The 551,841-nt window shown below is 42.7% G+C and overlaps 5 protein-coding genes across 8 annotated transcripts; 1 reads left to right on the top strand and 4 right to left on the bottom strand.

The window, feature by feature from the left end:
- Positions 1–124,709: 124,709 nt before the first annotated feature.
- On the bottom strand, positions 124,710–391,309 carry HIF1A (hypoxia inducible factor 1 subunit alpha). 3 transcript variants are annotated; one of them, XM_061376166.1, is made up of 15 exons: positions 391,093–391,307; positions 377,176–377,366; positions 376,284–376,429; positions 376,101–376,185; positions 373,265–373,377; positions 371,757–371,959; positions 370,158–370,264; positions 369,829–369,976; positions 368,762–368,982; positions 368,304–368,584; positions 367,668–367,790; positions 366,842–367,236; positions 365,899–366,007; positions 363,303–363,426; positions 360,955–363,138 (listed from the first exon to the last, which is right to left on the bottom strand). In XM_061376166.1, exons 1-15 carry the CDS (start codon positions 391,125–391,127, stop codon positions 362,987–362,989), a joined length of 2,433 nt encoding a protein of 810 aa, XP_061232150.1. In that variant the 5' UTR covers positions 391,128–391,307; the 3' UTR covers positions 360,955–362,986. The 3 variants fall into 3 exon arrangements, 2 of the variants coding, with proteins under 2 accessions (XP_061232151.1, XP_061232150.1); XM_061376167.1 differs by lacking the exons at positions 360,955–363,138; positions 365,899–366,007 and adding an exon at positions 124,710–124,723 and having other exon boundaries at positions 363,341–363,426; positions 391,093–391,309; XR_009728898.1 differs by lacking the exon at positions 365,899–366,007 and having other exon boundaries at positions 362,999–363,138; positions 391,093–391,308.
- LOC133224740 (uncharacterized) lies at positions 219,420–227,104 on the top strand. The gene is made up of 3 exons (XM_061376503.1): positions 219,420–219,705; positions 219,789–219,959; positions 226,705–227,104. The coding sequence occupies exons 1-3, from the start codon at positions 219,420–219,422 to the stop codon at positions 226,884–226,886; spliced, it is 639 nt and encodes a 212-aa protein (XP_061232487.1). The 3' UTR covers positions 226,887–227,104.
- SYT16 (synaptotagmin 16) lies at positions 233,913–339,024 on the bottom strand. Its single transcript, XM_061376456.1, has 10 exons — positions 338,909–339,024; positions 305,824–305,901; positions 304,893–304,959; positions 285,010–285,189; positions 273,822–273,864; positions 272,955–273,575; positions 252,304–252,551; positions 247,914–248,357; positions 246,639–246,828; positions 233,913–234,492 (listed from the first exon to the last, which is right to left on the bottom strand). The coding sequence occupies exons 6-10, from the start codon at positions 273,505–273,507 to the stop codon at positions 234,179–234,181; spliced, it is 1,749 nt and encodes a 582-aa protein (XP_061232440.1). The 5' UTR covers positions 273,508–273,575; positions 273,822–273,864; positions 285,010–285,189; positions 304,893–304,959; positions 305,824–305,901; positions 338,909–339,024; the 3' UTR covers positions 233,913–234,178.
- Positions 342,390–353,403, bottom strand: SNAPC1 (small nuclear RNA activating complex polypeptide 1). The gene is made up of 10 exons (XM_061376120.1): positions 353,266–353,403; positions 352,469–352,628; positions 351,107–351,247; positions 350,537–350,641; positions 349,721–349,879; positions 348,654–348,728; positions 347,918–347,980; positions 346,761–346,902; positions 345,203–345,283; positions 342,390–342,894 (listed from the first exon to the last, which is right to left on the bottom strand). The coding sequence occupies exons 1-10, from the start codon at positions 353,391–353,393 to the stop codon at positions 342,860–342,862; spliced, it is 1,089 nt and encodes a 362-aa protein (XP_061232104.1). The 5' UTR covers positions 353,394–353,403; the 3' UTR covers positions 342,390–342,859.
- A 43,882-nt stretch (positions 391,310–435,191) lies between the features above and the next one.
- PRKCH (protein kinase C eta) lies at positions 435,192–550,654 on the bottom strand. 2 transcript variants are annotated; one of them, XM_061376168.1, is made up of 14 exons: positions 550,148–550,654; positions 522,010–522,073; positions 502,149–502,299; positions 501,278–501,312; positions 499,735–499,823; positions 497,943–498,072; positions 496,910–497,037; positions 494,714–494,857; positions 493,805–493,978; positions 479,916–480,070; positions 455,958–456,096; positions 454,859–455,047; positions 437,670–437,813; positions 435,192–436,206 (listed from the first exon to the last, which is right to left on the bottom strand). In XM_061376168.1, exons 1-14 carry the CDS (start codon positions 550,505–550,507, stop codon positions 436,060–436,062), a joined length of 2,049 nt encoding a protein of 682 aa, XP_061232152.1. In that variant the 5' UTR covers positions 550,508–550,654; the 3' UTR covers positions 435,192–436,059. The 2 variants fall into 2 exon arrangements, with proteins under 2 accessions (XP_061232152.1, XP_061232153.1); XM_061376169.1 differs by lacking the exons at positions 522,010–522,073; positions 550,148–550,654 and adding an exon at positions 512,792–512,892.
- Between the last annotated feature and the right edge of the window lie 1,187 nt (positions 550,655–551,841).

The following is a 551,841-nucleotide window of genomic DNA, read 5'->3' as shown; positions in this document are numbered from 1 at the left end:
ATGCTTAGAATCAGTAGGCATCCTGACCAGACACCAATACCAGATCCATTACTTAACATTAGGAAACTAAACTAAACTAAATTGTTTCCTGAAAAAAAAAAAAAAAAACAGCAAACCCCCAAGCCCACCAAAGCAACAAACAAAACAAACCATGATTTGCAGTAGTGTCAATTAGGAACCTACATCTTCGGGTGAGCATACCTTCTGCTGTGAAATCCAAATCGCTAAACCTCCAAAAGTTCGTAAGAAAGCTGAAGAAGTCGTTGCTTCTGTTGTGTCAATTCATGGAGGCTTTTGGGGAGATGATGGTCTTTCTCATTTGCTGTTTCTTTCTGTCCTGTTTCTGCCCCTTCTTCAATTCTTTTCTTTAGGAAATTATAACAAAAAAAAAAAAAAGAAAAGGAAGAATAAAAGGCCACCAAAACGGACAACTCTTCCCAAGTCTCATGGTTAGGCTGCCTGCTCTTTATAGTTTTCCACAGTTGCACTTGCCATTGTCAAAACTTTCAACTGTATTTTGCAGTGTGCTTTTCTGTCACAAGTGTGGATCTGGAACTGCAACCATGCTTTGGTCTGCAAGGACAAACTGTGCTAGCAAAACAGCAGGACCTTCAAGGTCCTGCTTCAAATCCTACCCTGGGACTCTGACAGAATCAGAGGTTTATAGGGTTAGGGAGATACAGGGTTGCTGCCGGCTGCTGGAGTATATACTGACATTGTGGGTACAAATTTAAGTGCCAAGATTTGAAGATTTGAATGTTTTTGCCTGACTTGGATTGCTGGTTAAGACAGGCACACAGCATCTGCCCAGAGCTGCCCAGTGAATAGCTGAATCACACAGGCTGTCTTGGGGGTCAGATTTTGGTAAAGTTCCTTGAATGCATGAATCTACTGCAATGTGATGCTGTAAAAGAGCCAGCAGGGTAATGGGGGTGACTTTGTTAGAAAGCTTTAGCCTTAATGGCATTCCTCTGCCTTTGTGAAGGACTTCTTTTCTTTCTCTGTAACTGATATTAATTCTAGATAGAACTGCATGGCATGCAAACAGATCTCTATTTAGGTTTATCTTGCAAGTCAGGTGTAACTTTGTGCCACCTTATGATGAGAGAACATGTAGCAAGATTAATCTGACCTTGAAAATTATTTGAGCCTGGAATGTCTGTTACAGTTCAAGTGAAACTGGTTAAAATGTGTAGCTCCTAAAAGCTATAAATAGTGTAAAATACCAAGTTCATGAAACTAATATGGTGTTTCCAGCTCCACTTCTAATGCTGCTTTGACTCTGATATTCCAGTATTGTATATTGCAAAATCAGTCGAATGAGCTTGTACCTTGCACGAGGCAGTAGCATGATGGGTGTCTTGGAAACGTGATATATGCAGCCTACAGAAGAGCCCTGTGTTTTGGGGTGCAGCCAGAGGCCAAATTTGTGGGATTGACTGGTGGCTATTGCTCTGGAAATCTGACTTCCATAATTCTGAAGCATTTTGCCTCCAAAATTTCATGATTGAACCATTACATATTGTTTCATGGAGTTGTTACCAGGGCACTGGTTCAGCTTGCCCACACCCTTCCGGTTGTACATGTCGAGTGTGCTGCCAACTGGGGCATTCCTTTTCTCTTAAAGAAATGAGTCAGAGTCTTGTTCAGGCTTGACTGAAAGCAACCACCTACAGTCATTAAGTGCAATAAGGACACTAATGTGTCTCTTCCACTTAGGCCAGTGATCAAGCAGCTATATACCACATGGAGGGAGCTCTTGGCTGCATGCTTTCCTTTCCTCTAAGAGCTCTATACCTGTACGGGTTTTCATGCCACATGCTGGTAACAGCATTCTTAGCACTTACCTTGTGCTTTGTGTGTTCAAAGCATTTTACCTGCACATAAGTGGATTTTATCTTTCTAGACTTTGGAATAGAAATAAAATGTGTACAGAAAAGTAAACACTTTCCAAAACAAACGTACTAGAATACCTTTCATAGCATTTTTTTGTGTGATGTTACATATATGAGATAGAGCAACACTTCAGGATAATACCTGCAAAAAAAAATTAATTGTAGTGAAGATTCAGTTCTTCTGAATTTGTATTTGTAAACCTCTTTTTTCCCCCCCTCTTTCTGTCTTTGCTAGGGGACAGGGGTTAGAGCAGAGCTGACTCTGGAAGTGACAAATTTAAGCTTTGCCCATTTTTCTTTTCCCTGTTCTGCAGAAGTAGCACAACTATAGGGACTCAATGCGGCTGGCACAAAAGTTTGGGATCATTGCTAGATTCAAATTCAGTCTTCATTTACCACGACATGGGAAGCAACACAGGTGTGAACTGAAGGTTGAATCTGGTAATCATGTCGGAAGCAAAAGTGTATTTTGGAATCTAAGACAACTTTCGAGAACTGGCAGCTGCAGAAATAACATTGTACTATTTGCAAGCCATGAGCAGTCACTCTGGAAGTGACCAAGACAGTTATACAGATGTCATCATTTGCATGGGTCAGAAAACAGATATTGTATTTCATTAAATAGCTTGGAGGCTTTGGGGGGGGTGGGGGGGTGGAATCCTGAACTGAAAGATAAAAGAAAAAGCCAAAGGTTTAATAGGGAATTTGGGACTGAGGAAGTAGGAGAATATATTATAATGAGTTGACACTTTTTTACTTGGATTTTGAACATTTAGAAAAACCAGACCTATCTTTTTGTACGTCAGAGTTGAACAGATTATGTATTAAAATAATTTTTTTTCCTAAGTGAGGTGGCATCAAAGTGATACCTGTTTGTCGTTTTTTTCTTTTTTTTTTTAAGTGTTCAAATACTGTTTTCCTGCAGACAAGGGATTTAATAGGTTTTGCTACTGTTGTTTATAAAAAGTTGTATTTAAAGGCTTTTTTTTTCCCCTTTTTTTTGTACAAGAAGCTCTTCTGATAAGACATATCTTTAGGTCTATATGATCTATAATGCTCTATAGTATTGCTGCTAACATGCTTGTTAGAGAAGTTATGAGAAGCAGGATTCTTTTGGGGCAAGGCATCTCTCTATGGTAGCCTGAGCTCTGTGACTCTCCCATCCTGAGACAGGAGAGCAGTGCTTTCCCATGGAGGCAACAGGGAGGAAAAGCTTGATCTAGCTAGGTTTTTACCCTTAGGACTAGTTTTATAACTTTCCCTTTATATTTTTGGTACAAACAAATAACATGATCTCTATATGTTTTGATGGTTTTAATGTTATAGTGCATTTCAAAATGAAATACATTCTTAAAGTGCTGAGGAAGCTAAAATAAAGAATTCTTGCACAAAAGCAGCAAATTTTCTCACTGATATAAAGAATATTGTGCAAAGATCAGCCTTTTGGTATCTAACAAACAACAAACAAAATAAAATCATCCTTACCAAGGGTGCATTTAGTCATAGAGAAAATTGACCTTGTATTGCACAGTGGGACAAGAAAGCACACATTGTTTTTGAATACTTAAATGATAGAAGCATTCAGAAAGGGCTTGACCAAGCCACAGTAAATAAATTATATTAATTTATGTTATGTTATGCTAATCAGCCTCCTGATGCAGGGCAGGTGGAAACAGGCATCTGGGACAGTATTCTCAGAAACCATATTATGCATTTATCCATAAAGCAGAGCAGTGCTTTTCTTCATTATTTTCTGCTTGGAGATACAAACTTGCTTGGCCCACAGTCTGAGACTATTGGTGTTCACCAACTCTGTATCTGGCTGTCTGCCATGAATACATCAATTAGGCTTAATTAAAAGCCCTATAAAATGGATTTTTTATTAGGTTGGGCTCAGTGCTCCCCACTGACCAAGTGACATGACTGTATGTTATCTGGTCCAGAGCAGATTCAGTCCAGACCAAGCAATAGCGGACTATATTTCTGCCTGCCTGCCTGCCAAGAATATATAGACACACCATATGCATATACACCTACCCATTTGGAATGGGGGCTCAGATGTGGCCCATTTAATTAAGACAGGTGATCTGGACAGGTAGGATAAATTGTTCTGCAGAAGTGCCAGTCTCTCATCATTTGTTATAATGACTTAAGATTAGCCGCTTGATCTGTAGACTGCTAGAGGGTAAATGAAGTGAATCCAACCCATAACTCAAGCTCCCAGCTGGACCTTGTTTGTGTAAAAAGATGCCTCTAAAAGGGACCACTTACCACCTTTCCAGCACAGAAGCACTTTTACATAGGTGTGGCTAGCAGTACAGGAAGCACTGAGATGTCTCAGCATGCAACCAAAACCAAAGTGTTCAGCCTCTAAACTGCTAATGAGGGCTCCGTAAAGGCATTCAGATGCTCGGTTTTTGGCCTGTGGTGATCATGTTTTTTTAAGTTTTTACTCAGATACTATGGCAGGATACTTCAGGTACCCCTTTTTCACAAGCTCAGATGCTCTTCATCACAGTGCACAATGCCAAGGCACAGAGGAGAATCACCAATTTTTGGACAGTGAAAGGCTGCCACCTATTCGGGATCTTTGGCTGCTCTGGTGTATTGAGTATATTAGGAGTTTTATTGATGAGCTGTGTAATGCAGTGGAAAGAGGCCAAGGCTTAGAAATGTCCAACAAAGGAAAAAACTTGGTAAACAGAGAGTGATCGACTGTCAAGCGATTGCCCAAGCCACAGCGGAGCACTGGCTCTGTGCTGTTCAATGAGGGAAGAGGGGGGACAGGGAGAATAAAATATGTAAAGAATGGTGTCCAAAAATGGTGACAATATTCCACTGAAATCAATACTTACTAGTCTTTGCACACGGGCTGTTTTCATCTTCATAATTAATTTATTTGGAAGTTGGCAGACTCCTCTTTCCTTCAGGTGGCATTTAAGGATGAGGCTGTCAGCTCTTTCTGGGGTAACAGCTGTGGGACAGGGAAGGGCCATTAGAGGATATTCAAATATAGATGTCCTTAGAGGAAAATGTGGGCTTCAGGATAATCAAAGCTCTCCCTGCTTGCCAAAGTCCTGCCAGAAGGGGGCATAGAGTATGCAAACTGTAGCATCAGTGTATGACTACTGTACTGGAAGCTGGCCCTGCTTTAACTAGAGGGGTTTGACCAAATGATTTCCAAAAGGTCCCTTGCAAGTTATGTGGTTTCCTTATTCAGTGATTCTGTAGATTTTAGTAGCACAGATAGAGAGGAGAAGGTTCTCAGTTATGCTCCATTATTTTCTAATTTTCAGTGTAAATACCATACTGAGGAATGTGGTGGGCCTTTGAAGTGAAGCCATGTAGTGCTAGTAAAAGTCTTCTTCATTGCCTTGGGCAGACTCTAGGGCTCTGCTCATCATTTCCATGTGTGCTGTGTCAGGGCACTCAGGCACTTTTCTGTCCTGGGCTTGGTTTCAGAAGAATTCCCTGAGTTGTTTGCACCTATTTTCTCTGTCACCACTTTGTTTTCCTAGAAGAAAAAACCTTTCTGTGCTGGTGTCTAACTCCTCCAGCTGGTGGGTCAGGAAAGGACATGCACGGCTCATTGCAAGCATGTGAGGAACAATGCCATACTCTGCATTTGCTGGCTGACTGGTTGGGAATCCAGTTGCATCCAGTGTTGCTGCCAGGACCATTAGTTGGAGGTCACAGTTCAGTTCGTAAATTGGGTGTCTTATTCGAGCTCTCATGGAAAAAGTTCTTTTTTTCTAAAGCAAAACAAATTTTCTGCTCTTCTAATTAGTCCTCTGTTGTCCCTGCAGGATTAATTACTGTCTTCTTCACTTGCATCATCAAATGCTGTTTGGCAACAGCTTTTTTTTTTTTTTTTTCCTTTTATTTAGCTATAATTAGGAGCCTGGGCATTACAAACAAGTTCAGTCAGGTGATACTTAAAAATTACTGAGCTGAAATGCCACCTAAACTGGTAGTTTAAGCCTAGCTATTGAATACTGACTACCTCACTGCATTCACTGTGTGTTCAGAGCTTGTTGCTTTGGGATAATCAGTTCATCAGTGTGAATGTCCTTCTCTGAAATCAATTAACAAACAGAAGCTTTTTTGTTCTGCTGGGTGCTCCCACAGCATGGCTGTTAGAAAAGGGCTGTGGGTGCAAGTAGTTGATGGCACCTCCCAACTCTTCCTGCTGCCCATTGATGCTTTGTATATTCCCAGTCACCGTTTGTTTTTTGGGTTTTTTTTTACTTAAAGGAAAGGCTGGGTGCCACCAACTACATAATTCTATCAAGTGGTAAATCCAATTTTTCAAGTGGGAGAGGCACTAGCTAGCAATAAGGCAGGATTTGGGTTTTAAAAATGTGCCTTGTGGGAACTGGGCAACCTACCAGAAAGACAATAATGGATTTATCTGTCAGTGTGTACCAAAGGCATGTTAAACAGGTGAGCAGGAGAATTATTGATACCAGTGAAAAAGCTCACTAATGTCAAAGTACATAGCAAACCTGTAAATGTACCTTTCAACTGTCGCGGTAAAATCACTGTACTCAGACAAGGGTACTAAGGCTTGTTTCTGTAGAGCACAGAACTGGTAAATCAGCTTTCCCAGGAAACTTAAACATACAACATGTTTCTTCAAATGCAGTAATTAGCACTATTTTAGTAGCATGGGCAAATTTCACAACTAACTCAAATGTGTTTCCGCTGACACCAATTTCACAGTGATTCAATGATGCTCCTAAAGCTGGTACTACAGCTGCTACCTATTTCTCACAGAACAGGTTTGTTCCTTTCCTTGTTTGTCACTGATTGTCAATTATTTGCCCTTGAAGAGAGCTGTGGGCCCTGTAAGAGATGTGGGATAACATGATAAACCTGCAGCTTGCAGGGATGCAGTGAAGATAAAGGTTCATTGTATTATTTTTTTTTTCTGGAAAACACCCCAGTAATAAAAATACACTTACAAACTCTCTAAAGCTCCAGTGACTTACCACCACATTTTACGTAATGAAGTCCCATTAGTACAGCAAACCATTCTCACATGAATTAGGACATGATATGCTAGGAAACTTTACATACCAGTTTACTGTTGTTATGCATAACAGTTGGCTGGGGCTTTTACATGCAGGTATAGCTATGTATCTAATTTCTGTGTGCTTTGAAAGCTACATAATATGAAGCAGAATATTTTCTACAAAGAAAAGCAGTGTTTCCCTTATTTGTGCTCTTGTTTACCGCTTTTCTCTTTCCCTTCCTTCCTTGACTTCTTTTCTTCTTACCTAGATTATTAGGCTAGCAACTTGCAGAAACAGGAAGATTGATTAAGTAATGTTGCATCAGCAGATTTAATGAGATAATGATCTGTATTGCTGTTTGTGTTCAGAAAAAATAATATGCTAATAGGAATTGTAGTTAGGAATGATTTTTTAACGTCCTACTTAACTACCAACTAGTGACCAAGTGGTTCAGTAAAAAGGTCTCAGCAGATCCTGTAAATTATGTTCTTTGTTTTGAAGGTAGATATTTCCATCCTTTCATCATCTTGTGTAAGTGTTCTTATTAAGGTCAGTGAGAATCCTTCCATTAATTTCTCTAACTTAGTTCTCGTGAAAGGACCAGGATAGTGAGTTCCAGCGTGGGCTGATTTGACGGTACTAGAATTTTAACTTCAGACCATTTTCTAATGCAAATGGGTCCAAGATTTCATGCCCTACAAAATACTGCATGTTGAATGTAGTCAGAAATGTAGAGGACATATTTGAGGATTGGGACAGCAAGGTGACTTGCCATAAAAATCAGCTGAACTGATCAGGGAAAGGGCACTTTTTAATTAACACATCTTCAAATCCAAATGACTTATTCTCAGTGTCTGAACTGTCAATAATTTCCATCCAAAGTAACTGCTCAAAATTCATGACTGTCTAGAATATCCTCCTACAAGCCAGATATGTAAGTAAGCTGTGCAAACTCTCTCTGGGGAGAAACACAGTTATTAAAGTTACTGCTGCCACTGAGGGATGGTGACAAAGACAGGAGGTTGTGCACCAGGTACTGTGAGACTCTGAATCCTGTCCTGCAGCCCTGTATCCAAGCATTGCTAATGCAGACATTGCTAATGCTGATGTGCTCAGCTGTTGAATCCTGTTTGTTTTCCTTCATGTTTGTCCACACTTGGAGTGGAGCAGAACATCAGAAAGGGAAGCAGCAGCTTGCGTAGGACGTCATTAAGTGTAGCCCCGACCCCAGATCAGGCTCCAAAGGGTAAAGTCCTGGCTCCATGAGGGCGTGGAGTTTTCACATAGGCTTTAGGATTCTTCTCTGCCTACCCCATCCCTTTGAAATGCTTGTAAGTTCCCACTTACGCTTAGGCAACTAGTCATCCTAGGCTCTTAAATGAAGAAAAATCTGGGGAATATATACTGGGAGGAAAAAGAGGTAACGGAAGGGGATGATCTTGCATGTATCTCTCTGCATGCCCAGCTCCAGTGGTGTCTGGTGAAGCACCCTCATAACAGCATGCTCACAGGATTCTCACAATTAGTGGCAGGGGGAGATTTTTCTAAACAAATCGTCATCACAGACGACCCCATTACAGTCAAAACATGGAAGTATTTTTCTACCTTTCTTTCTTAGCCTCACCCCAATTGACAACTGAAAACTAAACTGAGCAGGAGCTGCTATACAAGCCTCCATGGGAGAGGCAGAACCTAAACAAACCACCCATCCTACCCTCTTCAGGTGCCCACACAGTCTGTGCTAGGCACTTGCTCAAGGTGTAACCCGCTTTCTCTGCTGAAATGCAGCTGCATGGCCAATATGCTTTCTTTTTTAACTTTCCCTGGAAGCAGACAGCTTTGTATCACCAGCTGAGCACTCACTGACGCATGCTTGTGCTGTGGTGTCTCACCCTGCACTCCTGAGTACCGAATGGGGACGATCCTGCAATGCTCATCCCTGGTTTGTGGTAATCTTTCAGGTAACATTGGCAGGACGTGGGCTTTAAAGCCTCCTTTTTATCCTGAAGTCCTTAGCTCTTAGCTTTGATCTCAAATTCAAGGTGTTCCATTAGCAGAAAAAGCACCAGCTCATGGAGAGGTTGGGCAAAACAACTGGTTTTAAAAGCTCACATTGGAAAACTCATCTACACAGTAACTGCAGCTTTTGAATGTATGTGATTCACAGGCACTGGACTGTGGGCAGGAAAAATATTTTGAGAAAATTCTTTTTTGCAAGGGAGAAATTGGGGGAGAAGGTTATTACTTGGGTAATGTTTTTTTGTTATGACTTGCTGCTCTTTGTACATTAGCTAATGCAAATGGCATTCATGTTACTGATGATATTTTTGAACAGCCCAGCTATCTTTTTTGCTGTTGTTAATATACTGAGGATTTGGGGGGGGATTTTAAATGCCTCTGCCTTTCAGGATTATTTCTACAAAAGCAATTGAGAACTGTCTTTTGACAGCAGGAAGCTTGCAAAAACCTAGAGAAAAATACAAATAAAGCATTTGGAATTGAACAGCTGTAAAAGGAATGCACCTCTGCTGCCATATCCATAATCTGCAAAGCGGTCATGAGTTACATGGAGGAAGGACCATCTTTCTACTGAAAATGGAACATCAGTTCATAGAGAGTGGATGCTCCCTTGACCGCTCGCATGACTGCCGAGGACGAATGTGTGGGGACGCTGTGGTTAAACGTGACTCCCCCGTCACTTTTGGACATCGCCATGTGTGGTCCATTGAAATTGGTTAATCTGTAGCAAGCTTCTTGTTGTACTTTTCTGTTTGCTAGAATTCAACAACAAGGAAAATGTGGGTCACTAAAGCATTGGCAGACAACTGTTTCTAACCCAAAGGATAATGGGTTTTAGCACAATGAACTGTACTTCTTCAGGGAGGATCAATGTTGATTTTTTTTTCCACACGTCTTTATTTACATGTGGCTATATTTTCATTGATACAGAATAAAAAGTGCATTTTATTGACCATGTGTGTTTGTGGTGTTACCTCTCTGGATCTCTGGCACCATAAAAGCAATAACTCTTGTTTTCCTGTTCAAAGCAGAATACAGTCTGTTAAGATTAATGAGCAAAACATAATCTTATTTCTAGGAGGCTTGGGGGTGAGGGAGATACATAAATCTATCATTAGAATAGGGCTTGTATACAGAACAACGCTTGGCCTTTCTCACTAGCATAAAGACAGTAGGAAATAAATCAAGCTGAGCTGGGCACAGGTATCTCATCCATAAAATTTTTGTAGCATCTAATTCCCTTTTCCAAGCAAATCAGGATGAAGAGGGAGTAGTTTATCTAAATGGATAAGTATTTGCTTGTAACCTTTTTTTCTTAAAATGTTCCATTTCATTTGGTGCAAATGTGTAACTTTGTTTCAAAATAACTCTGCATTTGCATTCCAAATAAAAAAATGAAGCTTGGACAGGTGGTGTAGAAGCACAAGTGTTTCACTTGGAAATATAAATGATTTTGAAGGTATTTCCTCACTTTGCTTCTTTTATCATTAGCTTTGTCACAAATAGGTTTTCCCAAAGAATGACCTGTGCCAATGTGCAAGTGACTTCTCTGACATAAATATACACAACATTGCTGACATGTTCTTGAAACGATGGTTGCTCTGACACTCCTTCAGCCCAGAAACCAAAGTACATGGAAACCAGTGGAGTTTCTTCTGTTTTCTTGGAAGTAGCTTTACCCCAGACCCCACAGGCTTTGCCTCAATCAGTGATGCTATCAGGGTGTGGAAGGATTATTACAGCTGGAATAGACAAAGTGAACCAATTCTGTCCAAGGGTAAAGCATCCAAATCTAACTGTCCACACACAGGTGTTGCCACCTGTAGGGACAGATTCTATGGGGAGAAAATGTTTTCTTTTGTGGTGAAAAATATCCATTGCTGGCCTTTTCTGTATTTGACTTTCTGAGCACTTAACTCTCGGCATCCTCAGGCATGGTGACAAGACCCCAGGCTCAGCACAGGAGGGAGGGCAACTTAAAAGGCAGGCACTGATAGAGCAAACAGGCCATAATTTCTGTTGCTGAAAACCCAGTGACAGACTGCTCCTGCTGCTTGTCTTTGGTAATTAGGGTTGGCTTTTGCAGATAGGAAGCTGGCAGCATCAGTGCTGCAGCTTTTTCCAAGTGGTTGTTTGGGACTGTGTCAAGGCTGTGCATCCCAGCCCTGGGAATCACGCTGGAAAGGGAGCTGCCAGGCACGATGGAGGGAAACTGAAGGATGAAACAAAAGTGAATCTATTTGCAGAAGCTAATTCGTTACTGGCTGACAGCACTGGTTTGTGTGGCAGTGGAGCTGTGCCTGAGCAAGCTGGCAGCTTCTGTCATTGTCCATGGGACTGGTGATCACCAGCATCCCAAACTCTTTCTAGTGCCCTGAGACAGGGTTTGGCTTGTACCCCTGGTTGAGATGTGGGATCAGTCCCCAGAACTGCCGAGGCCCTGGGGGAAACGTGCCCATTTTTCACATTGTAGATAGCTTTACCTTTGCACATTGCCATCTGCCTAAACAAGCCCTGAAGCCGGAGAAACAAGTTAATATATATGCACATCTCATTCCCTTTACAAGAACACCATCAAACACACTGGCTGAAGATATATTCTCCAGGGCTGATGCTCCCACTGATTAAGGATCCAGCTGTAAACAATATGTATAAGCTAACATAGGCCAGGAGCACAGGGCAGAGACAGAGGCTTGGTTCAGACTGGCTCCTTAACCGTATCAGTGTACTCTTTAAAGGCCACATCTTATGAAAGTTTTTATCCTTATTTATCTGGCAGAGAATCATAGAATGGTTAGGGTTAGAAAGGACATTAAGATCATTTAGTTCCAACCCCCCTGCCATGGGCAGGGATGCCTCACTCTAGACTATGTCACCTAAGATTCCTTCCAACCTGGCTTTGAACACTGCTAGGGATGAAGCATTTACCACTTCTTTGGGCAACCTGTTCCAGTGCCTAACCACCCTCACAGTAAAAAACTTCTTCCTTATATCTAACCTGAATTTCTGCTATTTTAGTTTGAACGTATTACCACTTGTCCTGTCAAGTACAGTCCCTGATGAAGAGTCTCTCTCCAGCAACCCTGTAGCCCCCACTCAGATACTTAAAGGCTGCTATGGGATTACCATGCAGCTGTCTCTTTTCTAGGCTGAACAGCTCCAAGTCTCTCACCCTGTCTCCACAGCAGAGGTGCTCCAGCCCTCTGATCATCTTTGTGGCCTCCTCTGGACTCATTCCAGTAGTTTAATGACTCTTTTGTACTGGGGGCCCCAGAGCTGAACTCGCTAGTGCAGGTGGGGTTTTATGAGAGTGGGGTAGAGGGAGAGAATCACCTTTGATTTGCTGGTCACAATTCTTTTGATGCAGCCAGGACTCAGTTGGGGTTTTGGGCTGCAAGCACTCACTGCTGGGTCATGCTGAGCTTTGGCAGCTCAGCTGGAGTTCTGGCTGGTGAAGACTGATGCAAAAATGTCACTGAGTATCTTGGCCGCTTTCATGTTGAGGGTAATCAAGTCTACTATTTCCTTCTGGAGAGGGCCAACATTTTCTCTTGTCTTACTTTTATCCTTGATGTATCTATAGAAGCTTTTTTAGTTGCCCTTAATGTCCCTGGCCAGATTTAATTCTGTCAGAACTTTAGCATTTCTAACCTGATCCCTGGCTGCTCAGCCAACTTCTCTTTATTCCTCCTAGGCTACCTACACTTGTTTCCACACTCTGTAGGCCTCCTTTTTATGATGGAGTTCAGGAGGTCCATGTTCATCTATGCAGGCCTTCTGGGGTTGCTTGTGTGGATGTGCCACTCTTCAGCCTGCACGAGTGAAAAGAAAGGCAGAAAGACACATCTTGATTGACTACTTCAGATGTAGGAAGTAGATGTTTACCTTGCAATCCCTTTGTCAATGGTTTCTCCTGTTCATAAGCAATTCTCTTCAAAGGATAGAAAAAAAATATACCATTAATTTCCAGAATTAAATATAAATAAATTGTGTTGCATAAAGTAATATTAGACACTAGCAAACCACTCACCTTAATTTCTCTCTCATTAAAAATGGGCATGAAGAGCCTCAAGAGTTCACCATGAAAGAGATGTAACTGAGCAATTACTTTTCTATTCTATTCCTTCTAGGCTATGTTCATCTCATGTAAAATTTAGGCAGATAATTGAGGATGCTAAACTGGAACCTGATCCTGCTAAATATTCCTCATGATGGGCAAGACAAAGGGCACTTCCAGCTCATTGAAACCTTCTGGATGTGTTTATCTGTCCCAGTTACCCAGTTGAGAAGGTTAAGTGACAGGATTTTTATGTCATTAGTATCATGGTCTGCTGGCTACAAATTGCCATTATGCTGTACAAATACAGGTATGGAAACACTGGCTCCTGTATGTTTGCAAATTCACATCCTGCAGGTGAAATGGAATACGTAGAGTCATCACACAAGTCTTCAAGAGCAACATCAAGACCATTCTTGCTGAAGATCCCATTTGCAACAGACTTGAAGACATTTCATTTTAGAGGATGTTCCAAAAGCTTTCTGTGAACTTGTTATAAGGGCCTGGCAAAATGATTATTAAAAGGCAGATGATGAAGGAAAAATCTGGTTCACCAGTATCTATTACACTTCTGCATATGGAGAACATGGCTCAGAAGGAGTGAAGGAAGCATCTGTCAAGAAACTATTCATGGATTCTTTTACTGCTGAAAAGGAAGTCATAAATAGAACTAACATGTGAGGAAAGGTGTGTTTCTGCCCAGGCTTTTTATAAACGTATCTGCAGAGGAAAGCCTGTGGTTTGGTCTTTCCCTGTAAATCATAGAATAGTTAGGGTTGAAAAGGACCTTAAGATCACCTAGTTCCAACCACCCGGCTATGGGCAGGGACACCTCACACTAAACCATGTTACCCAAGGCTCTGTCCAACCTGGCCTTGAACACTGCCAGGGATGGAGCATGCACAACCTTCCTGGGCAACCCATTCCAGTGCCTCACCACCCTCACAGTAAAGAACTTCTTCCTTATATCCACTCTAAACTTACCCTGTTTAAGTTTTAACCAGTTACCCCTTGTCCTGTCACTGCAGTCCCCAATGAAGAGTCCATCCCCAGCATCCTCAAAGGCCCCCTTCAGATACTGGAAGGCTGCTATGAGGTGTCCATGCAGCCTTCTCTTCTCCAGGCTGAACAGTCCCAACTTTCTCAGCCTGTCTTCATACAGGAGGTGCTCCAGTCCCCTGATCATCCTCATGGCCCTCCTCTGGACTTGTTCCAACAGTTCCATGTTCTTATGTTGATGACACCAGAACTGCACACAATACTCCATGTGAGGTCTCACAAGAGCGGAGTAGAGGAGCAAGATCACCTCCTTCAACCTGCTGGTCACACTCTTTTTGATGCAACCCAGGATACGGTTGGCTTTCTCGGCTGCAAGCACACACTGAAGGCGGCTCATGTTCGTTTTCTCATTGACCAACACCCCCAAGTCCTTCTCTGCAGGGCTGCTCTGAATCTCTTCTCTGCCCTGCACCTGTAGCTGTGCCTGGAGTTGCTCCAACCCAGGTGTAGGACCTTGCACTTGTCATGGTTAAACTTCACACACACAGCTTGGTGTCATCAGCAAACTTGCTGAGGGCGCACACAATCCCACTGTCCATGTCACTGACAAAGATATTGAACAAGACTGGTCCCAACACCGATCCCTGAGGGACACCACTAGTTACTGGTCTCCAGACACTCATTGAGCCATTGACCTTTGGCCATTCCTCTTTGCGTGCAGCCATCCAGCCAGTTCTTTATCCACTGAGTGGTCCACCTATCAAATTGATGTCTCTCCAATTTTGAGACAAGGATGTCATGCGGGCAGTGTCGAACGCTTTGCACAAGTCCAGGTAGATGACATCAACTGCTCTACCCCTGGCCATCAGTTCCATAGCCCCATCATACCAGGCCACCAAACAGGTCAGGCAGGATTTCCCCTCAGTGAAGCCATGCTGGCTGTCACCAAGCACCTTGTTGATTTTCATGCGCCTTAGCATGCCTTCCAGGAGAATCTGCTCCAAGATTTTGCCAGGCACAGAGGTGAGACTGACTGGGCTGTAATTCCCTGGGTCATCCATTTTCCCCTTCTTGAAAATGGGGGTTATATTTCTCTTCTTTTAGTCTTTTGGAACTTCACCTGACTGCCATGATTTTTCAAATATGATGGCCAGCGGCTTAGCAGATTCATTTGCCAGTTCCTTCAGGACCCGTGGATGGATTTCATCAGGTCCCATGGACTTGTGCGTGTTCAAGTTCTTAAGATTGTCTCGAACCAGATCCTCTCCTACAGTGGGTCTAAGGTCTTCATTCTCACAGTCCCTGCATCTGCCTTCCAAGTCTTGGGTGGTTTGGTCAGAGCATTTGCCAGTGAAGACCGAAGCAAAGGAGTCATTAAGAACCTCAGCCTTCTCCAAATCCGGGTAGCCAGTTCTCCTGATAGCTTCTGGAGAGGGCCCACGTTGTCCCTAATCTGTCTTTGATTTGCAAATGTAACTGACAGGTCTCTCTTCTTGGAAGTGCCAAAGAACTACAGCAGTGCCAAACCACAAACCTGTGTGACATCTCCTGCCTCCATGAGCTCTGTGGTTCAAGCCTGCACCCATTGCTCCCTGTGGTCTCTTCATTTTGCTCAGTGCCTGCAAATCTCTTGCTCCAACCCAGCTTTGCAGGCTTTGCTACCTCCCAAGAGGTCCCACCATTTTCAGCAATGTCGGTTGCTTCTGTGGCAGCTAAGCAAAGAACAGAGATTTGAGCACTTGCTTACTCCCTATTCAGGGCATGATTTTAAAGCATGTGGTTCTGATGGGAGAGATAGGTATTTAAAGAATTCCCAGACCTGAGTTTTCTCAACAAATCTGGTTTCTCCCCTTTGGATTTTCAGAGATGCTGAAACAAGGATGAGAGTAACTGAAATAAGAAGAGGCAGGTTGCTGCTTCTGGAAGGCTTGTCTCAGGGTCCCAGGGTGGAAAAGCAAACTGAGAGCTCTAATGGGATATTTGGGACAGCCCAACCATTTGTTCAGCAGGTCATGCAAGCCCACCACCAACCCCCCCATGCTGAAATGACTGGTGTGGTCAGGTGAGAAGAAAAGTTGGCCATGTTATCCCAGTGCTGTGTTATCTCAGTAAGTTTCAAAAATGTTCAAATGTCATAGGTATTTTCAGGAATTCCCAGCTTATACAGACTGTATGAAAGTTTTGTTTATCATTAGGCCAGTGCAACTTAAAGTGTTCTTTTAAAATAGGCTCTCATTGAGTGGGTTAGAAGGTAAAAAGTCTAGGACAGGTTAAATATGGTAGCAAAAGGATAAGCAGCAAAGTATGCCATCCCAGAGGTGCTTTCTTCACAAGTCCCGCTGCGAGTATTTGTGCTACTCAATACCTCATTTAACAAACAGGAGGAAGGTTTTCCCAGTATGCTTTTGCCATTAGCAAATGGAAATAAACGAGGAGGAAAGGCTATTGGCTAGGAGGTCAGAGTGCAGGTGCAGGATGTGCAGCCAGCTAAGTGTTCCTGACATGAGATGGTGCCAGCTGTAAAGAGCCCTCAAGGGCAGGGGCCAGCAGCACACCACAAGGCACTTTGAAAATATCACTGGAGCAGAGCAGGGAGTATGCACTGTTGGGAACTGCCATTAATTGGCAGAAAGATGGACTAGCCAATTTAATAAACCTCTTCCATCTCTCTCCTCTGTAATTCTGTGACATTTTCTCTAGGAAATTAACATACTTCCAAATTAATCTGATTGCAGAGAAGCAGGTTGTCATCAGCCCCTGGAGGGAGCAGAGCAGAGTTTGTCTCAGCAGAGAGCAGGTGAGAGCACTGCCCCCTTGGCATGGGGCAGAAGGTGATACTCTGATGGGTTGCCACATCTATTTATTAATAATTAGCAGGGAAATAAGGAAAGCAGAAGGTACCAGTGGGACCAGCTGTGGGGAGCTGGATGGATGCAGGCCCGATGCCTGCCTGTCTTTCTCCTATATATTCTAGCTTCTAGGGCTGAGCAGATCCTGTGCCAGAACTAGGTGGTGCAGAAATGGGAAAGCATGCCTCTCACTCACCAGGCAACAAGGAAAAAAAACAAATTTGTGCTCATGCAGCACAAGAACAATCAGAAGTCACATTCATGGATTCAAAAATGGTGGCAAGATTTTGTATTTGTTGATATGGAAGGAAAGGAGGCAAGAGGATTGGAAAAGCATAATTCTGTCCCCCTCTCCACCTCTTTCACAGTTTCTTCTATTCTTTCATTCAGATGGAATAAATTACAGGCTTCTGTTGGCAGTGTACTAAACATTCATTAGAAATAATTTTCCATTGAAATGGAACAGTGAAAAATGTCATCCTTGGTTTCATGGATTGGGGAAAGTCAAAGTGTTTGGAAATATTCACAGGCTTTCAGAAGTAGCTCAGCCTGCTGCTATTTTCCAAACTTTCTCAGAGGGGTTCTACTTCACATTCAGGATGCCAAACTTCCTTTTTCAGCAGGACTGTTTGAATAGGACAAACTCTGGATCAATGTATATAAGCAAACCCTTTGAATCCCATTAATGGTTCACAATCTCATAATACAAAGCATCTTATTTATCTAAAATGCCTTCATCCTCCTTATCTGCCATTTTCTTTGTGAAGCAGGGCCAGGAGCTGCAGAGATTTCCTCCAGCCAACAGATCAACCACCCTTTGTCTTTCTCTTTCTAAAGATTAAAAAATGCTACCTCAGTCTTTCACAGCATAACTGTTTAATTGTCTATGCAATAAGCTTCTCTTAGTGAAAAATGAAAAGTGACAAACAAGTTTCTAAGACGTGCAGACTTCTGTGTGCCTGTAAGGGAGAAGGCCTGGCCCAACACAGGCTCATTTCTAATAAACCTACAGCTTCAAGAGGTTAGGAAACCTCATCCTGGGAACATATGATGTGTAACAGATTCACGAAAGACTCAGTTTCACGGTTTTCCTTTGGTAAGCTGATGTTCCTTCCCTTCCCTTTTCTCCTGTTTAGATACATATTGAGGTGGTTTTTTGTGTTTTTTTTTTTTTTTTTTTCCTTCTTCTCCCCTTTTCCTTTGTCTTTTTTGAGCTCCATTACGAAATGCAGGCTTTTGTTCTGGATGATTTGACCTGCAGTTTTGAGGTTGGCTTTTTATTCTGGCCAGATTAACTAGAGCAAAGGAAGAAAAATAATGGGAAGAATCAAAGGCATGAATTGTGACATCAAATGTATGCTAGTAGTCTAGCACACTGTATTTCCAGAGAAGCTTGCTTGAAACAAAGACAGCTAAAGAAAACAAACAAACAAAAACCCCAACCTGTTAGAACTTGACAGAACTAACCCCTCACCATATGATATTTGCTAATGAACTGCATGGAGTGAAAAATGTGTGAGAATCCTTTCTGTGGCTTTTGGGGGAGGGTGATGAATTATATTCAAGTAATGTAATAATCAAGTCTGAAAATGGGTTGTGGTGGGTGGTTTCTTCCCCCCCCTCCCTCTAAATCAGGCCATAAATGTTTCCCTCAGCAGATGCAGACACACATAATTTCTTTCGGGATTTTATAACCATGACAACCAGTTTTAAAGGAACATTTTCAGTTTCCACAGTTTAAATTAGAAGAGCATCCAAAAAGACAGTTGTAAAATGAGCAGAAGTAAGCTACTACTTCTGCATCTTCTTAAGAACAGTGGAGTGCTACATTTTTTCCTTTATTATATGCAAATATGGCACAATGTAAAATAAAGCTTCTATACCAACTTTTATTTTAAGTATAATTTTAAAAGCAAAGTTTATTCCCTTGCTAAAAAGCCTTCATTTTAAATGTAGTGAAATTAAATCTCTCTCATTTTAACTTGTGTCAGATTTATTGATATTATGATTTATAATGAGTAAAGCATGTTAACATTTAATGTATATGACTTCTTTGAAGTTACACCCTTTTAGTAGAGATGAATTTTGATGAGTTTTACCAAAAGGGTTGAAAGAGTTTAGGTAAGCTAAAAATAGCTCAGGAGTGAATTTAATCTGGGTCACACATCATTCCTTCTATTTTACAGTGGAATCTCATTAGCAGAAAGATGCAGAGAATTTTCAGGTGCTTTCAGATGCTCTAAAAACTTATGCTAAGCCTTGGACTGGGGTCACAAAGAGAGGCCAGTGTCCAAGCCCTACATGCTGCCCATTTGTAGCATCCCGATGACCTGCTGATCTGCAACTTCACCCCCAAAGTCTCCTCTGTGTTCCCATTTCTGTGCTCCCAGGCTATGTCCAGGACTACTGAGGGCTTATTGATACTGACCTGCACATGCTCACCCAATGCCCAGCACTGCTTATTGACACTTGTGTTGCCCATTTGAACACCTGAAGGACTAAGGCACTAGGAAAATAGTTATATGCATCATCCATAGAAAGAGAAAAGATAATCCTGTCTCAAAATCCCATTTTTTCTTGTCCTGTGAAAGAAACTAGAATAACCCTTTCTTAATACCTGTAGAGTTGCACCCCCAAGGTGTCTCCTCTTGATGAGATGAGAAATGAATGCTCTCATTTATACTGGTGCCTGACAGGAAAGGAAGGGGATGGCTCTGGGTGATGAACCTTTCTCCCCTTCTGTACTTGCTGTTACAGAGTTAAGGAAGAGAACTGAAGATATTAAATTTAATATTCATACCTTGCAACAAGTATGTGACACACAGGAATACAGAGCAGAGGTAGTGTTTAATATAGCACAAAGACCTGCTTAGGCTGAGGGTTACAGAAACCAATAATTTTCTAGTATTATTACTGTTATTATGTAAAATTTCCTGACACCTGGCAGCTGTAGAAGTATTAGACCCTAAGGCCACACGAACCCACCAGAGCCATCACTTACACGTTTTTAAAGTAAATGCAGGGCTCATCAACCCTTGAGAATACTATGCAAACTTGCATGTGAAGTTATGACCTCGAACCTCTGCAAGCATTGCCTTTACATCAGCCTGCTGTCCAGGGAAAAACAGGCTCATGGTTCCTGACTGCAGTGCTCACAGTCAGACTAACACAGGCTGCAGTGCTAACTGCTCAGGAGTGACACTAAACTTGGAGATCTGAAAGCACCTGGGTTTTCTTTCCTTTTTAAATGTTAATTTAATCTGACTTTGATATGTATGTGCATGCAAGAGAGACTCTGCATGACTACGTTTCACACCAATACAGTCTTCTCTTTCAGAGTCCAGCTGAATTTCACTGCTGAGACCTCACTGCTCTCCAGCACTGCTGTCCCCTCTCGCCTGTGCCAGAGCTGTGTTCTGGGTGCAGCATCAGATGTTCAATGTGCTTTGCAAAACCCAGGGGAAGCAGTCACCCTTTTTATAAGCAGAACTAAATGCAACAAAGGTAAACAGACCCATTTCCCTTGCCTTTTAATAGCAGGTCAATGACACAATGTCTCTAATTAACACTCAACAGCTGACTATAGCTGGATCACTGGGAATGTTCAGCAGTCTGCAGGTATTTTGCCATCCTCTCCTTTCATCAGTGGTTACCTTCAGTTGCAAATGCTTCTTCTCTTGACTGTTGAAAAGCCAGCTGTTATATCCTGGTCTTTGGACAGGGAGAGGGACTTCACTGAGTGAAGTAAGCAAAAGGGTGGGCAGAAGACAAAGAGCTGCTTTTATAGGTGTGGCTAACCTTTGTGAAATCCAGAAGGAGAAATAGGTTTCAGTTAGAGGGCAATTTAAATTCCTTCCCACTGTTACCTAGATCTCATCTAACAAGAACTAAGAAAATACTGAGTGTTATTTTCAAGCATGAGTGAATACATTTACCATTTAGAATAGAGACCTTAAGAGGCTCTGAGTCTGTAAAGATATAAGTCTGTAAGAGACAGTAGTAACAGTTTTAATTAGTCTTAAAGTACACACATCCCTATATAAAAATTTATAGGTATACACATGCACATACACACATGCACACACATACTCCCATATACCCATGTGCATTCAAATAAAGTTATTGAAGAGGTGGACTAAAGAGAGAAGTTAAAAAGAGGAAGAAGACAACAAGTTTTCACCCGCTGGAACAAAAGCCATTTTTAGAATGACCAGCAACGAGATGGCAGTTTAAAGCAGTTGTGTTTCCACTGTCTCTGTTTCTTTCCCTAGCTACTGCTGCTCCCTCTTTTCTGGTCTCTGCAAAATGAAATGCTTCACAACAGCAGTCATACAGGACTCCTCAAGGGTCCTGCTTCTGCTTTGTTTGAGAGGAAGGGTCTTTTCTATCATGAGCAAGGCAATGCTGTGAAGGGCAAATGTTAAATCTAAGATGGCAGAGCCCATTGCAGTCCTATGATTTGCAATCCCAGGGAAGACGCAATGTGTCACAGAGTTCTTGACTGAAGAAATGAATGTGTGGTAAAGAAATGAAAGTGTAGTCTTGACCCTAGTTACTGACAAAGAGCACAAATGCTTTCACTAAGTAATACTGCACAACTTGGTATCATTTGACCCTAGGAATGGCCTTATTCAGAAAGACAAGAACTCTTAAAAGAATAAAAATAGAAAATTCTGCGGGTTTTTTTTAGGGATCATCCTTTCAAATCATTGATGACACACCTAGTAAATATGTGAGACTTGATAGGGCTGAGTGGTATATTAGACTCTCTTCCCAGGGCTCCTATCTAAATTTTATCACAGCTTTCAGGAAATTAAATGTATTTTATATTGTTCCTTTGTTTGTGATGCACATGACCTTGGTCTAGATTTAGTTTTTTTCCAGTTGGATCAAATTAGGCAGTCATAATCCCTCCTTTCTGTTGTTACTGAATCTGAAATATCTGAATTAATGAGGTCTCTTGTTTTGCTATCACATGATCTAAGCTGCCAAAATATTTACTTTCTCCCTGAATGATGTACAAAGGAATAAAAATTTAAATCATCTACATGCTCCTTCAAACACTCCTTTACATATAAACCACTAACCTACCTGCCTTGTACTTTCCAAACCGTACACTGCAGTATACAAAGAATGCCCAAATTCTGTCAAATTTAACCACATCTATAAGGATAATCCCGGGCATGATGTGCTTTAGACCTACTTAAACTACAAGAATCAGCTTAACCAAACTATCTGCTTATACGGTATCTTTGGACTAAGTCCCTCAAATAGATAGCCCCCAGCTCACAGGATAAACCAAAAGATGTATTATGAACTCAAATGAAACCATAAAGATTAAGGAGAACTAAGATTTTAATGTACTTCTAATATTCATTTGAAAGTGGAACTTTCTCTAACAGGAAAGCTGAAAAACTAGGAAAAATACTTGTACTTTATGCTGCATCTAATGAACTATCTTGTAACAAATGGTAATAGTTAAATAAGGCAAAAAACATTAAAGTGCTGTTGCTCTGTCCCTGCTGTCAGTTGGCATAACTTTGTATCTTCAATGTAGCAAAAGTCGATTTAGCAGCAGCAGAAGATCTGGTCCCCTGTGTTTGAAAAGAAGCAGATGAGCATCTCATCGCTCTGATGCAAGAGGCTGCCTTTTGCATTATCTACATACTTTAGCATACAGATAGCTGAAGCAACTTCCCACTTCTCAACTTGCAAGCATTTGAAAAGAGAAAAATACTGATTTGTTGACAGTGACAGTCAAGAGGCAGGCAGCAGACGGTAGATGCTCTGAGTATGTATGTATCTAAGTGGTTTTGCAAGTTAGCTGTGCACCATAACTTATGATAGATCCCTAGAAATAAGAACATAAATACTGTTAATTCCTTCTGGGTCTGTAGGAAATACTCTGCCATTTGGGTTCAGATAATTAGGTGCAAGTAAATTATTTACTGGGATCAAATCAAGAAGGTGCCCTGCATAAAAAATACAGAAAAAGAATTATCTCTTTTAGTGCTTCTTTTCAGTCCAGAGGGATCTTAAGAAACTTGACTGGGACAGCAGAAACCTCATGTTGTTCAACAAGGAGATGTGCAAGGTTCTGCACCTGGAATTAAACCCATTCCCTCACGCAGGCAGTGAACTCTTTCAAAGAGCAGCTGACCTGCTGAAGAAGAGCAGGGGATTTTGATGTACACCAGGTTCGATATAAGTTAAGATTTCATGTGACCTACAGTGAGATGGGGAGGGAGCTAGGCTTGTTTAATGCAGCAGAGAGGAGGCTAAGGCATGATTAGGTGGCTTGAAGGGCAGTTCAACTATTTGAAAGGTAATTACAAAGATTACAAAGGCAGACCCAGTAGGGGTAGAACATGTAAGAAGGAAAAACACCCTTAAATTGCCATTTTCAGGGTTCAGGAGAATTTTTTTCATCAGAAGGGTGCTTCAATGCTGGAGGAAGCTGCACAGGGAGGTGCTATAATGTCCATCCTTGGAGGCTTTTAAGACACTGCTAGCCGAAATAGACCAGTAAATTGAACCATAGACCTCCAGAGGTCTTTTCCAACCAACACTGCTATGTCTGGGATTCCTGTAACAGATATCCCATGCTTACCCCCTTTCCTCTGTTGGCAACACCTATATCCTCCCAGTTGAATAGAGTTTTTATGGTATGTCACAAAATTATGATAAAACACAAGTGTCTTTGTATCTCTATGAAAAACTTCGGAAATCTGCTCTCTTTGGGACAATTTGTATTACAGTTTTGCATTTTCCTTCATATCATCAAAGTATTTAAAAGCAAAGAAAAGGAAGATTCCAAATATCAACACAATAAAAAATATAAATGAACTAATAGTAGGTGATCTTCTACTTTCAGCTACAGGATTTTTATCTCATTTGAAAGAAGAGTTCTAGCTACAGAGCCAGAAATCATTTACTATGAATAGGGCTACCAATAGACCTTTGCTTACATGTATCCAAATGGAGGATGGAGCACAGGCTCAGCTGGTGCAAGTTCAGCATGTAACAGTCAGTGCAAATATTGTGATGTACACCAGCTGAGATACGGCTTTTTGTTTCTATTTTTATAAATCAGCTGTAAGAATAAATTCCTCCTTACTTGCCTGGTATAGTTCTGTTGAGATGTTTAACCACACTAACACAACAACTATGTTTTTAGTGCAAACCACAAATGAAGCATCTTTTGTGCACATAAAGCACATCCTCTAGCCCAGATTGATTGTAGAGGTGCTAATTATATTATATAGTGTTGCAGGAACTACAGTAATTCACTTCTAAAATCCATTTAATTTCTTTTTAATTACTTATGTTTACCAATTCCTTTAGATTTGGAAGCGGCTAAAAATTGCAGTTAGCAAAGGAGGCTTGAAGTGGAATGATTAAGAACATCTGGCATATACATAATTATAGCAGGCAATTTATTCCGCCTTTACCATTTCACTATAGCCATGGTAATGAGAGCTGGATTCTATCACTTTTCTGAACATTCAGAAGTACCTTACTGCACAGACATTTTCACTGAAATAACTGGCAATAACTGAAGTGTATAGCAAGAAACCTTGGAAGAAAGGGTGGCAGATTCTTTTCCTTACTAAGTGGATCTGCCAGCCCCTAATGTATGGTTAGCTTTGTCCATGAATGAATCCAGGCAAGTCTGAGTTTAGCTGAAAGACTGTCTGAATGTAACTAACTATAGCAAACACCACAGGTAACTTGTCATAGCTCAACAAAAGTACAGATCATGATGATTATGCTAATATTTTACCTTTGACAGGAAATAGAAGTGAAGAAAACGCAGAAAATGTCACACCACACTATTTTAAGAATTTCTGATGTTAAACATTCCATTCTTGCTCTAAAAAGTTGCATGTTATGTAAAGATAAAGGAAAAATTAATGAAAGTTGGTCAATGGCTCTATGTCCAACTGGATACCCTGACAGGCTAGAGAGGTGGGCCAGTGCAAACCTCATGAAGTTCAACAAGACCAAATGCAAGGTCCCACACCTGGATCAGGGCAATCCCAAACACAAATACAGGCAGGGCAGAGAATGGATTGAGAAAAGTCCTGAGAAGAAAGACTTAGAGGTGTTGTCTGATGAGAAGCTCAACATAACCTGGCAATGTGCACCAGTTCCATCCTGGGCTGCATAAAGAGGAGCATATCCAGCAGCTCAAGGCAGGTGATTCTTTCTCTCTACTCCACTCTTGTGAGACCCCAGCTGCAGTACTGCATTCAGCTCTGAGGCCCCCAACACAAGAGGGACATGGATCTGCTGGAGTGAGTACAGAGGAGGCCACAAAGGTGATCAGAGAGCTGGATCACCTCTGCTATGGAGACAGACTGAGGGAGCTGGGGTTGTTCAGCCTGGAGAGAATTCCTTGGAGACCTTAGAGCAGCCTTCCTGTACCTAAAGGGACCTACAATAGATCTGGTGAGGGACTTGTAGGCATGTAGTGATAGGACAAGGGGGAATGCCTTCAAGATGATAGAGATTTAGATTTTATATTGGGGAGAAATTCTTTACAGCGAGGGTGGTGAGACACTGGAACAGGCTGCCCAGAGAAGCTGTGGCTGCCCCATTTCTGACAGTGTTCAAGGGCAGGTTAGATGGGGCTATGAGCAACCTGATCTAGCGGAAGGTGTCTTTGCCCATAGAAGGGTGGTTGGAACTGGATGATCTTTAAGGTTACTTCCAACCAAACCTAGTCTATGAACTGCTTTTGAGCCAGCACATGCAGTGACCCAACTCATGGTTGGTTTGCTTCTGCTGTCCAGGGAGACCTTCAAATTATTTCAAACAAGATAAGAAAAGGGTCTTTGATATTTGTACATCTACAGCCTTTTGCTACCCTTTCAGCCCACCAAGTATCCCACCAAGGTAAGTAGTCATGGGGGTGAGTACAACAATCAGGGCAGCATGAGCAGAGGGAGGATGGCCCTGTTTGGATTCTGCTCCTGCATATCAACAATAATTGTTGCATGATACTGTATTGCATGATACTGTATTGCATGATGCAGATATAGCCAGGGACATGTTGGTGCCATCTATTCAGCAAAACCAAGAGAAGGTTATAAAGATCATGGTCAAGATCACAGTGGGGAAAATGTCCCAGTTAATCACTGATGACTTTATTGCTTGTGAAAGACATTAAAAAGCCAGTATGCAGGTTAATGGACCAGTTCACCTTCGAGAAGAGAGAGGACCTCTATTGCCCTGACAGGCACTAGCTTCCCAAGCTTATGGCTGGCAAGTGATGGGTTCACCATCCCTTGGTGTATTTAGGAACAGAGAGAGCCTCATTCAAAAGAATTTAAAGCAACTCGAAGAACTATGAGCTTCATACATAAATTGCTGCCTGAATCTGGTTTCATTATGTAAGGTGTGAGACTGGCCGATCAGAGTGACTCTTTCTGGCCAAGGATGTGTTAATCTTACGCCCCAACTGCAATCTTTTTTTATCTTCTTATTCTTAACAACCACTGACCAGGCACAATCCAGACCCATCTCCTGGGAAGTGCCACTAGCCACAGCAATACCAGTAGTTTCTATTTTCATTGGGCTGTGAGGACCTCTTTTGAGAGCATTCCAAGGTTATGTGACCAGTGTCAGGAATAGCCATCAAAAGCGGATCACTGCAGAAAGCCTGACTCCTTCTATATGAGTTCTTAAAGTAGGAAATGAGCGTAAAAGAATTCAGTGAAATGTGGGCTCCTTTCTCCACAACAATTCATAAGAAAAGTATTGCCATCACATTAATTTATGGTCTCAGCAGTCCAATTTGCAAACCAATAACACTGTTTCTGAAAATTCTGCTTTATGGATTTCCGTAAAATATGTAATGGAAAAATCTAGCCCTATTGCACAGTCAGAACAGTTTCAGTTGGAAGGAGACAGAAAAGAATGATGAAATATAAAAGCCATAATAGTAGGTTTGAAGGTTCTGGAGTGCTCAGTCTATTAAGCACCACTACAGTTTAGGGCCACCATGACTCAGCACTCTGGCCAGGTGATGGAGGAATAGTTTACCCTCTTCCCCTGGACTAATCAGCTGAAGGAACACTTCAGGTGTATCCATCAGCGAGGGCTCAAAGGAAGTGGCTAGTGTATCCTCACAGACACAATCAGTAGTTACTCTTCTCACCATGAAACTAATTGCAAAAAGAGTGATGTACCAAGGCACCAGCCACCCAACTTTATTTTTAAGGATGAAAGGATACACTACATATGATCCCCATCTACTGCAAGGAAGGAAAACTATAGGTAAGCAATACTGTCCTGTGTCCATTTCCTTTTGTCATTTCCTCAGGTTCTTAGCCCAAGACTTTCTTCTGCTGTCTCCTGCCCTTATCATTCACTTGATATTGGCTCCTAACTGCCATGTGGAACTGAATTCCTTTTTCCATTCAGGGGATCTGTCAAATCCACCACAACATTGACTCCTATTTATCTTTTCTTGTGGGTTTGACTGTCTCTTGCTCCATCTTCCTGATCTCTTGCACGCTTTCAATGTACTTTACTCCGGTCTATATTACTCTCGTGAATACAAGTGATAATTTTATTGAAGATGCAGCTTTTCTTCCTTATTCCCTGTCTGCCAAATATTGAACCAAATGATTATGGAGACTACTGTTCAAATCCAGGCACTGAAAATGCATATGCTTATTCCTGTAAGCATAAACCAGACAGACTTTATAGGATACAGTCCAAACTTTGAGTTGGCCCAACAGCTTGCTTTACACAACAACATAAACATTTTCCTACACAAAATGAGTCTTAGAAAATTCATCAAAAACTGTCTTATTCTACAAAAAAACCTCCCCCACTTTTATCAGACAGATACATGTTCCTGCCTCAGATTCTGATTTCTTTTCATGTATGATTCTATGATATATCTTCCTTGGTCATACTTTAAAATTTCTACAAAGGAATTTTTTTCATACTCTTTCAAAGACTAAACAGAAAGATTTTTATTTTTTAATTTTTTTTATTACAAAGGTTGTTTTCATTTGAAATATTTTATTGGCATATTTGCAGATTTCTTGCTGTATGCAAATTTTCATCTATGGGCACGTTATGATCTGATTCCGCTTTATAGAGCTGAAGTGATTCCTTGTATTTTAGTTATGTAACTCCTGATTAAAGACTCAGTGAGATGATACTTTGAAGTCTGGTCTGCACAGCTCTAGTGCCTGTCAGTTTTCTTTGCACAAGTTTGCACACGGGTACATGTTGCGCCTTAAATCTTACATCCTGAAAACCACCTTTTGGTAACCAGCTCTCAATCCATCGAGACAACCAAGATAATTTTCAGGATCTGTCTGATGAAGGTGCTCAAGCACAGAACTGTGTTAGTTATTTTTAGCATTGGTTAAGTCAGTGTTAGCATTGAACACTGTTGAGGATACCCATGCTTTTTTTTTTTTTTAATTAAATTAACAGTATGCAGTCATTAACATAAATTTATGTTGTTTAATCTATGATTCTATCATTCTGTTGTTTAATGAAGGTAAACACCACTTACTGAAAGCAAGATGGTTTTTGAGCCATTTCAGGGTGTCTGGGTTCATGCATGCAAGGCCTGATAAACACAGTACATGCATGCGAGGCCTGATAAACACAATACTTGGATTCTGTTTTGTGTTGCTATAGCTTTCCCATACTATCACTATAGCTTTCCCATACTAACACTAAGTTTTTCCACTCTGAGAATTCATATAAAGCAGCTTAGGCCTTTTTGCTTTGGTTTTGGTTATTACAAGTTTTTATACTGTTTTTTGGGAAAACCAGTTGAGAACAAAGTTTAGAGGATCAAAACAAGACTGAAAGAGAATCATAGCACAGTTAGGGTTGGAAAGGATCTGAAGATCATCTAGTTCCAAACCCCCTGCCGTGGGCAAGAACCCTCAGAGTACTTGAAATCCACCTCACACTGAACTGGAACTTGTCTCCTTTAAGAAATAGCTGATAATGAAATTTTCTTTTGTCCTTTTTCCTCTCAGTTGATGGTTATAGCCAAGAATTCTTTATTAGTAAATAAAGTAATTACTTTTAAAAATCTAAATTTCTCAGTTGAAATAAATAATAATACAATTATTTTAATAATAAATAATAAAACAATTATTTTTTCTTTACCATCTCTGCAGAAAATCAGTTACCTTGCCTCTGAAACATGATACATGTAGCCCATAGTTTTTTACTTTTAGTCATAACAAAAAGACCTTTCTTGATTCTCTGCCATTGCTACCATGTGCAGAGGTGGTAAATGTTTTAACTATGGTAAGTGATAAGCTCATGTCAACCTACCAAGTCAGATGTCTCACACGACATCCTTGTCTCTAAATTGGAGAGACATCAATTTGATGGGTGGACCACTCGGTGAGTAAAGAACTGTCTGGATGGCTTCACGCAAAAAGTTGTGGTCAATGGCTCAATGTCCAGCTGGAGACCAGTAATGAGTGGTGTCCCTCAGGGATTGATGTTGGGACCAGTCTTGTTCAACATCTTTGCCGGTGACATGGACAGTGGGATTGAGTGCGCCCTCAGCAAGTTTGCTGATGACACCAAGCTGTGTGGTTCGCTTGCTACACTGGAGGGAAGGGACCTTGACACGCTTGTGAGGTGGGCTGATGCCAACCTCATGAAGTTTAACCATGCCAAGTGCAAGGTCCTACATCTTGGTCAGAGCAATCCCAGGCACAGCTACAGGTGCTGGGCAGAGAAGAGATTCAGAGCAGCCCTGCAGAGAAGTACTTTGGAGTGTTGGTCGATGAGAAAATGAACATGAGCCGCCTTCAGTGTCCACTCGCAGCCCAAAAAAACAACCATATCCTGGGCTGCATCAAAAGGAGCGTGACCAGCAGGTTGAAGGAGGTGATCCTGCCCCTCTAATCTGCTCTTGTGAGACCTCACCTGGAGTATTGTGTGCAGTTCTGGTGTCCTCAACATAAAACGGACATGGATCTGTTGGAACAAGTCCAGAGGAGGGCCATGAGGAATATCGGGGGGTGGAGCACCTCCTGTACGAAGATAGGCTGAGAAAGTTGGGGCTGTTCAGCCTGGAGAAGAGAAGGCTGCATGGAGACCTCATAGCAGCCTTCCAGTATCTGAAGGAGGCCTATAGGGATGCTGGGGAGGGACTCTTCATTAGGGACTGCAGTGATAGGACATGGGGTAATGGGTTAAAATTTAAACAGGGGAAGTTTAGATTGGATATAAGGAAGAAGTTCTTTACTGTGAGGGTGGTGAGGCACTGGAATAGGTTGCCCAGGGAAGCTGTGAATGATACACCCCTGTCAGTGTTCAAGACCAGGTTGGCCAGAGCCTTGGGTGACATGGTTTAGTGTGAGGTGTCCCTGCCCATGTCAGGGGGTTTGGAACTTGATGATCTTAAGGTCCTTTTCAACCCTAACTGTTCTATGATTCCATGATTCTACGAATTACTATTTACTTGTACTGTGTTGAATGACAAGGCTTTTGTTTAATCCTTAAATTCTTCCTGTAATTAAAATACTTGCTTACTACCTCCATCCTTTTGTATTGGACAGGTATTGTCTACAAGTACCCAAACTGCAAGTGGCCAGACTAATAAAAAAGGGCACTGTGCAATGGACCTTCTCAGCAGAGCACATTATGCAGCACAGCACATTTTGAACATACAATCAGTCATGTTCAGAGTGCCGTTTTTGAAGGGTTGGAGTGAATGTAAGCATTCTGTTAAATTCAGCTCACTTGATGTTGCTGAATTAAACAATAAAACCTAAGAAGCTCTCCAAGCTATTGATTTCTGCAATGCATTGTATGCATTTACGTAAATCTAATTAAAACACTGTGCATAACCCAATTACGAGCTATTCCCTTACAGCAAGTTTTATATTTATATAAGCCATGCTGTGCCAGCTGTGAGACATAACCCTGGCTTTGCAAATGGCTGTTGTGTAACAGCTGAAATGGTCAGATAAATACACTGAGGTGTTTGTCTTTCTGCTGATGAATCACGTACTTTTGGGTCAGGACCATTTTTGCTATATCAGGATACTGAGTTTTACTACACTGATGCACTTCTGCTATCAGATTGATCAGGAAATAAGTTAAAGGGACAACTTAAAAGGCAAGGAGTTGAGAAGCTGAGCGACAGCAGAAGTCCTCCACTTATTCCAACCTTTGGGTTGAATAGAGCATCAGTATTTAGATTTTGATGGGGATTTCACCAGTGTTGATCAGAATTCCCCTGAAATCCTGTAAATGCAGCTCCATCACACAAGTGGTAGTGCCCAAAGACACAGCTTTCCATTTTCAACCAACATTATGCATAAACCTTCCTGCAACAAATCTATGCCATGTTTGTCACAGTAATAATTGCCTATGTATAATCTTTTCTAACATTGGATAAAGTTTAAGATTCACAGGGAGAAAACAGGAGATTCAACTTTTATTTCCATAAGTAAAGCCAGCCTTAAACCTCTTTGTCCTCTCCAGGAGCACTTTGAAGAAGTGCCCTCATTTAAGGTTCAAATCTATGTCCTTTGCAGTTCATGAAGAATAGCTAATACAGAAAAACCTTTCCTAAGGCTAGAAAAGGGGAAAAGGATAAGCCTGACTGAACCATATAAAAGGAGAAGATAAGGAGGAAGAGCACTGGTTAGGGTGATACAGAGCCAAAGGGACTGTGAGCAAAGCATGGGTGGGACAGCACAGGATGATAGCAGGAAGGACTCAAGACTTCCTCCAATGAGTTACTTGCTATTTTGTTCCTTTAAGGCAGGAATTGATGCTGTTGGGTGGAAAGCACAGCCAACTCCTTAACTAAGACTCTCAATAAATATTTTTCTTTCCTTTCATTTCTTTGTTTCCTTGATGTCAGATGCTCACAGGGACAGCTTAGCTGGCCAGTAGCTTCTCATCTATTCCCTACTCAAGAAGCACTTTCCCAAGCAATGTTTCAGCTCCGAGCACAGTGACTGCAGAGACAAAGCTGCTGGCTGCAGAGCAGCATGAAAAGTAGCAGTCTCTCCTCATGAGACCTTTAAGCATAGGCTGAATACAGTGCTACAAGCAGTCCCTGGGGCAAGTGAGATTGGCATGGGACCTGAGCACATGTACTACCCAACTCCAGGATTTCAAACTACATACCATTTCCTTCCAGTTGGAGACAAGTTTGAGTTTGAGCAGGCAATAAAAACTTCTCTCCATGCTAATGAAATGTCCAAGTCCTAATGGATTAGTAGTTTTCATATCAGATTAAATCTGCATTTTTGCTGATAAAGACACAAAAGTCACTCCTAATAGGCTTTCAGATTTTGTTAGCAAAAGTACAACAGCACAGTGCCTATGGGATACAAACAGGACAGAAAAGGCACTAACACATTATGATGGACTGCTCGAAAAATCTTCTTCCCTCTAACTGTCCAGAACAGAGCCAGGCAATGTTCAGAAGGCTATTGCTGATGTAGAGAATCCCTGTGGGAACTTTTCTAGAAGCCCATGCACAGCCACATCACCTCTAGTTACCACAGCAGTCCCTCAAGTTGTTCTGCAACAATGAAGCCAGGAGAAATTCTCCCTTTCACTTCAAAGAGTTCAGGCCTTTCTGATACTAAATGCTACTCCACATGCCCCTTTGTGAAGCCTGTGAATGAACAGAGATCTCAAACTCAGGGCCCCACCAGTAACTTTCCACCCTGAAGAACTGCAAGTATTATTTTGGGATACAGCACCAACTAGGCAGTTCCTCCAGAAAGCTGCTCAAGCCAGCTGGCTCACATCTACGTTGTTTAGAACTTACCTTTTCTGTTCTGAATTTGTCTAGAAATGAATTAAAGAGGTCCACAACAGAGCTACAGATCGAGCTGTCTGCTAAGCAATCTGGCAGATAGAGGTCCAGTATTTAAGTTGGCACCCTGTCTTTCATTTAGCAGCATAGATATTCCCTAGAAGCCTGGCAAAGGATAAGATATTGCTGTGTGTCTGGCCTACTCAGCAGCCCTATGATGCTGAAGAGCAAAGCCTACACACAGTGTGGTGGCATAGTATAGAACAGCTACAAGACTCCACTTGCCGATGAGAACTCCACCGTCTGCAGTGTTCCATAGGGGCCCATAAACTGAATCTGAGCCTGGATCCCCTTTCTTGGGCACCTCATCATTCCTGCACAACAGTGCTTTGTCATGTGTCCCATTGAGCTTTGCAAGCATGTTAGAGCCCCTGCACATGCCAGCCCTTTTAGTGGCTCTTCTGTGGAAGTGGTTTAATGTACAGGATAAAACTGACTCAACCAAAAGGTAATTTGCCAACATTTTGTACACATGAGTGATTACTTTTTTTAATTATTTTTTATCTTTTGGAAACTTTTGCATTTGTTATTTTGGACCTTAATAGAGTGATGCCATTTTCCATTTCAATCAGTTCTCCAGCTTGCTCTCCCATTTCCATTTCTGCCTGAGACTAAGGTAACTTTTAGAAAGGAAGGAGTAGAAATAGATGAATTATGGCACTTGAAGTCAGAGAAAAAATTCTGAAAGGAAAACGTAATTAAGAAGCAAATTGAAAAACTGAAGCACCTGTGATACAGTGGCCAGGAATGATTATTTTAGGGGGAAAACCATTGAAGCTTAATTCCCTTTCAGTCTGTTGCTCTCAGGATTTGGACTTTTTGCTCATTTGTTTGGATAAAGCATAAACTTTCTTCTTGCATCGTTAGATGCAATGATGATTATTTTGCATTTAATTAAACTACTGCCACATTCCCACTGATAGAAAAGTTTCCATTGCTTTTCAGAAAGCGTTAGGTCATTCGATTTGTAGGAAACAATTATTAACTCCTCAGCAAATACCTGGAATGAAAATAGTTTTACCTGTTGGGGAAAGCACTACAGCGCCTGTAAAAACAAAGGTTTTAAAGACTTTGAAACATCTGGAAGAAATTCAAGATGGGAAGGAAAAAGACACAGAAGGGTTACTGTAAAAATGGTAAAGTGACATTTTGAGTCACATCAATGACTGATACAGATATAATTTTACACGGAAATGTGAGTACACTGTGACAGGAAGCACTGCTGGACCTCTGTGAAGTTTGGATTCAGTAGCTTGTTACCAAGGTTGAAGTGGGATGAGTTGCAATAGAATTACTGACATCTGAAAATGACTGAGCCAAAGCTTCCCAGTCTGAATTTGGATGGTATAAAAGAGACCCTTTTCTCAAGTGAGTTTTCTAATTTTCCAGTAGCACTTAAAGTTGCTTCATTGCTATGAGAGAGGGTGAACAAAGAAGGAGACAAATCCGAAATTGACCCAAAGTTCAAGATTACAAGTCAGAAAAGTTCTGCAACCCTGAGCTGTCAACCTCTTCCAGATATCTCCTGACATTTCTTTTTCTGCCCAGCACCAGCTCTGCCCAATAATGGACTTCTCACTCCTTCCAAAGACAGGCTAAGCATCTAGAAATCAAGGGCAGTGGCTCTTAGAATACATCACTTTCAGAATGCTGTTCACTTCTGTGCTATTACATATTTATCAATACAACTGTAACAGCTGAAAAAAGATTGAAGCTGCATAATCCCACCAGAGCATCACAAGGGAAGCCAGAGAAATGGATGAGATGACGTTAATCTAGTTACTAGACTTACTAAATCTAAAGTACTTGTTAAAAGCAGAGATGAAAGTTTTAAAACTGCTACAATTAATTGTCACCAGAACTCTGACACTTTGAGACAGCAACAACCTGCATAAAGAATAACTGAGCTGAATTTACAGCATTTATGCTGTCTTCGGCCTTCCTGAAATGCACATAGTCAGCAATACATTAGACCTGTAGGAATCCAGAACTGGTCTAGACAGCAAGGGTATAAGGACTGGGTATCTGTTCCTATAGCTGGGCAGATTCTTACGGATTTGGAAGTTTTTCACACAGGAACTCTGAGAACTACAGCAGTTGAAAGTTTTGTAAAAGTGTTTTTACACTACAAAACTACATTTTAGCAGACTGGAACCATATTGTGAAGACAGAGACATTCTAAGGAAAAAAAAAAAGAAAAAAACACCACCACCAAACCATCATACAAAAGTGTTTTCAAAACATGTATTTCAGTATTGTTGTAATCAAACAGGCTCAAAGAATGAATGAGGCTGGAAGAGGTCCCTGGAGACCATCTAATCCCACACTCATGCTCAAGCAGGGTCTCCTCGAGCATGTTGCTCAAGCCTGCTCATTTAACAAGGCTTTTGTTTCACATAGAAGATGGCCCACGTGTGTTACAAAAGTTCTCAGATGCTTGCGAAATGAACATTGATGACCAGCACCATGGATTTGTTAAGGTTAAAATATGAAGTTTAATGAAACAACCTCTGTTTCAATATATTTAGGAATATATTGGCTGATACCAACAGCTATAGCTGATTGGTGAAGTTGAGAAATCTTGGGTAACTTCAAGAATTTGCCAAATATTTGGCTTTGGGAATCATGGGAAGACTGTAGTCCTTCATGGATTGCACAGAGTACCTACACAGAGTGGACACATTTATGAATGTTTGTTTTTAATACAGCAGCATAGATCAGTATTGAGCTCTTACTATGATTCTGTGCATCTCACCCTTTGGGGGTCTGAAGAGCAATTCAAGGTCACTCTTCTGAAGGAAAGACACAAACGATTTCTTTAAATGACCACTTGATATCACTTGACACCATGCTAATAAACTTGAAGCCCACTTCTGGGCAATAAACAAAGGTTCTTGGAATAAGGTGTCTGAAAATGAGAAAGCAAGACGCTAAAAAAGTACTATAAAAAGGTCATATATGCTTGTTATGGATTTGTCTACGGTTCTTATAAACCAGAGTTGACAAGTGCTAAATTAATTACAAATACAAGATCTGTGTTGTACAAAGAATTGGTACCTGCTTTCTGTTCCAGAGGGAGTCTAGAATTAATCGCTTAGGCTAAGATTTAGTAAGTTAGGATGTGTTTCTCACTTTTGGGTGCCCAGTTTTAAAGAGACATCAAAGAGATACAGATGTTTCTCAATTACCCTTCCAAAAAGTAAGATTCCATTAGCAATCCAATGTCACTAGTCACTTCGAAGGCTTTGGCTAAGCCTCAGGTTTTCTCTCCCTTACAATGTCATTCCTTACTGACAGTGAATTCCACATTTCCCCTGCGAATGAAATACCAGCTCTGAAAACTAAGGCAAGATGCCATACTTCCTAATCTATCCAGTCCAAATTAAAGTGAATTATTGTTCCCTGACAGCATTTTTCATACATCAGCATGACCTGCATTCTAATAAATTCATATTATCACAGCCTTACAGTCTCTCCTCTCCCACTTTCCATGTATGTACTGCTGGGACATTGATTTATTTGTGACAAAAACTTTTATCCTGAGATTTGTATACATTTGTTTTATCCCCTGGTATTCGCCAGCCAGGTGGTCTTGCCATGAAATAGATCTGACTGTTTGTAAAATAAATGTTAACCCAGTGCATTTTCAGTCCTAGAGCTGGCTGAAATATTTTAGCCAGGAGAGATTTTTCTTGCATTTTCATTGGAAGTGCTTCATTGAGGCTTCTCTGGGTACTGTTTTCAAACTATTATTAGATAGAAAAAAGTGAATGACTTCCTGAGATTGTCTCATTTTGTTTCGAAAATGTCACAAGAGATTTGTTCCTACTTTAATCAGAGCAATATGAATGATTTGCATTGAACTATATTTTATATCGGTTTTCATGTCTTTTTAGCATTTGAGTGGTTCTAAATTTAAATAGCGTGGAAACTCTATTATCCAAAATTTTGAAGAACAGAATAGATTCTGCTCTTTTTCCCTTTCCACTCTTGTTTGCCTTTCAGCACTGGAATTTATCACAGAAAATAGCCAGCCCTGTGGCTATAAATGTTAAGTACTTGCTCTCATTTATGAAATGTTTTGCTTGGAGATTATATGGTCTCACCCAGGTAACAAGTTTTTTCTTGGCAAGGTTATCAAAATTGATACCAATATACCAACTGCAGTCTTCATTTGGTGGAAGTCAACTGAAGACTGCAGAAACTCAATCCTTGCCTCAAGGACTGTCTAAAACCACTCTGGGTATCTCATTTATTGTTTATTGTGCAATACCAGCTATCACACTTTTTGCCTTGACCCTCAATTCTTGGCCATCACTGGAAGGAGCCATGGTGGATCATTCTGTGAGGACTCCTTCAGGAAATTGGGGGAGGAGGAGGAGGAGGAGGATGTGGAACCTTTCCAAAAACCTTCAAGGATGATGCAGTGATGTATTTAATCTCGACAACTGTCTGCAACAAATTTACCTCTCCTCGGTAGCTCAGCTCCTTCTTGCTTTAGGAGAAGCTAAAAGACCCGAAAGTTTCAGTGTCTGTATATACACCATGAAGTTTTCTGCAGAGCTCTTTGGTAACATACTGTATGGAGCCACAACTGTGAGGCAGCACTCACAATTGCTGCAGTACTGACTGTTGTTATGTTTATATCTGGGACAAGGAAAGAAGGGGAAGGAAGATGATCATGCTTTTAGATTTCTACATCCCACACCAAGCAATACAAGCTAAATTTGTTGTATAGTAGATCGGGCTGTAAATGTGGGCTAGCTGTGACTTCTTCAAGAGGACAGCATAAAAATTATTTTACACTGCAGACATAAATACTTGTTTGACAATTTTAACCTCTCTTACCTTCCATAGGAACCAAAAGCTGGAATAGTTTCAAAGATCAAGATCCAAACATGCCTGAAATAAGGCAGAAAAAGCAGCCTTCATGCTCTTCTTTGTGGAAGATGATGCCATGAATATTACTGCGTTTATATTTAGGGGCATTTCTGGATTCATTTGGCTGTACCACTGCTCGCGCCCATTTCCAAATTTCTGATTCGCAAAGAAACAAAAGAATAGGAATATTATTATCATAATTAACTCTCTTCCTTAGGGAAGCAGCTTTAGGGACTACTTTCTAGCATTGCCTTCTCTAGCTGCTAGTGCTTGCAACTCTCTAGTGCTTTTTAATCTTTGTTCCCACAAACACTGAGCAGATATTGGTGATTTATTCCTGTAATTATTGAGCTCTTGAAGCTGTACCAAATGGAGCGCACAGTTCCATGCTAATCATTGCAAGTTAAAACCCACTGCTGAGGAAGGAGAAAAAAAAAACAAACTAGAGAAGTCTACCTAAACCACGTTTCAGCCCTTGTGTGGCTGTCCATCAAACAACGGTCTACAAGACAAAGATGAGAGAAGGACGCACATGCAATCCATCTTATTTCACTGCAGACAGTGCATGCAAGTTATTTATCTAGTGCTTTAAATTGCATCCCTTGGTCCATTGCTTTAAAATGAGAACTGACAAGAATTTCTGGGTGCAGGAAGTGTTGCTATTTCATTGCAAATCAAAGTGAAAACTGTAAGTATTTTAAGAAATTATGAAACTAATTCATAAAGTCACTTTGTTGCAGAGAGTTGGGTTCTAATGTACCCAGATGTAATAATGGTGAAAACTGACATGAAGCAAAAGCTCATGAAAAACAATAGAGGCAGAGGTAAAGACTGTATCTTACCAAACCAAAACATTCTGCAAAAGTAGAAATGATGGAACCATCTGTTCTCATAGAAAATCATATTGGCAGAAATATTTTAAAGGAGATGTATAAGGGTATTTATTTGCTTAAATTTGGGATTTCTGACCTCATGGTTTTAGTGCTAACTCACTGTAATGTTAATAAACAATGAAAAGCAAAATCACCCAGGCAGTGAATCACCGAAGCCAACAACTTCAGAACAATAGAATGTCAGTGCTTCTCTCTTCCATGAGGTTAGCAACATGAAAGGAAGTAAGTTTGCAATTGCCTGCCAAGTTTGCCATGGCCCTACATGAATATGAGAGCACAAAAGGAGAAACTGATTTCCTGGACCTCAGCTTAGTACAGTGATTCTGCACAAGCCCAGCTTTAGGTATGGTACACAGCACATTTGCATCTGAAGACAGACACATTCCTCTGCTCTTCACTCCACCTGGACATAAATCTGAATGTTGCTACTTTAGCTCAGTCATGTTGTGTATTGAATCGTGTTACACATAATTACTCCTTTCATTAACAACCATTACAGTGCATTTTCCTTTCCATTTTTTTCTTCTTCAGCCGTTTCCACTTCCATTAAGTCAAGAAACTCCTCAGGCTAAATGTGATGTCGGAGAGTTGTAAATCAGGCAGCACTGTAAATCGGGTGTCCACGCTAGTGTAACAGTCACGTAAATGAGATTGAAAGAGACTTGCAATTTCATTCTATCAAAAGAAAGATCTTTGTTTTTTCAGCAAGTTAACTTAGCTTTCGCCCTGAGAGATGACCCCACTTAAATATGAATTCTTGAGGAAGTAGAATGAGCCTGAGCAGCACACAGCTGTCCCTGAATGCCAAACACAAACAAGCAGTTCTTCCTGCAAGCTTAAAACATGAGGAGTTGCACTAACAGTAGTTAATGTTTTGTTGATCACCTCTGAACTGTGATAAAGCCAGGTTTTAGAAGACTATTGCTGTGGATAAAATGGCAAATTAAAATGAAAAATTGTGGCATACGCTCATGGCTGTGTTTCACGGACTTGCTCATTTAAAGACAGAATTGAGGTTCTTGTGGGAAATAATTTAAGAGATGTGCTCTGGCTTTCCACCAAGAGGTATCAGGAAAGCATTCAGGTAGTTCATTAGGGTTCACGATATATAACAATTCTGTTGCAAATCTTATAACCGCTCATATGAAATTCTTGCTAAAACTTCATATCAACACGTATGGTCAATTAGTGGAGAGCAGGAAATGCCATCCAGAGTTCTTCCTGGTATTGATCAAATGCAACTGAGTGTCGCTCTGCACAATCCCCCTCTTCAAGCAAAACTCCCTTCTAATTTCAGAACTGGATGTGCCCAAGAGCCACATTAATCATTCTTCAACAGCTCAGCGCAGACCTCCAGCATGCCGCAAGCCAATGGCTCACAGCTGTAACATGAGCTTCACCAGGAACTAATCTAAGCATATCTTGGCAGTCTCTTCAGTAACATGGGAGTGCAAAAAGAAAAACTAAACCAAATAGCTAACTGAAGTGCTCCGTCAGTTAGGATCCTGAGTGCAATGAAACCCTCTTTCTGCCCCCCATCTCTGTAGCTCAAGAGGCGACCTGTGCAATACTCATCATATTGCACATCATAGATGTGAAACAGCATGCAAATAAGTATATTAGATTTGTGAAAGAATGGATGGCACAGACAGTGTTCTGATTTTCTGTACACCCTGAAATGCAGTGGGGAAGCTGTGATACTTGACTCTCCCTGAAATAGCCCATGGCTCTCACCATGCTTGTGTGTGCCCCAATTTTCATAGAATCATAGAAGAGTTAGGATTGGAAAGGATCCTAAGATCATCTAGCTTTTTGATCTTCTCTGAGACACTGCTTCCCACAAAAGGCAGGGTACTTAACTGTCCTTACTAAACTCTCCTTACAATCAATCATTTTGGACCAGAAACCTCTGCACTCTGTGTAGAGAAACACAGGCTGGAAGTGACACCCAGAAACCCCTGAAAAGAGATAGCTTTCAAGAGGAGCAGCTCAGAAATGAAGGTTTCCCTTTTTGCTTGTCAGATTTCTTTGTTGATTATGTGTTTGACACAAAGATAGATCTTGGTAATTAATAGCTTGTGTCAAGATCATCTTACATTGCTGAAAGAAATAATTTGAGAGTGTCACTGTGATTCGTTTGAGCTATTGAACTCTGTATCATTTTCAGAAGGAAAATGCAGAATGGCTGTCTTTACAGAGCAAAAAGCACTGAAACCCACTTTTTTATTTTCCTGAGAGCTTTCCTAGAGCTCACATCTGCACAAATTCAATTTGCAAAGGGTGTTTGAATGCCGAGATATCACTCCACAGTAAAGCATCATGAAAGCAACAGAGCTGCTACTCCTAAAGAGGGATATATGTTCTTCCTGGTGTCTCTGGACAATCTTCTTCGCACCTGCTTTGCTCCTCACCTTTCCCAGTGTTCCTCTCTCCTTGGACTGCAAATACTGGTCAGAATTATTTGACCTTGCTTAACACACACAAGACTAGATGTGGACTACATATTGGTCTGTTCAAACTGTTTGACTTAGTACCTCTTCAGCTCTGTCAAGGGCTGCAACATCTGCAGTGCAAGGACAATGAAGGTAGTGAGAAATCATGCAAAACCCTGTTCCTATCCCTTCACAAAACATCTGAGCCAATTAAATGTCTTGCTTAGGCGAATGTGGCTGCTCCCCCTACTTAGGAGTTCAAGATGCCTTAAAAGACATAAAGTGAATGTAAAACCTTGCATTAATTAGAAGAAGGAAAAGTGAGGTCAGTGAGCACTACAGACTAAAAAATCAGGTATCATGCCCTTAAGGAGTCACAGAAAACTCAAATGAAAGCAGTGGGATATGAATGATGCTTAATAAACTAGGGAGATCATTGTTTTCCTGCCCTTTTGCTCTGTCATTGGGTGAAGAACAGCAGGAGGAGTTCTGCCCACAACATTCCCTTTTTTAGCCAGACGCAAAGGGAATTTTCTTACTTTACCATAATTTTCTAAGTATTGTTTGGCTGCAGCTCTCTGACTGCAGTAGTTTCATTATTATTTATGTTTCCTGGGACTTGGTACATTCATTTCTGAATATTTTATCTATTTGACACATGTTGTGTTCATCCCCAAATACTCAGAATCAGAGTGATACTTCCAGACAGTCTCTTCCCATGGCCCAACAGAAGGCATTTGCTCCTGAAAGGGATGGAAATGGGTGGGAAGCAGACTTCTTTTGTCTCCTTGATCAGAACCTGAAGATGACATCCAAGCAGCCTGTTGTACTAAACTTTAGGGAAACAGTTTGGGTGCCTATGACCCCCAGCATCATGGGAAGGGAGTACATCAATATGAACAGAGAGGATGTCCACTAGCAGAGGCAGGAAGGTAACATGTATATCATGCACAATTTTCCTAGTGCACTAAATTAACTCAGACCCCATGTTTACTCTAAAAGGTCATTGTAGCAGTAGAGGAATTTGAAAAGCCTGTTTCAGACAAGAGAAACCAGGGTGAACATGTTGGAAATGCACAAACACAACAAGTACGAAGAGTATGGACACTTGAGAAAGGCTGCATCAACGAATAAACAGACAAGTGCACACCTAAGACTTCCCAGATCTTTCCTTCTACAAATCAAGAAGATATGCAGCAGAGATGACAAGCTGGGCCTGGCTTCCAGTGAGCTGGAGGCCCCAGATAGCCCATGGGTTTGTTTATTTCTGATTCCAGATTCACATTCCTTGCTCTTAAGAATGAGGGTTCTCAGGGAGACATTTAGAGCAGGGCACAGCAGCTGGACAACATGCTTCTCTTTCCAGGATTATGGAAGGTGAAACATCATCAGTGACATGGAATTGCATCAAAGTCAAATCACCTTTTTCCACTGCAAATATGGTTTGAGGGTTTGAACCTTTTCATATGACTGTTGGAAAAATCAACCTACCAGTGGTCCCAAACCCTTATCCAGTGATCTGGATACCAACCCATCAAGTCCCTGCTTCCCACCAAATGTTTTACTCACTGGCCACTAACAACATGCTAATGTCACTCCGAGGCAGGCAATCCTGCTAAGTGCCACTGTGTGTCACTTGTCCTGAACTCGATGGCACACGAATAAGGGAAATAAGTTGCAAGACAACCAAGCAACTTTTGGCTTCCTAGTCTGAATAACCACACAGTCTGGCACAAAGCCTGAACTGACCATCCCTGCTCTATAGCAAGTCACCCTCAGTATTCTGCAACTTATGCAGAGGTATTCTGCAATTAGAACACACAAAGCAAGTCCTGCTCCAATGACACAAAGAAGAAATATACATACTGATTTCCACCATATAAGCTGGAAAGAAAAACACTGGAGGATGTTGGTTGAGCTACACCACACAAGATGCTACAGACACTAACCAGCACAGGAGAAGCTCACAAGTAGTATCATGGCCATGAGGAACACCAGGTTTGCTGGTACCTCTACTGCAGACTACTTCCACACATGCAGACAATCTAGCATCCCTGCTACTCTGCGCGGGTTGGCCCTATGTCACAAGAGAAGTGAAGCACCAGCCTTCCTTTGTATGTAGAGTTTCTGTGGTGTATGCACATCATGGGCATTTGTTTAGCATTTCCAGAGGACCAAAACACAGACCTGCTGAATGAATACTTGATCATTGTCTAATACACCACAATGATAGGCTGCCTCTAGGAATGATGGAGCTGGCAAATTGAAATAGGTGGCAAAACTGAGATCGACTGAGTAGCATAAATAGGGATATAGGGACAGGACAGACACTCTTATTTCCAAACACATTCTTCAGAACGTGATTTCTAGGCTCTCAGCTGACTTGTCCCAGTAAAGAGAAACAGGAAGAGTGTCTTCTGTTGCACAATGAGTGTCATGGCTTAAGCCCAGCCTGTCAATTCAGCCGCGCAGCTCTCACTCACTCCCCCACTTTGCTTCCCCCACTCCTGGAGGGTTGGGGAGGAGAATCAAAAGAATGTAACTCCCACGGGTTGAGATAAGAACAGTCCAGTAACTAAGGTATAACACAAACCATTACTGCTACCACCAATAATAATAATGGTAAGGGAAATAACAAGGGAAGAGAATACAACCCCTCACCACCCACCGACAATACTCAGCCTGACCCGAGCAGTGATCTAGCTCTTCTGGATAACTGCCCCCAGTTTATATACTGCTCATGATGCGCTGTGGTATGGAATACCTCTTTGGTCAGTTTGGGTCAAGTGTCCTGTCTCTGTTTCCTCCCGGCTTCCCCTCCTCCCTGGCAGAGCATGAGACTCAGAAAGCCCTTGGTCAGAGTAAACATTACTGAGCAACAACTAAAAACATCGGTGTTACCAGCGCTGTCCCCAGACCAAAAGTCAAACCCACAGCACTGAACCAGCTACTAAGAAGGAGAAAAATGACTGCTACTGCTGAACCCAGGAAAACATGTTACATGATGGACAGATGGACTCGCTTTAGTTTGTGTGACAGAAACAAATTCCTTCTCAAGTTGCCTAACAGGGACAAAGTCCTTACACTATGGTAAATGAAGAAAACACTTAGTGCTTATGTAAAGCCCCCAGCATCTCCCCTTGTCAGAAGATCCTCAACTTCTGTGTCCTATTTCCTTCTGTTAAACTGCTCAACTTCTTTATACCCTCCTGTTTAGAAATCTGCTTCCTTTTGTCACATAAACTCCTGGTTATAAACCAAGTAATTGTAGCTAAACCTGCTTGCAGATGGTACATTCGTTATTTTGAATTTCTTAGCCCCAGAGCCACCACAAAAAACAAAGTAAAAGAACTAATATTTTTAGTTACACCCGCAGACTGAAGGGCTCATCTATTCCCTACCAAGCAATAAGTTAAAATAAGCCTAAAGCAACAAACAGTTTCTGAGTTTTCCATATGTGGTTTTATTTCTATGTCTCTGGTGACTACCTACAAGGAGGAGTATGTCAAAAGCTTCCCTTAACTCTCAATTTCAAATCTGAATTAAATTATTAGTGTCAGCATAAGCTTCACAACACCTATTTAGCTCATGCAGCACAGATTTTGACTGCCTGGCTGGCTGCCTGAACCTGAGGAACCCTGTGGGAACTGGGAAGGTCTTGGTCAGCCTGAAGGGGTTCAGCCTCAGCTGCGTGGAAGTGTGTGAGAATAAAAACCTTGCTGCTGCAGTCTCTCCTGAGGGTGTGCTACCGGGTATCACATCTCCTGGATTTCCTACTCTCTTATTAGACTTTCTCCCATCACAGCCTATGACATTTCCTAATGACCATTGCTGCATCGAATTTTCTCTAGGCACTGAAGATAAACTAAGGGAAGCATGAACTCAGTCTTCCAGGAACAAAAAATAATCAGGAACAATGGGAAGACATACAGACTATGCCATGGCACTTCCCCACTGCCAAAAACCTTGGGTCGTTGGTGCCAACAGAACATTCAGTCCTGTTTTCCCAAACATGTTTGGCTGCGCACAGTTCCAGGGCCATTACAGCAGTGAATTTGTTACACCCCTACCTGCCTGCAAAACTGTGAGTAATTCCTGCTGCTCACTTTTGTGGAGAAACTTTTCATATCACAGTCATCAGGCTCCTTCTATACAGTCAAACCTGAACATCTGTAGTGCTCAGCTGGCAGTAATCAAAGCCACACATTATTCTTTGCTACTTCACTCCTCCATCACAGCCCCACCAAAGCTTGTTTTCCACTCCTGTAGGTCAAAAAAGGACAGAGAGCAGAAGTTCAACTTGTTTCTCAGATAAGTTCTGCTTTGCAAGCATTTGGTTCCTGCTTGACTTTGTTCACTGCTATCTGAACTGCCTGAAAAGAAATCAAATGCCTTTCCTAGCAACAAGGTATTAGAAGAGGATCAGACTTACAGTACCTGCAGTACCTAAAAATGGAGTATTGCACTGACTACAGTCAGTCAAACCTAAAATTCCTAAAACTAGAGCCTAAAAGTCTAGGCTCTAAAGGGCTGATTTTCCACTTGAAAACTTTCAGACTTTGATATCTGATTCTTTAGCTCAGTTTGCCGAGGGTCAAGCTTGTCTTACGGAGGAAGTTGGGCTGCTGCCCCATCTCTTGTTCTGGGGGCTCCAGCTGAATTTGCATGACACCTCACCTTGTGCTACCCTTCTGTGTACAGTGACTGCATTCAAAATGCCATATAACAACCAGTGAATAGTATATATGGTTGTTTTTCTCCAGCAGTAAGAAAAAATATTCTGCAAGGATGAGAGGTTTTAAGATTAGCAATGGTTAAACTGCTTTAAACTTTGGTCCACATCAAAACTCACTGCATCATATCATTTTTACAAGTTTGGGAAAGTCTAACAGCTTCTTTTTAGTATTATTTCTAAACATTTTCTGTGTTCAGCCATCACTAGAAGTGCTGAGGCTACAAATGCTTCTTGGCATCTGTAGATAATAATATCGTTCATTCTCTGATGGCAATGTACTTTTCAAGCCTCATATTCATAAATCTCCTAAATGGCTAGGAGACAACTATATACTACTGTGTACCACTATTGTAACCTAAGGCATACATAGGTTGAGAAACTTTTCATGCATTACCAATTGAATTAGAGCTGGGTATTGAATCTCCAAGCCCTGATCCTCATTTTTCTGTCAACCATTCACCAGCAATCCCTCTCCCAGTAACCAAGCAGTTTGGCAATTACAGTAAGATTTCCAAACTTTAGCTGCTGATTCTTTTTCTTCCATTCACCAAGAATACTAACTTTAAAGCTTTAACTCATTGTTTATATGAATAGAAAACACATTTAAAGGTCTCAGCACAGAGGTCTTGGATTTTCATTAAGGAAAATTCCCCTCTCAGTGAAAGGGAGATGGAACTAACTCCCGTTATTACTCAGTTGTTTTCCCTTCTAAGGAACTACCTTGCAAGGAGAAGACTGATCCAGCAGCCACTGGGTTGCCTTGCAGTCACATTTGGATACTCAGCCAAATTCCAAGTGTATGTTATGACACCAGGGAGACAGTGGGAGGAGGTGAGTTTTCACAGCAAGTTATAGGGAAAAAGAGGGAGAAAGAAGGAAAGGCAGTGGAGCAGGAGCACCACCGAAAGGCCATATCTCCTCAGATGAAAGTGGTTTGAAGGTCCCTGGTTCAACATCTTCTTGCATATGCCTTTCAAGCCCTCTTGCACAACTGAGGAAGACGGGTGCTTTATATTGCTTTGGCTCCCTGCCTGTGTTGGGCACATGGTCAGGCTGCATGCTGATGAATTTGGCCAGAGACCTCTAAATTGAATCCATGCTTTTTCCAAAGCAATTTTTATAAGGTGACACCAGCAGGTGTATTTTTCATTTGAAAACAAGAAGGCTATTTCATCAGGGATTAATCCTAGACTGGAAGAAAAAAAATCTTAGGACTAAGTTGTAGATATTACATTTTTCAGCTTTTTAAATCAAGGTGTCTAAAGGTCACCATCCACTGCATCTCCTTGTGCTATGCTCTACTGCTTCAGCCTCTCAGTCTGGTTTCACCTCAAGCATTGCTCACTTTCCCACACTTTTGTCATAGTCTAGTGATGTGGCTAAAACTAAGACTCACCAAAGTCCCACACCTTGGGGATATCTAACACATGCCCCAAAAGGCAGGGTACACATAGGCTGTCTTCTCATCTGAAGACTCCTCCAGAGTTCAACCCAAGACTTTCCTGGGCTAGAGGTATCTTTTGTTTTTTTTTTAAAGGGAGCTCCATTACCTTACTAAGCAAATAACTGCACGACCAACCCGGTGGCAAAAAAAGAGGGTCCTCAACACCTCTGACTTCTGTTTAAAGCCTCCAATAGCTACTTTGCTAAGAATGGCCCTCAGCCTGCCATCTGCTGTCTCTGACATAGGAAAACCTAAAGCCACACCAATGGGATGATGTAGTCAGTCCAATGGATTGATTCCTGGCCACTTTAGCTTTAGGCAAAGCTGGCAGAAGCAATGTCATTCACCACAGGTCTCAGCAGCAGGGGTTGCTGCAGTGAAACCAGGAGCTGAGTGTTGAGGAAGCTCCCCTGAGATCACAGAAAGAGTGGAAGCACTGGAGACACAAGCCTCTGCCAAATTCCTTTGCTCGAACTGATGCTCTTTGACCACTTGCCTCATACCCCCCAAAACAGGCCATATTTCAAGGAAACATTAGTGATCTTAGATGCCCAAAACAAAGCAGTGAGCCACAGCTGTCCATCAAAAGTGGCTTCAAGCAGGTTTGTTACAGGTAAGGAGACCAGAAGAAAATAAGGATCATTGGTATCTATCCCAAAATCCAAGCTGACACAGTACCTGCCAAGCTATCTGTAAATGTGGAAGTTAGGCAGATGCAACCCCTAGCTCTGCCTGAAGCCTACTGACAGGAGCTGCTACAGGAGCAGGTGTTTTGTACAAACCTTATTAGCAAAGAGACTCAAAGATGACAGCTGTGAGAAAATGAAGCCATTCTCTACAGAGAGGTTGCTGGTGGTGTGGGAGAACCTGTCTTGGAAAGAAGTCCTGTGGCAGTCTTATTACTCATGTGTGAAAGGAAAATTGTATATCCAGGGGATATATGCTACAATGCTGTTTTTCACATTTAACCTCACTATTCCACTTATAAGGGATGGAGAAGAAGTGCTTCTTGCAGTGTAGGTACAATAAGAACTCCTCTCCAGTGGGTCTGTCTGACTTATTTTTGCAGTGTTTGGTGGCCAAGGCTGTCAATGCAGGTTCAAAACCCTATGAAGGGATTAAAATCAGATCTAAGCAGATATGAAAGCTCCCACTCCAACTAAGGGATTATTTTGCAGAAGTTCTGGCTGACCATCACCAATTCTACTAATTATTTTTAGAATTACTAGGTCCAGCAGACATGCTTGGATTTGCAGAAAAAGGCCCAGTCCCTACCAATTCCTCTTAAAGAAAGAAAGCACAAAACAGCCTAAAAAGAACAGACAGTCCTGGTCAGGCAGCAGAACAACTACATAATTACAGAGGCACTGAGGGAGTTATGGTCTTGGCAAAATTAAAAGCAATTAAGACAATTACCTGATTGTCTTAACAAAAAGAAAAGCTACTAATGTTTTGCAGTCATTATTCAAACACTAACCACAATGTCTCTGCCTTACACCACCCTAAGACACTACCTCATACTCTATTTTCATGATCCTGGATTGTCCCAGATAATGAAGCATTTTGTCTGATTTGTTAATATAACCAAGCTGGCTTGTAAGGAGAAGTGAGTGGTGGTTTCTTTTTTAGCTGCACGATACAAGTCTCAGACTTCAGGGCTGCTACTGCTTGTATGCAAAGGGCAGTAAGATTTTCACTTTTTTTTTTTTTCATCTTACTGCAGAATTTAATCTCTGTCTGGTTGCTTTTTTTCTGCTTTCTCTGGACATCAAAGTGCAGCCAAATTTCAACAAGAGAGGGAGGCTGGTTTTTATTTTTTGCATTGTAACATTCAGAAGTGGTCAGTGCTTGCACTCAGCCTCCAGGTTTATGTCTAGCAGTGAATTTTCCCTTCAGGTAAGACTCGCAGGAAATTTTGAGGCTTTTTTCTTCGGTCATCTGCCTTATCTGTACTCCATAATCTTAATGGAAATCTGTTTATCATGTACTCCAGTATCATAGTGGTATACGATACTGGTGATCCCCTCAGCCTTTCCTGTCCTCTTTTTGTTATATGTGTATAGCATTTGCTCATTTACTACAGGTCTTAGACTAATATCAAATGGGCATGATTTATGGTGCTTGTTGGTGTGAGTAGTGGCCTGTGAACTTTGTACTACTGCTTGGTGCCCAGTTCTTGCAAGGGACTGCATTCAATATCCTAGGTACCCCAATATTTTTATACTTCATTTACTTTTCATTAAATGCAAAAAAACCCTCAACAATTCACAATAACACAAACCATTACCAGACTGCTGAGATTATCCTGCAGCTATACATAAGCTTGATAATTCTAGTATACTGAGAGAACCCACTTAACTGAATTCTATGTGTTACAAAAATGCTCCATAACGTCTATGTTTATTCTGCAATCATTCTATTCTAACAGTGTCATGAACCCAATTCTCAAGGGTCTGCAAAAAGGAGGACAGCCAAACTTTTGCTGAAAATGTTCAGATATTGTTTGCTTCAGGGTAGGCTAGCAACATTGGGTTTCCCATAGTACAAAAGCAGTTTCATGCAGCATTATAAGTGTGTGATTAAAATGGCCACTCTTTTAGGAGCCACAGTCTTTTATGAGGAATTTATTTGCCACTCATCCTGATTACCACCTCCTACCTTGCAGATCCTCTGAAGCAATGGGTGAGGTTACAGTACCAGTTTACACGACGTATTTTAGAAGCAATTCAATTTCAGCCTCTGAAAACAACAACTATTGCCTGGAAAAATACCTCATTCATTTTACACTTAAAAACACCGTAGTGAGTATGTTGGCTTTCTAGTCTGATACATTTTTGTTTGCTTCTGTTTCATATATGGATGATATGGCAGCTGCAATGTTATGTCATACTCCAGTACACATATATTGAGTAGTTTCTTATAGTAACAACCATCTTCTAAAAAGCTCTTCATCTATGCTTTCTCCACTGCATAGGAGAATCATCTATGATCCATAACTGGAAGCTTCCTAGAAGCAGTAATAATAATATAATGTTATCATGGATAATTTAACAGACATTCTCACTTGCCCACAGATAAAACACAAATACATTTGCTTCTAAAGAATCCCTAAACTATATCTCTATATTTTATTACAAAGATTTCTAGAAGTTCTTGATGACTTGAAATATTACAGTAATTGATTCTGAAGTTATTCACCAATACAATGGACTTTTTGTTAATGGCTGTTAGGAATAGTCCTTGGGTGCTGAATAATACACAATCCAGAAAGTATGTGAATCTTTCAGATGTCCATACTCTGTAGCAAAGAAAATATTGAAGTTCTGGAAACTTAGATATCAATGTAAAATACGTTGTTTTTAAAGTATTGAATATTAATGGCAGGATAGAATCATAGAATAGATAGGGTAGGAAAGGATATCAAGATTATCTAGTTCCAGCACCACTGGGCAGGGACACCTCACACGAAACCATCTCACCCAAGGCTTTGTCCAACCTGGCATTGAACACTGCCAGGAATGGAGCATTCAGGATTTCCCTGGGCAACCCATTCCAGTGTCTCACCACCCTCACAGTAAAGAACTTCTTCCTTATATCCAATCTAAACTTCCCCTGTTTAAGTTTTAACCCGTTACCCCTTGTCCTGTCACTACAGTCCCTAATGAGGAGTCCCTCTCCAGCATCCTTATAGGCCCCCTTCAGATACTGGAAGGCTGCTATGAGGTCTCCATGCAGCCTTCTCTTCTCCAGTCCCCAACTTTCTCATCCTGTCTTTATATGGGAGGTGCTCCAGTCCCCTGATCATCCTCGTGGCCCTCCTCCGGACTTGTCCCAACAGATCCATGTCCTTTTTATGTTGAGGACACCAGAACTGCACACAATACTCCAAGTGGGGTCTCATGAGAGCAAAGTAGAGGAGCAGGATCACTTCCTTGGACCTGCTGGTCACCCTCCTTTTGATGCAGCCCAGCATACGGTTGGCTTTCTGGGCTGCGAGTGCACGCTGCTGGCTCATGTTAAGTTTCTCATCGACCAACATCCCCAGGTCCTTCTTTTTCTAACCCTTCAGACACAGAATACAGATATTCAATCAGCTTTGTATTTTATTTTTTTTTTTCATTTTCCAGTCACAAGTATTTAATTCTTAACAGATGCAGGTTAATAGGAATATGGGGAGGCTGCATTTGGAGTCAGAGCATTTAGACTTTGCTGGAAGCTGGTGGCAAGCATTGACAGCTCTTTACATGCTAACATGGACCATATCGAACATTTCCAATGATTTTTCAGAAGGCAAGATTGTGACTTGAAACCGAAACCTGTGGCCCACACTCAGATTTTAGTAAATCCAAAGCTAAGGAGTGACCACAGGAAGAAGACTGGGAAGGGACTTCTAACCTTGTAGGTCCCTTCTATAAAGGAAACCTTCACCCGAGGATGGAACAGTGAGGTTGTGGCAGTGACCCTTGACAACTTCTCCTTTGCATGTGGTCCTAAAGTGTGGTCTGTTCACACCTTCATTCTGCTTGGTGAGGTTGACAGGACAAGCTCATTTTAAAATGTCACCTCTGAAAATACTGTGGAACAACAAATCAAATAATGCAACTGAAAACAGTCACAACAGAATGTTCATTCTCTGCAGACTGCAGTCTATGCCAGGGCTGCCCTTTGAACAAACAGTCCAGTTTGACCAGAGTCCATTCACTTATCCTTTAAAAAATGACTCAAGATTTTAACTCCAGCCCAGCTGGATGACTGCAAAGCACTCCAGAAATCACTGCAGCTATCTGACCCTGTGGTCAGCAAAGAGTTTCTTATCTTCACACTAGGTGACACATTTCAAATGTGTTTTCAGGGATTATGAGTCACAAAGCTAGAGTGAGCAAGAAATACAAATATTTGGGGTCTGTTTTTTGAAAATATCCTGTAGCAAGGTACCACTTGGCCTTCTGCTTCCATTAGGTATGGGCTACAAACTTGATGAATTGAAATGCTCATGCTCTGAGCAAATACGTTGACAGTGACACATCCATTCAGTTCTTGGGGTCACCAATGACTGCACTGCCCGTCAAGTTCATTCAAAGCAACGTTTGTCTTGCTTATACCTGCCAGTGCTGCAGGGCTGTAAGTGAAGAACAGCCTTGACAGTCTGTTAATCAAAGGACAGGAGAAAAGAAATTAAAAAGCTTCAGCAATCCTCACCAGCAGACTTTTAACCTCAAAGCAGGCTGCTTGTTGCGGTGAGCTTCTTGCTCACTCCAGAGAAATAACGTCTGCAGTACTTTTTACTTTACCAGAAGCAGAAAACCAGTGATGGCCTCAGCAGTGTGTAGTTTACTCTAGTTTTTCTCCCTGTATTCCAGTGATATGATATGAATTCCCAGAATCTAAAGATCACAAAGCTGAGTGGCTAAGGTATCATGCCATACTTCCAGACATTTAAGCCTGCTTAGACTAGCAATAATGCTTTCTTGAACTGAACCCACTTTAAACAGGCACTTATTTATTTGGATTGCAAAGTTAATAGTCTGAATGAAAGCCAACTGCATCCACACCATTGTTCTGTACATTGCTGAAAGTGAAGGCTACCTCAATATAAAGGTCCTATTGCATCAAATGGCCTAGGTCTAAGTAAACCAAGGACTGTGACAAAACGTCTATGATTATTATTTTATTATCTATGATTAATGCTGTGAGGGTGGTGAGGCACTGGCACAGGTTGCCCAGAGAGGTTGTGGCTGACCCATCCCTGGACGTGTTCAAGGCAAGGCTGGACAGAGCCTCAGGCTACATGGTCTAGTGTGTGGTGTCACTGCCTACATCAGGGGGGCTGGAACTAGATGATATTTAAGGTCCTCTCCAACTCAAATCATTCTAAGATACTATGAACATTCAGATTCTTCTGAAATGACACCAAAATGCTGCCAAAAATAAAGGGTCTTGTTAACAGGGGCATTCTACTGGGTCATGGAGTTTCTGAAGAAATTGGGACTGTCTTACAAGAGAAGTATACATGATCTTTTCCAACAAAAGCTCTTTTCCACCACTAGTCATGTCCATGATTTTTAAAAGAGATGAAGAACAGGATTTGTTAGCTGTCCACAGAGGTAGCCTGAGTGGGCAGTCAATCCCAGTTATGTTCTTTTCACCAGGGTATGAATCCCAACTCATGCCTAAAAATCAGCATTCAGGACCAAAGCCCCTAGTTTTGGATCTTCTTCAGAAGATATTGTATACCAATTAGAAATATGTGGATTTTTTATGAAGTTGCTACATCTACACCAAGAGTAGCAAGCAGCTGTCCATTTCACAATAAAACTATTTCAGAGTCTCAGGCATGTCTCAAGCAAAGTCTCTATTTCAGTCTCAGGCAAGAATGCAGCAGCACTGGATAGTTGTCAGTCTCTACTATGATAGTATAAATTTGAGCCAAATTCTCTCATCTGGTAAATTAATCCAGATTGACACTAAACTAATCGAGAGCTCAAGAGCAATGGAATGTCTCTAAAATGCTAGGCTAATTATGATCACCTTTGTTGTCTTAAAACACTCATTGTGTAATTCCATGATATAATAGCCACATGTAATTTTATTGTGGTATTATTTCTTAGTGTTTTCATTTGTAATCTCCCAAGATACAAGTAGTAAGAGAAAGCATCAGTTCTTAGAGACACAAACAGAAGACTTGCTGTCTAGTTTCAGCTCTGCTGGTGACCTGCTGAATGATACAAATTATGCCTCTCTTTTACATTTGCCTGCTGTGCCAGAACACCCTCCTCTGTTCAGCATTGTGAAGCACAAGCATTATTAAGGATATACAACAGGAATGAAAATACATTTAACTGAAGACTTGACCAAAGAGATTGGGAAAGAGATGAACTTCTCCTGAGGTGTGCAATGATCTATCATTAGAATGGCTACTGTACCCCACATAGCCTCTTCTGAAGTTAATACCTATGGACAAATGGCAAGCTTTCTTTTCATGTATTTGCTCATTTCCTGAACTGTCTTTTCACTTCCAGCACTTTCTATTTCTGGCCACAGTGTTTAATTCCATCAGTAAAGTCATTGAGTCATTTCATTATTCACTTCCTTTCACATTAGCGTAAATGACGCATCAAGCCTCCGTGCTTAACCCCTCTCCCCAGCTTGGTTTAGCACCTCTCAAAGAGATGAGCAGTTCCTGCAGAAATCTCTCTCCGGCATTTCTGATTGGGCACATTTAGGTGAATTCAAAGCAAATAAAACCCCTGGCTCAAGCAGAGTTAGAAGGCATAGACACATTTTTAGAAGCATTATCCAGCAGGTAGTTTGCATAACATTAAGTGTTATAAAAGCACAAATACTTGCTGGCTATGGAGCTTATGTTACAATATCCTTCCCGATAGTATACATAAAACATAGATGCATGGCATCCTGAGCAAGTGGCTCCTACTGGAGAAGTGAGTGCCTACTTTTAAAAACATTGCTTTCTATTTCAATTTGACGAGAGCTTTGCTGGTTTTTGTTGCTGTTGCTATAGCTGACTGATCTTATACTCTGGTGATACGTTATTCTCCCTTGCCTGCCTTCACCAATCACTATACATCTGTCAAAAGTATTATAATCAGTTGGCACAGTTGCATCATATGTGGGAACAAGCCAGGTCTTGTGGAAATCCTATGAATTTTCATAGCATGAACAAGTTAGCTATAGAACCTGGCTGAAATTTTAGTGCTCTTCAAGATGTTGAAAATAATCAGTCAGCACTTAATGTGTCTGGATTATTGAGGCTGGAGGTAAAAAAATCCCCATGACAAAAAAACCCCAACCTAATTAGTCACAGAGGACAATTGTGATTGTGCAAAGCAGCTGAAACATTTAATAGACTTTGTAAAAGTCCCAAATGAAGTCACAAAGTTCTGTCATTGAATTAAAATATCCACAATAGCTTTTTCCAAAATGGAGCCTAGGATGTTTTAGAAGTTGAATAAATGGCAGACTTTATACTCAGTGCCAAGACTTCAGTTCCAAGTTTTAGTTGCTTCACTTCAATATTGTCTAAACTTACTTTTTTTTCCTGTGTGTTAAGATTAAGAAAAGATATTGCTGTGCTGGCAAGAGCTGTTATTAGGTGCTGAAAAAATCAATCATGCAGAAGGGAATAGGGTGGGGGAAAATGTATGCCAGGTTATTTATTATCTTTCTATAGGAGCCCTGTTTTTCAAGGCAGCAGCCTAAAGAAAATTTCATTGTAGTTACAGAGACAACAATGGAAAATCCATTTAAAAAAATCTGGAAATTCTGATAGTAGCTCTTCATTCAGTCCAGTTTAATTCAGCTACACATCTTCAATATATGCCGATCAAATTAAGAACTGGTGAAGAGCTATTAACAGAAATGTATCTTGGATGTTAATAATGTGAGCTTTATGCCCCTGCCTAGCAAAGATGATATGTTAGAAATAATTGGAGTATTAGTGTTAGAGAGCTGCCATGTTGCAAAGGCGGGTGACTAGCTAATACATGGGTAGGATCTTCCTATCCAAGAGCCCCTGTAAGCATTATTGGTGCCCCTCTTCCTACATGATGCAGTGAAGTACCATTTATAGTTCCCAGCTGGTTCAAAGGATGACTGGTCTTCAAAAACACAGATGGAAGGAAGTTTATCCAGTAAAAGAAGCAGTTTGTGAAACAGCATCTAATAGTTTTTATCTCCTCCACCCTACACACGACCCTATCTAGCTGTTACAGGCCTTTGAACTCAGTTCTGAAAGAAAGTCACAGCCTGTGTCAAAGAAAGCAAAGCAGAGACTAGGCACATTTCAGAGTGGGAGTGGAGGCATCCTGTGCAGAGGCAGATTCTAAGTCACCGCCAAACATACTGAATGCAGCAGACATGCCTTCCATGGCGGTCAGGACAGAGTCTTCTCAGGTCTGGTACCACAGCCTGGGGCTGCAGAAACTTATCATCTTCCATGTTAGAAGGAAGAAGAGAAGGAAGATGGCCATCACAAAGCTTTAATGGATTTTTCTGTCAGCATGTGTTTCTGAACATAAGAAGTAAACCAACTTGGCCTGAAGTCTCTGGTTAATAGCAAAGGTCATGGGAAAGAGATATTATGGTATTCAACAAGCTAACACCGCAATTAAAAAGAGGCTAGGAAATAGAATTACATCCCCATGATTAGACAGATACCATGAAGAGAGGATGGGAACTCAGCAAGACTAAATTATTAGGTCAACTGAATGGAAAATAAAACGAAACACAGACCAAAAACCCTGTGATTCCTTTCTCCATATTGGTTATCTATATGTAAGACATCCAAATCTATCTTTCTGTTTTTTGTCTTTGATTTTTTTTTTCTGTTTTTACGCAGAATATCACAAGTGACAATGGAATAGAAACCAGTCTAAAAAGGCTGCTTGTTCAAGTTTTACCAAATAAAGGCTTTTTTGACAAAGCCAGGAAATTTTGCAAGAAGGTATCAAATTCCATCAGTGCTTTTACTGTGATAAAATCAAATCATTTTGTTTTGATAGAATAATTTTAGCTACTATTATGTCAAGCAGAAATAAGAGTGTAATATTCCAAATTACCATTATGAAGCATTTCAAGAAAGCCATTTCAATGTTTCAGGAACAAAAAAAAAATCCCAAACTTCACCTGGTATTTAATTTTGACTTCTAGTGCTGGCTTGACAATAATGGTCTAAGTTTCTTGCAGAATGAAAATGTCATTTTCTGACCAGCCACCTTCAGTAATAGCATTTCAAATGTAATTTGGAGCAATAAAACAGACCTATTTTCACATAATGTTATGAGGCACTCTTCCAGTTGTCTTTTGGCCTATCTTACCAGAACCTCCTCTTCTTCTTGCAGGGCAAGCATTAAGGAATAGTTCATGGGCAACAGCAGTGAGCTACACAAAGCACACCAACCTGCAATAATAGCCAGGATGTTCTCTTTTTTTCCCCCTTACTGATAAATTTCACATATCTAAATAATGTTTCCTCAGGTGGGGAATAACATGGAGGGTTCCAGGTATAAGTGTTGCACACTGCAAAAATCTTGAGCAGAGTTGCCTAGAGGAATGCCTAGAGGAAGGGGAGAAGGCAGCATGCACACACAGAGGCTGTGATGCACAGCTCTGCACTGGGGCAGCACCAAGACATGTTGTTCCATTTTCAGGAATGGAACCAAGAACTATGAAAAAAACAACTTGGATTCAAATGAGCTGGGACTCAAATAGGTCATCCCTTCAAGTGGGTTACATACCATGAAGTCAAAATTATACCTTTTACGGAGACCAGAGAAGTTGTTAGCAGCCAAAAGGCTGCTAATGTGACCTTTGCAGCTCACACGGTACCCTTCTGTCTACATACTGCCTCCATATCTAACCACCCCTTCCATGCAACAGGGAGCAAGGTCCTTCAGCCTGACATTCTGGAGATGTTGTACTGGGAGCAAAATCCATGGGGTTATCTAAGGCACCACACGTTTTCTGTGCTTTCTATCTCCTCGCTGAGTTACATCTGAATTAAAATGGGTAGGAAACAGGGAGGTGGAGGTTATAAAGTTAAAGTGCCTGAGTTCGAAAGAGGCCACAATCATGAACCTGGAGATGACAGAAAAGAACAAATGGCTCCACTACACTGAATGCCACTTTTAGCAGAAGGGCACATTGCCAGGATGTGACCAAGATGTGTATCTGAGTAGTTCTGAGTCCTGTCTGTGCCTTTCCTGGTATGAAAGACATATTCCTTCTGCAGGCTGTGCAGTAGGAACAGATTTCATTTGCTTTTCATAGGCATCTGTCCTGAATATCAGCAAGACTGCAGAGATATGACATTGACAAGCCAGCCATCAACAGGATTTTATTTCCTAGCCTCTCTTTAATTGCAGTGTTAACTTGTTGAATACCACAATATCGCTTTCCCATGACCTTTGCTGTTAAGCAGAGACTTCAGGCCAAGTTGGATTGCTTCTCATGTTCAGCAACAGCTGTGGGGAGCAGCCGATTGCATTAGGCAATCTGCAATCAGAGGGACTGACTCCAAAGCACTAACTGAAGTGTGAAATTTGCTTTCCCCTCTCCTCTTAATCATCCCTTCACATTTAAAACCCCTGTAACTACTCTGATGCCACCATACAGTGGGGGGAGAAAGGGAGGGAAACTGAGTGAATACAAATTACAGCATATTCATTAATTATAAATATTCATTAAGTGGGCTAACTAGTGCTAATGTACTCCTGTTTGGGAGGGTCTCGGCAGCATGACAGAAGGCTCTTTAAGAAGAAAGCTTATTTTTAGGGACAAAGTATCTGGAAGAAATGAACAGTTATCTGGAAGGCCAGAACACGTTATACACATCTAGACCCTGCTGGGAAATTTTCTTCCAGAGAATATGTGTGTGTTCCATGGCTAGGTCCATGGCTAGGTCTAGGTCAAGTTCTGGTCTGTCCATATTCCCTGCTGATGGTTCATTTCTTAAAGCATGCCAAAACACTTAAAGCTAGTGCTGTTTCAGGCCATGCAATGGTGCTGATTCACAGGAAACCTTTTCTGTGTTCATATTATAGATCTGCTGCTTTTGTGTGCATTCCTGTTCTGAAGGAAGGGTCCAGTTCACAAAATTAAAAGATCACCCTGAAGGAAAATTTCATTTTCCACCTGAGTCACAGTTAAAAATCCTTTTGAAATGATTTGAATTATTTCATCCAACATTACCAATATGCCCTTTTATCTCTCACTTAACAATAAAAAATCCACGCATTGTGAATATGAACAATGCCAGACTATGAAAATGTAGAAAAAAAAACCCAAAGAAATTAATGGCTCTTCACCTTCCAAAGGCCTTCAACCCTTCCAAAATCACTGTCTTGACAGATGAACATGGCTGCCCTCTTCATGCATTCCTCAAGGAGAGGCTGACAGAACCAGAAGTAGCCTGTACCTGCTACACCAGCCCTTATCATCTCACTAAAACTATGAACTCCATCTCCACCACAGAAGAAAATAACCACATTTTCCACAATTACAATGAAATATTCTGAGTTCAGAGCGCTTTACAAGCGAACTGCTAGGTATCACCTATTTTGCAATAATAGGGCAAAACAGATGGGAAGGCAGAGCTCCATGCCACAAATAACGTAATATGCTGATAACAGGACTGGAGAAGGTCACCCATCCACAACCCTCTAAGTCTATGGTGCTATCAGCCTTCTGGGGCCAGTGTCCCCAGACTGTCCCTACAGTGAGGCAGGTGGTGAGCACAGTGAGCTCCTGACTTAGGTTGTCTGGTCTCAGTTTCCTTTTCAGGCTTTGGACCAGCATACAAAAGAGAAGTACAGCCAAGCAAAGCCAAAGTCCCTTGGCAGAAGTTCTATCAGTAACAAGTTGCAACATTTTCAATATATTTCCCTTGGAGGCTTTTTTATGCAGTGAGCACTGCTGCATGTTGGAGATCTGGCGTTGGTTTTAGGGCAGGATAGGCTCATTTTTAAGAAGCAAGAGGCAGGTAAAAAAATACAATAGTGAGGGAAACATGAGATTTGTCTTCTAGTTACCCAAGGATACATACAGCAAAACACCTGGTATCACTGTAACTCTTCATCTTTGAAGATTATCAGTGTCTTTTAAGCAGAAGTTTAAACCCTGCCACAGTCCCTTCAGCACTTAAGTATTCCCAAATACAGCAGAAGAACACCAAGTGTTTTTCCAGCCTCCATCTTTCAGGTGAGAGCTAAAGCCTGCTTGTGCTTCATGGTCATTCAGGATTTCGCAGAATATTTTGTCCTCAGGAAACTATTTCACTCATCCTTTGGCTACTTATCCTTGTACCCACAGCTACAAGTGCATTTCACTCCTAGAAATGGTGGCACTTCAGTGTTGTAGGTTATTTATAACTTTGGAGATGCTTCTGGATCCTTCAGCATAAAAGGCAGAGGAATCTAAGGCTCCAGTCTTCATTGCTCGTCAAACCAGCTTATGCATACTTAGCAAACACATGGTAATCTTCAAATATTTCAGTCTCAGGGCCACACAAGTGGGATAATTTTGTACAACAAGATCAGTAAAACATACCAAACTGGTCTGAAAACTTTGGCTCAATTAGAGGGAAATTAACTCTCCCAGTTCAGTCTCTGGAAAAAAGCAGTCTCCTTTATAACCCTCCATGAGTGTTATGATAATCAACACCACAGCTCAGCTGTTCATCTGTGATCAGGAGCTGTTTGGGATGGGAACAGCAGAGGATGCTTCATGCCAAAGAACCAACACATCTATCTGGGGCAGTCGCAACACAGCCTACCAGTCCTATGTCTGGCTCATATCCATGCTATTCATCCCTTGCTCTCATAAGAGCTGAGCTCCATCTGCAAGCTTAAAAAAGGAAAAAACAAGCAAACTTTTTTTCTCCATCACATTCTGTCTAAGCAGACAGATTTCAAAAGGCTCAGCATTTTCTAAGTTGCAGGTTCCTTTTATGTTTCCCACAAAGTGATTGCCCACAACCTACTGTGATACTGTGATCAGATCTGTTTGAAAACCGCTGCCTTCACCATTAGGAAACTAGATACACAGTTACATTTCCCTAGAATATCAGAATGGTCTCCCTGGATCACAGAATGGAGACGGAAAGAGGCACGTTCATGTCAGAAATGCAGATAAATAAATGGTAGCTCTCAGTGTGAGAATTTATTTATTTAGCAGACTCAGAATGAAAAAGGAAGACCTGAAAGGAAAGGGCAAATGTGATCCTTATTTTGTCTACCACATGGAACTTCTTTTCTTAATCCATCAGCCATTTCAATATAACTGTTCCTGGAGGTCGCAAAGATCAGAGAGATGAAAGGTCAATTGCTCATGTAAGCACCCTATGCAGTTTCAACTTACACCCCAATTATATCTTTTTAACATTTGAAAATGCTTTAGAACAGCAGATGCTTACCTCACTTGTGCATTGTTCACATGCAATTGCCTGCTTTCCCTGTGGCTGTCCTCTTGCACTTTAAAACCTCACCTTTCTATGATGATTAGAGTAACAATCGTGTATCCCAAAGGGGAAAAGGTGGGAAGACAGAGGAGATGAGTCCTCTGGTACATGCTAACTATACCCTGGCCTGACCTGTGACAGGTACATATCCTGTGGTATTTGGTCTAATTATAACACTTCTACAGAAGAAGCAGTCGAGTTGGGTGCACAGGGCTACGTGCTGGTTTGTCACCACTGAGGCTTTGCCGGCTGCAGCCTGAGCTGAAAGCTTCCACTGGGCTTGATTTGAGCTCCAGGTGGCAAAAGAAGAGCTGGAGAGAGAAGGCAGCAAGGGCCACCCCATTCACAAGCAGCTGTGGCTGTAGCAATTTAAGATGGGGCAGTGAACCTCATCTGAAAGGATGAAGGGACAGTAGCAGACCATGCAGGGTAGGTTGTTCACTTGTATTTTTTTCAGCATGAAGCCACATTCTTCTTATATAAAATGTGTAGATAGCTGATATATGTGGCCTGTACCAGCACAGTTCCAAGCTGCTCTGAAGAAGATGGTGCTGTGAGGTTCATGCCACCTGTCAATTTAGCAGCCCATGTGCTTAACTTGAGTGATGAATTCCGCCTAAGGGGATTCCTGGAGCTACAATGAACTGGGACAATGGCTTAGTTGTCAGCTGCCTCTGTTGCACATTGCACTTTTCAAAAATCAGGTGAAGGTACATCTCACCCACATCCATCATCCTCACTTGAAAATAAATAAGCCAGGCCTACTGTAACAGCAAGCTAGCATCTTCTGGTGAAGGCTAGATAGCTCGTGAAAGACCCAGGGACTGAGCTTCTCTACCTTGTGTTACCCAATATTAGAGTCAGTGTAGGAAACAAGAAGGTAATAAAGATACACCATTTAAAAATTCATATCTACATAATGAGTCCTGCAACTGCTTTCTTTACCCAGAATGAAACAGGCCTGTATGAGTGGGGAAAGCATTTAAAGCAACAAGAAGGCAGCATTCCCTCCAAGTTGTTCACATAGATATTAATACTTTAGAGAAAGATTACAAATCACCGTGTGCCACTGCAGAGCAGCTTGCACAGCACGGTGCATTGCACAGGCTGCCATCTTGCTTGCCTTTATTAAAGAATAAATCACGTACAGAAAGGGAGGAGCAGCTTTGTTCTGCTCTGTAAGGGCTCCTGATTAAGCATGCTGCTGCTTTTAATTACCCTCAGATCTGACATTTTTATGCCTGGCAGGGGTATGATGTTTTGATTTTACAGTATCAAGGCCACATGAAAACCAGATTCAGATGATTAAGCTTATCAATATAACCTTTTGTTTCTCATTCCTTTGTAGAAAACCGAAGGGTTTAAGGCACAGAGAAGTGAAAAAACTATCTTGGTATGTCCTCATTACCTTTAGCCTCATCACAGATGTTGCACTCATGGCCTAGTCACAACCAGTGACTACCAAATACCGATATATACCTATAGATGGAGGTAACATTTTAAAGTGAGAAGGACAAAGTTTAGTACCTGTACCCTTCCCTTGACTTTTGTTTCTTTGTTGATACCTGGTAGGATTTGTACTACCAGATGGAAAAGTCCTTCCTGACTTGCTACTTCCTAGAAGATCCAGAATGGAACAATGCTTTACTGCTTTTCAATGCCCACCCCCTTGTCACCTGAACGAAATGACAGGGACAAACTCCATGTGGACACGAGGAAAGGGAGACAAAGAAAATAGCTGGTCTAGTGTCTCCCACTCCTCTTGCCCTGAGCACTCAGCTAAGCCTTCAGGAGGTGCAGCTGCAGTATGGCCTTAGAGGACCTTCTCATTCAGTGGAGCCATCTCAAGGGACATGGGAAGAGAAGGAGAAAAGTGTAGGGCATTTCTGTTAGCAGACATGGATGTAATCTGGGACAGTGCTGAATGCTTTGCACAAGTCCAGGTAGATGACTTCAAATGCTCTACCCCTGTCCATCAGTTCCATAGCCCCATCATACCAGGCCACCAAACAGGTCAGGCAGGATTTCCCCTTGGTGAAGCCATGCTGGCTGTCACCAAGCACCTTCTTGTTTTTCATGTGCCTTAGCATGTCTTCCAGGAGAATCTGCTCCAAGATTTTGCCAGGCACAGAGGTGAGACTGACTGGGCTGTAATTCCCCAGGTCATCCATTTTCCCCTTCTTGAAAATGGGGGTCACATTTCCCTTTTCCCAGTCATCAGGAACTTCACCTGACTGCCATGATTTCTCAAATATGATGGCCAGTGGCATAGCAAATTCATTTGCCAGTTCCTTCAGGACCCGCGGATGGATTTTATCAGGTTAATATATCATGATTGAAATATCATGGTTGAAATATCATGATTGCCTTTATGAATATGTACAGCACGAGGTGAGGCACTGAAATGAGTTGCCAAAGGAAGTTGTGAATACTCCAACCCTGGCGGTAGTCAAGGCTAGGCTGAACAGAGCCTTGGGTGACATGGTTTATTGTGAGGTGTCCCTGCCCATGGCAGGGGGATTGGAACTAGATGATCTTAAGGTCCTTTCCAATCCTAACTATTCTATGATTCTATAAGGGAAAACTTCTTCAGTGGGCTTGAAACCTGTTTTTCTCAAAACCATGTGTACTGGTTCTTCATAATGAGTTCACCAAGAAGTTACACCCATGTGGTGCTTTCTACTCCCTATTTAGATCTGTCATTCTAGTAAGGATTCTCTTTAAGATTTTGTTCCCAGACGTTATTGCAGACATCTGAACTTAAAATACCCTGACCTATCCATTAAAATTGTAACCTCAATGTATGTTCAATAAGAGCTAAGAGCGTTCTTAGTTCAATGAAGAACCCGGGTTTTATCATGTTAAAAAAAAAAAAAAAATTGTAATAATAATCCTAGGTATTTTGTCCATATTCCGTTATAACTCGAAACCAACTTCTTTTACATAAGAATATTAAAAATACAGCTTTGTGATTTTTTTTCCATTTTCTCTCACCTTCCAACCTGTGTTGGCAACTCAGGTTGCAGTCAACCCGAAGTGTCAGTTTTGGACTATCTTAGAAGTTGGTGTAGGTGCAACTACTTGTGTACTTTAAAACATGATTGATCTAATGCTGTCACAGGAGGACTCATGCTGGTTTCTGATGGCACAGACTCTGCTGGAGTGAACCTAAAGTGTCACCCTGTGACTAAGCTATATAACATAAGGCAGAATATGTTTTGGGGGTTTTTTGAGCTTAGGTCAAAGATCCCTTACGTCTCCTAGAAAATTCTGAAACATGCTTGGAGATGATTTTGCTGACACATAATTTTCTATATTTTTCTGTCTATCTTAAGCACAATCCTGTGCTCTCTTTGTCATTGATAGCCTACATAGTTATGCAATATCCTGGTCTATGCAATCTGCTACGTGGATGAACAAGGGATTTTTCAAATATTTGAACTCCATAAGCTACCACTGAGTTTTAACCAGGTTTGTGTTCTTTGCTAGACATGCGATTAGGAGTCTTTTAGGAATTCTTTTGGGGAGGGAAATATAATTAATTTTATTGTTAATCAAAACCTTCCAGCTGACAGAAACAAAACCCTTTCAGAAAAATATACTGATTTTGATGATAACCTTAGGCAAGGTTCATTAACATCAGTGGAGAATTAATGATTCAAATAGAACACAAAATTTCACCCAACCCAATTAGGAAAGGGACTGCTAAGAAGATCATTCTTCTTCAATACATACCAGTTACAGATTTATAGGGTATCTATAAAGATGGTGACCCCGAATCTGATATCTAAGCAAACATCCTTACAACCAAGCACTTCACTAGTTGTGATAGTTTGTTTCTTTTCTACGGTTCTCAGGATGAAACTGTTCCATTCTGTATTGTAAGTAAAATGTAGTTGGAACAGCAGCAATTCTGCACACTCTGATTTAAGACGCTCCACAAGAATATGGAAGAGTTTGTATGTCAAGATTCTATGCCACCAAACAGCAGACATGTAAACAGACCAGCTACCATGCTGAAGTAGCCATTTGTTGCTTAGAAATGAATAAATTAATCTGAAAAACTACAGAGAGAAATGCATTCCTTATAAAAGGTGGAAGCAAGGACAGGCAGCCTGGGAAGAATGCAGGGATGTTGTCCGGGGAGCTAGGAACCAGATTAGGAAAGCTAAGACCCAGTTAGAATTAAACTTGGCGAGGGATGTTAAAGATAACAGGAAGGGATTCTTTAGGTACATTGCGAATAAAAGACAGACTAGGGACAACATGAGCCCTCTCCAGAAGCTATCAGGAGAACTTGCTACCCCAGATTTGGAGAAGGCTGAGGTTCTCAATAACTTCTTTGCCTCGGTCTTCACTGGCAAATGATCTGAACACAACACCCAAGACTTGGAAGGCAGACAGAGGGACTCTGAGAATGAAGACCTTGGACCTGCTGTAGGAGAGGATCTGGTTCGAGACCATCTTAAGAACCTGAACGTACACAAGTCCAGGGGACCTGATGAAATCCATCCACGGGTCCTGAAGCAACTGGCAAATGAATTTGCTATGCCACTGGCCATCATATTTGAAAAATTATGGCAGTCAGGTGAAGTTCTCAATGACTGGAAAAATGGAAATATAAAACCCATTTTCAAGAAGGGGAAAATGGATGATCCAGGGAATTACAGCCCAGTCAGTCTCACCTCTGTGCCTGGAAAAATCTTGGAGCACATTCTCCTGGAAGGCATGCTAAGGCACATGAAAAACAAGAAGGTGCTTGGTGACAGCCAGCATGGCTTCACCAAGGGGAATTCCTGCCTGACCTGTTTGGTGGCCTGGTATGATGGGGCTATGGAACTGATGGACAGGGGTAGAGCATTTGAAGTCATCTACCTGGACATGTGCAAAGCCTTCGACACTGTCCCACACGACATCCTTGTCTCTATATTGGAGAGACATCAATTTGATGAATGGACCACTCGGTGGATAAAGAACTGGCTGGATGGCCGCACACAAAGACTTGTGGTCAATGGCTCAATGTCCGGCTGGAGACCAGTAATGAGTGGTGTCCCTCAAGAATCGGTGTTGGGACAGGTCTTGTTTAACATCTTTGTCGCTGACATGGACAGTGGGATTGTGTGCGCCCTCAGCAAGTTTGCCGATGACACCAAGCTGTGTGGTTCGGTTGATACACTGGAGGGAAGGAATGCCATCCAGAGGGACCTTGACACGCTTGTGAGGTGGGCTGATGCCAACCTTATGAAGTTTTGCCATGACAAGTGCAAGGTCCTACACCTGGGTCAGAGCAATCCCAGACACAGCTGCAGGCTGGGCAGAGAAGAGATTCAGAGCAGCCCTGCGGAGAAGGACTTGGGGGTGTTGGTCGATGAGAAAATGAACATGCCAGCTTCAGTGTGCGCTCACAGCCCAGAAAGCCAACCGCATCCTGGGCTGCATCAAAAGGAGTGTGACCAGCAGGTTGAAGGAGGTGATCCTGCTCCTCTACTTCACTCTCATGAGACCTCAAGTAGAGTACTGTGTGCAGTTCTGGTGTCCTCAACACAAAAAGGACATGAAACTGTTAGAACAAGTCCAGAGGAGCGCCATGAGGATGATCAGGGGGCTGGAGCACCTCTTGTATGAAGACAGGCTGAGAAAGTTGGGGCTGTTCAGACTGGAGAAGGCTGCGTGGAGACCTCATAGCAGCCTTCCAGTATCTGAAGGGGGCCTATGAGGATGCTGGGGAGGGACAATTCACTAGGGACTGTAGTGACAGGACAAGGGGTAATGGGTTAAAATTTAAACAGGAGAAGTTTAGTTTGGATATAAGGACGAAGTTCTTTCCTGTAAGGGTAGTGAGGCACTGGAATGGGTTGTCCAGGGAAGCTGTGAATGTTCCACCCCTGTCGGTGTTCAAGGCCAGGTTGGCCAGAGTCTTGGGTGACATGGTTTAGTGTGAGGTGTCCCTGCCCATAGCAGGGGGGTTGGAACTAGATGTTCTTGATGTCCTTTCTAACCTTATCTGTTCTATGATTCTATGGTTCCTAAGGTGGAAACACACTTGGACTGAATCTCATCTCATGGATTTTGCTTTATCCTGAGTATCCTGAGTCCTTTCCCCTTTGAGCAGACACTTCACAGTTACCATCTGCAATTGCAAATCAGAAAGTTCTGATCTCCTAAAAAAGTTTCTTACTAGGTACAGAGCAGTCCCATCTGGAATCAAGAAGAGCAGGGAACAGTGATCACAGACAAAATAGGCCAGCATTCTAGCCTTCAGACCCTGATCTTGATTTATAGATACAGTGATAAAAGAAAACACAATATTCTGAAGTAATTCTAAAAATTTCCCCCCAAAGATGCCACAGTCATCATCATCATCATGGCTTGACTTTGTGAGTAAAGGTTTAGGAAGTCCTTTACCTACGCTTACTACAAGCTGATGACTAAAAAAGACCAATGTGGGATAGGCAAATCCTGTTGCAAAAAGCACAATGAAAGGTCTCCTTGGGTGGTATAGGTAGGTCACGATTCATTCTACATTGTCTTTTCTCCTTGATACTAGTTCTGCGTGTGTTTTCAAAGGAGACAACGGCATTATGTATGGTGCGTCTCCAAGTCTCCTGATTGGAGGCCAAGGTGGACCACTGATGGTAGTCAATATGGCCAAGGCTAAGGTATTGTTTCAGGGAGTCCTTATAACTCTTCTCTGGGGCATTTCTCTTGCAGCAACCGGTGTCAAGTTCACCGTAAAACATAATCTTAGGGAGGTGATGATGCCTCATCCTAGAGAGATGCCCTGCCCAGCGCAGCTGCAATTTCAACAATATGGCCTCGATACTGGTGATCACTGCCTGTTCAAGGACAATAACATTTGACACATAGTCAAATGAATGTTTAGAATTGTACAGAGCCAGCACTGATGAATGCGTTAGGGGAGTTGCAGGTGATGGCGGTAGATAATCCATGATTCAGACCCATATAAAAGAGCAGACAGTACAATGGCTCTATAGACACTGATCTTTGTACTTTTCCTCAGGTGTTTATTGCACCAGACTCTTTTATGGAGTTTTCTGAAGGCTCTATATGCTCTTGCTATTCTGTTGTCTATCTCTTCGTCGATAGTGGCATCCAAGGAAATAATGCTTCTCAGATAGCGGAACTGCTGAGCTGACTTAAGCTCTGACTCTCCAATGGTAATGTGGGGATGATGATAATCTTCCTCTGGTGAAGGTTGGTAGAGAACTACTGTCTTCTTCAAGCTGATTCCAGCCCAAAAAGCTCGGCTGCCTCTGCAAAGCAAGATGTTAAATGCTGCAGAGCTGCTTCTGTGTGGGCAACAAGGGTGGTACCGTCAGCAAAAAGCAGTTCACAGACAAGATTACTTAGGGTCTTAGCGTGAGCCTTCAGTCACCTTAGATTGAATAGGCTCCCATCAGTACAATATTGAATATAAATGCCATTTTGTTCGTCGAGGTCTACCTTAGCCCTTTGGAGCATCATGCTAAAGAAGATTGTGAATAAAGTTGGTGTGAGAACACAACCTTGTTTCACACTATTGGTTATTGGGAAAGGCTCAGAGAGCGCATCGCCATATCTGACTTGGCCTTGCTGATCCTCATGTAACAGAATAATCATTTTGAGGAACTTGGGGGGACAACCTAATCATTTCAAGTTCAGCCACAGGCCTTTTCTACTCACAGTGTCAAAAGCTTTGGCGAGGTCAATGAAAGTTGCATAGAGCCCCTTATTCTGTTCTCTACACTTTTCTTGCAGTTGTCTGAGAACAAATACCATGTCTTCTATTAGCTCTGGAACCACACTGACTTTCAGGTAGAAGTTCTTCTGCAATAGTGGGTACTAATCTGTTCAATAATATTCTTGCAAGAATTTTTCCAGCAATGGACAGCAGAGTTATACCTTGGTAGTTTGAGCAGTCTGACTTTACACCTTTCTTTTTTATACAGAGTAATGATGATTGAATCACAAAAATCTGATGGTAATTTACCTTGTTCACAACAGTGCACAACTAGCTCGTGAAATTTAGCATGAAGTGCTTGGTCTCCGCTCTTCCAGATGTTGGGTGGGATTCCGTCGATCCCAGCTGCCTTGCCAGTTTTCACCTGCTGTATAGCTTTAAGAGTCTCTCCCATGGTAGGGGCTATATCCAATTTGTTTTTCACCGGATGTTGTGAAATGTGCTGGGTTGCTTCTCCTTGGACTACACGGTTAGCACTAAAGAGTGTTTGAAAATGTTCAGACCAACAATTCAGGATGGAGATTTTATCTGTAAGAAGCATTTGGCCATCTGCACTAAGTAAGGGGCTTTGAACCTGAAATGTGGGTCCATACACTGTTTTCAGAGCCTGATAGAATCCTCTGTGGTCACCCAAATCTGCACATAATTTAGTCTTTTCTGCTAGGTTGAGCTGCCAGTTGTTCTGGATGTCTCGAAGTTTCTGTTGGAGTTTACTACATGCAAGAAGTAAGGCTGCTTTTCTTACATGACAAAGTGGCTGAGCGAGGTGTGCTTGATGGGCAGATCTCTTCTTTGTCAGCAATTCCTGGACCTCCTGATTGTTATTGTCAAAGCAGGTTTGTTTTTCTTTAAGGAGAACCCAAAGGATCCTACAGAGGACTGCAGGATGCTATTCTTAATATGTTGCCAAAGTGCTTCAGGAGAAGAACCTATAAGATCGTCTTCAAGCCTAGTTTGAAGGTTATCCTGAAAGCTGTCCCTCACTGCAGCTATTTGGAGATTATTAACATTGAGCCTCCTCCTCGGAATGCTGCCCCTCTTAGGTTTGATCTTGAAGTGGAAGTTAAGTTTGCAACGCACTAGGCAATGGTCTGTGTGACATTCTGCACTCGGCATCACTCGGGTGTGACAGACATCATGAACATTACTCTGGTGCACTAAGGCATAATTAATAAGGTGCCAAAGTTTAGGTCAAGGGTGCATCCAGGTTGTCTTCCGACTATCTTTCTGCTGGAAGATAGTGTTGGTGATGGTAGGCAGCTGCTCTGCACAAAACTCTAGCAGGAGACGACAGTTATCATTGCAGTTACCAACACCATGCTTGCCTAGTACTCCTTTCCAGGCTTCAAAGTTCTTACCTACTTGGGCGTTGAAGTCACCAAGGATTATGACCTTATCATCTATAGGAACTTTTTGAGAGAGGCAAAGCAAGTCAAAGTAAAATTTGTCTTTCTCTGCAGGGTCAGCTTGCAGAGTTGGAGCATATATGCTGGAAAGAACAACATGTTGCTTATTGTGTAGTGGAAGATGTAAGGAGATAATATGACCGGAATGACCTATCAGCAAATATTCAAGTTTAGAGACGATGGAGATTTTAATCATGAAGCCAGCTCCAGAAATATGACTTTCAGGTTTGGATTTGTCTGACCAGTACAGTGTACCTTACAGGGTTAAATAAGCTCCATCTGCCCAGGTTTGGAATTAGAGTTGTCCTTTTCCCAGGATGGTTGCCCAAAGGCTAGTGAGTAACACCTCTGTATAGGGCAAATGTGGCTTTGAGGCCTCACAGTACAGCAAGACCAGCACAAGAGCAGAGGGACACTCGACAGGAAGACCACAGCAATGTGGCATGCGTCTCAGCTTCCCAAAGTCTATAAATATGACTGATGGGTGAAGAGCACTTCAACACTGCTTGCTGTGCATTGTCTCCATCTTCATGTCCACACCTGGTTAGCACACATGTTAAGGTAACCCATTCCCATGAGGCTTTTCTACCCACAAGAGAGGCTTATCAGTGAGCTAGCAATAAAACAAACTCATTCCTATACAAAATTTGGAGGAGAAATTACCTGGGACCAAGCTCTCAGCAGCTCTGTGCTGAGTGAACAGAATGGCATCTGTGGATTTATACCAGTGCTGAGAATCAGCTGCATACCGAATGATAAGGGTGAGACGTACTTGTAAAACTATGCAAAGATAAAGAATACACAGGTGCCTACAATTTATAAAAGAAATGAGAATTGTTTATGAAGCAGTAATTTGGTTCCCAAGCCGATCATGTTATGAAGCTAAAAGCAACAAGTAGTTGTGAGGTGGTTTATAGGCTAATGAAATTGCTGGCAATAAGACCACTAAATTGCACTTATTGAAAATAGATAAGCATTGTATTTGGCAAAATAAGTGGCAGAAAGATTCAAAGCAATGTGACATGGCCAGTTTAATCACAACAATGACAAAAGTTGAACTGAAAGTGTGCTCTAATGCAATTAATCTAAGTACCACAATCCATTATCTTTTCTGGAACGTGCTATTTTCTATACTAAAGAGAAACTTAACGTGATTTAAATGAAGAAACTGGAAAAAAGCCCTATGCAAAAGATACTTTAAACCAGCAAATGTAACTATTTCCAATCCTTGGAGTTGTAAGTATGTAAAGTTCAACTACAGAATAAGACACTTTGAATGGTGAAAATAATTAAGCGTTTGAGCAGAATGTTTTACTATAATATAGTATACCATTATCTGACCTTTTGAAGTGAAGATTGGATGTCTGATTAAAATGCATACTTCATTTCAATCACAAAGTACCTGGCTGCAAGAAAAATAAGCTTTGTGCAGTAGACCAAAACCAGTAATTACAATGGCCCAAACTCAGTGAAATGTGATAGCAAGAAATGTATGCTACCAGAATACGTATGTTGCCTATTGATGGTAACAGCTCTTTGCTGAACCATTTTTGTATCCTGGAGAGGATGAAATGTTCATCTAGGTGAAGAACTGAATGAACTTGGTACTGTGGGTGGAATATGGCTTCTGTGTTAAAAAATTAATGAGTGTAAAAAGGTTAGGAAGATTTGGTTTGAATCAGACTCGCTGCAAAATTTGCAGGTTGCTCTAAGATTTATATAGCACTACAAAGTACTACTACTACAAAGGAGCTTAGAAATCCAGCAAAAGTGGTTTTGCAGCTGGAATGGCACCTTTTCTCTCTCACCATGCAGATGTGCTGGGCAAGTGTCGTCCCAGCTCAGTGAAGGACAGGTTTGAAGTAGCACTCCTTTGATCAAACTGCTTCCCATTAAAGTAATTTCTATTTGTTTTTAAGGAGCATTCTTGCGGAGTGGGATTATACTGTAAAAAGCCTGTAGAGATGAACAAATTTACGGAACTGACAGGGGCTCTGGGAAGCCCTTATGGCATGGCTTCTAAGTATTTCAGGTAATCCAGTTCTGGGTTACCATAATAAAAATCCTCGTGTTCTGGTATCTCTGTCACTAGAGACTCTTAACTGTGAAATGGAGTGTGTGCTTTCATCAGGACTGACAGAAGAAATGTATTTCCACACAGAGTTTGCCAGGGGTGTATTCTGTAACCAGGTATGACACTTTGTTGTATTGGAAAAGTGACTAAAGTATTTTGCTTTCTAAAAAAAATGGACAAAAATATAAAGGGGCATTTGGTGCAGTCACCATTGCCATCACAATTTAAACTAGTAAGCAGATACTAGTCCCAGAGTTTCTGATATAAACTCAGATCCCATTCTTATCCTCAGATGCTTTTCAGCTGTGATCATATTAGGAGTCTTGTGGGGCACACTTTAATTTGGCATGAGCAATTCCCAGGAGTGAAGTCAAAAGTTTATAGCAATAAAGTTAACTCAAGTGGAAAGATGCTTGCAGGTGCTGACATCATATTCCCCAGTGCAATCCTGCCTGTGCTGCAGCCTGCCCTCTGCTGTAAGGGGGACAGCAAACAGGCTTGATTCACCATACAACAGAGTTTACGGTGAAGCTCCAGCCATGGAAACGAAATACAGCAATGTCTCCACTACAAAGGACTTAATAATCTCTCTAAAATAACAACCACCCTGGTTTCTCTTCCTCCAAGTGACACATTTGTGCAGAAATTTTCTTCTACTCCTTTCCTTCTATTCACTTACATAGTTCTAGCACTACTGAGATTTTGCACCTGTTTTGTGGCACAGTCCCATGGAGCTCAGACCTTCAGCTTCAGCTCAGACACAAAGAGATCTGAGACTGATTTGACTGCTGGATAGCCTCAAGAATACAGAACATCCCCATTTTGCATTCACACAGTGTGTTTTGAGAAAAGAATCCAGAGAATAGATTTTCTGAACTTTTTGAGGTGACCACTGCTTGCTGGACACCTGGCCTCCATGCAGGTGCTATGGATGCACAAATATCTCTCAGGAGTCCCACATTTCTGGCCCTTATGCCCCATACAGCTGAACTGCACGCACAAGACAGCACCATCGCATTTGCAGTGGATATGTCTGCGATGTTAAAGGATCCCTCATCTGCACAGAGCTCACAGAATCTTTCTAAGAGGACAGTCAGCCCAACAGGCTCTCAGGGAACTCCTTCACCCAACTATATTTACTTGTTGCTTCTTGGGTCACTGATGAATTGCTGCCTTCTCAATCCCACACTGCTTCCCTGAAGGTAGGGGGAATTTCAGCATGTTAACCCCAAGATTCAGAATTTACTAAGATTACCAAGAGCTTCTGCAAACACAGCTACTCATTTGTACATCCCAAAAGCTGTCCAGACTTTGATCTCAGGGAAGGAGGAAGTGAAATTGAGTCTGAAATGGAAGCTGGTTGGCATGGCCTGGACTGAGCACATTCGTATTTAGCATGACCCTGAGGGATATTTCATGGCTGCACAGACAGACCTGGGAAGACAGTATTAGCACTTCAACTCACTTCTGTTAACTATCCCTGAATTTCAGGGCAATCAGCTCATCTGCCTACATAGCCAAAGCCTCACTCAGATCTCAGGCTTCCTACAGAAGAAAAGAATGTCAAAATGGCATCTTACAAGCTACTGACAAAAAGGAACAGGCGTCTCATGTTTCTCGTCAATGATGCAGAAAAAGCATTGGAGTTATCAACAAATGTACACACAATAAGTGAGTCAAGACAGAGCCATTCATCACGATTTTGTCTTTTGGGGTTGGGGGCTTTTATTGCCTAACTGCCACCTGCATAAGCAGCTGGACAGCATGCTAGCAAAGAAAATAAAAATAATAAATATGATTAATTAACAGCATCAACACTGGTCACTTATTTGCATTACTGGAAAAGTTAATGGCTGTAAGAACAACCTTAAGATAGTGGAGCAATATGTTATAGCATTTCTTAGCTATCTAAAGGAAAAGGTGAAATGAAATGGACTTACAGTGTCTGCCAGGTCTGCTTCTGATGTCAAATCACCATTTCCCAGATGAAGAATTGTAAGATTAAGCTCCTAATAGTTAGCAAATCTATTCAAAAAATATTTCATAAAGGAGGTTAAAGTCCCAGCTTATTCAGGAATCGTCTGAGGCCTATTTTCCCATTGAGGGGCTTGGTTAGATTAAAAAGATTACCAAGGGAAGCAGCAAATTCTGCACCCCATAGTGTTCTTAAAACATGAATAAATCCCTATTTCTGAGAGATCTGTTCTAGCTCAAACAGAGGCTGCAATGCAATGCGCAAAAGCAGGAATTACTGGAAGGAATTCTCTGGCCTGTGTTAGGCAGGATCTGAGAATAGAATATTATAAACAGCCTCTTCTGGATCTAAATTATGGTTTCCTGGTCCACTGCCTTCTGGTGCAGAGAAGTACAAACCTTATCTCCCTGAGAATGTGAGGACCCTCCAGGAATGCAGCCCCTGGGGAGGACCCACAGGATGTGACCCTTTACCCTGCTCTCTGATGTTCTGCTGGATCCACAGCTCCAGCTCACAGCAAGAAAAGCATTAAATAAGCTTCCTCAACAGTGCTGCTTTCACACACCATCCTGGCTATCACTCCCACTTGTGGTTCTGTGCAACAGTAAAAGCCCTGCAGAAAAAAGAAATGCTGGTGTTTCATTCCATTGCAACCGCCCTCAAGGGCATCTAACTCAAACCTTAATGACTCAGAATCTAATGCCACAAACACAGGGGATGGGGTCTGAACTCCAGGTCTAAAATGAAGGGATGATCTAGGCACTGTGCTGGATGAAGTGGTGGACTGCAACTACAAGTGAAACTGAAAATCTGCTTTGGAGAAGGTGGAGATTTGCATCACATACCAATAAAAGGGAGACGGGAGGTATGTTTTATATTAGGATAAGCTAATTGCTTCAGAAGAAGAAGCTGTGCTGGGCACTGATTTACAGTCTAGTACCTTACCAGTGCACAAGTTCAAGTTTTGGGGCAGGCTAGACCTCAGCAGTGCTCACAACTCTCAGCTCTAGCATCTGCTTTGGAGCTTGCCTGTAGTGAAGCATAGAAGCATAGAATCATAGAACTGATGATAGGCTTGGAAAGAACATCAAGTTCATTTAGTTGCATGGGCAGGGACACCTCACACTAAACCATATCACCCAAGGCTCTGTCCAACCTGGTCTTGAACACCGCCATGGATGGAACATTCACAACTTCCCTGGGCAACCCATTCCAGTGCCTCCCCACCCTAACAGGAAAGAATTTCTTCCTTATATCCAATCTAAACTTCCTCGGTTTAACTTTTAACCCATTACCCCTCGTCCTATAATTACAGTCACTAATGAAGAGTCCATCCCTAACATTCTTATAGACCCCCTGCAGATACTGGAAGGCTGGTATGAGGTCTCCACGCAGCCTTCTCCAGGCTGAACAGCCCCAACTTTCTCAGCCTGTCTTCATACAAGAGGTGCTCCAGTACCCTGATCATCCTTGTGGCCCTCCTCTGGACTTGTTCCAACAGTTCCATGTCCTTTTTATGTTAAGGACACCAGAACTGCACACAATACTCCCGGTGAGCTCTCACAAGAGCAGAGTAGAGGAGCAGGATCACCTCCTTCAACCTGCTGGTCACACTCCTTTTGATGCAGCCCAGGATGCGGTTGGCTTTCTGGGCTGCAAGTGCACACTGAAGCTGGATCATGTTCATTTTCTCATCAACCAACGCCCCCAAGCCCTTCTCCGCAGGGCTGCTCTGAATCTCTTCTCTGCCCAGCACCTGCAGCTGTGCCTGGGATTGCTTCGACCCAGGTGTAGGACCTTGCACTTGTCATGGCAAAACTTCATAAGGTTGGCATCAGCCCACCTCACAAGCATGTCGAAGTCCCTCTGGATGGCATTCCTTCCCTCCAGTGTATCAACTGAACCACACAGCTTGGTGTCATCGGCAAACTTGCTGAGGGCGCACACAATCCAACTGTCCATGTCAGTGACAAAGATGTTGAACAAGAGCTGTCCCAACACCGATTCCTGAGGGACACCACTCATTACTGGTCTCCAGCCGGATACTGAGCCATTGACCACAGCTCTTTGCGTGCAGCCATCCAGCCAGTTCTTTATCCACCCGTCAAATTGATGTCTCTCCAGTTTAGAGACAAGGATGTCGTGTCGGACAGCGTCGAACGTTTTACACAAATCCAGGTAGATGACATCAACTGCTCTACCGCTGTCCGTCAGTTCTGTAGCCCCATCATAGAAGGCCACCAAACAGGTCGGGCAGGATTTCCCCTCAGTGAAGCCATGCTGGCTGTCACCAAGCACCTTGTTGTTTATGTGCCTTAGCATGCCTTCCAGGAGAATGTGCTCCAAGATTTTTCCAGGCACAGAGGTGAGACTGACTGGGCTGTAATTCCCTGGATCATCCATTTTCCCCTTCTTGAAAATAGGGGTTATATTTCCGCTTTTTTAGTCATAGAATCATAGAATAGTTAGGGTTGGAAAGGACCTTAAGATCATCAAGTTCCAACCCCCCTGCCACGGGCAGGGACACCTCGCTCTAAATCATATCACCCAAGGCCTCGTCCAACCTGGCCTTGAACACTGCCAGGGATGGAGCATTCACAACCTCCCTGGCCAACCCATTCCAGTGCCTCACCACCCTAACAGGAAAGAATTTCCTCCTTATATCCAATCTAAACTTCCCCTGTTTAAGTTTTAACCCATTACCCCTTGTCCTATCACTACAGTCCCTAATGAAGAGCCTATCCCCAGCATCCCTATATGCCCCCTTCAGATACTGGAAGGCTGCTATGAGGTCTCCACGCAGCCTTCTCTTCTCCAGGCTGAACAGTCCCAACTTTCTAAGCCTATCTTCATATGGGAGGTGCTCCAGTCCCCTGATCATTTTCATGGCCCTCCTCTGGACTTGTTCCAACAGATCCATGTCCTTTTTATGTTGAGGACACCAGTCGCTGGGAACTTCATCTGACTGCCATGATTTTTCAAATATGATAGACAGTGGCTTAGCGATTTTATTCACCAGCTAAAAAAAAAAAACAAGACTGGCAGACTGCCACTTGCAGTTCCTCGCTTGGATGTGTCTGCAGTCTTGGAAGCTTGACTGCCCTGCATTCTCCTACAACTCAGCTGGACCTTGGGTTTGGGTAAAGCCCACAAGTTCTGCCTAAGAGGATGCAGTCATCTCTCAGAACACAGAATGCGTAGATGCTAATATCAACAGGGGCAGTGGGTGTGTGAGCAATACATACACTTACTTTTCAGTTCATTACCACTTGAATCAATGTGCTTCACACTCTATGGCCATTTGTAAATCTCTTATCATATTTGGCTATAGTTTATCAGCACTGTGTCCCTGCAGCAAAACCAGACCAACTGTGTGTAGCCAACAAGTTAAGGGAAGTCATCCTTCCTCTCTATTCAGTGCCTGTGAAGCTGGAGTGCTGTGCCTATTGAAGACCTCCATAGGTCCCTTCCAACCCAAATAATTCGATGGTTACCAAGGTGCTACTGTACCTAACTTCATGTGTTGCTCTTTTCATCACACAGAGATAATAGCTGTCTTCCCCAGAGCTTCACAATGTATTTCATTACCGAATGGGGTACCAGGCACGAGAGAGTGCAACATCCCCTAGAAAGGACATTAGAATCATACTTACCCATTAGCAATGCACACAAAAGAATGAGAGGGTTAAAAAGGAGCAAGTCAGAATAATGCTGACTGATGTGAAGAGGGAAAACACTGGATACTGGGAAAAGTTGTAAGGGCTTCTATTTCAATAACATTCCAATTACTGTGGTGCACAAAATTACAACCAAACTATTTTCAAGCACTTATTTTCTAATCTGCCTTTAGTTAGGCCAAAATACGCCGCCGTATGATTTTTTATTCTAGGATCAGCAAGCAAAAGGAGAAATTAATAAGGACAACCACAAGTAAATGGAAAAGTAAAGAGGTCTCATGATTTTTACAAGTTCAGGAAACATCCTAAGGTAAAAGTTTAGAGCAATGGATATGAAAGCTCTAGAAAGTCTTCCATTCCTGGATCAAACTCACTCCTCCTCCGAAACAAGCAGGGCACTGTGTGTACAGTTACAGTTCAACTTAGGTGTTGCCTTGAACAGATGATATTACAGGAAGCTTGACTTCATCTAAGATATTTTTAAATCAGATGCTAGACAGAATTAATTAAGAATAGTCACAAAGCAAACGTCCCTGTGATCTTATTCAAGCTGGAAAATAGGACAGTGAGGTTTTTCCCTGACTACTCAGCCCGTGGGTTTGGTCTGTGATGAAGAAAGGGTGATAAAACCAGGATGTCAGCTGGAATAAAAAATACCAGGAGCCACACTCCATGCAGGTGCTGGGCACATAGCTGGCTTTCGGCAGATTTAAGTGGGTTTGACTTAAACAGGCAATTATGAAGATACTTGCTGGGGACAGAGATGTCAGATACTGAAGTCCACTGCCTGGACTGTGTTTGATCTCCCCATGTGGTATGAAAGAGTCTGAGTGCACGCTGAGGCTTTTCCCCCAGATAAATCTCATAGTGCCTGACTGATGCCTGTAAGGGGGTCCTGGGCCACCAGCTTGACCACACAAAAGGGCCTCAACCTGGACTTGAAACAAGGACACGGTCTGCTCAGTGACAGTCACTGCTCAAAATATACACAGAAATAGGGCAAGACCTAGGAACATGACTAGGAAGAAGAGTTAAATGAAAATCTGAAAAGTAATATAGCCTGTACAAGACTCTTCCCTCACCCAGGGCAGTTTTATATAGCTAACAGAGTGGTACCTTAGCATTAAATGCCTGGCATGGATAATGTTTTCACACTGGCTCAGAAAAGGCATCTTTTCAAATCTGTTAAAAAACATACCACAATTCAGTCTGCATTTCCATTCACTTAGTCCTGTTCACCATTTTTCAATTTGAACTTCAGGAATATTTTTAAATGGTAGAAGTGACAAAAATCAGACAGAATCTTAATTACTGGTATTTCTTCTTCAAAAGCAGCTCAGATAAAAATTTGTTACTTCAGGTAATCCAGGCAAAAAAATCTAGATGAACCCTCAGAGGATATTCAAGTTTAAAAAAGGAAATCACGTATCAGGAAAATCAATTTCAAAAAGTATTTCACAGACAAAGCTTCTTAAACAGAAAACTGCTAGCAAAATACTTCATTTTATTTATCCCAAATGGAAGTTTCTCCTATTGAGAACCATTCCTATTTGAGCTACACAGAAGGTGGCTGCATGAGAGGGTAAAACTGGGAATTCCTTATTCCTCTAAAGCACAAACACTAGTAAAAATTTATACTAAGTGCTGAGCAGGGACTTCTTTTAAACTGTATTTATTCTGACCCATGGAAGCTTTGTGCATTGCCAACTGTTCCCACCACACTCCCCATCAGGGCTCAGTGCTTTGACAGAGAAGAGACCATGACTAATTGCACAAAGGATGGTCAGCTGGAGTCTGGCAAACTGAGGGACAGACACTGCTCTGCCAGCTCAGAATGAAGAGTTAATCCCTGCTTTTCTACCATCTCTAATTGCTCTGAGGATCAAGGTGCCAGACTGTTCCTTTCTTGGAGGAGATGTTTCACTTTTCAATCAAACTTTGGGCAGAAGAGACAGGCAGCCTCATCCTCTGGGCTGGTTAGGGTATCCATCTGCAAAGCAGCACTATGCACTCCAGTGCCTGCTAAGTATTTCACGGCCAGTTAGACAGCAGAAAAGCTGTAGTCCATCAGTTTCCATAGGGTGAGCTAATGCAGCTGGTCACAGTGATGTGCTGTGGTGAGGATGCTGACCCAAGGTTACGAATTCTGGTTTCATTTGCATGGGGGGAGGCAGGATCTGGGCAGCCACAGCATGACCTATTACTTATATAGGTACAGTATGTTCCTTAAAAGGATCAAGTTCTGCATGGTCCCTAGATACAGTGAAAGCTATGTTATTCACGTTCAGTTTTCTGACAAAAACTGTGCTATATATTAGGGCCAATACAGATGCTGCTGCTTGTTTTCAGTGCAGCTAGGAACTCTCTAAAAATAGAAACCAGTCAAAAAACTCAAGCAGCAGCCTGCGTCATTACTGTATATCTTCAAATCCTAGCAATATGAGATGATAAATAAAAAAGGACAGAAAACCTCCAGGCCACAAAACCTGAGAAAAGGAATAAATCCGGGCAGGGGGGAGGGGGGTGGGTGGCAAGGGGTGAGGAAGGGAGGGGGAAATATTTCTCAAATGTTGCAATTTTAAATGAAAAACAGCATAACATGAAGATTAGTGTTTTGTTCATTCCAAGACATAGAGTAATACCCCAGGTACGTAAATTAAAAATAGTGTGGCTAACAAAGTCTTCCCTCTAAAGAACTACACAGAATCGTTTAAAGCCTTGTACCAGCTTGCAGCTTGTGGACCAAAGATCTTCCACCCAGAACCAGCATCAAACCCACAATTTCTTTAAGGCTTTTGCCCATGTTCGAGAAGCCTGTTCAGTCACGCCTAAGGTGGTAATCATCCCATATATCACTCATATAGAACTTTCAGTAAGGAATTATCCTATTGTCAGAATCACACTCTGTTTCCAGCATGACTTTGTCTGAATTTCCTGTTCTCCTTCTTTGATCACATTGTGTATTTGTTAATTTGAAGACCGTTCCCCTAGTCTCGGAGGACACCCCTTTGCCAGAGCTGTTAAACTAAAGTCACCTTCAAGTTCAGTCTCTCCAGGGCGCAATCCCAGATCTGGAGCTATTTCTGTAGCTCTTTTCCAAGTTTCTCAGTCTTGGATTTCAGGATGTCCACCAGAACTAACATGTTATTGCCAGCAAGGGCCTCACTAATGCTACCTCTCCTCACCTCCTAACCAGCAGCACCTGGTCTGTGAACCCTCAAGGGTCACACCTGCCCTCATGCCTTGACTGTGTCCTCACAGCCACCTCTGCAGTACTTGTTCCCACACACACAGTTGCCTGTTCTTTCCCAAAAGCCACCCTGTCTTCCTCTTCCACCTTCCAAAATGGCTGCCCAGCCCTCTAGGTAGGCACGGTGAACTGAGCTGAGAAACCAATGAGGAGGGACAAAGACCATGGAAGGTAAGACATCTGCTTTTGACAGCAGTGTAGACTTCATTCACTCTTTCACGGACCTCCCCCTTGTGGTGGAGAAAGAGCTTGCCCTTGTGATGTTGAGAGCTATGCTGGTGGTGACATATACCTCCAGTAGGGTCTCCCATGCCAGACAGGTCTCAACTGAAGGGACAGACAAAGTGTGTCCATGGGCAGGATGCGCTCACTAGCCTTTGGGCAACCATCCTAGAGGGACAATTCTAACTTCAAACCCAGACAGATGGAGCTCGTTTAGCTCTGTAAGGCCATCCATCTAATAGAAGGACACTCTAACCAAACCTACGACCTGAGGACTTTGCTGTCACCGTCCAAGCTCGCTAGGCCCTGGCAGATAAACCTCAGGTATAAAGGGTGGGGCCAGTTCTGCGCATGCTGTGACTCACCTAAAAAATCCACTGCGCAAGCCCAAAGGGTTTACCCACACTCGCAGAACCCTGTGCTTGTAGTAAGCATGGGTAAAGCCCTTCCCAAATCTTTGTTGGCAAAGTCAAGCTATCAGACTTCATTCAGCTATACAAAATCGTGTTTTCACAATATTTCAGTGCCTCACCATAAACCCATGTCATTCCTCTGATCAAGAGACAGAACCAAAAAACCAACAGGTACTCAGTGGTACACAGGCTGCTTAAATCTGGTGAGGAGGACAGCATTCACGCACTGGGACATGCTAGCTGGTGAGCAGAGCAGGCAGAGAGCTTCCTCCTGAAATAAGGTCTGCAGTGATCTACGATGGGTAACACTCGTATAGCTAAATTCCTTAGAGAGCTGCTGATCAGGCCTTTGGATGGGGCTGAAAAGAAGCATGGGATACATGGACTATCCAAATCCTGATTCCCAGACTCGCCTCCTTGCTTCTCAAGGAAAAAAATAATGGATATTTTGTCTGCACATGTTCAGTAATACCTGCACTCTCCAATGATGCGCGCGAATGCCTGCTCCCTCTTCCGCTCTTGTTGTTTATCTTGCTCAGGCAGTCAGCAGGGCTGATGCCTCAGCCAGTACAAGCTGATTATTTTTCTCCCTTTTTATGCTAACCTAACTGCTTAAAATAATAAGCAGCTATTAATTCAACAAATATTTATTTAATGATGAAGGTACAAACAGGGAGCTGTTTTCACTTGCAATCATGACTTTGTCTCTGGATGCTATCCATGGTGCTACAAGCAGAATCCTTATTGCCTTCACCCCTGCATGGAAATAGAAAGCCTTTCTGCACAAGGGAAACTCTCTTTTTATCCTGGAGTATGAATGCTAAATTTAAATGTCATTAAAAGTACATCATGGAGCCTGAAGCTTTCTAAACAAATCTGGTTACACTGCATCCTGAAGAAGCTGCTGCCAACAGATAATGTTTACTTATACACCTTCTTTTAAACAGCATTATGCATTTAACTCTTTAGAAAGGAATTTTAGGAAAGATAAAGACCCTGATCAGAGGACCCCATTTACTATTCTTTATTTCCTTCTGCATTTTACGTCCATGTTAAGAATTTGACTTTTTTTTTTTTTTTATGTTAAATCTAAGGAGGGCAGATTTGTGTCTCTTTAAGCATTTTAAACATAAAATACAAGCAGTTGTGTTTGGTAAGTTTTATCAAATCCTGTAAACTAAAATTTCTTCTTGATTCCCACTGCTATTGCTCGGCTGCTACGTGATAACGTGAAAGTCTTTTGTGTATAGAAATAGATCAATCAGATTTCCATTGTCCAGGCTGGAACAAATGCAAAAGCACAATTAGGGGAAAAACCACTGGAAGACAGTGATATATTAAAAAGAATTCCTGGGTGAATTAGACAAAAGCAAAAATATCAAGACCTCTAATGCAACTGTGTCCTCAAGAGCTTCAGTAATTCTAGAGAAAGTGGGAACCCAGCCTGGTCGACCTCCGTTTCAGTATTTTTTGCAAACAGCAGCACTGTCTTCCTGACTCACCTGTCATTTTCAAGATTTTGTCTCTTGTAGCTTTAGCATCAAATAAAAAACAGGAGGGGATTTTTTACCTAAGTTGCTTAAGAGCAAAGATGTCACCAATTTTCAGTGTATTAACTGTCACCCAAGACACCAAGCTGCTTTTGAAAGTCATAGAGTGCAAGTCTGTTTTTTATGATGGGATTTTCAGCCCTATGGACTCTCTGATAATGGCTCAATGTTTCAGAAGAAAGCAGCTCTCTCAGTTTGCCACTGACCACTTTTAGGGCCTCTGTTAGGCTTATAAGTGGAATTTATAAGTGAGGTTTTCAAATGTTAGCACAGATAACCAAATGTTAAGCTCACATTTCTCATTGGTAACTCTATGTGTATGGGATAAAATTAAATCAAAATTAAAACTCAGAGAACAACTATCCCTACATATGGCACAACACTGAGAAACACAGCATGAATCTACCTCTCTACAACCACTGGCATGCTTTCAAGGTACACATAAATATCTATTCTCATGATAACATATATCTATAGGGCATGGTGACAAATTATAGCAACATTTTCCTCGATTTCTTATGATCCCTTACCTGGGGTTATGTCTTCTGATATATATAACACCAGCCACAGAGAAACCTCAGTTTCTGAAAGTACTTCTTTAGCAACCCTATGTGGTACTAGCATTATCCTACTAAGGATACCATACTAAGGTATTGAAAATGTAAGGAAAATCAGAAGTGTTTCTTGAACACACCTTCTCCAATATCAATAATCCAAACACAACTGAGAAACCACATCACTGCAGAACTGAGGAATGCAAAACCAAATATATTAAACAATATAGGGAACAACATAAGGAGAGAAAGAAAAGGATGTTGACTAATACATCACTGAAAGCCCAATGTGCCAGTGGGAGGCACTGGATTAACTGCAGTTTATAAATACGAATTTAAGGACAGGGGTTGCCCCATTTTGTTCGCCAAACTACAAAGGTACGTGTCTAGCTTCAAATGTGAAATCTTATATAAAGATTCTTTATTGAAGATACATTATGATCCCAATTACAAATTTTTTGGCTCTCCTGGGTCCAATTTACAAAGATTTACGTGCAAGCCTAATTCTGAGAGATGAGAACATGACGTATTTTAATATGCGAAGAAAATCTGACCACAGTACTATGATCAGGCAACATCAAGAGTACCAAAGACAAAAAAACTATGGAGCTTGGAGCCAGCAGATCTTACAGCAACGTCTCAAGAAAAGTCACATTTTATGGCTACCTCACACACAAGCAGACAGCTTGTTACTGAAATGGATCAAAACATTTTCAACAGAAATTGAGGGAATAAGCATTTCTTGGTGGTTTTGATTTGAGGCTTTGTTGTTTCTTTGGTTTGGGGTTTTTTCACCATAAAAGTAGAGCTGCTTCTTCTCTTGAAAAATTTCATCCTGTTAGAGAAAATTGAAAAGCAAAGCATTTGCATTCTGAAAAGTTCCCAGATTTCAGCCAAAAAATTGACATGTGACTGGCATGATGTTGAAATGCCACCTGCTCTCTCCATCTCTCTGGGTTAGGTTTCCCATGAGAAGCAGAGAGACAAGCTTCAGGAGGTTCAGCAGCATGATTTAAGAGGAGTGGGAAGTCAGAAAGCCTCAGAAGAGAACAGGTGCACAAGGTGTTGAACTAGAGCTCCCACATTGTGCTTCAGCAACATTTCTAACCAGACCAGGAGGAAGAAGTGAGGGTAGTTTTGCTTTTTTTTTTTGAACAGGAAGAAATAAATAGCCCCCAGATTGTCAGTTTCTAGATTTATTGGCTGAAAAGTAAAAAAACTTCCATAGGGAAGCCTTCCACCCCCTCTCTGATCCCCCAACACATTTGTTTGACCAGGTTTTCTGGGTACTGGTGTGTTGGTTCAGTGTTTCTTTTTAGGGAAAAGAGGAGACTGTAGTCTGTCATATCTGAGGGAAATAGGTTATAGACAAGACAGATGACAAGGGTGGTTGGGCTTGGCGTTGGCAGGGTGTCAAGGGTTGCTGAAAGGCGGTGGAAACCATCTGCTAGAAAAGGTTGCTGAGATGGAGGTAAAGGGGTTAGCACAAGGAGAACAAGTGTGTACTGCATTTTCAGAAATGCTTTTGGTTTAAGTTTGAGAGTAGGGTAAGCATAGACCCATTTAAAACCCACACATAGAGAAGTTATTAATGATGCTCAATATGAGTTTATTCTCATTGAACAAAAAGTGGGTAAAAACACACTCAGGAGCTAACATTTGCCTTACCTCATAAGACTGTGGTAATATTGAATCAACCCACAGATAAGTGAATTTCAGCTACAAAAATGCTTAAGGTGGATTACTCGTGATCCTTCTAGGTATATGTGACAGAAGGTCTAATAGAAGGAATCTGAATGGCAGCTGAAGATTCCTTGGCAAGTTTAAGTTATCCTTTCCCTGCACGCATCATTCATCCCTGTATAAGCAGCATCAGAGAGAAAAGGATCAGTTGTGTCTACATCTATAAACCTAAATGGAAGGCTAGTAGAAAACAGTTCTCTGCAAGTTTTCTGGCCTTACAGAGTAGAGGCTATGATTATGAAAAAAGGCATACATTCTTAGTTCATAGCAGACTAGGTAAATGTTAAGCAAAGATATCCAGTAAGGTAACACTCAGAGAATACCAAGTATAGCATAAGCTTGGTGAAAGCAAAGCCATAGACCATGAGGGAGCAAGAGCAGGGTGAAAAGAAAACCAAAATCACAGAAAAAATTGAGAAGGAAAGTGGTATTTTCCGTGACTGTTCAAAATAGTAAACTGAAACTAGTGTTCCAAAATGAAGCTCAGAAATTAGTGTCAGGCAGAACAATAAAACATCATGAAACTGCAGGACAGTCAGTGCTATCAAAAACCGACAACTCTCAGTCAGGAGCACAGTATTATGAGACGAGCACAGGAGAACCAGAGCTCTCGGGTGGGTTTCTGAGAACATTTTCTACCTCATGAAAAATAAAAGGAACAACTCAAAATGTCACGTTTTCTAAGAACTTGAAGCAAAATACTTCACTTCTTACAGAAGGAATAATTAAAAGTCACCAGGAAAGCCAGAAAACAGATAAAAAGGGACTTATCAGCTACCTTTCCTCTACATCTTAGCAGATTTTGTTCAAAGCTTTAGGATTTGCTTTGGCCAACTCAAGGATTTTCTCAGTCACAAGAACTCTGTGAATCCTCCCTAATTCCAAGGAAGCTTTTGTCCCAATCCTTTGTGAGGTCCATCTTATGCCTGTGCTCTTCTCAGACTCTGTGCTGTAATGCTCATGCTGTCTGTCTCCTTTTATCACCCTTGAAATATCCCTTCTCGACCAAGTCCCACTGTCTCACACAGGTGCAAAGCTACATCCTCCCTCCACAGCTGCCCCTCAAGAAATGACTCAGAGGAACATAACATACAGACCGAAAACAGTCCAGTCAGACATTGCCTCTTGCATGCTTAACAATAAAGCTCCCTGCATATTACCAGTTTTGGGACTCCTCTCTTACCATACCCAAACTTCCTGGCAGGAATATGTGTTCCTGAGCCATGAAGTACTTACAGGCACATCTACCCTTCAGGATCTTCACAAGGCCTCAATGACTGAATGTGTTCTGGAATTGTCGCTCAATTTCACGAATAAAAGAAAACACCTTTGGGAATTGTTTTTGAATAAAAATGTAGGCATGGAAATACAATTTGCTTATTTTTGCTCCTCAGGATAAACGGATGGAGAAGATAGGAAAGGTTGAGGTTCAACACCGAATCTCATTGACAACCAAGATCCTCACACATCAGAGGTCTCTGACACAGGCAAGGTACAGACAGGAAGAGTTGTTCCTGCAAGCCCAGACAGAGTCACAACTACTGGTAGTGGAGTTTCAGTCCCTCCTCCTCTTTCTGCCTCTCTAGAGAAAATAACATTATAAACAATACACCTCTACGGTAAACTGTAGCTGTGAATGCATTGTTTCACCAAAATGTTCAAAATTAACTCCATCTGTGAATTCAAAATCAGCATAACATTCAAGAATATGCTGAAATCCTATTGAGGTCAAATTACTTCATATAGCCTACCGCTGCATTATCTCAAGTATTTGCATTAAGGGAAATTAGACTAAGAGTCTGTACAAGATCACATATATAGCAGTTCATTTCTCCTATTTCTGAAATCCATAAAACTCTTCCCATTTAGAATTCTGACTGTATTGCTTTCAGCTCAAGAGAAGGATCAAGTAAGAAAGATACAGGTGGCAGATGCACAACATCTCCTCTTCACAGTAGTAAATTTTGAATGGTATGAGTTCAAATGTATGGTTTTATTTTCATATACACTAACTAAACTGAATACCAAACATCTGGGTTATCTCAGTATTAAAAGAGTAAACCTGTTCCTACTTTTATCAGAATCTGAAAATATTGAAGGGGGGAAATAACTGGAAATGTTAACAAATCCCACAAAACCAAGTAAATCTAAGATAAAACCAATGAAAAATTATCTTTGCTCTGCTAAGCACTCACAGTGATTCCAGGACACCTGCTGGATAAAGCCATGCTAGATGGAAGGCCTATGTGGAAAAGAGAAGCTAATTGCTGACATGAAAGCAAATATAAGAATTCATTATGGGGATGAATCCAAGCACCCAGTACACAGCCAGCCCTCCTGCAGCCAGGCTGAGTGGAAAGTAAAAGTATCGATGTCTGACAGCCCAAAAATATTTTGGCATGCTATAGCACAATGGTCAGCACCAGCAAAGCCACTGAAGAGCAAAAGATGCCCGAGGGTCCCAGCCCTGTCTCAGGCTCCTGCTTGCCGACATGGCCACCCTCTCTCCTTATTTGGGCTACTTATTGTTCAGCACAGAAGGCTCTCACATGAGTCCCAGGGGACACTAGGGCACATCTGCGAATGCTCCAGAAACGTAAACGTGTTCAGGTAAATCATTTGATCAGTATTGCAGAAATGAACATTTCCTCTTGCATAAAGGGAACCAATAAAAAAGGAAAAATGAAATTTGTTGAGTCATTTGTTCTCAGTGATTAAGGTAACTCTAATCAATTCCATTGTTTAGTCTTCCCATGTCTTCCCAATCTGAACCTCTTTCTCCTACTTCCCAAGAATCCTGTGCAAAAACCAGAGGATTGATTAATTTTTTAGCATGAGGCAGCCTGACCTTGTACTCCATTAAGCAGTGTGTTTCCATGGTTTCCATGTAATTTGTCACAGATTAGTTCACCTATGTACCAAACAAACTCTTCATGTTACCAGACTTGCATGGAAAATAAAATCTGAATTGCTGCTGTTTAATGAAAATGTAACATTGAAAGTGAAATCTTAAAAAAAAAAAAAAAGTTTATATTGTCTGTAGGCCAAACCCCAATGTATTTTTAGTGCTGTCTCTGTGAACTTGCAGGACTTCCTATCAAAGGAACAGACACTGCTCATCTTTAGCATTTCTGAGAATGTGAACAAAACAGAAACACCTTAAGACAAAGCCCAGATGCAACGCAATCAACAGGATTTGAACCACTGATTTCTAAGGATCATAAGACTTCATACCAACTTGTTAGAATTTAATTTCAGACCTTTAATTAAACTTAGTACCAGACATGCCATTGCTCAGGACAGACATTAAAGGTCATCAGTCGCCTAAGGATTTCACACAGTATCACAGTATCACAGTAGGTTAGAGATTGGAAGGGACCTCAAAAGATCATCTAGTCCAATCCCCCTGCCGGAGCAGGAACACCTAGATAAGGTTACACAGGAACGTGTCCAGGCGGGTTTTGAATGTCTCTAAAGAAGGAGATTCCACAACCTCCTGGGCAGCCTGTTCCAGTGTTCCGTCACCCTCACCGAGAAGAAGTTTCTTCTCAGGTTTAAGTGGAACCTCTTGTGTTCCAATTTGTACCCATTACCCCTTGTCCTTTCATTGTTTGCCACTGAGAAGAGCCTGGCTCCATCCTCGTGACACTCCCCCTTTATATATTTATATACACTAATAAGGTCACCCCTCAATCTCCTCTTCTCCAAACTATAGAGACCCAGCTCCCTCAGTCTTTCCTCATAAGGGAGATGCTCCACTCCCTTAATCATCTTAGTTGCCCTGCGCTGGACTCTCTCCAGCAGGTCCCTGTCCTTTTTAAACTGAGGGGCCCAGAACTGGACACAATATTCCAGATGAGGTCTCACCAGGGCAGAGTAGAGGGGAAGGAGGACCTCTCTCGACCTACTAACCACCCCCTTCTAATACAACCCAGGATGCCATTGGCCTTCTTGGCCACAAGGGCACAGTGTCGGCTCATGGTCACCCTGTCGTCCACCAGGACCCCCAGGTCCCTCTCCCCTACACTGCTCTCTAACAGGTCGTTCCCCAGCCTATACTGGAACCTGGGGTTGTTCCTGCCCAGATGCAGGACTCTACACTTCCCCTTGTTATATTTCATCAAGTTATTCCCCGTCCAACCTTGCTTGCTATTCTCCTTTCTGCTGCAGTGAAGACAAAAGCTCTCCTGATAACACTAAGAGAGCACGCGCAGGCAGCTCGGCAAAGTGCAGCATCCCATGCTACTGAGACACATCTGATGGCTGGAGGAAACCAATGGAGGAATGAAGCAAAAGAAAAGGTAACAGCAACACGGGTTTGCTCAAATGTCCGAAGCACGTTGTGCTTGCTGGGATTATGCTCCCTTTGGTAATAGGGAAGACTGCTCTGATAAACTGTGGTACACTGCACTTGCCAGCAGCAGCTGGCAGCAATCCAGAGGTGTTGCAGTGGTTTAGAGAGTGGCTTTGAGATGAGGCGTTTTTTCATCTCAGCGCAAATGAGCTAGGCTGGCAAAAGGGATAAAATGTTAACTCTAAAACTTTTCACTCTTTTGGCTGCCAGAAAGGATTAATAGTTTCCTAAAAAGTTGTTTGTTGGTTGGTTGGTTGTTTTGTTGGTGGTTTTTATTTTTGACTTTTTTTTTTTTCCAAAATCGGTCAAAGGATTTATCTGTGAAAAAAACAAAAAATGTTTTGATTTGAAACAAAACCACTACTTCTGGATACCAAAGTCCACACCTAAACTGGAATGTTGTGTCTCCCTTAAGATTGAATCCCTTTTATAAAGATAACAGGAGAACAGATTGCATCACCCTTTCTTAGTGGTAGCTGATTTAAAAGATAATATATATATGCAGCATATATACTGCAGTCTTCAAACTCACCTCCAAGCTAGATGAAAATGCCACTGAAACTAGTAGAGGTGAATAGAAAATGAAGTGTTTCTACATTGAGACAGTTCCTTGGGTAACACAAAACCTCTTCATTCCATTGATTTCAAAAGGGCAACATCAATTTAATCAGACAAGGACTGGTACAGGGAATAATACTGCAGGACCCCCAGATAGGTACTTAGTTGGAATTGCCCAGCCAGGAAGTCAACGTCATTTGGAAAAGTCACAAACAAAAATTACTATTCCTATGATTGGGAAAGGATAGGTGTGACTACTTTCTTCTCCCAAACCTGTTCATCTCTAGGGAAAAAGACTATCTAATTTTCTGCTGTCTTTGAAATATCAGTGCTTCCTATACTCATTCATTGGCAAAAACCACTGCAATGTAGATGTTTATTGGCACTTTTGAAGAAAAATGAACAAACAAAACCCCCAAAACAAATAAAACACACCAAACAAACAACTAAACAGAAAAAAAAACTGAAAACACCCTAACACAAAATAGCTACCTGTAAAAAGTTGTATTAATATGAAGAAAATTTCTCCACCTGCAAAGTGATAAACTTTATCACCAATTTTTTTGTAATACAGTTCCACTGGCAAAATATATCTACAGTGTGAGTGTGTGCATGTGAACACCTCTCTAACTTTACTGTGGTTTTAGGTACTGCATACCACGGTGGGGAAATGATTGATGTCAGTGATGGTAGCTCAATTCGACATCAGCATAGAATAGTCAATCTTCTGGCACTATAAAAAAAAAAGCCTGAATAATGTTCTATTGATGTTCTGTAGAGCCTCTCCTTTCTGATGTTATATATTATTGATGCAGCTTCTTCCAAAATTTTAAAGATTGTTATTGCTTACAAAGTGAATTATGCTTTCATATCTTTTGCCTTACTTTTTTCCCCAACTGCTTAGCAACAAGTCTCCACAAAGGAAAAAAACAGAGCACACATTCTTTTATGTCATACATCAGCAGTATCTCTGGTATAACAGTGACCTCAGACAGTTTAACACCTAGGATGCGTTTGGTCCACTATGTTAATCATGATGTTCTGTACAGAGTCTATATACATTAATCTATAGATATTGCCTTTGTAAGTGTTCTAGTCCTGGGGCTATAGCTTTATAAACACTATGCTCCATATTCAGTATCTTTTAAACTGCTACTCATTTTCAGTTCTTCCTTTTCAAGAGAAAATCGGCCCAATTCCATAACTTGAAGTGGGTCAGACTTGTGCTAGATTGAAAAAACCCTGCAGTTACTGATCCAACAAGTCAATACATGTCACACTGGAAACAGACTTCTGTAGCTGTGTCCTGGGTTCAGCAGTAGCAGTCATTTTTTCTCCTTCTTAGTAGCTGGTGCAGTGCTGTTTTTTTGACTGTCAGCCTGGGAACAGCACTGATAACACCGATGTTTTTAGTTACTGCTCAGTAACGTTTAGCCTGGCCAAGGACTTTGTGATCCTCATGCTCTGCCAGGGAGGAGGGGAAGCCGGGAGGAAATAGAGACAGGACACCTGACCCAAACTGACCAAAGAGGTATTCCATACCACAGCATGTCATGCCCAGGATGTAAACTGAGAGTTACCTGGAAGGGCTAGTTCACTGCTGGGTCGGGCTGGGTATTGTCAGTGGGTGGTGAGGGATTGTATTCTCTTCCCTTGTTATTTCCTTACCGTTATTATTACTGGTGGTAGCAGTAGTGATTTGTGTTATAACTTAGTTACTGGACTGTTCTTATCTCAACCCGTGGGAGTTACATTCTTTCAATTCTCCTCCCCATCCCACCGGGATCGGGTGGGGGAGGAAGAAGGTGGGGGAGGAGCAAGAGTGTACTGCACGGTACTGAGCTTAAACCACAACAAGCTGTATCCAATATACAATATCTACTAGATTGACGTTACCGTTGTTGTTATTTTAGACTCATATAACCCACCATGCAAGCAAAACAATTATTTGTACCTTGACAGCTACATCTTCTGTCTTTGACTTAAAGCAAAGTCCTAAACTGACTATTGTTATATGCTAGATGGAAGACCAATTGCTATAAAACTTCTATGTAGGTATTCCACGCTCCCAAAAGTACCTGAATAGGGAAAGACAGATTTGGTGATGACGATGTACAAGTAGTAAGGGGAGCAGTCAAGAGAAAATATCCCAACAACATGAAAATAAATTACATCTTCTCAAAACCACACAATGGGTCAAACAGGAACATCTAGAAGGTGCCAACCCTACACTACCAAGAGAAAAGCACTGTATTAGCTAATATTATTTTCTATCTTGAATTTTAATGAACACCAAGTTGCCATATTCAATGAAATGCATTCGCAAATGGGAAGGTTAAAAAGGTTTACGGACTTATATTGACTCGGGAGTGCACTGAGTCAGATTACTTCCAATAGAGGGAAGTACAGCTCAATCATTCTTTAATCTAATTCAGGAGGTACACAACAAATACATGGTGTGTACTCACAAGCCAGAACACCTGTGCATTGGTTTAATGAATTTGCCAGAGGTTGCAATTTACAACAGTAGGCTGCTATATTTTATTTGGTTGAGAGCTTCTGCTATTCAGGTGAAAAAGACCCTAAGGTTTTATGCTGAAACCCACTGCCCCTACTCCTTGGTGTCCGTATGCAGCACTGTTTTGGTACACCCTGACATCTTCATTAAAATCCTGTTATGGGGAAATGAAGACATGTCACTGAAAACCTATAACCATCTTCAAAGTGAGAGAAGTCCTAGAAGGTTGTAAGGTGCAATATTTCTAGTTTATAAAGTCCTTTTATTTACAACTGGGGCGACAGTTATCCCATCTCTGCTAAATTAGCATGGTGGTGCCTTTCCAGTGTCTAACAGGCAGCACCTAAATGACTTTTAAGGGTGAGTTCATTTTCCAGATGAGCCATTACTGGCTCCCTTTGTCCATTTTCAAGTGCATTGGAATTTGCTCATGCAAAATAGAATTTGCCAAGAAAAGGGGAATGCTCAAATACGCTAGTGGAATTGGGCATCATTACAAGGAGTCTGAATAGCAGGATGGATACTGAGGACCTAGAATGGTAAAGTTCTTTAAACCAAAGGGAGATGTTCACATCCCTTGAAACTTATTCTAAAAAGCAGAGCCCGTATTTCCTTATCTTGAAATCTGAGCCAATCTCCTCTGAGCTTCACTTACTGCTTTCAGAGAACAATACATGCATTTTACCAATTGTAAGGGGTTCTGGTAAATGCAAAAGATACAGTAAGACTCCAGGACATAATAAATTGTTGGCAATTAGCCCTACTAGCATTACTTCAGTGCAGGGATTGAGATTTTCCTCTCCTCTCTTTATGACAAGTATTATTAGTTATATTCTCAGGGTAATGCATGCTTCAGTTTTTCTAAGTGAAACAGCTGTCAAGAAGTAACTGTGATATTCCATACAGTTCAGCTCCAGGACACTTGAGAAAAAGTTGATCAAAAGAGAAGCTCTGGAATATCTTCAATTTCATCACAAGCTCTGTGTAAGGGTTGGTTCCATCCCTGCACAACTGGCACAGAAAACATTGTTTCTGGGATTCATCACCTGAACTCCCCTTGCTTATTCACCGAGCATCACTGATTGCCACATTGAGAAAGACTAGACAAGAATTCACCTGTCTCTGCTCAAGGTTCACCCATTCAAAAGCTCGGAGAGCAGAGAAAAGAGGTGGCAAATAGAAACTATGCTCTATATTCCTACAACTAAAGACTATGCAGACCTGGAAACAGATGTGTTTAGTCCAGAAGACTCTTCAGCATATTAGCTGTGTTTTCTGCATTAGAAAAGGATCATGAAAAGAACAGTGAAAGACCTTTGTTTGTGTTAAGAGAACCAGACACTGATGGAGACTCTTGTACTCTAGTTCGAATTACAGTTCAGCTGTGTATGGGGCTGCACAACCTCACATAAATTACCTGGATCTGACAGAGATCTCATCTTCTCCATCTATAAATGGAGATAATTACTCCAATTCTATTCTTTGCAGGACTTAGAAGATTGAAGTCCACTGAAGACTGTAAGGTGCTAGCAGGCAAATGAGGACCACAGAAGCCTTTAGACAGATGGTCCTCTTAACACCTCACACAGCAAGCAAAAGGATTTACAAGTATACTCAGTGCAGTTCACCACTGTCCATTATGACCATTCTTGCATCTGGAAAGGTGCCTACATATTTATGGAAAGCTATAGAGCTCTCAAAGATACCTTCCAGAAGCCCACCAGAGCAAGTCTGGTTCCAAACAGTTCTGCCCAACAGAAAAAGCATTTCTAAACTAAGACATCCTGGCTGCCTCATGTACAACCTAAAAAAGCATCCTAAGCAAACAGTTTGCAGTTTGTATTCTTTGTGAAGTGTATCCACAACTGCAGGTGCAGGTGAAGGCCAGAAGGACTTATTCCAAGAGATTGCTTCAGTGCTCTAGCAGCCTTTCAGACCAAAAGCTGAAAGAACCACCACCCCAGGAACATACTACACAGCAGCATTTATGCAGCAGTGTGAAAGTGAGTATTTTCAAAGCAGTCACAGCTAAGGAAAGTATACCTGAAGAGTATGGGCAAGGGAATACAGGAAGATTAATTATTCCCCAAGGGAAAGTTGCATTCCACACATACCGCTTTTGCACAGAGCTGGTTATTTTCAGTACCGTGCAAGGAGGCTGGCAAAGTGTATTTCAGTAGTTGTTATTAGTGCTGATTTACAAGAAATTTCAAGTATTTTTTTAAGCATTGCAGGTTGGAAGAAGACATTAAAGTGCAGCAATCTGTATGCAAAGACAGACTTAAGAAAAAGATTCTGAGTTTCTAGCCACAGCTCCCCCTTGAACTGATTCACCTGAAAGACAACTTGGGGTTTGCTGACTCCAGTAATTCTGCCCTGCTTTTGCTCTCTTCTCTATATAAATGCAATGAGTCTGTGTTGATTCTATACAGACTGATCAGTCATTGTATATGTAGTATATTAGGGTCATGCCTAGTCCTTTCTTCTTTAATCTTCTTTAATATTTCTTCAGCACAATAAACAAATCTTGACTTATTACAGATTAAGACTTCTTATTCTGAAAGTTGAAAAGACACTTGGCAGAAGAAGAAGCACAAGGTAAAACATACCCTTCAAACATTTCAAGTACCCAAGAATCACTCACATTGAGCTGCTGAGTCCTTCAGGACATGCTAGGCTCCCCACACACAATACCACTCAAGTCCAACATAGGGAGGGGGAGTTTGCATCAAACAGAAGGCTCAGACACAACTCTGCAGACATACTGAGACAGCAGAATACTGAGTGCCGATGGCAAAATCTCCTCACCCTTTGAGACATTGGGCCACAAGGCAGCTCTGGGCTGGAAGCAGTACAAAGACTGTAGCAAGTGATTACAAAGCAATAACAAATCACTTGTTTCAGGTGGGCTTCCAACTGTGCAGGACTTCCACTAACTCAGATACATGACCTCGGAGCAGAGAATAAAGTCCTGCAAGTTGTGAAGGTGAGGTGTTAACTTGGTTGCAACTGGATGTATCTACATGCTCTTGTTTACCCACAGTGGGTCATCTAAAGTCTGTCTGAGACAGCATCTAGAGTCTTGCAGAAGGACTTTATGGTCATAGTTTTACCACTTCCTTTGGTCCATGACATTCTCAGGAACATGCTGACCACAGGAATCCAATTCCTAGAGCGCTAACTCAGTGAGATGTACTACCTATTTCAACAGAGTGTACCAGTGTAACCATAGTTTTTCATGCAAGCCTTACACCACTACAGGGATCAAGCCTGACTCTGCTTGGGAATGGAAAACTGAGAACATGAACCATAGAATGGTTTTAATTGGAAGTGACCTAGTTCCAGCTCCCCTGCAGTGGGCAGGGACTCCTCCCACTAGATGAGGTCACCTAAATCCCCATACAACCTGACACTGAAAATTTCCAGGGATGGAGCTTCTCTGAGCAACTTGTTTTGGTGTCTCACCTCCCTCATAGTGAAGAATTTCTTCCTAATATCTAAAACTACCCTTTTCACTTTAAAGCCATTTTCCACTGTTCCATCATTAAACGCCCTCTTAAAAAGTCCCTCTCAAGATTTCTTGTAGGTCCCTTTCAGGTATTGGAATGCTGCTATAAGGTCTCCTCTGAGCATGAAGCAATAGAAAAGGTATTGTTAACCTGAAAAGCTGACTTAGATTTTCAGGGACTAGAGAGAGAATGGACAAACCTAGGAGAGATATTAAAATATACGCTGTCCTAGCAGTACTTTGGATATTTTGTATTTTGGCCTAATGTGAATGAAGGAGGAAGAAAATCTATAGCCACTGTCCTGATTCCTTGTTGCTGACTGTACACTACTGTAAGTAATATAGCTGGGTGAGTCATTCAGAAGAAATCGGTAATTTGACATTGTTGACCCACTTCCATTTCACAAATGTCTTCCACCAGGACTTTTTTTTTTTTTTCCAGTTACACCCTGAAACAGTCTTTCTCAACTTCTGTCAGGGTGAAGGCTGCTTATGAATTATTTATTGTTCAGTACATACACTGTACTGATTTGTCACCAAGTGTAGAAGGCGATGTAGAGGTTCGTGGGTCAACCACAAAATGAAAAGCAAGTCATATTGCTTTTGCTAACTTTTACCTAAATATGTTCACAAGACTCTCAGATACTTTACTGCTTTCATTGAAAATGTTATTAACCAAAAGGTTTGTGTTAACAGTAAATGTAAAAAATTAATTATAGAGGTTGTAGAAACGACAAAGCAAACTTTAACACATTTGCTGAAATATACTTTTCTATGGATTTCTTTTCTGTATGTGATTTATGGTCCTTCTCAATCACCACTTTTGACACATTCCTGGAAATAAAAATGTATGCCAACTGTTCTACATCTGGTTTTGTAATATTTGTATCCAAAATAAATGAATAATTTGCTATCAATACTGAAAAAAATATGCATCTCAAAAGCCTTTCTTTTTTATAACCTATAAGGGGTACAGCCATCAATTTCAACACTTATTTGGTACCTTACTTCTTTGCTGTGTTGCTATCATAATCATAAACTGTGATTGATGTACCTTCATCTACTATGTCTTTTAGACAGGTTTATTGGCTAAACTACAAATGCTCAAACTCAAAGGCTATGTTCCTTTTACAGAGGAATATTTTATCAGCACATGTTTCAAAATGAAATATCTATTGCAAATCTGTTTCTAAATCTGAGTATGGCTTTAGAGTCAGCCTTCAGACAAAACTTTTACAGCAGTGTATATGTTAAGTGTTTCATTCTTATCCCTTCTAAGAATCTATCATCTAAGCATTCATTTATTTATTACATTTCTGCCAAAGTCAGGAATAATTTTTCACAACCTTTTATTTATTTTACTGCTGGCAAGACAATAGATCATGTACCTAGATTTTATTGCATATATAAATATAACTGTGTGAGATAATTAGCAAGTTAAAAGCAAAACTGCAAATAATTATGATGACCAAATAATATTGGAAAAGGAATTTATCAAAGCCAGTTTATTGCTCAAATTATCAGCAAGCATTTTGAATTTGGACTAAAGGAACAGTGATCTAACTATTTATGCTGTGATTTTATTGCCATTCATGTGAATGGCAACGTTTCCATAAAGAACAGTGGGAGCAGAACTAAAGCTGACCTGAGGTTCTAAAACCGTAGGTGTCAACATGCACAGATTACCACCTGAAAACTGCAATTATACAAAGTTAGGGTTTGACTGTTGGTGTGTGTGTGTGTCCCGCCCCAAAAAGCACAGGGATTGATTTTAATTAACCAGAAGAAAATCTGAAATTATCTTTTACCTTCTAGCAGAGGTAAAAAAAAAAAATGTCCCAAAGTATTTGGGTTGAATGTTGACAAAGTCAAAGCTAACATGCAGCAAATCAACACTATAAAAGTTACAAATGACCTTATTTTTCACGTTCACAAAAGCTGTTGTGAAGTTTAGTGTGAAACTAGCCAATGAAGTACAACTTCAGTTTAGAGCAACCACCAGTGACAATCTGCAAGTGAGAAGATCAACTGCCTTTGATCCAGTTCAGTTGGGAGATGAGCTGGAGCAGCAGAACCCACGGTGCCAGACAGAAGAGGATGTCATGATGTGGGCAGGAAGATTTCAGCAGCAAGTCTCACATGGAGGATAAAAGGAGGAATTTTCCATTGGACAGGAACAGAGAGGAAAAGCTAAAGCAGCACTGTGTGAACTGACAGGAGGAGCAGCAGTTCTGAAATGCAAGGGGGAGCGGAGACTAGTAGTACTTCACCTGTGATGACATGAAACTTCGATCAAAGATGCACAATCCCAAATTCCCTATTAAACCACTGGCAAAATCCCTGGAAAACATGAGACAGTCTAGGTGTTAAAACTTCAGTATTTTAACAGCAGCCCTACCCCTAAACAGGGATCAGCTGTGCCAGAGGAAAAAGCTGGTACTGCTGCACAGATTGCAGGAATAGTTTCCTATTTTGCTCTTGCTGGGAATCTGAACACCAATGCCTATTAGTTTATGCCAAAGAAAACCAAACTAATCTGCTGATCAAAGCTTTAGAGGCTTGAGCTCAATTTAAATCTTGCCTTCATATTTTTAGTGACGAATGAGTGCTACCAGAAGGATCAGAAGAAGCCAGTGAAGAATTAACCACTGATTATTAAGTTAGAGAGAATACTCAATACATTTCAGTCTCTAAAGTTAATGATGAGCTTGTGGGCAAAGACGCATCTTTCGTTAAAAACACTGCACCAAAGTGAAGCTTGATCTATTATTCAGTCAATGCTTTTTTGAAGCAAATGGTCATTTGACATCAAACCCTTTTTCTTTTTTTTTTTCTTTTTAATGCCATGTCTACCGAGGAGGCAGGGGCACTAAATCTCTGTGGACAGCATTCCTTCAGCTGCAGTGAGTAAGCAGGGAAAAGAATGGGACAGTCTATTTATAAAGGTATAGAAGACACAGTAGTGGAGCATTTTGCATTTTCTGTGGGTGCAGACAGATGAAAGGGCTTTGTTTACATTTATTTTTTTGATGAGACCACAAGTAGTTATTTATGCTTCTGGCCACATTGGAAGTTCATATTTGCTGATAATAGAGGTCTCGCAGGTATATCAGCCTGCACCTTTATGCAAGGAGAAGAGAAAAGCTGCAGGAACTAAATGGAGCCAGAGACCCTGACAGTGCAGAGACAGAGCAGGGAGAACTGACAAAACAGATCAATAAAGTTTGTAGGTGTCTGTAAGACAAAGGCTGCTGCAAAATAAGTCTCTGTTGGAAAGGAAAGGCGTATGGCACATGGTTATTATGCATTAAAAGAAATAGTCTGGCAATAGTGTTAACTGAAGATCTGTCTTTTGAAATGGCAGGGCAATGAGCTCTCAGGACCCTGCCCATGACGGTGAAGATGCTGGAGTGGGATCTAAAGCAAAGAAGCATGAAGTGGGAGAAGAGCTCCCTTCCTGTGAGAGATGGCATCAGTAAGAGACACATGTAAACAAAGGCAGGAAAGCAGGAGACAAAACATAAGGCAGCTTTGCAGAAATAGCTGTCAGTCAGAGATGATGGACTGGCAGGAAATCTCAGGCTCTTCTTTTAGAGAGACCAAGAAGAGCAGTTTACATCAGACCCTGTCCGAGAATAGCCCAGGCAGCAGCATGAGACTCAGTTGTGAATCAGGAAAATGCCTCCTCTTTACAATCCAGATTTGCCACCAGCAGAGAACAAAGCCAGATTAGGAACAGAAGCCCCATTTGTATGAAGCATACTGGAATACTGGAGAGTGGGACATAGGGCTAAATAGTGCTAGTTAAACGACAGACACACAAATACCTGGCAGAAAGAGAGGCTTAATACATCCTATTAAGCACCGTGTCTGTTCATGCTGTATTTAGCTCACTCCCCCTTTCTTCATCCACAGGGCATCTGACTGGTAACAGCAAAAGAGCAGACTGGCTATTCCTGATCTGAGAAAGTTTCTGATCACAGAATGCCTGAGGCTGGAAGGAACCTCTGGAGGTGGTCTAGTCAAAACCCCTGAACAAAGCATAGTGAGGAGCATATTTCTCAGGTCTGCATCCAGCTGGGTTTTGAATAGCTCTAAGGATGGAGACTTCACAACCCCTGTGGGTAATCTGTTTCACCCTTTGACCACATTCACAGTAAAGGAATTCACAGTAAAGAAGTTCTCATATGGCTATTTTGGGTCACACTACATTGACCCTTTTCTTTAGGACTGTAGAAGAAACAGTTGGAAAAATGCACATCTATGTACTCTTATTAGGAAAGGCTTAGTGCTCAGCTAAGAGAGCAGAGGAATGTCCACCACTGTTAGAGAAGAATCACCACACTGCTGAATTTTGCAAAAAAACATGAGACGAGAAGGAACCTCTGTCAAACTCTCTTGAGGAAGATCAGCTGTCTACAGGCATCCCCAAGCCACTGTCTCTCATCTTCTGTCATGAGGGGCTGTAACCATTGTGCTTTATAAAAAACACATCCCATCCCAGAGCCTAGCTCATGGGGGAGACTAGGGAGACAATGCCACTGTACTACACACTCCTTACTTAATTCTGGCAGCATTTCCAGGTTCTTTTGACTGTCCAGGGAAAAGTGGAGGAGGACACAGGGGATAGAGAAGAGAACAAAAAAAAAAAAAAAAAAAAGTCAGTCTCCTTGGGCACTTTCTGTGCCACTTTGGTCAGATTTTGCTTTTTGCTGTAGCTATGCTGCATTGAGAAACACCACTGAAGCCTCAGAGTTTGGCCATAGTATATCCAACTTTTTGCAAGAAACCTGTTTGTTTATTCAGAGAAACCACGGATATACACAGAGCAAGCAAGCTGCAGGAAGGACTGTTTCAAGGGGAACCACCTTGAGAACAACCATTTCCATCACCCTACATGAAGGAAGAGCATCCTCAATACAATTACACATTGTCTTACTCTTTTGCTCTGCAATGAAGTTAACTGTATCACATTTGAAGTCACCTGTTAAGGACTTTAAATTTGTGTCAGTGGATGAACTTATACTGTGCTCTGTTTAGCAGGACTTTACTAACTAAAAATATGTGTGTAAACTGAAATGTATTGTTTCTGTCTTTCAAATGATTATTTAGCAGAACTTATTTGGGCAAAAGAGGAACAAAACATTGAAGACATACTGAGGTAATTTCTGCCACACTTTTACATAATTCTGTCTCTTGTACTGCAGCTTTGGATTGCTTGATGTTCATATTCAGGCGTATTAAATGTGCTTTTGATTTCTAAAGCTAAATAAGTAGTTTTCTTCATGGGATAGGAAATGCTTCAAAACACCGTAGAACCTTTTCCCCCAATATTGCCTTACTTCACAAATCATCTTTCTTTGTTTCCACATCCTGGAGACAAACGACTAGCCAAATTTATGTGTTTATTTATTTATTTTGGAAAGCAGTAACATCTGCAGAAACCTGGAATTTTAAAGCTTTCTGCATCAGGTCCTACCAGAAAGAATCTTTCCCTCATTTTTATGTAAGCCTGCCCCATTCTGCTTGTGTACGTAGGACAAAGGCACATGGAAGAGAAGGAAAAATTTGCAGTGCTCTGCTAAAGCAATAGTACTAAGGACAACACATCCAAAAAAACTGTAGCATCTTCCCACATGCTGTGAAAACCTCTTGCCGGTCTGTTCCAACTTGTTACAGATATATAAGCAAGCTGATAAACACCTCTGGCTGATTTTATTTCCTTAATTTTAACAATGCTTTGATATAGCATCGACAAGGAAGGGTATGGTAATTATTCAGAAGCTGCTTCATGGGCAGGTTTTGTAGCTTATTGTTGCTGTACATTTTTCAATTGTCAACAGTTGAGAAAGGGACAATATTAAACCACCTCAATATACCTCACCTGAAGTATCGTTTCTTATCATCCATTGTGATATAAAAAGAACTAGGGGGGGTAAGGGGGAGAAGAAAGATTTCACTGAATATTTATACTTTTCAAATTTTCAGATTATTGAAGAACAGGAGTTGAGGAATGAAATGGCATCCTCATTGTGCTGGTTCCTTTTATCATCTGGATCTTCAAATCAGCTAGTGAGATGCTTACGTACATCTCCCTTAATAAATGGTTCCTTATTGTGTTTTACCACATTACGTAGTGTCTGCTTTAGCAGACCAGCACTTTGCACCTATCACAACATTACGGGGGGCAAGATTCCAGATACAGTTTAGTGCATTCCTGGAACAGAAAAGCATAACCGAAGAGCCTTGGGCAACATGGTCTAGGGTGAGGCATCCTTAACCATGGCAGGGGGATGGAACTAGATGATCTTCAGATCCTTTCCAACCCTAATGTATGATTCAAGGACTGGAAGCTGAAGTTGTTAGACTATATTCAGTCAAAGAGAAATGAGTAAAATGTGAGGTAACTGCAGACCAAAGTGAAGCCTGCCATGCGCTACCCTCTTTAATTTGAGGTCTTTCAGTACAGATAGGGTATCTTTTACAAAAGACACATTTTTCTTTAGAGATCTAGCAGAAAAAGATTGAATATTTGACAGAGAACCCACATTTTTAAAAGCCTCAGAAATGTGCTAGCTCAATTCAAACTTTCCACTAGTCAGGGCTTTCATTTTGAAGCCAGCATCCAAAAGGACACAACCATGATGTCAAGGTCTGGAGTATGTAAAAATACTGTTCAAAGGATAAAATCCACACTGCTTAGTTACACATTGCACAAGGATTCACACTTCAGTATGCTGAATAAACAATACTTAAAAATCAACCATTGCTGAAGTCAAGAAGACATGTACCAAACTGCCACACTCTTGGACATCTGTGTCTCAGGAATGCTGAAAAGAACATTTGGGAAAAATATACAGGCTGAAGCCTTTTGCACTTAGCAGCTGATATGTCCATCCTGATCTCTGTCTTCTGTACAACTGTACATGAAGTAAGAAAAATGAAAGCCCTTCCATAGACAAGATCCTAAGGGTTGTAAGGTCAGAAGAAAGTCAAAGAGGACAAAGACTCATTTATTCGATGCCAGGGAGCGAACAGACAACAGGTGGATCTGCATACCTTATTGGGGGAATTGTATTACTTTAAAGATATGCTAAACTGAATCACAAGAGACATAGGTCAGTGTCTTCTGAAACAGACTTCATGATGAAATCTGAAATGAATGTTCTTTTGTATTTAGTGCTCCCTGGAATTATAGCTTAAAGGTGAAAACCTGATGAGTGCCTGACCTCTTCAGCTAATGTCCTGACTCCTTGATCACTTCCGTTTCTTAATTTGACCAGTCTGTCTTTTTTTCTCCTGTTGGAGTATCTTCTCATTGAGAAAATACCAAGACCAAAAAAAAAAAAAAAGCTCACTAACAGTTTCTATGTCTCCTTACAAGTTAATTTTCTGTGTAAGATTTTATGTTTTCCCAGCTTAGAACTGCTTTGCTGTTTCTCCTCTCTCTTTTAAGGATGTTTCCCCCCAGACCTCTGTTCCCTCCATGTTTCCCCTCACTGCTTTTTCTTATGTTCAGTTGTGATGCTTTTTGGTACTACACCAAGTAACCTGATCAACATTGCCAATAGTTTATTCTAACTTCTTCCTCCCAGAAAAGATACACAATCCAAGGAATATATTTAAAATAAAAAGCAACAATGACAAATCCTTGCTCTTGGCATAGAGAGAGTGTTAAAGATGAAAACAGCTTTGGCAGCATTCTGGCTGACAGCAACTTTCCTGTTACTGCTCTTTGGTGTCCAGCCACATCAAGTGGTGGTGGTCATCCCCCGCATCTACTCCTCAGTATGCTCCCACAACCTAGAGAGCAGCTTTATATTTCCTGTGTAATTTCAGGAAATGCACAGATACTTTTCCACTAGAAAAGTACCAACTATTACAAGAGCTGATACCAAGCACTGCACTAGTCTGTCATCCTGAGTTTGGAAGCTAAATTATCCCCATTGCTTTCTGATTCCTACCCTTGTTACAACCCCCAAATTTAACATTAACTTCCTCATTGATCAGCAGAATAGAATGACTCTCCACTTTGAAAGCCACAAGTAACACTAGTACACACCCAAACATGTTATACTTCAATTTTCCTTCTAAAACACCTTTTTTTTTTTTCTTTTTGGTTTTTGTTGGTTTTGGGTTTTTTGTGTTTTGGTGGGGTTTTTTTGTTGTTGGTTTGTTGTTTTTTTTTGGGTCAGCATTAAGCCTTCAGCATCCTTTTTTTTTCAAGGAGTTTATAATCAGCATATTTAGCACTTGCACAGCTTTTGTTGCTGCAGCAACCCCTCTTCTCTCGTTCCTCACTTCATACTTACTTTAACCACAAGTTTTACTAATTAGTACGGCTTTTCATAGAATCATAGAATAGTTAGGGTTGGAAAGGACCTTAAGATCATCAAGCTCCAACCCCCCTGAAAAGGGCAGGGACACCTCACACTAAACCATATCACCCAAGGCCTCTTCCAGCCTGGCCTTGAACACTGCCAGGGATGGAGCATTCACAACCTCCCTGGGCAACCTATTCCAGTGCTTCACCACCCTAACAGGAAAGAATTTCCTCCAATCTAAACTTCCCCTGTTTAAGTTTGAACCCATTACCCCTTGTCCTACCACTAGTCCCTAATGAAGAGTCCATCCCCAGCATCCCTATATGCCCCCTTCAGATACTGGAAGGCTGCTATGAGGTCTCCACGCAGCCTTCTCCAGGCTGAACAGCCCCAACTTTCTCAGCCTGTCTTCATATGGGAGGTGCTCCAGTCCCCTGATCATCTTCGTGGCCTTCCTCTGGACTTGTTCCAACAGACCCATGTCCTTTTTATGATGAGGACACCAGAACTGCACACAATACTCCAAGTGAGGTCTCACAAGAGCAGAATAAAGGGGCAGGATCACCTCCTTCGACCTGCTGGTCCCACTCCTTTTGACGCAGCCCAGGATACGGTTGGCTTTCTGGGCTGCAAGCGTACACTGCCGGCTCATGTTCATTTTCTCATCGACCAGCACCCCCAGGTCCTTCTCCGCAGGGCTGCTCTGAATCTCTTCTCTGCCCAGCACCTGTAGCTGTGCCTGGGATTGCTCCAACCCAGGTGTAGGACCTTGCACTTGGCATGGTTAAACTTCATGAGGTTGGCATCAGCCCACCTCACAAGCGTGTCAAGGTCCCTCTGGATGGCATTCCTTCCCTCCAGCGTATCAACCGAACCACACAGCTTGGTGTCATCGGCAAACTTGCTGAGGGCGCACTCAATCCCGCTGTCCATGTCAGCGATGAAGATGTTAAACAAGACCGGTCCCAACACTGATCCCTGAGGGACACGACTCGTTACTGGTCTCCAGCCAGACATTGAGCCATTGACTATTATTTTCTCATCAACCAGCAACCCCAAGTCCTTCTCCACAGGGCTGCTCTGAATCTCTTCTCTGCCCAACCTGCAGCTGTGCCTGGGATTGCTCCAACCCAGGTGTAGGACCTTGCACTTGGTATGATTCATAAAGGTTTTAACAGCAATGCTAGGACCTGGAATGGGGAAGTGATAATTCAACAATGAAAAATTTAAGAATTTATGTTTGTAATAAAGAAATAAATACACTGTTTCTTATTTGCACCTCATGATAGTTTGATCACCAACCTAAGACATGCCTAGAGTGCATTACTTCTATGTACTAGTTCCAGTGGGCCAGGTCAGATATGCACCAGAAGTAAGTAAAAGTTGATAAAGGAGGAATCCTATTCACTCACCAGGTGAAGTCTGTGAACACACAGTCCCAGTATGCTCCCAGTCAAAATCAAAGCATTTATGAGGCACCAGAGGTAAGCTCTGACCTACAAAAAAGTATTTGAAATAGAATTTGCATACTTGAGACATTGCTTCATTCCCCAAGCACAGCAGAGCTGGCTGGATTTGCACTGACAAAACCAGCATATTGATGGGAAGAACCTCTCAAGGGCCCCACAACTTTGCAAGCCTTCCTTCCCTGGTGTCAGAAATGGGTCCTGCACCAAGTCTAGCTGCCTGCAGCAAGCAAAGCCAACCTTTTTGACTAGGCATTCACTCAGAGCTGGAGCCTGACCTTTCTTGGGGGAAACAAAGATCTGAGAAGTTTCTGCAGTAACATGAATGTGTCAAATAGCTTTCCAACACAGGAAAGCAGACACTGCTACTTCTGTCTTATAACCCTAGACAGTAGCCAAGTTTTTGCTAAGGCTGAGCAGGGGTTTTGGATGCATCTGCTTTGGAAGACCTCTTAAAGAGATGCAGTCTTAACAAAGGAGGCGGTAAGCACTTCAAAAAACATAATTTCATCTGTCCATCTCTTTAAAGGGTTAGCTTTCTAGGAAAAATCCTGATATATTTGACAGAAAAAGACAACTACTTCACAATAATTTACTGATATTTTGTAGGGAATATTCTTTCAGTAGCCTAACTGTTCCAGATACAAGCATAACTGAAAGGAAAATCTACTCAAATATTGAGTACTTCATACAACACATTACTGTGTTAAACTTCCCTTGTGTTTTTTAAACATTATTTATAGACCCATAGTCTAACAGAGCACAGTTAGCATGACAAGATCTAGATTACATTAATGGATCTCATTAGAGAAAATGTTTTAAAATCTTCAGTGGTTATTCAAGGCCCATAAGGAGACAAGGTTCCTAAGCTTCCTCCCTAGTCAGTGAAGAGAAACAGGTTCCTGTAAAGTGCAAGAGTCAGTCCAGGAATCTAACTCAGATGTCCTGATTCAGCCTCAGAGGATTATGTCTCTCACCATCAACTCTAACTGAAGCCTAAAGAGGTTACATTCCCCGAAGGAGAACCCTTTGTGGTTGCCCACAACCCTCCATAGCAACTTATATACTGTAAGATCACCACTATTATTGCAAAGCCTGATATGGAAAGAGACATTACGATGAACTGGATAAATCCATTGATTTATTCTCCATAGAATAATAGTAACCAAAGCAATTAAAAATGTCATTTCCATATTTCATATGAAGATTGTGAGCCTTGTGTGATCCAATAATGGAGCTCCCAATAAAAACAAAAGACTGAGTCTTGAGCCAGATTGCTTCTTGAATCTATTTGGATAAAGCATATTGTGAGCCCATTATACCCAGTCAATAACAGGGTTAGGGAAAGTAAAGTGGAGAGCAGGAATCACAGTACTGAACTCTAAGCCTTCTCTTACATTTCAAGTTATTTTAAGAAGGTAAAGATTTTTTTTCCTATTTTCTCTCCTTTGTAGTCATTATAGAACATTTCAGAAGTGAGCAGGGAATTATTTTAACGATTTAAAGGTTTCATAAGCTGTTCCACAATGAGGAATTCAGTACTATCGAGAGAACAAAGCATGACAAAGATTGTAAATGGTTTCAGTTTGGTATGTAAAGCTCTAACATCATATGATTACACATCTATCAGCACTTGAAGTCTCCTGAATTCACACAGAACGTGGTTTCTTAAGGCTATAAATGGTAGTTATGAAAGATGAAACTTTCGCATATTTCTTTTTCAATGGCAGCCCTTCCAAACATCAGCTAATAACCAAGAGCACTCTGTGGATTAGGTACCACTGCTTTATCTTCTTCTTTGGGATGCAGCACTTTGGGGCCCTTATTCCACACCTTTTTTCCCTTTTTTTTTTTTTTTTTTTTGTGGGGTGAGGGAGGCAGTTGTGGGTGGTTTTTTTGGTTTTTTTTTTTGTTTCTTTGTTTGTTGTTATTTTGGGGTTTTGTCTGGTTTGGTTTGCTCCTCCTGTCCTCACAGTGATCTGACTCTGAGTCTACTGCCTTCTACCAATGCAAAGACAGAAGACTTAAATACCACGTCATCCATTATTCAGCAGACACATCCAAAATCCTCACTGATGCTTTGATAAAGGTTTCTTCTGTACAGCTCTTCTTCTGACCAAGCAAGCAGCTTGCCAATATCCCATTTTAAAGGCCAGTATATTGCCCTTCTCCAGTTAGCAATAAGAAATTTACTTCTATACCACTTAGATCTTTCCGACCCAGTTCATACTTAACTCTCATTACACCAAGAAGGCTAAGAACCCTCCTGTCCTGTCCTCCATTAGTAGTGTGCCTCTGACCTTTCCTACAGCACCCTCACAGCTAAAGTCTTATTATGACCTTGGTGTACCCAAATCCAGTCCAAATGCAAACATCTTTCTCCTTCTATTCTACTAGTTTCTGTGTTTGCTCAATCAGTCTGCATTCTCTTCCTTGTCCTCCAATGCCAGACCTAGTTCCTAAAAATGATAAGCTTAAAGAGCTTAACTTTTGAAGGGAGATTTCATAACCCTGAAGTAATTTTTGTATTGTGGTGTGTTTTTTTCTTTCCTTCTAACAACACACTATTATTCAGTGGGACCCTAAGCATCAAGCCCAGCAAATAGCTTTGTAAGGCTTTTATTATGGTAAAAATGTTGCTACAGCAAGGATTGTCTGTAGAGGAAGAGATAAGAGTTTTGGTTGGTTTGGGGGTTTTGTTGTTTGTTAGTTTGTTGGGTTTTTTTTTAATTATGATTAGATGAAACAGTCTAAGTGGAAAAATAAACAAGACTTTTTTCATTCTTGGTATCAAAGGACATGACCCTGCCATCTGTCTGCTTAGTAAAATCTAATTATTTCTTCAGTTTAACTTATTTCTGAGACTGATAACCCCTTGGTTGTTAGGAAGGACCTGAGCTATTATAAAGAAGTGTCTTCACATATGCCAAGCAAGTTGAGTTTATCATCATCACAAGAATTCATTTAAACTAATTCTCAGACTGATAACCCCTTGGTTGTTAGGAAGGACCTGAGCTGTTATAAAGAAGTGTCTTCACATACGCCAAGCAAGCTGAGTTTATCATCATCACAAGAATTCATTTAAACTAATTCCAGACTAAACCCCCTGTGTGTTAGAAACAAGATTAACAGCAAGCAAGATGCCGTAACTTCTTTAGAGACTGATGCAAAACATCTTTGCATCTTCACATATCATTATCAACCATGTATTGTGCAGATAATCTGACAAACATGGAGTAATTAATTGGTTAGTGTCACAATAATATTTACTTACAGCAATATTCTATAATTAGAAAGTATTTCACAGTATCTTGTATATTACCAAGTTCCTTCATTTGATCAAAAAGCTTTAAACGATCTGTTCCTTTGGAAAAACTATCTGCATTCTAGACCAGTCATTTCATAGTCTTTCTTACTGTGCTCTCTAATGAATAAATCGGACATTAGATCATTATCATATCATCAGATATTAGCCATGTCAAGGGCAACTTACTTTTGCCATGCATTCCATGTCATACCAATATTAATCCTCTGCTTTTCTTCACATCATAAAGATTTTTTGTTAAAATCAGTAAACTATGAATAACTTCTTGTTTCTCCCTTGTAAATTTACCTGTCCCTGAGAGAAACAGTTATAATTTGCTCATCAAATGTTTTGCTGGTTTTCAATTACAAAGCCCAACCTCCAGTGAGTGAGGTTAACCTTATGAAATTTTAAGAAACAATTTCTTCTTGACATATTTCCCCACGTTTACCTGAAGCCACAACTATAAGATCAGCCTTTGATTTCTTCTTGATAAGAAGAAAAGCTATGTGATCCCAAGTTACAATACTATCCTGGTTAAAACACTTCTGTGTGATTTTCTCCCATGTGTATAATTCGTATATCACAAGGTGCCTATGTCTGTCTTGGGTGTTAGAGCAGATAGTGCACCAGAAATGTCCAATAAAAAGAAACCGGAAGAGACTTTAATGGAAAATGGACTGAATGAGCCTGTAAAGGCTGACTTTAGACTACCTCTAGGGCACAGCTCTAAAACTTCATTAGGAGGTGAGAAACCTTTGAAGCACTTGCATAACATATTTGGCAAAGCTGACAATGACGATGGGGTATTGCTATTCATACAGATTCAATTAAAAGAACAGAGAAAATGCAGAAGTGAGAACACAGGAGACAAAATGTATCCTATGTGGGTGCAAGAAGTATCCCATGAGAAGCTTTCAAGTTCTTCCAGGTTTTAGAGCAGAATATTTATAGAGCAGAAGTTCATTCACAACAGAAACAGCAACATCTTTTTAGCTGAAGAAATTCAAGTTCCAAAAAGGCTGTTCCTGGGTCAAATCACTACCTTTACATTGGCAACACTCTGAAGTTATAAAATGGGGAAAAATTCACCAATGTCAGGAGTTGCACAAGTGCAAAGAATAAAAAGATTTAGTCATCTTCAAGCTTGCAATGCCACAACAGTTTAGTCAAAAGATTAGCCATTATCAGAAAATAAAACAACTTTGAGTCCCAAAATTCATCACATCATCTGGAAATCTATGCAAATGTTGACCAGAAGGAAGAAAACATTCAGATTTTCCCAGGAAATCAGATGTCATATTTCAAATGGATTGCAAAGGAAGTATAAGAATCAGGTGTTTGAGAACAAGAACATGACAGATTTTGTTATTTTCAGTGGTGACTCTGAACCTTCAGCCAAGCACTTCCTGGATGCAGTCATTAGTCAGTCTGAGAGCCACTGCTGAAGGAATTAACACTTCCACAGTGTTAATTACGTCCACAGGATATAATACTTTAAGCATGCTTTATTTTGTAGTTACTTGGAGGATGGAGCTGCCTTTAAATTGGATCTGTTTCCTACTAATAACTCCGAGATAGAAACTTTTTGTCTGTACGGTACCAACTACAAAGAGGGTCCTAGAAGGGTTAAACCAAACTAAGCATCGAAGAGTACAATGTCAACAAAACACCTATGCAGAGGTTTGTTTGAACAGGTTGAACAGACATCTTCCGAAAATCGTTTGAGCAGAGTTAATTGTCCAGAGGGTCTTTACCACTTTAGAATTTTGATTCACTGAGTACAAAGTCAGTGATAAACTGCTGTTGCTGTCTTGTTCATTCTTTCCCAAAGATCACACTAGCAATTTCTCAGCCCATGCTTATTTTCCTCTACTGAACTAGAGACCAGAAGACTTCTCTCTAAAACAGAGCCAAGCCTGGGAAGGGTTGGGCTGCAATGTAAGAGTCAGAGGTGTCTCCATGCAATCATGGTCTAGATGGAAATATAAGGCAGGAGAGGTGACAAAGATAAGGTGGTCTGCATGTGGTATGAGACCCAAGGCAAGGACACAGGACTTCAACTGCCCAGCCTGAGAGAACTCTTCCCTCATTGTCTTTTAGCACTAAGATAATTCCAGGGACATTCCAGGAACATGAAGACTTTTGGGCTAACCAAGATAGCAATCAAATGCTAACATTCACATTAGGGAGCGTAAGTGACAGAGCTGCTAACTGGCAGCTCCCTGTAGCTTGTTATGATAACAGGAGTTCAGCTACTGCTATAACAAGGATAGCATTACTGACAGATCCCCCGCACACAGGATACTGAAATCTTGACCCCTGTGAAGTTGGTGGGTGTCTGTCATTAAGTGGGGACATGACTCCATCAGAATGCGCTAATGTTTCTTTTTTTATTACCCACACACATGCATATGCACCCCTTTCTTCAAAAATACTCAAATTTCAACAAACCCATCCTTTTCTGGATCGGTCTTGCATAGAGCGCCAAGAGAAAGAAGTGCCCTTCAGCAACCTGCTTTCTATGTAGGGCTTACAGAAATAGGGCAGCCCAGTCCCTTCAGATAGCAGCACATACAACCCAAGGTTACCTGAAGGGGCTTCCAGCTGCCCAAAGAAACTTGTAAACTAACTGTAGTCTCTTCCACCAACTGGGGCAAATAATATACATGAAGAAAAGGTAGGACTTGTCAAATAGATGACAGGACTAGGCCGTCTTGCAGGAGAAAGCTCCCTGTGTCAATATCTGTTAGTCAGAATGTCCTGTCTGTGGTGCACTTCTGTTAGTAGCATCCCTCTTCCTACTGTACAAACCGTACAGACCCACCCAAGCAATGATAATCACACACAGTTGCCAACTGGCAGAAGAGAAGCTGCAATACCAGGCCACAAATCCACAAGACACAAAGATAACACAGAGAAATGTAAAGTATCTAGAAGACCTAGGAGTTAGGTCTGCGACCTGACAGATCTTTTTGGGTGCTCCACGTAATGCCCAATTTAATTGCTCCTTTCCCCTTCCTTGAAGCCACCTGGTTCTCCATACCAGGGCTCTGTCTTGCTCCAGGAGCTGCTGCTTCTCCAGGTAACACCTGGAATGCCCTTAGCACCACCAGTGCTGACTTTGTCAGGAAAACCTCTGGGCAGGACAACAGTACCAACAGCAAAGCAAAGCTCACTGCATATCACAGTATGCTAGAGATTGGAAGGGACCTCAAAAGATCATCTAGTCCAATCCCCCTGCCGGAGCAGGAACACCTAGATAAGGTTACACAGGAACGTGTCCAGGCGGGTTTTGAATGTCTCCAGAGAAGGAGACTCCACAACCTCCCTGGGCAGCCTGTTCCAGTGCTCCGTCACCCTCACTGAGAAGTTGTTTCTTCTCAAGTTTAAGTGGAACCTCTTGTGTTCCAGTTTGTACCTATTACCCCTTGTCCTATCATTGTTTGCCACTGAGAAGAGCCTGGCTCCATCCTCATTACACTCCCCCTTTATATATTTATATACACTAATAAGGTCACCCCTCAGTCTCCTCTTCTCCAAACTATAGAGACCCAGCTCCCTCAGTCTTTCCTCATAAGGGAGATGCTCCACTCCATTAATCATCTTAGTTGCCCTGCACTGGACTCTCTCCAGCAGGTCCCTGTCCTTCTTGAACTGAGGGGCCCAGAACTGGACACAATATTCCAGATGCGGTCTCACCAGGGCAGAGTAGAGGGGAAGGAGGACCTCTCTCGACCTACTAACCACCCTCCTTCTAATACAACCCAGGATGCCATTGGCCTTCTTGGCCACAAGGGCACAGTGTCGGCTCATGGTCATCCTGTCGTCCACTAGGACCCCCAGGTCCCTCTCCCCTGCACTGCTCTCTAAGAGGTCATTCCCCAACCTATACTGGAACCTGGGGTTGTTCCTGCCCAGATGCAGGACTCTACACTTTCCCTTGTTATATTTCATCAAGTTATTCCCTGCCCAACTCTCCAGCCTGTCCAGGTCTCTCTGGATGGCAGCACAGCCTTCTGGCATGTCAGCCACTCCTGCCAGCTCAGTGTCATCAGCAAACTTGCTGATAGTACACACAATTCCCTCATCTAAATCATTGATGAATATATTAAATAATACTGGTCCCAGTACTCACCCTTGAGGCACTCCACTAGATACAGGCCTCCAACTAGACTCCGCCCCATAGACTACAACTCTCTGGCTTCTCTCCTTCAGCCAGTTCACAGTCCACCTCACTACCTGATCATCCAGACCACACTTCCTCAATTTAGCCGCGAGGATGCTGTGGGAGACTGTGTCAAACACTTTGCTGAAGTCAAGGTAGACCACATCCACCGCTCTGCCATCATCCATCCACCGTGTTATTTCCTCATAAAAGGCTATGAGATTGGTCAAGCAGGACCTCCCCTTGGTGAAGCCATGTTGACTGCTCCTCATAACCTCTTATCCTTGATATGCCTTAAGATGGCACCAAGGATAAGGTGTTCCATCACTTTCTCAGGAATGGAGGTGAGGCTGACTGGTCTATAGTTACCCAGGTCCTCCTTCTTGCCCTTTTTGAAGACAGGAGTGACATTTGCTTTCCTCCAGTCCTCAGGCACCTCTTCTGTTTCCCAAGACTTGGTAAAGATGATGGAGAGTGGTCTAGCAATGATCTCCGCCTGTTCCCTCAGCACCCATGGGTGCATCCCATCTGGACCCATGAATTTATGGACGTCCAGATTGCTCAACTGGTCTCTAAACCATTCCTCATCGACTAAGGCAAACTGCTCCATTGACCTGACTTCATCTGAGGTCTCAGGGGTACAGGGCTCTTCAGGACTGTCTCCAGCAGAGTAGACAGAGACAAAGAAGGTATTCAGTAACCCTGCCATCTCTGTATCTTCTGTCACCAGGGCACCCATCCCATTCATCAGTGGGCCTACATTGCCGCTGGTGTTAGTTTTATCTGCCATGTATTTGAAAAAGCTTTTTCTGCTGTCCTTGACCCCTCTCACCAGATTTAATTCTAAGGAGGCCTTAGTCATCCTAGCTGCCTTCCTGCACCCTCTAGCAGCAGCCTTATATTCTTCCCAAGTGGCCAGCCCTTCCTTCCATGACCTGTAAACTCTCCTCTTCCACTTCAGCATACCCAGCAATTCCCTATTTAGCCACGCAGGTCTCCTGGCCCTCTTCCTGGACTTCCTACGTGTCGGGATGCTCTGATCTTGAGCTCGGAAAAAGCAATCCCTGAATACCAACCAACTATCTTGGGCCCCTTCACCTTCAAGCAGCCTAGCCCATGGGATTTCCCCTAGCAATTGCTCAAAAAGACCAAGGTTTGCCCTGCTAAAGTCCAGGGTTGAAATTCTACTTGCAATCTACATATATTGAAATGTGCACATTTTCCACTGTTGGCCATCTACTAGGAACCAGTTAAATAAGACATAAAAGTACTTGCCACCACAGTGGAGAAATATGGATAAACTGCACATTGTACCTGCATGAGCTACTCTCTATTTTTCTACTTTTATTCTAAATCTTTCATTAAAGTAGCATGCAGAAAAAGATGTCTGCTCTTCAGGCTGTACTGTAGTTAGCAGTTCTGAAGCATTTAAAATCAGTGGGGGGGAAAAGGGATGTTTTTATTTCTGTCATTCCCGTGCTGAGGGATACCAGAAACGCCATTCCAGAAGTGTAGTCAAGTCAAAGTGGACTATAAATTTTAAAAACAACTCTTAACCCAGAACCCCAAAGCTAAGCTGAAGACAGCAGCCCTCAAACTACTTTTCAGATGTGCAAACTATCATTTATAGCACAGGAAGTTACTACAAAAAAAACATAGCATTTTGTGGCAGATTCCAGGAAAAGCCTTTACTGTTGACACAGTGTCTGTTATTGTGTGAACATACAGGGAAGTAGCTTAAATATTGCACAATTCCAACATTAGGGTAATGAATGATCCAAACAGACTGTTGTAAGCTCAGATCATATCCTGAGCAGCTTTCTGGTAAAACAATTGTCTTCAATTTTGAAAACTGTATTTAAGGCCAGATCTTCCCACACTCAGGCAATGCAGCAGGTGAATCAACCCCCAACTCCCCCTGCAAGGAAAACTTGTTTGTCAAGTACTGTATTAATCACTAAATCTGATCATCTGCATTTTTAAGTCAAAGGGAAGCTTTTCTTTACTTATGGACTCTGTATCATATCAGTTCTAACAAAGAGGAGCAGAATCAAGCAACTGAATATCTGATTTTTTCCAACAGTATGACACAGCATAGCTCTAGAGGTTATCACCAAACATGTCATAGAATATGAGGGGGGTAAATATTTCACCTATGAAATTTAAACTTACTACATCTCTAAATGCAAGGCACAACTACTTTTATAAATCAGTATGTTTCCAACAGAAAAATATTTTTTTTTTCTCTTCACTTGGCAGAAAATCAATTTAAGAACACAGCAGCACCCAAATTGTCTGCTTATGAGCAGACCAGGATCCCTCTCTGTGCTGTTCCTTCTATGATCTCAAAGAGTTTTTTATCATTCACAAAGCACATCCTGTAATGGAGTTCAATCCATCTCTAATAGACTGGCTTTGTTAACACAATCCAAGGATTCACTAAAATTGCCAGGTTTTCTCTAGACATGGTCCCAAAGCATATGCTTTTGACAGCAATGTCTTTCTACTCCAGCAGTGATTTAATTTTCCAATTTCAAATTCAAACCTCATCATTCATTCAATCTTTCAGAAGACAAACACTTCTCTGTCACTGTTATCCATTTTTGCCTTCATTTCTAAACAGAATGCAACTTACACAGCAGATGCCACTTGACAGTGTGTGTATATACATAACTCCCCAAAAAGTTGTTTCAACAATAGAGAAGAAAGGTCCAAAGCAGTGCTGCCTTAACATGAGCTCGCTTCTTATTAGACACCAGGAAACTGAGACAGACACTGATTTGGGGGAATATTAAAAATAATTCTTAAAACATTAAAAACTTCACCTGCTGTTCCTGTCTTGTTAGCCACCAAAGTACTCTTTATAGGACATAATCTTTAAGGTATAGTCATAAGGAGTAAGAGGGAAGCTAGCTACCCATCCATCTTTCCATTGGAAAGTAAATTCCTTCCTTTCCTGGTCCTTTTCACCTGTGATACTTTAACCACACCAGAAATAGACTGAGGTATGGGAAGTCATCTAGAGGGAAAAAAATCACCTAGTAGGTTTTTGTATTCAACAGCATGGTTTCTGTAACAATGCTTAACAGAACATCCCAGACTAAATATCACCATTACTGAGCTTTGTCTGACGCCAGCCCATATGTACTGGATATGGATCTGGTTTACTTCGCTAAAAAGCTAAACAACTAAAACAGTGGTCCTTTGGTGTTCTGTTTGATATTGCTCTAATATTTACAACATTCCTGAGGAAAAAAACCCCAAACACATACCAAGCTGTCCTTTAGATTTCCACAGTGACAAGATATCATCAGATGCAGGAAATGTCTTCTGTATCTAGAGCCTTTTCTCTTCCCCCCTCACCCCCACCCACCCCATTTAATAGAAATACAACATCCTTAAGTCCTCTCACTTAATGAACCCTATTATTATGTAAGGTACTTCAGGCTGAATATGAAATATATTATTTCGTTGTAGGTTATCTTAAAAGTTGCATCTGGATATCCAGAAATTGAACTAGTTAATAATGCTTTGGGCAGATGTTTATGCTATTATGAAATAAAAGCAAATTGATCTAGGATTAAGGTACTAGCCCGCATTTCTTTTAAAGTCTTGATTACAAGTTCATTGATTTTTCTATAATGATGTAGAGATGTACAATAAAAAGAGTTTGCAAGAAATACACTTCTGGTATTCACAGCGCCAACAAGAAATGCTACTGTGATGCATTCTCCATTATGTTAAGTGGAAATTAATATATATAGTCTTTCTGACACAAAACATTTAAAATAAAGTGAATGATGGGCAAAACCAAAAAAGGTCATTATGCTTGTTTTATGAACAAAAAGCCTGATGCAAAAAGTTTAGACCCAAGTAGAATCATAGAATAGTTAGGGTTGGAAAGGACTTTAAGATCATCAAGTTCCAACCCCACTGCCATGGGCAGGGACACCTCACACTAAACCATCTCACCCAAAAGGCTCTGTCCAACCTGGCCTTGAACACCACCAGGAATGGAGCAGTCACAACTTCCCTGGGCAACCCATTCCAGTGCTCACCACCCTCACAGGAAAGAATTTCTTCCTTATATCCAAACTAAACTTCCCCTGTTTAAGTTTTAACCCATTACCCCTTGCCCTATCACTACAGTCCCTAATGAATAGCCCATCCCCAGCATCCTCATAGGCCCCCTTCAGATTTGCCGTTTGGAACTTCGTACAATTGACGTTGGCCCATCAACCCAGCCTGTCCATATCCCTCTGCAGAGTGTTGCTATCCATCAGCAGATCTCCACCAGCGCTCCTGCCAACCTTGAGGATTCATATAGCACAGAACAGAAATCTGAGTCACAAAACAAGATCCAATGGCTACTGTTGAATAAACAAACAAAATAAACCTCTGCGTTTCATTTCCAGCTTTTTATCGCATTTCCTGACCCCAGCTGAGCATGGAGGAGGTAGATGATCTTTTTTATATTCTAATTTATACAGACAAGCTCACTGTCTCACACCATCCTGAAACAGAATCATAGAATCACAGAATAGTTAGGGTTGGAAAGGACCTTAAGATCATCAAGTTCCAGCCTCCCTGACATGGGCAGGGACACCTCGCACTAAACCATATCACCCAAGGCCTCGTACAACCTGGCCTTGAACACTGCCAGGGATGGAGCATTCACAACCTCCCTGGGCAACCCATTCCAGTGCCTCACCACCCTCACAGGAAAGAATTTCCTCCTTATATCCAATCTAAACTTCCCCTGTTTAAATTTCAACCCATTACTCCTTGTCCTGTTGCTACAGTCCCTAATGAAGAGTCCATCCCCAGCATCCTTACAGGCCCCCTTCAGATACTGGAAGGCTTCTGTGAGGTCTCCACGCAGCCTTTTCTTCTCCAAGGTGAACAGCCCCAGCTTTCTCAGCCTGTCTTCATATGGGAGGTGCTCCAGTCCCCTGATCATTCTCGTGCCCTCCTCTGGACTTGTTCCAACAGATCCATGTCCTTTTTATGTTGAGGACACCAGAACTGCACACAATACTCCAAGTGAGGTCTCATGAGAGCAGAGTAGAGGGGAAGGATCACCTCCTTCGACCTGCTGGTCACGCTCCTTTTGATGCAGCCAAGGATATGGTTGGCTTTCTGGGCTGCGAGTGCACACTGAAGCCGGCTCATGTTCATTTTCTCATCAACCAGCACCCCCAAGTCCTTCTCCACAGGGCTGCTCTGAATCTCTTCTTTGCCCAACAAATAGTTGTGCTGTTTGAAAATACTAAGAGGTTGTCAATTTGAGAAACCATCAAACTGAGCATGGCACTGAGCTCCTTTGGTGATTTTGGAGAATACACACATTATGGAAAACAGATCTTTTGCTAGAGCTATTCATATATTCTCCTTCTGATGACAGCACAAGCAGTGTTTGTTCCTGCTCTTCTAGGTACTGCATGTTCCAAAATCAACTCAACCCTTGGGCCAGGTTCAGCTAAACTTTTCTCCAAATTTGCATTCAACCCAGTCACAATCTGGAAAGACAGAGGTAGTGGAGGAAAGATGTGAAGTCAGATGCCTCCAGTTGCAGAAAGAGGAGAGGAGAAGGAGGAAGCAGGCACAGCCTCATGAAGAAGTGTTTAAGAAGAGCCACTGTATAGGATATGGGATAGCTTCAAGCTGTGAGAAGCAAGTAAGAGCAGAAAGGAATTGTCCTGTTCCTTTATGTTTCCAAATCTTGTGCGCTAGTAACTGAGCACAGATTTCAAACCAATAAATAAAAATCAAGTCACCTCAGCAGAGAAGTAAAATAAAGTCCAGTCCCAAAGAATCATGACCTAAGCAAATGTCCGCATCTCTGCAGACTGCCATAGCCAGGACAGACTTCAGACAGTCACAGCACACAGTCAGTACCACTTCACCACGAAGAGCACAAATCACTCAGCCCACACATCATCAGGCTGCACCCCGCCAAAGTTCCTGGCAGCTGCCTGAGAATCTGGTAGCAGCCAGACATTGCTGGCTGATGCCAGGAGAGGTGAATATTGGGACCTGTAATAGTTTCAAGAACATATCAAATGACCCCTTTAATGATTGTCTCTTAACACTATGGGAACATCAGAATTACATATGGAATCAGGTATATGGTTGCATAAAAGCTGTTGATCTGGAGGACAACAAATGCGTGTTGTATGTACAGTCCCTAGAGGATGTGAGGATGGCATCTATCCATTATTGTTTAACCACAGCCCACTAGAGGGAACTCAGCTCAATTCCTGAACAGCGTCATTTTTGCTTCATGCATCAGCTTTTGTAAGACTGCGTTCATTTCTGATGATTCCCTATTTGGCAGCAATGGGGGTGGAGTGTCATAAATCTGCTAGTTCTCATCAACACTGGCACCCCTGTTATAGCCTCAGGTCTGGAAACCCTCCTGCCATTAGGAGATGAACCCTTCATGAAATATTAAACTGCTTGCTTACTGCATGCACAATCCTTCTATGCAAAGTAGAAGTGCCTTCACCATTCCCATCCCAGTATCTTTCAAAGCAACACATTCAGGGGAAACACAAAGTGGCACTACTGAGCATATGATTCGCTTCATTTGGGCTACAGAAACTCCTTTCCTGTTCCAGGTCCCATCAGTATAAACTGATTTGGGACAGACAGCACTGCTTCAGTCTCACCTTCTCGAGGACAGTTAGTCTTGCAGAGAAGGAAGTTAAGGGAAGATCCAGAGGGTGCAAGTCTGACTGCTGCAAGCTGAGCTTTGCATAAGGAAAGAAGGTTTAGTCACATATCCTGGGATAGGCACATCCCTAGTGATGAGCAGCACCTTGCTAATCTAGCCAGGTGAATAGCCCATTTCCATCATACATCTCTCGGCTGTATGTGGCTGCAGGTCAGTTTAAGTACACCAAACATGTGAGCTCTCTTGCTTTGCCAGCATAAGCACATAATTTAAGGTCGCGTTTTTCTTTTGTTCATGACCAAGTACAAGCACCTCTGTGATGCTGGCTGCTGCACGGTGCTTTGCCTTCCCCAGGACAAGGAAATAACACTGCAACATTCATGTGCTACGGCTGTTCACAAGAACATCCTCCCAGGAGGGCATGCATAGCCCAGCTATTTGCTTCTATTTGTATTTACAAGTTTTAAATTTGAATGTAAAAAGTATGCCTAAAATGACAAAATAAACAGCTTAAAAAAAAAAAAAAAAGAGGTGGAAACTGCAGATACCTGCAGACTTCATGTGGAGGCAGAGCCTTTGGGAATGCAGTTGAGGCACGTGGTATGATTGGGTCAACACGTTTCTTGCTGCTTCAGCTATAGCAGGTAGTTGATAGCTATACCTTGGAAAACGTTGACTCTAGGGCAGAAAAAATGACCAAAAACCTGGTAGCTTTGGTCTAGGAATCTACAGTTCATCTTTCCCCTCATGCCTCATGGGAAGTACATTTCAGACCCTACACAACTCTCTCTCACATTCCTACATGGACTGGAGTCCTCAGTGACACTCTCAAAATATATGAGCTGAAGCCTCTTCTGACCCTAGCAATATTTTGTCGCATTGGTATTTCTGTAAGTGCCAGATCACGATCTCTGGACAAGCAGTTGAATTATTTTTTATTTTATTAAAATAAAAGAGAGCAGAGAGGGCATCCTTCTACAGAAAGCACCTTCTTTAATAAAAAAATATGTATATATATATATATATAAACATTCTGTTGAAACCAGTTTTTATGGAAATATTTTAACAAGTTTTGGAGTAGCATAGTGAACCTCGTCAATCTTCTACCTTTGCATTTATAGCAGTGCTTTGTTTGTGTTTGCTTCAATGTGGACTGTGACTTCAGCTTTCAATCCTTGAAGTCCAAGACTTAATGTTATATGTCTTCTGCCGTGCAAAGTGACCATTTTTTGAAGTTGTCTGTAGCCTTCCACAGTGGCTAATTTCTAACAGTTGCATCCACATTCTGAACAAAAATAATGCCAGAGGTCAAGTTAGATTAAAAATAACTCATTTTCTTTTCTAGAAAGATATTTTTACCTGGATCATTCTGTGACACAGCACAGCTCCAAAAGACTGTGTTGGTACAACTGAGGAAGTGGGAAGAAGCAACATGGGAGAGAGACAAGAAGGTCTTAAGCTGGCTCCAATCTTCACAGCCAAGACCTAAAGGACCTCCAAGAAAAATTTTCTCCTGGCTTTGAGAGCTAAATTCAACTTGAGTCCTCCCAAGAAGAAGCAGAGTGAAAAACAAAAATAAATGCATTGAACATCCATACACGTCCTCCACCCGTATTCCTGTTTGACAGAATAATGCTATTTCTGTTTACAGCCACTACAAATCAATCTGAATACACTTAATATTAAAGATCATTGCTAAATATTTCTTTGAGCTGTGAGGCAATTTTTATTTCCACATGTATGCCAAACAGTAGGACGCAGTTACTTTCCCTACTCTTGGAAGTCTTATGGGACAGTTAATTCAATTGGTATCTTCCCTGTGATACACTTAATGTCAACAAGCTGGAAATCTGAAGATATCATGCCTGCATATAAGCACTAAGATAATCCTTCTCAAGATTGTAACTAAGTCATACAATCAATTTCTTCTGAAAGAAGTATGTGAGTCATCTGGCATCTCATGGCTACTTCTAGGAAGTATGAATGAGTCACTGATTTTTCATGAGCGCTCTAATTTTTATCTCAAATGACAATATGATTCCATGATTTTATGACTCTAAATTGTCAGAGTAACACATTTAATTAAATGGACTTCAACACTTGCCCCCCTGCTCCATTAGTTATTTCACAGAGCTGCAGACTGTGCTATGGGCAGTGGGAAACCTCTTGTCTGCAATACAATTTTGCATAGCACCCCAGGCACTGGAGATGGACAAATACGAAAGAGCTAAAGTGAGATCACCAGATAGAGGAGAAATACATGAATAATTCACTGAAGGATGTAAAGCTCCGTTATCCATCACAGTAAGCTTGGAGAGTATTTTCCCTCTGCACATTCACCCTATTTGAATGAACACGTGGCACATTCTCCAGATAGCATGGATTCACACACTGAGTTATCTGATAAAATTGGCTAAAGATTTTCACATAGAAGAGATTTCTGTCAGAAAAATGCTCCTATAGAAGGCTGAGGAGTGTTGCACAGGAGCGTGTTGATGACATTGAAGCTTTGATGGATAGCAGGCAACTTTCTCAAGAGTTCCAGCTACCCAGACGCTCTGTGCAGACACGGCCAGTGCAGGCAGCCCACCCACCAAGCAAACTGCTGGGGTGCAAGGCAGCCAAATATCTCAGAGTTTCTGAAGCCATTTGTTTCTGGAGGATGCAAGAAGTTTTGAGAAATGAGCTGGATTTTTGTGTTTTGTTGACTTGATTATTTTTTTTGTTTGTTTGTTTTTTCCTACCAAACACAAAGTCTGGCCATATGAGATTTTCCAAAGTCTCTTAAAATATTTGGTCACTTAATTCCCACAGCAATTTTCAGGAAGTTTCAGGGGCTCAGCTGATCCATGCAAATATTCACAGGCAAACCCATACAGAGCAAGAATCTACAGCCAGCAAAGCAGCAAGTAGAGAGCAGCTTATCTCCAGTTAGGTGTTAGCCTCCTTCAAACAAAATATTCCTTAGAGGAATAAGAACACAGATTTCACTGTTTGGATTCCCAGGGCAAAAAAAGTTTAAATAGAATCATAGAATCAACTAGGCTGGAAAAAACCCTTAAGATCATTAAGTCCAACTGTTACCCCAATCTTCACACTTAGAAAAAAAAAACAAATTCTATTTGATTTCATACCTTGCACCTCTGTCCTTTTTCTTTGGAAACTAAATGTTAAACAGAACCTAAAAATGTCTCTATGTGTTAGCTTATGAAGTTTTTTGCCCCTATAAAGCCTGAATTCATACATGCTTATTTCTTAACTCATAACCTATTATCCCTGTTTTCAAGATCTTTCTGAAAAAGCAGTCTGTTTGAGAACAACAGCTACTGAGTTTTCTGAACTCCCAGTGGTAAAGACAAGACTTACTAATTTTAGAAGTGCTACGAGAACTAATGAAGCTCCTGTTTTTCTAGAGAATTCACATTTCGTGGTCTCTGCATTTCACTTTTATATCCCAAGTCCTTCATAATTTGGCTGGGTAAAACAAACTACAAAGTACTTCAGTAGAAGTTGTACTTGGTAGCTACAGCAGGTTCTCCATAGCCAATAGATATAGGAAAACGAAAAATTTAGTTGTCCAGACTCCTTTCTGACCAGTGAAGAAATAGAAACCTCTGAGGTCCAATACATCTAACTGATTTTGCATAGATGTCATGGCATGAAATAAATAATTTCTTAAAAACATCGATTACTCTCCATCAACTTCGAAGGGAGTCCCAACAACAAGTAAGATCAGCTGCTTGCAGTGTGAATGTCTATTAGCTGATGTTCACAGTATCACAGTATCACAGTATGTTAGAGATTGGAAGGGACCTCAAAAGATCATCTAGTCCAATCCCCCTGCCGGAGCACGAACACCTAGATAAAGTTACACAGGAACGTGTCCAGGCGGATTTTGAATGTCTCCAGAGAAGGAGACTCCACAACCTCCCTGGGCAGCCTGTTCCAGTGTTCCGTCACCCTCACTGAGAAGTTGTTTCTTCTCAAGTTTAAGTGGAACCTCTTGTGTTCCAGTTTGTACCCATTGCCCCTTGTCCTATCATTGTTTGCCACTGAGAAGAGCCTGGCTCCATCCTCGTGACACTCCCCCTTTATATATTTATATACACTAATAAGGTCACCCCTCAGTCTCCTCTTCTCCAAACTATAGAGACCCAGCTCCCTCAGTCTTTCCTCATAAGGGAGATGCTCCACTCCATTAATCATCTTAGTTGCCCTGCGCTGGACTCTCTCCAGCAGGTCCCTGTCCTTCTTGAACTGAGGGGCCCAGAACTGGACACAATATTCCAGATGCGGTCTCACCAGGGCAGAGTAGAGGGGAAGGAGGACCTCTCTCGACCTACTAACCACCCCCCTTCTAATACACCCCAGGATGCCATTGACCTTCTTGGCCACAAGGGCACAGTGTCGGCTCATGGTCATCCTGTCGTCCACTAGGACCCCCAGGTCCCTCTCCCCTACACTGCTCTCTAAGAGGTCATTCCCCAACCTATACTGGAACCTGGGGTTGTTCCTGCCCAGATGCAGGACTCTACACTTTCCCTTGTTATATTTCATCAAGTTATTCCCTGCCCAACTCTCCAGCCTGTCCAGGTCTCACTGAATGGCAGCACAGCCATCCATGTTGATGAATCCCAGCTCAAAATGTAATCCCAACCCCAGGCATTTCTCTAAAGTACTGGAGGTAAAAACTACTAATAAAGATGGGAGAGCATTCGTTAACTTGCAGCCTGCAGATAAAGGAAGCTTCCAGTCAACTGTAGATGTAATTTCTAGTAACAAAGGAGGAAACGCAATCGCTCTGTTGGCAGCTTATTTCTTTGTGAAGCTCAGGAGATGTGATTTTACAGACAAGTCACAGAGCAAGGTAAACTTTCACTCAGCTTCAACACCGTTGATGTTTTATTCTGTCAAGAGACACAGCTCTTTACTTCTACTTCCCAAGGAACTCTGATTTCTTCCAAGCCCTCCAGGGTAGCAAAATTATTGTATACATCAAAGAAAATGCCACACAAGTGAGATACTGCCTATGGCATGTGTAAGTGACACAGTAAAACTCATCAAGGAGCAGCTGTTATTAACCTTCTGGCAAATTGATCAAGGATGCAAGAGAGAATTGAGGGATGATATTGTCATACAGCTGAATGCATAGTGTGGCCTAAGCCAGCAGTGCTCAGGCTGAATGCTCAAGGATGCACAAACCCTGAAACCACTGTTTCACGCTGCTTGCATGGACAGCCATCATTATCAAAGTCCCTCTTTTTTGCAGAAGGGCTTCCTGACAATCCCAGGCATCCTACCCAAGCATCAGCCTTCTGACCCATCTCATTCCATGCTATACCTCAACCTTTACACGCTTGCAGTGGAGCCCCACAGCCCTCTGAGAAGTGGACCAAGCAAAGGATGTTCAGTGGGAGTAGGTGGAAAGAAGGTCTCCATCAGTCCCATGAAACAGGAGAGAACAACATATGGCTGAAGGTATAATCAGAAAAATCTCTTACATATCCAGCTCCAAGGCAGTGAAACCTAAGTTTTCTATTCCACATATAACTCCAGGCAATTAAAACCATCAATGCAGTAGTTAATTTCAGTTTTTTATTATATTGATTTCATTTCTTAACATTACATTTTCAATGCAAAATATGACAGCTCAAAAACTGAAAGAATCTCCCCAGCAATGGTCTTATTGAGAGAAAGTGATGTGCTTAAAACATTATTGATTTAACCTCTGAGGGAGCTATACATCAAAGAAAGATGACACTCCCAACTCGCTGCCAAATTGAAATGAAACTCAGCAAGCCACATAATGATAGAAGGACTAGGGCAATAAACTCCAGAGAAGCTCCTTATCTTCTAACAGAGTCAAAGTCTCCATAAGACACATCCCTAGAGAAAAAGAAAACCCCTAAGGGTGCTGACCTCTTAAACAAATAAACATTTAAACCTGAAGACTTGTACATTTGTTTGTGTAATTTTCATCATTGCCAAAGATAAAGCACATACAAGGGGATATCAAGAGAAGTTACTTAAAGTCAATACTGAAATACAGTTCATGTTCAACAAAAAACCTAAAAGGTTTCTGCTTGAATGCAGTTTAAATAAATAAAAGGTTTCTGCCTGAATGCTATTTAAAGCCATCAGGAGGAAGACATTCACTGCCTGTTGTAGCTTAATAACTGCAGGCAAGTATATCCAGCTCTAAAGACCTTGGGTACCATGTTTCCAGCAAGATACAGGCATATCAATTTCTCCAAAGCATTCACTTCTACACAAACAATTTCAAAAAGAGATGATTAGAAGAAAAAACTCACCTTGAATTGATATTTACTATACCCACTAGATAGTCACTGAACAGATGGTGAGTATTCAAATCAGTAACACCATTATCAGCAAGAGAACTATGGAAGCAAATATCAGTAGCACTGATAATTCCAGGAACATACATAGTCAATTATTAAAATAACATATTAACCATACAGACTCACAAATGTTCCCAACAATTTACGTGTTTCAATCCTTTGTCTGGGTGTTTTGTGGTTTGTTTGTTTTTTTTTAAATCAAAGTTACTAGTGGTTCTTGGGATGTGCATTCTAATCCCTATAAATAAATCATGAATGATTGGCTCAATGTATTTTTCCATGGCAACTCCTGCGTCACACACAGCGTTACATTTTTGAAAGAGAGCCGTGCTCTTTGAAAGTGAGGCAAAGATTCATGCTTAGGGTGGGCCTCAGATCATTTTACAGTTTCTCTTTGAGTAAAACATATATTAACAATGAAGCAGAACAGTTTTCAACTAATTGTAAATATTTTAGGCACCAAAGCCTATGTAGTGCCCTCCACCAGTGCAGAGAGCTGCATGGCAAATACCCAAACAAAATGCAAGGCTTCTTGACTCTTCAAGAACAGATCCTCTGCAATTTCCTCAAATATGCAGCATCAACGCTGGCAAAATCCTGTTCTATTCCTGTCTCACATTTGAGTCCTAAGAAACCTGCCTCCTTAAGTTGCCAGCAAGGAGGGAGAAGAAATTACTTTCCTGAGATTTATGATCTGTTCTAAAAGCTGGCTTCTCTCCATAGTAGTTTGGGCTAAGAAAAATGTAAGGAGCTCTTTGCAACACAGAATTTGGCCCTGATAAGATAAAACAAACTAAATATGAGTTGTAGGATATATTTTCCTCCTTCCTACCCCCCAAATAAAGGACAGTTATACATTACATAAAGTCATACCTCTGCATTAGGATGGAAAGTTCCCGAAGTGCAATTTCCAGCTGTTTCCTGAAAGAAGCACATGAAATATTTGGTAATTTACAGAACCAACATAAATGCTCCATTTATGAAGTAAGCTCTGTACATGAGTTTAGAAATTTTGGGATCTGAAACCCAGAGCCTTCCACTGTTAACTAAAAGGAATCAATTTTAAAGACTCAGGGTTTTTTAAAACTTTCAAAAGCTTCCCCAAAATCCCATTTATATCATAAACCAAATTCTATAGCTTTATAGAACTTTTATTAGTCTATTTTATAGACAATAATAATTTTATCTATCAATATTTAAAAAAAATCTATTTTATTGTCTATTTTATAGACAGTAGAACAATTTTCTATGGTTCTATAGACAGTGCAATTTGGATGCATCTCCTGAGAATTCAAAAAGCAAACAGTTCTACCTTCAAAACTACAAGCCACTATATTCCAGTTCCAGGGCAGGATGAAGCCTTCAAAAGGAACCATTCTCATCATACTATCTGACCAACAGTTCAACTCATCACAGACATCCTTCCAGTTTTTAATCTTCAGCCAGAAGCTTAAAGCACCCAAGTTTTCAACCTGACTCTAAACTAAACCATGGTTTGGCCTTAATTTCAACTTAGCCAGAATCAGATACTAGTATCTTAGAGCATCACTAAAAGCTTACATTAAATAAAATACAGAAAAACCTATTCTGAATATTAATTGGCAAGACTCTCTCAACCAAGAAGCTCAAGCTTTTTCTATTTCATGGTCTTCCTACCATTTACATCTGAACAAAGGTTTTAACATCAGTTATTTACTCCGCATTTTCTCAGCAGTGTATATTTATGACATCCATTGCTTACCTTATACCACTTAATTTCCATTTATTCAGCAGCATTCACGTTTACATTCAGTAACATGCATGAGTCTACACATACATTTGTTAAACAGCCATTTGTGGAGTAAAATTTACAATGATGTGCAAACAGGTCCTTATTTCAAGTTCATGGTGAGCATCAGGAGAGCAAAGTGAATTATTCATGCTGGGTAAAATTTCTGCTTAAACTTTTTCTTGGGAGGAAACGGGGTTTTTACTCATATAAACAACTTTTGATGTCTATTTTCCAGAAAACACGCTGAGCTGTTTCTGAATATTTTAGTGAAAACTTCATTTTAAAATTTACCATTTGTTCAATAAAGAAATCTGCACTTTCCAGACACATCTCTTTTCATCAACCTTTTCCAAAGGGGAAAAGTAAAAATAAATGTACACCTCCAAAAAATTGCACGGGACAGCACTTTCCTTGGTATTATCAGTAAAAAGGAAAAGAAAAAGGAAAAAAAAAAAAAAAAAGGAATGGATTCCATTTGTCAGGAGAGACTTTTTCATTATCAGAACCTACCTGATTTCAAGAAGAACTGAAATGCTGGAATCTCTCAACCATTAAGTCTAAACTAAACCCAATTAACCACAGGGTTCTAGAGATGGGTAAACATGAGATCTTACATGGGTTATGTTAAGTCTCTTAATAATTACAAATGATTGTTAACAGAACAAAGCTATCTGAATAACAACAATCTGGCTCATGCTAATTTTTACAGCTGTCCTGCTAAGGTACCTTACTGTTCCAGAGCTTCCAGCCATAAGGCCGAATGGGAATGGCTTGTTCTCCATCACGCCAGTAAATCAAAATCACTTTAATTATTCTCCAGCAGGATTCCAAAGACTTCAAGTCAGCATGGCCTGAGCCATATGGTTCTTTCTGTTTGGGCAATGCTGCTAATTAGCAAAGATGGGGAAATTCTATTTCAAAGTGATAAAACACAGACCACAGCATATGTTTACCTGAGAAGAAGTAGTGATTTTCATTGCAATGAGTACATTTACTGCTATATTAACAAGGAGACTTCGAGGTTAAAGTGTGAAAAAACTTGGTTACCTCCTCAGCTGGTGCAAGTCAATGCTGCTTCACAAAACAGCTATGCTGACTGAGACCACTCAGACTGCAGCTGGTTGCATTGCTCATCATAAAGTGCTTATGACTGTGTGGAAAGCTCAGGGTCTAACACATTCCCTCACATGGAACAGCCTCTGCAAGATAAAGGGTGTCACCTTTCAAGGCCTGAAAATGTCTGCATTCTCTGACCTGGAGCTTCCCTTCTTCTGAAGGCAAAAATATTTTATAAGCCAGAAGATTCCCTTAATCAGCACTTGTCAAAGAGTCATTCCCCACAGCAAACTTTAGGACAAAATTTTGTTACAAGCCAGGTGGCTAGAAATGGCTGCAGAAGAGCTGAAGCGCAAAATATTGACACTAATGCTTCTAACTTCACACTAGTTCAAACATTTTTGAACCATCCCAGATACCCTCATTTTATGCTTAGTACAGCTTCAACCAACAAGGAGATACATCTATTTGAAGTGAACTATGTCTGGATTGAACAAACTCCCTTAAAAAAAAAAAATAATCAGCTTTGAGGTTACGTTTAAAAAGCACCAAGTGAATGGCCTAACCCCACTAAAGCTGTGAAGCTGAACATGAAGACTGCAAATCAGAACCAACCTTATGGCACTTGTTCATGCTACTATGCAAACCAAAGGGAAAACAAATAGGGAAACCCGCCAGCAGCTGGAGAAACCTGACACTCTTTTGTCTTTACCTTCTTAATTTCAACCTCATGCCTGACCTACCACAACAGAGTCTTTGAAATTCCACCTCCTTTGTTTCTACTTATGGTAGGGGGGTAAAGGGGAGAGAAAAGCTGCAGGAAGAGGAAGGGGAGCAAAGCTTTGCTAATAGCTTCAGCAGCTTAAGAGGGGGATACTGACGATGATTGCAGTCATCAGTAACACAGAGTGACCTCATTAATTTCTTATCTTTGCAGTCAATTCCACTGTGAATGCATCTGAGCATATATAATTTCCCACACAGCTGCTATTTCTTTGTCTTAAGCCCCCTCTAACAATTCCTTGTGGATAATTGTTCACCTGTAATTTTTCTTGAGAATTTTCCAAGTACTATCTCATGTCCCACATCTTTCCCAGAATTTGGCTGCAAATGCCCAATTTCCATCAAGCTTCACTTACACATTAGTGGAAAGGGAGGAGAAAGTGATTTTAGTGGAAGAAAAAAAACAAAAAAAGAAAATCCTTCAGTTCTTTTAAGACACTAATTGCAAGTTAGAATGCGATTTTAAGAAAAAGTTTATATACTTATTTAAAATTTAGCAAGTCTAAGTTATGCAGTTATGAACATTATGTTAGCCTAATTAATAACTTACACTAAGACTACACTGGAATTACATACCAATATGTAGTGGATATTGTACATAGGCATCATCTTACTCAAAGGAACTTCTGAAGTTATTGATTTAAAGTTGGAATCTTTCTTGGCAAAGCATCATGGAACAATCCTGTATCTATAGGCATTCACAAGGCACTAATTTCTGTAATCTAAGTTCTTTGAGGTATACTACAATTTAACTCTCATACCAGATTCGGGAATTTACTGTGGAAGAGAAATAAAGTGAGAAAAACTGCCACTATCACTGCTGCCTGGCCATGACCAGATTTCTAGGTGTTTTCACACTTAAAATTACAGGTGAGAGATAGGTTCCTTACTCCAAAATTGTTCAGAAATGCAAACAGCTTGTACAGTTACTGGCAAGATTTTGAGGCAGATTTTTTTTCTTGGAGGTATATAGTGATAGGACAAGAAAAAACGGACACAATGGCAAGTCCAATTACAGACTGGGAACATAAACCACCACCTCCACCACGGCACACACAAACACCCCATTCCACCCCCCCCCCCCCCCAAACAAACCAGTGAACCAAAACAAAATTCCGCAAGAATAGTAAAACACTTAAGCAAGTTACCCAAGTTTGAGCCTCCATAACTGGAGATATTCAAAACTGGACTTGACGGAACCTTATAGAACCTGTTCTTCAGTACAGGAGAGAGGTGGACTTCCAGATGTGCTTTCCAGCCTAAGTCACAAATCACCTTATATTATGTGGAGCACCTATGAGTTCCATGAAAGTGTAGCCTAAGGTTCTTGGAAATCCACATCACACCCCTAAATAACGTTTCATACAATAAGATAAAGAAAAAAAGTTAAATAGACTACTCCATTCAATAAGGACACAAATTCCTTCTCCTTCATCTTTGAAGAAAACACTACAAACACATTGACCAAAGTTAGAATTGAAGTGCTCCTCAGGAAACCACATTGTTGCAAACACCAACATCAAAGAGGAAACACTAAAAAAAAAAAAAAAAACCCAAAGACTCCCCCAAACAAACAAAAACCAAAATGTCACAGAAAAAAATTAGAGAGACAAGATACTTCAGAGAAACTCCAAATTATATGTGTACCTCATCTGCGCTAAATGTTGTTGAAGGTGTGACGTACAGCCATTGTAGTAAGCCGGCAAGTCTGTAGAATAACAAAAACATGTTCAATGTACTTAAAAGATGACACAATGGAAAAGTATAATCATTTTCCCAGAGTCCTTACAGCCTATTAAAAGAAATGAGAGAAAAATTCATGAGTTCCCCTTCCCTTTGTTTCAAACACTCCTCTAGCAATTATTGTTGTAACAAATATATTTTGACCTGCATTTAAATATGCAGTAACCAATCTACCTAACATCTTTTTTCACCTGTTTTCCAGAGTGTAATCAGAAAGATATTTTTAAGTGAATTTATGGACTATATATAAAGTTTTCTCTTTTTCTCAGACTTTTACATGAATTTACATGTCAGTGGTCAATCTCTATGCTTAATAACCCTTCCAATCTATGAGCCTTGCTTTCCTTCATAATTTGCATGCATAATTTCTTTATTAAGCACAATCATTCCAGTCCCCCTAAATAGTTATTTGCAGAAAAAATAGGTTCTGCTGAGACATTATTAGTTGCAGTCTTACCTTCATGCTAACTTTCCTACCTCCACCATGACCTTACAGTAACAACATCCAATTATATATGCCCATCAATTCCCTCATTCCGGAGAAATTGGGTCTTTTAAATTTAGAAGCCTAGCTCTTTCCTTTACCTCCATAGCTTAGTATACAAGGTTGTACCTAACAGTTACATGATTTCTGTTCCTAAAACTCTATGGCCTTTACTACTTCTTTTCCCCATTACCTGCCATGTCCAGGAATAGCTTGTATCCAGTTGTTGGGTTTTTTTGTAGCTTCCATTCAAATTATAGTACCCCAATTTATGAAAATCCTTCATTTTCTATCCAACTATAACCTGATAAAGCAAGATACTAATTCTCCTAATGCCTTTACTTCTTCAAGAAAAGAATTTAAGTACCTCACTTTAAAAGTGTGTATTTCAGGATAAGTGAAATTCCTTCTTTTTGTGAAGCTATGGTAATTCCTTAATTAGTTGTGTAGTCTCCTTCAGATCAAGATAAAGAGCACCAGAAAGATGCTGCTTTTCCAACTTCATCAGCCTCACTTCACATAAACAGGCTGCAGTGATAATCACAGGTGGAGCCTATTGTTACTGTAACTTAACTCCCACACAAGATTGAGACAAGCGGGTAGAGAGGGGTGAGTGCAATGCTTCTGTGGTAGCTGTTTACATGCTTTTCCACATTTCCTGTGACACATAGAGAAATAGGTAATCTGTTGGTCCAATTTTCTCAAGCATTTTTTTTTCATATGCACACTCAAAATAGTTTGCAAGAAAAATAATCACCAGCTGTCAGCCAGCCAAACCTCCAGATAAAGGGCCTTTTTATACTTTCAAACTCCGAGCTACCACCAGGGTTGCTGAAATGTCAGGATTTAAAAAGTTACAATGTTACTTAAAGGCCCTTTTTCTGAACTTTGAATAGCAATTAACTGTTGTAACACTGTTGGTTAGCTGCCACAGTCAGAGACCACCAGTCTCTGCTTGACCAGTAAAGCTTTGCTCTTAACAGAACGCTCTCTGATTTTTTGTGAAGTGTCAGATTTGTATATCAGAAGAAGTCACACAGCCTGGCTTAGAATGGCAGGATACCTGTCTCCTGTTCCTGCTTTTCTTCTTGATCTCTGGGACTTCAGACAAGCTGCTCCACCCTGCACTGGTTCTGTCTTCTCTATGTATAATCAGGGCATAGACCATGTCCCTGGAAGGTGTCTGTGCAGCACTTACTACAAAAAACCACTTTAAGTCTTAATATCTGTAAAAGTAGGTGACAAAATGGAATGGAATCTGAAATGAAGAGTCATATACTACTGTTCTGTAGAGTATAAAAACTTCCACCACTTACTATAAGGAAAAATAACAACGATCATTTTAAGTCCTATTAAAAAAACAGAGTAAAGCTTTATCCTGTGAAGTTAGCATTAACAGTCAATTTTAAATGTGTAGTTGTTACATTTAAAATACAAATAAATATTTGCACCTATACATCATCTTACACATATGAACAACAGGTGAATATGTATTTGTTTTCAGCAACAAAGGCTGTATTCCAGTTCTGGACAAACCACAAAACATTTAGCATGGAATCAAACTCAAACCAAAAAGCAGCACATGTTGATTCTTAGTCTCTATAAACAAGACAACTGAATACTAACCTCGGCGTTTCAGAGCAATGAAAAAGAGTAGATACATTTTTCTATAGAAAAAGATAATTTTAAGAGCTTTAATATTTTTGGCATTTATATTCACACTGCAATATGTCTACATCAATTACCACCCACACATGCTTTGAAGACTGAAAGTAGATAGTAAGTCTAGCAGAACTTCATGGTGGGAGTTTACTTTCAAACCTTAAAAGTAATCTTGTAAAAGGTAACTTAAAAAAAATCCCAAGGATGTTGAACTCTGGGACTGACTACTTATCTCCCAAGCCCTAAATTAGTGGATTCACAACTTCAAGTAATTCTGGATTTAAGATTGGATTATTTAATTTTATTTTTTAAATAACAGTTTCCTTTAGTTCATGGAAGCGTTTAGATTGGGAAGTATTGTTAACTTTATTGTTGAGGAGATCAGTAATTCTTTCTGGCCCTGCAGAAATACAGAATTGCCACTGAATTAGAACAAGGAGATAGGATGGAAAAAAAAAAAATGTTTCTCATTAGGTCTTGGAAAAAGCCACAGATAAAGCAAGGATTGACCTTTCAGCCTCGTCTAACTTCTACCTGAGTGTCACTTTATGGAAGTTCACCCTGTCATTCACATGTTAACCACATGCTTCTGCCTATCCCAACACATAGCTTCCAGAAAAATTTCCAGTCCTGATGCTTCAGCTTCAAATGATAGAGAATGCAACATATGCAGTCACTGGTTTTGTTCATTTGCACTTGGGTAGAAAGTAGCCAAACAAGAAGTTAATCCTCCAAGTCCTTTCAATAGGCCTAAGGAAAAACTAAACCAAAAGAGAAGCATATCACAAGGGCTTCGTTTTGTTTGATCTGAATTTTAGAGCAAGATGAGAATCAGTTCTTTTTCTACATGGACCAATGCCCTAACAGCCAATGCAAAAGTTTATATGGCTAAAAAGGCTTAGATCCTAACTAAATTATTTCCACAGGTATACCACTGGGGCAGACAAGTATTCAAGATGGGCACTTTTGCTAGTGCATCTGAGTATCCAAGCCTGAAGACAGGGCTTTTAGCAATTGATTCAATAGCCACTACTCAAGATTTTAATTTCTCTGTTGCACATTTCATTCCTAGAGCAACATTCCAAGAAGTCTCTATTTTGGGCTCTGATTTACACAGAACTAAGCAAGGCAGCTGGCTTCCTTGTGAAGGAGTCCAAGACAGTAAATTCACCCATATTAATGCAATATGACGCCATGACTACTACCGACTACAGCAAAAGCTCACAGCAGCAGCAGTGAGCATTTTTGTTCTTCTCCTAATGGAGCTATTCTGCCTGGGGACACTTTTGAAGATGATGTTCCATGTTCAGAGTCAGTGGTTAGCCCCTGCCAAAGAGCAAATAACTCTAATCCCAAAGTTAGTGATTTGGAGGAATACAAACTTCATGATGTCCTCTATCTTGAAACAAATAATGATAATTCTGCCTTGTAGATATTATTCAAAGACCAGGAGCTTTTTAAAAGATATACTGCAGTAGTATTCTGTGGCAGCAAGGGCCATGCTACATGGCTTGCTACAATACCTATTGACACCAAGACGGCAAGTCTGGATGTCCTGCAGAATATAAGTGGGACCCCACTGGAATGCAATAAGTATCCTGAGTTTGTCCACAGCCTTCCCAAGGGAAGCACCTAGGAGGGTATGCCAAAGGATTCATGACATAGCCTGAGATCTTAGTTTTTAGGCCACAGATGGGTGCTTGTGACAGAACAGCATGAACACAACCAACAAGTTTACAGAAATTTGCTTGTGCTACCCAGATACTAAGAAGGAGAAAAATAAGTTACAGCTGAACCCAGGGCAGTTACACATTACTGCAGCTTTCTCAGAGCTTTTAAAAGTACAGAATACTGTCAGAATTGTGTTTGAACTATTTCTAGTGGTAACTCCTTCCCTTAGCACCAAGCACACCACAGTGGTAGCAGATACTCAATGGTCTATGGTTTCTTCCAGCCACATTCTTCAGCCCTATGTAGACGAAGGTGACAGCTCAAAGTGATTTCACTGTCACACTTCCCTCTAAGCACTAAGTCTCTTCCCACCACTGGCCCTGCAGGGAATTTAGCTTAGACTTAACAAGTGCCCGAAGTTTTAGGTTCTGGTTTTAGTTCTTGGATTTTGTTTTTATTAAGAATTTTGTTTCAAGGCACATATATACATACACAAAAATACTGCCAGTGTGTTGTCATAATAATCTTACAGGAAATAATGCTTCAGGAATTGGAAAGTATTCTTCCTACACTCCCACATGCTCTGCTTTTTAAAAGCAAAGTAAGAAAGAAGCAAGCAAAATACCAGCCACATTCCCTATTAGGCACAGATTATGCAGGAGAAGTCACAGACTAAAGTGAATAAAAAGGTCCTAGCTTTGAGAAGTTTATCATAAAATCTGGCACTAGCTCTTCCTATTGTGGAAATGACCCATTTTGCTTTTCAACAAATGAAATTCATCTGATGTGATGAGGTTCTGCTTAGATTTTCCCAATTTATGTTCTATAGAAGGTATGAGAGTCTGTGCATGCCTTCTGCAGGCTTTGCATAACAAAATAATGTTTTTCCCCCTTTATAATCTCCAGTATGTTTCTCTGAAACTGTAGATGAACTGAATCATGAAGTTTTGTGTTTGTTGCAGGGAATAACAAAAAAAAAAAAAAAATCAAGCACCAGTAACTTTGGAGTGTTTTCCTTGTATTTTCAGTGTTTCTGAAGTATGCAATTTTAATCTACCTCATTGATTCCTGATAGAATTAACAGGTAACATATCTACTCCTAAATATACAAGACTGTTGTAAGCAGGAGCAAGCAAGACAAGCTGCTTCTCATCTCTGATATTAGAATGTAAAGGAATGACTCTGCTTCAATCCTCCCTAAAAAGTTTTCATCAGCCTGGGAATGGCTCCAGTTCTAGCTCTTAGCTAGACAGCAATAAAAATCCTCAACCTTCTGGAGCATACACCACATCCAGTAAAGATGTTCACAGAACCAAGGTGAAATACCAGTAACATATTCAGTGTAGTCTGGACTATACGGACAGGAGTGGTTTGGTGAGAAAATCATACCAAGGAACATTAAAGAAAAGAACAAAACCAAACTTAATTTATTTCTTTAACACCTCACTATATCAAAATATTTCAAAATAGAATACAATATTTATAGCAGTCATAACACAAGAAAAACCCTGAACACTACACTAAAAATGTAACAGGTATTAAATCAGTGAAGTTTATCTGCTACTGAACAGAAGGACAAAGACAAGATCATCCACTGTGTGCAAGTGAAAGAACAAGACTCCAAAATCCCCAAAAAACAGTGGCAGAAAATAATCCCCCTGGCAAAGTTTTGCAGTATTTAAGCATCAGGAGAAATTCAGAAGCAATATTATTGACTAACCAAGCTGACATTTGGCTACTGAAGTATTTAATTTTTATAGTTCCTACTAGATGAAAGGACACCATGTCCACCTCCAACTGATGGCTTGGCACATCAACCAGACGGTACAAAATATCAGCATTTTTTTCTTAATGGTTTGAGAAAGAGAGAACCCTCCTAAAATTTTCTAATTTTCCCATTGCCTTTTATCTTGCCACTGCCCTTTATCTTGCTTGAGTAGTTGAATTTAAGCAGCATCTGAGGTCAAGGTCTGGTGATCAACAATTCTGGTCTTCCTTCAGTCTGTCCTGTGAGGAGGTGGGTGCAGAGAAGGACTCCCAGGAGGACATTTGTGCTGGATGCTACTACCAAAGCCACCCTCAGCTGGATCAAGCCTCAACATCCACATGAGAGACTGGTAAGAAAAGCTCCTTCCTGGTGAAAGGAACATGGATGGCATAATGCCTCAAGCAGGAGGCTGCAATGGTGGCTGGACACCACCTGAAAGGTGGTATATATCCATCCCACAGCAAGCATTCAGGTTGGATAAGGACTGAGACACATCACACCTCAGTCTGATGGCAGAAGCTGCTGAGAGAACATTGGGCAAATGTGAAACCCTTATAAAGAGGTACCACAGTTCTCCTGGCACCTAATAATTGTTGACACAAACAAGGTCCACAAATTAAAGTATCTGAATAATTATATCTGTTTTCTGAGAAAGCTCCAGCTGCGCAGCAATTCATACTCAGCGTCTCTATTCTATTGGCAAAGCTGCAGGAGTCCTTTATAATGTTCAGTCACAGATAACATACTACATCCCAGTGGATATTTCATAGTAAACCGCTCCAGTCGTTCTCCACCCCCTGGCTCTTCTTGTTCACAAGCTACCTACAAGCAGAGTACAGATTTTTTTCCATTTTACTCACAGACTGTTTGCTAAGATTTCCACGCACAATCTTTGATCTGTGAATTGCTTTGCACATTTGAAGCTCAAAATCTGATCTGCATCAATTGCTGACAGGCAAATTTCAGCTATAGGACTAAAAAAGAAACTCTCAGGATCAGATTTATGGTACAAATATTAAAAGCATAGCATACATTTAAGAGATAGTAATAACTTTTGAAAATTGGGGCATAAAAGTCCCTAGGTTTACTCTGCATACTCGGCTACCAAGGACCAGTGACTTCTGTGTGAGAATTCATTCCAGTTCTCATTTTTTTATTCATTAGCTTTCTGCTCCACCTAGCATCTCATTATTAAGAAAAATAGAAAACCTTGATCAATTTTCTTATGACTTTATACCTCCTTGACCTATTCTCTTTTCTTACAAAAACCCTTTCTTCTCTGAGCTAAACAGCCTCCCTCCAGGCTATCTCCTGCACAAGAAGCTTCTTTGCCCATAAAAAACACTCGCTGCCCTTCACTGAACCCCTTTTAATTTCCCTTAATTCATCCTTTGTGCTGACCCATGCTTTGGAAGGGGACAGCATCAGTCATGGGCAGCAGATTAGCTGCCTCAGTCGAAGTGAACTGCTGCTTCCCAGTTGAGCAGCCAGGGTGATGATCTGATGATCAGGACCATCCTGTCCACGTGATGACTCAGTTAGTGGGGAGCTGCCAGGTATGCAAAAGCCAGCAATGTCTCCACGGCTCCTCTGCACTCACCTGGCTACAGTCCCTGTGCTGCCAGGGTCAGCACCTTTGAGGAAAACTAAATTTACACCCACACACTTCCCCCTCCCTTCCTCTAGATGTTATTAAAAAAGCTTAATTCCCTGATGATTCATTCACCAACAACTGGGAGCAAGTTCAGCTTTTTGTTCATCTCCAACTAAAGTCTTTTCTTCCTTTTAGCCACCGAGCAGCAAGCCTTCAAGATTTAAAAGAAATGAGAATGAGTGTGTAAATGTATGCTTGCTTCCTTAGAGTGTATGAAAGGCTAATTATAGAAATTAAATGCTAATTTCTCAGGATTAATATAGGCAAGTAAAAGGCGTTTGCATAAGAGGCTACTTCAAAAGCTTACTTCTTTTCACTTCTCACCTGTAGTTTCTACCCTTTCTCGCTATGCTAGGTTACACCAGGTCAGGTTTTTAATTGGTGCTCATTATCCAAGCAGTGGATGCTCCTCTCTGGTCAGTCCTTTTGCCCACAGGCAACTGCTGGCTGCATCTCTATAGTGCTAAAAGAAAAGCAGACTCCCTTCCCAGCAAGAGGGACACTTTGAGCTCTGTCACCAGTAGCTTTCCTGACACCCTGTGAAGAAGTTTAAAGGGGAACAAAGTATTCACAGCCTCAAAATTTTCCAGTTCAGCTCCTTTGTCTGACAGGAAGATACAAAAACTCAAATGCATGCATTACTGATATCTACATTATCTGGTTGTGCTTATTAATAGGCACTGACTTCTACAATTTATTGACACATTTGATCATGTTCAGAACAGTCCAGTTCAACATATCCTCTAAGCAGTCCCTGAAACCATAGCACTGCAAACAACTCCATATGTTGAGGGTCTACTATATATTTGTACATACATATGCATTTATATGTTTAGTCATATAAAATCTTTCTCCCGTGCTACAAAGGGTTTTGGCATATCAGACTCTGATTACAAGTCAGACTGAGCAATGATGAATGGCTTTAAACTGAAAGAGGGTAGATTTAGATATTAGGAAGAAATTCTTCACTATGAGGGTGGTAGACACTGGCACAGGTTGCCCAGAGAGGTTGTGGCTGCCCCATACCTGACAGTGCTAAAGGCCAGGTTAGATGGGGCTTTGAGCAACCTGGTCTCATGGAAGGTGTCTCTGCCTCTGGGAGGGGGGTTGGAACTGAATGACCTTAAGGTCCTTTCCAACAAAACCATTCTGTGGTTCTATGATTCTATGCCAAACAAATGTAATGTACATTGTCACCGTCAAGCACAAGAAAAAAAGTAATTGAAAATACATTATTTCACCTTGGTTCTCTAAACCAGATTTCAGCAGAACAGTGACTCACTGCAACTTACCATCTAACCATGCTGACCAGGGCTCTCTAACAAAGATGATTATCCTACCAAAAGCAGCAAGCTTACATCCCAGCACAAGCTCTCTGTTAAGCAAGAATAGAGAGGTCCTAAACACATTAGGGCCCCACTCCATCGTGTGCCAATAGGAAAACAAGAAGTGGGATGAATGTAAAATGCATGCTGTGCTGTTCCTAAATCACCTTGGCTTTTGGTGCACTTATCAGGAAAGTCAGTATTAGGTTTATGCTGATGGTTCTCACCTAGTAAGAGCTACACAACCAGTCCCAGGAACGTCACCAGTGAAAGAATAACAGAACTGCCCCTATTCAAGAGCTATAATAAGGTTAAGGAAAGAAAAGGAAGTGATTTGGTATACCTAAGTGCACATATTAATTAAAGATAACAAGAATAATTATACACTAGGGAAAGGCAAAGACAGGTCCTCAGAATATCAAGAGGTCTATAAAAATTCTGGTGAAAGGAGCCAAAACCTAAATAAAAAGGGATGCAATTATTCCTAACCACCCACCTCTGCTGAGTGTGGGAAGGGACAAGAATCATAGCAAGAGCAAGTAAATGTCACAGATGGGTAATGGGGACAACAACTGAGAAACACTGTAACCTCTCTTCAATAGAGAAAAGCTGAAAAAGAGAATCCAGCAACAGAATTTAGTAGCAGGACTTAAGACAAAGTTAAGGGGCATTTGATACCTCTCTCTCACCAGTGGGAGCGAACAATGATTGAAAATAATTGTAAACAATTAAAATGAGCAAAAAATGTAATGGGTTTGTAGAAGGTTGTTGACATTTACATTTCACCTCTTTCAAGGTAAGAACATAAAATACAGAGAATCCCCTACCTTCCCCACCTTCTTAAAAAGCACAGTAACTCTTCCCTACAATATTTCTGCAGCAGACATCATGTTTGAACTAGGCATCTGAACAGGAAAATATCATTTACAGTAAGAGGATTGTTTGCAAATGTCTTTGTCTCCAGTATAAATGCATGAACTTAAGTAGACTCTAGCTGATAAGCAACACAGCAAGAATAGGTGTATTGAACTGATATCCTACATATGCCTTTCTATTTTAATTGCTCAGTAACTGCAGTTGACTCCATAGGGATGGTGAGGAAGCTGACATCATTAAGAAAGGAGAAAGAAGAGGCACTCGCTACAGAAACATTTCAGCAGTAATTTTAAACTCCACTGGATACTTACAATGGGTTTAACTCATGAATAACATAAAGTGGTTAAAAAGTAGAACCCCCTCATTTAATATAAACAGTGCACAACGGCTCAATGTTTCACAGAGCAAGGAGAGGCAATGCAGCTCAATATGAGAGTCTGAGGGACTCATTTTGTTGCAGAGCAGACAATATACTACAGTAATTTCAAAGCATGGTACCTTGAGCAATTTAAGCTCTTACTAAAATGTACATCCACTCTTACACACTTACACCTCTATTGTGAGCACAAGACAGCCAACACTTAGGGTATGAACCTGGGATGCCACATGGCTCTCATCAGTTATCAGAATCTTAATTACATTAATCCTTGGTACCAAATCCATACAGAAAGAGTAACAGTGCACTGCCTTTTTAATGGAGCTGAAATAACAGAATGTGTTTTGGTTTAATTGGAGAATAGCCTAAACCAAACCTAATTTCCAAAGAATGTTGAAGAGGAAGTCTAAATCCAGAATGAAGACTGCTAGCTCTAGCAACAACAACAACAAAAAGTTGTGAGTACATATTTCTGCTGTTAATCTTCAGTTAGTGACCTAGAGATTTTCACTGCAGCCTTTTGATTGTACTTACTGAAAGAGCAGAACAAAAAATCCGCAGGTGACAGGGCCTCAGTAGGACAGGTACAGGTCAGCAGATGGATTCTGAATAAATTCTTTGCTCTTGTGCAAAAGACCCACAGGTAGTACACCACTAACGATTCCTTCACTTTCCAAACTTTCTTCTCAGCATTTTCTTGTGTTAGGCCTAAGCATCTATTAAGTAGTGCTACAGGCATTATGCAGAGGCTTGTCAGACCCAGGAAGCATCTGGCTGAAGCTGTGGCACTGTTGCGCGGATAGACTCCACAACTCATTAAAGTTATAAAGTAGGTATGCTTTATTCAGCGCTGAGGCGCATGGGGGATAGCTCCTCCAAAAGCATGCGCACCTTAGCATCGTTTCCCCTTTACATTTATCCTCTAAAGTTATACATATGCATGAGGCTGCACAATATGCCTATACATATTCATGTTCTATTCCCGCTTCATATTATAATGAGCTAAGAAGTCCTTTGCGCCTGCACAGTGCCTACTGGTGGTCGTGGGTAAGGGTCTCAAGATGAAGTAAACGAGTCTTCCTCGAGCCTAAACTTTTCACCTCTAGTCTTTACGCATGCTCTCTGGAGGTTTGGTCATTGTCCAAACTGCAGAGCCAATTTCAGCTGGCCTAGGCATCCAAAGGATGGGAATCAAGTCACAGTCCCTACCTCTTAACAATAGCCATGTCCTTATCTTGTTCTAGCATATACGGCTAGTACGATAAGCATGAATGAGTAGTAAGATTGTTAAGCAAGTGGCTTGATCTACCCCCTTGTACATTGTAAGTACTATAGGCATAAGCAAGCAGTAACACTTAAGCAAGCAGCTTGACCTACTCCCCTGTACATTGGTTAACCCTTTGCATCAGTACAACAGTTACTTCACTAAGAGGCGATGATTTATAAAAATACTAAGAAATTTCAGGTGCAGGGCACCTTACTGACATGTTATCCTTTCGCATGAGAGATAGTAATCCAAATTATTTTCAATAGTATCAGCATGCTTGTTCTGCCATCCACGAGAAGATTTATGATACAATTGTATAATAAATGTGCATTGTTAAAAAAAAAAAAAGCATGCCCCCAGAGGCTTCCCACACCCAGGAACTATCTTAGTGACATCAGCCACAGATATTTCCAAACAGATGAAAAACTTAAGGAATTAAATTCTGCATTAAAAAGTATTACTGGATCTCTTTGATTTCCATAGGACCCATTTCAAAAGAAAGGTCAGAATATAACACTGATGTCTGAATGCTCAGAGATTGCAAAATGAACATAAGAGATCTGGAAAGGTTTTTTGCCAGATTCCTAAATTGCTTTATTTCAGATAGTAACCTAGAATATTTTTTAGCAGTAATTATATGGCATAACATACAGACGAGATGTGGCACACGTTCCACCATATGGGCTAGAAAAAACAGATGTCTAGGGAATATCTTCAACTAAAAATATTGTGTCTTGTCTGACTAAGAGAATTGTAAATATTTTAAATTATAGTCAGAATATTTAATTGCACTCTTTGGAACACTGGAATTTAGATGTAAAATAAACTGACAGATACAACACCTTGAAAATATACTTTTCATCCTTTTTCTGTGATTGCATTACAATAAAGATATATTCAACGTGTAAAAAAAGAGCAGAGATCTTCTGGACAATCTTCTGGTAGGAGGCAAAGAGAAATTCTAACTGTTTCCAAGACAGGTTTTGGCTGCCTTCTGGAAGACAGTGGGAAAGACCTGATGACCCATAAGACTTTTTCCCAGCATTCACAAGTGTCTGAGCTAAAATTAGTTTCACTTAGAAGCCAGCTGCAGAATATTTGAGATTGCATGACTTAACGCACATCACCCATATGCTAATTTAGCACACAAGAAAGATTGTCATGGAGGACATCAGAGTGAGTCACACTGGAAACTAAACATCACTTTCTACGCAATGATCCCTCATAGAAACTGACTTCCGCCAGCCCAGTGCCTGGGGAGACAAGGCTCAATATACATTAAACAGCTCTAAATTTTTGACATGCTATGTAGTATTTTTGCAAGCAAGGAAATTAGGAATCTCAGTTGTTATTTGCTCAGGCAATTCTGATTTGCATGTGAAAGCCAGTGCTTGTAGATAAAGGCATAGGACCAAAGATTTTTGAAGGTTTCAAATAAGGAAAAACAATTGTAAACATTTCTATTATTTCAACAACTAAGTTAGTTGAGAGAGAGACATTAAGAAAAAACTTAAAATTCATCACTAACTGAATATAACATCCCCGGATCACTACCCTTCCTCTGGGAAGGTGCATAGAGGAGTGGAGGGGTTGGTGTGTTGTTAGAAGGCTGCGGCAGTATGGCCCAGGGTATCACAATCCTTTACGCCTTTTGAAGAGAGGAGATGCTGCTCCACAACGCTTCTGCACCAGCCTCCTGTCTCTCCAGTGAACGAACAAAGGGAAATCACATCTATAAATTCTTATTAGAGGTTTTTCAGTTTACTGCAATGTTCTCATTGGCGTTTGTCACTTTGGGGCTCAGAAGCACCAACACTACTTCTCTTGTTTGCATTTTATTCTCTGCACAGCTGGGCACAGTCAAGCAGAAAAGTCCAGCTTTGAGATCCCACTGTATTTTCAGATGTGATCTTCTAATACTTGGCTATATATCCTGCAGCTATAACTGCTGTTCCGCCCCTGGAGCTTCCCTCTCCGCTGGAGTCTTGGCTTCAGTACGTCTGCTTCACATCTGGGGAGCAATAGTAAGGCCACAGTGGCAGCTCTCTTTATGAATAGAAATATTTCTGATGAATCAAAGCACCCCAATACCGAAATATCCATACCCCAGCCAGACTATATTCTGAGTTTGTAGATACAGTAAGAAAATTCCTAGCAATGGTCTTGCTATTCATCACCACAAACCCTTAGTATATACAGTCAGCAGTTTGAAAACCTGTGTTCTCCATACAACGCTTGTCTCCATGGCTCAGGTGTTCAGGGAGAAAACTTAGGCAGGGGCACCTTTTGCAGCAGTTACTGCTTGCTTAAATATATGTCTCCTTTACTAGTGGAAGAAACCAGATGGAGAGTAGTTGCCATAGTATTATTTTAGCCAGACAACTTTGTTCATGTAGAACTCCCTACTGAGCAGCTAACTTCAGTATCTTTTACCTGGCTTGGATATATCCAGGCTGAGAAGAATCCTTCCAGTCTCATTTAACTTTTGTTGAGAGCAAACTTCTCATCAGGGAATCCGAACTACGAGTTTAATCTTTTTTGAGCTCGGAAGTTTCAGACAGGTGAAGCTATTGCTGCTTCAACAGTAAAGCTGAAAACCAGAAGATGAATAAAAATACTCTATAAAATGAAAATAACATATATTGGCTAAAAGAATTTAACAGCTCATGACTGCAGTTTAAGACATGCTGTTATAAAACTGCAACAGCAGTGCAAAGTATCGATTTAGTAGCACAACTTTAGGACAGTAAAAAACAGGATTTAGCATGACTCGATACTCGCAAGTCTGACAACACACCATCCCCTCCACTCCCATATGCACCTTGCCAGAGGAAGGGTAGGGGATCTGGGGCTATTTTATTCAGTTAGTGATGAATTTTCACTTGTTTCTTAAAGTCCTTCTAAACCAACTTAGTTGTTGAAACCAGCTATGCTTTCAGTCCATCCACTGGAATTCCTCTGGTTTGCCTGATAAAGGGACAGAGACAAAATTTAACTGTGCTGCTGTTAAGCTGGCACACCTTCTTGAAATGTAACAGGTTCAGCTGGTTGAGCTTTAACTGAGGAATTTGTGAACAATTTGCTTCCCTTCTTCCTCAGATGCAAGCATTTACCTCATTGGGCAAATCCAGATTCTTGGGGAAACAAACCACAGTTTTCTTCCTAAAGTTTATGGAAAGGTGTGCAAATCACCAGCAGAAGGGGTGAAGCATAAGGCATTGGAAAGCTATTTTATTCTCTCTCACTTTCCTCTGCATTGCATGATAATTGAGTTGGTAAGCACTCACATCTTCACCAAAACACACAGCAACACACATTTCAACATTTAGAGATGATTCCACAGTTTCATCTTAAAATTCAAAGCAATCTGACAAGGCTGTCCGGATATGGCTCACCTCAGACGTCACAGCAGGAACTTAGGAAATGAACCTATCCAATAAACGCAAACCCTGGAATCAGCAGTGTCGGCTCCTGCATAAAGAGGAGCAAGCTTTTAGCATCACTGTGGACCTGCTTTTGCATCTAAATAGGGCAGGGCTGCAAGGGAATGGAGAATAAAATAGTATCCACAAGAAAAGCAATTGTACAGCTCCCCTCTTTGTGCTCCAAACAATGAGGCGCTTTGCTGCTGCTTTGAGCACCTTATCAGTGGCGGACTACATTATTTTATCAGGGGTAACATCCAGTCTGGCCAATAATACCAGTAAATCCAAGGCCAATGCTCAGCAGTTGAAATTTAAATCCGATGATTGGCATGCAAATCCTCAGTGACACCTCATGATGCTCTGTATAACAGGCAAGCCATTGAATGCTGCTAAAAAAATAAAATCATTATTACGAAACTTCTTTTCATCCTGATGTTTAGCGCATAGACCACTTCTAAAGAAAGAGGGGGAATAGATGGAAATTGTAAATACAGTTTTTGTTTGAAACAGAGACTTTCCATCAGGTTTAATAAGATAGGAATAAAAAAAAAAAAGGGAAAGTACATCAAGAACAAAAGCATAAGATGGAAACTAAAAGGAATAATAAATCAATCCCAGAAAAGTATCTGAAATACAAACAAAATAAATGCCATAAATCTTAAGAATCCTGAGGAGGAAAATGATATTAATGTGATTTCATGAATGAGTCTGGTTTTCTTCAAATCATTTCTTCCTTGAAAAGGTTTTGTTACAAAAAAAATGGCTGTTCTAGAGCTTGGTTTTGCAACTACTAAGATTAAGACTGGGCCTCTCTGTACTTCATACATACTTTCACTGTGTGTAACATCAAAATCAAGAGGTACTTCAAACCTACTTCTGTGTTCTGTGGTGCAACAAGAAATGCTGTCCTGAACAGCAAAAAAGGGAATTAGATGTAATTTGATTTCCACTACATATCACTGAGTCATTACTGTTCTATTATGTTTTTAGGGCAGTAAATTCATATATTTTTAATCCACTATATATAAAGCCCATGAAAACAAGTCTGCTGCCTGTGTCATTTCTTACTGTTGAAAATCTCAAAAAAGGTAATCAAGTGAAAGACCAGCTCAGACCCAAAAAAAACATAAAATAGAAAAATTTCTTGAATCATCAAGCTTATTCCTAATTCTGGGCTTTCAGTGACTTTTCCATATTTATGATGGAACAGGTGGTGTAATGCACTGTGCAGCTCAGATCCTCTGCTGAACCACAGGATCACAGAAAGATGAAGCTGGAAGGCACCTCTGGAGACCATCTCATCCAATGCCTTTGCTCAGGCAGGGTCAGCTCAAGCAGGCCACCTTGTTCAAGTACTCTGTAATTTAAGCAATTCCCTAAACCCATCTTAAACCAATACAATTAAAAATGTTCCCTAATAATTAAGAGATCTTTGCACAGGACTCTTAACTCTTGCCATTTCCACTTAAGGTTCAGCCGTGCGTGGTTTCATCACTGATCAATAACTTGCTATGGGGACTTCACTTTCACAAGTTCTCCTCTGAGCCTGGTGTCCAGGAGGGCTGCAGAATCAGGCTCTCTCTGCAACGGTAGGTGCCCTTGTCACTGCATACCACATGAAAAATAGGTGATTTTGGAGCACCTGTGGTGCCGGCTCTTCCTTAACCATAGGAAGATGAGCTTTAGTGTTTATAAATCCTCAGTGAGGAGAAAAAAAAGTGTGTTTCTTCTTGAACAAATTGTGCTCGTACCTTGCTGGTTTTCCAAAACCTCAGTGTCTCTTTGTGAGGTGAGGCTCACACTGACTTAGTATTTTAACAGTAGCTTCAAAATTAAAAAAAAAACCAACAAAGCAAAACAAAACAACAAACAACCCAACCAAGTACATTAACTATCTTAGAAATGGATTAGGCAGACCTTGACCAAATTGCTAGCACTCTTTAAGAATCTCTACCATTGGTAAGAAGCCAAACGTCCTCTGTCAGGAGTACATTTACCTAGACCAATTTTTTTTCCACTAAACAGAAAGTGATACACACAATTAGCATTCATTTTAATTATTTGACAAACTGAAATCTTTCTTTAAAATCCACTTGGTCAGGAAGTTCCTAACAGATCTATGACACTGTATATGAATAAAAATAAGTGACTGAAAATAATAGAGCTGAAGGACGGATCATACCAGTTCTGCCCAGGAGTACCCTGTACTGCTTCATGTAACTGATACAGCATTCATGTGCTGGCCATCAGTGAAGTGAAAAATCACTACAGGTCTGCTCGCCACAAGCAATCCTACCCTTTGCAATCAGATCTGGCTTCTATTCCTAGCATGCTAGGTCATAGAATTAGACCAAAAATCTGCACCCAGTCTTGAGGCACTGAAGGACTTTTCAGAGCTGGCAGTCAGCTTCTCCTTTCTGTACAGATAGGAGACATATTTCAAATACAGAAGAGTTAAGTTAATGTGTGTCAGTGCTTGAACTTCAAGTACGGTTGAGGCTTGAAGGTGTTCTTGGCCAAGGCCGATGGCTTTATTTGTAGGTGAACTCTTAGCCTATCATTTGTGAAGATCTGGTTGATGCCGTAAAGCACACACATGCAGTAACTTCCTGCTGACTGCAAGTTCTGAATTACTGACACTACTTCCCCATGCTCAGTGGATTACAGATGTAGGCATGAAGGGTGTTGCCACTGGAATAGAGAGGAAGAAAGAGGTTTTGATCCCTTACCATCAAGTTATCCTCCTTCAACTGGGAACTTTGATTCAAAACTCCTGATGGGAATCAAGCAAGGAAAGTTCTGAATTCTTTCCATTCCTAAATCATGAAGTCCCTTAGTCAAGTTATATGAAGACTTGCCCTTCCTCTGCTATACAAAACCTGCATTACACCATCACAGCTACTGCTTCCCCAGTGCTTTGTTATCAACTGCATTCCACAAACGAGTGTAAGTTTGGCTCCAACTATGGTCTCAGCACAGTATAGCCTAGGGATGCGGACAGGAGAGAAAAGCTGAGGAGTTCTGGTTTTTCCATGGTCACACATTTTTTCCTGCACTTCTCACTGCAGCAAGAAAGGTATCAAGAATTTTAATCAGTACATCTCAAAACACACACGTTAGTACTTTTCTGTGCTACCAGACAGCAGATTAGTGCAGTCTGGCTGTCAAACATGATTAATAACTTTGCAAGGGCCTTTGTACTGTATATACTATTTGCCAAAAATGGCAGAAATCAGAACAGAAGAGGGTGCATTGCAATGACAGTTATTTCAGAAACAGATGACTGGTTTTCTTGTGATTAAAGAACAAACCCAATTACAGGAAGAAAACCTAGTGACATAAGCTCCTCTCTAATTCCCTCCTCCCCAGACTCCACCATCCCTCCTCCTTTAAATTGTTGTTTGGCATTCCTGAGATTAATTTCAGGGCCCTAAAATAAACAATTCCAAAAATAGTAAGCGGAAATGATAAACTTGCAAAGTGGAGTTTGTTAGCTTATTTTCCAGAAACCAGAAGCCCTGTCTGCTTAAAACCCTTATTGCTCTACACAGCAAGTCAAAAGAAGATAAATGACTTTCTGTATCAGCAAAGAACAAACGCTGCTGTTCTGGCACAGAGGCTCAAGTTTCTGTGTATGTGGAAAGCAAGCGAGCAACACAGGGCTGGGGGGACTGGGGCAAATCCAAACACAGAAGACAGCCTCTAGTCTATCAAGCCCCAGTTATGCTTGATGAACAGGTTGGCTTTTGTAAGCCTAATCTGTTTCTCAGAGCCATAGATGGTCTCAGAGCCATGCTGCTGTCAGCATCAGATGTTCCAGTCAGCATCAGCACCAATTTCACTATAAACATCTTCAAGAAGCCTTTTATTGTAGTCTGCAAACATCAGTTATGCAGGGTACTACCTTCCATAGTTACGTACACATCTTCATTTCCTACCACTTTTGACCATTTAAGCTCTGCCCTTCCCTGTACTCATAATCCTAGCACTGCCTGTCACCCCCAATATGAGTTCATTCTGTCTAATCATAGAATCATAGAATGGTTTGAGTTGGAAGGGACCTTCAAGATCATCTAGTTCCAACCCCGTTGCCATAGGCAGGGACACCTTCCACTAGACCAGGTTGCTCAAAGCCCCATCTAACCTGGCCTTGAACACTGCCAGGTATGGAGCATCCACAATTTACTTGAGTGACCTGCTCCAGCATCTCACCACCCTCATAGTGAAGAACTGCTTCCTAATATCCAATCTAACTGTCCACTCTTTCAGCTTAAAGCCACTGTGGGAAAATTACTTAGGGTGTGATGCCAGTTACATCATCCTCCAGGATATCCAGCAACAAGGCAGCAACCACTGCAACAAATGTGAAGCATGGTGTTGAAAAATGTATGATCACACTCCCTGGGAGAAGTTCAGCTTCCTGAGTCCTCTAGTCAGATACAACAGCCACTACTCACCACAGAGTTACTTCAATCAGAATAATGGTAGTCAAAACAAGGAAAGGTTTTTCCAGGCTGTAATTTCTAAATCATCATGAACCTGCCTCAAAATTCTGAATTACTGATACTACTTCCCACTACTATACAGCAGAGCTCAGATAAGCTGGGATGATAATTGATAAGCTTCAAATTCTTTGGGATGGGGGCTTTTATTGTTGTCTGAAGTCTGTACAATTAACTGTATAATTAATTCATCACCACATTTGGAGACAGTAGAGAGAATCTGTTCTGTCAAGGGAGCATCCCCATGTACTCTTGGAGAGTAGGAAAGGGAGCAGCACATCCTCCACAAGGAAGAAAGCTGCAGAAGAGGAACTTGATAACCAGCAGAACTACCAGAAGCCCAGGTCAAAGAGGTGGAAGAGCAAGGCCAACTTATAAATAAAACTTAGCTGTCCAGCTCTGCTGTGGCTTTCACTAGAGCTTTACTAATAAATTTCTAGATGCCATAGTTTTAAAAAAGCAGAATTTTAGAGAACAAACTTGCATGTAAGTCAAGAAAAAACATTATCTGCCTAATTTGCAAACAACCTCAAATAGTTACACAAGAAAATTTGAAGTCTCTAAGGAGGATAGCTGATGGCAACAGTTTAGATGCTAAAATACATTTAAATTTCTTATTACTGCTGATAACACAGACCCTGCAATAGCAAATAAATTTTAGCCATTTTTTTACAATACTCATCAAATTTCAGACATTTCTAAAATTGAAAGAAAAAAAAATTCCTATTACTTAAGTTCCAAAAGGATTCCAAAATGTATCTAAATGGAGATAAAGGATTTTAGTCTTTTCAGAGTTCTGAAATTTACTGAATTTACAATTTTAAGTTTGGTCATCTTCTAATGAACAAGGAGAACATAATAAACTATCAGAGTAAGTACTGCACAGCAAAGTATGGATTTAGCACGGGGCAATAAGAAAACTGAAATTAAGACATTAATAAGCCTACCTGTCAAAGAAGATGTGGAATGATTCCAGACTAAAAACTTCAACACAGCTTTCTAATTACAGATTATTCTTCATCATAGCAACATGATGAAAACCATCTTGATAAAGTTACCCATTCATCAGCGACTGTCATTTCCCCATAAGAATAATCCTGCTTCTTACATAGAAAGCTAGAGCTCAAGATCTATCACTGGTACACAAATTAACAGCTCCAGAAACTCAAGGGATGTATTCTCAGAAAGCAAGCTATTCATCAGTTTTCTATGGCCCTTTTTTTCTGTGCATGTGAAGTGGAAGTGGGCTAAAAATTAATGAGACCAGACACTCCCATGTTTCAGAAGTCAAGCACCCACTTTAAATAGCATCCAAAGAAGGAACAGAATTACTTGTACACTTGCTGAATTCAAGCTTCTAATGCTGAGGGATGGCTGAAAGCACCCCCAGGACATGCCATAGTTTTATGATCGGTTTAATTTGGAAAAGAGTATTTTAATCATCACAGTGATTCACTGTGATACTGAGGTTGTAACTGCTGTGCATGTTAATACAGCCACAGCTTACAGAGGAATGAGAAGAAGAGATTCAGGCCCTATTTTTATCATATAGACAGCACTTAAATTGTTCCAAACTATGTTTGGGGGTCTGTGTTTGGAAAGCATCCACATTGTCTGTCTCCTCTATATTATCAGGCACTTCTCTCCTAAAAAACTCCCTCAAACTTCACTCATTGGATGGAGGGTTTAACTAACTCCTACGAAGTGGTTAAGGAACTTGGTTGTCACTCCTATAGAGAACCACAAAACAACTGGGACCTCTTTCCGTGTGTAAAATACTGAAATAATTACCTTTCAGCTGTCTCACACATGAGCATTGCACCACAGTTTGTCTTTGGGCTAAAAAGAACAGGGCCATCTATCCAGAGGCTGCTCTAGTCTCTCTCCTCTTGAATACAGGGTTTCAGTGGAGGGTGAGGAATCCTTGTGCATGCTCCATGGGTCTTCCTACACCAGCATTCAAGTACAGGTATTATAAGCCCTTCCTTGTCACAATCCCTACACCTCTCCCTGTTTATCTTTTGCAACTGATACTTTTCTGTTTTTGGAATCCTCCTTCCTGTAAGATGCTCCCCTAGATCCGGACAGAGAGCCCTAACCTCACCCATACATGGCTTCTACTGCTCCAGGAAGACTTTACCTCCTCCAGGTCTAAATTCCTATCTTCATGCCAACAATCAATGTCACACTCCCTCAGGGAATGGGAACACCTCTGCTACACACCACATCCCTCAAGTATCATGCACTCAGCCAGAGTTTCCTGCAGCAGACTCCTCACACGTTCCTCCTACGTTTGACCAGTAACTCTGGACAGCAGGAGCACAACAGGAAGTCTCATGTTCCTAGGTAGTCACTTAAGGAGCTGGAAGTCCAAACTCTGCTCCTCAGCGAACACAAGAGAGAGTATCTTCAGATGTCTGTCCTGTACCACATTTTAAAGAGGGTATCTCCGTAAAGACAGTATTAGATCACCTCATAGTAGAGAGGATTTGCACACGAGGAGGGATACAGCATCAGAAAGCTGTTTAAGACTTTGATTCCTCAAAAGTGTATGCAGGGACAGTCCCAGTGAAATTATTTTGTAAAATTAAACACATGCATAATTGCTTACAGAATTTAGGCCTAAGAGACAGCAAGTGCTCACACAGCTTGGGGTAAGCACATCCAGCAAAGGATATCCTATTTTCAAGTGAAAATAAGTTTCAATAAACTCACCAACTCTATATAAAAATTCTTACAAGACCATATCCATTTACTGCTGGAAGGATATAAAAGGAACAAAATAGAATTGAAAAATATTATTACATGCTTATGCTGTAAAAGTGATTGTTAAGGGCATCCAGGAAGTTGAGAAAATATTAAGCCGTAAGTTTTTTTAAACCCCGAAGGAAAGTCAGGAGACCAGAAAAGACCAGAACAACTGCCCAGAGGCAATGTCAAATTCATGGAAATGCAGGGGCTAGAAATCCAAATCAGTGATTGTTGGGCTAAAGTAGTCCAATAATCGCTCTCCACTGGAAAATAATGAACAGGGGGAGGAATTCCAAGGCTTCTGGAAAACTGAAACTTTTTTCTCCATTTTTTTTTAGGGAAGGAAAAAATTAAATAAAGGAAAGGATAAGCTGTTTTGCTAGATGAGAGAAATGGGACTTTGCTATAGAAATGGCAAACCTCCAGCAGTGGCAAATTAAGAAAACAAAGGAAGATAGAGATGCACAAGAAACTTTTCACTCAAAGAAAAAGGGAAGGAAAGGGAGAAGACCCTGAATCTATAGCGGGCAAAAACCACCAAGTGGTGATCATCTGAATTCTTGCAAGGGAACTTCAAAACAAAGCTTATCTCAGCACACTCAGGCCACTGTAGCCTTGACAACTTGACAATACCACCTGAGGAAGAGATAGGCTGTAGAGAAATTGGGGACCAGAGAGAAGGGCCCTAGACAAAATGATGCACACAGGGATGTTATGAAGAACATCATTAAAACCAGACAACAGATGCTTCTAGCACCATGGGAGGTACCTTATGTAGCTAAAATGTCTCAGCAAGGAGGAGTGTTTTGCTCTCTTACAAAGTCCACACAAAACAAGGCTCTTAAATATTACCCAGTATTAGAGATGTTTGCTTTGTGTGAGCACAACTAGTAAAGCAGAAAGGAGACTTTGTTCTTTGAAGAAAACTACCTTACAGACCATTTAAAACATAAGATATCAGCAAAGAACTCAAAGCAGCTGGGATGCAATTGCCTCCAGATTACTGCAGAAAACTGCACACAGACAGGTGACGATCTCCTTACTGAAACAATTTAGTAGACTGCTTAACTGAAAGTGCTATTCTGATAACTTTGCACATTAATCTAAACCATAACTTTCCAAATCTAAGCAGTTTTACTGATTGAAAGTGAGTTAATTTTCATCTTATTCTGAATATTCTTAGGGTGATTCCTAATAAATCTGTAATTTATTAGGAACATACTGCATTTCTTGGTGAGGAACTCAGTTTCTCTAGGAAAAAATGATGGTCCTACTCTCCCTTAAGCTTCACTCAGATAATGAACCACCTCCACTTGTGCCCATCTTCATCCCAACTAATTCATGTGTGAATTACAGTCCTGGCACAGGTAGCAATTTCCTTCATTCTAGCAGCAGCCACTTTCCAAGTAGTAAAATCTATTATTTGAAAGAAAGCAATTGCTTCATGGATGAGGATACTTTACTAAGTTACATACTCTTCCCCTATCTCATAAGAGGTAGGGAAGGAAAGTCAGAGCAATAAGAAGTACGAAGATGGTAGCATGAATTAAGTCGCTATCAATAACATCTGTCACGTTTGTCTTCTTACACATCTTCATGTAACTTGAAGTGTGCTTCTCCCCTAAAGAATAGAGCTACTGCTCAGAAAATTCACATATGAAAATAATAGCCAAAATGGAACATATTTTTATTTCTGAGTAGGGAGTGCTTTTAGGACTGAGTGAAAATTGGATCAAAACAAGAGGATTCTTTTTTCCTGAGTTGTTTTGCTACCAGCAGCAGGTACCAGCTGGTTCAACAGGTGATACAATGGTGTTGAACTTATAGAATAACTTGCTTGCAGGAAAAAAACCACAACAACCCTGTTTCATATACAAACAAGTTCTATTATATTTTTGCCCTGTCCCCGGTGATTCAGGTGGTCTCTACCAAAGATATAGCTGCCCAGCATGACTCAGAAAAAGATTAAGAAATTATCTTGTTTGCATCCAGGAATATGTGGAGTTTGATACATTAGGTGCACTGTGTAATATAACCAGTGTTCTCAATAACTACAGTATTGTGTCAAACATTATTTCTCTGTAGGTAATGAAAGACTTGAAAACCAACAGCTACAGCAGCAGAGCAAGATTGTTTTTCTAAATTACCAGGAAGAAAAGGCTTTAGATTATTATGGATTCTGTGGAGTAATTTACCTTTAGGGAGCTCTGCTGGGCACATTAAAATTCACAAACCACACAACCTGTGGCATTACAAAAATTAATATTTATTACTGCTAGAGCAGTAACAACGCTCATATTTAATACAGTAATAGTGAATACTGTGACCTCTAACAATTTCTACTGACGTCAATGGGAATTGGGATTTCTTCCCCACACAGAGCTAGGATCAGCACAGATCTTCCCACTATTTTCAGGGGCAGGCTTTTATCAGTTATGCTGTGGCCAGTAGGGAGTGAAAATTAGCACAAGACCTAGACAGGTCCCTAGTCATATTCACATTAAGTACTCTAATATTAGTCCCTTAAAACTGAACTTTAAAAGAGAGAAAATGGCTTCAGCTGCAGAGCCATGTGAGGCAACAGGGGATATAAACCACTCTTCCCTTTCAACATAAAATATCTTTCCTATCTCCTCCTAGTCAGCAGGTCAGGCTTTGTGAACCTTTCCAGGCCTCCCACCGCCAAGGCTGACAATATCAGAAACTAGCTGGGAATGTGGCATTTAAACCACTATTGTTAATCCTTAAGCCAAAGCAACACCCGCTTCTTTGTTCTCCACCCAGCACTTTATGCATGTCGTGGCAGATTTTGTGGTAGGGGCTCTGGTGTAGCCTAATGGAGGAAGCCATCCAGAAAGGGACATGGGTTCCTGTCAACCTCATTAGTTCTCAATTTCAAGCAGCATTCAGCAGCCTTTAAGAGAGCAAGTTTACAAGCTCAGCAGCTCAGGTTCAGAATATTTGATTTATTTAGTGTGTTTTCATTGGTGCATCAAAACACAGGCACACCACCAACACATTGTTACTCCACTGGTTAATGTTTTTCTCTTTCCTGATCAGATCCTCTTCCTTTTCCTACTGTTCCTCAACAGTGAAGGAACCACGCCAGCAATCCTTTTTTTTTGTACCTTACATATGTAGATATATCTTTCTTTTCCAAGGCCATAAATCATCTCCAGTAAGAATTCTAGACATGCTTCAGCAAAGCTATGATCAGTCTAACTTGTATTTCTTAGAGGTTTCAAAATAAAACTTCACTTCCCAGGTAAAATTCACCCAAAGAGAAAAGAAACCCTGCACTCGAAGACAGAGTAATATCAACCCAAGGTTAGCAAATGATCCTTAAATCCACTGGGGATGATGCCATTTAATATTACGTGAGGAACTGACTCGGTTTACCTACAAACCTGACCTCAAAACCAAACTTCTTTTTTTTTATTTTTTTCCCTTCAGGAATCTCGATGCATTCTTGAACTCTGAGTTGACGCCAGGTGAGGCACTTTCCATGGCCAAACCACAGCTCACATGTGCAGCTGAACCTCTATTTTCAACCACTGGTATGCACTTAGCAGCCTATTAGGGGCTGATGTTTAGATCACCCAATATTATTTCACAGCGGGCTCAGCTGGACAAACTACATCCATCCCTACAGTACGCAAATCCTCAATGACTCTTAACTGTGTAGCACTGCACTACATTGCATTGTAGTATCGAAATATAGGACTCACTTTTTTTCTCATCTAGTGACTTCCAGGGATCAATTTCTCATCATTGGATAACCTAATTTCTTTAAGGGCCCTGAGAGCATCTCCCCACTGGGAGTTTGTCCACTGCCCTGCCATCACCTGCTGTGCCAAGACCTGGTGTCCCTTTCCTCACTGCAGTCAGCCCTGGCAGTCTCCATCCTTGAGCCAGTGCAGATATATTCATCTTTACTAAACAATGCATGTTATTACTGCAGATTTTGAAGGCACATACTTATATCTACAGACAGCATTGAAATTTCATGAGTATTCACATATATGGGAACACACTGAGGTGGAGTTGCTTTTAGTGCTCTCCTCCCTCATTTCCTCTCTAGATTCTGTTTAGTATTTTGAGACTTCCATTCAGTAATTTATACATATATATAAATTAAAAATCTATATGTATTTATATACATATATATATTTTTATAAAGTTTATACTTACGAAGTACAAATGTACCTCCAGCTGGTTTTCATTAGCTCCATTTCAGAGGTTTGTTATTCTGTACCAACAAATACAACTGACCATGCACCATGTTAATCTTCATATGCAGGAATGATCGCCAGCATTAAGTACATGTGAACAATGAATTTGAGAAGCTGACCTACAGAAGTATCCTCTTGTACGTGCTCCTCTAGATGGCGCTCAAAGCTACATTTTCACTGTAATCAGCAAAAAAATTGGGCGTGTAAATCTTGATGGAATAAGGATAAGAAGAAAGCTCAAATTTGCAAGTGCTCAGTAAGTTGTTTGGTGGGGCAGGGTTCCTGGGCAAGCTTTATAGGGAGGCTGCCTTGCAAGCAGGCATGAACTGGTGCTAGAGTGAGATGTCCCTTGCTACATAATTTTCCTTGGCATCTCTCTGGTCTGATCATGATAGTCTTCCTCAGGTCTGGTGTGTGCTATTGCTGTCTGCTCTGGTAATTTTGCATCTATTGAACATCTAAAGAGGAAAAAGCTTCAGAGAAATGTTGCATGATTCAAATGGCTGATACATGCCTAATACTAGACAAACAGTCTCTTTGGAGAGAATATGAGGAACACAGACCGCCAGTAGTTCTCATTAAAATATTAGGTCCTAACTTAAAGATGTAGGAATGAAGAAAGCATGAAGTTAAAGATGCTCTGACAACCAAGTACATTTCCTTTACAAGCCAATTTCTTGATGTTTTGCTGTGTATGCTTTCTCCCCATTCAATAGAAGGCTGGGAAAAAAAACAGGTAGTCTTTAAGGTCCCTTCTAACTCTAACCATTCAATAATTTTATGACGCAAAAAGAGGCATGTCTGCGCACACACAACCATAAAACTCAGGATTGCAATGGGTGAAAAGTCTCAGGTGGTTGTAATGATTTCCAATGCATCTAGAAACCACGCTATCTTTAAGTGGACATTTCAACAGATATGTTTGTTTGCATTTCAACAGCGGTGTTTATTCCCTTTTGGGCAGATATGAACAAATCAATATAGCTATTAGTGCATAGTAGAGCACATTCATATACTTCAGAACTTATATGTAACAAGTGCTGTAACAGCAAGTGTTCATAAGTGCCAGGTTTAAGTTTTGCTTCCTTTTTAGTTCCCAGAAAATTAAAACCATTTTTTTTTTCTGCATGGATAATTATTTTACTTTAACTGGAAACTGAAAAAAGACAATCCTCACGTGATAGTATCTCCAGGAATATTTGACTGACTACGCTGTTATTCCTCCAACAAGATCACTTCAATTCTTGCTGAAAGTGTAATGATAGTTTGAGAAACTGTTGTCTCATGAACTTCTAATTTTTCACTGCCTGTCATTGTCTCTTTAGGTGATAAGCTTTCTTTCTTTAGGTGATTGGTCTCTCTGCTACATGATTTTCCACTCCTGCAGACACGTCCTTTACAACTTCTACTTCAATTTCTATTTCAGGATCTACCCTAGTGCTTTTCACATTCATTTTCAGTCCTGAAACTTCTATCATTATATGTTCCAGATTAGCTGCAACATAAGCACCATCTTCTTATAGACCATTCACCCCTAGGCCTTTTTAATGAACTCCTTTTCCAATCACAGTTTCGGTGGTGGCATAGGAAAGGTATTTTCAGGAATATTTGTTTCAATTTGTGTTGTAGCAGAGGGAATGCCTACCCGGGGCTTTTTCAGACTTCCTTCAACATCAGCCTCACCTTTTTGGTTTTTCCCTTTCCCTTTAAGGATGCCCAGCCTAATGCACGTATTCTACATTTTGGCATGCAAAAACATCTCTGGTGCTCCTTTGTCCCAACTTCTTCAGCTTTTATATCATGTTCTCCTTTTAATTTAATGCTGTTCACCGCAGGGCTCTCAACAGCTCAGTCTTCTCCAGAATCTGACATATCAAATTTAAGTTCTGATGTTGGAACACCCACAGAAATGTCAGCAATATTTCTGCTGTTAATTTTACCTGGCCTAGTTCCACTTCTGGTTTTGGAGAGCTGATCTCAGACTTTGTCCCTTTCCATTTTCTTAGAAGTCCTGGAATTTGGCCTTTTTAATTTTCCTTTGAAGATCTCCAGTTTCTTCTTTCTTCCATTCACAAAAGATGATCCTTTGATTCTTATCTCAGGGTTAATCAGTTAACTGAATTTTCTTCTTTGGGTAATTTAATAACTGTTTTTTGAATGATATCTTCATCAGAACTTGATTTTTTTTTTTCCTAGGAAGTTTCATATTCCACTTTAGAATCAATGTCACTTTTTGAAAGTTTTCTGTTACAGCAAGAAATTCTAAATTTTGGGTTTCAGGTTTTATGTAATTTAGCTGTACATTCTGTATCACCCACAGATATTTCAGGAGTTGGTGTTTTCTCTCCCGGTTTCAGACATTTTTGCTTTGAAGAACCACCTTCCTTTAAAATTTCAGAATTTGTTGCAGAAAGATTTTTACCAGCAAGTGTTGTGTCCCCTTTTGACAATGCAGAAAGCTTTTCAATTTTACAAGAATCGATATCAACTTCAAACAAACCCAAACTGGAAATTCTAAATATAGTATCTGTAGAAAAACAGTATTTGTAGAGGCCCTATATCCTTTGCAGACAGAAAGAATTTTAGATCCAGCATCCTTTAAAATGTACCAGGAGTTTGTTTCTGCATAACAAAGATATTCAGACTGCAAAATTTCCTTTTACCTGATATGTAAGCAGTTTTCATATCTTCTGGAACTTCCACCGAAGATTCCTAAGTTTTCATAGTTCTTCATATGCTGTTCCCAGCCAAAACATTCTAAGTTTGGTTTTCTGAACTATTAGCATGTGTGTGTTTTCTGATGCTTATTTTCACTCGTTTCCACTGCATCAGGTGTTGTACCTCACTTGGAGTATTGTGTACAGTTCTGGTGTCCTCAACATAAAAAAGACATGGAACTGTTGGAACAAGTCCAGAGGGGGCCATGAGGATGATCAGGGGGCTGGAGCAACTCCCGTATGAAGATAGGCTGAGAAAGTTGGGACAGTTCAGCCTGGAGAAGAGAAGGCTGCATGGAGACTTCATAGCAGCCTTCCAGTATCTGAAGGGGACCTATAGGGATGCTGGGGAGGGAATCTTCATTAGGAACTGTAGTGACAGGACAAGGGGCAATGAGTTAAAACTTAAAGAGGGGAAGTTTAGATTGGATATAAGGAAGAAATTCTTTCCTGTAAGGGTGGTGAGGCACTGGAACAGGTTGCCCAGGGAGGTTGTGAATGCTCCATCCTTGGCAGTGCTCAAGGCCAGGTTGAACAAAGCCTTGGGTGACATGGTCTAGTGTGAGGTGTCCCTGCCCATGGCAGGGGGGTTGCAACTAGATGATCTTAAGTTTCTTTCAAACCCTAACTATTCTATGATTCTATTCTATGTAATTCTGCTTCAACAGTGTCATTTCCAGACGTTCTGCTTGTATGGATCTCTGTGTTGTGTGATCCATTACACCTATGTGAATTCCGCCTTCTTCTCTTTTGTCTGTTGTTCATTTGACTTTCTATTTTGAGGATTTTGATGAGACTTGTGACGCTTGTTTAGGTGGTCTATTTTTGATCAGGTGTTTCTAAACTGTGCTTAGACATCTGCGTTGTTATAGCTGGCACTTCTGGTGCAATAAACTTTGATGCTGATTCCTCGTCTTTGTTTTTTAATGCTCATTTCAGTTTCAGGGTGGTGTTTTGCATGGGTTTGAATGTTGGTTTTAATTTCTTTCATGTCTTTTGTTAATGTTTCAGAGCACTGCTTGGACTATTAAAGGATTTACTTTTCAGTGCAGTACTTCAAGACTAATTACAGCACTGATCCCTGGCGGCTGGCACTAATTTTGCAACTGGAAAAGAAAGAAAGAATTACCTGTGAGGATTCTTAGGCTGTTTTTCTGCTGTTTCTCTCATTTTACTCTGGTATAACTTCGGTGACAGTGTAGTTATCTAGATCTGGAGCAATGCAAGTGTAGGGTGTTTTGTTCTCAGGACTTGAATGGTCCTGTCTACTTTGTGTGGTTGATTCATCTCATCATCCAGGGGGGCACATTCTTTGAGTCTAGAATACTGCAGCTATCCTAGATGCTACAAGACAGATAAAACTTTTTAAACCAGGTACTTTAATCAAAGGATAGTTAGAATGATAAGGCGACTGACACCTTTGAAATGTTCCTGCCAGTAAGACCAGGCAATTAAAAAAAATCCAAGCAACTGAAGCACTCCACCACTTTATACAGTGAGACCTGAAGGCTTACTTCCCATCAGGATGGCCTTTTAAAAACAGCAAAGATTCAAGTCAAACATAGGTCATTCTCAGTCAGAGAGAATGTATTGACTGGCAATTATCTAACTTCATTTCAGCTACTGGTTTCTCTTAACAGACAGAAATCTGAACTGTAATAAACCTGTGGGAAAACTTGCATGCTTCTCTCACTAATTATTTTTTGTTAATTATATTAAGGCTATAAATTGTGTCTTTGCTTTAGTAGGCTTTTGGTGTTTGCTACTGAACTTTCCTTAGCTATAATAAAAAACGATCAGTCCTGTTTGTCCAATATTGGTCTGGTCTTGCAGAAATTAATAGCTTTGAGCCCACAGATAGTTTGAGGACTTGTGCTTAGGCATTTGGGCAAGGCCAGCACATCTCTAGACCAGGTCTTCTCTGACAATGCAAAACATACAATAGGCACCTAACATGATTTGTCTTAATAATGAGGAAGAGTGAGTAATTGTAAGGCAAACAATAATAATAACTGAATATCATTGTCAATTGATATTAAACAAATATAAGGAAACAATGAAGTTTACCCAGTTTAAACCCTACCTCAGGAGCTGCTAACTGAAAAATAAGTCCTTTAACACTATTGAACCTGGTAAATCTGCCATATAAGGTAGATAAACATGTCAAAGTACAGCTTTATCAGAACTTCTACACAGCATAAAGGAGAGATGTGGAGAAAATAACATAGGTCAAGTTTAATAAGAGATCATTTCATACAATTGTCAACTATTAAGAATGAAGTATGATAACTCCGAGTGCACAGCCTGTGACAAGCACTGAAGGAATTTTGCAGTCTGTGTGCTCATAACAATGCAGTGACAACTAATGCTCTAGTATATAAAACTAACATACATTAAAAAGAAACTCCTGGGAGGAATTAATTCTGAGCAGTGTTTGTTGAACATAACTCGAGGAATGGAAATGAGAAAATGAAAATATCAATCACTACTCAGTTCCTGACAGTCACGATGGCATTTATTTTTCACTCTCGCATTAGATCCATCAGAAAAGGGAATGTAAAAGGAGTCTGCCATTTCTGTCAGCTTTTCCTCCAAGCGTGCAAACCAGAAAATAGCCCTACTTTTCAGACAGCTGAGAACTTGGGGTTTCAATGGACTTTAATAGAATTTGTTTCTCACTGTTTCACTGTTTCTCACTTCTCACGCCTTTCGAAGATAGATATGCAGATAATTTGTTTTTATGCTCAAGCACCTTCTTGAACACAGCCAATTTTTTCTGGCTAACCCAAGCACCAGGAGAAATACCAGATGCTAAAATGTGGGGAGTTTTCCAATATCTGATGTTCTGAATGGTGGTGGCTTTGGAGAGAGTCCCAGACGATTCCCAGGTTTGACTGGGAAAACTGGTTAAAAGAAGTATTGCAAGCTTGACTGAGAAAAACACTCAGGGATTTGTTCATGAAGGATCTGGTTTCTCCTCTTGTTTTCCTTTAACAAGTTCTGCTCTGAAATTCATCTGCCATTCTTCCTTCACTTCTGAGGGTATGCAATCTGCTTGAGGTAGCAGATTTTTCTTTACTGGTAGCATGCTGCGCCACAAAGAATCAAGTACATTAAGGATTTTTTTTTCCTATAAATGCAGAAACTCATCTCAAATGCTAGCTTTTACCCATCTTAACACCTAAATCCTGCACCCTCTTCCATTATTTATAGTGAGTAAATTCATGCATCTTTGCCACAGGCTTTAAGGGTTCAGACTGCTATGGGAGTTTACAGGATGGCAGTTAATAGTGACTTGCCTAAACTTGAGGTCTCAAATTCAGAAAAAAAGTGCACTACTGGCCCTAATGAGATTCGCAGTCAGACAGCAAATCAGCAAAGCTAAGGCATGTGTACTAAGCAAGTAAAGCAGATTGAACAGAGTACTGGAAAATTCTTAGCTACTTTGCCACTGCAAGGAGATTATCTCATTTATTTATCTGGTATGGGACTAATTATCAAACAGAATTTTACTAATCTTCAAGAAAGACAACTGCCTATCCAGGAGCAATTAAAAACCTTTTTGAGCAAGACTTGAACCCCAAATAATCCATAAACCAGGAAGATGAGCATGGACAGAAAGACTAAATGGAAAGATAGACAGAATTTAACTAAAATATACATTTAAAAAATAATTAAAGGTATATTTGAATCTTGTTCCCAGTGCAAAAACAAGGAACATTCTTCAGTATGTCTTTGTCAGAGAAATCACTTCTTCACGCTGTCCACACTGTTTGATGATGTGACAACTTCTCATAGTCGAGTCTGTCTGCAAAACCTTCAGTGTGAAATTTCCCTTGTGTGATCACCCCTCCCATAGTTAATGAAATGTATACAGTGGTACAAGACAATCTGTCTGGTATTAAACTGAACATGGAAGGTGCAGTCAGATCCTAATACATTAGAAAAGCAGAACTCCAGTCCCAGCACGGTAATGCCATGTCTGTGCCTGCCCACAGCCCTGTTGATCTTGCACTCACAAATCCTCATGGGCTATGTCCTGTCCTTGTCCCATCAATCCCATCCCCACCAAGATGACCAGTGCCCTAGCTGCCACTGCCTGGTGCCTGGCTGGGGTGGCTGGATGGATCCTGGCTGGGATACCCTGTCCTGCCATCCTAGGTTTCTCCCAGCCCTTGTGGTGCCCTGATAGCAGCCTTAACCTGTAAGTCAGTTTAAACAACCTGAAGTGTTTTAGTCACAGTCAAATCAAAGCTGACTCATAGAATAGTTAGGGTTGGAAAGGACCTTAAGATCATCAAGTTCCACCCCCCCCCCGCCATGGGCAGGGATACCTCACACTAAAGCATGTCACCAAAACTAAGCATTTTGTTTATATTCCCCACGAAAACAAACAGAAATAAACCTGTAGTCTCATAAGAACCTTTCTGCTATTTGATGGCAACTTCATTTTCTTTCGAAGAAAAAAAACCTGAGAGACAACCTGCTGACCAGCTTTCTTATAATCCAGCTGAGTTCTCATAAATGAGAGCTAAACTGAACGTTTTCACATGATCTTTCATACCAGTCTGGATATTTTTTAAGTCCGTGTTTATAAGAGTTACACTATACAGTCTTGCCTCAAGTTCCCTCTGCCCACCAAGATTTTTAAATTATTTGTTAATTATTGAAGCTCAATCAGTCACAGTTATGTTCACTTCAGACCTTTTTTACTTTGACAACAAAAGTAAAGCGACCTTTGAGAAGCTGGGGATTTGTCACACCATATCTTGTTCTTCTATGTCTTATTTTCTATGGAGGTTTGTTACAGAGGAGCCATCCTGCAATCTCCCAGGTTACATTTCTGCAAAAGTCAGCAGAACAAATTATAGCAAAAACTTGGCAACTCTTCCATTTATAAATTACATCTTTGCCAAGTGCTTCCCTGCTGTGTAAAGCAGATTGTCACTTCTCACTTCAGTTCCTTGTGCTTTGTCCCACAGCTTGATAAGCATTTTTACAAGTGTTACAAGACAGGATATTACATCTTCAGACAGCCAGACACCTCCTTCATGTGCAGAGCAGAACCTAAAATGGAGGACTCTTCACAGAGGGGACTCCCAGACTAAAAGGAGATGTTGAGTGAAATCTGGGGTTTAAGATACCACAAGAAACCACAAATGCTCTTAGACCCTTGCTCAGTACAGAAAAACATGGATCAGAAGGACAAGACACTGAGTTATCCAACTTCATCTTTCTTGCTGCTGCCAATACTATGGCATCCAAAAATTTTCCATGTACTAAGAACTAGACAGCCTGTGGATGAAGAAAAACTCAGGAGCTTATGGGTAAGAATTAAGGGGCAGGCTAACATGGGTGACACTTGTGGATGTTTACTACAGGCCACCTGATCAGGAAGTCAGTGATGCTTTCTACAGAGAGCTGAAAGTAGCCTCATAGACACAGGCCCCGGTTCTCATGGGAGCTTAACCACCCTGTTATCTGCTGGAAAGACAACAGAGCTAGGTATACACAGTCCAGGAGATTCCTGCAGAACATTAATGATAACTTTTTGACACAAACAGTGGAGGATCCAATGAGGAAAGGTGGGTTACTGAACCTTGTAGTAACAAAAAAGGACTGGTTTTGCATGTAAAGGTTGGGGACAGCCTTGGCTCTAGTGACCATAAAATGATGGAGTTCAGGACCCTGTGTGGAGGAGACAGGGCAATAAAGATTACAAATCCTGGACTTCAGGGAAGCCAACTTTGGCCTCTTCAAGGACCTACTTGTAGGAATCTCATGGGCTAGGGTTCTAAAAAGTAGGGGTGCCCAAGTGAGCTGTTTAATATTCAAGTATCACTTCCTCCAAGCTCAAGATTGATGCATCCCTATGAGTAAGAAGTCAAGCAAAGGGGGTAAGAAACCTGCATGGTTGAGCAGAGATTCTGGCCAAACTCACAACAGAAGGAAGTTTACAATATATGGATAAAGGAACAGACCCCTTGGGAGAAATATAAGAACATTGTCAAATTATCCATGGATGCAATTAGGAAGGCTAAAGTTCATTTAGAGTTATATCTGGCAAGGGATGTCAAGGACAACAAGAAGGGCTTGTTAGAGTACATCAGTAGCAAAGGGAAGAGTAAGAAAAATGTAGGCCCAGTGATGAATGGGGTGGGTGCTCTCGTGACAAAGGATATAGAGCAAGCAGAGTTACTGAATGCTTTATTTGGTTCAGGCTCTACTGCTAAGGCCAGCCCTCAGGAATCCCAGACTCTGGAGGCAAGAAAGAAAGGCAGACTTTCCTGGCTTTGAAGAGGATCTAGTTAGAGATCACTGAGGCAAACCTAACACCCACAAATCCATGGGCCACAATGGGATGCAGTCATGAGTGCTGAAAGAGCTAGCAGATGTTGTTGCTAAGCCACACTCCATCATCTTTGAAAGGTCATGGAGAACAGGAGAGATGCCTGAGAACTTCAAAGCTAATGTCACCCCAGTTTTCAAGGGCAAGAAGGAGGACCCAGGAAACTACAGGCTGACCAGCCTTGCCTACATCTCTTGAAAGGTGATGGAACAGCTCATCCTGGATGTCATAAGGGGCAATGGGCACAAACTGAAACATAGGAAGTTCTATCTGAATATGAGAAAAAATTCTTTACTTTGGGGGTGACAGAGGGGACTTACATAAGTTGTGGAGTCTCCTTCTTGAGATATTCAAACCATGCCTGGATGTGGTCCTCTGCAACCTGGTCTGGGTGAACCTTCTTTAGCCGGGGGGTGAACTAAATCTCAAGAGGTCCCTTCCAACCCCACTCTATGATTCTGTGAAAATGCTGTACGATTTGTATGGGTCCATTGTCTATTTTTATTTTATCCCTGTCAAAGCTCTCAGTGCCTAAAAAGGTGTTTGATGGCAATGCCATTTAAGAAGAATGGCTTTAAATCAAGATTTTGCAGCTTCTCTTGCGGTTATTATGTCGCTGCCTCATCTGCTGTCCTCTTGAAGCTAGTTCCACAGGCAAAGCCAGGAATGCTTCAGTTCATCACTCCTCTTAGAATCCTGTTTCAGAAAGCACAATTGTTTTTGCAGAGTCCCACTGAAATAGCACCATTCCCCAAAGAGGTCTCACCTCGAATGTGCCTGCCCTCCATGATCGATCTTGCTTCTTTGTTACTGTCAGTGCCAGGTTAGTTTTTTACCCTGCAGGAGTAGAGTTTTCTTTTTAGGTTTCTGCTTTAAACAAGTAAAGACAGAAGTGTCACCTTCTAAAGTGCCCTTAGAAAAGTCCTGGGGTTTGCTTGGAGATGGGAAAGAGATCAGAACAAAAGAGTTGCGAGTTTTTAAATTCTGAAAGGAAAAAGTTGTTCATAAGCTCACAGAAACGTCACTGAAATTAATGGATTTGCACAGCAACAGATGAACTAGGAACAGAAATACTTAAGCTCTTGACTGTAGGGGTTCAGCTCTTTTTGCACTTTTTGCATTCTCCTCGTCTCAGCTTCATCATTACTCAAGCTTCAGTGCCAGGGAAAACAGATGTTAATGCCACACACAGCCTGACACTATAAAATCAGGATAGGACCAACACTTCTCCAGCTAAAAAGCTGCTTCCATTGCCAGTTTCCAAGACACAGAAAATTTTGAATCAAGCCTAATGAGCGTGTGTTTTAAAAGGTACCTTATACTTCTGAAAGTATACTTCTTATGAAAGTATCTGAAAGTCCCTGACCCTGTGTGTCCCTGGGACTGGTTTTGGTACTTTTTAAGGGAATGGAAGCTCTACGGGATTCTATTTTTTTTTTAATTTTTATTTTTTTTTTAGCAAAGGACTTTACTGACTATCATGTAGAAGGGATGGGAATGTGATCCAAGACTTCACTAATGCAAATTACCATGAGCATCTTCAACACAGGTTAGCAGGACTGACTGTACTGGCTTATGTATAAACTACATCAAAACTACTGTGCTCATTTATAGCTGTACAAAACTGGTTCCTCTTTCCTGGAAAGCTGTCGGTGAGCTCCAATAGTCTGTATGCTAACACCATACAAGGAAATGAGAGGGAGGAGACACAGGAATTAAGTTGCTGAGGTGGTAGCTGTAACTCAAACATTAAAAAAACAAAAAACAAAAAACCCAAAACCACAAAAACAAAACCAACCAAAAAAAACCCCACCCCAACATAAGAAGGCATAAAACCCTGAAGACCACACCAGAAGATGGAAACTGAGCAAGATCAGGGATTTGCTCAGGGATTTGCTGCTGATTCCCCATCAGGACACCATCCTCACCTGACTGACAGTCTGGCCAGTAAAGACTCATGGGGTGCCTGCATATCTCTCTAGCATGCTATGGATATCCTACCTGCAGAGCAAACAGTGACATTTAACAGCATAGGCATGGCCAGTGATATTTCTATACTTCCCAAGAACAATGCTGATGAGGAGCAGGAGTCAGGAAGGGCTACAGGATCCTGACAGATAGACTGAAAAAACTTTTCAAGGGGATTGAAGACAAAATTTTAGGACAACAGCAAGAGAAAGACTGTCTCATTTTCTGAGCCCAAAGAGCTATTTTCTCCCCTGCAACAACCCCAAACCTCTTTTGCAGAGCTGCAGACCTGCCACCACACAAATCTCCCTTCAGTGGTGTCACGTCCCATGCAGGGGACACTGATTCCCAAAACAAAGCCACACAGATGCTAATGACTCAAAACCACTGCACTGCAAGACCAGCAGTCTGTACAGTGTGGCAGTGAAATGCCTGACAAGGTCTCACCAGCAAACACCTGCCTTGGGGACACAGCCTCAGGCTCACGTAAGCATGTCCATCTGTTAGTTCCAGAGTGAGCTCGCTTCTCTTCTTTTTTGAACACATTGTTACTGGATTTCATCTAGGAAATGTCTGGAGCTTTTTTGTATTTGTGTAACATCGCTGATCCCAGATTTTGACAACGAATGTTTACAGCCTATTGCAGCTGCACAGAAGTTTATGGCATGACTGTGTCTCCACATATTAGGGGAAATTAAGAGAAGAAACAGTGCTTGCCACTAAGAAAGTACAATCACGCAGGCTCCTATCTGCCCTTTTCTCTGAAGGATAAAGATTATGGTCCTCACCTTCATGTACTAATGCATGTTAGAGAGTTACCCAAGGTAACACAGGAATACTGTAGCAGAATCAAGAACAAGATTCAAGTTTTCATTCGGCATAAAGTTTGGGGTTTTTTTCCATGTCTTACAGGGGAAGATTTAGACACTGGTTGCCAAAAAAAAAAAAAACTCAAAGGAAAACTCACAAATTTACAGTTTCATCCTAAATAAATAATCCCTTTCCTCCACTGAAGGCTGTCATTTCAGAGCAAAACCTCACATAAATAGAAAGGATTTGAGGAAGTACAAGGTAGGAAAGCTGAATCCCACTCTTAAAGAGGAAAAGAAAACCTGCCCCTAGTGAAAAATAGGGTTAGGAAAAAAAATAAAAAATAAAATCTAAGTCTGCCAAAGCTATTCTTGACTGATTTTGTTTGAAGAATTTAAGGACAGATTGAATAACAGAGGCACCACCTCCTATTCCATTTTTTCGTTATTCTTAGAGTCAAAATTCTTATGCTAATTTAAACCTCCCTTGTTTTAATTTAAATTCATTATTACTGATTCTACCCACCACATCCTTGAATAGATTATTCTCCCGCTCTTTGAAGCCACTTACACACTTAACACAATTGAGGACTGTTTTTCTTCTCCTTCAGCTTTCTCTGTTTTCAGGAGACCCCATTCTTTCCATCTTCACATGGAAAAAGTACACTTTCTAGGTCCATCATCAGCACCACACTTTGCACCTAGACCACGTCTCACTGGTCTCACTGATCACAACCGTATTGAATTGCAGTTCTCCTGTGTTTGTAGGGTTTCCCTGTTTCCTACCTGGCTTCCCTCCTTTGCATTCATGTAGCCAGAGGGATCTGATCTGAGCCTTTATCTTGACCCTGTCCTTCCTGCTGTGCCTGCTCTGCTAATGTACCCCACAGGGCATGGGAACCGTGTTTGTAACACCTGCCATTTCCCACCATGTCAACACACTTCACTAGTCCTGACAGATCCTTTATGTTCTTTAATGACCCACACCCAGGCACCTCCAGCACTGCTGTGACTCCTTTACATGTTAACTGAGAAAGTGATAAGCGAAGCTACATGACCCTTTCTGTCCCTTTGCCAGCTCAGACAGGTGCCATCCCCACTGAAGGAGATGCGAATGTTTCGGACTCTGGATTTCTGCTTTAGGTAAAACTGGTTTTAATTTCAAAATGTTGGCACGCTTAGGGGATACTGTTAATGCTCTTCAGCTGTTAGCACTTTGGCAGAGGCACCACTTGGTTTTCGGTCCCAATCTGTCTTCAGGCACCAGAGCCTGTAAACCTGCAGATGGAGTTTTCCACAAGCAGAAGCTGACATGTCAGAAGCTTGACTGCAGGATCTGCTGGCCATGGTCCAACAGCAGTGTCCCTCCTCTCAGTGGGATATGGGTTGAGAGAACAGGCAGCTAAAGCTACCCTCTTTGAGGATGTGGGCACACCCTGACAATCTCTTATTCTATCTTCCCCAAGAGAGGAAACATAACAGGCTATTTGCAGGAAAGCTAAGAACATTGGGGTGTTTACTGGCATCCATTTATTGGTACTATAGACAAACAGATACCAAGATCACACACTAGTCTTGAGACTCATCCCAGACTGTTGCTTCACTATGCTAGTAAAACCAAATTCAGTAGGTTTGTGTTTATGTTGGCGGGGTTTTCTGTAATTAGCTTTATGCAAGTTTGGCCTTAATGCCTTCTATACCAAGTGCTTCACTATGCTTACATCAAGAGTGACTACATCAGATGCTGCACACAGATTGTGCTTTATTTGGACAATCAGGTAACAGTGTAAGGGTCTCTCCAATGCTAAAACCACAAACGCACAAAACCAACATGTGTGATATATGGAATCTGCTCCATAACCCAGACCTAATACTCAGCAGTGCAGAGACTAGACATGAAACCTGACACAGAAGAGAAGCACATACAAGAGTCTGGAATAAAGGCACCCTAGAAAAACCAAGACATTGATACCTATCCTGAAAAATGGTAACAGGACAGTGACAGAGCAGCACATTTACCTCTTCTCTCCCAGACTGAAGCTAAGCATAGTACAGACCAAGCTGTAAAAGGGATGGCTGAGGGATATATCAATGTTCTTCCAGACTGCAAGAAAATTAGTTTAGAAAATGCTTACAAGTATTCCTTTAAGAGTTTCTTATCCATTTGACTTTTGAAAATAATTCAGGTACCTTTAAACAACTACATTGCAGCCAACAAATAGAAACACCTAACAAGTATTCCTACAGTAATAACATTTTGGAACATTCATTTATATCTGTTCTTTCTCATTACCAAATATACACTCATGTCTAAATATTCAGCAGATAATTTGATGTTTCTGGATGTGACATTATGAATAATATTACCCTAAAAGTGGTGGGAATACGTTATGACTCATACATGGCATCTGCCTTAAGCCTAAAGAGTAATTTAAACTGGAGTATTTTATCAGGAGATTATTAAATTTGGAACTTAAATTAATGAGCATTAACCTGAGTGAATATTTAGAAATATTACAAATGCGTGGGAGGAGAGAAAAATTACTTGATGACTCTGCATAAATTTTAAAATAATATTTAAGGGGGTATAATGAGTACAGTAATAATTAAAAAAAATAGCTGTTCATAAAAAATTGAGTCAAGTTGTATCTGAGATCAAAGTCTACTAAGGGTACAGCAGTGCCCCCCTTCACTGGAACAGGCCTTGCACCAAGTCACTGTAAGCAGGAAATGAAAGCACCTATTGTCCATCATCCTGAGCTCGTTATGATCTGAATGGGAGATAGCCAGAACCCCAAAATTTTAAGGATGCATTAACACTGAGTTTGAAATCTTGAGTTAATAAAATTATTTCTCATGCTAGAGAACTTCATGTTTAACTGTAAAAGAAATTTGGCTCAAGTGAGCCTCACTGCAGCAAACACTATACTGGGATGTACAAATAGGAACACTGCCTATAGGATCAAAAATATTCCTTCCACTCCATCCACCAGTGATGAGGCCAAGCTAGGATTTTCCCATGTGCAGCAACTACAGTACAGTCAGCATGTCAGCTAGCTGAAAAGAGGTGGAGGAGACCATGATCTGCAGATATCTAGAAAAGATGGTCTCGAACCAGATCCTCTCCTACAGCGGGTCCAAGGTCTTCATTCTCAGAGTCCCTGCGTCTGCCTTCCAAGACTTGGGTGGTGCGGTCAGAGCCTTTGCTAGTGAAGACCAAGGCAAGGAAGTCATTCAGAACCTCAGCCTTCTCCAAATCCTGTGTAGCCAGTTCTCCTGAGAGCTTCCTGAGGGGGCCTATGTTCTCCCTAGTCTGTTTTTTATTTGCTATGTATCTGTAGAAATACCAAAGCCATTTCATTTGGCAACATAAAGGTACCTGAAAGAGGACCTAGGATTAAAAAAACCCCATGCAGTTTGGCAGGTGGTGATAGGTAGCAAGCATTTCCCAGAGTCTTCAGAGAATGCATGAAGCGTACCACCAAAGGGTGATTGTCTCTCTCACAAATGGGAATATATCTAATTAGAAATGTTTAACTTTTCCATCTTACAGTTAGAATAGCCTACCCAGGGCTCAGAGCATACTCATCACCTGACAAGCTTTTAATGGGAACCCAGCAAGCCCCGAGTTGTTTAGAAGCATGATTACTAAACTGAATTTCCAAACCCTATTTCTTGTCCTTTATGAAAAAATAATGAATTTTTTTCTCTGTGAATATTTATAGTACTTCATGAATTTGGGATGAGTACTAGCAAATAGCTACAGTAAAACAATAGTAAATAAATGCATAGAGATGTGAACCTAAACTTCTGATGAAATGTCTTCTCCTCCCTTGACTCTAATTAGCAAGGGGCAACTCACATGACAAGCCTTGAAATAGTCTTTTACATGACACAACTATTAACTTTTCAGAGACATAAAGGGAGCTCCCACTCAGCTTTTTGCCTGCCTTGATGCTCACTGATTTACAAGGCATTAGGGACTAGGTTGGTTATCCCATCTGACCTTCTGCTTAATGCATCTGGCACTAGAAACCCCAAAACACAAAGGTGGTGGGGGGTATTATTGCTCATAGACTATGAGGGCCTTAAGCAAGAACATGAATTCAAGGGATTTCAAGTTTGTTCAGACAAATGAGAGCCATGGTGGGAGCACTCATGAAACCAGCCCACAGTTCCTGGGCTCCTATTTAGAACAGCCCGAACTCCAAAAACAGCACACAAATCCCACATCACTGGATTAGGATCATTTGTCTAAAAAAGCACAGGTTCCATGGAAGGATGACAAGGCCAGTCAGAAGGATGAATGATTAAATAGACCAAGTGATTTAAGCCTGAAAGAGCTTAAGGTGGAAGAGGAAGGAAAATTTATATTAGACCTACAAAAATATCAAGACTACATCCTCTGTGCCCACCAGTGAGTAATTGCTTCCCATATTTTCTAACATGAAAACGGGTAACAGGTACCAGGTTTCTTTTGCCCAGAAACAAAAAGTCTCTGGGCAGCCACTTATACAAATTCATGGAAGGAATATTCAGTCACTTGGAGGCACCATGCAACCTGCTACATGAAGCCTTTGGTGGAAACCTGTTGTGCCATGCATATGTGTATGCATAGGTAGGGTGTAGGTTATGTCGGCCTTTGGAATGGAAAGAAGGTACCGCTCTGTGCTGTATTTATCAGGAACCATCAAATGCATTCATACAGAAAGCAAAGAGCTCAGGCCTCTGGCAAAGAAAACCTCATTTTAATTCCTCCAGTACTTAAACACTTCTTTCACCCTGCCAGAAAGGTATGCGGGAAGATGTATCTTCACCTGATACCAATCTTAGTATATTGCTCTCTGCAATCCAAGTCATTACTTTGGCCCAAATATTCAAGAAAAGGAAGTATATTTCTATATAATTCCTGGAGATTTACTCTGGGACTAGGACAATGAAAGAACCCAATATTTGCTTTGGTTCCCACTTTCCTCCTACCTCACCTCTCCTGGGAAGCAAATTGCTGTGCTTTGTGCATAAACCCAATGGCTGGAGAAGATAAAGCCTCAGCAAAGCTTGTTTTCATTCTTGTGCTGCAGAGCAGTAAATCAGTAGAAGCCCATAAGGGACGTTTTGTGCTCACTAGTGCTGCAGTGTCACCACCCTGGAGCACAGTTTAGCATAAGTCAGCTAAAAAAGACAACCCTGGCAGGCAGAAGTGGGGATCATTGCAATTTTTTTTCCCATAGACAGTTGCAGCAACAGGGGGGCGCACTGAGGAATGAGTTCTCACCCTTGTCCAGTCCTTCCTTAGTAGCATCATCTTGAATCCCTCCAGCGAAGAAGGACAGCAGTCCTGAAATAAATTGCATACAACCCCAGTCAAAACCCTGTCTGGATATCCACAGCACGAAGATCACCCACAGGACACCTTTGCATAAACACTTTGAGGAACAAAATTCAGAGCTCCAGCCACAGTGTGCAAGATACCATTTTGGACTCCAGTATAGCCCATCTCAGGGAGGAACAGATGAGTGGTGCTTGCTGTGTGTTGCCCTGTTGAGTGTTTTCTCTAGTGGCAAAGAAAGATTAACAGATTATTTGATTATCACAAACAAGATTTGTCTGCAGTATCAATGGCAATGCCAAGCTTCCACACAGCCTTGTTTCATTCATGAAACAATATTGGTTTGATTTGGTTTTATGATATTTTCCTGTGAGTCATGCAGTTGCAGCATGAGCAACAGCAAAAGTTTCTTACAGCAGGAGGAGGAAAGCGATTGAAGCATGAAGCTGTGGAGTGGAGACAATTTTGATATGATGCTTTGTTGAATACAATTATGGAGTGTTACCTCTTCTTTTAAGAAAACAAGGCCTAAGGAAATGTAGTACTTTAATACTGAAGCACTTTCATGACAGGTGCAATAAGTGCACTAAGATAAAACATGCACAGACATATCTCTCACCACTCGCAAGTATGTCAGATCTCCCAGGGGGAAACTGTTGCTGATCCAGTGACCTTCCCCAAAAACACCCAAGTTTATTTGCATTATGACAGTGTAATGCTTAAAACTGAGATGAGGACAAGCTGCTCAAAATTACCTGTTATGCAAGGCTAAACACTCAAACCCCATTTTGTACATCAGCTGGCATAGCTGAGGGAGGAGAAACAAACTTCTGAGCCCTGAGCCTTTCTCCAGGACAAGTGGAAGGAAGCACTGCCTACATGCCCAGAGCATCACTGTATGCACTTATTCTCTGAACAGTAAAGACAACAGATTGAGAATTTTCCCATTCAAACTAATGTGAAGTAACTTTAGCCAGGTTAAGTGACAAACAAATTTGGGCAAGAAGCATCTTGTGTCCAGCACTGTATTCACATCCCAAGGGGGAAAAACAGAAGTCTGTTCCACACCTAGAAGAGATTAATAATATCCACAAGATCAACTAGTAAGCACTGCTGGTATTTTGCCACCTTGCTGCCTCCTCTCCAACTTGTGGACATGCTAACAGCCACTTGCTGTTTTCAAAGTGCTGGTGGTGGTAGGAAAGACAATTGGCAGAGGCTTCCCTCTGGTGAGAAAGGTTGGGTGTTATTAAAGCTCTAACTCACCTCATATAGGCATTGTTGGGTGTTTTTGTTGAAAATTTTCAACCACTCACTCATATTTTATCTAAAAGCCATAAAGCTATCTCTTTTTTTAGCATGCAAACAGGCATTTGACAGCTTGCAAAATATCAGGTGTGTGTGCAGGATGGGCTAAGCACCAAGTATTGGAGAGAGCTGGCTGGCAATGCCCTCCTACTTCCCTAGCAAGTGCAAGCAGCCTAAGGAGGTTATGAAAAACCTGTGGCCAGGTTAAGTGCCTTGTTTCAGGTCCTGAGAGCCTTGACAAAAAACATGAAGGCTTGACACATGGCTCCTGTTTGGGTTCAATATGCAATATAAGCACATGCACACCTCACTAGCTTGTCCAGTGCTGGCTAATTCCTGAAAACTGAGGTTTTCAGGTAATACGGGGACTGGGGGAAAAAATAAGACACTGTTATAGAAGAAGAGCTTTTTCTTCAAATACTACGTGCCACCAGTCTTGTACTTCCGTCGCAGTCAAGTCCCATTATTTTAAAGGAGTAGTCCAGGCAAAACAAGACAAGCAAAGCCAAGCTAAGCAAAGCAAATGGAGCTGGCAGTGCTGCTGACAGGGGCAGGTGAAACCCAGCAGTCAGCACAATACTATGCTGCACTACTTGTTTCAGGAGCAAGCGCTAAGCTTGCACTAATTTTTATACTCTATTTTCCTTCCCACTCCTTGCCTGGCATGATTTGTTAAGTAGTGTCCTGCCCAAAAGAAAGGGGAATTAGTGAGGTTTTTCATAAGTCTTTTTTTGAAACAGTCTAAATCACGAAGCTCAGCTGATGCCCTCCTTCCCACCCTCTTCTCCCTTTGCCCAGCTGACCCAGCTTAAGAAAGCAGAGAGGCAAGCTTTCAACCATTATGCTGTTAAGAGCATGGGATTCACACTATAAATATCCAGTATTCAAACACTATCGTTGAGCTCTCAGAGAATAAACTACCTTGATTGAAGAATGGGCTCATTAAGGTAACAAAGTGACAGCTTTGAGCAAGCTCCCTTTACAGTTTCTAAATGCATCTGCTCTGATAGGATTAAAGATGCATTCCGACTGGGAGGAAAGAATGGCCTTAATTTGAGGTCTGCCTCTGGCTACATCATTAAGCAATAAGACGTGACATGCAGTACACTTTCAAGGGATTTTTGGCTTACTTAGGTATGCAATGAGGTATAATGGTCAGAGTAAAGCAATCTTAGCCCCCAAGAGCACCAGTATGTATTATACATACCTCTCAGCCAGTCAAGCTCTATGTATTTCCAATGCAATAATACTAGGAACCAATCAGAGAGCATCATTTTTTGCATCCCAAACCATTTTGGGTGAAATTCATCCCTGCTGTCTAAAACCCAAGTAATCAGATTTTAGATTAAACACACACAAGTCTCTGTATCTATTAAAAAGGATTTGTGAGCACTCATCACTTTAGAACTGCTAATAAGAGGCCATATCCTGGAGATTTGGCCTGGATATTTCCTTGAGCAAGTACCATGCCAAAATATGCACAGATGGACATAAGAGAGCCAGCACTGATCCCGCAGGTTTTTGACAGTTCATTGAGTGCAACTACAGCAAACCAATGTGTACCCCCTTTCCACGACTCTTTAAAGGGCCTGGAAGAGTGGTATGTACATTGATGGGTGACTTTACATCATCTACTGCCACCATAATGCAGGTTTGCTTCCAGTTAAGACCTCTTCTGTGTAAGACTCCCACCTATCATGACTGAAGCAAACACAATTGTTAGAGCTGTTCGCTTTCTACTACTGAATACCCACAGGAAAAACAGTATTTTTGACCATGCAGTAGGTAGAGATGCTGCTGCCTAGTCACTCCTGAGGTTAGTAAGCAAACCCTGCAACCAGGGGAGACCCACATCTGACTCAGCCATGTCTGCCAAATAAAGACAGATCTTGATGATTGGGTTAGGGTGATAAACCTGTCTTAAAAAGAGCAGGGTAGTCTTGCACCTTTGATATCCCAAATGAGGGTGGAGGGATTAATGTAGCAGGTTCTGCCTACTACTGCTTCCAGTGTGCCTGTCCATTCATCAGGTCTTGTAGCTCTCCTTGCATCTAGCCCCAGAATTGCTGACATCAATACTGACTGAAGGTGCCTGAATTTACCCATTTCCTGTTACATATTCAAATAAATTTTTCAGAGCAGAAATCCTTTTAAAAGTTCTCAAGACATACACCTAAAAATGAAAATGCTGAAGATACCTTCAGGATGGTTTCCAAAAGCACACATTCTTCCTTTTGGACTGCTGTGAATGCAAAATGCAGGCTACATGTTTCGTATCTTCACAAATTCAAAAGCAAGTCTGATCTATATGCAGTGTGGCTGTGTGATTTATACATACTATGAAAGCAATTTACGTAAGAAAAACTGCACAAAAAACACAGTCAATGTGGAAACTGTCCTTTGGCTTACAAAAGGCTAATCATATGATCAAACACAACACACTGAAAGAGCCAGGTGCTCACAACTGGTAACATAATCCCACTACAACAAATGTTCTGCATCAAGCAAGCATCCTTACTTGAAATTATAAGGGTTTATACCAACCCAGCAAAGCTAGGAACTAATTAGGCATTTCTCTTATAAATAAACTAATTTGTCTAAGTTGCTTAAATGACTGAATGTGAATGGGCTTCGAGCTGACTAGCCCAGAATAACTAGCAACCAGCAGCTTTAGACTCATTTAATGGGGCAAGAGGCCATCTGAATTACCTGAGGGCTTAGGACTCCATTCCCAAGAGTGGCTTAGCAAGAACAAAGGCTATTTCTCTGCTGTGTCTGAGATCTGTAATGAAAGCATTTCCTATCGATAAGATAACACATAAAAGGGAAAGGAAAAACAAATACGACCAGTTAATGAGAAAAGGGGCTCAGAACATTACATCATCTCTCACTGTCCTGCTCAAAATGGAAGTTTCACTCTGATGTTTAGCCAGAAATTTCTGCATTTACCTTATTAGCTAGAATGGAAATTTCCAGCCATGCTGCTGATGAACTCAAATTACACCCCAGGAAGCCACATCCCACATACCCCTTCTGTATGTTTTCATCAATTCATCAAGGTTGATGTTCAAGCTCCCAGCCTAATCCTCTGCTCTAGTGCAGCCACAGCCTCACATTAAAGCATGAAAATTTAAACTCATCATGTTCTGCAGTATTTACAAATTGATGAAAGTAGTGCAACCAAATGGCAGTTGCCTAGGGCTGAGAAAAGCTGCTGAGCTGGGATGCTTTCCACCAGTAAATCTGTTTCCATCTTTTATTTACAGGAATTTAAGAGAATTCATCAGTCATAGAACAATTCATATTTTAAGACAGGTGAGAGCCACACAAGTGTACCATACCCAGCATCTCCCCAAAAATAGCATGTCCTCCCACATTTTTTGTAGGAAATGCTGACCCTGGAACTTTTCAGTCTAGAGAGCCCCAGTGAAGAAGCCTAGTAACTAACTCTACTGCAGAGGGTCCCACTCGGGCTGTGCTATACAAACTTCTGCCAAGGGGAAAGTAGTCTGGTGTACAGCCAGGAGCTGGCCCTGCAAAGGAATCTTCCTCTGCACCAGCATCTCATGAAAACTTTGACAGTCTCTTCTCAACTACATATTTTCTATTGGCCTATTCCCAGGGAGAGTAGAACCTGTCAAGGCACCCACTGCTCTAAATTCAGAACTGTCCAACTTTTTCAAGCCCACACAATTCTAGATTATCTCATAGCTTTAACTTAAGGTGGATTTCTTTAAAAGCTGTTTAAATTCTGTGCCACAGAAACCATTTTTACATATTTGCTGCGAAGTTCCTTTGAACAGAAAGACCACATTGCAAGAATACTCCCATTTCTTTAATTCACAGGTAGCTTTGTGTTATAGCTTCCTTTGGCAAGAAATGCCAGTAATATGCTGGGACAGGTTCTCCACCACCAAATGGAAAGGGGATTTCTCTGGTAGCCGTCACAACCCATCCCACCATAATTCTTTCCATAAATGTGTACCCTTTAGGAACCAGGCAATAGGGAGAATCCAACTCATCCCACGATTAAACTACCTTCACCACATTGCCTTACTTCTCTGGATGTCAGTTTGCTGCTAGACAGGATGAAGTACTTTTGGGGAAGAGGATGCTGATGAAGAGGTGTACCGAAGAAACTAGATATGTGTGTTTTACCTGTAGTATGTGATTATTCTAAGATGAAAAACCTCTTGTCCAAATATCTTCAACCATATGAAGCTGAGTAACATTCAGAGCTTTCAGAAAATAGGGGGATTCATACCATTTGCAATGGAACATTTTTAACAAGAACCTTTGTCAATGCAGGATACAGCAGATGGTGGGAACTCCAGAAACTCCCTTAACTTCAGCCAACTTTCACTTTCTAGAGTTACCAAGCCTACTCTTTTTCCTCCTTGTCTTCTACAGCCTTTCTCCCGCATTCTTGTGCCACCCCTGACCCAATTCTCTGGCCCTAAGGACTCTTTAGCACCATATCAAGAGCCTAACATGTCTATACAACACACAGCACAGTGAACCCTGGTTTTGATTCACTCATAGGTGTTACTGGAAGGAAACAAAATATAACAGCCTTGTTAACAAGGTATTCCTGGAAGGCTCAAAGATTTTCCTATCAAGCTAAGATTATTTTGGTTTTAAAGGTTTCTGAAATGTTCTTCTGCCAGCTTTTCCCCAGACCAGTCATAACTTGTTAAATGAGACTGCAAATTTACCTTAATCACCATTCTGTCCCCTCATCTCTTTCTCCTAACAGGGTTCAGAAGAATCATAAATTTGCGTTATTCCTGTTTAAAGGCTTAATACTTTTATCTCCTTTCCTGACATCAGGAATTCAGATAAACAGTTATCCTTCTGGAAAACATCTGAGATAGACACAAGTCCCTTGGACCATTTAGAGTCTGTAAGGAACAGTTACTTATAATGTGCAGGCACATTACCTCCACAGAATAAGAAACACCCTTGGTGTACAGCCTACATGTCCTTGGTGTGTTAACCTGAACAGACACAAAGCACTGTCCCCTGGCTACAGCTTTACAAAAATATTACCTGGTTTACCAGGTAGATGCCTCGAAGGCCCTGTAATATGGAACATAGCTGGCTGAAACCTTGCACTCCCCTCAAATAATAATCAGTCCTGTAACATGGCTTGCATAGGCCATAGGTTTGTAAAGAGTTCCATAATAGGGATAAGAAAACTGTATCTTACTGGAGGAAATACTTGACTTACTCTAATTATATCTGGCAGTTGTGAATAAGGCAGCAGTTCTGAAAGTCTGGCAAAGTGTTTTCATTGTTGTCTATCTTAGTGTTTCTAAAGACTTTCTGCCAAAATGCGATATAGCTGTTGCATTTGATGTGAGTGGACATTCAAGCATACAGCTGCTTGTGACTGTCACTACCATTACATCAGGGAGACATCAGACTCCAAATCAGGCTGGAAATTTCAGAAGATGGGACTATTTTGACACTGGCAATGTGTCTGGGCTGTGCTAGAAGACAACCTTCTCCCTTCATTCCTCTGTGTGCTGTGGGAATTCCACATGAAGGTCTCATTTCATCTTTGCATTTCCTGTGCTCAGGAAAATTCAATCTTTCTGCAGCTGGAGCTGGACTGGAGCTCACATGGCTCCATCCAAGCCTGGTAGTCAGAAACTATATAAAGAAGATTTTGGGCCAGTGTTTGAAAACATATACATAAAGCCAGATTCTGATACTCACACAAGTTTGCAACATAGATGACTGGCAAATCTGGATATGAAAACACTCATGGTTAATTAAAAATGGAGACATATTCTTGAGCCAGATGCTGAGGTGAGGAGACATTTCTGTTGGATATCTTATCCCTTCCTCCATCCAAAATGTTTCCACATTATTGCTTGCAAAATAAAGGAAAAGAAATTATCTCTTTTCTCTCAAGTTTTCAATTTATTTACAAGGAGGCCAGTGATTGACTCTATGAGGAGTTAAAATACTTGCAGACCACTGTGAGTTCAAAGGAGGCATCATGTAAATATATTGGGGACAATCACCATTTCTCATTAGCAGGATAATAGTAGGCAAACCATCTGAAGGTTAGAACAAAATATTTGGCTGAAGTTATTGCTTTTACATTTCTTTATAGTCTGACATGAAAGATCTGATACTTCTGCATGTGACTCACATGCGAATAAAGCTCACAACAAAACATAATACAGGAAAATAAAGATTTCCTGGCTGATATAGATGCACCTGTGTTGTGGCTCAATTAGATTTTGATTTTCAGCTCATTTGTTTATTCCTCCAGACAGCTACTGACCATGTTCTAGAGGATCTCAACTTTCTTGAGGACCCCTTGACATTGCTGACTTTAATCACGCATCAAGGAGACTGTGAATATATCAGGCAGTGTTATTGGCTAATAATGAAAAAACAGAAGATACAAGTAGCATTTACAAATGGTTGTGGATACGTACGGGAAGCTGTATTGCCTATCTAAACTGCAGGTAATTCATCTGCAAAGCTAAGGGCTTTGACTGCTTAAACCAAGTTTGCCAGAAACTCTCAAAACTTTGTATGGGAGTTCCCATGTCAACTGAACCAGCAGTAACATGAGCATATTGTTGTTTTGCGAAACTCATCATAACAAAGGACCACAAACTGAACTCACCTGGGAAGAAAAGTGAGAAAGTGTTTTATTTTAAACATCAAGAGCTCATGCCTTATAGTTCAGGTCTAGAAGTCCCTCACTGAAATCCACTGAAAATGATTCTGATACTCATCTGAGCTTTGCATGTTTCCCAGTACAAGCATGTGTCTTGATCTTCAAGGTATATGTTTCTTCAACTTGAAGATCAGAATGGTTTCTTCACTCAGACCTGGTCTCTGAGCACCAAAGTCCACTTGAAGTTCAGAGTGTCTAGGAGCCAAAGTGCCAGGCCATAAAGAAAGGCTAGAAGAGCTCCGTTTCACTGTCTGATCTCATGCTAAAGCTGGATTAGCAAAGAGAAAATTATCTCAGAAGTGCTGACAAGGAATTTGGAGATCTCAAGAAATGCATGTCCAACCAAGCAGTATTGGAATAGTTTTAAACATCTGACATCTTCCCCAGCCTTTTCAGCATATATTGCTTGTAATTGGTGCAGATACTTCTCAACCAAGAAATGTAACTAAAGATACTAACTCCCACCACACTGTGGGAGCACAGCAGAGCTTTCGACACTAAAAGCTTCCCAAGAACATCTCCTAGTAGGTGGCATAAACTTAGTGAACAGTGAATGGGAAAGAGAATCTCCAAGAGATGCAGTGGCAGCAGAAACACTGCAGAGTAGATATTATTTCTGTGTCCTTACAACCATTTCCATATAGCTCTAGAATTTTCTACACATAGTATCTGGGACTTGAGCATCTTTAAGGAATCACACTTATCTGTGGCAGGGGTGAAGAAGGGAGAAATAGTCCTTCCTAATCTCACAGGATCACTGAGACACCAAAGGCGTAACATGTGGGATGTGAGATGATAACTCTAGACCAGCATGTAGATGCACAAGTACAATTGTATTAGCAGCAGCAAATAAATGCTCTGGAACACTTGTGCTGCCTCCAGGCTTCAGTTGTTGCTTTGCTCAGCCCTGACCTCTGCAACATAGGTGTATCAGCTATCTCTGAATTCCCTTGGGCTCTGCACACTGTGCTGCACACCAAGGACTGAGACACCTCCACTAATGGTCACAGTTGTTGCTTTGCTCAGCCCTGACCTCTGCAACATAGGTGTATCAGCTATCTCTGAATTCCCTTGGGCTCTGCACACTGTGCTGCACCAAGGACTGAGACACCTCCACTAATGGTCATAAGGTAAATCTGGTACAAGATCATAAAGCAAGATCACAGCCATAGAAAAAAAAGTTTTCTGGGCCCAGCAAACAACAGCTGGATCACACCAAGCAACCTGGCTACATTTAATAATTGTTTGCTGCCCCTTTTCTCAAAGCCAGCCTCTCACCCTCCATGCACTTGGGCACAAAAGGCCCCAGGACATAAGATGTGCAAGTCACCTGCTCAACAGCAGAGTTGTGTTAGCTCCAGTTCCTTCAAGGCCTTCACAGATCTGCCCATCTTGGCAATTTGCACAGTACAAGCACACATCAGGTTATTACCTAGCATACTTACTTAGATGTTACAAAGCCTGAGACAAGCTAATAAAAAAACCCGCAGCTCTCAGAATCAAAAGGAGTACTTTCTCATGTTAGAAATGCCTGTGGCTTGGTTACCAGACCAGCTTGGTGAGTCATGCCTTTTAGGAGGCTTTCACTGTAATCAAGTGCTTAAGCATCCCACAGTACCAATAATCTCACCCAAAGTGAAACCTGGATAAATGATAAAGAAAGTGCTGACATTAAAAGTGATACACTGCAGTGAGTCACTCAATTAACAACCTTTGTGCAATGTTTAGTGGACAGAGAAGGGCTGTCCTGTCTGGTAAGTGACTCACAACATGAAAGAACATAATACATCAGCAATCAATCACAAAGGTGAGTAAGCACAGCAGTTTTGTTCAGAGGCTGAGTAGCATATGTACCTACATGTCAATATGGTCCATGGTCCTGCTTCTTTTCACTTAGTTAAATGAATGCTACTGAGGTAATCTGACCGTATCATGCAGTGTCTTGTCTAAATAGGGTAGAATCAAAAGGCATCAGAGGGAGAGGTTTTCAGGCATTCCACATAACTTGACTATTGCCAAACCCCTTCTGCAACAGTTGTCTGACTTCAGATATATTCTCCTTGGAATTAAAGCTGGCGAGAGGGGTCAAGGACAGCAGAAAGAGCTTTTTCAAATACATGGCAGGTAAAACTAACACCAGAGGCAATGTAGGCCCACTGATGAACGGGACGGGTGCCCTGGTGACAGAAGATACAGAGATGGCAGAGTTACTGAATGCCTTCTTTGTCTCTGTCTACTCTGCCAGAGGCAGTCCTGAAGAGCCCTGTACCGCTGAGACCTCAGATGAAGACAGGTCAATGGAGCGGTCTGCCTTAGTCGATGAGGAATGGGTTAAAGACCAGTTGAGCAATCTAGACATCCATAAATCCATGGGTCCAGATGGGATGCACCCGCGGGTGCTGAGGGAACTGGCTGAGGTCATTGCTAGACCACTCTCCATCATCTTTACCAAGTCTTGGGAAACGGGAGAGGTGCCTGAGGACTGGAGGAAAGCAAATGTCACTCCTGTCTTCAAAAAGGGCAAGAAGGAGGACCCGGGTAACTATAGACCGGTTAGCCTCACCTCCATTCCTGTAAAACTAATGGAACACCTTATCCTTGGTGCCACCTTAAGGCATATCAAGGATAAGAGGGTTATGAGGAGCAGTCAACATGGCTTCACCAAGGGGAAGTCATACTTGACCAATCTCGTAGCCTTTTATGAGGAAATAACACGGTGGATGGATGATGGCAGAGCGGTGGATGTGGTCTACCTTGACTTCAGCAAAGCGTTTGACACAGTCTCCCACAGCATCCTTGCGGCTAAATTGAGGAAGTGTGGTCTGGATGATCGGGTAGTGAGGTGGACTGTGAACTGGCTGAAGGAGAGAAGCCAGAGAGTTGTAGTCTATGGGGCGGAGTCTAGTTGGAGGCCTGTATCTAGTGGAGTGCCTCAAGGGTGAGTACTGGGACCAGTATTATTTAATATATTCATCAATGATTTAGATGAGGGAATTGAGTGTACTATCAGCAAGTTTGCTGATGACACTAAGCTGGGAGGAGCGGCCGATACGCCAGAAGGCTGTGCTGCCATCCAGCGAGACCTGGACAGGCTGGAGAGTTGGGCAGGGAATAACTTGATGAAATATAACAAGGGAAAGTGTAGAGTCCTGCATCTGGGCAGGAACAACCCCAGGTTCCAGTATAGATTGGGGAACGACCTCTTAGAGAGCAGTGTAGGGGAGAGGGACCTGGGGATCCTGGTGAACGACAGGGTGACCATAAGCTGACACTGTGCCCTTGTGGCCAAGAAGGTCAATGGCATCCTGGGGTGTATTAGAAGGGGGGTGGTTAGTAGGTCGAGAGAGGTCCTCCTTCCCCTCTACTCTGCCCTGGTGAGACCTCATCTGGAATACTGTGTCCAGTTCTGGGCCCCTCAGTTTAAGAAGGACAGGGACCTGCTGGAGAGAGTCCAGCGCAGGGCAACTAAGATGATTAAGGGAGTGGAGCATCTCCCTTATGAGGAAAGACTGAGGGAGCTGGGTCTCTATAGTTTGGAGAAGAGGAGATTGAGGGGTGACCTTATTAGTGTATATAAATATATAAAGGGGGAGTGTCACGAGGATGGAGCCAGGCTCTTCTCAGTGGCAAACAATGATAGGACAAGGGGAAATGGGTACAAACTGGAACACAAGAGGTTCCACTTAAACTTGAGAAGAAACTTCTTCTCAGTGAGGGTGACAGAACACTGGAACAGGCTGCCCAGGGAGGTTGTGGAATCTCCTTCTCTGGAGACATTCAAAACCCGCCTGGACACGTTCCTGTGTAACCTTATCTAGGTGTTCCTGCTCCGGCAGGGGGATTGGACTAGATGATCTTTTGAGGTCCCTTCCAATCTCTAACATACTGTGATACTGTGATATCACAGAAAAGGAATTGTACAATTCTACCCAAACAGAGACTTGGATCTACTGGGAAAGCCTACAAAATTCAATTTTAATCCAAGGTACTAATTTCTACCTTATTTTCTAGACATAAAGCCTGTCCTTTCTCCTACACCTGGATGATCGATCCTATCCCTATCCTGAAGTTTATCATTACTTTAACTGTTTTGAAATGTGACTGAAATGTTCACTGTGCAGTGACTTTTTCAGTTCAGGGATCCAGTTAGAGCCCAGCTTTCTTCCCTCCCCATGCCAGCTGCTAGCAGGGTAACTGTGTGACCAACAGCAGCAACAGGTCAATATTGTCACCATAGAAAATCAACGTACTCTGCTTGGAAAGGATTCTGCTTTCATCTGTTTCAAAGTGGATGGGAAAGATGCAGTCAAAATTGAAACTGCAATAAATAAAATCAAGAAATTGTGGTTATAAGCAAGCACAGCAGGTGAAATATAGTCAAGAAGTCAGCACCAGTGGATGCCCTCCAAAGGAACCCGTTGTTCGGATCTGCACAAACATGCTCCTGTGCCTGCTCTGCAGACAGCCTTCCACCAGCCCTTCCAGTCTCCACAGGTAAGCAGCAGCAGCCAGAGGCAGGGCACAAGAGCAGAAGGTCTGTTTCATCATCAGCCTCATGTTCCTTTTCCATGCACACATCCTTCAGTAAGCAGTCTGACCTTCCACATTGGCCAGCTGATCTCCCAAAGACAAGTCTGGAAGGCAATAGAAACTTCTTTCAGGTAAAGATTAAACCGTAAAGTTGTTTCTAACGCCCAATAGCCTGATGAACTTGTCATGCAGTTGTGCAAAGGACATATGTGGACTCGACACATCAGCCTGCCATTCCTAACAGCTGCCCACAGAATATGAGTGAGGGCCAAGGGCCTTTCTCTCACTTTCACTGCAAATTGCAGTTAACAGTTTTGCACAGAGGGCAAAGGAAAAGGATTACTTTGAGCCAGTACTGGGAGAGTGTGGACAGGAACTCTACCAAGAGGGCAAGCATGGGTGAAACAGGATGGCTACACATTACAGGGAGAGAATGTCAAAAGGAGACAGGTTTACAGAGGATGCACAAGAAGGCTTGGGCCTTCTTCTCCCCCTTGGAGAACAGCCGTGAGTCCTCCTGTCTCTCCCATCCAGAGGCATTAGAAAGTACAAAGGGGCAGCTGAGAATTTAGGACTCATCTTCAGCCAGTCTTTGCCTACAGTGAGTGACAACCTGCTCTTGCTACCACTTACTGTAACTGAAGAGCTGAGCAGCAACATGAACTTCAGAACGGCATAATGAGGGTGAGCAGGGAAGGTAGTAGAGACATCACACTTCAAAAGAGAAAGCTGTCACACACCCTCCCACGCTGTAGTTTTCTCAGTGGTCCTGAAAGCTGAGGACAGCTGGCAGCTACTTGGGAAGAGCTGAGTTTGCACAGCATCAGATAGGAATTCACCAGGAAGATGGAAAGTCTGTGCCACCAAGGCACCCTCCAGCCGTGTTAACCCATGAAATCATCCTCCTTCTCTCTTTGTGAAGAGCAGAAAGACTTTAAGGATCACACAGCATAACCTGAAAGGAGAGAGGTGTCTGGGCAGGTGGGCACTGCCTTGAGTTCATGTCACTCATATACTACAAATGTTTAATGGCTCCAAGCAGCATAGGAAGACTCATCCACAGAAGAGATATGGAAGTCAGTGTAACATTACCCAAATCTTTGCTCTCTTTTTAAAGGGACTTTCAGCATTTCATACCACAAGTGACATGCAAACAAACAAACAAAAAACCAAACAACCACCCCCTCAAAAAACAACACCCCCCCCACACACACACACAAATGCAGAATCCAGAGTCGTGTTCTTTAGCACAGAAAGTTTGACTCTACAACCTCAGTAGCTTTTCCCCCCTCCTTTTAAGACAGGCAAATACAGATAAAAATACTCTAATGCTACTTACAAAACCTTTACAATGCTGTGTCTCAGGTGATCACATTATTCATAGGTTAGCAAGTCTTACATGAGTAGTGCAGCTCATTCAGCTGATTTCTTATTCAACTTTTATACAGCAGTACATAACAACACTGCATATCATAAAGTCTCTAGAATACTATTTTAGTGTCTTCTCCAAATATTTCTACCTTAGCAATACAACAGTTGCTTACAAATACAAGTTGTTTGGAATGCATGAACTGAAATGGGCAGAACTCAGAAACAGCCTCAAGACAACCTAAGCAGCAAGACAAAACCTTTTTCACACTGAAAGACTTAACATTCACTCACAATTTCCAAGGATAATGATGTTTATCCCCCTTCAACAGAGCACAAGGGCCAGATCCATCTGCAGAGATGATGTAAACCAAAACAGCTGACCTTGCAGTGGGGTGTTCTGGGGGACACACTTTGAGGTCTCTTTTCCAGTCTCCCATCCCCATCCTGTATACCCATTCTGGTGTGAGACACAAAATAAGGGCTTATTAAGCTTTTTTACCAACACCAGAGACAAGAGAGAGTCTGTAAATCCCATCATTTTGTTATTACTGTGGAAGCACTTTCACATACAGCAGTATATTATCTTGGAAGTTAGCCCAAGCTCTTCCATTCCACATCAATGCCTTCAGTATGTTAATTAAACACGAAAAATCCTAGCTACCCTCCTTTACCCAGACAAACTCTTGCTTCCACAAATATCTGTGCTGATTTTAAAGAGTCGCAAAGACAACTGTTCCAAGTGAGGTTTCCTATGTATCTCAACAGCAGTCCCCAGTACGTAATCCAAGCAACATCTTAGACAAAGATGAGGCCAAAAGGCTGAATTACAAAAGAGCTGTCATAACCCAGTGTTACTTAACCTTCAAGAAATCCCAGTGTGTGCATTATTTCTACGTATTGACTTAATTTGTAGAAATCCAGCACTTCCTTTTGCTTTTAGGGGCCAAGGCAGTTTTCTATTACAGTATTACCCTTGAGGATACTGCAATATAATCTCCCTATCAAATGATGAACTAAGTTCAAGAGACACTGGCTTTAGGACAGTGTTTTGTTTGGCCAAGTGCAGAAGGATTATGTCTATAAAACTGCAAAATCTCCTGAGCCTGTGCTACTCAAACCCAGCTTACATTCAGTCTTTGGAAAAACCAAGTTATTTTCTATCTTTTCTCAATGTAATGGAATCAAGCCCCAGATATTTTCAGCAGACCATGCCTTAAGAACACCTGTGTCAGATTAGGATCTCCAGAGTTAAACTATTCAAATAATGGTTTGTCAGTTCTTACATAGTAGCAACATGTCATCTTTTCTCCATCACAAAACACAAAAGCACCATTCAGTCAATTATTTCAGGATAATAAAGCAGGTTAACAGAAAGTATGAGCAAGCAGATCATCCACAGATAGGAACAGCTGCGCTGTATTTAGTTCTTGTTGGCAAAAGCAACACTCTGTAGAGTTATGAAACACCCTCTTCCAATCTTTCAACTAGAAAGAAGATCATCTGGATGCTGTATACCATTAGTCTGAGTAGCAACAATCCCAGAAGAAGCCAAAGGGAGTATAATACTTGTGAAATTAAAGTCAGACCTGTAACGTTTGAACTACCTATTCAGTATGAGACTGAAGCATTTGGGTCATAAATGTTTTGGTTATGTTAATTCAGCCTTCAAAAGACCATTAAGCTATAAGGAAGAACACAGGATACTTGGCCATAATGCTGTAGCTTGAACCTTTTCGTCTTACTCAACACAGGCAACATAATCACCACAATTCAAAACCACACCAAAAAAACAAAAAAAGGTTTTAGAGAAAACTCTTCCCAGAAAATATTAGTGACCCCAGCACAAGTATATACCATTTATAGAAAAAGTTTTAAGTCAGTAAATTTTTTTGCTTAGCCAGTCCCAAAACATCCCTAGTTTACATCCACATTCACTTAAACAACCACTTAGGTCCTTATACTTGAGACCTGACAATAAGCTTTCATGACTGCTTTTCCTTTTTTGAAGAACTGAATAGAGAAAATAAGCACCAAAATCCAAAGACTGATCTGGAAGTATTTTAGTAGTTAAGTACATGCTAAAAGAGGATGAAGTACAGAGAGTACCATGAGTTTGTGCATCTGAAAAATAAACTACCTGTTTACAAGCCATCATTACCTTAGTCACAGAATTCAAAGGGACTTTTGGGGTTTTCACTATATTTTGAGTTGTTGGTTTGCCTATGTTTGTTAGTTAAAATGAGATCTCTGAGACAGCTAAGAAAGAAAGAAAGAAAATGTGAGTTTCAGCTCTCTGCAAATCTGATTGTTGAACGTTTTCAGCTGATTGCATTACCCCCTGGCCTAAGCCAACTAATTGCTTTGACTTGATTGAACAATAATTGGATTGTTCCCTATAGCTGTGGTTCAATGCCACTGCACTGTGCTAGCAGTAATACAGTAAAAGCCTATTAAATCCATGGCCTTGTTTTGGAGAACAGGACCTTTAAAACAGATATTTGCTTCTTTTATGAATATTAATGCTAGTTTTCTTCTTGCTTAAATCATTACAAGGACATTAAAAACATTTAGCAACCTGCAGCAGGGTGAAAGAGCAGAAAGTAGGTGATGGTTTCCTTCCAGGGAAGAATTTTAGAAGTCGCTTTTCTAAGGTATATTTGTCTGAAGAGTTTCAAAAGCATGTTTTCAGATCCTTTGCCTGGAAAACTTATATTTAAGGAATTACATCACAATTTTTTTCAGTGTCTTAAGGCTATAGTAAAAATTACTAAAGATAGAACAGGTCTCCAAAGCTTTAACTCCAGCTCTTTGTTGTTTACCAAGAAAACAGGGCTTCTCTGAGTACTCAGCAGCATGCAGCCACATCTAGAGGCTAAATTAGATTCCAAGTGAACATTATTATTAGAGAGCTTTCTGTAACATAGGAGGAGAAACTGACCCTCCCAAATGACATTAACAGCTGGTTGTGCTGTGGCCAGCAATTGCAGAACTCAGTTATGCTGCTGAGCATTGTCCTTGTCAGGGTGTGATGAGCGGGAGTGCTTTCTGGCTGAAGGTGGAGCACCCATTGTGAAGATGAGATGTAGTTCAAGTTGAAGAGCCACAACTCTGGGTGACACTTCACAGCCCGTGTTCAGCAGACAACCCAGAAGAGATACCACTTGTGGCCTTTCCATCCTTAACCCGCAGGCTGCTTCTCCTTAGCAAGATGCAAAATTGCTCAAAAATGGGGCTAAAGCTCAGGTTCACCTCACAGCTGTACTTTGTCCGAAGAATGCAATATTAATGCTGACAAAAGAGTACTTAAATTCAAGTAATTTAAATCAGAAAGAGTTATAGAGATCTGTAAGACTGCAGGTGGCCTGCTGTAGCCTTTGTCATAGTTTTGTGTGAATTAACCTTGAAAAAGACTAATGTTTTATCATTTTCAGGAATCATCTCAAGGCAAATGTGTCTGGGTTCATTTCATGGTTGAGAAGAGTTTGCCTCTGCAATAAATGAGAACTTCAAACCCTCCTGCACCACCTGAGATGAAAGCTACCTCCTCTCTGAATTTCCCTTGGCTCCTGTTAGCTTCCTGTGGCAGCACTGCACTTAAACCTTAGACGTGTTCCAAAAGTAGGGACTGAAGGTCTCTAAAACCCCTGCCTGAGGTGATTAATTAGATGATTGTTCACACGCAGAGCTTAAACCCGAACCCACAGAGACCTATGGGAGTTTACTGACTAATGACCTACAAGTTGCTATCCAGAGACTCTCTGAAGATTAATTATGTGCCAAATCTTTTCAGATTATAGCCCCAATTTACAACACCATTTGGTATTAAGCTTGCCCAACTCTTTCTATTATTCAGTTTAACATTAAGTGTTTGCACTGCAGTGTTCATACAGCTGTTTCAGGGAGCATTTTTGGAGAGGGTATTTAGCTTCCTGACTAGCCTTTACTGCATCAATACACCAGGAGCAGGACCAAGGCATTTACTGATTTTTAACAGATATTTGGGCATGGCAGAATGGGCCCATGGCCTAGTGGTTCTGTGTTTCAGGCTGTGCTTGGCTTAGGTCCACAGCCTGGTGGATCAAAATACTTGTAGAGGGAAAACAGCCTGAGCTTTTATGGCAAGCCGCTAGGCTGAAACTCATAAAAAAAATCTTGCCATGAGACTATTTGGGAAGGTAAGTTTGCATCTCCAGAACAGAGCCTGTTTCGCTGATAACATGGATTACAGACTGTGTTGCAGTCATCTACCACTTAGAAGTTATGAGTCTGCAGTAGGGAGCAGTCTGAAAAAGCCAGACATATACGTCAGGGATTTCCCCAGAAATACGGTTACTCATCAAAACAGCACAAAGGAACCAATCTGAATAACTTCTTCCTATCAGGAAAAAAGAAAAAATGATAGAGAAATAGTGAGCATTCATAGGTGAAAAATTGTGGCTTCATCAAAGCTGCTCTTTCCAGTTTCTGGGGGATCTGGATTTCATCAGTCCTCTTTAACTCTTTAACCATAGCTTCCATTTCTGAAGAGCTAAGGGAGGTAGACATCCACTGTCTTACACTAAACAAGTCGCCATTCATCTACAGTGCAAAGGCAGAGATAGGGGTCTTTCTACAGAAGACCATTTAGTCTGCGAACACATTTTCTTCAGCAATACAGGATGGTCATATTGGGTCTACATCCTGGCACCAGCCCCAGAAGGCGGAAGCCAAAGCACTGACATTAATAAATAGAAGATGTCAGAGCTGTGGCTATTCCTGTAGACCACATCAAGTGCAGAAGGCAAATATAAGGACCCTAAAGTCCCTGGATCTTCAGCCTAGCTTGTTCACAAACTCCTTTGGTCAGGAAGGACTGTTTTCCACAAGTACACTGCAGCATCACTTGCTCAAGCATTTTACATTTTCTGACGTTGTTTTTTGACCTCTGGCAGGGGCAGGTCACAGGACTGGGCAGATTGTCCTCACTCAACAGCAGGATCCTGCACAGGCACCAAGTCAGCAAATTAGATATTGGACTGAGGGGAAGCTGGCTCTACTGGATTGCCTTGCTGAAAATCTCCCTGACTTCAAAGCTCACATCTGTTTTGTGAGGTGGGGGACGGTTTCTAACTTTAGTTGACCCAAATTACTTCCAGCCTTCCTCTGCAGCACACAGCAACACTGAACCTTTGTATTGTGCCTTTGATCATTGCATCTCCAAAATAAACTGGGTTGTGTGTCTCTGCAAAGAAAGCTTTAAAGGCGTAGGCATTTAGGTGAAGAGCAGTGGTGATTCAGCTGTCCTTAATGCAATTATTCTCTGATTTGGAGTGGCAGCAGGGGTGACCTGAGCAGAAAACCGGCTTTATCTGTAAGGTGCTGAGTTTTTGTGTACTTCTATCACACCTAAGAGTGCTCCTCACCTAAGGGAATGAGTCATGCTCTGGTTTTCCTTCTGGTCTTATAGGTAGCATAAACAAGCTTTCCTGAAGTCTTAGTTAAGAAAAAAATTACGCAAAGACCTATAGCTTGCCTCAGCCCCTGATGAACCTTCAACTTCACCAGGGATGGGAAACTGGGCCATTCTTCCTTGGTATCCTAAATCTTTCCATTTTCTCCTTGTCTCATTCCCTCAACAAAAAGTCAAACTCTTCAAACGCCAACTTAACATGAAGTCACATATGAAAAAGATGCTTAGAATCAGAGAATTTATGTTAGGATTCTAATGACATATTTTTCTCCCAGATTAATTTCTAGTGTATACTGCAGTTGTATTTCTGCTGGGTGGGGTGAACATAGCTCTTCTCCCTCAGTACTGGGATGACTTTTGGTCATTGTCTGTACTTACAATTCTACTGACTTAACTGCAATGGTAGGAAAATAACTAAAATTGTCAGGAAGATTTGGGGCTTTGCTTCAGTTATTTCAAAATAAAAAGAAGCTCAAGCAAAAAAATACAGCATCCCAGAAAAGGGTAAAGCCAATTTTAAATACCACAAATCAGCAGAATATAACAAAAGTCAGGTTTTTGCCTATTCATCGTTGTGACTCTTCTAAAAGGTGAGAAAAGGGAACAGAGGGTCTTTTGTTTAAAAAAAAAAACCACAACAAAACCCAAAAAACCTAAACAGCAGGATATTATGTACCTGCTATTAAACTCCATCTGGCACTAACACTGCAGGCAAGTAACAAGCTAAGACAGCCTTTTTTTTGTGGGGGTAAAGAGTGATTTTAGCAACAGCTGTAGAAGCCAAATTTGTTTTAACTGTTTCTGCACATCTTCACATCACGCACTTGCAGTTTTTAAAACTATTTTAAAACAGGGTGATAAATGTGTTAAATAAGTCACTCTCTGTGTCCAGCACAGAGATAAGAGGCTGTTTATAACTCCAGCTGCAGAACTTTGGCTTTTGAGCTCAACTGGTAACTGCTTACATGGCAGGTCCCCAGTGCTTGCCCAGAAGGCAAATGTTACAGTCAGAGAAAATAAATAAATCTGACTGCTCTCATGTTTAGCCTTGCTCCAGCACACCAGTTCTTCTATATATGGCAGCCCTGGAGCCCTGGTACACAGACACCACAGAGCAGCACATGATGAGTTGGACAAGCAGTCCAAAAAAGTTAAAAGCATTAGACAAGGAGGCAATCTGGATGGTTTTGCAAGAATAAGCTGAAAGAAAGTAGACAACATTTCTGCCAAAGAGGACTTGGGTCCTGCAGCTGCTCGCAGAAGTGACACACAGTGACATTGTTTAACTCAAAAAGGAGTGATCTGCAAGAGAGAGAAACCCAAAAGACTCATGAAAAACAACATCAGCATTGATCCAGAACTGTCTAGGCCAGGACAAAACTGAAGGCAAAAGCTACATAATGGGTGCACATTGGTGTAGGCACAGCCTTGGCATCCACCAAGGAAAATACTCTGGCCTATGAACATGATGGAGGAGCTGGCAGAGTGTGTAAATGTGTTAAATAGGTCAGTCTCTGTGTCCAGCACAGAGGTAAGAGACTGTTCATAACTCCAACTGCAGAACTTTGGAGCCCAGAGCCACATTTCAGCAGCACCCACTATCCTGCGTAAGTACTTTTACATGCATTTGGGACTGCTCCCATCTCTAAGTTGTACTAAAGCCTCAAGACTGTGACTGAAACCTGTAAAGAGAGAATTATAAAGCAAGGTCTGTGCTTTCTCTTCCCTTGTGCCTCCCAGAGGCAGTATTTCAAACCAGAGCCCTGTGTCCAGGTCTGGCCATGAAGAATGCATGACTCTCAAGGCTTTGCAAACCTCTAAGACTTCACTGGAGCTGGTATCAGTTCATAGTAGTCCAGTAGTGCATCAGCCCACCTGTAGACTACACTGTACCTGCTTGCAATTCAAGATGAAATTCTTCATTAGGGTTTAATACCTCTCTGACTGCACAGGAATTAGGTAAACCACTACATAGCTCCTCTGTGGGCCAGGTGTACCCCGAGGAAGGAGGGAGTCTGGGAAGCATGTTACACCAAAACTCTGAAAGCAACGTGGTGGCTGGTCCAAAAGTATCTTGGTTTATGAATAAATGGGAGTTATCAGAGAGTGCTGGTAAAATACTTCACAGAAACTGCAAAGTTCCAGCTGAAATCAGCTTGTGAGACATGTTTTAGAGAAGCAGGAGACCAAAGGATATGGTGACAAAGTAGGAGCAAAGAATTAGATCAATAAATCCTCTCTTTGCATGCAGCCCTGCTTAGCATAAAAATACTATCAAAAAAATAAAAGCAAGGCCTGTGGGTACTGAATGCTGCTCTTGGTCTTCACATTTCTGCTGTTCCTCTGCCCTTTTGTTCCTGCTTTTGGGCACAGCAAGAGAAGTGTGGAAACAAATCAAGGATCAGTTGAACGCAGGAGGAGCAAAATCTCAGACAGCAGCTAACGGGTGGCAGAACATATGTTTACTGTCATCTTCCCCCCCCCCCCCCGGGTATTTGAAAAGCCACCTCACTTCCAAGGGGGAGAAAAATCCTTTTGCAAGTCTCTTGGAAGAGAGGAGAGCACCTCATCATCTGGGTGCTGGCTCAGCTCTCAGTGGTGGCTCATTTCCCTTCATCTGTGCCACCTTCCTGAGTGCACTGATGGAGCCTGGGATTAACTCAGCTCTTTACTTGAGTTTAATGCTGTGCCCACAATCATCTTGCAGAAGTCGTTTCTCTCCCATGGCAGAAAGGATCACAGTTTGCACATGTGTCTGTGGGTTGTTGTTTCAGACTGATGGCTTGTAGTGCTGCCACTTGCAGAAATGTCCCTTTCATAAACCACACGACAGCTCAGTCACCTGCCTGAGGGGCAAAGAGTCACTCAGAGGGATGGGACTGCACCAGGGTGGTGTGAGGATGAAGGGCAGCACAGAGCCCTGAACCCAGACCATGATCAGAGCACGGCTTGAAAGTACAAACCAACCTGTACATTGCCGCCCATGCGGAGAGAGAGGAAGAAAAGGAAAAATAGTAAGGAAAAGTAAGAAATTTAACTTCTGCCATTCTTATTTAAACAAAATATGGCTATATAATCTCTTTGTTCTGCAATCAAACCTTGTCAACAACCTTCCATTTAACCCATGGTGGTGGCTTTTCTTACAGAGATGCAGTTTGTGCATCTAGTTCCTTTGCACAAAAATACGCAAGTATTAAATCAATTAAATAAAAAAGATCAAGCCTATGGTGTTACATATTAAGATGAGGATCACCCTGTTCACTGTCCCACACCAGTCATGTTTGAGAAGAATTTACTCCCATGAATGAGAGGAGCCAATCTCTTCCAAATGTAGCCCATCTATGTTTTCTCTTGTCTGCTCCAAAGAGGATGAAAGTTTCACTTTTTAGATAAATACCTTTTACTTTGTTCCTGGATATTGTTGGCGCCAGGACAGTCCCACCTAGCAGCTCCACACCACAGCCCCAATCGTGTCTGCCTGAGATCAGAGCAAAAAGTACCAGGAGTATTCAGCATTATCAAGATAAAACAAACATTCACACCTGGAAACTTACCTCCAGTGATGGTTTCAGCTGGGATCTGAGCAACAAGGTTATCTGGTCATCCTTCTTAGGCTGACACATTAATGAGAATGTATGAGAGAGAAAAAAAACCTTAATGAGTTGTCGAGGGACATTCTGTTTTGCAAAACATTCCTGGCCACATGCTAACCATGACATGTCACAACCAACACATTTGCTTGTTATGAATGTTTGACTTCAATTGCTCACCAGGAAGAGGCAAGGTACTCTCATTAGGACTGTCAAAAAAAAAAACCCCAAAACTCGCTAATTAATGTAACTCACCAAAAGAGACGATGAGCGAATCATGTACAGTGATATTTATACATTTCTGAAGTGCCCTCTTTCATTTCATAATTTGTATTATTTCTATTCTCACCAGAAAAAAAACCCTCTCTATTTTATTGATCCTTTCAGAGAGGTGAAGCATACCTGACTTCCTACCACTACATCTGCAACCATACATGCTTCCTTTCCCCTCAAAAAGCCAGTGGCCAGACCCACAGCTCTACCCTTGGCTTAATTTGTAGTCTTCATATTTCTTGGTTTTCTTGCTCAGTCCTTGACCTCTTCTTAATTTGGACCTTGAAAATTCAGTTGGCAGCCACAGAATGTTTGATGGCTTTTTACTCCTGCACAAGTAGCTTGAAAGTTTATCTTCTTTTTTCAGTGCAAAGCAGGGAAGCTACTAGGAAAAAAGCCTTTTATGTTCTTGGTATAGTTACTAAAAATCAGAGAGCTTTATAGGAATAAAGAATGGAACATATGACAGAGAAAAGATAAACAGGAATAAAAATCAGGAACCAACTGGGATGAAATAGAAACTATTAGTGATAACTGGGTATATGATATGCTCTGTTGCATTCATAGATACTGTCAAGAGCAGAACTAAACTTATGCCATATGTGTATGTATGCTATGTACCATCATAATTCTCACTAAACAGGTTAATAATTTGTTTTCTGTTTCTCCCTGCTTTTCTCCTTCATCCTCAGGAACAAATCAGCCAGTAGCAAAGCTGTCTGCACAAATTCACCTGTGTGATAAGTTACCATTAATTCGGTTTCTCCACTTGCCCCTGCATTTCTCACCACCAGACCCAGTCCCCATCCCACCACATGCACTTTAAGTCTGCACTGCATCAGTGGAAGCTTGCTTCTAAAAAAGGAGCCAACATGCCTCAATGACCCCTTGAAGTCATCTGAGTTTTCCACACAGGAGTTTTTCATCATGGGGATTTTCTAACACAGACATGTTCTGGACAGCATTCCAGAGGGAGCAGATGCAGCTCCTACAAAAGGGATAAGGATAGAATTTAAATACTGGTATGAAGGCAGATTGTCTCCTCATCTGTCATAGCACTATAAATATTAATCTTATGTTAATTTAACAACCATTTGTCCTGTTCTTGCTCTGCAGTAGCAGCTTCTACCATTGATGACAACAGCGCTAAAGGTTTCTGAACTTCATATTACAGGGACAGAGCAGGACTTCCCAGGCTTGAGATTTCATTATTAACACTGATCCCTTTCACCTTGGCTGTCTCAGTGATCCCTGTGCTGGATTTGAGAACCAAAGCATTCAGGACTTGCATGATCCACTGAGCTCCAGCACTTTCTAATACACAGGCAAGTGGATTGCAGACAACAGCTTTAGCAACACTCAAGGGAACAATGAGGGTGATTTCTCCTGCCTGTTTTCTTTCCCAAGATGTCCACCCTTTTTTTTCTTTTTCTTTCCTTTTTCTTTTAATAAATTGCAATTTTTATACCCTTGGGGTTGGAGGAAACCTATGTCCCTTACCTGTGGAGAATTTCATGTTAGACTTCAAGATACTGTTTTCCTAGGACAGGTAAGACAATGAGAAACTGTTACTATCCCCAGTAGGAAAACACTATCACCTTTACCTAATACCTTCTGCCCTATAGCTATCACATGGGCACTTGCAACATAGACTGAGCATCAGGTTTTCCTGAGTTCAAAGCTGATCTTGCTGTCTACCTGGCCCAGTCTTCATCTTTTTTCTCCAGTGTGACCTGAAATTAATGAGAATGCTTAATATTCTGGTCCCAATGAAGGTATCCTCACCGCCAGCCAACACACCTGTCTCCTAGCATTGTAGGATGATATATCCAGAATCAATCTTCCATTTTAGTGTCCAAACCACTGAAACAAACATAAAAAGGCAAGAGTCAAGAAACTGGATAAAAAAGACTTCACCCTGTATTGGTCAAGAAATCTTTAATGCTTCATATCATGCTTTAGAAAATCACTTTAGCCTAAGACTCACTTAGTGATTACAATCCCATTTCAGCCCCAGATATCCAAGTGAAGCTCTGATGGAAGGTTTAGAAAAGGCCTTTTAGCCACAGACAGGGAGATCAATCTGTTCAGTCTCAAAAGGGACAGAGTAGGAGGCAACTTGATTACACTGTCTTCACATGGGTAAGATAACGGGCACTTAAAAGGGGTTCATAATCTAGGAGAGAGGCTTAACAAAATGCTTGTGGCTAGAAGCTGAGTCCAGACGAGTTCCAATTAGAAATGAGGCACTTTAAAAAAAAATAAAAATCCAGCTTCTTTTTTTTTTTAAGCCACTTATTTAAATGGTTGTGCCCACTGGGACTGTCTATTTGGAAAGGATAGAGTATCCATGCTAACACTGGGTGCTTTCTGGAAGGTGTCATGCAGTCACCTCTTACAGAGGCCCAGGAGAGAAATCCAGCTGGAATTTACCAAAATCTCACCTACCAGCTGCTTCTGAGCTTAGCCAAGCCCCAGAACATTTCCATTAGAAAGATGAAATATCCCCTCCTAGCAATGACACTACAGTGTTATTTTGGCCCACATCTACCTGGGCTTTAACAACTTGTGCCTTGAACCACTATCAAAACTATGCTTGAAAGGAAGAGACCACCCAAAACCATCAGTCCATTTGCTGTTTTACCATGCTAATACCTTATCACAGCTGCTTCTTGTCTGCTGTCATCCTTTTATGTGTACTTTTGATGTGAAACAGAAGCTGCCTTGCACAGAAAAGCAATACATTTACAGACATCTGTATAGCCTTCTGTAATACTCTCCTGTACCCCCCATCCCACAGGCAGGAAAAACAAAAGTGGTTTGACAAGAAGCACACGCAATGGACAGACTATATTTCACTCCATTTATACACGTTCATTCCCACTGCATGAACTAGCGAACGCTGCTGGCCTTCACCATACCAGCGTCCGTCATTTCTCAATATATGGAGAGATGATACCAGCAGTTACAGGTCTATAAAAATTCTAGATGATCCAGAAGTGGTTCAATAGGAACCAACAGGGCTGCATGGCTCTTTCTTCTGGCACATTTGTACCGAGCTTCTGCATATTGAAAAGAGAATAATGCCATGAGTTCCCCCCAAAATGAAGTGCCTTGATACAACACATATGTGATACAACTGGTTCCCTTTCTGCAAGGGTTTCAAAGAAAACAGTTTGCTCACTGACTAGCATCAGATCCTATTAACAATTCTGGAACATAATGCTGTGTGATTTATTTTTCAAAGCTGATGTTTTCAAAGGAGTTTAAAGGAAACATGGTCATCTGAGAGGGGAGGGGGAGAGACACAGAGAGGTGCAGCACAAAAAGCTCTCACCTACAACAGCTTCTTGAAAAATTTGGATTTCCATTAAGGATTTCTTTAAGAAGTCCCCAAAAGATTTTATTGAAACAGTTACACACTTCTCTGTGTTTGGACCACCAAACACATAGGTGCAGAATGCTTTGCATGTGCATGCAACCCCCTGTGGGCAATGCAGAAGACTTAATCCATGGTTTTAACCTGGCAGCCCTTTCTTGCTTGCTCCACTGTTTTTTCAGGAGGGAGCATATACCTAAGTGGGGAAAAAAATACTTTAAATATCACACTGTAGCCTGGAAAAGGCAAAGCACGATTTTCCATCCCAGGTATTTTCTAACTGGTACATAAGCTGCAAACACGTTTACACAGGAGTTGGTGGAGAAGAGCAACATTTTACACCAGCCACCAGCAGCAGGCATGGTGGACCTGCCTGCTCTGCCCATGCTGACTGGTATGTGGTCCTTGCACTGAAGCCCCATTCCTCTTCTCAGCAGCACTGAACTTCAATATAACTGCAGCTGCTAAAATTAGCATGGGATAAAGTCTACTGTATTCTGAACAATTTGCTGCCATCTGTAGTCCAAGCAAAGCTTTGTTCAATACATGGCAGGAACATTACTGCTTTTTACTGAATCCCTCCACCAACCTTAGAAGTGTGGGCCCAAGATAGCACAGGAAAAACATCAAGATGCCATGAGATGACAGGTCCAGCTGGGCAGCCAACAGTCAGCCTGCCAGGTGTGTGGTCACTGGGGGAGTCATCCTAAGGGTTTCCCATTGCTAAGGATCCAATCCCAGAGGGTCAATCATAAACCTTCACAGGAACCACACTGTAGTTAAAAAGAGGGGCAAACATGGCTTGGGGCCATCTTTCTTGCTGCTCATGTTTCTTATGTGTCTGTAAGCTATAGGAATTCAAAGCTGGGACAGAAATCTGCAAAGTCTGTGTGAAGCTGAAAAAAACCACAACAGCCTGAGCAGAGACCCCTGGAGAGGCAGAGCTCTTTAGCATACTTTAACACATCTGCAGATAAGACATTTCCTTTGTCAAGCTCCAGCTGCTTGCCTGCCTTTTCTCTCCAAATAAGTTAACAAGGAAAAGGGAGCTCAGCCCACTGAGCCCTGCTCAGTCAGGCTCATAGAGGCCAAGAGGGGCTGGGGTTTGGAGGCCAGAGGGACAAAGCGCAGGGTACAGCTCAGGCACAACACATAAATAAATGGCTGGCAGAATGTTCAGGAGACCAAAGACCTCTTCACCTCCAATGGCACATGGCCTCACTACTTAATTTACAAGAAAAGGAACATAGCTCAAAACAAGCTAAGGCTCTTCTTCTCACAGCCCCACTATCCTAAAGCAATTTCCTCACTTCCCTCCCAACCCACTGCCTTTATTAAAACTAACCACAAAGCTTCTAACAGGGAAAAAAAAAAAGTGCCTTCGCTGCAAATCGATGAAGTGTACAGCCAGGTTTTTCTCCAAAGAAAACAGTTTCTGCTTTTCAGCCTTCCCCAATTACGTTGCTATAACACATTTCTCAATGTGACAGGTACTCTGAGTTTAATGTAACCTAAATAAAGTCTGCAGGTAGATGTAGCCCTCCAGTGGTAAAAATGAAGACACACAGCTATGCATTTTTAATCTGTGTGCATAGGAGGAAGAATTATCGTAAGAGGCAACAGCTGCTTCTTCTGTTAATGGCATTTGGGAGGGCCAATGTACAGAAGACATTAAATCAATCCCTGGCTCCAAGTGGGCACATGGGTACTGTTCCTCAAAGACCATGGCTTGAGTAAAGACAGAATTAAGCACAAAGTTGAGCCACATGAAGCTTTCAGAGCAAGCCTTCTCCATTTTCAGCCATGTCTGACCTGGCAGAGTGTCCTTCTGCCAAGGAGCCCTTCAAACCAGATGTGGGGTGTGCCATACCCTGGCAGTCAGGGCACCCTCCCATCTTAACTGAAGCCCAGATCTGCCTGCTCAATCTCTTGGTATACAGGTAATGCCCAAACCACCAAGCTCAGGTTGGACACCTCCTTGGGCTACTTCATGCACAGTCCTAACCCCTAGGAGATATCACTGCCATTTTACTGTAACTGCAGTCAATCTATCATCACCTTTGCATTGAACAAAGTCAATATTGGTGCTCAGACAACAGACTTGGGAGATCTTGGTTATCCAGGGGCATTTCCCTCACTTTATGGACTAATTCTTACCTGTAGAGTGTAGGGATTATCTGCTGCTACTTCAGGTCCTTCAAGAAAGGAAAGGTAAGTGAGGGGCAGGATATGACTCCAGGAAAGACAACTTCATTCACACCTTGTGGTTCTGTCCACCACTATTTTACTTGACGTGAGCACCTCGGCAGAGCCTGGGTCACGCTCCTGTCCACCTCTTGCCACTAGGACAAGAAGGGTGTCTCTTGTGAGTCAGTTTGAGCAGCTCCTTGCATTTTGTTATGCTCACATCAGACCTCTACAGAGCTCATCAACCAGCACACACAGTACTTCTTCTGAAGAGAAGGAGAGGAGAAAGTTTACGCCAAACTAGCAAGATTTGGACACCCTGTGCATCCAAATGCTAAGGAAAAACTCCAAAAGATGTTATAAAACAGGCACAGAGGGATTTTTGTCTTGGGGACGCCTGTCCGTGGGAAACGGGGTCCTTGAAGCCCCGACCCAGCCAGCACCCATCACTGCACCCATACCCGAACTCAAGCCTACAGCTCCCCCGCCCTAGTTTTACACACAGCCCTGTAACAGCAAGTTTCCAACGGTTCTTCAATATAGCAGTGCCATCTTCAGGTGAAACGCCTGCTTTGCACTACTCTGCTGGGAGGCACCTGTCAGTGAAAGCAAGGCAGGCGGCGGGGCAGATTCGAGTCCCCAGTTACCTGCAGCTTGACCTCACTTTTCAGGTGATCCCCAGCCTTGAGAACTGCAAATGCCAGCTCCGTGCGAGTTATTTTAGCCCCGTGACTACTCTCCCTGCCAACACGTACAACACTGATTTTTTTTATCCCAAGTGGAATGAGAGCAGGGACCCTCCAAGCTGGTCCATCAGCCCCTGGTCACTACTTAACTCAGACTTGGGTCCCAAGACACAAATTACCAGGTAAATCAATCACATGTCAAGAGCAACTACTTGGTAGCAAGGGCAGGACCCCTGTGAGCTGAAATCTTCCATCTCTTCCAGCCCAGATTTTTGTCCTAATTCGGGTACCTACACAAAAGCCTTTCCATTCTGCATCCAACATCTGAGCAGCAGCCAGAGATGGGCTCTGGCTCTAGCTCTCCTCCAGAGCAGACATCTTCACCTCAGCTATCCACATTTGGACCTGTTCCTCCAAAGGGTACCAAGATGACCATCAGCCTTAGACACAAATTTTTGCAGAAAAGTAGCTATTTACAATAATACTGTAAGCAAAGGGCCCATCTCATTGAGATCATCAGTAACGGCACTCTGATTCTATGATACAAAAGCTATATGTGGGGAGATCACCCTCTAGACCTGGCCATGCAGGACTTCAATTAGTACATGCTACTGCAATGCAGGATGTTTAAATCCTCATGGCACTGTCATGGGGAGCGCAATTCACAGTCCCACCCTGTGGCTCCATGCACCTACCGAATCCCAAGGTTTCCCTGGACGACACCTCATCAATCAGCACTGCAGAGCTTTGAGAGAGACCCTGCCTGCCTAGGGCACAGTGCCTTTGGGAACGCTGTCAGGGTACATGACTGATAATCACAGCTGCATATGGGGTCATTCTATAAAACTCCCATGCCTTCCCCTAGCATCCCAGTGAGGGCTGCAAGCACTGGTAACTCACACTGGAGGGCATCACAGGGGATGGTCTCAGCACAGCTAAAATGTCTGCATGGTCCTGAGCCTCAAGCGATAATATGGAAAAGCAGTATTACCTCCCCACTATGAACAGGAGATAGTGGCACCTTACAGGGAGAAAGACCTTTTTCCTTGCCAGCCATCCTTCCTCTTCCCTGACAGCAGATGTTACACACAACCCTTCTTGCTGCAAATTGACAACAATTTCCACTAAGCAGTTTGTTTCAGGAAAAGCTGCCTTCCACCAGTAAGAGATACAATTTGGCACTATTCAGCCCAGCTGGGGATAATTCACCATCAGCAACACATCAGCCTGAAGCTGCAAGGCAGTGCAGACTGTCCTGCTGTGCTAGGAAAGCAAGGAGGTTGCAATGCTCTGCAGCACACTTCAGCCAGAAGCTCAAAGCATTGCCTAGCTTGGCAATCAGTGCTGCTTATCTTAGGGCTTGAATTAATTAAGCCCTGAAATGCAAGGGGTGTGTGGCAAATTATGGCTTTCAGTTGGATTCCCTAGGTCCTGTGCCAGCTGTTCTACGATTCTGGGCTGGTAGTGCTGAGGCAGGGCAGCCCATCAGCTCCTTCAGTTAAACTGGAACTGGCTGCAAATGGCCATACAGAACAAAAAAAAGAAAATACAGCAAAAGCAGAGCAAGCCCATGGTGGTCTGGCCATGATGCTTTCACCAGCTCCTTTAGCAGCAGCAGAATTGGCATAAAGCACCCCACCTTCAGTCTGCAGCAGAATTTGCCTTGTGACCAGGAGGATTCACACAGCTTTGAAAACATCCATGGTGGAACAGTATTTGCATGGGTTGTACAACATAGTGCAGGTGTGCTGGGAGGTAGGAAGCTGCTACACTGCTTTTTATTTCCACACTAAAACAGTTGTCTCTACAACTGGACCAAGCCTAAGGCTCAGCATCTCTTGCCAGTGTTGTGTATCCTCAGAGGCAGCAGCTCCGATCCAGCATCTAAGAGGAATTTTGGTCGTATGAATACATCTGTCTGTGCCAGGGATATGCCACTCCAGAGGCCTTTGGCCATTCACGTATAACACGGGGAGCAGAGAGGCCAAACCTGTGGACATGCAGCCTACCTCTTTTAAGAAGCCTGCTCCTCACGCACATAACCTTGCCAAGCTCTAGAGTATTGCTTTTTGGTTAAAGAGAGGTGTGGTTCAGAGATACATAAAGGCCTCTGTCTGATAAATAACATCTCAGGATTTGGGTGGTGGCTGCTTAATCCTAGTAACACCAGGTTCAAACAAGGTGTGTAGAGGACAGATGGTTGGTGGTTTCAGAGCTGGCCTCAAGCTGACAACATGCAGCTCTTCTCTCATAATGCAATGGTACTCAAGCCCTGGCTGGAGGTGGGTGCTGAAGCACCTGGCCCTGGAAGACATTTCCCTGTCGCTGCTTCAAGAAAGTTCATCCTTTTGTGAATATTAATCATTTTCAATACCCCTTAAATGTGTTCAGGGTTTCACTTCAGTATTTTCAGGGACACGAATCCTAAAGGAAAGCACTGAGGGTGAAGGAGAAGGTGATCTTTCCATTTTACTCAGGATTTTTAGTAAAAAAGCCAACATTTTCCTGAACTCCTATAGCTCCTCTTCGGCATCTCTATAGAACATCATTAGAAAAATGGTTACTTGCAGACTTTTAAATAAAATAGACAAGGAAAAGAGTCTTGCAAGTCCACAGGCAAGCTGGGATGTGAACAATGGCATCAGGGCAGGACAAGTGAATGCCAGGGTTTGCACAGCATCCAGAGGAGTTGCCCCAGCTCTGCACATCAGATATGTCAGTTAGGTTCATCTTCACCCCTGAGACCCAGGTCCCTCAAAGAACCTCGGGACGGATGGTGTTAGTAACATTACATGGTAACTTGTAAACCAATATACCATATATTCAATGACAGTCTGCCTGGTTCAATAGAAATAGATCTTTATTAATACCATGCACATCATACGTATATTTAAAATACATATACATTTTTCTACTATTCACTTTAGAAAACAATTTCATAAAAACCTTCAATCAGGTCCCAAGTAACTTTAAACATTAAAAAGCATTTTTTTTTATTATAGAACCAGTAGGTATTATTCCAATTCAGTGGTGTGTAATCACCATGTATTTAACATAATGCAGGCTCATGCATTTCAGTAGAAATAGGTATTCCCTTTTCTGCTATGTTAATCCTGTCAAATATATGATGATATACTTGACAACACCTGCCACAGTTGATATATGCAATTGTGATCCCCTGCTGAGAGCATGCTGTACAGATGGCCTTTAAAAGCTGGAGACAACTTTTTTACAACTTTCTGGGTTTCCATGAGGTTACCTGGAGTTGTGGGTAACCCAGAACCCAGCTACAACAGAAACCAGAAAAACAATCTCATGAACAGCAAAGAGGAAAGCAGTCTAAAAGAGAAGAGAGGAGGGAATTGCCATGTCCCCTCTGTGTTCATGGCAAACTGAGGTCAGGGTCGTGTTTCCCAAGGTCCTGCTGAGTACCAAACCGGATCTGTATAGAGTGCACAGAGTTATCAGCTACAGACAGCTTGCAGATTTACAGAACATATACAAAGGCTCGTATGAGGATGGGACTTTAAGGCACGATAATCCATACACTCAACACATTCATTGAAAACAAAAGTTCAATTTACAGTGCAATATAAATGTAGTCAAGAACTCAAGTGGCAGCTCAATGATCACTTTCACCGATAATTAGTATAATTAGGCAATTGAGGAGCAAGTACTTCTGCAGTGCACAGCAGCCACAGCAGCCCTGGCCCTGTACACCCTCATATATGCTGAGCATCAAGCACACAAAGAGCCTCTCTGGCTTTAGCTAGAGGATCTGTGCAAAGAAACTTAGATGATAACTGAAGTGTTTACAGGATCAGGGCCCTAATAGGTTGGGGTGATCACACCAGGTCGCATAGGCAGAGATGCCTCCTTGCTGAGCCTGGCTGCCTCCCAGCATGTGCACACACCCCTCTGGCCTTCAGCCACAGCTCCTGCAGCCCCAGAAGGTGACCTCATGCATGCACCCAGACCATGCCTCCAACAAAGCCACCCCAGACCCTTCTGCATTCAGGATCAGGCTCAGCATCTACAGCTAGTTAGGGAAAAAGCAGCACAAAGAAAACTGACTCATTAAAACACTAACTACAGTCAAGTGTGCTGCTATTCCGAGACAAAAATGAATTGTCCTAAGCCAGTCATTTTCAAAATGCTCAGTTGTCATTGCCAATTCTGTCCTTGTCACCCTCATCATGTCTATATTCTCTCTGATGAATATACTATCTACCTCCAAGGCAACTGAGTCAAATGGAAGGAAGGACTCCCTTTACATCCAGTGCAAACATAGCCCATATGTGGGAGTTCCTAATGCGGTCATAATAGAATATATATATGTATATCACTGAATGTTGACCACCTACAGACAGATGCACACATCAAAAGCCAGAAGAGCTGGATTGTAGCTACAAACCCAAAAAAGCAAAATCACTGTATGTAGCTGTATTTAAATGCTGATAACCAGTAACTTGGTAACTAAATGTTAAAATCAGTATATAATTCAAAAAGTGCCAAACATTTTGGGAGCAACTTGCAATGTTATTGCACTTTTGTACTTCTCTATCACCCATAAACTGTGGGTTTTAAGCACTAAAGTAGAATATTTCAGACCCACTTTTCAACAGCACAAATCACTGTGCAATGCAGAAGGCAGTAAAAACTTGAGCAACCTTAAAATATTTAAAATTGTGGCCTTTAGTTCAACTTCATATCAAAAAGTCAACCATAAAACCCGATTTGTTTTCTAGAAAGAAATCACCCATTTTAACAGCTCCTAAAGCAAGTAGGAGTAAAAAAAATAATATTTTTTTTTTCAAGAAAACAACACATGAGAAAAATATGAGTCAAATAAGTCAAATACTGTTCTCTTTCACAGGTAGCCCAAAGAGTGTTGTTACCTGATCCAGATTTTTGTCTGTTACATCTGTTCAGATGTCGTAACACCTTACCTAGAAGCTTTCTATGGGCAAGAAAGTATCTGCCTCTTGCAGCAGGCAAAGAAGTTGCTCTTCAACGATCAATCTGACAGGGGCAATGGGTTTTTTCAGGTGAGGTCAAAGGCTTTAATCCTACTGAGCTTTTTCGTTCCATTGAAACATGATTAATTTTATGTAAAAAGTTTTGTTTATTCAGGCCAGAACCATCCTATGAATATAATAAAGTAGGTCAGGGAGAGAGAAAAAAAAACAACCAGCATTCTAGCATTTCATGTAGCTGCTTGATCATTATGAACTCATGCAAAAATGGACACAAAGAAAAAAATGTGCATAAATCAGATCACTTCAGAGTGGAAAATTACATAGTTTAAAAAATCAGAAGACAGGAATAATTTTCCTTTACTACCTTGTGGTCTTCTAAGGTCCCTACCCCTGCCCCTAAGTCTGCATGAGGCATGCAAGCGACCACCTGAGGCCAGAGAGCTCCCTGGGGGATAATGGCACCTCTCACAACAGCCCTCATACCAGCTTAAACACTCACATGATTTTGGGCTTGTGCAAGCCCAGGGATAGCAGAAATATAAGCAGACATAGCCAAGCAGCTCTGACACTGAATTACACTGACCAAGGGTTTAAAGACACCCTTTTGCAAGAGACAAGTAAATATGACTCGTCTCAAAATAAAAACAAAACCCTGAACATCCATCATGACTAACAGCACCTCCCAGACAGCACTACCCTGTTTTTCCAGCCTTCCCACAGTATCTGTACTGTTTACATTCTCCAGTTTGCAGGTTGTCCTTCTTTTGAATTAGACTGTTGCCCTTTTTTTTCTTTTTTTTTCCTTTTTTTTGTTTAAATAAATATCTGGATTTCACTGTTTCCTTCTCTCTCCTAAACCTGTACTGGCTTCTGACTATTGATGTTGGAAATAACTTTGCTCTTCGCACCTCTTGCTTTTGCCTGTCTCTTCTCCTGCACTAATATGTGCCTGAGATATGCGATGATAGGCGCAGCACACAAGACTAGGGTTACAGGAGGAATCCTACATGAAACACATCCCTGGCAAGTAATGGTATTTGTTCATACTGTATAATGCTTCAGAAATAGCATGAGCCACATCTGCATGAGCAAAGCCTTTCAAAATCAAATATTAGGTTCTTAGATATATATCTGCCTCCAGCTGCGTGTGTGCTATTATTTACTTTGCTTTAAAGCGGTGATAGCCAGCGAGGCAAAGACAACAGACCTGTAGGACTTTGACAGGCTTTGGATCAGCTGATATATTTGTTCAGCAATTCTGGGATGCAAGTCACTCTCAGGTGAGCTGCAGGTGTACTGGTAACAGCCAGTTTACAGGCTCTTTAATCACATTTCACCAGGTTATAGTGCAATCTTTGCTTTTGACCCCATTGCTGGAGCATCATCTTTTCCCTTATATTACTCTTTGGTATTTTCATGACATAGCTTTGGCAGCTATAAAACTTTCCACTTGTAATCGTCAATTTGCTGAACATCTCCCATGTCATAACTTGTGAAATTACATATTTACATGTTCTAAGGTTAATTCCCAGATTGAAATTAGACATTTCACTTAACCTGAAACACTATTACTAGTGTTGAGCAGTTTTGTCAGGAGAGCCTCTGAGGTTTTACTAGCATCTGTCAGATACATTCATTCTCTATCTATGAGAGTTATCATTGTGTTTCTGCCTCTTATATTCCACATAAAAATAAATAACTGTCTATTCCCTAGCACCAATATGGACCTCTGGCCAAACAGCAAATTAGCATGCAAAGAAGTATCAGGGAAACAGCTAGGGAAAGAATCAGATGAAGTTGAGGAAACACTGACGATGGGCTGAAGAAACAATCTTTCCTGTGAGTCATTCTGGTTTGTATTAAAATAACAAAGTAGATACCAGCTAAGAGATAAGTAAAACGTGAATGCAATTACTAAAAAAAAAGAAATAAACCCAAAACCTTGCAAATCTCAGTACAGAGTGTCGTGTAAGTAGTGAGTCAAGTCTCTGAAAATATTAAGCAAAAGGCTGTTTCCTTTGGCACTGACTCCTTCATGGTCAAAGCATTTCTCAAAGAAACCTTCTATCTATACCTTTGTAGTAACTTACATTTTGCTCCTCACTGTTAGACCACTCCACTGCTTTGGGGGCTCCCCTTCCACTGGGGATGGCATAATTTAACTGCAAAGTTAATTTGAACATCTACACACAGATAACTTAAACGCAGCTTTGTTTCTATGAAACACATTGCACGCAGTCTCTGTGGATAAGGACCTCCGTATTGCACCAGCTCTGTGTGTGTGTGTTAAGGTACTTCATAACCAGGGGTTAACAGTGGGGACTGTAGAGCATTATTCAAAGTACCTTCCACTCAGCTCTGAACACATCTGCCTCTGATCACATGTGTATCTGCAATTAGTGCCTCATCTTAACATCTCAATAAGCAGTTCAAGCATTCAGAAACAAACATCAGTGGGTCTAACAGCTGCTTTAATTCATTTTATAAATAAGCAATTGAGAATTTTGCTCCAAGTGGCTGTTCGTGTAGCCCATTCCGTAAACGGCGTTCTCTGCAGAGTAAGGCACGATGCGATATGAATGCAGCTTTTCATAATAGAGCGACTGGGAACAGCACTCCTGTACCATAAACTTCAGCCGTTTTCGTGCATCAGAGTAAGCTGTCCTACAACATGAAGCCTCCTTAAAGTATTCATAGCTCTCCCTCTCTGTCTCTAGGTGAATCTTCCTCAACAGATTGTTAATTAATACAGACCTACGGAGGTAGGCTTCAGGGTCATCCAGGAATCGGAGTTTCTGGAGAGAAAGTTTCAAAATACAAGTCCGGTCCTCGGGTAGTATCACGTGCTGGGGAGTAAAGAGCAAGCAAATGGATCTTTAGGATTGAGAAATGAAAAAGGGGGAGAATGGGGTCTGGAATGAGAGATACTCACTTCTGGACAATACTCATGGTAATCTTGATGTAAATGTTCTTCTTCTGCATATTTTCTCTTAAAGTAGGCTACTTTCGACGTCGTTAATGTCTTTGGTAGGCCCCGATCAGATCAGCTCTGCACAAAACAAGACGAAAAACAGCTTGGTAACATTCGCTGCCATGGTGGTTGTAACATCATGGTCTAGGGTGTGTAGGGGAAGGAGAGGTCCATAGGTGGGTTGCAGACAGGATGACACTCCGCCTTGACATGCAGCCCTCAACCCACTGGAAAAATAGAGAGCCTGGCAAATGTGAAGGCATATCTGAGCCACCATCCTGAGGCTTGCCTCACTGCTTTGCAGTGACAACCACAGTGCTGGCATACACTGCCACTGCTGGGAAGGGTCTCCAGGTTCTACAGCTGAATGGGCTACCCCTGGCCAGCCTCAGCCTCGCAGAGAAATGCTCAAGCCAGGAAGATCTCCATGCGCTGCAGGAGGGGCCTGGATGCGGACACAGGTCTGCAGAGCATGCTGAGGTGTGTGTGTGGCAAGGGGTGGGTTTTAATTTCTACGCACCACGCACAGAGCTCCATGGCTTCCCTAGAAAACCAGTGCAGAAAGTGTTCACTAGATGGTAGTGTCGTCCCAGAGAAGCAGGAGAGCCTTAATCTCTGTGGGAGGGCGATGGAGCCGATTTGTTCTCTGGGTTGCATCAGTTTTTCAGGGCACAGAGAACAGAAGCCCAGCCCTCGGGCTAAGAGAAGGAACTATTGGGCTTTTTTCCTGCGATGAGAGCCCAGTGGAGGTCTGCTCTGAGCTTGCTCACCTCTGTGGAATGGTGACATGCAGGTGGCATCATCACCTCCCAAACTCTCTTTTGTAAGAAAATTCTGTTGTTTGCCTTTAAATAAACTATGGTTTTATTGGCTTTTGATTGTTTGTTTTGTTGTTGGTTTTGTTTTGTTTTGTTTTGTTTATTTACTATGATGATGTTTAAAGGCACCTTTTAGAATAACTCAAAGTCAGGTTCTATGGGATATGCTTTCTTCCCCAAATTGAGATCTCCTTAGGGGCCATTTGAAACTTAGGTTTTCTGAGGAAATAAAGGACTTATTTCTGGGCTGTTTCTCTGCCATAATAGAAAGGCAAAAAGATATTGCATAGCCAAAACACAGACCTCATGTCCCTGGAAGGATCCTGTCATGGAGCATGGGGAGCTCCTTGAGTGAGTCTTACCAGTAGGTGGAAGTGAAAAGATACCCACACAACTATTTCAGGGACTGGTGGCATCTCTCCTTCACTGGTAGGAAGGAGTAATGTGCTCTCCCTTCCTTTCTGTACATCAAAAACTCTTAAGAAGGGACTGAGGAAGAAATCTCTTCATAGGAGAATCTTCTATTTTCTCTCTGAATTTCAAGTCTGTGAGGATGGAGGTTTCCCATAAAGGATGTTACAGATCTGGGCAGAAAACTCTTGACTGGTGGTTTAACGCCTTATTTGGAGTCAAGACACCCAGCCCTGCTCTGGAGCCCAGCCCAACATGGATTGCCTGAAACAGCAGCATTTCTCCAGGAGAGGGACTATTGCTCTTGTAGTGGGACAATGCTACGTTTCAGTCGACCTCTATCATAGCACACACCAGAGGTGCTCTCTGCACAGACCTCAGCTCTCAAGGGTACAGGTACAGCTGACATTTTCTCCACTCTGTTAGCACTGAATTGCTGCAAACACTGGTTTAAATTCATAGGCAGCAACCTTCACTGCTTGCAAGTTTTATTCTAGTACTTGAATTTCACCAGAGCCTGGACATCCTGGACATTTAATTACTCTGATATTAGGTTCTCCTACATGAAAATCTGACTGCTGTGTTATCTGAGAGCAATCACAAATGCATTTTTCCTCCCAGCACCATGGCACAGGAAAGCATTACAGTTTTTTTCACACTACTCTGCAGAAGACAAAGGTATAGAAGATGAAGTGACATTCCTGCAGCCACCCAGGCTGTCAGGGCTATGAAAGGAGCCAAACCCAGCGTATAGGCTGATGAGCCAACCATGGGCTCATCCTTCCCCTTCAAACCAAGCCTCTAAATGCTAAAGTTTGCTCCCTAGTGGTTTTCAGTGAAAAGGCTGGACGTACAGACCCAGCACTGAGTGCGTGCAAGCAGAAAATCAGCCCAAGTGCAGGGGCAAGACAGACAACCACAGCGTGCAGAGCATCACAGCTCTGTGATGATGTCCCTCAGCTCTGCCGGCTCTACACAAACCTTTCCTTTGCTGCTCCTGGACACTGGAATTCTTCTCCCTGCCCCAGAAATGGAGGGTGATAGTGGGACTTTCAGCCTCCCCTGAACACGGGTGGTCCTGAAGACACCAGCAAAGAGCAGGGAGCCAGGACAACACAAGGAGCCACTAGAATTCTGACACCCTGATTCTCAGAGGGAGGGCTGTGTTGGAGCACATGCCACAGGCTGGGAACTGATGCTGGCTGGCAGAAGCAGATGGTAAGAACAGTATTTTGCAGAGGGACACATATGAACACCCTAGCAGTGGGTTCAGCGAGCATCCAACTGGCACCCCGTTTTCCCATCAGCGCCAGCCTGGGACAGGCTCCCTCAGGAGCAAAGTGGTTGGCTCTATTTAAATTCCTAAGATTTACACCAGACAAAGTGGCAAAGTTAAAACAAGCCCACATAACCTGGTTTAGAAGCAAATAAGGGAAACAACCAGCAAATGAGGACCAAGAGCATCTCTGGGCTAGAAGGTTGGTTTTAAACAAGTGCCCACTTGTAAGTAAAAGGCTACACTCTAACAGCAAATTAGCCACAAACTGCTCCCCACCAGGATTGCTGGCAGCAAATTCCAGCAATTCCAAACCTGCAGGGCCTGGGACACCTACTTCCCCAGCCCAGCAGCTCCTACAGGTTGTCACAGGTGTTCCACCTCCTCTCTCTGGTAGGGAAGGGGTGCTGCCTGCATGTCTGTAGCAACAGGATGAGAAAGTGACCTGAAGGCAAACAAGTCCCATCACAGGGCTGCTACACAGAAGCTCAAGGTCAGTTCTTGTGCTCAGCATAGTTGCCATCCTACCACCTCATTCTCACTGTCATCTTTTGCGGCTGCTGGTGATGTCCACACATCTGTCTGCGTGTGCAGGGGAATGATAGCTTGAGCTGTGTGCCCTTGCACTGTGCCCTCAACACCAGCACTGATGTTAAAGTATACAAGGGGCATCATTCCCTGCAGGAGGCTTGCAGGGAACAAGCCTTTCTCTAACAGTTATCTTCAAAGTCAGAGCAGACTGGCTGTGTGCATGCCTAATTGCTGCTCGGCTGGGGTTACAGGCATACAAGGCTGTAGTAATGCCGCAGTGAATCAGACCCTTAGTGTTTTGTTTAAATATAAACATATTGAATCAGTGCTTTTTGTGTAGAAGGCTATTCTCACAAGCCAAGTGTTTTGACAGTTACAGCAAGGTGGTATGAGTCACTGCCTCTGCTTCAGTCAAGCTCAGAGACAGATACATCTTAATCACATTACATTTTTTCAGCACTACGCCACAAGTCAAGGCACAGGGCCAAATGTCCCCATGGGGACTAACCGGCGTAGCACTGAGTCCAGAGTGTGCAGTTTGTCCTTCCAGCCTGGATGTACCTCTCAAAAGCACATTCAGCATCCCGACAGTGTTCTGCTGTGAGCCCTCTGCCAGTCACCAAGGACTCAGTAAAATTGGCAAAGGGAGGTAACACTGCCAGGGCTCAGTGCTGTAACACATGCTGGCCAGTGTTTACACCCCAGTGGTGTGAGCCTGCTCTGAATTCACGGCACATCGGAGGACAGCGGCTGTAGCTGCCATTAACACTAATTGAAGTTTGAAACATAAATCCCATGCACAGCAGCAAGGGAATAGATGTCTCTGTCTCAAGCCTGAATCTCTCAAATGCAGCTTCATTAGGATTTTAATTGTACTTTCAGTAAAGTAAAATATGCCTGCTCCTATTTATTCCTACAGGAATAATTACAGTACTGTATGTGTGGTACCCACAGAGTCATCAGGCATGTTTGGACAGAAGGTTATCTTATCTAAATTGGACTGTAAATAGATTTATAACATGGCAACTTCACAGTTGAACTGCAAATTGCAAGAAGTACTCTTCATCTGGCCCCTGTGCTCCTGCATCACCCCAGTGACAGGAGCCCCTCTTAGGCACGAATTAGTGCCAGGTGCTTTTCACAGGGCTGTAAGATAGCTCAGACAGGAGGCAAGACAGAATTTAACAAATGATTGAACAGCCAAGGAAAAAAAAAACAAACACAAAGCTTGTGCTTTTCCATCTCAAGCAACAGAGAGGGACCTGGAAGCCCCAGGTCTGTACAGCAGCTCTGCCCCAGATCTCATGCATGAGACCCTGGGAATGTTTCTATACTTGCCTCGCTTCAGGAAGAAAATCATCCCTGCCTGCTCGGTGCTGCAGTGAAAGGGGTTGTACGAGCTGGTACTATTGGCTTGTTGATGCAGACGTCTGCAGGGGGTAAGCACAGAACTGCCAACACTGCGCGCGGAAGGTGGTGAGTCAAATGTGCTGGTGCCCTGCAGGGTTTCCTATCACAGTGTAAAGGAGAATAATCAGTATGCAAGCTAAAGCTGGCTCAGATGGAAACCATTTCTGAACACCTCTTGCATGCACAAATAGAGAACCTTAGGCTTCTAAGCACACAGAAATTGTCATTTGTTATCAGCAGGAGACGTGACTTTGGCATGGCAAGACTTATCATCATGTCCTTGCTACTGCTGTCAAACTGCAGTGATAAATTCCCCCATCTCTAACCTTAGCAGCACTTGCAATTAGGGGGTACTCAGCTGAAACCTTCCTCTAATTTCATATGCTATGCTGTTGCACTTCCCTTCTTCTGGGGCAGGAAAAACAGCTGGTCCCACTGTCAGACTCCCAATTGATAATGCAAAGCTACCAGACCACAGGCAGGTGAACATGTGGATCGAAAACACATGTCAGCCCCAGGATTTCACACAGACTGACAATCGATTTCAGTCCTTCCAGAGTATCGAGTCTTATTCCTCACTCAGGCGGAGAAAGCCCCCTTTAATTGACCCTCAGAAAGCTGGGGACCCACAGCTGTGCTGCTGTCTGCTGGCTGGAGCTGCTGGCTTTGCACTTTAAAACTGCCTTTCTTTCAGTTTGCTAATTGCTTTGCAGATATCCCTAACTGCAGATTCTCCCTGGGCACACATGTGTGTAAGGCACAAGCACCTGAATAGCTCTCATGAGTGCACAAAGACATGAGACTTAATGACTGACTGTTCCTGTCTTGCTCCCTGTAGTCCTGCTGCTTTTATCAATAGAATAAAATCATATTTCCAGGTTTGCCCCCTTTCCACACTGATCCAAATAATACCCCTCACTGATGGCAAGCCTGACCAGCTAAAGTCTGCAAACTTGTTAGCTATCTGAGGATGAGAAGTCAATCTGCAAAGGGATAACCTCAGCAGTCCTGGTAAGATTTCCTCCTCACACAGGCTCAGTGAGCATTTTTGGCAACACAGCTCTGCTGAGTGGTTATCTGTCATGGTGGGTCAAGGAGAAACACACATGGTTTAGGTGGCAAAGTCAGAACATACACAGCAAGTAGATGGACCACAAGAGATGAAAGTGCTATTTCAGCAGTCCCAAGGGGAGAAAATAAGGGTTCTGATGTCACATCCAATTCTCTAACTTTGACTTTGCTTCCTGGACTCTATTTCAAACATCAGAAAAGTGAAATAAACCATTAAGAAAAATCATTTCAGTCTCTCAGAGCTATAACTGTAACCCTCTCAGAGTAAATGCCGCAAAAATACAGCTTGCTCCTCTAAATATCCGGAAGTTTCCTGAGCTAGAACATGATTACTGCCCTCAACACTACCCCTTAAAGTGGCACATTATTTTCTCCATAACTCTTTTCAGCCTCAGAGGAAGGTTTAAAGGGTTTCTATTAAAACCACACCATTATTTTGAGTAGTAGCATTAATTTTCTATCATACACACCACACTGCCTGTAGAGTAATACAGGTCTGCGGAAAGTCAGATTGCTGTTTTCATTTAACAGAATTATTGCAGCATGCATGTTTCAGTGTTTGCCTTATGTATGGTACTGTTTCTAGGCTGCAAGTAGATGCATCAGCATCTGGCTGATGCATTCCCTTCTGGGGGGAGCGTTTGGCATGCTGTAGTAAGAATATTTCCCACTCCGGAGGAAAAACAATCACAGATATGTACATGCATGCCCAAACTCTGCACTTTTACATGTGTATGCAGAGGCACTCACACTTTTTATGAACATGAATGTAAATAAACAGGTCTAAATCCTGCAAGAGGAAAATAAAAGCACATACATTGCATCTCACAGCTATAAGACAACTATATTTAGATAGTTGCCTCATCCTAGAGGTTGATACTTCATTAACAGGCAAAGAAAGAGTAGCTATGGTTACTTTTCAGAGTTCAGCTTTGACTGTAAAAGATGACTCTGATTAAAATGACCTTCTGGAGAGCATGCCAGAGTCCGGCAGAGCAGTAGGCACCTCTGCCCACAGCCAGCAGCGCTGCAGGACAAGCAGCGAGCCTCCCTCTCAGCTCTTTGCCCTCTTCCACAATGCAGCAAAGGCGAGAGCTCACAAATACAAAACTTACTCCGCATCAACAGCCACCTGCTAAAGCCCTCTGGGCAGATCCCACCTGCAAAGCCCCGCTGACAACCCCACGGCTGCTGTCCCTGGCACAGCAAAGGCAGCTCAACGGCACTCACCCAGCTAGCCCCGGCTCCAGAGGGGGGCTGCTCCCCGTCCGGCTCTCGCTGCCGGGAGCGCTGCTGCTCCTGGAGGAGGTGGTGGCGGTGGAGGAGGTGGTGGCGGCGGTGGTGGCGATGGCAGCTCCTGCGGGTCCCTGCAGCTCGCGGAGGTGGGTGCCCAGATGTGCCCCGCTCGGATTGGTCCAGCGGGAGCAGATGTTGCCCGGTTGCTAGGAGAGTTGCTGGGAGCGTTGCTAGGAGACCGTGACGCTCTGTCCATCACTGGCGCGACTCGGGGCCGCGGGGAGGGAGGAAAGAAGGGAGGGGAGGTCCCTCCAGCGGGACGCGCACCGCCTGGTGAGCCGGAGGACGGAGCAGATGCCGCGGCTTGGAGCTGGAAAGGCGGTGAGGAGCTGCCTGGGGCGTTGCGGCAGGGGATGGGGTGTGAAAAGCCAGAGCTGCTGGGGGTACAGCCCGGCAGTACAACCTCGCCTCCCCTCGGGGCAGGCGGAAGGACGTAGGGAGTGTATCAGCAGCCGCAGGGGTGCCAGGTGTCAGCTGCAGCCCGGGGAGAGGCGGAGAGATCTGCCGCTTCAGGGGAGATTGGGAGAACCATAATCCTGTGCCTGAAACTGCTGGTAGCAAGAGCAGAGAGCCCAGCTTGTCTGGTCTTTCTGAGTCACACTACTCCCTTTTGACTTAGTTGCTCCTTCCTTCCTCCATGTCCACCACCACATCTTGGCACACAGTTTTTTTCCCTGAGCCTTTGGGATGTTCCACCACATGCCATGGGCCTCACCCAGGCACATGCACCTGTGATCCCAAAGAGGCACCACAGCATTCTGAAATCCAATGGGCAGGAATTGGGATTACTGCAGGAATAGAAGCCACACAGCAAAACGATCCAAACCTCCTGCTCTCCCAAACAAAACAACAGGTTACTGTGGGGTGGGGCAACTCCTGCATCTCAGCTACCATGGGGGATTTCACTACTGATCACCCTCCTTATGGAAATAGGTGAGATATCAGACTCAGCCTAACCTCATAACCAAGGGTCCAGCCAGCAAAGCTCAGAAAAAGTTTAAAAGCAGTAAGTAAAATAGTACCTGTGTAAGATAGCATGCCCAGAGCGGAAATCCCTTTTCCAAAGATCCTAACTCTGTAGGCAGATACTGGAAGATAGAAGAGTGTTTAGAAATAATATTTTTTAATTATTATTATTATTAAAAAAGTTACTCCAGGCAGCAGTAGGGGTCTCCCCTGGAAGAAGGGTGCCACTTGTGACTTGGGAAAAGTGGTTGCGCAAGACAAACTTTTCTGGCAAGCCAGATTGGTGCCAGTGGCTGCACTGAAGTTACCACCACAACACTAACCTAGATCAGACCCAGACACTCAGCCTGGGCTTTGCTCAGCACCTTTCTCCAAGAGAAAACTTCCTTAAGCAAAAAAAATTCCTTTTGTGCCTCCCAGCTGTGACTGTGTCCGGGGACGGACACCACTGCTCCCGAGAGCCTCATGCTCATGCCACCACCATCTGGGCAGTTGCTTACTCCAGCCCATGCCCTGTCCTACTATTGAAGGTGACTCAAAGACTCAGCCAGTGCCAAAACAGAAAGGTGAGGTGCTGTGGGAACACATTCATTTTGGCAGCATCTGGACAAGCCTGTTTTCTTGTGATCTGGAAGATGGGTGTCCCATGCATAGCATATCTGGGCATGACACTGCTGGTAGGACACACAGAGCTCCCTTCTCTCTGCTTGCTCCATGGAGGTCCTGCAGAGGAGCGTGTACCAGGCTTAGCCCTTCTCCCTCTTACATGGTGGGAATGGAGGCACACTTTGTTTGGCATTCTCCTGATCAATATCTCATCCAAATTTTAACAGAGCCTTGGCAGGCAGAATCCCAGCTGACATATGCCAACACAACAACCTCAAACAAGTCACTCCATCGACTTTGAGTATCTGGTTGTGTTTGGTACTTGGTATGCACTGACATACATGCACATGCACTCAGCTCCTCTTATCTTTGCAGTTTGAGAAATGATCAGTCATGGCCATATACTTGTTTCAAATTATCTCTGAAATTCTGCTTTTTCTATTGAGAAGTCAAACGAACTCAAACTAATTTCAAATTTGAATTTTCTAGGACAATAGGAAGGCATTGGAATTTAATTGATTTTGATTACCTGACTTATTATTATGCTGTCAGTAGCGATAGTTCAGGTTAGTGCAATTTTAAATTTACTGAGATGAATCTGACATTTCACTGCCGCTGAATAGAGGACTTGAGCAATTCTTCAGCTCTTCACAAAGATGTCATAATTAATTCAGTAATATCACTTCTGTAAGCAGAGATAGAAAAGGAAGACACAGAAGCACCTACTCTGTGACTAAGAGCTCAATGAACGACAGGCTTACTTACTCCAGTGTTCCTGAAATTGTATTTTTTTTTAACATTCAACACAATTTCTGCTGCAAAGACCCACCTTCCCCTCTCCTGTCAGCACACAATCAGGACTTATTAGCTGGCAATAATTTACAGCCAAGAGGTCAGCTAATCTTTCCCCAGCTGGCTCCAAGAAGTGTTTCCAACCCCTGATTAGCCCAGAGCAAATTCTTCCTCAATCCAAGTCTAGCTGCTCTTCTCTGTCCCCTTTCTGAGGGGGCAGAGAGTGCAAGGAAACAGATCCCCTGACAGTATAAACCAGCATTGCTTTGCTGGCTGAAAGGGGACCTCTGTCAAGATGAACAGCAGTTGCTCCATCACACCCCACCCCATACCATCCCCTTCCTTGGGCCATGGAAGCACAAGAGATCACCTCCTGTCCTCATCTGAAGAGGAGCTTTCCCCTCTGCCAGGGACACCTGGTTAGAAATCTCCACCCAGCTGAAGCGCACAATTTTTTAATGCAGTGGAAATTAAACAGAACCATGAACTAGGACCAAAGTCTCTATTGACAGTGGTATTATTTGAAAAGATAAGACTTTAAATGTGTACTGCACAAGATAAAGCCTGGACAGGCAGACAATAAAACAGCAGCTTTTTTTCCTTTTTTTTTTTTTTTGTCTTTTTAATGCAAGATTGCTTAGCATAGTCAGTGCTATAATAAATCTGATTTTAAATGGTTTAGAGCAATTAGAAATATAAAACCCCAGAACATTACCATTTACTTTAACTGCCTCAAAGAAATAGACAAAAATTAGTTCCTTCATTTCAAAGCAGCTATGTCTCCTTAAGCCAACTGTTAAAGAAAAATGAGTTAATGTACTGTCTTGAATTTAAAGCACCGAATGCTCAAAAGATGCATGTATAAAAGCACCAGTCCTCCCAGGCAGCATATACCTACACACTTGCTGTATTTCTAAACACAGCATGCAGGAGGTATTTTTAAAAGGAGGTATTTTCAAAAGATAAAAATTACCTGAAATGTTTATCATTTGTACCTGAAACACTGAGCAGTTTCAGATCCAAGGAGTTACACCCTGGACCAATTTTGATCCCTGGCTTGGCCTACTCAGCTAACTCTGACAGACAAAGATCCTCAAAGGCTTTCCCAGCTGTTGACTTGTCATAGAAAATGCAGAGGAGAGCATCCAGTTTCTGGACCCTGCTGATGCTTCCCAGCAGTTGGCCAACCTCAGAGGGACCAGATGATTTGGGATGTTACTCCAGCCTGCACCTGAAATGCAGCCTTTGTATTTCATCCTAAAAGACCATTCTTTTCTGTTTTTCCCATACTAGAACTTTGTTTTCTGCTCTGTTTTCCAATTCATTGTACAAGAAAATCTGTTGGCATTTTGAAATTTTTTGTTTGGTTGGTTTTTCTTACCTTTTACATTTTTAAAAATTTCAAGAAACTTCAAGAACAAGCTGGGGAAGAGCAGAACCAATAAAGCCCATTTTCCTATGCATTTATGCTCTCTGTTCCCTACATCTTCCCCACCAACCAAATTCCACCATGTCCCCTTGGACACCTCCAGCTCTAGCAGAGACTGCACAAGAGGCAGCACAAGCTGTATCTGTTCCTGAACCGCATGTTGTTTTGATGGACCGCCCCTTGCCTAGTTCTTTCTGCTTCTCTGTAAATGATCCTCTGTCAAGTGATAACGTTTGTAGAAGCATGATTGTCTTTGAGACAGTTACTCTTACTTCAAATGTGATTGAAATTGGCCAACCTGTTAAAAAATTACGGTGGTGGAAGAGAGACTGGCAAGGAGACAGATGGCAGACAGCTCAGCTTCTCTAGCCTCAACTGAGCTGATTGAGAAGTGGGAATGTTTTCACCCTCTCACGAAAAATTATATCACTCTTTCATTAAAATTCAAAACTCAGTTTCCCGACATTAAAAATGTGACTTTTCCAACTGGTCAAAATTAGCATGAAAGCAAGCATGTCTCGGCAAAACAATACTTGGTACTTCACCAAGGAACGAAGCCTTTCTAAGCAAGGGATTACAATACAGTGGGAGGAAGAACATGATAATTAGAACAATAAAACAAAACGCAGCCGGAAGCCTAGTGAGACCCACATGTGCTCACACTGAGCAGTGGACATCCCAGCAAGAGCAGCAACAAGCAGCTTGCTAAACCCAACCTCATATGTGCACAGCAATGCTGTACACCAAGCACATAGAGAGCCTAACATACTTCACCAGCAGCTTTATGGGTGGCCTCATTCAGGCCAAGCTGCCCAAGTCTTGGCACCATGACATATGGCCCATTCCCCACTCTCCCTGAGTTCAATGCCAGCAGCTTCACTGTAGGGTGTGCTGAGCTTGCACGGGGACACAGGCAAGCCTGCCCAAAGGAATAAAACAAAACCCACTCTGGTTAGCCCTGTGTTAGTGATCAGACCCAGAGAGCCCACCCAATGTGACAATACCTTCACCTCCCTTGTCACCCCAGAGTGGCTGGGGACATTCCCACAAGGATGTTGTGAGACTGCAGGAGCAGCAAAGCAAGTGTATTGTTCCCAGCAGTGCCAAGTCCTTTAGAATAATTGCTGGTGCTCCTTTGTGTTGGGTTTACATGGGAGAAATAGAGCAGAGCTGGTGAGGAAATTGGGGCCAGTTGATGGGCAGGGTGAATTTAAGTGGTTTTCAGAAAAATGCATGGGGTGAAACAGCATTTGAATAGTCAGACCAGGAAAGTACTGCCCTGCTACCAACTCAGGCCATGCCACTGCCTTGGCAGCAGTGCCCACCTGGGCTCCCAGACCCCAGAGTAAAACACATACTTCATCATCAATTTGCACCAAAGAAGGTGAGTTTTTCTGAACTCCATGTCTCCCTGGGCAGCTGAGGCTGAAAAAAGTTAGTGTAGTACCCCATTTCCTCACCATTTTTCAGATGAAGGACTCTGGGCTGGGTTTTCTGTGCACCCAGACATGGCTTATATTGGCTGCTGTTGCGAGGCTTCCAGGGACTGAAGCTACCAACTGTTGCCAGGAAAAGAAACTATTTCTGGGCTGGTCCTGGAAAGCCAGCTCTGTGGATGCCAGCAGGGATTCAGAAATCATGGTTTCTTATGTCTCCTTCAAAGATAGCACTGCTATTCTGAGAGGAACAAACTACTCCCAGCTCAAAATCACCAATTTGGACATTTTTTTTAGCTTACAGCTTTTTCTGTCTCAGTGTAGGCATGGATTACAACTGCGACCTGGGGAAGTATACCGCACACACGAACACATTGTGATCAAAGGTACATGCAAGCAAATGTAGCCATAAGATAAAGACATACCCCTCACCACTGCGGTGACGTGCGCAACCTCATGACAGTCCAGTTTCAGTTCTCCAGCCCAGTGCTTGAGCTCTTACCTGTTTCCAAAGCAAGACACATACACCCCATGGCCACTCCAACTGCTACAGGGACATCCCTTGGCATCCTATACACCTGGTCTGGATGTCAGCAAAGCTGGTATCTACACACAGGAAACATGTTGGTGACGTTGACTCCCACATGCCCTGGTGCAGGTACCAACACATTCACTGGTGTATAGGGGAACCAGTGGCTGGAAGACCACCACTGAAGGTGTGTGAGGGCCTGCTTCCCAACTCCTATTAGGGTCTGGATAAGGGATGGGGAAGCAGCAGGCATCACATGCATAGGCAGCAGTTTTCCTTCCCGTCATAGAGCTGGCTGGAAGGTGGTATACAGGGGGAGGCAAGCATGTGCAGCATGGGAACCTCTTCAGATCCCTAAAGCCCCCAGCAGCCCCCACCTCCTGCCATAGGGCCTCTCTGTCCTTGCAGACAGGCAAGGGGACCAAGGGGATATTTCATATTCCTCCCAGTTATTCATTATACACCAGACACCTGCATCTTTGTTCTGAACAAAACACATCCACCTCTCCTAGATGCATATTCACTCTGTTCTGCCACGATATTAAAAAAAAGGAAGATACGTCAGTTTTGCATGTCTACATGAGCCATCTGCTTCTATTTTATTCATCAAAACCTGTAACAACAGTGTTTGCCATAACAAAATAAGACTGTTTCTAAGATGGGGATGGTTGTATGTGTGCATGGATAATTTCACCCCAGAACTCTGCAGAAGCTGGGTTTAATGCTTTTTTTTTTCCCAGCCAGATATCATCTAGACATTAGTATTCCAAACGTATCATATAATTAGCAAGAGACAATATACTGTATGATCACGCACGTTAGCACTTAAATAGAATAAAAATGTTTCATTGTCAAGTCCATGAAAACTAAGAATAAACCCGTACCATGCTTTCTGTTGAATAGCCAAACATCTTTTCATCATTATTTTTCATCTTTTTATCACAGTTTTGCACTTCAGCTCTTTCTATCACACACACACCAAACGAAATGATGATCGTGCCATTCCAGTGGCCTCACCAGTCAATATCAGCCATTTATTAACTACACTGAAGATGAAACTTTCAGTGCAAATCTTTGAACTTTACAAAGTGAAAAGGGTATATGAATTTGTTTCTTACAACCTTCTCAGTATGAACAATTCTCCTTTTATAGATGCATTTCCCATAAAAATAATTCAGCAATAAATCCAAGCTCTGGAAGTCTTACTTTCGAACTGACAGAAGTAGCGACCTGTTCTTCTATTGATTTGTCTGCACTGTTAGTATTTAAAGTGATCAATTTTATAAATTTTGTGCTTGTACACTTCAGGCTGGGAAAGGAGTGCTGAGATCTCTCTTACTCTTGATGCACCCTCAGCCACAGAGCTGAATTACTATGAATACCAACCAGCTCACTACCTGCCCATAGTCTGTGCTGAGAATATGACAGCAATGAAAGGAAAAACCTTACAGGCAATTATTCTACTCAACACCAGGAAGGAGATGCAGTAAGTGAGTTTACGATGCTGTCCTGTGGCAAAGCTGGTGGAGAGGAAAAACTACCACATCACAGGGCCTGCGAAAGAAAGAGGAGATGCACACACCCCTCAGCACTGCATCACCAGTGTCCAGCTGTGATCTCGACAGTGAGACAACAGAAACCTGTACGTGCCAGAAATGGTATATGGTTCCAATATAGACATAAACCAATAAACACTAAAAATAACTTATTACGTACAGTATATTTAAATCAACAGTCAAATATACATTGAGGTGTGCTTCATGCAAATGCCTTGGGGCACTCTACCATAAAAAACAGTTTTATATATACAACATATAAATACCACACAGTATTTAAATGTTGAGTCTACCAAATGATTATTTCATTTACTCTTCTTGACAAACAAAACTCTTCTGGGAAAAAATCAGTGAAGTTACAGTTGAGAATATAGCCCAGCAAGACAAAAACCACAGCAATGCCAGCAGAAGACTATAGGAGAGGTATGGTACTGGCTTAAATGAAAAACTTGTGCTTGAGGTGCCATGTAGTGACAGCAAAAGATTGGAGGATAGGTTTTATCCTGAGCACCATGAAGACAAAATATTGCTACCAGGCAGTTCTCTATAGATATTAATGAGAGGATGGGAGATGCAATGATGGAGACAGTGTGAAGGAAAAGCCTGGAAAGTGTTAACCAGACACAACAGGGATGAGGAAAGCTAGCAAAATTGTATGATTTTCCCAGATGATAATGAAAGAAATTTGCAGTGTTATCCTAATTCTGAAAAATTAAAGGAGAGGGAGGTATTTGGAACAATGAAGTGCCTTCCTTTGAGGTCAAGGCTAATTAATGGTTGTGGGACTCAGGAGAGAATTTAGCTTTTGTCTGAATCCTGAGTTCTCATTCTTCACTCATGGCCAAGATCAGATTTTTGTCTTACTGCTCAGAGATAAGCCCATGCTGAGTATGATGTTACAGGGGATAGACATCTCCAGAGTATTTGTTACTTATTTCATGGTCACCTACAGCCAGGAGGAAACACAAGTGCCAGGAGCTAACGTCTTCACTTCCTCACACCTGCAGCTGCTCAAGGAGCTGTGGTTTCTGGTAAACCACTTCTGTTAAGTAAAATCCAACTATTTGCTTTCTAATTTTCTAGATAGAAGAGCGACTAAGAGGTCCAAATGGAGCTTCATAACATTCATCAGACTCCTGGGTCCCCTTTTCAACTTTCTTCAACCTCAGCTGCCTAATGCTCATTAGCTGTAACATGGTGATCATATAGTTTATTGCTGTGCAGGATCATATGGACTACCAGTTTACCCACATCACTTCCAAGCAGCAGACTTCTTTCTGCTTCATCTATGATACCTTGCAGGATTCTGGGTTTTATGTCCCTGTGATGGGCAATACCCAAATACCACACAGGTTCCCAAATTAGGATGAAAAAAGTCTCAGCGTTGGACTTCTACCTGCCTTCTACAAGCACTGGGGTTTTCCTGCTCTGTGTACAAAGACCTGTCTAGTGACAGTGCTTAGCTCAGGCTGTTCAGCTCTGCAGAAAGATGTCAAAATTCATCCTCCCATGGCAAACTCAGGAGCAGAGCGGGGGGAAGAAAATCTCACCCTCAGCCTTCTATTCTGTGGGAGCAGCACAGGGAGAGCCCAGCCAGCAGCTCTGCTCTTACACCCTCATTTGTACAGATGGCTTGTGTGGAGCCAAAGGGATTGTAACACTAGAAGAGATGAATGGTATCTACCAAATTCTTTATCCAGGCTACAGTATTGACCTATATCTGCTTCATAAAGGTGAAAAAACATGGATAGCTGTGTGGGTTGAGCAGGAACATCTTCCTGCTGCCAGCTGGCAAACAGCTTGGGGATTACAGCATGAGGATTAATAGCCTTTGTCATTTGTAAGTGCAGATGCTAACCTTACTCATATGACAGACTGATCTTCTTTGGATTCTGTGCCTGTTTGCTGTTCCAGAAAGATGACCTTGGACTGCTGTGAGAGACAAAATATTTACACATTCATTTCTTAGGGCCTACAGCGTAGGCTGCAGGAAGACACCAGCTCACTCAGCACTGAGAAAAAAGGAAGCAAAAAAAAAAAAAGCTGTATGCCTTCAGCTTGGAATCATGCAGAGAAACTGGGTTTTAGCTCAGGCTTCATGCCAGTGCAGTCCGGCTGCGCTGCTTTCTGGAGTACAGAGTGAGCAAACCTCCAGCTCTACAGCAGCACAAGCACACTGAGAGCCTTCCCTCCCCACCACCTTCCTGGCCACTGTTTGGGGTTTTCATTTCGTGCCTGACAGCTTGTTAAATCTGCACCAGATTCTGAATAAACACCCAAACCAGCTACACTGAGTTACCCTGTACGTCTTTCCAAGCTTTAGGATCTGTCAGCTTCTGGCTGCTTTTCTCACAGAAGCACATCAGCTGGGAGCCAGCATCACTGCCTGGGGTATGAGAATGTATTTGCTGGGGTAGCGCATGCTGAAGGGAAAAAACTGCCTCATTCAAAGTGTGAGTTCTCCCTCAAACCCTGGCTGCTTTTTTCCCCTCAAACCATAGTCGCAAACATCACACTTAGTACATTTTAAATGGAAAGTGGATGTTCCTGCATACTAATTCCTTCAGGCTCTGTTGTCCTTTTACAGAGCATGATGCTATGAAAAAAAGAAAGAAGAAAGCAAGTAGAGAACAGGTTGTTTCCTCTGTCATTAACTCAGTCCACATTGCAGTGAACGAGTGTCACTACTTCATAACTATTAAAGTATCACAGCCCAGCCAGCAAGCTTCAAACTCCACAAGTGGACTAGAAAGCAGAACAGCAAGGTCTTGGTCGTGAGCATCATAACTTTAAGATGACCCCTCCAGGAGTCAGCTCCCCAGGAGCCTTGGGGATAATGTGATAGAGAAGGCCACATTCTTTGCTCAGCCTTTCTGTCCACCTTTTGTGCTGAAGGGCAGAAGGCAGCTGAGAGGCTGAGAGATGAAGTGCTGTGATCACACAGATTAAAGATGATGATAAATATGGGAGTGGAAAGAAAGCTCTGCATGCATGCTAGCTCCAAGGTCATCACCAGCTTCAACTGAAGGAGAAAATGAGGAAACGCCTGCTCCTCTGCCAAGCTGCCACCTTCAGCTTTGTGCTGGAGAAATGATCAATAGCGACTAGCAGCCTTTAGTTCTGTGCATCCAAGAACATCTAAAGACATTCATGACTGAAGACCAGTCGATTATGTAAAGCACCAAATAACTTATCAGGATCTGCAGCCGCTAAATATATACCCAAGTATTGTTCATGTGCCCCAGGAGCTGCACAACCCACTTTACCCCTCAAGGGAAACACAGACAAGCCAGAGCGACAGGAGAGAGCAGGCCGCAGCAGGGTCCAGGTAATTAAAGACATTGGTAAAAAGGAAACCCAAACAGATCAAATGATGTAGCAGACCATCCAGATAAAGCCTTTACAAATGGGCACTTCAGTAAACTGTAGCTGTAGCTCAGTGGGCTAAAAGAGGTACTCATTCCTGTGGGCATCAGTTGAAAGTCACCATTACAGGGAATATAAACATGGTGAGATCATTCTGTTCTGTTGTCGATACACATTAAAAACAAAAACTAAAACAAGAGCAGAGTGCCTGGCAGGACAGGGGCATGCTGGCTGGAGAGAGACCAAGGAAGGAACAGACTGCAGCTAGCAGAACGATGCTGCTCAAGATAGAGAGATGTGTCCAGAGCACTTGCCCACAATATTCTGGGCTTATGCCAGTGCATTTAGTTCCTTTCCCACACAATGGTTTTGTGGGTTTTCAGGCTGTGATTTTTATTTTATTTTTCTCTCTCAAGAGAAGAAAATTCAAATAAGCTATAAGGGGATTCCAGACAGTGGTGTTAGAAGGGGATGAATTAGCCTAGAAAACACGAGTGCATTAGGAAACCTCCATTATCTGAACTTGCAAGTCCCAAGCATTCCCAGAACCAGGTCAGCTGTTTCTTTCCTGCTTGCTAAACTCCCCATGGCCCTTCCACATCTCTTCTCCCCACCTGGAGCCCCACAGAAGCAGAGATCAGGTAGGTACCAGCATCAGCATCCATGTGGAGGGAAGCCAATGGAGCACAGGGCTTTAAGTCTACTGACGATTGCCAACTGCAAGGTAATGCATGTCAAGTTTCCCAAGGAATGGCAATCTTTCTGGGAATTCAATCTTGTCAACTACTTCCAAAAGAAACAAGGAGTTGAAGCAGTGATTGAAAGGGCAGTTGTATTTACATAAGAAAATGAGCACAAACCCAGGCTGTATCAGTATTAACGATGGCTAATTCAATCTGTCAATGAGAAGAATACGGAATATGGAGGAGCTGCTGCAAAGCCTTCATTTCACAGACAGTTAATCCTAAAAAGAAAAAAAAGCCACCAAAGCAAGAAAAATCAAGGTAGCAAGCAGGAACAACCCCACCATCCAGCACTGTATTCATCCCAAGATTCCTAAATTCTTCCATTGCTTCAGTAGGAACATAATGAACCCCACAAATGCACTAACATTTTAAGCTGCAGCTCCAAAACCCCTTTGTGCCATCCCTTTTCCCTTCCCTCTAAACTTTTCTAGCAAAAAATCAGGCCAAAGTGTTGTTGCAAAGATGCAGCAACCTGCTTCCATCAGAGAGTAAGGTTTTAACATGCTCAGATATTAACTTACTCTAAGTAAGTTAGTTGCACTTGCTTTGCTCTGACTCCTGATACTCTACACTGAAATTATATATTAAAATTCAATTCCCTTAATGCTGTATCTTCAGAAAAGATCTTGATGTGAAAATGGCATGGAAGTCCAAAACCACTTTATTTCATTACTTTTTAAGAGTATTTTTTCCACTCTTTTTAATCACACTGTTATAAATCTGGTTTATCTCCAGTTCACTGCTGAAACATTATACTTTCCCCTTAGCTAATCATGAAACATAAGCAATACTCCGTAGGCTCAAGAGGTTGTGAAGAGAACCTCACTAAGTTTATTATACATACACATCCCAGATAATAAAATTAATTATAAACACTTCTATATACATTTTATGCAGTTCAGGAAAAAAGATGCAGAGACTGGAAAACACTGAAATCAGCAAATGCACCTTTTCAATTGGGCTGTTTCTTTACTTTTTTCCAGAATAAAAGTACATGATATAAAAACATTTATATTCCGCTGGTTACCATTCACATGCTCATTTTCTCTTGCACTGGTAAGCAGCAACATTAACAGTGCCGTCAAAAATGTATTTACTTGCTGAGCTGTATTTGGGTTATTTGCGATACAAAGCCCCAGTAGTGCAAAGCAGGTATTACACCAGCTTATCTAGGCAGTAAGGGCAACCCGCTTACACAGGACACCCACCATCAGAAAAACAATGCTCAGACAGGTAAGTGATAAGAATATATAAAACCGTGTCCTGTCAAATAATTTGTATCACTTATACCAGATGTCCTTCTGCATGCAGATTATTCTGTCTGCCTCACGAGGACAGACAAAGACTGTGTGTATGACAAGGGATAACCTGTACGTATCACACCACTGCCCGCAGGGTCTGGCTAGCCTGGGTGTATATGATGTAAACCTGCACTGAGTATCAGTTTTGGTCAAACAGCCAGTGCCAAAATTTGCATTAGTTAGATTTGCACAGCACCGTTGAAGGGAAGGAGACATTGTTACAGTAGGAGGCAGAATTTGGTGCCAGGTCTCAGTAAATGATAAAAACAAAACATGATGTGATTCATCACAGACAAACCCTTTCAGCAAAATAATTCCTGTGTCTTGCTATCCTCAGCAGGAAAGGGGAGTTGATAGTATTTGAAGATCTCAGCATCTTACTGCCTACATACCACCACCGCAGCGGAGGGATGAACATCCTCTGCTGTGTCACACACAGCATTGCAACAGCTAACAACTGCTGAACTTTCAACAGCTGAGTAGCAGACTAAGACATGTCCCCTATCCATCATCTCCATAACTTCAAGTCACAGAGACAGGACATAAGATTAAAATAGAAAATGACAATATACTCTGTACCATAACTACATAAAAGTGTCATTGCCTCCTCCAGCAAGCCTGCTCTTGCATTGTTTTTAGTTAAAGTCAGGAAGCATAATACTTCTCTCTGGTGTTAGTTCAACAGAGCCAGCAGCTCCTCAAGGGGGGCCCCCTGGATCCCATTCCTTGCCTGCAGGAGAGCTCGCCCCAGAGATGAGGTGACACAGTCCGGCATCCTCCGCTGCTCAGTGTCAAAACCAGTCCCCTTTCAGATGCTGAGAAGATAGTACAGGACAGCACATTCAAAGAGCCCTCAGCACTGAGTTGTGCTTAACAAAGTCACAGAGTAACCACAATCTAAAGCCTTTTTGTATAATGCTCACCAAAATGCTTTTCTGAATGAACCTTGCTTAAAAAGCCAAGTAAAATGAGTAAAACAGTGATGCAGAAAAGAGTGATTCAGGCACAAAGGTGGATGTGCAGCTTGTTCTAGTCTTTTTTGGTATTTGTGATGACAGAAGCCAGGAACTTCAAGTAAACATCTAAACATGCATTGTATAACTATAATATAAAACTGATGTTAGGTATCTCTCATGCAAACTCACAACAATGCTGGCTAACAAGTACACAGGATACTTAGTTGAAAGTACTAATAGTGCTTAGTGCTAATATCAGTTTTTAGTACAGAAAAAACAGTAGTAATGTCTAGGCACTTGAAAGTTGACAAAGAATTCAAGAGTGCTTTCCCATGCTGCCTGAAAAATACACCATTCAGTTTATAGTGGTATCAAATGCTTATTTCTAGGACGTAGAAACACAGTAATACAAAGGGAGAGAATGTGATCTGCATGCAGGCTAGCCTTTCTGTGAGCTATCTGCATAGCAAGAATATCTGCAAGCTTCACTAACATAAATAAGGGAGGGAGGGAAGAGAGAGTTTACCCCAGAAGAAAACAGCATCAAAATTGTCCTATGATGGTCAAACCTATGACAAAATGAGTGGAGAAGATTTTGTAGGTATTCACACTGCTTCTCCCTAGGATTAATTATTTGGATGTACAATAGGCAGGACAACCTGGAAAGACCAGAACTAAACTTGCTTCCCAGGCCTTGCCATCTTTAATACCTGTGACTGCTGATACTGAAAAGTCAGGTCAAAGCGCATGTGACCCGTAAGAGCACTGTGCTTGCCACAGCACAGCTTTTCGCTGCTGACTGAGAACAAGGAAAGACAGCTCATCACATCAGGACCCACAGGCTGCCCTGGTAACCACTAGGACTCCAGCAGCATGTGCCACCTGCAGACCTGTGTACCCTTCGATTCCTTCATTTCCTGCCAATGACTTTGCTCTTCCTCTCCGCTGCTGTTCTGACCCATAGAAATCCATCCAATCATCTCTTTGCGCTTCATGCTGCGTCTGTTATATATGGAGATCATTAGTGTGACATCAGAGAGCTGGAAGAGAGCAACCTGGAAGATGAAAGTTTCTTTGTAGACAGGGTTGGGCTGTCCTCGACGGATGGAGGTTTTGCAGTGAGACATCTCCTGACCCACAGAGTTGCGCAGGCAGAGCTTTCCATAAGTATCTAGGACAAAAAAGAGGAAATAATATGTTAGGCACAGATGGCAGAATAAATGAAAGCCCCAAGCAGTCAAAAAAACACCCCCCAAACCTCCAAGTACAGTAGCTTTGCCTACAGTGAATAATAGATGAGGGCTGGACTGCTGTCATTAGAAAATCCTTGAGATGAGAAACAGCAGGAATGGATTTCCTCATATACAGCTGTGAAGAAAAAGGATGAAACTGATGCATGTTTCAGCTCTACTTTCTTGAAAAGAGGAGGAAATCTGGCTCCCATGCCTAGCAAACCTGTCTAAGACTAACGGAAACTATCAGCCATCTCTACGGATTCTCTCCATCAAATGATGAGTCTCTACCTTCCCCCTTCTCCCTCATAGTCAAGCTTCATTGGGGCCATCTTACCAGGGCTTGCCTTGGCTTCACTTGCCTATCCACCACTCTCCTTTGGAAGAATGCCTCTATGATCTTTATTGAATATAGGAAACAAAAAGTGTCCTGAAAGAGATGGAAAGGAAACCTGCATGCATTGTGAAATTATTTGATCTCACATGACAGTTTCTAGGCTTTTTCTAAATTCTCATTTGTCCTGATTTTGAAGGAAAGTACAATGATGTCATCATTCAAACTTTTTTGGTGGAATCAAGGTCAGTTTTATTCACTATTTAAAGTCAATATAAGGAATAAAAAGGCTTAGTAGATACAAAAGAGGGATGGTTCAGGTCAGTGTTCCTATAAATCCACCCTTAAAATTCTTGCTGCTCCTGTATTAATTAATTTACCTCTGCTGCATGATCACTAATACCTTGGTCTCAGGCAGAGCTCTGTTGTCCCAATGTTCCACAGACCCAGCTCAGTGTAAGTTTTCACCTCACTCTGCACGTGATGGTAACAGATTACTTGTCAAGAAAAGTCCCCTCCTAACCCCTTTGTGATTTGTGCCTGAGGATTCTGCAAGTGAGGCTTATTTCAGAGTGTGCTGAAGATAGGAAATAAATAACAAGCCTCCGTCTTTGTCTATGGCATTTCTATCCTCTTCTGTTCCCTTCTGATGTGATATTTTACGCACTTATCTACTGAGCAACACAAGGTGTGAAATTACACTTCAGGTGTGAAAACACTTCTGTGTCTCCAAAGCAGGGCTTTCCACTCCTCTCAAACTGTTCCACTGAAAAAGCTGTCAGGAGACTGACAATCAAGGAGCAAATTGTGAGCCTGCACAGCTGTACAGCTATCCAGTTACTGCAGGGGAAAGTTCAGTCCAGTCATTAGCTGGGGGTGCCAACCTGTCTCCCAGCGTAACCCTGGAGATGAAGTAGATCTTGCCAACAAAGACCTACCCGTTAGACAGAAAAGCAGAGCTCTGACCTGAAATGTTTTCCTGATGGTTTCTCGGAACAAAAGAACTGCTATACCTAGAGGTGGACTAATTCCCACAGTAATATTCAATATTGGCAGTGCTGAGGGGCTGAAACCTGTAACAACTTCACACACATCAGAAACACAAAGCCCAAGAGAGGAGTCTCTGTTCTAGCTTGACTCAGTGTGAAACAATGCAAGCAAACTACCAGACACAGTCTCTTGCAGAGCTTGTAGAGATGTCACTTTGCTTTGCACTGGCAAACTGTAACATGCACTGTTCCTCCTGTGGAAGTCCTGGCTGCTGGTCTGAGGCTGTGAGGAACTTGCTGGAAATAAAGTGGGGAGTAGGGGTTTTATGGGTCCTTTAAATATCTTAATTTTTTTTTAATTTTTATCTTTTTTTAAGGAGGGGATTTCAAAATAATGAAAAATCTCTGCCAGGTTGATTCTTAAATACAAGCAAGCAGCTAATTAGTACAATTCCCTGTTTGAATTCTTATTTTTTTCTTTCTTTCAAATTAAAAGCTTACATTTTCTACGTAATTTCAGTGTATTTTCCAAACCAATCCCATTTACAGGCAGAAAGCTGAAGGGGCTTGTTTCTGCTGACACACAAAAGAGGTGGGTGCTGAGACCTAGGAATTTACAGAGGTGAGACCATCTGTTTGCTCCTGGACCAATAACTCCATTTTTTTCTAGATGTGTCCTTGGTGTTATACTGATTTCCCCATTACCCTCTGAGAACTGCTTTGCTGAGGGTGAGGGCATTTGAGTGGGATCACGGTAGGACTGGGTCAGCAAGGGCAGAGTGGGGGCATGGAGCAGCACTGGAAAGGTCCTGCTGTTCGATCTCTTGGCAGCTCCTGGGAGGGTTTCCCCAGCCGAGGACTGCTACAAACACCGTCACTGCTATCCTATCTGGCCATGGCAATGTGCAACGTAACTAACAGCAGATGAAGTGTGTTTTAGCTTATCTTCCCATGCTACTTGAGGGAAAGATCACCCATACATGCTTGTATCTCTTTTTTATGAGAAGACAGGGAGAAGACTGAAATCTAGATTTTCCTCTCAGTTCCCTCTGACTGCTGCCAGTATTGGCAGCAGCTCAGGTGAGATTCATCACACCTAACTGCAGGCACATTCATTTGAGTGCTCCCCAGAGGAATCAACCAATTTATAATCAATACCACCAGAAGAAGCACAAGGCACAATTCAGCAGCTATCTAGTAGACAACGCTACCATTACAGATGATATAAGTTTTAACACTAAATCAAATACCACAGCTAAAACACTTCATAGGATGCTGTTTCAGGATGTCCCAGTTAATTTTCCAGGCAATGAATGGATGAGTTTCTTGCAACTGTAAACTCTAGGATGCCAAACCTTTGACTGATGCCTCCACTTCTGCAAGTGAGGAGTAATATAGCTGGCTTTAAAGAAAAACAAGCATCACATGACCAATGACTTATATCCAACAGAGATCAAAGTCAAAAAATTGGGCTGCTTCTTTAATACACATCAGATCCACTACATAATTCTGCACCAAGGCCCTTTCTATAAAGTATCAAGGTAGATGAGGATTGTGCATGTATCATCTGGGTCAGTCAAGAACATGCAGGCAGGGAGGAGACTATGCTCAGGGCAAAGCCAGTACCATGAGCCCTTTTCATGCCCATGTAAACACAGGCACAAAACCAGTGTAAGTGACAACTAAATCAGATAGCTAACTCTTCTCAAATTTATTCCATTGGATGTATTTTACCAGGCAAAAGAATCAAGCTTGCCTGAACAGAAAAGAGTAGGTGTGGATAATTTATTTAGCATTTAAAATTTGCTTTGCAGAGCTGGTACGTATGAGGCTGAGCTGATATTCTGCTCCACTAACTACATTTTAAGACTGTGGTTTGCCCTTATTCCATTGTGCTCTTTGCAGTGTCTTTTTAGGTGTCTCATTAGGAAACACTTCATAGTTCTCCTTATGGTTCAGTCTGGTTCTCTGAGATAAAAAGCTCTCCCCTCCATTTGGCTTTGTCAAAGAAAAATCATCCCCAGATACACAGTGAAATTTGTGGAACTACAGCAAGGATGAACTTGAAAATTTACTGAGGAATGTATGTGGAAGAGCATCCATTCATTATGAAGGCAAACATTTTCCACCTAATTACATGCTTAGATTCAATAATGGCCTCATTACTGTGGTATCTCAGCACTCTTTGCTCTTCAGTGTATTTACTCTCAGGCCACCTCTGTCAAGCACAAAAGGAGAAGAGAGATTAAGGCTTGACATTCTTTAAAATGCCTAAGTGTTCACCTTCTATTTAGGCACCTATCCTACTGACATGAAGGAGAGTGAGACCTCTTAATATCTGGGAGTGTCTGAGACTGCAGCTTGCCCACAGTTACACAGAAGCCTGTGAAGAAGCAAGAACAACATCTAATTTTGCCAAGACCAATTTTAGCACTGCATCAGACTCTCCTTTTCATATAGGCTTTGGAACAGAAGTTCGTGCTACAGCTCATCTTTACTCTAAACTAATTTTTCATCTCTGGTATGAGTGGATTGAACAATGTTACCATATACATAAAATATCAACACCTCTGCATTTAATACCAGAGTGAAAAGCACTAAATCAAGGAAGGCTGCAAGAAGCCAGACACATTTTGGGCTGGCGCTGCATAATCTTACTCCAGAGGTTTGGCCAAACCTCTCCTTGTGCAGACTGCTCTGTCTCCATCAATACTGCCCTAGCCATAAAACACCTCTTGAGAGCTCATCTGCAAAGGCAATCACTTTATCTGTGATTCTTCTAATGACCATTTCTGTCACCATCTTTCTAAGGGAACTAACTGAAAATGACAACTCAGGGGAATAATCAACTATAATTTATATGTTCACGTTTTTCAAACAGGGACCGTAATGTTCATTCTGTTTTCATTTACCCTAAGTTCCACCATTATTAATAAAACCGACTCATGAACAGAACACTGCAAGTACAAAAGCATCTAACAAGCTGCTTGAATTTATATTTAGAAAGGAAATAAACAACCAAAGACTCCTGACCCTTTAGGTCTGTGGATTGCAGAGTACAAAATAGTGCCGTACAGACATTCCCACCAGCACACCAGGCAAGCTAGCTCATTTCCAAAAGCAGCATAACCATCTCAGCATGCTGCAATCCAGACTAATAACAGCCGCAGTAAAATAAAGCCTTGGGCCTAGAGCTTAATTTCACCCAGCTGGCATGCCCACGCTCCTAGCCTACATGATAAATGGCAGTATCGCATGGCAAAGCAGCCCCAGAGCTTGCCTCTGTGCTATCTGTACAGAACAGCTCAACACGAGGTCTCTGAAACCCAGAAGACCATTTCTCCACCAGGCATGGCTTTACCTCACCATTAAACCAGCAGTGAGCAGAAATATTCTGAACCTGGCTCATTGTAACTGGATTGGGAAAAGAGCAGGGAGGAGAATTAGACCCAAGCTTTTGTTCCCAGCCCCACATGGTGAACATCAGGATTAGGCCAGAGGCAGGTTGTGGCTTATTCTATAAATTGTACAAGAGCTCAGAGCTGCTTGTTAAGTTGCTGAGGAGACAACTTGTCTTCCCCTATTCCACCAAGTCTCTGCTGCCCAGGTCCCCTCTCTTGTGGCTGGCCGCTTTCACACAAGGAAAAGGCTGGGATCAGGCAACCTTCACAATGTGAGTCATTACAGAACTGACCAGCAGTGCCTTTAATTTAGAATGCATCAGAAATGAGTGCTCCTACTCTCTGGAAGCACTGATAGGCCTTGTTGTGGTTAAAGCCCAGTTGGTAACTCAGAAACATGCTGCCATTAGCTCACTCCCTGCCCTCTTCTCCAGTCCCAGAGGGATGGGGAGGAGAATCAAAAGAATGTAACTCCCATGGGTTGAGATAAGAACAGTCCAGTAACTAAGGTATAACACAAACCACTGCTGCTACCACCAATTATAATAATGATAAGGGAAATAACAAGGGAAGAGAATATAAAACTAAAAGGGGAGAAGGAAAACAATAACCACATGCGATGCACAATATAACTGCTCACCACCTGCTGACCGATACCCAGCACGACCCAAGCAGCAATCTGCGCTGTCTGGGTAACTCCCCCCAGTTTCTATACTGGGCATGACGTGCTGTGATATGGGATACCCCTTTAGCTAGTTCAGGTCAGGTGTCCTGTCTCTGCTTCCTCCTGGCTTCTTATGTCCCTCCTCACTGGCAGAGCATGAGACTGAAAAGTCCTTGATTGGAGTAAACATTACTTAGCAACAACTAAAATAACGGTGTGTTACCAGCGATGTTCTCAGACTAAATCCAAAAACACAGCACTGCACCAGCTACTAGGAAGAGAAAAATGGCTGCTATAGTGAACCCAGGACAGGCCTAGGGGAGGGAACTGACAGCATTGACTTGTTTCATGCAAAGAGACAGGCCGAAGAAGAGCAGACCAGGGCTCTCTGGAAGCAATGCCCAGGTGTCTCAGGAAAGAAAGCTGTTTCCAGAGAGCCTCTGAGCTCAGTTCCTTGATGAACTCCATGTCCACTCCATTTACAGTGCCAGCTCTCACTTGGCACACGAGTTGGGCTGGACAGCCAACATACCACCTCCCTGCACTCTCCAACCCTGAGGAGGTGCAGCTTGCTTTGGGAGAGGAAAGAAAAAAGAAGTATTTTTTTTAACTTGTCCACAGCTGTGGAACTGGGAGAGACACCACCATACATTCTACTTCAAATGCACTCCTTTGATTCAGAAATATCTTCATTTTTATACCCAGCAAGTGAAACACAGATGATGCTTTTCATAGACCACATGTTATCACTGGACATCTAATTATCATGGAACATCCCCCACAAAAATCTCACAACTGCTTCTTGAAAGTCCATTATTCTGTGACTTGTTTTTCTGAGCCTGATCAGTCCCAGGTCTCACGTGTGATGGGAAGAGCTGTACCAAGCCAGTCCATCCATCCAACGGTACCCAATACCAAATGCCTTACTAAGTCCCTTAAAATATGGCAAATATAGCATATGCTGATTCTCTCCCAAATACCTTCCCAGTCTCCAGCCATTTGTGACTCAAGTCAGAGGCAGTGTTTTCACATATATTGGTCATCAGTGGATTTTTCTATGTGACCTTGTCCTGTGTTGTACCGGACTTAAGCATTCGTAATGTTCTGTAGTGAGGAATTGAACAGCATTAAAGAGCTGTCCCCTCTTGATCTGCTACCTCCTTGCTTCATTTCATGATCCTTTGGTTTTGTAACAGGAAATACAACAAGTAACTGTTGCCAATTCACTTTCTCAATGACACTTATGATTGCGTAGACCTTTGTGAAACATTCCTTTTTCTCCTTCTGTCATAGCATGATGGGAGGCACAGACTGTTCAGCTGCAGCTTCCTTCAGCTGCTCCCATACCGGTGATTGTCTCTAATACAGGTCTTTCCAATTCTGCTGTATTCTATTTGAATAGAGGGAGCCAAAACTGTACATGGTATTCATTACACTGGTGACTCTATATTTACAGTCAAATACCAGTTTTTCATTTTGTCCTATGTGTATTTCTAACCTTTAATTTGTTTGAGGTATTTTTTCATTACTACTGCTCATCCTTGATTTTCCTTGACATATTTATTATAAGCCTAATAAATATATTACTCCCAAGTAGCTCCAAGTTCATCCAGATTAAGTTTGTATTTCACACCTTCCCCCATGCAATACCTTATGTTCATCCATACTTCATCTTCCGCCTCACTACCCAGCTGCTCATTACAGAGACGTCTTTCTGAGGCTCCTTGAATCTGGCTTCATCTTTAATAACCTGAGCAAAACTTTCTCAGCTGATCTTATTGTAAATTTATTCAAGCTACATTCAAGAATGTGCAACAAAAAGAGGAAGGACAATTGGTCTTGTACAAACTTACTGTAAGGAACTGGCAAGTACTTGGCAGCAAGTAGCTGTCCAACACCTCTATTGCTCTGTTAACCAAGATCTCTGGAGGACTGAATACATCCCAACTTGCTTTGGTACAGATCCCCTTCTATTATGGATAAGATAGAAGCATGAATTACAAACTTTTAGGAGCCCATGCAAGTTCCCCTGTTCAGTGCTAGATATGCAGGTTAAAAGTTAGAGGTTTGGTTTGTTTGGTTGCTGTTGTTGTTGTTGTTGGGGGTTTTGTTGTTTTTTGTTTGGTTTGGTTTTGGGTTTTTTTTTCTCAGCTTCCTGGTCTGATTTGGAGTAATTAAAAAAATTAACCTGTGCCTCAGTTATCCAGGAATGAAAAAGCTATAGGAACTTTTCTTCTCTCACAAACAAGTTCATAAAATAAAATCCACTAATGGCTTTCAAGCATTCCGACACCAGAGCAATCAGGATGCTAATTTTTCTACAGGAGCATCTTCTGTACTCCTCGGCATCGTTATCTGTGGCTCAGATGTTTGTTTTCAGACAAGGCTTTATGCCAAGAATTTATCCTGTTCTAAATAGAAATCCTGATAGCTTGTTCTCTCCCTCCTGTCTTCTCCAGCATGAATGCTATTCTATTTGTTTAATGGGGTTAATATGCTGCTGGTATAATAATGATCATGTATGGATGTAATTATTATGTGTGATTAATTCTGCAGCTGCTGAAAAACTTGGAGGACTTTCCTTAGGCAAGGGAATATCTTCACAATAGTCCTCAAATTGCATTACACACAGACATAAACCGCAAAAGAAACGCAGAAGGGGAAAGAATGAAGTACGGAGTAGAGGAGAGAGAACTGCACTCAGCAAAGCAGCTGATGAAGGTTAAACACCATGTGAACAGAGACCATCACTCTGTTGCATGTTTATACACTGACTAGCACAAATGATTCCTGGTCTGTCACTGCAGTCCCAAGGTACCATGCACATAGCATGTAACCGGTTATAATTTTTTTTAAGATATGTCTGCCGGTGGTGTAGGTTTCTCTTGTTATAATTGTCATTTTATAATAATTAACATCCTTTAAACTAACACACTGGGTTTTGTTCTAAGAAGATACAATAACACAGACCAAAATATGACCCCTGCATAATGCTAGCATAGGTTAATGATTTTTACAAGAACCAAAGAGAATGAGGTGCACAGTATACAACCCATTAGAACTAAAATACAGAGTGTCCACGCCTGACAAAACCATAGATGTTTTCCTGCATAAGGCTTTTTGGCACACACTAATAATTTACAGTCCAATGTTGCAGCCATACTCTTGAGTGCTCTTAAGTGCTCTGAGTGATAATGGATCTATTTGTGTGATCAGATATTACAGACCTAGGCCTATAACTCAGCATGCTCCCAAAACAATACCTGGACACTTATCCTTGACCAGACTATCCTTAAATTCCACATATGTGACCTGAAGAGAAGACACTGCCTACAAGATTTAAGTCTCCAAGCTGTCCACCTGTTTTCTAATCCAGTTATTACTCATATAATCACCCATGACTTTTATGTTTACCTTACCCAGTTTAAAGGTTTAAGTGAAGGAGAAGATACGCGCAGGAAAAACTGAGATGTGCACTATCTTCCTTTTCTTCTCCAGAAAACCATCTGGTTTAGCCTCTGCTGTCTTTAACACCTAGAATCACCAATGCTCCAGCCCAGATCCTTCTGTACACAGTGAAATCCCTGTGCAAGGATGCCAAGCAGTGAGCACACACACTGTAGGAGATTCTGAGCTCACCTATGCAGGACTGCAGGTATCAGATGAGAAGATCAAGGTGGGCAAAAAGCACAGCTGGAGAATTTGCTGCTGTGCATGACTCTCATGGCATTCCCCATAGCTGCAGCTGTCAGCAGCAGACAATACTAAAGACACTGGGCTGCAATAGGACCACATATGGGTACTGTACAGGCTCTGTACATGAAGGGCTAGGAATGGAGACGGATTCTGCCCATTGACTTCTCTCAGTCGTACCATAAATGGCTGCCCTGAACAGCAGTATGTGCTTGGTATTTCAGTGTCCTGAAGCACTGTTATATTTGAAATCCCCATGATACTTTCAAGAAATAAATCACTCCCTCTGAGCCCCAAACAACAGAACTGCAGATAGGATATATTTGAGAAAACACAGAGGCTATTTGCTCACCTTCCAGAAAGGGAGATAGCAGCTTTAGTTTTCACCCAGAGAAGCACTTATTGAGCATCTCATTCAGCCACCAGCATGTTTCAAACAGTAATGATTGGACCTCACAGCACTCCTTTGCAGTATCTGCAGGAGTTATCAGTGAAATGCTACTCAAGCATCTGAGACAAGGGCTGGTTTTCTTCTTTCTAACTTCTTTCAGTTTCTGCTTCACTGGGTTTTCCTTTTCTCACCACACTATTGGGAACTTTATAGGAGCAGAAGAATAATGCTGAACGCAGAAGCAACAATGTGACTTGGAATAAAAGAAGCAGGTTGTGATAGGTTCAGAATTCACCTGTAATCATTTATGAGTTTCTGTGTTTTACCTATAAACTGATTTAATGGTAAGAGATACTGGTCTGACAATGCTGAAGTTGACCTGGATACAGAAAGGATGCAAAGAAACTCAAGACAGCCTTAACAGTGAAGACTGAAGAATTGTTATGAAGCGATGCCAGGACTGTTAGTTTGGATGGTTGACAGAAGTTATTGTCCAGCTTATCAAACCAATTAGACTAGGCTTATCTGAATTCCTGCAAACACAAAAATGGAAAATTCAGGCAGAATCTAAATCAAAAAGTCCCTCAAGGAATGTATCATTTTCCCATATACTGCTCCTGTTCTTATCAACACAGAATGCATCCCAGGTTTAAAGTTGCTGCCAACCAAACTACTGCACTTCTGTACACCCACCAGCTAAGAAGCTGAATGGGATGTCTAATCAAGGCAGCTAAACTTTCCCGTGATGAAAGCTAACATGTACACACATGGCTAACCTGCCAAATGCTATCCCACCAGAGGCCCAGGACAGACACAACTCACCAGCACTCATAGACAATGAGTTACAGGGCTGCTCACCTTACTGTAACACATGGAGCTACACAACATGCACCCAGAAAGACATTTGTTAGAAGGATACCAAAACCTGTGAATAATTTAGACATGATATTGCAGGTAAGAAGCTGGAAGGCAATTATTTCAGTTCTATACAGCGAAGACATTCAATTTATGGGAAAAAAGTGGGCACTACATACACCTGACCCAGCCAGACACAAGACAACTTGTGCAGGGCCTGATTTAAGAACAGAAGTGCTGCATAATCCACATCTTCAGGCAGCTAAGAGACAAAACCCCAATACCACAGGTAGATACATGAAAACATGCCAGAAAAAAAAAAACAAAAATTTTGTAGTAAATTAACCTGGAGCTGTATTTGGACTACTTGAATTTCATTTCTGAGAATAAAACTTTAGGATGTATCTCCACTGCAGCATATATAAATGCAGGTGAGCTTGCTTGCTACAGCATGTGCTAAGACCTTTGTCTTAGTCAGCCTTTGCTTTTAATTACTAAAAAGGTGCCAACTTGAAACCTTTTAGTAAAACATGTTCTTGCAAACAAGACCATGTCTTTAACTCACATGGACACCTATGTTGCCACAGCTAATGCAAGACTTGCAAAGGCTATGCAGACTGGGGTCATGTTTTTTTTACTGCTGCATACACTTGCCCTTAATTCTCAAGGGCCTGACTGGTGACAGATTATTTATGTAATATACTTAAGTATAGTTGAGTGGAAACTTAAGTTTTCACATCCATATATTGAAATATTACATAAATATTTTGTTAGCTCTGGGCCAAAATGCACAGTATCTTGCAAAAGCAACCTTGGCATTTTGCAAGTTGGAGATAAGTCAAATCCAATGAAGGCAAGGGACTGTCAAAGGTTACTACCTGTGACAGGCAGGCAAGCACATCACAGAAAGCGAACACATGAACAAACAGGAAAATATTGTTTCACATAGCCATTAGCTGCTGATTTCAGACAGGAGGCAAATGAACAATATAAGATGAATACAGCACTGCCATTCAACCCCTAAATGAGAGACCCCAGCAACAATGCAGGTAACACCATGTACTACGGCTGCACGACTTCATCTATATCATGGACATTAGTACCACTATCTTTGTCAGGGAGTAACTACAGCTCAGGCACTAACTAAACCTCCTGTAACACAGTTTCCATTTTTTTCCTTTAGGCACTGCAGGAAGACGACTCAACTGCTGCAACCCAGAAGAACAACTTTCAAAACTCCTTTCTGCAGAAAATTTTCTTTTGTGGCAGCAGAGAATTCCCAGCAGCACAATCCCAAAGGGCCCCAAGCACCAGATCACCTAGCCCTCAGCAGCACAGCAAGGGGACTAAACAAAGTATAGCCCTGGGAAACACTTAATGGCACTAGGCAGGGCCTCTGTAGGTCACATGGTAACATATAATCGCTTGAAAAGTGCTTCTTTCTTTTTATGGATCTGCTGAAAATTGCTTTGTTCTTTAGGTATAATAGCACTTCTGCCATAATCAGATCTTGTCAAGGTATATGCAATAAAAGAGACATTCAAGTATTACTGTCCCATCAGCTGTGTCTTCATGATTGCCTCCAATTACACAGTAAAATTTACCGGCACACGTATTTGAAATAATGCTTTTAATTTTCAATCAGATGTTCTGCAAGGAAGCCTACCTCAGCAATGACATAATTGAGTATCTTGAGGAAGAAAATCAAAAGCAAATTTTGACTCAATGGTGTTACTTAATAGCAGTGAAAGTACTTACCAGGTGGCCTATTAATGGCGAGGTTTCGGAAATGACTGCCTTTGATCACCTCCACTGACAGCCGCCCTGTAGTGGCATTGTATGACAATCCCACGAGCAGCTCTGGCACTCCTCCATGCGACAGGGACTGTGTTGAAGAAGCACTATCGCTGTGAGAGATTGCTGACAGACTAAGTTGAGAGTCTGCACTCTGCAGGGAAAGAGCACTGAAAGACTGATCAGGACATTCACCACCACCCTCCCTTAATTTATATCTTTTACCCTTGTTTAGTAAGATCTTTCTTAAGAAATAACAATGACTAAGAATGAATTATGATGGAGCTCCAGCAGAATCAGAGCATCACTTTTACAAAAACACACCTCTGAACTTGCTCCTTAAAGATGAGGAACTCTGAGTAAGGTGTTATCACTAGTGTAAATCAAAGCCTCTGAGATAAGTATACATCGTACTACATCAAATGCACAGTAAATCTCTCTGACAATGTCTTTTGGATGGAATGCATTTTGCAGTTTGGGGTTTTCGGGTCATGTACAGTGAATTTTCTTTCTTTCTTTCTTTGTTACTATGATGCTCTCTCTAACCCACCCTACCCCCTCTGCCACCTTCAGATGGAAAATACACAGTTTATTGATTTCATGTGCACCACCTCCCACTGAGCTTTTCTTAGACAATGAATCATGACAGAGCTCATCTATACAAATTGATTGGCAGAGCCAGAGCAAGATATAACTGTGATGTGCATGGAAGACTATAAAGCAGCACAACCAGTTCTTCCTCACATGACCCACCTTTTCACTTCCAACTGTCATGAAAAGGAACATTACTAGGCATTTCTGATAACATGGAAACTGCACAACACAGAAATCCACAAGGTAGTTGTTAGTGCCAAATGAGGTAGTTCTTGCCGTGGTAGTAGTACAGATCCACCCACATAACAGTGCACAAAAAATTACTGTCCTTGTTAAAATTAAGACATAATTAGCCTTGGTGGTTCCAGAACCAGCCTATTATTTCTGAATGACACAGCATTTGATGATGTGTTTATATGTAGTACCTCTACACGATTTTGTTTAAGCTTACTAGCTGAGCCATTGTTAATAACACACAGTTTTGTGCGGGGAAGATATGTCCTTACTGATAAATTTTTCAAGTGACAGTAGGACAGACCCACCAGTCTAACCCTAAGAGCTCTGAATGAAAGGTGTCAGCACAGCTGGTCCCCATTCACCAGGTGAACAATTTTACAGAGTCCATGTTTCTTCCATCAAACTTACACTCAAGTTACTCCTTGGCTCCAAGACCAATGTCACTTTTGTTTCCCCTTCCTGGCTGATGTTGCTCAGGCGGAACAACTGCTCTCCCATCATCTTCTCTCCAATCATCTTATGCACCGCATAGAGCCGGAAACGAATGCCATGGCTGCTTAACTCCTCTGGCTCCAGCTTACTGAAGGTAATTTTATCCTTGAACTTGGGGATCGGTCCCCTCTGAACACTTGTCTTACCCCTCTGTTTCTTGCTAGGCATCAGCACTGTGTGCACTTGCCAGGTGTTCACTCCACTGCGGTCTTTGTCTGGGATATCCCTTGCTTCTAAAACAGTAACTACTAACTTTTGACTTGAGGCCTTATAGTTGAAGAGGATGTCTATATCACCACATTTACAGATGGGCTCATGAGCACTATGATGAGCTGGTATACTATTTACTTCAGTATGTTCCTGCAAAGAGAAGGAAGAAGTCAAAGCCCGATTGAAGTTCAACTGCTTCTGTGATCCCTACTCTATTTAAAGACATTGTTCTCCTCACTTGTGCTTGCTCTGCAAAATAAGGATCCCACTGTTTCTAGAAAGGCCAGAGATAGTTAATTGCCTCATTTTGTGTACTATTCCTCACACAATCTAGTAAGGAACAGCACTTGTTGAAGCATTTCCAAAGAAAAGTTTCATCAATATTTAAATGCTTTGCAAGAGACTTAATTTGGCAAAAATTCTAGAAAAAAATAAAAAAACCCCAAAACAAACCAAAACCCCCCTCAGTTTTGAGATATTAATAATTAAACCTGAGATATCTAGGTTTAGTTTGATTAACACCCCTCCCCCCAACTTCATCTATTACTTCGAACATACACTGGAATTCTTTCAAAACTGATTTTTTTCCATTACCAAAATCAAACAATTCAGTCAAATCTGCTAACTTTTTAGATATTTGTTCAGCTGGAAATTAAAACAAAAATTAAGCACTGCTTTTGAGTTGAAGGGAGGGGAAACCAAGACATCAGAATTTCTTGCAGAATAGAAATTCCATTTCTAGATGCTGCCCTATAACTCAATAGCTTTTCTACAGCTAAAGCAACAATAATCAAAAAAAACAGTCTGATTAAATATATATTTACTCTTTATTCTCTTTTTTAAATCTCCCAAAAAAAAACATACGTTCCTTCAGTTCAGATACTAATACATTTGGAATAAAAATTCAAAATAAACAACCAAAACATGCTGAAACCAATTTGCACACAATCTTTTATCTACTTTTCAAACAAAAACCATCTTGATAAAACAAGATAAAAAGCACGGATGCTCACCTTACCTTTTGATGAGTAGGCGTGTGCATTTCTGTTCAAAAGTACTTTTTTATCTTAGAGCTAGAATCTGCTTCATGTGATAAAGTGGTTGCTATAGTGATCAATGACTTGTATTTAAACATGAGTATACACTGTACTAGGGAAATTTCAGTTAATAGCCAGAAGGTGAATTAAGGCCTGTCACTAGCAGTCTGAGTCATCCTCCTCCTCAAACATTTATCTTCTTTCACATTTCAAGTAACACTTCTTTTCAACATCTTATTGTTTAGAGTACAGATCAGGAATCTTATTGTTAAGAGTACAGATGATGGGCCACAGGACTTCTGACGTAATTCCCTTCACAAGTGTCTAGGGTGGCATGTCTCTCAAACAAGACCTTGGACAAACCTCAAAAATTTTATCTACTTGCTGTCAATCTACTTTTTGAGTGCTCAGATTCATCTGCCATGATGTGCAATGCTCCAGCTTTTCATATGTGCTTAAGATTCATACATATGAATACAAAAGTCCATGCATGCATATTAGTGATGGAGACCTGCTGCCATATGACTTGAGGAAGCGATGTCCAATGAAGAAAAATCACTGCTTGGATAGCACACAGAATTACTTGGTTGCCCATAAAAATGCCTTTCTGCATGAACAGCAGGCTGCAAAGAAAAAATGCAAGGCAGGCCAGCTTGCATGCAGAGAATGTGATGTTATGTAAATGCTAAGTGCTGCTGTTTAGCTGTCAAGTTATTTCTGTCTGGCTGATGAAATAGTATCTAAGAAGGAAACGTAACGGGATTGCACTTGACTCATGTTCCACATGTTCATCCCTCCCCACTTTCATCTGTGCATTTGCTATTGAGAAGATGGAATCAAGGCACATTTAAGAACTGCTGCTAAAGTGAGGAGATAACTGAGCCTGCAGCATAACTTTGCTTTCATCAACATGCCTGAACTGGAGAATGCAAATTCATCATAAACCCACAGGTACAAAGACTGAAGAGCACTTTCTTGCCCTGCCCCAACAGGGCTGAGTATCTCATCTCCTGGCAGCATGTAGAGTAGACTGAAGGTCAGTTATCATCTGGCTTTTGACAGAAAAACTAGAAAGAATCTGGATTTCAGGAAATTTCGGTATGTACTACTATAGCTCTGGCCACATCCACTGCAGAGAAAACTGCATGAACTGGAGGCAGAGAGGGAAAGAGAAATGACAGATTCTGTGGCACTGACCTTTCTGTGGGCAACTAAGCTTTAGAGGCACCACGGGCTGGTCCTGTCAGACTATTTGGGACTCACCCCTGTACAGGTTTTCAGAACATGAAGCTTACAGATGCTCTATCATCTTTCTGTGGAAGTCATTTACAGCATTCCCCTCAGCTTTCAGAGCTGGGCTGGGGCTGTCCTTTCATGAACATATCAGTTATACAGCCATTTAAACTGGAATACAAGGAAAGTGTGGGTTTCAGGTATGTCATCCAAATTTCTTTCTTCCTCTTTTCTCAGCACAGCTGTTGAGAGGTCAAGCCAAGTATACAGATTGATACTCTAACCCAGTTGTCCAGTACAGCCAATATTCGCTTCACGAGGTAAAATAAGTAAATATCTGCCAGAGAAACCTGAAAGAGTTCCATGGACAAGGCTTAAAATAGTACTTGTGGTTGCACTGCAGGGGCATAAAATTATCATTTTGTTTCTAAAGAGAGGTCCTTTGAGTGGAGCGTAACAGTGCTTGGACATTTGTGGCATGTCAGAACATTTAGTTCCTGCAATAAAGTCTTTCATTAATCCACGCAATACCTTTGAATGAGAAGCTGCTTGTAGAACATAAACTGGGACTTAGTCATACCTTCCCCCTGATTCTATAATCATTCTTTGCATTTTTAAAATGTAGATACCAGGAGCAAAACAAGAAACGTATTCCAAAGAAATACAAGAGGACACTGGAGACACTGCAGCACATGTAAACCATAGCAATGTACATCAAATGTTGAAAAGGAGAAATGAGCCTCAGAAGGGCAGACAAACAGTGCATGTCAGAGGCACACAGCAAAGAGAGGACAGGGCTGCCGGCGCACGGAGTTCCCATGAGTAGCGTGGTATTTTGGGGAACTGGATTGTACAGCAGATCAAAATTTGTTCAAAACTCGTCTTAGGGCTGCATCAGGAACTGCCTTCCATCTCTTTAACTTGCTGCAGACAGCATGCTCTGAGGAAAAGAACCTTTCCCTCAAAGCCTTGCTGCTCAGACTTTGATGGCGGTATTCAGTCCACAGCTGAAGAACAGTCCCTTATAACTCAGGCTGAAGATGTGACCTTTGTGCTGTTCTTTTAATATATCTGATACAGGCTGATTTTTATTTTTATTTTTTTGAGAAATTTAATCTTGTGGTAAAGTAATAATGAAAACCCACACATGACACTGAAAAAATAGGAGAGAAAAGGGAGATGCTAATTCATCAAGCGTTTACAATATCTTAAAACCTGTAATGTTTTCTTACATCTTCAAATTATAGGTGCAGAGCTAAGGAAAAGTAGAGGAGCCCCAACCTCAGGCTCTCTCCTTCCCTGGAAGGATGCCTAGTATCAATGGGGACCAGAGTTTTCATCACTTGGCTACGTCATATGGGCCACCCTCACCAGCTGCCTTCGGCTTTCCAGACGCTTCCACTGCCTAAGCCATAGAAACTACCTGGAAAAATAGGCACAGGTCTGACCCAGCGACCACACACCAGGTCCCTAGACACTCACCCTGCACATACAGCCAATAACAAAGACCTAGGCCGCTACAGAGTGCTCTTTGCTAAATGATAGTAAGTGCTGTCAGACAGCTAATGGCTCCAATTTCAATTCAGAGATTGCAGTCAGAAATCAATTCAGTCTCTCTGAATGACTGTTAGTAGCAAGAGGTAAAATACCAGAAAAAGGGAAAACATGTAGAGAGGAGCGTATGTTCATGCACACATGCACAGGGAAGTACCACTACCTTATTCTGTGCTGACCAATTTTTCATTTCATTTCTCCTCTAATATTTTTTGGTCCCCAGTACCCTTTGAAAGCTTACACTGTGTGTAATACATGACAATTCACCATACCTTGGGGCTCCAAGGCAATGAGCTGCCAGTAGCATCATTTACTTCAAATCCCTGGTTGATATCCACTTCCAAATGTTCTTCTGTGGTTTGCCGCCTAATGGCATCAGCAATACTGGCCTCCATTCTAGGCTCTTTATGCTGCCCCATGCCCCCACTCTCGGTTGTTGCTCTTGAATCAGCAGATAAATGGTCATCTTCACCACAGGATAGATTGTCTTGGTAACTCAGTTGGCTTGGTCCATCCAGACCTAATAATTTTCAAAATAAAATAATTTCAGAGGGATTAGAAGAAATTCCTCTCTCTCCACCTCCCAAAATGTGCTTTTCTCTCTTTTCCTTTCTTTTGCACTTATCTCCAGTGCATGCAAGACAGTTGCTAACTCTGAGTACTGCAGCACTGAACTTATAAAATATCATAGCCTGTATAAATCACTCAGTGGAGTGGACACGGCTGCTTCTCACCCCATCCTGAACTGAGAAACCGTCTGCCTTTACTTGAAGAAGTTAACCAACAAATGTAATTATCAATTGAGTTTTGGGGATATTGAATTAACCAACAAATGTAATTACCAATTGAGTTTTGGGGATATTGAAGTGCCTTGGGACTGCCTTGCAGCCCCAAAGCAACTGTTTCCATGAAAACACAGGTGAGACAAAAACCAGAAAGGCACAGCACAGGCCTGATGAACAGGTATCAGCAATCTGCTTCTATGCAGGAGGATAAAGAGGAGGAAACGACAGGAGTTAGCGTTGCCCCAGGCGGGTGGTGCTGGTAGGAAAAGGAGTTTTTTAACAAGGTGCCACCACAACCCTACTGCCCATCCCTGGGAACTTGGGAGCACATGACCAGTCCCACAAGCCAACTAGGAATCCCCAAACCCCATACCGGGGCTAAATTGTCTAGAGAGACTGAGGGGAGATGTGTTCCCTCATTTCTTGCCTGCTTTCATTAGTTAAAAGTTATCTGATCCTACACACTTCCTCCATGGGCTAAAGTAAGGTTTATCAATGAGAACAAAATCGTTTTCTCTGGTTAGAGTACAGTATCCTCTTTCCCACAAAAGTCGCTACTGTGAACACAGAGCATTTACTTGAAGGTATCAGCAACAGCTCTCTGGGTGGAGTGACACAGATAATTACATGTGCAGGGACACAGATGAAAAAAAATCATGATTTGGCCTTGAATGTGTTCTGCAAGAACTTTCAGAAGAAAAACAGGGACATTCCCCTCCTTATGCATCTGCTGCCAGGCCTTGCTTTTGCTTTGTCTCCCCTTCTTTCAAATAAGCAAGGAGCATTTACAGTGAAAGAAAATAAGTTGTGCTCCCAGACTGCTGACGATACTAATGACAACAGGATGCCTTCCTTTGCAAACACAACTATTAGTGGTTTAGAGTGGATGAGATTGGAAGGAACCTCTGGAGGTCATCTTGTCCACCCCCAACCCAAGCAGGGCCACCTGCTTGCTTGTCCTCAAACCTGCAGGTTTGTTCTCAAGAAGGCCATCATTACAGAACAATCATATTTTTCCAATTCGGTCTCCAACTCTCATCTTTAAAAATAATATTAAATACTGTGTTTAACAGAAAATTAGTCATTTGCTTTAGTTTAGATGAATCCATGTTTTCATTCCCAGCTGATAAATGATACAGGGAACCTGGTGACAACTGACACGGAGAAAGCTGAGGTACTTAAAAACTTCTTTGCCTCAGTTTTCACTGGCAATTGCTTGTTCCGTATCTCTCGAGTTCCTGAAACTCAAAGCAGGGAGTAGAGGAATGAAGTCCCACCCATCACAGAAGATGATCAGGTTTGAGATCCTCTGAGGGACAAGTCATAGAATAGAATCATAGAATAGTTAGGGCTTGAAAGGACCTTAAGATCATCAAGTTCCAACCCCCCTGCCATGGCCAGGGACACCTCACACTAAACCATATTACCCAAGGCTCTGTCCAGCCTGGCCTTGAACACCGACAGGGATGCAGCATTCACAGCCTCCCTGGGCAACCCATTCCAGTTCCTCACCACCCTAACAGGAAAGAAATTCTTCCTTATATCCAATCTAAACTTCCCCTGTTTAAGTTTTAACCCATTACCCCTTGTCCTATCACTACAGTCCCTAATGAAGAGTTCCCCCCCCAGCATCCTCATAGGCCCCCTTCAGATACTGGAAGGCTGCTATGAGGTCTCCATGCAGCCTTCTCTTCTCCAGTCTGAACAGCCCCAGCTTTCTCAGCCTATCTTCATATGGGAGGTGCTCCAGTCCCCTGATCATTCTCGTGGCCCTCCTCTGGACTTGTTCCAACAGTTCCATGTCCTTTTTATTTTGAGGGCACCAGAACTGCACACAATACTCCAAGTGAGGTCTCACGAGAGCAGAATAAAGGGGGAGGATCACCTCCTTCGACCTGCTGGTCACACTCCTTTTGATGCAGCCCAGGATACAGATGGCTTTCTGGGCTGCAAGCGCACACTGAAGCTGGCTCATGTTCATTTTCTCATCGACCAGCACCCCCAAGTCCTTCTCCGCAGGGCTGCTCTGAATCTCTTCTCTGCCCAGCCTGTAGCTGTGTCTGGGATTGCTCCGACCCAGGTGTAGGACCTTGCACTTGGCATGGTTAAACTTCATGAGGTTGGCATCAGCCCACCTCACAAGCGTGTCAAGGTCCCTCTGGATGGCATTCCTTCCCTCCAGCGTATCAACCGAACCACACAGCTTGGTGTCATCGGCAAACTTACTGAGGGTGCACTCAATCCCACTGTCCATGTCAGTGACGAAAATGTTAAACAAGACCCGTTCCAACACCGATCCCTGAGGGACACCACTCCTTACTGGTCTCCAGCTGGACATTGAGCCGTTGACCACAACTCTTTGTGTGTGGCAAAGTCCATGGGATGTGATGAGATGCATCCCAGGGTTATGAGGGAATCAGTTGATGTAGTTGCTAAGCTGCTGTCCATTATACTTGGAAAGTCATGCCAGTCAGGTGAAGACATCCAGTGACCAAAAAAAGGGGAAATTCACACTCATTCTTTAAAAGGGTAAAAAGCAGGACCCTGGGAACTACCAGTCAGCCTCATCTCTGTGCCCAGTAGGGTCACGGAACAGGTCTTTCCTGGAAGATGTCCAGGAACACGGATGACAGAAAGGTGATTAGACACAGCCAATATGGCATCAAAAAAGGCAAACCCTACCTGAGTAATCTGGTGGCCACCTGTGCAGGACTGACTGCATTGGTGGATGCAAGAAGACCAAAAGATACCATCCAACTTCTGTAAGGTCTTTGACATGGCCCTACACAATATCCTCAATGTCCAATCAGAGATCAGCAAATGTGGAGTACCTCAGCAGTCTATACTGAGATTAGTACTGTTCAGAATCTTTACTAATGACATAGAGGGATTGAGTGCACCTTCAACAAGTTTGCAGATAACATCAAGCTGAGTGGCACACTTGATGAACTTGAGGGAAGGAATGCCATCCAGAGGTACTTCGACAGGCATTAGAAGCTGGCCAATATCAACCTCATGAAGTTAAACAAGGCCAAGTACAAAATCCCACGTATGGGTCAGTATCAGTACAGTACAGGCTGGAGGATGAAGGGATTAAGAGCAGACCTGCAGAAACCTCAGCAGTAAATATAATGTTTCTGATTCATACCCGCTCCACAAAAAAGAGAAGGGAAAAAACAAAACAAAACAAAAAAAAACCCCAAACAAACAAACAAACAAAAACAAACCCCAAAGGCCCCAACCCAAAACAACAAAGGGAATGGGGATTATACACAGGAAATGTTTCCTGGAAGTGTGCAGAAATCCCTGCCCCCCTTGACTGCTCTTTCAATTTAACAGCTCAGAGATTAGGAGAATAACTTTATCCCCTTTTTTCACATCCTCCCTCCCAGTAAAATGCATCAAGCATGGGCACTTCAACAGAGAAGTCTGAGAGCACCTCGCAGCTTTGTAATTAAGTGTACATATTACATATGTAATTATGGTCCTCTTCTGAGACATGGGAGATGATCCTTCATGAGGAAAAAGGAATCCAAATTCAGATCTCCTTGTGCTCTTCTCACTCCCTTCTGAACTGCAAAGCCCCCCTCTTCTCCTCCTCATGCTTCCCTGGCAGACCTAGTACTGAAACTGAGAGCCCTCATTGTCTCAACACTGCCATGAGCTGAAACTCTTGAGTAAAGGCAGAAAGCAATTTGATTTTTTTTGTATTACTCCCATTCTTCTCTACAAAATCAGAAAATAGAAAGAAGTAAACACAAGAACGTAAGCAAGAAATAAAATAACAGAAATTTCACAAATTTACTGAGACTGAATGGGTACAGGCACTCCTTAAGGCATTTAATTAGCAAGCCAATGTCTAATACACATTTTAAACAGCAGTTCATCCATCAAAGCACACAGCACACAGCAGGCTTTCAGAATAAAATGCTACTGTAGTAAGAAATTATCCTCACACGATTGTCTTGTGGTTTTGACTCCTGCTGGGATAATATCTAGATCAATAATAGAGGAATTTACAAAAACTACATTAAAGCCATAAAAGGCTATTCATAACAGGAGAACTCCAGAAACATATTAATAGAGCAAGCCATCTCCCTAAGACTTGGGCACAAAATGTGTTAGGAAAGCAAATGTAGTATTCAGGGAAAGGAACAGAAAAGGTGATTCACCAAAACCATTCAGTGAAACAGTTTTTTCTTTAAAGTTGAAGTAGTTTGGTAAGAGATAATCACTTACAAGTATCAGTATTATAGGATCATTACAGGTAATAACCCAACTATACAGGCTAGAACAACTACACCTCTCCAATTACATCCATTCTGACATTATATTCACCAAAAAAATGGTGAAAACAAAAGTTCTTCATGTAAAGGAAAAGGTCAGAGCAGTAAAATGCCTGTAATTTACCTGAGAGATCTTTAAGGAATAAAATGTCAAATGTCTTATGTATACCTGACATGAATAAACAGTACAGTATCAGGAATACACATTGAGACAGCATTACCTAACTATTTCAAATTTAATTAGCTAGAAGTCCCCACAGAGCAATAGCAGTCAATTCTAAAATTAAGGGTAGATAGTACTTTATACTAAAAGAATGTGGTTTTTTTTTTTTTTTTTTTCTCAGTCCTGCCTCCCAGGCTTTCCCTGTTGTGTCACATGTTTCCACAGGCCAGGAAGGAGGCAAGGGGAATACTGAGGAACAGAAATCACAAATCAGGAAAGTCTGCATTCAGGGTTGGAGAACTGGCTATGAAGAAACTGAAGAAAATGATGAGCATCACCTCCAAACAGAACACAAAGGCACTGGCACATGGAAGCATCTCTCCAAAGACACAGGAAAGCTCAGCACATCAAACATTGAAAATCAGGCTGAAAAACGTCCCCTCACATCTTCAGGTAAGTGGCCTGGTTAACCTACGGTATCTTTCTTCTTTTCAGTGATACACAATCTCTCAGTTCTATGAAGAGTTACAATGGGCCGAAGAAAAGTCCTGAGAGGCCTCATCACTTCCTAAAACACACTGCCAGAGTTAAAAGATGGAGTGCAATAGATCTTGATAAATTAACACCACACAAATCATTGACCAGCAAGAAACACTGAGATGAAGAGTTCCACATATGCCTATTACCTGTGCTGACCAAGGCTTTGTGGATTGCAGTGTATCACTGTGCTTTTACAAGAAAAAGTCTTTTGTTTGTGATTTTCCAAAAGGAAAGAAATTTGATCCTTTCTTCTAGACTGTACGGAAAGTGTACATAAACACATGCTGAAAGTTAAAAGCCTGTTTAAATATGGATCAGAGGAGGGAAGGATTTCAGTATGGATCTAGGTACTTCTGGACTTGAAATCCTCCTACAGTGATTTTGAAATCTCTTTTCCTGAAAGACAGTAACAGCAGCAGAGAGATGAGTCTGTGGGACTGAGGCATATTTGTTCTCATGCAGCACTAATCCTCTGGTCTGGTTTTTGGTACAGTCCCAGCTCCAAATCAGTGTATGGTATGCCATCACTATATGTTCCCTTATACTGAACCAAATCAGATGCAGGGAGACAAAGCAGTGCTCCTGCCCCTGGATATTTTGAGATTAGCCATCAAAAACTGATAAAAAACTTCCTAGAAGAGCCTCAAAGGAGCAGAATTATTATCTAATTACAATAAATCTAAACAAAAATGCCTCGTAAATTTTAGGGGTTAAAGAGAAAAAGGATCTTAAATTTCAAGTGACATTTTGCAATCAGGCCAAGATTGTTTAATTTACCACATGCTGGGTAATGCCTGAGAAGACTCCATGTTTCCAGAACTAAAATAGGCTCTTTATTAACAGGGTGATTTGCAGAGAGGCTGTGGGCAGAGCTGGCATTCAAACCATTCAGCTCCTCAAGAGCATCCTCCAAACACTTCCTTCCTGCAGTGAGCACTCCTCTTTCCAAACTCTATTCAGCTTACTACAGATATTTTTATGAGGTGAAAGTTAAAGCTAAATGAGCCTGAAGAGCAGACTGCTATGACACTGATAACAGAAACAGAGGGTCAAGGAAACTCTCATGTAAGAAAATCTCATGATGTGAGAAAACTTTGCCGTATGTCAAGGCTGAGTGGGAGAAAAGCTATTCAGGGCTCTCTGAGATGCTCAACTCCACTGCATGCCTAAATTTGTTACAAAGTTCTGATTCTGAGAGAAAACTACCAGCTACATGAGGAAAAGGTCTGGTAAGAGAACACAAGGAGAAGTCTTGGGCAGAGTCCAAAGGTCTGAAAGTGCCAGGAGCCTTGGCATTTTTGAAAGATCCTTCATCCCTCTCAGCCAGAAAGGACCAGAGGGCATGCTCAGCTGAAACAGTGTTTGATATACCCTCAGGGCACAATGATGGCTTTATACCCACATACCTGTCTATGTTTTGCGATCGTGCTAGGGGCCAAAATGGACTCTCACACAAATGAGTTCTCAGACCAGCAACTGGAGCAGCAGGCTGTGGGGTTATCTGGGATTTACCCCAACCATTCAGCTTTTCTCCCAAACATATCTTACTGGCAGCCGTGGGTGTGTGCAGTTATTCCTGCACACTCAGTAACAGCAGCTCTACATGCCTCAAGCCTCTCTGGGTTTGAAGGAGACCTGACATATCCAAGGATTAGTTAGTTCATAGGCACTTGATCATAATGAAGGATCTAATCTTGAGCTTATTTAAGAACAAGGCAGAGTACTGAATGTCTTAGTGGAAGTAAGCTTCAACATCTGGTTTCATCTAGTTTCTGAACAGCTATTTCAACAATATCAGTATTACTTCTGAAAAGAAAATTAAGAGAAACTCTGCACCATATTGTGTCAGAAGAAGAGTTCAATGGAGAGCCATCTTTTAAAAAGATCACTCTAGTCAGATGGTGCAATAAAATCAAGCAATTATATTTCAAAATTAAAACATCCTACAGAATTAGAAACAAAGGGCACTTTCATGACTCTTTCCTCTAATAAACTTCTCCAGATTTTAGAATGTGTTCAGGCCAATTTTCTAAGTAGCTATGTTTTTAAATGCATTTCATCTTTGTTTGTATAAAAGAGTCATTACATTAGTCCATATAAGATCATAAAAGTCTTCCCTTCTGTGCCATAAATTTTGGTTTCTGTCATTGCCTGACATTTGGCGTATGTGCTGGCAAATGATACAGCACAATTCACTGTTCACCTTGCGTTTGCAAAGCCGTTACAAAAGGAGACATTCAACTTCTGCTAAAAGGCTTGTTAAAGAAATTACTTGTGTGGCATAGATCAAAAACAATTAGAACAAAGTCCTGCAGTCTTTACTCTGGCAAAATTTGTGATAAAATCCATGAAAATTCTAGTTGATTAGGAGACAAAAATCAAAAGCCATATACAGTTAATGGAAAGATCTTCATGAACTTCAGCAGGACATGGATCCAGGCTTTTCCCTAACCATTTTAGAAACAGAGAACCACTTGTAAAATCATTAGCATGTGCAAAGACTAAGTAGCAAGCAAAGTACTTGAAAACTTTTTCATGTTTCCAGGCCTCTGCAGATCCTGCTAAGGTGGAGAGGGAACTTCTTTTGTGCAGAAAAAGTAACTCAGACATAACCTGCTCTGGGTTAATATCAGGAACACATAATTACGGCACTTGGCTAACAGGCACTGCTGACTCCATCTGCCAGCAGCAGAGGAACTCAGGAGACCAATGTAAATTATAACCTTTAAAAGTGAAGATATGCATTTGAGCATGTCCCTGTGAGTGCCCTTCTCCTCCTGCTACCAACACGTGCTTTGAATATGAGATGACTGCACCCTCATTAGTGCATGAATATCTGCCAGATGGGTGAAGGAGGGTTCAATACATACTATATATACTTGGCCTTGCTTTATCAGGATGAAAACGCAGAGGCATTTTTCTGATCTCCCTGCAATCAGCATCAGGGAAGTGCAACAGCAGGACATTTTGGTCCACTGACAGCACAGAGAAAGGAGCAGTGGGAACAAAGGGCAGTTGGTGTGTGCATGCATGTTTGTATGTGAACAAGCCAGCTGTCAAGTGTGGTTGGTGCACTGCCTGCTCTTGAGCATGGAGTGTACCATATGGTTGTCAAGACTCACTTTGATAATCACTATGGTAAACCCAAGCAGCTGAAATAAAGGACATTGCAGACAAATGGGTGGAGGGCAGCTTTCTCAGTGACACTGCCTAGTTCGGGAGGGAAAGCATACTTTTTCACCTCAAATTTCACACCAGCCATACAGCTAGAGGTGGGGAAACTGGATCCCAATTTTACACGTTGTGTTAGGTCTATTAAAAATCTGTAGTATAAACTTAATGACAACTGCTATCACTGCTCCATAAATTTATCTGCTGCTCCACAGAGGACAGCACTCAGCTCCGCAGGCAGAGAGGACAAAACAAGGAAGCTGGCAGTACCAGAGCAAACTGCTCCCACCACCAGCCCAGCAGGAGCTGGCTTCTTCCATGCTGCCACGCTGTTAGACTTGACCCTCTGGTCGGATTTGCCACAGTTTGACAGTAAGTTTGATGTTCCTTCTAGAAAATTGTTCTCAACTGGAGGAAAAAGCTAACAGTTCCTAACTTTTAGACATTAGCTTGTAAATGATCAGTGACCAGCTATCATAAAAATCGATTATTTTTATATAAGCTGTTAAAAAGAAGTTTCTTTGAAAATTTTTAAGAATTATTTCAAGCTGTATAAGCCCTATAGCCTAAATGTGCTACGATCTATTCAAATAAACCAATACACACAAAACTCTTCAACCGTGTTGTCAGTTCAACATGAGCAGCTACCTAAAGCTCATGCAACTTCTACAGAATTATTTTAAATGCTCAGCAAATGCTGTTAAGTGCTAGTTATACGTGCAGAACTTTTGGCTATTTATGGTAAATAAAAATTATTCTACTTAAAATGAAGTCCACTTTTCACTCAAACAGTTTAACAAAAAATCCTGAGTAAAATATCCTTAGTAATTAAGCCATACCTTCCACCATTTTATAAAACAAGCATAACACTATAAACCTGGGTATGTGGACATGAGGCTGTATACCTGATGTGCTTTAACATAGTGTGCAGTTCTGGTTACTACAAGAAATTTCGCAGACGCCATGTGGATGAGCACTCCTGGACTGCTCCTGTGACGACAACCCCTGAATCACCTGCATGCAACTCCATGCAAAAGAGAGCAGAGCTCATTTTCTAAGACAGAATAGGAAAGGTGACGGGATGGAGGGGAAGAGTTTGGCCTGGTTTGATATATTATTGGACACTTGACTTTGATTTTAACTTTACTAATACCCAAAGCATGACTCCATCACTTGCTGTAAAACTGGATGCTATTTCTTACTGGCATCCAGGCAAATTAAAGGGCGACACTGGACAATCTGTATCAAATGCTTGATACAACTTCTGTTGAATCTCCACCTGAGCAGCAGACAGTTCCGTGTCAACTTAATATCTCTGTATTAATAAAACTAACTTCACCCAAGGGAGAGAAAAATGTTCATTCAAATATACAAGTGTCCTGATTAGGAAAGGACAAGGGGGAAACATTTTCTGTATCACCATGGAAACTGAAATAAAGGACCCATAATTACAATCTAAATTCTGGAAAGATAATGAATACATCTTGAGATCTGCAGATGTTGCATAGCATATACATATTTCTAGCAACTTCAACTCAATTACCCCTATGCAGCATCTGGTTTACAAATCAACTTCCCACCACTCATAAGGAGGCATGTGGGATTTTTTTTCCTCTAGAGGAGATAGTGGGGGAGGAAGGAGGGTGATCTCTTTTTCTTGAAAGATATTTCAAACTACCACTATCTATTCAGAAATCTCAAACACTCACAAAGTAAGCTCACAGGCATCCAAACACATGAAGCTCAAATGCATAAAATAAATACTTCAAGAATTCTCCACAGTGTTACCAAGCATAAAGAATAACTTATCATTTGTTCAAAGCTTATCCAAGAAAAAAAAAAAAAAAAGAACAAAATATATAGTGTAGGTGTAAAATATAGATGTACTGCATGTGTCCTGTCTGCCTGCATGTCAAAAACCCAGCAATAACAAACAGCAGTCATTTTGGCTAAACAATGAAAAGTTTACAAATGCCAAGTCTATCCTTTTCCTACACATTTAATGCTCCCCTTGTGTGCCCACTTTCTTCTTAAAGATTTTGCTTCTGTTTCACAGAAGTCAGTGGCTGCATCACCAAGCCCTGAAGGAAGCAGACGTACTAAACAAAAAAAATCTATTTGACCATGTAACCAAAGACAATATCGGTACCTCTATGCATAATGCATATACTTGGAGCATCCCAGCAGCACTCTGCGGTGTGTTCTTTGCTATTATAGAATCAGTCACATAGGCTTGGCCTTAAAATTTTCATGATCAGGATGACAGAAAGAAACAGTGATCTGCAACAGCTCCCAAATCAGCAATACCCAGAATACCCAATGCACATAGAAAGAAAAGGGCTTTTCTTCTGAACAACTGGAAAGGCCTGCTGCAAACAAGGGATTTGTTAAAGCTTCTCAGAAAAAAATAAGAAACATTTTGTAAAGGAAACATGCAGCAACACATGCGGAATTGCTACTACCAATTCCTATGCAACTACAGCTCTGATTTGCACTGTCTTCAGTCTGGAGTATTCTTGCTTTTGCTGTCAACCATCTGAACTGAAGTTCAGACTGAAGTTCAAAGTACCATAACTACCCAGTTCACAGTCTTGACTAAGAAAAACACCCTGTAGCTTCACACAAAATCCAAAACATCCATCTAGACCACAAATGTATTTAAAATTGATGAAGAAAGTGCAGTGATACAGTAAACCCATGCTTCTACACATGCCAGTACAGACAAAGACACTTGTGTACAGCAACTGTGCATCATCGACTAACACGAACTGGTCATTTCCTAACAAAGAAAAGGCTACCTTCAGCTGGGCTTTCTCCTTGCATCCTGATCTATGTGGTTTTGTCACTTTCTGGTAGGTACCATTTGGTACCTAGTCTTAAAGGTAAGGTTCATTTGATGAGTGTCAAGTGAAAGTGTCCTGCTTCTGCAACATATCAATCCCTACCTGTTAATCTGTTCTCACCCCATAACCAAACCAACTGGGAACCTCTCAGAGGTGAACACAGTTGGGTGTCTAGACACCCATGCAATGCAGGCAGACAGAATCACAACTTGGCAGCTTTCATACCAGGGGAGTTTTCCAACAAAAACTAAGAAGTCAGAGAGTATTTGGAAGCAAGACATTATTTGTCTCTGGCCATCAAGCGTCTCTATAGCCAAGCAATACAGCACTCAGAGCAATAAACTCCAATTCTGCACACTGCTGTGCAAAGAAATAGAGAGCTGCCCACAGAAAACAGCATGAAAATCAACATATTTTCTTGTTGCTTTTTTCCTACACCCAGATTTGGATTTCAAAAACAGGAACATGGGATTCAGCTTCAAACTGACTCTCACTCTGCCACCTAAGGTTCTTCCTTAGCTAAAGGAAATGGCAGCCAAGAAGCAGAAGCATAATCATCTCTGATTTTACCAGTTACCTACTTTACATTTTATATGTGGAGTAAGATTGAGTCAGGCTTCATTTGTGCTACGGGGATTTATCAGCACAGCTCCAGGATATGTGAAAAAATGAAAGAAAAAAGAGATTACACACTATAGGAGACACTGCTAAATCAGGAAATCCCTGGTGTGGATGCAGTTACATACCTTTGCCCACACAGGTTAGGTTGCTTGAAGAAACCGTGTAGCTGCAGAGGCAGGAAAGCACCTCCTGTCAGCAGATGCTGTGTCTAAGCTGGAGACACTGCAGGGTGCAGTGTATGCTCTGGGGTGTGGGGCTGTAAATGCTCATGGCTTTGGAAGATGAACAAACTGCTGGATCCCAATGGCTGATGACTTAGAAAACACTGTATTTTTCTTCCAACAAAAAATAACTCTCACTTTTTAAGCATTATGACAGTTTTCCTGTTAGTTTTTGTACTACAGTTGGGTCCCAATCAATCATCTCTTCTACTTCTTTGCTTGGCTTGGATACACATGCCTCCTTCTAATGAAAAGGAGCCACTTTGAAGCCCTTTCCACTACATTTAACGAAGTTTCTCTGAATTGGCACTAGCTTCTTAGACAGGGGAAGTTCAGGTTGGCTATAATGAAGTCCTTTACTGTGAGGGTGGTGAGGCACTGGAATGGGTTGCCCAGGGAGGTTGTGAATGCTCCATCCCTGGCAGTGTCCAAGGCCATGTTGGACAGAGCCTCAGGGGACATGGTCTAGTGTCAGGTGTCACTGCCCATGGCAGGGAGGTTGGAACTCGATGATTTTAAAGTCCAACCTAAACCATTCTACGATTCTTCCAGAAAATGGCCTTCTACCTAGCAGAAATCAGACTGTCCAAAGAAATGCTCAGGAAACCCAGGACACTGACTCTTGCTCCTCTTCAAAGCAGTTTCACTACCCCACACTCACAACCTGCCAAACCCAGCATATGCATGCTGATTACACACCATTCATAGCACCCAACATTGTAACCGTAAGTCTCTGCTGATTAACAAGGTGAAAAACAACTCCCTTGCAAGGATATTTGCTTGGGGCTGCTACAGATAACAACTGCATTGCAACAGGGCAGACATTTATTTTCCCACTGATTTTTCTAATTAAACTTTCTGTTTGCTACCAGAGGGTTGATTCACCACAGCCCACTTTCACCAGTGTTATAACACCACCATTTCCATAGCACTCCTGGGAAGATCACAGATTTCAGCAGCAGCAGTAAGTGAGTGTGTAGTGCAACAAGACTCACATGTGTTCAGGATCAAAGCTGTTACACAAAAGGGACAATCCTGTCCTCCTTCCCTTCCCCTTGTTTCAGTTTTAGCAATAATGTGGCCAACTCACCTGATTCAGTAGTACTAGGGAAGGGGCATGTAACTCCCAGCTGAAGCAAAGAGCTGGTCCAGTTCGCCACACAGTGGCATCCTTGTGAGGACAGTCATGGGAAGTAGCACAACTGTGTGATCAGGGAAGGGCAATATATCTCAGCTGCAGTTTTACATCAGCTACTGACAATTGCAAAACTGGGCCCTCAGGCCCAATGGTTTTATAGCTACATTATTTACGGCAACAAGACTAGACCCCCAAACTGACCCTGCGAAGCAGAAGTTCAGCAAGCCTCAGCGCTCTCATTAATCCAGATTCAGGCTTTCTCTCCAGCACCACCATTCTCATACTATTTGCTAGAAAATACTCCCACACAGATTATGCTTTTACATATAGACCATATGGGCTCCTCAGCCTGAGGAGAAAAAATGCCTCCAAGCTCCCAGCTTGTGTGGGCAAGCGCTCATGACCAGTGCAATGAGTTTCCCCCAGGGATGGTTCATTTCACATGGCTACCGAGCTCTCCAGACAGTGAAGCACCCATTTGAACATCAGGTAGGGTGATGAAGCCATGAGATCATGAGCTATTATCAGGGTCACTGGAAGGGATTTTCTATAGCTTTTGCTATGGACTGATTTAAAATTTAACCTAAGTCATTCATGTTGGTCTACAAATAGGTACTGATGAAGCCTCCCTAACTCCATTTGGGGAAACTGCAAGAGAATCACGCAAACAGCAACTGCAGAGGTACAGCCCAACCACACCCTCCTCACCTACTCTACATTTTACATGTGGATTAAGGACCTGTCGGTCCTTGGAAGCCTCACACAGCCCAACAGTACCGTCAACTGTCTATAAAACTGCACACTTTTTCCTCCATGGCTGTAATCTTCCTCTCTTCTTTGACTGCAGCCTTTCCCCTCAGCTACTAAAACTTTCAGGAGCCTATGATGCCACTCAAAATGATGACCAACAGGTCATTCCAACAGCCAAAAATCAACTGGGCACAAGGAAGTCATATCTTATCTGGCAAGAGGTGAGGACCAACATCAGCTCATCTTCTGGCAGTAACCTTACATTAGCAACTCTTGTGCTGTTAAGCAATGCAAAGATGCTAGGAAGAAACGAAGATGAATTATCCATGCTTCCAAAGGTCCTAATGGTCATTCTCTTCTGCAAGCATTTGTCTGCCATCATGGATTTGCATAAGTAGCCTTCTACAAAGCGGGCCAAGCTAGCAACACCAACAAAAAGTAAAATAAAATATAGTAAATACTACTGTTTGTATCAGCACACTGAAATACTATGCTCCAACTCTGCAGAGTGCTCCTAGTATGCCTTCACGTAACCTCCACCACAACACAATGAGATCATTCACACCTGCCTCGTCTGTAGTAGGAGATGGAAGGTGAGGAGGCAGGGTTTCTAGGAGAGAGGCAGCACTTCCCAGATGCTGCCAAGATGCTGTTTATCAGTAAATGAAGCCTCTTGAGTCCCAAACAACCTTCCCAGAGGAAGATAGTGTTGCAATTGCCATATGGGGAGTGGGAAGAGGATGCCACTTAGCAAAAGTGGATCAGAAAATACATGCACAAACACACACGCTCACACACACAATTTGTTCTGTAACTGCATTGAATGGTAAAATCCATTTCTTCCTCTCAAATACACCCTTCTCCATACAGCTTATGCAATCTTCTAGATGGCAAGAGCAGATCACAAGTACTCCTGAACACAGCATTTTTCCTCATGCCTGCTAAAGACCCAGACACAAAGAAGCTCTGCCCACCAGATGAGGAACTTGGTGAAAACCCAAACTACTGATATCCTCTGAGCTTGCAAAGATACTGTGTCTAAAATCACTGAGTGAGGGTAAACAGCAATCGTGACATGCCCAAGACAGAGCCCACAATGATAGGACCTTTGAAAATTGTGTTTTCAATCTTCTTGGTTTCATCCCCTCAGCTGTGAAGCCGATATGCCACAATCCACGCTCCTTTCAGGACTAGTGTGTACTCTCATCAGCACACACTTTGGCACCAGCAATGAAGATCTTTCATAACTTGAAACTTTGAAAAGCCAGAATTGCAAAGGAGTACTTTAAATATAAAAAGAAACATGGTACCACCTTCACAAAGACAAAAGTCTGTGCACAAACACTTTCTGAGTGGTTATGAATTTCCCAGAGAGAAAGCATTCAGTGCAAACTCACGTCTGCACTTCATTTCGGAAAGCAGAGGACTCGTACCACTTTCTTCAGAGAGCAGATGCATATCCCCAGTCACGTTAGTGCTTTCTCCCACTTGAGCAGCCTGGAGCATTTTCTGTGAAGTGCTTTTGTCCACTGCCTGTCTTTGCTTTTCTTCACTTAGTCCTAGTAGTGCTATTGATTCAGTGCAGCCTCTAAATGTCCTGCTTTGAGTACAGGCAGTGATTTTTAGAGGGCTACATTCTGGCTAGAACACTGGCTGGCTCCATAGCCAGACAGGTGATAAAATTTACGAACACCTGGGATCTTAACATGGAAACTGGCCATCTATCTACTGTAGTCTTAGGTTCAGGCAGATGTTTTATTTATCACACATGCAGCATCTTTTTGTTATGGGTATATTTTGCTATATGGGTTTATAGGACCTCACGAAAATTTCCTTCTTGCCTAGGAACTCCTGGCTGTAGGAAGGGTCATTTACTGAGGTCAGGGGTGCTCATATACAACAGAAAGAATAATTTCCTCTACTACTGCAATTACTAGCAAAAAAACAGTGACCTCTGTTAAGCTGGAGGCCAAGGTAAGTAAATGCAATAGTGCTTTCTAGTTTAAAAAACTCACAGGGCATCAGAGGAGGCCTCCCTTTACACATGTATTGAGGATAGCTACCTAGCCATCTAGACAAGATTCCTATTAGGATGTTAAACTTCTTGGTCTAAGGTTGGAAATAATTATTTTAGTGCAACTGAAATGCAACCTTTAGCTAGCACTGAGATTGTCTAATTGATGGGGAAAAAGTCTCCAAGGACTTCATGCAGTTTAAGTGTAGTGATTACCTATATATTACCCTAGGGTTATGAAAACAATGTCAGATAGCTCAGGAGACTCTTCAATCACAGAACTCTCTGTGCAAAAATAGTTCAACTCTGATTCAGAAGACTCGGCTCCGCTGATGTGCCTGCCCCCATGTCTTTTTAGAGCAGTGTCTGCTGAAACTGCTAACTTAATGGTAACTTTGACTTTTTGTTTCCAAAGGACATGGTCCCTGAGTAAGAAGTGGACTAAAGCCATTGCACTCATGGCACAATTATTGCTGCTCTTCACCTTTCTCATTATTATGTTTTTTTTCTCTATAGATTCAGGCTGGGAAGTGGAAGGACCAGCCAGCTCTACCCCTCTGCTTGTGGTGCACTACTTTTAGAAGTGTCTTATTGCTTCACTGCTTTTTCTAACCCCAGTTTTTTAGCCAAATGTGTAATGATGGATTTGGCAGCCACAGTATTGCCAGCCACCCCAGTCAGCTGAGCAGCAGTGTCTTAGCTGCAAGGGGATGCAAAGGCTGCTCTCTCCCCATTCTGCAATAGGAGACAGTTTCTCTATCAGTTGAAGTCTGAAGTTGGACTATGAAGAGAGGTCTCAGAGAAGCTGCAATAGAAAGTTCATCTGTATTTGAAAAATCTACAACTATACAAAGTGAAAAAAAAAAAAAACACTGCATTTTCTTGAGTCCTTGTCACAACGTTATTAGCATCATTTAAGTACAGACCAGGACCTGGCAGCAGCCAAACCTGCACCCTGCCGATTATCATGCCTCACTGTGTCTAACAGATGCTTGACTTAAGAACCCAAGAATTTCATTGCTCAAATATTTAATTAGATCCCTGAGCCTAAAAATGGTTTTCAATAATGTGTGTGCTGCTTTGGGGCCTCAGAAAAGCCACTTTGGGAGCTAGGAAACATTTCCTGGGCAGCAAAATGACATCAAAAACACATTTGATAAAAAGGAGAAGGCATAATGATGGTTTTTACTCTAATGTTATTTTACTTCATTTCAGAAGCTTGCTGTAAGCTTAAGAGAGGGGGGAAAACACTGGATTTTATTTTTCTTATTTTTTAAAACAAAATTATTCTCATCTAAAGTTTGGTTGTTGGCTTTTTTTCCCCTAAACCCAATAAACCATATATTGGAATGACCTTGTAGCAGGATTCTGTGACTCTTTAATCACCAGTGGCCGCTAAATGAAACATATCTATTTTCTGTTACATTACTATTGGCAACCAGGTCTTCAGTAAGTGCCCAGAAATATTTCCATGGCAACAAAAAGCATTCAGCATTGCTACTGTTTTGTGCCAATCTAGCTTTAAAATATTCTATTGTGGAGAGAAATATGGTACATTAAGTGAAATAAAGTCAAGATGCAATGTTCTGAAAAGAATATAAGGATAAACAGGAAACATGTATTTTTCAGAAATGGGGTAAAAAAATGCCAAATGGAAGGAAAAATATGCAAAGCTAATATAATGCTACTGAACGTCTTTACTGAATGTCAGCAAGCCCATATGCTCACTTACATTGACAAGTTTAGGTAACAAAGCTAACAGAAATAAGGATACCTCAAACATCTTCTCTTGATCTTTTTAATCCATGACTGAAATTTTAAGTTGCCAGGATATTACAGTCTCTCTGCATGTCTAGGTTACCATCAGAAGAGTTCACACTCTTGATGTTAGAGAATGAATCTAAAGGAAAAAGAGGAAATAAAGAGTTGAAAAATAAAATACAAAGAGCATGCGTGTGTTTTGGAAGTGAAGGGTCACATAGAAGAGCAAAACGAGTTCTTCCACATCAAAGAGCTTGTGGAAGGCATTTTCAAAACACAGTTCAGCACTTTCTCTCCCATTATACAACTAAGTTGTGAGAAAAAAGGCATCAGCTCCCGGCCCTCCAACTCTCAAACTTTTGAGATCACTGGACAGCCCTTTGATAAAAAGATAAATGACTACTTAAGAGCATTTGAAGTGACATTCTCTCTGGTGTAAAAAGTTATGCAATGCCCCAGAGGGCTTCATGTTGAAGTAGAGAGCTCTAGGAGGCAGCAATGTGTGTGCTGGGGAGCAGCTCTCTGTGACCAGCCTTCGGATCCACAATGGCTCCATAGAGCTTACTGTGAAGGAAAGCCAGTAATATCGAGTCGAACAACTACTTGATCAGTACCTGTTCTCAGCTGTGAGAGAGGTTCAGCATGACCCTCCCCTTTACCTGCAGTGACTCTGGCATCTGTCTATCATCCTATGTGTCTCTCACCAAGAAAATGAATCTGGCTCATCACATGCTTCTAAGGATGCTCTTTCTCAGATGTCCCAGCTGACAAGACTGCAGGTAAGAAACTACACTTATGTGACAGCAGCCCATTCTTGGCCCCCATTTCCCTGAAAGCTCACTACATTCTCTCCGATCCAGTCAGCCACAGTGTAGTTCAGAGACAGGACAAAATCTGGAGGCCACCATCAGAATAATGCATTCAGTACATGGCTGCTCCCCAGCCCTCTCTGAGAGATTTGCCATGAATTGCTTAACAGGCCCTCTTGGGGGTAGAGGCTCTACAGAAGACAAGGTTGAGCACTGGATAGAACCAGGAGGATCCACGGCCCTACCACCACTTGGAAGGACACTACCATGCCCTGCTCCATGGCATCTGTGCACACACTGGACACCTAATCCTAACACACATAGATACATAATAGCAAATCCAGACCTGCAGCAATGACTTGTGCCTATGAACAAACCCTTTGGGCAAGATATCACACAGGCATGTATAGGGGTACCAGAAAGCAGGGGGATATGTACAGGTTAGAGGTTGTGCTCCAAGAGATACAGCTCTGGGGTGCTTAACCTGAGAACCGGCAATCATTCATCTGGAATATGAAACAAGAAGTCCCAGTTTGGGAGACAGAACAGCTAGACCAAAAGCTCTTTTTAACTATTTACTTGCCGGCCATAACAGAGTGAGGAATAGTAATAAAGAAAAGAGCTAATTTTAACATTCTTAAAGAACACCATCAAGGTTTATACCCTCTCAGTCTGATATTCCTATTAAATACAAAAGAAAACAGGCTGATCTTCTGCAGTCTGCATAGAAAAAGCTAAATATGTAAGACTTCTCTAGAAGCCAAGAGTGATGAAAAGCTCTTGGTCATCATAAACCAAAGATTTTCAAGAGCATCTACTGCCTGCTTCAGAAGAAGGAATTTACATATTTGAAGCCAAATTCTGAAGACCGTCAGTGAGTCTCAAGTTCTTCAGTAACTTCAAATGGTAGATTCACTCCTCCCGCCCCGTTTCCTCCCTTGTCCCCCTTTCTAGGATGTTGCTAAGGAGCAGTTTTAACACAGTAAGTCCAAAGGATGGTGCCAGCAGGACTGCACCTTCCTGCTTGTGGTTGGGACGTACATCTCCATCAGTCCTCTGTGACTAAGGTAAATTCTAGCCACATTTACAGCAATATTTAATGAGTACAAGTCACATGGCTGAAATCCAGTCCTGAACACAATCATCTGAAAAGCTGTTCACATCACTTAGTGATCAGGAGTTATAGTTAGGCTTATTTAAAACTGAAAATATCAAATTCAGTTCTCCTTCCCCTAATATCCTGCCTGCTGTCCTCTTCAGCCTTATTTGAAAAGCCTGTGGGGGTGGTGGGAGGGAAGGAAAGTGATTTGGAAGCCTCTCATCCATAAAATCATGAGATATGGCTGGCTTTTTAGTACAGCATTCACAGCACATGGCACAGTAACATCTTGAGATTCCTGGCACAAAGAAACAAGGTTTGAGATTATATATATCTTTAATAGCAATGACGCAAAGGCAGATGGCTCTCAAAGCAAAGGCTTAAGGCTAAACACTCCCTTTGAAGGGTCCTGCTACCAGAAACAAAATAGGAAGGTGGCAAAATACTCCTTGCTGCAGCAACAGGACCCAATTGCCTTCTAATACATAACATTTAACCCTGAAGATTTCCATATATTTCAAGGAGATTAGCCTCATGAACAAAAGAAGAATTGGAAATAAGAGGAAAGGTTAGATTTTTTCTTTGGGATTTGGGGAGTTTTCTTTCAGCTGTGGGAAACAAAGACAACACAGAACATAATGAGCAGATTAGCAACTAAATCAAATCGATACCAGAAAAGTGAGGTCTGGATAATACTGTCAGGGTGTGTGCTAGCTGCTTACCTGCAAAACTTGCCTTGCCAATATTACTTTTTAAGGGGCTACTCAAGCTGAGGTTGTGCCCATGACATTCCATCTTCATGGAGGGTTCACCTTCTTCCTCAACAATAGGAGGAAGCCGATCAAGTGTCTGGAGATCTTTGTTTGTCCAGTAGGATCCATTAGCTATCAAAGACCTAGTGCTTTCAACACACTGCTCTGGTAAGCTGCCGGTATTTTTAACCTGCTTTTGCTTCTGCTGACTCATGCCAGAGCCATGAGGGAGGTCTTGTAAAGCAAGATCATGACCTCCAATGTGACCATCTTCTTTAGGATATAAGTATTCCTCATCCCAGAGGTCCAAGTGTCGTTCATCATCCAATTCCTCTGAATAATCCTCATAAACTTTGTTACTCTCCAAGTCCCGGTTCCTCTCGTCTTCTGATTTACGACCCATTCCACTCAAATTCAGCAGTGAAGCAGATACAGAGTCTCCTGCTTGTTGGATAGCTTCATATATTTGAGATATCCAAGATGACAGTGGCTGAAGGAAATTCTGAGCAGCCTCAGAAGCCATGTTTAACACTATGTAAGTATCTGGTGATCAGTTCAGCTTTGCCAGCATGTCACTTGTAATTCAGGTTGCTACAGAATAAGCATCGTAAGAGATTATTGTAAATTACTTTTCCATCAACACCTGTCGACACAGTATGTAAGATGTGTAGAACTGAGAGAAAAAATGAAAAATGCACTTCTACCCATTGAGAATAGCGTTAGAAATCCAGAAATGATGAACAAATTACATGTATTTCTGCAGAGATCTAGAAAGCTTTCATTCAATTGCTAAACCTTACATTAAAACAAAAACATAGAACATTGGAACAGAAGTACCTTTTCTGAAGCACATACATGCTGGTTACAGCTGTCAACAGACCTGGAAAAGAAGTACAAAACAACCTGTAGTCAAATACCTCAAACAATCTCCTGGCCCTGACTTCCATCATTAGCATTACCATGTCCAGATGGGAAAATTGAAGGGTGGAGAACTTGGTAAGAATTATGTTTTGATTGATCTAAGTGATAGGCCTAAGGTATGCAGAACCAGCCCACAGCAGACAAGTATGTCAAGTGTTTTTCTCCAGAAAGGCTCTGAAGAAGACCTCTCTGTCCACAGAGTAACACAACCCAGACTTGTTTTGTCCTTCATGGAAATCAAAAACAAAACAAACAAACAAAACCCAACTAAGCAAATAAGAAAACACACTCCAAAACAAACAAACAAAAACCCATCACCAAACAAAATACAGAAGGCAGAATATTATATGTATGAAATTACAGGGAACAGAAGCAACTTAACAAGAACACCGGAATCATGTCAATGCATATTTTCTCAAAATTTATGTAAAGCCTAAATAAAAACATGACTTGCAGAAAGTTAAGGTGACTTTTCGCCCAATATACATCTTCCCACATTATCACAAGACAGATACTCTTCTAGGAGCCCTGAGAATGAGAAACCTACAAATAGGATGATGGGGTTAGGAAGAAAGAATTAAACAGTTGCAGATTTTAGGCTAAAATAAACAAAAAGAAGAATAAAAAATTAATACCAGTTTCTTGCTGAACTTAAAGATCTAGGTGCAGTCAAACTGTATATGGGTAAACCCAGCATAAACAGCAAGAAAATAAACTCAGCAGCAATGTGTATTACCTTCTGAAATGGTCTCCAGAGAAATGTAGTGGGAATCCCAGTTGTTTTTTTTAAGGGAGCAGGGACTACAAAGATCCCACCTTGCTCAGTGAGCATCTTTTTTACAGATGAGACTTAAGATGTCTTTACCTTTTGAAACACTTGTGCCAAATAATTTTGTTCAGTGATGTTGACTTACACTGCAGATACTCCCAACAAGTTTATTATCAGCTTCAGTATGTACTAAGAATTACAGTCCTGACAAGAGCAGTAAAGGAATGTAGGTTACTAAAGCCATTTTAAGAGCTGATGTCTGTTACAAACTCTCCAGGCATGGGGCACATAGTGTTCCAGTATCTATGTGTCAACCAGAAGCCTCTGGTTCAGCCACTAGGACCCAGGTAATGCTCCCTGCCATGCATTAAATCTTTGGCAAAGAACAGACAATGCCATGGCTTAACCTTGCATGAGGCGAGTTGTTCCCTTCATTGTCTCTCCTCTTTCCAACCCTGCCCTTGGCGAAGCCTCTCTGCTTTGTGCAATTTTTTGCACAAAGAGAAAAATCTATTTTCTCATAAATCTAAAATGCTCACACACTTCAAATGACACATTTTTAGCATAATGCAGATTTGTTACTGGTAAGTCAACATCACCAGAGAAATCACTAGCAGGAGATGGTATTTGTAACAGACAGATTCTCATAGGCACGGAAGGAGATAAATTTGAGTGGGTAAGTACTAGTTACCGGATACATTTTTAACCTGTCATTTATTTACAGGCAACAGCGAATCAAACTCTGATTTCAGATGAAATGAGAACTTCATAACACTCTGCCTCCGTCTCAGCAGCAAGACACATGACAGCAGTAGCCCTTGAAGAGATGCAGGCATTCAGGAGTGATAGCTAACCAATGCAGATAAAACATATGGGTGCTAAAATGAAGTGCTGATCTGTTCTTAAAATCATCAGAACATAGACTTGTGATATTTGCACAGGGAATAATTAGCTCCTCTTGTTATTAAGTTTCAGAGCTAACACCCAATTGGTCCAACAGAGCCATCCCACTTCTCCCGGATGCTGTGGCTGACTGTACCACAGCTCAGGCAAACATCGCGGTCCTGCACAAGAGACTCCTTTTTAGGCATTACAACCATAAAGATGGAGGGAATTTTTCAAGGTGAGATTTTACTTTAGTCAGGGAACTAAAGCCATGATCTCCAGTCACCTGCATGGCTTTGATGTGGTCATTCAGCTATCCAAACAGGCAGATAAGACTTGAACACACAGCTTTCATATACTTAGTAGTTGACCCAATCATCTTGCTATAAGTAAGCTAGGGGAAAACATGACGCACACATACAGATATGTATATATCCACAATTCTACATAAGACCTGGAAATTTGCCTTAAGTGAAGCTGGAGAATGCCAACAAATGGTTTTATTTCAGTTTATAGACAATGGATAGACATTGAAGTATATTTCACCCAAAAAGCCTGAACCACTTTGCAGTAACACCTGCAACACATCTGTCCAACTTGCAATCCAGCACCTGCATAATCCTTACAGGTAAAAGCAGTGCAATTTTCACAGTTCCTGACTGTTTAAGCTTTGCTTGGCTGTTTCTCCTGTCCTCTACCTCTTTACAAAGACTCCACAGTCAGTGATAGCTGAACAACTGGAGTTCAGCTGAATTCTAAATTGCTTATTTTTGGTCCTGCAGCAGATGGATAAAATGTGTAACAAGCTGCAGACAAGTTTAAGCGGGCAGCGTTTTTACAAACTCAACAGAGGATCAAAGGGGCTGAGCTCTGTTACAGACTTGCTGTTTCCCAGGAGCTCTCTTCGTTAATTAGCAGGCACTGCTCTAACAGGGTGTTTATAATATATTTCATAATGTGGCCTTTTCAGCATAACAGATTTTTACTTTTGAATTCTCTAATAATTTTGACTTGTATTACAAAAAAAAAAAAAAAGAACTGAGAAGATAATTTAAAATGTGTGGGAAAGAAGAATCCTTTCCTTTTTAAAAGTATTCATGAAGAAAGAGAGAGAGGAAAAAAAACAGTTTAACAAATTCAGTTCAAATTCCATCTTCTAAAACTAACAACAAGAATCTTCACACTGAATCGCTTGCTTAACTCAAAGCTTTTTTTTTGTTTGTTTTCCTTTTGGAAAATCAGCTAAAAGGATCAATGTTAAGCCTCTCACAGAAACCATCATAACCTTTACTACGATCTATATTCCCTCGTCTTGATCAGATCATTACTACTGAGTAGCGTTCCCATTGAGAGGTGCAATTAGTGTATGGCTAAAAAAAAGAAAACTATTAGCAGAATTTCAAACACTACCACAATGCAGAGGTTTGTAATATTAACAAAGTGTCTTTCCATTTTCTTGGTATGCAGGCTCCTAAACAATTGCCACCAGATGAGGATTTCTTAGAACATTTCCCTTATTCAAGCTGTCATAGAGCATAGGCACAAACTGCCTTTTCTTCTATCACTTTTTGTGTGTCCTTGTAGAAGCTGCCTACCAAACTCTTCCATTGTAGGGAGGTTCATAGACCACAGGTTGAAAATAATGTCCCAGCATATAACAACTGAACAATTTTTAAGTAAGTGATTATTTCTAAAACACTAGAAGAGAAGAAATCTACAGCCTCCCCGCCTCTGCCTGGGAATGCACTGTCCCGTGTAGAGACACAAGAAGAGATCAGCTCCCAGCTTTCAAAGGTCTTAAGACATTTTTGTCACATCAGTGTTTTAGGAAGATCCCTTTCTTTTGCCACTGCCAAGAAAACTGTACCAAAAAACTTTTTTGGCAGTTTGGGCAAGTTGTTGAATCCATCTGTCCACAACTGAAACTCTGAGTGGTGAGCTGGGTCACCAGTTTAGACAGCCACACTTTATGTATCCAGATGAATGATTCCTCTGCCTTCCCCACTTTCCAGAAATTTTATTTAAGACATTGATAATGATTTATCTTCTGAGCTCACTGGCTCCTCGTGTCCACCTTCCATGACATGGATCATATCCATGGACAGGAGCTTTATTTGTGTGAACATCTAGGAAAAGCAGTGTTACAGACCCATCATGAAGTCCTGCTCCAAGCTTAGGAGGAAAGACCTAAACCAAAGTGTGAATCTCAGCTTTTGCCTAAAACATCAAGGTTCTGCACAAAACACAAGGTCATTTTGCTGTTCATGAAAGAAGGGAGTAAGGAAGGCTTGGAGGGGTAAGATGATTTAATAACTTTTTTTAAACTATTTAAAACTATAATGACCCTGATCCTGCTTTTGGATTGTAGCTCCAATTAGCACACATGTAAAATAGCAGAGGAAAGATTAGAAATGTACTCCACTGAAGGCAGGCAGAGGCAGTACTGGGCCAAGAAGTCCTCTGTCCCAGTTCTGGGAACAATCTGAACTCCTCACTTCTACAGTTGCCAGAATCATATTTAAGGACATGCTAGCAGAGCCCTTCCAACCTCACAGTGAAGGGTAACCAAGCAATTGGTTTGAAGTTGTTGATGCCCCATTTCTGGAAGTGCTCGAGGCCAGACTGGATGGGGCTTTGAGCAACCTGGTCTAGTGGAACGTGTCCCTGCCTGTGGCAGGGGGGTTGGAACCAGATGATCTCTAATGTCCCTTCAAACCCAAACCATTCTGCGATTCCATGATTCTATGAAACTGTATTTCCAATGAAAATTTCACAGTGTCAAAACCAGTCTCTGCACTTGAAGCTGCGCAGTTGATTGGAGCCCCTTGCAGAAGCATTATGAGGGAAGTTCACAGACAGTGCCCAAGGTTCACATCAACTGTGGGTGTCACTGCTGACCAAGTTTCCCTAAGATAAAACAGAAATAGATAATATCTTGGTATCTTTTTGGCCTACATGGTATAAAAATGCTATTTATGTAGCTGACTTTAATGCATAAAATGAAAAGACGGAGGTACTTTCCAAGTGATTATGTGCTCTGTAATAATAGTTTTCAGCTGGTGATTCAGAAACTCCAGGGCATTCAAGGAAGATCTAATGATTTATACCAATAAATTACACACATCTCATTGGAAGCATTCATGGGTTACAAATCAACAAGGCAATAAACCCACTGCTGCAAGGCATCAGTCCTGCAAGTCTCAAAAGGGTGAACTGAAAACAAATGTGGGATCAAACAGACAGCAATGCACCCTGCTGCACAGAATTTAGCCTGCACAGGGGAAGCCTGCAGACTTATTCCTCACTCCCAAATCACCTCATGTCTTTGCAGGCAGCTTGCTACTAGTGATGCCATGCCAAATTAGTTGTAAAAATTGATACTCAAGTGACGTAAGTGGTTTTGATCAGGATATTTAGCCCTATGGTGCCTCCTTCTTTCTTCCCATTCCTTTGTTGCATGCTCCCCCTTTGTCAAAAATAATGGCAACAATTACTGATTCTTACAGTTTCAGTGGGATGGGGAGAAGAGGAAAGGGACAAAAGAAAAAATATGCAAATGTGATATTAATTGTTCAAACCTGTGGAGCCTTTTGCAGGAAAAAAAAAAAGAAGCTACACCAGTAACAGGGCTGAGGAGCTGAATGCAATTCCCCATACTGACCACTTCCTGGCTTTGTTTTTGCTTAGACTGTAAACCCTCCTAAACTCAGAAGCATACTCATTTCAGTACACTCACAAAACAGGCAACCTGTGACTGCACAGATAGATACTACTGCCACCAAAATACTTTTATGAAACTTGTTGAATCATAGAATAGCTATGGTTGGAAAAGGCCTTAAGATCGTCAAGTTCCAACCCCCTTGCCATGGGCAGGGACACCTCACACTAAACCATGCCACCCAAGGCTCTGTCCAACCTGGCCTGCAACACCACCAAAAAACTTGAGGGATAATTGACCATAACATTTGGCTTGGATGTACCAGAGAGTCAGATTCTGCTTCAGCACTGGTGTTAAGTCCAGAGTCATTCCACTGAAGACAGTCACATCCTCCAAATCAAAACAAGGTCCTTTGTGTTTAAAAAGCCACTTGTTACCATAGGCTCAAAAACCTAATAGTTCTGTACCAAGTGGCAGTACAAAAAGCAACAATGAATAACTTTAATTATTTGTACTTCTCAAACAGAGGGTTTCAAGAAGGGCATCAAGAACGTCACAGATCATTGGAGTATTAGAAAACTGATGTTAGTAATGACAAGTGTGCTCTTTCAAAGTAAAGGAGTAAGAAACATCTGTAATTACTGAATTAGGAGAATAAAAGAAAAAACCCAGAGTCAGAAAGCACAGCACAGTCTGTAACTGAGCTGCTGTCATTCATCTGATTGAAGACAGAAGAACCAAAAGGAAATCACAAGTTCAAAAGGCTGGAAAACACCAAGTTACACCACCACTCAAACCCACCCACCTGTGCCGTCAAGCTGTTGCAAAGAGCAGACCCAGTAGACTGACTCGCCACCCTGCCTGCAACCATGCTACCCAGTCTGCAGCAACTCAACAAGCTAGGATCAATCGGAGCAATTACTTGCATGGAAATCAGCAGTGGCAGAGCATGTCTAGCTGTTTAACACAATGAATATGTTTTAGAAACATTCTGAGAAGTCACCCAGCTACTGTTACTCCTTCTTCCCCCACACACACTCCATTACAGAATTACAGAGTCTATGGAAATTGCTCTGTACAGACCACCACCAAGCAGTGCAGACAGTGCTTTTTGGGAACCACAGCCCTCAGTAGCAAATGCAGTGGATAATTATTCATTCCTGGTTATCCACCTGTACACACATGGATAAATGCATAGCTCCCATCTCCTTTCACTTCGGCTAAGTCAAACCATCAGTCCAACTTCACATGCTGGGAAGCTAAGAAGTCACTGGGAAAGCCAGACCTGGTTTCAAATGGTTTAAAAGAATTCAGAGCCATAAATCTGCGTGTACAGTTGTCCCTACCAACTTAAGAACTGCTCCCTCACCTTTTACCCTTCATTTAATTTAGCCTTGTTGCAAACCAGGTTCTCTGATATCTAGGGTAGACATCAGTGGCAACAGTCACACTGTCCCATGTCCAGCCACTATTCCTACAAGCCTCTATACAAGCAATTTTAAGAAAAAAAAGCAATTTAGAAGAGCAGCTTCATTTGGACACTGAGAAGCTTCCTTTTCAAGGCTTTCTCTCCCTCTTGCCACTGGCTGATCAAGGAACCTAACACCATGGCTGAGATACATACCTCAAGTAGGTGGTATAAATAACCCCACACTCATTTCCAACCCACACCTCACCAAGGACAATGGAGCTACTGGATACTCAGCAACACGGTTACAAAGAACAACCACAATTGCATTTCTTTGGAAAAGGGCATTCCTTACCATGCTATTGGAGGAAGACAGTCTACTGTGCACTCCAGACTGGTCCTGTCACACTCACCCACATTACTGGTTTCTAAACATGAAGTTAAGCCTCTGCTAGCATTTTATGATCCTGCACGCTGCAAGTGATGGTCCTTGGTGCCTGACTGTGCCCAGGGCTGCACGCACAAAGCAAGGTCAACATCCATTTGGTGCTGCTAACATTCCTGCCTTTGCTGAGTGTTATAGGTGTTGATGCTTTCCTTAAAATATCAGCTACAGGAGATGAGTGGTTTATAAAAGAGCTGCATCTCCATTTATTTGAGTGTGCTGCTAGCCCTAGAGGCTAGCGCAGTGTAGAACAGCTTGAGAACATGAACCGAAAGTATCCTCAAGGCTGTAAGACAGAAGGACAAAATGGAAAAAAATGTTTCTTCAAACCTCACAATGTTTAAGCTGGGTCCACATAACAGGAGTACATCCTTAACATCACAACAAGTGTTCAAGGCACAGCACAATTGGTATATTTCAGTATAAAGCACAGTCAGGAAACTACAATTTCTTTCCCAGTCTCAGGTCACATCATTATAAAAAGATTACAGTATAGAACAAAAAAGGTCCTTTTCAAGTCACTGCACTGAAACACATGGTTAGATACAGCTCTTTACACAAGGGTTTTCCCAGCACTGTTACATGTTTCTGTGAAGTTCATTTCACCCATGAACTTTTGAAGCAAAGGGCTCAGCAATGCCACATGTACGAACACCATCACCACCTCTTAGTCCTGAAATTCATGCTACGGCATACGAGACCCCACTGACATTTGTCAGACCTCTGTTCAAGGGAAGGTCCTCCTTCCTTGCTTGGGGGGGGATGCTCCAAGGGGAAATTTCACACACACACACTCTCACATCACCTGAAAGGTTACAAATGCTGTGAGGATTCACTCCAGCTGACTATATTAAAGCCAAAGGTCTGATTATTAATCTCTTCCTCACTAAGGAATTCTGCACATGACCTACATAAAGGCTCTACATCACTCCAGTCGTGTCAGGACTGCTTCATGCCACCATCACTTCCTTCTGCACATGCTTGGGCATAGCCAAGCAAGCAAGCTTGATACGCATGAAGTTAACTCTGTGCTATTGGTTGCATGTTTAGCACATTCTCTGTCAGGTTCCACAGCTTGTTCTGAGCATTCCCTTGCAGTGCCAAGACCACCCTAAATACAGGCTGGCTGTGTCCAGATGAGCTCCAGCCCCCCCCACAGTGAATGCACTCCTGCAGCTGAGTGAGAGGTAACCAAGGCAGCACATCCTTGCACAAGTGTCTCATTACTAAGGTCAATGAAGCAGTCAAGAACAGGATCCACAAAAGCTTCAAGCATCAGAAATGTTATCCATTGTGCCCCAGTAACTAAGAGGCTTTGTCCTGGAGTCTCCTGAAAGGTTTTCAATTAATTTCTCACTTTCAGAAAGATTTTTTCTTTATCTTGTTCCTTGCATAAGGACACAAACTGTGCAATTAAAATTAAATTAGGAACAAACCAGCCAGTTGTATCTTAGAGCCATGACAAGGGAAGCACCTATTGCATTCTATCACTTGCCTCGTTCTGAGGTCAGGCTCTATACAGAAACACAAAAACAACAACAACAACAACAATAAACTTTGACATTTTACAGCACATTTTCTAAATGTCAGCCTGTGCACCTGTAAAGTGCAAAGTAGACAGATTTGCTTATGTTTCTATACCAACATTCATTTTTATTGGTAGATAACTCAAAACTCAACTAGATCCAAGGACAAAAGAAACATCTCATGCACCGAACCCATACACACCTTCTCAGGCTACAGCGTTCATGCACCTATGCTGTTGCAAATTCAGGTTTATCCTACTGCAGATGTTATAGTCATGCCAGAGGAATCAAAATGCAAAATGGCTTTTCTCTCAGACAGACACATTCTAACCACTCTTCATTCATCTCCAGATGTGGAGAAGAAAAAAGATTTCCCTGTGAGAGCTTAGAACTGGGAAGAGCAATCATTAGTGGGTTACATGTTAAAGAACAGCAGAGTCTTCAGAATCAGGATCTCCTTGTAATAAATGCAGCTCACCAGAATACGTTGAGAAGACAAAAAGTGAACACTAACATATAAGTTACACATTACAAACACTCCCATCCTGCTTCTTTCTACCAAGCAAAGTCAGATTCTGAATTTGAAACAAACTCTGAGAAGTCAACACTCGTTTTGGGAAGTCTCCTTCACCAAGCAACCGCAATGCTAGAAACAGCCTTTCCTGGCTTCCCAGCCCAAGCTCAGGCTCCAGGTTTCTACATCTGCCGTATGACACACTACATTAGCCCAAGGTTTAATATATTCTCTCATGCTGCTGTCCTTTAAAAGAATTAGCATTTCCTACATGCATATCCCATATTGGCCTTACAAGTATCTAAATGCTATGATGAAATTTAAACTAAATATAGAGGTGATATTTTTAAATAGCTCTTAGCTCCAACTCACCAAGCTGATTTTGTTTGAACGGAAAAAACAGGCTCCAACTTTAAGCTTCCATTGTAATTAATGATTACAACACATTCCTCTGCCGTATCAGATTTAGCACCTCATTAATGTGTGTGGTATTTTTCTTGTATGGCACAGCTGTAGTTAAAGTTGAATTAGTGTTTCCATTATAAACCCATGTTTTCAAAGGTTTATTACTCAGACATAAGATTTAGTCTGAAATGAAAATTGCCACTGAGTGTGTCAGCTGGGAAGCAATTTTTTGTCCTTCAAAATTTGGAATGAACAAAACACAAAAAAAGCCAGCCACCCTGTTTATTAATAATTCACATTTTAAAAAGCATTGCAAATACATGTTTACATGATAGCCTGTGACAGCTCCCTAGAATGTCAACACCCACACACTCCTGGGAGATGTGTCATCTTAAAAACTGAAATAAAAGCCACATTTTTACACCACTTGATGAGAGGCGAGGAGAAGGGAAGAAAGACTTAAAAATAATATCGACGAAGGAAACTTATTAAAAAAACTCCATAGTCTTTGTTTAGAAACATTAAAGTTGGGACCTTCAATGGACAAGGAAACAATTTCAAGTACTTTTAACTTTCTGGTGCCTGTCCCTGGCTTACTAATGCATTTAGCAAGAAGCAGCCAGTCTCACTGAATTCCTATTACATATGGCATCCAAGCCTTCAATTTCCCATAAATCCTGGACTCTTAAGGTATGATGAGTTCATGCCCTTTCCAAAAGCATGCTGAGCTCTGTGTACAAGGCAAAATGTACAACAAGAAAATCTCTGGGGGCTCCACACTTTGCAATTGTGTCTTTCTACAATTAGCTTTAAGATGGAATCTCTGAGAACAGACCTGTTAATTGGGAGGCTTCTGAGGCCTCCTCTTGGCTGATTATTACCCTGATTATACGCTTTTGACATGCAAATTTACAAACAAATGTATGATGAAATAACCAAATTCCTAGTTACCACCATTATCAGAATGGATGCATTTTTGATGGCTGAGAAATATTAAAATGTTACTTTTGTAACACAGTAAAACTCACAGTTATTTTGACTGCAGGACTTATGGGTTTACCCAAGACATCATGTTTCCAGATAAAAACAAACACATGAAAGAACATGTAATAGCTACTACAAGAAAACTAGGAGAGGCATATCTTTCATGAGCAGAAAGGTAGTGTTGTTACTCAGAATTGCTCACATTTTGCTCTTCACTAGATTAACAAAACACTCCCACAACAGAGAGAGAGTGGGGAATGTGCTTTTTTACCCAGTGTTGCCCTCCATTTTTCAAGATACGACTCCAGACAACAAAGATAATGGGAGCATGGTAGCAATTGTATATCCATTTGATCAAGTTTTGGAGGTCAGTATAGTCTATCCAAAACCCTGCTGTTTTCCACACAAATAACCCAAGACACAGCAAATGGGTTTATCTCTGTTCTCCCAGTAGTCAAAGCTTCAAGAAGAGGCTGTACATCAAAGGCAGTATAGTACTGTGATACCTACCAAAGCCCTCTTGAACTCTGGACCTCTCTTTGTAGTGTTTTCTTCTCCCTTGTTGCCCCATGCATGGAAGCTCATCTCTCTTTTCAAAGCAGAGCTTCTTGTTGATGAAGTGGAAGAGGACTGCAGGGAGGATAATGAAGACTCCAATGGCAGATAAAACCCCAGCTGTCTCAGGACTAACTAATAACAGAAAGTTAGAAAGAAAACATCAGCACAAGTGGGAAAATTGTACTGAGAAAGTTGTGCTTTAACCACATCTGTATCCACAGCTCTGATTCCCCATCCCTTCTATAGAAGAAATGGCATTGAAATTCAGCAGAACTTGGACTTGCATTAAAGGCATTAAACTTTCTGGTGCCACCATCCACATTGGGCTAATCGACTGGAGACACTTTGGTACATGTAATGTACCACAGTGTACATTACACACCAAACTTGGTTCTGATCAAGGTCTTCATTTCTGTCACATGATGAACTCCAACACAGAAAGGCTCTGATTTTAATAACAATGCAGAATTCCACCAGCCTCAAGAGAGACACTCTGAAGTGCAACAAGAATCAGCCAAGAAACAGCTGTTGGTCATAAATCCTTTCTGCACAGCTTGTGGTAAATTCTCAGAGGCTGCTGTGAGAGGGGAGCAACTTAGGGGTCAAAAGATCCCAACACCTCCTTTGCAATTTTTGCATTTTCTTTTAAACCACCAGATTACACTATAAAGGTGCTCATGAACTTCGTTACATTTACTAAGACCCAGGTTAATGGATAGCCTACGATCCTCTTTCAACTGTTGCTTTACCCTTAAGTAAGAAGTATATTACTGTACTACACAATTACCATTCTTTGCTGCAAAAGACCAGCCTCCAGCTCAAGTAATTCAGTTTAGTTCCTTTGGTGTCAGGTTTGGCCACATAATGAGCACAGTGGTTTTGCACCAGCTGACAACCTATTACTACACATCTAAATGATCCCTATGTCAGACTGCAGAGAAACAATCTTATTTCAATTTATCATGTTCTGCCTGTACCACTGGGTCTGCAACAAACCACAGGCGCCAGGAAAAAGCTTTTAAAGCCATTTCACCTCTCTCACACATATCAAAATGCCAAAACAAAGGACAAACAGTACATACATCATCTGATGTGGATGGCAAGGGCACACACATCAAAAACTGTAAGTGCCATCTAAAAACAAAAAGGCTTGTTTTCCTGGTAATTACTTCACCAGGAAGGGGTGAAGTTCAGTTGTTCAGTTCAAGTCAAAGACTCTATAAAAATGAAACATCAGCAGCATCAGTGACACACCAGGGATGCCTGTTATTGCAAAGCTGCAGCTTGTAGACAAGATGACCTCATGAGATGAGATGTAAACAGAGTCAGCCTTGCCTGTGAAACATCCCACTGGGACTTTACAAGACTTGACTCAGCAAAAGATTTAGGTAAGAAGAGCTACACTGGCTTTAGTTACAACCTTGATATTGCATAGTGGGACTGTCATCTAGGGGATTAAAACCCCCTAAATTAATACAAGCCAACATGCCTCAATTGGAAACAAAAATCACTAGTGCATAGCTGCAATCCACATACAAGTCAGGCAAGTGTTTAGGACTGAACCCAGAAGAACATGGCTTACACAAACTCTGGAGGTGGCTCTGATCTTGGTCACTCCAGCCTAAGGAAGGAACAGAAGTATGCACTGAATTACAGCAGCTTAAATGACAAGATCAAGTCTACATTTCCCTTGCTCTCTTCTGCATGGGCACAGACACTTATCTGGCAATTACTTTTGTGTTCCTTTTATGTCACACCAGCACTAAGCAGTCCACAAAGACAGTAGGTCTCCCTGACAGCACTGAAAATCAGTGCCACTGCTTCCCTGGATAATTTGGCAGGCACATACCAGACCTATCTTCACTTCACACCTCAACCCTGGGAGCAGAGCTGGGAACATGAGAGTAGCTGAGTAATACATCTACTCTGGCTATTTTCAGCTGCTGAAGTCACCATTAACTGGCTGCTGGAGCCAAGTAAAAATCAAAGGAGCTGAGCATAAATCAAAATAGCCATAATGCCAGAATATACATGAAAGACTAGTTGGGTCCCATCACTGACCCCTCCTTTTCTTGAGCATAATGTATGCTCTACCTTACATATAAAAACCACTCAGGATCACCACATCTCAGCTTGCAAGTGTGTGTACATGCGAGTGTGTGTGCATGCAAGTGTGTGTGCATGAAATTGAAGCAGGTATGTCACAAACTGACAATCACAGTTTGAAGGCTCTATGTGAGTAATTTCATTACCAAGAGTGTGATGTAGAGGGGTGGTAGACACTGCTGTTACTATTTGTTAAGCCCTTTTATAAAATCTCAGCTCTGAGCCCAAGGAGATGTCAGGGTTTCCACTTCTCAGACAGGGCACAAACAAGCCACCAATATTTTCAAACACAAATTGTCCAGCACATGCTCCGATACGCCACATGACCCCCACCTGCAGAAATCCTCAAAGGGCCCCTTTCTCTAACAGACCTGCACAGTACCTTGAACACAGACACTTGACTAGACTAGGCAGCCTGAAAATAAAGTTTGGAGACAAATTATAAGCTGCTATTCACTTGCTCTAAAGGATCTCAGACCAGCACAACAGCATTACTGTCCACATACTCTTGTTTCCTGGTCAGCTACAGAGGAACAAGAAAGTTGCAGTGCAGTGGCATAGGACCTGGGATGACCCTTCAGGCTTCCTCTACTCTGGAACAGAGCTGTAAAAGGCACCTCCTGTCACTGCTCACAAAAGGTGCAGCAGCAACTTCTGGGAGGAAGCTGTCAAAGCCAAATACTGTCAACTGTGTCCACACAGAGAAAGAGGCTTTGGGAGCACTAAGAAGGGACTGCACAGATCATTCCCCTACCTCACCCCCCAGACATCCTGAACATCACAGACTATCAGCCAGCTACTAACAAGGGCTGAGATCCCTGCACCGCTCCTCCCCTTCCCTGTAGGCACCAAGCAAAAAGGAAAGGTGCCCCAGAAGGACCACCACAGTTCTGGCAGGAACTGACACCTCCTGCTCCCATAGCAAACCAGAGTCCCTTTCCTAAAGACAGGCTGCCTAACTGTAAGGAGGTAGCTGGGAGTTCTGCAGCACAAGGTGCATCCTGTCCCACAGCTTTAAGAAGTTTCCTCTTCTCTCCCCCGTATTAACTGTGCCAGATATTAGAGGTTTGTGCCACAGTGACTCTGAGGGAGGGCTGTGATTTTGCACCTGAGCACTGTCTCATGTATGTGGGTAGAAACGTTACAGTCTGTGCACTTGACTCCAGCTGGAAGCTCATTTTCCTCTGTGATAGGAGACTTGTGGGCAATCTGTTCCTCCATCATCAAGAGGAAAACATGCTGCACCTGCATGCAGTCTGCACCACTTAGATAGCTCTGTCAACCCTCAGCTGGAGGGCTTTCTCTGCAGACCTAAAACTCTAGGCTAAGACTACACCTGGGAAATTATTGTAAAACTGATCTGGAGTACAGCTCCGTTTGGTGTGTGGTGGAATGTCTGGGCATGGGAGGGAGAGGATGAGCAGCAGAAATGCACACACATCACTTGTGCTACAGCATTGCTGGAGTGTTCAACCTTACAACAATAGATGACAGACTGAGGGCAAGAAGAGAAAATTTACTGAGGCATTCAATTGCTGGTTCAAACCCTGGGCACCCAAGTACAGGGAAGGAGCTGTCTACCACATGCTTTGGGTTATGAACAGTCCATTCAGCCAGGACTCTTCAAATCACACAGTTTTAAACTAAGGAATTGATGCCACAGACACCTTTGTGGAATACCACAGTGGGTTCACACATTCTTTTGCCCAGGTGAGAGTGCAAGACAAGAAACAGTGTTTGTGCTCCTGGCAGGTTGAGGGCATGCAAAACTGCACACATTCATTTGCATACACTGCTTAAGAACAAACAAGAGGTGCAATGCAAAGGACTCCAAGCTAGGAAAGAGGAGATCAGAGATGGAAGTGAGATCAACAGAAGACATCTAACAGAAGGAGCGCAAGATATCAGTGCTGTTCCTGCTCCATCCTCTCCCTCAAAGCTACCTCTACACTACAGGACGACTTCAGGGAAGAATCCATCTGAAAGCAGGAGGGAAGTGTTGGCCACACCTTTACATGCATTGACAGTGGCTAGGTAATTGGCCTGCAGGAGGTTTCACAGCAATTCTGCTGGCAGATTTGGCCCATCCAGACAGATCAGGACAAGGGGAACAAATACAAGAAGTGCCACAGTAGATTCACTTGGAGAGTTTGCAGTTAACAAAATCCATTCAGCTTTGCATGGGTTAAATTTTGCATAAAATCCCATTCCAGATAATAGCTCTTTAATTCCATTTGATACAAAGCTTCCTGCAAAAGGGATATTTACTGGTACTTTTTAATTACAAAAAAACCCATAAATTGTCTGTTTTACTGTCTGTGCTAATTACATTTCATTATATATTTGGAGTAAGCTATGATTTTCCTGCTGGTTCCCATGACATTTTTCATTATCAACCACTAATTGTCTAGCACGCACACTGCATTGTGAACCAAGTAGGCTGATGTGTGGGCAGAAGTTCTAGAGAAAGCTGCAAGGCAGTAGAAGTGCACATTGTTATTATTATTACTATTACGATGTATTAGAAAGGTTCCACCTACTTGCATACCTACATATCCTCAACCCTATCAGCAGCATCACAGTGCAGCAAAGCTCAGGAATCCATCTGTAACAAGCCTTGTGCTTAACAAGGCTCAGCAGCTACTGGAGGAAAGTTAATGTGGGGTGAAACGATGACAGCAGCCCCACTGCAAGGACAAGTTCCCTGCTATGTGCAATGGAAACACCAAGAAGGTTTCTCAGTCACTTCCTCTACTCGGTGCCCAAAATGTGTGGGTATCACTTTGCCCACTCACAGTCTGAGGCCAAGGTTATAAAGGAAAACAGTGCCATATGTGGATTACTAAAGGAATAGGATAACTAATGGGATCTTTGTGAGAGGGATCAGAAAAAGACAGAAAAAAGGGAAAGGGGTTTCATGAGCTACAGCTAACACTGTTTCCATTATAGCAAAACCTCCAAAGAATCCATATCTATGCAAACTCGGAAAGTGCTACAAAGGGTGAAGCGACTCACTGCACACAGCATTTCATAAATTCAGAGCAAAGGAAGCTGTAGGCACCAATTCTTCATACAGCAAGCTGCTAGAATAAGGAGTGCATGACCACTACTTAGCATTATCAGCCTTGGACAGGTGGCAATTCTATCCATGTGCACCACACACACAATATACAAACCCTTCAGAAATAAATGTGTGTTTCTACAGGATTGCAGCTCCCTCCTGATACCTATTTCAAATAAGACAAAGCCTGACCCTTCCTAACAGCACTGTGAGGGAACAGTTGTATAACTCCTCCTCTTCTCCTCAAGGTGATCCACAAATACAAATTGTCAGAAACACAACCAGAGCACATTCAGTGCTGTGGCAGAAGAGTAAAATTCCCATCCAAGGCAGGAGGATTTGCCCTGCATTGAAGCTTTATTTTTATGTGCTGATTTACAGATACCAAGAATGAGGAAGTTCTCTAGTCCTTTTATAGAAGGAATGTGAAGGACCAAAAGGCACTTTTGACTTGACTATATTTTTATTAACTTTTAAAGATTTAAGCTGTCCTTGTGACCTATGACATAGGCATGCAATTTCAAAGGTTTCAAAGACAGTACAGCAACTTCATTTTTCTTTCTTCTATGACCCACATAACCACAGCACCCAAACACCTTACATATTTTACCATGTTTACCCCACCAGCAACTCTGTGAAGCAGGAAAATGCTACTATGACTGCTCTACAGAAGGGGAGCCGTGGCACAGACACAACCCAAAACGGTGGAAGCAAGACTCGAAAGAACAATCAAGAAAAGTCCCATCCATGTACATAGGCACTTCACTATGTAGAAATACCTCACTTTTTGCAGCAGGGCTGAGGGTCCCAAGTAGACCATCTACAGCACCTTCCTAGAGATAACACCACAGCCACAGCTGCAGGCCTTTGGGCATCTCCTCAGTCACTTTGGGTCACCTGAAAGCCACAGAACTGGCATTTCTGCCCATAAAGTCTGATTCTTCTTGGGGACGTGATCCAGTAGAGGTGCTGAACATGTCCCAGCAGCACTGAGTTCATGGGAAAGTACATTGGGTGCAACAAGGGACAAGGAGGCAGTGGCATTAAGCCAGGGCACTCACCTAAGAAATGGGACAGACCTGAGTTCTCAGGATGCAGTCTGGACTTTGCTGACAACCTGCTATAGATAAATGGACAAGGCAGAAACACTTGGCAAACTTTGGAGCATCCAGCAGCTCACCTGTGAGAGCCATAAGCTAGCAATGAGGAAGCCCAAGTTCAAGGTTTTCTTTGAGGCCAGATTTTCCACTTTACAAAGGCTGCTACGTTTCTTGCTGCATACAGTGCAGCAGCACTGTTTTCCCAGCAGCAGAAATCCCACCCTGACCTTAAGCAGTGCTCCTGACAACATCTGCAACCAAGCACATATGGTTCTGTGAAATATTCTGCTTTCAACAAAAGCCATTTTCCAATTAGAAAAGATGGATTATTTGTTTTGCTGGATGTGTTTCAGACAAGTGTGGAGCACTAGTTCAAGTAAACAGCAAGTACACAGTGTATGCTGATGATGATGCCTGATGTTCTGCATCCAGAAGAGTCCTGTCTTTCACCCCATTCCTCTATGTGTAAGCACGCACACCGCAAGTACAGATGAAAGAAGAGAACAGAGTTGTGTTTTAATGGAGAGGAAAGCATTCATGCTGTCTAATAGAGGTGATGCAAGTAACAATCTAGGCCTCTAAAGGGTGATCCAGAAATTAATTGTCAATCTTAGGAATAATCTTAGAAAAGACTCCAATTCAGCACGGTATTGAAAAATCACTGAAGTTAACACGGCCAGGGAGACTGAGAATTTTAGTGGCACAGCACTTGAATTGCCATTCACAAACTGAAAACTGGTCCTCTCCACATCAAGGCTGAAGACGTTGAGTGGGTACAGCACAAAGAACATCATGGTACCCATCCAAGCCTTGGTCCTTCCGTACTACCACTGATCCCTGACAGGATTGTTCTCAGAGTTGGCCCAACAGCTGAGATAATCAAACTGAAATCCACAGCCTTCACAACTGTTTGTTTCAGCCCTGCTCCAGAGCAGTGAAGAAAAGTTAGAACTGGGCAGAAAACTACTTTCCTAGTCCATAATCTATAAGTCATCCTCACACTCAAGTCTTTGCTCTGTCATTTCTTCTGTATCTCAATATTCACCCTAATCTCTGCACTGTGCTCAGTTTTGCATGCTGGAACTATTTTCCATTGTAAAAACAGCCATCACATAAAGCAGTGAGAGGACTAACTTGGCTTTCACCTAAAACATAGGAAAGCAAGAAAAAGGCTGTGGTGATAATTATCTACAACACCTAGATAAGATTAAATGAGAGAAAGAAACCAGTCTCTGAAAGCCAGTCTCCTACTGCTTAGGGCTTTCATATCAGAAATGAGACCTGTGCTCAAATGCAAGTCTGAATTAAGCAGGACAGAGACTTGAACTTATCCCTTTCACATGTCCTTTGACCAACTGACCTCCAGAAAACCTACCACAGTGGGAAGGGACATCTGATTTCTCTCACCATCATCATGCTCTGCTCAGAGAGAAAGTCTATCCTGAATAAGGACATAACTTGGGTCTAGGAAAGGTTATTCAATATTATGTATTTCCTAGAAAAAGCTGCAATTTAAACAGAATTTAATTGTCTAAGAAGAGCACATTTTCTCAGGAAACTTTCAGCCTGCTCTTACTGTAGTAGGTTTGTCTTTGATCGTGTCCCAGGCTTGACTGCAGTCACAGTACGACACAGAGTTCATAATCGGATACACTTTGTCATGGCTGACACCACCACTGCCTTACTGGTAGAATGGGAAGACTAGGGCTGTCAGTCTGCCACCTTTCTTGAACACTTAAGTCACGCTTCTTTTTTTCTCCTTTTCCTTAAAGACAACTTCTTTGTTGCCATGGCATCACTAATGCAGTATTTTGAGATGGGAAAAGAAGATAACAGTGCATCATCACACTGACACATCTATCAAGTGCCAACCTCTCAAAAAGGGTAAATAAGTAAGGATGCCAATGTAGGCTTTTAAAGGCTCCTCCATCCTTTTTAATTTTTCCCCTCTCACATACAAATTGCTGTCTATAAAGCTCATGCCTTGATTTTGTGACAAAGAAGGTCTGAATTTGCCTCTTAGCAAGCAGTGTCTAGGTTTATTTATTAATTCCTTCTCTTCTCCCCATGCTGCATGATACCAGCTGAAGCACACACTCACAAGAGAACAGAAGCACCTGCATGTTCAAAAAATGCCAGCCTGGCTCCCCATGTTAAGCCATGCAGTGACTGCTTCATCATTCTTGCTTGTACAGTGATTTCTTCCTGAATTAACAAGGCATCTACTGCTCAGCACAACCCATGTTTATGTCAAAAGTAAGAGAAAGGAAAACGGGGACTGTGACCGTGTCTCCCATATACCACCTTGAAGTCACAAGGTGTGGTCTTGTTGGCTTTGTAGTGTATCTTTCCTATCACTGCCAGAAGTACTTTAAAGAAACCTTTAGTAACAGCAAATCAAGTTCTTGCACTCAAACCAATGGCATGTCCCTCCTTGACCATGCATACAGGAACACTGCGCAGGGTCCCTTCCAAAATTTCAGAGAAAGCTCTGCATACCACTTGCTCAACCATGTTATCTCAGTAAAACCAGGGAACACTCACAGTGACAGATTCCCATGTCCCAGCCATGGGCCCAACTTTGAGTCCAGACCAATGAACAGACAGAATGACTTTCAGCACACCACCACTGTTGCAGTGATGTTCACAGGGGTGACACGATGAGTTCTCCATCTTGCAGGTGGTGTAAAAGGAGTAATAATGTAATGAAATGAAAACTTACATAAGCTGAATTTATCAAGCCTTCTGCAACAGAAGAGGGAGCAGAGAGCAGCAAGTGAATCAGTGACAGAAGGTCAAACTGGACCGATAGCTGCTATGGGTCAAGAATTCAACAATAAGCACAGAGTCCTGTAGCAAACAAAAACAAGTATTTTACATTTGGAAGAGAGAGGAAAGAGGTGGAGAGGAAGGAGAAAGAAGGGTCTTAGTTGCTGCTTGTTTCTTGTTTGTGTGGATAGGAAGAATAACTTGCCTGTACTCAGAATTGAAGTGCTCTCACCTCTTCAAAGAGGAATATAATTGGGATCTTTATGCTCTCATGTATTTATTTTTCTCATCCAGAAAGCCTTGTTCTTAGTTCCACCAATCTGACCCAAGGCAGAATGACTCACCACAGCAAAAGGCTGGACAGCAGCTTCTTTTTCTAAAGACCTAAATAAACCCTACTCCATCAATTGACCAAGGACGATGCAGCAGTAAACCTCTCACTGAAGGCTGTGCGTTGCCTTGGCAACCTGTCTGATCTCCATTGCTCCAGGGACTGGAAATGTGCTGCCAACAGGAGATTTCAGCTAATCAAACCAAATCTCCTAGTACTTAGACAATTTGCCATCTGTGGAGAGCAGGCCTCATGCCTGCACAAAGCAGGGCACCCTCCAAGCACACCCATGGCTCCTCCTTGACCGGTTACTTGCTGGATCCTTGAAGGCCACAGACATCTGACAGCTACTGAAGGAGATGAAGAGGCAGCAAGAGGCCACAACCCACATTCCTCCATGTGCTCGCTTATGTGCTCAGCAGCTCCACACCAGTGCTCAGCACATGCCTGGCAGGCTGCAGAGAGAACAGGCAGAGAGAAGACTGGCTGCCTGCTGAGAGCTGCCTGCAGGCACCAGGACCCTCAAAGGTCCATTCCTCAACCCTGACCTTTGAAAGAAAAGTAGTTTCCAATATTGGTAACATACACTACCTACAGGCCTACATGTTTTGAGCCTTCTCAGTGCACTCTGTTCCCCTTTTCAGCTCCCATTAGATACATTCAGGCAAGGTAAGAGGCAAGTTGCTGACCAAAAAAAGAAGTGAGCCAACCATGAACCTTCTGGACCTTCTTAGACCAGGGACTGCTGTCAAACTGCAGCACAGAACACCTGCTTTATTCTAAACCTTCTAACTGGCAATGCTAAAAGGGCAGCTCTGGTGGCTAATTTTGCCTTGAAAGCACAACCAGTAATTGATTTTTTCTTTTTTTTTTTTAAAGAAGAAACAAGACCAACCTTTCTACAGCTCCACTAAAGGTTTCCGGCTCCTGCATTTAAGCCCAGCCACAAAGACAGACGATCAGTCTGGCACTCAGCACAACCAAGGGGCCACAAAAAGAGGCATGAACAGCAGACAAGAGAGGAATTTTCTACAGATGTGCTGCTTCTGAGACAAGAAATTCTGTTTGCTGGGGACGAGATTCATATCTGTGAAAAAGCAGCAATTACCAGCTAACAACCCCCAGTGCTGCATCACCTGAAATCATAGGTTAGATTTCAAAAAATGATTTGATAGATATTGATAAATGGTTAGAGTTTGAAAGGACCTTAAGATCACCTAGTTCCAACCCCAAATGGCCCTTTCCATGCAATTGCCAAAAGGAATCAGGGCATTTGAAAGCAGACTTAACCCTGGCATTCAGGCTCTCTTTCACCTCCTGGGTCATTCTTTACTGCATCCCAGAGAACACTAACCCACCAGTCTCTGAAACCCAAAGGCATAGACCCTACACCAAGTTTCATTCCATGCATGTAATCAGCTGCCAGATTAACCCACAGTACTGCACCGACTGGTGTGGAGGACCCTTAGATGCTTCTTTCCTGGTATGGAGGCCATCTCCACAGGAGATGCTGCCCCACCAAACAGCTCCCTGAGAGCTGGGCTAGCTAGCAAGCTCAGGCTCCAGCTCTGGAGGAAGAAGATGCAGAAATTGTTGGTATTTAAAAGGGACCCCGGAGGCGGAAGAAGGCTGCTCATAAAGCAGGGTGTGGTTTCAAAGAAAGAGTGTACTGTGGAGGTTTTCTAGGCCTCTGGTATCAACCAAGCGAACTACGCCCATGGAAAATATGTTGTAACAATATCAACAGACATTAAAACAAATGCCTGGGGAAAAGAATGCCAGTGATTTCTGGAGTCATGTATTTAATAGAGTTAAGAGCTTAGCAAGCACTGCCACCTTCTACCATGCCACTATGAACATTTCTCTATCCATGTCAGTATAACAAACCAGTTCACTTGTTACTAGGGCTGCAATGGAGAAGGATGTGAACTGAAGTCATTGCTCAGCAAACCAAGGGCTCTGTGGCACGGGAAAGGCAAAGTCCCAAAGGCATAAGCAAGAGAGAAGCAGAGTTGGTTTTAATGGCCAGGAGAACAGCTGGCTTGCTATATGTGCTCTCCTATCTTATTATTTCCTCTATCACACCGTCTTTCTATTCCAGGCATTCCTCATCCTTGCTTAATCTCAGTTCAGCCAAACTGAATAAAAAATTGACCCTGGGACTTATACCCAAAATATCAGTCTCTACAGGGTGCAGAAAATCAAAAGCATGGAAATCAAAAGCAGAGCTGTCACCAATCTAATGGGGAGCAGGAATGATCTCTGAGCAAACAAATGCTGATGATGCAAGACACCCTCCGTAAATCCTTTGTAAAAGGAAATGTGCAGGGCAGGATCCCAGCACTACAAAACCTGTGAGAAGGGCCCTCTCCAGATGAAAGCAACCACAACACTGCCTCAAAGGATTCATTGCGTTAATAAGTTTCAAAGCATACGTCCAGGATTTCTTTCAAGCAAGAGCTGTGACATCAGACTGGTCTTGGGAATAAATAGGGAGCCATGCCACTTCAGAGCCAGACTAAGAGCCAGAAGAGAGGCTGCAGGTAGAGGCAGCTGTTAACCAGAACAGATGCAATGGAGACTAAAATAGATTCCACATATTTCAAGGACTCCTGCAGCTCTGACACTCCAGTCCAGCCCACATGAGCATACACACACACATTCGGAAAAACACTTGACATAAAGGACCATAAGAATAAAGTGCATCCTGTTCCTTGGATGTTTTCAGAAACACCGAGCCAAGCTACAGAGTCCACTTACTGCTTTCTTTGGATCTTTCCACCCGTTTTCTCCCACAGATATCATGCTAGATTCAGGTCCTTTTATAACCTACCCTAATCACAAATACATGCAAATATGGTTTCCCTTGCACAGTGATCAGCTGTGCCCTCTGCTTGACAGGAATGCAAATACTCTGCACTTGTGTTACTCATTATGGATCCAGAATTATGGCCTTACTACTGCTTCACAGCAAAATGTGATTTGAGAGCAGGAAACAGCACACTGTCAAAGCAGAAAACAAAAGAAAATGCTAAGTCCTGTTTCATTATTGCAATTTACAAGACCTCTGTATTTCAAGAAAACCAAAGAAGCATACAAATCCAAAGTAACAAGTGTTGGTAACACATAATTTCCTTTTCAGACTGTAATTGTCCCCAAAGTAATAAACTAGGAAAGCTATTTTCTCATCAAGAAATAGCCACAAACCATTCAAAACCGGAGACTTACCTAATCACACTTACATAAAGTGGAAAAACAAGTCAAATCAGCAATGGGTTTCCCAAGAACCCTTTCCTCAGAAGCAACAGACTTCAAACCTTTGTTCGTGGGAGAGGTTGCTAAATCCTCTAGATCCACAGTGCTCACACAAGCTGGCCGAAGAGAAGGACAGTCCTGAGTTTCAAACACAGAAGCAGTGCTTGTGCTCTTTTCTCTGCATGTGCTTATTGATTTAAAGTCCCAAGGAAGAAGGAAGGCTGCTCTTTGGTAAACATGTGACAGCCACTAAAGGAATGCTAGCCAGAGAAACAAGATAAAATCAGCCTATGCTGCTTTCATTGGGATTTACTTAGAAAGTATTGTCTTACCTGTACCTTTCCTAGTGCTCTCACCTTATGAATGCCAGGTCTTTACTCAAACAATTATCCTGTTAGTGAATTTACCTAAAAAAAAAAATAAATTACCATTCATGTATCATGAAACTGTGATTTTTTTTCTCTCCTGTAGATAAATGTAATTTATTACTCAAATTCACACTCTGGACATAAATATTTTGGATCCTCTTTAGAAATGCACTTTTTCCATCCTGGATTCCTACAGATTTACAGAGAAAAAGAGTGAAAAAGTAAAGTAAGAATCACAGCAGGTATCTGGTCTAAACCAAAATGTTTCCTCTCTAGGGAGTAGCCTATTCCTAGCATTTGCCAGGCCTCAGGCAGCCATTACCTTTCTTGATCGGCTCTACGCACTCTCTAGCTGGAGCCCTGCTCCATTGCTATGGGCTCCCAGGCTGCAAGAGCAAAACCAGCAGCACCATGCTTGCTGATGGGATTTGTATATGCAGACATAAAACCTGTTCTTACAACCAAAGGAGCAAGCGCAGGACTGATCCTAATGCATACCAGGTTTATACCTACTACTCAGCCATGAACAGTTAGAGATTTCATCTTGGAGACTGCCTCTTACAGAGACACAATTCATTGCAAGAATAAAAAGAAAAAGTAAGAAATAGTAGAGAAAGGACTTCAACTCCTGGGTTTGTTGTTTTGTTGTTTTTTTTTTTTTTGGGGGGGGGGAAAACAAACCCAAACCTTAAAGTATATTTTAAGGAAGGCTCTGTTACACTTGCAGTGAGATCATGTCCTGTTTTCACTATCCACACAACTGGTGCTTTGAATGTGCATTTTTGACACAGATTTGATTCACAGTACAAGGGCTATTTTTCCCCAGCATTCAGGGCAAATCCATCCCCACTGTCTCTGCCTACAAAAGGCCTCTCTGCAGAGAAACTGGAGCTCTTCCCAGCAATTTACTAATCCATGCAAAATTTTGTTTCCGGCTTCTAAAATACCTGGTGGTCCTCAAAAAACAGCATGGGAAGGCTGCAGAGTTAGAATCACACATCTGGACCCAGCCGCTCACAATGTTCAAAACATCAGAGAGCACTGCAAAAGTGGGCAGAAAATGGGGGGAAGGAAGGGAGCACACTACCCACTCAGCAGGGGCTTGAAGACCTGGCTGCTCACAACCAAAAGGGCTTGTGGCCCCACTGCCTGCAGCTATTTGTAAATTGGCTCTAATCAGCTATCAGCAGTATCTTGCCTCTCTAAGGTAAACTGCTCCCTGAGGCAATTTTCTGCAGGTGTTTCTAATACAACTCTTTTCGCCCCCCCCAAAAGGGCATTCTGATGATCTTGTTTATAAAAGCTGCTGCCTGGCAGATCCCTGAAGAGTAGTCCAGGCTGGCATCTTCAAAGTAAAAGCTACTTAGAAAGAGCTCAAGAGGGGAGAAAAGTACTAATTGAGTAAGCATCATGCCACTTGACTTACGTGAGTCTTACCACACCAGATTCCCCATGGATCTGGCAGTGCCTTGTTCCCTGGGCTGTATGATGGCTGCAGGCAAAAGCCATAGGATGGGCAGAGCCCTGGTGAAAGGCCACTGCTGGGAACACATGCTTTCAGCAGGGCTCTTTTCAGATTCTCTTCTGTCTCTGTGATGCCAGCATGCATGACTGAGTGATCATGCTGATCAGCCATACGAGGTCCCAGAGCAGGCAGGCAGCAGCCATGGCACTGAACTAAAAATATGCAAGGGCACAGCAGTGCAACAGGGGAAAAACAAAGCCTAGTTCTATCAGGCTAGTCACTGAAGCCAACTGATTGAGCAGGTTTCACACACTGCCCAGGAGACTTGCCTTGTCTGCTAAGCCAGTGGGAAATCTCCCTTTGTAATTCAGGAGCAAGCACCAATCCCTTGAAGATTTGCAGGGAGAGGCTACCAGGAAAGGGCCGGGGCAGTTCACCCACATGTCTGTGGGTGCCCTGTTCTCTGTACTTAGTCCTAGTGCTGCATGATTGAAAACTAATGTCCCAGTAGCAGCTCCATAAGGGAAACAGTGAAATCAGTTGCCAAGGAAAAAGGAATGTCTCAGTCTCAACACACCTTATTCAGCACCCAGAAAAACCATCCTCCATCCATGCCACTGTCACTGAGTTAGCTTTGTACCAGAGAATTCACTTCTAAGTTTTTCCCACTGGTTACTCTGTTATTCCCTTACTTTTGAACTCTTCCCTTGATAACTTTCACTGTAGCCCCTGACAACTTTTGTGTGGTAATATTATGTTAATTCACTTCAATTCAGATTTCTCCAGAGTTCACCAGGACTGTCAAATACATGACGGAAAACTGGAAACCATTTAAGTCTTCCACTCTGACTCCCATGCACTGATTTGCTTTCCTTATTCTCCCACATTAAGTTTTCATTCTAAACTTTACTCTTGAATCCATCATTTATACAGTTGCAACAGAAAAAGTAATCCAGAAATCATGCTACAATAATGTTAGGAGAATAAACTCTTGTCAACTTGACACAGCCCTTTTTCTGTTGTCTTTTGGTTGGTTGGTTTGTTAGTTTTCAGAACCATTGTGCTAAAAGAGCTAGAGCAGTTGGCAGAAATTCAAATACATTTTCAGATGTAGCCAGGTTTTATTATTTGTCAACAACTGAACTGTCTAAACTGTAGACATACTCCCTTTATGTCCCGCTAAATATCAAACCAATGTTTGTAAAACCCTGACAATGTATTTCACACAAACCTTTCCACCATTATTTTAGAGATCAAACATCCTTTCATCTGGGAGCCATGGCACAGCCACTTTACCCAACAATGTACATGCTTCCAGCTTGGCCAAGCAATGAGATGCCTTTCAGGTGTCTGTTGCTGAACTGGCACCCAGCCAGCCATGCTCTTCTTCAAAGCTCCACCAAAAGCCCTTTGCCAAGGTGCCTCTGAGAGAATCACTCAGAAATTGATTTCTAATTCTTTTTCAAGGTGTACCATGCTTACGTCTCTCAGAGAGGGCAGGAGAGGGTACTTCATCCCAAACTCTTTCACTGATCAGAATTTGCCTTTTTAATTTAAAGCCACACAAAGTCCTCACTGCCTTTGCATGCCACACCGTTTCTCCCCAACCAGACAGTGGCTCACCGTGCTGAGCTAAACTGAGATGAGCATCATTTAGACCTCCCCTGTCCTGATGTGGATAATAATGTACACTGCCCTGTAACAAACCTGGAGTAAAAAACTAGTACAGTACTTACCTGGCATTCACCTCCTAGAGAGGTAATGTCATTAATTCATTCAGCTCATGATGTGCAAAGCCACCCCATGAGGCAATACCAGACCCGTTATCAAGTGGTGAGTGACAGGGAGAGAGGAGGCTTTGCAAATCCAGGGAGGAAGAGGGATCAAGGGGGTACCCCAGGACTCCAGAGAGCTCCCAAGAGCCCCAGTCCATCTGCCGTTGGCCCTTCACAGCCCCTTATCCAACTTCAGTTCCTGCATCCAGAGCAAAAGCCTCATGGGGACCCTGACAGCATGAGTGCTCCGGGCCCAGGTGAGAGATCAACCCTGACATGGCCCAGTTATGCCAAGAAAAAGAAGCTTTATGCTGGCATGGCTGATTTCATCCATTCACAGAGCAGCAGCCATGGGATACCTGCCATGACACCCTACCAGTATTTAATATACACGTCTGTCATTTCAGTTCCTTTGCAAAACAATTATCACTGCACACAGCATTTGTTAGAGGTAAGCTTGGCTGAACAAAGCCATTAATGTGGAGGAAAACCAGGATAATAATAAAAATGCACACAAGCAGCAACGACTCACTCTTCCACTTTGTTCACTATATTAAGCCTTCCTCAACATTCTGTACTCTTGCAAACCCAAATATATTTCACACTTCTTGGGCTCAAAGTAAAATTACTCTTCCTCCTCACCTCAAGCCTTGGTCAAAAAAAACAGGAGACAAATGAGAGAACCCTGTACAATGGAGTCAGACCTCTGAGTCAGGAGCCCCACAGCCAGGAAAACCTTATGAAATAGACTTCAGGTCAGTGCACTTCTCACTCCTCTTACCAAGGTATGAAAGTATGAGTGAAACATCTCTGGCACGCCTTCCTGAACTCACCCATCATCTGCCCGGTCCTCCACTCCTCTGGGCTAACAGAGTACAGCAGCAGACTATACTGGAAGGAAGATGCTTGTGCTAGATAAGCATGAAGGCAGAAATATTTACACAACACATTTCTGCCCAAGTCATATCCACCTGCTGTTTGTTAATAGGTACAGATGACAAGGGCCCAGACTCAAGAGGAAGAAACTCTTAGCAGAAGCAGTGTTTTAATTAAATACCTGTTTTGACTCCACAGCATTTCCTCACAAAGTGTTCTGTGAAGTGGCACAGACCAAATGCATAGCCTTGTTTACCTGAAACCACACTTGAAAACTAAGTCTGTAAGCCATTACCTACAAACAAAATGTTAGCTTCACCTATAGTCCAAAATATCAACAAAATCCATGTGCCCACTAAGTCTGTAGTAGAAAAATGTGACTTGGTTTGATGAAGTATGCAAAGAGAGAAACTGTGTCTGTTCAGATTATTAAGTAAGCAGTAATTTGATCAAACAGTTTCCCTGTGGCTATTCCAGTATGTGCTGCTTGACGGCAGTGCTCACTACAATTCTGTGTACCCGCATGCTTCACAGATGGCTTTTCAGATCCAATCCTGACTTTTACCTTGGACTCCAGGTCTCACTTATTCCAGTGAAAAAAATTCCCACTAATTTAATAGCATCTGAAGTGGATCTGAGCTGTCCAGTTCATAAAATATGAAGAAGTTTCAGGGGAACACCAGGTCTCTAATCTCTGTTGCAACCCACGTATTTTCTACTGTGATAGTGAAGGTGGGAGGAAGGAAAGCCTGGAGCAGCACTCAGTCTAATGGGATGCCCAACAAAGACAAGCTGGCAGGCAAATCAACTCCTAGAGACACAGCAAGCAGGCAGGCCAACTCAAACGTCACAGGAGGTGGATTCCCAAAGAAAAAAGTCTATGTACACAGGGATGGTTCAGGTCTAATTAGAGACCTGAAAATCAATGGCAATGATTTTCTTTTTCTGGTTAAATTTGGGTGGTGCTTGGTTTTTTGTTGCTGTTCTTTGTTTGTTTGGTTTAGTTTTTTAATAATATTCCAGCAGTGAAAGACAGCGTTTCCAGAAATACAACCAAACTATTACAGTTGCAAATGAGGTGGATGGAGGCTGGATTTCCCCTGAAAAGCAGCAGATTTTGATCAGAAACCAAGAAACAGATGATCAGTGTTCTTCACCTCGCAACTGAGTCCACATAATACTTTGGAAACAGCAAACTAGAGAGCTTGTGGGTTACATGAGTCCCACTTGCAAGCAAGGGTATAGAGAAGATCTAAATCTCAAAAAATGCAAGCAAAGAGCCACAGGCAATGGCTCTGCCAATAAAAACAACCAAAACAGGAATGTAAATACCAAGTCAGCACATAGGCTAAAGCAGTGTAGCTGGACGGATGAGAGAAACAGACCTGGAATAGAGGCAATAGCATCCACTCAATGATGGGAAGAGATGAGAGGCAGAGAGGAAAATACCCACCTAACAGCTACCTTGACAGAGATGAGGGAGACAAAACCAAATATCCCAGGAAGGGAAAAAAAATCAGCAAACAGCAACACATGCACTGATTGAGACCACTGACAAGCAAGAGGAAGATGCCTCCAGTGTGGCTTTAGTTAATTCAAACACTTGCCATGTACAAACACTACAAACTAATCCCAATGACACTGATAAGCCACAGTATCAGACTGAAGGTCCAGCTGCTCATGATACACAGTAAAACCATTTGGAAATGCCTGAGCAAATGCCATAAGGAGCTCAAAACACCAGGAATGTTATCACAAAACCTTCACAGTACTTGACATGCACAGGCACTGTCATCTGTCCATGCTCAGCACTTGTGAATGACAGCCTGGAATCTGCCTGGAGGGCACCACCACAAATAGGGGAAAGGAGGATGCCAGGGCTGTGTTGCCAACCCAGCCCAGATCCAGCCATGCTCTGAAACAAAGATTTGTCTGGATGTAAATATGGGGGGAACGGGGGGGGGGGGGGGTGGGGGCGTGGGGGGGGGGTGAAGGGGGACTAAATAACAATGGGCAGCAAAATAATGCTCCTCAAAACCTTTCAGTTACTCTAAAGAGAATCTCAGTTGCACTGGGGAATGCCCATGCCCCAGAAAACACAGAGAATCACACTTTTAGAGTCTGTACAACTCCATTGAATGCAATATAGCTATCTACCAGCAATGAAAAGAAAATCAAACACTTAAAAGATAGCTATGAGACTAATAGTGCAAGGAGGGATTTGCCATCAGTAAAGACATGGTTGCAAGGGTAGTCCAGCTCAAGATTTGACTAGAGGGAAAAAAATGGTTGTGTTTTCAGTGACAAAAACATGCTTTAGATCGTAGAAGTGACAAAAAAGGACACAAAAGTCATTAAGAGAAACAAGAACAAGAGAAGCTGCCAAGCAAAGAAGGCAGCTTCTACAATGCAGGCTCCAAAGACCATAAACAACACAGCAGAGAGGGGTGTCTGGGCTTCACCTGTCAATCAATTTTGAGAAGCAATGGAAAATGTCAGTGGAGGGCCTCCAGGGTGCAGTGTGGTGAGAAGATGAACCAAAGGAAAGTTGTAGCACATTAAGAGACAGGCTGCATAACTTTCCATGGCAATTTAGTTTATTTAATTAAGTGTATTAATGCTGGTAAATCAGAGATTTTAATATTTGTTACCAGAAAGGGAATAAATGTGATTTTCTGGAGCATCACAATAAAACTGAACATCAACAAAACAAAGTACAGCCCACTTACCCCCTTCCTGCAGAAAAATTGCATCAGAAGTGGGCTCAGAGGATCACCTGGGAGCTCATACATAGGCCTGCCTGGAAGAAAGAAAAAAACTCAAATCACCTCTCATGTCATCCTTGACAAGGATGCCAGCAGCACTTGCTCCCCTCAGGACAGTGCCACAGCCTCTGACCAGAACCCTTTGCTGACCTTTGCTTCAGCCCCAGCACAGGCCACGCTAACACAAATGAGTTCAGCTGTGTGACAAGAATAAGGGTTTGTACGCATTTATTCTGCTTTGTTTAATTTTATCTTATTTCACAGTGCATCTTCAATTTGAAAATCCTAATAGATGGCAGTTCACATCATTGAATGATTATTAACTGCTGCAGCTCTGTAAATGAGAACCTTAGCTTAAATGTCAAGTTCCAGTTTTCAGCAGTGTCAAATGTTAAAAATTAAGACCTTTGAATAAAACTACTTTTAAACCCTAAATATTAAGTTCTGACTCTATTGCTCAGCTAGTCATTTTGAGGGTATTTAGTTTCAGGGAGAGATGACAGATTTCAGCTAAGTTTTAATAGTGTGGTAAAACTTCCGAGTGTGATTAAAGCATCTACAGAACCTAGTTTTTAAAGTCCCACTTGAACTAGCTAAGTAAAGTAACTTGTATTATGTTTCAGAGCTTATAATAATTAAAGTTTACAGTAAATCCACAGAATTCAATAGAATTAACTGGCTATAAATCTCAGAGCATAAAATTGGCTTGCAGAGGTAGCATGTCATTGATATCCAGCCTTTCTGCAAGGTGCCAACCATTGAGCAAGCTGATTAGTCAGTCTTTGATTAATTGGCTTCTGTGTAAGAATCAGGGTCAATCTACTCAATTAGGTCTGGTGGACACCAGAGGTGTAAATCAAAACCTACCTCAAAAGCTTTAACGCAAGATGAGAACATATCAGCAGCCTTTCTTCTGTGCAAGGACCCCTCTCCCCCAGGCAGCCTGCTCTCCAGCCATAGCCATAAGTGGATGCTGAAGAAAAAGCAAAGCAGAACACCACAGGTGCATTAAGTAGCCTTCACACCTCCAACCATATTCATTTCCAAGGATTTTTGAGCCTGACATGGTTTACTGTTTTTCTTCCAGGTACTTAACCAGCCTCCCACTGAACCCAGGTACACTTTTTGCGCCCAACAGAGATCTCTTCAGCAGAGACCTCTGCAGACCTACCACCCACTGCATGAAGGTCCAGCTCCTGTTCCTCCTCAAGCTGTCTTCCTCTGGTAGCCCCAGGCCTTGTGAGGCAGTGAAAAGCAGTCCCTGCCCACCTCCCCATTACTACTCACGTAAGTCTGTATATCTGATGATCCCCCAAAGTTTCTCTCTTTTCACAGTTTATGAGTCTTTTGTCAATCAGTCATTCCCAGCACCAGAAACATCCACACTGTCCACACTGTTGACCTCACTGCCTCTTCCAGTTCTGCTATATCCTTTTGGGAGTAAGGTGGCCAGCACTGCACAGTACTCAAGGTTTACTCAAGTACTCTAGGTTTACCTGTGCTGTTACTCAACAGCACAGTGGTGCTTCCTACAACAAAGGACAGCTTGCTGATGAGACAATTCCCCATCTTCAGAGCATTGTGCCAAGGAGTGCACAGACACAGACTGCATCCACCTTCCGCCAGCAAGCCCCATGCTGTTGCAGAGGAGGAGGACTCACATAAGGGGGACACAGCAAGATAAGGCTCAAGGGAAGACAAAACCCAGTGGGAAACTGTAACCCCCAAATCCAAGAAGCAGGAGAACATGAGAGCAAGTGAGGCCAGTGGGGAAGTGGTGTGACTTGTCAAAAAAAGCACAAATGAAGATTAGTTTAAAGCCAACCAGATTGTAACACTAGTCCATGGGACTACAGGAGACTGGGTATGTAGACAGAAAACAGGAATGATTTGAAACCACCTCACACAGACTGGGAAACTATCTTGACAGGATGATGAAAACACTGTATTTTTAGACATCATAAATAACTAGTTAAAAAACTGTAATAGAAATCAGCTCATCCCCAATGACACATTCTTCAGCATCCTATATAAGAAAAAAAAAACAACAAACCCACAGATATCTAAGCAATAAACTTGGATCTGAAAAAGTAGAACTACATAAAAATCAGTATAGCAGTAAAAAGAAATAGCTGGAAAGCTGCAAATAATTCCAGGAGATCATGTACAGGTACTATAGGAAAGCATCAGGATACTTACATCATTAATTCAAAATACTTTAAAAGGACTAAAAAAATCAATTTGTTATTTGGGGCTGAACAGCAGATTAAGGCTGCTACTGGCAGTAAAGACAAAAAGGGGAAAATGAATATCCTTCAGAATGTGAATATCATGTTCAAAGGAGCAAAAGAAGAAAAGATCATGAACTTCTGGCAAGTTAATGTGGAATCATAGGAGGGCAGACCAAAAAACAACTGCGGTAAGCAACTTCCTAGCAGCATGAAAATTTAATTACAACTCTTTTTCAAGTGTTGCAGAAATAGGGCAGCTTCCTGAGAGCTCATAGTGTCAGAGCTGATGAAGGTGCACAAGGAACACTCATGACACTAGGCCTAGAGTAGGAAAGCCAAATTTTGCAGCAGTGTTACCTGTAAAGAAGCTGAAGGACATAATTCAGCTATTTTCACTTATGAAAGGTATCTCAGTGACTGTCCAACCAGTTCTTTGAAAATAGCGCAGCATTCAGTAAAACAAGGCAGATAAATATTATGAAAACTAGTGAATAAGGCCACAAAACCAGCCTTGCCATGACAAATCCATACTGCACCCCCATTTCTTCAATGCAGTGCAGAAGTCTTGAAAGGTTATAATAGACTCACATGGATAAGCAACTTGGATAATGAGGGGTCTGAAATAGCTTCTACTCCAGTAAAAACTTCACTTTTTCAGATAGAGAAAGAGGTAATTATGGGATTAGCACAGGAATGGAGGGGCAATAAAATGGTAAGTGCTATGGAGGTGTCAAATAAGGAATGAATTGTAACTACTTTCTAGAAAAGAACTAGAGGGCACACAACAAAATGAGTAGGTATCAGGTACAAAACACAATGCACAGAAATAATACCTAATACAACACAAGACTATGAAACTCACCCCTGCAGGACAATGCAGGGTCTGGGAGCATAATGGGTTCAAAAAGCAAACAAACGGAGTATGGGTTCATCACAGGCTAACAAACATAAAGGCCATACTTTGGGGGTTGAAGTCCCCAAACTGCAGTCAGAAGCCAAACACATAGCCAAACCATTCTTAAACATTCTCCCCAGGTACTTGCTGCCAGCCAGCACCAGGGACCTTTGCTTTGACGGAGCACAACCATTCTTCTGGCAGCGCACCACAGATTGCTTTTCAGTTTAACTTTTTAAGTTATTTTGAAATCCAAATACAATCTGAACCTGTAAGATTGCAAGCTGTTAACAAAGGATGAAAAATCAACTGCTTGGTTTGCAGCTTTCACTCAGTAGATCAAACAAATAAACTGCTCCAATAGCTTCATCTGTCAAATAAATCTTTCTGATCATTTGCTTTAAGTTCAAGGGTAGGAGTCCCAGCAGAAAAAGGTACCTGTAAGCTGATTCATGCTGCTAATCACCCAGCAACTGACAGCATCACCCCAAGTGATATGCTGTGGAAACACAGTCCCCTAGTCCTGCAACTCAATTGTACAAAAGTTGGATATTGTATAATCCCAGCTCTTCCCTAGACTAGGGTGAGGCATTAATCTGGAACCTTACCTTTATTCATTTTACTATTTATTTATTTATTTTACTAAGATGCTCTCAATTTATGTCAAGCAGCACAAGGAAATGTCACTGCTTTAGCAGTGAATCCTCTACCAGGCCTCAATCTCCTCCAGCCTGGAGTCTGTTTTCTCACAAGGATAAGCACTTGCTAGTAGTAACTCTCTTGGCCAGATAACATCATTCTAGCAATGGCAAAGCAGCATCCTTCTTTCAGCCTCAGCCATGTGCATGTAATCAGTGGGAAACTCAAGAGACACACAGGCAGTTTAATGGACAGGCTTTGCTGCCTGATGGAGAGGTCTGGGAACCAGCGCACAGGGCACCAGCCCAGCTCTGCCCCACTGGCTGTTACTCACCCTAATGGGCAAGGAAACCGGAGAAGCCTTAGCCCATCCAAGGCAGAAACCATTCCAAGAATAACCATTAATTTTTTGAGGAAAGGAGATTGAAAAAACATCCAATTATTTTTTTGATGAAAAGCACTCAACTCGGATAAGAAGTCTCCATATCAGCCTAGATTCCTTTCACTTCTCTGGCAGTTTTTACACAGCCAAGTAGGGAAAAAGAGCTTGTAGAATCATAGAATGGAGAAGGAGAACAGAGATGGAATGAAGAAAGGAGAGAAGGTAAAGCAGAAAAGAACAATTGGAAAGGTGTTGTGCCCCCTCCCCCCCCCCAGCTGGGTGGCAACAGTTCAGCTTCTAACTTTGAAAATGAGAATTTTTCCCAGAAAAATTACAGTATCTTTTTATTTACATTTTTCTTTGATGCTGCCAAGCTCAAGGGAAATAAGTTTTGAATAAAAACGTTTTGACCAGCTTTGCCTGAAACAATTGATTAGTGGTGAAGGGCAGAGCAGGTATAGGGGAAAAAAGAAAAGAGGCCAGCAGCTGGGCAGCAAACAAAGCCAGCCTGGCAGAGAGAAGCTGGCAGCACCGAGGCTACCAAGCACCTGACAAACCTGTGTTCAAGCTAACACATCCAGCCCTTTGTTCCAAACAAGGCTTATCCTTTGAAGGATGCCCTGTCCTATCTTCTCCAGAGAACCCTATCACATGATCTAGGTCCCTCAGACCCTGCCAGCTCCCCCAGTGCGGTCCACAGGGCCTCCCAGGTGCCTGTATCTAGCAACATTAATGGCTGGTGCTGAAAATAGATCAGCAGGCTCGTTAGGAACCAGTCACCACAATGATGATCACCAAGCCAGGTTAGTATAACTCAGGCCACGATTCATGCTCTTGAGTAGCTGCTCAGATATATCTGGTAGTCTCCTTTCAGTGCTCAGATTCTTGCTCTTCAATTCCTATTCTTTCTTCTACTAATACAGTACATCTCGCCGGCATCTCTAACTTAACACTCCATTTGCTGGCTGGCTGACAGGTCTCAAAAAAAGCACATCTTTCCACTTCCAGTGCAATTCTGTTTAATCTTGTATGGAGAAGGTGTATCACTTAAGTAATTTTTTCTACCCCTCCTTTTCTACATGAAAAAGGAAAGAAGTTTGAAAAAAGAATGACAGCAGTGTTTTAACCTAAACGGGAGCAATTTGCATGCAAATCAGATTTTTCAGGTGCCACAGAAGATGTGGGGGCCCTGCCAATCTGAAGGGAAGAAATAAAAAGAAGGGTGAATTTGACACAAACACTGTTAAATGATGAACCTGCAACTTCCAGTTTCTTCCCTAGGACAAAGTGCCCTGGAGAGAAAGTGTCTTCTGTACTACAACATATTTATTTTCATTCTCATTGACACTACCATTGTAAGACAAAGAACCTGTTTTTTCTTTTATTTATATGCATTCTCAAAGCCTTTTGCTTGCAAATCCTACAAATGTAGTCAATATGTGAGTAGGTGCAGCTGTATATAAAACCAAGTGGGAAGTGGTTACCTTACCGAACTTGATGAGAAAATGAGTTATATAATCAATAAAGTAGCACCAGACTGTAGAGAAAGAGAGAATCATATGATCTACTAAACAGCATCCAGACATTATCAGCAATAAATCATGGTGCTATGAAGTTAGCAGAGGTACAACAGAGGTGCTGAAGCTGTGGAGAACAGAGGATCCCCAGAGAAGGCAGCAGTCTGCCACCAGCACTTTAGCTCAACCAGTTCACCCCAAAAGCATTTCTCCCAAATGTAAGCATTTGTTACACATGGGGAAAAATCCTTATGCTGCACAACTCTTGTCATAAATAGGGTTATTTGCACCTCTCAGAGAAAGACCTTTCAGAAAATTACGTTTGTGGACATTTAAGTTCTTCTGGCAGCACTGAAGCAATCTCTTTGGGAACATGAAGGCACCAAGCCCTGTGGCAGGGAATGCCAGAGCACTCCATGCTTAGGACAGCTGCACCACACCACAGAGCAGCTATGTAGCCATTCCAGATCCACAGCACTGCCATACACAGTCATTTTCACAAGAGCCTCAACATCAAATTCACCACTTTTCCCTTATACTTGAAAACAGAGAGCGCAGCCTGAGAAAAACACCTTGTGTTTGCCTTCCCATGGATCTGAACAATGGAACAGCCATACCAGAAAACAGTCTCCAGCACCTAGATTAGTAAATAACCTACAGCTGCCATTTGCTAACACAAACATACACTGGTCTTGGAAAACCTGTACTGAGCACAAGTTTTGCAAGTATTTGCTCTCCTGCTTTCTACTTTGATGCTCCTGGTATGCCAGTATAATTTAGCACCACTGTTCTTACAGAAGTGTTACACCCTTTCTCAAATAAAACAGGGCTATGTGACAGATCTAAAACAGAGAAATGCATCAGAGCAATTAGCGGTTCTGCTGCTTTTATGGCACTGATTGGAACTGTTCTCAAGCTAAAAGCCAGTTTTTTCAGTGAGAAAAGAGTGGTTCTGCATACGGGCTCCATCTGCTGGCACACTGCTCTCCAAGCTCCGCTCAGTGTATAGTAAACTGAAACAAAACCTACACAGCCATCAATTACATTTTTCTTCTCTCAGCCTATGAATTTCAATAAATACACTATCTGCTCATCTTCTGTGTGGGAGTTCAGTCATCTTCTTGGCAGCAATATTATTCTAGAGCAATTACCTGTGTCTTTATCACCTATCATTGTGCATCATCATCTTTTCATCATGTGTAAAAACCAACCACTTTATTACTACAATTTCTGTAGGCAGCCCGGTCCTGTTAGTTACCATGGAGATGATCTGTCAAAAGAAGTCTACATTTAAAGAAGTGAAAGCTGAGAAAAGGGGATGAAAAACACAAAAAGCCTGAAATGAACTTGTTTCTCTAAGTCAGAGTTTAAAACACAAAAAGCACATCTCGGACAGCAACACTGAGATGCCACTAACAACCTAGTTAAGAATCCATCAACCTGCCAATACAGAGGATGTCTCAATGACTCACAAGCATTACTATATGTGCAGAGGTTTGGCTTTAATCCCTCAGCCAAGTCCCATGACCTGCTCTTGGGAAGGCCAATTTTTTATCACTATAAATCAAAGATAAAATGGAGGGAGGGAGGAAGGGAGGACAGGCTGGAACCACAGGCAGGTGGCAACAGCAATTTTCCCCTCCCTGGCAGTCACTATCAAGACAGAGGATTTTACATCAGCTGCACTATAGTTTATACCCATTCCTGAAAGCCTCTTTCTCTCTTTCTCCTCCAGCTTCACCCTGATTTTGCTCCACTTTTGCCCCTCCCATGGACTCCTCCCAGCTCTCCTCTTTTGCCCCTTCCCTCACGTGGAGAGGGAAGAAAGGAAAGCTGTACATGGCTCTCCTCTTTCCATAAGACATATGCACACTTGTAGCTGTTTTACCTTTCTCTTTCTCAATTCCTATATATTTCAAAAGAAGCTGTCAGTGGCAACTATTTACAGATGCTTGGTCCCTCACCCACACACATACACCCCCTGCCTCACTTTATGAAATTCTGTTTTCCTCTTCTAATGTTTTCATCTCCTCCAGCCTTCCAGCTCCCACCCTTCCAAGCTGTAATTGCTCTCATGTTACTGCAGGAAAAATATTAGCAAAGTACAAAGCACTTGCTGATGCTCTGTGTTTCTAAGATGCGTCATTAGCAGGCTTGAGCTGAAACACGCCAGGCTGCAAACGGCTTTGGCTCTATTCATTTTTATATCTCTGGAAGAAATAAGCAATCTCAGAGTTATCCAATTTGTTTAGTATCAAGTACACATGCAGTGAGCTTTAATGATGTGGCTTGTCATTCTGAACTGTGGGAGCACAGAAAATGACCACCTATTCACTATGTTCACAGCTACCTAGCAGAATTATCCCAGTCCTGCAAATCATAAAAAGATAGCTAGGGAGAAAGGAGACAATCTCCAAAAATTTCTCCAGACTTAAAAGCACTTTATTTTCTGTCTGTCCACCCTGAGACACAAGGTACTTAATATTCATGAGTGCTAAGTGTCCATACTTTCTATGGGTTTCCACCTGCATAAAACTTTCCATGTTAGGAATATGAGTCTAAAGAGGACCAAATTTAGATACTGCAACTGAGACAGATGTCTAGAAATCTGGGACTAATCAACTACCAGGGTATTAGAAAAGGTACTGTAGCAGAAATAATGATTGGGTTCAGCAGCGGAAGGTTCCAGTGCTTAACTTCTGAGAAAAGAAGGAGGGAACATAAAATAGGCAGGAGAGGAAGAGGTTACAATAAAACAATAGGCAGGAAAGAAGAGAGAGTGATTAAAATAGAAAAATAAAACCCAAAGATGTATCAGGAATGCACTGCCATCAGAGTTCAAAGCAGAAATCTCATGGACAAAACAAAAAGAATCAAATCTGCAGATTTGAGAGACTAGTTTAGTTTTCCTGAGAAAATATGAACTAAACAAGAAAAATCACATTCTGATCTCAAATCTGATCTTCCCTGAAAGCTTATTATGAAGCAGAACTTCTTCCCAACTGTCCCCTTAGCAAAAGTGCTATTGAAGAGGAACTGAAACCACAGATAGATCAGACAGGGCACCCACACACCCTCCTTTAAGGGTGTGGGCCCTGTGTTTCCTCTCTCTCTCTAGATACCTTTCAGTGTCAGGTTGAGCCATCAGCTTCCATATGGTGCTCTATCTTCTACAAGACAGGCCCAGGGAGTGTCACTTCCCTGCTCTTTAGCATGGCTGGTTGCTGTACAGATTGGATATAGATGGAGAAGTTCCCAGGCTACAAAGTGGTTTCCAGCATCCTGGGCCAACTTGAGCCGCCACTTTGTAGGCATACTGTAGAAACTTCTGCTAACCTCATTTTCTCCAGCCAAGCCTTCCAGGCAGTCTCAGCAGATGCTGACTCCCTGCTCAGGATCCCTGTGCCCTTCCAAGGCAGATGCCCTCAACCAGCAGCATCTGTGCTGCCTCTCTGCCCTGTGCAGAGAGGTGCTGGCAGGCAACTGGGGCAGATGGTGGTTCCGCTTGCTTCCTCCTCTTTCCCACTGACAGGTCTGCAAAGACAGCCAGGAGAACTGCCCAGACAGGGAACACTGTCTGTCCTGCCCGCTGCTGCTGGGGGATGCTCTGCCTGTGGCAGCAACAAGAATAAAAATGGAGTACAAGATAAAGAAGGATTTCTTCTTCTCTTCAGAACAAATCAAATACACACAAACATTCCTTGTTCTCTTCAGAACAAATCAAATACACACAAACATCGCTTGGTGACAGCCAGCATGGCTTCACTAAGGGGAAATCCTGCCTGACCAATTTGGTGGCCTTCTATGATGGGGATACAGAACTGATGGACAGGGGTAGAGCAGTTGATTGTCATCTACCTGGACTTGTGTAAAGCGTTCGACACTGTCCCACACGACATCCTTGTCTCTAAATTGGAGAGACATCAACTTGATGAATGGATCACTCGGTGGATAAAGAACTGGCTGGATGGTATCTGCTCAGCAACATCACACATCCACAGCTTTCCTAACAGTCAGTATGACCTAACAGCCATGAGCACAGCTATCACTTTCCCAGTCTTGAATTGGCTGGGACAGAGTAGAGAGAACATGGGGGTTGGCTGCATTAAGGTGGCACCTGCAACCCATCTCCATGATCTTACATGATCATCCCTTGGCATGATGATTAACATGTGGACTCAGCACAGATATGTATATCTGCGATGGCATTGGCAATCCAAGTGTAAAACAAGCAATGGCTAGACAGTGCAAGCTGGGATAACATGTGGCATGCCAGATGCTCATCCAGCCCAAGGTCACTATCACCTGATTTTACTTCACCACTGGCAAGCACACGATCAGACCACCCAAACTGCACCTAAACTGTGCTTTGAACTGTCATGAATTTTTCCACCCAATGATCCAGCATCACTCTTCATCAAACCACAAAGCAGGGAGTGCAATGGGAAAGGCACAGGAAGACAGCACTACAGAGGGAGAAAAAGATTTAATCACTTAACAAAGGTATGCTCAACCCTTTGTTCAGAATTGCTTTTTGCCAAAGAACCAAATAGAAGGCAACCTTGCATCTTTCATGGTTTTGCAGGTATAAACAAGTCAATACAGCAAAGCCAGTCATCCTGTCTGCAGGAGTAATCCAGAAACCAGAGCTCCCATGACACTACAGGCAGCCCTTGGCTGGAAACAGGTAGCCAAAAAGCCAGGATCCCTTGCAGGGAGAGGAGACAAGCCTCCTTTCTCATGGACAGTCTTACTTCATTTATCTGGAGTCCTGCAACAAACGAGTGTGAATACTTTAATAAACCCAATTTTAATAAAATGATCAAAGCATTGCATTAGTACTTTCAAGATGTCAAGACAAGAGGCAAGAGAAACTGAGGCGTCGCAGTTCAGGCTGGTATATGGAGTGCCTGTACAGAGCCTTCCTCTGCCTGGGCGCAGGGTTGATTGCAGGCACAATAGGGAAAGGGTGAAGTACAGACCATGAACCAACATGAGAAGGACTTGGGGGTGTTGGTTGATGAGGAGATGAACATGAGCTGAATTCAGTGTGCACTCACAGCCCAGAAAGCCAACTGTACCCTGGGCTGCATCAAAAGGAGTGTGACAAGCAGGTCGAAGGAGGTCATCCTGACCCTCTATTCTGCTCTTGTGAGACCTCAACTTGGGAGTATTGTGTGCAGTTCTGGTGTCCTCAACATAAAAAGAACATGGAACTGTTGGAACAAGTCCAGAGGAGGACCACAAGGATGATCAGGGGACTGGAGCACCTCCTGTATGAAGATGGGCTGAGAAAGTTGGGGCTGCTCAGCCTGGAGAAGAGAAGGCTGCATGGAGACCTCATAGCAGCCTTCCAGTATCTGAAGGGGGCCTATGAGGATGCTTGGGGGGAACTCTTCATTAGGGACTGTAGTGACAGAACAAGGGGTGGAGGGTTCAAACTTAAACAGGGGAAGTTAAAACTGGATATAAGGAAGAAGTTCTTTACTGTAAGGGTGGTGAGGCACTGGAACAGGTTGCCCAGGGAGGTTGTGAATGCTCCATCCCTGGTGGTTTTCAAGGCCAGGCTGGACAGAGCCTTGGGTGACATGGTTTAGTGTGAGGTGTCCCTGCCCATGGCAGGGTGGGGTGGAACTAGACGGTCTTAAGGTCCTTTCCAACCCTAACTATTCTATGATTCTAACACTGGTGGCAAGGACAGAAAGCAGGACCTAATACCCAAAATGCCAATCTGAAGGATTAGGTTAATGAAGAGGTATCATTATAACCTTTCACTCTTTCCTGTAACACTGTAATGCTTATATAGTCATACACAAAGCAATACATATTTCTGTGACCAGTGTTAATTATTTCAGCTCACAGCATGTTTATATCCTCAGTTCTGCAGTAGCCCTGACTTGTTCCTTAAAAACTTAACAGTAAAAATATTCCCAGCCTCACCTTAGGGCAGCAGTTTACTGGCAGTGTTAGATAAAGTGTACAGTCAGCACCACCCACACCAGTCTGCCTGGCAGAGGCGCTGGGCTGGACTGGATTCAAAGGCAGCTCTCAGCTGGGGAGATAGTGAGACACAAATCATCAATTCTGACAACATCCAGGTGGAAAACCAGGAGCTCCCTCACTGCTTTTGGAGAAAAACAGGGACAGGAGATAGCAGAAGATCACATCCCCAGTTGTTCTCATGTCACTTTGAGAATATTTTTCTGTATATATCACTGACTTACTGGCTGTTCCACAAGCTTTTTACAGGTTTTTCATTAACCAGCTGTCGTGGTTTAACCCCAGCCAGACAGCTTTTGCACTCCCCGCCCCCCTTCTTGCCCTCCCCCTAATCCCGGAGGGACAGAGAGGAGAATTGAAAAGAATGCAACTCCCACGGGTTGAGGTAAGTACAGTTTAGTAACTAAGGTATAACACAAATCACTACTGCTACCACCAATTACTTACAATGATAAAGGAAATAACAAGGGAAGAGAATACACCACCTCACCACCAGCCGACTGATAACTTGCCCCCCAGCCCAACCAAGCACCAACCCATGCCTCCTCCAACCCTGCAGTCCTAGCACCATCCCGGTCACTCTCAGTTATATCCAGGGCATGACGTGCTGTGGTATGGAATACCTCTTAGGTCAGTTTGGGTCAGGTGTCCTGTCTCTGCTTCCTCCCAGCTTCCCTCCTCCCTGGCAGAGCATGAGGCTCACAGAGTCCTTGGCCAAACCAAAACATCATTGTTATCAGCTCTGTTCCCAGCCCGAAAGTCAAAACACAGCACTGCACCAGCTACCAAGAAGGAGAAAAATGACTGCTACTGCTGAACCCAGGACACCAGCAAGTAAAGCAGGCAGCTAAAGTCAAACTATACCTGTATGTTGAACAGGCTGAAAGTTCTGAGCAAGCAGTTTTTCCTTCCCCAGTAAAGGTTTGAGGAAGACACAGACACTAGATCCAGGTGATGTTTTATCTTGTGTCTGCAGGTAGCCACATGCAAGCTTAGTGCAAATTCTTGAAAATATCATTGACAATTCCCTTCAGACTATTTTCTGCCCTTGCTACTTACATGTATTTGAAGAACAGAGTAAACTTTTATGATGTCTTTTGCTGCACAATATTGATGCACAATGCCAGCACAATACTTCACGGACATCCTGCTTTGTACCCCTCCCACAAATGCAGGAACGCATCACCTTACTTTCAGCTCAACAGACCAGGAATCCACTTGCATACTTCATCACATGGCCTCCTGCATCAGTCAAATCTGGATACTTCATCACTAAATTGTAATCTTCAATTCTACTTTAAAGCCCACACTCAAATTGAGATTCTCAGACAAGGGTTTGCAATTCCTTGGGGAGCTCAGAGCATTTATCCTCTCTAGGGAACAGCTCACACACACTGCTGCCAGCAATGAAAGGCAGTTAGGATCTTCCTGATTAATACAAAAATAGTATATATAACTATTCTGTGATTCTATGATTAGATATATACTTCCAGCAAAAACCATTACAATTGTGTCTCACTCTCCAGCCCCAGAGGAATCAAAGACTCTCACTGGAAAAGAAGGTGGAGGTGAAAGGATCACCAAAAAACTCAGCTGAGCCCCAAGATTATCATACTGGCAAAACTATGGGAAACTTGTGTAAAGTGAACACATTGGTCCTGGGGCAGCACCGGGAATCAACCACTCTTCTCAGCAAAATCCTTCAGCTGTGGCAGAGGTCTAGCAAGGAAAACCCCTGGCTGACATGGAATGATCTCTGCAAAAGAAGATCAAGAAATCGACTTGCTGTCTGTCTGCTTTGTACATGGCATTGCATTAGACGATGCAGCAGAGATTTCAGCTGGCTTCAAGCTCGTTTGCACAAGTAGTAGGGATAGTCTAGCCCTGGCAGAAATGCACAGCTAATTAATCTTGACAAGGATTAATTTGCAGGATAGACACAGAAAAGCCTGTAAGCTTCTCTGGGATCTAGCCCTTTCAACTGCAAAGAGCCCCTACAACTACAGTGTGCTTACAGCCAAGAGACACCAGTGCCATGTCCAGCTGACACCACTGGGCTGCACATTCGAGGTTTTCCCCTGAGGTAAAATTTTACATGGGGGCATTCCATATGGTTGGTTGCCTTTGCCAGTATGGAGCTGTGACCATCCCTGCATGAGGCACAAGAAACAGTTCTTCCTCTTTTCTCAGATGCATACTGCATCTAGTGCCTGGTAGTACCCTGGGGGTACTTTACCCTGGGGGTAAAGAAAAGAAATATTTAAATGTCTGTTAAAAAAAATACAAAAAAAAAAGAAAGGTTGTGGAAAAAATAACACTTAAGGAGATATAAAGAAAGGTGGACTATTTCAGCTGAAAAGATGAAGGAGAGAATAACTGTGGCTAGAAAGGGGATTTTTCTCTATTAGATACAATGCTTAAATAGCAGCTTGAAAACCTGTCAGGAGTTAGACACAGTTCATCTGGTGTGGGGCAAGGGAACAGATCTGTGGTCCTGTACAGCTTTATTTTCTATTATTAGTGTACTCATGGGTCAAGACACCCTCCTCCTGACTAGTGTACAAAGCCAGACTGAATAGGATTTGGTACCCATTTTGTTCAAGCTGAAGAGTTTTCCCACAAAAAATACTGGGTTTGTTTAGCCTTTGTCCTAAACATCCAAACAAAAAAGAGTAAAAAATAAGCACAACTAAACCATGAAAAAGAGAGCAATTCCACAAAAGGAAAGTCAGTATTAAAATCCATTAGCAGAGAAGCACAGACTCTATTAAATTTATTGCTTGGTTTCAGGACTCGGGAAGAGTCTCTTCATTTCCTGTACCTCTTGAGTATTTACTATGTCCCCTATGAGCTAAGTCTTCCAGAGTCATTTTAATGTCATATTCTAAGCACTTCTGCATTGTAAATCATCGATTTTTATCTCCTTCTTCCAATCAATGCGAAGATATTTATGCTGAACACATAAAAGCTCTTGACACTATAGAAAAACCAATTACACCCTGCAAGATGTTTGCTTTTGGTCATTGACATCATGGAATTATCCATTACACTTTGCACATGCCTGCCGTTTACAGGAAAGCTGTGTGACCTTGCCTGTCTGAAGTTTGCATCTCTGTGACCTGGTAAAGCCATGCAGTGTGAGCTTGCAGCTCCCTGGCTCAGGGAGTACCTGAACTGCAAATGGTGAAAGCTCAGAGAAATCAGGGAAGGGGAAGCAGTTCTCATGCCAGTCCCACTCCCGTGCTCCTATCAGACATTGCTTGCTGTCAGAGACAAGATGCTGGCAGGATAGATTTTTCTTCTAGCCACTGCAGTCCTGCTTCTCTCCACAGCCACAGGGACAGTGGAAAACTTACATTATTTCTCCATGCTTTCCAAGTGCTGCAAGGATGCGTCCTATGTCCACCCTCTATCAGTGCGCCAGGCTGGTCCTTCTGTCTCATCCCACTCCTACATGCTGGGCTAGCAATAACTATACTTAAATTCTAGGACAGATACACACTGAAGTACCCACAAGCTCCTGTAGTAGTAATTGTATAGAGGACACCGTGAACCCTTTCACTTGTCTGCCCTAGTTTCCTTCTCTTGAATAATGCTCCATCCTTCCTGGATGCAATCAGGACACCGGGTGCAAAAACACAGAGCATGCTTGGATGGCTCCCCTGCTCCATGCTACTGGCAAGACAGGTTCACAGGATGAGCCAGGAACCAGCCCTTTTATCTTAGCAAAACTGCAACAGACTTGCCACGTCTCTGAGTCGTTTATGTTCATGTCGCCCACCAGTCCCTGTCTTGCACTTTCTTTTTCTAGCAGTAGCAATTCACACCTTCCTAGCAAAGCACTGATGAGTCTGTGCTCCCTGGAAAGGACCCACTACCAAAGGACCTCCCAGGAGGTGCAGTCTCCCCAGCCTCAGCATCACATTCTCTTCTCTCCCATGTCACCAGCTCAGCAGTGAAAAGCAGGTCTCCTGCTATGCTGACTGACAGATGGATGTGCCTCACCGTCACACGACTTGATGCTTGTTTCCTCACGTATCAGACAGGAATGTGTTTCACTCAGCACTAAGTCAGCAGTATTTGTGGAATAAGGGTGTTGAACAAGACCACACAGGAGTGCTGTACCTTCCTTAGCACTGCTGTCAACTTAGCCTTTCCATTTCAGGTGTTTGTTCAGATTTTACCTGAGGTTGACAAATGCCTGTGGCCCCAGCAGGTGAGGAACAGCCTTTGCAATGAGCTCAAGAGAACTGCGTTTCCTTTTAAAACCCTGGTAAGATCTTGAAGTGTAGAAGGCTAATTCCGATGAAGTCAGGAATCTGACGATTACAGCAGATCCAGCCTGTAAGCCATGAGCAGACCTTTAATAAGAGTATATATAGAGAGAAAGTATTAAACACCCAATGGTCATCATTCTCTCTGCTGGTTGCAAAAGCAGGAGTTACACAAGCAGCAACACCACCAGAAGGCTTTAGGGTCCAGAGTCATCATGCTTGATTCTCTTTAGATCCTGACTGACCCAGCTGAGTGAGGCAGAAATATTTCTCATGATCAAAACAATTTGTGTGTCTAGCAGATACAAGCTTCAGGTACTGGAATGGCATGGGAGTTTTATTCATTCATAGGCAAACTGCTTATACTTAATCTAGTTTAAGTTTCTGAACTTTCCTTAGAAGGAGATGTGGGTTTTATCTCTTGTTGCCAAAGGAGGCAGAATGCAGTAAGTTCTCTGTAGATCACACTCAAATCACCCAGGAAAAAAGGGCAATAAAAAGCCCCACTTCGTTTAAAAACTGACAACTGCACTTTGACTCCAAATTTTAAGGAAAAAATTAGCCCACTACCTCACCACTGCCCCCAGTTATTCATCTCCTTCTGAACATTTGGAACATCAGGAAGTCAAAGGAACAGTGTGAAAATGCCAAGCAGATACTGAGGGCAGAAGCAGGAGTAGAGAAAAGATCACTCATTTTAAAGAGGTTGACAGAGACATGCACACAAAAGAAATGCTAATGACAAGATCTTTCAGCATATTGGTTCAATCGCATTAAGCCCTTTGGCTATCTCTCTTCCTCAAAAATCAAAGCAGTCTTAAATAATAACAGTATCAAATTAAGCTGATTTCATACTCTTTAATCTAAATCAAGTAAGGCGGCACTCGTGTCTCACACTTAAACCACAGAGGAAATAACAACCTTAATTCAGAAGGAAACTAGACAGGGATTTGGCATCATTCTGTTAATCCACTTTACAGTCACACCTTAGTTAAATTTCACATAGTGAAATTAATTGGTAGAAACATAAATTAACAGCGATGCCTGTGTAATACCTATGCAACATTCATCAAGCAGGAGTCAATCAGATTCAAAAAGACCTGTATCAATGGGCATCCTACTACACAATGCTACATTTCAGTGTCTGAGAACAGGGTGGTCCAACAAGGCACTTTGTTCAAATCACCTGGCCATCTGAACAAACCAGCACCACTGCAAGCCCTGCAAAATGCGCCACACTTCCTAGGGGAGGCATCAACCAGGCTGATGCATACCTGATCTGTCCTAATACCTGCCCCTGACTTCAGACTCAGACAGGACAGACCTGGAATCTGAAGGAAGGAAACGTAATGGAGAAAGTCTGCTGGGCTCAGAGAAGGCTGATAACATCTGAGGGGAAGTAAATGAAAGAAGGCAGGGCATTTGCAGTGGTCTGAAAGAGACCATATCAAACAAATTGTAACCATATTTTACGTACACTGACAAAGCACAGGTACCTTCATCTCTTTAAAAGAGAGCATGTTGCATTTTATTTTTCAGCTCAGTCATATCTCTGTTATCCACATCTCTCCTTTTCCGATCATCTTCTCTAATTTACACAGATGAACAAGGTGCGCTATACTTAGAAAACAAAGAAATAAATATGTCTTTCAGAAGTATTAGAGTATAAGACACTTGCACAGGGATGTGCACTATGTGATTCCCATAACATGTATGAGGTAGCAGTTGTATTTCATTACATTATTGGAAGAAAGAGTCCCTAACAGAAACGTGTAGGGCAAAGGAGAGTCAGTTGTTTAATGGTGAGTCCACACACAGACTTTTGCATGCACATAAAGCAACTCTTTCCTGCTGTGAAAGGCAGCCAGTTTTCATTTGGAAGAAGCATTGCTAATGTAAAAGTTAACAGAAAACTGTCATTCAGTGACTAAGAGAGTGATGTTGGTAGCAAGATCCTTGCTCAAGCACCTGTCTGTTGATTTCAGCACTGAAATTCCCATCACTGAAAGTACCTGCAATGTGAACGGCATGCTGACTCTCTGCACATCCCCAGTACACGCACCCGTGTGAGCAGCCAGAGGCAGCCTGAGGCACCTCTGGAAGGACACTGAAGACAAAGCAGCGACCCTTGCTGACGGCCACAAAACAGGATGTTACTGTACGTGCCTATTATTTGCTTCACAGCTATCAGGGGAAGAGTGTCATGCAAGCCAAGCCAAGCACACCCTCCAGAACATCCTTTGAGGTAAGTGTGTGCACATGTGCACACATGCACATTCACCTTCACCTTTCCAAAGAGAACTGGAGGCATCTGAATGTGATTCCCCAATTTAACTCACAGCAAGCAAGTGCTCAGAGGATGACAGGCTCTGCAGGTCTCATGTGCTGCAAGATGTGGATTTCAGTTCACTTTGCAGAGACATAAAAGGTGAACTCTCTCATAAAGCAAAAATCCATGCCAAGTGCTCATTTGATAATCAGCCAGCTGCACACAAACTGTTTATTGGGTAGCAAGGAGCTAGAGACCCTTTCTGACAGCATAAGCAGCCTCTAGGCTGTGGCTCAACGTTCTTAACAGCAGCTTGACATACTGAATCAACACCCTGTCATTTTGAATGCAGCCTTGTAATATTATCTGCAGACGTGTGTGTGTATTCCACGTCTGAACTCCCACCTGAAACTAATTCAAAACCTTCCAGGGAAAAGGAAAGGAAATTTCAAGCTGTGCTCTGCTGACATGATGGTTATTGATTTCTCTCCCTGCAAGGAAAACAGACAGCACCTCCAGTCAAAGGATATGTTACATTATGAGACTGTCCTGGAAGACAGGGGAAAGCAATGTGAAAACAAACAGTTCTTTTGTGGACTCTGCTTGATGCACGGGAAGGGTGATTTTGGTTTGTTTGTTTCCTTAATACATAAATATGCTACAAGTTTTTTCCAAGAAATTAAAACTTTTTCAACCCAAGTACAGTCAGTATAATGCTCAAAGTCCCTCCAATTACTGGGTCCAGTCTTCTGCTACAAAAATTTTCATTAATCAAAAATTTCTGTGAAAAAATAATAACAAAAGCTTTCATTTAATTCTCTATTATTTTTACCTGTTTGAAGCAATCATCCTGCAGAGTAAGATCGCAATGAGATAAACCCTGGAGGTACTCGCATCACAGGGGTGCTGCAGTGCCCTCTAGAGTCTGTCACTTCCTCATTCCAACAGCTAGACAGATTCTTGCAGAGCAGGCTCTGAAGACATCACGGAGGGAGTGCTGTCTACCACGTGTGAAGCACGGGCAACAGTTCAGATTCAGACTCTTCAAGTGGCTCTCAGTGTTATTCTGGATATCTCCCCCCCCCACTCCTCTTTTTAAAAAGGCATCTCTATGAAGTAAGGCATTACATTTTAAAAAGGACATTCAGTATCAGTATCTTTATAATCCACAGAAATAAAGATGCTAACAAAGGTAAAAACAAATACTGCATTTTTTCTTACTTTCTCCCTTCCAAAAGCCATAATTATTCCTGTAACTCAGATTGCAGGATGAATAATCTACCTGGATCCTTCCAAATAAAACACTGCTGCACTCAGACCTGCTGCATTGAAACCCTGTGCAGTGCTACAGAAAGATGGATATTGCTCCTAGGAGTGCCTTTGTCTGATTTCAAATTAGTTCCAGTTCCCTTCTTTTAAACTGATAATGAAATATCCCCCAAACAGCTCACTACTACACATACATATCCATCTGCATGCAGCTAACCACCATCCATTTTTTCCACTCATAAGCTGGCAAGGACAAAACATATCTTAACCCTAACATATCAAAACATATCAAGTACGTTCCACTGACACCACATTCTAACTACCATATGTACACATCCTCATGTCCCTTATAGCAGGAGGTGGTCTAGATATATTTCATCCTTTTGCACTGGGAATGGTGGAGCATCTTCTACACATTTCAGACCTCTTGCTTCACCCCTACTAGTTACGCATCTAAGCAACCCATATGCTTTCCCAAATGGTGGCATCTGCCTTTCTGTTTTTGAAATACACAAATATATTCTTTGTACTTGAACAGTGCTCAAAGGCAGTAGCTGATTTCAGGATTCCCTTATAAGCTCCCAGTAACAGATGGCTTTCACCCTACAGATCGCTTGGGGCCTAAAGAACATAAAGGGGGTTGAAATAAGGACAGAAGCCATCTTGTTTGATTTGTCACCATCCACATCAAATTGCACAAATGTTGTGGGAGATTATACATTTCAGATATGTAATAGATACATGCCTGAAGGTATGCACACACAATGTACCCTTAAAGGAACACGGAGACATGGCTGAGCCAGCTTCCTGTTGTCCATTATCAGATGACCTTCTCAGAATCACAGCGGTAGTAGTGAGTTCAGGTCTGGAGAATGTCTTGGCCTCATGAGCCAGGTAGTAAAAAGAGAGCAGAAGTAAGGAGCTCTCAGGAAAAATGGGAATTAAAAAAAGAAAAGAAAGACTACCCAGCTGCTGAAAGATATGCTGCAAATTACAAAACCAAGACTGTCAGGACCCCTCTCAAAGAGCTTGGAGCCTGTATTAAGTCATGCAGCCATGAGAAATGAAGCATCAATAGAAGACGGTCCTGGGCACTGCTCAGACCAACTGCCAGACGGCAGTGGGAATATCAAAGGGCTGCATTCTTTGTGTGGTATTTCTAGGCACACAGGATAGGGGCATAGAATATGGCTCTTAAGAGTTTCTCTGGCTACATGCCAGTGTCTGGAAGAAGACTGAGGTCTCCAGGGGACATAGTGATCCCTTAGTCTCCAGCAAATATCATAAAAGAATCAAGAGGTTGGGGGTTTGGGACTGTTCCCTGAAGCTTGCCTGTTTTCTCAAGCTCCACATCATCTCTGCTGTACTCTGTCCTGTGAGGCCTGAGCTTGCATGGAAATCACAGCACATTAACTTCACTCCATGGCCTGACTAAAGCACCTTATGTAACAGCTGGGACTGCCCAGGGGATCTTCCATCACCTTTTCCGTTAAAGTTGGTAAAGGTGACTTACCTGCTACAAGGCATGCTATCTTGAACATCACAAACACAACCTTGAAGTCTTTAGCTTAGCCATGCTCAGCGTAGCCAAATTCCTGCTCCATCTTATGACAAAGGGACTTCCCAAAGACAAACTTTCAGGCTTAAATTGTAGGTTTGAACTAACTGTGTGCCTTTAAACTAACATAGTAGAATACAGCAAACTGTTCTAACTTGCTAGCACATAGAGAGAAAGGAATGTTTGGCTGAGAGGGGAAGCAACATCATGGGACTGATAACAACTAAGGAGACAGTAAACAAAACCAAGGATGCCAGCCTTCAAGACAGCCGAGTGGCACCCAGCGCAGAGCAAGACTGGAACAGAACAGAAGCAAGGACATGCCAACTGCTAGCTCAGCACTAGGACCTTGCAAGCATGAGCAAGCACTGAGGTCATTCAGTAAACACAGTGAGGAAGACAATCGTTGACCAGCAGAGACCCCCACTCAGCAAGAAAGCACATGTGTAATTGGGATGTAAGTATTATAATTAGTTCCTGGGGAAAAAAAAAAAAATCTCATGAATATGTAAATAATTTCCTGGAAAATCTGTAAATATGCATGATTATGCTAAATATATAGCCACTGCTTGCAAGTAACAGACATGCTCACCTGTGCAAAACTACTTGCATGTGTGTCCAGCACTGCAGTAAAGAATTCCTGCTTTCTAAAACTCCAAATTGAGTCTTACAGAGTTTCTCTGATGGACTTTTATGGTGTCATGGTTTAACCCCAGCCAGACAGCTTATCCACTCACTCCCCCCCGCCCCCCCTCTTGCTCTCCCCCTACTCCTGGAGGGACGGAGAGAAGAATCAGAAAGAATGCAACTCCCACGGGTTGAGATAAGAACAGTTTAGTAACTAAGGTATAACACAAATCACTACTGCTACCACCAATAATAATAATGATAAAGGAAATAACAAGGGAAGAGAATACAACAAGCCATCACCAGGCGACCGATAACTCACCCCCACAGCCCGATCAAGCACCGACCGATACCTCCTCCAACCCTGCAGTCCACCTGCCCTTCCGGGTCACCCCCAGTTATCTCCTGAGCATGACGTGCTGTGGTATGGAATACCTCTTAGGTCAGTTTCAGTCAGGTGTCCTGTCTCTGCTTCCTCCCAGCTTCCCCTCCTCCCTGGCAGAGCATGAGGCTCACAAAGTCTTTGGCCAAACCAAAACATTTTTTTCAGCTCTGTTCCCAGCTCGAAAGTCAAAACACAGCACTGCACCGGGTACCAAGAAAGAGAAAAAATGACTGCCACTGTTAAACCCAGGACATATGGTAACAAACTTACTCTACTCTCTCTGCCTCTCTCCCCAGGCTGGGTCCCCATGACTGCCTTTAGCTGCTTCTTGGTTTGGGTTTGAACTCAGATCGTTTTTCTGGAGCTTCTCAGATGGAAAGGGGAAGGAGCTTGCTCTTTAGTAATGATGGCAAAGACTTCACTGTTAGGAACAAGATGAAAACCGACAAACATGGGTTTTAAATTCTTCCCAATCCTTCTTAAATAGTACATGCTTTATCCGTCTTCACCTGCACCCTCTTTGCCATCCCTCTGTCCTCAGGGATATCTGCATTTTGGTTTTCCAGCAGCATCTCCTTGGAGCTACAGGCACATAGCTACCATGTGGATGTTACAGCAAGTATGAGCCTCAGTTCAAAATGAAAACACCAAAACCCAGTCTGTAGGTTGGCGTGCACTGGGCACCTGAGCTCCCATCACAGTCAGTGCATCACCACTCAGTACAGCCTGGGGAGCTCAGAAAGCCACTCTGCTGAGCACTCACTCCATATCTACTTCAAAGTGAGCTGAATCACTTTCCTGGCTTCATGAAGCATCATGACTAGATCTCCATTAACTTTAATGGAAGCTCAGATGCCTAACACACACCTTCACGTTGGTTTAATTTCACAATGAGTCTCACCTCTGCCCTTAAACCCATCACAATGACATAGACCTGTGTGTTCTCTGGGAAGCCACACACCTTGCATAACATATTATGTATACAGCATTAGCATAATTAAACCAGTGCAAGTTTTATGTCTGGACATGACTTAAGTATACATTCCCTGTTTGCGCTATTCTAAAAAAAATAGGGATTTTGTTATGTGGGTTTGATTTGGTTTGGGGTTTTTTTACAAAATATTATATTCCCTCTGCTAATTCAGTAGTGCTCCCTCCATGTTTTGTTACTGCTTATGTAATGTTTTTGGAAACTACTGAGCAAACTGCGAACACTGGAATACTACTATCTCAATCCAAAATGAAGCTGGAAAGCTTTTAAGTTTGTCAAACATACATTACATTAAATCACACTCAATTAACCTAATCAAGTATTTCTTTAATGAAAACATAAGTTTCTGGGCTGGCAGTTTCTGACTCAGACACAATTCATTCAATGTTAAGGGAAAATCATTAGAAATACCATCTGTTCTCTCTAAATAGAGGAACTATTTTTACCTTCATGAGGAGCCCAAGTAATTATAAAACAAGCGTTGCAAAAACAAAAGCAAAACCACAAAAGTGGGTTTCAAAAAGAAAAATAAGAGGAGAGGACAAGACAGATGCTACCTTGTGATTATCGCAGTACAAATATGTTGCTAGCCATGTGCAGTTTAGGCCTTACGCTCTTCACCCCATGTGTCATCCCATTAGCTGAAGCTACACAGTATATGCTACAGGGAGGCATAGGGGTTAGAGTGAAATTGTGAGATTTGGTGAATGAATATTTACATACTAGAATTGAATGCCAATAGAATCACAAAGTTAAAGTTCTCAGAAAAGGGTGATTCTCAAAAGAAATCAGTCACAAAAGTCCCACACAATTGTTATTTTTAGGTGCCAAATTCAAAACTGCAGTCCTCAAAACCATCAGTCAGTTGACACCTAATCCTAGGGGATCTGAGATTTTTTGCATTAAAATTCCCCAGGCATCCACCTCCTCACAGAAACTGTGACAGAATTAACCAAATCAGCAGAACTCCCTCATACCCAATCCTTCCCACAATTGTAACACAGAAACTTCTGCCTACGTTTCCTGATGAACTTATCTATTACCAAGGAGACAAAGCACTGTATCAGATCAAGTGGGCAGCGCCTTTCTTCCAGCAGTTGCATGGCTACAGCTGCAAGACAGGACAGCCCTGAGTGGATGTCCTGGGTCTGCCTAGAAGGATCTGAACCCCAGGATCTGCACTCCCCTAGCCTGTGGAGTCCTCCTGGAGCACAGTAACTCTCATAACAGTAACACTGATGAAGCTGCTTCATTTAAATGCTAAATGTACCGGAGAGAAACACCAAAGCACAACTCCATCGTGCACCAGTGAGTTACCTGACACAAGGCAATCTTGACTTCTTGCTTGTTCCTAGTGGTTGCTAATCAGAAAGGTGGGAGGTTGCCAGTATCTGGCATTCTCAGTCACATGAAAATGTTGGCATATGGCTTTTGCAGCCAGGTAAGTTGACCACCCTTGGTATACAGCACTATGAATAGCATAAACTGAAAAGCCTGCAGGCTGTCAGATCGTGGACTGCCTTAAAACAGAATTTCCCAGCATAAACTACAGCAACAGGAATACACCTTAATTTGTTTACAGGCTGTCTTCTGACTTTAGCATCATGAAATGCACTCTGCTTCCATGGAAAAGCCTATGATACACCATATCTATGATTCTTTATACAACCATATAAAATCCAGTGGGGAACACTTCTTAATTTCAGGTAACAAGTAATTCAAGCTGGAGAACAAAATCCAATGCACTGCTGCAAAACCCTGCAAGAATTTGTACATCTCATCTGTGATGGCTCAAGTAAAACCTTGACAAGCACTTACTCTGACATACAGCAACAAAATTGCCTGGACTAATTTCTGAGCAGGGCTCCCTGCTGTAGCACCCACACAAAGACCAATGAATATAATTGCAGGGTCAAAGGTACAGAACTTCTAAACTCATTTTTGCAACTAGAAAATTAAATAGGTAGTAACTATACCCATGCGTCATGGAGCATGCATGGTTTTTACAGGTCTGTTTAAATGCAACTATCAACTTCCCCAACTAAAACTTAAGCCCTCCTTGAACAATAATAGGTGTTTTAGCTAAATGTGTGGATTCTTCAGTAAATGACGAGGTGATAATCTCATCTGCTATAACAAGCAACATTCTAGTCCGTGTGGCAATAAAAAAAATGCCTTCTTTCATTTTATCTACTCGGAGGATTTCAAGTGCTGCAAAACAAGAAAAAGGACAAAAGCCTCCCACAAATTAAATATACTGTGTGTGATTTTTATGGTGATTGTGTTGTTCTTCAGGGTTGACTCCAAGTTTTTAAGCACAAAGCGTAACCATAGCATGTTATGCAAAACAGGCTTCAAAAAGCAAAGCTTCTTAGGCATTTTCAACAAAAGTTATTGATACAAATTGTTGGTTTCAGAGATTAAGTAGGAAACAAGAGAGAAGAAATACCCACTCTAGAACAGACAGTGCTCTGCCACGGTCTGATAAAGTTTTAGGCTCATTTTGTCAAGCATAAAAGAGTACCAAAAAGCCCATCAAAAAACAACCAACAAAAACCAACCAAACCAAACCAAACAACTCAATGTAGGAAAATCATTACATCTTCTCTGAAATTCCTTGCAAACTCTCAAATTCCAGATAGTCTAACACACAGTTCTGATACATGCCAAAATATTCCAGCCAGCACCTGTCATGTAAGGATAAGTCTCCTTCAAACAGAAGCCTGTTACCATAGAATCATAGAATTACAGAATGGTTTGGGTTGGAAGGGACCTTAAAGATCATTTACTTCCAACTCCCTGCCATGGGCAGGGACACCTTCCACTAGATCAGGTTGCTCAAAGCCCCATCCAACCTGGCCTTGAACACTGCCAGGGATGGAGCAGCCACAGCTTCTCTGGGCAACCTGTGCCAGTGCCTTACCACCCTCATAGTAAAGAATTTCTTCCTAATATAGAATCTAAATTTTTACTTTTTCAGTTTAAAGACATTCCTCCTTGTCCTATCCCTACATGCCCCTGTCAAAAGTTCCTCTTCCAGCTTTCTTGTAGGCCCCTTTAGGTACCAGAAGGCTGAAAGGTCTCCCTGGCATCTTCTGCAGGCTGAACCCGAACTCTCTCAGCCTGTCTCCATAGGAGAGGTGCTCCAGCCCTCTGAGCATCTTTGTGGCCTCCTCTGGACTCACTCCCACAGCTCAACATCCTTCTTGTGTTGGGGGCCACAAAGCTGGATGCAGTACTGCAGGTGGGGTCTCACAAGAGCAGAGTAGAGGGGAAGAATCACCTCCCTTCACCTGCTGGTCATTCTGCTCTTCATGCAGCCCAGGATAAGGTTGGCTTTCTGGGCTGCAAGCTCACACTGCTGGGTCATGTTGAGCTTAGGTATCCGCAATCATGCTTTTCATTCTTAAATAGTCTAGTAAAAACAAAGGATCACTATATCTTAGCAAAACACAGACCCTGCAAAGCTCCAGAGATCTTTGCATCAGGATCTGCAAACCCACCTGAAGTCACAAAACACAGAGGTTAAGAATAAAACTGAACAATCCCTTTGCATGCTGCCACCTCTTCCAGCCAGCTGAGTGACAGTGCAAAGCCCAGTAGGACACTGCCCCTCTGTGTGCTTCCCATGTGAGCCATGCACATCTGGCACAAATACCTGAAGCACACACGTGTCCATCCGCTAACCAAGGCTGTGTGGCAATTAGTTAATAACCCACTATAGCAATCAAAACAGCACAAACCATTGGAACAGCCTGCAATGAGTACACCAAGCGCTGCAGAAAGTGAGCGCCCGCAAGGCAGCCCCAGAACATTGTGTACAAGGCCAAGGAACTATCACCTCCTCCCAGGCCTGCGTTTGTCGGCAGGGCTTGTGGCCTCAGCCAGTCCTGAGATTTACCACTTCCCTTGTCTCTCTCAGAACAAATTTAAATAATTAATACTTACTTAAATATAAATAATACTTACATTAAATGATTAAATAATACATAAATAATTAGAAAGATACTACAAATTGTTTGCTGCAGATAATATTGATATGGTTATCAATAACTACCTCTAAAGAGTGCTCAAATGCTTACCTTCTGGCCAAATTCACAATACCAGCAGGAATCAGCAGTCCTCTACCTGCAGAATCCCCCCTCACTTGAAGAACTAATGCTTAGAAAAAGAGAAAGTACCACATCAAAAGCAATAAATTATTTCAGAAAGCTCTTTTCTTCCACATTGAGATATCACAAAGAGCTGAGTAGATCTGTGTAAAAATTACTGGGTTTTAGTTCAGTCACCAAAAACTTTGTTTCAATCGTGCAAGTGCTTGGTTTTCAGGATGAGGTAATGAGAGACAACTGGGGGACTTTTAAAAGATCTATATACACCATCTGAATATGCTCTCTAGACACTTCCGAGATGTAAAACACATTCTGATTTTCAACATTTTCAGAAATGATTTAGTAAAGAAAAAAGAACAACACCTCTTTTTTTTTTTTTGACCAAAATAATTAGGTTTGGTACTACAAAACTTTATTTTTAAAAATAACATCCATCTGAAAACACATCTGCCAGCTGTAGGCATAAGCACTACCTGCAAGTGCCCAGATGCTTTCAAAGCCTGTCAAAGCCAATGAAGGCTAATTAAGGCTGATCCCTCCTGCCTGCTCTTGGAGGCACCTTGTATCTTGTACATTTGAGTCACAAAAGCCCACTAACAATAACGATAATACAGCTAATAATAATACCTAGCTTACACATAACACACTTTATTACAGTGCACTGCAGAAACAGCAAAGGGGAACAGATGCAGGGAAGGGAAGCAGAATGCTACGGTCTCTGAGGAAGTCAGCAGCAGAGCAAGGACTTTTGCCCAACACAAGTCCCAGCCATGCCTCCTGCATGGGGCCAAGAGAGTTATGAAAGGTACTTGCAAACTGGAGGTGTCAGAATGATAAGAAGTATCCTAAAAGAAAATAAACCAGCCCCATTCCATCTTCCTCCTTCCCCAGTGCCACTCAGAGCCCCTGTACTCCTCTCACAAGAAGTTTTCACCAGGGAGCATCATACAATTTATTCCAAGCCCGACATCAGGACTGTGTTAATGAAAACATGCCATCCAGCTGTTATTCCACACATGCATGAAAAGCAGCTGTGATCCCACAAGCAGAGGAAGGAATAAGTGTAATTTTGTGTTTGTATATGGAGAGTGAGCTCTGTGATACCTTTCCAATATCCTTTCTTCAGCCAACACTCTATGTCGTTCCTACTCAACCTGTCAGTGCTTCTGATGCAATCATACACTTTGTTCTTAAAATCATATCCTCTCTTGGCTTATGCAACCATCCTTTCACACCTCCAACTGTTTCTTTTTGTGATCTTCCTATCTTCCTCTAGGCCTTCCCCATCTCCCTGAGTTTCGCAGGAGACCTATTCCTTTTTTTTCTCCCTTCCATCTTACTTCCATCCAGTCTCAGCCTCTATTTTTCGTTCAGCTCTGCCTCCAATCCAGACTAATCTTTCCATCTATGCTAGATCTTGGCATGCCTTTCCAGTGCTTTTGCTCTACACCTTGTGAATCAGCTGAAACTTCAACATGGCTAAAACACAGCTCATGATTCTGTTTGGCCCCAAATCAGGGCATCATCCTGTCTCAGAACTTGCTCTGGTGTTTAGCACCTTGTTTCTGTATAATGCCTGTATTGTTATGCACTTTGCAATCTTCCCGTACTCTTTCAACTCCCTTCCTAATCTTTTCCATTTTGATTCCTGTGAGGTGCTCTTTTGGGACTTCACAAATGGCATCCTGTCTTCCTCATACCCACTGACAAGGTTGTCACAAAGGTCACTTCTCATTGCTTTAACCAAGTCCTGCAGCTGGTCTCCCTGCTGATGGGTAACACTGCTGTTGGCAATTTTAACCATTTACCCACTCATTTAACCCTTCAACACAAAACCAGTCTATCTTACACATGAAGATATCCAAGAAGTCCACTCCTGATAGCACAACTAACACAGTGTCCATGACTGATTAAAACATGTCTAATTTGATTTGTTTACAGCCACTCTAATAGGTTGAATACATACATATCAAATAAATAGTCAATAACTATATCCTCCTCTGACCAGGAATTCATCTCCAAAAACTACATGGTCAGTGCAAAGTCTGAGTGCCTAAATAGCAACTAACCACACCAGTTTGTGGAGTTAGTGTCTTCCCAGCCCCAGAACAGATTAGACTCAAGCCCTTGCTGAATAACTGATCAAATTTTCTCAGTGCACAATCAGAGCCATCAGCAATAGATCATACAGATAGAAAGTGAACACAAGATCTCCTTAATGACCTTATCTAAGGCACATAAGAGGCTGGTTTTCAAAATGAAGCTGCCTGATGGATTTAGATAACCTTCCCTGATAATTACAGATACTCCTATTTAGATAAGAGTCATTTCTACAGCTGAGCAGCATCAGCACCATGGAAGGACTTAATCAGGCCAGATGGTACACACTTGCTTCCCCCGTGCACTTGTACCAAAAGAACACTTCAAGAAAGCCAAGTGCAGTAAGTTCCAGACTCCTGCAGATGGGTCCCTCTGGAAGTGCTGGCATCATTACTTAGAGCAAAGGCAAGCCACAGTGCTTCATTTTACAAACCCTGACACAGCTCACAGTGTTCTCACAGCTGCAGTGCTTCCAGCTCAGGGCGCCAGCACATCCACAGATGCACCACCACTTGGAAGACTTCTTTCTTACTTGCCCATCTGCACTGAATGTGACCCATCCCACAGTGACCCAAGCCTACTGAATCAGTGCTAGAGCCATTATCAGCAAGGTTCTGGGGACAGATTTGATTTAAGGTGCCCTACAGGCTCAAAAATATTTGGCTTGGTGCCTCACTTGCATCTTCAAAACCTCTAAAAATATCTTTAAAAAGCCTGGCTCTAGGACCCACAAGCCCACTGGCCCTTTAGCTTTTATTCTGTCAAAGAAGGAATGCTGCCTACGCCTCCCCAGCTGCATCCCAGTTCTTCAGATGAAACTCTCCCCATCCTCTCCTCCTAGACATATGAATCTGCTTACCTTTGCAAATAATAGTGCCCCAAGCAAACTCTCATCAGAGGCAGTGTCCCTGGAGAATATCCCCCACTTGAATCAAAACAGGAAGGAAACAGATTTAAAATGTTCTCCAATTTATTTTGCGAGTTACTTTGAAGTCTGCCTACGTAGTTGAATGTTTTCTCATGTGGACAGGTGCATAAGCACAAAAGCAGTTTCTCCATACAACTAACTGTTTCACGTATTTAGAGGAGAACATACAATTGCAATCAATATTTTGCACAAAGCAAGCATTTTTCAAGATTTGCTTTCAACACAGCCAGATGTGATGCAGGTCTATTATGAGCAAGAATTTAAGCAACGCTACATCAAAATGAAACAAGGGAGGTAACATACAAGGAAATAAAAAATAAGAAAGAAACTACCAGCTCTGCTTATTTCCCAGTAGCAGGTTTTTCATATGCACCAATGTGGCTGTACTCAAACAAGCCTTCCACACTTATATGCAATTTTACAGTCAGGCATCAAGCATACAGGCACGGGAGGTAATGTCTCAGCTCACTAGTCGAGGTACAGCCTCACCAGTGCTGAGTACAGGGGGACAATCACTGCCATAGTCCTGCTGGCTATACTATTACTGATACAAAACAGGATGCTATTTTACAGCAGTAACCAGATTAAGTTCTAGTTGGGCTTTCATCCTTCTAATTTCTTCCCTGCATAACCTCACAACATCTTTGTAGTCCTGTAGTTGCCTGCCCCTTCTTCCAAAGGTCTTCTTTTCCCAAGTTCCAGCTAAAGCTCTGTTCAGGCAGGCCAGCCTTCTTCCCCATCAGGTTCCCTTTCAGCACATGGGGTTGGCCTCCTCCTGCCCCTTTAATACCTCTAGAAGTGTATTGAAATGATCCACAGCTGTCTTTAGCATTGACCTGAACTGTGTTCCAAGCTGTACTCATTTCAAATTGTATTGAAGCCAAAGCTACTGGAGACCAAACTTCCTTCATTTTTGATTCTTCAGCCAGCAGGAACAATGAATTATTTAACAATAAAAATCGGAGCAGACTGCTGTAACACATATCTCTGATCACTTCAAATCAGCACCACCAGCTCTTCTGGCAGCCCAGAATCACAGAGCAAAAGAGATCTTCTGGCTGTTATTCCCATCTCTGAGGAACAGTTCAGATACAAGGACAGAAATTGATGCTACCTGAGCTATCAGGATGCCCCTTCTCATCCCAAAGCTCCCTAACGTAGCAGAACTCCCAGTTCTGCCAATGGTGCCACTGCTCCATGCAAATGCAGGCAGGGTTGGCATCTGCTGAGGTGTCTGTTGGATATAAAGCCAAACAGAACAATACAGATTTGCCCATTTCAGTAAGAATCACATTTTATACTTGAGTGGAATTTAATACCAGCACTCCAAGTCCAATGAATGCCACATTATTAATTTAATACTAGGCTTTCCTCTGGTCTTTTTACTCTAGGTTTTTATTTCTCAATCAAAACATAAAGTAATTTTCAAACAGATGAGGAATTCACTGTTAGATACACTTACTAAGATTAAATATTGCAAGCCACCAAGTAACAATGAACACAAAACACATGGGTAGCCTTGAAAGCATGATGCTTCAGACCCAGGACATCAGCTCTGCAAGACAGCTAATGCTGACATAGAGCAGGATGAAAGCTCACCACATCTGTACTGGCACACAAAACAATGGGCAGTGCATGACTCTCCAGTGGCTCTGGGCCAAGGCAGATGAGTTTAGCAGGATTTATTAGCTTGGGTCTCACTGTGGCACCAGTGAAAGGCGGTGGCAGCCCCAGGAAAGCAACACATGGAAGGAACCGCAAGGAACAGCAAACGAAGCACAGACATTTTCCAGCAAAGCTCACCTAATAGAAGCAGTTTGGAAAATGATCCACTCCAAAGCATCAGAAGCTGAACCAGAAGACAATGCATATGTCTCTAGGCTGCTTTTGTACACTTCATACTTCACTATATCAACACTCCAACATTGCAGCAACCATACCTTGTGGTGAATCCCATCCCTTGTATTTGCTAGTCTTATGAGGAGCTAATTTACAGCATCATAAGAAACTTAAATGTTCTGTTTGCTGCTCTTAGTCACATTATGCAGTTTTTCCTCTTAAGTGTGATGAAATTGAACTAAATTGAAATTCTAGAAAAACATTCCTCCAATTCGCCTTCTCTAGAAAGAACACCAACATTCTGGGTGCCCAGATCTGACCTTAGATCTACAACCTACAACATAAAACCTCACTTGGAGCTCTTCTCACCCCTGCTACAATCCCAGGCTGGGAGAGTCTGTCCACACAGCTGAGCCAAGCTCCCTGTACACCCAAAACCAAGAGCAGAGGGTCAGGGTGGTAGGAGCTCAGCTGTCCCCACACCTTAACCAGTCACCCACCAAGTAGCACAGCCTGCAGCCTGAGCCTCCTATCAGAAGAGGAGGTCCATTAAACAAACCTCTTGTAAGTATTTTGGAGTACACAGAGGTGTTCTTGTTTAAGGAACAATGCAACAGCTCTGCTGACTGTTGGGTCAGAAAGACACCCAATTAATTAAATATTGTACAATTACCCATTTCACATTTGTGCAGCAAGAACAGAGGTGAGAAGCCAAGTTACCATATTGTCAATAATTAGTAAAATACTATAAAATGCAAACTAATGATAATTATGTACTGAGCCCTATTAGTGCCTTTGGATCTCTGATTTGAGGATATAATTAAGAGAAGGACAGATTCTGCTAAGCAAAAGTGTACTGTTACTCTGATGAAACCAAGTCATTTTCTAATTCCCTCAAGACCACGTTGAAGTGGTGGGATGACTTCACATCCCATCAGCCTGGACCTTGCCTGAGATGGCCCTTCCTCAGAGAGACGGCCTCAAAAGAAAACAAGGAACAGCAAACACATGTGACCATCACCAAATGACAAAAGGAAGAGAGAAATTAAACTCCCCACGAGGTCCGATCTCTTGGAAGAGCTCAAATGTAGGATTTTGTTCCCGAGAGCTTAGAAACTGCTGTGTGCCATCCTGGTATCTCTTAAAGGTTCATGTGGTTGTTTCACCCAACCTGGCAAGAGGTACAGTAAATCAACCTAGCAATCTCTGTGAAGCGTTGATGTTGCTTTTTCTACAGTAAATCGGGAGGAGACTGCCAGGACCTCGGCTAACAGCGGTCATTCAGGTTCTAATTCACCAGTGCTGCGATCCAAAATATTAAGAGAAATAGCCACCCTCCATGCAGCAGCACCAGTACCATGGCCAAGACCTAAGCCATGGTGGTAACATGCCATCGGGCAACAACCTGATCAATCGAATAACAGAAGGCGATCATCCCTGAAATCATTTGTATTAGAGTGTGGTCAGAAAACCCAGCAACTCCGGGTCTCTCAGACACAGCCAAGCCTCCCGTGATTAAAAGAACACCTGTTCTTTATTAGCATCTTAAAAGTAGTCTTTCCTATTCCTTTATTCTCCCCAAAATTTGCATCCGTGTGCACTCACCTGCCCATCCCTTCCCGTGTGGAAGGCACAGGTATCACGCACCACCACCACCATCATCACCCCATCCCCTGTGAAACCCCGGCGGCTCGGGCAGCGCAGCCAGGCCTCCTCACGGAGGAGAACGGACACCCTCTGATCCCCGTTTTCCCGCCTAGCGGGGCCCCGCGGTGGCGGTTCCCCTCCCTGGCGGTTCCAGGGGCAGGGCCGCCGGAGAGGGGCCCGGTTCCACCCCGCCGCTCCCCCCACCCGGGCCGGCAGAAGGAAAGCCCCTCGACCCAGCGGCGGCCGGGGAAGGGCGCGGCCGGGCCCCGAGCCCCGTCCCGGGGGTGCCGCGCCCTCCCGGACTCGGCCGCACTCACCGTTCTTCGCCATGGCCGCGGCGGCAGCCTGGCCTCCCGCGCCCGCTGCCCGATAGCGGCGGCGGAGCCCCGCAGCGAGGCGGGAGGCGGCCCGGGCCGCCGCCGGCAGCGGGGAGGGTGCGCGTTGGCCCGCACGGCGCCTCCCCGCCTCTGTGCGGGAAGGATGCGGGAGCGGCCGCGGGGTCCCCGGGCTGCGCGAGGGAGCAGCTCTGCTGCAACCCGCGGCGGTGCCAGCGAGCGCTGCCCGGGGCGCTTCGGGCGGGGGAACAGCGCGGAAGGCGGCACAGCCCGACCGCACCACACCGCGGCCCCGGGCGCGACTCCGTGGAACGTCTGTGTGCAGACCCAGCTTGGGGTGGCAAGCGGCTTCACCTCGCTTTACAAAGCGTGGCATCGCTCCTCACGAGTCCTCAGGCCTGTGATGACCTGTTAGTAGCCTACATAAGATACAACAGTCAACTCCAGCCTAGCTTTCGGGGACATGATCAACACACAGCCCAGGCTCAGAAACTAATCTGGAGACAAAGCAGGTTGCACTGAGCCCGTCGGTAAGATTTAAATGCTGCTTCACTTTTCATCACACATACAAAACTCCCTTCCAAAGAAACAAGTCACTCCAGATCTCAAAAAACCTTTAGCAGCTGATGGCTGGCCCTTATGTCCTCCATTATTCTCCATATCCAGGTTTATGATCAAAGAGAAAGTTTGGGGTCTGAAGCTCAACCTGTTGCAAAATAATTCTGCTTTGCAGCCAGCAGAGAAGACTGACCCAAGGTCTCAAGTGGTAAGGGCAAGATAAGAGTTTTGGCACGTTTCTCATTCCCTTGTAGCTCATAAAGTTCCTACTATTTCACTTCCAAGTGTGGTGCTGCATACACATGGGGGAGGGAAGTATTTCATTACCAGGCTTAATCAGATGCCTAGATTTAGGGACAAAGATGAAAATAGGGTGAGGAAGCCAGATCCATGCAGCAAGCTTTATAAAACATGAACAGGCAACTGCAGCAGAATGAACTTTAAAACGAAACATGCCAGGAAAGAAGAGATAAAATATTTGTATCATTTGAATAATTTGCTATGCATGCGCGATGAGAGATAAACTCTCTGCCTAGGGTCCTGTTATGTAAAACACACAAGTGTAACACTAGAATGAATCTCTAGTCCATCTTCACTCTCCAAAGCACAACTAGGTCTACTTCAAGCAACCACGACTCATGTTTTTCCAACATTGTTTTGAACTTCAACAGTAAAAGTGGTTCTGCTGTTTAAGGCCAAACTCTTAACTGCAAAAGGTCTTATTAAGTAAAATAACATTGCTGCAAATTGTATAGCTCTACCTCAGTGAACACAGAGAACAATTAATCACCGTTTGCATAAACACATACTTTAAACCTGTAAAGACCATTACCAGGAATTGTTTCACTCTCAAACTCTTTTCCAGACTAAACCACTCTTCCACTCTGTTTTCTGTTTGTGAATGCTTTTTTAGGATTCTCTAATGATTCGAGGTGATGTCTGTATCCTCACCAGATTATACACAACACAGATCACCGCTGCCACCCATGGCATTTGGAAGTTGTCACATCACCCCCATATTGCTGATCCGCCTTCAGTTTGAGGGCTGCAAAACGTGCAGGCTGAGAACAGCTGCTCATGCAAGCATTACCAAGCTGACGTGTTCATCTAATCTGTCCTTCCAAATGCAGCCCTGTACACTTACCTTTATTTAAGGAGACCTTGTTGATTTTACCCATTATAAGAATAAAAATTAGACTGGAAAATGTCTTCTACTTAAACAGTTTCTAAACTGGTGTCACCTGTAAGTGTTTTAAGTTTATTCTGCTTTTCATCACGGACACTGTACTTGTCAACATTGCATAGCAGTAGCTCAAACTTCCACTTGGAGGATCCTTTAGCTTTGCTAAAGCAATGAATGTAATTCTTCGCTCAGTAGCGTATCCATCTCAGAGAAGTTTCAGTCAAATCATATGTCTCGAATTTAATTCGTTTACAAACACTGTAACTACATCCAGATACACATTGTCACATAGCCCTACTTCCACCCACCAGATCAGCTGGAAGTTAGGCTGGCCTTAGAGACAAAGTTTCCTTGCCGCCTTCAAGGCTGCAACCTTGAGGCTACAAGAAGTTAGAACCTAGAGAACAGTATTCTTGGAAGTCTAGATTTACTGTCGGGGTGGAGGTAGTTTTGTTTGTTTGTTTTTTAATGACAGCTGCTTGCTTCAAATTAAGCACTTAGGAAGTCGTGTTTGTAAAAGTCTGTAATTGCCCATCAGACTACAGCAAGGGATTTAAGATTACAGCAGCATTATGAAACTTTGCTTACAGCTGCCTCTAAATTCTCAGGATTACCATTTTGAACTATTACCACTGCATATAGTCAGCATTTCTAAGTCTATCCTTAAGCATAACTTCCATTTTACATCTGTGTAATTTTATAAACAAATTAAAGAATGCTTGCTTTCATTATTACATTACACCCATCTTTGAGCCTAGTCAAGCCTTTGCATGCTTCCAATGTGGATTTGCAAATCATTTTTAGAAGTGTGTGCAGGGAATTTAGCTGAAAATAACCTGTCAAGAATGTAAAAAGGAATTTTTTGTAGCTGTGCTTCCTCTTTAGCGTCCTTGAGAAAGATACCTGCAAGTTGGAGGGAAACAGAAAAAGAGAAATCACTTTCTCGTTTCTCTTCAAGGGAAATACACAGTACCATGTAGCTGGAAGACCTACCTTGACCTTGGTGACTAGAAACAGCAGAAGAGGATTGGCGCTGTAATGTTCATCCTTAAGCAATTTCCAAAGTAAAGAAACAAGAAATTTGAAGCTGTAGTCCCCACTATCTGCTAGAAAGAAGTCTCCATCTGTATCTTTTTTTAGCCAAGAAGAGATTCAAGTGCTCCACTGCATCTCATCATCACACTGCTTCACTATTACACCTCTCTTGCTATCCATTCCCTGCAATGCAAGAGTACTGCAAAGCTTCCTCTATACCCACATCCAAGGCAGTAGCTGGAATTGACAAAACTGACAAACACAGTATTACCGACAGGATCCTAACTGCATTAAGATGAGCGGAAAATACAGACCAAGAAAGTCTGGTTAAGTTTTCCTTAAGAGGTCTCTTCATGTTTCTTGTATTTGCTTGCCAAAAATTAGGAGCAGAAACACATAGAGACAGAATAAGTTTAAGCCGGCAACAGAAAAACACAAGTATCAGCTTATTCCATGCCTCTCCAGTTTATAAAGATCATTTTGAATTCCAATCCTGGCCACGTACAGTTTACGTCATCTGCAGAATCAATAAATACACTTTAGATTTCTTTATTTGAATACACAGTGATTCCAGATCTGCTGGAGACAGAGTACAATAACAGGCTTATCACCAAGTACATTTCCTGCACCTGTGGGATCAAATCACAATAAACATTGCTGAAGTTACACACTATAAAATGGAGCAAGTAAACTGTGAAAAATAATTTATTGTACTAATTCTCAACAGTCAATAACCTTAATTTTATGTTCAGAGACAAAAGATTACAAACATATCTCATTTGGGGAAATATTGTGAGCTGTTCTTTTACAGTCTCAGCTAAAACCATCGTTTCAGATCAACATGAGTTCCAAGCAGTAACTTACATTGTACAAACTAAATACAACAAGCAACCATGTTCTCTTTCAATCTCAAACAGAGCACAGCAACTTTGTCTCCCAAAAGAAGCATTCACAAGGTGAACAGAGGCACCAGAGGCTGTACCAAGAGGCGGCTAAGGTATACCACTCGCTACCAGTATTCCAGCATCAGCTGTAGTTCTGGTCCCAGACACTTCTTGTTGTATGCTCATGGACATCCAAGAAAAGCACTTTGTGTTACCTCCGACATTAACATTTTGTCATTAAAATTAATGTTAGCACTTCTCCAACTGGATCCTCTAACATCTTCTTTTTCTCTTGGGAAGAGATACTTCTGAAAGGAAATAAAGAGATTTTCTGACAAGCTTTCCAATCTGTCTTCCTTCATGAGAATTATTAAAGTAAAATTAACTCTGCCCAGCAAAGGAAATGAATTAGATGAGCTCTTGAGATCCCCTCCCAATTCCTCTCCCCATTGTTTTAAATATGAAAAAAAAATAATCTTACCGGATTATACAGCACACTATCATTCAAAGTGTCAATTACAATTCCACTGATAAACAAAATACTGTATTTCAAAAGTTACTCAACCTTCACAGCTATCTGCTTCTCATGAACACCTTCAAGATTTCATTGCGAGTTTGTCAAACTGAATACTCACAAAATTAAGCACAGAATACTTGAAGAGATTGATCAAGGCTATTCTTAATGCCTCAGAATTTTCTGAGAAATAGAAAACGTAAGAAACTTTTTGTCCACAACAACTTGAAGGATAAGTAAGTAAATAAAGTATGGTATTAAATGCTAAATGCACCATTGTGACTTCAATCTGACAATTTAAAATGGAATGAATTCACACTGTCTACAACTAAGGTGATCAGAGAATACAGTCTCATTTCAGTATCACAAAGCACACTTTTGCTTTTAAAAAGCACAAATATAAATGTGCTACCTCACTACAAATGTATTTTAATAATGATTACACTTCCTTGTACGAAATATCCTTCCATTACATAAAATTTTGGACAGTAAATTAATTCCAAAAGATACACTACTTACACTTATCTATGTCCTTCAAGACTTCCGGAAGTTGTTATTAACTCTTTGCCCCCCGCTTTAAGTAACCTAAGTAAACCCTACTCTTTCAGGTTAAGAACCAGAACCTCTGATCTATCAAATCTGCCTTCCACTCTGTAAGCAAGACTAAGCCAGTCTTAGACCAGCCACAACTGTCAGCAGAAATCACACCTTTAGCTGGCCAGCTACTCTGCCAGTAACATCACCCACCTTTGAGACATGGCAGCAAAGCAGTACCCTGGCTCTTCCCAGAGCACAGCTAAATAAGGTACCTCAAGATAAGGAGGATGTAGCATCTCAGCTCACCTGGAGTATCGTGTGCAGTTCTGATGTCCTCAACATAAAAAGGACATGGAACTGTTGGAACAAGTCCAGAGGAGGGCCACGAGAATGATCAGGGAACTGGAGCACCTCCTGTATGAAGATGGGCTGAGAAAGTTGGGGCTGTTCAGCCTGGAGAAGAGAAGGCTGCGTGGAGACCTCATAGCAGCCTTCCAGTATCTGAAGGGGGCCTATGAGGATGCTAGGGAGGGACTACTCATTACGGAATGTAGTGATAGGGCAAGGGGTAATGGGTTCAAACTAAAACAGGGGAAGTTTGGATTGGATATAAGGAAGAAGCTCTTTACTGTAAGGGTAGTGAGGCACTGGAATGGGTAGCCCAGGGAGGTTGTGAATGCTCCATCCCTGGTGGTGTTCAAGGCCAGGTTGGACAAAGCCTTGGGTGACATGGTTTGGTGTGAGGTGTCCCTGCCCATGGCAGGGGGGCTGGAGCTAGATGATCTTAAGGTCCTTTCCAACCCTAACTATTCTATGATTTGTTCCATGGTGCTTATGTTCTTCTCAAGCAATACTGAGAACAGACCCTGACACTTCTAAAACCTCAATTTGTACTACATGCATTTGACGTTTCTCAGACCAGCCCCACCATCAGCTTTGATAAACCTGCTTTACCATTGCTTCCAAATAAAAATCACATTATTTCTAGTAACGTGAGTGATAGAAAAATCATCCACTCTTCTGCTGCAGTCCCCAGAATCCCATCCCAACTATGTCAGACAACTTTTAATACAGCAGAGGACACTTACTGTACATGTCTACTGGAACATAATCCTTGAAGCACTGCCCAGCTGAAATGAAAGCTAGAGGGGGAAATTTCAGTGTTGCCTCAGTTCCACAAAGTTGAAGCTTGAGAGGCAAGTTACATAAATTCCCAGAGCTACTGTATCAGGTATCTTCTGTGAGTGGGAGAATAATAAAAAACCCCCCACTTTTCCCTGTACCTTGGAAGATTTCAAGGCAGACTTTATTACAGAAGGGTAAATCTCCTTTTAACTGGACCTCTAACTCTGAATGTGCTATAATGAAATCTATGTCGAAAAACATGACTCTAGGGATTTTGCCACTACGTGAATGCACAGAGACTCAAATCAAAGCTTCAATTTGGTCCAATTCAATTTTGGACACATGGTCCAAAATATCAGCTTTTGTTTCAAAAAAATATAGCATGCAGAGAACTATTAAAACCCAAGTCACTGGTTTTGTTGGAATTTCAATCACTGTACCTTCTTCATCTGAGTTTTCTTCTGTGATTATAGGCATCCCAATATGCTGAGTGACAGTTTCCTTTGCCACTTGCATTTCACCTGCAGACAGATATTTAGGAAGAACTGTCATCTTTTCTTGCTTCTATATCTCAGGTCCAGCAGTTAAAAGATTGCTCACTTGCTCCTCCCTTGACTTTCTAGTCAAAGGCTGTACAGAAACACCTATCTGTCACAGCACCATCAAACAGCTCCTTAAAGAAACCTCCAATAAAAAGGAATTAACACTATAAGTGTAAAGTGTATTAATCACCAACTCAGTGCAGAGATAATTCAAAATGCCTTATTCCGCTTCAACACTTCACCTACTGTTTTAGAATGAAAACCAGGCAACATTGTGTAATGCTCATGTCTGAAAAGGGATTTATTTTCTCAGTGAGTTTTTTTCTAGGAGAAGCTAAGCAAGTCAGAAGAGAGTCTGTAACTTTGAAATTAAATCCTTGTGTTCAAAATAAATTTCATTCAAAACTATTTTGCTATTCAATTTCATTTAAACTTTAATAAATAATAAGTAAAAACTAAAAGGTAAATCAGCTTCTATCACTTTAAAAGCTGTTTTTAAAAAGTCTGCTCCTTAAACTTGTTTTTATTCCTAGATAAAATTACAATGCTCATAAGAAAAGAAAACCACACAAAAACAAAAAAAACCAAACAGAATTACAGAACAGAATCAAATAAGAAACAAGTCATGGGTGTATAAAAAACCCTTCTGTCAAGAAGAGAAAAGTTACATCTAGCTATAAACTAGACAAGTCTGGAACTATTCTAAGGTAATAATTGCAATACTGGGATTAAGTAAACAATTGGAAGAGAGTTTTGAAACTACTTGAGTTATGAAAAAAGATTTGTGTTCATATTGAAGGACTAAAAATTTCAGTAACAAAAGGACAAGATACATATCAGATGGAAGGAGAATGACTGATGTGATAGTGTAAGACTACTGTCGTACTAGTCTTACAAAGCAATCACTGTCATTAAGACATCAATATAATTTTCTCTTGAGAAGTATCAGAGAATATTCCTTCAAGAGGTCACAAACAGAATAGAAACAGGCATTTATTAAAATAGTATGAACCATTAGAATAATACGAAAATTACCATATAGGCTGATTTTCATAAAAAAAATAGCTTCAAAAGGAGAAGCTATCTGTCAGAATAAGAAACTGACATATATCAACCTCTAATATGTCTGTTATATGGCAACAGGAAAAATTTAGACACTGCCACAGAGAATATGCTTCTCTAAGGTCAAGCCTTTCCAGAGAAAAAATTAGCAGGAGTGTATGTGCATGAGAGAGACTACACATTAACAAGAAACTGCATGTAATCACATTGTTAGGTAGAAACTTAACCAGACTATGGAAAACAAATTTCAGTTAGATACTGGTATAGCAAAATATTTCTTTAATCTTCTACTTCTACTAATCAACAGTGAAATTTAACCCAGCTACCTCAGCTAGCAAAGCAATGAATAAACTTTTATAGTTGCTCCAGGTTCACAAATGCAATGGAGAAATACCTTTAATTCCCAAAGAATCTCTTTTCCTTGCTAGCTGTGGTCTCCTACTGTTTTTTTTACTTCGGCTTGGAGATTTCCCATAATTTAATCCTGATTCAGAAGATTCCAATTTTACTTGTCGATGTCTTCTGGATTTGGAAGCCTAGAAGCCAAACATACACATGAATGATACAAAAAAGCTAAACTTCTACAGCCAGATATTACTGTATGTCACCCAGTACTTTACATATCAGCAAGGACCACAGCATCAACTTCCATGTCAGGGTTGAGGAAGGGTTGTTGGTGCGTGGGTGGATTGCCACCAGTTACTGTTCTTCACTCTTAACAAGGCAATGTGCTTCTATGATTTAATAGGTGTATCACTTAAATTCAGGCAATGAAACGTTCATTTCTTTCCAAACCACTCTCTGTTGGCATCAGCGTACACTATGTTGGACACTCTGAAAACTGTTGGACCATAAAGCCTCCTTACTGTCATATTTTGCTTAGGTGCCTAGAAAACTGCCTGTTATACATTCAAGAGCTCTGTTTCATTTAATAGTGCATTTTTCAATATGATATTTTAATTAACAAGCAAAGTTTTGATGCTTCTCACAGGCCTGATATAAAAAAGACAAATCAACAGTATTTTTCAAGTAGCAATTATTGAAAAAATAACTGCACTGCACCAGCTACTAAGAAGGAGAAAAATAACTGTTACAGCTGAACCCAGGACACAATGTTTCCAAGAACTTCCAACTGACTTTAAAGCCCCAAGATCATTTTCACAAGCATCTTTGGAGATTCCAATGCCTAAGCTTAAAAGAATTTGAGCGATTAAACTTGTAAATATTTTTATTCCATCTACTTGAAATTCCATCTACTTAAACAGAGCATAGACATTAAAAGATACCTTGTAAATTAAAATTCCCCAAGCATACACCGTGTCTGCACTGTTACCATAAATCTAACAGGAACAATAACAGCTTCAGGTTTCCCCTATGTTTTAGGAAAACTAGAACATTCAAAGGTTTAATTAAAGAGCACAATTTTAACTCTTTCCTTTCTAATCCATCATTTACATTTAAAGTCGATTTTATTTAAAATGGTAAGTCATTAACACAATAATTCACTACATACCAGTTTAAAAAAATGCAATTCTCAAATTTTGTACCAACCTCAACAACTGCAGAATAAGACTTGTATTTGATCCTAGCCAGAGCATTTGCTCTTTCAGAACCCTGCAAAGAAACAAGAGGTCAGTCAGAAAGTTTTCATACCTATTATAGCAATATTTAAATGAAATTCCACATCAGACAATCACTTGAACAATATCTCACTTTCACTGTTATTCTGCTACCAGTTCTGTATTATTAGAATGCTGCCGAACTGTTACTTTAATAAAACAAACAAATGAACAAATACACATAAAATTTCATAAAAAAGACAGAGCATAATTTTGATTGTCTTCACTGTTACAAAGCCCAAGAGAAGTAAACCAGATTTAAAACTTCACATCTTACTTAAATTCAAAGTTGAAATAAGCAGCTAAGAGAGAGATAATTCTATAACATAAAAAAACCCCATGGCTATTGCATTTAGTTGAAACTCCAGGAACCATAAAGAGTTTGACCAAGAACATGCAGCTCTTCCCCTCCTTACGTGAAAGGGATTTTTTTACTATGAGCATCTAAGAGCTATCACAGCAGTAAATGCTCAAAGATTACCAGAAACCAATGTGATTTTAAAACAAAACCAACCAAACAAGAAAAACCAACCAGCCTCATTAGCTATTCCTGGAAGTTACTTTGACACTATCAAACCCTAACATCCACTGCTTAGCCTGTGATTTGAAGTAAAAAAAACTATCAGATCTGCTTTGCGCATCCTAGCAAACTAGTTCATTTTTCTTACCTCTGATTCTAGCAGATTCCCTTCTTCCTTTTTATTTAGCATTTCATCAGTTTCTTTAGCATTTAGGAATAATTTCTGGGGAAAAAAACAAGCAGGTTTTTTCTTAAATGTCTGTCATATACAAGACAGCTAAAATCCAAGAATTGTACAAAACTAAACAAATATTTACACACGTCCATTTTCTTCATTGATCTTATGCTATGGCCTATCCTTGATTCAAGAATAAGTGTTACAGAGGTACTTCTATGGTCCCCTCTACTCTGCCCTGGTGAGACCTCATCTGGAATATTGTGTCCAGTTCTGGGCCCCTCAGTTTAAAAAGGACAGGGACCTGCTGGTGAGAGTCCAGTGCAGGGCAACTAAGATGATTAAGGGAGTGGAGCATCTCCCTTATGAGGAGAGACTGAGGGAGCTGGGTCTCTATAGTTTGGAGAAGAGGAGATTGAGGGGTGACCTTATTAGTGTATATAAATATATAAAGGGGGAGTGTCACGAGGATGGAGCCAGGCTCTTCTCAGTGGCAAACAATGAAAGGACAAGGGGTAATGGGTACAAATTGGAGCACAAGAGGTTCCACTTAAACCTGAGAAGAAACTTCTTCTCAGTGAGGGTGACGGAACACTGGAACAGGCTGCCCAGGGGGGTTGTGGAATCTCCTTGTTTGGAGACATTCAAAACCCGCCTGGACACGTTCCTGTGTAACCTTATCTAGGTGTTCCTGCTCCGGCAGGGGGATTGGACTAGATGATCTTTTGAGGTCCCTTCCAATCTCTAACATACTGTGATACTGTGATATCTTCCAGGGCTTACCTCTCAGCAATCACTTACATGAATATGGAGGCAGTACCACATTACATGTCCTTCACCCCATACCATAACTCTGCCTAGGGCTTTACTTGTCTTCATGTCTTCATTGTTATATGTCTACATGTCTTCAGTGTTACAGCTCCTTCTACTTAAGTCTGAGATTTGCAAAGTATGCTCATAGGTAATTAGACTAAGAAAGACGGCTCTTATGTTCACACAATCTGCTAATCCGCCACAGAATAATGGCTGGTATTACCTACCATTCTGTTCTGCTGCCATTCCTGATGTTCCAAGGTTATATCTTTAAGAGTAGCTACAAAATCATCTTTTATCAAGCTTAGGGCCTTGTCTGGCTGGGATTTGTCAGCTGAAATGACACACTTCATTTTCTGATAGTGGTCATGAATATTCATCAGTTCCTAAAAATAAGAGAGAAGCTCTTTTCAGGGAAAAAAAAAAAGAAATTCCAGCAATAAAGTAGCATTAGTCCTCAAAGAACAAAACCAGGTTTATACAAACCATCCTAAAGAGACCACTGACCTAGAAAGTATTAGAAACAGATTCTGTTTAGATCAGTCCAGTTTTAGGCAGCCTAACAATACTGCTACTTAGCACTGAAGAGTATCTTGCATTACTCAAACTGAGAAGGAAGTATCAGTGATACTCAGGATCAGTGCTCACAGAGGATTCACTCTGATATGGTAGTCTATTTTCATCTCTGAGGAAGTATTTTACTTCCTCCTTTCGAGGAAGCAGGTCTTCTCACGCTGCTGTCTCCCAGATTACTGATTTTTGTATCACTGTAGTCAACCTTACTGATGATATGTATCTGGTAGCAGCAACTGGAAAAACCTGTAAACAAAAATCTATTATTGAATAATAAAGAGCAACAGAACTTACACCTGGTTTGAATTACTCCATTTTTTATAAAATTTAAGGCTGTTACCCTAGTCTGCATTCCATAAGAAGACTTACAAGGGACAAGACTGTGCTAATTAGAGAAGCTGTACCTCTTGGACAACATCAGAAAAACAAAACAAGCCCCACTGATTAATCTGTAGTTTAAAAGTATGTACCTCCAATACATCATTAGTGATAAGGCTGTTTACTCTGTTACTCGGCTCCTTAAATTCTTCTTTAAATTCATTTTCCTGAATCTTCTTCTTAGTTCTGTAGTTTAGCTAAAGCAAAAGATAATATTTAGTAACCTAAAAGCAGACAGAAAGTGCCACCTCCTCTTCAAAATTCTTACTGCATATCCAACAATCAAGAAATGCTGAAGGGCATAAAAATATCTCATCATCAGTAATATACATCTTTACTGTCAAGTGCTTGGAGTCAGCATTTAAAAAAGATTCTGTAGTCAATAATGTAACCCAGCACCCAGACTCACTTCCACTAATGGTAAGACATCTCAATTATAGTGAGAACATTAGATACTGGAAAAAATACTTTCAGGTGAGAAACATGCTACATTCAAACATCCTTCAAGCTTCATGTCACATACTTAGCTCCTTAAAGCAAGCCATTACATTTCAACATAGCCTTAAAGCTAAACTAAATATGAGTGCAACTGAATTATTAGCCATTGAAAGCTATTTTATTAAAAATTGTAAGTCATTAATTTAATAAATGTAATAACTCACAAGCTTTGGCATTGCTGTGAAATGGAATGCTCTGGCAAGTCGCAGCGCCCTAAAAATGTATGCTGCGTCATAATGCTGGGAGTTTATCAGATCTTGTTGAAATTTATGGATTTCAGGCCAATCCTTGAGTGCGATTCTGATCTGCAACAGAACAGTTACATATTATCATAGGAACCCAAGTATTTCAACTAATAAAAATCCAGCTGACAACTGTGATCATGCTACAGTATACACAATGCCTGGATGTCCAGGGTGTAGCATGTCATATGATCACAGAACTACAGAAAGAATCCTACTGTAACATTTGTTATTACTATCAAGATATTATGCAGATAAGCTTACTATACTGGTATGTTAAATATTCTGTCTATATCTTTGATACGGGCATGTAACACAAGACCTTTTTTACACTTGAAAAAGTTAATTCTTCACCTTCTGAAGTGTCTGAAAAACAATATGCACCTAGGAAAGGAGACTCCTATACACTAGGTATCAGGAAACAATACTTGTACCATGGTTTGCTGCCAGTGAAATGCTCATAAAAGTATCTCTCCATTATTTCATGCTCTTGTTCCTCTCACATCTACTCTGCCCACTTCATTTTTAGTCTCTGTTAGCTTCTTTAATAACTCCTGTACTCTCTAGTAGTTGGTATACAGTAGTGGATTTAAAAATTGCCTAAATTCATCTCCATAAAAGGTACTGACTTCTCTGAAATCAAGATATGAGGCATAATGATATCCCTGTAGACTACTTAAACTTCAGTTTCTTACTTAAAGAATCTGGACTCAATTGTGCATATGTGCTCAACATACATCACACGGTTTCTAAGTAAACCACTTCTTACACGGTTTCCGACTCCTTTACATACTTGGTCTCCTGTCCTAAAAGCAGCAAGGAGGCATGCCGTTCAGGCATTCACACTTTCAACCTATTTATGAATTCCACTTCTGGAAATAATTCAGCGAGTCATTTCATTATGTTGAAATTCTGAAGAATAACTGGGGCTGCAATGGTGTTCATCATACAGCTGATGAGCACGTCCTCTGTTCCCATTTTGAAAGATAGCAGTCTTCATTTATTAACAGAGAACAGATTCCTATCTGGTAAACAAGATATCCAAGACCACAGCTACAATTTAGCAGGCATAAGCAATATATTAATCACCACACCATTAAGTTCTCAAGCCCAAAGGTGTTTTGAAAGGCTACCTGTTCCAAAGGGACCACCTGTTTCCAAATGTTTTTATTAAAAAAAAGCAAGAGGAAACGCTCTACCCATTTATAATGACAAAGTAGACAGAGGCATACCATGTATCTTATACCTAGTAACTCCTGAGAATAAAACATCAAGAATAGTTACCTTCTGTTTTGGCTGACAAAGCTGTGTACTATAGAGCCCATACAAAAGGTACAGAGCACCAACTCGAATCTGGAAAGCATACGGGGGCAAGAAGTACTGCTGTGCCACTTCTAAAGTCTTCTTTGTGAGCTTATTCCTCTCTAAAGCTCTTATTCTACCACTAAAGTAAAAAAAAAGGGAAGCAAGTTAATGCAAGTAAAAATAAAAGTGCAGGCTTCAGAAAATCCGTAATGCAGAAACATACTTTAGGTATTTTAAAATATATTATCATAGGACCAAAGTCCTGGGAACTCTTGAAAGACAACCAGCCCTTAAGCTCTCACACAACACCGCAAAATTCTCTGTGCTAAATTAGATTTCAAGCGAAAAATGCGACATCCACCAACCATTTTTTAATCTCATGAGGGCTGCATCAAGCTCCTAGATATCAGTGTTCATATCATGCATTACTAATGCACAAAATAAACTGCGCTAATAACTGGTTTTCAGTATCACACAGGGACCGATGTTTTACTGCCATTTACCCACACACCAGCCAGGCAAACCTTTCCCAAACGCCATGCCTGAAGTGAAATTCAGCTCCCTAGCACACCACAGTCCCCAATACTATCCCAGGGAAAACTCAGCATCGGGGAGCTGTGCGCTTTGGGAAGGAAAGGATGGGCTCCCTGAGGCGGAGCACGGGAAGAGGGCCCGAAGGGACGGCCGGACCCGATGCCTCTAAGGACGGCTCGTAGCGGGCAGGCCGCGGTGGAGGCAGCCCAGGGACGGGTGGGCCCACCGACCTCCTCACTCACTAGAAGATGGTGTGGAAGCGGCGCTCCCGCCACAGCTCAGCGAAGCGCTCGAACCGAACGGTGTCAGCTTCCTGAAAGGCACCAAGCAGCTCCTCGCAGTCCACCTGCAACCCCGGCACCGAGCTCATCCCGCAACCGCGCAGCCACATACACACACACACACCACCTCCCCAGAGCGCCTGCGCACCTTTCCCGCGCATGCGCGCAGCCTGCTGCTGGGGCTCCTCCGTGAGGTGCAAGGGGGTATTCCGCCCCCGGTGTGCCCTCCGCCCGGGCCGCGGCTGGCAGCCCGCAGGCACAGCGACTCTCAGCTGGCCCCGGGGTGCAGTCGGGAGCAGCCCAGGGAGATGCGGGGGTTTGCTCAGCAGCCACCGCTGTACAACAGCCACAGGGAGCCTGGGGATGCCGGCGGGCTCCGCCGCTGTCCCCGCAGAAGCGGCGCAGGGAGCTGACTGTCCCGCAGCGTGGCAGGCCCGGGAGCGGCGGAGCGCCCGCGCTTCGCGGCCTTCTGAACATGAAGCACCGCCAGTCTCCCGGGCAGATGTGCTCACGAAGTCCTGCTGCCGGCCTGCCTGCGCCCCGCTGCCGAGCCCCGGTGCGGTGGCCGCCCGCCTGTCGGCGATGCCCGCAGGGCTCGGCGGCTGCTGGAAGCCGCGTTTCCGCCTGAGCGGGCGCGACGGGCAGCGGATCTGCCGGTGGCTGCTCCCCTCCCCCCCGAGCTGAGGGCAGCGTGCCGCTCCCCGCATGCACGGACACACGTAGGCGGCTGGGGCGAGCCGGGCGCGCGGGGAGGGGGCCGCGGCTGCTGAGCCGCACGTAGGGTGGGTGGGTGCGGCCTCGCCGGCGGCGCGGGGCGGGCGTGGGGACTCTCGTGTCCCGCGCACGTAGGGGCGAGCGGCTGCGGAGAGGAGCGGAGCAGAGGGGAGCGTTGGAGAGCCCTCGCGCCCCGAGTGAGTACAGACTTGGGGCACCCGGGAGGCGGGCGAGCCCCGGAGCGGCAGAGATGTGTGCTCTGAGGGAGCCGGGTTTCGGTGCTGCCTTCGCTGGGGAAGCCCCGCGGCCCTCCAGCAGTTCCCATGGGGTTTCGGGGACGGGGCTCCGGTTTCAAAGCGTTGTTGCCAAGGTAGGCGCCCGTGGGCAGAATCGCCGCTGCGGTCGGGGCTTGGCTGGAGACGGGATGAGGGCAGCCTGCGGTTCGCTCCCTTGGGAGCAGGGCTTAGCGGCGGCGGCACCAGCGGGGAGAGCGGGTCCGCTCCCGTGGGATGAGGCGGGCTGTGAGCTGGGTTCGTGGGAGTTTATCCATGCGCTGGGGGAATCTTGGCGGGTGGAAACGGGGTGTAGAGAAAGGAGGGTGTACGGGATGGTGCGTTGCGTGCTGCCTTCGGGGTATTTAAACCTGCAGGAGTTTCCCAATGTGATGAGGTCAAAACCTCACATTCCGCTTTCCCGAATAATCGTGTACTACAAAATGGATTTTAAATTCTGCTGGCTCTGCTACCGTGGTGTTTTCTAATCCACCATTAGCATCAACTAATTGAGTCAAAGGTAGCTCCTTAAGGCTATCAGCTCCTTCAGTGCCAGTAGCTTCCACAATGCATCAGACACAAACCCATCTTTCCATGTTTATTATATTTCCCACAAGGTTGCTGGAATACAACCTCTAGCAGAGCCTTTGTAGATGAGGTGGAAATGAATGGCTATCAGCTGAACAGCCGTTGCACTTGAGCACCACTGATTGTCACTGTTATTGATTATAGGAGCATTAGTAGAGCTGTTGCACATGAACTAGACAGGTTTTAGCAGCTGCAGGGAAAGAAGAGCTGCACCTGCTGGATTTTGGGTTGGCTTTTCTCTGAAAAGACATTTTCATCTTTCATTTGGATTAATACTTAAGAGACACAGGGCAGTGACCCTGTTCATCCAGTACGTGACCCTGTCTTCAACAGATTGTACTCATTTTGAAACAGAATGCCAACGCTGTTGAGAAAACAGTTATACTCCCCCTGCAATGGACTTACGGATTAAAAGCACAAGCAGGTTAATAACTGACATGTCATGGAGCAAGTTTATCATTACTTACAGGTCAAGTCAATCCTCATGTAGTTACAGGAGCTATCCCTTAGTTTAAATGGAGCGGAGGAGCTTGGCTCTGGAGCGATGCTGAATGTGTAAGGCTTCAGTGTGCCTTCTGATTTCTGTATTTTAAGTATTGTGTATAAAGTATTGAGTATTGTGATTTCTCAGAGATGGTGTTTCAGGAAATACTAGATGGAAATGTCTTAGTTTTTATAAGGCAGATGGGGCTGCATGTCATGACACTGTCATTGTGTAAGATGATGTAAGATACAGTGAGGATGAGGCTATTGCGCCTGTATGGTAACATTTGCTAAGTCTTTGCTTGCAGAAAAAGAATGAAAATGTAGATAAATAAAAAAAAAAAAAAAGCAAAAAGGCGTCTTCATAGAATTCCGTTTCTATGGTGTATATAATGAAATAGTGTCAATTTTTAGGTTAATATTCTATTCATCTTGATAAATTGTGTGTTTTCATCTAGTGCTCCTTCAGTTTTTAATTAATACATTTTAATTCTTAATACACCACCTTCCTAACAAAAAAAAAAAAACCAAGAAAAATCAGATGATGTAAGGGGGTGCTGGTTACTCTATCTTCTTTGTATTCTTATTTAACTCCTAAAGGATGAAGTCCTGTTTCCTCTTATTCCTAGTTTATAAGTTGCAAGTTAAAAAGCCATTTTATCCTGCACAAATATAAATAACAGGGTGTTCTCTAAATGCATATCGCACAAGACAACTTTTTTTTTTTTTTAATATCTTGTATGGTTGTATTCTACCCATTTTCAAAATGGAAGCATTAAAATTAATCAGATTTTAATGTATTCTCATGAAAATAAATCATGGATACATTTTATTAAATAGTATATGCAAACTTCTGTATGTACAAGCCTATCACTAATACCAATTAACAGGATCATACTCTACTGTGACAGCACTGGCACTTGCCTTTTGCTTTCATACTTCCCAAACAAGCAGAAATGTTGCCAAAGCCTTTTAATGTGTGCAATTGGAAGCACTATTGATTTAACAAGGGAGCAGGAGTCTCAAGTTCTCATGAAGTTATTTGCATGTACTGAGAGCAAGTGAACTCACCTGGAGACAGCACCTTGTAGTAAGTAGTTCATGTTTTGTTAGTAGGGGCATTTTTTTTATGTGATTACTCAAAGAGGCCTCTTTAGTTTGTGCACAGTCTACTTAATTCAGGTGGGATAACCATTGTGTCCAATGTTCTATGATTCTATACCATCCCTGGAAGTGTTCAAAAAATTGTGAAGATGAGGCCCCTAGTGACATGGTTTAGTGGTGGTCTTGGCAGTCCTGGGATAAAGGTTGGACTTGATGAGCTTAAAGGTCTTTTCCAACCTAGTTGATTCTGATTCAGTGTGAACAGGATTCAGCTGTAAAGGCAAGACAGAATTTGTAAATGCTTTTGGAAAACAGACCACATGTGCTTAGTGTTAAAGTTTCTGACTTCAGTAGTCAGACCTCAAGCATGCCAGGAGTCTTAATTATATTGCATAGTGGGTTTTAGTTCACTTTTTTTTTTAAGTGGTTTTTGCCATCTGCCATCATCTTTTAGAACAGGGATAAGGGATGAACAAAAAGATCACAGATGTCATGAATTAGAAACAAACCCTCTCTTTTATTGAATTTTATACTGTTACACAATCAAAAAGAAATACAGTCACAAGTACGTCAAAATGTTTCAAGAGAAATATCAATTGCAATATGTTGTACTTGGCTCCAAAAAAGAATTCCATTAAAATATACCACTTCTTCATGAGAGAATACTGCTATTATTCACAAAGTCTACCACACTGTATAAATCCAGTAGCAAACTCTTAATTTTTGGTAACTTGCTCAAGGTAAACAGGGAAGCAGAAAGAAAATGACAACTAATTTCTGCAATTTGGATCAAAAATAAGAAAAAACAATCATAGTTCTCCAGAATGGAGCATTCCAGGGATTCAAGGCCCTGTAACTGCTAAAGGTACTTTTAATGAAAGCTGGATACCTAACTTATGTGAATTACTGTGGAAATGGTCTTCTTACAAAATACTCTTGGACTGTGAAATGTTTATTTTCATGCTGGCAATTAGTCTGAATAATGTGTTTAAGTGGAGTGACATTTGTGCAAGATCTGTGTTGGGTTCAGTAGCAGCTAATCAGCAGCCTGGGAGCAGATGGGTGACAGTGGCAGGGCACTCACACTTCCCAGGTTCCAACTGTTCATCAAGGAACAGTTCAGTCCATAGTGGAAGTGGGGAGAAAGCTTGCCAACAGGTACTGGTCAGACAGCCCATGTCTGCCTTTTACTACCCCTGGCTAGCTGTTTAATTAAACAGCTTTTTCAAATAATGAAAAACAAAACCATAAACCCAAACTATTAAATATACAGTATCTTAACCTGTAATGATCAGACTTTTTTAAGCTGTATTTCACTGGAAGCAGGACTGATCAATTAATCTAATAAAACCTTTGAAGTCTTTTAAATTGTCACCAGGGTTACAGGTAAAGGCCTTAACTTGTGGTTCTTCAGTGCAGTAATCACTTAAGAGTTCAACATGTGAACAGAGACACACAGGAAAGGAAACTTAATAGCAATTTCTTTCTATTTCACCTGAAGGTTTTAAAAGATCACTACCGTCCAAGCCTTTCTCACTACACAGGAGGGAGGTATGTTTTGTTAGAAAGGTGTACTTTGGACTCCTTAATGTATTCAGTATATTACACCTGAGATCAAGTTACTGAGCAGCAGACTTCAGTGACTTCTTGGGAGCTGCAGCCATCGTTAGTAACCACTTTCAAGTAAGGGAATGAATGATATCGTAAGTACTAGTTTTAAAATTCATCTCTTTTAATAAAGCCATCATGGCTTGACTACTACTGCAGTGACAATAATCTTCTGGAAGCTGACTTTGTTACAATCTCCTCAGTTTATGTGAAAATGATAATTGAGGATTTTATATGCAGAATGAAACACTGTATCTACCTACAGTTCTTTACTGGCAAAGAACAAATGCTCTAATGTACTGTCTCGACATTTTAAAAAGGTAGCAAGTCAGCAAAGAAATTATTCAAAATCCCTAAGAAAGATGTAGAAAGTAATGTATGATCATAGAATGGTTTGGGTTGGAAGTGACCTTAAAATGATCTAGTTCTAAACCCCCTGCCATAGGCAGGGACACCCTCCACTGGACCAGGAGGACTGTCCTTCAAAGTAGGTTTAGAATCAGACCATGCATTCTGAGAGTCTAAGAAAAAAATATATAAAAAATTAAAACAAGGCAGCTAGAAGGCGTCCTTCTAGATTCTGTGAAATTCCAGCTGCATTTAGCAAAGCTCTCACAAGGCCAGAGAATTACTGTTACTTTTCCATATTTTCTTCAGTGTCTTTGGTGGTTTTTTGTTTGTAAACAAAATAAAAAGTAGACAATACAGCTACTGCAGTTCATGCCATTAACTGCTTGTTTCAGTCACTTTTACATGAACAGTAAAAACAAAATGCTATGCCTTATGTGTAATTAAAAAAATGTGAGAGTTGGGAAGGTTCTTAGATGAAACATGGCTCATTTAAACAGAGAACTGCTCTCACTGAGACCAGAGATGATTCCAGCAGGCACATAGCTATAAATCATGTGGGTCACTTAAGTTTTCCTCCTGTAACATGGATTTTCTTTATGAAAATTTACTGTCCTCTTAAAATACACTGCAGAGGAATTGACAGATCCAAAGAAGTCAGGCTGCTCCAAAATAAGGTCAAGAGAGCAGCAAAAGAACTTCAGGTGTGATGGTGTGAAGTTTCTCTTGGAAGATGGAAATGGAAAACTCAACAATGCAGCTTAAAGCTTGCTGGGGCAGTAAGAAAATCAGAACCCACTTGAACCTTTCACACATATCAAAACTCTATCTCACAGAAGCCTCACATCAATTCACACTGAGCTGAGCAGAAGGGAGGCCTGTACCAGCAGGTTCTTTACCCTAATTCAGATTCAGAGCAGCCCTGCAGAGAAGGACTTGGGGGTGTTGGTTGATAAGAAAATGAACATGAACTGGCAGCATGTGCTTGCAGCCCAGAAAGGCAACCATATCCTGGGCTGCATCAAAAGGAGCATGACCAGCAGGTCAAAGGAGGTGATCCTGCCCCTCTACCAAGAAGGCCAATGGCATCCTGGGGTGTATTAGAAGGGGGGGTGGTTAGTAGGTCGAGAAAGGTCCTCCTTCCCCTCTACTCTGCCCTGGTGAGACTGCAGCTGGAATATTGTGTCCAGTTCTGGGCCCCTCAGTTCAAGAAGGACAGGGACCTGCTGGAGAGAGTCCAGCACAGGGCAACTAAGATGATTAATGGAGTGGAGTTATCTCCCTTATGAGGAAAGACTGAGGGAGCTGGGTCTCTATAGTTTGGAGGAGACTGAGGGGTGACCTTATTAGTGTATATAAATATATAAAGGGGGAGTGTCACGAGGATGGAGCCAGGCTCTACTCAGTGGCAAACAATGATAGGACAAGGGGCAATGGGTACAAACTGGAACACAAGAGGTTCCACTTAAACTTGAGAATAAAATTCTTCTCAGTGAGGGTGACAGAACACTGGAACAGGCTGCCCAGGGAGGTTGTGGAGTCTCCTCTGGAGACATTCAAAACCCGCCTGGACACATTCCTGTGTAACCTTATCTAGGTGTTCCTACTCCAGCAGGGGGATTGGACTAGATGATCTTTTGAGTTCCCTTCCAATCTCTAGCATACTGTGATACTGTGATACTCTGCTCACGTGAGACCTCACTTGGAGTATTGTGTGCAGTTCTAGTGTCCTCAACATAACAACCACATGGAACTGTTGGAACAAGTCCAGAGGAGGGCCACAAGGATGATCCTGGGACTGGAGCACTTCTCATATGAAGATAGGCTGAGAAAGTTGGGGCTGTTCAGCCTGGAGAAGAGAAGGCTGCATGGAGATCTCATAGCAGCCTTCCAGTATCTGAAGGGGGGCATACAGGGATGCTGGGGAGGGACTCTTCATTAGGGACTGCAGTGACAGCACAAGGGGTAACAGGTTCAAACTTAAACAGGGGAAGTTTAGATTGGATATAAGGAAGAAATTCTTTACTGTAACAGTGATGAGGCACTGGAATGGGTTGCCCAGGGAGCTTATGAATGCTCGATCCCTGGCAGTGTTCAAGGCCAGGTTGGACGAAGCCTTGGGTGGCATGGTTTAGTGGGAGGTGTCCCTGCCTGTGGCAGGGGGTTGGAACTTGATCATCTTAACGTCCTTTCCAACCCTAACTGTTCTACGATTCTATGATTCTAAGACTTTAGCAACTTCACTGTTAAAACCTTTTAACTGCTGATAGAACATCATTTTCAGGACCTTACACAGCAGGGACACAGTAGCTCTGCTGTATTCATCCCAAGAACTTTATAAGCTTTGTTCAATTAAATGCTTCATTAAAAATCTGTAGTATTCAGCAGCAGGCAGGTATATATATTCAAACGTTCTCTGCATGAAGCTTCAACTCTGGCTTCGTGCACCTACATGCTTTCTCCTTTACGTGCAACTTCTACTCAAAACTTTAAGTATGCAACCATCTTCTGCTACTAGTGCCCTATCTTTTACTTTAAGCTGGTAGCTAATAGTCTTCATTTAGTTTAATACAGTTGTTTCAGTTTCAAAACTGATCATTTTAGTCAAACAGTAATTTGTAGAAAACAGGTTAAAGCTTATGTACTGTTATATTGATTGCAAGAGTCTAATGAAGCCAAAGTTTCAAAATAAAACCAAAATCATTCTTGTGACACTCCATGTGATGTCTTACATTGAGATAATTTTTAACGTAGTTTGAAGAATGCACAATTATCTTGACCATACTTACACGACAAGGTTCTATCAGTAGTATTGTGTTTTATGGCAGCAAAATGAGAAGTCACCTAGTTAAAGTTATGAGCCAAGTGCACAAGAATGGAGAACAAGCTTATCAAGCACCAGCTTAATTTTGTAATCATGCAGTTCTGGGAGAAAAATCTGTCTTTACCTGATCAGTCCTGTGAATTTTACCTTTTCCTGCTTTCCAGTGTTACCTTGATAAAGCTTCCAGAGACAAGCCTTTAAGCTGTTCACAGGGAAGAATCTTTCCACTCTGCAGTAACACAAATATGCTGTCTCCTCACTTTAAAGTTTGCTTACTGGCGTGATAACAGATTCAAAAGTTAAACATCTTTGGCGAGCGGTAGTACAACACTGTCTAGGAGACTTCAGTACTGAATAGGCTCAAATAATTAACACAGAGATGTTACAATCAAAATAAGGGAGCAGTGATTTCCAATCAACTCTAATTTAAAAAGGGAACACGGATGAACAATAACCACTAACAAAAATATAAATTATCTCATTTCTCTCAGATAACACACTCCCCAAGGGGGCCTGGTCCACATAGTTTATTGATGTAAGAAAACAATACAGTTAGTGTTAGATCCAACCACAAAGAGCAAAAGAATGAGTGAATGAAGGTTTTGTACAGTACATATAGGAAATTAAGATGTTTGTGACAACTATGTATTTCTAAATAAAAAGGCTGCTAAATATATTCAAGTTATTGAAATCTACATGAAAACATACGGATGTTAATAGCAACAAGGTGCATAAAACCAAAACATCAAAATATTGAGCAACTCAATGATGTACTAGATAAAACTTTGCTAACAATGCAAGATGTTTTACAATCTGCTTGAAATATCACCTATACCACACAGGGTAAGCTGAACATTTAGATTTAAGATCATACACAATATTAGCATTAACTTCAACAGCTACAGGCAGGGATTTTTTTTTTTTAAGCTGGCAAAATGACTACTTTAATAACATCAAACTTTCCTAAATTGAGAACAAATCCAAATAAAATGCTGCTAGCCCTTTCCAGATAAAGCCTTTCCTTTGACTAACCACACTCATTTAAGTCAAAAGCATAAGACAGCATTTAAGAACAATTTATATTACAACATGACTAAAGTAATGACATAATCCAGGTTTAAATACAATTTCATAGGCAAACAAAAGAGGATTCTTCTTAAAAACTAGTTTTTATAAATGCAGAATATATTGCATGAGGAACTGCTGGTATTTTTTAAGAAAATATATTGTGCGATTGTGGCTACAATGCACTGCTGCAAAGCATTGTTGTATCTTATAAAAACTATTAAAATAAAAAACTTATTTGAACATAAAGAGCAAGAGAACACAAGTCTTCCAACTACCTATGAAAAGCAGGGTGGAAGTACTGCCAGTTTTTCCTGTGTTGACATTTTACTACTAAGTTTTGGTGACCAACTCCCCAGCCAAAAATAAATATTTATATATTTTTTAGATCAGGTGCATATTTCAAAGCTGCTATTGCAAGAGTGTTTTAAATGTAATGGACTTAAAAGTGTATGTACCAAAGAATTATAAAAACGCACTATAGTTCTGAGTTATTGTTACATAAAGAACATATTAAAAAGACTGTCAAAATAAGTAGAAAGGGGATCAAAACTGAACTAACTGAATTAGTGCAGTACTGTAGCCAGGCTTCTAAAATCAGATATAGAAAATATAAATAGACTGCTTTAGGTGATGATTCACCAGTGTCCAAAAAAGGAAAAAGTATTGTGAAAGCTCAGTTAACTTGATCCAGAGCTCTGAGCAGTTCTTCACCCTGTAGCAGGTTTCTGTTGCCTTGTATGGGAGCGTTTACTTCACAATCGTAACTCGTGAGTTGGGGTAGCCCACTTTCATCCATCGACTGCCCTAGAAGTTTACTTGCTATGTCTAAAGAGGGAGGGGAAGGAGAAAAAGTGCACTTTATTCACCACTTTTAACTTTTTCTCCACAATTCTTCAGAAAGGAGGTAAGTTTGGGTACGCTTTTGTCACTCAGTTCTCTTTCACACAACCCCCTCTGCCCCCCTCTAGGTATTAAAAGGAGAGACTGACCAGTTGATAGTAGAATGATTGTCTTTTGCTCCACTCCATGACCATTTGTTTTGCATCCCTTCACACGTTTCCAAGCAAGTGATGCATTTCCTCCACGGTCACCTGTCTGCTGGAATAAAGACCCCTAGAAAGAAATAAAATAAATCTTTACTGAGTACTATATCTTTGTAGCCCTCCACGTCCCTCTTCCAAACTAACAGTTCCTGTCACTAATTGCTAGTGTAAGCATTGTTATAATTTAAAGTGAACTTTATTCAGAACTCGGGGAGAGATATATTTTCAAATACACTAGCCTTCAGAATTATGCAAAAGAAAACTGAATCAGATTTCAAAGACCTTGATTCCCTTAGAGAAAACAATTACTAAATCCTAGTTACAATTTGCTACCGAGCTCAAGATTAGCATGTTCCTGTACACATACACACCCATTTAATTGCCACTGCTCTTGTGTGAGTAAGCATCAGGTTTTCACTAAAGTCTCTGATGGTTTCCTACACTGTAGTTAATAGCATAGACAGGAGATTCAGGAACCTCAGCAAGTCGATTCTATCTAAATTTAAGACTTAAGTTCTGCTTGCACTCCAGTTACTGTCACCAAGCTGTCTGAGCCAAGCAAAGGGAATGCAGTCCTAAGCCATTCTACCACAGATACAGCTCGGTAGCATATTGTTTTGACAGCGGTACAGAAGATATGGCGATTAGAACGCTTTTAAAGGCTCCATATGATTAGTATAAGTAAGAAGAAGCTTCCACTGAAACAGATGGGATGGAAGGAAAACACCATCTTAGTATCAAATTTACTAGCAAAAGTAGTTGAATCTGTAAAGTTTTGTCTTGTTAGTAGTACTAACTGCTGCTAAAGGAGGAAAACATATTTCAGAACACTGCCATTATCCTGAACACTTAAAATAGCAAAGAACATATGTTTTCAGGTTATAAAGCATCCATGTAACTCAAAAGGACAGTTGTATAACAAGCTAAACAACTTTGACTTAAAAATTGCATTTCATAATAAGGTCGGTCACCTGCATTGTTGCTGGTTCTTTGGCTGTTTTTTTTTGTTGTTGTTTTGGATTTTTTGGTCTTGTTTTTACTGTGAATGCAATACAGCCTTCATATTAAGAAAGATATAGCTCATATCTTCTTGTATCTGCTTGAAATAATATCACTAAGACCCAGCTACATGGAAAATTCAGCTTCTGACTGTGCAGAAACAGTCAACATTTGCAACACTTATTTCAAATACAGAAAAAAGAAAAATATTTAGTAAAGGATGAAGTCTGAACCTTTAAGCATTAAGCATAAAAGCCTGAACACTATTACAGCAGTTAATGCAGAACTGCTTGTTTTCTGTGTACTTAATGACAACTCAGGCTACTCTGAATATTTAATAAGCAACACTACATGACAGCTGTAGCACCATTACATGAGAAAAAGGCAATGGAAGGCAATAAAGTATCATGTAGAGCTGTGAATATTACAGAGCTACTGGAAGCAAAGAACAACATGCATAAAAGTGCAAAACATTTAGCAAATGAAATCAATAGTATGATCGTTTTAAAGTCTGCTTGCCTCATAGAATAAAAATGGACATACAAATGTTCTCAGCTCTTCTGGAGGTCAAAAATGATAAAACCAGTATACAGTAATTTGTCTCATGCCCAAACCAGAATGCCAATACAGGAATAATTCATAGTTTAAAAGAAAAATCATCCTGCACGTGATGGATTATTACCCCTAGGAGATGGACTGCTGAAGAAACAAAGAATCTCAAAGAGTAGCTTGCAGTGGAAAACTAAGAATTAATTGTACAAAATTTAAGTGTGAATTTACTATGAAGGCAGAGAGATAGTAGTATGTAATGGCAAAGCTCAAGATTTCAAAATACTAAAGAATGACAGTAAAAGACAAAGATTACAGAGACAAAATACCCTTGGAGAAAATAACCTAGATAGCCCCCATTAAGTGACACAAGCCTAAGAATACCCAAGGTTTCTTTTGAATAGCTAGAACAGACAATGATGAGCTACTCACAATCACGCACACTTAACACTACAGAGAGTGTGCGTGTAATAGAAGCGGTAGTTATATATATGCGCTAGGTTATATTAATTCTTTTCCCTTATAGTTCAGATGGTCTTCTTATGTGATCAAATAAAAGAACGTAAGACTCAAGGAAAATATGAAAGCATAGGAAGAAGTACAATAACACTATCTCCAGTACTGACAAATAGGAAAATTGAGTTTGAATTCAAATGTGAAATACGGCAATTTCACATTTAAATGCTATGTCTTACTCTTTTGTGAACATATCTGTTCTTCAGTAGAATATCCACAAATGTATTTCCTACCTTATCAAGAAATGTGCTTAGGTATAGAGGGTACTATTGAAACAGCTGATAGTAAAAGAGAACTAAAAAAAAAAAATAATCAGAGTTATCTGTGTATACATGGGAATTTCACTACCAAGCAATTTTCTCTGATCCCAAGATTCCAGTGCATACCAAGAACTAAAATCAGGAGTCTGAACTGGTGCCTCATTTCAAAAATTGCAAGGTTAAAAGTGAATATTTTAAAATGGTAAAACAAAACTCACAATTCCAACTGCCTGAAAAAGTGAACCATCATGTTCCATTTTTCGTTTTCTCTGAGCATTATGCAAAGCTAGCATCTTTGGATTTAGTTCTTCATCCATTGCAGTAGATCTAAGAAAAATTGATTCAGGCTGTTAAGACGTTTCTACTATCCTCAAGCCATTTTTCTTTCGTGGACACACATACAACATCACAGAACTGAATTTATGAACTATACTACTTCTCTTTCATAAACAACTCATTTCAACAATCATTGTGTATGAGCACAGCAAATATTAGCTTTCCATCTTGCCATGAAGCTCAGAATGAATTACAACAAAAATTATAGTCTTTGCAGGAAAAAAAAGCACAAAAGTTCATCAATTCACTTTCAACAGAAAGGAGGGAAGGGTGAGTGAGGAAAAGTCTATTCTGAATATTCTATGTGCAGAAAAGTGTTCTATAGATCAGAATTTTGATGTTTGACTTCGTAGAGTTTTCTATCATGATAAACATCTACTACGTACGCCACAGTCCATCATTATGAAATATGGCTAATTTCAAACACAATAAATGCAGCACACAGACTGCAGTCACCTCTTACCGCATAACAAAGTGGACAGGCACCAGAAATAGCGTGTATATAACTACTTGTACATTGCCTACTGCGCTCTTTTAAAAAGGCTGCACATCAGATACATGAGCAGAACAAAATTATGTAAGAGTCTGTATACAGTAGCTGCCTATTAAATCAGATGTTTATGTAGAAGCTACTGCAAAATTAACTTTAGGGAAACTTACTATAAACCATTCTGAACTGGTTTCAAATGTCTAAATTTGAACATACTGATTTCTACTTTGAAATAGAGTGCCAAAGACAACACATAACAGTTGGTGGTATTTAAATGTGTAATACATCTGATTTCTTCAACAGAAACTAGGGCTTAAGCTTCATTTTTAAAATACCTTTTGTTCAGAGTGACTGTTAGCAAACTGGGTGCTCCAGGACAAGGTTTTTCTGTCTGATCCGATGTTCCTTTTCCTGCTCTGATTGGAGATGCAGTTCGACTCCTGTTCCCACTGTAAGGCGATCCTGGGGCACTACTCGTTTCATTGATTATATGAACAGGAGATGAAGGAACAATTAGCGTCTTCACATCATCCACACGTTCCGACACTGGTTTTATTTCATCAGCAGTACTTGATGGTGTCTGAGTCTGCTGGAATATGGTAATGGTGGCTGCATTCTGAGAGCCAGAAGAACTGCTTTCCAGTGGAGACAGCTGATCAAAGGATCGCAACTGGAAGTCATCATCCATTGGGATATAAGGAGCCAACATCTCTAGATCTAAATCAGTTTCCTGGAAAAGACAAGAGATAAAATTATAAATATGTAAGAACATCTCAGCTGTGACTTCATGGCTTCATTAAGGCTTTTCACTTTACCAAATCCTTACATCAGGAAAAACTTTTTTACTGTGAGAGTGACAAGAGCACTGGAACAGGTTGCCCAGTGGGGTTGTGGAGTCTCCTACGTTGAAGATATTCAAGGCCTGCCTGGACAAGTTCCTGTGTGATGTACTCTAGGCTACCCTGCTCTTGCAGGGGGGTTGGACTAGATGATCTTTTGAGGTCCCTTCCAACCCTTGGGATTCTGTGATTCTGTGAATATTTTTTTGCCATTTAACAAAAATATGTCATAGAAGAGGAAGGATGTTCCTGAAGACATTCTAAGAGAAACACAGAGACTAAGTATTAAGATTATACAGAATTTTAAGTTAGTGTACATTACCTGAGTAGAGAATGGATTTTTTGCTTCTGTATCTATTGCAAAGAGTTTCTCCACTAATTCCAGTTTGAATTCATTAGCCATATCATTATCCACATCAAAGCAGTAGTTGTTGGGACTACTGGGCTGTGAAAACATTGTAAGTGCGGTTTTAACTTTGTGCCATTACATTATTTTGCACTGTATCTACAGGTTCTCTGAAAAATGGTCTAATGTAAAAGCTAATTCCAAACTATACTTGCACAAAATTCTAATGGGAAACACATTTATACATTCAAATTTACTCCACTCTGGAAGCACACAATTTGTTGGAACTCAGAAGTGGCCTCTACAGTAATAGGTTACATCTAATTTGCTGTTTAAGGAAGTTGTCTTTGAACCATTTTTCTTCTAGAAAGACCAATCTCAAGCTCTTCTTGTTTCTATCAGGCAGTACTGCAAGCATTTGCAAGACTCACTTTGCTGAAAAGGTGACAGTTTCAAAATTGATCTTTTTCGTCAGATCATGGCGTGAGCTTAAGTCACAACACAGAAATAATTTTCAGTTCAGGTCTTGGCTACATCCTTAACCTGATTTGCTCCACAAGTCCCAGCAGCACTTACATTTTAATGACAGTGTATCTAAATTAAGTAACTAACCTCAGGTGAACTTTGGCTGGTACTTGCATCAGAAGGGCTGGTTGGTTGCTCTTGCACCTGAGGCATGGTAAAAGAAAGTTCGAGTGGCTCTGTGTTTGGCTCCAGCTTTGATACAACTTCTCTATTGAGAGCAGGATCAGCATTGCTACGAAGTGGCTTTGTAGTTTCAGAAGCAGGTAGTGGGGACATTGCCATATTTATATTCTGCAATTTCTCACTGGATGAGGGGAGCATTACATCGTTATACAAAGGAACTTCATCACATTGTTGTTCATCAGACTCTATAAAAATTAAAAGAAACCATCAACCTAAGTAACAATACTGTGCATGTCTACGGACCTCATTAAATTCAAACAGCAGCTGGCATACTACTAGGCAAGTGATACTGGGGGGTTATTTTTACTGTAAAATACTAACTTTACTAATTTGCATGCACTCCAATTTAAACACACACCCACCATTACTGCTGAAATCTAGTGAGATAATTGTGTCTCCAGCGGCTGGGGCCAGCACAGTTAACGCATCTGGTTCCTGCTTAAGTTTTTCAAATAGGTTGTTGGTATCTTCCACATCATCTTTGCTGAATATTTTGGTCATTTTCATATCAGGAGAATCCACTGGTTTCAGCATACACTCAGTTTGTCCAAGGGAAAAAATCAAGTCCTTCTGAACAATTCCACTGTCAGAGAGGAAGAAAATTGTTAAAGAACAGCTAAAAGGCATAAATTCAGGGTTAGCGGTTTTGTAAGTTGGAAAGAAAAATAAAAAAAGAAATACCGCCCACACCACAAAATCACCAGGATAGGAGCTTTAAGAATTCTTTTTTTTTTTACTCATTCTTTCCCCAAATGTAACAGATAAAGCAAGTATTAATTGTGGTGCCATCAAGAAAAAGTCACAGAAATAAATGTGTTTTTCTGAAATCATTCAGAAAGTAAGAAAAAAAAAAACAAACGCTACTTTTAAATGAATGTGCAATATGTTGATAGATTGATATTGGTACATTTACTTAAGTTTCAAAAAAACTAATTTAGAACTATTGTACAGTTGCAGAAAAAGTCAACAAGTCTGCTTTCAGTTGAAGCTTTCAATTATAAAAGAAATTCTATGGAAAAAAAACAGGATAAAAAAAAAAAAAAAGACTCCATTACTGCTGCTCTGAAGTCCGTGACTAAAAGTTATTAGTGAAATGAACTGCTCCGGACTGCAGTCTAAAACACATACAAGTTCCCTCAATTCCTTTGCGGTAGTACAGCAGAGGCTAGCCCTACGTTCATATGCCTACAGAGATCTTCCTACTGAAACTACAAGATCAAAAAAGTGTTTTGTTTTCAAGTGCATTTCCTAATCTTAGGACTGGCAGTATTCTAAGCAAAGTTTCATTAGTAGGAAATAGTCATGCCACAACACATTCAGCAAGAGACCACATTCTTAACCAGTTGAAAAAAGGATGCAGTGCCATCAGAATCCGACTTCGTCTTCGGCAAAGATAATGACAAAGAACAGCGATGCACACCCGACTTACCTCAACACATAGTTTACACAAACTATGCACTGTGGCTGAGAATTCTTAGTGTTGTATATAACAGTTGCTTGAGTTTCAACCCAGACATAGCCACCTTGTTTAGCAAGCATTCTGTACTGTCCTGTTGTCACCTGCCCTTTGGTGAACACTGAAAGCAGAAAGGACACCAGCTTTAATTACAGGCAGAAAAAAACCACCCTTTTTTAAGATAACTTCACTGCAGTTTCACATCTGCCATTAAAAGAAAGCCCTCATTCTTCTGTTGCTTTATCCTGGTACTGTAGCTCATCTCTTGTAGCTGGAGGGCTTTAAATGTGTCCTTTACTTACTGTCGTGGTGTGTTTTGGTCAGATGATCAGAATCCAGCGCATGATAGTACTCATAGATTGAGCGACCCAGGAGTTCCTCTGGCTCATATCCCATCAACTCTGTTATTCTTTAAAACAAGGGAAAAAATTGCTAAGTAAAAGCAGACATTGACTAGCACAAACATTAAAGAATTTGAATGCTTGCACATCTAGAAAAATCCCAATACATATACATAAGCAGCAATTTTGGTTTATTGGGAGTTTTCATTTTAAAATAAATTGCCTTTTTTTAAATTTTAAAATACGCTTTTTTAAATGGAAATTTCAGCAGGCACAGGATTTTACTTCTCACTGAATATTTCTAAATCATGTTCTGTGGACAGGATTAAATAAATCCCTGCTTTCTAGCCTTCCCCCTTTCTCCTTAAAAGTAGACCACCTACTTATGGACTATAATATCCAGCTTAAGCAAATATGAGTATCTGCTAAAATAAGATAGCCATGCGTCAACTATTGTAAACCTTCAACTAAAAAAATTAGGAATCAGGTTTATTCTTGCCCATGGCAGGGGGGTTGGAACTAGATGATCTTAAGGTCCTTTCCAAGCCTAACTATCCTATGATCCTTCCCACTCAAATCACTGCCAGCTTTAAAGAAAACAATATTTTCTTCAGCCTCTAGAGGGCCCTACTAAACAAGGGAACGCATTTATTTTGCCCTATTCTACATGCCGAATGCGACCAAACAAGTACTTTCCATATGACACCATCAACCCTAGAACAGTTGTTTCTGTAGAGGACAGAAAATAACATGCACTGACATCTCTTTGCGTGTAACAGCAGCAACTAATTATAAGTTTTGTTTTGTTTTTTTTATAACAAAAGCAAACACACAAAACCCAACAGGCAGTAGCAAATAATACCCGATTAAAACCACAACTCCCTCCCCCCCCCGACTCAAACAAGAAAAAAAACCTCAGGCCAATGATTTCTTTCACTTCTGTTTTTAAATTTGTCAAGCTAAGTTTCCAGAGAATAGTAAGAGCAGTCTTGTGTATTTGACTACACCCATGATTTGTACCTGAACACAGTCATCTCATTTTCAACAGCAAAGGTATTGCATCAAAAGTGCAGCTAAACTTTTGGAGGTTTTTTTGGACTGGAGAAAGCAGACACTGATCTCCTGAGGAACTGAAGTGGTAACAATAAAATGCATCTAACAAATATTACATACACACTCTTTTCAGTCATGAAAATGCACCACCATCTTTGACAAACCTAAAATCCTTCCCTTTTTTTCAGTGTCCAGGAGAACCTTATGATTTCAGTTTAATTACTGCTGCTACACTGAAGACCAGTTTGAACAGGCAGTTAACTGCAGGCAAAAGATTTATTCCAAAATAATAACCTGCACTCTCCCTAGATTTAAAAATATGGCTTTTAAATAAGACATCCTGATCAGTTAGTAAAAGCTGAAGTACCCCACCAATGACTCTGCTGTGCGGATGAATCAAGTTGCAAGTAAGACTATGTAAACGTATAAGGCCAACATTAACCAACATGTACCAACCCTGCAAATCCTTCAAATGAATTCTTTTTTAAATTACAAAATATATATTACCTTTCATCACAATATGAAAATTTCATATCAAGACTGTGACGACTGAGGAACGTTTTACTGTCCAAGGGGACCTCAATGTTTGATGGATGAGGAATAGGTTCGCAGATCAACACCAGACACGTCATGGGAGGCTTTTTGTAGCCACAGTGAGTTTGATTACCACATGTGTCATATACACGTATGTGTCCAGTGCAGTGGAGTACCTATGAGAAAGTTCTATTTTAAAAAGGGACTAGGTTCTTGTCTGTCAGACAACACAATCCATTAACACACCCAGAGCAAAGTCCTTCCCCTCCCTACCCCTCAATGTGACAGCAACAACAGAAGGGCAGCAGTGCTTTCAGATGGATGGCTACAGGAGAGCAGCAGTTTTCCTCCTCACGCTATGCAGAATGCAATGGGTACACAGGCTGCCAACAACTTCCTCTTGGGCACTAGCTGAAGCCACACTTGATATTTCAGTGTTTCTGTGAACTGTTCTGTGAAAGTTACATTAATGATGACACTGATAAGCAATTGCCTCACAAAGGGTATCTTACTATTTAAATTGGAAAGTTATATTAACAGTAGTGACTTCCATTTTAAATCTTCTGCAGAAGTAATCATATACATTCTCCAAGACACAGTAAGTTTCACATTTTGTGAGGGGTTTTAAACCATTCTGGAGCAGAAATTGTTTATGGACAGCAGCAAAGACAACAGTTTAATCTAGAATAATGAAATTTAGGTTATAAAAGAGAATTTAGGTTATGAAAGAGAATTGTGAGCCATGATACCACTCAATACAATAATATAAGGAGGAAATTCTTTCCTGTTAGGGTGGTGAGGCACTGGAATGGGTTGCCCAGGGAGGTTGTGAATGCTCCATCCCTGGCAGTGTTCAAGGCCAGGTTGGATGAGGCCTTGGGTGATATGGTTTAGTGTGAGGTGTCCCTGCCCACGGCAGGGGGGTTGGAACTTGATGATCTTAAGGTCTTTTTCAACCATAACTATTCTATGATTCTGTGATTCTAAAGGCTACCTTTTGTCCAGAGGATAAAATGCATTCACTGCAGAAAGTTATTAGGCTGGGCTTTTTTTGTTCCAACCATTACAAAAGGGATAGTCAGCAACTTCAGAAGAATTATATTGAAGTCCTCAATTGAGAGCTCAACTGTCACATTTACAGTGTCAAAGCAAAAGAAATTAGGTATCAGCATAAGTGGTGTCAAATATTTTTTTCTCAGAAAAGGCTTTATGCAAGCATATTTAGTAATCATAATTTCTAGTAAGCAAATGACCTCTACTTTAAAATGGAGAATTTATTAAAAATTTTGAAAAACTGATTTTAAAACACTCTTTCAGTTACCTCCACGATGCAGTCAGCATTAAAATTCAGCATACTGAAGCACAATCATTAGATAGTGAAACTCCATCTCACTACATGAAGTCAAAATGTTGAAATACAATGTTATGACATCTGAATAGGAAGCTGACAAACTATGTAAATATTCCTTTGCATTAGTTACCTTCCATGTAGCAGACTTGATATTCACTGTTCTTCCCCTGCTAGTCAGTGTACACTTCATTCTGAGAAAAAAGCTGCGCTCTGTATTTTGCTCTTTGCCCTTTTTCACAGGACCTAGAAAAGCAAACAGTAAACCAGTTCTTAAGCTCTTGGATCATCTTTGGAAGGCATAATTCCCCAGCCCTTCCCTCCCCCCCCCCAGACTTCTGAGACCAGACGACGCAAAAATTAAATTGAAAAGATTGGTAAACCTAGAAGTGCTTTCGATAACAACACTTTTCAGAACAAGTTTTACTGTGAGCCAACTCCACATTCCCAGGAAAAAGGAGTGAAGAGAATGAGAGCCCAACTGAAAATTTAATATCCTTTAAAACTGTGAGAGGACAATAAAAGCATGTGCAGAACGAGAAGTACTATTGAGCTGGTTTCCACTGAAATGCATCAGTAACTCACTGAAGGGAGGTTCAAAGCAAGTATGTTTTGGACCTGTAGCTTTTCAGGACTGCAGTGTTTTAAGTTTTTTAATTCAGAGTTTACAACTCTGCTGTTGACATGCATTCAAAATATTTACACTCAGAGTAAACAGTACCAAGTTTTTAAACACACTATTAGCATTCGTGGAGGAGAAAATAGCCAAGAAATCATAACAGAAATTAATATTAGTCACACTAGTTTTTTTAGTCTTTCTACCGTCAAGCTTTATTTTTTTGTCTTTACAGGGGGAGAACCTTTCAGAGTCTATTACTAGCTAGGCTATTCTGGGCAAAGAAAATGCAAACTGATCCTAACAGAAGGGCAGCTCACTGTGCATGGTAGAAGGAAGTAAAGCACCTAGGATAAGGAGCAGTGGAAGAGTAAGTTTGCTGAGGCATGCTAAGGGGTGAGGATCAAATCATGGCAGAGGGTGGAGGTTCAGACTATGCAAGCCTACTTCTGATACAAGTTTATACAATAGTTTGCTCTCATCCTCCACAGACAACAGTAGCTATGAAACTCTTCATGGTGGTTTGTACTCCAGCTACTAGTTTCACAAAATTCACTACAAAAACGTTAAAGCCCTCATGCTACAGTGTCGATAGCTTCTAGCTGAGGCTAACTGGGGACAAGCCTACTTCATGCGACATCAAAATACCCTTCCTAAAGGGGAGGAGGAATAAAGCAGAGTTCAGAGAAGCAACCAAAAAAATTATTTAACTAAGTTTTTTTTTACAAAACAGGAGTTAAACCAATCTAGGAATTCATAGTAGAAGATCACACATTATTGTTACTAGTCCTCATGTTTAAGGCTCTGCTTCAAGAAGCCACTGTAAAAGATGGAGCAAATTTCTCAGGTCTGATTCAGCATTGGACATTATTTTTAAGATTGCCAGCTTTGAAAGTTTAAAGAGCAACTTAATAAAATCAGAATGCAGTTCAGTTTCTGCCAGTCACATTTATAGTCATTTGCACATGTACAATCCCAAAGGGGAGTATTTAATGCTTAATTCAAAACCAGAATAATTCCAGTGATGTAAGAGCTGCAATAGAATGCAACCTGGGAATTCTAATAAATATAAAAATGTACTATTATTACTGTAATTTAGACTTTTGTCTGCCAACTTCATTTGCAAGACAGATTTTGTAATAATGCTTTCCAGACATTTTATTCCAGTCTGGCCAACTTAGACACCCTACAGTTGGTTTGCATGAAAAGCTCACTAACATGACATTTTTAAGAATAAGGTTTTGCAACAAGACATTTATTTATTTATTTTTTTATTTTTATATACTGCTTTAGTGAAATTGTTTCCCCATCCCCTCCCAGATGCATTACGGTATCCCAGAAGGATGGGGGGGGAAGTCTCATCAAGCCTTACTTACATCAATACTTTAATACTGAGGGCAGTTTAGAGAACACAAAATCAAAGTTGGGGCCCTTAACGTTATGGTAACTTATCAGGTCTCTTCCATTGAATTAAACAGAATGGCAATGTAAGATGAAAGCAGAGGTCAGGCTTGGTAATTTATCACAATCTCTATTCAGAATCCATATAACCCTTGTTTGATGAAACAGAAATTAAAGAGGTTGGATTTTGGACACCTAACAGTTGAGTAAAGCAGATTTCTTTGGAGGCATGCAGGCTGCCAAGTCTTTATAGTCATTAATAAACCTTTAGAAGACATAAAAGCAGTAATTCATGGGCACTGGTTAAATTCAAAGGCATACAGAATATGTGAACAGTGTTCTGCTCTCTCAGACAGAGAAGAGTCAGAAATCTGTGAAAAGATACCAATTTCATGCACCAATTAAAAGGTGCACAGAAGCATCAGTCCCAAAGCCCTTTCCGGGACTATCCAAGTATTGCACAATTAGTTTTTCAGTGTCTTAAATATAGTATCTTTTTTTTATTTTAAGTATACCATCACAGATTCCTGGAAGAAAGCATTTGTTTTCAAATTGTCCTGTAAAGAAAAACCCAGACCAGGACAAACGCACCAATTTAACTTCTCCATATCCCTCTACAGCAGTCGCTTAAGATCATTCTTATTCAAGTTACCTCTAATTTTATTCCTGCAGGCATGCTAATTCTTTCAACCTTCAATAATTCCATTTCAGTCATTAATTCTGTTTTAGATTAAAGTAGTAATGAAGTCTCCTCTCCTTTTTAATGAGGATACTGCCAAAACATTCTGGTTATTTCTGTTGGTATCACTGAACAAGGTTTATTTTGAGATTTAAGCACTAAAAGATATTAGTTTGTTCCCTCAACAGCTTTTTCTGGCAGATACCCAAGTGTACTAATGCTAACAGGAACTATTCATAAATAAAATCAAACCAATTTTGTCTTTCTACTCACCATTTCTGTGTGTAAGCATTTCTCTGAGCTCTTCATGGTCACATGGATGAGTGAAATCAAATACACTGTGCCCTGTCAACTCAAACTGCAAAAAATAAGAGGCATACAGGTGTCTAATTTTACATATATAAAAACATAACTTTTATAGACTTGAAACAGTGTTAGGAAATGTTAGTATTTCACCTGAGTGAGTCCCATACACTTGTTCACATTTTCAGACATGTAAATCATGTCCCCATCTTCAGACAGAACCATGACAAATCCATCAAGAGCTTTCAAGTAGAAACAGTTCAGTTCCTTCTCCATTTTGGCTTCCGTCTCCAGCTCACCTACAAGCAGCCACACATTTTCACTTAAGTAAACATCAGCCTTTCTTCACTTACTATCAGGAACAACTTCTGGCACCAGTCTGCAAGGAGTCAATCTTGCAGAACTGTTCAAAACTAGTATAATTCACTTATCTAAGTAGTCAATTAAATGTTTCAAGCTATAGAAATGGTATCACAAATGGCAGAAAATCAGTGAGGTTAATCCTCTGTGCTTTTATTCATAAACCAATAAACCTTCTACCTTAAGGAAAAGGACTGCATAGCAAAAATCTTACCATTTATCTCAAAAAGCCATTACAAACTTCTCAGGGGCTTCCTAGGAGAAGTTTCAGAGTATGGCTTACCAAAGTTACTTCTCCATATGGTATAGGTATGCATGCATGAGTACAAATAACCAGTACAGCATCTGTGGCATGCTATACAGATACTGGTTCATAAGCTAATTCAGACACTCCTGCAGTTGCACAGGTAGGTGTAACTGTAGAGACAGGTACATATTCGGCTAGTTTGCCGTGATGAGCTAACTAGGATCACCAAAATAGAAAGGGGAAAAAAAAGCCCATTGAAGAGTGGCCGTAATTTTCCTGTACCATCACCAACAGCCTATTTCTACTGCAAGGTTTTCCACCTTTCCATAGAAAGTATGTGATTGTCAATGTATTTAACTGCTGATAGGTTTTGGAAATAGCTTGTTCTTCAATGTAACTCCAGCCCCTTTTCCAGATTCTGCTATATTATCTGCTTACCAGCATCTAGCAGCTTTCTCATGCGCAAGTAGCTGATGGTCAGTCTCATAATGGATGCCTTGTCCAGATGTGCACTCACAGTGTGGGGCAAGGGAAGCTGATGGGCAAGCTCATAGAATACTTCCGATTCCTTGCTCCTTCGGCACCGGGCTGCATCTCTTGACTTCTCTTTTCTGCGTTCCGAGCTAATCCTATATAAACAAAGTTTGCGGTTAATAGAGGAAACAGAGTTCCCTTTGCAAATTAAATTGGAAACTAAGCTGCCCAGTAGCCAAGTACCCAGTTATCAAAATCAAGTAATTCAAAACCTCAGTTTAAAAGTATAACTGTAATTCTGTGTAGAGAGTTCTGCCATGGTTGGGCTCTGACAGAATTAAATTCAAACCCACAGAGTATTCCAACAAAACAAATTCAAACAGACATCCACATACTCAGAACCGTTCCTGAAGTACTTATCTTGTACTTTGACAGCTGCTTCTCTAGCCTCCAAATCCTGTTTCCTTCCTCTTTCCTAGCTCCTTAAGTCCATTCAAAATACTACAGTGCAAATTATTTCCAGCTCAATGCTATAGCAGCCTCATGTACACCCTCCAAGTTCTTCCCTTATTACCATCCTTATAAAGCCCACATAACAGGTCAGATATGCAAAGATATTGATTTAACAAGAGGTGTCCTGATTTTCAAGCAATCCAAAAAGTCTCTTTGACAGCTTTCTCCAGTACAGTCCCTTCCACAGTCTCCCCTATACTGGAAAACTCCAGCTGTTAAGAAGGTGCCTTATTCTCCTTCCATTGCCTCTCTTAGGCTAACCTTCTCCAACGCGCATTGAGTAAAAGACAACTCACTAAAAGCAAGCACTCAAACAGCCAAGACTCTCATTCAGTTGGTAACATGGACAATTCTCCCTTTTCCCAGTACCCACATTGGTTCACGTTTGTCTCATGCATCTGTCGCATGAGTTTTCAAGTAAGCATTTTCAGATGGAAGCTCCAAATTTTTTTACATTTGAACAAGAACTATGGTCCCCAAGGAAATTATGTCACTGCAGTTAAATGTGCTTTCATTTTTAAATGGACAATATAAAAGCATACGGTATTATTGCCCATTTTTCTTTTCATGTATCTTCTGAAGGCACCCTATCTTTATTTTACATACACCCAAGGTACAAAAGGCAGCTGCACTAATCTGTAGGATCTTCTTTTTTCCACTGACTTACATGAAAAGTGTAAGATAAACATGTCTGTAAATGCTACTTTTATAATTCAAAGTCGCATGCCTTTCGATGTTATCATAAAGAGAATGCGTCACTAATTAAAAAAGAAAACACAGCATTACTTATTAGCAACAATTTAGGAATTACTTTTTTCAAATATCACTAGACTTAAAAGTCATACTACCATTGCCAAATTCACATTGCTAAGTTTGCAGATCTGTGCAAAAGCACATTTTAATTAGTATGCCTCTTGCGAGAGGTACCACAAATGATAGAGGAAAGCAATTCACAAGCTGATATTACTTGGGAAATAATGAACCAGATTAATGTAAGCAAATATATACCCAAAAGAACATGCTTGCAATCATTTACCTGTGGCGCTACCCACAATAGCCAAAAACTTGCCTAGTTTATGTAGAAACATGCAAGCAAAAGCACTAAAACTAACACTGAAAGCATGAATGCCTTGAAACACAAAAGTTCAATAAGCTGTGATAAAGTAAAGTATCAGAATCTCTTCTATGATTACCTTCATTTTTTCCAGCTTCATTAAACCGTATGGCATCCCCATCCATCCTCAACCCTCTCCTCCTACCCTTGCCACTGCCAGCAGAAAGAAGTGCTAGAAGCTTGGTTTTCAGAATGGTAAATTTTACAGAGCTAAGAATAGGATTATGTTTTCTCCTTTGATGGAATTATCAGGCTATTTCATCACAGAAATACTATTTCTATGTAATGAGAAACATTATAAATCAACAGTAATGGAGATCTTTGGAAAACTAACTTATCGATTTTACCATTTCAAAAATTCCAGACATATAGTAGTTCTATCAGTTTCCGTGAATGTAAGCTCATGTTCCTCAGAACAGTAGCCTAAAATATCTGATAATACTTCCCATCTTGCAGATTTCTTCACATTCAATTTCCCCATGACAACAGAAGTTCCTGCTCCAGTCATAGGTATCTTGGACTGAGAAGCTTGAGGCTCTTAACATACAGATATATCTGGAAACAGATATTACAAGAAGTCTGACCTCTAACAATAGTGAAAAAGAAATGTTTTTGCTATATAAGCTGATTGATTAAACATTTCTTATTGAAGACAGGCCTAAAGGAACTTTCCTCTTCATGGAAAACTAAGGGTGGAGGTGAAAACACATCTGGATTATCTTTGTTCTGCTTCTTAGACCACAGATTCGCTGACAAAATTAACACAAGTAATTATGCTGCCTTAGACAGATCCACCCTTATAACTCCGATTTTTCTTTGTTAGCTACTCATTCAAGATCCCTACACCTGCAGAAAGTTCATTCTACAATGGAAACTCAAGGGAGCATTACTGGAAGTAATTGGTTTCCATCTGCCTAGATGTCTGCAGTTTTGTCACGGCTTCCTTTTCAACTGCAGACACTTTTAAGTTAAAACCCCCATGTTTTGGCAATAACACTGTGCACTTCAAGTCTACAAATTTGTCAGGCTTGTGCAAATCACAAAGGGCATATAGAGAAGGAGGATACAAGAGATTAAAGTAGATACTAACCTCACAAGTTGTGATTTGAGCCCCTTCCCTTATATTTTCTTTCTCAAAGCCTCATGTTCTTTCAAGTATTTCAGCTAGTTTCTGGTTTTTTGCCTGGTTTTAGGATGCTTAGCAGCAGACTTCAACATGAACAGTCAAAATTTCTCACAAACCACTGAATTATTAATCAAGCTACTCAAGCTCGCAGTGCTTCTGTTACAAAATAATCCTGGAGTAAGAGAATCAAGTGCTGCCTACTGAAGGGCTGCCTGAGCTTTCGATGGGCAAAACTCAAGGAAAAGTTCAATGCTGGTACCAACCAGTGCTGTCCAAGCAGCAGTCTCCTTTCCCTCTTGCTAGGTATTTCCTTTCTAGAAAGGCTACTACTATAAACAGATATTTAAACTGTACAGCACAACAGTTTGCTATTTTTAGCTGCTGTTTAAAACTAAGCTGTAACCAATCTGAGTAAAACCCAGCAATTTAAATAGGAAGATTAACTACCAGCTTCAAAGAGCGTTTCTTTAATGGATCAAATTAATAGAGAAAAGGTCTTTCACAAATTAGGTTTAATCACCAAGTGAAGTCAGAGTTGCCTCAACATAGGATGCCACCAACTAAAAAAAAAAATCCTTCACTGTTGCAACTACTCTAAGCCTTGTTACTTACAGTTGCATAAAGTAAATGAAAAAATACACATCATCATGTGTAGCTGCCCACAAAGTTCTGTGTAGTCAATTAAAGGATGATGAATCCCTGTGCAGAAAATATATTTCCTAAGTGAGCTGTCTTTCAATTAAGGGGACAGGGGGGCAAAGGAGCTCAAGGAAGCTGGACTTTAAACAGCCAGATGTGAACTGCTTCAAAATCAACTTAAATAAGTCATTTAAGACAGATTTTCCAAACTGTCCATATGTAAAGAGGCAGTTTGTCTTCACAACAGAAATAGCCAGTCTGTTGAGACAACAGGAACCCAGGCTCCATTTAAAACAAACTCCAAAATTAAGAGCTGTATTGCAACTTTCTGCCATCAGTCTTGCATGAAAGAAAACCTCCTAAAGACTCAGAAGAAAATCTGAGCTGAAGAGTGGATTATACATGCAATGAAAATATCAGAAATGCCAATGCTAGGCAGGAAATTGCAAGCATTTTCAGGTATGATTTTTCCTGCACAATTTCAGTGCCAGACATTCATTTTCATTTTTTATTTCTGCCACCAGAATACAGAAGCAGAGAGCAATCCAGAGCAGGTTATGCATCACAGCTCACAGAAAGCAGTGCTTCAATGACAGTTTTAAACCCAAACCCATGCATTTTCTATACGTAAAAGATGTTCACATGCAATAGCTGAATAAACAACCAAGTTCCAACAGCTATTTGAATGAGAGACCCAGAGCAAAAACGTATTTCACCACCACGATTCACTGCAGGCTCCCACTCACTGCCTCAAATAAAAAAGGCTTTAAAATACAGCAAGGTGGACATAAAGTTTTACAGCAAGCAAGAACTGGCCCAATGGCCTTCAGAACAAAGCACATCAGCAGCAATCACATTTGCACCAGAGTAACAGATGTTAACATGGACTCTCTACTTGAATGTGCAACTTCTGTCATTGTCATATGAACGATTTGGGTCTCTCAAACAATATACTGTTCCCCATAGCATCCCAAAGACACCTCTGTCCACCACTGCATACTTCTACACGTGATTCTCCAATTAAATACACCCTACATTTTTCATCTCCTTCAGTGGAAAACTAATCAAAGACCCCATTTTAAGCTGACTTGTTCCTGCTTATTTACCACTGCCTAAAGGAACCCTGGAAAATACCATCAGTAACCTATACATTTCAGTTTAAAAGGACTAGATTTAAAATGGTCAACGGACAAAGCTTAAAACATGTAGTACGTCAACTTTGTCTCCTTCTAGCTTTCTAAATCACCACTCACTATAAGGAAAATTTTATATTGTGTATACAATATTACATTAACACAAGAAACAAGGGGGGGCCTGTATGCGTCCTTATTGCTGCTATCTATTTTCTAGCATTTCTCCCATTCTAATTTACTGTTTCTCTAATCAGGTAGATTTTGCCCTAAAGATGTTTTCAATTCCCATGTAAAAGAGCTATTGTGCATGTAGTAATTAATTCAGGCTCATCTTTCTTGATTTAGGTTTTGAGAACATTCTAAAAATTCATAAGCATCTTCTGATAGCAGTTCACATTTTTTCACTCTACAACTGTTTTCTGCAATTGAGTGGATTTGTATTTATCACGGTATCTGCTCTTAAGCAGTTTCACAGAAGTATACCATATGGAAATAATATAATTCAAATTAATAATGTGCCTCAAATTTGCTAACATCTCATTACTGAACTTCCAACTACTTTTCAGTTCTGCCATTAATTCCCATCATCTACTAGTCAAGATTCACACTCAGTATTTCAGTGTTAGATGCAACCTCTCCTCAGACTGTAAAACTAGCACAGGAAATACCAGGCTTAGAAATGGATCCACGAAAACTGTATCTGCTGTAACACAGCTTCATTTTTAATTTATTATGCAAAACCAAAAAGATGCAGCTATTACAGTACAATAATACCCTAACAGTACATGCCATCATGATGGTATCAGAAAGTAGACCCGGTAATCAGCCTCTTATTTCGCTTTTAATATTGAACTAATTCCTGCAGCTGGTACAAAACTTGGTCATCTTTTCACACCTAGCCTAAACCAGGTGTTTCTGCCAGCACAGCTGTATGCAACCCCCAGTTTGCCGCCATACCCCAGCAGAAGGCATTAACACTGCTGTCTTCACACCAGCCTAACTAGCTGTGTTCAGGTGAACCATCTGACGAGCTCAACCCTAGGCATGTCCATGCCAGCCACTCTCACCTACAGCACAACAGCACACCAAGAAAATACCAACCACATACAAGCTCATGTAAAAATGGCACAGACTGCCAAAGCCATTCATTTACCCTGTGACGAAGATAACAAGCAAAAAAAAAAAAACAACACAACACTCCACACCCAAATCTGACATGTAATCATAAGCATGTGATTTTCTAGACAAAAGTCTTGCTCTTTATGAATTAATGAGCATTATAGCCCAGTAATCCATTTCAGGAAAAGAAATCAGAAATACCTTATATACAGTAAGAATTAAAAGAGATTTAACTGCAGAAAATAGTGTAATAGCCAGGCAAAGACAACACTGTATGTAAACTATTAGAACTCAATCCATTGCATATTCCCTTCTAACACAGCAATTTGATCCATTTTCATTACATAAGGGTAGTTACAGGCATTTACTCTAACCTGACTACCACTAAAAAAAAACCCTAAGAGAGCCAGCAGGCAGTTCAGACCAAATTAGCTACAGCAGCACAAACGTTCTGAGTGAACACTGAAACCTACTGCCGTTTGCAAAATGATGGTGGAGAAAAGCAGTGAGAAGAGAGTCCATCAAGCTACACATGAACGTACAAAGTCAAATCTTACTACCAAAACTGTGAAGTCTATACATACAGCCATTCTACAGACAGGTGAATTGTGGCACACAGAACAGGCAGCAGAGCCTGAAATTCCTGAAGCCAGCACAGGACCACACACTGCCAAAATTATCCATCACCCCAATTTGGCCTTGAGCTGACCTGAAACCCCAACTACCTCCCCGATTAGGAAGTGTGATCAAGCAAGTGAAAGCTTCCAGAATTAGTATTTCCAATTCAGAACGTGAAGCAAACCTGCTGTGTCCTACTACACAATGTAACCCACTGATATTTTACCTCTGCATAGTAGTTTACTGTTTTTAAATAACCACAGGGCATACAAATTGCTGTTTGCCAGAAAATTCTTTATTTTTTTCCCCCCAGCTTGGTTATTCGGCTTTTTGCTATAGTACAGGATTTTTTTTTTTTAATTACCTCTAGTCTGCCCTTCAGAATGAAAGATACTTTGTACTTAAATTGTGTTTATTATTACAGAAAAAAACACAGCTATTTAAGAGAGGCATCTGGACACCTACTTTACACAACTAGCCACTAAGAGCTCCCCCTGCTTTTACTTCTACCAAGCTCACAAAAAAGATGCAGAACATAACCCTGAGATATCTGTCAGGCTCTCAAGATAAGGCTTTAGCTACAAACTGGTCTGTCTTCCAAAAGATGCAAGCTCTTGATGAAGTGACTAATTTTAGTTTAAATCATGGCCTTAATATATGTAATTTATGTCATTGTATTCAGGTTTTCCAGATGGGAGGCTGGGCATTTTCCCTTCACTGCTTCCATCCAAGTTCTTGTCCTTTTACCTCATGTTCCTCAACTGCTTTCAGTTAACAGGGCACTTATAATCAAAGGTTAATAAATATATATACATATATAAAAAAAAGAAAATCAAACAACAGAACTAAAGAGATATAAAATCTTATTTTCCTGTATGAATAAAGAACTAACAGATCCACTAATCAGTAAAGAAAAATACTTGCAATAACAGCTAGGACAAAAAAGCCCACAGCAATGTCAGTTCAACATCCAGCAGATTCAATAGGGAACACAGGAAAAGTCCTTTTTGAAGGACTGGGCACCAAATACTCCTGTCCCCCTCTAAACCATGTAGACCTTCTCATTTCTTTAGCTTAGGTAGGCTGAAGCCTTTACATTTGATGTGGATTCCTTCAAGTCTTCTGTTCTGTGGAACACATTCTCACCTCTTTGGATGGATGTGAGCAGAGGGCAAACATAACAAGGTAAGCCTCTAGTAACTCCCTCTCTAGCTTTAACAGTCCATTTACTATTCACAAAAAAAAAAAAAAAAACCACAAAATAAAACCCCCCAAAAACCCACCATCAAAAAACCCCACCAAACAGGCCTTGGCCTCAAACTGTTCTGTTTCTTGAAATGTATTTTCACAATTAACGCCAATCTGCTTTAGGATTGACAGCGAAATGACTCGTTCTGGCAAACAAAATGTGTCATCTGTTTCAGGTAACACTCCCAGATTACTACAAATTGAGTTGATAAGGTGATTTAGTAAGTTACTTGGTGAAATCTTCCACTGCTGTAAATATAATAGCACAGTTCAGTGCTGCTGATTCAGTTTCCTCTATTCTTCACTTGAACTTGAGGCTCTATTTTAATGTAGCGAGTTACAAGATGTTGTAACATTTTCACACCACACCAAATTAAACAGAAGATGCACAGCGTCTCCTAACACACATAGTTTATAATGTATTGGATGTCTTTAAGGAACAGCTAATGGATTTTCTCGAAGCACCAGTTCTTCAGTGCCAGCAGAGCCATTTCAGATGTCTTGATACTAAAATATCTGTGTTTTAAAAGGCTTCATGTTTGTAGAAGTCCCAGTATTATCAGGCTTCAACAGAAAAAAAAAAATACAGATTCAAAATGCGATGAAACTCTTCTTTATCAATGCACTTACTCTTGAGATGTTAGACCAAACTCCCAAGCTGGTATGAATGGGCATAGCTTCAATCGACCCTATGGCTCCGCATCAAAGAACCTTAAAGTGTTTGTCACCTACATAAACTGTATTTAAAAACAAAAAACAAAACAAAAAACAACCCCCCCCCAAAAAAAAACCCCACATATATATATATATGCTGGTATGTATTCACTTGATTTCATGTTAATGTTTTTAATAATTTCAGAACTTAATTTTTATAGAGGCTTTTATTCAAACTAAATAATAAAAGAAAACCTTAACAGTCTTCATATTCAGAGGTCATTTGGAACCCTGTAACTTTCCTGAATTTTCAGTCATTACTTAAAAGTAAAAAAGCTCACCTTCTCTCCTGGGCCATTTTTGTCATTACCAATGTCTTAAAACCCCCAAGTGCCTCCTATTTTGGAGCAGTACTCAGTGGAACACTCACGTTCTCCTGAATGCTTCTCCGCTTGCTCTAATACAAAGGTTTCTCAAGAGAGGCTCAAAATACTCAAACTTTCTCAAATTCAAAAGAGAAAGGGCTGTTAGAACATGAAAAGATGATTAAGGTCCAAGTTCTTGCCATGCATTACCTACGTGGTTTTTCTGAGGCGTGTAAACACCTGCCTATATAACCGTGCCTGTGAAGATAAAAGGCACATTTGAGCTGATGACTTGTAATCTGGAACATTCCTTCCTTTTGGACATCAGCTTACTAGAAACAGGTTACTGTGCCCTCTTGCTACAGTTCTTGCAAGATTTGTGTTTGGTTTGAGCCGTTTGTTTGTTAAATAACACATCTTGTAATCAGATCAGTATTTGCATCTCCTTGAAAGAGCAGTACCATCGGGAAAATTTAGATGCTCTCGTATACCATTGCTGAACCATGCAGTACTTCCCTCCTGGGTTTACTTAACAATGCATATTCTACAATCATATAAAAATTCTTTTGTTGGCATATCATAACACCAAGCTCTGCAAGAATAAACTGAGATAATGCCAAATTCTCTTCTGCAGAAGAACAAACAGAATAATCAAAAAACAGCTGTTTCTGTCATTCAATGTCCTCTTTAATACCAAAAATGTCACATGAGCCTACTTGAAATCCAACCTTTAACATAAAATGGTGCAATATTACTACTGAACAACACAACACAGTCAAGAATTACATAGGCTCAGCAAGAGTCTTCAAGGCTTTTGGGTCCCAAGCACACCAAAGTGAACAGGCACACTCTCAAGAACCTCAGAAGGGTTTGGGCTTACACTGCAACACTGCTGACATTTGCTAGTGTTATCCATATTTACTGACTTATTCCCACCATCAGCAATCAGAGTACTGGAAACAGCCTTATAAACTCCATGCATTATAGTTCAAGGATAGGGAGGAACAAAGGTCTACGACTGCTTTCTCAATGCACCAAGAAGGAAGTAAGCACCTGCAAGTGCATACTTTAACATTGCTGACTGAAGCCTTACACGTGATAGCAGCATGGTCTTCTCTGGCATCTCTTCTGGTGGTGGTAGAAAAGCCACATGCAACTATGCTTCTCAAGGCTTACAAAGGACATACTTTAGCATGATCTTACCTAAATAAGCCATTGATGGACATTTCTGATGAGAAACCAACCAAGAAAATTGTGATGGCAACTAAGTGAGGGAATAAAATGGATTATCCACTTCACACCTTCACCATTAAACCAATAGTTGACTTAATTGCCAGACTGAAGTTGCTGTTAACGGTATGCAGCTACATTTGTGTTGTGTCGTGTCCCCCCCCTCCAAAAAAAAGGTCCAGGATGTGCCTCCAGAGGCACCAGAAAGGAAGAGTATTCCTACACAAGAGTTGCTAAAAAGGTTGAAGGTACTTGGAAAAAAAACCAAAAACTTTTACCATCCCATCACCCTATTACAGACCACCTGCCATCCAGGGCCATCTGATCTAGATGTTAGACCTCTTCACTAAATATGGACCGGTTGTTGGTATTTCAGGCATGCCAGTCAAGAGCCCCAGACTGCAGACTGGAGACACTATGTTTTAAAAGGGCAAAGCAAGCTTTACTGTAAACAAAAACCAGAAAACCCTCCTGCTGCTTCCATCAACATACTGCCAAACACTCACACCTTCACTGATAAAAGGCAACCAAAGCATCATCAGAGCAAAATTATGGAAAATATCTTCAGTAGGCAAATCCTCCATGGCTATTCTTCCCTCATTGTCAGTGCCTCAATAACAAGACAGGAAGGGCAGTAGGACTATGCTGTTGCCTTTATTTTTAGTGGGCATTCAAAAGTAATTTCTGATGGCTTTTATTGAAAGAACTCAAAACTGTTTCATGCCTGAGGAAACAGCAAAGAACAGACAGCACATGCACTACCACAAGGTAAGCCCCATGGCAAGACAGACAATCCAGAAAAAGCCAGAAAGCAGTAAAACCACCATTCTGTAAGCCAGAAGCCACCCTGCCCTCCCCATACCTGTGGGGAGACACTACAGCAGATTTACTGGAAGATTTCTCCTCTCCTTACAACACAGTAGATACAAAAGGTTTTTGTATTTGCTTTCAACTCTAGTAATGGTGGCTCAGTTCCACCAGCATTGAAAGAAACTAACAGACAAAAAACAATGGCACATACAATCCTGAAGACCTCACACAAGTTAAGAAAAAACAGCAGTAGCTAGTGCCCCTCATCACCAGCAGCACAGGACCTGGGCTTCTCAAACAGATTTTGGAGCTGGACTCAGTGGCAGAGATCCACCAGCAAAGGCCTAGTCTTCCAAATCATCCCTTAGACACTAGATGTTAAGTTTCGAATCCCAGCTCCAAGCAGCTGAAAAGCTGAAGCTTTTCTGCAAGACACTCAAGTTAGAATGTAAAAGTTCACCATCTTAAGATTTGGAATGAACATTCAAGGAATCACTTAAATCCTCCTGCCTTTAATTTTTATTTAGCACCCATCCCATTAGAAAAATGAATTCTGGGTTGGTTTAAGTCCTTCTCTGCAGCATATAACATATGCATTTTTTTTAGACTGTCTACCAGCTGCAAGCCACTACACCAAAGCAGTGTAACTAGTAACCCTAAATGGCTCATTTACGTAAAATCATGTGAGAATTACTCTGATAATAGTGAAGTACCACACTACAGACCTGGGGAAAATCTTTTCATAGCATCTGCCATCTATACACTAGAGTTTATTAAAATAATGTTGAGAAAAATCAGCATCCTTCTCAATAAGTGCCTTAAATTTGAACCAAGTGAGAGTCAATAAGCAAACAAAGCTCCCAACAATGAAGAATAAGCTCCTAACTACTGAAGAATAGATAAAACCCAAATAACTCTATACCTAATCATGTTACAGATACTTTGTTTCTTATGGAATCTTTCCACGTGTATGTATATGAGAAGCCCGGGACTAGCTCAAAGAATAGATTCAACACATCAGTATATTAATCCACACTTACATTTACTATTATGACTAAATTACATTTATGTAAGACCAAGACACACACTCGGTCAAATTCCATAATTCTGTATCTCACAGCACATAGTTAAGCAAATAATAAGCTTCACTTTAACTATCAAGAGCTAAACACTATCCAAATACAGGCACAGAGAGAGACAAGGAATAAAAGGATCACAACACATGCCAAAACAGAGGTGTATAATACATACAATCAGTCAAATTTCTATAATCGAAGAACACAACTCAAAGGTCTTCTCTCTTAAAGGTATTCTCAACATGGACACCATCAAACCTAAACCCATCTAAAATAACCCAGGTTCTTGAGAAATGCTCAAGATTTTCAGTAAGTTCTCTGGTGAGCTCATATCCTTCCTTTCTGCTTAGCCATCTTTGCTCAACTGCACATTCACAGCCCCCAGGATGAACTTACCACAGATACAACTTCATGTTTTCGATTACAACCTTACCGTTTTATAAGAAACATTCCTAACTTTGAGCTCTGCCTACAGGAAACATAAAACAACAAATTCTCTTTCTTAAGCCCTGCCTTTAAGGAAGGAAGGATAAGCTTTGTATACCGATTCTTACATTCTGCAGAAAGCAGATTACATCCAGGATAAGGAAATTGCAAAAAAAAGTACCCAAGTGGGACAGAATGGTAAGTAAAAATACCAAATGCTGAAGTGAATAAAAGAAACCCCCCCCAAAAAAAACCCCCCCACACAAACCAAGAACAAAAACAACACAAACCCCACACCAAACAAAAAAAAAAAAAACCCAAAGAAAACCAACCTGACCAAACAGAACCAAAACCAGCAACAGAACAATTTAAGTCCCAAAACCTGCAACTAAATCAGGGCAGCCAAGCGAAGCACAAAATAACCATTGCCGTTGCAATATTTTCTTCCAGACTTCTCAATAGCCACCAGCTTTCAGTAGAGAAAGGTTACGGAGAGCCGGCGCTACCCCCAGGTGCCCCCCTAATACGGATTTCATTAGACTACACACACGCATCCCTGAACCACTGTAGCAACTCCAAATCACCACCGAGGTGATACAGATACAGAGGTGAAACGCTGCCCGCTCCCAAGCCCAGCACCCTGCACTCCCAGCTCAGCACAAAGCTCACCATCCATTTTAAAACCCAAGCCAATCTACTTCCCGACACAACTTACGCACTTTAATGCTGACGGCGTTTAACCTACTCAGATGACCCTCTGATACAACAGCTAAGAAAACCCACCTCGGAAAAAAAAAGCACCCCCCCCAAAAGGTACTGATATCAATATAAATAAACGGTGTCTTCTGCAGATGGCGATTACTGCAATTAATCCCTCCAGAAAGCACGCTGGTGGGGCACCACGCAGAAATCTGGTCACCCAAATACTCAAACTCCCTAACTTCACCACCTAACAAAGGCTTTTAGGACTTTTATTTCCCCCTTCTAATTTGAGGTAACAATCCTTGGTGAATTATTCATACTCTTCAACTCACATTGTCCAGCCACCCTACACACCGTCCCGTCCCGCCGTCCCGCCCCCCCCAAGGGTTTAGGTTTGATGGTTTTTTTCCAAATCATATTTTCAGATTCTAAAACCGCCCGTTTCTACACAAAACCAGGCGGCCACCGAAGCCGGGATGATTTGGAGTAAGGCACAATCGATTCCTCCACACTCGTTTTCAGAGGCAAACGCAGCCCGCGGTCGCTCCCGCAGGCGCAGGGCGCGCCCCGTCTCCCCTCACAGCCCTGCGGCCGCTCCTCGCCCGACGCGGGTGTCTCGGTTTGGGCGCGCAGGCCGCCCGGGCGCCACGGCGAAGCACGGGGAGCGAAGCGGGGCCCACGCACGTCCCGCGGGGAGAAAACAGAGAGCACGCTCCCACCCGCCCGCGGAGCCGTGAGCCGCGCCAGGCCAGGCCGGCGGGACAGCTCCCGCCACAGGGAGTACCCCAGCAACGGAGCCCCGGCCCGCTCCCCCCGCCGACAAAATGGCGACGTGGACGGCGGGGAGGAGAAGCAATGAAAGAGCGAAGCGCTCCGCAGGCCGGGGCAGCGCGGGGGAAGGGGAGGGGGCGGCGGTAACAAAGCGGGGGGCGGCGGGGTGCCCGGGGGACGGCGCCAGCAGCACCGGGGGGGCCGGCGGGGGGAGGGGGAGAGAGGCGGCCCCCAGGCCGGCCGGCGAGCAGGGGGACGGGCAGCGCGCTGCCGGCGCGGGCCGAGCCCCGGCGCCGTGGGAGGACAGCTCGGGAGGCCGCCGTGCGGCCGGCGGTACCTCTTCTTGTCGGTGACGCCGCCGGGGCTGTCCATGGCGGCGGGCTGGCTTCTCCTTCTCCCGCCGGCTACCCTGGATGCGAGGCGGGCGGCTGCAAGGGCCGGCGCGGAGAGATGGCGGCGCGGCCGAAAAGGCGCCGGGTCTAGGGCAGCGCGGGCTCAGCACATCGGGGCAGGCTGCGGGGAGGTGAGGGCTGCGATGGGCGCAACGGCGACGGTGGGAGGCGCGGGGCTGCGCGCGGAGGAGGAGGCGGCGCGGGGGCGGGCGCGGCCTGCCCGGGCCCCGCGCTGCGCCAGTGAGAAGCAGCGGCGCGGCCCGGCCCCTCGGCCGGCGGGGTCAGCTGAGCGCTCAGCTGGGAGCGGCCGGCGCCGCACGTGGGGTGCTGCGCTGAGCTGCGCGGGGCGGGACCGGACCGCCGCAGACCGGCCGCGGCGGACCCCAGGCTAGGGGTCTCCGGGCTGGCACCCGCCGCGTCCGCAGAGTGGGGCTCTCCCCAACCGGGGTAGCTTGGCTTCATGCGGAGCAGCGCTGGGGCGGATCGCTAAAGAGTAGCCCCAGATGGGACCGCCGCTCCCGAGAGCCCGCCGGCACGGCCGCGCGTCCGTGGGCACGTCGCGTACTTTTATTTTTATGGCATAGAACTTTATTCAGGACTTGATGCCTCTCCCAAAGGTGTCCAAGTCCTAAGCCCGGGACATTTACAATTAAAAGAGTTCAAGCCCTCACGCTAATTACAGGGAAAGGGCGCTACGTTTCCAGGCGGGCCAGCGGGGTAACGCGCCGGTCATCCCGCACATTTCCAGCAAGCTGTACAGCTTCAGGAGCCCAGGGAGTGCCTAAAGGACGGGGATGCGCTGAGGCACAGCGCTCCCGCAGCCTTCCCTCCCTCCTACCCTGCAAGGCCCCGACCCCGCCGGCCAAGCACCCGTCCAGGCTTGCGGGACGCGAGTTCTCAGTCCGCAGCATCTCAGTCTCTGCCGAGTTCGGGGGGAGCGTCCCGGTTCCTCGCCCTGACCGGGGGGCGGCGGGCGACCCGGCGGCTTTGGCCTGCGCTGCCCCTACTCTACAAGTGGCCTTCGGGGTCACCATCGAGCGGCAGGGCCGAACGCGCTCCCTCCCAGAGCCCCATACAGCCGTTTTAATCGTGGCGCCGGGCGCTTCTCCCCAAGGGCCTCTAGGCCGCCTGCGAAGCTCGGCTGGCCCTTGAAGATCCTCACGAGTGGAACACTTGACAGGGCCTGCCCGGGCCGTACCAGGAGGCCTGGTGTTTACGAGGCCACGCAGGTGCTCAGAAGGAGGGAGTCAGGCCAGAGGCCACAGCCGTCGGGGCACAGGGAGAGGAAAAGTGGGGGCTGACCCCACACATGCAAAATTACAGGCTCCACATTGACCTTAGGTATGTATCAAGGCTGGAGAAGTTCAGCTCCTGACAGAGGAACTCCAGAAAGCTCAGACCTTTCTTTATGTTTTGTGGGCTTCCTGGAGGAAGGACATTAAGTGATGGTACGGAGCTGAACCTCATGAGACTACTCGGTTTGCAGCTCAGATGTAATGATACCTTTAAAAAAAAGCAGCTTTGACAGGCATAAGCAACAGCCCTGTGCTGCTGTGCATGTAGGCAATCTAAGAAACACCTGCAGGGCAAAGCCATGCTTCAGTACTGCACCTTCCCAATACGTCTGTGGTGGGGTCCAAACTTCCAGATAATGAGCTGTCTTTTTTGCATACAACCATGGATGTCTTGTGCTTAGGGTTTGTTTGGGGGAGGGAGTTATTTCTTTTAAGAAAAAGCAGGGACCATGGCATTAAATAGAAATCACAAGGAATTTCTGTATGAAATTAATTGCTTCTGCCTGCAGCAGTCAGATATACAGAAGAGGCACAGGTGCTATCGACTCCTTTGATTCCTTTAAGGTTTCTCAGCCCAATGCTGACAAAACCCAGCTTTGCTTAACTTATGAGATGTGACAACACAATAGCCCATGGCAGTGTGGCTGTGAACTACTGGTATTTTTGTTGTTCTGTGCTCCCTGGAGCCTTGAGAAGAGAAATAATCAAAGCAAGACTCAAACTCAGGTCTCTTGCATAAGTACCAAGAAGCCCTATGTAAGAGCGCACAGACAACTTCATCTTTCAAAATGAGGTATAGAATGTTTAAACATAGGAAGAAACTCAACCACGCACAGTAGTCATGCACTGTTTTAGTACAGTCACAGAGTCACCATAAAGAGTCCCTGAGGTATTTCCATAGTGAAATGGGGGGATCTCCTGGCAGGTGCAGAAATGACATGCCCCACCACTATCACCACGGGGAACACACATTGGGAGTTTTGGTAGTGAAGTGTTGTTGCCAGAGGTGCTTCCTGTGCCTTAGAGAAGGCAGCTGCAACTCGGAGCAGCTGTTGCAGGTTCTCTAATCTGAGCCTGAGGATGAAGTGGTTCCTGCTGAGCCCACCACACACAGACATGAAAACCTCTTTTTCACTCGTGACTGCAATCCCAGTGTTCACATTCCCATCAAAGCCAGAGCAGAACCGATGTGATCCAGACCTGAGACTGCCTAGCTGTAAAGCTGCAGAACCCAGCTTATCCTACCCAGTAAACTCTTATTTTCAATCCTACAGTTGTCACTCCTTTGAATGGTGTTTTTGGTGCCCATAAGCACAGATGTATCGGATTCACATGTGCACCTTTGTTAGCATTACCCAAATTCACATGCTGCGCAATATAGCAAAAGGATTACTCTGAGTATTCAAACACTAGGTTCTAATCATTTAAAATCGTTCAGGCACGAAGGCTCAAGATGTGTTAGCAATCCCTGAATAAAAGACACTGCAGAAAAATCTCAGTCTACAAATTACTAACACCACTCAAGTTGATTGTTAAAAGATATCAGACTTCCCAGTACAAACCGGCTGCAGAGCTGTAAGTGTTTTGGTCTCCTTACTAGACACATTTCTTTCATGCCAAACTTGCTTACCCCAAGCTCATAATAAAGAATGCTGTTTCAAAACCCAACTGTGTTTCAGGAGGATGTTAGTGGAAACTGGTTCTGCAATTAAGCATTTCATACTATAGCAGCTCTAGGGGGATGTTAAGCAAACAATCTCCTCCACATACATCCTCCCCTTATTAAGCTTTTGCTTCACTAAAATTCTGCATATACATTTTCTTTCCTGCTTTGCTGGTGGCTGATAACATAAAGTTATTACAGTATACAATGCCTTAGTCACTTTTCTTGACATTTGTTGGTGTGCTAAGTTCAATACTCCAGTTTACGTTAAGAGAATTTCCTGAATAAAATAGTGATTGCATATGACTAATTAGGGCAAATACAGAAGCTGATGAATCAGCAAAGAGCTTGGTGAGGACACTGAAAGGGATTCAGCAGCAGAACGAATCAACATGAAGATGTGAGATATGCTTCTGCCTCTGGCCTCAGATCTGTTTGCTGATGGGTCACATCTCAGCATGATGGGCTCTATATGCATTAACTCTCAGGATGTATCCCCATCGACACTGATTGATGAAACTTCTGGTAATTTCAGTAGGAAGATGATCAGGGGCTTAATTGTCTCATGTATCATCCCTCTGAAGAACATTTACTATTTCTAAGCATGGACTTACCAGGTGGTAAAGAGAAGTAAGACTCCTTCCATTTGTCTTGCTTGAGTTGACAGCTCATATCACATGGGATGTCACTGTAACAATCTGCCTGCAGCACTGGCTTTCCTGGGGTTTTGCTTCATAGTACAGCCCCTTACATTTAGGGAATTAATATTCATTGATTCAATAAAAAAGCAAGTCCTACAATGAAGGGTGCATACTAGTCTATCAATATTTGACCACAAAACCTGCCTTACCCACAGCACCCCTGTGGGAGCATTTACTTCAAAGAAAAGTGCCACATGGTCTTGAATGCTGTGCAGACCTGTGGCTCTGCTACACAGACTGCCAGTGATCTAATGCTTGTTACTACAACTTATCGTGCTTAACAGTGCAAGGACCTGAGATCTGTGGTGGTCATATCATTTCACAACAGAAAAGTGAATTAAAATTTGAATCAAATTCAAACTAAACCTTTGGTAATGAAAGCTTAGTGCTGCTTTTTCCTAAATACAAAATATTGTCTGAAACAAGAGTATGTGATGGGAGACACAATTTCTCTTTGGCAACTGTTATTTCCTCTGGTCTTTTCTAACCTTAGTGCTTCTCCTCCCCTTCTTGTGACAGAATCTTTTTCATTTTCCTTTTTGCTTTTTCACAATCCACAGTTTTTAAACTATGACCGCTTCTTAAAGCCTGCTTGACTCAGTGCACATTTAGGCATTTGGAAATACTCTCTTGACCGTGATTTCTGCACAGATGTACACCAATGTGGGTTACAAACTCTACAGTATAATAAAAGTACTATGTCCAATTCAGAGTAATTAGATTTGGGGAAAGGATTTTCTGTCCATGAAAGGAATTTACCAGATAAAAGCATAAGGCAAGCAGGCACTCAGCAGGCTATGTTGTACGGTCTCACAAGTCGGCTGTATCCTGCCAACCCCAGGCCACTCCTGAGCAGATACTGCCAATTGTATGGTGGTTTTCCTGATGTGGACAAAAAGCAGGATGGAATTTTAAAATCAGAGTTACAGAAAAGATGGGTTTGTGGTCAAAGCCCTGAACAAAGACTTGGGAAGATGAGGTTTGGTTCCAGGCTTCCCATTGGACTTTACACAAATCATTTAGAGAAAGGCTTTTGGATTTCAGTGCTGCAGTCCTTTACTACAATGCTGAGTGGAGGAGTTCACTGCACGCTAGGCATGAAGCCTGGTTCTCCATGCTTCACACTAGGAGATCTGGGGACGTGAGCAGGAGTTGCAGAAACCAACTGAGGAGGGACTGACTGAGATAAACACAATGTCAACATTGAAAAAAGGAGTTCTGCTTAGACCCATGGTCTTGTCAAAGCCAGGTCCAGTTTTTGTCCTTCAGGATATTTCTCTGTGTTCAAGATCCTCCGCTGGTAACTCAGCCCTGCAGCTAGCAACTCAGCCCTGCAGCTAGCCACAGCAATGGAACTCAGATTAGCCAAAGTCTGGGGGGTAAAGTGCTCTCTTAGAGGTCAGAGATGCTTGTTTAACCTCTGTCCTGTTCAGCTCAGACCAGCATTTGGCACCCACTTGGGCAAAGCTTCATTTCTTCCTTCCTGAGGGAGCTGTTTCACTTTAGCCTCGTAACTGCTGTTTACAGAGAGACACTTGGGACATGATGGAGCTGGGTTTAAAATCATTCTTTCAAGCAAGACAAAAAAGAGATTTAGGCACAGGTTTGCCCCGTTTGGCATTTAGAGAGTTCAGAACTTAAACAGCAGGTTTGGTGCTCCTTGGCTTGGTCCTGGGTACTCTTGAACATACCAGACGCTGTTTTCATGACCATCAGTCTCACTGTGTAAGATAGAGAAAAAACACTCCCTTTTCCTCCCCTTTGCCTCTGCTTACACAATCCAAGCACAACTTTCTTGTGAGGCTGCAGTGGCCAGCACTGCACAGTCTTTTATCACACAGGTAAGCAGGACATCAGCTGGTTTTGCTTGTGACCAACAAAGTGTTTTTAACCTACATCTCTGCAGCCAGCAAGACACTCCCAATATGCCAATCAGCCCTAACACCTCATACCTACCCAGCTAGTTTTACTTTCTTCTTTGCCCAGCTTCCCTTTTGAAGGTACTATAAACACAAGTGAAATGCTTTGAGGACATGTAAGGGAAACCAGACGAGCAGTCAGCAGATGCAGCGTGAACTGTGAGACAGTCTTTGCACAAGTTATAACCTAGAGCAGAGGGAAAATGTGTTTCTCAGAAGCAGACATGGTTTCAATTTCATGCAAATTTCTGACTCCTACAGCTAGTTATGATCTGCAGGAACATTCTGAAAGAGGTTTCTTTTTCCTTTTTTCGATTCTTTTTCTCCATTCTTCCTACCAACCCCTTTATTATTTTACAGTCTGGACCACAAGTTTCTCACATGGAACAAAAAAGAGTCCAAAATAAATCAAAAGATAAAATTAAATAGGCTTCACTTGTAATTAAAATGGAAAGGGCACCAAACTCTTTTACCTGATCTGAAATTGAGAACTGTTTCAAACTCTGGAGTTTTTCTCCCTGTTTTTACATTAAAACATTCTTTCTTTCCAAAGATACAGTTTCTTAAGTGTTTCTACTTAGCATTTCCCCAACTTGGGTATAGCTAAAACACAAAGGGCTTGAGGTTTTATTTATTTGTTTGTTTGTTTATTTTCCCACAACACATTAGAAAATGCAGTGCAAGCTTTAACAACTATGTCTGTTTTAACATGCCTTTTGGAGGACTGTAGGCATTTATGAGGGAATGAGGTAATTAATCTATTACTTAGGCATGCAAAGACAAGTTGGAAGCAGCTTTCTTCTCTTGATATGGCAACACAATTGTTAAAACAATGGCTTCTTATATCTTATTTTTCTCTCCGTGTTCACAGACCATTCAAGTTGCTTAAGTCAAAACTTTTAAGAACTGTCTGTATTTTCAGGACCAGTAATCTCTCTCTCAAACGCACTGTTCTCTATTACTTATTTGAAGTAGCAAAATGAAAATCAGTATCACAATCCCTTTAAGGAAACATTGGTATTCAAGTAAACTCAGAAGCTCACAGGTTCACATTTAGACACAAAATAATGACTTTTATAGTACATCAATTTCTCTTCCAGAGTCAGGTTTTCCACCTATTATGCTAGAACCACAGCCTTTACAGATGCTATGAGAAGATGTGAGTTCAGCTGACCAAGCCAGCTGTGAGAAGTATCAGGTACCCCAGAGTCTGGGATCCACAAGCAGATGAAGGACCACGTCACACTGCTTTCTGCTTTGCAGAAAGCCAGGTGGGTAGGTAAGGGAGGATTCCTAAACCATGGTTTCTAAATGGCAGGGTCAAGGAACCAATTGTTGCTCTAGGCAGAAGTAAGCACTTTGCCAGCTTGATAACAGCAGAGCTGAGACAGAGATTACAGTTCCTTTAATTTTCTTCCAGTTAATTAAATGATCAATTGCAGCATTGGCTTTCAGCCATGGCAATGCCAGCTGAAATGAGCTCTCTAGTTTATGAGAGGCGAATCAATAGGCATCATTTGCTGTACTGATTTTTTTATTATTATTATTTTAAAGACAAATATCAAAATGCAGAGGCAAAATACTGCTGTTATTCACAGCAAATTGAGATCTTCTCAAACCCCTATAAATCCCAATAAAGGGAAGAATGGCACAAGTAGTCACTACTTTAGCTTAGGTTGTGTTTTCACTTCTTTGCTTACCACAGACTTCCTGCATGACCACAGACAAAACACCTAGGTCCAGATATGCAAAGATATTCAGGCAACTGAGATAAAGATCAGTTGGACTGAGATACATAAGTTGTTTGTGGATGTGATTCTTTGGAAGGAGACTGAGTTTTCCACTTATGAATGGTATAATAGGTACTTTCCAGCAGAACTGCAGTAACTTCCATCATGGAAGACAAAGGCTAAGCAAGAGCTGAGGAAAGGCAGTGACTGAACAGCTCCAGGGTATTTGACCTCAAAGTAGCATCTGAGTTCTCTGTCCGGTATCTTCTCCTTAGTGCTACCTACCTCAGCCAGCAGTAAGAGACCAACATCCCCTTTGTTCCCTTTCCAGCTGTTTCTTGGTTCAAACCATTCCCAAGGACTTTAGCTGGATTCACTGTGGGGTGCAGGAAGGGTGAAGTGAACAAGGACCAACAGTGCTGGGTTGAAGGATACAATAGGCTGGGGGCATTCCTATATTGTTAATGAAGAATTTGGTGATCCTGGCAGGTTATGGTATGAGCTAATAAGCACAGCATTTGAGACCAGGAAAACCCTGAGTTTGTATGTCAAAAGATGTCAACACAGGGTAGAAGAATTTTGCCAAGGAACTGAGTAAGCAAAATTGAGACCCATAATGACAAAGTTGGTGCACCAAACCTCTCTTTGCTATCTGAGATCACGTTAAGTAATGAAACTGTTTATCAATAAGAGGCAACTCATGAGCGTGGGAAACAAAGATCTCATAGGAACTGGATCTAGATAAGAATGACCACAGACCTCACCATTTTCAGAATCAAATGAAAATTTGCTTATGCTGCCAGCTTTTGCTCAGTGCGAACTTGTAGTACATATAGGTATTCATGCACCCAAGAGAAAGATTCACACAAGCTAATCAAGTTTTCTTTTTCCTATTGCCTTGACAAAGAGGAAAAAAAGGTCATGGATGTAATTTTCACCTTTAGACAGTTGAGAAACACTTAGTTCATCATGAACAAAATACCTCACGAAAAATAAAGGACAGCAAGGTCAGAAACCAGTTAAATTTCATAACTATTTCATGGCTCCTGCCTTCATTAAAAAAAAATAATGATGCAAGAGGACTATAGCAATAGCATCTCTACTATTCATTTATAGTACTAGGACTGTTACGCAAAACTGGGAGAAGACAGTACTACCCGCAATATCCCCCAGGTAAATCAAGAATAGGCCCGAGTACAGCAGCTCGTGGATTATTGATAGGACTAGCAGCTGAACATTAAACCATCTTCTCCCAAAGCAGCAGCAAAAGAAATCTAACTGGTGGAGTAGAGCACGGTTTCTCAAGAAGGAAGAACTGCTCTGGTATAACAGGAACACTTTTTCAGGGTTTAAAATTTATTTAAGCTTGTAAACAACAAGGAAAAAACAACCCCTTGGGTACCACAATCCATAGGAGACATAATCGAGGTGAACTGAACCGGGAATTCACAAGCCAAAGTGTCTCAGTAGCTGTTGGAGGCGTATGTATCACCATAACTGATTTATTGGGTAGGAATGCACGCCCGGCACACCTGGTACTCTCAGCCTGACATGTCCAGAGTGCCACACCCTCACCCATCTGCCAAGCATCCCTGAGGCTCAGAGGGACAGAAAGAGGCCTGCAAGTGCCAGAGTTATGGGAAAGAAACACCTCGGTCACATCTCAGGCTCCTCTGTGGCCAGCCTCACTCACTGAGCAATGCCCCTTACACGGCAACTTGGTATGATCTCTCTTCCCTGCAGGTCCACACAAGAGGGGGCAGAGGAGAGCCCATGAGAGTTGCCTCCAGTTCAGCAGGCCACAGGAAGGGCAGGGACAGGCAGGCTGCTCTGGCCATGTGCCTTCTCAGTGGGAAACTGGAAACATAGAAACATAGCCACAATAATAAAAACCAAAACACCCCCTCCTCCCTCAAAATACAGGCGTTCAGGTTTAGCTCAAACCAAAGGTCAGCTCATTGCCAGTCCATTGACTTCAGGATCACGTAGGCAGCCAGTCAGCTTCTCAGGGATTCATCCCAAGTTTCCAAACCCACAGATCTGCACCATAACCACTAATTTTCCTCGTGGGGATTTTTTACAGACGAAAAGTCCCTCACATGTTTTTACCCCATCAAGAAAAGACAACTAGCTTGCATCCTACAACTTCTATTATTTTTCCCTGCAATACTTAAAAGAGTGGGCTGAAAATGGCTGAAAAAATGAGCTGAAAACTACCCCGGAGCACTGTGCATTTAGCAAAACATAGGTATCGCATGTCCAGGAGCCTTCTTTAATTTGAAAAGTTTCCCCATGACCTCAGAGTTTTTGTAGCATGTGTGAGTGTCCTACAGCCTCTGCTGCATATCATGGTAAAGAAATTGCTACTGCAACCCTGTGGAAAGAGTAATAAAGTTCTGTCTATCCTGTCTGAGACGGCACAACCAATCTACTTGTCAAAGTAAGTTACAATACTGCACATCTCAGTGCAAGTACTTAATTGCTGCATATGCATGCTCACCTGAAAAATGCTGCTCAGCAGAGGTAGCTGCTGGTCACAGGGCTACGGTCTGTGTCAGACACAGGTATGCTTCCTGAGATTGGATGTGTCCAGCTTTGAAGTGCTGGGTGTCAGTGAAATCAGGCCAAGCTCTTCCAGGCTCGTAGGAGGATTATGAAGAAAATATAATTTCCTGGAGTTAGCTAACACATCTGACCAGAGAAAGTCAATCACCTCATTGATTAGTATCTCTTCTTCTGTTGGCCTTCTCTAATCTGTTCCTGCCTGGGCAACTCCTCCCAAACACGTCATTACTAAATAGCAATTAAAGCATAGATACATTAGCCACACTGTGTTATAAACTCCCTTGCCAGCCACGCGGTGCTTCCAAGCCTGGCTGCAACAGTGGGGCTCTGCCTGATGACTGGCCGCTTTCTCATGCCAGGCATATCGATCAGTCACTCTGAAATGATGTCAGAGTTCATGTCCCGTTATAACACGATTTTGACCTTTACAAATTGGCTGCAGTTTCTGCAGGGTGCGTGGTGTTAAACGGGGCTGGGCTCAGGTGACCCTCGCTGTTCCCTGCTTCCAGGCAGCTCCTGCCCCACCAGCTGCTTTCTCCTCTGCTTGACTGGGACAGATGATATTCTTTCTTTTTCCAGATGACAGGAAGCATTCATAGTCCATCATATGGGCAATGGCATATTGCAAGTCTCCAGTCAGTACTCGCTGCAGCACCCGTGCAGGCAGTTGATGTGCTGCCTACAGCAGGTCAGGGAAACCCAGGGCTTTTCCCTTCAATATTCACCTTATCTCCAGGAACACAGGGACCAGCCGTGGAAACCTGTGTCTCCATTTACCTCACTGAGGGTGCAGCAGTTTGGAGAGGGGTGTTTGTGAAGCTGAGGAAAAGGAGTTTTGACGGGAAACTTTTGTCTCTGGTGCCTGGAAAGGGAACCAAATGTGATAACCCTGTTGCTTCTGAGTTGGGGGCATGTGCATGAAAGAGGGGAGGACGGGCAGCAAGAAGGCAGCAACTCTAACTGCTGCTATACGCAAAAATCTTTGCTCCCCTGCGTCACCCCTGTGAGGTTCTGCTGTGGCAGGTTGTAAGCTGCAGCTTCCAAGGTATGAAACAGGACACTTCTCAAAAGCTTGTTGAGTTTGGCTCAGTTTGCCACTGCTGCTGAGTGCACGTGCTTCCAGGCAAGCCGTTCCCCCTTTGCTGCTCTGTCTTCTGTGTATCAGCATAGCCAAGTTCACTTCCCCTGTGGTGAAACAAGGAGATAAGGAGTTATTTTAAAGTCCCGGAGACTTGTGTGAGGGCAGGGTGAGGGCCTCTTCACTTGTTTATAACCATTTTGGTAGAAAAGCAAAGAGGTAAGGCTGGGAAGAGGAAGGCTTTCCTAGGGCATCCTGCTAAGCTGTCTTTGGAGGTCCCCGAGCTCCCAAACCACACAAGGGATGGAGGTGGCCTGAGAGCACAGGGATGGTAAACACATGACTCAGGCATGAAGTGGTTTCAGCAGAGGAATGGTAATGCACAAGCAATAAAATGGGACCTACCAGCACAACATTTCCTGTTAACCACATACCAGCCTCTCTCAGCTTTCCAAGGAGAAGACACCAGGGAGAGGAAAAAGGGATCTGCTGAGGAGCCATGGTTTGGTCTATGCCAAAACACTACCCTAGACGTAAAAAATGAGAAACTCGCATCACAACCCAGAAGGGTCTGGGCACACGAGAGCTGCCACAGACAAGAATAAGCAAATAAATAAATCAGGGACAGAAATGGGAGCAGCACTGCAGAGCTGAGTGAAAGCCCACAGCCTGGCAAAGCTCTGCACAGCCCTGGGGAAGCAAACACCAGTCCTGGGCAGAGCCTGAGCGTGAGCCAGGGCTTTCCCTGGTGGTCGCCACTTGTTTTGCCTCCCTAGAAAGGAGAATTTGTGCCACAGCAGGTATCTGGAGTCACTCGCTGTGCACGGCCGGTTTTGGAGCTGAGATGCCATCAGGAAAGCCGGCTTTGTGGGTTGCTTTAATAAATGCTTTCTGCAAGCAGCCTTTTAATGGTCTCTTTTGCCTCTGGAGGATGTGACGTGTGGTAACAGTCTGTCTGCAGAAACACTTGCCTGTCTGTCTGCAGAAATAGTCCAAACATGGAGTTTTCTCCTCATTCACACCAAAAAAAGGTGGATTTTTTTAAACTTAAAAACGTGCGTGCTTTTGCAGAGCGCAGGCACGGCACTGTCAGCTGCCGGGGGAGAGGTTTTCTCTCCATCACACACAGCAGGATCTGCTGCCAGGTTGCTTTATAGTAGCTGCTCTGACTGATGCTGTTTATACTGATGGAATATATTTTATGCTTCCCAACGCCTGGACTTACTGAAGTCCTGCACTTCTGGAAAGCCACCAGATATTTAAAAAAGGCACTAGGATTGAAACTCTAAAAATATACAATATCAATAGCAGCACTGATTTTTAAAGGCGTTAACATCCATAGAAAATATAACTGCATTTCAGAAATGTTTAAAGGATAAATAGCATTCAGTGTCAAAATACAGCTCTCTGTGACAAGTGGGGAGGCAGCATCTGGGGCAGAGGGACTAAATGACATAAATTTGTCTTCCTATGTATTTTGGAACATGATTTATTTGTATTCGTTGAAATGACAGCTTTGCTGGTAATTCTTCCTTTCCCAGCAAAGAAACCTTAATCTCCTTACTGGAAATTGTACTATTTATGCAGAAAATCCTGCCTCTGAGATTGCTTGAGATCATGAGTTATGTAACGCAAACAGATGGAGCTGGAACCCTTTTTTTAAAACGTCAATTCATATTATAATCCCAACAGGCTGCAATCATTTATCAGCTCATTTGTAGCATAGAAAAAATAGAGTGAGGATTTTAGATGTGCCTTTAATATACACTTACATAGGAACAGTGTCGCTAAATACTAATGATAGTAATTACGCCTGTTAAGGACTTTCCTCATTCTTATGAACAGAAGGACTCTGTGTGATACACATAATAATATGTACATGATATTATGACCATCACCCTGCAAAGACATGTATGTGGTTGCATCTACATGTTGGATAGATGTGGTTATCTGCAGTGCTTAGTATGAAATTAGATCTGAGAGAACCTGGGAGATCAAACTAGTGAATAAGAGGGAAGGAGGAGCTAGAGGAGAGCTGGAGAGAAGGAGAAGCTGGCCAGGGCAGGGCAATCAATGTGAAGAACCTGGTTAATACTGCCTTGTTCAACTCTTGAGCAATATTAAGTCATCCAATGATGAATCATCCATCCAGCTCCCAGCTGATCACATGCATACACTGTAGAAGCCAATATACAATACATAGTTTTAAAATTCACATTAGCATAATAGCCCTTCTGAGCATGATCAGGCAGATAAAATCGTAAAAGGCTCAATTACACTTGCAGAAATTTTATCCTTTTTTGCTACTAATGTGGCAGCTCTTACTTCATGTGAGTTTAAGCTAAAGTGAAAAAAAAAGGAAAAAAAATGATGAAACAGGATGGGAGGGGAAGATAACAAGCAAAGGTTATTCCAAATAGAAGTAATATAGATTGAGTGTCTAGGTGTTCTTAAAACCGAAGAGGGCTTGATCAGATGAATCTGGGGGAAGAAAAGAAAGAAAGAATGATTTGAAGGCAAGTCTAATTTTCTATCAAGCCGAAGTTCAACCAGAGCTTAAAAAAAAGCCCAACCCACTGCATTTAGATATGGCCTTTGTACAACCATGTTACTTTTATCCTATTCTGTGGGAATTCCCCATGTGATATATTTGCATATTTGGGCCCAAGCTGTGATCTAAAGCTCAAACCGTGGCAAGGAGCTTTGCTAGAGGAGAGCTTTCAGAAAGCTGAGGCAGAACTCCTGATATGACACAGTATTTTCTGCAAAAGCAAAACCAAAACAAAGTCCTCCAAGGCTGCGTTTTGGGGTCTGTCCAGAGCTTGACCACCATGGACCTGGCTGTGTCTTGTGTTTAGCTGTTACAACCACCACTTCGTTAAAACACGCTGCCTAATTTTGCTGGAGTTTGCCAGCAAGAGGTGTAAGGTGGCTGGAATGAGCTCTGGTCCAGAGAATGTAATGGAGACACCAAGACCTGCTCTGTCTCCAGCACCTTCTGCTACATTTCCACACATCTCTGGTGGCATTTCTTCTCCTTCTTAGGGATTTTTGTGGTGCTTGCCCCCTGGATGGTAATTTCCAGAAGCATACCTGGGTGAGATGCTGAGAGCAAGAGCTCACTTGTGTTCTGTGACTGCGGATGGTCACAAGACAAACCCTACATTTTTATCCTGTCTTTCATTTTGCTAAAACCTGACTGCTTTCTCTAGTGAATGTTTTCTGGGGAGCAGTCTAGAAAATGGAACCAGACAGCGGCTTACAACCAGACACTGCACCATCAGCCCTTTTCAGGTCTCACCACTGACAACACATCTTCCACTACAAATATTTCCAAGCAGGACAGTAAAAACCAAGTCAGCAGGAGTCAAGTTTTAAATCCAGATATGGTTAAGGCCTCTAAATTCCCTTGTCCCTTCAAACTTAATTTGTTTTCCTTGTCATATTGTATTTAAGACTGCAGAGAGAACAACAGATTTTAATGAAGCATCAAGTGATAGGTATTGGTAAAAGATGGCCTGAGAGTAGAAGAAATTAAATCATTTCCAAGACAGACACAATTTTACCCAGGGAATTGCTATTTCTTATTCACAATCCTATGCAACACTTTGACCTCCTTTCTTCTGGACTGGGGGCTTTACCTACTTAGTACTACTAATGTGAGAAAAATTATAATGTGTTTTTAATTAATACTGGATCTTGGCCAGTGATTAATTTAGTCAGATGCTTTTCTATTACCCAAAACTTCAAAGATCCTCCTTTCATTTTTTTCTTCACAAGGAAAGAAATGAGCTTCTGCTTGTAAATATATGTAAATGTTTAAGTAAGCAGGATTTTGCTCAGCCTCATGAAGTGTGCTTTCTTCAGAATAGCTTTTCACTGGATGATGTAATTTACTTAACTCCATATTTTCTACTCTTGCACAACTGTTAGTTGCTCTAAGCAGATTAATCTGAGCACCAACCTGGCATTTGCTTTGCCAAACAGTTATTCAGTGCCCTGCAGAAAAGAATTGCTATTTTAGGGAGGTAAAAAGAACACTTCTCTGTGTCCGAGATGACTTTCAGATGGATGTTAGTCTGTTTGTGTGTAAATAGGTCTAAAAGCCCCAAGGACTGATGGGCTGAAAGAGCCAGATACTGTATTAGCAGTTACGTAATAGAAGCAGCACTAAGAGGAGGAAAAAATGCTGGTTTTTCCCCATTGTTACAATGACAGTCCAGAGTCAGATGTTATAAAGGGTATAGAGATGATTTTTAAGGCAGCATCCCAGCACTGGCTACGCTTCCTAAATCTTCAGCTCCTGAGAGCTTTTTATACTAAGAGTGTGGATTTGTGGGGGGACAGGTGAAAAGAGCAGGAGAGGAGAAATAAGGAGGTTTATTTTTAGTAGAAATTATTCTCAGATGGGGGGAAGTCGATAGCTTTCAGGAAACATTTTGTTTAAACCTAAAGAACAGACTGTGGGGAGCAGATTCAAGCCATCTCCATAGCTTGCTCCAAAATGCTTCAACATCACTCGGTCAGTCTGCTCGTAAGGGTGAGCTAATTACAGCTGTGCTGTCTGAATGAGGGATTTTTTGGTTCACTGATCAAAAATTCATTTTACATCAACTTGCAAGGAAAATCTGCCCCCCTGTTTTGTTTGGGTTTGGGGGAAGTCAACATTTTCCCTCTTTTTTTTTTTCTCGAATTTATTTGTGTAATTCAGGCAGTATTCAAAAAACACAATTTTTCATCAGTATTAAGGAGATATTAGGGGAAAAATAATCACAAATAATTTTGCTATTGTAAAAGTACTTCCTAAATTCAACTAGGTAGGTATTTGGTCTCCCCAAAACTTCAGGCTCATGCAGTGAAATTTCTTCCTGGGCTTCTAGTGATCTCTGGGTTAAGATTCAATTCCTCGATATTTCTGCCTATTAAAGACCTAGATTTAGTACATCCAATCACATCTCCCTCTTGTGGCTATTTCCCATGACTAAAACAACCTGTTATTTACTCAACATTATATGGGATTATAGAAGTTGCTTCTTTCGCTCACACTTCGTTTCCTAGCTTCACCACCATGTCTTGCCTTGTGCTTCTCAACAAGATGCCACCAATGGCACTTTGGGGCTTGGGGACACTGATATCAAACTGGAGGGTCCCACCAACCCCATGCCAACTGGCTCATCCTTTAGACAAGCCACGAGAGATGTTAGCAAAGAAAACGCTTCTGTGTCTGCATGATGGGTTGCTGAACAAACCTGCTAACTAGACAATGCTGATGAAACATGGGCTTTATAAGCAGCTTTACCCTCCAGAGCCCTTGTGGAGTTTCCCCCTTAAATTACAGAATTTTGCTGCTCCCCACTTGGGTTTTACAAATAGCTTCTTTAATAACTACATTTATTCTCCTGCTAACAGTTTCGCAGAAATGATAGTTCATTTTGATGAGAAAGCTTTTGAGCAGAAGCCAAATTGCTCCAGGCAAAGCAGTTTTTGTTTTCCTACAGTTTAATCAGTAGGAAATTAAGAGGCCAATATTGTGCTGCCACAAACGTAGAGGCGAGCAGCCACCTTTGCTTGGGTGAATTTTTTCCCTCCCTTGCTCTCCAGAACATAACTGGGAGTCAAAAGTCATCCTGTCTAACGTAAATCTGACAATCCCAATCCTCAGCCCATGTAAATCAGCATCACTCTGCTGGGAGCAGATTTACAGCCTTCATCAGTCATTAGGTACACAGCATCCACCACAGAATAGCCCATGATCAGCCAACCTTTCTTGTTAAAGAGACAATTTTACCTTTTTAGAAGAAATTGAGAGCATGATACAAATTCCTGTTTGTGTCCTTGCCTGAAGAAGAAGGCAGCTCCTAAGCAGCTTCTGGCAGCAGCTGGTCAAGACAGTATGAAAAGCCACTGAAATTATATATACATACATATGTATTTTTTCATGCTGTCAGAAAGGGTCAAGGCTGGCTGCTCCAAAGGAAGGTGTTTCTAAGCAAACATTAATGTGACATTCTGTTTGCAAGGGTTGACTTAGCCACAGAAATATGTGCTTTTTATCACACATTTTGACCTCTGTAAAAAACAAGTTTACAAGACTTCAGTCTGCTAATCCTGTAGTGGAATTCAGCTCAAATTCTCCACCCAAAAGATGTTTATCTCACAGGTTTTTCCTAATGTCAAACACTATAGGTTAAACACTTTTCGAGGGGTATGTACTTTGTGTAGCAAATACAGTACCTGTGTTGCTTTAAAAAGAGCCTAACATCATTATCTAGTTGATGGTTTTCCAACACATGCCTGCAGAGATTTGTCGGCATAAAGCCTCACTTTACAGCAAAAGCCTGATTATGTATCCAGTACCCCATCCTTAGGAGTTAAAACTGCTTGCTGGAAACCCAGGCTCTTACCAAAGGAGTTTGCGGGTTGCCATGGAGGAATGCTGCAGGCAGCTGCCGGTCCCTGCAGTCACAGGATTTTAGCACTCAGACTTTTACATGGGGCTATCTGAGGTTAAAAGCAATGAGGGCCGTGCTGGCTCAGGCTCCTCCTGCCCTCTTCAAATCAGAATTAAACTGAAACTCATTTCAGTGCTGGGCCTGGCCCTGTTACTTCAACCTGGAGCAGGGGATTTCCCACCCACTTCACTGGGTTTTTAAGGGGAGACATCTGCAAACTCCATCTCTTGCCCTGGCTCTCTGTGCAGACCATGTTCATGTTCAAGCAGGCTAGATCCAGAAAGGAAGAGAGCAGCCTGGAGATGCCAATACTGACCAAGCACAGTTTGGATGCAAATAAGCCCTGTTGAGAGGAAAGGGCTGAGCTGACTCCAACCCCACATGGGTCAGCCATATGCTCCAAGGGTCCCCTTTGCAGCATCCAGAGCCTGTGACAGGGATGATCAGTGCATTTGATAGTGAAGGAGCATCTTTCAGCACTGCCTTGGTGTTAAGCAGCTCTCCTGGGAAGGCAGCCACTGATAGCTGGTCTTAGGAGAGGAAAGGGGAGGGTGATGGCATGGAAAAGCCTGTCACCTTTCTCCAGGTTTCCCCATCTCGAGAGTCAGCACTTTATCATATCTCTTACAGAAACATTTTAAAGGCTTCTTAATTTTCCTGTGGTCTCCAGCAGTTCCTGTGTTAGCTGCTAGAAGCACCCGGGTGATAACCACAGGGCTCATTTTGTTGGATGGAAAAAGTTTGCATGCAAGCCACAGCAAAACTGCGTTTGCCTGACTACCAGGCTGGCAGGGGGTGGTGAGTGGAGGTGGAGAGGAGGCAGTTGTGTTGAGTGGGGTTTGTTTGTGCGATACCCTGGTGGGAAGTGACAGACTCTGTATGAGCTGGATCTCAGCAGGTCTCACCTCTGAAGTGCTTCTCTGCTCCAAACTCTTGGTGTCTCCTGCCACAGCTGGTGTGAGGAAGATGGGAATTGCTGCACAGAGAAAAGTCACACAGCATCTGAAACTATTAAGAAATGAAAACCATTCCTATTTTGCCCACCTCATCCTCCTGTGTAGCTCATAGCCAGAGTAGCTGGGGTTTTCCTCTTTCTTCTTCACTTGAAATCTCACAAAAGCCTTTTATTTTTTTTTGGTGGGATACCTCCCCCCCTTGACCTGTGCCTGGGTACCACCACCATGGCAGCTTCACCTCACCCTCCTGCCTGCAGGAGGGCTCCCAGCTATGACACTAAGGGACTGAGGGTCAGAGAAAGACCTCTTGTCCATTTCATGCCAACAGAGGAGGCTGAGTTAAAGCTTTTAATCACCTGCTAAAATTATTGTTAAATTAGGTAGTTAACTCAGCTGTTTACTCAGCTGAGAAACCTGCTTTTCAGCTGGCAAACCTAGCTGCTTGCCCCCATGTTTTGGCTGAACCCCAAGCAAAGCCAAATGACAGTTCCTGAGTTAGAAGGGGATCCAAAACCAGGATCTTTTCCTTGCTGCTTCCCTCCTCAGGGGTGTGCCCCCCATTCCCTAATCTCCACCTGCTCTGTTGCTCACGCTCTACAGGGATGGCTTCCAGAGCCAGATGATCCTACATGTAGCAGGGCTCCCACCTCCTCCCTCTCCCAGTCCCCCGTACCATTCCCACCCATCTCCTCAAATCCTTCTATGGCGTGAATATGCATCATGCAGCCTGGGGCTTTTCCTTATACACAGAGGTGCCCTGAGTACGTCTACATCTCCTGTTATGTATAAAAAAGCAGCTGTACAGAGGTATGTTCAAGCATGTGAATATGGTCATGTATTACAGGAAAATGTTTCTCCCACACGTGTCCAGAAAAGAGCAGCCTGGGACTGCCTTTACTTCCACACATGCAGGGGAGGATTTCATAGGCAATAATAGCTGGAAATAGATTTCTGAAGAACTTTAAATTAAGAATATTTTCCTCTGCTTAGGCAAGCATTTGACAGTGTAATTCTTAAATACACTTTATTGCTATTAAATTTAATACCCGTGAAGGATTACATATCTGCTTCTTTGCGAGTTTGACAGGATTAGGAGAGTAGTGTCTACTTAGTGCTTTTAAAACATCAAACACTAACAAAGCCCTGAGCAAGAAACCTTTCTATGGGCTCAAAATGCCAAGGGTCCAGCGAATTGCACCATGCCAGGAAATCTGATGGCATGCTCTTTAAGAAGCTCCATGTTTCAGCTGCCGAAACACATGATGAAGGGAACAAAGCTGCTGCAGAAATCCTCTCTGCACCCAAATACTCCAAATTCTGCTCACTGGCAGTACAAAACTGCTGGCTTCAACTCAGGCAGCCAGCTGGAGGAGTGGAAGCTTGCACCCCTTCTCCACAGGCTGAAAAACTCTGGCATTTGGGATTTGCATACTATTTGCAGTGCTCAGGTAGGAACTAATTGTTCATAGTTGCATTGTTTGTAATGATCTCTCTAATCCAGAAATATATATATGGAAAGAAAGTCAGTTCTCTTAGTCCCAAAACTACAGATTTGTGGCGGAGATGTTGAGTCCTCAGAAGAGCAGGAAGTGCAGCTGGGATGGGATGAGCCAGGCTGGCTCAGACCCTCCTGGCATGGCGAGGAGATAGGCACAAGGCCCTTCGAGGGATCTGTCTCTTTAAAATGATCCTCAGTTTCTCAAAAGAGGCTGAAAGTCAATATTGTTTGCTGTAATTAATGGCCTCTCCAGCTCAGGCACCAGCCTTAGGCAAATCCACCCCAAAAATCCCCTGGAATAACCACCACCACTTTGATGATAGCATATGAGGTGACTTGCCTCGCGTTACAGTAAATTGGCATGTGGGAAGAGCAAACCAGCCTTGCTGCTTCCCTGCTCCCTCTGGAAAGCTCTCATGCAGGAATGGGATTCTCCACCCTCCATCTTCAAGGACACCGGGACTGTGCACTGTGAGTCGGAGCCAGCCACTGCCAGGCTCTGAAGGGCCCATAAGCACAACATATAGGTACTGCGCAGGGGCAGGGAAGCATAGTTTTGATTCAGTTACTATCAGGGTGACTCTGGGCATCTATAAAGATGAATTAGCTCTGTATATTTCCAGGCATAAGGGTTTGGCACTGGAACTCATAGAAAAAAACACTTGAGCTAAGCGATGGTTGGGGTTTTTTTGGTATTAATATCATTATTGTGCTTTCCTTCTCAGAGCTAACGAGTATTTGTCCCTGGGGAAGGGAGCATGTGTGATAGGAAGGCTGAGGGCACTGGAGGCATCTTTACAGGCACAGCCTATCTGCAGAAGGTGAATGACAGTAAAGCAGTGCTTCCTGATAGGTACCAAATGGACACAGAGAGGATTCACCCACCTCTGGCAAGATGTGATGGACAAGAATCCCCAGAAAGCTCATTTTCTGCTACAAAGGGGAAAGAAAAGATTACAAAACAAAAGGCACTCTAAGAGTTGCCTTCAAAACTCCAACAGCAGATTTAAATGTAATCTCCAATTACTCCTTCACCTCCACAGCTCAGCTCAAATTCCTCGTAACTGTTTCCTTTACATCAAAGACACAGAAACTTGAAAAAAAACACATAATCAAAGCAGCAAACAAATCATGAAGGAAAAAGGGCTTCTTAAAGCAGTGCACAAGCCAGGTCTCTCCTCATTTGCCTAAGAAGAGCCCAAAGACAGAGCCTTGCAGTTACTTACTAAAAAATGGGGTCACATGGGAAGGCTCTTGGCTAAATCCTCCACCCCAAATCCCACAGCTAGGCTGGAGTGAGTCTAGTTTAAATGCCATGCTTCCAAACCGAGCCGCTTGCATTGAAAAGACCTGGGGGTACAGGAGAAATGCTGGCCAGCCCCACAGGCAGCCAGGCACTGCATTTGCCAGGGGGCTGGGAAAGGGGTCAGACACCTTGCCAGGGGCTTCCACAGCCTGAACCTTACCCACAATTACCCAGCCCTAATTAGGTTGATGGGAAACAGCAATTTTCATGAACAGAAGCCAGGGTGAGGGGCTGTCACCACAGTGCAGCTTCAGTGATACTGGTTTGAATCATCAGCTCAAAACGAGATAGCAGCACCAGCCAAGAATAAATATTTCCATCCTTGGCCCAGATTTGTTGTCATTGGAGGATGATGTGAGTGCAGGAGGACCCACAGGCACCCCATATGGGGCACAGCAACTTTTCCACGGATGGCCTAGTGGGAAGCAGAATTTGTGGGTAATTCATTATCCAGCCCGCAGTAGTAAATGCCGCACAGTGTATACACACCCAACGCAAGACTGATTGCCCTGGCAGAGACCAGTGCAGTCCTGGGAAGTTTCCTTTGTATTAAGTTCTTCTGACACTAATGTCGGTGCCTAAGCAAACATATTAGGATGACTAAAACACCAGGACTGCTAAGAATCACAGAGCACTCATGCTGGAAATGTAGCAGCAAACCCAGAGCAAGAGGAAAGTGATGTGCCTTTGTTTTTAAGGCTGACCCTTGGTTTCTCCTGCCTTTGCATGATTGTGTTGAATTTGGTAAGGTGCTTATGGGTGAGCCAATACTTCCTCACGACACTTCATTGCTATTTATGAGGCAGACCTAAATATTCTAGGTTAAAAAGTATTGTGTGTAAATTATGCACGTGTGAAGAGTAAGTGAATTTGATTATGTCCTTTACAGATATGGGAAGTAAAATCACAGCCTGCCCTTGGTAGAATTACAGTGTTGTAAGGACAGCTGAAACAAGAAGAAATTCAGGTTTATTGCCCATATTACTTGGTGCCTCCACACAGTACTAAAGGCTTGTTGCACAGATCTGCAGCCCAGATATTCCCATTTGGAAGAACCTGAGATTCAGGGGATTATGAAGGATGCGTGGGATTATTAGGCAGTTCTCCATGCTGAAGGTGAAAAAGACTCTCATAGAAATAATTAATGGTCTTTGAAACAAGAATAAAGTATGCAGGATATTTTTAGAAGCTGGCCTGCCCTTGCCAACACCTGCATCTGCTGATGGCAGAGGCTCCTGAGTGTCGACACCCAGCACCTCTCCTTGCCATATTGCTCCAGAGATTTACACAAGATTATCTGCTGCAGCCATGAGAAAAAGAGAAACATGAAATGCAGGTGATTGGCTGAAGCAGGGAGCATACCCTGACCAAAGCACCCCTGAAAAATCACCTCTGAAAAACTCAAAGGACCTCGGTTCCCCTTCTGCGAACCAAGAACCTGTTTGTGCTTCGAAAATGCCACCCTGGAGCACCAGATGTTGCATGTTGGCGATATCCTGTAGTGTATGAGAAGAACAGAGGTGAGACTTGGCCACAAGACTTTAACAGCTCCCTCCTTTGCCCATCTCCTGTCTTGGTTAAGGACATGTCATCTCCAACTAAGTTACCTGGTTTGGACTTTGTTCTGGAAAGCCAAATGGTGACTGCTGCGTGAAGACATCAGCACTAGTCAGTTATGGGAATGCTGAAGTGATGCGAGTTAAAATTCCTTTGGAACTCACACTTCAAAGAAGCATGAAAATACAGAGCGGTTTAGTGCTTTGCATGTTTACCTACCACTCCAAAGAATGGTTAGAAGCAGGTTGATAAGTAGGGGTTTGTAATTATCCTGTGTGTTTTTGCTTTCACCTTATTTGCTAATAGTTTCCTTAGAAATAGACACACAGACACTGGAATGAAGCATTTTCCCATGAAAGACTACTAATGCCAGATTGAGTAAGGTCATAGGAAATTACTTGTTATTACTTGTTTGGGTTTTGACATTAAAAATTTGTAGTGTCTGAATTTTCCAGCAAGAGAAACTTAATCTTATTGTATAAGAATAATCCCAGGCCAGTAATAACATTTCTGAAGGAACCAGTCATGGAAAACCTGTTTCTCAGAACTGTTCTCAGGACAAGCAATTTCCTAAGCAAATCTAAAACTGGAAAAAAAGATAAAAAAGAAAATTGAGACCAAGGGGTCGGGATAGAAGGATGGCTGGAACTGCTGTTCTAGAGTGCTATTTGGGAATTCAACATGTCACTTCTGCTAGTAAGAGCAGTTAGCCATTCTTCACCAGGATGGCAAACTGCTGTGCTTTAGATTATAAAGGATCGCTTGACGTGGGAATAATAACAGTAAAACTACCAGTTTATAGGGACTGTGCTATAGAAATTCATATATCAATATCCACCACCCCTCATGCTTGGTGTGAATGTCCAGGATGATTTTCTCTCTGTATGGTTTCCTCTCCAATCCTGAGCAAGGCTTTGGAAGAGAAGCCAAGAGGCAGCCCTGGCAGCAGTCCTGCGACATAGGCAACTCTCTGGAAAGATAACAGGGCACGTTATCAGCCTAGCCCTTAGGGGTGCTCCAGTTTTAGGGGTACAGCCAGCATCTCCCTTGATATTCAGCCACCACACAGGCTGGCTGGCTGCTCCCTGCTGTTCGGCAATGAACCCGGGCTCCTCTCCCCAGGACTTTCTCTTGCTTGCTAAGCATAGCTGCAGGGGCAGGCTCTTTTCCTACCCAGAGCCATACATGGAAAATACATTTTGCTGACAGCACTGTATCTATCAATTCTCCTATTAAAAGAGGAGACACAAGTTTTGTTTCTGCTAAGGCTTGTATGTGCAGTAAAAGCCCTTCTATCAACAGAGGCACCAAGGAAACGAGCTGGCTGAAACCCAGCTAAACTGTACAAGATCTTATCAACCATCTCACAGCCTGTTGGATTAATGCCTGCTTGCATTCAGGGCACCCTGTTGGAGCAGGGTCTGGGACCAGGGGTCAGGGGAGAAAGGAGCCACACTGCCCTCAAGCCCTCTTCTGGGTTCTCCTTTATATCTGCCACCTCACTGTGCTATGTACTCTCTAGGTGGGTATCCCTCCTTTCCATCAGGGTATCCTCCCTGCACCCTGAAGAGAAAGCTTGGAAAAAGGCTAGACAGGGAGGAGAAAAAGAAAAAAACAAAGAGGTATTTCAGCCCTAACAAGGGCCGTAAAGAGCAGCATCAACCTGATAAACACTTCACTGGCAGCAGTAATGATTTGTTTGTGAAACATTAATTTGGAGCCAGTCTGACATAGTTCTTTCTTTTCCCCTGTATTTATTGTTACCGCTCAAAGTGTTTTGCTGGGATCTAAGGGCATGTTGCAGAGCTGAGCACTGCAATAACCATGGCAGTCTTGGATTATTCACTTACCAGGCCAACAGGGAGGATCTTTGTAACAGGAGGCCAAGGGCAATTCCAATCTCATTCCGAAAAGCTGCATTTCATTCAGGCACCCTTTGAGGATCAGAGTTTCTCCATCATCTGAAGCTATTGCCTTAATCTAAATTGTTATTTCAATTGCTTTCCATGAATTTAGCACTTAAAGGGAGTAGGGCAAAAAAGCTTTAATTTTCCTTCTGACCTTCTAACATCATCAAACCAAAGTTGGGACATCAGCAAAGGGATTTTAAGTCAATAATTATTTGTAGTGACTGTAAGTTTGTGAGCCAAATGCTGCCCCTGTCCAAATCCTTGCTCCCTGTATGGAGCAGAGTCATCCTCCGAACTTTTCTAGGTTTGGCTTTATACCGGCCTCACCAACAGGACAGAACTTGCAAACAAGGCAAGAGAGCAGAGATCCAAATAAAAATCAGAGCAATGAGGCTGTTCTGCTTGAGTCCCAGCAAGTTCTCTAAATGGGCTGATGCTGAAATCCTGACCTTGTTTGCTCTTGGGCTGCCTGAGCTGCTGCCTACCCTGTAGCCAAGATGAATTAATTTGTGGCAGTCAAGCAACTTCCATGAAATCATAAAACAAGCAGAAAGCTGTTGGCGTGCTGTTGAGGAGGAGACAGGGAACCAACATGTAGGGATTTATGGTGCAGCATACCAAGCTAGCACAGCTATAATCTCAGGTTGTGCTGCCTAAAAAAGAGGCACATCAGGTACCTCATTCTGTTTTGTATTATCCTGAGCAGAAGTTGAGGGATTTAAATAGGCTCAAAGCATGTGCCAGTGAAGGGACAGTAACCAAGGAGACCAGGTCTTTATTCCTTTGACGTTTCATCTCTTATACCAGGTAAGAAGCTGAACTGTGAAGTCTGCTTTTTGCAGACAGGTTTAGTTACAGTGATGACTTGTAGGTAATTTCCTTTCAGTCCTCAGAGCTCATCTTTGTGTCCTCCCTGGTCCTGTGTTGGTTTGCCTTGCTGTCACTTCACAGTTATGGTGACATTGCTAGAGTTAGAAAAACTGATTTAGAGCTGTGGTTCATGCTCATGGAGGGGATGGAGGGGAAAGCAGTTGTGCAAGACCTTAGTGGCTGCAAGAAACAGCAAGGCTAGCAGGAGACCTGGAAGGAGGCACAACCCGTGGCAGGAGCCTATCATCACCATTCCCTTGAAGAAGGTCCACAGGTTGCTTGGGCAGCACATGGTGGTGGGGTTGGTATAGATAGCTCATGCCATAGCGGGTCTGTGGGGCTGCAACAAGGACACAGATCCATGACAACACTGCCTTGCAACAGGCTGTGCATGAGGCCAACTCCACCTTCTTCTTTCTGCTTTTGCAGGTCTTTTTTCTTCAGACGCTGCCTCCTTGGGAGGGAACCGCTCCTTGCAAAATCTGCAAGCACTTTCCAAAACAATGAGTGCCTGTTAGGAGTCTTCACTTGCTCCAGTACCAAAGTACCGGGGAACCACAAACAAGAACTGTAGTGTTGCAACACCACTGTGCTGTCACAGGCCATCTCAGCTAAAAATACACTGCCGGGATACACTGGCAGCCTAAACAAGCTCCAGACTTTCTTTCACCAAATGCCGTAAGGAAGACACCCTTCAAGAGCACTAACCCAGACAGGGCACAAATAGCTTCAAATACTGCAGTGAGTTTCATTTTTTGCCTCTCTTCTGAGTGTTAAGTCCCCCATGAACCTTCTCCTGCTCCTCTGTCCTCAGTAAGTAGCCTGGAGCCCCTGGGATTTCTCCAGAAGCATTTCTATCTGAAGACTTTGTCCTTGCTCTCGTCATTTCAGTATATTCATGTGGCCCCTGGGAGAGCAAATCCCCATGTGGGGACAGGAACAACTCTCACCTTTGCCTTAAGCTGAATTTAAGCGATTTGTGAGCTCTGGTTTGTAGCTCACTCCTCTGTGTTTTGCGGTGATATGCAAGATTTGCACAGCTTTGCAGGGAGTGGGGAATCGGCCTTGCGGAAAACCACCCACAGGCAGACAAAGGCTGGCAACAAAGCCCAGCAAGCTGGTCTGTCTGAACCGGGACTGCTCCATCTCTGGCTTCTGCTGGGACTGGCAGTAGTTGAAAGCTGGGCTAGTTTTCTGAACTGATCTTGCTTTAGTCTTACCAGGTTATCTGAAGTTCAGCTCTCCCCCACTTCCCCTGTGTGAGCTGAATGGAGTGTGATACTTGCCCTGAGTCGCAGCCACACACCAGGCTGCCCACAGTGCGTCGTCCTGTTGCTTGTCAAGAGCCCCTCTAGGCAAGTTCCTCAGCTCCTTGTCTTTTAAGATGAGCTGGAGAGAGTAAAATTGTCCCATGATGGTCCTGAGGACACTTTCACAAGGTTGTCCAATGTACATCAGACATGGTCCCACTGCATCAGCAGCTTCCCGTGAGACCAAGGCAACAGACAACAGCTCCCAGCTTCCATGGCCACACTGTGTGTTTCATTTATACAAGATTTTCCTTCCCTCTCTCAGTACTTTATTTTCAGTGTTCTCCAGCTCTGTGAGAAAGCCAAAGAGGCTGGAAACAAAGCTGGATCTTTTTCCCTTCCTCTCCCCTAAATGCAGAGATGAGGTGCAGCCTCATAAGACCCACCAGCCTCTCCACAAAGTTGCCATGCCTCATTGGTAAGCCTACGATCCACCTTTGATACCTCCTTGGTCCTGCCATCCTGTAGAGCTGCATAAGACATTGGGATGCAATCCAGAAATTTTTGGGTTTCACCAATCCCAAATCAGTGAGAACAGCACAGCTCCCTCATCAATCCCAGCCCCAGGGCATCCCCATGAACCTCATCAGCAGAGACATCCCCATTGCCCCTTGCTGCTCCCAGGCATACATGGCAATGTCACCAAAAGAAGCCATGCCTTTACCACCCACTCTCTCTGCTTTGTGTCCAAAATAGCCACACTTGGGTGCTCAAACCACAGCATCACCGAGCTACGCCTGGGAGGAAATGCCTTACCCTTTATCTACTTTGTTTGCCTTTTGGACTTTTAAAGAGACTCTGACTAAGTAAGAGAAAAGGATGCTGGCAAGTGGAGATAAAAGCAGGCTGCAGGTTGTAAGGGACAATACCTTTCCTCTAGCATCAAGCAGTCATGGAGCTGGTGGGGCAGGTCAGGCTGCTTTTTCATACCACCTGGACATGGAGAATCCCAGTTCAAGGAGAGGTGACGCTCAGTCCCCAGCTGGATCCCATGGCAGGCGCTGTGGATACCATGTCCTCAAGGCTGGCTGCAGGTTTATAGGCTGGCTTGTGCTGATCTGGTTCACAGAGTGGTGGAAGAGAAAATGCACATTGGCTCCTATAGCTTCCCTCTTGTAGCATGTCTCCTTTACCAGTGCAGAGCAATGGTGGGAGGTGCAACTCTGGAAGAAGATGATGGATCAGCATGGACACCCAGTTGATAGGAAAATTTTTACAATGTACCCAGTTTCAAGCAGGACCAAGTGCTGCAAGGGTTTTGATCCAGAGATGCCAAACCGCTTCAAGCTGAAAGCAAAGGTACCTTTAATGCTCCCTCATTCAAGGTTAACCCTTGACTTAACCCAGCATGGCACTTCACTTGGACACAACTGAGGGAGGGCAAAGTGTTTTTTAGTGCACAGATCTCTGCTGCAGGGCTTTGGAGCTGTATGTAGGATCATCTGTGGCCTTGTGGAAACAGCTGATCACCAGAATCCCTCTCAGAGCTCCTTGGCCAGAGAGCATGGTGTGCAGAGCATGGGGCCAGACCACTTCCAAGCACTGCTCCCACCCAAATCACAGTTTGAGCAGGCACAGGCACAAGCTCAGCCAGTGTTAACCAAATGAGAAAGAGTTTTGACTGGCACCTAGTGAACAGTGAGCAAGGGATGCACTTCAGATCCCTGTAACAAACAATTTCATCTTCAAAACTTCATGCAAAGATTTGCTCACAAAAATTGCTAAAAAACCCCAAGGCACAGAAATACTTGGGCAGGTCCATCTGTGACCAGCATGCTTCGAGTCTCGTTTCTTCAAGTTATTAGCAGGTATAAAAGAACATTAAAAATACCTCAGTCTGTGCGGGATTTTGGAGTGAAACCTTGCCCTGTCCAGATCAGGCCCTGAGAAAGGCAGAGGCAGCGGGGGTGAAGGAGCAGGCTGTTTCCCTGTGCACGGCTGCCAAGCTGCAGCCAGCCCAAAAGGCAGAGGACAAGACTACAAAGCCACACACAAGTGATTATGCCTTTCACTCACCTTCATTTGCTGATTGCAAGGCTGTGAAGGAGGGAGGCTGACAGTAAAATTGAAGCAGCTGAAGACTGTTGTTAGAGATGCAAAGCAGAGATGCAGTTTCCCAGCCTCCCAGCTGGCCTGTTACACTCCAGTCCTCTGGGAACAGACTGAAACCTACTGCCTGATGGTGGTGGGCAGTGTGAAATCCTCGGTCCCTACGAGATAACAGAGATCGGGATGTGGCATTTGCAATGAACCTGGAAGAAAACAAAGCAACAACTGGAGCTGCAGCTCCCTGCCATGGGATGAATTATGCCTTGCTGGAGAGGGGCTGATGCTTGGAGGGTTAATTCATACTAACAGGAACTTGGCCCCATGTATTTGAAGCCTCTGTACCAAATCCCTCATCATTGGCTGCAGATGTAGCAGCAGTGCATCAGCACAGAGGGGTGAAACGGGGTCCTGGCCTGGGGCAAGGCTCCTTCATCAGCAGAAAAACCAATCGGCTCAGGTTTGAGCAGAGCTCAACACCTCCCAGCTTGCCTATAGAAACATTGTGGTACTGCAAACGCTCCTCGGGTTTTTGTATGTTTTCAGTCAGCAAACGCTCAGTCTGACTTTTCCCTGTTTCTTCATAAATGCTTAAACTTCTCCTGAAATGCCCTTGTAAAATCTTACATTTTTAAACACAATATGGAGGGTAAAAGAAAAAAATAAAATGAAAAGAGGTGTGCAGCTGAGGCAGATAATACTGGCTGGCTGTAGGATTTATGCTGCATCATTGTTATATTTGGCTCTTCCTAATATCAATGCCCACTGCGTTTTTAAGGCTGCATTAAAAAGATAAAAAAGGAACCAGACAATGACAGTCCAGGCCAAACTTTGGTACTGTTGCATTGGTCAGATATACAAAGCAGCTGCTCTATAGTCCAGAATCAATATTTTCACATCGGAGTGCTGCACAAAACACAAACCAGAGAACTGGGAAGGTTTTGACAGGAATTTCTTTGGAGAGTCCTGGTTAGGCTCAGGCAGCTCTGGAGGCTGGGCTGGCGAGGAGTCAAGGCTGCAGGAAGCCTTTACAGGAGCTTTTTGCAGGGAAACATCCAAGTGTTTTATGGCTCTGCAGCTGTATGGGCCAAAGTGGAATTTGCTGGGTTACAGCTATTTTCCACTGGATCGACTGGGAGCTGTAGCTGCTGCTCTGTGGGATAAATTTGATCTTGTGGTGACTTGAATTTCCTCACATGAAGAAAAACATTTCCCTGCTAGTTTGTGTGTCCAAAAATACAGTGAGAAGGGGAAAGTCATGTCAGACGGTGCAGCACAGATAGTAACCGCATCACTCGCGCCCTGTGTTATCCTCCCGGCTGACTGCACTGCTGAATAAATGATGCTGCAGGGGTGGTAAGTTGTGATGCCACTGCTTGGAGAGTAAATTACTGCTTTGAGAGCAAAAGCAGCAAGGTTAGTTCATCAGATATAACTTGTTTCTGCTAGGAAGGAAAATATCAAGGCAAGGAGCTTCTCTCTACAAAAGCAAAATTTGTAAAGTAATTCATGCCAGCAAGTTATTACTTTTCTGATCAAAGCATCTGTAAGATTAATAGAGAATCCCTTCATATACAACATGTATATGCACATGAATGCCATTTCTTAACCACTGTCTAGCTCCAGGAGATAGGAAAGTGGAGCAGCAGTAAAAGCTGGATCCATCCAGATAGGAGCCAGCACAGCACACAGACAGCTGACTTCTGAGGAGAAAAGAAATAAAAATTCAAATTATCAAGAAGAAAAGAACGCTGAGATGTGAGGGATGCTCAGTGCCCTGCTGCGGGGCTGGGCTCGCCTCTCCTTTGAGACTATCTTTTACTAGTTCACTGTTGCAGGTTGAGATGAAGTCCTTGAAAACAAAACTGTAGTGACCTCTCCAACTCTAAGGAGTTTAGGCAATGTTTAAAAACAGGAGTTTAAAACTCATGGCAGTGGCCATGGTTTTCCAGGGGCTGCTTTTATCTGGATATCTACATGAGGAGGGACAGGCTTTCCAGCAGCTTCAAGCATCCTTGCCAGGGAGGGAAGACACCAGTAAGTCAGGGACACAAAAAAGATCCGAGTCCAGTGCTGACCACCACAAACCGCTACTGGAAGTCATGATCCCATGAAGGTGACCCAGTGCCTTAGCCTGAGTGGGAGGCAGTGTGAGAAAGGCAGAAGCAAGCCCCAAGTACACCCCCAGATACTCTCCAGCAAAGTCAAGCAGCTCCTCTCCTGAGCCTGCAGCACTACAGCACCTCCTATTTATACACCCCATAACCTGTAACTGCCTTACTTAGAGCTTTAATCAGCTGCAGCATAAATACAAGGGTGCAGCAAACTGCTTCTGGCAGGGGGGCAGCCTCTCCTTGCTCAGGCTTCCTGAGAGGAACAGGGGTGGGACAAAAAGGGGCTGTGTAGTTTAGCCAACACTATGGTGTATGGTGTTGGGGAAGATTTGCATCTCCTACATAAGACCCAAATTTGCTCCATGCAGCAGCCTCGCCAGCACACAGCACTGGCCGTACCCACCTGCCATCCCCATGGATGGCTGGAAACTCCCTGTGTGATTTTGCCTGGGTTAAGGCCACATCCGGAATTCCAGCATACTCCTCCTGGGATGGCCTGTGAGCCAGACGAGGCTCTCCATCCTCAGGAGAGCAGCCACATTGTGCTCCTGAGGACCCCATCCCTCTTGCCCTGCAGAGGGGAGAAAAATGAGACACCAGGCACGTCCACATGGATGGTGTTTAGGTCCTTCTCAGGGTGTATTCTCACCTCGATACCAGACATATTTTGCTAGCAGAGCACACTGATGGGGCATCCAGGGTGCTGCGGAGGGCAGAAATGTCTCAGGAGAGACTTAACTGGGCAAAACACGTATATTCTGCAATCTGCCATCCACACCCATACTTGGCTTCTTGGGCAACTCTTAACTGCCTGGTTTGCCCTATTCCTGTTCCAGAACAGTGGGGATTGATTTGCAGTCCAAGCTGATGGGGTGTTGAAGAGGCCATGCTGACTCAGTGGGTTCAGAGGGCTGTGACTCACACCGGAGGGTGGATTTCACTCAAGCCCTTGCTGCCTCGAGACTGCCTGCCTGCCATGATGCCAAAGCTGCTGGCTCCATGGTGGGCAGTTACCGACCAACTGCTGGCCTCCCAGTCGGTGAGGTGATGCCATTGGGATCAGTGGTGTTTTGCACTAATAACCTGGATCTGCAAACCAGGAGTAAGAAGGAGAAGAGCACTAGGGGAGCACAGATGCCAACATGCGGGGTAGGTAGGCAGCAGCCAGAAATATGCTGGGTGCTGCAGCTAAATCCCCCTGGTTCAGTGAGGCAGAACTCTTCACCAGAGCTGACATGCACTTCAGGAAGGCAGTGGGGATGCTGAGCCCAGCTAACAGAGCCAGGATGGAAACCATGGCACTCTGTAAACACAGAGCCTAGAAACATCTAGGGGATCAGGACATGAACCACGGTGTACCAGGAAGGGGGAAATGGGGAGGTGAAGTAGTAAAAAGCTCTGATAAGGGCCTTGTAATCAGGACAAATGATGAGTGATTCAGCAGGAGCTGATCAAGGAAGGAGTAAAGTATATTTCTTGCAATGTTTAACTTGCTGACTGTGACGGCGCCACAGCCTCCGATGAAGCAAAGCAGCACTTGCAGTGAGCAGGCAGCTTCCCCGATCATCGTGGCACCCGCTCATCTGCTTCTTCCAAAAACCATGGCATCTGTGGGCTTCCTGCAGCTGAAGAGATGCCTCCTCCTGTGGCAAGTGTGGGTCTGTCTTGCAGGACAGCAGCTGCACTTGGTACCAACCACCAGGCAGGAGGCCAGGACAAACAGCCAGGTTGTTTGCTGTGTGTCTCAGTAGACAAACACCGCTGGCAACCCACGTTACCTTGCATGGGGATGTTGCAAGAAATGCAATCCCCTCCTTGCCAAGCCTTGTAATAGGGGCAAACAGCCAAGCTGCAACTGAATGTCCCGACAGCCTGTGTTATTTGCTCAGATGGGGCAGGTCTGCCTTTAGCCCTCATTTCACAGTGCTGGGGTGTGGTCCTCATGATGCTCACACCACCTCAGCTCTGGGCTCTGTGGCTGGGTCACTACCCAGCATGGGTATTGCCTTCTATTTCTCCCCTAAATCCCTGCAGCAGGTAGTTAGGAGGGGGCTTGCTTGCTCTCTTGCCTGAGGAGGCACTGGGAGGTGTCATGAAATGATCCACATGGGACTTTGCTGGGCTTTGAAAAGCCAGAAAGCCAGTGATGCTCCAGGTCACGGGTGGGCTTTCCATTGTCACTTCCAGGAACACAGTTTTGGAGTCCAGGCTGAGCACCCTCCTTCAGAAATTCAGACCTCTTGAAGGAGACCTAGAGCTGCAATGGAAGAAAGCAAACAGGAAAAAAAACCCAGCCCAACCCTAGCACCTCCCAAAACCATGACCCAAAGTTTACTCGTGAAAATCCAAGCTCTCACCCCATACATAAAACACACGCGTGCTTCCTGCAGGCACCGCCCTCACACGGCCGTTGTTTCACAATGCCTGGCTGGTAAAAGAAATCTTCATCTTTCCAAGCAGAGATAGACACCAGCTGGAGGTCTCTGATGTGCGGGACCTCCATACCTTCAGCCCCTGTGCTCTTGGCTATCACAGATGGGCCACAACTCAGAGGAAGTTTGGTGGGACACTTCTGCTGCCTACAGAAAACTAGCAATGCCCAGGGGGGAAAACAGCCAAAACATCCCCAAAACTGATGGTGAGTGGTATGAACCCCCACACCATGACATAGTGGAGATGGAGGAGGTTCCTTGGTTGCATTGGGTCTTTCCACACTCCCTGCATCTTTTCCACATATTGTGCCAGCGTGGGCGGCTGGGAGAGCCCAGCAGAGATGTGCTGTGGCAGGATGGGCTGCATGTGCCATGGGCCTGAAAGCTGTTCTGCTGGAGCAACATGGGGAAGAGTGGGAATAACTCCCTGTGCTGAAAGTGCCCATCTCCTTTCATGGGAATAAGTGAGCATCTCTGGTGCCACTATGGTGCTGAGGAAGGGGCAGTGCCTGCTCTCCCCACCAGTGACAGAGGGGGCTCCTGTCCATGCCATCATCAAAGCTGGCATTTCAACACCACATCAACGCTGCTCACACAAAACAGACCCACAGCAGACACATCCCTACTCAGATGCGCAGTGCTGTGCTTATCTGTGCCAGCTTGCAGCACTGACTGAGCACAGGAGTAACTTGGCAAGCTGGGTAAATGAAAAACAAACAACTGCCAAAACAAAGCACAGGTACAAATAGTGATAAAATCAACTTTGCAGAGATCACATTTATACTTTCTCCTTGGTACAGGACTGCTCCTTCCCAGCCAGGGTGCTGAAATGCCTCTGGAGGATCACAGATAGGCAAAAACACAAAAGGAGAAGGAGGAGGATAAACAAGACAACAAAGATCATGCAGGTACTGAGTGAGGCATCCCTGCGGGCTGGCATGACTTAATGTGGATTTGCAAAGGCTTGTCCAGTGATTGACCAACCTGCTGCAGCTGGGGTGCAGCTGAACATGACCTGCCAACCAGACTAGTGAGAGATGGAAAGTCCCTTCAACACTTGCCATCACTGGCTAAAAAGTAGGAAAAAAACATCAAGCAGGGGATTTTACTCCCCTGGAAAACAGTTCATGGGACAAAACCGCACAGCCCTGCTTATGCTCAATTGCTTGAGCTTCCCCATCAGCATAATCGGGGTTACAGCAGCCACCACTGGCCACAGTTCCTGCAACTGGTGATGCACAAAGAATGCTTCTTTGCAGCTGGGGTTCATCACTGTTGCTCCAGCCCTGTGCTTGCTACCCTACTGCACCTCATCAGCCATCTCCAGTGTCTTTGCCAGCAAAGAGGAGGGGCAGGGAGTGGGCTGTGATGTGAGTTTGGGGATGTATTACCAGTGCACTGGTCTGTACGTGGGGAAAACACAAGGTGTTTGCCACAGGCTTCTTGCCACAGTGGTTGCTGCTAAACCAACTACACTGAGACTTCGTGCTCCATCTGGAGCCCCTTGCCCGTGGCAAAACAGGTATTGAAACACTGAGGTCCTCCTGATAATGCCAACAGCTCTGGCAGCCCCCGGAGCCCGGGAGTGGCTGCCTATGCCTCACACTGCCTGAGACCGTCCAGTGCCTGCTCTGGCCACCACGATCACTTTCCCTGCCTGCCCTCGCCCCAGCCCGCTGCCGGGGTTCATCAGCGGCGCAAGAGCTGTGGCCCATTGCATCATCCTCCTTCCACCTCCCTGGGCAGGTCTCCATTAGCCCCAAACCTCGTAGCTTCCCCTGAGGGATCTTCACCAGCCGGCCGAGGGGAGCTGGGGCAATGGTTGTGCTGTGTCCCAGCAGTTATCCAATGTTTTGAGTTGTTTCCTGGTCCCAGGCCATGCCAAAGCCAAGACCTTCCCAGTTCCTGGTGAGCAGCACCAGTTCCTGGCGTTCCTCTGAGACAGGAGCACCCTCCTCTGTGCCGGTTCCTGCCTACTTGCAAAAACTTGCCTCAGAGGGACAGGGCTGATGGGTTTTGAAGTGTCTGGAGAGGGCTGTTACATGCACATATTCAGCTATACCCATTGATAGCAAGACAGTTTTACTCGGGCTCCTGAAAGATGGGAAATGAAGGCTAAAAAAAGGAAGTGGAACAATTAGCCTCTGAGGAAAGGATGGAGAGGTGAAGGTTTAAGGGCAGGGTGTTTCTCAGCAAAGGGGGTGCTGCCAGGAATGCCTTGGTAATACTGTGAGAGAGAAGATGGTCTAGAAAAGTAGCTCCCCTCGGGCTGGAGAGCATCCAGAGGCACTGCGCCTTCTCCATGGCCACCCATTGCTGTCTTCTGGGCTGGGAGGCATTGTGAAGCTCTCCATTCTCCTGGCCACCTGCAGCAGGGAGGCTTGTGGCAGAGCTACAGCACATCAGAGTCTTAAAAGCAGATGCAAACCCCTTCCATATAAAAATGAAGTCATCAAGAGCTTTTGGCCTGAAGGAGTCCACGGGCTCCTGTGAGGAATGGGCTGGTACCAGAACCAGATGAGGACCCTGGGAGCTGCAGCTCAGGGGGTGCAGAGAGAGGTGGCGAAGCCATCGCTGGATCACACCTGCAATATTTTAGGCATTCCTTTGTGGGCTTTTCTATTTTTGACCTTCCGCCTAATCGCATAAGCTGCTTTCTAGAGCAACTACAGCATGTGCAGCTTTCAGTGACTTCCTCCAAAAACAAGAGCGAGCAGTGCCAGCAGGGAGGTGCCAGAACTGCATTCGCTTTGACGTGGTTTATTCACCTGGATGGTCCAGGGGCTTCAAATAACACCAGGCAGGCACTTGGGCAAGCAGAGGGCTGGCAGTGCCTGGCTGGCATCTGCCACCGCTTCTTTTGCTGGCAACTAAGAAGCAAAAGATCTGTTAAAGAGGGTGATCTGTTTGTTTACAACTCTCTCCACACAGCAGAGGCTGAACTTTAAATCCAAGTCACTCTCCACTTCACAATAAACAGTGGGTGTTGGGTTTTAAAGAGCATCTCACCACGACCTTGATGGCCCATTTTATTTGTGGTGGCATGGAAGGGAACCCGAAGGTGAAATGGCTTACTTGGTAATACTTCAAGCTGATTACTACGGCCCATATATAGGGTGACCTGCATCTACTATCACTTAGCATGGTAATGACTAAGTACAGCATGTGGTTTAAATATCTCCCTAATGCTAAAGCTAAATGCATCTATAGCCCTAACCCTCTAATTGACTGATTCTAAATATGATAGATTAGCTTTCCATCTCATTATATGTATCTAATCAGGGGATGAGGGTGTGTATACCCTTGGACACACGGTTTTTCATTCCTACTGCCCTACAACAGCAATTAGAACAAAATTACTTGTCTACTTGGGTTTGTTGCAGGCTTATCTCGTACCCTATCTCAGAAAGCTGCCAGATTCACTTTATGATTTTAATAAAAATAAGCTGAAGAATCCTGCTTCTGTGTGGACACCAAGATTTAGAAACATAAGTGTTGCCTGTGTGACCTTTGCCTGATGTCCCTAAATTGCTGCAGGGCTCTCACTGCCTGTGGTCATTTCCTCATAAACAACTGGTTCATGGCTCATGGGCAGCAGTGACGAGTGGGAAAGTCTGGGAGCAAGCAGCAAGGGAAGGTCTTGGCACAAGAACAAGCTTACGCTTCAGCTGCCCATTCTCAACCAGGATGCTCCTTTAGTAATTGCTTAAAAGAAGTTTCCTGATTCCAGCAACGCCTTTTCCTGCGGTCATCAAGCCCAGCTGCAAGGTCCTAGACATCAGGCAGGTTCTGCTCCCTTCGGAGCTGCTCACCACATCACCAGCCTGAGACACAAATGGGTGGAGAACTAAGGCAAAGTCCCCAAGTGACCTCATGTGCACCATGCCGAGCGCTAGTAAGCTTGCTGCATTTAGGCTTTTACTCTAGGTCTGAGTAGCTCCAGGCACCTCCTTGCTCATCATGCCTTGCCTCTCCCTAGGAACCAGTCTCCAAAGCAGGATGCTATTGGCCAGCTGCCTTTGTTGAACTCCAGTTGCTACTGGGGGTTCCTAAGCCATTTATTAGTGCTCAGCAGTCCCTGGGATACAGTTGTGCTCTGTCAAAACAGAGAGACATCTACATGGCCATGGATGCTTCATTTCCTCTATGTTTAACCCAACATAAAAGCTATGGAGCCAAAACAAAGGCCCAGATACCTTTATGGTCACACTGGCTGGTCCAGACCAATGCTGATAGGTCTATACGTAGACACAGAGTAGTTCAGCATGGGGAGATGAGCCGTGTTATAATTTTGTCATTTTCCACTCAAGTGTACCAGGCACTGACCGCAGTTTGGGGATTTTCCATCTCAGACAAATGACCAGGCTCCACCAGAATAGCTGACAGACAGCCCCATATTGAATTCCATCATCTTCACCAGATTACCACCAGCACAGCTCCCCTCTGTGTGCGCGAGGGAAATGCCTGCCATGGGCAGGACACTTGGGGCCATGGTAAATTGCTGAAGTGCAAGGAAAATTAGAGGAGTCAGGGTAACAGATTAGAGAAGGCATCCCAAGATGGCAGGGAAAATTCTTGCTCATTAGCAGCAAAAACAAAAGACAGCCTTCAACTGCCAGGGTGTAATTTAGGTGCAGGCTCTACATGGCAATTTTCATGGGTCTGTAGGGAGCCCTGGTGAAACCTGGTGATGAAGGTTCCTGCAAACAGAAGGATTTTGCTAAAGTCTAGGCCTAGCTGAGCAGGTTTAAAGGTCACATTTGCCTTTTTTTCCTCTAGTTAAAAGTGAGTTTTAACCCACAAAGATTAGCATTTGAAAAGGAAAATTATCCTGTGACATATGGCTCACTTGACCAGTTTCCTTAGGCAGTTGGAGGCAGGTTTTCCTCACAGTCCAGGGAAGCAGCAGAAGCAAAGAGCTGAACAAAACCACCACTCAGCCTTCCCTTTAGACAAAGGGTTAGGGATGAATGAGAATAAAGGGCCTGAGAAGTGGCAAACAAAGGTTGCCCCAAGGAGAGCAACAAGTTCAGATATGTCTATCAGATAACAGTGCTTGAGCTCAGGCCCCAGAGTGCGTTCACAGAGCTTAAAAATAATGGTGGCTCAGCTCTACGTAAAATACTTACTCACCTGTAATACTGCCCTCCTGCCTCAAGTCAGAAGGTTCAAGCTACCAATGGCACTGCTTTCACTCTAAGTCTGGGAGACATCAGCGTCCCAGAAGCTAGAGGAGACATTGGCTAGAGTTCTTGTTGGCATTTGAAAACCCAATGACCCAGTTCTTGAGATGAACATGACACTGTGTCTCAGCTCAGAAGAAATATGTGGTCAGCACCAAACTCTAATAAAGGCTTTCAATACCCTGGGTCTTCTAGCCTGCATTTGGGAAGAGAAAACAAGACTTTTGTGCAGAAGATATCTCTGGGCAGCAGACAGGTCTGTAATAACTAGGAGGCCTGGAACCGCTTCCCGTCTGAGTCTAGAAGCAGATAAGATGAAGATCTATGAATTGCCTCTCAGTTCTAGCCCAACCACAGCAAGTCGTGGATAATCTCCAAAAAAAGGCTTATTGACAGCCCTTGCAATGTTCTCTCTTGGCATACATGGTGGTGGTGCTGTTGTTGCAGTGGTTTGAAGATCTTGAGATCCTGTTCCTGGAATCAAGTGAGACCAAGGTGAAACAGGTTTCATTTAGGGAGAAACACAGTTTTAGCTGTCACTGTTGTAGGCAAACTGAGGCTCTGACCCCAGCTCACACTAAATATTTGGAAATGAGAAACCAGGTGATGAATAAACCCCTCATTTGAAGGAGGGGGTAAGGAAGCACTGGAGGAACTGAGTCACCAGTTTTGAGCAATCCTAAACTCACTGCTAAAATCTCTCAACTCCACTTTTATAAGACTTGTTGCCAACAACAGCTGTGGGAGTTCAGAGCTGGAGCAGGAGAGCTACACCACAGGCAAGTCAAAACTGTTTCAGGGCTAAAACATTCACAATGACATGTTACCTGTGGGGGCCCATGTGGTGAAGCCTCTGCCTCTGCCTGACCTGAGCTCATTTCAAGCTTCCTTCTTGGGATGAAAGGGTTTGGGAATGTTCCTTGGCAATTCTGCCTGGCAGCCTTTTGCTGAAACACTTTCTAACTCCCACCATCCCTGGGACCTGTGGTCCCCAGGTCTCTTCAATCAAACCACCCTCACCGAGGCAGTCTGCCTTCCCCAGTGTGGATGGAGGCAGAGATGAAAGGGCAACTTTCTCACATGTCTTCAGTACTTGCCTGCAAGCAGTCTAAGGCACTTCTAAAATAAACTCCACCCTCTCAATCACAACTCAGAGTTGTGACCCCATTTCTCAGATGATACTGTCCTGCTTCCTCTCTTTTCCAGCTTCTAATACAAGGTGTGAGAGGGCATATAGGCTATCCTTCTCCTACAGGTTTCAGTCATATACGGACATCACTGGGGCAGTGACAGTACCAAAGTCCCCACCACATTGTTCAGGACCAGAAGGCACCCAGGTGGTCAAGCACCCCTTCTCTTTCTTCCATGCTTCTTGACCTCCTGCTCTTCCTACAGTCTTGGCTCCATCAGCAGGACACGTCCAGTGATGATGGTCCAAGGGGCGATGCAGAGTGCTGTGCTCAGGGGAAGGCAGGACAGGCAGTGGGGTGGATGGGGAATGGCAGCACAGGCTGCAGAAAGCAAAAGGTGACCGGCTTGTGCAAGGACTGATGCACAAGTTCAGAAATGCCTCTGAGCAAGCTCTACACACAGTGACTATACAGCATGTAAATGCCTTCCCCAACCTTCCTCTTCTCTTCCTTCACTGCTGGGCTTCCTGCATGCTGCATGCCCTGTTATGTGGGGTTTGAGAAAGGGAGACAAGGGACCAGTGTGGTGACTATACATAAAGAATAGGAAGACATGGAAAAATACATAAACCCCATGCCCTCTGTTCTTGCAGTTTATCAGCCATCTCTTGGTGTTTGGTGTTTTCTTCCAAGCTCCAGTGCCTGGCTTTACATCAATTCATGGATCCCAGCTTTCATCTAAAATAATTATGATGACATGACATTCCAGCTTCTATTGATGTGGAGAATAAATGCAAGTCATAATCCAGATGTTAAAATATATTAAAGAAAAGAAAAGACTTTGACATTTATTATTTTGGAAAGCTCTTGATTCCTGAGTGAGTTGGGATTTTCAGACAACCTGACTCATCATTTCTGAATGCTTCGGTTTGGCAGCCCAATATATATTTAGTAATACAAACCCTGACTTGCAGCTTCCAATAAGGATCCCAATGGCATGATAAGACAGATTTTCATCTCATTCACGTCATTTCCAAACATCAGGAAATTTACTTAGCAGCGAGAGTTGTAAAAGCTGTGAAATGGTCTCCCTGGGCAGGAGCAGAAACCTCCTGCCTAGACACTTGAACAGCTGAGCAAACCATCAGAGAACAGGCAGCAGCAAACAGCTCTTTCCTTTCTGGCCAAGGGACAGAACAGAGGATCTCAGACACGTTTTCCTCTTCACTTCTGGCTCTGGGGATTGCTAATCAAGTCTTCATGCCACAGCCACCGGAGCCTCTCTCATATCTAGCTAGAGAAACGGCAACTTCTGCAGGAGGAGCATGAAGCTTCAAGGAAAAATATTGATGTAAACCATTTAGGAATTCACAAGGAGTAAGAAACCTGTGCCAGTGTTTGAGAATGCATTCAAAGCATCTTCATCCACCAGTTAGAATTGCATTTTTTACATTAAAATCCCTAGGCACTTGGAGTCTTTGAGATCTATTTTCCATTGCCTATCAAGCAGCAGTATGAAAAGCAATGTCTTCGGCAGCACAGCCAGCCTGAGTAGATGCAAAATGATTTTCATCTACTCATTCTAGACCATCTGCTTCTTACCCCCAACTTTCAAAGGCCATGGATGAGATGTAGGCCACTGAATTTTATAGCTAAATTTCATGAACCTCTGAAAATGAAATGATTGCACAGAACACAAATTTAGAGACATCAAAGGGACCTTCCCTTTTCATGCAAGCACTAAAAGCAGTGCAAAGGGAACTAATTATAATTTGCTCTATTGTCAGTTTTCACACTGGAGCAAATACAAGCATTGTATGCTTCAAACCATGGCTGCCAGCTTAACATACTCCTAAAGCCAGGACCAAATTAATCGACTAAACTCCATGTTGCATCCACTCAGACAAGCAACGATGCCAGAAGAGCTGGCAGGCTCGCTCATGGAAAAACTCTTTCTTTTTTGTATCCCTGCTTTGTTTTTTTTAAATATCAGTTTTTCTTTGCATATTCCATTGCAGCTTAAGCACTAATTCAGCTTTTGGAAAGCAAACCCATTGCATAGATACTTTTTATTAAGATGATCTTCACCCATGCTGCTGACAAGTCTGGAGGGAACACAATCAAAATGGCAGCTCCTTGTAAAAAGTATGGGAGAGTTCAAGGATCTCAGCCAAACGTGGCTGACTCAGGATCTGCTGACTCGAGTAGCAGAAATCATTACGTAGACATGTGAGTTCCAGGCAAGCAACGGAGGAGAAGAGCTGCCCTAAATTATGAAGCAAGATCCAAGTGAAATTGTGAAAATCAAGGAAATTATAGCAGAACATTAGGCTTCAGGTCCAAGCACAGATCTGCACATGTGCTTTGAGGTGAGGGTGATGGCAGGGTGGAGCGACCCTGATGCCATTTGAAATCTATGAAAAGTCAAACTGGGAAGAATCTCCCTTGGATATTTGATCCCTGCCCCATCAAGCCAACAAGCCCTGGGCTAAAGCAGGTACTGGCTGGCCAGGGCAGGAGCTTTTCCTGCTCCCCAGGGGGGCCTTAGACATAATTTTATAGCTTCCAGAAATCTACAAGCTTTCTGATTTATAGTTCACAAAGTTCCTAACAGAGCATTACAGAGGTGTCTCAGTTTCCATCCCCCAAGCTTTCAGGACACAGACTGTTTGCTATTGCTACACAAATAAAGGTCTCCAAAGGTGACTATTGCACATTCTTCATACTGGCAGGGGTGTCAGCAGGGCTGCTTGGATCCTGTGACCATGGAAGCAGGATCACATTCTGATGCTGAAGATAACACTGTGGCACTAGCTTCTCCAGCAGGAATGATTCCATAAGGCCTCCAGAGCCCCAAGGAATGACAAACAATAAAACACTGGGATGATACCAACGTGCTGGCAAAAAAGCGTATCACTTACTGTTTTCTTGCACTGATCTCTAGGGAAGGTCATTCATAATCCTCGACAGTGCGGCATTCAAAAAGCTGTCAACACAAAATTCATAGATAGTTTTGGTGCTCTCACCCTCAGTGGCCAGCTTAGCTCTGTACTCACCCCTTGCCAAGCAAGCACTGCTGCAGTCATAACACTGGAAAACTGAGTGAAGAGATGCCTAGGTTCATGTCTGCACCAGACAGGTGAACACCACTTAATTCACACCGCATCATGGTTTAGAGGCCACAGTGCCCCCCTTATGCAAATGCATTCATCCCTGTACCGTTTCTTCCTATATGGGAAAGCAATTCAAGCTAGCCTACATGACTGGTTCTTGGATAACTTTTCTGGATATCCGCTCTCTCTTCTCCCACTTACACCACACAACCTTTTCTCCTTTGTCTTTCCTCTTCTCTTGTTCCAGTTTGAAGGATCTATAGATCAGCAAAAGGCCAAGAGACGGGCTGGCTGCAGTGTGGCCAGAAGATGCCCATGGAAGGGGGAGGGAAGACCAGAGAATGAAGCTGTGCTTACATGTAAGAGACGATACAGGGAAGAAAAAGGGAGACCTGGTATAACACAAGCACAAAGGCAAGAAGTCTGAGGGTAACTGAACTTTTGCCCCATCTGTCAAACAGTTCAGCAGGTTGTTTCAGGGTAGAAGTAAAAGGGACTCAGTCAAGTAGAGAAGGCTTGGGTGAGAAGGGGTAACATTTCTATGTAGATCTCAGCCTTGATTTCTTATTCTGACTTGGTGAGCACGTACATACTGGTGGGTTTGTGCTGTAATAAGGGTTGTAGCAGTGTAATTTCCTTGACAAAAGCTTCTGCTCCCCTGTCACCTCCACAGTTGCAGTGGTGCAAGGCCTGTATAGAACATGCCTCTCTCTGCTGCACCTCACCCTTCTTGCAAGTTAAAGCATGTGACTAGCACTATACAACCATGATCAGTTTTGCAAGAGGTTAGAAATCCTCCTCCTTCTCCAGTAATTCGTATCTGCCCAAGAAACAGGCTATGATCCTGACGCACAGCTTCAAGCCCAGCAAGGAGTGCAAAGGTGTGCCAAGGAGCTATAGAAAAATCATCCCACTTCCAGAAGAGCAGGGAAAGCACAGAACCACCTCCAGAGTGTCTGGTTTCTACAAACCATGTAGAAAAAGTCTCAGTCTGCCAGGGCAAAGGCTTGAGGCTGCAACCAATAAGAAGTGCCCTGTGTGTAATAGGCCCTTAAATCCAACCCAAACCAAGTCACCCTGTTTCTTGGATAATGTTTATCGTTCTCATAGGAGAAGGTTGTCCTTTTGTGTTACCTGTTGGTTGACAACTCTGCTTTCAAGCAGTTTGCCATCTCTGTGGCTCTTGTTACAATAATGCTACAAATAATTTAAGTGCTACCACTTTGGATTAAAATTTTAATGAGGCACTAAACCCACAAAAGGGGCTCTGTATAGCATAATTAAATAGAATTGGCCTAAATAAACAGTAAGGTTTTACAAGTTACATTATAGTTGAAAACAGCTGGGAGGCAAAGAAAGGGGCATTGAAGATGCATGATGTAAAAAGGCACTTCACAGAATGCAAACACTAAAACTTTTCATATCGCACAAACAGTAGAACACTACGAGCACATGACTTCCCTTTGATTTGGAAGAATCTGTGTGGGGCACAGGGCGTTTTTTTTTTCCTTCTGCTAGTCAGCACAATGAAATATTTCGCACAGAAAACCCAAACAGTGGCAAGAGAGCCATCTGTCCTTCGGAAAGAAATAAATACTGCAGAAACAGGTAATGTCAGTAGGAACACCTGGTTCAGTCAGGCCATGGGATGCTGGATCAAGGCTCCAGAATGCTGGACAGTGCTGGGACTCCTCAAAATAGTCTTGCAAACAATCGTAATTGTAACAAGTCTGTTTGGCTCAGAGCTGCAAGACATTTGTTTCATGCTCATGCCGACTCCTTCAATCCACTGCAAATGGTGACATTCAGGCTGAGCCAACTAGCTCAGCATTCAGTTCTCTGTCCGCATCAGCTATATACAATACCATGTTTGTTCTACCCCTGTCAATATTTGATCCAAGAGCTGCATAAATCCCACAAACACAGGAAGGTTTCAATTTCACATTAAGGTAATGCTGACAGTGGTGCTGCTGTACCGTGTAAAGTCAGTGCACTGTTACTCCTTGAAAACAAAATTTCTCGTAAACTTAGTTCTCATTTCATTTCCCCCCAGTCCTCTCAGCAGCCCTTTCCCAGAGCTGCAGCTATTGCTGCAGTTCTGGGCTTGTGAATGAAAAGTTTCTAAATTCATCTTGGTTTATCATTGGAAGAACTCCTTCTTCAATGGGAGTGAGAATGGGCTCCTCTTTTATAAAATCTGGATCAAAGTTGCTCACGTCATCTTTGGATTTCTGTCAAACAGAAAAGACAAAGGAAAGAGATGTCAAAAATATGCGGCACCTGCTTGATCCTTGCTCTGCATCTTTAGTCTAGTCTTGAGTGCAATGAGCCATTCCCTCCATAACCAAGACTGACCTTACTGAAAGCTTTTTCTGGGGTTGGGCTGGGAGCATCTGAGAGCCCCACAAAACCTCATACAGTGCAAACCTTCTAGAGACTCTGAAGGCTTCTGACATGGAAGCCCCTCTCTGATTTAATTGTTCCCGCTTCTGATGGGTTGCCTGCCCAGACACAGCAGGACAGAGCACATAAATTGTTCCCTTCCTCAAGTGGCAGCACAGACCCAACCATTTGAAGCAGTTATCAGCTGTGTTTCCAATTAGCTGACTCCACACAGTCGTTCCTTATCTGCAGAGTGTCTATAGCTGGGTTTTAGGGGGAGGCTGGGTGTACACTCCCATGTGTGAGAGCCATTAAATCTGCACAATAATGAATTACTGGGCCTTGAGAAGGCAAGTGGCTTGCCTCCAGGTGCTGGATTCCTTGCTGTATGCCACAAAGTGGGACTGTTTACAGTACACACACAGACTGGGTTTGTAGCACATTTTGACATGGCACGTGTTTTTCTGCATCCAGAACAAGATATTTCATGGATATCAAAGTCTAATGTTCCCAAACGCTATCTAGCTTAAAGCAGAATGAGGAGGCTCCTTTAGTCTTTGATTCAGGTCACAAACCAACCCAAGAGCCTAACTTTGAGCTGCTATAGCTCAACCGAGTCCATGATCCTGCACCCTGCAATCTTCAAGGAGCAGGACTGGGTCGACCATTGTTACTAAGAGCTTGAAGAGTGACCACAGCATGAGACAAAGCCATTCTGGGCAACAATTTTAAAGGCATGTGTCGTGGTTTCACAGAAACAACCTTGGAAAGGCACTCCACAGAGAGCAGCACCTTCTGTCACACAGCATCCTTAGGGCTGAGCAGCACCACTGGGAAAAGGGGCAGACCGGTGTCCTCTGCAGCCTGTCTGCCATTTGAACCACTCCACTGACAGTGGTCTGAGCACGGAACACTGTGCTGGGTGTTGTACAGAGAGAGACGAGACAATGGAGAGACAGCCCAATTGTGAAGGGTAGGCGGAGTGGGCAGGATGAGGATTACTTACCCTGCCTTATGTCTGGGGCAAGGCAAAGAGTAGTTAGGTGCCTAACCTGCTGCAGCTGCTCTTACAAACCTGCATCTTTTGGCTGAGTTGCCTCTGAAAACCCTGCATGGAGGAGAAATGTGACCTGTACAACGTCAGGTGGCCAACTAGCAGCCAAGCCAAGACCTCACCTCCTGGGCCAGGGCTTTTGTGTCAAAGTTGTCCTCCCTTCGCCTCCTTTTCTTTCTGAGGGGAACAAACCTTACAGAACCCAGAAGAGAAGAAAACAAACAAGGTTCCTTCCCCCCACCCTTCCTTCCCACGTACAATTCGGGGCCTGAACGGTGGCTCCATCTGGCGCTGGTTCAGCAGGTCCCAGTCCAGATCTTTGAAGTAGGGGTGCCGCAGAATCGCACTCTCACCGCCCAGCCCCGGGCTGCCCAGCCGCATGGTGGGGTTCTTCGTCATGAACTGCAAAAGAGAAAGGGCTGTTTGTTCCCTCCCACCCGGCAAGGCCATGGGAGAGAGAGCTATTAGCAGTCACACAAAAGCTTGTCCTCAGCTTTCCTGTTGAACCCAGTTGCTGGCCAGACTTCTCCGTTTCATTGCACTGGAGCTGCATGCAAGGAACTTCACTCATTCTCTAAAGGAAGATGTCAGGGTGTATTTCTCCTTGGTCCTTTTTCTTTTGGTCAAATCCTTGGTTACCACAATAAGAAAGGAAAGTTGAATTACATCCTTTGCACCATTATAAATGTTGCACAGTGGTTTTGATGGTTATTTATTTCTGTATTAAATTCTCAGGAATACAAGCTCACTCTCAAATGCTGCTCCCCAGGCTTTGGACTGGAGTCAGTCCCAAGCTGCATCTTTTTCCTAAACCTCAGCCTGCTGAAGCACAGCCAGAAGCCTACGCTTTCCTTCCTGTCATCTCAGGAGACAGAGGAAAAAGATCAAGGCACTGGCTTTTAGAGCCCCCCAGCCCTGAGCAGATGAGAGCAGACAGGTGATGGTCTCCTCTCTCAACAGTGAAACTCTAAAAGAGGATTCTTTTTAGTAACACTTTTATTCTGTGACCAGTGAAAAGAAATCTCGAACCTCAGCCAAAGTGCCCTGATTTGCCAGGGAGAGATGAGAAAAGCCATACATCACACACATGGTGTGAGAGGGCCCTGGCGGGTGCCCTTTAATCCTAACAAGAATGATGAAGTGTGAGTGCTGCAGATATTTCTTAAGGGGAAGGGAAATACTGGGGGAGGAGGGGAATCCTTTCCCTAGGCAGGAAAAGAGCGAGTTGGCTTGCTAATTTAGGATTATAGTTCTTAAAAATTCAGTAAAAACCCAGCATCGCCCCTCCCCAAAGTATTTCTAATTCATTAGAGAAATCAGGTTATGTTTAAACTGGGAAAATAGCCGCTTTTATTTGCCTATTGAAATAGCAGCATAAAGCAAGCTCCACTCTGGTGGAGGTGTCCAGACGATTTCCTCGAAGATGAAAGAGCATTATGTTTAGCAAATAGCTGAACCAGCCAAACCAGACAATCGGTCACTGTTTCAGCAATGAGCAAGTCTACTGCATCTCAGCAATGGGGAAATTAAAAGAAAGGGAGGTGCAGACCAACTTCATTCTGACTGTAGGAGCTTTTCAGAAGGTACAAATTCTCCTAGGATAAGCAGATAAAAGCTCTAGTCATTCCCTACCTAGGGAGAAGATGGGGGGAAGAAAGACGACTGCCAGATTTATTTTAGAAGTCTGCTCAATACCCCATCCTGATGGGGCTTCAGAGCCAAAGTACATGAGGCATCTTCAGCTGAGACCTCGCAGGTACCCCCGACTCTGCTGACATCAGCACAACCCCCCAGCTCCACCCTGATCTCCTGAGCCCTTCAAGGACATGTGTTGCCATGGGATTCCCTATGGCAGAACTGTTTCCCACCATTCCACCCCAAACATCAATATAAAGGGCTGCCGAGTGCATCCAGATTCGTAAGAGCAGTCACCAGGAGAGGAGCAGACCCGGCATGACTCTGCAGCTGGGGTCTTCCCATGGTTCTCTGGACTCTTTGGCCCTCAGTCATGCCGCATTCCCAGCATCAGGCCCAAGTAAAAGCAGAACTTGTCTCCCAAGCCTTTCAACCCATTCCTCTCCCTTTCTACCAGCACAACCCCAACGCTGTTTTGTTTCCCAAGAGGCTCTGCCCCAAAACTTCTGTGGGATACTGATCCCCAGACAACAGTCTGCTTTCCAAGCAAGAAATGGGTCAAGCCAAAATCTCTTGGAGACCCGGTTCAGACAAGCTTTTTCAAGTCTTGAACTAAGCTTCTTTGGTTTGCAAAACAGGCCAGAAATCTCCTGGCAGCCCCATCTTTCTCTAGAGATTCCCTGCCCAGCTTCTTTGTCTGCACATACGGATATCTGCACCTCACTAGCTCTTATTTGCATTGCTGGAACACCTAGAAAGCTCAAACAAGATCAGAGCTTGCTGGTGCTGGGAGTGGTATAGAGAAAAACAGCCCAAAGAGACAAGACAAAAAGGAGAGAAGAGTTAGGAGTAAGTTCCTTGTTTCCTGGCTCCTGACCTGCCACCACCTCCATTACACCAGGAAGCTTCTACTAAACCTGGAGAAGTAGACAAATAACCACAACAAAGTAATGAAAGCAAATAATCTCTGAAAAGGGCTGGTAACGTGCTTTGCTTGGATTCCCATTCATGCACAACCATATAAAAACAAAGCCTAAACTGGACTGTCCCTTCTCAGACCAGTTCAGAGGCCTGGGATATAAAAATGTATTTATATTCCTGTTTGCTTGTTTTATTCTACATGATGCCAAAATTTTACCAAGCAAAGGCATCCATGAAACAAGCTGAGAGCCAATGTAAATGCATTCCTGTCTGCTTAAAATACCCTGTTTGTTAGGACAATGAAGATAAGGCAAGTGCCATCCCTTGAGGTGGGCTGTTTTGAGCGCTGAAAAAACAAAACATAGCGTTCAAAACAAAATGACTGTGCAAATTCAAACGGCCACCTCCCATCTGAGCACTGGACCTGCAGTTTAAGAAACCCAGGAACCATCTACCCCACACTGGGTGCCTAAAGGAGGCAGGAGGAGAGCGAAGGCTTCAAATTCACCCACTGCTGGAACACATGCCCCTGTGTTCCAGCAGTGGCTGAGAGGTATACTGGGCTGCCACAAAACACCTCTATTAATCCCTATCTCCAATAGGAATGAGGTGACCTATGGGCACATGACTGAGCAGTACGTTCTGCAGCTGTCAGGCTGCTGCCTCCCTTGCTATGCCAAACAAGAGCTTTGGAGTACGAGGGTATCAAAGGATGCAGTGTCCCAAAGGATGCAGTGTCCCACCAGCAGCATAAACAACTCCAGACATGTTTCTCTACGCTTGTTTTCTAGATATTGTGGAAGAGCCTAACGCAGGCTTAGGACCTTGAAAGTGAATATAAATCATACGCTCTACGTGAAGAAGCCTCCCCTTCAAGGAAATCAAACTCAAGCTAGCCTGCTTCAGCAAGAGAATCACAGAATGCTTCGGGTTGGAAAGGACCTTAAAGCTCGTCTAGTTCCCACCCCCTGTCATGGGCAGGGACACCTTCCACTAGATCAGGCTGCTCAAAGCCCAGTCCAACCTGGTCTCAGCCACTGCCAGGGATGGGGCAGCCACAACCTCTCTGGGCAGCCTGTGCCAGTGTCTCGCCAATGTCTTCATAGTGAAGATTAATTTCCTAATATCTAATATAAATCTACCCTCTTTCAGTTTAAAACCATTCCCCTTGTCCTGTCACTATAAGTCCTCGTCAGAAGCCGCACTCCGGATTTCTTGTCAGCCCCTTTAGGTAATGGAAGGCTCCTCTTATGTCTCCCTGGAGCCTTCTCCAGGTTGAACAACCCCAGCTCTCTCAGCCTGTCTCCATAGGAGAGGTGCTCCAGCCCTCTGATCATCTTTCCGGCCCTTCTCTGGACTCACTCCAATAGGTCAACACCCACAGGGTGTGGTATCATTTCAAAGGACAATTGGTCTCTTATCATTAACCTACATCCCTGATAAATATATTGTACACTGTGCTGAGTCCTCTTGCTTCCATCTGCACAGGGGACTAAAAATGTTGCCTTTGAGCAGCGTAATGCAGTACATGAAATATAGTCCTGTATTCTGGGACCACTGATGCTCCTACCTTACATAAAAACTCCCAGTGAATTTTGGAGGGGGCAGGTTCATCACAGCCTGGTGAAGATGGGGTGTTTTCTCTGGGGAGCCGCTGTAGTCTTTATTTGGCAATTGGACCGAAAAGCAGATGCACAAATGGTGACTCCAACTGAGACAGTACTGATGTTTTACACTGGAACAGAGTTACCTGCCTTACTGCAAGAGATATATGAAATTAAAAGATGAAATTTTGGAAGCCAATTTCACTAAAATGAGTAACTAGTCCTTTCAAACATTATTTGGCTTCACTAAAAACTACTGCACTGACAAATAAATGGATTTTTGTTTTGGTTTGGTTTTAGTGGTTTTAGTTTGTGTTGTTCAGTATTTCACAAAAACCCCAAAAGACAGTAATGGCCTCTCAAGGGCTCAAAACCCCATGAACTCTCTCTCTCTCTCCCTCTACCTTACGCAGTACTGACACTTCTCTGCTGCAGTAGGGTAGCGTCTGACAGCCTGTTTCATGACACCTGCTATCTGATGGCACTTCTAGCAAAGCAGACAAAGAACCTGGGATTTCTGAGGAACTTAATTACAAGCTCAGCCATCACCTCTGAAATAAATAGTTCATACCCACATCTCTGTCCATGTAAGAGGCACTTCTGCAGCAGGAGGGGTAAAGCTGAGTGCCCAGAGCAAACAGATGCTGCCCTCTGCACACATGCAGGCTGTGCAGCATAAAAGTTTTTGGAAGGGTAGTTAACCTTTCACCTGATCCCTTTGGCTGCATTCAGAAACAGCTGGAAAATGTCTTAGAAAGTGTTGCCTGCTCCTGGCATCCACATGAAGGCCAGGGTTTGACTCTTGCTTTACAGGCTGGGGAGCCCTAAACGTCCTTCCAAGTACAAACCTCCAGTGTTTTTGCAGGTGATGAGAGAAGGTGCTCAGCTGAAAGTTTTTCATCTGGCAAAATGTCACTTCCTAATGTTTATTGAATATCTCTAATTTTGCATGATAATCCAGAATCCAGCATGAAGCTCAGCCTCTGGCATACAGAGCTCAGTGAAGAAACAGAGAAAAATAATTCAACAGTAAAAACAAGGCAAAACAGAGATGTTCCTGAACAAAAACAAATATGTAATCACTCAAATCCAAGAAGCCTCCCAGGAAAATCAATAGCAAGACCGTCAATCTTATGCCTGAATCAGGCCATCAAGCCCTTGCTTTATTATCACATCCAACCACAGGTATTATCCCATTCCAGTGTAGACCCCATTGTGAGCATCCTCAGACTGGGTCCCTTTAGGCTACACCAATCTACCGAGCAGCAAACTTGAGCAAGGCTCTCACTGACCTCAGCTAACCCTCTCAGCAGCATCGCAGCCAAAACCAGCAGTTGGAATGAGCCAAAAACATGACTTCATGAGATCATTTGAAAACATTTACTGAAAGAAAATGCAGCAAGCCATGACAAGAAATTAAAAGCTGAAGATTAGTCCACAGAGGGTCCAAGAAGTTACAAGGGAAAAATACAACATAGCGGTGCCAACCATTAGGAAAAGCCTGCATCAGCCCTGGGAGTTCAGCCCACAGGCAGGTGAGGGAGAGAAGGGTACCCATGCTGGTCCTCCCCTTCACCCACTATGTGGCACAGACCATGCTGGGAAGGGGTCCAGGTCTCCCTGTCTGCTGGGCAATGCTGTATGAGGCTTCTTCAGTGCTGCTCACATGCAGCATTGCAACTTCTGTCTCAAGAGGCTGAGTTTGCAAATCAGTTTAACGGCCTGGAAGTTGGAAGGGATGTTTGCACAAAACAGATGGTTCCAAGCATTCATTTCCTTGAATTTACAAGTTCCCTTTCTCAATACTGGAATCCCCAATAGGTTTTACCTAACTCATGTATGTGCTATCTGCAACAGGACAATTAACTTTATGAGAAATATCACAGTGACTAGATCGTGTTAAATTGTGTCATGTTCTAGGAAGACACTAACAAACCCAGACCCCTTCACAGAAGTAATGCGCTTCAGGAAGAGGAATACAACTTCCTGCTCAGCCATTCCCTTCACACTGTCAGCCACCTAGACAAGGATGAAATTATTATTTCTTATATTAAAGAAAGTCTTAGAGGTACCAGCTCCCATCAGGACTTTGTTGCCCTGGGCAGGGTGCGTTTACCTTGTAAGAGAAAGCCTGTGCCCCGGGCAGCTCATCTTTCAAATGCAAGTGTACAGCAGAAATGGAAGTTATCCCCCATCTCAGAAGCAGGAAAGAGAGACCCAGAGAAATTCATCATTTTGCCAGGAGCCCAAGAGCAGCCTGTCACAGATACAACAGCAGACCTTCAGTGTCAGCTGCTCTCTATCACACCACATGCCTCAGAGGACTTCAGGATTGATGGCAGATCCTCGGTCTCAGGTCCTCTCCATCACACCACATGCCTCAGAGGAATTCAGGATTGTGCCAATGCAGTAGTCAAGCCCAATCCATTAAAGGAATACAAGATTTCCCTGTTCACAGTATTAACATTTCCTGCCTGTTGCTTTCCCAAAGCACAAAGCAGCAGCAACAGCATAGATTAACACCCCAGGGTCTCCCCTCTAGGAATGAGGGAGAGCAGAGAGATCAGGAGATATCCAACATGCCCATCTTCATTCAGATTCATGAGCTAAACTAACAAGGCAGAAATTAACTCGAAAGGAAATAGGATTTCTCAAAGATCTATCTGATCACAGACAAAAGGGAATCGTTATATAAATAGAGCAATTACTCTAATTAAGGCTTCTCTCCATGAGTCTGTGAACTGAATGCTGCAATTGCTGAAAACAGTTTGGCTGCCTATTAGGTAAGGCAAACAAACCCACACTCTGGGGTTTCATTAGCCTTCATCCACCCCTAAATAAAGGAGAAGAAAGATGGCTCTATGGCTCTGTCAATGTTGGTATTATTTTTAAAGATTGGAAGCCAGGTGGCATTAGCATAGCAGACACTTACCCCCTCCCCTCTTCCTTTATTTATCTTTTAATAAAAAGCTGCTTATTTCAGCCAGTCTTGTCCTTTGCTTCTTTGGGCAAGGCTCCCATCAACCTCCATCACAATCCTGCCAGGGTGATGCTCGCAAGCATGCCTCATTCCCCCACACAGGAGCAATCCAGGGCTCAGACACACAAGTGGGTTATGAGAAGCAACCCCAATTTCCGCAAATGTCATCAGCTGTGGAGAGCTCTCCTATGGAATTCCTTGTACTTGCAAGCAGCTCAGCCAGTGCCTGGTACTGCAGCAATTTGGCTATGGGTGTGAGCCAGGCTTGGGAGCCCAAGTCTTACTGACCTTCAGTGAGGATTGTGCTGCTGAGAATAGGCCTTGGAGTCATTGCAGCTTTCTTGAATGCTGCCTCTGTTTTACACTGGGCATTTGCTCTGATTGCAGCCATTAGAGGCCATGTGGCATTCTGGCTTCCTACCCCAGGCACAGCAGGATCGACTGCTAAAAGCCCTGATTTGTACTTGTGCAAAGTACATCCTATCCAGAATGCAACCCATGCTTGTACAGGGTGCTTCTACCCCCATGATGGTGTTATGGCTACAGAAAACTCTGAGCAGGTGAAACCCTTCAGTGCAGAGAGGGTCCAGTGACTGCAGTGGCAGGGCTAAGAAGTACACGGCTGCTCTGTGAAAGCATTTTAAGGAGGAAGAGAGGAAGAAAGAGAGTGAGAGATTTCTGTTATCTCCTTTTCCAGATAAAAGAGGAATGGGAAGGGAGGTCAACAACAGCATTCAGTCCTGCTCCTACAAGCCAGAAGACTGTAACAATAAGCATGACAGCAATCACATGTTTAATGTGCCAGCCGCAGGCAAGAAGGACAAAATGTCAGTGCAGTGGATAATAAGCAGATAAATTTGATCTTGCTTTCCCTAGTACAGAAATGGCTGTTCAATGCTGCCCAGTCAAAGCCCAAGGAAACAAGAAGGATTAACTGCGTATCAGCAAACAGTGTGAGCAAGGGAGCCTAGCAAAATAAACCAGATAAAGCAACTCAGATGTGGGATAGACACGCCTGGGCCCAAATCTCCTAGTAGTGTTAACTAGTATAACATTGCTGACTACCACCAGAACTTAGCCCAAAATACAGGAATTAAATGTTGTCTGAATAGCTACAAACTTCTTTGCTGTTCTGAAACCTGCCTGCTTCCATGCCCCTCCCCACTCATCAATAAATAATTCATCAACACTAACGCAGATGAAAAGGCCACAAGTATCAAATGCATATTGGCCATTTTTGACCCGTCTGCCCTCGGTACTCCTGTAATAAATCATATTAAACAGAAATTAAATTTATTCATTAGATATATGGAATATTTAACATAGGTTTTGGTCAAGATATCACTGTAGAAATCTGTGTTTTCAGAACTGATGAGTCAACCCCAGTTCCCATGTGGGTCACCAGCTGCATGGGCTGCCCAGACAGTATCAAACTCCAGCTGCTGCTTTTAGATTACTCCAACTGGACTATAGGTATGACATGGGGATATGCAGGTCAATTACTAAATCAATACATCCATCAGACTAACACAAACATGGATGAAGAATGAGCATCTCACTTGTTAACAGTCTGGGGATATGATCTCACTTTCGTTTTAAGCAATGGTAAAATTTCCCTAGGGTTGCATGGGAAAACAATCCTTTTCTGATGGTCTTGTCAAGAGGAACTGGGAATCTATTACACAACCCTGGGTGGCCTATTTACATAGGGTCAAGTACAAAGGGACTAAAGTGCCCCAGACAAACCTAGGCCAATTAAAAAAAAGAAAAAAATAGAAAAAAAACCCCACAGGAAAATACTTCAAAGGAGCTTTTTTGTGGTCTTGGTTATATTTCAATTCTTTTAATTTTAAAGTTCCTGAAAAGACACAGCAGGTTAGAAAGTTCAAAGCTGGAAGGACAAGTAAGACCTACAGCCCTGAATGGCTCGGACAGTTGGAGATCTGTTAGCTCTAGCAGACCCCCCAGTTAGACAGACTGGCCAGCTCCACTGCACAGCACAGCTGGTCCCATCATTCAGCTGTAATTCCCATCTCTAGGTGGAAGCCAGGTTCTCAAGGGAAGCCTTGGGCCTTCCCCCAAGATTAGATTTTAATGGACTTCACCAAAACACTTTTGAGGGGCTATAATCGCACGGTTTAACTATAGCAGAGCTGAGAAGGGAGCCCAGAACAAGTCCTAGGCTCAGACACAGGAATCACTTCTTCCTGAGCACCTAGGAGCAAGCAGAAAAAGAAGAAGGGGAAGACAAAGTCGGCACAATGAATGCTCCTTCACTTTTTTCCCATCTGGGGCAAGAAAGAGGAGGATGAGTCACACCTGATATTACAATAGGCTGGGTTAGAAGCTTCTGTTTGCAAATCTGAGCCTGCATAATGCAGACTTCAACAAGAAGCTAATTTCAGCCTATTGGAAAGGGAAAGGTAAGTCTTAATGACTACATCAAGATGAATTTGTCCTTGGCAAGCAATGTAGAGATGGCTCTAGTTTTCTTTCCACAGTGAATTATTCAGAAGCATGGGACTATTACTGTAGGGAAGAGAAGTGCTTCAGAAAGAGGTGTGATCAGATCAATCGACAGAAGAGATTAAAATCATTGGAGAAAGCTGTTTGCTGAGTATTAGGAGGCAAAGAATAAGAGACAGCATGTTACAGCGATGGATGTGCAAGCTCAGGCAAAAGAGGTAAGAAGGCAATCTGTGGCGGAGCACAGCCTTGTCACTTCACCACAGTGTATGTTTATGGCAAAAATTATCAAGACAAGATCATTTAAAACTGCAAAACTCCTTCCCAGTTGGGGAACAACAAGCTCTGGAGTCCAGCTTTTGCAGTAGAGGGTCTGGAGCCAACAAGGAAATGCAAGGTGAAAGCTTTTCTAAATAACAAAATAAAGGAAAAATGTGTACACAGAGCCAGCATAGAGTTTCACACAGAGATTTAAATATTGACCTCACTCTTACAGCCAAAGCTTAATCAAACTGTGCAAGAGGATTTACCAAGCCTGCCAACTCTGAAGAGATGCCAAGGAGCATAATTTATTGGTGTATTTGAAGGCATTTTTAATATCTATCTGCCTTTGTTAACAAGCTCCTCAGCTCTGAGGATAAAGCAATGAGCTCATCTAGATCTCTCTGATTTCAGTGGGTCCACCATTGTGTTTTTCTTTTTTCCTTTTAATCTTTACCTAAAAAATACTCCCAGCATCTGTTACATTCAGAAACAAGTTAATTCTGGCTATTCCAGCACTGCATGTGAAACAGATTATCTGCCTTTTTCTGTCTGTTGGAAAAAACGAACTTGGCTCAGATCTATAGGATGCAAGCTGAAGAACAGACATGAGCTTGCGCAGAGCGATGTAAAGGAAACATAGGCAACCTTGCTGCCTTGTTTCACACTTCGTAAGTGTTCAGGAGAGGACTGGAAAGCACAAACATGGGGGTTTAGTCTAGTTCACACAGTAGTCAAACTAACCACCCTGACTTAGGGAAAAGGCGAGGCACAAATGGAGCAGGGATCACCTATGTACTGCACTCGAACATGCCAAGCAAAGCACAGCCCAGGTATTCTGAGTCTGTACAAGGAGGATGCAGACACTCACCATGGTATCTGAGCTGATGAGAGCTAGTTCTGATCTCTCAGTATCCAGGGGTGCTGGGCCTTGAACAAGTGCAGTGCGTGAAGAGAATAAACTTCTCCAGATTTCAGAAGACCTCCCCCTCTATGCTGATGTTGGGGTGACCAACTGCAGCAAGTAGGCACCTTGCACCATCCACATCTCTCCTGAGCTTAGGTGTCCTTGCCAGCAGTCCAAAACTAGCCCTTTCCCCTCCATTCTTCTGTCACACCAGACTCTTCACTTTGACTACATTTAAAAATGTTCTTTTTTTCTGATGTAAAAACGCTGGCCCTCTGCCTCCTCTCTTCATTAATGGCATTTTCAAGCTCCTTACAGTGGTGGGGCCACTCAGGTTCATCATAGAGCACTCACCATCCAGAAAGCCTTTCTGAAAATAAGCTGCAGCACACACAAGAGGGGCCCTCACCAAGGGTTTGGGCAGTCATGGTAGCATCCTCTTAGGATGGGTACTTTAGTCCTCCTGAAGCACAGCTCAATTCACTTTGCTTTCTGTCCTTCAGCTGCACCAGGGTGGAGTGCCCTAGGGAAATCTCTACCTCTCCAATCTTCTTTCTTCTCAGCCTGTTACGGTAAACACGTGCAGCACAATCTGACTCTCCAAGGGCTCTGCTGGAGCTGTTACCCTGCTTACAGACAGACTGGACTGCCCTGTGCTCTGCATGCAGGACATTTTGAAATCATATCCACAGGCTTCCCCCATCAACTCCAGAGAAACTGCTGGTGGAGCAATACCCTACTCATTACAGTACCTTGTGGGGAAGTCTCTTGTGTCTGATGGCTACCTGAGTGACTGAGGGACCTAAGGCAACCTCACATTCACTCTTCTGGGCAACAAGGGAATGACAAACTCCTGTAGAAAGTTTTGAGTGGCTTTTTTAATTAACAAGATGAAAATTGGCCAAGCTATTGTGGAAGGGCCCCAATACCTCTCTCCCAGTAAAAGCGAAATGGCTGTCTGCCTTCTACACTGCAGCATTCCTGAGCCCTTTTCTTGCTCTCCAGAAAAACCCATGTGTGCTGCCTCCTAGCAAAGGGGGTAATTTACAGTGCCAGCGAGCCCATGGTGTTGGACATCGCTGTGTGTGCTAGCTGTACAAGCAAGCCAAAAAAAGAGGGAACTAACAGAAAAGCCATCATTTCTGGGTGTCAGTCTGTGACATGAACTCCTATGAAGTGAGAAAGTCTTTTCCTTTTCAGATCAGGGCTTTTTTTTTTGACTTCTTGATCAGGCTTCAAGGCTGTGGGATTTAAATTGTGGCACATTTAACCATTACCCATCCAGCTGCTCCTGAGAATCATGCAAGCTCCCTCCTTCCAGAAGCTGGGAAGGAAATCCCAACTCCCTTACCCTGTGCTCCAGCAACCAAAACTGAGTCCATAAAACACAGGTCACAAGAGCAAGACCTGGCTCCTGCTGACCCACAGAACACCACTGCTACTGCACCTGAGTCTGAAGCACTAATTCCCAGACACGACAGCTCCTTGATGTTAACCTGACAATACAGAGGGGATTTTAAGGAAATCTGCAAGAGCAAAGTATAAAGGAGGATGGGGGGGCTGCTGTGCATGTTCAACTTCAGTGGTGTTGTCAGAGTGCAGCTACCTGGAGGGAGGAAGTCAATTCTGTGACACAAAGCAGAGGAGAGTTCACTAAACCTGAGTATTTGCCTTTTGAGTCAGCGTCACTTCCAGGCTATTGTTCTCTAGAAAAACAGACAATCTTCAAGTTTTGCTTTGTACCCTTAGCTCTGTATTGCTGACATCAATTTTCTCTGAGACATGTCGTGTTTACTCTCAGCCGATCTCCCTCACCTTTCAATACCTCTCCCTCTCTGCACTAGTCCACCGGCATTTGGATTCCCCTGTGCTGTTCCACCTGCCCTAGGCAGGAGTGCAGGCTGCTAAAATCACAGCCAATTTCCTCTGCATCTTCCTCTTTTCTTGTCTGGTGTTTATTTTTTACATGAAAACCACTTGGAGGGAGACAAAGATTTTTGCTCAGTCTCTTGACTCCAGTAGTGTTCTCTTCAAAATGCATAGTTTTAACCAGCTGGAAGGAGAGCAGGCTTTAGTCTCATCTATATCCCCAAAATATACAGCTATAGGCAAGGCTGCCCAAGCCTCACTTTCAGAAGGAGCATTTCAGCTAAGCCAAAAGTGTTTCAGAGCTCACATTAAGACTGGAGGTTGGCATGCAAACACTAAGATGACATACTTGGCTTCCTCAGACTCAGCTGTGACAGAAGGTCAGAAATCAAGGGTGCAGAAGGCAGAGCAATGCTGACATTTCTGTGGGGAGATGCTGCTTTCTAGCTCCTGCTGTTACCTGGCTCAGAGTGAAAACATCCAAGCTGCATTTGTTCCTCCAAGTTTCCAAACCTTTAGGCAAACCACTGCTATTTCAGATCATCAGTTCATGGAGCAATTCAATAGGCTTAGACCTTCTCTCCTCATCTGAAATCAGACTTGGAAAGGAAAATCCCTGTAGCTTTCCCTAGGAATTTGCCTCCTATTAGGCCATCGACTTTTGAGATCTGGTTTTCACTGTGTCCCTGTTCTCCCCTCAGCTAAGCCTGACTGTGAGCAAGATAGCATGACTGAATTGCATTTGAGAAAGTCATACATGAAGTGGGTGAAACGTGCTGCCAAAATACCACTCTGCTTATGGGAAACGCAAGGATTGTGTTTCATCTTGCAGTTCAGTCAGCTGAATCCCAAAGCCTCTGGCTGCCTGAAAAGACACCCTTTCTGTTCAAGCACTTTCTGCTAGTGACAATTTACAAATTCAGAACATCAACATGCTGTGAACTCCAGCTGCACTCTCCCTGTAAAAGATACAGTGCAGCAGTCTCTGCTCTCTGCATGCTCACAAAGCTTCTCTTTCACAGTCTCTTTATCATCACAAACTGGTGACAACTCTGTCAACCGATGGCAAAGAGCATTTGAAAGAATTTCTTTTACTCACACAAACCCAATAACTCCTCTGGCATAAACTCCTTGTGACTGCATTCAGGTAGGGCTATGGAGAAACCTTTTGGGAGGAAGACTTAAAATCAAAGCAAAACTGAATGTTTAGAATGTGTTGAAGTGGTCTGAATCCATTCAACAGCAATCCTCCCTCTCCGCACTTATGTTACTCCCACAAGCAAATCCAGGCCCAGTTGCTCACACAAGCGGTGGAGACCTCAGTTTGAGTCCTCTTCACCTGACTTGACCCACCAATACCCAAATTCCCCAGTGACACACCAAGACAGGGCAGAGCACATGAGAGATTTTCTGCTTCCCTCCTCTAGGAGTATTCACTCCAGGAAAATCCAGTTGATTTACACAGATTTAGCTCCCCCTACTCTTTCCCCAGCTCTTGAGGGAAAATATCCAAGGGTAAAAAAAACCATTAAAAATGAAAATAGATAAAAACTTCTTTTCGTAGAGCACAAATATTTCTGCTTTCAATTCTTAACAAGGTCCCATGATGCCGAGTTTGGTTTGTTTTCCTTGGTACAGTGCTCAAAAACACACCAGGAATGCCCAGTGATCTAAATGATGTCCTAAGGACCTATGTTGGTTATTATTGGGAAACTGCAGACATGAACAGGATACAGCTTTCAGAAATCAGCTGGTTTCTGATGGGGGGGAAATTGGTGAAGCACAATTATGGTAAACAAAAGCAAATCAAAATAACAGCATCCGTAAAATGGGTCCTAAACCATATTATCCTTGTTTACAATGAAGCTTTTCATGAAGGCAAATGGAGCAAGTGCTTTCTAAACCTAGATATATCCATCTGTAGAACATCTCTAAGCATCCACATCTAATTGCATCTTTCTGGCAGAATTTGATTTCTGTTTCAGAGCTTTGTACAATTCAGGACTAAGTGAATTCTCATTTAGTCCTTTTCAAGGTTAGAGGCCAGAACTTTTAGTGAGGGGATAATCCAGTTATTAAGGCTATTAAGGCCTTAGCCTGTAATACAGGAGTCCCCCTGTTTAACTCCCTGGTTTTCCACAGGCTTCCTATGCCATGTAATTACTTATAATCATTTATGTCACTGCAGTAGCTGAGTGCTCTGATTCTCTGGAGCATTTAGTATCACGGGTTAGAAAGCCCTGTCACAGCTGTAAGTCAGGAAGCTTAAGTTCACTTTTTGTTGGAGGCAAACACAATAGTGATTAGAAAACACTCACACAGTAATAGTGCTGTATCTAGGAGACATAATATTAGCATCAGTAGTCTCTGAGAAAAATAATCTACATACTTAGCAGCTGAAAATCTACCACCTTCCTTCACAACATAGCCACAAAGGTACAAAAACCCCAGGTTCACCACTCTGTGTTACACTGAAACCTAAAAATACTGACTAAACATTATCAGTACATTGCAAATACACCTCAGCACTGATCACATTTGTTATCGTTCAAAAGAAATCAAAGCATGTGGGTTTTTCCCTTTTTAATCTAGAGTCCCAGACAACCTCATGACAGGATATTTCCTTCCTGTTAAAGGTAATATGTGACGCCTCTAAAAACTCAGCATAAGATAGGGAGGCGGAAATGAGTTCTAGTGATCAGCTCTTAGTCCCAAAAGCAACTACTGTGAAGTTGCAGAAATTCAGGCTTTATTTTACCATCAGTGCTGTAAAATAAGATGCAAAAGTTGCCTCCAGGTAGCCGCCACCCAGGGAACAGAAACACTGAAGAACTGAAGGTCCAGTCAAAATTCCAGTTGCAACTTCCCCTGGTTAAACACCAGGCTCCTGGCTAATGCCCTAAATTTCAGCCATTTTCCCAAAGCATACATAGCTTAGTGCTTCTCTTGAGCAACACACGTGCATTCAGAGAGGCAGTTTTGCTTTCATCTAGGTTTCACCAGCAACACGTGACACAGCAGATAAGCAGAGTAGCTGGACAGGAGACCTTTTTCAGGCAAGTAAGCAGCAATTTCTAAGCTGACTGTGCAGTTTTGGAGGCACTCAGTCGGTCTTTATTTAAATTCTTAGCTCCATCCTCAATTCTGGCCCTCTTTCTCCAAAGCCTCTCATCAGGCTACTTGCTATTAATAACAGAAGGGACCCACTCTAAAAGACGGGCTCTGAACATGAGCTAAAGCAGCCTGGGGTAACTGAAGCTTGTGCTGGCTGTATCTATGAGGTCCCTAGCTGAATTAGGAAAATAAGCATTTCATCAAGAGGCTAAAATTCATATTTTATCATACCCTGAAATTCCTGCTACGATGAGCATCTATCTGGCCACATTTTACCTCCATCTTATACTTACACTAGATGCCTGCAGCAAATCCACTCTGCTATTACTTGTTCCTGCAGAAGAGGAATTGGCTCAGACACTCAAGATTCCCAACCCAACAACATGAAAGTGGCTCCAAATGCCACAAGAGTCTGAACTTCACTTAAAAAAATAAAATAAATAAAATTGAACATGTTACGGGTTATTTCCAAGACCAAGGGTAGCCTTCAGCATGACAATCACTCCTGAGCACAACCTGTGATTTCAGTAACACAGTCCTTTGCCTCTCGAGAAGTGGATTTTATTCTTGGTTGATTTCTGTAGAATTTATTAGGTGTGTTTTCAGATACAGAAAGTAGCTGCTCAGTCAGTATACAACAGAAGTCTTTCAGCAGAAACCTGAAGATCTAATGAAAATGAACTCTCTTCTTTCCTTTAAATAGTCCCATCATTCGTTACCTCATTTCTTCGGGTCAATGCTCCACAAGTTACTATGAGCTACCATTTTATCCAACTATTTTTCTAGATCCTCTATTACAACAATATTTACTTGTATCCAGTCTTAAACACACCTTTGGTCACAGTGCTTTTGCAAGGAAATGGAATACTCTTATCCTTCTCTTTCCAAAGGGTGCCTAAATATATTATGTGTCTTGATTAGGGGCAGGAAGAAGTCAGTGGCAGAACAGCCGTGTTAGGTCTCCTCATTTGTAGGTTAAAACCCTCATCATTTAATCACCTTTTGATTCACTACAGTAAAACCAGGCCAATTCCACTGCGCTAGGCACTGTTTGTACACACACAGCCTGAAATTCTAAAAAGCTTCACTCCCATGTCACAGGCAAAAGATGGAAGGCACATGGATGAGAGCTCCTGGGAAAATTCAGGAATACATGGTAGAACAAGGACTAAGTGTAGCCAACAACAGCTCTCCTCAAACTGCTGTATGGCTCCATTTCTTTTTACTCCCCACAGAAAATCAAACCCCTGTCTTTGTATTCAGGTAGACAGGAAACCCTGGGGGATAACTGGTATTACCCTCAGAAGGAAGGATTATCATGAAGACTTCACTTTTTCACCCCCCCAATTGCACGAAAATCATACACTCACTATTGATTAGATACTGTGTATAACTGCTGCTTCTGTTCTGACTGTATAGTGTAAATCATTAAGTCAGTAGGGGAATGCCCAGACACACAGACATGCAGACACTTTGCTTGCCAAGCAGGCAGCTGAACCATACGAAGGACATAACTATGCAAACACACCTAAGTGTGTCAGGATTTGTTTGTTTGTTTACCCTTCAATCCAAGATAAGAAAAAGACCAGGGTAACAGCAGCTTGTGTGTGCCCCCCCCCCCCCAGCCCTGCTTCCTTTTGCTGGATTTAGGCTCAAGAAAGAGAGAACGCGAGTAGCCAAATGGACTCACTGCTTTGAGGATTGCCACTGCGTCCTGCTGGAGCCACGTTGGGTAGACGACTTCATCATTCAGAATGGCCTCAAAGAGGTCGTCCTCGTTCTCTGCCTCGAAGGGCGCGTGGCCACACAGCATCTCGTACAGCAGCACTCCCATGGCCCACCAGTCTACGTCAGGGCCATACAGCATCTCCTGCAGGATCTGAAGAAGAGATGGGAAAGAAATATCAACCCTAAAGCTTCTCAGGAGGAGAGGAACAGGGGAGGAAACATTAATGTGGAAGTTCTCACTGTGTCCTAACAGTGCTCTCTGCTAAGCTGGCTATGTGTTCAGGAACATATAGGTGATCTCAAGCTGGTATCAAAACAAAGGCACGTCAGATACATTAAATAAGAGCTTGGCTGCTCACAGGGTCACCTGGGAGACAAACCTATGCTAGGGGTTAGCAGGAGAAGAAAGGGATCTCAGCAGAATTGGCTGAGCCTCAGGAGCGGCAGAGCAGCCATGTGTGTGGGTTGACATCGCCTCTTCCTTGCCTCTGGGAAGGAATTGCTTACCCAGCTCCAATGGCAAGGCTTTTAGCTCCACAGGGGAAGGAGCGTGAGTGTGTGAGAAAGGCACAAACAGAAACCACTGGCAAAAATTCAGTTGTATTGAAGAAAGATCTGAAACCCTGTCAGAACATCTGGCAGCATCTGGAGAGCAGCTGCTCCTTAAAGAGGTGTTTATTAATTTTGTAGTGAAATTTGGGAATGACAGGGAAGAGGAGGAGGTAGAAAAAAAGGAACAAGGGTGAATTCAATCTCCTTTCAAATTAAACTGGGCCAGTATCTTTATGTGCCTCAAGATTTTTACAGCTGCTCTTCCATTTTTCACCTCACATTTCCTAAAGAAAAATACAAGCTTATCTTGGTGCTTACAGCAGCATGAAGGTTTGCTCATGCTTTACTTGCACAAAGGACTGATTATACAAGATACATCTAGGAGGAATCCTTGCACCCAGCAGTCAAGGTGTAGCTAAAGACACCAGGGAGTACACTTGCTGTTCCAAAGCTAACCTACACTTTTCATATTGCAGCCAATTTGCCTGGGCTCAGAAAGGTTCCTATACCTCCGGAGCGATGTAGTCTGGTGTACCACAGAAGGTGGCTGTGGTAATGCCATCATGAATGCCCTCTTTGCACATTCCAAAGTCTGCCAGCTTGCAGTGACCCTCGTAGTCAAGCAGCACGTTGTCCAACTTCAAGTCCCTGCAACGAGAATTGTTCATCAGGTCACTACATGCTTGGAGCAACCCCAGCAGAAACGGAGGCAGCGTCCCACGCTTCACAAGCTTAACCTGCAAACTGGACAAGCCTCATAATCATAAAAAAGTAAACAGAAGTCATGCAGGAGGGGCTTTCTTTTGCTTCATCTCTTACAAAAGGGAGGGAGGAACAAACACCCGTTTGCCAAAATGCATTTAGTATGGGCAGGTGCTATATGAGTTCGCCCACATGGCTTTCTAAACACACCACAAGCCTGGCTGGCACAGCTCCTGCTCATTTAGCTCTGGGATTCACTGGAGCAGAGGTTGCCAGAGCTGTCAAATTGCGTAATGATGTTATGATGCAGCAGAACGCACCGCACGGGACGTGCTCTGATTCAGCAAAGCACTGCACGGGGAGCATGGAGCTGAAGCCAGGAGGCGTGCAAGGCTTCTTCAGGGGGAAGCACATCCCCTCTTCTCCTGAGGTGTGTGGGGTTAAGATCCCAGACTTGCCTGTACTAGGGCAAGCCTGACTGAGAAACCAAGCCTGGAGCGTTATCCAAGCTGAGAAAAAAAGAAGCTCCCTGCTGGCAACACACCATATAGACTGGGGGAATCTGTGGCCAGCATGGGATGCCCCCATCAGAAGACAAAGTCTTAGTTCTTCCAGGGATATCAATTCCAGCAGGACTGCACTATTGCAAGAAGTAAATGTCTCCTATAGCCTTCATTAGGGTGCATGGGGACCTCCCTGTCACTGTTACAAAAGACCAGCTGCAAAAGGGCTCATTTTCCAATACGTCACCCCTAGGAGGCTGGGAGCTCACTATCAAAAGCAGAGCTGCCAAAATGACAGAGCCATAACACAGCTTATCAGCTTCCCTGACCTTGATATTGCCTGAGGGAATAGCCTGCAGTCAGAAGCGCTGTCAGGAACATGACCAGAAAGCACGGGGTCATCTGCAGAGTTAGGCAATGCCTTCCTAAGAATACATACCAGGTCACAGCACCTCTGCCTCTCAGCCGCCAGGCATGCTGTAGGCACTGTCATAGATTGAGGAAAGGAGCTAAGATGGGAGCTTTGTGCAGTACACATAGTTTGCAGTTCATTTTCTGAAGCATCTCAGGTACTGGTCCAAGAGTTACACAGAGCCCTCACAGCAGCTCATTCTACTGAGATGGAGGACACATTATAGGCCTAGACAAAGCCACTTTAAAAGTCATGCAGATGCCCAGAGAAGGATCAAATAAATGAATACATTTGAGGGTCTCAAGACCCCTTCATGAAATCCGTGTTGGAACTTCATCCATTTTGCCCTCCGGTTGGACACCTATTTCCCTGGGAAAGGGGGAGCAATGGGCAGGGTGGTAACATAGGTGGTGGCATCTCCATATCAATATGAAAATCTCTGCATGAGGTGAAATCTAAATCCAGATTGATCCTGTTCACCCACTGTAACTATGGTCTTAAAAGTGAAAATCAGGTCGTCAATTGCTTTGCTGTGCATTGGCATTTCTACAGCCCACACCACCACCAGAAAACTCTCTGGAGCTTGAGACAGCTGTGCAGTGGAAAGATCAGTGGGGCATTGTGCTAGACAATTAGAGCTACATCCTGTCCTAAAGAGATAAGGAAAAGTATTATTAGCCTATGTTGAAAGGATGAGAAAGCGAGGAGTATAGGTTAAGAAATTTGCCCGTGCCCCCAAGAACCGGGACTGAATACCAGCTTCCCGAATTCCAGCTGCAGATCTTAATCACAAGATCATACATCCTCTCTCTTCAACTTCGACACAGCATGGCAACACAAGCTAGAAAAAAAGCCCTCTGCAGTGATGCTGCCATTCCCAGCAGGCTCACCAGCTACATGGTGACCAGTAAGATTCTGATGCCAAGGACAGTGTCCATGCCTACTTTATGCTGCAGTGTTTCCTGTGGGTGGGATGCTCAGCAGAAGACACTTATTTTTCCCTTTCTGAGAATCAAAAATGGCTGTCAAGGCCAAAGGCTCGACCTGGAAAGACTTTAGGCAAGCACAGTGAGAGGTATTGTACGTGGTCACTCATGACAGTACGCTGTCAGCAGCAGTTTCCAGCCAAAGCTCCTGTTGCTCTTCCCTGTGGTTCCTGGCAGAGCAGGGAAGCCCTCCAAGGATGAAGGCAGGCCTTGTTTCCAGGAGTCTGCAATGTGGTTGAAATACACAGTTTATTCTTGGCTCAGTTTTAAATACAGCAAACATCTTTTTGGGGCAGGTCTGACTGTTGGGGGTGCCCACAGAGGTGAAACTGGAAGGGAAATTCTGATGAACTTGATTGGAGATCCCCTTTGAAAACCTCCCCCCCACTGTCCCAAACATCTGCCATGTACTGGAATGACTTGGGAATACTTCACAATACACCTTCCTTATACCCAAGCCAGCAGAAACACAGTCACATATATGGAGTGAGCAGGTTACGGTTCCTCATGGAGAGCCTGGGGAGCAGAGGCAAGACACCAGGGCCAGCTCTGCAGACAAGGTCACCAGGCACTCTGAAATCCCTGCTAGCTGTGTAATACACCACGCTCATTACACCAACAGGATGGTCAGAGCTTCTGCAGGTGCAAGAGCACTCTGTGCCTGCTGCATCCTCCCAGAGAGCCCCTACATATGTAACTGCCATTAAATTTAAACTGCTTGCCTCTCACTGGGTGACTACAGTTTTAACCACACAAAGCAAACCTCCAGCCCCTCAGCTTCTCAGCACATTAAATCCATTGAGAGTGCCTGTTGTCTCCTCGTGTAGTTAGGATACTGGCATCTCCTGACTTCTTCCCAGCTACATGAAATCCAAAACTTGCATTTTCTGTTTCCACTAGCTGGTAATGTGACATCAATCTGCTCTCACTTGCTCAGGAGCTCTGGCTACGTGCAGATGACTTTGGAGGAGGACCTCCCATGACAGACTTCTCAATGCCCTTCACTTGGGGGCACAGAAGATGGCCCCACACATGCCTCTTGGAGCAGGTCTCATGGACCAGCACAGTGGCAGGCTCAGCCACGCAGCTCCTCTGGAGCCTGCTTTCTCATAAGGTAATAATTGTCTGGGAAAGTTGTGGTTTGGTCAGGTGTTTGAGCATTGATCCCAAGCGATCCCAGGAGCCAAAAGCTCTGTTCTCACTGCTCAATGTTGACAGGTCTCCCTGTGCACCGTACCCTGTGAACCAACACAGCCACATGAGAGGAAAAACACTGACAGGTTTCTGAGATTTACAAGGAGCGCTTCATTTTTGCAGTAAGGATTCCGGGAAGCTGATGAAACTGGAAGTCATCCAGCTCAGAAAGCCCAAATCTACCTCATTTCCTTAATACTTGCATTTTCCATTCAGTATTTTTAGCAGTTCAATGAAGCAATAAAGGCAGAAAGGTTTTCTGAGGGCTTAGATTCTAAGGTCCAGCTGAGGTTCTGCCTTTCACTGGCAAACCTCCACTGGAAAACAGGCTTCATCCCGACTCAGAAAGGCAGCCTTTGTCCTCACAGGCAGCTCAACATAACGGCTTAACGGCCTCAGTTTAGTCTAGACCCAGAAGAAATGACAAAATGAGCTGCTTCAGCGTCACTCACTGGAAGAGGTGCTCTTTACACATCTGCTGCTTGAGTTTAACATCTGTAAAAACCCAAAATTGCAATTGCAGATGATCCAGCTCTTTCCTGCAGCATCTGTCAAATGCAATTTCCCTGCAGCAGGGAGCTTTGCCAGTGAATAGGTGTTACACATGTACTGGCCATTCGTTCTACTCTGATCATCTCACTCGTAATGTGGAAATGATATTTTAATGAATGAAGTTTTGGTTTGGGTTTTTTTTTTCCTCTTTTGGTTTTAGCACCCTGTGCTGTAAGGACTGTACACATGGTACGGATCTTCTTCACAGGAGTTGGGAGGGCAGAAACTGGCTTCCTGACTCAGCTCAAGGCTCTCCTAGGTTTAGTAATCCCGAAAGTCCAGTTTATAGCTCATAGAAGCCTGCTGTTCCTGTCTTGATGCAAATCATTTAGTCATGAAAGATGTAGGCACAAAGCAGTGGGAGCCAGCCACAAGTAGGTGCGACTAATGTAAAACTCCAGGCAAAGGTTTAAGAAAAAAAAAAAAAGGCAATTGAAAAATAAAATCCCCGAAAGTGGAACTAGCTAAATGAGTAATCTGGGCATTTCTGAAAGAGAAAATCTTTGCTTTATTAAATCTTTAGCATACAAGGCCATTTGGATACTCCTTGGGAACACCTTTGGGTGAGCAATTGCACATTCAAACACCCTTCTCAAGCAGGGAGTAGTAGATTCTGCTTTTTCTTCACCTCTTCTGCTGAAGTCATTTTGCTCCATAAAAATACTAAAACCTCCATCACGATGGAGAAAAACATGTTTCTGTTGCCTGCTCTGGTAGCCAAAGCAAGAGAAGCTTCCAACTCGTGCTCAGTGAAACTGAGATTACTTTTTGCAAAATGAAGCAACTTCAAAAGAGGAGAACGAAAGACCTACAGCCTGTGGAATAGCACAGTTGGTAAGGTACTTATTGAAGAGGTAGGATTTTTCAAGTTGGAGGTTTGCTCCAAATACAGAAGACAACAGATTTAAACCAGCATTAAGATCAAATAAAGAGAAGAACAGATGGAGTTCTCAGTTTTATGTAAAGCCCCCAAAACTCATGTGAAGCTAATATAATTTCCCATTTTCCTTTGCATTCATTAATAATACTCAGACCAAAATGTTTTATTTTACTCAAAACCAATATTTTCTTAGGTTGCAAAAAAATATTGTTACTTTTAAGAAGCACTAACAACTATTTTGGGCCCACAACTTCTGAAGTGATTTTTTATCTTTCTTTCCATACCAAATGTTGGAAGCTCAGTAACTAAACTCAAAGCAAGGAATTATTTTCACAATTCCTTTCTCACCAGCTTTGGACTAGGGACCTCCATGTATTGTTCCCAGTATTTCACATCACTTTGGAGACTCAGGCGACTTCCAACCCCATGTGCCTTAGGTTGTAGAAAATTCATTCACAAAAAACAATTCATATCTCCCACATTTTTCTAATGACAATCAAACTTTTTTTTTTAATGGTCAAGTAAGTTTTTGCAAACAGAAACTGATATTCTTACAGCATCAAGGAAAAGTTAAGGAAACTTCCTAAGCAATGGTAAAGCTGAGCATCAGCAGGTAGCAGTAAATAAAGGCTAAAGACAACACCTGCAGTATATTCCGCTGGAGCTAGGACATAAAAACACAGACTAAGCTGTTATTTACCTAGTTGGTAGACATCTTTAGGGTAGGGGGAAATATTGAAATCACAAATGAAACACCATGTTATCAGCCTTTGAAAAAGGGAGCCACAAAGCAGAGATCAGACAAAGATCAAGCTGCTCCGAACTGGAGAAAAACAGTTTGAAATCCTGAGTTTTGTTCCCCAGTAAAAGGACGAGCTGTTGCTCCCTCCCAGCCTTGGAGGCTTCCTCTAATTCAGCTCCTGACATACTTTAAAGGAGAAAATCAGCGTAGCTGGAGCAACCCTGCTGTGCTTAAAGACAGCACCCTCTTGGGTGCAGAACCAAGCAAAGAACTAGAGGTAAGACTCAGCGCTGTTATACAGAATATAACCAGCTTGTAGCCATTTACATACACCATGGTATGGGACTCACAAGCTGAGATGGAAAGTGTTGCTACACGCACCCCACAGCTTCACAGCACAATCCCCCAGGTCCTATGGGATTTAGTCGGTGTACTTTATCCTTCGCGGCACTGCATGAGTAATGTTCAAATACAATGCTGTGACTGCAAAACATCACTACACTCCTTGTTTTCCTGAAAACTGTTCTCTTGGGTGAAGCAAACATTTCTTCTAGTTTCCAAACAACTTCTGAGGTGCAAATCCATTCAGACCACCAACATGTACACGGACACCCCAACTACAGCAGTCATACTACAACTTCCAGTGCAATATAATAGGACAGGTGTGAGGTGTCCCTGCCCATGGCAAGCGGGTTGGAGTTTCATGATCTTAAGGTCCTTTCCAACCCTAACTATTCTATGATTCTATGACAGAAATCAAGAGAAGATCTCTCCAGATATTTGTAATTCATAATTACCAGAAAGCAGGGATGAAACATAGTGAGGTGCCCTTCTGCTCTGTCCTAATGGCCAGAAGTTATCTTCAAAAGCTGGCCACGCATAAGTGTTTAGGGACTGTAAATACATGCACAACAACCCCAGACTGAACTTTCACATTTCTCAGAAATGAGGCAAAAACAGAAACATGACATATTGACTCAGAGATCCAACTCAGACCCAGATGAGTGGTACGAGTGAGTGAAATTCCACTGAAGTTAACATAGTCCTAGGCCATGTAACAGCAGAGAGCACCTGATGCAGCTGTGGGAAGCAGAGGCAGCTCACAGGGAAGGTTAATCACACAGGCAGCTCAGCACCTGAGCAGTTTTCCAGCCAGGAGCCCAGCACTATTCCTAGGGATTTTACAGCCTCATCCCACCACAGCACATTCTAGTCTCTGCAGAGAGCTGCAGAGGGGGAATGTGCCAGTATAAAACACCCCCATGGCTTTTCTCTTCTTCACCTAACCCACCCGTGCTGGCATGCAATGTGCAAACCTTTTGAAATGCTCCGCAACTGCGTGTTAGGATAAAGGCACGATGGATTATGGCCACCCAGCCTCTAAAGCAGGCTCCACCCCTCTTGAAGACACCAGGATAGTAATAGTGATGAAATACGGGTGCTCATCCAGGGTCAGATACATCACCAGAATGCATGGCTGAACTTCTCTGAAAACTCACACCACAGCACTGGCCAAGGACCACCCTGGAGAACAAGGTCATGGGTGTTTTAATTTGTACAAGACAGAGGGAGATTCTCATACTCACCTTCATCTGTGCTCTTCAGTATGTCCAAAGGCACTCTGTACCAGTCTTACAGATTCACAACGGTAAGTCTGATTAAGCTTTGAAATACATTCTTGCTCTGTCGTTTGGGCTTCAGACTAAACTTTGACTGGCAAGCATTTGTATCCAGAAGCACTCTGCTATTACATTTTAATCTCAAAGTCAAGCAGCCCTTGAAGCATTAGGACAAGTTTCTGCAAGTCTTCTGCCTAGGTTAAGGCCACACCATGGGTTTTCTGGTGGAGATGGGCTGGAACCCAGCGCTGCCGGCTCCCCATCTGCCTGACCCCCCCCTGCTGGTGGGGCCTCTCTGGAAGCTAGCTCCCCAAACCACATCAGAGCACTGGTCTCCTCCTGGCACTCCCTGGGCTGCTGCTCTGAGACAAAGCGGCGCCCAAGGCGTTGACTTCTCTTATGGCAAAGCTGGCATTACTGGGGATCCAAGACCTCTCTGGTGGTTTCAAGTGCCAGCAGTCCCACCTCCCCTCCCTCTGGGCACTTCAGAAAAGCATCTGTGGAAGCTAACACAATTACTGACATGATTTCATTGCTATTGAGATGAATGGGCATGATTCATCCTCCAATTAAATTAGAGTGGTAGGCTAAAGTATACAGGCATACACTAAAAAAAATCCTTGGCATACCGCAATATATAATTACAAAGCTGCCACCAAGTTAGTGGGTCTGAACCTGAGTGGTACAGATCCAGTGAGACCCCACGGATGCCACAATTCCCTTCAAGGCCAGGTACAGCTATTAGCTTCCCCTTTACTAGATGCACAGCAGCTGTAAGAGAGCTAATGATAGTCTCCAAAGGCAGATTTACAAGGGCATTGTATACATTGATACATTGAAATGGAGCACCTGAAAGCTGGAGCCATTACCCATTACTGCTGAAATACAGACGCACTGGAGATTGCTACATTGGAGTAATCTCAAAGATGGTGCAATCCATATATATCTATATGTCCACATTTGTGTGTGTACTTTTATATATATATATGTATATATAATACATATATTATTTGCTTCACTTTTATGTGGGACTCTAGTCAGGGAAGAGGAGTTACACTTGAGGTATTTCCCCGAATCCTGGAGTAAATGTCCTCCTATTTACTGCAGGAAGGGGAGAGGTAGACAGAAGAAGGCTTCGTGTCCAGCTCTTGGTATGCATGCCACGCACTCGCTCTCCGGATGAGCCGCCAGCCTAGTCCTGTGATAGACTCCTCAGTCCCACTGGGCAGCGACACTGGAATTTGCTGGCCCTGAGACATAACTTGCTGAGTTGCTCCCAACAGAGCTCCTATTTTATCCTTGCCAGAAAAAGAGGGAGAGAGAAAAAAAAAACCCAACCAAACCACAATACTTCTTTCTGTGAGCTGCATTGCCTGAAGTCTTCAGAGGAAGCATACAACAGACTCAAGACCCAAATGCACAAACAAGAATCAGGTGTGGACTTACAGCTGACAGCACTGAGAGGTTAAAAATATAATCCTATTATACCACTTTGACAAAAATAGACTATCATTGTTTTGAAGCCTGAAACTAGAATTAAACAAGGCTGTGCCTATAAGTACAACATAGTCTCAACACTTCAAGATGTAGTGAAAGAGTTACCCAAGATTAACCATCACCAACAGCCCATAGGCCACTGCAGAGCTGCTCAAAGGTCCCATCACAGCTCCAAGCTGTCCAGGTAGGATCAGGGTTGGACTGTGTTGCTGAAAAGGCTCCTCTTTCCACCCACACAGAGTGACACGGGTTTCACTGCTGTCTGCCACTAAGCCCACCCTGGGGGAATTAGTATCTCCCACGAAAGCAACTCTTTTGTGCTGTCACTGCTAATCTCAGGGATGCTGTGAAATCCACTCTCCCCAAACTCAGAGTCTTAGGAAGAATGCTTCACTCCAGGAAATATCAAAGAACAAAAATAAAAATAGGGTTGGCCCTATCCATCATGATCATGTGTTCAGACTGCCTCTGGCAACAGCCTGGACAGCAAATCAACCTGTGTAAAGCCAGCAGGTCTTTGTGTGGGAGACACTCCTGCACTGAACCTGTATGTCTAGTCAGACAGATGTCACCATATTCATCTGATACGGATAAGATTCACTCTACTGAGCCTGATCCTGAAACCATGGAAATTGGGGGGGGGGGAAAGGGAATCCTGTTGGTTCAGTCAATTTTGATTAGGGCCTTAAAAAAAAAAAAAAATTATTTAACCCTATTAAAGCTCTGAATTACAGATCCAGACTTATAAAGCTAAGGCTGTAGGTGCTAATCTCCTTCCTACAATGGAAAGAACAAAGCTGAAGGCAGAAGTTCTGTATTTTTAGACATGAGTTCTAAAAGCACTTTGCTTTAGCCTGCACTGCTAAATTTACTACTGACTTTTGAAGGAGCAACACTGGGCCAGCATGGATGCCTCTGAATTTTTGTCTGCACTGAATTTTTGTCCACGTGGAGAAGGAGCACTCTCTGTGTTAATGACACATTGTGAGTACAAAGCACACAGGCATCCCGGTACAGCACAGGAGGGGGTAATACCCAGTACCCCTTGGAACAGAGTTTAAACACATTTCCTAGGAGATGTAGTCTTGAGAGTCATTTCTTAAAAAAGACTGAGACCATCACTGATATCATTGATTCCCTTTTTTTTCCTCCTAAGACTCCAATAAACCCACAGGCAAACAAAGTGCTTTCTTCACTGCTCTGAGCTCCCTGCTTTTTGCCACAAAAATAATTTAAATAGCAGCAGTGAAATCAGAGGGGTTTGTAGGTATTTGTAGGAGTGTAGCAAAATGGGTCATTATCCCAAGGTTTAGTTTCTTATTTCAGGATTGTGGACTACTGCTGCTATTCACTCATTACAGCTGATTCATGCAGGGCTGTGTGAAGCTCAAGTATCCTGGATAAGCAGGATAGAGCCAGGTGACAGTCCTGGCTGGGCATGTCGAGCTCTCTGCAATCCCACTCCCACTTCTGGGGACTCCTCCCAACCTGCCTGCATGCAGGAACCATCAGCCCTGAGTTTTGTGCCAGGCCAACAGGGACAGACTAGATCCCATGGGTCACCCCAAATGCCATAAAGGCAGCAGACAGACCCCAACCAGTCTATGAACAATGCTGGTTGGTTTTGTCCCTGTGTTACATCAGGCACTTAACCCACAAGTCTCATTGGTCAGTGCTCCCAATTCTAGCTATCAAGAGAGACAGGACCTTTCCCAAGGCAGTTCAGCCCCTCTAAAATATCACTCACCAGCTGGCAAGGCTACCTAAGTTCCCAAATTGGTGCCTTAGCTGGTTGCCTGATTGCAAGCAAAACAGAAGTAAGAGCAGGAGTCAACACTTAGCTGACATGGCTACTGTGCATAAAAAGCTCCCTTGTTCCTGTAATATATGAAACAAATGAATCAGAAAATGAAAATAAGCGCTGTCTCAACTGACCTCACCTAGAAAAAAGACAGAAAGAGAACCAGGAGGAAAGTCTGTCTTTACACTGCTCACCTCTTGAGTGTTTAGCACATAGATCTATCGAGTCCCTGCATGAATGTCACTGCAACCTAACTCTCATCTCCTCAGTGCAGCAAGGCACTCTGACCTCTGCAACATGCAATCATGGAGGTACTGTGCATTTGTGCCTCTGGAAATACGCTTCCTGGCATATCATGGCTTTCTGGATGAAATATTACAGTCCTTCCCCTGATAAACAAGCCTGCCCTTCCATGGACATTTACAGTCACAGCTTACAACATGAAGAATCAGTGGCTCTTTCCTTTCATCACCCAATACACAGAGTATCAACTCCAGAGCAGAAGTGGGAAGATTGTGTAAAGGAAGCACAAGTGGCATTTTCAGGACAGGAATGGGTAGCACTAGCAAGCTCCACTGAGACAGAAACTTGGGCATGTTAGGCACAAGTAGCATGTGCCCTTCAGTTGACTGATTCAGAGTCAATTCATGATGTGACTCTGTTCACCATTCTATCCAGGACCAGGATGCCTTGCTTACTGGAGGTACCTCTGACAACTGTTCTTACCTTGGCCTTTTTCAGGCCACAGACTACAGGACTCTCAGATTTTACTATTTTAACTGGGGAAGATCTAAAACTGTCAGGTTCTCCTCACTTACACAGGCCTGGATTACATGTCTCAGTGTCTCGACTGTAAGTCCCTTTCTGCATGAAGACCTCATAGATCCTCAATGAAACTTACTTCTTAAGGAGACAAGAAACAACAGGCAAACCAGACAGAAATCTTTGCTGAGAGGCATGATGACACTGCACCAGATCAGAATTCAGAATTAAAGATTTTGTATCTAAATCTGCCATGTTTACACTGGCCAGAATTGCACACCAATACACATTTTCTATCACCGTATAAAAGCCAATGTGAAGGCAAGATGTTTTTCAAAGAAGTCCTTGTCTGTGCCTGCTAAAGGTACACCCAGATGACATCTAAAGTGCGTTGCTTTTTAGCTCATGTCCTCATCGAAGTTTAGCACACTCCACCTACAAGGCTGTTTTTTTATTTTGTGGCAGGAAAGCAGTCCTTAATGTTATTGACAAATCCGGTGGGTTCAGTCATCAAGTACTTCAAACTCATCTACGCAGTCTAGTGCTGCAACTCCCCGATGGGACTACTGTTTTAAGATACTCTCCCCATGAATAAATAACTGAGGACTAATGGAAGACCATAGAGACTCAGATCGACTCTTTACTGCCCTGAGAAAATGGAACAAAAGGTGAATTATATTAATTTTAACATGCTGAAATACATAACCCACAAAAGATACATTAAAACTAACAAATTCTCAGAATATTCCAGACAGGATACGCAGACAAGGAGCAACAGATGTCCCCTCTGCACTTTGGGGACACTACACACATGTGATTTGCCAGTCTCCCATTTCTGTTCTCAAGCAGAATTCACAGTCCTTTACTTTACAAATGGTTTGCAAACCTCTTCATGATTTTGCATAAGAAATTATTTCACAGTAGGGGTGTGAGAGCAGAGAATGCTGCGTACGGGACTGGTGTGGGTGCTGCAGCACACTTTGTGCTAGACTGAAACAGGAAAGCAACCACACCATGACGCAGCAGCTACTTTCACATCAAGATTACATCCATGTGCATTGGGAATCAACTTTTAAACACAGGGTTACTTTCACTTCCCACCTCACATTGTCCCTGTGGTGACTTGGGAAGCACCAGTGATACAAATGTAAACCCAGCTTGCTTCCTCCTCTCCAGTCAATTCCTTAAGCTTGTGCTGCTGGTTTTGAATCTCCATATTCCCAACATGCATGCCTGTGTCTCCACAGCCACCTGCTACCTGGAACTCAACCCTTGGGCATTTGTTTTGCTGTCCCCAGACCAAGCACTTGTCACTCCTGGCACTGCCAGCAACCTTCACCATGGCTGAAATGACTCAAGCAGAAAATGGCCAACAAACCTTATCAACAGCCTTTCATTCTCCCACAGCAACTAAAGCATGCTCCCGGGGCAGCTCTGCCCAGACATGGAGCAGGTTCGGCTGGCACCTGGTAGAATGCTTGGATGCAGCAGGCTCTGCCCCACAGCTAATCCAGACTTCAGGGATCAGGCAGAATTACCCTCAACTGCGCATCATCAGATGAGCCTGTATGGCAGATTTCTTCACAAGTGCTTCTCCACCCCAGCTTTCTATCTCAAGACAAATCCCTCCACAGCCCAGTGGCTGTGGTGCCCACACAGCACCTTCATACCACAGACAGACATCAGAGCTCCGGCACTAGTGACACATTACTGAAACACGCAGTGACTTGCTATTCAACCCAGCAGCCGAGCAAGCAGAGCGACCCTTTGTCCTCAGTTGCCCTGGGCAGCTGGAGCTTTTTCTGGCACCTGACTAGCAACCCTGTGGCTTTTACCTCATGTACAGAAATGAGACAAAACATGGATTCTGGTTTAGCCTCTTCCTGCATCTTTAAAGAAAAGTGTTCAGGTTTCGCACTGGCCAGCCAACTAAGTTGCCCTCAGGGCTCCTTTTTAGAAGCTAAAGACAGCAAAGTCCATCTTTATGGTGATTTAAGCCTCCTCCTCCAGCACCATGGCCACATGGATTTCCTACCTGAACATGCCCTTCCATGTCCTGTCCCATCTGTGCTTTCTGGGGCAGTAAAGGTGCTATGTGCTGGGCAGACATGGTGCCCTGCAGAAAGGTACAGTGATGGAGGAGGAACCCAGTGCTTCCCCATGTATTACAACCAATCTCAGCAGCAAGAGAAAGGCCCTGTGCATGGCACAGCTGCAGGCTTCACCCTTGGCAGAGGACAGCACTGCACAGTACTCATGTCGTAAGCAGTTATCGGAACTGAGAGATTTCCTGGTTCGCTCCGGCCAAGCTGTGTTGTGGCTCTCTGGTGCTACCATAGGACTTCAGCTAGACCCTCTCCTCCCTATTGCACCCTCTGGTTTTTTGCCAAGCTCCAATGCATTTGTTCACTTCACACAGTCTCCTGCTCCGCAGCACTGTCCCCTTACACAGTGTGAGACATTCCTAGGACCAAGTACCACGCAGATGAGCAAGACTGGAAAAATCTCACGCAGCTCCCCCCCACGCACAAGTCCTATTCTGGCTTGCTGTTGGTATAAACCACAGACTACTTCATGACTTTCTGGCACCCACAATCTACATCATCAGCCAATGAGTGGGATGGGTCATATACGCATGAGAACGCCCAGGAGAAAACCACAGAAGGGTTAACCCTGCAATGGGTTGAGAGAAAATGGGACCTAACAGAAGGCTCTCAGAGGAGCCAGAGGCTGTGACTCACTGGGAGGGGCTGCACAAAAACAGGGCTTTCAGCAAGGCCCAAAGGAATTTCTTTAGGGAGATTCAGACACAGCTGAAGGAAGGCGCCTCACCTTTCCCACCATGGAGGGGATCCGATGACTGCACTGCCAGGAAGGGAATTTGCTATTGTCCAGCTGATTGTTTCCAGTCTGGCTAAAATGGGATTGCAGAAGACTAATTGCTTCACTGGAGAAGAAAAAAAAGAACAGTCTGGAGTGATGGAATTATTTTGCGGACTGTTGTTGTTTGGGTTTGTTTCCATCCTGGCTTAACAAGCATTAATGACTTCAGTTGCAGGAAAAAGAGGGGAGGAAAGCCATTAGTGTGAGAACATGATCCACACGGACATCTCTCACCCAGCACACACATTTCTGCCCCAGACAACCTCTGCAGCCATGCTGGCAGCAGCACATCACATCTATCTTCCACCCATCCCTTTCTCCTCCAGCCCTTCAGAATGAGGAAGGCAGCTGAAAGCAAACAGAGAAGTTAAGTTTTCCTTTTTAATCTGTCTGACCATGAGTGCCAGCCTTCCCGCAGCTCAAATGCTTTAGCATGTTAGCTATGCTCGACAGCGTCTCCAGAAAAACCACTGCCCCTTCTCAGCGGCAGGGAAACAAAAGCAAAATGTCCCAAAACAGCGGATGCTCCAGGAGAAAGCAACAGAGTGCAAAGCTTGTAAAATAAAGTTTGTTTGTTTTGTTTGCAGAAGCCACACTGAATCTTCCGAGATTACTGCTGTCCAGAGAGACAACATGAAACCGAAAGCCAAGACACATAATTAATGTCGAAATTCTTCCTTACATAACAGTGCCTGGGATGCAGCCACTCACTTGGCCAATGCTGTGAATGGCCCTGCCAACCAAGGAAAAGCCTGCGAGCGAGCAGTGCCTCTATTATACCCTGTGGCTACAGGCATCCTTACATACTCAGTGTGGGCTTCAGAGGATTAGGGATCAGGAGCCTACGGAAATCACGTGCTCACATCTGCAAGCCAACTCTATTGCGGGACAGCCATCTTCTCTTTGTGTAGGGATAGGCCAAAAATCATGATTTCGGGTATAAGTTACACTGGTTCCATCTCAAACCTACCACCAACAGAAGTTTTGACATTGATGGGCCATCACAACTTTGAAATTAACTCTGCAGCTCAAGATATGAGTTGGACTGTCTAAATCATCATTGGCTTGCATGCTGAGAGCTGTAACCTCCTGCAGGGGTTGGCTCTGGCCCTAAAGAGACCCCAGTGGGAGCAGGACTGGCAGGACCATGCTCTGTGCTTACACAAGTAATGAGGGACCTGGCAGTGCTGCACTGTACCTTTCACAGTGGGTGCACTATCTCTTTGGGAGCCTGGCCAGCTATCAAGAGTCAGAACAGCTCCTTGGCTTTCTCATTTATCAAGGCTGGGCTGAGAAACAAGAAGCAGGCATCAGCTGCCAAGATTTTTGCTCCCTTCAGTGCTCAACAGTGGGTGAAGGCAGAAATTCTGGCTGTAAAGCTGCTGTTTGGGCACCAAGTTTCAAACTAGTAATATGAGAAATACTGAAATGGGGAGCTCCAGCTAGGAATAACTGTTAGGGAAGAGAAAACAATTAAGAGAAGGTGCAGGCAAAGGCTACATTGAGTTGATAAGATTGAGCAAAAATCCCCAAAACATAGAAAAGCGTACAATTCCTCAACTTACAGTTAAGAGATGCTGACAGACAGAAATACAAAGGACACTAATTCAGCTTTTAGGCACAAGTCACAAGGACACAGTACCTTGCTACATTTTCTTATCAGGGAAATGTCAAAAGGAACATAACCACACCCAGAGGAGGGAGGAGAAAATCTGATGCCCACATGCTAAATGTCACACATGAGCATGGACTCTAACACGGGTGCCACATAACCTGCACACTGAAATGTGCTGCAGTGTCACTACAACAGTACACACAGGCTTATTTGAAAGCCCATTAAGAGTTTGAAGGGATCGCTCCCCATCACTCCCCTTCTATCACACAGGCTTGCACATGAAATAAATTCTCCCTGCTACCTTGGCACAGCTAATCCTGCTTTTCCCAATTCCCCGTTCCCATCATGTCCCTTCCTCCAGCCCCATTCCTTTTCCAACACAATAAACAAAGGAGCATGACCCTTTGGCAAGGCACCATAACACTTCTGCCTCCCCCAAAATGGCATGGATCAGAAATGGTTCAGATGCAAACATTCACAACCTTATTGGATAGACTTTGCTACAGCAGCACACCTGGATCAGGGATTTAGGTTGTAAATAACCTCTCCTACCTGGAAGTAATTTTCCTGATTCATAAGCACTTCTTTACTATGCTGCTGAGACATTTGTGAAAGCAGCTCCTGATGGTAATAATAAATCGTGCTTGTGAAACTTTAATTGATCCAGAAGAAATCAACTCAAAACGTGGAGGATCTCTGTGGTTGTGAATATATCACACCTTGTACATGGTTGAGACTTGAAGGCTTGCTCCTGTTTCCATTGTTGTCAGCTGGAATACTGCCACCTGCTTTAGTGGAATAATAATCAGGTAATACAATTCTGAGCCTAAATTGTGCCTTTAGGCACAGCCTCATAAAAGGGGAGGTTCTCCATCCTATTAACAGCAAAGGTGTTATGACTCAGAGGCCAAATGATGAGTAATGCTTTCCCCTTGCTTCATGGGAATAGGTTTTGCAATCTGCACCCTGGCCTGCACCAGCAGCTAACTGCAAGCCTCAGCACCAGCTCAGGAAGATGATGGAATTTTCTCCCACATACACTTGGAGTTGTAAAGCAGACAACCATTGCTGCAGTGCCGCCATGTAATAGCTGAAATTTTCAACTGTGTTATTATTTTTAGTTTATTTTTTTATCATTACAGGCAGCTGGTGCTTCTGAACTAGAATCTAAATATAAGGTGTTACAATGGTCCACCACTGACACTAAAAGCTGTGGATGACTTTACGAATTCCTGTTTGCATAAAACCAGAGTACCTAAATGCTCACCAACATAAAGAGCAAAATCTAAACACTGGGATATTGACTAAGGAAGCATCAGGCACTGATCTTGGTACAGCGAAAAGAGTAAGTCAGATTCTCCCTGGATAGCTATGGCAGTTGCTGCAGGCCAAGTATGTTAACTATACTGATTTTCTCATTGTCTCCCTTACACAGTAGCTTCGTTCGCTGCAACACAGCCCATACCAAGAAATCTTCCATTTCAGCAAGTCAGAGGGAGCAGATGCAATAGCATTTTGTTGTCATAATCTTTGTTTTCAAAAATTGTGCAAAACATTTATTAAGGTTGACAGAGACCTTTTCCTCAGCTATATATACCAGCCTCCCTAATGCTATCCCAGGGGTCATATTCTCTGACGTTAATATTGAAAGCTTCCTTGATGCAAGGTGGGTACAAAGATCAGTAAAATGACAGGATTAATGCTGGGAAATTGTGGGGATCTCAGAGCAGAAGTTTTCAAAATTGGGTCCTTAAAAATCACAGGCCTGAATGCTCTTGATATCAGGAAACACATTAAAAATCAGATGAGCAGTTCTGGCTAAAAAGGTTGCAGTAACGTTCACAGGTGGTTTTTAAAATAAATTTTACATAACATCTTAAAATTTATTTCTGCTTTTATTTTTCTCTCCTCATGACCTTCACACCTTTAAAAAGAAAGAAAAGGGCAGGAAAGGCAGAAAATTGGGCTTTTTGTAGAAAAACTTTTTAGTTTCAGAAGTTGTAACCTGAACACCTCCCAGCTGCTCTGGGACTTAAAACCTGAGTCAAATTCTGGACTCCTTTCTTTAAAAATTTGCCTGCAGTTGTTACACCTAGCTATTTCTTGAATTGCATCTATATGCTCTTTAATTGTGAAATGCCTTCATAAGGATATATTAGTCATGAAAAGAATGATGGAACTTATCCTCTCCACAGATGGGTAGCATTGCTTATTTTATTGCACCAGTACCAGATTCTCAGCTGACGCTGAGTTCTCATTTCAAACACTGCATAAATGAGAGCCCATGCCTGCGAGAGTGTAGTACGCAAGTTATTACATGCAGGTCTAACAACTACACCAAAAGAGAAGAAGAGCGAAAGTATGAGACACTTGTATTCAGGCAAAGGTTATCCAGCCCTGGAGCAGGTGGGGAAACTAGACAAACTCTTGACGTCCCTTCGAGCTCTATTTTTTTAATGATTTATACAAACTCATTATGCGCAGGGTTTGCAGGTTTCAAATCAATCCCTTTAAAGAGCTATAAAGAAAAAAATAGACACTAGCAGAGCCAATAACTTCTGTAGGCTATTCAGTAATCCTTAGTCATGTGGAAAGTTGCATTAAAGTTCACAGACTATATACAGTGGAGTCAATGGGGCACAGAGATCTGATCTCAAAACAGGACTGCTCTACGTAAGCATAACTGTAAATCAGGACTCAACTGTCCTGCACAGTGACTGATTAAACATGACATGGAAACGTGAGAGGCTGGGTTTTTTTTTTCTCTGCAGTTTCCATTTGATCAAGTGCAGAGAAACAATACTTTAAACACTGCATGCCACATCTGAGAGGAAAACAAGCTGGAAGATGCACTGTCTAGAAGCACAAATCAGGTCTACATGAGCTGTTGACTGCCAGATAAGATAGCCACAGACATTACTATACTCCTCATCCTAAGAGACATTCTTTTGGATTTCCTAAGCTGAATGAAGTGCTTCCAGAGAGTCGAGCATGAAAATTTCTCTTCTGCACTAAGCAGTTTTTGTAGGGACAGGGCTGTTGGTATGCTATTCTGTGCCAATTTGCAGCTTTTAGCTGATTTGCTTCACTCATTCACCGTAAAATCAGCTTATAGTTCATTCTTTCAACTATTCTCATAATACAGCACATCCTTCATTTTGTTCTGCTTACATTAATCTGCTGTCATCTTCAGGGCCCCAATCCCGGGAAGCACCAAGTCTAGGAGTTCTCCTGAATGGAGGTTTTGAAACGACAGGGACCAGATCCCACAGCTGAGGTTATGGTGCTCTGCAGAGCAGAGACACACCGGTTTGGGCACTTCCTGAGCTGTTTCCCACCCTTTCCTCCTGGATGCAACCAACCTGCCTCTGCCCACATGTCAGAGAATCAGGGTGGGGAAGAGGGAGGCATCAAATAGAGCAAAGATGCCTCTACTGTAACACATTCAAGCAAAAACTTTGAGAAAACTTTTAAAACACCTCATTAAATAAAAGATTTATCTTTATTTGCTAAGAAAACAAAGCTATGCATAGCACCTAAGCAAACCAATGTTAATCCCTGGAGAGCCCCCCAGCCAGCCGGTTTGCTTTGCTGGGCACTGCTACTGTCAGTCACAGATCCATTTCAACTGCTAATTTACCCCCCTCAGGAAGGCCTCTTGACTTCAGGGGAAACAAGATCTGGCTCCAGATGTGAAAAAGGTCATGAGATGAGAATAAACAAATCCACCAGTTGCCAAAATAAAACAAACAAACAAACCTACACACACACACAAAGTAAGAGACAGAACATGAGGGTTTCCATGTCTACAATACCTTGACTCATTGGAAAAAGGAAACTGAACACTAATAAAATTGCTCTGTTAACAGTGGGTTCATGTAATTAGGAAAGGCATTCAGCTTCTGTTTTCAGCATGTAACTTCTAATTGATTTTGCTGAAAGAAACTTTGGTGTTGTTTCAGTTAATAGGAGACTTTACAACAAAACTGGCCTTCGTAAAAGGCTTATGGAAACCTTACATCAAGTGCCACAGGCTTATTGTTTGAATTGGCAGAGAATTAACCTGTTGCAAAAAAACCCTTCACTACATAAGCCAACAGTCATGAGACACATACCTGCAGACCTTATGGTTCTCCTATCCTAGAGAAAGGTGACAGTTTCAGAGACCTGGCCAGTATCCAGCAATCTTTCCAGATCCCAGAGGATATGAAGCTTTTCCTTGTCATAAGTACTACACACGTGAAGGTGGTGCTTTCAGGTAACATACAAAAAGGTAAACATTTCCTATTAACAAACTTATTTTCCTCAAGAGCTGGTGTTTAGCCCCAGGGCAAGACCTGTTCTCATCTGGGTAATTGTATAATTATCTTTTGCCTCCCAAAGGGACCACACATCCTATTAAGCACAATCAATTCACAAGACTTACTTAATGGTGGCTGGTGCCACATCAGAGCATGGGGACTCTGTGCAAACCATCACACTTTCAAAGGCATGATAGAGTACAATGAGACCCCAAGCATCTCCAGAAGGGTAAGTTGCATTAGCAATATCGATATGGACACAAAGGCAGTGAAATAAGCTAACTAGCATGAGTCCTCAGGATAAAAATAAGGTTCTGCAGCCAGCCAACAACCAGTCCCGCTCTCAAGATCTCAAATCCAGTCTTTTAGCTCCTCTGGCTCTTGGTCAGCTACATTACCTACATGCTACACTACCTATACCCTTAACGATGGATCTGCCAGTCTGCTATGCCAAGCAGTGAGCCTTGATTATCACTTAACCTTTTCCTGGAAACATCCAGCATGAGCTGATCCCAGATATGTCCTTGTCCTACTATTCTGTGGGCAGGGGTACACAATATACTATAATGTGACAAGTTGAAAAGCTTGTTTCCATGGCTGGATGCATTCCCCTGTATGATGGGATAAGGAACCACACTGTACTTGCCGACATTTTCTTCAGGAAGCAACTATAAATAGTTGCTGCTGAGCTGACAGCTAAACCTCAGCTTAGGGCAAGACAGAGATGTTTCCTTGATAAGCCCAGAAAGCCATTTCTCCCTTGCAGTGTTGCAAATGAAAAAAGAAACAACCACCATAAGCTGTGAAAATGAAAGCTCCCTTCTGAAAACATACAAATTCACACATGCATGTTTACAGGACTTCTATTCTGGCCACAGCTTAGTAGCAAAAAGCAGTTCCCTTGAAGCTAACCTGCTGAAAATTTCAGCTGCATCACAAAAAACATCCTATAATAGCACCAATCCAGCAGCAGACCTGGTTTTAATGTTTAAAAGTTGCATACAAGCAAAATACAGCATTTGCCTCAGGAACCCCATTTCAAAGACTCAGAGCAGCAACTGCAGGAATACTGCACCATGGCTGTTTCAAACTGCGTACATGTGGCTAGAAAAGTAATCAACAAACACCCGATTTTTGCTGTTACCAGCATTGTCACCCCAGGGCAAAGTGACACATTTCAGCTACTTTTCGATGAATTTTCAGTGCTGGCTCTCAAGCCTCTCTGGCATTTCAAAAGAGAGAAGACACAGCTTTTGGCAGCGTTTGCAGCAAACGCAACTCAACCTCAACTTACCAGGAGAATGCTCATTGTGTTGGTAAATGCAGACGCTCTCCTGAACTGCTTAATCTTGAAGGGGGCAAGGAAAAACACAGTATTATTATGTTTAGTGCAGAAGAAAAACAAATGACCCAGGGTATTCTAGGCCAGCATCATTCTTACTTCATTGACACTGGGAATCCAGAAAGAAGAGGCACAATGAATAACTTGTGGCAAAACGCTTTCTGGTCAAGCTTTTCCTGATGTCTCTTGCCCCTGCTCCCAGCTTCCTAAGCAAGCACTCACATTCTGATCACAAAATCTCCAAACTCTCTTACACAAGTGCAGTGATTCCCTTCTGGGCATCTCCTTCCATTCTGCAGACTCCATTCTGGAGCCCAGTGCTCATGACCCAGCAGAAGCAACCGCAGTTCAGTACAACTGGAGCCTGCAGCTCTCTCGTCTTACATCTCCCAGAGCAGAGTCACCCCGACTAATTTTAAAACAAGTCATCCCCCTGCAAATCTGCCCCTTGCAGCTGAAGCTGCCTGACTCCAAAGCTCAACCAGGTTTGTAACAAGATCAAAGCCTGTGCAGTTGTTCAAGCAGCTTTTCAATTACTCCTCCAGTTTCTACCATGAATTACAGCAGCACTTGAAGAGTGCGAAAACCCAGGGGGATCGATTACTCCTGCCCTGTGACAGGCAGCAGGCTGGGGGGCACAGGACAAGCTGTAAGCACAGTGGCATTACATTATGCACAGACAGTTTTGCTGCTGAATGACTGACAGTAACTACTGGATGTCACTATTTTAAGGATAATGTCATTCACGTAATTATCTGGCATGGTTTCTCTTTGGCGGCTGGCATTATTCACAGGGGAGGAATTAGACCAAAATCCAGCTGTAGAGTAAGTAGATTTGCTATTCTATGCAATCACTGTGCCTTAAAAGCTCAATACATATGGTATATATCAGTAGTAATTTTCATACTCTCAAGATCCAGAGAACATTAAAATGACACTCCTCTATTTCACTGTGCCACATATATCGTATGATTTCATACTTGAAAATGATTTCATATTCTCTGTCCTCACCTGACCATCTGGTTCTCACTGGAACTCTGGCTAGGAAGACAAGTTGCTTTTACTTGACTTAGCTTATCATCTCACCATCAGATAGGAAAGTGTCCCCTGCACAACCCCTGGCCCTTCGGCCACTTCAGCCCTCAGCTATTCTGGTTTTAGTGTGTTCAAACTTGGTTTTATCTGACACAGGAGGATGCATTACTAAACGCAGGACTGCATTGCCTAGGTTAAACCATGCAAAGCCCCAAACCAAATGGCATTTGGCTCAACCCACAGTGTGAAATGGTACTAACAGAGCCTGGCTGGGATTGGAGCTGGTCCCACCCTGGACCCAGTTGTGGGTCTCAGCTGCACAACTGTAACCAACCAGCAAAAATTGAGAGTTGGCATTCTTTTTTACAGTGCTGGCATGCCACAAGTGGGACAGAGCAGAGCTACAGCAAACCATACAAAAATATGCATGTTTTGCTGCTGGAACCCAGGTTAACAGTAGCCCAAAGAAAACAACTGGCTGTTCCTCTTTCCAGTGGTCTGGGCAAGAGGATGCCAGAAACATTCTGTAAAGCATGTCAGAAAGAAGCCTTTCTGTATAACCAGAATGCCCCATGGCTGACATCTCCCAGTTCTAGCTGTCCTGTTTCAACCCAGAAGTCTTGCTCTGCCCCCTGGCCTATATGGGAGGATGCTGGTCAAACGGTCGTCTTGGTCAGGGAGGCTTCTGCAAAGCAGACTGGCTGTCTGATCCATGCTGGCTAGTCTATACCTTGATGCTCTAGCTGACAGGGGAGCACTTTGGCAGTACAGAAGTGAAAAAATATAACCATCATCCTGAGTACAGAATAATGACAAATAAAGAGCTGCGTATAGGAAGTAGCTTCCTGAGAACAGCCTTGAGACCTGGGAATGGAGGCTGACACAGGGAGGCAATGATGCTTCGATCCAGTTGCAACACAAAGATGTCAGACATGGACAGGAAGGAAAAACTCCTGCTGTAGAATCATGGCAGGAATTAAAAGACTTTTAGTGGCTGATCTGCGTGGCACTAAATACATATGTCAGATAGGGTTTAAACACAGGCCTATACCTAATACAGGGAAATAAAAAGGCTTTGGTATAACCAGCACACATTAGCCTTTAAATAACAGAGTGGCAAAAGCAACAGCTCCTTGCATTTATCTCCAAGAAAATCTAGGAAGGTTTGACTTAAAGCCTGACCCTTTGCTACCAGTATGGCACATGCTCTATGGCAGCAGGACAGGCCCAGAGCAGCACAGTGGAGGCTTTTGCTGGTCAGCAGCTAACACCCAGCAGCCACACAGTCACCTGAGGTGCAGACAAGTTGCAGTTCTGGGGCTAATATAAACCAGCTACATGAATTGCCACCAATGCAAACCCTAGCCTCTGTGCCTCTCAAAAAACCCATTCTCCTACGTGCTTGCATACACATCATAAGAAGGCCATCCCTGCAGCCAATACTGCAGCCAGAAATTTCGCTTCTGCTTGGAAGCTGGCGTGCCTTGGACAACGTGCAGGGGAAAGTGGAGGTACTGTTATCCCAGCTGACAACTTGTTCCTGGTGGGCAGCAAGTGAGAGTTATTTATGATGCAGAAAACTCAGGCCATCATCTCAGCCGTGGTATTCAGACAAAGAGAATGAATGAATGCAGGGCTCACCGATAAATGATGCCTCTTTCATGGAGAAACATAAGGGCTGAAATAATTTCTGCAGCATAGAACCGGGCCCGATCTTCATCGAAGCGACGCGACTTCTGAATATGGAACATCAAGTCCCCGCCATTTACGAATTCCATCACAAAGAACAGGCGATCCTTCACACACGCAAACACAACAGATATGAACAGCATTAATCATACCTTCTGTCAGGCTTAGAAAGTTCTAAGTAAAACTATTATCTACCAAACAAAAACAGATTAAATACCCATGAGGCACTGGGGAAAAAGAAAAACTGCCGACTTCTTCAGGAGAGATTAAGTCAATACCAGGAAGAGCCGTTAGTGCCTCTTTGCCCTGCACTGCTCCCAGAAAATGTTGTCCCTGTCGTGAAATGAATTCTTGTCCACATGGGATTAGGCATATCCATAAGTGTGTGCTCATCACTAACCAGCTCCCATTGGGTTTCCCAAACTGTCCTTAGCCTGAATCAGCAAAGAGTGACACCCTTTCAACAGCATTCTCTGAGCCGAGCAGGCACAAGAGAAATCTGTAAAAGGTCACTTGCTCCATAGTAAACACCTCAGATCTCTGGGGAAATACACTCCGTAGTAAACCATGTATAACCAGACTGCACTCAGACTGCAGCTTCGCTGCAACAGCACATGATGACATTGTCTGGAGGGTATCCTTATGCCATTTCTGGGGAATACACATTGTTTTCCAGAATGGGATTTCCTGCCATACACTTGCATAGCAGCTGCTTGACAGACCCTCCAATTTCAGCTTTCCTCTGATAAACCTGCAGAGACCTCTGGGTGTTGAAGGAGCTGATAAGGACAAAGTATATATATATTATATAATTTTTCAGCCAGACAGAAAAGCAACCTGTCTGATAAAGTTCAGCTGCTGGTCTCTGAGGTTTCTTTTTTGGCATTGTTCTGGCTTTTGCAAAAGTCTACAGGTAGCGAGGCACTTGCTTACGCTGCATGCTCACCAGTCTGGGTATACGGTTACTGCATGCAAAAGGGGTGCTCACTTACTTGCGAGAGGAAGGACAAACAATGATTTGGCACAAAACTAAACCCTGGAACTGTTGAAGTCTGGTTCAAAAATTTCCCCTAGTAATTGCTTCTGGACATTTGGTATCGAGTGTTTCAGTTTTACTCGGAGTATCAGGAACAAGCAGACTGGAAAACTGGCATACAATTCAGTTGAGACTAGTCAGCCTTTTAATGGTGCTATTTGGCCTTCTTCCCTCACAAGCCCCTTCCCAGATCTGATGTTAATCATCTACAAGCTAGTTTTAAACCCTCTCTATGTTTAAGAGGATAACCATTGTTATGCCCCATTTTCTGGCAGCCAGCCAGCTTGAAATGACTACTGGTATTAACATCTTGAGATGCACATAGCAGAAGAAAAGCCACCAGGAATCCTTTCATTCCTCTCTGTATATGAACAGGAAAGCAAATGGCTCATGACAGACAAGAACAGCTTGCTTCTCGTCACCATCCTGGGCTCTGCTCAACAGCTTCTGGGCTCCTTCCAGAAGCTTAGATGTGTTCCCGGCAATCTCACAATACTATTGTGTCTAGCACCAAGGCCACGTGTTTAATGTTATCTCTGGTCCATATAAACAACAATACTTCATTGTTTCACTGTGCCTTTATTACAGGGCTGCTCAAAGACACCCAAGCTGGCTTGTCTACAGCACCAGTCTAAGACAGTAGCACAAACTCTGCAAACCAGCAAAACTTGGCTCTTCAGCCCACATCAGGTCTCTGATGCTACATCTTTGATGCATTAGCTAAACTGAGCCCGGCTACACCTTGCCTAGCTGCTCAGCAACCCTTCCTCCAGCTGCAGTGCAGTTATCACCCCTGCCTTGCCTGTTTACCTAGACCAGCTTGTCCAGGCATCTCTTCAAGCCCATACTTAAAAAAGGAATCCATTTTGCCAGATCTCCAACAGGAAGGAATTTAGCAGCAACCTGATGAGGGGGTTGTATTTATATAAGCAATATATATGTTTGTATAAACATGAATACAGTTAGGTGAACATGCATGTGTTTTCTACTTTTTCCTTAAAGGTGAGCTTCAGGGAAATAAAGTTAACTCTTCCTAGCATAAAACTGCTTCTCCAGTGTGGACAAACCCCCACGGCCCATCTCGATCTTTTGGATGTACTCATCTCTACTATGATGCGTAAAAGAGATACTACTTCTTTCTCAAATGTTCCAGTGAGCACTGAAAGAGACAGGCTTAACATTCACATCACTGCTGTCATGGTGTTAGCAGCTTTTTGTTACAAACAGCTCTTGCTTCAGACTAACTGTAAACCTGAGCTGGTATAGAATCACAGAATGGTTTGGGCTGGAAGGGACCTTAAAGATCATAACACCTCACCTCCACCCATGGTCTCACTTCAAAGGTCAAGTATAAATACAGTACTTTGAACTATATACGTATATATATTTATTTTTTAAGAAGTCCAGCTAATTGTCTGTCCAGTATTCTGACATTTAGAAATCCCGTGGGGCATCTGAAGAAAAAAGCAGGATGAGTATTATAACTTGTTCATGATACAGCATTTGTGCACTGGCCTGCTACATGCCTGGCAACGTATCAGCAAAACGAACACTAACAGCCACCCTTTGGGGAACAGCATCTAAGAACCAGGCAGTCTTCCATTTTCACTCTTAAGCACCATCACCTTGACAAACTGCAAAGACCAGATGCTCTCCCAGGAACCACTGAGAAATAAAATAACAGTGCTATTTTATGTGGGGAAGAGGTGCAGGGGGAGGAAGGCAATTTTGCAGCAGGCAGATTAAGAGCGAATAAACAGATTAAAAACGCACCAGTAAAAGAAATCTTAAAATGACAGATAGTTCAGATACTTGAAAATTTGACCTGATTTTAAGTTATGTGCATCCTTCCTCGGAGACTATCAGTGAGAATTAGAAGTTGAAAGCTGGAGTGTTTTTTGACAGGGCTTAATACTGAAATCCTCAGATTTCAACTCATAGGATCATAGAATCAACTAGGCTGGAAAAGAGCTTTAAGCTCAACAAGTCTGACCATTACACCACGACTGCCAAGACCACCACTAAATCATGTCACTGAGGTCCTCATTACAGAGTTTTTGAACACTTCCAGGGACAGTGATTCCACCACTTCCCTGGACAGCCTGTTCCAATGCCTGAGTACATTCTCTGTGACGAAACTATTCCTATTTTCCTATTTTGCATTGCTCAGAAGTCTTCCCTGATCTGCTATCTCTGTTTGACGTTGGCAAGAGTAAGAAAAGAGCATTTGAGTCAACAGGAAACAGTGACGTGAAAGCCTTTGCAGCAGTGGCAGCCACATGAGGAAATCACATTGCACCATTTCTGGGCTGGGATTGAGATAAATAAGTCACAGAGCAATTGTTACTGTAAACTGAAGTAAGACTCAGAGGAAATAAAGCCCATGAGATCAGGTGGGGTCATTTCAAGGTTGGCCTACAGCTAGAGGTTAGCCTGGCCAGTTTCAGTGCAAGAGAACTGTTTGAGGTTTCGGGGGGGGGGGGGGGGGGGTGGGGGGGTGGTTGGGTTTTGTGGTTTTTTGTTTTGTTTTGTTTTAATTTATTTGTTTAAATTTTAATTTGCTATTCCTATGTATTTGTCTATTAGCAGGACAGGGGCTGCTAGAATCACATACTATGTCTTAAGGACAGTGTTTGACAGCAATTACACATACCTTCAAAGCTTCATTTGCCTGTTGCCTTAGTGGGGCTTGAAGAGAGTCCCCTGAGTGCAAAAGCCACCGGGTGGGACAATCCACATACTAGTTACTGCCCCTTGCAAACACAAGCACTATGAAATCCAACTCAAACATTACTTCAGCCCTTTGCCCTCACCAGCTCTACAAGCAAGCTGTTTTGTACCTTCATACCTTTCCTCTTCATTATCACAGGAGAAAAAAAAACCACAGATTTTATTAAAAAAGCATCCTTTCCCCCTGCATGACCCAAAAAAATTCAGTGTGATGGGTAACTTACACCTCCTCCTAGTTAAAAGTCTAGCTGATGTCCATGTACAACCTCCACAAGACCAAAGACATCTGAAGAAAGCTAAGGTGAGAACCTTACCTTTGGTCACAGGCTTTCATGCTAAGTAAATGGGACACGGCAGCAGCATTGCCCCCTTCAGGAAACACGGAGTGGGGAGATGGAGAAAGAAATATTTCTTATATGCAGGCTGGAATACCGAATCTGCCTTCCCTATCTGCCCTACAACAGCTCTTGTGCCAAGGGCAGCATGGACCAGAGAGAGCTTCTCTCAAGAAAGTCATCAGCAGAGGTTCAGGAAACCCACTGCAAAACACCAATGGGTGTCTGCTCTCCAGCCTCCACAGCCACCAGGAACAGGCTTGGACAAGCCTTGCACATCCCATTCACAGCAGAGCTCTCCCAGACACTGCTTCTGCACACACTGATTTCTCTGCAGGACAAGGGGCTGAGCTGACCCACCAAGGACACATCCCAGCAGTAATTCTACCCAAGCATCTTCATTAGCTATCAGCTGCCGTGTAAGGCAGCATTTGGAGGATACAGAGACCTGGTTAAATGTGGTTTAAAGCAATAGTCCAATTCTCCCCCCCCCCCCCCCCCCAAAAAAAAAAAAAAGAAGCATTAATCAGAATTCCTGGCTCAGGAATTCTGCTAGGTCTGCAGTCATCTTCATGCAGACAACTTCTCAGAAAATCAGCTTTAGGCTCAATCTGAGTTCCCTGAAGCCAAAGGATTTTCCCAAGAAAACAATAGTTTTTCGTTGTTTTGGCAGCTCATGCTTTGCAGAGCAGAAGGCAGGCTTTCAAAGTTATCTCCATACAGAGACAGCTGTGTCACTGCTTCCCAGCAAAAGTTTACTGTTTCCAAAAAAAAGAGTAGCAGGGCTCAGGGAGCTTGCAAGCAAATTATTACAGATAATTACAAGAGCTGGCAGGCTCTCTCAGCACTCCCAGTGTTCCTGTTCTCCCTTTGTGGTCCACAACCCCCACACAAAGCAATCTGCCTTAGGTCTTGCTGGGAGCGTGCAAATAAACCATGCTGTCATTGTACCAGGCTTTGGAAAGCCACATGTCCAACTCCCCCAGCAGTGCAAGTAGCCATCCATATCTAGGTCAAGGCACTGTAAAGCACAGGACCCAGAGGAGGAATAATAAACAGGTTTGTTTCTCGATGTTTATCTTCATAGGTGTAACAGAACCATGAACCACACTCAAGCACTGTTCTGCATTGAAATGCCTTCCCTCCATACCCAGCCCTTCGACCAAGGATGCACCACATCCTTGTGAGCTGAGTACTGGTCCAGCTAGGAAGTTTACAGGAGGGCAGGCTGTTCAGGGGGGCTATATGTGGCAGTGTTTCAAATCCAGAGAGGACTGCAGGTGTCATAAGAACGGGCTCACTAAAAGCAACATGTGTGCGCATAACAGCTGAAGCAGATGGGATGAGCTCAGCCCCAAGTTCCAAACAGTGTCAAAGCCACATTCACCCGACCAAGATGGAGCAAGATACTGACATGTTAGGTGAAGATTTGGTCCTTTGATTTCAAATCAGAATAACTACATCAAGCAGAGAAGAAGAAACACCTCCATGCCACACTTGCTCAGCTAGAATTACATGCACGCATTAGTTGCGCTTCTCAAACATGGCTGCAGTGATGACTGGCATGGTACCTGCTGCTGCTCTGCTTGCAAGACTTCCCAGACGAGCAAGGCAGCAGCAGAAAGGCAGCAGGTTTTACAGCCATCTGCCAGCTGGCTTTTGGTGCTCTGGCAGTCATTTTACCTCCCTGCTTCAGTGGCTGCAGAAGTGCACATCAGCCTCAGGAACCACTTCTGCCTAGGAAACATCAAGCCACACAAGGGAGAATGCCACAGACGGCACATACAGCCCTGGGGCTATGGAGGTGGAGGGATCACTGTGTGCACATATGAAAGGTTGAGAAATGGAAGGTTTCTTTCTTCTGATGGTTTTGGGGTGGTTTGGTTTGTTGTTTTTTCCTTAGCTAGAAGGGGGTGCAGTAAAACTGAGCACTCAATGGGGATAAGGTGCACGTGGCATCTACTCCAGGCTGGGCAGCTGGTAAGCATGCTTCTGAGAAGCACGGGTCACTTCCCCATACCAGGCTCAGTTTTAGTTCCTTTAACGAAGCCACTGGCGTCATTGTCACAACTCCTGGAACAGGACAGTTATCACCAGTTATCACTTAAAACCACACTCTGCTGTCTGACGCTGCTGGTAATGGCCACAATGCAGGTTCTCCTGTGTGGCAGTCAGTCATATAAACATCACCTAGAGAATAACGAATTGGCTCTTCCCATTTGCATAAATAAACTCTGTGGGGTCCCTCGGGGTAAAGGCTGCCTTCTGCACATGTGTGCATGGCACCACACAGCCCGAAACCTGAGCTCATTCCAGAAGAGCTGAACAATGACAACCACAATGCAGGGCAAGCTGATGGGAGTTAGTGCTCCCACCTGCCCCAGGAAAAGTAAATAGATAAAAAAAATCACAAATCTAACTACACCCTCCAAATCTCTGCCTGTTTTCTTAACCATGTGACTAAAATCTCAAGCTCATAGACTGGAGAGTTTTTGTAACACACACAAATTCATTAAGCCATTTCTCTGGAACAATGCAGCCTTCCGGGTACACAAGTGAACCATAAGTGCATCCTTCCTCTTCATACCCTCCCCTTAAGACGGCCTAATTCGTACACTATTATATGATTAGCTCATCTTTTGAGTAGAAACTTTTACTCAGCATAAATGCAAAAGGATGCCTTTTATCACTCTTGTTCATCTGTATTTTTTCTATTAGAAACAAATCAAAACTCACAACTAGAAAAAACATTAAATTCATTCCAGGCACTAGGACAACCACTTAAATCTTGTACCAAAAAAAAACCTGTATAATCCCAATTAAAAAAGAAAAGCAAGCCAGTTTAGCTACCTTTAAAACAAAACATAAAAAAATATCAAAGCTAATTGAAGGAATAAACAAAATGAAATCTTCCACTCCAGACCTTTTAAAATAGCATAGAAAACTACACAAACACTCCTTCCCACTTCAAAGATCAAAAACCAAAGGGCTGCCTGCATTTAGAGGGGAATAAATTGAGGAATAAGGAATTAGAATGCAGCAAGATACAGACATCACCTGTTAATCAAAGATTTATAGGACATCTGCCCCCCTCAGCTGGCTGCTGGTATCACGATGTCTCAGAAGAGACTTGTATGAGCTCTGTAAAGATCATGCTCATTTTACAGCCCCCGGCTCAGACAAAAGCTATTGGAATTGGTGTTTCTGGTTTGGAGTGACCAGCTTCAGACAGCTCTGAACTCTGCAATACTTGCTGGCCATAAACTGTGCTAGGGAATCATGGAATAGTTAGGTTTGGAAAGGACCTTATGATCATCTAGTTCCAATCCCCCTGTCATGGAGGCTAGAGAGCTCTATAAGCTCAGCCAAAGGTCTTCAAGAAAACTAAGGATACTAAAACACTCAAAGGCCACTTGGAAACTGCTTACCCTGAGAGCTTCTTGGATCCATCCTCCCACCCTAAACATCACCTGGAAAGCAATATGGATTTAAAGAGACAGAAACCTTCAGCACTACTGGGTCACACCTCATCTAGTTGCCTCTTCTCTGAGCTTCAACTGCCCTTTCTTTTGGTTCTCCTTTCCTCTATCCTTAGTGGCACCTGCTGGCTCAGGCTGCTTGTGAATTGCTTTCATTTTGATCCATATTTATGCTGCAACTTCCTTGATTTTAAGGTCAAAGACAAAATATTAGATTCACATGCTGTGGCTAACCATTGGCAACAGCATCTCCTTCAGCTACCTTTGCAATAAACTTGGTAAGTCTAAGTTACAGTCTCTCCCATAAGCCACTGCAGATGGAGAAAGGCATTTTCTCAGCTTCATAACAATGCAAGTATCCATGGTCCCTCAACAACTGGAGGTGGGAAAGTTACACTCAGGAGCTACAACATGATGATGGCAGCTAACCCTTCAGCTCATATCACCTTTTTGTGCAGCCTAAGTGTGGACACCCAGCAAAGTTCACAGATCAAATCAGAAATGTCAGTCAGATCTTGTTTCATCTTCCACTATGCCCACAAAAGAAAACCCAATCAAAACTCTGACCGTGTTTGTTCCTGCAACGAAGAGACCATCACAAGGTGTTACTGTGCACAACAGAGAAAGCCGAGCCTTTCAGACCAGGCGTTGGAGGCTTCACACATGTGATTTACTGGCAACTTGAGCTGGCATACCAAAGATGTCATGGGTTTTGGTGGATATAAACATTGTAAAACCACAGGAAGATACACTTTTTACCAGGTTGCTTTTATTCGGTGCTAGAGAAAACAGGAGCCAGAGAAAGGCAGAAACAATTGCTTCTCCCGTGGTCACAAAGCCAATGTGAGAGCACCATGATGCACATACCTGCAGAAGCCACACTGGACAGAAAGGTGGAGAGAGGGAATTCCCCTGTACTTCCTGTCCAACACCCCCCTCCCAAAACCTTAACTCTCCCCTGTAGAGTCCCAGGTAAAACACAACTCAAGCCTGACCTCAGAAAGACTCCGAAGCCAGCCTCCAGGAGGGTGCCTTGTGTGCACACAGAGTGCCAGGAGGCATGCTAGACTGTACCAAGCTTTTTGGAAAATGCCTGGCCCAGAAAAAGGATGTCCCCATCAACTTCTTCACTTGATTTTTGACTGACAACAAGAAAACTGAATTGTGCACTGGTCTTCCAACAGAGTGGCCTGGGGCTAGCAATGGTCTCAGTGCTCAAGAACAGGGGAAAAGGTCTCAGTGCTGACCAAAGAGCATCCAAGGAGTGCACTTGGCTGTCAGGTGTATGCATGCATGGAGTCATGCCTCCCCCAACATGCCAGAGAGGGAAAGTTGGGGTTTAGCTCCTGGGAGATGATCAAAGCTGTCCTCTCTGTGTTTAAAGGGCTCCCTTCTCTAGCACCTTTCAAAGAGAATATCAAAGAAGCCTCACCACTTCCTTACCACCCACCAGCATGCTCCTAGGCCTGTCTCAGGACACTTGTTTATCTAACCAAAGCCCTGGGAAGGCTGCCACTGCCTTTCCAGCCTTCCTTACCTCCATTATGCCATGCTCTGCCCAAGGGCTGCCTTTCACTCTGCCCGTTTGGTGACAGTGGAGCAGCTGGTGACAGAGTGATACAGAGAGCCACTGGAAGGGCCATGACTGAGGGACTCCCCTGGACATACAAGGGCACCTAGACCTCTCTTGTGGCACCTGGGGACTAACGGGTGGGTGAGTAGCCAGCCAGCAGCCACTGCTCAGTCCCACCACTTTGGCTGGTGGGCCCTCACTTGAAAATTATGCCCCCATCAAAGGCTCCAGGTTATCTCCAATGCTTCTAGGAAGTGAAATAAAACCTAACCTCTCCAAACACCTGGGTGACCCATGACATGATGCCCATGCTGACCATGGGAGAACTGCTTGAGTGCCCCAAGAACCAGCAGAGATGTGCAGAAACCCTCCCCTTTCATGTCGAGAGCATGACATCAGCCCTCAGCTTGTAAAGGGAGCACAAAGCTGCGTGCCGGACTTCAGGCTGCCCTCGTAAAATGGGACCAGTTCAATTATTATGCTGCCCTGGAGTCCATGGGCCAGTCCCTATTGGCTTCAATAGCACTCCTGCTAGCTATTATCTCAGAAGGACGCTCGTTACAGAAAAATCACATCCCTCTGCCAAGTTCTCGTGTCTCACTATTTTTGGAACAGCACGGGCAGGCTCTGTGCCTCAGCAACTGTCAGCAGAGCCACCCAAAGCAAATCCATATAATGATCAGGCTAGCAAGGACAGTGCTGGAAACAGCACTGCCTGGGGTCCCCTGGCAGCATGAGAAAAGGGATAAGGACAATAAACATAAAACCCAGAAGCTATTTGACACTATTTGCATAGGAAGCTGATCTCCCCCAGCCCTCTTCATTCTCATGCATATGAGTGGAGACAAAGGGATTTAAGAGGAAACCACCTGCACAGGAAGGATGGTTCCTAAAATCCAAAGAAGACAGGACCTTCCTAGTGCAAACTCCTTTTAATTAAAACATTCCAGGATCCGCATTCCCCAGGATTAAATTACTGACTTAGCTATTTACACGTATAGCCTCTTTCACCTGTTCTAGGACAGTATGTTTGAGGAGCTGGATGACAGTGCCAGGTAAACAGAAACAAGCATTTTTTGTGCTTGTGCTCCCTAATACAGGATCCATGATTATCCACAGGTCCCAGGACCTGTCAGCAACTCACAGATTACTGGAGTAGGAGCATAATCCTCTGTGACACTAAAGGATGATTCTAAGGCCCTTAGAAAAAGCAGAGGTAAATGGCTTGGGCAAGCTGGAAAGCTCCCATAGTGAGGCCTTCAATAAAAAAAAAAAAAAAAAAGTAAAAAGAATTAAAACCCAGAGACATGGGGAGCAAGGAAAACCTCACTTGCATGCACTTGAGCACAACTTAAACTGCAAGGAAGCAGCAGGTCTCCTTCCTTACCTTTCACAGGAAAGGAATCTGGAGGTGCAAGTCCAAAACTGCCCAGCCAAGCAGTGGGCACGCACAGGGCCACATCCAGCCTCTGCTAGCCTGCTGTGCAGTTAATACTTCCTCTGTAGGCTCTGAAAACTGTGACCCATGGCAGGCAGAGACAACACTGGCAGCTCCTACCACCTAGCGGCTGCAATATTTCTCTGGGACACAGCAAGGAGGCTGTAGCGCAGGCAGCCTCAGCTCACCCTGGGCTTTATTTGCAGCCCTTGCTAGCAGGTACCGCTTATGCCGCAGCTGAGACGAACTTAGGACCACAGTGAGCACAGAGGCAGCACAAGAGAGCAGAAAACCTTTCTGGAAAACATCAGTGGCTAATGTAAGCATAAAAAGCCCTCAGCTAGCTCTAAAGCAGGCAAGCAAAGTAACAGCAACATAGATGAATTCCACTAATGCATTGCTGTTTCTTATTCCAGCTGGCATACCATTGCTGGTACTTATTCCAGCTCAGCTAATGCTAGATTACTGGCGCTACACGACATGGCACCATGCAGCGCAGACATGCCTCAAGCTGTTAAGTTAACCCCTAGGCTGCTTAAGTCAGGGGAAGAGTTTGTTGGTTTGGGTGGAATATTATAGAAGAGCCAGAATTCAAATGCCTCCAGATGCAGCCAAACCCTCAATCCCTTTGAGCACTCTGTCCTCAAACTGCTGCAGCATTTCAGGCACTTCCAACATCCTTCCTTTCCAGGTTCCACAATCCCCTCTTGAACTGGGGAAGGAAGGGTGAGAGTGGAACATAACTGGACACCCCTATTCTACATGCAGCCTCACCATAATGACTTCCCCTGAGCTCCTGAAGAAGCTCAGAACATAATTTAACTTATGTGCAATGAGATTCCAATGCTGACTTACGCTGATTTTGGCACTGACCATAAGCCTTTGCCAGTTAATCCCAGCCTGTCTTGATGCATCTTGTGGGATCAGGCTCTGACTTCACTTTGACAAATGGTAAGAAGACTCAAAATAGCTAGTTCTTGACAATGTTCTAAAGGCAGGCCCAGTAGCTCATTATTTATCCAGGATCTCCACAGCTGACTGGAGTCAAGCTTTGTTTTTTTATGACATGAACTGTTAATGTCAGAGTTCAGGCTATGTGATGCATGTGATGTGATTTCCATGTAATTTAAAGTGAAAATGGGTATTGTTTTGTGTAACCTTGCTCCCAACTCCAAACATAAGTAGCATTTTTAAACATTTAATACACTGGCCAGCAGCCATAAGTGGTCAGTATTTTTGTATTTAATTTATATATATATGTATTATTTTTCTGTTAAGTTTTTGTTCATGGAGAGGATAATACCATGCCATATAAAGAACAAGCAGAAACCCCAAGTACTGTATCAGCCTGGCTAAATCCTCCCGGAACAATTCTGCCCAATGAATACCCTGCTGTTGCAATCACTTCTCTAATATAGCAAAGGGATTTAATTACTATTTTATAAGCAATTTAAATCTGGTTATTCTGGATTGCAGTGGGTGTCACTGAGTGCAGAATATGGGCAAAAAATGCAATGAACCACATTAGTCTTAAATATGTCTTTTCTTTTGTAAACACTTTCCTTTTTGGTTTTGTGTATTATTTGAGAGAAGTGGTTTTCTGTTACTGACAATCCAGATAACAAAGCAAAGCGAGATTTAACTAAAAGTGGAACCTGAGAAAGACTGGCAATAGCAGGGTCTGCTGTGACAAGCACCACTCCCTTGGCACCCTTTCAGAGACTGACCAGCTCTGCGTTCTGGGCGGCAAGGGCTGAGGGGTTCTTCCCTCCACTCCTCTGACAAGCTGGTCCAGAAATTCCTGTTCCAGGCTGCTCTACTCCTCCTTTTCATTTCCAGTCTAACTGTATCCATGGCCAGTCTAGACTCATTTAATACGAGCCAGCATCTTGGCAGCTTTGTTTCCCTCCTCAGTGTTCATCATCTGCAGACATCAATCAGATCCTCTTTTTGCTTTCAATTTGCTAGTCTAAACAGACTGAGTTCATCCATTTTTTTCCTCTTTACAAAAGTCTCTGCAATTACTTCATCAGCCCAGCAGACCTTGTCTGCACCCATAGCGAATCACACTCATTTTTTGAAGATGACAGACAGTACTAACACAGTGACCTTAAATCTCCCTTAAGTTCATGGGAAATACTCTACGTAGCCCCGCAGCATACCTACTATTTTCACATCTACGTTGCAATTCAGTAAGCAATGCCATAGCAAAGGGCATAGCAACAGCTCGCAAAACCCATTGCTATCCTGCATCTGACTTCAAAAAGCACACACCAATACTGGACATCTCCAACATTTATATGAGAACTTCAGGAAACCCATTAAAACATAGGCCCTGTTTCTTCACATTATAAAATACAAGAGGAGTTTCCTTGGTTACTAGTGTCAACAGTGAGCTTCAAGTTTTGTTTCTGCTCTATAGCACAGCTGCTCTGTGAACCATGTATATAGGGAAGAAAACAAACCCAAACCATCTCAATGTCATTTCTGTTACATGAGTCTACCCAAGAGCTCCACCCTAAATGAGCACAGTTCTAAAACTCCATAGCTGGCTGTTGCATCACCCCAGTGAGAAGACTAAGACATGGGTGTGTGGCAGGATCCATTTGTGTGCCTTCCCCCCGCCCCCTTTTTTTTTCCACAGTATTTTCGGTTTATGTAGGAGTGAAGCCACGACTAAAAGGGCAAGTTTCTCCTGCCTCTTCTAAGAGGAAAACAAGCTCTGTTACCATTTAGCAATGGACAAAAAGCACCTGGAAAGGAGCCCAGGCAGTTTGAAAGAGCTACTCTGCTTTGGTCCTAATAACAGCTTAGCTCAGGGGCTTCCAATCTTACCTTGCTGGTACAGTGCTGCTGCCACTGCCTTCATGACAGTCACTCCTCCTCACCACCCACACCAGCAACAAGCTCCCACCCACATGCACATACCACAGGAGGCTCTGAGCTGGACAGGCAGTGCATGCGCAGTCCTCCACTGAGGTATACATACCACAAATGACACACTTCCCTGTTATTACCATTTTGTCAGGGAGCTTAGAACAAGCCAGGATTTTGTTTGCCAATGCCCAGCAGTCGTTAGAGGTGGACTACAGCAGAGTGCCCTACTCTCCCCTGGGCAAAGAAGTTTTATCCTGGTTCTAAGTGGACATTTATACCAGGCCAGGGACTACATACACAGGAGAGGACCTCTGTCCTGAACATGCCAGCCAGTGTCAGGAGGAAGGCTGTCCACCACCTGGGCTATACTTACAGGAGTCTGGAAGCAACAGTAAAGCTTGGTGAGGAATGGGTGGTTCCTTGCTAAGGAAAGGATGCGTTTCTCAGTCATGGTGCATTCAACATCGTCATCTTGAAGAATGACATCCTTCTTCAACACCTTCACTGCATAGAGCTGCCCACTCTCTTTCATCTTGGCAAGCATCACCTAAACCGAAGGGGAGGGTGAATTACAAGGGCTGAGCCCTCACTTTATGAGCAACACAGAGACTCTCACATTTTCTCACACTAGAAAGGTCAGTTATCTCATGACCAGGCTTGTGGATGCAAGTGAGTCAGCCTGTTAGTATGGGCATCAGTGTACAATCAATGACACATATGCTACTGTTTGCAGCAGGCTTCTCCACATAGAAATACCCACACACATTACTGCGATGTCTGGTGCAGGGCTAACTGCTTGAAACTCATTCACTGTGACAGGGCAAACACCCTGAGGAGTACCATTCACCCCACCTCCCCCCTCAGTTACCAAATTCAAATGCACCATTCCACACCGTCTTTGTGGCAAAGCAGAGAAACAAAGCCCCCATCTCACCACATTTGAAACCGCTGCCTTGTTTCCTTTAAAGGAAAAGACTTCACATGCTCCAAGAAATGCTGCCCAAACGAGTGCTAACACACACACTTGTAACTACTGGCATAGGCCCTGGCATGCATCTGTTCTTTCAGTTGGTTTTTTCTTTCTTGTGATATCCAACTCTTCACTTTGCTGTCAGCTTTCTTTCTCTTGCCTCTTCTCCCTGCTCTCTGTATCCAACTCTGTTGCACAAAGCATACTCCAGTGGAAAGCCCGTGTGCCACGTTATGAAATAACTTCATCCATCTTGCAGCTTCTTGAATAAGCGATGTGGTTCTCCCCAGAAGAGCCACAAATAACTCTCACCTTTCCAAAACTGCCCTTTCCTAATACACGAAGGAAGGTTAAGTCTTTGATCCCAAGTTTGCTCGCTGAGGTTTCACTAACGTTGTTGCTGTCTTTCAGGCTGCCTTTTCCCTGATGTCTCAAAGTAGATCTTGAAAGTAGTTTCTGTGGAAGAAAGTTAAGTAAGCATCAGTCTGGACAGAGATTATACTTCTGCATCAGAGGTGCTGACATGCAGTTAACCTACCAACCTAGGCATTCAGGACCTGTTCAGATGCACTGTATGGCCACTGGAACAGAAAGCACACTGGTACCATTACCCCACATAGCTGCTTGTGTGGGACTGGCAAACACTGGTACTGCGCAGAGCTGTGCTGAGATGTCAACACTGGTTCCTGACCTGGGCGTTTTTAGTGGTAATCCACTGTCCAGCAGTTCCAAGAGGCAAGCCTGACTCTCTCCACCCTCACTCCCCAGAAAAATAAGATGCTGAGTGTGGAAATCAATGTCTCCTATATAACATCAGAATGAGAGAAACTGCATAATTTCTGCAATATGTGAAATGCTGGTGAGGTCTAGAACCCAAGCAGATTTCATCTGATCTCTGAGGTTTCTACCTAATTTTAAGACTTTTACTAAAAGCCTAGTTCAGTCGGTCCAAAACATCAAAATATTTTTCTTCTCCATAGCTGACTGCTGGCTTCTTCCATTGCTCCAAATGTAATGGAAGGCTGCTCATTCCCGTGCCAGCAGTGAGGGGTCTGCACTTTCAGGCTTATAGCAGTATCAGTACACATTACTAGAGATCCTTTATTTGCAGTATGCAAAGACCAGTCAATCTCCAGCGCCCTCTACTCACAGCTCTCCAGGTACGAGTGTACGCAGATAAATGACTCGTTCAGTCAATTAGCCCAAAGTCACACGGACTTCTTGAGCTCCACCTTGCGACTACTTTGGTGTAAAGCAAAATTCTTCCTGTACAGAAGCCTCGTCTCAAATGCCATAGAAATGGCAATCCCTTCTACGGGTAAAACCACAAGCACATTCATCACAGCACCCAGCAAAACTTCCAACAGATTTAAGCTTACAGCACTCTGAACACTCATCTACAGCCTTTAGCTCACAGACAATGAGAGGAGACTGTTAAACACCGAGCACAGATTTTTATTTTCCTAGTTTCATCTCCTTTTGATGTGCAGATTATGCAAACAACAAATGTTAACAAGTGCTGTTTTTAACAGAGTTGGGAAGGAAGTGTGGGACTTGTGTATCCCTGTAACTCCCAGGATAACTGTGTTGACCAGTGTAGCTGGCTAACTGTATGACAAGATTTACCATGTCTGGCAATTATGGTTTGGGGATTAATATATTCTTTTGGGCAAATAAAAATAAATAGACCAATATTTTCTTATGGGTTATTGTGATCTCAAGCAAACTCACTTTGCTCGCAAAGGAAACATGATGAAAACAGAGTTGTTATCAAATGACAGCTCTGAATTCTATTACTGAGTATGGGCATTTTCACTGAAGTTCTTACAGAGTGTAATAAACTCTGAATAGATTCACATAACAGCTGGATTTTTAGGATGCCTTAAGTAGTGAAAAGCAGAACGTACACAGGTATGTCCAAACCATGGCAATAACCTTACTGGGACCATGTCTCACACAGCACAGACCAGAGATAATGTTGTGTTGACCTGGACCACAGATCCTGGGAAACTATTGAAAAGTGAAATGGTTTTCCCAAAATCACTCAAACAACTGTGACAAAGCTGTGAAGAGAACCTAGGTTCTTGCTGAGTTCTTCTTTTGCTCTGCCACAAGCCACATATGCAAACAGAACATCTGTGCTTGCAGTAAAAATAAAAAAAGGTAGGGCATGGATTAGATTGATCACTTATTATTTAGGGCTCTTATTCCCCTCTCACTCATACCAAACAGATAAAAGAGTGAATGCAGTCACAACAATGAGAAACATAAGCAAACAACAAAGCAATACCTAGAGATTAATGCCTCCACCAGGGTAAACCTGGATATAAGACAACAATTTTCCAGGTGAAGTCTTTGCCACAAGATGCAGACAATAACAACCTACTCATGCAGTCCACTGCCCAACACCATCTGTCATAACTGAAGTCTTTGACTTCTCCTGCACCATGTAAAGACTCAGCTGTCTTGTAATGAAGGGGTGAAAAGGACAAAAGGAAAAAGACTCACCGAATTTGGGGAAATGCTTCCAGGTTGCAGACCCATGCATGCCAAGGTTTTAGCAAGCTCTGCTGAGTTCACCCCACAGTTCGGTGCAACATTTGCTTGGCATCGGATGTGGACGTTCATTTTACAGACTGACAAGGGTGATGGGAGGGATAGAAAGTAAAAGCAAAGGAACAATTAAAATAACTTGGAGGGATTTATTGCTGAGAAATAATTTAGCAATTCTGCTTCAGGAAATATACCCATATGGATGTATTCTGGGTCTTTAAATTAAAGGCATTTTTGCCACTGATCTCAGCAGAAACAAAATCAGGACTCTTAAGAGGATAAACTCCTGAAAGTCAGGAACATACCCCAAACCCTCCAAAAGCAGGATACCATGTGTGAAGCTATTGGCAAGCGCATGTTTGTCAGTTATATAAATACCATTTTACCTATGCCTGCAGATAAAATTAGTATCTATAACTCTACAGAATTCACAACAAACTTTCCTTGCATTTGCAGGTATCTGACTTTATAGGCATGCTGTTAAGTAGGAAACTAAAATCTTTCTTGCTCTCACTCATGGATACACACACACCCTCTTGTGGGAGATGGAGGTAAACGTAGACTGTTGGGATTGGGCAGTCTGAAGCAAAAACATAACACCAGGACACATTTTGTCATCAATTAACAGTGTGACAGACAGGGTAGTCAACCTAAAGCAACGACCATTCTTCTCAAATGCATTGTCGTTGCCCTATTTCATTAGCTGAGGAAAAACATTTAGGTAAAGGGAAAAATGAATGCAGAAAGCAGTGCTACCATGAATAATTTCAATAATGCAAGTCAAACAAAGCTGTGCTGACAGTGCAAAGTAGAGCCCTTCTGGAAGCCAGAGATTAAAAAGTACATCAGTGGTTTTTAACTCTTGCAAAGATGAATATTTATTTCTCAGCTTCCTCTTGAAGGTTACAGAAATCAAGCCCACGCAGTCTATCAAGAGTCTAAAAATATATGTATTTTGTGCAAAAGGCTACAATAAGAAGCCGCTCACTTTTACACTGTAGGCCCTGTCGCATGATTCCCCACAGCAAGGAACCACAGTGGTCACAGAAAGTCGGGACTTTGTAGTTGTGAACGCTGAACTTGTGAGGAATGTTGATTCCAAACCTCTGTTCAGTCACCTGAGGCACCAAAAGAAAAGCACAGATTTAAAATCCAAATACATACATCTGTATGAGCTGGTTCATTTACACACAACCATTCAAGTGCAAAACTACGACAAAATAATGACATCTCAGAAAACGTCCCAGTACATCACCCCACTAAGGTTTACTGCAAGTGAACATTGAGGGACCAACCTCAGCTGCTGCAAGCCCCTCTGGTGTCTCTGCTGGGCAAGCTGGGCTACCTGACAGAGCAGATTTTAAAGAGGGCTGCCTAGCCAATCTTAAATTCTTAAAACTGAGTTAGAATTACAAGTGTGGAATAGCTCATCACAAACCTATCATGCTGAAATGCCACATACAAATTAAAGCAACAGCATTTTGTAACTAACCAGTTTTCAAATCATTAATTGTGTATTATGTGCAAACATGTGACTTCAGGTCAAACTGTTGATTTTATTAAATTTAAGAATAGTTTTCCCAGCTTCTAAAATCCTCATTCCTCTTCTCATCCTCCTTATAAATAACAGTCTTTTAGCCCACATTTCACTGTATTACTTGCTCTCATCCCCTTTTTAACCTTTTTCTTTTCCAATTATGAATCATTCACATCTCAGAGACACCTTAGAAAACGCTGCACTGCTGAAGAAACCAACACCCACTTAGCCTCTTTGTTATTTTAAACTTCGTTTCTGAACATGCAGATCCTGGAAGACTGAGGAAAACCCACAACTTCATTAAGTCAAGTCAAGGATGCAACTGAAACTATGAGCTTGAAGTTAGCAGTGCTGCTCACCTTTGTCTTCTTTTAAAGTAGCTTAAATGTGTTATAAACCCTTCATAATACTAAGAAAGGGGTATGGAACCTCACTATTTAACTTGCAGTTTAGCTTTAGGCATTTTAACTTATTTTCATCTGACTTGGCAAGGGGTCATTTTAACTTTGCACTTCGGAGGCAAGAAATAACGAACAAAAGCAATTACGTATCTGCACTGGAAAACAGGTTTCTGCATGACACACACTATTAAAAATATTACAATTGAATTTTCACCAAACAGTTATTAAACAATTTCCAGTTACAGAAATGAGACACACAATACACAGGGCGGTTTTAGGTAAGAATGGCACTCCTGTCAAATACAGCCAAAACTAGCAAAAAAAACAAGCCTTCAGAAACACAAGTTATTCAAGGGTTCTTTATTAAAATGTACGTAATTTCCTAGAGTAAAGCTGTGGAACAATGACTAAATGGGCACTTTGAGTTACCAGAAAAAGAAAAAAAAAGACACATAACAAAGACCAGTGGCTGAATTTTAAACCAGAGGAATCCATATTAAGAACCGGGCAGCAAATTTTTATGCAACACAGTTAATCATGCATTTACCAAAGAAATCATGTAATTCCCAAAGAAAACAGTGGATTTTCTATTTCTTGATGTCTTCCAGTGAAGACACCCTGCCTTCCTAAACTAGCTACTAGTACAACCACTTATTAGCATTGACAGTAGATCAACCAGATGATATTGCATGGCTTTTACACATGTCTCTATCACTCTCACTTTTAAATCCACAAATAAAGATAACACAGAGTAAATTCTGTTATAGGACAACCCCCAGCAACCCAGACAAACCTGAAGCATCATAAATTATCATGACCCATAATAACCAACATGACTTTACCTTGAGATCGGTCTTGTTAGTATTGTTTTGGCACGTGCAAGCTGTAACAATTAGATGATGGCAGCGCTTGTGTACAACACAGGTGCATACTAGGAAATAAAAAAGGCATGCTGAAAAGAGCTCTTGAAAGACTCTAAACACATCAGCCCACCAGCTGGGTTCTTTAAGGGTCAGCTATATCATCAGGACACAGTAAAGATGTGAAAAGTAATCAGTGGCTTGGAATTTCCAACAGATCTGGAGATGCATCTCCAACCCATTGCAACAGAAATTCTGCACGGGATCATTCACACAGCCTAGAAAACAGCTGTCTATATAAAATATGGGTGATGCACACATAACAACACTATTATTTCTCAAATGAACTAAAAGAATTGTTGTTGAAATAGTTATCCAGGGGAGAGTATTTTACACAACGTACAAAAGCAACATTAAAGAACACAGGTCTGAGATACAACAAGTCACCCCTACATCTCAGCGGCATTAGTGCTTCTTACACTGGATATCCAAGTGAGTCCCAACCAGGTTAGTTTGTTACTGAGGCTCAGCGCAATGCTTCTGTCTGGGAAACTGGATAACTGCAGAAGAATGGTGCTGTGCCTGGACTAATTAGCTAGTCCTCATCAAAAGGGCTAATCAGCCTGAAAGCAGAATTGGGCTCTCTCCAGGTATGAAGCCGGCTTGGCTGGAGTGAGCTTCCACAACCCAGTGTGCACTGTGGACACCACTAAGGGCCAGAGATACTGTCTATGTAAGGAGATTTTTGTAATGGAAACTACAAGCTGCAGTTATGTTGCAGGGACCCACACTATTCTGTTTGTTGCTGACTTAAGCTTGCATTTATGAAGGGTTATCAATAACATTCACTTTCACCCAGAAATTTCATGTGGGATAACCATTTTATTTACCTGAAGCTTCCTTTCATATGGGGACACAAGTACCCTATTATAGTGCACAAGAAACAGGCTGCATTAAAAGGCTATACTGAATGACCATGCACCTCTAAAGCAAGTAATTTTGGCATCTCGCCATGGAAAAAGGGAAAGGCAGAGCAATAATTAAGAGCAAACAAGCACCATAAACATCATTCAGCCAAAACATGCATTCAGACAAAAGTGCTGTGCCAACACACAGGATTGCCCTTTGAAGTCACATTAATAATTTCACTTTGTTGAACTTCATAGGCAGAAATAGGAAGAGGGTGGCCATTACATCAGGGTACTTTGTGTACCAGTACCAGCTGAATACTGTCTGAATGCTGTCCTGAGGAGACCCTGGAGTTCTCAAGCCTAGCTGGGTGTTGCAGGTACTCAGCAACTCAGTGGATCAGCACAGGAACCAGATCCCTAGGTGTTTGTATGAATGTAGGTGGCTGCTCCTGCAGCCTGACAGCTGCTCAAATGCACAGTTTTGGCTGGCTAGGGAGGAAGAGGAGTGGTGACTTCAGAGAAGCTTATAACCACAGGATGTCCCAGCAGCATGGGAAAGCGTTCCCAAAACAGCACATCCTACACACTCACCATGCAGGAGAAGAGCACCTTACCTTGGCACTGGTATCCCTGCTTCCCAAATACGCCCCTGTTCAATACAAAGTATGAACATAATTTAACATCAGAATGCCAGTCTTCTTCCAGATCACTTATAGAAAAGGGCCAAAACACAAGGGGATCCCAAATGACCAGATGCTTGGAGCAAAACTGCTCAGCAATAATGGCATAATTCAGCACATGGGTATGTGAGCATAAGAAAGTACTGCAAAGGCCATAGCTTATAGGGTGGGCTGTTGTATGCATGCTATTCCCCATATTCCATCCTCACACTACTTTCTGAAATAACTCACATTATTACAACATACACCACACTAAGACTGATCTTAGCAGCCCACACCCTCTTATTATCTCTCCCACTCTATGCTCTTTTGAGGCATATCTAAGATGTTCTCCCTGCTGTGCCCACTCCCCCACATGTACCACCCCACACGTCACACCTGATAGGCATTTACTCTAGGGTTTCAAGCAACTGTTTTTTCTCAGTGTAATATCAAAGCTCCACTTTGTTAAGTTAAGAGTTAAGATTTGCAGTCTTACTTCAGATTGTCTGGGTTACTTTTTCTCCCCTTTGAAATAGTAGGTATGCTTACGTAAGTGAAGCCTCATCCACATACCTTCCCTGTTTGTTACCAGCATCCAAGATACACATCACCTCTGGCTGTTCTACAGTAGACTCCAGTTTACAGCATAAATGTGCCCTGCTAAACCTGATGGCCAAGGGGAATCACATCCATGGCCCTGGTACAAAGTGCAGGGTGACTGATTCAGGATCAGGGTGACTGATTCAGGATCAGGATGGCATGTTGGTCCCCAAAACACGAAGGGACGGGAAGCTTCACATGACCATGTTCAAGCCATTCTTACCAGATGAACTCCCTGCAGTGAGAGCAGTATGTTGGCTGTCGCAGATAGGTAGCCATGAATTTGTGCCCGTTCACCTGATGTACTCGCCTTCGCATTGCCCGCTGGCGCTTCCGAGTGAGGTTCTTAAAAATTCGATCCCTTTGGAGGGTCCCTGTGCAGGGGGCAGAGGGGAAAAAAAAACAAAAAGACAACAAAACATTAACATTATCAAACATTATCATGCACAGTTATTGCTCCTGGTTTTGCTATGGCATAAGAAGGACATGGACCTGTTGGAGCAAGTCCAGAGGAGGCTGCGAAGATGATCACAGTGCTGGAGCACCTCTCCTGTGAGGAAAGGCTGACAGAGCTGTGCTTGTCCAGTGTGGAGAAGACTCTGGGGAGACCTTTGAGCAGCTTCCAGTGCCAAAAGGGGCCAACGAGGAAGCAGGAGAGGGACTTTTTACAAGGGCAGGTAGGAATAGGACAAAGGGGAATGGCTTTAAATTGAAAGAGTGGAGATTCAGAATAGATATGAAGAAATTCTTCACTGTGAGGGTGGTGAGGCACTGGCACAGGTTGCTCAGAGAAGCTGTGGCTGCCCCGTCCCTGGTTGTGCTAAAGGCCAGGTTGGATGGGGCTTTGACCAACCTGGTCTAGTGGAAGGTGTCCCTGCCCATGGCAGGGGTTTGGAACTGGATGAGCTTCCAATCCAAACGATTCCATGATTCTATCATAAAATGCTTCGAGAGGCCACAATAACATCCCTGATTTAGAAGTCATGGAACCATGTTCTTGAACAAGGATATCACCTACAAGGATAGCACCTGGGACGGGCAACAAAGTTTATTGCAAAGGCCCCTTTAGCTCAAAATTGCATTTTTCATCTAGGAATAACTGCCTCTTCCCATCTTTCTCTCCCTCCTCTCCCACGTTGAAACATGTCACCAACAATTAACTCACAAGCTGTAATCAGACCAGAAGCTCAAGGCTAATGAGTTGTTATAACTCACAGGTTTTTGGGCAGTAACTCCTAAAACATAACTACATGAAACCAACTGATCAGTGCCCCAGTTGAGACAAAGCAGTGACTTGCTCAGTTAATAGTGTTTGTTCACCTTCGGTATTCACAGGTTACAGTTCTGTATCACCATTTCTAGCGATTTTGCTTCATGTATTGGAGAAAAAGGCATAGCTTAATTTTTCAAGGACTGTTAATTGTTTGGTACATGCCACTCAGCTTTCTTTAAAGGGATCATTTTCCAAAGGGTAGATAATATTTTATTGTTCTGGAAAGCAGGAACCCAGGAACTTTAAATGTGCATTGTCTCAAAACTTGCCTTATTTTTAGAATACAATAGATTGTTGGAAGGGACCTACCACAATCATCTAGTCCAACTGCCTGACCAATTCAGGGCTGACCAAGTTAAAGTACATTAAGGGCATTGTCCAAAGGTCTCTTAAACACTGACAGGCTTGGAGCATCAACCACCTCTCTAGGAAGCTTGCTGTGGTGTGTGACCACTCTCTTGGTAAAAAATTGCTTCCTAATGTCCAGTCTGAGCCTCCTCGGCACAATTTAGTATCACATTTCAATATCTACCAATTTAATTACTTCTTTTTTAGTGGGTTTAGTTCAGCCATTCAACAATTTCCTAGCAAAGCTCAGCTTACATAAAACAAGTCACTCTTAAAAAGCAGAACTTCTGCCTTCTTAAAAGGCAGAAGTGAGCTCTACATCAAGAAAGCCATTCCAGTACAGCCTTCTGACTTGCAAATCACAGCCAGCTGGTCTCAGAGATGCTTGCATAGACCAGGTCAGACTCAGCTGAGCTTCCTAGATTAAAGCCTCATCTGGGGCACACTTGCCTCAGAAGCAAGAAATTAAATTTGCTGTTTTCAAGTTCATTGCTTTGCAAAGTAAAGGCCCTGCTAACAAGTGCATTTTGGGAATGCACACTGGAGTCTGATAAAGGTGACTGCACCATTATATGTGCACCATTCTCTTGTTTTGAGAGTGTGGACTGAATGCAAGGCAAAAGCCAGCTACTGCCAAACCCTCTGCATGGATATAATGACACAGGAAGGGATAGGCAGTCTGTAAACTTCCCACACATCTGATCATCCTGGAGCACTGGACTGGCAGCAATACCCAAACACAGCTGTTACTGTCCCAGTTAATTTACCCATAAAAAGGGGGCAGAGCATTTCCCTGCTTTCAACTAGCTTTGTTGATTAACTGCTGGCAGGAAAACAAAAGGGAAAAAGCTGTCAACCTGATCAAGGCTTGAAATGTAAGAGTCCCACATCACAGGCATATTTCCCAGTCCTCTTTGTAGGAGTGAGGATAAAGGAAACCATCCTGTTAGTACTGAACCCAGCCACTTCAGAAGGCTGTAAGCCACAGGATGTATTCCTTTCAGTATTCTTGCCACACAGGTTTAGAAGCAAAGCTGGTCATAAAGCTCAAGGGTGTTTTTTTTCTTCTGTGTTCTCCCAGCCACAGGCTGGAAACCTCCTAACCAATGACATGGAGGACAGCTTGACTTTGAGACAGTTTGCATTTATTTTTAATAGAAGCACATGCTATACATTAGAATTTTCCTATTAAACACACACAAAAAAAGGATGTGGTAGGGCTGACCCAAGTACTTAACAAAAACCGGCTTTCTTCATTGCAGAACTTGGATGGACAGAAAGACTGGCACAGAAAAGCCTGCCTTTCTAGGGAAGCACTTAAAGATGTGTTTAATTCTCACTGACGTCAACAGGACTCAGCGGACCACAGGAATTGCCAGACTGGATCAGAACATCGGTCCAGCTAGTTCAGCATCCTGCCTCTGTCAGCGGGCAACCAGAAGCACATGAGAGCAAGATGGAGGAACCCTGCACCTTGGAGATATCATTTTGATCATCAGAAGTGAGAGCTGATGTGCAGAGGTTTAAAATCCCTTCCAAACGTTCAATCATCATTGCACAATTTCAATAGACTCCAACCACCATAGGAAACACAGCTGAGAACTTCAAGAGGTAAACCAGTTCATCCTTCTTCCCCACCAGAGAAGAGCATACTGCTTTGCTGAGCCCAAGCTTCCTACAACTTCATGTGAGAACTATTAAAAAATAAACAAATTCTTCTAGTATTACAGAATTTGCCCACCTTTAAATTCAAGAGAACATCTCCTTCATCCAGATTTAAGCATACACTTAAGTGTTTTTCTGAATCAGGGCCAAACACCTCAACTATCAAGTACCCACCTTGGAGTTCAGCATGTACAGGAGAACTTCCAAGGCATGGAAAGGGAAAAGCAGGGTTTATGAGTGGGTGGTGAGCATGTAAGTAGATCACCTAAAGCAGCAATCCAGTTACCAGCTTGCTCCATATCAGCTGCTCCATTAGAAGTCCAGCTGTTGATGCCCTTTAGGTTCATGCACTTACATTTACCAGAGTTTAAGAGAATATGTTCCCAATTTAGCTCATGTAGTTTCTGGGTTTGCTTCAGTTCCCCTCAAGGATCAGCATGGGGTAATTGCCTCCCTGGTGCTCGACCATGCACCAAGAAGCCCACATGCAGCCAAAAGAAAACCAGACCTTTGCATGAGGATTAGGGGACACTCAAAGGTGGTCCACAAAGCCACCAAGTGGGACACTGTTGTGCATCTCTATGGTCTGCAGAGCTTTGGAGAGACTGCAATTTTGAAATGATTCAGGAAGACCAAAGGATAACAGGAAGACAATTTTTCATGGGCAATCCAGGAAATCCCCACACTGCCTGCACTGGTAAACCACATCCATGGCCAGCCTTCAGCCTTCTCCTCCAAGCTGTCCTTGGTCTCCCTCTCCTGTTCCCCAGCTGCCACCATCTCACACAGCACAATGCTTTCCATCTTACAGACCCACTTTTCACTGAAACACATTCCACAAATTTTTTTTGTGTTTTTCCTTTCTAATGGCATAATTCGTATTTAAAACATTCCTCAAATTTCACATTTTTCCCTCATTACTTGGCTGCATTTACCCACTAACTTCCTTCACATGCTGCACATCTTCCAGGTGATCCTCACCCATGCTTACGTTCACCTCACATTACATTACCTTATAACAAATCTAAATGTTACTAAGCAGATGACTGACTTCAGCAAGGCCTGGATTACTTTCCATGTGCAATCAGCTCTTTTGGGCACTGTTCTCGTTTCCTGATACTCTTTTGAGCAAAAAGGAGAGGGAGAGCACGGGACAACTTCAGCCACACTTAGGCCCCAGTAGGAAACCATCCACCACAACCTCACAATCTAGTAGGACTACATATACAACCACATCCCACAGTATATAACCCTCTTTCAGAGGGCTTGGGTACTCATCCATCCCACACACCACACCATGGAACAGGCAAGTTCAACCCTCCAACAAGGTGCAAGTGATTTTGAAATGATGGAACATTTTGCTTTCAAAACCACCTTCCTCCCAACCACCAGCCCACCAAGATGGCAGAGGGGATTGGAACTAGATGATCTTTAATGTCCTTTCCAACACAAACCATTCTGTGATCCTATGAGTCTTTCTTCATATGGAGAGCACTTTACGAAACAAAGCAGCTCTAAACCACTCTAGGAGACCCATACTTTTAAAAGCCTCTAATCTCTGGTAAAGCAGCAACCACCATGAATGGTTCAAATGTCCAAATACTGCTATGAAAATAGGCAAGTGATTGCTCAGTGAAGGGAGTTTCCACATCCATGGTTAAATTTGGACGTCTGTAACTATGGGGTATTAACTGTGTCTGGCTCTGTGCAAAAGTAACTACAAAGTTAAATAGTAAAAAAGATTCTTCCTTTTCCGCTTCTCCACTCATGCCTAACACGTGTTTATGGCAGTGGAAATTATGCACATGGATGGAGAGGAGAATAAATAACCCAGCAAGTCATCTGAGGACATGTGCATGCACTAGCACACCGCTCACCCACTCAGCAGCCTCATCACACTGCCCTACCTGCCCCCTGAGCCTACCTGATCCTGCCCTGCTGGCCAGAGATCCTCCCCCTCTTTCTCCCTTCATTAGGTTATTTCAGGTAAGTCCTTTGGTGGCATAACTACAGCAGTAAGACAAGAGGAAGAGCTGCAGAATTAAGTGGTGTGTGTGTATGTGTGTGTGTGCACGCAAGTAATTATTTGCCTCTAGTAGTTAAAGCCTGTCAGATCTCATCTATTGGAAATCAATCTCACCATCACACTATCAACCACTGCTATCATGCTGGCACAGCAAAGATCATTTGGGCACGTCGTGACACATGGCAATTTCTACTGTTACATGGGATGTGTAAATGTGATTTTTCTTTAAAAGAAAATATTAAAAACAAAACAAAACCCACAGTGTAAAAAGTCTTAGAACAATAATGCTAATAGAGTAAAAATTAAGCCTTTTTCATCAGTACCGGTAACAATATACATTATCCTAAGCTCCCCTGGAAAAACTGCATGCAAGATCCCATTGTACTGAGTGATACATAAGCATGGAGCAGAGGCCATCCACTCAACTTACTGGACTGCAAAAAGCAACATAGTGGATTGGCAGACCCCTTGCTTTGCACTGCAGCACTTAACATTTCAGATGAAGCTAAATGCTCATCTAGCCCATGTCCTAATGGTGCCTGTTTTAGGAAAATAATACATAAAACCAAGTAAATGGCAGGGAATGAATACACTCACACCCTCCAGCCATCAGTATGTAGGTGTTCTCTCAATATTTATCTAACAGCAGGCTTCCTCACATATACTGAATATAAACAGAGGCTAAACCAAAATGAACCAAGCTGTTTATTTTCCAAGCTGGAAAACACGTATGCTATGTCAAAAATCCCTTACAAAGGCTTGATGTCTTAACCAGGAGTTTTATCACTATAATCCTCTGGATAGTCAAATCCACAGGAAGCCTTGCTAATTAAAACATTGTAAACACAACACAGCCTTGAAGAAGAGGCTGACAGCCTCACTCTGAAAAGGGAAAAGGATTTAAAGGCTACAACCCGAAGTGGCATTTCCTGTGCTGACTGTTCTGCTTCCCTAGTATTAGCGCGGCAGTGTGAAAGCATTCCCTTTCTTCATTACTGAAAAATATTTTCTTCAGTTCCCCTCAAAGGTCACTTGGATACATGAATTGGACAGCTAGGAAACAGCCATATCCACAGGGATGGTGTTAACCACACAGGGTTTCTCTCCCACTTCATGTCTGTCGAAGTTTCTGTCCTTCTGCTGCTTTTCCCAGTCTGTGCATGAAACCAGATTGGTTCAAATCCCAGGTGAGGCTCATTGCAAAGCAGACGTGTGGCACATCAAACACAGGCTGGGACTTATGTTTGATCCATCTGTCATTTTCCTCTCTGAATCTAGATAAAGTTTTGTGCAAAGACCAGAGAAAGAGCCAGCTAGTGGTGGCAGCACTGGCTTCTAGGGCTTCTAGGACTTTACAGAAAACCCATGCCGTCTTTTATGAAGCCAGCCTGTCAGCGTTGTCTGAAAGCGTAAGAAGGAGGCATGATGCTACCAATCCAAAAAAATAAGGATTTCCCCCAACTCGCGAGTATGAAACAGCATTATCAGCAGTCTTGGAGATGCAAAAATATGTAATCATCCATGCATCAAATCACACAGAACTCTGCACTCAAGACAAGGTCCCTGTTTCCTGTCTGAGTGCTGAAGTAGGCCAGGTCCATCTTCCTTGTTTTCCTGACAGGTCTAGGGCATAAATTCATCTCAGCTCTCCCCCTCAGCTCTCAGTGATTAGCATTTGAGTACTGAGGCTGAATGATGATGTTTCAGTGCAGCAGCAGTGACAACACAATCAACAAAGTTCACACAACAATATTAGTGAGCATGACAATGCTCAGCTATTGCTACAAAAGCACATCACAGGCTCATTTTTACAATTACACAATGATGCCAAAGCTCTAGTGGCACTAGTAGGTGAAACAGAAAAGCTCAGAGGACGTGTCTCCATGTTTCCCAGGTTTATCAGCTACAGCTCTGCTCCATCCATCACTGCTAACCTTACTGGTGTGGAACTGGGGTCTAGGACTTTTTGGAGGGTACAGTTTTCTTTACTACCAGTCCCTTACATTAGCATGTGGCAGTGCCAAGGACAGCAGGTCAGCTCTGTTGAGCTGGAGTGATTAGTATGTGGCTGCTGGGAGCTATCCACATGTGCAGGAAGGGAGATGGCTTCAAAGCACAGCCTAGAGCCCAGTGCCAGGGCTGAAGAAAAAATAGCTGCTTTTTATCTGTTTGCATAAGGTCTGCGAGAACATGAGAGAGAAGGAAGAAGTTGACTTGACAAACTCTTAAAACAAGTATTCTGCTACCACTTCAAGTCTACCAACCAGTTTTGAATACCATACAGGTTATTTTGCATAGAGTTTTAACCATGATTGCCACACAGGTTTTCAGACATGCACACGCCAGCTCAAAAATACTATTTTCCACATCTGCTTTTACAAGTTATTTCTGGGAAAAGCTTTTATAGATGTCTGCTCGTGGATATTGACAGCTATGAAGCAAGGCACTGCAGCACGTTGCGCAAGGCAGAAAAACATGAATGGAAAAGCCTTTCCATTTATTTCTGTGATGAGTAACAATGAAAGAGCAAACGGGATACTGAGAATAACAAAGTATTTCAGTGAACATGAGCAACTCCACACCATAAGAGACCAGGTTCTCAAACACAGACTGTTGCATGCCACCCCACAGGCTGCAGAAATGCTGCTGACTGCCAACAATGAAGTGTGCGAAGGAAGTGCAGGCAGTTCCCTGCACTTTCCTTTCTCTTCTCTTTACAGCCACACAACTGTGAGAGAAGGAAGGGGACAGCCCCAGTTTTCACCCTGTGCTTGTTTCTCTGCCAAAAGCAACCAAGGTTTTACCCGCACTGCATTTAATCATTCTGTCTCTGTCAGGCTTTGCATTTGTTTGGCAATGGTAATCTCGTGATACTTCTGGTTGTAAGAGAGATCAGGTTGTGGTGATAATAGCAGAGAACTGTCTCAGCTTGCACTAAGAGAGGATGCCAACAGAGAAGGATTTTATTTAAAATTGGAGTAGGGACTTGAGGGAGACACAGAAGAAACCTGAACACCAAATTAGCCCTTCAGAGCCCCGGGCTGGCTCTGTGTGTGGAAGGTCACCCCATATCTGTTCAACACCTAACAAGAGACACACAATACCCATGCAGTTTGGAAAAGCAAGATAAATTAGCCAGGTCCTATCCAGCAAGATGACAGGTATGTGCTTCCCTCTGGCTGTAGCTGAATATGGTCTTCCAGCAGCAGAAAGACACCTCAGTCCCACTGCTCCCTCCTCACAATGGAATCCCCTCTCTACTGTCTAAGACCTGCCAACATAACTCCACCTGCAACTGCTCCATAACCCACTCCTGCCCCATTGATCTGGGGTAAGATCTTCAGGCAACAAAACACAAAACAAAGCAAAAAACACTATTATTAACATTTTCAGTTGACCCTCACAAACAGTGAGAAACAGGCAGTAATAGCCACCTCCCCTACTCAGCTGCAGGTAGAACGGCACATCTGCTTGCTGTCTCAATTTTATCATGAGATGGGGACAATCCTCCTTCTTACTTTAAGATGTGCAAATAATACCAGTTCCTCATAATTCTTACTTCATTGCTCATTAAAGCCTTAACGAACTGATTCCTCTCTCTCCTCCCCTCACCAATTATAATCATTATTATTTCCTTGTGCTTAGGCAAGTGAATTTCCATTGTAAAATCTCCTGTTAGTCCTTCCCACCTATTAAACTCCAGATAAAAATGTTGAGATGTGATTTATTAGGGAAGGAAACCGTTTAAATACATTATTCATTAAAAACAGGAAAATAAAACTTAACATAGCAACTTTGATCTTTCCCCATGATTAATTCATGCACCATAAGCCCTCTTCACCGTAAGTTTTAGATTTCAAAGTATGCTGTCTACAGAGAAGAAGCAGCACTAACAGAGTGACAGCATTCATAAGTCAAAGCTATCAGCGCTAGTGCAAAATCCTTGAGAAAAGCAGAATAAGCAGGCTGGGCAAACAGCAGAAGATCCTGAACCCTCCCCTGCTCCCGACACCTCAGGGCTCATGCATGGCGTAACCATCAGAAACTCATATGCTCACAGGTGGCTCCATAGTAGGCATCGCAACATGCCATTAGGAGGCCGTACCCACAGAGGGAAGCACGAGTTCCAAGTTAAACCTATTTTTAACCAGATGCAGTTTAAAGCTGTATTTAGGCAGATGCTCTGGCGATATCCTTTTGAGCTATGTGGCAAGCTTCAGAATTAAAATCGACTACTTTGGCATTAAACCAAGATTATCTACACAGGGTTTTACACTGAACTAAATGAGCTTAAAATTCACACCTTTATGTTTAGCCAGTGCAGTTTTGCAAAAACAAGAGCTTAGAAGCTGTCCCAAAGGAGAAAGACCATGAAAATATTCCTTGTGTAACACGGGACAAAACACACAGAAAACCCAGGATCAACAGAAAGCCAGCTAAAACAGAAGCATCAAGCAGCTTGTGTCCAGAGTGACCCAAAGTTTTGCAGCAATTCCACAAATGGCAACTGCATTCCTCAACACAGAAGCCATCCCTGGCACAAAATGTCAAGCTTTCCTCACCAAGGGCACTGCACCTCTTGGTAAGAAAGTAAATTGTAATCCCAAGCACAAGTGGAATCCAGTCAGGAACAAATTAACTGTGAGAGCTAATTAAGTAGGACAAGTTAAACACTCCCCTTTTTCTGCTGTTGGGGCCTCGACTGGTGTCGTGCAATACCTCAGCCCTTCTCCAGTCCCTCAAGGTGCACTGGCCTTGTGCTCACCTGGGAGGATGACCAGCCCCTGAATCACAACCCTGCAACACCTGGATTCTCCTGGTTGATGGTTTCACCCAACAGTTGCACCAATCCAAGTGGCCCAGCCACATACTCAGCTCTGATTACACAGCCCATCCTCACTACTCTTGAGATTTCCATGTGGCAGCTTGGTAATAAGTTCTCTAATTGCAACAGCCTTAAAAAGCAGGTTGTTTACCATGGTGCTCTCCCACTCAGATTCCCACACACCATGGGCTGAGTAGGCCACTGCTGCGGCAAAGCATCTGTCAGGAAAAATAAATTCAGCCTCTTGAACCCCAAGCATATTGCTATCATGAAGATATGTGTCAAAAAGCAGTACCGCTTTTCATCCAGACAGTCCCTACCTTGGTAGTACAGCAAGGCAATGCTCACTGCTCAAGTACTGAGGCTAGCAATCTCACCTGGCTTCACTGCACAGCCTGTCCTAAAACACTTCCGCACATGGCACAGACCATTACAGCTCTGCCACACATCACACCTCTTCCAGTGCCAGCAGATTATTATTACTATTTCACAGAGGGATTTCCCAAGGGCTGCAGGCCAGGAGTAACGGCATGTTCAGAAAACACAGCTGAGCTGTCCCCAACAGCTTCCCATGCAGCTAACACGGCTAAGCCTGATCTATCCTTCCCCATCTCCTCCCCAACAAGGATTTCACCCTGCAATACATATTTCTGCATTTCTGAGATTTCAAAAGCAGACATCCCAAAGCTTTAAAAACACTGGGTGCCACATGCAAAGAGTGTTGCTTACCTTGGCTCGGAATCTCTTTACATGTAGAGAGAGGGAAGGACCCCACTGGTTTCACCAGCTCCATAACAGCCACCAGCACCATCAATTAATTTTATTCTCTCAAATGGGTGGCCCTTTCCGTAACAGCAGAAGTAATAAGCACATATTCTGCCTCCCTGCAGGCTCCCCCATCAATCAATGAACAAGCAGAGGTGGGTGAAGAGGAGGAAAGTCTTTCTTCAACAGCTTGTGAGAGAAACCTAAAATCTGCACTTTTCACCATTTCCCCAGTCCCTCAATAGGGAAGGAACACACAAGGAGAGAATTTGTTTAGACTCAAGGGACAGTAGATGAAAGCCATCCTGTGGTTTGAAGCTCTCAACAGCTCAGAGATTTAAGCAGTCCTCCCCCCATACAGCACCCTGCCTTCCTTCCAGCACCCCCTTCCACACAGTCATTTTCCAGTCAGATCAGTTCCCAAATCTGGTTTTCCATGCACCCCATAAATAGCTGCAATGGTATGATGCGTGACATGAAATCAAACAGGGGGGAAAAATCAGCCAGACTTCATTGTGCCCTTCGTAAGGTTCGTGCCCTTAGCATCCAGGCTCCACGCTCCTCCTTACAGCACAGCCCAAAGCCACATCTGCTGCTGGACTCAGCCCTGCATGCCCAGCACATGGGACACAGGGTACCTCTACAGATGGCCCTTGTGTGCAAGTCATCATCAGCCGTTATGGATGCAACACTGGAGCCCTCCAAAGGACTTGCTTTTCTTGCCTTACCTTCGATTCACAAGTGAAATGCAGGACCAGAGTCAATGCAGGAAAAAAAATGCATGGGACCAGACTGAGCCCCCAGATTCCTCACCCACTACTTAAGCACTCCAAGCTGGGCAGGCTGGAGAGGAAACATCTTTGTGCCTTTGTTATTTCTAACCTGCAAGTGTGATCTGCACTTCTGTATAGTGACTGTGGAGGAAGGACAAATTTTAGACAAAAATGTAGCATTTCCTGACTTTTGAGAGTCTGATTTTCTAACATTAGTGATAACCTTCAAATGAAAAGGTTTCTCGTTTTAAGACAATGTCCTAAGCTTTCTAAACAAAATGAACTATCATTGGAAATAAGTTCATTCACTGGAACTAGAGCAGATTTCCCCCTCCATGGTTGTGGTTTCCAAGCATGACTGTGGTCCCAGGCACGCAGCTTCAGGGAGAGAGGACAGCACTAACAGGGAAGCACTTTGCAGAAAAGGGCTATGCTCTGCTGTACTAGCGACAGGCAGACACACTTGCTCAACAAGTTTGACAGCTAGACGGCAGAAAAGAGCTGAGATTCTGGGACTAAAACCTTGGTTCCAGGTTCTAGCAAGAAACAGGCTTTGCTGGTCACAGCATTCTGCTGCAACCTTTCCTTGTCCCCTGCTGCTAGAGAAGCTCCATTTGTCCAGTCTTGCCCTTTCACCAGGTTTTGAGCTTCTTTTAGCTTTTTCCTTACAGTACCTGCCCATACCAATCCATCACCACTCCCCAGACCAGTCTCCTACTTTCTTCTATAGCTCCTTATATTTCTTTTATATCCTTCTTCCAGACACTTATGGCTCTTTTTCTCCTCCAAGTATTTTTTCCCAGTGTTTCCACCATTCACTGTCTTCATCCCATGACAAGGACAGGGCATAGAGAGTGGGACACCCACTCAGACAGACCTGCCTTCCTCCCTCCGCTGCATCACCACTGGGGGTTCCCCTCCTGCCTGGCTGCAGCACCCCAAGCCAGCTCTGAGCTCACTCAGAGGACGGATCTGGCCCAAAACCAGCCCACACCCCTGCTCCAGATTTGCTCAGTTCCTCAGTCCAGACAGTGCAGAACTGGCCCCACACAAGGCCAGCCTAAAGAGAAATCCAAGAGCATCCTTTTAAGATAAACAGATTTACCCTCCAATTACCTAATGGCCTCATTCCTGTATCTGTAACTACCAGCAGTGTCAGCACTGCCAGGTTCAACAGCCAGTGAGGTGGGAACCTGCTCAGTGCAGGTGATGTCCACAGCCCAGCCCTAAAGGCCACGCAGATCTCATGCATTTATCCCAGAAGATAACAAATGGGTAGATTTTCCCAAACACAGCAGAAGGCAGACAGGGACAGTGGAAGCTCTCATCCCTTCTACCCTCTCCTCCACCAAGCTGGAGGTTGCCCTGGCAAAACAACACCAGGATTTCTTCACTCAGAGCTCTATATTGATTCAGCATCTCATTCTGGAAAGCAACTGAGCAGTTTCTGGAAGCACTCCAGAAAACAAAAACCAGCTGGCATTGAAGAGCAGGAAATGCTGGGCACACTCAGGAACAACCAAAATCAGGGGCATATAAATTGCAAGCATGAGTATTTGCCTCTCAAAGAACCACTAGAAGACAAGCTCTGCTTCCTACAGCTTCATGCCAGCTTGCCTAATGCTGAGAACTCCATTTGGCTTGGCTGTTAGTGTTAATGCTCTGCTCCAGTGAGGTGTGGGAGTCAGCTGCAACGCAGGCTGATGCTGCTGGTCCCCCTTGTGTCTGCAGGGCCAGAAGGAACCTTGCCCCTTGCCCCTGCAAGCACTAACAATGCATAACTCATGATCATCATGGCTTGACTTCGCGAACGAAGATTTGGGAAGGGCATTTACCCACGCTTACTACAAGCGCGCTGATGACTAAGAAGGCCAATGTGGGATATGCATAACTACCCTCCGGGTAAATTGAGGTAATTAAGCACTGTGGCACAACAGGATCCTGTTACCTCACACATCCTCTCATACCAACAAGCCCAGCAGATCTACTCACACACCAAGTCCAGCACTGCCCCATGCAGCAGCCATGTGACAGGGATGACTGACAGACTGAGCTGGCAGATACCCAGACACAAGGAAAACCCTTGCCTGTCATGGTACCACCTAAACAGGAGTCTATTCCAGCAGCCAGAGCTGACAGACCTGCAATTTCTGCTATAGATGTACAGGGTGACCCTAGACAAACTACTGGGGCTTTTGGGCAGCCATTCATTTCTTTCATCAGTCAGGTACCTTGCAAATTAAAGTCTAGGGAAATTTAGGTGCAGCCGTGAGCTGTGCTGGTACATGGGGCACTCCCCCTTCATCTCAGTTCGGGGCATCATCCAAGTGCCCTAGACCACAATGCGTGCAGAGGGAGACGGCCATGAAACAGCATTCCCCAGGAACAGGCTGCTGTCATCATCCCTGGCCACAGGATCACAGTCTCAATTTTCAGTGGCTTTCAGCATTGAAAATTGGAGCAGCATTTTGCTCCTTCCAGCACACATTTGCCACCCTGCTTCACTGCAGCACAAGCATGGCACTGTTGTCCAAGGCTAAGTAGGTAGGTTTAAGCTCCTCTGGGAACCACCATCACTTCTTCCAGGAATCACATTAAAACAAAGCAAAAATCTCTGTTCCTCATTACAGCCAGGAACACTGAAATCCCAGAGCAGATTGCAAGCTTGCATATTTATATCTAAGTTTCAGAGGCCAGACAAAACACAGCCCATTGGGGAAGCAGAGTTAACCCTGATATTGCTGTCTGTTGCATTTTTACAGTGTCTGGGTACCTAAGCAGTTAGCAGATCTTGGCAAGTCATGAATTACTGCCAAAATCCTCTCAGCCTGAGACATAATGCAAGGGCTGTGGAGCTCAAAGAGACCATTTTCCAAGAGAAAAAGGTGGTCTTGTGGATATGCAGCAGGCTGAGGTACTGTTCACCTCTTGGCCCTGCATTACAGTGCCTCCATAACACAGAGCAAACCATTTTCCACAGCCTAGATCTTTCAGCAATCAGGAATAAACAGTTTTCTTTCTTTCTTTGTTTTCCCCACTGAAATATTTTTTTTCCTGTAAAAATCCAGAGCTTATCAAACTTGGCTTTTCTTTATTTCTTTTTTTTTTTAATAAAGGAGAGGCAAATGTGAGATATAAAAGTGCCAGGGCACAAACCCACTTGGGTTCTCTCTGCAATACTTTAATGTGAAATGCACCATGTAACTTTAGAAGGCTTCACTTTTAAAAAAGGTAAAAATCACTATCCTCCCACCATAAACAGCAATTATTATTTATTATATTCATCACCCCCAAGTTCATTCACTTTGTCTATCTTCCAAGACTGCACTGTCTCTCATTGCAGTGACCCCTTCTCATGTCACTGTCAGTTTGAACATGGCAAGCAAAAGGCAAGTGACACCTGGGAAGATGCAGTCAGCCCCTTCTCCTAATGGCAACTCATAGCTCAAAGGACATTTCTCAGAATGCCCAAAGGCTCCTCCCTGTGAAAAGGATCTCCAAGAGGTTCTTCACGGTCTTCCAGATTTTGAAATTCTCTCCTGAGATCGTCAGTGTTGCTGAGAAGCTTTCCCGTCCTTGTGCTTAGCTCATGCAGGCTTCATGACAAGGATACAGCTGCTCTTGCCCTACTGACTTGACCTCTGTTGAGGTGCAGGTTTGCAGTCTGACCTCCAGAAGAGCAATACCTGCTCAGGACTTCAAGGTCAGCTTCTGGAACTGCTTTTTAGTTTTTAACTCAACTGGCATCTTCCAGTAAAGTTGGTGATCCCCTGGAGTTCACCTGCCTCCCCACCCAGAGATGCATAACATCTGTGGACAATACTCGTAGTCTTCACAAGGGTTCAGTCTTCTCCAGGCTGTACTTTCTCCTCCACAGGACTCAACATTGTTCTGACTTATTTCTGTCTGGAAATGCAGGGTTGAACCAAGATGGAGTGCATATGGAAATCCCTTGCCTGCAGCATGCACGTGTGACATGCACATGTGTAAAGCACTGGAAAAAGTGTGAAAAGTGGAAAAAAATACAGGCTATAGGAAAAAAACCCTCCATGTCTCTTGCTTCTCTCTGTCACATTAGACTTTGGGCTAGACACTGAAAACCACAATGTTCTCAGACTGTGAGCCAAAGACAGACAACCCTTCTTTATGCTAGCCTGCACTGATATTGCCTATTTAGATCTGGAGGTTTTCTGGATGGTGCCTACTACATGCCTTAGAACTTTGCTTGGGGTAGTGACCCAAAACAGAAGAGTGGCCACACTAGGCAGGGGATGAGACCAGGGCATTTTTTGTTCCTTGCTCCTAGTTTCCAATAATTATCCCCTTAACTATAAAAACCAGGCTGAAAACAGTCATTATTGCAGTTTACGGAGGACCAGTCAACATCTTTTTTCTCCCTCTTGTGAAAGAGCCTAATAATGTATCTGTAAATATAAGTTTTGCGAGGCTGAGGAGCTACATTACAGTACAGAGCAAGGACCTCCTCAGCACAACATCTATACACCATTTGAGACTTTCAAGCTGAAAATCTTTACAGGTGCCTGCCTGGGTTGCTGTTTCTTTAGATATACACCACTTAATGTTCGAAAAACGTATGCAAAGAAAAACAGTAGCAAAAGACTGAGCCTTCGTGCTTGAGAGCAAATCATCCCAAACACATGATGTGATAGTTGGAAAATAAAGAAGCATCTCCTGCTCTAGAGGCAGGTGCAGGCTTCCTTGCTGCTGCAAAGCCTACCAACATTAAATATTTAGTAATGGGTACTATATCTGCTCTACCAAGTCACTTAGCTTTTCAATATTCTCACTGTTCTATTTCTTGCCCAGAACTCAAATTGGTCTTTGTCTTTCCTGACACTGAAAGAAAAGAAAAAAAACATTACTTACCTCACAATGACGAAATTAAAATTGAACTTCAAGCCAGAATTATCATTTTGAATGGCAATGTAAAAGTAAAATAAAGAAAAAAGGCTAATTGCAAGAGTTTGAAGCACTAAAATAGAAGCACTTTAATTTCTACATGGCTTGCTTCATTCATTGATTCAGTCAAACAATTAATTTTTATTAATTTCATTAGCTTTGCTCAAAATTAAAGAACAATAGCAAGAGAGGTGGCAAACCAAGGGCACAGCAGCACACCTTTCAGGCAAAGCTAGAAGGGGCTCAGCTTACTCTGGAACTCCAGTGCTGCAAGGGAGAGAGTTTCATGCCATATGTCAGACACATACATTGGGCCTCTTGGTGTCAAGTCTCACCTCACCTCAGTGAAACACCCTGACCCATGCATGATTGCCTGCTTTTCAGTGTCTCTACTAACTTCTCACAGGTATCCAGAAGCACCAACAACAGGAGTAGCTCACCCACACTCATTGCAAGGCTCTTGATTCCAAAACACACAGTCACACTCAGAGGTAATCTCCTCCCAGGGTAAGGGGATTTTCATTTTACTTTTGCACTGGTCACTTTACACAGGAAATGGCAGCTGAATGAGGGGGGTTAATATAATCAGATACAGCTAGGTACAGCAACAAACACATTCAGCAGAGAAAATAAAGGCAGGCAAGGATAATTTCACTAGATCTCCCTCACTTCCTATTACTCCATTCCTTTCTCTTCCTGAAAAGTTACATGTATTTTTAACATGTGAAAAAGGCGTATTTCCTTGCCTCGAACAGCAGGTTAACACTGATGGACAGAAGAGCCACATGGGAACCTTCAAAAGACACCCTCCTTCCAGCTTTACATTTTCTATATTGCCCTCATCTTGATGGTACAGGAATGCTTCTGTTGGACACACTGTGCCACTCAGAGGAGTGCCACCCTTCTTCCCCATCGCTGCCATAGGTAAGCGCAACCAAATCAAACTTTTGGTCAGAAGAACTTTTAATCAAAAGAAACCCAAACAAACAAAACAACAAAAAATCCCACCAGACCCAAAGCCAAATAATGGACAAGCTGCCAAAACCACTAGGACTGCCTACTTTGGGTAAGCGTTCTAAGACAACAAAATAATACAGTCTCAGGTGGACATAACATCTCAGTCTTGTGTTGGCTTTTTTGCCAGCACATGACCATTGCTTGATCCTTTTCAGAGCAAGAAACACACTAGAGTCACACAACCATTCATACCAAAAATCCTAAACATCATATTGATTGAAATTCCACGTGGGTCTATATGCTACTCTGATAGAGTCTAATGCAAACTAATCATTGGGTTCTCTGTGTACCCATAGACACACACAGCCTTTATGTGTCCTCTGCGTGTTAGCCATAAGAAGCAGAGAGGACGTGGTAGCAGCTACCCTCCAGATTAGGGCAAACAAGTGGGAAGCCGCTTTTCGTGCTTTCAAGCTGCAAGTTATTCTCAGACTCCTTTCCAAAAAAACTCAGATTTCAAATACAATTCTGAGTCTCCATATTTCCAGCAAAAAAAGGGAGAAAAATCTAATAAAACAAGATGTTATGAAAGAGACCTCACCTTTTTTCAGAAGAAAACCGCTCCCTGATGGATGCCCTCACTAACAGCTGGGAGAAGTCAGTATCTGCTATTAGGCTTGAACTGGATTATGTCTATTCTTGGAAATTCTAACTGTAAACACACATGGGACAACATAGTTAAAAAAAAAAAACAACAAAAAAACAACAAATCAAAAACAACCCAAGAGCTGTCTTTGATCTTCCTGTTCTGTAAGTCCACACATCCTCAATAACGGCAGAGGAAAGAGAAGTAGACTTTTTCCAATATTTCTCATTTTCCTCAGAAAGCAGTAGCTGTACAAACACTTCAGCTCTCCGTCTCTCATCTTTGAGACCTTGTTAGCAACATGCCTAAACAGCATGTGGCCTGTCCAGCTTTACATGGTAGGTGAACTTCACTGGAAAAGGGAATTCTGATCCTCTCCTTCCTGCTGCAGTGCCAGGGTGTGATACTCGTCGTCTTTCCCATTGCTCCAAGACTGTTTCGCTAGTAGTCAAAATCAGGCCTTCTTTTCATGTCTCCTTCCTAACAGACCTTCTGCAAGTGGGATTACACCTTCCCCATAGTCCCAATAGCCTCAGCTGCACACAGAAGGATGTCTTTAAACCTGCCACCATTTCCACACCATGGGGCTTGGGATGCTGCTGTGGAGGAGAACACCATCTCCCTGTAAACCCTTGCTGTGCTCTCAGGTGAAGCTCTGCTGATCACTCCTGTAGTCAGCTCAAATGCTTTAAAAGGCCACAGCCATCCTGCCAGGAGCAGGGTACTCCTGCCATGTGAACCACCCAAAGAAAACCAAGTTTCATCAGCTCTGCTGCAGCAGCTCTTCACCAAGCAGCTTCCCCAGCACACCAAGAAGACAAGAGTGAGGCAGCTCCCCAACAGCACCCAAGTACAGTACAAGCTAGCATTCAAACCTGCATTTGAAAAAACAAACGCAGGAGCATTGTCAGGCCTGGGCACCTAGCACAGGGTATGAGCTAGGGGAACTGCTAGGCAGTGGAGTTCCCTCACAACCCTTGAAGCAAGCATCCCTCCAGCTCGCATGCTCCTTGTCTCCAAGACACAGCGTGGCAGGGTGGCCTCCCCATGCTGCATCCCCCAGCACAGCCTTCATGCTGAGCAATCAGTTTATGGGCAGAACAAGAAAAAAACATTAAAAACCCAGCTCCCCCAGGATGCAGGTGACAGCAGAGAAGACCCTGCCTCGATTCTTGTGTCTACAGAGAACAGCTCCCAGTGAATGCTGTTTGAGGCTGCTGCTAAAACAAGGAAGAACCATGGTGTAGGTCTGAAGAAAATTGTTTGTTTGTGTGCCCCATCCCAAATTTCCTGGGTTCTTCCAGCACAGGTCACATCCATGCTCATAGCTGGTACAACACGGAAATTGAAAACATCACACTATAAAATACAGGGAAAAAAATCTGCCTAGATACTTTTCCAGAGCAGCTGCCACACTAAAACCTCTTAAGTTTCCTGTGCAAAGTGAATTTGGGAAACAGAAATACACATGAAATAGATGAGAATCATTATGGGATAAAAATCATCCAGATGTTTTGAATGTGTTCTATTTTAAACATGCCCTACATGCTCTGTAGCTTGCCCTTCAAGGGGCACCCAGGCAAAAAGTACAGGTGACAAAAACAATCCGTTTGAAGGACAACTTGAGATAAATAAACCAGATCAAGCATGAATCAGCTCCCTGGGTCTGAGATCAGGGCAACAGCAGAGCAGTGGGCACACACAGAATGAGCCGTTAAGAAGAGCCCCTTCCAGATTTTCCCTAATGCTCAGAAAGTCTTCTGCATGCAACAGCATATGGCCTGCATGAAGAATGCCATTCACTTCTGTACTGCTTTGTGACTGATGGCAAGAATAAACACCAGGATTCAACTTTTAATGGAAACAAGCCAAAATAATTCCCTTACCTTCTGTGAAGCTGCCTGTAAGAGTTATGACAACAAACACTTTGCCTTCAGGCTCCAAATCCACCTGAAAAAGTAAAGGAACCATTAGAAGATTGTTTTTCAAGGCAAAGACTCTTGTTGGGATTTTGCATGATAAATCTGGCCAACAGTTGATTAAAAAAATAAATAATCAAGCACCCATAGCTCTAATTGTTCAACATTCAGGGCTCCATAGAACATAACCTGACTCCTTCTTCTTCCTAGAAGTGCTGAACAAGCTCAACCTTGTTACAGAAAATGCAGATTAAAGAAGAAACAAACAAACCAAAGGTTAATAGCGCTCCAATTTGTCAAATAAATGAAATGGGAGCAACACTAAACATATGCAATTCTCTGAAAAAGATCCATGCATACCTGTTCGGTGAATTATATGGATATTTCCTCCCTATTATATCTTATCACATTGAAACTGTTTCAGTCTCTCAAAGTACCACCAGTGCTGGGGTAAATGCTGCTTTCTTACATAAATCACCTTTTGGCCTTAAACCATAGAAAACAGGAAACTGTTCATGCTGCTACCTAAGGACTTGTTGCCATTTAGTCTATAGTAGACAGAGATGTAGAACGTAACTTCAGGGATCAGAGACTCAATCCTGGTGTCAGCCAACCTGTATTTGACAGAAGGTATGTATTTTTTGGTGAGTAGATGTTTTAATTTTTAGTTACATTTTTACACAATTAAGGTCTTTGATTGGTTGGGTTTTTTGTATTGTTTTTGGTTTTCAGTTGTTGTTTGTTTGTGGCTTTTTTCCTCTGTTCACCAAGTAGTTTTTAGCAAAAATCACAGCTAAGGATTTTTGGTGTTTGATGCAGGCTGTCACACAGAAATTTCACTCAAAACCCCCTCAAAAACAACAACAAAGCCAAACACACAGACACACACACAAAAAAAGAAACCCCCAAAACCCACACAAGGCACCTTCAATGCACCCCCAAACTGCAAGCTTAAGATGAGCAAAGAAAAGCTTCACACCTTGTGGGTGCTGACAATCTGTGCAGAACAAACATCCTAAAAACAGAGCTCTCTGGAAGAACAACTGGGCACGACCATCCAAACACCCTCTGCTCTTGTACAGCCACATTTCCTTAGTCTGGCAGAAATAGAAGCAAGTCTCCTATGTCAGCAGCAGAGAGTTTCATCACGACGGTGCCCAGAATTTAATACACCTTGCTGTATTTATGTATTTATGATTTGCTGTAGTCTTAAATCATAATTAAAAAAAAAACAAAAAAAAACAAAAAAAAAACAAAAACAACTATTTCCTGCCCTTCAAGGAAGTAAGATGAGCCCAGGCTCCCTCTTTTTTCTTTGGTATCATATATATTGTGTGTATATATACGAGTGTATGTGTGTGTGCGTGTTTACACACAACGTAACCTGCCAACACTTTGATCCCTCTCCAGTGTTAATACATATCACAACATTCAAATAAACTTCTAAGCATAAGCATAAGCTCCCACAGCAACAGTATATGATCCACCACTAATGCAAACAATATTTGTGCATGGACTGTAAAACCCTGCCATGTACCAACCAGCCCTTTCAAGGGAATAACATTAAGATACTGCAGAAGAGATCGCTGAACTCTATACATCTAAGGAAGGAGCCAGACAGCTATGCTACAAATGGACACAATGTGTCTGCATAGCTGTACTTGGCACAAGGTGTCCAAGCTGGACTGACTCCGCTGTGTTAAGGTATAGCAGCCCTTTCTCCTGGCACCTTCGCTCCTGAGAATGCTAACTGCAGCTTCACTAACATGAGCTGAGAGAAAGCAATATTCTCGGGTAAGCGACAGACAGGGCACACCATTCCTGTACATTTCCCTAGCCTACAGTGTGGTGCAGAAGTACAGAAATTGGTTTTGAAACCATTGAGAACTTGTTAGGATGAACAGAGAAAATGGTTTCAGGGAAAGGATGAAAGAACATCCTGTTCACACCACTCCAGCTACCGTCCAGAAGTGACACACCTCTATCAAAGGAATAGAAAACAGGGAAGCTAGAACTATCAAGATGCTGATTTTATGGACACTGTATTTTCTGCTTAAAAAAAAAAATAAAAAAAATCAATCTCACAGGGAAAATTTAAATTAAATATGTAGCTTTGACTCGGTATTAATTTTTGTGTTTGCTTGGGCTGCTTACTTACATGCGCTTTAGGAAGCTGCGTTTAATGGAGACAGCCTTCTGTCTCCATTCCCCCTAAAAAAAACCCACTTCAACTCCAGTGATCTCATGCATCATTTTTGCCTGAATTTCAGTTCTCTGGAGATACAGTTTTTTAAAGAAATGATTCTTTCAAAAATATTTAATATCTATAATATATACAGTCACCCACATTGATTTATGGGACATCAAGAAGTCAGATTTTATGAGAAAATGCTTCCTTACTTAGTTTTCCAAAATAATTCAGTGCTTATCATTTTTCTGCCAGTCTCCATATACATACATTAGACTTCTACTTTTGCATTCACAAAGGGGATCTTTCCTCCCTTCTTCTGACATACACGGTCTGTGGTGCGAAGCAGAGCAAATTCTGCACTCCTTGTTCAGTCTTAAAAGCAAAGGCTTGTCAAGACAGAAAGAGCTGGGCTGAGATCAGGAGATGGAACAAAAGCAGCATCTACCTTTGACCCTGGGCACAAGCAAAAATTGTTCCAAACTCTGCGACACACCTTGCTCTCCATCATCTCTGCAAATGGATTTCCTCTACCAAGGGTAGCATGGTCTTACAAAACAGAAACAAAACAATTTTGAAAGTAATAGCAAGACATTTATGACAGTTACAAAACAATCTCTCCTCCGGACTCCAAAAACTAAAGGCCACTTAAATCCCCTACACCAATTAAGCAGCCCTATATACCACAGTTCAAAAGCACTCAATAAAGAGGATCTAGCTACACTTAAGATGATCTCACAGCCCTGTGTAAGCACATGAAAATGAAAAAACACAGCTAAAATGCTCCAAAATAAGGACAGAAGCCTCAGCATGCCAAAAGCTGCTGAAACTTTGGCAAAGCAGCTCCCCACTGGATGCAGAACAGATAGTAAAATCTATACAAGAGGCGAAATCAGGCAGTCTTAAGAGTTTCTCTGCTCTTAAACTGACAGCAACAACAACAGAGAAGATACAATGAAATGAGCAATTAAAATTAATAGACCACTGGCAAAAGTCTGGATTTTGGAGCTGCTGTCATCTCCTTTAAAGATAAATATGACCAGCTAAGCAGCAGCCAACACAACACCTGAGGTCAACTCCCAGATACGTGGAACGCACCTGGAACAGAAAATAATCTGTGACCTAGAAAGCTAAAAGGAAAATATCTGACCACAGACCTCCTCCATGAGCCTGTCCAAGATCAGACAATCGAGCAGCCCCCAGACAGCAACTCCTGCCTGACCTCACATGCTTCCTCTCACCATCGCACAGAGCCCCCATACCACAGTCATACAACATGGCGGGGCCTCATGCTGGCATCATTAACTCCTGTGAGCTCCTCACATCTACTGGACTACAATCCATAATGCATGTGCAGCCTGATGGATGCTCACATGCTGAGCTGGTGTGCACAACAAGTGGTTTGCTAAGCCCAGGTACCAGGGCTAACCTCAGCCATCATTGCATCACACGGTTCCTGTTCCTGTCCCTTCTTTATACCTTCATTACTGCCTTCACACTTTGTGGTGCAGCTGCTGAAATAGCAAATGCTTTGAGATAGCTTTATCAACACAGCAAACAACTGCAGCCACATCTGGGCACATAAAAATATGCCATAACCATCTGAAAACAGATGTTCACGAGTGTGCTACCCTACTTCCTCCTCCAAAAGGAGGAATTCCTAACATAAGCCCTCCTTCAACCTCTTCAGTCACTAAAGAACTTTAGCACCTATTTTCACAGACTGAGAGGACATCTCACTATGCTGTTATTTAATAGGACTCAAGGACCTCAAAAGGAAGCAGCTGTCAAAGGACTGGCCCTCCAGCCATGAAGGGATAACTCTATCTAGGGCTGGCTGGCAGCCCAAGCCCTGACAGTGTGCTGGCGGGGCTCTGGCAATGTCAGTACCTCCCAGCATCAGCAAACACCCCTGGAATCCAGCCTCAAACAGCATTGAGGGCGCAACACCAGTACCACACATACACCAAGTTTTGTTACTCACTTTTCTTTCTTGTCTTCCCAGCACTGACCTTGGCTGTACAAAGATAAAAAATGTATTTTTACAACAAAGCAGGGGCCACAGTATTATTCTTGATGGAATTATTAGTCTAAAGCAGACCATGCAATTGGTTTAAGTCAACAATGCAGCTGATGCTGATTTTCTTTCTCAAAGAAAGCCCAAGAGGCTGAGAAACTCAACAGCCTGAAGACAACACAGATGATGCCAATGGGGAGCTCCTATATAATATATAACATAGGAGATAAGCGATACAGGAATGCAACCATCTCTATGTATTTGACAACAATATTCAAAGATTAATAACTACAGAGAAAAGTTTTCTAATGCCAAGATCTATTTGGCACAGCATAACTTTTGAAGAATCACAGAATTCAGCCTGGAAGGTTTAATATCAGAGCAGGAGTTATACTGCAATGGTAAAGTCCTGTTGTACTGGGAGAAGCAAAGGAGAAGCCTGAATATTTATGCATGCATGATATTGCAAATGTCATGAGGTACACCAGTCTTTAAATAAATCAAACTAAACTGGTGGCATGCAGCAGCACACCACTGGTGCATGCAGCTGTAAACAGTAATCACCCTCCCCTCTCTCCAGCGCTTTCATCCTCAGCCTGGGCCCCCAGAGAACAACTGGGAGAAAAAACATCCACTTTCTGGCTGCTTTAGAGGCAATTGGCCAAGTTTTAGTTAACTGGGAAAGTGTGCTTATCAATGTAGAAAAGCCTTTACTCACTGCCCTCTTCCAGTTCAAGGAAATGGAAGACAGCATGCTCCTCCATAGCATAAAGAGTGGATAAGATCAACTGTTGGAGCTCGGTTGTATCTGTGAAGAGCAACACAGGATTTTGGCCCAGAGCTAAACATACACTTTAACTTCTGTTGAACTTCACAGCCATACCCAAGAGAACACAAGCAGTGGAGGATTTTTGGCAAGCGAGCTGGAAACGAGCAGGTAAGGACTGAGTTCAGCCATGGTTTCATTATGCTTCCATTGCGAGACGCAACATCTTGGCAGTTAGGCTGAACACAAGACTGAGGACTCCACTCCTAATTCAAACCACTCACACAGTGCCCCATGCCTGAACTTGCCGAGACTGCGCAGCTCCGCGTGACTTCAAAGGGAGCTGTAAGGGATTGGTTTCCCACAAGGAGGGGCCCCAGTCAACCATCTCACACACCTTCTCCAGGAAGGGACTGTACCAACATCGTTCCCGACAGCTAGGCAGGCGTTAATTGCTCCTCTTCTCCTCATTACAAAAAAAGAGCTAGTTCGGGAACAAACAAGGGAACAGACGCAGGGAGACCAGGGCTCCTTAATCATATGCCTTCACACATATAATAACTGGTCATGCATGATTCATCAATGGAAGAGGTTTAGAAAACAAATTCAGAAGGAGGGTAATCTCTCTATCAACACCCAGCTGAAGCATCCACTGAACTCGAAGAACAGGTAGAGTCAGTCAGCCTCTGAGAGGGCCTGGCACGTTAAAAACCTGCTGCGAGTGGGAAGAGGCAGATCTGAAGGGTGGTTGCCTTCTTGCAAGTCGCTTGTTCACCAAAATGGAGGCAAGGTGGACCTCCAGGATGAATAGAGATCTTCAACACTGCAGTTGGCATGAACATTAATTCTTCCAAACACAAATTCAGAACAAATTTTCCACCCTTCCCTGCAATCAATAATCTAGTCCGGGAAGTCTGATCTGAAGTGCACTGAAATCAGTGGGAATCTTTTTATTGTCTTTGGATCAGACACAAAAGACAACTGCATTTACCCTGGAGCTCTGAACATCCTTTCTCCCGTTGCTGCCCCGTCCTTCCCTCGCCACAGGCACAATTAGTAAGCATCCTAGAAGTACAACCTTTTTTCTAAGCCATGTCAATGTTGACGTGGCTTCAAAAACAGAACAAGCCAGACACTTGCAGTGAATAAAGCAAATATAAAAGCTACCTGGGGACTTAATTAGCTTAATTAAACAAGTAGCTGTATCTTCTGACTTCCTACACAAATTTTAAATTTAATTAACAGACCTGCATACATAATCAGTCATTTGTGGAGGCAATTCCCAAGGCTCTGTTAGGTTGAAAGGGCTGAAAGTCTGGGTTAGGCTAAAGCTGTTTTTTCACATGCCTCTAGTTATTTCTTTTATTTTTTCTTGTTTAAGGTCCTAACAGATTATGCTCATGGAATGTCAGACCTTCCTGTACTTTAATCAAAGATAGCACCTCCACCTGAGCATGCCTTTGTTGGACAGGTCAAAGTAGCAACTGTCTCAGCCAAATACATGGTGTCTGGATAAATCAGTCCTTCTTGTATGTTTTGAGGCTGACAGACACCTGTCTATCAAGACAAGCACTTTTGAAAATCCTTAGGGCTCTCTCATACAAAGGTGATTTTGCATTTCCAGACCAACAGATTAAAGTACTTTTCCTACAAACACACTGCATGCAATCTCTAAAATTCAAATCTGTGTGCCTAAAAAAAATAATAGAATGGGGCGCTGAGGCATCTTCTCATTCCTGCAAAGGCTGCAAGTGCTTTGAGCAGTAATTTCCACCATAGGCACCAAGCGCAGATGTGGACAGTTTCTCAACAAACCATGGAAAGCTCTGGCCAGGGGAGGCCTAGGAGATACCATTTGGTGAGTGGCAGCAACCCCAGCTCACTTGTTCCACTCAAGCTTTGGATCTGGTGCTGCTGAACAGCAGCATCTCCCTGCTCCCATCAAGATTTAATTTTGATGCCAGGTCTCAACATAAAGCGAGCACAGGGTGGCACAGCACTGCAAAGGCTGCCAGTCCCACCTTGAAGTGGAAACTGCACACACCATGCTGAATTCGGAGTGTTGAAGCCCTCACAGCTCACTGTTTCCAGCCTCAGCAGACACATGATTAGACCTAGAGGTGAAACCTGATCCCAGGGGGTCAGCATGTCCATTCCCTGGTAGGGGACCAAGACCGGAAACTTCTGCTTTCTGTAACCCATGGTTACTGTCAAAGTTTCAGGGGAAAAAAACAAACCCACTTTCCAATAACCATTACTGTCACATGGTTGATGCTCTGGAGGTAAACCCACAAATGGGTGGAAAGTTAGTCTCTCTTATAACTCCTATAACCTGTCATTCCAGCTATTACTATAATATTGTCATTCTAATTTTTTGTTCCAGGATGGCTGTTTAACATATTACTTTTGTTTTCAGTCAAGCTGCATAATTATAAGCTGTGCACTAGCCATGAACAATCATGCATAACTAATGACTCTTAGCCAATCCTGGACTCTTTAATCAATTTTAGTTTCATCCAAGAGATTACACCCCTCAACAGGAGGTTTGCTTGGGTAGGAAGAGCAAGGGCTGCAATGAGTCTATTCTGTGAAAATTCCTGCCAAGAAAACCTGTGATTCTATGGAAACCTGCCTGAAAGGCTACAAATAAAATACAGATGAAAAAAAAGAGGCTCCAAATCTTCCGAAAAATTACATTTTCAAAAGTGTGAGCCAATGCCTGATCCTAATGGGGTTACACCAACTTATACTGGTTTTGATAGATCCCACAGCTAAAGCAATGAATGAGGTATGAATAATTGTTGTGGGTGGATAGTCTTTAATATACCTAAAAAATAAAGGTAGTGTTATCAATTTAAAAAAAAAAAAGTGATACACAAACACACAATATTTCAGACTTATATTTTTGTTCTCCTTATATTTTTAAGGAAAAACAACAGCTTCCTTCTGGAGGGATTTCTGATCTCATTCCCCCCCACCCTGAGTTATGTGGAAGAAGGAGAAATCCAATCACCTGTTCATTAGTGCCACAGTACTGAAATTTCTCAGACTCCAGGCATTAACCCCAACACCACTGAGCAAGGCCCATTCCTTCAGACATTAAAGTGAAACTCATAATGAAACAGGGAATGGGGGAAGAACCCAAGAGTCCCATGCACACACTGGAATCTTCAACAGAGGAGGGCTTTCATGCACAAACCCAGGATAGTTTGAAATGATGAGGGTAGTGAACAGGCTGAGAAGTAAACATGAAAGGTGATGAGAGCCCAGCAGTGAGGGTCCAGTTTCTGAAGGTACGGAACGCACTAATGTGGGATAACCACAGGTGCTGAAACTCCCACCTCTGAGCTTTTCCCCTCTCGATTCAATAGGGCATGCTGTCACACACAAGGAGGTGTGCTGTCACCCCTCCCCAGCCGGGCCCATGGGGCAGGGGAGGAAGGTGGTCTCCCACGCTGCTGTCAGCATGGTTAGAAATGGTGTGCACAGCACAGGCTTACCGCAGGCAGCTCTGCAACTGCTGGGGCACAGCTTCGCTACAGCAGGTGGCTTCCTGCCCTACACAGCTCCTGCAGTGAGCCCCGCTGACAGATTGCTCCTGTACAGACGGTGGAGAAGCACTACTGGGATGCAGGGCCCTGGGAGGCCAAGGTCTCCCCTTTTGGGCAAAGCCTCGGGGAACAGACAGGAGCAAGGCAGCAAAAGGCCTGCTCTGAAATAACTTTAACCCAGGAGACATCAAGTCTTCAAAAAAATGTGCAGATGCCCTCAGTGCCATGGTTTACTGGTGGACTTGACAGTCCTGGGGTAACGGTTGGACTTCATAATCTTAAAGGTCTTTTCCAACCTACTTGATGCTATGATTCTATGAAGTTGCAGGCGATTCTGCTCTGCTTTCCCATCTGGCTGACAAACAGCGTTTCAGTTGCTCTAGTGACTGTATGTGGCAGCCAGGGGAGATGACAGGCAGAGAGCAAAGACTGCTCTGTGCCTTCCTGAGCAGCTCTGCAACCCAGTCAGCTGCAGAGAGCAGTGGCAGGACCCACTTCCTAGAGGGCCTCTCACACCTTCGTGCCACCTCCTTCCCTGAGCTGTGTGACCATAGCCCGTGTGAAACCAAAATCATGTGGGCAGGATGCATTCTGCCTTTCCCACCACATACACGACAAGCAGAGCCCTAGTTCTGCTGAGCACAATTTATTAAGCACACATCCTGCTTTGTAACACTATACCAAATACCACCACGTCCCATCCATCACTGGATTTCCCTCCCAACTCATCTTGCCTTCTTCCAATATCTTTCTTTTATTTCTTTAAAAGATCGGAGGAAATCACAGATTAATTTCCTAATAGACAGATACTGATCAATGCAGGACCACTAAATTAAAGGATGGCAAATGCAGGGCTTCATTTTCAGCTGTTTGAATACTTAATTACAGCAAATACACCCATGCACACATTCAGTAGCTGGTATCAGGCTATTGGCTATGCATACGCAATGTATGGAGATCTGCCTGCAAACATCTGTATGTGCAGTTGCAGGTAAAAGAAGCTGAAAGTGGGACAGGGTCTCTGCTCTTGGGAAAACAAAGCAAATAAAAATCTTCTATTTCCATTCAATAAGCTGTAACAACAGGTCAGTAAGCCTCAACAACCAGTTATTACCAATAAAACAAAAATCTTTCAACAGTTATAGAGCCCTGGGACACCACTTTAACTATTACATTCCAGACATATGGGTTGTAAAGGGATGATGCTGACAGTTCACGTTTTAGGTCTCTCACGAAGAACACAATGCAGGAAACACTGTTTTCTATCTCCAGGTTCTGGAAGTGATCAATAAACATATTTTCTGTCACATAATTAACTTGACAAAAAAACCTAAAACCAAACAAACAGGAAGCTGTGCCAGTTTTGCAGTTTTCAGTAATAAAGAAGGGTGCCAAGCAGGGAAGTTGGTAGCACTTCCCATTTGGAAACACTCCAAACGCCATAGCAATGAGTTAGTGGAGTTTTCCCCAAGAAAAACAGTGACATAGCTGAGCTTAACAGTGATGCAATGTCCCTGACAAGCAAAGGGCAGGTGAGTGCAATAGTAGGGGAGTGAGCCCAGGTAGCCCATGCACCGTCCAGCACACACTAGAGACCTGGGGTTTGCCCAGGGAGGAACAGAACAAGCACCACGCAGAAAGATAGAAGGAGAAACAAAGAAATTGAGCAGAAAAGAATGAATGATGGTCTCAGCCTTAAGGAGAACTCTTCCTAGGCACAGCAGTCACCTGCAGTTTTAATTAACCTCATTAACAAATCCAGGCAGGCTTATGAATCATTCACAACTTTACATTAAAAGCAGCAAAGTCTGTATTATGGTCTGAAGTTCTATGTTCAAGGCACTCCTGTTGAATATCCAAGGACAGTCACCACACAGTTACAGCAGGAGAGCACTGGGTAGGTTAGGAGAAATCCACCAGGTTGTACAATGTCAGACAGGGCCCTTCATATCCTGTTCCCAGATCCATCCCAAGGAATTGTGAACCCCTAAGCCAGCTGCAATACTCTGCAAAGAACCCCTCTGTAGTTGACTCCCCAGCATGTATTTGCCCATCTACGTATTTGCGCTGTCTTCCAGTATTCAGTGCTGGAAACTGATTTTCTTATTATTTTTTATTATTATTAAGGTTTTATTGTATAACCTTAAACTTTTGTGAAAATCTTCTCATTCGAGCCTCCATTAGGTGTGTCAGTAGTTCTAAAATATCTTCCTACTACATATAATTCATTTGGTGTACTGCTGCTTTTCCATTTTCGTTCAATAGCTCTCCCTTCTTCATAAAACCAGGCTGCAGCTGATGAGATCATGAACCATTAAAATCCATTAGTCCTCTAGATACAATCCATCAGATTTCTCAGCACCCCAGGTAGAAAGGGGAAAGGTCACAACTTTCTGCTACTCCAACCATTTTAAGTCAGAGAATCACTTTTGAAGAGCCAAACCCCATCTTTTCAATAACAGTTAAAAAGTTAAGTCCTGGCGGTACAGCAAAAGGCAGTCTGTTGGAAAAGTCCAGCTGTTTACAGTGCTTGATCACTACTGATAGGGTGCTGTAAACTTAAAACTCCTTGAGTGAGATGCGATAAGCATCTTGATGCCTGCAGCTTGACAGCAGGAAGCTGGGATCCCACAATACAGAGATTCAAATCCAAACCAAAAATTCTGCAGAGGGCTTGAGTTGCAGGCACTTACCTTCTTCCCTTTGACATCGAGTGTTGAAAAGGTCTGTGTTTAATAGAGTGCTTGCAGTAATCAGCACTACGCTATTTGGTGGGCAAATGTTCTGTGTGCTGCATGAGGGTTCAACTGCACTCTGTCCTGACCATTGCTCACCTGTCTCAGGCCGATCTCCACAGCTGCTGTAGCACAACACTGGGGATAGGTAGAACCCCATAACTTGGATTCTAAGGGAACTTCCATGACAGGTAAGCCTACAGTGCTTGCCTTCACTCAGGGAAACTTCCCACATAGGCTGCTATCCCCTTGTTGTACCCCTGGTATATTCCTACAGGAGCATTGCTTATCTCCCCTAAAGGCAATGCAATGTACAGAAGGAGCTACATGGATGAGATCAGACACATCTCCACCTTTTCAATCAAAAGCCACAAAGCCCCTTGGGGTGCTGAGGAAAACTTACACCATCAATTTTATAGACAAGAAAAGCAATGTATGGAGATGGCACAAGCACAGCCAGAAATGCCACTTACGGTCTTCACAAACCCAATCTAGCACACCACATGGCAGGCATACCACGTGGCAGGCACACCACACTGAAAAAGTGCAAGGAAGACTGCAGTACCTGTGAAAGCAACGAATGTGTGCCTGGACTGCCCAGCAGTCCAATGGCAAGAAAAGTCAACTGCTCCACAGCACCAGAAGCCATCATTCTTCTCAGTGACTATAAAGCCTTGCACTAAGTGTATTTGAGGGGCATACACCACCACCCCCCTGCCCGTCAATATCACAATTACTTAATATGCAAAATCAAGTTATCAGCAATATTTCTGACAAAACATACAATTTCAAATGACACATCTCAGTAGCAAGCCAGTCTTTAGAACTACAGTTCCTATCACAGATATCCCCCCATAAAACCTTTGCATTAATCATCCTTAGGGATTAATTCCAGCAACTTCTGAAACCCAGATCCTGGCATGGGCTATAATACCACAGAGAAGCCTAAGTACCTATGCTCTGGCAATTCTTTCCAGATCTTGAATTCATCACAATGACTTTCTTCCTCCTCTCACTTCCTCACCTGGCAGTTTCTTAACACTGGAACTATTAACATTTATATCCAGCCAGTATTAATCCACCACATCTCCTCTCACACTCAATGTTGCAAGATGATCTGTCCAGAGATTTGACACTGAAGGATGAAAAACAAATTATCAAATATGGGTGATGTCTCAAGGACAGAAACTTCTTGGGGGACAAAGAAGGATGGAGAGGAAGGTTAAAAGTCCTTTAGCTCACACGCTAACCCTTCTCCCATTCCCTGCCTGCAGCCTATGGGATTGTTTAACATCCATGGTGCACACATCCCAGAACATCACGTGAAAGAAGCAGCAGTTTCTGGCCACCAATTAGATATTTCTAAAGGTATAGAAGAAAAAAAGAAAAAAAAAAAAAAAAAAGGAGTGCCAAGGCATGTACTCCCCCAGCATTCCTGAAGGTATGATGCTTGCTCCTGGTGTCCAGATGTTACCGCTTGTATCTCCGCTCTAATCCCATGAGGTATATTGCTGGAAGTCACCGTCAAGTCTTCATGCAGCAAAAAGAATGTAGATTGGGATCCAGTACGCAGCTGACAACACCCAGAAAGGACATGCCGTTGCCAACATTTGCTTTGCCAAGTTAGATCATATCCTATTTGTATAATGTTTTTTGTTTGTGAGGGTTGTTTTCGGTTTAGGTTGTTTTCATTTGGTGAGGGGAAAGGGGAAAAGTACAATAAAAATATTTCTGTAAAATAGCAGCTAAAAAAAAGGTGCATAGATTAGGTTCTCCTTGTGAAGGACCCTGGGTTGCATGTACAAAAAAGGACTAATGGGGTGGGGGAGGGGAAGTCCCAAAATCCTGAAGCCAAGCACTGCAACAGGAGACAGACTGTCCAAGACCAAACAATATTTAGTCCCATCAAGTCTGTGATTACAGTTTTCCTCATCTACCTCATGAGAGAGATGATCTCACTACCCACTTGTGACCATAAAGTCATAGCTGTGACTCCAGCAATTGAGTTAAGGCAGGAAGGAGCTGAACAACATCGGCCTCGAGTCTTCTGCAGGCCACCGGATGGATGACAAGGTGCCATGACACTGAGAGATGCTATTCAGCTGACCCAGCCTTCTGCCTCCCTCTGAAGGAGGAGGCACTTGTGGGATTTGTGTGCAACTGCGAGCTGACAGGCAGTTTGCTGGCACTACCAACAGCACGTTGTCACATATTTCCCCTTTTTAGTATTTCTTTTTCCCTTTGCAAAGTGTGGTTTCAAGATGAGGAAGCACTTCTTACCAATTATCACCAATGTGACCAAGATGTACCTTGGATTAATAAAAAAGGGTCTGTAGAGAAAAAGTTCAGAACATGGTTAGAGTGATTTTGCTCACATGTCAATCGAGAGTATAACCTGATGCTGACCATACTTCCCACCCGAAGTTCAACATTACCTGCAAAGCTGCACATAAATGTTCTTCTGTTCAAACAGAGCTTTTACTGGAGACCACTGCAAGCCAAGCACATGGTAATCTAAGGTAAGCCAAGAGCAGAACAGGCTCTGTTACACAGCCATGATATTTAGAACAACTGATGTCATATTCCCTCCTTGATAAATATTTAGTTTCTTTGTGAATAGAAGGCCTGGTGTTTTATCCATGCCACAGCCAGTGTTGCATGTGCTTTACATTACAAATACACATGCTTTTAACTCCATCCCACTAGCTAATCTGATTAAAAGTATAAATTCCCTTCTGCAGAAAAGTACATCCCTACCTGGGTGGCACTGCTATTGTGGACCTTATGCACCTCTTCCAGTTGACAAACGGCCCTTGATGAGAAGGAGCAACACTACCTTAATTCCCAAAGCAAAATGTTATTCACTCCAGGAAAAGTTAACATCAGTTTTAGTCTCACAACCCTAACCAGAAAGCTTTCACCAGCTGAGAATATAAAGCCCTTAGATAGCATATATCTTCTTTCAAAATAAAATCAAATAACTTTCCTTTTTTAAAGTTTACCAAGCCCTGTACCATAGAGCCAAGAAGCCACTCAGACAGTTCCTCTCCTCTGTACAAGCAGAACACTCAGTAATGACCCTGGGACGAAGAAAATGGAAGAGATACAGTCACTGTAATAACTTCAATACATCCAATGAAGTGAACCATGACAAAAATAGTCCCCTAAGAAAGATAATAAAACACCTAACACTGTTCAACTCCTAATATGCATGATATTGAAGGATGCCTAGATAAGGTTACAGAAGTGAAGAGTTAGATCCTAAACTAGCTGCACTGGAGCTGCTGACTAGATCCTCACCACCACCACACCATAAGTTTTGGCTTTTTACGAATATAAAAAGATTCCTCTTGCAGCCCAGCAGCACTTGAAAGGCTTCTAGGACATAACCACACACAGTAATATGAAGCACTGGGGTGGTTTTGGATACCGAGATAGAAAGTCTGAACAAGTAATGACCCACTGGAAAATTCATAGCGAGAGATGGAAAGATCTGGTACTCTTCAAACACCTACATGTTCTGACTGTGGCTTTGAAGCAAGCCACAACACCGTCTATTGTAAAGAGCACTGTTCCTGTGGAAACAGTTGCTTAATATTGCTAGAGATGGAGTAAGAATAAATACTATAGGTGTACAGAATTTTGCAACTACCCATTTACTGGTGAAAAAAAAAATATTTAAAATAAAAAAGGTCCTGTTCTGATTGTTGACAGTGAAAAAAAGTAGCAGGCAAAGACAACAAGTAGTTTTGTGCAGCTGAAGTAATCAAAAAAATAATAAATAAAAAAACCCAACCCACATTTCTCAGCAATAAAATTTCATATGCCCAGGACTATTAACATAAGAAGACTGTTTAGTCAAACTAGAAATGAAACACATAACTTATACTGAGAAAATGCTGGTGAGGTTTTTTTGTGGTCAGGAAGATTCCTTCTGAACAATTTTTCAGGAGCCAAGCACAGGGGCACCAGAGGTTGTTTAAAACCAGCAAGCCTCTGTTACTCTTTTCTCACCTAATGTTCTTGTTCAAAACAGGAACAGGCACTTCCAAAATGTTACTAAAATAAGAAGTGGCATTGCTTAAAAATAATGAGTGCTGCACATCCACTGCTGAGGCAAGTCTCTTTGCAGTAAGCTTCTTTATATAGAGAAATAAAACCAGTGACCCCACATTAATCATAAACACTCGTTTCTCTATAACAAAGGGACATGACAAACTAGCAAGGACACATCTGAAACCTTCCAAGATAATATCCACATAAGCCAAAACGTGCAACAACTTTAATGATCATTGCTTTTCTATGAAGAAATCTGCTGAGACCCTACAGCTTACTCTTGACAAAATCATAACAGTGCAATTCTAAAATGAACCACCTGATGGTTTTGGATATAGCTTCAATTCTCCACATTCGGGTTCTTCTAAAATACTGGAGTTCTAAACTTCTTAATTATAAGAACTCTAACCAACAAAGCAGAAGCCAGAAGGTGCACAACCAGTCAAAGGAATTTTTTCTCCTGACACGCAGCACTGAGAACTGAACTGAGTGTGCATTGTGTCTTGTCTGCCCCACAACATGCACACGTCCACAGGCATTTCTACACGGAGTACTAACATCCTGTGCTCCTGCAGATGTGCAGCCACAAGCAGCAACTGCTCACCCAAGACAAGCTAAAAGATGCAGCTTTCAATACCCGTTAAGAAGAGCTTTGGTAACATCAGAGTGAGGCTTTGTACATGTCCAACAGTGATTGTAGTTAACTGCTGGGAAGAGCACAGGCTTGATTAGGAACTGTTAAATCATTAACCGAGTTCCTCAGTACACATATAATAAAGGAAAAAGCCATCTTGGTACCAAGCTTTTATCAAAAGGAGATTACTGCCCCCAGCTCCCCTCCCCACCCCCCAAAGTTTCCTCCCCTTTTCTTCCGGCTGTCACCCCTCTGCAAAGGCAGCAGAATGGATGCTGCTTTCGCACAACTCCAGAACCACAGTTCACAGCCCACCACATTAACTCACTCGGCCTTTGTTTTATTTAGCAAGCTCAGCTGCGAAATGGGGTAGGTGAGAAGCAGAGACACAAGGAGAAAGCACTCTGCCTCTCCTGCTGCACAGAGAATGCCCATAGGGCAGAGGAGGGCAAGAAACTGATGGGTATCCTCCTAGATCTGCCCTGTGCAAGCTGCCAGAGCTCACAAGACACTGCTGAAAAAGTATTCCACCATGGTTAAACACAAACCCCATTCCTACTCTGCACGGCTTTGCAAGCATTGGCCCAAATAAAAAGGGTTTCATAGCAGCACATGAAAGTATTTTATCTACAAGAGGCTGAAAACCATTCTATGAGGATGTGCAGATTGCCTTAATTTTTGATGTGTTATTCCTGAGCTAGGCAGACACTCCAGAATACAAGTTTGCTCTCCATTTCAATGCTGTCACTCCAAGACAATGGCAAGCCCTAATGATTTGGATACAGTGAGTCCTCACCTGCAGAGTCAGCACCGTAACAGTACACACAGGGATCCCACTGTCCTTCAGGTAGAGCTAGAGTTCCTAGCCTCAACCTAAAGAAATCAGGAACATACAAGAGAAACCATATCTGCTTCTGTAACACTGCTGCCCATTTCTTTTGCCTGCACCATACCCCTTTTGCCCCTCAAAGGCAAAGAATAAGCACCTACTATCTGGGCTCACTAGTGTGCTAGAACTTGCCCCTTTCATGTGGACCTGAGCCCAATGAATCTGATGCTCTTCTAGGCTCACACCAAAATCCATTCAGATTTCACAAAGGAAAGTGAAAACATCATCTTTATTGGCAAGACAGGCTAAATACTACTTGAGCTAATTATTTAAAAATGTGGTAAAAATTATTTACTATCATTAAGTACTGATGGGGTTATCATAATAGGGGCTAATTTCTGAGAGGAAGATGGCTTATCCTAACATAGCTGGGTTTCTAGGCAATTTTGCTCCACTACAAAATGAGAACAGTTTAGTTGCTTGTATAGAAGATGCCAAACCACCACAATTCCACGCCACTGCGTTAAAGAAGACTTAAACCAGCATTTTTGATTAGCATATGTCTGAAAGCTACTATATCATGCAGAAACAAGAGGCTGAAACTTCTAAGGGAAACTGACTGTAGGGTCGTTTCCAGCAATCTCCCAAGAAGTTGCCCTCTCTCACATCCACTCTTGTGAGCAATTTTTATGGAAATACCCAAAGCTCCTATACTGGACTTTTTACTGTTACCTAAGCAAACGTTATCTACAAAGTGAGAGGCATAGGGTTCCATCTTGCAAAAACTGATCATCAAAAGCAATGCTCCTACAAAGCCCTATTAAGAAATGGAGGACCACCCTACACATTTGACACCACTGTAGGTTTTGTGTGAAATGGTGCGTTATGAGTATCTTTGACAAGAAATCCCACCATGGATTTAGACCACAGAGGAACATTTTCCTCACACGGTTATATTTTCTTGAAGGCACATGAGCAAACAGCCTTACAGAATAAATTTTCATTGAATATATTAACATTAGATGCCTCAGTCTGTGAATGACCTAGATAATAAACTCATTGCACAGAAGCCAATTCCTTCCTCTTTCTCAAAGCTCCACAAGCACTCACTGTACTCAATAAATTATGTACAACCCAGCTATCATTATAAACCCTTGTTGCATGCAAGGAAGGGGAAAGAAATGTGTCCAGTTCTGCTCCTAATTAGATCAGTGCAAAACTGTCTGCATAACCCCATTGATGCTGTTGGGAATACACTGATGTAAACCTTGCAAACAAAAGCAGAGGCAAGAACCAGACCCCTGCTCTGCTGAAATCTCACACAAGACACATGCAAAGCTTTATAGAGTGACATTTTACAATAACAAAGGAGAAGGATAACTTTCACATCAATGTTACAAAAAATAGATACCAGAAAGTAGCGAGGTACAGAGAGCACCTTCTCAGGGAGTGTGCCAGAGTTTACATGGGAAGGGTAAGAATTGGGCCCCACTTCAAGAAAGATTTCTCTCCCTCTCCTTGAGATTTAAAGCATTTAAATTTTAAAAGAATTGAAGGCAACAATATAGAAGAAAACATTAAGTAAACCAAGCTATAGGTTTCACTACTTAGAACAAGGTATTTTTCCTCCATTCTTCAGCTGCAGGAAAAAAACCCCAACAAGCTATATGGCCTTGTTTGTCAAAAAAAAAAAAAAAAAAAAGCAGGACAAAGTAGCAATTAAAACAGGATAAGCTTGTCTTTCAGTAGTTGTTCTTGATCTAGACGACCTTCATTATTCTGAAGGAACTTAGCCCAGAATTGAATACATTTAGTACAGGGTGAGCACACTGACCAGTCTAGGCAGACAGAATCACCTGAGAAACTAATCTGCACGTAGAAAAGCCAACTCCAGTGCTATCAGAGACAGCATTTATTTGCAATCACTTTATCAGATAAAAGCACTCAGGAGTACAGACATCCCATGCTTATTTTTACTGTCATAGTAAAACTATCACCCTCTTTCCTATGCAGACCGTAGAGCCAGCCAGCTCCAGCAAACTGACAAAACCCTAAATGACCTTTCTGACAGCTCACATCTCTCTCTGACTCACACCTATAGCACTCAGCGTAGTTATGACTGGTGCCTGCTCGAACCTTCTACAGCATCTACAAAACTGTGAATGATGGCAAATATTTCCTATCCAAAACCAATAAAATGGTTCCCAAACTAAGACTCCATTGCTACCATAGAAAATACTAAAGCAAGTGAAGATCACAGAATCACAAAATTATTTCGATTGGAGGGACCTTAGAGATCATCTAGTCCCAAGCCCCTGCCATGGGCAGGGACACCTTCCACTAGACCAGGTTGCTCAAACCCACGTCCAACCTGGCCTTGAACACCACCAGGGACAGGGCAGCCACAGCTTCTCTGAGCAACCTGTGCCAGTGCCTTACCACCCTCACAGTGAAGAATATCTTCCTAATATCTAATCTAGATCTACCCACTTTCAGCTGTACATGAAGATGTATACAAAGACTTTAATTTAGAAGTGACACCTTGCTTACACAACACAGTAAAGTTAAAATTTAATTTACCCAAGAGAAAAAACACAAAATACTATGTTAAAATGGGACTAATGACAAAGATCTAAGAAAAAAGTAAGAAACAAGCAAAGGCAAAACAGAAACCACAAAGCAGGTCAGAGAGAGGGCTAGACACCAAAAATGCTGTAGGCAGGCATGAGCTGCTTTTTCAGACCAAATCAGGCCAGTTGACAAGTCAAAATCCTGCCTCTGAGGATGGCTGATACTAAATATATGAGACAAAGGCAAGAAAAACACCTCAGCGTTCAGATATGGAACTGCCATCTGTCAGACTGTCAGTATAATTCTGTTAGGTGTAATGTCCTGGGATGGCATAGATATGCACGCTGTTTCTCACACTCGCTCCCTTGCCTTCATCTGAGTGGTTACAGGGCTCTGCTGACCTCTCAAATGATTTCACATTGCAAATTATTTTATCAATTCTTTTATTTATTTTTTTTTTTTAACACACAGCAGACACGCAATACGCATACACCAAATAACACGTTTAAAAGTATCTCCTGCATGGGTGTTTTTTCCTCCTCTACTCCTGTCGACAGAAATACTTGTACTGCAATAAAAGTAAGAAAGTAAAATAAACTTCCACTAAAGCCTACACAGCATTGTCATGTTGGTTAAAATAACAGAGTAAGTCATCTATCTCCCATCTCACAAACTGAAGTCAGCTACCAAAGCTGCTCAACTTTTATTTCTGTGCCAGTTCTTCATCTCCTGTCTTTCAACAGCAAGGAGACCTCTCCTGGAAGGAGTCTGGAGAGTTGCCACGGTATCACTGATACAAATACAATCAACTCACCCATGAAACTCAATCCTTATGAAACTTGGCAGATAAACAGCAAGAATAAGTCTTTATGTAATGTCATCTACAGGTTCACACTCCCCTCCCTCCTCCCCTGCCAACATTTTTTTGTTTTGGCAAAGCTTGTTGTAACTACACTCAGTGCACCCGAAGGGCAGGTCTACACTGTATAATGGAGCACAGAAATTCCCACCCAGCAACCAGAAGGCACAGCAGACAAGCTGAAATCTTATTCCACACCTGAAGTTCCAAATACCCTGCATATGAACAGCCCTGGGCTGCTACCCTTCCCAGGCTGGGCTTCATGGCTTGCAAGGTGACACTCAGAGGAGACAACCTGGATGTAGCAACCATCTGTCACACAGACAAGTCATAGGCAGACCCTGTCTGCAGCAGATGGTACTCTCCATCTCAAGGGCTGCATTCTTCCATCGGGACACTGATGATGGTTGGCTAGAGAATACAAGTCTTTCTGAAGATGCAGTGGGTCCCACAAGGAAGACAGTGGCTGAAAACAAGCTGGCAGATGCCAGAGCAACTCTGCCTGCAACCTGCTCCCTGCCCCACATCTGAGGAGCCCCAGGGAAGAGCAAAGCAGAGAGCTGACCATCAGCCGGTAAAACTGCTCTGGCAGGCCTGTGGGATAGATCTGGTCATCGATTAGATGCCTCCAGTCTAGTATAGCAAGGGCACAGGGGCACACAAGGCCTCACTGGGGGAGTCAAAAAGCTATTTTTTTCCATCACCTTCGCCCAGCACAGACACCGAGATTTAGTGCTGAATGTCAATAACACCAGAATTGCTGAGGAACGCTTGCTCTCACACAGCACCGCACTAATTCAATGAAACCTGGCTTCATAATGCTGGCTTTTGAAATAAAGCATGATGGTTTCTTTAGCAATTGACTTCCCTGAGAGAATATCTCATGATATCAAAGAATAAAAAATGTTGGCATTGCAGAAATGTGAGTAATTCATCTGGCTTACTCTAGATGGCTCAGCAACATTAACTGGATGCTTCAGGATGCACTTTATTTTAGACATACATTTGATATCCTTGATATAATTATAAAGCAAGTCCCCTCACAACCAGCCACAGCTTCTTGTACCAGCACATGGGCATGGCTTGGGAGAGGAACAACTGCCTGGTGAGCTCTGCCAAGACACGACGCCAGGTTAGTTATCCAGGACTCCAGCCTGGTTCACTACACGGCCCCACAAGTAATGCAGGGGCGGAATAAGCAATCAGAACAAAGATTGCTCACTGTCTCCAGAAGAAATTAAGTCTGCAGCACGGTTTGACACATATTAACTGTGTGCCTAAATAGGCTGAGATTCGGGAGGCAAGGAGACACGATGCCTGATCCAGAACCCTTTACAAAAGCCTCCAGCAACTCATTTCACTGATAACCTTCTGGTCATGTTTTTCTCCATGGTTACAAAAAAGGTCCCCGGTTTCTTGATTGTATTAGCAAAGCACATTAGCTACAATCAAGCCTAAAACATCAAAGGAGCTTTAATAATTTGCAAAGAAAGGGTGAGAGTTTTATTCACTTCAGTAAGGGATATGCTTTTCATACTGAATTATGGGGAAAATCAGTAGACTTTCTAATGGCATTTCAATAGCTTGAACAGCCCCCTTGGTACTCTTTTCTGCAGGGCTTATTGCCTAAAAATGCTCAAAATGGCCCAAAACCAGTCATTACTCAGAAAATTCTCCAAACAGAAAGCCTCGGACAGCCTGGGTGAGATGTATTTCTCCAGAAAGGCCTGTGGTAAAAGCTAAATATAAAACACAGAGTGAGGCGAGGCCTGCAGGGTGCGGAGAGCAGGGATGGCGACAGAGCTTCCTGAGGTACTGGGCTCACTTGTGCTGCAGTCACCCTGATGGCCTCCTCCTCCACACCACACCTCACACCACACCACGGCTGGGGCACAGGTCTGCAAACACCCTCAGGAGCTGCTTCTGCCATGACTATCGCTGCTGAAAGAGACTCAGGCATCAGCTCCTGGCCTGCCCTCTCCTTCTGACTGCGGCTTGCAGGTAGTTCAGTGGCAACACCCCAGAGCAGAGGCAGCAGAGAAATAGGTAATCTGGCACCAAAGTCACCCTGCACCCAGCAACCACATTAGCAGGGGCTTTGAGTCCAGAAAACCCTGTGTGACTGCACGACCTGCAGCCTCTCCCAGCCACCCTCTCTGCCCCACTGGAGAGCTGAAGCATGATGCATGGACAGGCAGGCAAAGGCAGCATGGGTTGACAGGTCAAACGTACGCAGAGCAGACCAGGCTCCAGCTGGAAACATTCATACCTACCATGCTGCAGACCAGAGGGCCTGGGTACCTCTCAGCTGCATTTGGGTTGACCTTCAGCTTGGCAGCTGCCTGCAGCCAGGGAAAGCAGTGTGGTGGAACTTGCACAGCCTATCCCAAACTGCAGTGAGGGGAAAGCATGCTTGCCTCCTGTACACCTCTCCGGTGTTCTCAGAGCCCTTCCCAGCTCCAACAGCATCAAAGCAACAGTTCTCAAGGTGTACCTGCAGAAGAAACAGGCTAAGGAACACACTAAGAAGCCAGTACCGCAGCAGGACCAGGCACCTAGCTGTCTGAAGGACAGCAAAACTCATGTCCTGCTGTATCCAGTTGGAAGCCACGGCATGAACCCCAGTCCCACAGGCCCCTACTGGCATCCCAGCAGCTCCAGGCCCTGGAAACTGGCTTTCTGCATTCTTTAACCAAATCTTTCCAACCTAACACACACACATTTTCTCCAAGGATGTTCACAGCTGCCAGACTGGCTGTTTACTGGGGAGTAAGCATGCAGCTCTTTGTGACACAGTCATCTCTAGTTGTCCTCACCTGCCTTGATCAGTAAAACTGTTATTAGCGTCCCACACCCCAGGATTATTTAATACCTCACAAATAGCAAAAATATTTCCTTCATGTATTTATGACAGCCTTTATTTCAGACTGCAGGGCACTCTCAGACAGCTTTGGTGCACGGGACTCTGCTATCATTCTGGACAGTTTTGTTTGTAGGGCCAAAGGACAGCTGCTTGCTAAGGGAAAGCACAGAAGCCAAAATTCTGGTAGTTTTCAAAAAACATCCTATCTCCTGCGGTGGGTGTTTCTCTCTACTAGTCCATGTTGTAATGCAACATAACAACTCCATATCTGCAATAATAATTACAGAAACAAAACTGATCAAGAAATAGGAAAGGAGCTTAGTTTGCTCAAGCCTAGTTTGCAATTGATATGCAAAGTGACTTTCACTCAGATCAGAGATCTGCACAACGTACTTGTTTGTTACATGCACGGAAACAGAAATGACATGGACATACTGCTGTTGCTTCCTATCTCAGCCTGCTACTGACCTGTGGAAGGAGACATCATTCACTCCTGTGCTAAAAACCGCGGTCCATATCTTCAGGTGGGCACAGGCTGATGCAGACACAAAATACTGCTTCACAAAATCCTCTGTCAAGACCTATACCCTATTTGTGGCTTCCTGATGCAAGCTGCACACACCTGGAAAATACACTGCAGTGAAGCAGGACCCAAAACAAGAAACAACTATATTGTATTTGACCTGCAGCACTGTGGCTCTCTGCCAAGGTCACAATGCTCTGGTGAAGAAATTGCATTCTCCTTTAACTCTTCAATTTAATGTTCAATATATACAATTGCACATAGACATGGGTAAAACACAATTATTTCTGCCTTAACAAAGAAAAAGTCACAGGAAAAGATAAAGGCAAAAAGAGCTCAAGTTAAAGAATGCATGAGAATTATCTGTATTAATCTCTCCCTGCACACATGAGCAAATGATAACAAACTCATCAGGAAGTTGTGATTGGCTCATTAATCTTCTAGTCCATCTGTAATGTAATTTCCTTCAGTATACTCTGATAATTCGCTACTTCAAGATCACAGTTTAACTCCTTGTTAAAATCATAGAAATTATGACATCCCTACCCAGGGATTAATAATTTTTACAATAATTATTAAATAATTCCCTAGTCACAGTGCAATTTAGTATCTGTAAATAGTGTTTCCCCAAGCTTAAAAATTACCTCAGCTACTAAGTAAAACTCATAGGAATAATCCTATGTATTGTAAATGTCTCCCTTTTCGATTACAACTCAGTACTCTGAATTACTCACATTGTTTCACTGACATATGACTGCTTCCTATACTGCACTGGGAGACAGTTAAAGAGAAGATAGGACCTTTTAAAGATGCATTTGCAGAGTAAAAAGACCTTAGCACATGCTAGCGCAAAATTAAGCTTTAAAAGACAAGTTTCAACCCTGATGTAAATCGTAACACAACAGTTCTCAGACAACAGCCAGCTTAATTCTCTACTGCACTGCACCTGGCTGGGTCATGCGCACCTATGTAAAATGCTACCATTCAGGTTTGCACAATTTCACACCCACACTGGAAAATGCCTACCAGAAAGAACACAATACCAGGGAGAACGCTCCCAGTTTTAACTACATTAAAGCATCCTCAAGGCAAGATGGCATTTAATGGACAATATTAATAAAAACTACAGCTCTGCGACTTGACAAGTAAATATAAGACATGTGAAACAAAGAGGCAAATCTTTAAGTTTATAAGCTCTTATGGATTTGATCTGTGTAAAATTAGTCAAATGTGTTTAACAAGCAAGATGCAACTTAAAAAATATCCAGACCATGCTAACATGTTTACTAAAAAGACTTCAGAAAATAATCAGAATGTTTAGAAGAAAAAGGGTCAGTTTTGAAGAGTCTCTGGAACATGGATTTTCATGCAAATCATGAACAGAGAACTCTGTCCCAGTAGCCAGTGGGATGAGTCAGGTGTGGAAGCATTACTGATGAGACAGTTCATGTCCATACACTTACTCATCTGCATAATTGTTTGGGGTCATAATTGCAGAGATGTACCTGCAAGTCACGCTTACACACCAGCTGCTCCTACTTGCCTATCGCTGATACTTCCTACAGTTGTCACAAGAGGTGGTGACCAATGTTACAGCTAATCTCTTTTTTTCTTCAGCAGGAGAAAATCCACGTTCATAGAATAGTTAGGATTGGAAAAGACCTTAGGATCATCTAGTTCAAATCCCCCTGCCATGGGCAGGGACACCTCACGCTAAACCATGTCACCCAAGACTCCGTCCAATCTGGCCTTGAACACTGCCAGGGATGGAGCATTCACATCTTCTTTGGGCAACCCATTCCAGTGCCTCACCACCCTTACAGGAAAGAATTTCCTCCTTATATCCAATCTAAACTTCCCCTCTTTAAGTTTTAACCCGTTACCCCTTGTCCTATCACTACAGTCCTTAATGAATAGTCCCTCCCCAGCATCCTTATAGGCCCCCTAAACATAAACAGAGCAGCATGAGCCTGGGAGCTTAATGCCAAAACATTCAGGCCAGTGTGTGTGAGCTGAGGAACTGTTCCAGGTAATCCCTGGCAGCTCAGCAATCTGGAGAATAGTTGAAGGACCAGAGGCAGCCAGCTCCCCTGCCCTGCTTGGCCATTATCAATCCAAGGAGCATTTGGAGGTTACTTGTTGTCCTTGTCTCTGAAAAGTGAATGTAAATATCATGCACAGCCACATAAGTATAGACCAGGTTAAACTTCAAGGATTCACCAATTCTCCCCTCAGTCCATTCACTCCTTCCTTGCCTACATGTGCTTTAGCTTTGGGGATGGAAAAAGGGCAGTATGAAGAATTTTGGAGTGGAGGTGTTGCAAATTATCTACAAACCCCTTGTGCTGTCTTGTATCATACCAGCAGTTCCTGAACCTTCGGTTACTACAAATCAGCATTCCATATCCTTCTGATTACACAAAACTCCATGACAGCCTTGCTGGATATGTCAAGACATCTAAATTATCAGGGCAAGATGTTGTTCCCTCTCATCATGTGATCCTGGATGCACACTATGGAAGATGCTAACGAAGCAAGCCAAAAGGGAGAGGAGAAAGGGAATAGAATATGAATGCTTGCTTACTTCCCACTAAATCCACCCCAGTTGTAATATTTAGACATTAACTGAAAAGAAGAGAAGCAGCTCTGTCTACATCCCCAGATACAGCATCAGTTTACAGCAGTCAAGCTGAAAAGAATCACCAATTTCCCACCCCACTGCACCCATCAATTCACAGGTACAGGAGTTCATAAAACACAAGCCTAACCAGCAGGGATAAAAAAACTTTTCCCTCACCAAAAAAACAAACAAGCGTTTCAGGCCATCTGTCTTAAAAATCAGCACTACAGGATGGGCGAAATGAAAGAAACAGTGGGTCCCTGGACATGCATGCATCCACACCAGAGGCAATACTATTACAGATATTTTGGCAATGTAAATAAGGCCACCACCTTTGCAACAGAGCAGCCCAATCCCATGTGTGGCCAGGACTCCAGCCTCCCAGGAGGACAGGGCTTCTCTCAGGAGCAAACACCTCCAGCAAATCAAACACAAAGAAAACCCTCAAAACCACAGCTCTCTATCCTGAGCCCACTCCTTTGCCCTGGCCCATAGGGCTCCATTCTGTATTTAAAACTGCTTTAGCACAAGCCCCAGGACCAGTTTCTCTCCAGCAGCACAGCTAGCCTGGGAATCAGGGTATGCACACACTGAGCAAACCTTTGTCAACTCTGCTCTGGCTGTGCTGTCAGGAGCAACACCCGAGCTAACTTGTTTGAGGCTAGCTTAGATCCCTCCACCTGACACAAAATCACACCAGTCACTGCCTGAGAGGGACCACCTTGAGTGCATGAACCTCAGGCCTATCTACAGGGTATGCAAGTACACCATAAGAAGAAAACAAAAGAAAGGAACAGTACCAACATACACCAATTAATCCTGCAACTGGTATTTCCCTATAACCACCTCAGAGGCGCAGTATCACATCTCAGTCACAGACACCAGCTGAGAACAGAAAGCACCAGCATTCTCCCCAGTGACATGATCAAGATGCTTATCTGTTCTCTACAGTGTCAGCTCTCTTTCCTCCACATGTGATTTTATTGTGGAGGTTACCTGACCATGCATGCTGAACTTCTTGGCCTTAAAAAGCTAATACCAATCTTAACCCTTGGAAATTCTCAGCTCTCCTCCACCTTCTCTACCAGAAGAAATATCCTTTTTGTCTCCCGTTTTAACTTAACACTTACAGACAACTTTCTGGATCAATACAATCACTTCCTCCTCCTTTACAGTAGCAAAAACAAAGGTGCAACTTTAAAGCTAGTACTATTCCTTTCACTTACCATTAGGACTAAGACATAAATGAGGTTCTCTGGACCAGATGCAAGTGACACCTACTTGGAAATAGCCAACAACTATCTGTAAGTGAAACTGTTCAACCAGTGCAGCAGCAGACATAATAGACATAAGACTATTCCTGCCATTCTGTTAAGAAGTCAAAGAAACTTACATTCACGCATCAAACAATTGTGCAAGCATGCATAGATCTGAACAGAAATACATCCAACCCTAGGTATTTAAGTTTCCAAGTACGTCTCTGCATGCTAAGCAAAAGAACAAAGGTACATCATCATCATGTAAGTCTACAGGTGTACTTTGATGGTTATGTATTATGAGTCTCTCTCTACTAGTCTACAAAGGGAGAGAATTCACATCCCTCAGCTACAGGGTCTTGACCCTCAAACTATGACAGCCAAGACTTCTTGTACTTAGGGCTCCAAAATGCATCAGCTGAAATAGCAGTCTAAATAGCAGGCTAAACAAGTCTAAAGCATAAGGGCACAAACAGATGCATGAAAGCTTGCTTGTGTAAATGAGACACACACACCGAGCCACATGCATCTGCAGCACAGACGTGCAAGGACAAGCCCCAGCTCTGCAAATACCCTTCGAGCGCATTCATTCATTCAGAGGAGCCCAGCTCCAGTTTCCCTCAAGACGGGTACTCACCCAGCCTTCAAAGCTGTCACTGGGACCCGCGGAGCGCAAGAGGTCCTGGAAGTGCAAGGTGCAGTTGGCCACAAAGTCATCGTAGCCTATGGGGGTGTCGTGGAAGACGGACAGCTCAATCTGATGGCCGTCACTAACCGTGGTGGAGAACTCCTCGTTGTAGGTGGGTTTGTTCGTCTTCTGCTTGGTGCTGGTCTGCCCGACGCGCACCTGGTCCACGCTGACAGTGACATAAGGGTCCAAGAGCTGGTACCCCTTGCGGAAGAGCGAGTGCCGGAGGGACCAGCGGGTGGGCTGCAGTCCCACCGCTTCCCCGATCCGCACCTTCAGGTACCCGTTGAACTTCATGGCTCCGGACATGGCCGCCCCCCCGGGGCGCCCAGAGGAGAGCCCGAAGCCAGCCCCCGATTCCGCCGAGCCTGCAGCCAGCCCCGCCGTGCCTCTTCAGGGGGCCGGGTGGCGGCGGCGCGCCCGCCCCCGGGCCATGCCGGGGCCCCGGAACCGCCGCCCCCCTGCACCGCCCACCTCCCGCGGCAGCGGGCACCGCTCCGCCGCCCAGCCCCGCGCCGCCGCTGCGCCCGGTCTGGGCCTCTGCTGCCGAGGAGCAGCGGCTCGGCTCAGCGCAGCGAGGGACACCTGGGGCGTGGGACGGCGCCGGGCGGGGAGGAGCCGCGAGGGCGGGCGCGGGGTGCGGAGCGGGCGGGATGGGCTCGGATCGGCACGGCCCGGGCTGGCCCGGCAGCGCCCCCGCCCTTAGCGCAGGTGTGCCCGAGCCCTGCCGAGAGCCGGAGAGCGCGGGGGAGCTGCCTGCCAGGCCGTGGGGAGCGGCGGAAGAGCCCTGCCAGGGCCGGGCTGCTGCGGGGACACGGCCCTTACCCTTACCCTTACCCTGCCCGCCCCGGCTCGCACCGCCCGGGGAGGGGCTGCGGCTGCGGCTGCTCGGGCCATACCTGCGGTGTAGCTGTGCGGGGAGACGAGTTCGACACCGCAGCACTCGCTCAGCTGCGTTGTACGTTGTCTTCAGTGGCAAGCGATCCACCGCATCCTAATGCTGGAGCAGTGCATTTAGCTAGGAGAACGTGTACAGAGAATATAAGGATATGTTAATTTTGCTATTGAAACGTTTATTGTTATAACTCTGCTGTTTGGGATTAATCCTATGTGATTACCATTCTTGGCACTTGGTATGCAGGGCTTGTTGCGGGGTGGATTTCTTTCGCCTTTTCAGTGCACTTAATAAAGTCAGAATTTAAATACTTTTAATTACTTTCCAGAGTTCACAGCAAAACTCTGTGGACTGGGTAGGGGAGCAGTGAAATCCCGCGTTCCTGCTGATGCTGTTTGGCCAATGTTGTCTGGATTAGGTTGCAACCCCTGCAGTGGAGTAATGTCATTTGAATGTCCCTGCCACAGCAGGACGGTGCCACCATTGGGTGTGAGCAAACAGCCTGTGTGTGTTTCTTTTTTTATTTTTCTTTCACCTTTTCAGCCTATTCCTGTCCCCCCAGCCCTTCATCTCATACATTCTACCTATTCCCTAGCAGACTGCCTCTCATTTCCCACCCCTTTTTCTCCTTAACCTCCCCATACCCTCCTCTCCTTCTAGCCACTCCACATTTTGCTGGAGAACCAAGCCAAAGCTCCTTCCAGCCTCAGAGCAGGGCTCCTCTTGCCTCCTCAGGAAAGAGCAGGTG

The sequence above is a fragment of the Neopsephotus bourkii genome, unplaced genomic scaffold (genome assembly GCF_033783945.1).
Source record: "Neopsephotus bourkii isolate Nb327-2 ecotype Australia unplaced genomic scaffold, CSIRO-AGI_Nbou_v1 NB_1707, whole genome shotgun sequence".
In the NCBI taxonomy this organism is placed as follows: domain Eukaryota; kingdom Metazoa; phylum Chordata; class Aves; order Psittaciformes; family Psittacidae; genus Neopsephotus; species Neopsephotus bourkii.
This window is presented reverse-complemented; position numbering and strand designations above follow the sequence as displayed.

Excerpts from the sequence above, each read along its gene's own strand:
- LOC133224740 (XM_061376503.1), top strand. The coding sequence starts at position 219,420 with ATGCAGCAAAGGCGAGAGCTCACAAATACAAAACTTACTCCGCATCAA. Across the intron at positions 219,706-219,788 it reads GGCGATGGCAGCTCCTGCGG|GAGAGTTGCTGGGAGCGTTG; the intron begins GTCCCTGCAGCT and ends CCCGGTTGCTAG. Across the intron at positions 219,960-226,704 it reads GGCTTGGAGCTGGAAAGGCG|GCTGGGAAAGGAGTGCTGAG; the intron begins GTGAGGAGCTGC and ends TGTACACTTCAG.
- SYT16 (XM_061376456.1), bottom strand. The coding sequence starts at position 273,507 with ATGGCTTCTGAGGCTGCTCAGAATTTCCTTCAGCCACTGTCATCTTGG. Across the intron at positions 252,552-272,954 it reads TGGCAAGGCAAGTTTTGCAG|GTCTGGATGGACCAAGCCAA; the intron begins GTAAGCAGCTAG and ends GAAAATTATTAG. Across the intron at positions 246,829-247,913 it reads AGCCAAGGAGTAACTTGAGT|AGTGCAGACTCTCAACTTAG; the intron begins GTAAGTTTGATG and ends CTTTCCCTGCAG.
- SNAPC1 (XM_061376120.1), bottom strand. The coding sequence starts at position 353,393 with ATGAGCTCGGTGCCGGGGTTGCAGGTGGACTGCGAGGAGCTGCTTGGT. Across the intron at positions 345,284-346,760 it reads AGATTCTTTGGGAATTAAAG|GTGAAATGCAAGTGGCAAAG; the intron begins GTATTTCTCCAT and ends ATCTGTCTGCAG. Across the intron at positions 342,895-345,202 it reads AGAAAACTCAGATGAAGAAG|AAGTATCTCTTCCCAAGAGA; the intron begins GTACAGTGATTG and ends ATTTCCTTTCAG.
- HIF1A (XM_061376166.1), bottom strand. The coding sequence starts at position 391,127 with ATGGACAGCCCCGGCGGCGTCACCGACAAGAAGAG. Across the intron at positions 371,960-373,264 it reads TCAAGTCTGCTACATGGAAG|GTACTCCACTGCACTGGACA; the intron begins GTAACTAATGCA and ends ACTTTCTCATAG. Across the intron at positions 367,237-367,667 it reads AAAATCCATTCTCTACTCAG|GAAACTGATTTAGATCTAGA; the intron begins GTAATGTACACT and ends TGTCTTTTCCAG.
- PRKCH (XM_061376168.1), bottom strand. The coding sequence starts at position 550,507 with ATGTCCGGAGCCATGAAGTTCAACGGGTACCTGAAGGTGCGGATCGGG. Across the intron at positions 498,073-499,734 it reads CTAACAAGACCGATCTCAAG|GTGACTGAACAGAGGTTTGG; the intron begins GTAAAGTCATGT and ends TTGGTGCCTCAG. Across the intron at positions 497,038-497,942 it reads ACAGGGCCTACAGTGTAAAA|TCTGTAAAATGAACGTCCAC; the intron begins GTGAGCGGCTTC and ends CACCCTTGTCAG.